Here is a 555,395-nt window from a genome sequence, read left to right on the forward strand (position 1 = left end):
TAAACTTCCACCTTAATAAGCTAGAAAAAAGTAACCAAACTCAAAGAAATCAGAAAGAAGGAAATCATAAAGATCAGAGAGGAAATCAATGAAATAGGAAACAGAAAAGCAATAAGAAAAATCAATTAATTAAAAGTTGATTCTTTGAAAAGATCAAAATATTGGCAAAACTTTATCTAGGCTGATGAAGAAAAAACTGAGAAGACACAAATTACCAAAAATAATGAAAGAGGAGACATCACCATTGACCTTATAGAAACAAAAAGAGTTGTAAGAGAACACTAGGAAGAACTTTATGCTAACCAACTAGACAACTTAGATGAAATGGACAAATTCCTAGAAATATAAAAGTTGCCAATACTGATTCAACAAGAATATAAATTCTGAATAGACCTATACCAAGTAAAGAAGTTGAATTTGTAATTTTAAGTCTTCCCACATGAAAAGAATCCCAGGTCCAGTTGTTTTCACTGGAGGATTCTATAAATCATTTAAATAATACTTAATACCATCCTTAATGAACTCATAAAACAGAGATGGAAGGAATATTTCCCAACTCATACTATGAGACCAGTAATAACCTGATACTAAAACCAAAGACATCAAAAGAAAATTGCAGACCAATGTTCCTCATGAGGTTAGATGCAAAAATTCTCAGCAAAATATTAGCAAACTGAATCTAGCAATATACAAAAAAAAAATGCTATATTATTACCATGTGGAACTTATCCCAGGAATGCAAGGTTGGTTTAACATCTGAATTATCAGTTAACATAATACACCATATAATAAAGCACAGAGCCAGAAAAAGCATCATCTCAACATCTCAAAAGACCAGAAAAAGCATTGCACAAAATCCAATACCCATTCATGATTTAAAAAAAAACAGCAAGATGTTTGAGACTTATGATGAAAACTTTAAAAGTTGTAAATGTTGATGGAACATTTGAAATACAAATATTGCATTCAAGAAAAATAAACTTTGACCCAAGGATTAATAGCAAAATAAATATTTGTGAATATTTCAAGTATAGTCAGACTATAAAACTAGTGTTCTGATATGTGGATAAGCTCTGAGATTAATGTGGTAAGAGTGTGGTTTAATTTGCTTAGAATGTATCCACATAACTCCATTATAACCAGTTGAAAAAATGAAAACGAATACACATATATTTCTACATTATAAACAAATTTGTTTTTAGTTGAATAGTTTTAAATGAACTAAAGAAATTCACCATTTATTTGATCATAATTTAAACATCATTTTTGTTTTAAAAGTACATTTTTTAAAAAGCAATCAGCTGTTCATGGGATTTAAGAGTCTCTAACATGTATTTACTTCTTTACATAAGGTTTGTAGCCAGCCCTCTAAGGTTGATAAGTAATATTTAAAATTGTAGAGTCTTGCTTTGTCGCCCAGGCTGGAGTGCAGTGGCGTGATCTCAGCTCACTGCAACCTCCGCCTCCCTGGGTTAAAGTGATTCTCATGCCTTAGCCTCCCAAGTGGCTGGGACTACAGGCATGTGCCACCATGCCCGGCTAATTTTTGTATTTTTAGTAGAGACAGGGTTTCGCTATGTTGGCCAGGCTGGTCATGGACTTCTGGCCTCAAGTGATCCACCTGCCTCGGCCTCCCAAACTGCTGGGATTATAGGTGTGAGTCATCGCACCCGGACTAGAATTTTTTTTCTATAATTCCTCCGAGCTTTTTTTTTTTTTTTAATAAGGAAGAAACAGTATCCTTGAAATGGTATTGTTTGGGATCTAAGTAGTTATTTAAGTTTAAACAATGTACAAATTAAAATGATGTCAAAATACAAGAACAAGGGGCTGTTTAAGTCATCATACATAGGCAATCTTGTTTATTCCAAATTGATAAAATTCAGGTGGGGGGTGACCCCTCTGACTAAATTTGCAAGGGACTGATACATCAGAATGTCAATGGTTTCATTTACCAAGCAGAACATCTTCCTGCAAGTGGGTTATATATCTCTATTCCCCTAGAATATTCTGTTTCCCAGCATTAAGACACTGGGAAAGTGAGTTGCTAATCAAAAGGTTATTTGGCTCTGAATCACGATCACAGAAAGAAAGTTTGATGATCTTAGAGATTTTTCCTGAGGGTAAGGGAAAAGCCCAAAGAACTAACTCTTCTCCAGGACAGAGTAGGTCTTTCTGGTGATAAAAGGCCACGTCCACCAGATACAGTAGCTGTTAACATTGAAAAGTGCTGCATCAACCTTAGCAAATGTGTATACTGTCAATTGCCCCTACTTTAGATTCCAAGCATTCATTAAATAAGAGAATTCACTTAGAGGGAACTCCACTGTGATTTCACATCATTCAGTTTCAGTGTGATTGCTTTGCAGCCTTTTTTAGGAGCATTTCTCTCTGAGGATGACCTTGCTTGGACTTGACTGTCTCAGGTTTCCTTCAGAACATACTGTCGCACTAACTCTTGGGACACTAACTCTGCAAGCCATTACAAGTTGATTGTAACCAGTTTCACTCTCTAATTTTTTGAAATATCAATATATGGAGGTGACACATTCAGAAAACCAGTTCTCCATTAAGCTTTTAAGTTCCCTTCATAAATCTTATTATTCTATTTTAGGAATAGCTCTCAGGGGACTTTGATTAATATTTTATCCCATTTACAAAACCAGTTAAACAACTTTAAATGTTAAACAGTGTTCATATAATATAGTTTTATTTATTTTTTTATTCACGCTGTGGATGTTTTGTGATCATTTCGCTACTTTTACTTTTTCTACTTTTATAAAAATCACAGCTACAGAAATGTAAAATAGTACAATGTTCACACATACACCCTTCACCTAGATTTGCCCATTATCAACATTTTGCCACATTTGCTTTATTTCTCTATAAAATTTTTTTTCTGAGCCATTTGAAAATAAGATGTAGATACCATGACATTTCATCCTTCAGTGTTTCAGCATGTATTTATGGGAAACAAAGACATTTTCCTAGATAACCACAAAGTAATTATCTCATCTAAGAAAGTTAACATTGATACAATAACAGTGTGTAATAAGAAATCCATATTAAATTTTACTTAATTTACCTAATTATTCCCAAAATGTCTTTTAGAGGTTTTTTTTTTAAAATCTGGGATCTAATCACAGATTATGAATTGCATTTGGTAGTCATGTCTCAACAATCAGTCTTCTGCTTGTGCTTGCTTTCATGACTTTTTTTTTTTTTCAAATGAGACAGGGTCTCGCTCAGTTGCCTACACTGAAGTGCAAGTGGCACAACCCCAGGCTCAAGCAATCATCCCAGCTCAGCCTCCTGAGTAGCTGGGACCACGTGCATGTGCCACCCCACCCAGCTAATTATTTTATTTTTTGTAGAGTCAGGGTCTTGCTGCTCAGGCTGGTCTCAAACTCCTGGGATCAAGCCATCCTCCCCGCTTGGCCTCCCAAAGTACTGGGATTACAGGTGTGAGTCATTATGCCTGGCCATGACTTTTTTTTTTCTTTTTTTTTTTTTTTTTGAGACAGTTTCGCTCTTGTTGCCCAGGCTGGAGTACAATGGAGCAATCTTGGCTCACTGCAACCTCCACCTCCCGCGTTCAAGTGATTCCCCTGCTTCGGCCTCCTGAAGCTGGAGATCACAGGCACCCACCATCATGCCTGGCTAATTTTGTGTATTTTTAGTAGAGACAGGGTTTCACCATGTTGGCCAGGCTAGTCTCGAACTCCTGACCTCAGGTGATCCGCCCAACTCGGCCTCCCAAAATGCTGGGATTACAGGTGTGAGCCACCCTGCCTGACCGACATTAATATTTTTGAAGATTCAGACCAGTTGTCTAATAAAATGTTCCACAGTCCAGATTTGTCTTACTTCCCCATGATTAGATTCAGCATAAACATTTTGGCAAGAATATTACATACAAGCAGTGTGCACTTCCAGTGGCATCCAGGACATGGGGAAGAACATATTAAATTGTCCCATTATTGTGACTACATGGTTGGGGTCGTATTCATCAGATTTATCCGTGTAAAAGTACCTCTTCTCCTTTTTAAATGAGGTGGTACTTTGAGAATACATGTTTCATTTCTTAACTTCCCACTCAATGGTGAAAATACCTTAATCAATTATTACATTTGGTGGTAGCAAAGTGGTACTTTTCTCACTCTCTCTTTCTGCATTTTTTTAGGGGCACTCTTCTATAAAGATGCTGTTGTTTTTTTTCTCTGCACCCTCCCCAACCTCTTTTTCTTTGAAATCCCTATGGAGTTCGATTCTCTTTCTATTCAATGGTACCATCTTATCTTTTTGATACTCAAATTTTGCCAGATTTGGCCAATGAGAGCCCCTCCAAATTGCCTCGTGTGTCCTTTGTCATGTACGAATCATTCCGAACCAATTGCAAAAGTACAGGATTTCCTAATTGTTTTACTGATCGAGATTTATCCTATCCATGGCTCCAGCAAAGGTATCCTTCAAGCCACACAGGGTCTTTGGGAGAAGGCTAGATACCTGAACAAAATCAGGCTTCTCTTTTATGAAAGTTAAAGGGTAAGAGCCGGTGGGTTTAGGCTGGGTTGATAGTCAACAGCTCAGCAAATTTGATGTGATCATGCATTTTAAAAAACATGAATCAGCAAATTCCAATCCCAAGAACACTGCTGGAGCATTGGTTATTTTCCTATCTAGCAAGCCAGTCTTCAGAAACTTCCATCTCTCCATGGGTCTCTAGAAGTCAATGTTGTTTTTTGAGGGGGACAGCCCTTGCCTTTTTGAACAGTTAAGCAGAAGATCTATTTGCAGAGGTCTCACAGAACCCCAGGGGCTTAGTTAAGGTCGTCTACCCTGGCAAGTACCTAACATCAGCCAGTTCATTTCTAAGAGATGAGGTTTCATTATGTTGTCCAGACTGAAGTGCGGTGGCGCTCCACAGACGCAATCACAGAACACTGCAGCCTCGAACTCCTGGGCTCAAGCAATCCTCCTGCCGCAGCCTCCTGCGTAGCTGGAACTACAGGTACACACCACCATGCCCAGCTAGTTCTTTAATTTTTAACACAAGTAGCCTAAGGATTTTCCAAACCAAACCAGTTTAGAATCAAGTTTATTTCTGGACAGTCTCCAAAGACTGGTGGGTTTTATGGTTTTTCCAAAAATTACAAATGTATGAGTGTGAGAACATGACAGCCTGGTCAGTCTAAATCCCTAAGAATCTTTCTGACAAATGGAACCACAACTCCAGGGAGACTGTGAATTCAATCCAAGGCTAGTCTTCCAGAAAATACGCCATATACCACAGTGCTGGGCATGGATTCCCAGGTTACCAATGGAAATACTTGTCACAGTAACACCACCAAGAATTTCTATCTCAAGTCTGTCACCGTATTTTTGTAAACCTTAACAAAAACTTGTATTTTTAATTTTAATATGCAATTAATTTTTTCCTTAAGTTGTATATCAGCAGATAACTTACTGGTGTTTTAGATCAGCTTTGTAAGTGTAATCTTTAAAGACAGTTTAATATTTAACACCTGTTTTAAAATACATGCTGTATGTGAACTAACTAAACAAAAATTTATTTTTGAGGTACCTTATACCCACGGCAATTTAAATGATCAAACTACAGATTAAAGTACAATGATATCAGACATATGTTGGTGCCTCCCTGCATTCATATTTTTCTTTCCCCTCTCCAACAGCCCTGGGTCTCCTTGGAAGGGACCCATATGGTTCTGAAGTTGATTCACTGCCTTGGCCCCAGTGACTGATCAAGAATGGCCATAGAACCTCAGCCAATTCAACTGGAGTGAATCTCAGGGCTAGTCTGATAATGCTGAGACATGTTTTCTTTTCCCTGGTAGGTAGGAACAAGGTTCCAGGTGACCCAAGAGTTTCTGGCCTTTACTTTTTGTTACGGGAGCACTGTTCATTCATTCATTCATTCATTTATTCAACAAATATGGATGAACATCTACTGTGTGCCAGATGAGAAAACATAACATTGAATAAAACATGGTCAGTGACTTCAAGATATTTATATTCTAATGGAGGAAACAGGGAGGTGTAGTGGGAGAGGGGTCTCATAGGGAACAAATTCTTGATATGAATCAGACTGCCTGTTTCAGGATATCTGAAGTAGAAGTGGACGTATCTGGGCATCCTTTTTATAGTTGATATATTTTAGTGTATCAGGCTGCCCTGAACCACCCAGTTATCTGAGGTTTTGGTGAAATGTCTTGCAGCAACCCAGCTGCAAAAAGGAGGGTTGAAAAGCCTCCTCCGTCACTAGTGCCTTCATCCAAACCTTCACTTGGAATCAGTTTTCTGGTTACATATAAATACTTGGACAATAATACCAGCTATATTACGGTATGGCATGGTATATGAATAATGACACCTTTCACTATTAAAAAGGCAAATAAAACAATATACTGAATGTGCATTAAACATCATCTAGGTACATCAGTGTAGTATGGGAAGTTAAAAATATATATATCATCTGGGGACAAGAGACAATAATACTTTGTGTCCTGGTTTTTGTTACAAGATATATTTCTTTATAAAATATTTGGATACAAACCACACACTCACCACTATCACAATAATGTTATCTGGCCCACATGATTTGATTATGCAGGGAATACAAAAAAAAATCAGAAAATCTAGAGCAGGTGTTCTCAACAGGTAGGCTGGCTAAGAGGAATCCCTTTCTAGGGAGTCTTACTAGAATCATCAGGGTAGTTTTCCCAGCTTAAAAACTCACATGTCACAGTGGGACTTCCATCGGGGCCCCTCCCTCAAAAGCACTAGCGTTTTTTCACTCTTACTGAATGTGTTCTCTCACTTATGGTAACATGGAAAAAACATTGAGGCCTCCTTGTGAGCTGCAGTATGCAGAGACGGAGATAAACAACAAATTGTCCAGCTGATGGATAACCAAAATCATTAAATCATGGTATATGTCACTTATGTGTATAAGCTTTGATCACTATATTGTTTAATGTTGGCCAAAGCTATAAACACCCAAGTAATCATTATTGATTACAAATTTGAATTCTGGTATAAAATGTATGCATCAACTATTGTGGAGAGTTCATATCAAATGGCTTCTTATTGCCAAGGAAAATGCCCCTTTGACTGCGTCACATATAAAACTCAATTTGCCAGCCTGGGCAACATGGTGAGACTCTGTCTCTACAAAAAAATACAAACAATTAGCCAGGTGTGGTGTCACGTGCCTGTGGTCCCAGCTACTTGAGAGGCTGAGGCAGGAGGATCTGCTTGAGCCTGTGCTCCAGCCTGGGTGACAGAGCAAGACTGTGTCAATCGATCAATAAAACAAAAATCAACTCGGAGGTAAAGAATTTATTTGCTCACTAGATATCCAGATCTAGACAGCTGGCTCACTATGAACCTGTGAATATCTAGCAAGATTAATATTATTACTAGTTGCCTAAGTATTTCACCCTAAGCTTTAGAAAAGTGGGAACAGGAGATGAGATATGAGTAGAAGATCCCAGGGTAGTTGAGGGTGACAGCAAAAAAGGGCAATGACGTATAAGTCCTCATAATAAAGTTTTCTTGGCTGTAAATTACATCTAAAGACTGTAAAGAACTAGCAAATTACAAGAAAGAGTGACTTTTATATATTTTGCCAACCTCAAATGTGCTGAAAACAGTTCTCCCTCTCACCCTTTCATCCCCGAAACTGATTCAGGCTTCAGTTCACCCTTTTACTGAACTGTGAATGAGCCTCTTAGGACATAAACTTGTGAGGTGAACAGAGTTCAGCATATGCTCTCCCAACAGATGTTCCAGCACCACCGCAAAGAGTTACAATGTGATTCTTATCTTTCTGCATACTCCTACTACATAGCTGTAGTAGGACTTCTAAATTTAAAGTCTTAAGATTTTTTTTAACCCACCTTTTAATTAACCCTCAAAAGATCCAGCTGAGTTTTAAAAATTTGGACTATGTTGCTAAAAAAAAAAAAAAAAAAAAAAAAAAGTAACAGTGCGAGTGTAAACATCTTGGAAGCCTAAATCTGAAAAACGTAACAAAACTTTTTTTTTTTAAGTTTAAAGCCTGTCAAGTTGGTAGCTTATTAAATTCCTCCAGTCACATGAAATTCACAGCAGAACAAGGATTCAAAATGGGTTAGGCACCGAAATGTCATTTAGCAAATCAATGATTCCCAAAAGATAGAGGTTTAGGGGCGGGGAAGGGAGAGGCTTTTCCTAAACTATCCAGGAAATAATTTTCACAGAGCGTTACAGACTAGGAGCGTCCCCAGCAGCGCTCACCCTCGGCCGGCCGGGTCCCGCTGCGCACCTCCCGGCCGCGCGTCCCCACCTGCGCACGGTGCCTCCAGCCTGGGCGTGGGCGCGGCCCGGGATCGCGGCGCCGGGGCCGCAAACCGGGGCCGCAAACCAGCGCCGCCACCCGCGTCCGGACCCAGTCCCCTGTGAGCGACACCTGGCAAAGTTTCACAAGGTGGGAGACAGCCCACCGCCGGCTTTCAGGAAGTGCACTGGGCGGTGAGGACTCGAACGAGCTCGTCCCGGGGCTGGCGCACTCACTTCGGAGAAACCCCTGCTCCCGGGACGCGTTCACTCCGGCCGCGCAGGCAGCCCGGGCACCACTGGCGGAGGCGGGGCGGCAGCTGGCAAGCAGAGGAGAATCAGGAGTCCAAAGCCGGGCCAGGGCCCTCAGGAAAGGTGAGAGCGGCCGCGTCCCTCCGCTCACGTGGGCCTCGCACGCTCCTCACCGCTCCCGGGCTACCCTCACGCCGCCCCACGGCCCCAGCCCGCGTCCTCCTCCTGCCGAGCACCAGCCTTTAGGACCGCACGGAAGCCGCCGAGAGGGAGGCGGCCGGCCAGCAGTTGGGCGTGGCTTCCTGGAGAAAGGCGGCCCCCCAGGGGGCGGGGAGAGCGACGTCACCGTCGATTCGCGGTGCTGATTGGCGGAGGTGAGGTGCGCGGAGCCCGCAAGCTTCTCCGCCCGGCCCGGCTGCTCCACCTCCTCACCCAGCCGCTCCGTCCTCACCGGCTCGCGAGGGAACAGCTCAGGCACCGCCGCCCCGGCTCAGCGCGGACGGCGGAGAGAGGGAGGCGGAAGGAGGACACCCTCGCTCGCTTGCTCCCACCCGCACCCGGGCTCCCAGAACCGGCGAGGAGCCCAGGGGGAGGAGCCGTCGCGGGCACGCCCCGCCCCCAGCCCGGGAAGACGACGCCAGCGACCCCGCCGGCCGGCCACCGCCCCCCTCGCCGGCCGAGACCCGCCCCCGGCCCCGGCCCTCCCCCGGCGGCATGGAGGGGCCCCGCTCCTGACGGCCGCGCCGCCGCCTCGGCCCGTGCTCCACCTCGCGGCCCCTCCCGCCCGCCCCCGCTCGCATGTCTGCGCCGCCCTAGCCGAGGATGCTGAGGATGAAGCTGCCGCTGAAGCCAACGCACCCCGCGGAGCCGCCGCCCGAGGCGGAGGAGCCCGAGGCGGACGCGCGGCCGGGCGCGAAGGCGCCTTCGCGCCGCCGCCGCGACTGCCGCCCCCCGCCGCCGCCGCCGCCGCCCGCGGGCCCGTCGCGGGGCCCTCTGCCGCCGCCGCCGCCGCCCCGGGGACTCGGGCCGCCTGTTGCTGGTGGAGCGGCGGCGGGGGCGGGTATGCCGGGCGGCGGCGGGGGGCCCTCGGCGGCGCTGCGCGAGCAGGAGCGGGTATACGAGTGGTTCGGGCTGGTGCTGGGCTCGGCGCAGCGCCTGGAGTTCATGTGCGGGCTGCTGGACCTGTGCAACCCGCTGGAGCTGCGCTTCCTTGGCTCGTGCCTGGAGGACCTGGCGCGCAAGGACTACCACTACCTGCGCGACTCGGAGGCCAAGGCCAACGGCCTCTCGGACCCGGGGCCGCTGGCCGACTTCCGAGAGCCCGCGGTGCGCTCGCGCCTCATCGTCTACCTGGCGCTGCTGGGCTCGGAGAACCGGGAGGCCGCTGGCCGTCTGCACCGCCTGCTACCCCAGGTGGACTCGGTGCTCAAAAGCCTGCGCGCGGCCCGGGGCGAGGGCTCGCGGGGCGGCGCGGAGGACGAGCGCGGCGAGGACGGCGACGGCGAGCAGGACGCCGAGAAGGACGGCTCAGGCCCGGAAGGCGGCATTGTGGAGCCCCGGGTCGGCGGCGGGCTTGGCTCCAGGGCCCAGGAGGAACTGCTGCTGCTCTTCACCATGGCCTCGCTGCACCCGGCTTTCTCCTTCCACCAGCGGGTCACCCTGAGGGAACACTTGGAGAGGCTCCGCGCCGCGCTCCGCGGGGGCCCCGAGGACGCGGAGGTGGAGGTAGAGCCGTGCAAGTTTGCCGGCCCCAGGGCCCAGGTAAGGCGCACGGAGCCTCCCTGGACTCGCGGTGCGATCGCTGCCCCGGCGGCCTCCCCGGCCTCGCTCTCGGACGCCCCTTGCCCGAGCCCCAGCCCGGCGCAGGTGGCTCGGAATCCCCACCCGGCAGCTCCCAGCGCCAGAGGGCTGAGCTTCGTCTCGCTGGGCCGCTCCGTTCCACTCCCCCACCCCACCCCACACCCCGGCAGACACAGCCACCCGCCATCACAGAATGCTCTAGAAGTCCCTTCCGTGCCACGGTGTTGCCACGGAAGACGTGGAGCTCCCCGCCCGGGGCCCCTCTCGGAGGAAAAGTGTCGGGACGTTTTTGGCTCTGAGCATCTCAGCGCTCGGTGCGGGAGCCGCCGGGCGCTGGAGGAACCTGTGTGAGAGCCAGCCGCAGTGAGCCCCAGGCAGCGCCGTCCTTCCCCGCCTGCCTGGCCGGGGCTCCGCCTCCCGTCTCCGGGCTCTGCCGGGCCCTCGGCGGGGTGTCCTGAAGGTGCGCTCCCGGCGAGCTGCCCTTGTCTTTGGCACAGAGGGACTTTTTTTGCCCAGTGTGTGCCTGAGTTAAAAGGGGTCGTACGGGTCCTTGTGGCTTCTGCTCTGAGGGCTTGTGTTCCCAGCAGACATCTGACGTAGAGACCTGCGAATGGATCTGAGATGAGTAGTAACGCAGGTTGTCCGGGGAGAGAAACCTTTTCTAGCGCGGCCTGGGATGCTTTTTCCCTCCGGCACACGCGCTTTCTCACGGGCTTGATTCCTGCCTACAGATTGGGGTTCCGGGATATTTGTTGAGCGTTTACGATAGGCGTTAATGTTGCCCAAAAGAATCACTTAAACACCAAAATGTAGTAGACGAGAATCCAGATGAGACACTTGTCGCAAACATTAAAGATGAATTTTTTTTACAGCCATGAAAGCAATTTAATGATAATTAGGGTCCAGTGAGTCTTTGAGGAGGACTTTTCCATGGGAAGGTGGGGAGTAGGTTTCAGTAAGAGTGAGAACTGTAAAGTGAGATTATTTGTGGGGTCACAGGCTTTTGAAAGGTGTTGATTTGGATGCCATGTTTTTCAGCTTAGGTGATCTCTAGGAGATAATGGAAAAGGGGATTTTCTCCTCTCCTTGCTTGAACGTTAATTCAGTATATATATATCTGCTGTCATTCAGTACCCCAGAACTAAAATTGGGCATGGTATTTCACTAGTGGCTTTGTGGACTCAGTACCCGTGGAATCAATGGATTTGGGGCTGGAAGGAATTTAGAGATAATCTAGCCTGAACCCCTTTTTTAAAACGACGCTTCTGTGAGGTAACTAATTCATGTTTTGGGACGTATTTTATCAAACTCAGATGTAACGCTCTAGTGCCCAGCATTATCTCGGTGAGTTTGAAATTTTGTCATCTTCCAGCGCCTGTTTACCACTAGCATGCAGTGCGTGTGCTGATGGTAAAAGCCTCCTCCACTCTTCAGCCTACTCGTTAATTTCCCAAAAGTCCTATATGCCGCACAGCCATTAAATTTAGAGACAAAAACATGAATTCAGGAACAATGCTTATTTAAAATGTTATTGTAATAACATACAATATTGTAAAGATAGCCTTAAATTGCAGGTCTAAAGAAAATGTCCCACAGTGGAACCTCATATCATTCCATTCATACTATTCCAACAAAGGTACTTGATTTCTGATTTTAACTGCTGAAAGTCTTTTTTTCTTTCCCTTTTCTTTCTTTAAATTTTGTTTTTAATAAGCGTGTTGGAGGGCAAGTAGAGAAAGGGGAGGGATGCATGCAGACCAGAGTAATGAGATTTTTATGTTGACCGCAATGCGTGACCTTTTCTGCAACCAGTGAGTGCTGGGAGGGATGGACAAAGTGAGGTTGGGCATCCTGCCATTAACGTCAGCACATCACTGCTTCTCAGGACGTGTCAAGTGAAGTGGGGGAATAAATCATAGGGGCCGCGTACTACAGGTGACACTGGGCTATTTCTAGATGCGTGGTGTGTGGTGAACTTCTCCAGCAGTTGTTTAGGGTTACCGTAACACATCATTCACATCTCATTAAGTTGTTACGACCCCGCATTTTCTGCTGCGTAGAGTGACCTCCGAGTCCCAGCTGTGGCTTGTTCTGGCCTTGACCTTTTATCTGATGATGTTGCTCCCAGGCTGTCACTCCAGAGGCCGCTGATGTGGGTGGGCTGAGTTAAGCCCTCATTCGCTGCAGTCCGGCCCAGCTGTTCTCGGCCTCCCGCCGCCGCCGCCGCGCACCCGGGGAGGGCGGGCGCACCTCCCCATCGTCAGGGATGAGCCCAAAGCTCGCGCGCCCCTCGCGTGGAGGCGCCGCGACCCGCCTTAGGGGCTCGGAGGTCACGCAACGCCCGGAGCTAGCGCACGGCGATATAGGGTCCGTGGCGCGGGGCTCCTCCCCGCCCCCGCCCTGCAAGATGGCGGCCGCGCGCGCCTCCCACGTGACCGGCGCGCCGGCCCCGCCCCCGGCGCCCTTTTGGCCTCTTCCCGCGGAGGCCAGGCTTTGGGCTAGCGCCGGAGACTTCCAGGCGGACTCGAGAACCACGTGGATGCTGCGCTGGGCCGTACTGGGCCGTGGCGATAACCCTGGTAAAGGGAAATTCGTGTGGCAGCATTTCCCCCGCCCCCCCCCCCCCCGAAAGTAACCTTTTAGACACAAGTATGCAATTTTAATTGGGAGTCATTCTTTTTCTTAACTACTAAGTGAAGCTCTTTGGTGTGCCAAACGACGTATTTTCAGCCTTACTATTGGTTAACGTAAAGTTAGCATCTTTTTAATTCTCTTTTCTATTAAAGTAAGGGTATACTGGCCCAGAATAGTGCACCTGGCTCTCACAGGACTTCCTTGTATCCAGTACTGAATCAGCTTGTCTATTAAAAAATTTAAAAACTAATGACATTTACAGACAGAACATGTCTTTAATGCCAATTTTATATTACATGCTTTGAAGTTGACTGGGCCCAGCAACTGTTAGTGACATGCCATGGTTACAATGTTAATAGTTGAGGTATAACACGTACACAGGTTGCCGGTAGAATATATACTTTTTAGGCTACATTGGAAATACAGGAAAGCTCAACAAGGATGTTTTTACTTTTAAGAGTAACATTTCTAGAGTTTTTCTATTATTTGGATGACTTTATGGTAAATATTACATTGGATTACAACTTAAATGTCAGCAGTTTTTTTAGGAGGCTTGTACATAAATCTCACATTCCTCACACAACTGCGGTGGACTGCCAGTAACTTGTACAAAATTCAGCAAAGAGGCCAGGGAGCAGTAGTGAAGTCACTCACTACTGTGAGTGTCCTAGGAACTCTGTGTGATTGTTACAATCCTGTGTTAGGAAGTTACAGACTGCTTATATAGCATAGCTGAAAACGCTTGGTTTTTAAAATGGGTGTCTTCCTATTATTAGGAAGCCAAACTATAAATTGTGTGTTAGCAACAAAAAAATGCCTATGTATTTTAAAAGGTACTAGTTTTGTTGCTGTTTCATTGAAAAGACAGGAAGCAAGACATGCAAGCAATGTTTGCATACTTAAAGACATTCGTTAACTGTTCGGGAAAATGGGTATTCTCATTTTGGAGGTTTAGTCCCCAACTAGCGACACAAAGGTATAAGAAGCATAAAATATGTAGACGATCATAGTAGTGGTTATTGATTAATATGGTATGACGATTCTCTGGAGATTGTGTCACCAAGATCTTCAAAGCTTAATTGCTTGACTAACAGTACTAATGTTTGAATGAAAGATAAAAATGTAAACTTTCGATACTAAGGCACAAAATTATCCTATGTCTTTGTGTTATTTGAACTCACAAAACATATTTGAGTTCATCATTTGAATTCACAAAAATCAAGTAGCCATGAGTCCTTCACTTACTAAAAGTAGTGAATTAAAAAGAAAACCTTGCGGCCAGGTGCGGTGGCTCACGCCTGTAATCCCAGCACTTCGGGAGGCCGAGGTGGGCGGATCACGAGGTCAGGAGTTCGAGACCAGCCTGGCCAGTATGGTGAAACCCCATCTCTATTAAGAAAAATACAAAAAAAGTTAGCCGGGCATGGTGGCACATGCCTGTAGTCCCAGCTACTCTGGAGGCTGAGGCAGGAGAATCGCTTGAACCTGGGAGGCAGAGGTTGCAGTGAGCCGAGGTGGCGCCACTGCACTCTAGCCTGGGCGACAGAGTGAGACTGTCTCGGGAAAAAAAAAAAAAACCTTGTTACTTTTTCATAGCGTAGTTTAGTTAGCTAAATTGTACTTGATAGACCAAGTACTTTGATTAACTTCGCAATATAGGAAACATACTGGAAGAAAACTTTTAAAAGAGTTTTAACATCAACGATGCTACTTCAAGATAACTTGAATGTGGATGTGGCAGCCAGAATCCTAGTGAGAGAGTAACTGACTTAAAATGAGAAGGAAAAGGTTGATTGTCAGAATTTCAGTTATTATAGCAGGCACTAAAAAAGATGATTTTTTGGCCAGGCGCAGTGGCTCACGCCTGTAATTCCAGCACTTTGAAAGCCAAGGCAGGTGGATCACCTGAGGTCAGGAGTTAGAGACCAGCCTGACCAACGAGGTGAAACCCTATCTCTACTAAAAATATAAAAATTAGCTGGGCGTGGTGGCAGGCGCCTGTAGTGCCAGCTGCACAGGAGGCTGAGACAAGAGAATTGCTTGAACCAGAGAAGCGGAGGTTGTAGTCAGCCGAGATCACGCCACTGCACTCCAGCCTGGGTGACAGAGTGAGACAACGTCTCAAAAAAAAAAAAAAAAAAAAAAGATGCTTTTTAAAAATGACCAGTTCTAATGCTCACTGGTAATATTAATAAATACCTTTATTTAACTGACCCCTGCTGCTGGGTTATTTGATATTTTAAAGTGAATAGTGTTGTTGGGGCAGTGGGTGCTGACTGAGGCTTCCCTCCCGCCACTCTGGGAGTGTTAGGGTTCAGTGAAGGAGTCCTTAACTTGTAGCATAGTGTCTGGTTCATGGTCTTCAATAAATATTAGCTGTTGCAGGTGAAAGCTCAGCCTTGTGTGGATGGTGGTGGTAGAGAAGTGGGCACAGCATCTTACATACTGAGAATGGGGGCCAGAAACAGCTATGTCTTTCATGGGAAATTTTAGGTTGGTTTGGCTACAGCAAAGAATAAAAGCAGTTCAGTTATAAAAGCCATTTGGAAGAGACTTTTTAGAATATATCAAATAGTGATTATTTTAGTAGGAAATAACTATTAAAATCCTGAGTTCCTTCCCCAGTTACATTTTTCTATGCAGTCATTTTCCAGGTAAGGAGAACTCAGAAACTAAGTCTCATGTATACCATGGTGGGAGGCGGGAGCGGGTGCTGGATGTGGAGAGGAAGTACATTCTTTCTCTCAAGTTGACTAAAATATGTCTGTGTGATTTATTTATACATACCCATGGTTTCTACATCCGGGGATTCAACCAACTATGGATCAAAAATATTAGGGAAAAATATTGCACGTGTACTGAACACGTACAGACTTTTTTCTTGTAATCCAAAACAATACAGTATAACAGCTATTTACATAGCATCTATGTTGTGTTAGATATAAGTAATCTGGAGCTATTTAGAGTATACAGGAGAGTGTACATAGGTTATACACAAATACTAGGCCATTTTATATCCAGACTGGAGCACTCTTGGATTTTGGTATTGGGAGTTTCTAGTACCAATTCCTCATGGGTATTGGGGGATAATTTTATATGTACTATACATACATGTTGCCTTAATAATTTTTTTGTGTGGAGAAGGGGTCAGGAAGAGTGTCATAGAGGCTATGAGAAGACCTTGAAGAATGATAGCCATGTTTAGTAGATCCCTAGGCTTGGAGGGTTACGTTTCAACTCTGCCACTAGCTGTGATAGTTGTCAGCCAGGCCACTTAAATCCCTGAGTCTTACCTGTAAAATGGGGATAATTTACAGTCTTACCTGTAAAATGGGGATAATAACTTTTGAGGTGATGATTGTATTAATAAGATGTGAAATAATTCACATACTGTCTTGAGCATGCATTCTTTCTTGAGATTAGTGCTCAGTGCATATTTTCCACTAACACAACCTGCAGTGTTTTCAGGAATATGGTTTGTTTTTTTTTTAACCTAATAAAAATCCTTATAGTGGAGTATTTTGTATATTCTCTGTTACCATCCCTGTGAATACATTGATGTTCGGGAAGGACAGGCAATTGAAAAGGTGGTATTTGAGCCACATTTATTTGGAGCAGTTATTTTATTTTTGTTAGTACTTACTTGTAAAGATGCAGTGTTCTACAGATAAACCCAAAGGAAGGAATTCTGTGAGTCACAGAACATTAAAATAGATATTTTCCTCGTATTGGATTTGGGGATGGGAATGGAGAAAGTGCATGTTTTAGATTTAGATTATTATTAATTATCGTGCAGTTGTAATCTACTTAAATCCTGATCCTGTTTTCACATTTAGCTAGAAAACTATTCTATAACTTAAATCTGTTTTGCACTTTTGTTAAGTTACATGATTCTTTGTTAGTTCAGAGCACAGACTAGAATCCATGGATAATTAAGAACATTTTTTTACTTTTATAAAAGCTGTTGAATTGGCTTATTTTTAACTCACTTAATATTTTTCTCTTGAGAAATGTTAAGCTAATTTTTTTTTTTTTAAAGGGAAGCAAAAAGGCCTGTACTACTGTCAAGGCAGACTGAACTTATTTTATTGACTGTGTTTTTCGTTATGGAGGACTGTGTGTGACAGTACTTCTTTTACTTACAAAGAATTCTTTGTCACAAAAGCCTCATTCATCCACTGACATTTTGGGGTTCCTTTTTCTGTAAACAATCAATCTAAAAAGGAAGTGCCTAATCGGGTGTTTATGTTACAGGTGTAGCCTGGCTGGGCCGGGGGTAGTTGGCTTCCTTCTGTTTTTCCTATGCTCTCGGGAACATTTGACCTTTAGTTCCTTTCTAAATGCCTCAGTTCATTAGAAATGTTTTGTGCTCATTCAATAAGTCATTTATTTGAGGTCAGATTTATATTTTGAAAAGGTCATTTTGGCAAGTTATTTGGTCTTCCCAAAGTCCAGAGTGTCCAGTATAAAATAGGGATATCATTCCTATCTGTTTCCTATAATTGTTGTGAGGATGAATGTGTTAATGTAAGTGAAAATGCTTGGTAAACAAGAAGGAGATATATGTATTATTCATAGAGCGATTAGCACAATTTGGTTGCAGTGGATGAGTAGAAAAACAGATGTTAGGTGAGGTGCGGTGGCTCACGCCTGTAATCTCAACAGTTTGGGAGGCTGAGGCAGAGGGATCGCTTGAGCCCAGGAGTTTGAAGCCAACTCTGACAACTTAGTGAGATCCCCATCTCTACAAAAAGTAAAAAAAAAAAAAAAAAAAAAAATGTTAGCTGGGTGTGGAGGCAAGTACCTGTAGTCCCAACTACTCAGGAGGCTCCAGCTACTCAGAAGGCTGAGGTGGGAGGATCACTTGAGCCTGGGAGGTCAAGGCTGTAGTGAGCTGTGGTGGTACCACTGCACTCCAGCCTGAGCAACAGAGTGAGACGCTGTTTCAAAAAGGAGAGAAGAAAGAGGAAAAGAAAGACATTTGAAGAGATAGTAGGGTTGGGTTATAATGAGGGCCTTGAAGGTCATGTTAAAATAATAGGTTGTCAGTAGGTTCCAGTGGGAGCCAGTGAAGGGGTGTGTGTGTGCGCGCGCGCGCACGTGCGCCCTTATGGTGTATATCTCATTGAATGTCAACTGTCACTCTAATGTGAATCTATATAAAAAGAATACATGATTGATTTTTTGAAAATCTTCCAGACTCACTCAGTTCTCTGAATGGTACCATTATGTTTCTAGTCACTCCAAATTACTTGATGACCTTGATCGTCTTCTCCCATCACATCCTGAATACACACTTTCCTCATCCTTGCCTGACACCGTTCTCTGTTGGGACTTTACGCCAAGACTTTTATAGTAGCCTTCTGATTCCCCTGCTTTTTAGCCTTCCCACTTCTAATCGTTTAATACTACTACCAGATACACCTTTCTAAAGCAACATTTAATCATACTATCTTTTCTTTGAGTGACTGATGGACCCTGGCCTCTAATAGGCCTTTAGACTCAAAATCTCCTCCTCCACTCTTTTTTCATATATCCCCCCTTTCATTCTAGGCTGGGTTCATGCCATTGTCTCTTGTATGATGTTTTCTGGAATTGTCCCCGTGGCAGTCTTAAAGGATTATTTGCTGCCACTGAATTTTAGATGCACATATATCGTTGTAATTTTGGTACTTCTGTGATTCTTTGTCTTTTTAACATTTAAAATTGACCTCTCAGGCCAGGTGTGGTGGCTCATGCCTGTAATCCCAGCACTGTGGGAAGCTGAGGCGGGTGGATTGCTTGAGCCCAGGAGTTCAAGACCAGCCTGGGCAACATGGCAAAAACCAGTCTCTACAGAAAAATACAAAAATTAGCTGGGCGTAGTGGTGCATGTCTGTAGTCCCAGCTACTCAGGAGGCGGAGGCAGGAGGATCACTTGAGCCCAGGAGGATAGCTTGACCCAGCCTGGAGGATCATTTGAGCCCTGGAGGCAGAGGCTGCAGTGAGCTGAGATCATGCCACTGCACTCCAGCCTGGGTAACAGAGTGAGACCCTGTCTTAAAAATAAGTAAATAAATAAATTTGATCTTTCACACTAGAATTTTAAGTTCCCCAAAGGCTCGGGCATTGTGCCTCATTTTTTTGTCAGTGTTGTATATATCATCATTGCTCAGTCATAATTTCCTGTGTTTGGACTTGGAAAATATATAGCTTTGAAAAATACGAGGCTGGGTGTGGTGGCTTACGCCTGTAATCCCAGCACTTTGGGAGGCCGAGGCGGGTGGATCACTTGAGGTCAGGAGTTCGATACCAGACTGGCCAACATAGTGAAACCCTGTCTCTACTAAAAATACAAAAATTAGTCGGGCGTGTAGTGGGCGCCTGTAATCCCAGTTACTCCTGAGGCTGAGGCAGCAGAATCACTTGAACCCGGGAGGCAGAGGTTGCAGTGAGCCGAGATCATGCCACTGCACTCCAACCAGGGTGACAGAGTCAGACTTCGTCTCAAAAAAAGAAAAAAGAAAAAATACCAATATGATACACTGCTTTAAGATTAAGTATATCGAGGCTGGGCACAGTGGCTCAAGCCTGTAAACCCAGCACTTTGGGAGGCCAAGGCAGGTGGATCACCTGAGGCCAGGAGTTCGAGACCAGCCTGACCAACATAGTGAAACCCTGTCTCTGATTTAAAAAAAATACAAAAATTAGCTGGGCGTGGTGGTGCATGCCTATAATTCCAGTTACTCCAAAGGCTAAGGCAGGAGAATCGTTTGAACCTGGGAGGCAGAGATTGCAGTGACCCGATATGGTGACATTGCACTCCAGCCTGGGCAACAAGAGCAAAACTCTGCCTCAAAAAAAAAAAAAAAAAAAGACTAAGTATATCAGGCAGTGATTTTGTCTTATTTTGAATTGTACTTACCAGTATTTACTTTATAAAAAAATTTGCAGTTATATAGGATAGGTACAGTTATTTTGGAAATAAGAGGAATTGTTTCTTTATATAAAAAGCGTGGAACAAGTGTAGATTTGAATTGAATCTTCAATGGGTGGATGCTGACTGGCTGTGCTTATTTAATATACCTTCCAAATCAGACTATTAGCAGCCTAGGCAACATACCAAGACCCCATCTCTAAAAAAAATTAGCCTGGCATGGTGGTACATGCCTGTAGTCCTAGCTACTCAAGAGACGGAGGTGGGAAGATTGCTTGAGCAGAGAGGTCAAGGCTGAAGTGAGCCGTGATTGCGTTGCTGTGCAATCCAGCCTGGGAGACAGAGGGAGATCCTGTCTTAAAAAAAAAAAAAAAAATCTGATTATTTGTACTCCCTGTGTTAATTGAGCTTTTGTGTGTGGGTGCATAAATTGGTGCAGACCTAGCAGTGACATTTTGATAGGATGGAAAAGTCATATATTAACCTATTTTCTTATTGCTTGGATAGTTGATGGTAGGTAGCCTGTAGTGTTTGATCTCCAGTTTATGATCTACTTGAGGGGTGGTGTGAGTCAGATGTAGAATTGGGGTAGTGCCTTGTGTGATTGGAAAGATAATTAAACTTTGGTCACTGAAGTGAACGCTCTATAACATAAATGTTGGGGAATTTTTATGTTTCTTGTTAGAAATGTCTAAATTGGGATGTGTCCCGTAGTACAGTTGATTTTTGTCTTGGGTATCAAATGATTGAAATTCACTGGTGGTCCTAAATGGGAGACGGCATGGTCACATGTGAACCAAATGCTGTAATGTTTGGGAGTATTTGCTTGAAAAGAGGTCATCCCTCATACAGAGAGGTTGTGGCATTGAGTATTGAGTAGTTTTATTAGTTTGGGAAAATTGCCCATTCTATAATAACTAGTGGTGTGAAACACAAGTCCTAATGCAGTGTTGGCAACACTATATAGTAAATCAGTTACTGCCGTAGATCCTTCTTAGGTTCTATAAGCTTATGTTTCTACAAGGTTCCAAGAATGTTTTTGCACTGGGGGTGAAGCAGTGGCTCTGCTGCAGGTGCTAGAAGGCATGGAAGCTCCTTCCAGCTTCTGAGCCCAGGCTCACATCCTTCCTGACGACCCCTTGGCCTCCCTCCCTCATCTCTCGTGGGGCGAGACTGCGACAGCGAAGGCAGAGTCAGATGTGGGCTGGGGAGGAGATGTGCGCTTCTCTAGATCCTTGTGCACTCATGCATGCATTCTTTTCACCTCACCCCAGAACACCCTGATGTGGGGACTTAAAGATGTGGGGGCTGCTGGCCCAGGGATATAGCAATTTCTGGATCATCTTCCTAGTTCTAGGGTTAAAAGATGTTTTCCTTCTGTAGTGAGAGCATGTTGGCAAAGGAAGCACAGATGCCAGTGCTGAAGGAGGAGACCTATGAATCTGCCTATTTAAAGAACAGAATTACCCCCAAACTTAGTGGTGTAAAACAATGACCATTTTATTACCATCTCTCACAGTTTTGTGGGTGAGGGATTTAGACAAATAACTATAGTGAAGAGTTTGTCTCTGTTCTAGGGTGTCTGGGACACAGCTGGGGCCCAGATGGCATCCCTAGACCCCTCTCCTCTCTCCACGTGGTCCATCAAGTGCGGCTGCCAGGAGAAGTGCATGTCTCATGTGGTGTCTCAGGACTCCAAGCCCAAGTGTCCAGGAGGCCCAGGGCTGAGGCTTCCCAGGACCTAACTTTAGAAGAGCATCACCACCAGCACATTCTAAAGCCAGCCTAGATCCACTGGGTGGGGAATTGGTTCCACTTTTCAGCGGGAGGAATATTAAATAATTTTTAGCTACCTTTAATCCGCCACGGAAGCTTAATAGAATGTTGTTATATATTGCTGTTAATTTTCTAAGTCTCATTTGACAATTGGGAAAACTTCAGAAGAAGTTAGTGACTTTGGTTTTAAAAAATAAAAAACTCTTACTGCTGTGTTATTATATTTGGAATATCTTGGATTTTTAAATTTATAGTCTATATCGAGGGACTACAAGAACCATGTAGAATATTGTTAGACGAACTAAAACTCCATCTATGACCTTTGTTCTAATGGTATGTTTTCAGAGAAGAGTTTTTTAGGATGTCCAGCTACTTGGCTGTTTCACAAGGTCCCCACAGTTAAGAAATCTCAAGTATGTAATTGTGATGGGTCTACGTGTGATCTGTGGCAAAACCATCTAGACCACCTGAACCACATGCCGTGTAGGTTTGTGCTAACCAGTAGCTCTTGAGGCAAGCGATAGGACAGAAGAAGCTCTGCCTCAGGCGAGTTAAGAAAGGAGAATGCACTCCTACTAAAGTTCTTTGTATGCTTGTGCGTATTTTTGCAGGTTTAGAATCTTTAAACCCTGCTTTCTTGATACAAACAGAGAAAAATCCACTTTTCTCGTGGTCCTGACACTTTTCTCCAACTAGTCTTTGTAAAATACTGATTCTGGCATTTCATCTGTTCTGCATTTTCATGGGAATCTGAACTTAACAGATAAAGTGGGTGCCATTCCTCTTTATATGATTCCATTAAAGAAGGAGTTCTCAGATTTTATGCTACCCATCCCCCTAAGGAAAGTAAAGAGGGAGTGCAGGGCAGACAGCATCGCCGAGCAGCCACCCACCATTGGGGCTGCCGATTCTCATCTCCAGCTCATGCAGCGTTACATGAGTGAGTTTAGTAATAGCTTCTAAACATAGTCTACGTGATTTTATAGCATTGATACATGCTGAGACTTGGAGGAGAAAATAAACATTTAATTAGTAGATATATCATGGGTTGATGAACTTAGGACTTTGGATAGAAACTCAAACTTCATTTTTCTCCCTAGGTTATTAAACAGGAGGTTACTTGGTTAAATTGGGTTCATAAAGTTAACTTCAGACTTCAAAAATGTGATTTTGATTGTGAAGCAAACTACTTTCATACAGTTGCTTCAATTTAATGTTTGTGGAGGCAGTGTGATCATTTCCATTTTTAGTTTTTATTGTGATATAAAATATATAGCATAAAATTCTCATTTTCTCCTTTTTAGTGTACGGTTCAGTAGCATTAAGTACGTTCCCGTTGTCATGAGTCATCACCTCTGTCTCCAAACATTCTATCATCCCAAACAGAAATGCTATACCCATTTAAAAAATAACACCCTATTCCCTCCAGTACCTGGTAACTACTATTCTACTTTTTTTGTTTGCTTTAGAGACAGGGTCTTGCCCTGTTGCCCAGGCTGAAGTGCAGTGGCGCAGTCATGGGTCACTGCAGCCTTGAACTCCTGGGCCCAAGCAGTCCTCCCATCTAACGAGGACTACAGGCACATACCACCACTTCTGGCTAACAAAAAAAAAAAATTCTTTTGTAGCGATAGGATCGTGCAGTGTCGCCCAGTCTGTCTTGAAATACTTGCCTTATGTGATCCTCCCACCTTGGCCTCCCAAAGTGCTGGGATTGCAGGCGTGAGCTACCACACCTAGCCACTATTCTACTTTCTTTATCAACTTGACTATTCTAGGTATCTCATATAAGTGGAATCATGCTGTATTTGTTCTTTTGTGTCTGGCTTATTTCACCTAGCATACTCTCTTTGGGATTCATCTAAATCCTATTATGTATCAGAATTGCATTCCTTTTTAAGGCTGAATCATAGGTAATTGGATGTGTACACCATATTTTGTTTATCTGTTCATCCATTGATGGGTTTTGAGTTTACACCTTGTGGCTATTGTGAATAACTGCTATGAACACTGATGTACAGATTATGTTTGCATTTCTGCTTTCAGTTCTTTTGGGTGTATCTTAGAAGTGGAATTGCTGGGTCATAAAATAATTCTGTGTTTAATATTTTGAGGAACTGCCTGACTGTCTTCAACAGTAGCTATACTATTTTTGTTTCCACCATCAATGTGTAAGGGTTCCATTTTCTTCATGTCCTTGCCAACACTGTCTTTTTTAATAATAGTCATCCTAATGGGTATAAAGTGGTATCTTCTTATGCATCTCACTAATGAAAACATTTTTTTCATATTTTGCATTAGTTTACATTTGAAAGTATTGCTTTAAATTTGTGAACTATATATGAGCAATGTAGAGAAATATTTCGCTTTAAGCAATGGTTGACTGGCCAGGTACAATGACTCACACCTGTAATTCCAGCACTTTGGGATGCCGAGTTGAGAGGATCACTTGAAGCCGGGAATTTGAGGCTGCAGTGAGCTATGATCATGCCGGTGTACTTCAGTCTGGGCAACAGAGAGAGACCCTGTCTCAAAAAAAAAAAAAAAAAGAAAGAATTGGTTAACCTATTCACCCAAGCTTCTTCCAGTTAACACAACTATTTGAGAGGATTATATAGCACTTTATTTTCTTTGTTTTTTAAAGTATTTACAGCAATATTAAAATTTTTGAGAAGCAGAATCTCTCGTGGGTAAATGTGGTTTTACATTTTTTAATAAAATATATGGTCTGGGTTAGGATATGTATGGTTTTGTTATTAAAATAATTCATATCTGCATTTTTAAAAAACCAGTCGCATTGAAAATTGGTAAAGGCTATCAGGCCAAGTGTTTCAGAAGTTGGATGTTGACTGAAGAGGTCTGTACTCTCCTTATTAAATGGTTTTAGGTAGACAGTCTTTGTTTCCTTGGGTTTCTAAATAAAGGAAGACAGACTAGAAGGCAGAAGTTTAGCTCCCAAAAGTATATAATGTGCTCTGTTCTCATAAACAGAGCAATTCATACTTACTGTCGGGTCGGGATGTGTGATTAGACAGCAGAACAAAATATTTTTAAATTGAGATTTGTGGGGAGCTTAGGGTCTTCTATTTGCCTAATTTTTTACAGAAAAAAATATTAATGTATGTTTACTGCAGATTTGTAAAATCATAATTGATTCTTAAAACCAAGTTGATTTTGATATGAGTAGTGTTTTGAGATTCTGCACATAAAGGGAGGGGATAAGGTGCAAGCTGTAATAAAAAACTGTCATAAGGCTATTTATTTACTTACTTAATATGATGTTGTAACAGTTTGTATGTGACAGTGCTTGATTTCTGGCGAGCTGTTTGTAAGTTTGGCATCACCTTTATTACTCCAAGCATCGGATCTAGGAGTCAAAGTTACCCCGGTTCACTAGTGATTGGCTGAGCAAACTCAGTTAGGTTTAGAGCACCCAGTTGCTGTTAGATGACTGAACCTTAATGGTAAACTCCCTGCCTGTACATATTCTTGTTTAGAAATCCTTGGCATGTATTGATGATACCTTTCATAAGACTTTTTCCTAATAAAGCATCTTTTTAGACTGTTATTAAAACCAAACAATGAATAAAAATGGTGTAGTGATTCTTGTAAAAAGTACACATGCCGTTCCCTATGGAGGATTAGTGTAAAGGGCACCATTTGTTATGTGTTCCTTTGATTTGGATTCAGAATTGACATCATTGGCAACTCTGTATATTATTAAGCAATTTCCTGTGTCCCAAGAAAGCTAGGACAGTCAATAATTAATAGAGTGCTCATCTTCTGCTTGCGGCTCTCACACTGTGCCTTTGTGCCCATAGTGTGCAGTCACCTATTGGACCTCTAAAAATTGCCACTAAAATGGTTGTTAGTAAAATGAGAAGACCTAAATCTGTGATTATTACTCTTAGTCCATGGTTTAAGTTAACGTATCTCCCTCTTTCTCATCTAGAACAACTCTGCTCATGGTGATTACATGCAAAATAACGAGAGCAGCTTAATAGAGCAAGCTCCAATACCTCAGGACGGACTTACCGTGGCACCTCACAGAGCTCAGCGAGAAGGTATGCTCTCTTTTTTGTAAACTTAAAGCATTAATACATCAAAAGATTACAGGGTGCTCTTTACGCTGATTAACTCTAAACTTTTTACTCTCCTTTTTGAAGTGGAGAAGTCCTACTGGTCCTAGGCTTCACTCAAGAGCCAGTCCTCCTAGTTCTGCCATCTGCACGCTGGGTGTTTCCTGCGCCACAGCCCTGCTTGTCCTAGCACGCACACAGTCATTCTGCTCTGTAGTCCATTGTCTTGGCTGAATCTTAAACCTGGTTGCATGCTTCTGGGGGGCAGAGACCCCCAGAGTATTTAGTATAGTGCTTTATTTGCAGAATTGAGCTCAGTGTCTACTGAGAAAATGAATTTTATACAAGTTCTCTGGAAGAGTAAATAAGTTACTTACAAATCCATTCTTCCTGCAATAATGCAGTTTTTAAGAGGGCTGGAATGAATGGGTGGAAGGACATTGCCATCTGAACAGGAATGAATTCAAATTATTCTTTCCTCTTTGCATTTGGGGAGCCATTAACCTGTGCTGGGAGAGAAACTGAAATGGAAAATGTAGACTGCCATCTGGGCTTTAAAAGAGCCAAGGATATATGATAAGCTTCACACTCAGTTATAACAATTTTGAATTTATGTCATTATGTCTCCTTTTTTTTTTTTTTTACCAGTAATAATCCTTTTTGTGTAATACATTTTTCCTCACAGAGGAAAAATAGGTCTGAATTTTTAATGTTGAACATAAGTGTTTATATAATGACCACTTCTATTCAAGACGATCACGGTACTCCTATCTTCCCAACTAAAGTACTTTAATCAGACTACTTCAGCTAAACTCATTGAACATACGAATAACCTGAAGTGGAGTTGGTTTTACAATGAAGGTCCTTTTTTTTAATAAAAATATTTTAGAAGAACGTAGAGATTATATCAAAATGCTGACAATTAACTGTAAAGGTGGTACTGTAGATTATTTTTCTTGTATTCCTACTTCTTAAAAAGTGTAATACATGCTTTTTAGTTTTAATTTATGAGGGTTGGGGGTACTTTCACTATGGCCATTCCTCATCACATACTCCTGTCTTCTCTTACCTTGATTCTGGTAGCCAACACCAGACAGAACTTGAAATTATCACTGAAGCTGTGTTCCCATGTCCTGTAATGTCATAGTGGCTTTTTCTGCTAAGCAAAACTGGGTTCTGACCAAACAAAACCCAAGATCCCCTACCCTTGAGGGGACCAATGATTTGCAGAAGTAGAGCTGCTTTATTTCTGAATATAAGATTAGTTCAGAAGATTTTTGTTGAATGGCGTCATCCTTTAACTTAATATAACAGCTTTTGGAAACAGCATACCCTCCCATCACCACTTTGGCTCTTATCCTATTGCACAGTTCTAAGGAGTTACAGGCTTTTGCCTGGCTTTTTGAGATTTTCCGTTGTTTCCATCCTCAACATTTCTGGCCCGCAAAGGGGAAACTGGCCCACAAGCAGGCCACCAAACACTATATATTTGGGAAGTTGACACAAAATACTGGTAATGTTATATCCTTTGTTTATTATAAGTGTCTTTTCCCCTGTGTATTTCTGTATCTTATGCTTCATGCCTTCTCACTGCCCACCTTCCGTGGTCTTTTAACAGTCTTACTCCTCCTCTATGCTTTTGTCACTTTGTGTATTCCACTTTGTCTATTTTAACTTCTTCCTCTAAGGCAAAATGAATGAATGCCCCTTTTTTCCTCCATCTCCTGCTCTCCTGAATCCAACAGTGTACCCCCCACACCCATTCTGTTGAGTTACTTTCCTAACCTCTTCTCTGTAACCTTTAGCATATTCATTATCAGCCTGATATTACCTCCCTCATTATCCTGAAAGTGTGGTTTCTTCTGTTCATACCCTGAACAGCAGTGTCTTTAAGTCCTTAGAGTAGAGTACGCTTTGTAGATTGGCTCTTTTGAAATTGATTTATTTCCTAAGGTGGTACTTTTATTAAAGGTGTCGTAAAATGGATAGTTGGGGGATTTATACATTTGCTTACTTCATGAATAAACTGATTATCTAGTTCAATTCAGAGTGTTTTAAAGTTTAATATAATTTATGTTTACTATTTTATCTCTGTAATGTAAAAAAATTTTGCCACAATGAACGTTTATTATAATGTTCAGTTTATATTTATCATTATATGATATTGAGGGTTACATTTGAGACAAATAATTTTTAAATTCCTCAGCTTGGTATATTACTTTTGAGTAGTTTTTTAAAAAAATTAAATGTAAAACTAGATATTTTGTAGTTTATACCTACTATGTATTAATAATTGAAAGAACCATATTTAGTTGATATTAAAATGCCGTATTTGTGGTAATCTGAATAACAAGTTGGAAGATTATCATTTGGAAAAATATTTTAATTGCAGGTACCTTTTATTTTTATCCTTAAAATCTTTGGTGTTAATAGAGTGTTTGAATTTACTTAAACACTCAGCATGTCGTATGGGTATAGAAAAAAATTTTTTTCATGGGTGGATGGCACATTGCTATGCTTCTAGTTTTTTTGTCTTCTTTTTTTTTATTTCATGATTTAAGACCAGTCATAAAGATGAAAGTGAGTAGCTTAATTGTTAAGCACTTGTCAACTTTTAGGGTTACTTTAGGTAAGTGAAATGTGTCTATAGTCTTTGTAGCACAAGTCACCGTGTGTTTTTTTTCTTTCAGCTGTACACATTGAGAAGATAATGTTGAAAGGAGTCCAGAGAAAAAGAGCTGACAAATACTGGGAGTACACTTTCAAAGTAAGCCATTTTCCCCACAAAAGATACCTCACGTGCTGTGCTCAATGATCTTTGGGAAAACTTGTGGCAGGTTTGCTAATTTAAGGGAAAAGGTATATATGTTTGTTTTTAATTAAGAGAATGTACTGTTTTTTATCATATACTACTGCATGGTTTGCCAAGTTTTTTTGAAGTTACATCACATTAAAATAACCCTGGCTATTTTATTAAAAAGAAGTAAGAGCCTTAGATTTAGGGACGCAATTAAGATGTAAGATACATCTTTAAAAATGCCATTGTGTTTTAAGTCAAGATCACAGGCATTGTCTTTCCTGGCATTGTTCTCCCTGGTATTTTCCTCCTCCTCTTTGTTCTCTGTGACGCTTTTATTGCCACTGCATTGCCCTGTCTTCTTACCCATGATTGGTTTTGGTGCCCGTCCTTTCCACAGCTGGGATTAGCTGTAGAGCCCAGCTCTGATTCTGTGCTCCCAGGTGAAGACTTTGCATGTCTTCTTCTTGCCCGTCAGCTGTATCGGGAATTCCTTGTCCACATCTTCCTTACTTCTCCCTGCTTGAGCTACGCCTTTTCTCCTCAGGTTGGATGGCACGCACCCTGAAGCCAGGTGGAACCATGCCACGTTTTTGTGAATCCTCACTTCAGTTCCTCTCCAAAGGCATTGCTTGCCAAATTTTGGCTGTCCCTCTCTCATGGAGTTATTTCTGACCCTCCACTAGAATGTTTTCTCCTTCATCCATGATACTCTGCCCTCGTACCTTTCACAGATCTTTCCAGTAGATATTCTCATGGAGAGCAGGAATCTTCATTCTTCATCCTCAGCCATCCCACCACTTGCTCGTTGAATGAATTTCCAAACTCCAGCTTTGCTTTAAGGGAGAAAGATCCTCAGTTTGCAGAATTTCAGCCCTCATCTCCTGGTGTCTTACTGCGGCATGCGTCTCGCTCTTTACTCTCCACGCTCAGTCAGGCTGGCCTCTTTTGCTGCTGGAGCTCACAGCTTGCCTTCCTAAAGGCTTCACTGTCCTCTTGCCTGAAATGCTCTTCCCCCATTTCCCCAGACCGAGGACAGGCCACCTTCTGGCTCTAAAGCTCCCTCCTCCGAGATCCTTCTTGACACCCCAGTTCATGTGCATCTCTCCGTTCTTGTACCATGCCCTATGCGTTTTCTTCAAAGCACTGATCACTGATGGAAATTCTTATATATTCACTTGGCTTTGATCTATCTCCTGCACTAGCCTGTGAACTCAGTCAGCGGAGACTTAACTGTCTTGTCCATTTCTGCATCCCTGACACAAGAGTCAGAACAGTGCCCAACACAAGTAGCTGCTCCACAAACATTTGAATACTATCACTTAAGAAATGTAATGTGCCAGTAAAGTAAATAAATGTGCCAGTTAATAAAGATACCAATTTTAGACTTGTAGATAAAATTTTATGTATTTTTTAACTATCTGATTACTTATAAGTTGGTAAGGCCTAGACAGTAGCATAGTGCAAATATTTATTTAGCTCAAATAATTATAGGGTAGAAATTTTTAGGGGGCCACAGTTGAGTCCACATGAAAAGCATCGAGGAGGTAGTGGGTATGGGGTAGCACAAGAGATGTCAGTTCTGACTCTTGCAACCTACTTAGAGTCACACACCTCAGTAACCTAACTTGTTTGAACTTAAGTTTCTCCATCTCAAAATGGAAGTCATCATACCTGGCCCTAGCATCTTAATAGGATTTTAAAGATTGAGATAAAGATGAAATCTCTTCGAACCATAAATTCCATAAAAATATGAAATGGTACTACCAAAGAAGGCAGTAAACTCTAGTTATTTCCCTTAAGGGTGTATACCTAGTAAGTTTCAGGAGATAGAATTTTTATCTTTTGAGTGGCAAAGATTTGTACTGTCAAAAGTGTCATTTTAGAGTTCTATAAGTTCATAGAAAATAACATATATCCCCTTTCTGAAAAATTACTAAACATAATCACATTTTCAGATAGGTTTTAAAAAGTGCCATTTTGAAAAGAGTTATTAGAACGTTTTTGAGTAGCGTATGTCAATGTGCAGTTAATTTTACTAATTTTGAAATTATGACAATGCCAGATTAACTTTATATTTCTAACTGTTAATCTTAGTAAAATTTAAGTAAGGCCCTTTGTTTTTGCACATGGCTTTTTTCTAGCCGGTTCCTGCCTAGGGAATAACCATATAATATGTGTGTTTTTTTTAAATCAGGTAAATTGGTCTGATCTTTCAGTCACAACAGTAACAAAAACCCACCAAGAACTACAGGAATTTCTACTGAAGGTAAAATATAGATTTTGTTGTTAAAATGATTTTTATATAATATACAGAATCCAGAAACCTCAACGTCAAAAAAACACCAGGAAAATTAAAACATACAGATAAAGGTTGGCTCAGAACTCTAAATGAACATTAGCTGTGGAAAACGTCATGTTATTCTAAAAATGTTTTCTTACCTGACATTACCAACATAAGGAAATGACGAAGGGATTTCTACATTTAAAAAAAATGGAGACCGGGTGCGGTGGTGTGCACCTGTGATCCCAGCACTTTGGGAGGCCAAGGCGGGAGGATCATGTGAGGCAGGATTTCCAAGACCAGACTGGGCAACTTAGTGAGAACCTATCTCTATTTGAAAAAAAAAAAGGAACCCTGTTCCTAGTTTCCTGCAGAGATGTGCGTCATTGGTGGCTGCTTGCAAAGGGACTTCTTAGTAGAGAATGTGTCTGCAGAACCAGATGAGGCTTGCTTCTGCTTGGTGGGAGTTCTCAGACTTCACAACTATTCAGCTGTGCACTTCCCTGAAATAGTTCTCCATTTCTTCCTTCTTTGAGTTCCAGCTCCTCCCCACCTCACCCCCCATATGATAGAATCTCCAAACTACTGGGAATAAGAAGATAATAGAAACATCTTATTACAGACTTGCCAGAGGTGAAAGGTATCTTAGATCATTTTGTTCAAACCATCACCTGTTTCTTTTATACTAATCTGATTTTATCGAAAAGTGAATAGTTAGAAATACATATCAAAAGGAGAGAATAGGTATAAATGGTTGATAAATTATTCTTTCTCAGTAAGCAAATATTTTAAAATTTATTGTTAGTAGAGAGATAAAGCAGAAAGTCCAGAAACAAAACATTCCCAACTGACTTACTAAGTTTTGGTTACAAGTGTAGTTATTAAACATATAACATACGATATTATGAGGCTAGTGCTAGTTTTAGGTTGTCTGCTTGTCACCATAAGTGTGTTCTTTTCAGATCATTCTTAAATCTATGAGAGACTTTTATTCATCAACTTGTAGAGCTTTGAATAGCACATTAGATGCTGGTTCTTTGAGGAAGACTGTCAAAGTGTGAATTCCACTGGATTTCTTATTAGTCCCTGTGAATGAAGTAGCACCCAGGGATGACTTGAATAGTTCCATCTTCCTGTGGTTTATTATAAATTAGGCTCTGTCAGTTAAGGGCTGAGGACTTCTCCTCCCACTCATTAGTGACCTGCCTTGGGTAAGATTAGGGGATGAGTTTTACTCATTTCCAGATGCTAGAGGCCACTGCCTGTGACATGTCAGCTCTGGACACCTTGGGGAGAGAGATGGCATAGGTCTGTGAGCTTCTGTCTGCTGTGCTCAGTCATGGTAACAGTCGTGAGGGTGCCAGAGAAGAGTGGCCTAGACCGGGGCAGGCTCCATCTGCCAGGCAGTGCACCCCATTGGAGAAAATGAGTGCCTGAATGACGTTCTAATTACAGAGGAGGCTAAGCAGGGCTGCCTCACCCCACCGCCACACACTTTTACAAGCCCTTCTAATTATTTCTTTCTTTTCTCTCAATAGAAGAAATTTATCAAAATTTAGACAAGTGATCACGAACAGGCTTCATTTGGGTTAAGGAGTAGCCTGTTTTCATTTCCCTTCTGCTGTTCTTCCCACAACAGAATTGTGGGCGAGTTGCAGGAGTACAGAGCTGAGGCTGAAAAGCCTTGAAAAGGGGGGTTCAGACCAAGTGACTTGGTGCCAGTGTGCGTGTGGGGTCCTGCTTCCCTGTCCCTCATGCTGAGAGAGCATGCAGCTGACCCCCAGCTGAGGCCTAGTGCCTGGCGCATGGAGTCTGCCTTCTACTGGCTTTCCCTCTGGAAGCTTCAGCTGTTTGTGCCTTGACAGATTTCTTCAGTCGCCCATTTTTTCGAAAAGCTTAGCTGCTTTAAAACAAATACAACTCCAAATAAGTAATTCACTCTTCAGAATCATAGCAATTGATGAACACCCTGCTTAGCCAGTATTTGGATATAATGTTTTTCTCAAGTAGTATAAATGCCTCTCAGTTACATGAAATAATCTGCAACGTGTACTTCTGGAAACATACTGCCTATTGTATGATACTTTTCCAAGTTTACCTTATCCTTTTTTTCTTTTACCTTCTTTTTAACATCATCTACAAAAGTTCAGGAGCTGCCAGGTTCGGTGGCTCATGCCTGTAATCCCAGCGCTTTAGGAGGCTGAGGCAGGTGGATCATCTGAGGTCAGCAGTTCAAGACCAGCCTGACCAACATGGTGAAACCCCATGTCTACTAAAAATACAAAAAATTAGCCAGGCATGGTGGCGGGCGCCTGTAATCACAGCTACTCTGGAGGCTGAGGCAGAGAATCACTTGAACCCCAAAGGTGGAGGTTGCAGTGAGCCAAGATCATGCCATTGCACTCCAGCCTGAGCGACAAGAGCAAAACTCCATCTTAAAAAAAAAAAAAAAAAGTTCAGGAGCAAAATCTGTCCTTTGGACGATGTGTCCAAACGAACACCCTTTTTCTTCTGTAGACCCCATTGACCTGTACTTCTAGCTTGCTGTAGTGTGGAAATATGAGTTGGAGGTCAATATTTCAAGTCCTTTTTTCCCATACAAATAGCAGCCTGTGTCCTTTGCATTCTGGCCCCCTTCACCTGTTTTTGTGGGTTTGTTTGTTTTTTTTTTTTCTTTTCTTTTGAGACAGTCTTGCTCCATATCCCAGGCTGGAGTGTAAGTGTAGTGACACCATCTTGAGAGGTTCACAGCAACCTCTGCCTCCCCAGTTCAAGCTGTTCTCATGCCTCAGCCTTCCAAGTAGCTGGGATTACAGGCATGCACCACCACACCCGGCTAATTTTTGTATTTTCAGTAGAGATGGAGTTTTGCCATGTTGCCCAGGCTGATCTTGAACTCCTGAGATCAAACAATCCACCCACCTTGGCCAAATGTGCTGGGATTACAGACATGGTGTGGGCCACCATGTCTGGTCCCCTGTTTTTTTCTTCTTAGCAATTACAGCTGTCATTTCTCATGATCAGAATGTCTACTCTGTGCAGCCAGGGTTTTTGTTTCTTCCCTCACTGCAGTATCCAGGGTTCCTAAAACAGTGCCTGGGGCACAGTAGGAGTTTGAAAGTTTGCTGAATGATTTAATGAACAAGGGGTGCTACAAGCATTAGATTATCCGTTGGTCTCAGTGTATTTAGAGAGCAACTTTTGTAATAGCTAGGTACAAAAACCTTTCATTCCTCTGAACTAGTTCTGAGGCTGAGCTGGAGCTCTGGAGGTGGGAGGCTGGGTATGCTAGAACTAGGATTGAAAGGTGAGAAAATTCAAAACACGTGACTAGAATATAAAAGACATGATTTAAAACTGTATATATATATATATTTTTTTTAGCAAATGAGTCTTTCTTTAGGACTGCAAATATGCCCAGGAAATTAAAGATAAAAACCACTTGAAAATAAATCAGTTTGCTCATACTGATGACTGCTTACCTGCAGTCTGCCCAGCAACGTGAACAGTGTCACTGAACTGTCAATAGTTATACGCTGTTGCCTTCAGTGTTTAGTTCAACCATCAGTGATTTGGTAGTTGAAATAGACTTTTCACTGACACTGGTTTTCTTTGGCTGTGTACAGATATTCAGTATAAATTGTGTTTAAAATGGGTAGTAGGATATATGCCTGGTGTTATCAGTCTGTATTAAAATGCTAATATCAAAATATAAATATTGAAATGAGGGATTTCTTTGTTTGGAAAATGGAGGCTGGGTGCAGTGGCTCACGCCTGTAATCCCAGCACTTTGGGAAGCCACGGCCTGTGGATCATCTGAGGTCAGGAGTTCGAGACCAACCTAACCAACATGGAAACCCCATTCTCTACTGAAAATACAAAAAAAATTAGCCAGGGGTGGTGGTACACGTCTGTAATCCCAGGTACTCAGGAGGCCAAGGCAGGAGAATCCCTTGAACCCAGAAGGCAGAGGTTGCAGTGAGCCGAGATCATGCCACTGCACTCCAGCCTCGGTGACAGAGCAAAACTCTTAGAAAAGAAAATGGGTAGGCCAGGCGTGGTGGCTCACGCCTGTAATCCCAGCAATTTGGGGGGTCAGGGCGGGTGGATCACGAGGTCAGGAGATTGAGACCATCCTGACTAACACGGTGAAACCCTGTCTCTACTAAAAATACAAAAAATTAGCTGGGGGAGGGGGCGGGTGCGTGTAGTCCCAGCTACTCGGGAGGCTGAGGCAGGAGAATGGTGTGAACCCGGGAGGTGGAGCTTGCAGTGAGCCGAGATCGCGCCACTGCGCTCCAGCCTGGGCAACAGAGCGAGACTCCGTCTCAAAAAAAAAAAAAAGAAGGGTAGATTCAGACCTGGTGGTCAGAGGGCATGATTCCCACAGCGGGTGTGTAGAATGCCGACAGAGTCTTCTATCTGACCAGAAGGGACTTCATTCTGACAGAGCATCTTGATCTTGCAATCTACTGTACCCACAATGAGGAATGCTTTATGCTACCTTTGCTAAGTTTCTCATTTCTGAATTGACTCAAAATACTTACTTTTCAGAAGAAAATTTACTTCGGACTTCTCAAAGCTCAATATGTAAATCAACAATTTGTATAGATTTTTGTATTCCTGTGGCTTCTCAGATATTGTTAATGGTTCTACTCTGAATTTTAGTGAAAGTGCCAGTAATAGGACAGATTAGTTATCAAAAGTCAAATTTAAAACTGAATTTTTCAAAGACTTGGAAAGTTGGCTTATGAATAATCAATTTAGGAATTTTTTTAAAGTAAACTGGTTAAATTTTGTTTAAAACCTAAAAGTTTTATTGGCCAAGTGTTGATTTTTTTGTGGTTTCTAGCACATTGCTCTGAGGGCACCTCAATCACATGAGGCACCTCTGGCGTGTGGTTTTTATATAAATAAGTAATATTGAGGGTTTCTCACCCGTCTCTCATATTCAGTTCTTTATTTGCTTCATAGCACTGGTGATCTGACATTGCCTGAGAGTAAAACGTAAAACAGGAGGCACAAAAGTGCTAAGTGCAAAGGCAGAGATAACACTCCTTGGAATACTATTCCAGGGTAAAAATAGTACTAGCTATGCTGAGCAGAATCTTCACCTTAACTCGAGAACCTTAGCATGGGTGTCATTTCAGTGTGGTATGTGGAGCCAGAGTGTAAGGTCCATGCAGGCATCCTCCTGTCCCAGGAACATGCTGAATGCTGTGGGTCGCCCTGCACCTGGGGGAGCCCTGAGGTTCAGTCAGAAGATGGTGCATTTCCCAGTAGGAAAGGTCTGTGCTGCTTCATTATGGGGTCAGATGTTGTGAAGATTTGGAAAACAAACTGCTTTTGGGAAAATAATGAGCAGGAGGCATTAATCTTCATTTTATGCATATAACTTGTAACATCTTTACCAGTAAGTGAGAAACTTAACATTGGATATTGTGGTTTTTCTTTTCTAGCTTCCAAAGGAACTGTCTTCAGAGACTTTTGACAAGACCATCTTAAGAGCCCTGAATCAGGGTTCCTTGAAAAGGGAGGAACGGCGACATCCTGACCTAGAGCCCATCCTAAGGTAATGATTTACCTGACGCCTATCATAGCAGCATACACACAGGACAAAGGGCCGCTCCAAATGGGGTCTTCAGGTGGGGGAATCATAGAGATCCTTTCTCTGGCGTACTTCTTAAAATGGACATGTTATCCTTGTGCTATTTAGGTCTAGGCTCATAGTAAAAGATACCAAACTAGTTTCATCATTGTACTCTTCAGTTCTCTGATATCATAAAATTTAGTTGCTTCTGAAATATGCAGATATTGAATAAAGGCTCTTATATTCTTTATAAAATACTTATTGAAAGAGGCCTTTGTCCAAGAGCTCTACTTTGGAGAGATGTTTTATTTGTTTAAAGTTGTCAAGTGCCTGGGCTGGTGGGTGGGAGAGTGAAGGGCAGCCCTGCTTTCCAGCACCTGCTCTTCGTGGCTGTTACTCTCTTGGAGCCATGGTGCTGCCAGAGGTCAAGGTTTTGCCCTCGTAAGGTTGTTGGGCTTGTTGGGAAAGATGCGCTTAGATGAGATGATCTTGGATTAATTCCCGGAGCCTCCCATGTGCTCACAGAGGAAGAAATTGAAGACACAGGCAAGGCGCGTCATTGGCGGCACAAGGACCCTGTGGAGGCGGGATGAGTGTGGATGTAGGGAAATGTACTTGTTTCGTGATGGGAAGTTGAGGGAATTTTTGCCCAATTAATAGCTTATATTTTCCCTAAGAGTTTTTCTTAAGAATGGGTAGATTGAGGGTGTGGGATCACATGCTTGAGAGTAGAGGGGATGTAAAATCATTATGTGGAGAGCTGGAGAACAACCTGATGAAGGAAATCAAGTGAGCTGGGCAAGGTGTGGAGTCCATTTGAGATTGAAGATCAATAAATTATCGTGGTATTGGTCTGTCCTGTTGTGTGAATTATTTTTTAAATGTTTCCCGGCAGCTCAGGTCCAAGTGTCAGGAAAGCAGGTAGTTGTATTTGTCCTGGATGGGGCTTTCTTGGATGTGACAGAAAGACAATGAGGCAAGGGAATTTGGGGAAAAAATGTTCAGTTTTTAACAAATGATGGACAGTTAGGAGAACTAAGCTGGACTAGGAAGTGAAAATAGGTGAGTCTGATAGAGTAGAATGAACTGTGCTTGGAAGACAGGTGCCATGGGAGTAATCGGGTAATTAAGCAGCGAGAGTCTCATTAGGGTGAGAGCGGAGGCATCTGAGTGAGTGGATCTGGAGGTGACGGTGGAGGTCAGCGTTTGGTTTTGGCAGTCGTGGCACTCACCTCTCTGAGGGCTTCCCTGTAGGAGGGACATAAATTCAGGAATCATGGCCAAGGAAACATGCTGTTTTACTGGAAACTTGCAGTTATTAATAAATACATTACATAAAAGCAGTGCTGGAGCCTCTATGGCTTAGGGTCAGGGCTTAAGTAAGACAGCCTATCATCTGCCTTCTAAACTTGAGGTGGCCCAGTTTGGAAAGCCGATTTCCTGAGGTAGAGCAGAGGTGTGTGTCATTGACTGTTACGGCCCCCCTCCTGAGTAGGGAATTGGGACCAGTGAGTATTCTCAGGATGGGTGGGGCTGAAAAGAAGGGGATGAGTGTTTGCTCCCCAGTGGAGACAAGCAGAAATCTGGGAGGGGGAGAGTATTTTCATGTATGACAAGATCCGGGGTGTGACAGTTTGTGCACGGTTACCCAGCTGCCTTTCCCTAAAGACACGGCCTCAGGGCAGGAGCCCCCCAAGCTGTGGATGAGCTGCTCAGAGTTCTGAGCTGGGGAGGAAAGGGGCTTCTGGGCGGGCACCAGCTTGGTCTGGAAGGATCAGAAGATGAAGACTTGCTCCTCTCCCACCACCCCACAGATGCCAGTTGCCATGACAACAGGTGTCTTTGATATGAAAAGGACATTTTGGGGTCAATTGGCAAAACTTAAATGGGATCTGAGGAATAGAAGGTAAAAATTGGTCAGTGTTAATCTCCTGATATTGATTGTAGGAGAACATAGGAAATACTCACTGATGTCTTCCCAGGAGTTAGCCATTACACTAGGTATTTATGGTTTAGGAAAAAAGTATTTGTACTGTATTTGTAAGTTTGAGATTTTCAGAAGGAAAAAATTAACTATTTCTGGAAGGAGCCATTTTCAAAAAATGGCTCTCAGCTAGGACCCCAATTAAAAAGTAAGTGGCTGGGCATGGTGGGTCATGCCTGTAGTCACAGCCCTTTGCGAGGCCAAGACAGGAGGATCATTTGAGGCCAACAGCCTGGGCAACATAGTGAAACCCCATCTCTACAAAAAAAATTTTTTAATTAGCTGGGTGTGGTGGTGCACACCTGTAGTCCCAGCTACTCCAGAGGCTGAGGTGGGAAGATCGCTTCAGCCCAGGAGCTTGAGGCCGCAGTGAGCTATGATTGCACCTCTGAACTCCAGCCTGGGCAACAGAGTAAGACCCTGTCTCTTAAAAAAAAAAAAAAAAGTATGTGGGTGACTCCTTGTTAAAGCTTTTAGGATTCTCCTCAGCTTTGATCATACTTGGCCTCTTGTGCATGTCTGTGTCTGTGTGTATTTTAGGTGTTTTTACTGTAAAGATGTTATTAAAGCTAATTTTGAAGAATGCAGAGGTGTGTACTGAGAAAATTCCCCGGTTTCCCATTCTCCAAATCTGACAGCTAAAGTAGCCTAACTTTTCCAAAATTTTCTGTGCACATACATGCCCTTAGATTTATGTGTGTGTGTGTGTGTGTGTGTGTGTGTGTGTGTGTGTGTGTGTGTATTTCCTTTACTATCCAAATGGAAGTATTTTATACATATTAATACTTTTCTGCCACTTTTTTCTTTAAATATATTGGGACATGGTAACACATCAGTACATGTAAAAAGATGGCTACTTTATTTGCTACATAATATACCTTTTTAGCTGAACCATAATTAATCAACATATTTTACGTCCATTTTAGTTGTTTCTAAATGTTTTTAAACTACTACAATGTCCAGGTATATGATTATTTAATTTTTTACTTTTTATTTTTATTAATTTTTTTTTTGAGACAGGACCTCGCTCTGTTGCCCAGGCTTATCTCAAACTCCTAGGCTCAAGCAATCCTCTCCAGGTATATATTCTTAACACATATGGATACATTTATCTGTAAGATCAATTTATGGAAATAATGTAATTGGTCAAAAGTTACATGTATTTTTAATATGTAATATTTTCAAACTATTTCTAAAAAGGTAGCAGCACTTTATGTCTTCTGAGGCCTCATACTTGTATCTCCCACCTGAGCAGACTCAAAACATTCTCAATTGCTCTTCTTTGCCCATCTCGGAAAGACAGTCCGATTTCAGTTTGTGTTTGAGTAGGCTTTGCCGCCTCCCTGTGAATGGCCTTTTCAGTCCTTTCCACACTTTATTGGTGTCACTGATTGGAAGAGTTACTTGTTAGATAAAGAGCCCTGCTTGCGATTACTTCATGACCATAGAGGTGTTTTAAATTTTTATATACTCAGATTTATTGATCTTTTCTCTTCTGGTTTCAGGGTTTTGTGTCATGCCTAGAAAGACCTTTTCAAAGATATGTTTGAAAATGTATCTGAAATATGTTTCAAAAAATATGTTTTCTTCTGATACTTCCTTTTTAAAAAAATCTTGGATTCATTTGTAATTTATTTTGATGTAGGGAGTATGGCGGGAATTCGTATATTTTCCCAAATGGCTGGCCTGTGGCCTCAACACCATTAATAGGATGTCAGGACACTTCCTTCTCAGTTTGTGGGTTTTAAATTAGTAGGTCATCATTTGTGTCTCAGAAGTGTAGCAGTTATAAAGGAGGCGGAAGAAAGGAAACTGAGAAATAGGAAGTACTTATTAGTGATACAGATCTTGGTTGGTACAGGACACACTGCATTTAGTCTCAAATATGCTGTAGGTTAGGAAAATGAAAATACGGCCTGAAATGTGCATTTGGGGTTGGATGATTTCTGTCATGTCAGAATGTGACCTTGTTTTTCTCACTCATTTGATTTATCAAATAGTTTATGGCCACTTTGATTTTTTAATATCGGTATAATTGCCATCTGTGGTTATTCATTAATGAGCCTTGACTTTAGTTTGCATGCTGATTTCAGTCCCCGCCTTTATCTCATTTGTGGTTTAAATGTAATACTCAGTGTTCCTGTAGTGGATGTATACATAGTATTTGGAGTTATATCTGGGCTGTTGCCTGGGACTCAGGCCTTGAATTGAAGGTGTGCCTGTGCTTTTGACCAGTTGGTTTCTAACATGACTGGGTGTGGGTTCCACCACTGCCTTTGGATTTTAATGTCAGCCTTAGGTAATATGTTCAGACCTGGAAATCTAGATTTGCTCCTGAATTCAGATCTCAGTTCTTTCATCTCTTAATTTCACCCATGTCTTCCTGTTGAATGTTTACTTTCACATTAGAAGACCAAGAAGCAATTTTGCATGATATACAAGGCAACTTTGGCCCATAAAGGTCATCTGTTGGTATATTAATGATTTTATAATTAATCTGAATAATAGGTCAAAAACCTTGGGGGAGAAATTAATTGAAATTTAAAATGCGCATTAAAAGTGTTCAAAACTAATAGAATGGGATTTGTATGTTGAGCACCTAAGTAGTAGGTAGGGTGACTGTTTATCTGTGTGCACTATTTGATTCTTGTAACCATGAGAAATTGGAAGTTGAAAGGCTAACTGGCTTGTTTAGGGTGCTTCATCTTATAAGCGACTGAACTGGTATTCAAATCCAAAGTAAACTTCCTGGTAGATTCTGCTCTAATTCTTTGCCCAAGAGCCCTTTTACAGGTACCACTGTCGGGAAGACCTCCAGCTGGAGTCTTTTAATTACATTAATAAAATATGAGGAAAGCTGGGTTTCAAAGATAACTTTGACTCATGGCATGATACACATTCAACATGAGTCATCAGTTAGTCATGCCTTAGGTTGTAGAATATATGTATGATATATGATAACTACATAATTGACTGTTCCATATTTTTCAGGACTCTTAGCATCCCAAACTTCCCAACCTCCCACTTTGAGAGTGTGGGAATGCCCGTTAATACTACAGCCAAAGGCCAGGCTCAGTGGCTCACGCCTGTAATCCCAGCACTTTGAGAGGCCGAGGTGGGCAGATCACCAGAGGTCAGGAGTTCGAGACTAGCCTGACCGACATGGTGAAACCCCGTCTCTACTAAAAATACAAAATTAGCCAGGCGTGGTGGCACATGCCTGTAATCCCAGCTACTCGGGATGCTGAGACAGGAGAATAGCTTGAACCTGGGAGGCGGAGGTTGCAGTGAGCTGAGATCGCGCCATTGCACTCCATCCTGGGCAATAAGAGCAAAATTCAGTCTCAAAAAAAAAAAAAGTACAGCCAAATAAGGAGAAGAACACCTGTGGAGAAGAGTAAAGAAATTGCAGTTGTTTTTCTGAACAGAAGGGTGGCTATTGGACCACTTGGGCAAAGGCTGAAATAATACATTTTTGGGCCAGTATTGAAAACTTACCATTAGATTATACAAAATTAAAAATGAACCTATTTAGTCGATTCTTGCAAATGAATTTTGTTAAATGTTACTGACTTCTTCCCATAGGAAATACATTAGAAAATAATATTCTTTTCTATAGGAAAAATATTTTTCCATACCTGAATTAAACTGCCACTTCATTCTGCTTTATAATTGAAACTGAGCTTCTTGTGGATTAACATTACCTGAAATTAACAAATCTCTTTTCTTTTTATGTGCAGGCAGCTATTTTCAAGTTCATCACAAGCTTTTCTACAAAGTCAGAAAGTACACAGCTTCTTTCAGTCCATATCATCAGACTCCCTACACAGTATCAGTAAGCATCCTCTGTCCCTCTGTGGAAATCTTTTTTCTTTGTTGGATTTTATTGCTTTACTGTGTCATTTTGTGTAGGTTTGTCACTTTAGTTAAAGTTAAGGAATAGTGACATACATTTTTAATGTCATTTTTAATGAGTTTTTACACTGCAGTTTTAAAGAAGGTCATGAATAAAAGCTAATATAACAGAGCAGACTGATTCCAAGGTAAGGCCTGAGTCTCTCTAGTCTTTGGGGCATGGCCAGTCCTTCATTTCCTGGGCAGGAACTGTTCCCTCACAGGCTGGAGACCTTACAGTGCCACGTGCTGGTGTATGATCTAGTCTGTCTTCCTCCTGTCACCTGTTCCCAATTGACCTTTCCAGCCGATCAGACAGAAAATGTTAGCCCTGTTCTTCTCACTCTGCCTCTTTGTTTTCATCACGGAAAGGACAACCCATACTAGACAAAGGATGTCTTCCTTTATGTCCCTTCGTCACCATCCCTTTGTTTACAGTTAGGCCTTTCTTTCATGCACGGACTATTAAAGGTAAACCCTCACTCTTTTCTCAGATTCTAGTTTCCCACTCTGATCTATCCCTGGATTATCACAAGGATAAATGTGTTAAATTCCTGCTTGGTCTGAAATTCAGGCCTCACTGTGACCTTCCGGGAGCTTCCTTCTGCTCCCTGTGCTCTGTCTCCTAGCATGCCCAGCTGTTGCCTGCCCTGTGTCTTTGCTCATTTGTACCCTTACTTAAACATACATCCTTTTGTCATAGCCCATTAAAATCACACCTGTTTTAAGGCCCAGCTGAAACATCACCTCTTCCACGAAGCTTTGCCAGTTTTTCTTATGTTCCGTATGTTGAGTTTTGCCCTCTTATTTCACCTTTCACCACTGTCTGCCTTGTGTTTAATTTTCTACACATCTACCTCAGCCTGCCTTTTACAAATATTTTGTCAGTAACATTGGCGTGTCCTTTAGCAGAATTTCTGCTGAACTTCAGGCATAGCTATGGCAAGGAACATTTTTCTTTTTTAAAACTGTCCCTCTGCTCTCAAGAGAGTCATTTTTTCCTGTATTTAAAGGGGAAAGAAAAACACATATTTCCTCAATTTGAGGTGTGAGAAAAAGAGGTGCAAGAATAGTATGATTGTTACACGGGCTAACCTTTAAAGTTTCTCTAATTAAGTGTGTTAATGCTAACGTAATTATCAATCCGAATTAAAAATATGACTCTTTGTGATTAGTTGACCAAGACAAAATGTACAACTTCATGATTAAATTTATGTCTGAATGATAACAACAGCATTTATTAAAGAGAATCCTGATCATTCTGTAGCTATGTAGATTTAACCATCAGTGCTTTCCCCCTGCGCCAAATGTGTTTTTTATTGAACATGTATCAATAGCATCAGTTTAGTTTCAAAAAGGCATTGAATTGAGCACAAAGTTAAACTTTTAGTTCAGATGAACAGGCTGCTCAGGAAAACTCACCCAAGTGAGGAGTTCATATATAAGTAATAAACTCATCTTGAGGGTGTGGCAGTATTTAAATTACATGAGCAGTGCTAAAGAGGTTGGTGGATTTTGTTTTTAGGTTGTAAAATTAAAACACTGTATGAAAGTACAGAACTTGAGATTGTGGGAAATCTTGTCAGCCTAACGTTCTTACATATCTGAGTTGTTTCACTAGTGAATATACTGTTGTCAGGGTTCATTTGCATACACTGTTGGGTTTTTTTTTTTTAATTGATAGCTTTATCTTTTTATTCTCTGGTACAGAGAGCATCACTCCATATCCTGAAAACTAGCGCTGAAAAAAAATAATGCTAAAGTCCTGAATGAGTTAAGATGTTGAACTGTGGAGTCCTGCTGGCCTGTATTTTAATGGGGAAGTAATCCAAAATGTGTTGCATGGGCCAGTGCTGGTCCATAAATTGCTTGTTACTGTTCTGTAACACGAGAACAGAAATTGAGAGCAGACACTGAGAGATTAACAATTTGACAGTGCCACGTTATTTTATTGTATTTTACAAAAGTAACGATCCACAGCAAACTGAAGATTTAAAAAAATGAAAACTGAATCTTTACCACACCACAGATGTTTAAGAAGCACCTTTCTACTTTATTTCCTCATTTTGCACATGAGCACACTGGGGCTGACAGATATGAAATGACTTGTCCAGGTCAGTCGCTCTTCAGGGAACAGCTGGCCTCTTGAACACGGTTCCCACTCACAGTCTAGTGCTTTGGGCTGTGTCATCTTGCCTTCTCACTAGTAGCCATGTTTTCTTCACCACTCACCCTCCATTCATTTTCCTTAGGTAAAAAAACAATTATTATATTTGTTTTCTTTATTTTAATTTTCCTAAAAAGTTAATAGTATTGAATGCTTCCTGCAGATAACTTACAATCCTCTCTGAAGACTTCTAAGATATTAGAACACTTAAAAGAAGACAGCTCTGAAGCTTCAAGTCAAGAAGAAGGTAAAGGTAGATTCACTAGAGTAAATCATTCTGCCTGCTGATAGCACATGGATAGAACATTTAAGGAGTGAAGAAACTGACATATAGGAATTGGAATGTGACAGAGGTTGCATTACAAATAAGTGGAGAAGGAATAGACCATTCAATAAATGGTGTGTGGAGAAAGAATAAATTGTTCAATAAATGGTGTGTGGACAAAGAATAGACCGTTCAATAAATGGTGTTGGCACAATTGATTTTCCATATGAAAAAATAGGTATAATTAGATTCCCAGTTACATCATGCAGAAGACATTCAAGTGAATAACAACTTATATGTAAAATGTAAAACTTAAACTTTTCAATGTTAATTTGGGAGGAGAAGCCTTTCTTGAATAAAGTAGAGCATGACCACGGTAGAGATCTTAATAAATTAGAGCTTCTCTGTGACAAAAGGAACCATATAGCCAGGAGACCATCCATAGATTGAGAGATGGTGTTTGCAAGATATTTACAGATAAGACTATATCCAGACTATGGAAGGATCTTCCTAAAAAGTCAATGAGACAATCATCCCAACAGAAATATAGGTGAAAGACATAAATAGGTGATTCTGAGATGAGGAAACCTGAACAGCTATTACATAATGTGCAGCCTCACTGGTAGTCAGGAAAATGCAAATGGAAACAGGTGTCATCTCACACTCAGCAGATTGACAAAACATTTTGGAGTCTGACATCAAGGATATGAAGCAGTGGGAACTCTCAGGCACTGCTGATGGGGATATAAATTGACAGAACTATTTTGGACGAAATTTGGTGCTGTGTAGTGAAGTTGGAGATAATTATATGCTGCTGTCCAGCAATCCTGCATCTATGAGAATTGTTACACACCTGCAAAAGGGGACATGGGCCCGGGTCCTTGAGGCAGCATTGTTTGCAAGGGCAAATACCAGGAAATTGCCTGAACATTTCAAATGTTAGTAATGTTATAAATAAATAATGTCTTTGTACTAGGTAGCAATTAAAATAAAGGATATTTATAGTACAATTGGCTCTCCATCTCTGCATTGGTGGGTTTAACCAACTGTGAGCTGAAAGTATTTGGGGGAAAAAATTCTTTTTCTTGTCATTCTCTAAACAATACAGCATAACAACTATTTGCATAGCATTTACATTGTACTAGGTATTATAAGTAATCTAGAGATGATTTAAAATATACAGGAGGATGTGCATAGATTACATGCAAATACTGAAGGACAGTTGTATATTGAAACATGTAACAGCTAATGTGTTTATGAGCACACATATATGGATAGTTAAAACTTGCACTAGAATGTTTCAACAAGTAAGCTACTAGTTAGCCTCTAGAGGGATGAGGGGGAGTGGAATGGAGGGAAGACCTTCAGTCATTCCTGTGATATTCTGTTTCTTAAAAGAGGCAAATATGGAGCAGTCTGGAGGGTGGTGTACATGGATGTTTGTTATATTAATAGATACAGGTTTGAATGTTTGAAACTCTTCATTTTTTAATGGTTAAAAAGTTCTATCTGAAATTGGATGTTTTAGTTTTGTAGGGACATGCTCATATAGACTTTCATAGTTTTGAACAAGATTGATTTGCTGTTAGGTGGAAGACATTTGAGAGAACATAAAAGGTAATTCAGAGTTTACTGTGTTTTTGAAAAATTGCTTAAGATGTCTTCTATGTTGAGAAATGCTTAGAAGTGCTTCATACCATCTGTCACCAGTGGTTATGATCATACAAACTAGTAGCATCCTACTGTTGGTTTTTGCTGCAGCATTTAGTGTAATAAGTTACTTTTTCCTCTCTTCTAGATGTGTTGCAGCATGCCATAATCCACAAGAAGCATACTGGGAAAAGTCCCATTGTGAAGTAAGTATCCTCTTTCTAAAACAAAAAGTGCTTTGGTATGTTTTAAAATCAATGTAACATTTAATTAAATTTCTGATGTATTTGGCTATAATTCTGTCATTTTGCTATTTGCTTTTTATTTCTTCACTTTTTCTGTTTCCTTTTCTCACTTTTTTTGCCTCCTTTTGGGTTGTTTTTCTTCTGTGGTTTTTTTTTGTTTTGTTTTGTTTTGTTTTCCCCTATCATCTTTGATAGTTTTACAATGAAAGTTCTTCTAGTGGCTACCCTAGAGATAATATTACATATCTTTGACTTATTAAAGTTGGATATTTGTGCTTGTACTGGTCCCAAACAATTTGAGGACCTTAGATTACTGCAACATCATTTATTTCCCCCTAACTTGTAAGCCGTGGCTGTCATGCATTTTAATTCTCTGTATAATTTTAAATTCCATGAAACCTCTTTGTAGTGTTTGTGTACTCATTCCTTCCTGTGTCTCTGAGCATCCACCTATGATCATTTTCCTTCCAACTGAAGAACACTTGAGTATTTCCTATAGTCACATCGGCCAGTGATGAATGCACTCAAATTTTTATCTGGAAAAAATGTTTATTTTGCCTTCATTTTTACAAGATACTCTTGCCACATGTGGACTTCTAATTGGGCAGTTACTTTCCGTGAGCTTTTGAGAGCATAGTTTCCTTATCATCTGGTTCTCCCTTTATTTCCTTGCATCTTATTCTCTCCACTCACCTCCAGTTTCTCCTGCAGATCCCATAAAACCGTCTGTGATTTCTTACTCATACCACATTAGCGCTGTGCTCCTCAAGTATGAGCCGTGACTTTCCATGTTCCGCCTTAGGGCCTTTGCTGCTCACACAGGAGTCTGCCTCCATCCTTTTTGGGTCTGTCATTCTGGGAGGGCCCAGAAGCTCGGAGCTCCTGATGCTTCCAGCCTCCACTGTGGACTCTTCATTGCAGTCCTTCGCCATTTCATCCTCTCCACTCCCTTGCTCCTGCTTTTTGGGATCACTTCCCAAATAAACTCTGTTATGCTGGACTCTGATTTTGAGAGGAACTCACACTTAAGTCATCTGGCATCCAGAGTTTCAATCGGTCTTACTGCTGCTCTTTTGAAGATAATACGCATTTCCCTCTGATTACTTTTAAGGTTTTGTTGTTGTCTGGTTTTCAGCAGTTTTCCTAGCTTCCTTTGCATGAATTCTTGAATCTGTAGCTTGATGTCTTCTGATTTTAGAAAACTAGCTTTTTACTTCTTCAAATATTTCTTCTCCGCTTTTCTCTTGCTCCGTCTTCCAAGACTCCAAATCCTTGTATGTTAGATTTTTCACCATGTCCCGTGGTTTTTTTTGTTTTTGTTTTTGTTTTTTGAGATGGAGTCTCGCTCTGTCACCCAGGCTGGAGTGCAGTGGCGCAGTCTCAGCTCGCTGCAACCTCTGCCTCCTGGGTTCAAGCGATTCTCCTGCCTCAGCCTCCCAAGTAGCTGGAACTACAGGCACCCGCCACCATGCCTGGCTAATTTTTTTTTTGTATTTTTAGTAGAGACGGAGTTTCACTATGTTGGCCAGGATGGTCTCGAACTGCTGACCTCAGGTGATCCACCCACCTCAGCCTCCCAAAGTGCTGGGATTATAGGTGTGAGCCACCGTGCCCAGCCGTCCCATGTCTTTTAAGCCTTTTTTGTTTTTCACATTTTTTTCAGTCTCAGTGCTTTAATCTGTTTTCTTCCGACCAATTTTTTCTTCATTGATTTTCTTCATCTGTTTCCCCTTCACTAATTTTCTCCATCTATTTCCCATTTGTTGAGTTTGTAATATTAGTTTATTTTATAAGTTCTATAATTTACTTTTTTTTTCTTTTCCAAATTTCTCTTCCAAAATCCTCAGTATTGTATTTGTCAACCATGTTAAGCACTGTTACCTGAAAGTCTGTGTCCAATAAGTTTATCATCTGAATTCTGCTGGGGCCTATTTCTCTTGTCTGTTTCTTTTGGTTTTTGATCTCATTATCCTGTTCCTTCATGTGCCCAGTTACTTAAGTGCTCATGACAGCAGTGCTCTCAAGATGCAGGTTGTATAAGCCTCTCTGTCCCAGCTGTAAGCAGTGTATGATGATCACCATCGCATAGTGTCTAAAAGCAGAGTGTGCAGCTGTTACTACTCTTTTTAGAGACAAGTATTAATGATAAATAGATGTGTAGTGGTTTATTTCTCATAGTATACTTTTTTTTCTTAGACCTATCATTAGGCATTCCTTGAAGAAACTAATATATTGAAGAAAGGGTTACTGTAACTTCTTTGTTGAAATGAAATAGGTTATTATTGAGGGCAGATTTTCACACTTTCATAAACTTTTCTTTGGTAGCAATATTGGTACAAGTTGTTCTCCATTGGATGGGCTTACCATGCAATATTCTGAACAGAATGGAATTGTGGATTGGAGGAAGCAAAGCTGTACCACCATTCAACACCCAGAGCACTGTGTGACCTCGGCTGACCAGGTGTGTGGGGAGTTTGTTTTGGAGCTATATAGTTAAAGCATTGCTCCTCTATAAGAAAAAAATTAAGTTCTGTAAGCTTTCAGTCAGACAGTATATCTGGTAAGAAATGAAGGAATGTTTAAGTTTTAGACTTTATACTTATATATGATCTAAGCTCTTCTGAGACCTGAAAATGTGTATTTAGATTACTTTTATTGCTTGTGTAAGATTAGTACACTTTAATATGACACCTTCCCAGGCGCCATGGGTCACGCTTCTAATCCCAGCACTTTGGGAAGCTAAGGCAGGAGGATTGCTTGAGGCCACCCATTTGACCAGCCTCGGCAACATACTGAAACCCTGTCTGTATAAAAAATTTAAAAATTAGCTGAGTGTGGTGGTACACACCTGTAGTCTCAGCTACTCGGGAGGCTGAGGCAGGAGGATCACCTGAGCCCAGGAGTTCAAGGCTGCTGTGAGCCATGATCACACCACTGTACTTCTGCCTGGGCAACAGAGTGAAACCCTGTCTCTAAAAAATAAATTTAAAACAAAATAAAAATTTTAAAAATAATACCTTCACTGTTTAACAAAGGTGTACATCAGATTGTTATGCCAAAATTTTTTGGTCTTGAAAGAATTAGAATTCAGATTTCAATCACTGCCTTGCTATTTGTGATAGAAATTTTCCAACTGACCTTTCTTCATGAATATTTGGGTCAGTTTATTGACACTTCAGAATGCATTAGGGGATGTTTGCTTTCTTAAGATTTGGGTGTGATCAGAGAGCAGAATGCTGTTAAGTATGTTTCATGTCGTATGGCCTCGCAGATATGGGGGGAGGTCCCTGTGTATATGTTACAAGTATGGAATGAAACTTCTCTCTAGAAAATTGATTCATTAACCCGATGTTGTCCCTGGCCAACGCTCAGATCCAAATGTTAACTCTTCTTGGAATGTGTTTTTATGCATTAAAGCATATTCTGAGAAATTATAAATAGTTTTAGTCATAATTAGTGACCTATTTTCAAAGCCCGTCTGAGTTTACTTTCCCTCCCCTACTCCAGTGCCTGCACCCTCTCTTCTTAGAGTTGACGTAGTTAAGTGTTGACAGTTATATGGAATTGTACTTGAAGAGAATAGTAGTAAACCTACAGCAAGTGCCAGTCACTTGATTGTGTTTCATTTTATAGTCAGAAAAAAGAATGTAGGTCCATTTTCAAAGAAAAATAGAAAATAATACTGTATTAATCATGAGGAAAATATGTAAGTGTCACAGAATATGTAAATTTTAGTGGTTCAGGTGGGAAACTTCAAAAATAGGTTGGAAATCAACACTTGTTAGAATATACAACTGGGAATCTATCATTTTAATGTTTATTATGAGAGTAAAAACGTCAAAATGGTTTAGCTTTTGTCTGATTTGTCTTTTTATTCTTTCTACTAGCATTCTGCTGAAAAACGGAGTTTATCTTCAATAAATAAGAAGAAAGGAAAGCCACAAACAGAAAAGTAGGTTCAATTTAAGGAAAGACAGCATATAGCCTTTGATAATAGGCCTGTTTAGTTTATGATAGTATACAACATAGTATTTTTTTAGTTAGTTTTCTTTATATTTTTAATTCTGGGTTTTACTCTTTTGGTTCAAAATATTAATATATGCAGGTGATAAAAATAAAGCTACTGTCAAATATTGCATTCAGTTTGGAGGGGTAAAACTCTCAGAACTTTCCACGGAAGGGCGAATCTTAATTGTATTTAGATTATTCCTTACTAAAAAAATTTGAAGAGTCTTGAAGGAAATTTTATCAATACTGTACTGAATGTGTTTGGTAGATAACCTTATTAAAATGTTGGCAATATGTTCATTTGGTTTAGGGAGAAAATTAAGAAAACTGACAACAGATTGAATAGTAGAATAAATGGTATTAGACTCTCCACTCCTCAGCATGCCCATGGTGGTACTGTGAAAGGTAAGAAGGTTATTTTTCTTTCAAATACCCATCACATAAATATATTCAGCATGATACTTACTGTATTAATAGATACTGAGCTGTTGTGTCAAATCCTAATACTATAAGTTTACCTTGTGTTGATATGTACAGCAATTTCCAAATTAAACAGTTCTGAAATCAATGGAGTTAATTTAGGGAATACAAACCAGCCATGGGGGTGGAGATTGCCTTTGCCTCAGTGATTCTCACCTGCCTCTCCCTTCTGGCAGCAGGAGTCTCCCAGGTTGTTCTTCTCCAGCCAGTTCCAACTCAGGAGACAGGTCCCAAGGCCATGGGAGATCTCTCCTGTGGCTTTGCCGGCCGCTCATGAGAGTGTTTTTGTGTAAAGTATTTTTTAGAATACTGTTGACTTCTTCATGATTTAATAACCATCCTTTGCGAAGTTTTATGAGGCTTTAGGGGAATGTCAACCCTCAAATTTTTGTTATACTAGATGGCTTCCATTTACCCACCACTATTTTAAGGTCCCTTTATTTTTAGGTTCAAGGTTCATTTGACTTGAGAAAGTGCCCTTCTGCAGCTTCATTGATTTTGTTTATCTTCACTATTAATTGTAACGATTAAAAAAGAATAAGAGCACGCAGACCTCTAGGAGAATATTTTATCCCTGGGTGCCCCTGACACATTTATGTAGTGATCCCACAAATGTGATTGTTAATTTAAATGTTATTCTAATATTAGTACATTCAGTTGTGATGTAATATGAATAACCAGAATCTATTTCTTAAAAGTTTTGAGTATATTTTTCAACTAGATATTTGTATAGAAAGACTGAATAGTGATGAAGAAAAAAAATAGTTACCTTTTGAATCTGAAATAATCTGGGCCAGACACGGTGACTCACACCTGTAATCCCAGCACTTTGAGAGGCCAAGGTGAGTGGATCACCTGAGGTCAGGAGCTCGAGACCAGCCTGACCAACATGATGAAAACCTGTCTCTACTAAAAATACGAAAATTAGCCAGGCGTGGTGGCACATGCCTGTAATCTCAGCTACTCGGGAGGCTAAGGCAGGAGAGTCGCTTGAACCCGGGAGGCAGAGGTTGCAATGAGCCACGACTGCGCCATTGCACTCCAGCCTGGGCAACAAGAGTGAAACTCCATCTCAAATAAATAAATAAATAATAAATTAAAAAACTAAAATCATCTGGCCAACTCATTGAAGCATTGGAAGTGGGAGTAAAATAACATGGACAAAACCCATCTTGTCTGTAGAAGGATCTTGTAACACTTACTATCTCTGAGGTTCCCTCTGGTGGCGATGGCAGCTTAACGGAGGAGGAACAAGCTAAATGAGGAAGACAGAAGTCTGTCGGTGGACATTTGGAGATTGATGCTGCTGGCCCTCCCTGTCTCTGTTCCTTCTCTTTCTAGTTCATTTTCCATACTGCTGCCGTGTTTGTTTTCTAAAATACCATTTTCTGAATGAAATTCCTGCCCTCCACAAGCTCACTCTGTCTCTTGTCTCACAGTGTTTGGGAACTACTGCTCACTAAAGAAGTTTGCAACTGTTTTTTCGATGTTAGCCCATTTCCAGAGGAGAAGCACGTGGACGTTGGTCAGAGACAGTTAGGGTTTGAGTGTTGTGCTCCCCCAGTTTATTAAGCATGTGACCTCTCTGATGCCTTTGTTTGCTCATTTGTAAAACAGGAGTAATGCCTGCTTCAGCAGATTGTAAGAATTACATGTAAAAACATGAAGAGCATTTTCCTAGTTCCAAGTACCTAGGTGTTCACTGCAGCAATTTAGTTCCTTTTCCTTGTTCTAATAAATTAGAGGGAAACATACATTGTATAGGTTATTAAGAACTTTGTAACAGCATCACAAACTCCCATTCATTTTTTTCCTTAATTTTCAAGTGTTATGAAAATAACAACCTCAGCGTATTTTTCAATTTTATCTATTTTCTCCTCTATATCCGTCACCGATTTGTATGTATTTACATTTATAAAATGACTGAATGAAATATTTTTTGTACAGCTTGTCTTATTGATATCAAGTGCAGCGCAGATGTATGCCAATTCCAACTTTTAAAAAACCCCTCTGTGTATTAATTTTTCTTTGAAATATTAAGGCACCAAGGAAGAATTGTCTTTAAGCATTCAGTAAACTCAGTACGTGCCTAAGGATTTTTTTATGGAACAACAGCTCATATCATAAATTGGAGAGACATTGTCTTGAAGCTGAAAATACTGAGTCTTTCTGATTAGCAGGTTGTTTGGATCTTTAAATAATACATTTTAGCTTAAGATTTGTATTGTTTTACTTCTTAAAAATTTATTATTAAATTTAAGTTTTAACTTCTGTTTTGAGTGATAATCCATTTATGTAGCTCAGAATTTCAAAAGAAAACAAAGATCGCTCCCAGCCCTCCTCTGTGCTGGCTCCTGCCAGGACGCAGTCAGCGCCGTCAGCTGTCTGTGTTGTTGGAGTGTCTTTTCTGTTAAAACCCAAGCTTTCTGAAAGTCTGTCTTCTGAAGAGGTGCATATTACCTCATATAGAGCGTTAAGAATGCTCACCATGGCCAGGCGCGGTGGCTCACGCCTGTAATCCCAGCACTTTGGGAGGCTGGGGCCCGGTGGATCACTTGAGGTCAGGAATTTGAGACCAGCCTGGCCATCATGGTGAAACCCTGTTTCTACTAAAAATATAAAAATTAGCCAGATGTGGTGGTGCACACCTGTAATCCCAGCTACTCGGGAGACTGAGGCAGGAGCATCACTTGAACCCGGGAGGTGGAGGTTACAGTGAGCCGAGATTGCACCACTGTACTCCAGCCGGGGCGACAGAATGAGACTCTGTCTCAAAAAAAAAAAAAAAGAATGCTCATCATTGTAGTTTATTGCCCAGTGTTTCTTCCACCCCACTCTTCTGTTGCCAATTGTGGCACCAAAAAATTTAGAGGGAAATGAGATGCTTGATCTCTCAGTTTCTTGTAAAAGATTTAGAAGGTCTCTAGCTTCGTTTAATATCCCAGATGAAATATGTGGTTCTGTTGCCTATGATTTATTTAAATGAGTCTTAACTCTAACAGACTTCTATTGTTTATAATTACCAATTTCCAGTATTTTTAGTGTTAGAATAGTGGTTTATGTTTTACTTTTTGTTTTTATTATGTGCAAGACCCTTTATCATTTGAGACATGACAAATTCAGTTTGTGTGTCTTTTTAAAAGGGCAATTTGTGGAGTATCCTTTGGCATAATTGGTCTGTCTTCACTTTCCACATCCCCTGAATCTCTAGAGGATCACATAATTTCTGATTATAAAAGTTCTTAAGGTACCACACAATTCTGAAGTACCTTCTGAATTATCAAAAAAAAGTTACGTTAGTATAGATTTAGATTTATGTATTCAGTTCTTTGGAAGCTGCGGTTTTGTATATGGCAATTCGTGATTAGAATATTCACCAGCTTGCACAGTGTAAAGAAAATAGTTTTGTAAATTATGCCATTTGGAGAGGTAGCTGCTTTTTTTAAAACATATTCTGAAATTTGCTCTTTGAACTATAGTCTACTGTAGTTTCACTGTCTGCATCATTTTGATGAACGCTACCCCTGAGGTTCCTTTTCAGTCCATTTCTAGTTTGAGAATATCCTGTTGAATCTTTGATTCTCTTGATCTTGGGTTGTTCATTTTGTTATATGCTGGTTGAAATATTTATATGCAAGACTCATGCAAGTTCTATAGGTTTCATCATTAGTCCAATTTAATGACAACTTATTTGGCCACTATGGCCCGTTAGCTTGTCTTCAAGCAGCCATTGGTGGTGTTGACTTGCATCCCTTTAGTCGCCTTATGATGGGTCATTCAGGGCCTGTTGCTGTGTAGGTATCCTCCAGGTAACTTTTCTGTAAAATTGTTACTTGCCCATGAACTCCTCTGCCACTTTTCCTTCTAGCCTCATAAGATTTTGTGCAGTTTTCCCTTGACAGTTTGACATTTATTACTCAGAAGGAATTTAGCAACATCAACATTCCTAATGACTTTATTTTTCTTCAATATTCACCTAACATTTGAGTGGCTGGGCTAATCTAGGTCATGTTTAACAGTCTTAACACTGTTACAAATTTATCCCAGCCAAAACCACAAGTCAGTTGCCTGCATTGCTCATTATACAAATTGTGCCTTTTCTCTGACACATATTTTGCCCGTGCAATTAATACCCATTATCTTTTACTGGTTCTACCAGTTGGCACAGAAATGATTCACTAATCTATAGTTCTTAAGAAGCCTCTGGAATCCCTTATTTGGGGATTTATACACCAAACATATATTGAATGCTTGCTGTAAGGCAGAATTACGCTAGCTACTGGGTTTACAGAGATAAGAGAATATTTCCCTCAGTCAGGGCCACTACAGGAAAAAAAAAATCCAAAGTTTGTATCTCTTGTCCAATACTAGATACACCGATAGTCCCTCCTTATGTGCTCAAAACAGATACGGCTAGTTGGTCATGGCAGGTCCTGTCACCACCTCACACTACCTCAGTATAGGCTTGAACTTGGCAGAACTCAGGGGACTATTCAGTCTACTAGATGGGAAGCATTTTATTATTTTAAATACTCCAAGTAATTTTCATTGAATAGGCATTTTGGCAGCCCTTTTCTTCTTGAGTTCTTTTAAAGAATGAATTTTCCAGCAAGCTCTTAAGAGTTAAAATATCTAGACTTAGAAAGTAGCTCAAAGTGATATTATTGGACAGACCCTGCAACCAACCTTAACTCGTTTTTTCTTTGAAGTCAGTAAGATTGACTTATTCTGTGCATTGTTTTAAGGATATATTTATTAAGTATTTTCTATTAGAATTGTAATTTAATCAGTTTAGATCAAGGACAAGCTTTTTTAGATGGTTGTGGGGAAACTGAAGAAAATATAGCTAAAATTAATTTCTAATGATTCAACTTAGAAATTAATTTAAAATGACTTAACATGATTTTTTAAAATAGTGTTGTTATTTTTAGATGTGAATTTGGACATTGGCTCTGGACATGACACATGTGGAGAAACATCTTCAGAGAGTTACAGTTCTCCATCTAGTCCCCGACATGATGGAAGAGAAAGTTTTGAAAGTGAAGAAGAGAAAGACAGAGGTTTGCTCTTTGAAGTGGGAGTATTGTTGGCATGGCAGGGGTGGGGAAGTGGAGGGAAATGTGTGTTGTTTCTTCATGTCAAAGTCAAACAAGGAATTTTATGATCCTATAAATGCCATTAACTGATTTTAAATGTAAAGTCGTTATAAAGGATGTCGTATAGATCATTGCCTTAGAAATTCCTAACAATGTTGATTTGATAAACATATTTCACTGCATATGAAGTTAAGTAGGATGAAGACAGGATCATAATGAGGTAGAGTTAGTGTAGAAAGAAGGAAAATGTGTCTTGTTAGATGCATATGTATGTTTATGCTCTTTACGTCCTCTCGATTGATTGACCCTTTTATCATTTTGGGATATCCTTCTTTGTCTCTAGTAACAATTTTTGTCTTAAAGTCTATTTTGTCTGAGAATAGTATAGTCGATCCAGCATTCTAGGTACTGCTTGCACAGTATTTTGTTTTCTATCCTTTTACTTTAAACCTATTTGTGTCTTTAAATATAAATTTTGTCTCTTGTAGACAACATATAGTTAGATTATGGTTTTTTATTCATTCTGCCGATCTCTGCTATTTGTCCATTTACATTTAATGTAATTACTAATAAGGTAGGTTTTATGTCTGCCATTTTGTTGTTTTCTCTGTGTATTATGTCTTCAGTTCCTCGTTGCACAGAGGCTTAAAATCAGCCAGCAGTGAGAGCTTAGGGCCTTCTCAGGTCTGCCTTGGAAAGGTATGTAACTATAGGCATGAGCAAAACGTTTTAGGTTCCCAGGAATATATTAAAGCTTTTCAAAGCCTCCTGTAGCCATCTTATTCCCCAGTTTTTCATTTTAAGTTTTCTGGTCAGCCTCTTGTCAGCCCCAGCTAGTAATGCCACCTTGGGCGGCTACATTTTTAAACAGTTGCTTCTGACTAATTATGACAAATGTCCTGCGGGTAAGAGGCTGTAACACAGAGTGAGTGCTAGCTGCCAGACAGTCAAATGGTGACAGTTTGGTGGTGGGGCTTTTGGGGAACTCGAAACCCATACTCCTAATGGCTGCTGGGTTTTGTAGCTACTACTGCAAGAGAGATGGTGTTTGCACTGATTTCAGAAAGTGAGGTACAAGTCATTTACAGGGCTACTTTAGAGCTGTAGAAAGGGGGAGTGGAAGTAGGACAAGGGGAAAATGCCTTGAGATTTTCTTTTCTTACAGATCGAGCTGTTTTTCTTGAATAAACACTCGTCAGAGTGCTGTAAGCCTTTAGTTAATTTCCAGAATTTTGAGAAAGTTGGTTATTTGACAGTTTTTGCTAGGGTTTTCATTGCTTTTATGGAAGAGTGGATTATTAGAGGTCTTACTCTACCATTCTGGTATGGAGGTGAGATCTCTTTAAAAATGTGTATGTTGAATGAGGATGTCATTCTTTATGCATGATGACAACGTCTGATTGGTAACACCTTGGTTACAAGGTGTACCCATGCTGGTGGGCAGCATCAAGTTACTTCTCATGGTCCACCCACAGATTAAGATCCTTACCACATATTGTTTCAGCCAAGTGTGGTTTCTTCCTGGACAGTCTGCAGCTCTCTGTGACATTAGCTTCTTTCTGTGTTGTGGTATCACGCTATGTCTTAGGGAGCTATGGTATAGAGTGTTGCTACATGATATACAATTAAAGTCAGCTTTTACTTTGCAGTTACTTTGTAGTCATACCAAATGTAGCATAGTTACTCTACCACCAATTCTTCTAATCTGAGGCAACACTGTACTTCTAATCTGCAGTTTCCTTGTGAAAGAAAAAAAATGAAAACAACGTCTCACTGAGCTGTTTTGAAACTTAAATGAGAGGATTTTTTTCGTCTTCTTTTTTTAAATTTATGAGACAGGGTCTTGCTGTGTTGCCCAGGCTGGTCTTGAACTCCTGGGCTCAAGTGATCCTCCTGCCTTGGCCTCCCAAAGTGTTGAGATTATAAGCATGAGCCACTGCACCCAGCATTAAATGAGAGGATTTTTATGCCTTACCCAGAATAGACAAACTTTCAGTATGTTTCATTGTACATTTATGCTTGATTCTCTAGGATAAGCAGGTGACTCTGTGGCTCACACTGCAGATTTGGCCCTGTCCGAAGTGTTAGTGTACATCTGTACACTTGGGTAATGACAGCATCCCTCTTCTGCCATCAGATGGCACAAGTTGGAGGCCTGTGTGGAGGAACTTGGCTTTTTTCAAATAGGCTGTTATTAAATATGAAAGAATGGCTTAGGGCTGTCTTCACCCAAGGAAAATATCCATTATGGTAGAGAGTTTTGATCATTTTTAGAATTCTGAGTGGATGAAAAGTCTCCTTTGAAAAGGGCGTGGGTGGCTTTGCTGTTGCTCTCCTGGGTAGTGATGGTATTTCTGTTTGGGGCTTTACACTTACCGAAATCAGTGCACAAAAGGGTGAGACATGTCTCAGCATGTCTAGAGGAGTCTCAGGATGCTTAGAAAACCAACTGGGAGCATTAAAAATCATGAGGCCATTTGCTATTTCACATAGAAATTTAACGCACTTCTTCCAAAATGTTTCTGCTTCTTTCAGACTTAACATTTTTATCTTTGACTGTGCACTGGTGTGATGATACAGATAAAATGCCTTCAATAAGTTTGGATTTTGGGATAGTTTTTATTTTGCAAAGTTTAGCAAGAAATACCCCAATTATTAATCTATTAGGGGAAGTTTATGCTAGAACCATTCACTCTTTGAGTTTCTTCTAATATAAATTAAAATCATTGAATTAGTAATACTGTTGATGTTCTGTGTCAGTAAGTAGCTTTCATTTAATCTTTCTTCAGGAAGACGAATTCGTTTTTAGTGTTCTGTTTGAAAACTTTTTAATATCTGAAGCTGAATATAAACAGTTCATACCTTAATGAATACAAATATTTTAAGTACCTAGTACAATTCAGCTTATCCATACAAGCAGAAAGATTTTTAAATAGGCACTACATTTTAATGGAATGGTCTGTGTATACATCAACACAGTGTCTGGGTCTATGATGTTTAAACATTGTGAATCAGATTTTATCCTTGTCCCCTTTATACCAAAAGTCAGGACATCCCCTGAAGGCTAGGTCCACGCTATTTCTGTACACAAGCGTAAGACTGATGCAGGAGTAGTAGCCGATGCAGTGTTGTTTGTATTTGCTGTTTTGCTGTTTTGATTTTGGAGAAATTGCCACACTCTCCTATTCCTGTTTCTTGTGTTCTAGCGTGTTTGTTTTATGATTAATAATAGCTTTAAATTTTCTTCCCCCCATTGAAATATTTAGTATTAAGAATATTGATTCCATTCTAAAAAAAACAACAACAACAACAAAAGAAAACTCTTCTGTTCCCTGCCTCTAGATATTTGAGTTAAATATTGTCTTGACTGAGCTCTTTGAAATTGTATCATTTATCTGCGACAAATTGAAGAACTTGGGTTGGCAGTGCAGAATAGAAACCAAGTGGATTGCCTGAAGTTTATTAAGGTTAAGAGTGTCTGATGCTCTTCTCAGTACAAAGATGGTGTTACATAAATCTCTTTGTTTTATACTATGTTTCATTCAGACTCCAACTAGCCTTTTATGTTTTGTTTTCTGTTTATATCCCCGTATTTTAAAAATAAAGCGTTGATCTAATATCGACCCATAGAAAGCCGAAAGTTAAAGGGAGGTCAGCTTGGACAGTCAGGAAACATAGAGGGACACTTTCCAAACTTGAGTTACTTTGAGGTATACTCAATGTTTATTTCTAGCAAGAAAGATGGGAGTTATGCCCGTGTTAATATCTCTTTATGTTTGTTTTCTTTAGACACAGACAGCAATTCTGAGGATTCTGGGAATCCATCAACAACTAGGTTTACAGGTTACGGTTCTGTCAACCAGACTGTCACTGTCAAGCCACCTGTTCAAATTGCTTCACTAGGAAATGAGAATGGAAACCTTTTAGAAGATCCCTTAAACTCACCCAAGTATCAGCATATTTCTTTTATGCCAACGTTACACTGTGTCATGCACAATGGTGCCCAGAAGTCTGAAGTTGTCGTTCCTGCACCCAAACCCGCTGATGGCAAAACCATAGGGATGCTTGTTCCTAGTCCTGTTGCTATTTCTGCAATAAGGGAGTCTGCAAATTCAACCCCTGTTGGAATACTAGGGCCAACAGCTTGCACTGGAGAATCGGAAAAGCACCTTGAGTTACTGGCTTCCCCTTTACCTATTCCATCAACCTTCCTTCCACACAGTAGTACTCCCGCTTTGCATCTTACAGTTCAGAGGCTAAAGTTGCCACCACCACAGGGATCTTCTGAGAGCTGCACAGTTAACATCCCACAACAACCACCCGGAAGCCTGAGCATCGCATCACCAAACACTGCCTTTATTCCTATCCATAACCCAGGTAGTTTCCCAGGCTCTCCTGTTGCTACCACGGACCCCATCACAAAATCTGCATCCCAAGTGGTAGGACTCAATCAAATGGTGCCTCAAATTGAGGGAAACACAGGGACAGTCCCTCAGCCTACCAATGTGAAGGTAGTTCTTCCAGCAGCTGGCCTCTCAGCTGCTCAGCCACCAGCTTCCTACCCCTTACCAGGCTCTCCCCTTGCTGCCGGCGTGTTACCCAGCCAGAACTCCAGTGTGCTCAGCACAGCAGCAACTTCTCCCCAGCCAGCGAGCGCAGGTATCAGCCAGGCCCAGGCAACTGTTCCTCCTGCAGTTCCTACCCACACCCCAGGCCCTGCCCCGAGCCCAAGCCCTGCCTTGACACACAGTACCGCGCAGAGTGACAGCACCTCTTACATCAGTGCTGTGGGGAACACGAACGCTAATGGGACAGTAGTGCCACCGCAGCAGATGGGCTCAGGTCCTTGTGGTTCTTGTGGGCGAAGGTGCAGCTGTGGGACCAATGGAAACCTTCAGCTAAATAGTTACTATTATCCTAATCCAATGCCTGGACCAATGTACCGAGTCCCTTCATTCTTTACTCTGCCATCCATTTGCAATGGCAGCTACCTCAACCAAGCACATCAGAGCAATGGAAACCAACTTCCTTTTTTTCTGCCTCAGACTCCATATGCAAATGGACTGGTACATGACCCAGTCATGGGGAGCCAAGCCAACTATGGCATGCAGCAGATGGCAGGATTTGGGAGATTCTATCCTGTATATCCAGCACCTAACGTAGTTGCCAACACCAGTGGTTCGGGGCCCAAGAAGAATGGGAATGTCTCATGTTACAATTGTGGTGTAAGCGGACACTATGCACAGGACTGTAAGCAGTCGTCCATGGAGGCCAATCAACAAGGTAATCACAATAACTCCCAGAGGACTTGTTTTTGAGTTCACTCATTTCTCCTTCCTTTCCTTATTGATCATGGGATTCTGTTGTAGCAGAAAGATCTGTTTGTGTTTTCGTTTATGGATATTGTTTTCAGTGACAGATCATAAAATGCAACTGGAAAAACAGTGTAGACCCAGGTCACACAGAGCACAAGGAAGTTCAGAGGAATTCAGTTTCCAATTAAGGAATAAACTCTAAAGGCCCTTTTGAAGGAGTGTGATGGGAATTTGCATTCTGTAATGTTAAATCTCTTGCTTGCAGCACTTTTTTTTTTTAAGCTACAATCCTGTTTCATAGAGTAAGCAAAATTTTTAAATATTGAAAACCTAGGAAGTAATTTAGTTATCTGACATTAGGTTTTGAGTAACTATTTAGTATATCTGCATAACCAGCTGCCTCATGCCTGTTTCCCCATGCTACCCTTTTCCTTCCCAGCAAATGTTAAAAAAAAAAAGGTCCAAGATTCTATTGCATTAATACAGGAACAAAATAGTTCAGTACTATTTTGATTTGAGAGTAAAGGAATTTGAACAAAGTTTAATATTACTACCACCAGAAAGAAGAAAATGGTCTTACCTATGTTTGAGTAAGATACCAAATTTTATGTCAACTTCAGGCTGTTATTTTCACTTGCATTTGACCTTTGTCGTTTTGCCAAATCTTACCCAGAAACAAAAAAAGTCTTAAATTGGGAATATATTTACTTGGCATTCTTAAAGAAAGATCAAGTTTGATAGCTTTTAGATTGAATTCAAAGCACAAACTTTACATTGCTTTTTAAAGTGAGCGGATTGGCCATTTGGAGTGGCACTAGAGCTGACGAAGGTGCCTTGTGGAGAGCATGCCCGTGTGATAGCTTGTACGTAGTGGTTTGTGATGACGTTTGCTTGTAAGCGGTGACTTAGTTCTGTCTTTCCCATTTTAGGCACTTACAGACTGAGATACGCACCTCCCCTCCCCCCTTCTAATGATACGTTGGATTCTGCAGACTGAAACGAGTAAAGCTTGCCTACTTAATACACTCAAGTGTGGGGAGTCATGGGGTGTGGAGGGGAGGAAAGGAAAGGTATTTTGTTTCTTTGTCTATACATTTCCTAGATTTCTATGCAGTTGGGATTTTTCATTTCTCTTGTACCAATGTCCAAAACAAGAAAGAATGCAATGCTTTTGAGCCTCTGGTCTCCTGGTTCAACAACAGGCTTATATGTATGATACATGTAATTTAAACCTTCAGACAAACTTAAATGTTGGTGCGTGCTTTTTTTTTTTTTTTTACACTGAATACTTGCTGTGTGCAATGTTTACTGAATCTTTAAAACTGTGTATTTGACCTTTTTTTTACAACACTGGTGACAGTCATATGGTTTTGAAAAAAAAAAGAAATTTTGCTTCTTCCCAGCTTTTCTCACTTTCACCCTAAACGACACTTCCTCCCCAGCCAGCCTCACTCTGTCTCCGGCCCGCAGCAGGAGCAGCCAGCAGTGCATTCACCCCACTTTTGTAAACTGCTCTGCATATAAACCAAGGGCAGAATGTTTCACCCTGATCTTATGGGAGGAATCAAACTCCCAAAATAGTGTGTATATATGTAATAAACAGCGTCACGTAAATACATATATGCAGTGCTTGTTGTCCAAATAGAAATGAAAATAAGTGGAAGAGAGAGGAAGAAGTCAAACCATATGAAACTGAAAAAATATGACGTACGAAATGGACAAAAAGCTTTTTCTGAAACCAACTTTTTACTTCCATCATCCTTTTTTAGCCTGTTGCTTCAGAGAGACACAAAGTGAACACACTGGTGTGAATGTCGCTCTCTGTGTGCTTGTGTTTGTAATGAAAGTCTACAGCCAATTTTACTTGTCTACCACCGTGTTGTGCTCAAAGAGACACTACTTGAGTGAAGATTTCTTCTTTCCCTGTACCAGCTGTTACAGTGTTACGTTGTGTTTAAAATGTGTATGGTTTATTGCAATCTGAACAGAGCTATGGGTTTCTACCATAAGTCAGGTTGTTTGTTCCCTAACCTGTCTCTCATAGCAAAGTCACTTTTATAACAGTTTACCACTATGCTTGATTATAATGTGAAAGGCGGAATTCTGAGTGTGTTAAGATGGTATTAATCATGTCGGTGTCATGTCACTAAGTTTAATGCTGCTGTTTTTAAAAAAAAAAAAAAGTTTTTTTAAAAAGCCAATCTATGTACTAAATTGCTTCCAGGTAATTTTTGATTTCCTAAAGTGCACTGAGGTTATCTGGAAGATTGGGTGTATTTTTTGGTGACTGCTGCATTCATCAGCAATGAACAGTTTCCACTGTATAGTCCTAGGGGTCAGGGGGTGGGGGTTTCATTTTCCATTCCTCAGCACAGAGCAGAAATGATAGATTTTTATTGTTTGGAGTAACGTTGGTATGCAGCAGAGGAACGTAAACATTTGGTCTTGGTTCAGAAGCCTAACAGATTGCTAGACAAGAGAAAAAACTTGAAGAAAAAAGAAGCTTAATTTCATGCTTCATAAGTAGCATTTATATTTATAGCACCAATGTACATTTTGAAACTTTCTTTCAGGGGTGGGAGTTATGGGGAAGGGGTGGGTGTGAAGGGGTAGATGAAAGCTTTAATTTAGAAAGAAAGTTCAAGTAAAGGAAATTATTTTGATTAAATATATTTTATTTGATCTGGGTATTTTTGGACCACATTATTAAATTAATTGTTAAGCTGCAGTTGAGTTGTTCAAGTGAGAGTTTTGATAAGCCACTTATGGGCCGCGTTGTGAATCACTTGCCAGTTGTACTTTATGGAGCTTATTTTATGATTTAAAATACTGTACTGTACATAGGAGGTATGTTACCTTCTCCTTATTTGTATGTTTACCATATACTTTGATATTTGAAATGTTATGTACTGGAAAGGCCACTTATATTTCTAGAACAGATTGGATTTTATGCAACCTTTTTTCCTTGAATTAACAGCAATAAAAAAATGAAAAACAGCTTAAGAATTGTGCCTCATTGTAAATTTTGTAAAAGTGGAGATAGGACATCATACATGGCGATTTTTTTAAAGTTTTATTTAGGTATGTAATTATTTTGGGGTTAAGGATCAATCCATTTCCCTGCAGGGTGGGCAGTGAATCCCAAAGTTATTTACCATCTGGATGCTCCTCAGTTCTTCCCCCAAATAACCTTTTTGTTTTTGAGACGGGGTCTTGCTCTGTCGCCCAGGTTGGAGTGCAGTGGCGGGATCTCAGCTCCCTGCAACCTCTGCCTCCCTGGATTCAAGCGATTCTCCTGCCTCCGCCTCCTGAGTAGCTGGGATTACAGGTATGTACCATGACACCCAGCTAATTTTTGTATTTTTAGTAGAAACGGGGTTTCACCATGTTGGCCAGGCTGGTCTTGAACTCCTGACATCAAGTGATCTGCCTGCCTCTGCCTCCCAAAGTGGTGGGATTACAGGCATGAGCCTCCATGCCCGGCCTCCCAAGTAACTTTATATAGAGGTAATCTGCGTGACCACTAGAGAAAGGGGGACTGCACTCCGTGAGTTTTGAGTACTCGGCTGCGTGCCAAACACTATGGTAGCAATGAGGCAGAGTCCTTGTCAACCTTGAGCTCGTATTTCCAGTTTAGGCCTTTAGCCACTAAAAGTGTAAAGGACTCATTACTTTATCAACTTTGTTAGTGTGATTTTATTAGCCAGGCCCCTCTCTCAGTATAATGTGTACTATTTTTTATTTCATTGCTTATCTTGGCTGTAATCCAGGCTCAAAGTTTTTAAACGGTTGGTAATTTATAAGAGACGGTTGGGGGCCTGTGTGTGTTGCTCCACGCCGCCCTTGACGCAGTCCTGGTGGCCAGCACCGTCCTGGGCCTTGGCTCTTTGTCAGGAGCCATCTAATGACTGTGCCCTCTGGATCCGGTTGGGTGGGCAGTGAGTTTGAAATGATTATAAATTCCCTGATTGTTTACAGGGCACCAACTTTCGTTTTCAGCCAACAAATAATGCACCTATAGGTAACGTGTAAATCATGAACCCAGATTCACATTAACTAGCATGTCCCATATCCTTAGCTATCCCTCCCTCCCCTTCCCCCACTACACTAAGGTAACCACTGCTTTAGATTGTGTTAGTCTTTTCTTTTTTTTTTGTGAGACATGCTTTAGCTCTTGCTGCCCAGGCTGGAGTGCAATGGTGCAATCTCGACTCACTGGAACCTCCACCTCCCGGGTTCAAGTGATTCTCCTGCCTCAGCCTCTCAAGTAGCTGGGATTACAGGCGTCTACCACCACGCCCAGCCAATTTTTTTTTTTTGGTACTTTTAGTAGAGAAGGGGTTTCACTGTGTTGGCCAGGCTGGTCTCGAACTCCTGACCTCAGGTGATCCACCCGCCTTGGCCTCCCAAAGTGCTGAGATTACAGGCGTTAGCCACTGCGCCCGGCCTTCTGTTACTCTTTTACTTGTTTATTTCCCCACACACTGCTCCTAAATATACCGTTTCTTTTTGTTTTTCTTGAGCTTTATAAGGGTATCCTTTTGTGCCTAGCTTTCTGTGCCTGGCTCTGTTCATCTGATTTTATGGTCTTGATGTTGTGTTCTTATATTTATTCATTTTCCCTACCTTATGATAGTCTCATTGTGGGGAAGAATATAGATAATTTCTCCATTCTGTCAATGGACATCTGGGTGGTTTTAATTTTTTTTCTGTTACAAACAAGTCTGCTGGGAACATTGTTGTCCCTGGTTCGTGTGTACACGAGTCCTCTAGGGCGGCAAGCTGGGAGTGCAGCGGCTGGGTTGTAGGACATGCAAGTATTCAGTTTGCCAAGATTTGCAGTATTGTTTTCCAAGTGATTTACACTCACACCAGCAATGTAGTAGAGAATCCTGAATGGGTATCTAGACCCCCCTCCCGAGATGGTGTCACAGTGCTGTGGAAGGCCAGGTGGACCCCTCCCGAGACGGTGTCACAGTGCTGTGGAAGGCCAGGTGGACCCCTCCCGAGACGGTGTCACAGCGCTGTGGAAGGCCAGGTGGACCCCTCCCGAGACGGTGTCACAGTGCTGTGGAAGGCCAGGTGGACCCCTCCCGAGACGGTGTCACAGCGCTGTGGAAGGCCAGGTGGACCCCTCCCGAGATGGTGTCACAGCGCTGTGGAAGGCCAGGTGGACCCCTCCCGAGACGGTGTCACAGTGCTGTGGAAGGCCAGGTGGACCCCTCCCGAGACGGTGTCACAGCGCTGTGGAAGGCCAGGTGGACCCCTCCCGAGATGGTGTCACAGCGCTGTGGAAGGCCAGGTGGACCCCTCCCGAGACGGTGTCACAGTGCTGTGGAAGGCGAGGTGGACCCCTCCCGAGATGGTGTCACAGTGCTGTGGAAGGCGAGGTGGACCCCTCCCGAGATGGTGTCACAGTGCTGTGGAAGGCGAGGTGGACCCCTCCCGAGACGGTGTCACAGCGCTGTGGAAGGCCAGGTGGACCCCTCCCGAGACGGTGTCACAGTGCTGTGGAAGGCCAGGTGGACCCCTCCCGAGACGGTGTCACAGCGCTGTGGAAGGCCAGGTGGACCCCTCCCGAGATGGTGTCACAGCGCTGTGGAAGGCCAGGTGGACCCCTCCCGAGACGGTGTCACAGCGCTGTGGAAGGCCAGGTGGACCCCTCCCGAGACGGTGTCACAGTGCTGTGGAAGGCCAGGTGGACCCCTCCCGAGACGGTGTCACAGCGCTGTGGAAGGCCAGGTGGACCCCTCCCGAGATGGTGTCACAGCGCTGTGGAAGGCCAGGTGGACCCCTCCCGAGACGGTGTCACAGTGCTGTGGAAGGCGAGGTGGACCCCTCCCGAGATGGTGTCACAGTGCTGTGGAAGGCGAGGTGGACCCCTCCTGAGATGGTGTCACAGTGCTGTGGAAGGCGAGGTGGACCCCTCCCGAGATGGTGTCACAGCGCTGTGGAAGGCCAGGTGGACCCCTCCCGAGATGGTGTCACAGCGCTGTGGAAGGCCAGGTGGACCCCTCCCGAGATGGTGTCACAGCGCTGTGGAAGGCCAGGTGGACCCCTCCCGAGATGGTGTCACAGTGCTGTGGAAGGCGAGGTGGACCCCTCCCGAGATGGTGTCACAGCGCTGTGGAAGGCCAGGTGGACCCCTCCCGAGATGGTGTCACAGCGCTGTGGAAGGCCAGGTGGACCCCTCCCGAGATGGTGTCACAGCGCTGTGGAAGGCGAGGTGGACCCCTCCCGAGATGGTGTCACAGTGCTGTGGAAGGCCAGGTGGACCCCTCCCGAGATGGTGTCACAGTGCTGTGGAAGGCCAGGTGGGGGAATGCATGTGCAGCCTAGGTCTTTGCATCTAGAAAGAGCCCCAGAGTGGAGAGTCACCTTGGGGAAGGGGACGCAGGCTGGGCAGGAACAAAAACAGCAGTGTGTGGTTGGGGACGTGGGGGAAGGAGATACAGCCATAGTAAAGGGAAAATTATAAAAGAGTTTCAAGATTTGTGGGTACAGTAGATAAAATGGGATCAGACTGGAGAATTTGGAGTTGGTTGAATGAAAAATGGGAAGTTTCCAAGTTTTGAATAGAGGGAAAACACATTGACAGTGGTATTTGAGGAAATCCTCAGGTGGTTAAGGAAAGAGAGCCTGGAGGTTGAAAGACGGGTTAGGCATGGCCAGGAGGGCCGAGACTAAGGTGTTGGCCGTGGGAAGGTCCATTTAGAAAGGGATGGAAGAGACAGGTAGAAGGAACCTTGATGCTCTGAACTTTATTTTCCCTAGATGTAAAATGAGAATTGCTCTTTTAAATTATGGTTCAGTGGCCGGGCACAGTGGCTCACTCCTGTAATCACAACACTTTGGGAGGCCAAGGCGGGTGGATTACTTGAGGTCAGAAGTTTGAGACCAGCGTGACCAACATGGTGAAACCCCGAATCTACCAAAAACACAAAAACTTAGCCGGGCATGGTGGTGTGTGCCTGTAATCCCAGCTACTCAGGAGGCTGAGGTAGGAGAACCGCTTGAACCTGGGAGGCGGAGGTTGCAGTGAGTTGCAGTCACACCACTGCACTACAGCCTGGGTGACAGTGAGACTTCATCTCAAATAAATAAATAATGGCTCTGAAGGTTAAATAATCTATGGGAAAGGTCCAACATAATGAAATAGCACTGAGAAGCCACTCAAATTCTAGTTGAATTCAATTTTGATGAACAGGGAGATTGTAATACTATTTTAAGAGACAGGGCCAGGCACAGTGGCTCACACCTGTAATCCCAACACTTTGGGAGGCCAAGGCCTTGGGCAGATCACTTGAGCCCAAGAATTCAAGACCAGCCTGGGCAACATGACGAAACCCCATCTCTACAAAAAATACAAAAATTAGCTGGTCCTGGTGGTCTATGCCTGTAGTCCCAGCTACTCAGGAGGCTGAGGCAGGAAGATCGCTTGAGCCCAGCAGGCAGAGGCTTCAGTGAGCCCAGATCATGCCACTGCACTCCAGCCTAGGTGACAGAGTGAGACCGTGTCTTTTTTTTTTAATAAAAGGGAAGATGTGGACGAGAACAGGTTTGGGTAGGAGTGATGGCAGTGATTCTTTGGATGGTGAGGAACCTAGCAAACATAGCTCTTCATTAGACTAAGATTAGTTAATTTTGCTCTATGCACTGATGAACGATATAGAAGCTATTCCTTACCCTCGCAGATTAAACCTAGTTGGAAAGCTTGCCAGTTAATGGTATGTATGGACTGTACAGACATGCCGAGTCATAACGGTCATGATTATTCAGTACCAAAGTAAAAGTTTATGGCAAGGCAAATCTACATTTAATTTTTTATGTAAGCACTAAGAATCAAATTTTTCTGAAAAGGTTCCAAAGAGATGAGAAAGCACGGTGTAAAATACCTGTTTTCTTAACAGCACCTAGTACTTAACAGCACCATCCATTTGAGCTTGGAAGACATCTTTTTCACTTCTCCATACTGATTGCAAAAGCATTCTAAGGTTAAGGCAGTGAAACCATATGGAGGCAAGCTGTGACAATAGTTCCACCCCATGACACTCCCATAATCTTAAAAGAATAAAAAAATACTGACCCCCCCCTCCACCCAACCCCACCCCACCAAGAGGGAGGGCTCATTGATTTCCAGAGCAGTGAGTTTCGAGGTGTGAGATATGAAGAAATGGGGTCCCTGCCTGGAAACGTAGTCACGACATCTCTACATCTTCTTCTCTTTAGGGGAGGAGACCAGCTGTTAAAGGATGAGGGGCTCTGGGGTCCCAGGGCTGAGAGGCAGGTGTCAGCTCGGGGTGGAGGGAATGTTTTAACTGGAGTGCCCTCGCCCCTTCAGATGACCCTGTGCAGAGAGAGGACAGGCCAGGGCGGACAACCTTGTCTTTCCCTGGATGCTCATTAACGTATTGGCTTGCTCAGGTTGGATTCCTAGGGTCAGAATAACATCATATTTGATGTTACCGCTGCTTACAGATACAGCTGTTGTGCTTGTCCATGCAAAATTTCCCTAATTCCTAAACGCTGTCCTCTGTTGAAAAATGTAAGCCCCCTGAATTGGAACATGGGTACACATCACCTGAGTTCTGTGTGTGTATGCAAATGTTTATCAATTGTGGAAGCTTTGGAATTGGGGGTGGTTTGGGGCTTCCTCTTGTCTGTTCTGTAATGGGGGCACATCACACGTGTGGGGACCGGAGACCCTTCACGCAGTCACCTCCGCCTGCAGAGAATGCGGGCCTTGGTCACCAGAAGCTCTCAATCCCATGATCCGGTTTTGCTCTCTGAAATTTGGCGGTGGGAGTTGTGGTGAGGTGGGGGGTTGGGTGGTTCTTCATTGTTTTTCTTTTTCCTCTTGCAGTTCCAATTTGAGCCGCTGTGAAAAAGGCCTCCACCAGCCTCTCACCAGAAGAGATTGCTCATTGGAACGCAATGCCACCTGGTGGGGGACGAGGACAGTGCGAGCAAGCAGATGTTATTTCCTACTGACCTAATTTAGAGAACATTAAACGTAAGAGAGGGAACATTTGGGGTTGGAAGCCTGTGCCCAAAACCTTAAAGAGTGCAGGCAGCTGGCCATAAAAGCAGCTTGAGCAAACCCCTCATTCAGCCGTTGAAATGTGTGTGTGAACACTTTAAAGGTTTCCTCTGTGCTTTTCCTGCGTGCATTTGGTCATCACAGCTGTGAAGTGGGGTGGGAATGTTTCCCCTCGTTTTCTAGGAGAGAAATTTTGGGTTCAGTGAGACGAAGTGCTGCAGACAGGCCCATGGTGATGCTCAGGCCTCTGCTTGAAGTTGGTGCTCACTTCCTGGCACCACTTCCTGCCCCCACCAGTGCTTCTGGCAGAGCCCAGGGCAGTGGCTTTATGGAACTGTGTAAGGTGATAGGAACCCACAGGTGGAATGGCCGTGTGGCCTCTGGACTGAGGAGGGCTGGACCAGGTTGTGGGCACGCCTGGAACACACGCCACATCCTATCCCATAGCGAGGCCTCTTCCTTGTGGCTCTCGAAGGATTTGAGGACGCGGGAGGGTGAAATGTTTCCAGAGAAATATCCAGGACTTTTAGAACTAGGCTTTCAAAAGCATTTACCTGTCAGATAAATTCAAGTGGCATCAATGCAGATTTTAAATGTGTACAGATATCTCCACTCGCACGCTGAGTTGTGCTTCACACAAGTTTTGCGCACGGAGTATTCCATTAAATCTACTGAAGCAGTGGGGCAAGGAGAAAGGAGAGGTGACTGCTGATGTTTTTAAAGCTCTGACAGTCACATATAGATTGTCCCAGGTACCCCTGCTGCCCCCAAGACACTCCAAAGGCAAAGATGGATGGTGACAAAGTAACCTTCATGCAGAAACAAGAACAGTCACCCCCAACAACAAGCCCTGCTGAAGGTGAAGAATGCCACCAGGCTGCCTGGCAGTTACTGAGTGCTTATTCCTGCTAGCCTATTGGAGTCACGTCATATTTGTTACATGGTAACTTAATTGTGCCTTCCACGCCTTCACAAAATCAGTTGTACAAGAGAAGGCACCCACCACAGTCCATGTGACCTTTCTCGGTCTGATTTACATAGTGGGGATGATGACACTCGCGTTGTAGAGTAGTTGCACGATTAAACCTGGCACACAGACATAAAGCACTCAATGTCTGACACATAGTGGACTCTCAAGAAGTTTGTCATGCAGGGGACACTTGAATGCCCAGTATGGGCCAGACAGCATCAGCTCATTTCAGTCCCACAGCCCTGTGAGGGAGGAACTCTGCCCTGTTTTACAGTTAGGGAAATTGAGGCACAAAGGCTAAGAAGTCGATATCCAAGGGCACAGAATGATTGGGTGACGGTGAGCCCAGGCAGTGTGACAACAAGGTTGCTGCCCCACGCCACCTCTGTCTTTCGTGGGTATGTCGGTGTGAGGTGTAGGCAGCCCTGCACTGGCATTCAGCAGGCGGGACTCCCGGGCAGGCTCTTCTGCGAACACTCATGGGCCACCAGCCCTTTCTGGAACTTGCCTTTTTTTTTTTTTTTTACCTGAAAGCTACGTGAATCGTTGGTAAATTGGTGTAAAAATGGAACTGAGTCATCTCAAAAGTTCCTTTCAGTTCTAAAATTCTGTGAATTGAAGCCTACTTTTTCACTTTAAATGATTTATTGGGTTTACAGTTCTTTACGCTTTCTGATTGAACTGATTTGAAGTTCTTATTTCGTGTGTTGGGGAACACACCCCCAACCCGTCACAGCGTGGCCGTGGGTGGGAGATGGACGTTAGGCTGGCCAGTCACTAGGGGGCAGCATCAGCACGGGTCTGGCTGTCCCTGGCCTTAGGGAGCAGTTTCTGCCCCTCCTGCCCCGTCAGAAAGTCTCGGACTCCTCTCTGCTTGCATGTGTAAAGTTTTCATTTTCAGGGGCCTTTTAGTCAAAAAAAATAAAGCTGTATGACTTAGTGCTGAAGGATATGAATTAGGCGTAGCTCTTGGGTTGGCAGCATAAACCAAGGGGCATCAACCCACCACCGACAAGCTAAGAATGGTTTTTACATCTTTAAATGGTTGAAAAAGGAAAAAGAATGTTTAGTGACACGTGAAAAATACATGAAATTCAAACTTCAGTGTCTACAAATAAAGTGCATTAGCACACGGTCGTCTTGCTTCTCTATGTGTTGTCTGTGGGTGCTTTGTCTTATCCCAGCAAAGTGGAATAACTGGGATGGAGACGCTATGGCCCTCGAAGCCTAAAATATTTACCGTCTGTCCCTTACAGGAAAAGCTTGCCATAATCAGCCTCATCTGAAGAAAGATGCACTTCGCATTATCTTGAAGGTCCTGATTTTCTGGGAGGAGGGACTCGTGCCCTCCTTTTCGGGCTCTGCTTTCTTGGCACAGTCAGTAGTTTCTGGCGCTTAAGAAGGCACAGACGCTAAGTGGGTGCAGTGAGCCCAGGCAGTGCGCGGCACTGAGCGGTTAGGAAGTTGCTGGTTCTTATGCACAGTCATTCAGCAAACCTTGGCTGGGAGCTCAGCCTAGCGAGGGGCATCCTAGCACCAAAGATCAGAAAGAATGGGGAGGGGAATGAGGGAAGGACTTTCAAAGGGCGTGTTTTAGTTGAGCCAAGAAGGAAGAAGTGAGCTTTTCCTTAGTGAAGAGGTGAGAGATGGCAAAGGAAACAGCATCGCCCAAGGTGCTTCTGGGAAGAGTAGCTAATGGAGAGTGCGCTGGGTGGGGGAATGAAAGACTCCAGGTCCTGCTGCAGGAGCTGGGAGGCGGGGTGGTCCAGAGACAGGCAGGGGCAGGCAGGGGCTGCAGGCACCTGCTTCACCGCGGGAGGGAGCCAGGAGAAGTGGGTCCCAGAGGAAAATCTTCCTGTACACGGGCTGCATTAGTGGTACCTGAGGGCATCTGGAAGACCGTGGTTCTCCTTGCAACAGTCACCTAATGGCCTTCAGTGAAAAGACAGACTCCTTGACTCTCTCTTTCCCCAAACACATTCCTACAGAGTGGAAGTTTCCAGAGAAAACAGCCATCAAAGAAGGTTGAGAGTGAGAATTAAGAGACACTGGAGAAGATCAAGAGAATGTGCCCTGAAGACAACAACAAAAATCAATAAAAGATTTCAAGAATGAAATGGCTGTTGTGGTCACGTGCAGTAGAGATAAGGAATTATTCCTCGGGGTCACTGAAGCTAAGAAGACGGGTGCTGGGGGATGGGGGCAGCAGGGGAGGGGATGAGGGCAGGGCTGGAGGAAGACGCCTAGGCAGATGGGAGCTGTGAAGGTGGAGTTGCCCGTTGTACTTGGGGCAGGCGGAGGGTGGCCTGATGGTGTCCTTTATCCCGGTGACATGGGGGAGGCAGGCACTGAGGAGAGGGACCAACGTCTGGAACTGCTGCTTGGATCAGGGAGCCGAGGGGCACTGAGTAAAACTCCCAGCATCCCTGAGGGTCCACTGAGATTGAAACCATGGATTTGAGGTGTGGCCAATCACACAACACAGCTTAGAAATCATTTCTTTCTAATGATGTAGGAAGCCGAGGCAAGAGAAGGGTTAGGTTGATTTGGGATGGAGATGTGCGGGTTCCATACAAAGATTTTGTGTTGAGTTCACTGCCCTTGCTAATTCAATTACCCCTTTTGGGCTTTCACTTCTCCTATCACTCTCCCTGCAAACCCATTCCTATCTCTGCTACAAGTTGAATGCCTTGTTAGGGGTGCTGCCTCCAGCTCCCAGGGTTGCAAGTCTGCGCCCTGCATGCCTGTTCCCTGCAGCCACACTGGGCCCATCCCAAGGGTCCTGCTGCCTCCAGGCTTCTTGGGCCTTCACTTTTTCCAAGCTCTTGTTTTGGTGCCAGCTTCTATGTCACTGTTCCCAGACTAAGTGGGGAAGGGACTTGCCCCAGGAGTCCCAAATCTTGTCCGCAAGTCACTAATCTCTGGTAACTTACATCAATCAAACCAGAGACTGAAAAGAGTTCCCTGGGCGGGTCAGGAAAGTGGTTTTTCTACCTAGACAGTGTGTGTGCATCAGGCAGCAAGCTGAAGTTACACATCAGCAGCAAAGGCTTACCAGAAAACTCCGTTTGGACTTAATTTAGATTGTGCAAATACGAAAAGGTGAGTGGCTGAAATGTGCCTTTTACTAATGGTAGGGGTGAAGGGAGGGAGGACAGTTTGCTAAACATAGAAACATGATTTCTGGGGAAATGTTTAAACCGTTAGGACAAGGCTTATGCCTATAATCACTGGGCGGCTGAGCTGGGGGGATGGCTTGAGGCCAGGAGTTCAAGACCAGCCCAGGCGACATCACAAGACCCCCTTCTCTACCAAAAAATAAAAGCCAGGTGTGGTGCATGCCTGTGGTCCCAACTATTCAGGAGGCTGAGGCGGGAGGATTGCTTGAGCCCAGGAGTTCGAGGCTTCTGTGAGCTATGATCACACCACAGCATTCCACAGCCACAGCGAGACCCTGTCTTAAAAAGCAAACTGCTAAGACAAGTGACCTCCAAGCATTTCACAAGGATCTATTAAATAACAGATAAGTAATATTACAATTCCACTCTAGTTAACCTCTGTCTAGTTGCTAAATTTCTGAACAGAAGTATAGAGGTTATTGGCGTAGACTCAGTTTGAATCCGAAGACGACTATTTACATGCTGGGGCCACAGAGCAATGTCCTTCCCCTCTGAGCCTCAGTTCTTTTACCTGTAAATAAAAATCACAGTAGTGTCCACCCCACAGGTGTGTGCAAGGGTTAGATCATCTAAACGTGGTGTCTGGCATACAGGGAGCGCTAACACAGTCTTCTGTTTTCTCTTAAAATGTTTACTTATTCGAAACCTGCCTTCCTATTTTAGGGCTTATCAAAGTTAGAAATGCCTCCCTTCTTGGGTTAGACTGTGCCTTGTTCTTTCCTGTTAGCTGTTTTTATTTTACATACTCGTAATCGTCCTATACAATCATTCTGTATCTTATTTTTTATTAATACGAGGGATGAGCCAACATTGATACTTTGTTGCTAACCAAAGTCTATAGTTATATTAGGATTCACTCTTGTTCCGTTCTGTGGGTTTTGACAAAGGTGTGAGGACATGCATCTGCCGTTACAGGGTTGTGCAGGATAGTTTCACTGCCCCAATGTCCTCTGTGCTCCTCCTGTTCATCCTCCCTCCCCTGAATCCCTGGCAACCATTTTTTTTTTTTTTTTTTTGAGACGGAATCTCACTGTCACTCAGACTGGAGTGCAGTGGTGTGATCTCAGCTCACTGCAACCTCTGCCACCCAGGTTCAAGTGATTCTCCTGCCTCAGCCTCCCGAGTAGCTGGGATTACAGGCGCCCGCCACCATGCCTGGCTAATTTTTGTATTTTTAGTAGAGACAGAGTTTCACCATCTCTTGGTCAGGCTGGTCTTTAACTCCTGACCTCAGATGATCCACCCGCCTCGGCCTCCCAAAGTGCTGGGATTACAGACGTGAGCCACCGCATCCGGCCCACTTATCTTTTTATTGTCTGCCTAGTTTTGCCTTTTCCAGAATGTCATGTAGTTGGGATCCTGCAGTCTGGAGCGTTTTCAGGTTGTCTGCTACTGCTCGGCAGGACGCATTTCAGGTCCTCCATGCCTTTTTGGGGTTGGATCGCTCGTTTCTGGTCTTGCTGAGTAATAGAATGTTATATGGATTCCCACACCTTATCCATTCACCTATTGAAGGACATCCTGGTTGCTTTGACATTCTAGCAATTATGACTAAAGCTGCTGTAAACATACACGTGGACATAAGTTTTCAGCTCATTTGGGTAAACACCAAGGAATGTGATTGCTGGATCATGTGGTGAGAGTGTTTAGTTTTGTTAAGAAACGACCAAACTTGTCTTTCCAAAGTGTCTACCATTTTTGCATTCCCACCAGCAATGAATGAGAGTTCCTGTTGCTCCACATCCTCACTAGCATTTGGAGGTGTCAGTATTTTGCATTTTAACCTTTCTGATAGGTGTTGTCTTACAACAATTAACATTGTTGTCTTAATTGGCAATTCTAATGACCTATGATGTGGAACGTCTTTTCATCTTTTCATATGCTTATTTGCCATCTTCGGTGAGCTGTCCAGATCTTATTGGGTCATTTTCTTATTGTTGAGTGTTAAGAATTCTTTGTATACTTTGGATGCTAGTCCTTTATTAGATGAGTGATTTGGAAATATAGTATTTTCTCCCAGTTTGTGGATTGTCTTTTCATTGTCTTAATGCTTTGTTCTTTTTATTGCAGTGAAACTAAAATTTAAGGACGCTAAGGGACAGAGAACAGTCAGAGGTTTCTCTCTGTCTTTATTCTTGTTAGATGCATTGCTGGGCAGTCTCCAGTGCTGCCTCCTTGTACATTCAGCAACGGGCCGAAGGTGGGAAGTCCTCAACCCAGAGCTGGCACAGCTCCATCAGCAGAAGGCGTGGACACTGGGGGCTTTCAAGTCCTTCCCCTATAGGGACAACCAGCCACTATTCAGGGGCTGGGCCCTTGCTGACCCTTTTTATTACCTGCCCTACCCAGAGTACAGAAATTGTGACCTAAAGGATGTCCCCTCATCACATTGCCTGACCTTATTTGGGACACACGGGACTGAGCTCCTCCCTAGTGTATTTATAGAGATGTGCACATTGGAGAAGCAAGTTCCCAGGTTTCTAAACTTAGAGGCTTCAAGCAGGGTTTGCAGGTGTTGCCTCCCCCTCCCCTGTCTCCCCGTGCAAATGTGCCTTCTTTCTAGAAAGCACACACAGACCTTGGTAAGGCCTCGGTGGAACAGTAGACAGCAGTCCCAATCCTGTCTGCTTCCTGCAGGGTGGGAAGTCACGACACGGCCGTGGAAGGGAAGTTCAGCCCACGGAGGGCTTTTCCTGTGGGTCTCCAGAACGCTTCTCCCACCCTCCCCGCCTCCTGATAACGCAATGCTCTGATACTTCAGAATAGCCGAGTATCTTCTGGGGAGTTTGATGTTAAAATATGCCTGTTTCTGGCTATGTTGAAAAACGATGGCCAAGGAGGAAGTGACCTGTTCTGGAGTTTCTCTGTCCCCAGTGAAAATAAATCATTGTGCCCAGCTGGTTCGCAATCTCAGTTTCCTTTTAAATCAGACTCTCCACCTAATTGAAAGTGGAGGTGTGTTTATTCTGGCAAAGAATGGTAGCACTTCTTGATTGAAAACGTTTGGAAAGGCCCTTAAAGTCCAGTGCGAAGTGGTGGAGCACAGCTGTCACAGTGTTTCTCCCAGTGCAGTCCAAGGACCACCAACCAGGAAGCCTGTGAAATGCAGCCTCCAGGGCACAGCCTAGCCCCACTGCACAGAATGCCTGGGGCGGGCCATTCAGATGCACATTACATTAAAAAACCATTAGGTTAAAAGCACAAACTTCCGCTGGGCGAGATGGCTCATGCCTGTAATCCCAATGCTTTGGGAGGGCAAGACGGAGGATCACCTGAGGTCAGGAGTTCGAGACCAGCCTGGCCAACATGGTGAAAGCCCATCTCCACTAAAAATACAAAAATTAGCTGGGCATGATGGCACGTGCCTGCAATCCTAGCTACTTGGGAGGCTGAGGCAGGAGAATTGCTTGAACCTGGGAGGCAGAGGTTGCAGTGAGCCAAGATCGTGCCACTGCACTCCAGTCTGGGAGACAGAGTGAGAGTCCATTTCAAAAAAAAAAAAGCACAAACTTCAGAGGCCTAAAAACCTGGATTTACTTCCTGACTCTTCTGCTTTGGGGCCAATAATTACATGACTTAATTCTTATCTGCAAAGTGGTAATAATAGGGTTGTGGAGAAAACCAAGGATCAATCCATGTCTTGCTGCATATAGAAAACTTAATTCAAAATGGCTCATAGATCTAAATGTAAAAGCAAAAACTATAAACGTTATAGAAGAAAACGGGAAAAAACCTCTGTGACCTTGAGTTAGGCGAAGATTTCTTAGGTGAAAGTAAAATCCGTAAGAGTACATATTAATAGATTGGACTTCCTCAGAATTAAAACTCCGCTCTTTGAACAACATTGTTCAGAAGATGAAAAGACAAGCCATAGACTGGGAGAAAATGTTTGCATATCATACATTTGATAAAGGATTTGTATCTAGAACCTCAAAACTCCATAATAAGAAAACACAATTTTTAAAATGGGCAAAAGATCTAAGTGCTTCACCAAGGAAGAAGCCCATGAAAAGATGCTCAACATTGTTGGTCTTCAGGGAAATGCAAATTAAAACCACAGTGAAATACCTCTGCACACCTATTATAGAGTGGTTGAAATAAAAAGACCACACTAGGTGTTGACCAACATGTGGAGCAACTGGAACTCTCATAAACTTCAGACTGGAGTGTAAAATGGTACAACCACTTTGGAAAAGTTTGGCAGTTCTTAAGTTAAACATACGCCTACTATAATCCAGCCACTCTACTTTTAGGAATTTACCCAAACGAAACAACAGCATATGTCTATGCAAAGATTTGTGTAAGAATGTCCATAACAGCTTTATTTGTATTAGGCTACAAGTAGAAACAACTCAAATCTCCATCAGCAGGTGAAAGAATGGTCTCACCAAACAATGGAATATTACTCAGCAATAAAGGGAATGAATTGCTGAGACACAACATGGTGAATCTCAAAATAACTGTGCCAAGTGAAAGAAGCCAGACAAAATATGAGCACCAGACTGCATTATTCCATTTGGATAAAATTCTGGGAAATGGAAATGACAGGAAGCAGATCAGTGGTTGCCTGGGTGTAGAGGTAGGGGCATGAATGGGGAAACCACAAGGGGACACAAGAAAACTTTTGGATGTGATAGGTATAGTCACTATCTTGATTGTGGTAATGGTTTCACAGGTACATATGTCAAAACATATATATATATATATATATATATATATATATATATATATATATATATATATATATGTCTCCCCGCTCCCCCCGGAGATAGAGTCTTACTCTGTTGCACAGGCTGGAGTGCAGTGGCATGATCTCAACTCAGTGCAACCTCTGCCTTCCAGGTTCAAGTGATTCTCCTGCCTCAGCCTCCTGAGTACCTGGCATTACAGACATGCACCTCCACACCCTGCCAATTTTATATTTTTAGTAGAGATGAGGTTTCACCATGTTGGCCAGGCTGGTCTCGAACTCCTGACCTCAGGTGATCCACCCACCTTGGCCTCCCAAAGTGCTGGGATTACCGGCTTAAGCCACTGCACCTGGCCTCTTTATTTTTTAGAGAGAAGGGTTTTGCTCTGTCACCCTGGCTGGAGTGCAGCGGCACAATCAGAGCTTGCTTCAGCCTTGAAGTCCTGGGCTCAAGTGATCCTCCTGCCTTGGCCTCCCAAGTAGCTAGGACTACAGGTGTGTACCACCACACCCAGCTAAATTTTTCGTATCTTTTTTGTAGAGACAGGGTTCTACTATGTTGCCTTGGCTGGTCTTGAACTCCTGGGCTCCAGTAATGCTCCTGCCTTGGCCTCTGAAAGTGCTGGGATTACAAGTGTGAGCCACTGTGCCCAGCCAAAATTTTTAAATATTGAAATAAAATTTAAGATTTAGCTCCTTAGTTGCACTAGCCATATTTTAAGCACTCAGTGGCCACTTGTGGCTAATGGCTACTGCATTTGACACCAGCAAGAGAGAACATTTTCCTCATAGCAGAAAGTTCTGTTGAATAGTGCTAGTCCTAACGCAGGACCTCCTGTTCCAGGCTAGCAAGGAATTCTCATAAAAAGAATTTTCTTTTGGGCAAAATGTCCCTGCTGCTTTTGTCTGCAAAGCAAAATGGATGATGGGGAGGGACATGTGACAAGCCACCAGGACAGGCCATTACCAGGGGCAGGTGCACAGGTGCATGCCTGTTCCTTCAGCTGTACCATTGGGAACATGGATATTTTGCTTTCTAGTCCTGCTCCTCAAATGTAGTTCACCCCTAGGTAATCCATTTCATGTGAGGAATCTGGGGTCTTTGCCCACTTTATGTCCTGTACCTTTTTTTTTTTTTTTTTTCCTGAGACGGAGTCTCATTCTGTCGCTCAGGCTGGAATGCAGTGGCACGATCTCCGCTCACTGCAACCTCCACCTCCTGGGTCCAAGCGATTCTCCTGCCTCGGCCTCCCGAGTACCTGGGATTACAGGCACCTGCCACCATGCACGGCTAATTTTTGCATTTTTAGTAGAGATAGGGTTTCACCATGTTGGCCAGGCTGGTCTTGAACTCCTGACCTCAGGTGATCTGCCCGCCTTGGCCTCCCAAAGTGCTAGGATAACAGGCATGAGCCCCCGTGCCTGGCCTGTCGTTGTTGTTTTTGAGACAGGGTCTCACTTTGTTGACCTGGCTGGAGTGCAGTGGCACCATCACTGCAGCTTTCAACTCCTTGGCTCAGGCAATTCTTTCTACAGGCACATGCTACCAAGCCTGATTTTGTTGTTGTTGTTGTTGTTGTTGTTTTTTAGACGGAGTCTGGCTCTGTCACCCAGGCTGGAGTGCAGTAGCGCGATCTCGGCTCACTGCAAGCTCCGCCTCCCGGGTTCACGCCATTCTCCTGCCTCAGCCTCCCAAATAGCTGGGACTACAGGCGCCCGCCACTACGCCCGGCTAATTTTTTGTATTTTTAGTAGAGGCGGGATTTCACTGTGTTAGCCAGGATGGTCTTGATCTCCTGACCTCGTGATCCGCCCACCTCGGCCTCCCAAAGTGTTGGGATTACAGGCGTGAGCCACCGCGCCCGGCCTTTTTTTTTTTTTTTTTTTTTTTTTTTAAGAGATAGAGGTATGTATGTATGTATGCAGTATGCATTTATTTATTTAGGAACGAGGTCTCAATCTGTCACCCAGGCTCTGGAGTGCAGTGGCATGATCACAGTTCACTACAGCCTGGACCTCACAGGCTCAAGCAAGTCCTTCTACCTCAGCCTCCCAAGTAGCTGGGACTACAGGTACACACCATCAAGCCTGGCTAATGTTATTTTATTTTTTCATGTAGAGATGTAGTCTTGCTATGTTGCCCAGGCTGGTCTCTGACTCCTGGGCTCAAGTGATCCTCCCACCTCGGCCTCCCAAAACATTGGGATTATAGGCCACAGCCACTGCCCATGGCCCCTGCACCCTTTAGTGTCCAGGGGAAGCTGCAGACCTCCTACGCAGAATGATGTTTTTAAGTGCACCAAGTCATATACATAGAATTACAAAGAAAACCAATGGCATTAAAATACAGTTTTGTCTCCAGAACCTGGCTATACAGAACCAGTCATGTAACTGCGATGATTGGGAATGAGGCCACTCCTTAAACCTATTTTGACAATTTGGCAATTCTTAACCCGGATTCCAGAATACAATCGAACGAGGAGTTTGGCTTCCCTAGAAATCTGTCATTTTTTGGATGAATGAAGGAATGGAAACGACACAGGGACTACGAAGAAAAGCCCAGCCACCTGGCCCTTTCCAATTCTGGCCGCGGACAGCCAGTGCTGTGGCCAGTTTCGCCCGCCCACGCCCTCCTCCCCAAATATATATTTTGAAAATTATTTGTTCAACAAATATGTGTTGGGGTCGTGCCCTCCGTGCTGCCCTGGGACGCGACCGTCACACGGAACCTCCCCTGGGCCTGGGGGCCGCGCTGTGTTGTTTGCGCCGGGACTGCGGAGGACGGCGGCGCGGGCCGGGGCTCTGGGCGGGTTCGCGTTCAGATCCTCGAAGTGGCTCCCTCCGGGACCTCGCTGGCTTTCCTGTTCCCGACCCCTCGGCCAAGCCGTGCGACCGGGTGGGCTCTGCTTCCCCGGGACCCCACTCTGACCCCATCCCCTAAGCCGCTCCCGCGAGCACCTCAGCTCCGCTCCCGCGCGGGTCAGCAATTCGAAGTCCGCCCCAGACCCCTGGGCCTTCGGGCGCCCCCGGAAGCCGCAGGGACTGTCGGACTGAGCGGCCCCCTTGCTTGGGTGGGAGCTGGGGTGCAGAGAGGGGCTGTTCTCGCACCCTTCCGCTGCATCGGTCCCCGGGCCAGTGCGGAGACTCCTCTTTGCGTTTCCAAATCACTTTTACGAACAAAAGAGGCGCCCAGAGGATATCACCCCGGGCGCACCGCCCTCCAGGGGTGTTTGAAACGTGAGCTGTTGTCAGGCCCAGGGCCAAGGATGCTAAATGTCCGGGAAAATGCGCGCGGCAGCCGGCCACACTCAGGACGATGGTCCGTCCCCGAGAGCCAGCAGGGCTGCGGAGAGGAAGATCCAGCCGCCGAGCGCAGCGCGCACGGAGCGGGACGCCTGCGGCGATGCCTGCCCGGGTGGCCGCTGTCCTCTGCCCGGGCGCCGCTGGAGCCGCGCGTCCCCATCGCCGCGCCGGCTAGTCCCACAGGTGCCCGGAGAGGGAGGCACGGAGGCATACCCAACCTTGAGTGCGTCCAGCATACGTGGGTGTGGACGAAGGTGAGAAAGGGTTCTTTCCAAAGGTTCAAGACAGAGCTTCCAGTACCTTCTAAATCCCCAGAAAGTAGTGGTCTAGAAGTTGCTTCTCCGCTTCCCAACGCCACAGGTGAAGGAGCCAGGAATCTCCCTTCCCTGTGGATCGCCTTCTCCTCCCTTTCTGCATGCCCCTGGGATCCTAATCCCATTTGCCTCAGGATTGGAGTCTCAGGTATTGATTTCATCCTGAACTAAGAGGGGAGAGATCTGGACTCTTGTCTGCAAAACAGGCAGGGTCTTGTGTCTAATAAGCACTCAATGAACATCGATGGAATGAATGAGGGGGGGGAACTTCTCCACTCAGGGTTCCCTTTTGTTCCTCTTCTGATCAAGAAATGATGTATCCTCCCAGGGCACATTGATCAGCGGAAATTATGGAGGCTGCACGGCCTCTGGATCTTTCCCCCCTCAAGACAGGAAAAGGACCTTCAAAGCCATTCACTTCCTTACAACAAGCCCCGAGGAAAGGTGGGACGCGCCATTCTGAAAAAGAAAGTAAATGACTTCATTCACTTGTTTTTAAAATGGGACAGATAGGCCGGAGGCGGTGGCTCACACCTGTAGTCCCAGCACTTTGGGAGGTCGAGGCGGGTGAATCACTTGAGGTCAGGAGTTTGAGACCAGCCTGGCCAACATGGTGAAACCCCATCTCTACTAAAAATACAAAAATTAGCTGGGCGTGGTGGCGGGAGCCTGTAATCTCAGGTACTTGGGAGGCTGAGGCAGGAGAATCGCTTGAACCCGGGCGGGGGAGCTTGCAGAGAGCAGAGATCTCGCTACTGCACTCCAGCCTGGGCGAGAGAGTGAGACTCCGTCTCAATAAAAAATAATAAAATAAAATGGGACATATAAAGCATGAGGGCATGTTTATCAGTGAAATTTTTTAACAGAGTTAAAAATTAAAATCCCTGGTCCCCATCCCTGAGTCCCAATTCTCTCCCCAGGGATCTCCATTGTTGGTCTGCTGTGCACCAGCCTCATCTCACTACCCCTTCCCTGCACTCCACCTGTCTTCCTGCGGCCCCACCTGCAGGCCTTGGTGTTTATTATTTCTTCCATCTGGAATGCTTCCCGCTTCCTTTTCCTTTTGAGGAGGCGGGTATTTTATTTTTATTAAGGTATAACATGTATATATATAGTAAAGTGCACATGCCTAAAGCATGCAACTCAATGACTTTTCACATAATTTTTGTTGGTTTGTTTGAGATGGCGTCTCACTCTGTCTCCCAGGCTGGAGTGCAGTGGTGCAATCTCGGTTCACTGCAACCTCCGCCTCCCGGGTTCAAGGGATTCTCCCACCTCAGCCTCCGGAGTAGCTGGGACTGCAGGCGCCTGCCACCATGTCTGGCTAATTTTTGTATTTATAGTAGAGATGGGGTTTCACCATGTTGGCCAGACTGATCTTCAACTCCTGACCTCAAGTGATCCGCCCACTTCGGCCTCTCAAAGTGCTGGGATTACAGGTGTGAGCCACCCCCAATGCTGCCCTAATATTGTACTTATACAGTCTATTCACCCAGATCAAGATATAGGACATGTTCAGCACACCTGAAAGCTCCCTCGTGCCTCCCCCAGTCGGTGCCCTCCCCGGAGGTAACCACTCTTCTGACCTCTATTGCCTGTATTCACTTTGTGCACCTGAATGATCTAATGGTCTTTTGCATCTCTGGTGTTTTTAGTGGGAGTTTATTCGCATCCCGCAGGTTTCAGCTCTTCTCCTTTCCCATTCCTTTCAATGGCATGACGGCGTTTCTTTCCTTCAAACCACTTCTCAGTTTGCAATTTCTGTGTTAGTTTGTTTACCTGTCTGCTGTTTGCTTTCCAGCTAGAAGGTAAGTGTCCTCTCCCATTCACTGCTGTCTCCTGAGCCCCTAGCGCAGTGTCGGCGCACGTAGATATTCAACAAATACTTACTCAATGGATGAGTATGGGAATGAAAGGAAGAAATACTCCAGGCATGAATTTTTGCCGTCCTGAATCTAAAACCAATTTACTTGGGCAAACACTGGCCTATGACTGAGATCTCTGCATTTGTTTTACAAAGACAGTGTTCACCAAATCCAAGTTAGAAGACTTAGAGAAAAATACTGAAGTTATTCCAGTCTGCCTGGAAGCCAAAAGTGGCATCATTCTCACCTTCTGTGATAGGACTACCTTCTCAACCAAGACTAAATTTTCGCTTTAAACTGTTGAATCAGTGTTTTATAAAAGCACTCCACTTTGGCTACATAAAAAGACCCTCAACAGTGGTGTTTCCCCCCCACCTCTCTTTTTACAGTCAGGGTCTCCTTCCATCAGTCCATTGCTGGAGGGCAGTGGTGTGATCATAGCTTAATAGTGGTTATCTCCATTGGGGTGATGGAGGATGATTTTGCTTACTTCCCTTATACTTTGTCATTTTTTATATGGACACATTTTACTTCTTCAAATTTTTAAATAATGTTTAATTGTGGCAAAACACATATAACTTAAAATTTAGCACCTTAACCATTTTTAAGTGTACAGTTCAATAGTGTCAAATACATTCACATTGTTATACAACCAATCACCAGGATGCTTTTCATCTTGCAACTCTGAAACTCTGTACCCATTAAACAACTCCCCATCTCCCTCTCCACTTCCCCCAGCCCATGGCAACCACCATTCTGTTTTTTTTCTCTGTAAATTTGACTACTCTAGGTACCTCACATATGTAGAATTATACAGGATTTGTCCGTTTGTAACTGGCTTATTTCACTTATTGAATTCAAGATTCATCTATGTGGTAGCCTGTGTCAGAATTCTCTTCTCTTTTAAGGCTGAATTATATTCCATGGTATGAATATCCCACCTTTTGTTTATTTATTCATCTACCCAGAAATGGAATGACTGGGTCATGTAGTACTTCTATTTTTAATTTTTTGAGAAACTGCCGTACTTTTTTCCATAGCAACTACAACAACTACATTCCCACCAACAGTGCACAAGGGTTCCAGTTTCTTTACATCCTCACCAACACTTGTTATTTTCTGACTGTTTTTTAATAATAGCCATCCTAATGGGTGTGAAGTGATATCTCATTGTGGTTTTGATTTGCATTTTCCTAGTAACTAATGCTGTTGAGCATTTTTTTCATGTGTTTGTTGGCTGTTTGAATTATCTTTGGAGAAATGTCTGTTCACGTTCTTTGCCCATTTTTTAACCAGCTTGTGTTTTTTGTTGTTCAGTTCTAGTACCTATTATTTTTAAGAAAAGAATTTTCTTTCAGGAAGAAATGGAGGGGAAAGCATACAGGAAGCCGAGCAAGAGAGGTTTGGTGGTTAGAAGTGTGGGCTCTGAAATTCGAAGATTGTTACCATAGTTATTGAGCACCTGCTGTATGAGCTAGGCTAGGCTAACTACTCTAACAACCCTGAAAGCTCAGCGACCCAACACAATAAAAGTGTGGCTTCCAATGCAAGTACAGCATGTTCTGAGGCAGAGGTAGGGGGAGGGCAGGGGTTATCAAGGGATGATAGGGCTCTGTGTCATTTCATCATTCAAGGACCTAGGCTACATCCATCTCGTGACACTGACATCCTTGACATGTGGCCTTCAAGGTCCCCATGGGAGGAGATAAAAGGAAGGATTATACAACGGTGATTTTTTATGGACCAGTCTTTGCTTGTATTACATCAGCCTAAACTGGGAATACAGCCCCACTCAACTACAAAGAAGACTGGAACACATCTGCCACAGGACACCCTTCTGGTCACCAAACCACTTCATTCTTCTTCCCAGCTGCAGACACACCCATCCCCTTCTCTGAGGAGACAACCCGAAGTCCCATCAGTCATTGTATCCAGGATCTCTGTCACGCATGTTCTTCCTTAGGACTAGAGACTGATCCTATTGTTCTGGTGACCAATGAACTAAAGGGGTACATATGCGCCCCCATCCCAACACCCCACATACAGTGGTGAAGTAGAAATGATGCAATTTCCATTGAGAAGAGGAAGGGCAATAGCCCTAATTCGTAGAAGTGACCGACTCCTTTCTGTGACGCAGGCGTTGTGAGGGTCCCCTGCCCTAGCAAGGGGGCAGGTCCAACCAAGATGTTTTCCTGGGCCTTTGCTGTTCAAAGTTCTTTTCCATCTTTTATCTCTGGCAGCTTGGAATTTAGAAGCAATGAACTTTTCCAACTCTGCCACCTCCACACTTCTGGGCTCTCTCCCACCCACTTGCCTCACTTCTGGCCAACTGGCCTGTCCTTCCTAGCCTTCTGTCCTTCTTGTAACACCTGGCCTAGCACCGCCAGTGACAGCAATACACCCTGTTCCCTGCCAGTCGCCAGTCTCCTCCCCAGAGTCTCCCCACAGCTCAGGGGGCATGTGGTCTGCCCTTCAGGTCTCCACCGGCAATGGTTTTACCAAGTTTTGCTGCCCCATAGAACAGCTCACCACTCTGCCGATGGCACAGAGACTCACAGGTTTCCCAGATGCCAGGAAGCAACACTGACCAAAAGACACACAGCTGTCCCCCTTCCTATGAATCTGGCGGAGGACAGACGGCCACAAAGCATGGAGGGAAAACGGGTCAGGTGCAATCGTGTCATGTGGTATGGAGGAACATGGGGCGGCCTGGGGTAAGGAGCAGGGCGAGGAGAGGGCAGCTGGGAGGAAAGTGACCAGGGAGGGCCTCGGGAAGAAGGTGGCATCTGAGCAAAGGTCCAGCCTGGGGACACGTGAGAGAACACATTCCAGGCAGAGAGAACGGCACGCACAGTCATTGAGGTGGGAGTGGGCCTGACGTGTTTCTAGAACAGCAAAGGGGTCCGCATAGCAGAGACAGGCATGGTGAGAGAGAATCCTCGTCAGAAGGTAACAGGGCACCGGGTCATAGAGGGTCTCTGAGGACTTTGGCTTTGACTCTGAGTGACATGAGGACATTGGAGAGCTGTGAGCAGGAGAGAGACATGCTCTGACTTAGACGTTTGAAGAGTTCCCCATGGCCACCATGCTGAGAACAGAGCAGCCACACAAAGGCAGCTTCTGAAAGGCTGCTGCAATTACCCAGGAAAGAAATCGCAGTGGCTTAGAGCAGGGTGGGGCTTGCAGAGATGATGATAAGTCGTGAATGTCAGATGTAGTTTGAAAGTAAAGCCACTAGAATTGGCTGATGGGTTGGACGTGGCCTGGGAGAGGAAGGAGAGGCGTTGAGGCACACTCGGTGTTTTTTTGGCTTCAACAGCTGTAAGAATAGAGCCTCTGCTTAAGTTCTCAGGGAACACTCTGGCTGGGAAAGGCATGTTAAGTTTGAGGTGCCTGCTAGGAACCCTAGCAGAGACATAGACTAGGTCATTGGATATAAGAGTGTGGCTCTCGGCCGGGCGCAGTGGCTCACACGTGTAATCCCAGCATTTTGGGAGGCCAAGGCAGACAGATCACCTGAGGTCAGGAGTTTGAGACCAGCCTGGCCAACACGGTGAAACCCCATCTCTATTAAAAATACAAAAATTAGCCAGGCATGGTGGCATGTGCCTGTAATCCCAACTACTCAGGAGGCTGAGGCACAAGAATCACTTGAACCCAGGAAGCGGAGGTTGCAGTGAGCTGAGATTGTGCCACTGCACCCCAGCCTGAAAAACAGAGCAAGACTGTCAAAAAGCAAAAACAAAAACAAAACAAAACAAAAAACAAACAAACAAAAAAATATGGTTCTCAAGGGAGTGGCCGAGGCTGGAGAGATGCCAGAGGAACATCAGCATATAGGCAACATGCATTAGGAGGCTGGCCCATGCAGACAGAGAGGAGATGAGGGCCAGAGACAGAGCCCTGGGCCACTCCGGGGGCCAGGGAGAGGTGAAGGCACCAGCCAGTAGATGTACAGGAAGGGTCTGGGAGGTGGGTGGAAAATCTAGAAGAGTGTGATGTCTGGGAAGACGCATGAAGAACACGTCTCAAGGAGGAGGTGGGCTCAGCTAATTCAAGTGGTGCCGATCGGTCGATGAGGGGAGTCATTGACAAGAGTAGCTTCCACCAAGTAGTGGAGGGAAAGTCTGATTGAGGTGGGTTGGGTCAACGAAGAAAATGGAGTGAGTGTGAATGTGAACAGAATAGTCTTGCTCTAAAGGACAGCAGAGAAATAGGCTGGGATCTGGTGCCCAGGGGAGCAGGAACAATTCACTCAAAGCAGCTTGAAAGAAGACAGAGGATGACGTGGCCATAGATGCTGCAAGGTGGGAGGTGAAATTCGTAAAGTGAAATTAAAGCCAGGTCAGCAACTGAGCGTGAAGATGAAGAGGCAATGCAGGGGCTGAGCTGAGAGGGAAATGTGTGCAGGGGTGGCCAAGATGGGGGATGGACCGGATTGCTGGGCAATGGGAAGGGCCCCTGGATGCCTGTGGTCATCTGATGTGAGACCACCCCACCAGGGCTGTGTGCCTTTCTTCAGCCGAGCACAGCTGTGTGGGTGCAGGCCTGGAGCAGGCAGTGAGCTGGATTTAACCAAACTTGGGGTTCTGCAGGAAGGCATGATGGAGAAAAAAAACGAGGGATCTAAGGGTGTTAAGAAAGGAATTCTTGAGGCTGGGAGAGTTGGCTCATGCCTGTAATCCCAGCTACACCTGAGGCCAGAGGATAGCTTGTGACCAGGAATTTGAGGCCAGCCTGGGCAACATAGTGAGACCCCCATTTATTAAAAAAAAAATTGCCAGGCATGGTGGGGTGTGCTGGTTAGTCTAGCTACTTAGGAGGCTGAGCCAGGAGGATCATTTGAGCCCAGGAGTTTGAGGCAGCAGTGAGCCACGATTGTGCCACTGCATTCCAGCCTGGGCCACAGAGCAAGACCCTATATCTTTAAAAAAAAAAAAAAAAAAAAAGGAATTTTCTGTAGTGCTAAACCAGGAAGTTTATTTTAAGCAGATAAGTGAGATTTGGAGGGGGTAAAGGATGCTGCTGAGAAGGTGGATCAATGGGCCGAAAGGTCGCCCTGCACTCAAGGATTGCTGAGGGCAGAGGGAGTGAGAGAGTGGGCTGGAAAGGTAAGAGGTGCCGTCCGACAGCAGGTTTGCGCTACTAGGGTTCCCCATGACAGTGAGGAGCAGAGTCGGGTGGATTAGAAGATTGCGGGAGGCGGGGAGAGCAAGGAGAGGCATAGCTCGGGGATTGCAAATGTCATGTTTGTGGGTGTTGGAATCACCACGTCTGAGGGTAGGAGGGGTGTGTGGGGCAGGGGAGAGATGGGCTGAGGGAGGAGGAGGGGAGTCCTGGGAGCAGCAAGGAAGGAACATGCCCGCTCTGGCGGAGGAGAGAGGACAGGCATTTGCTGAGAGGGCTCAGGAGCTGCAGTGTCCTCGGGATGAAGCCAGATTTTGGATGAGAACATTCACAGAAGAGGTTTTGAATGTAGGAAATTTCAGCAATTGGGGGTGTGGGTAGGAAAGTGGGCCACAGTCAGGCTGGGTGCAGTGGCTCACGCCTGTAATCCTAGCACTTCAGGAGACTGAGGCGGGTGAATTGCCTGAGCTCAGGAGTTCGAGACCAGCCTGGGCAACACGGTGAAACCCCATCTCTACTAAAATACAAAAAAATTAGCTGGGCATGGTGGCATGCACCTGCAGTCCCAGCTACTTGGGAGGCTGAGGCAGGAGAATTGCTTGAACCTGGGAGGCAGGGGTTGCAGTGAGCCGAGATCGCGCCACTGCACACTCCAGCCTGGGCGACAGAGCAAAAATCTGTCTTAAAAAAAAAAAAGAAGAAGAAGAAGAAGAAAAGAAGAAGAGGAAGAGGAGGAGGAGGAGGAGAAGGAGAAGGAGAAGGGAGGAGAAGGGAAGGAGAAGGAGAAGAAGAAGGAGGAGGAGGAGGAGGAGAAGCGCAGCAGAAGCCACAAAAGACTCTGTGCTCCTTGGGAAGGAGTTTGATCTTCAACATCCAGTGAACACATTTGTCCTTCTTCAAAGAGGGTCAGAAACTCAGGGTCACAAAACTGCTCAGTGACAGGGACGCGATTCTTTTTTTGAATCTGCCCTTTAATTTGCAATGAGATGCAATTCTGATGGCAACTCCCAGCTGCTAGCACAGCAGTCAGGAAGTACAGGGGCCACATGCATGCCTAACTCTGACCCACAGACCCCTGGGAGCCCCATCCGCTTGCTGTTTCTATCAAGGAGACTTGTATGTCAGTAGTTTTAACCCTTTGGAAGTCACAGATATCTTCAAGATAAATGCACGTGTCCACAAGGTGTTGCCTGGCATTTCTAGGGGTCTTGAACTCTAAGAAACCCATCCAAAGCCCCCAGGTTAAACCCCCTGCCCAAGGGCCCCCACATCTCACTGGCATCCCTGTTTTCTTTTCTTTTCTTTTTTTTTTTTTTTTTTTTGAGATGGAGTTTTGCTATTGTCTCCCAGGCTGGAGTGCAATGGAGCGATCTCAGCTCACTGCAACCTCCATCTCCCAGGTTCAAGCTATTCTCCTGCCTCAGCCTCCCGAGTAGCTGGGATTACAGGTGCCCACCACCACATCCAGCTAATTTTTGTATTTTTAGTAGAGACAGGTTTTCACCATGTTGGCTAGGCTGGTCTCGAACTCCTGACCTCAAATGATCTATCCACCTTGGCCTCTCAAAGTGCTAGGATTACAAGTGTGAGCCACCGTGCCCGGCCACATCCCCCTTTTCTCCCGGAGCTAAGGTGAGCTGGAAGTGGGGGCTGGGATGGAAGCGGTACAGAGGCCCTGGTGTGACCTGCACTCACAGCTCCCAGTTATGAAGAACCAAGTGACCACGCCACCACTGCGGCATCTCACTGCTTGGTCAGCAATCTCCCTCGCCGGTTGCCTGGACACCAGGACAAAGGAGAAACTATTAGGATTGAAGTGTGTGGGGCCAGACTCATCAGCAGGGAGCCAGTGGCCTGGCGTTCCTGCGCTACTCAGTCCCTATTTAGGGCTCATAAAGGTGCACCCCGCTGCCCCACACAGCGCTAAGTAGGTCACCAGCCTGCTAGCGAGCCCTTTGGAATCAAGTGTATCATCAATCCAACGGTTTAGCCCTGTCTGGGATGCTCCCAGGGGCTCCTCTTTTGTACTCACCTAACACAAGTCTAAAAAGCCAGGCCTGGCCTGTGGTGGATCTAGAATTTCTAGGGCCCCCGCTCTCCCCACCCCCACAACCTCATGAGAAAGTCCTAATCTCCAAATAAACAACCATTCCCAACTCTAAACACTGACTTATGCCTGTGAACAGAGCATAGGGGCAACTTGTCCAAGTGGACAGAGTTCTAGGAGTCATTATTGGATCCTCAGGAGTGAGTCACTCCTACAAAGCACCAGGGTTTAGCTGGTGGGGGGTGGGGGTGGGGAACAGACAGCATTCTAGGAGGCTCTAGAGGGTTCTGGCAAGGTCTTGCTGCAAATACCCCTTGGGGAATTGGCAGAACCTTGAAATAGCTCGCTGGCCAAAAGCGCCCTCCTCTAGGTCCCCCAGGAGTACCTGGCTTTTTCTCTTTTCATTTAATGCTGGGAAGACTCAGCGATTGTTTCAAGCCCCATTCTCTCCTTGAAAAGGAAACCATCCATTTGCTCTCCCTCTTCCCCTCCTTCCCGCTTTTCAGCTTAGAAAATATGGAAAGTCTCCAGCAGTAGCCACAATAAAAGAAGCCCTTAATCTTATTAATGATAACAGGAATAAGGAACATCAAAGTAAAGCAGTGAGTGCACTCATTAGGGTGTTGAAAGGTATTGGGGCTGGAGATCCTGAGAAAGCTATACTCTTTTGTGTTGGATAACAACACAGAAGGCCCAATTTCTGGACAGTTGTTATATCACCAGATTCCCATTACCCATAGAATATTAGCATTTCCTGAGCCAATAGGGCCCATTCTACTTGCTCTAGTTAGGCTCTTTCCATAGCAAGAGGCTTAAGTTACTGGGGAAAAAAAAAAAAAAAAAGAAGGAGGAGGAGGAGAAGGGGGAGGAGGAGGAGGCGGTGGTGGTGGCCAGGTGTAGTGACATGCACCTGTAGTGCCAGCACTTTGGGAGGTCAAGGCAAGAGGATCGCTTGAGACCAGATGGCTGGAGGGGGTGCCGTCAGGGTGGGAAGGGCTCTGTGGACAGGCCGGGGCGTTCCTTCATGAGTCTGTGCTTCCCCCTGGACATCCTCCCATGCATGCCCCTCTCTCCTCTGCCTACTGCTGGGTACCAATGCGGCCCATGGTGCTGTCTCTAGACCTCTCCGATTACCCTTCATCGGAAACTGCCTTGTTCTCGTGGTATTTCTTAGCTCATTTCCCAGGAGGGAGCCCTGCACTAGCCCTGCATTCGCTCTCTAGGGCTGCTGTAATAAAAGTTCCACCAACTGGGCGGCTTAAAAGCCGCCCGGTAGTTCTGGAGGCCGCAGTGCGAGATCAAGGTGCTGGTGGGGCTGGCTCCTCCTGAGGGCGGGGCCAGGGCTTCTGTTCCAGCCTCCCCCCAGCTTCCGGTGCTTTGCGGGCGATCTTTGGCACTCCCCGGCTTGTAATGCATGACCCTGACCTCTGGCTTCCTCTTCACGCGACATTCTCCCTGTGTCTGTCTCTGTATCCAAATGTTCCCCCTTTTAGAAGGACACCCATTGTGTTTGGATTGGGGCCACCCTACTCCAGTATAACCTCATCTTAGTTACATCTGCAATGATCCTATTTCCAAATAAGGTCAAATTGGAGGTACAGGAGGTTAGGACATATAAATTTGAAGGACACGATTCAACCCGTGACAGGTCTCCTTAGCTTTTGGAACTGGGCCACACTGTAGGCATGTACCTGGCTGTATTCGTTACCATAGGCAGACTGGCTTAAAACAATACAGATGTATTGCCTCACAGTTCTGCAGGCTGGAAGTCCAAAATCAAGGTGGCAGCAGGGCCATGCTCCCTCTGAAACCTGTAAAGGAATTTTCCCTATGTCCAGATAAGGTCAGATTTACAGATTTAGGGAGTCGGGACTTCAACATATTCAACCCGTAACAGTGACCATCTTGTGACTGGCTTCCCCTTGGATTGGGTCATTTCTGTTCTAGTCAGCTGGGGGAGGGTGTCTCTTGTGTGATACACCATGGCTGAAAGTGGGACAGCTCGCTTCACTTAGCAAAGGCATGGACCTAAGAGGCCCCGTGAACTCACCTTCCAGGATATGGTTTCAAATATGCGCCCACCTAATACCCTCCAGCTATCTAAACACAAGGCCTGAAGTGTTTCCACTTCCTCCAAAGCCACATCCAGGTACTGCCCCAGAAACAATAGGGTAGGGCCCCTTCGGAAACCACTTGCTCATCACAGAGTCTATTTCTCCCCTGGTTATGTTGAGATCCTTTCTAGATAGTTCTCTGCATTCTACAATCCATGTAATAAATGATTAATGTAACCACTGCCAATATCAATTCTATAGACGGTGGAACAAAAATGGAATTTCTGCATGGGCAGAAAGAGAGCCACTTCCTCCACTTGAGTCCTGGACCAACACATTTCAGCAGTGGCAGGGGCAGCATTATTCTTGGTAACTTGTCCCCAGTCTGTCCTGAGCCCTACAGACATTCTCCTAGCCTCACAATGTGGGACCATCATCATTACACTGACCACCTATGGGTGGTAGGAGAATTTGGGGATCCCCATGTGACCTGACTTCTTTGCACTAAAGTGAGTTCTGTGGTTGCTGTATCTGACTTCCAGAGTTTCTTTCTGCTGGGAGGGTTGAGCCACATGTCTGCTGGTGCCCTTATCAAAGGTAAAGCCACCTGGCTCTCCAGATGTGTTACAAGATCTCAGGATTAGGCTGGGCGTGGTGACTCACGCCTGTAATCCCAGCACTTTGGGAGGCTGAGCCAGGTGGATCACCTGAGGTCAGAAGTTCGAGACCAGCCAGACCAATATGGTGATTGGTCCATCTCTACTAAAAATACAAAAATTAGCCGGGTGTGGTGGCGCTCACCTTTAGTCCCAGCTACTTGGGAGGCTGAGGCAGGAGAATAGCTTGAACTCAGGAGGCGTAGGTTGCGGTGAGCCAAGATCACGCCATTGCACTCCAGCCTGGGCAACAAGAGTGAAACTCTGTCTCAAAAAACAAACAAACAAAAAAAACCAAAAAAAAAACCTCAGGATTAATGCGGAACCAAAACTCCCTGCAATCTTAGTTTAAGAGTGACATGTCCCTTTTTATTAGGCTGGGATTTTTTTTTTTTTTTTTTTTGAGATGGAGTTTCATTCATGTTGCCCAGGCTGGAGTGCAGTGGCATGATCTCAGCTCACTGCAACCTCTGCCTCCCAGGTTCAAGAGATTCTCCTGCCTCGGCCTCCTGAATAGCTGGGATTACAAGCGCCCGGCACCATACCCGGCTAATTTTTCTATTTTTAGTACAGATGGGTTTTCACCATGTTGGCCAGGCTTGTTTCAAACTCCTGACCTCTGGTGATCCACCCACCTCAGTCTCCTGAAGTGCTGGGATTACAGGTGTGAGCCACTGCGCCAAGCCTAGGCTGAGATTTTTATGATGATACACTTCCTGCAGAACCCCTGGGGGCTGCCCATCAATTCCCACTCTGGGGTCTCTTGTCTTAGAGATGAGTGATTTTGCCTCTCTGTGCATCTGGGTCACCACAGCTTTGGAGATGCCAGCTCTCAATAGCTACAGTTGGGCCCAAAAGACCAAAGCCCCAAGGCCTTAATTGCCAGGGGGTGGCAAGGCCCTCCCCCGCCCCTTAAAGCTGGGCAGCTGAGTACTTTCCCCATGTTGATCTGATTTTGACCTTGTTGCTTGATTGTAGGCTGGATGGCTTCATTGTAGAAGTTGTGGGTGGGGCAGGTGCTGTGAACACACACTGCAGACTATCATTATGTTATATGAAATTCAATGACATTTAAAAATAAACACAGTCACTTCAACAAGCTGCCAATGTGTTGGCATTTTCATACACAGTACCACTCGCCCCCATGGAGGGCTCCTTGAGGGACACATGCTGTTTTCCCAACCATGATGTCATTTGATCCTCAGCACAATCCTGGGGTCTGGTTTTAGGATTCCACCTCATAACTGGCGAAACAGACACAGAACATTTCAACTTTCTGTTCAGGATTACAGGGCAAGACTAAGAACCTTCATTCCCTAACTTCCAGTCCTATTCCGGGCCTTTAGTTTGATGTTAACAGCTGTTTGTCATTTTAGCAGGGAGATGGGTACATTCGTGGTATTTCTCAAGGAAGGGAGGACGACATTAAGGAATGCAGAAGAAGGTCACCCTACTTATTCCTCCAGTTTCCCTGGGTTGCCCTGTCTTTGCTGCCTCATTTTCTTTGTTAGAAATTCACTTTGCTGTCTTCCATGCTCATTACGCATCGTTATGTTGGGGTTGGGGGTGGGGGGGGCAGAACGAATAATTAACTCCCAGGCTTTGCCTTCTCTTTGTCTCAGGCACTTTGCATCCTCCCCTGTCTTTCTCCTCCAGAGATCAAACTCTTATCCCTCTTCCTATTTTCCTTTGATGCAAGCTTTATGACTGGGAGGATGTGCTTGTCAGTTGCTATTCTAAGGACCTGGAGGTCATTTCAGTCCCTGCTTCTGTAAAAAGGATGAATTTGGAGGAAGCAACCCACCAGCCTCCCCTTCCTCCACTTCACTTGTTTATGTGTTTGCATAATCTGTTTTCAGCAGTAATTGTCCTATATGTGAAAATATGAAGCCTTATTTTGACAGCTGGCAGTGTCTTTGATATTGGAAGATGTCATTTGGAAAAGAGGGAACGACAGCAGATCGGAGGCAGCTGTTCACCGCCGTGGTAGCCCGTGAGCGCAGCTGTGGGGTGGTGATGGTGGGATTTGGGATTGGGCGGGCTGGTGTTTGTTTCTGTTTTGTGTTTTGTCAAATCCCTGGGGCTGGATATCATTAGGCTACAAGCTGCACATTCTATTTAGTTAGAACCAGGAGCTGACGGCATCAGAGAAGAGGAGGAGGGAGAAAGAGCAAAGGGGCATGGAGCGGAAAAAGAAAGAACAGGAGAGGACCTTGAAAGGTGGAATAAGGCCGTGAATGCGGGGGAGAGAAGTCACAGGCAGAGAAAGACAGAAAATGAGGAGGTGGAAACCGGCTGTTTGGGGGATGGGCTAATTGCCCAAGTAAGGCTCTGCCCTGAGACCTGGGGATTATCTAGCCTTTTTCACCGGTCAGTGTCACAGGGGCCGCCGCTGCCTTAGTGCAGGGAGCCCAGTCCCTCCACCGCCGTCCCTGCAGCCTGCAGACAGGGCCCACCTGCCGCCTACTCCCCGGCTCCAGCAGCTGGGAAAGGCTCCCATCAGCAGGTGAAGGGGAGCGGGAAAGCCACTCGCCAGCGCCTGCTCTGAGGCTGCTGTCCTTGCACGTTCACACGTGGGAGAAGCGACTTTCTTTCTCTTTCTTCAGTTCCAAGGAGCCCATTAGTGGCCTGTGACGGGCTCAGGTATTGTTCCCCTCAAGACCCACTGGGCCTGCCGCTGCCAGGGCTCACATTCCTGCCCCGGCGACAGGATCGGGTCAGGCTGTGTCCTGAACCCCACGCCCCACCGGCGCCTGCACACACGCGCCCCTCTCCACCTCCCCTTCTCAGTCTCCTGCCCTGGGCGCTCCTTGAGACCACCACCAGGACGTCCAACTCTAAAGCCACAGAGACCCGGGCTTCCTGGGAAAAGCTGACCAGCGCATTCCTGCAGGCGCAGGATTAAGACGGGAAACCCAGAAAGGAGTCTCTCCTCATTGCAAACAGAGATAAGCCTTCGGGGAGAGTTGCACACAGGAGTGCGAGTGGCCACCCCTCCAGGGGCTGTGACAGGGGAATCTGTGGGTCAGCGGCCTCTCTGCCACCACCAGCCACACGACTTGGGGAGGACAGCTGGGGCCTCCCTGTTCCCCTGTCCGCAGCAGTCAGGGCCTGCCTGTTCATACCCAGGTTATCACGTGAAACCAGGGAAGTCAGGGACCAGCCTCTGACTGCGGGACAGAACCACAACACAGGGTGTTGCTGGGGAGGCCCGACCTGGCTCGGGTTGGCTGCTTTCTCCTTTACAGGCTAAAGATCTGCTGCCCGCTGGCTCCTGCGGCCCTCCGTGGAGTGGGGGAGGCCGCCCTCCCTCCTGCGTCACCATCCTGGCTGCCTCCGTTCCTGCAGCTGACTCTGCAGGGGTGGGGAGTTTTGCTAGCAAGGCAAGTGGGATGTATTTCCATCCATGTCACACAGAGCTGACAGAAGCTAGGCGATTCCAGGGGGAAATGTCCTTACTTCCTTCCGAATGGCCTGGCTGCAGCTTAAGTGCACAGAGGAGTGGTTCCTAGACCCACTCTCAATCCTGGGTCTGGGTCTGGCTGGGTCTGGCTGCTTCTGCAGGCTTCTTGCTGTCAGGTCTCTCTGGTGTCAGAAATCTCCTGCCCTGCTGCCACCTTATGGAGTTAGGATGCCAGACAGACTGGCAGGGAAGCAGCCCCATGGGGGGTTGAACCCTGCCTCTCTACTCTGTTCTCTGCATGGTATCAGGGTGGCCCCGAGGGAGTGCAGAAGTGCCAGCCTTCCGCGGAGGGGAAGCCCTTTTTTGCCTGATCTTCTACATAAGCTTCTCCTAAGTGCTAGAGTCAGGCATAACCCCAAGGAAAGTTTCAAGGAGACGAGTGGTTCCAGCATGCAATGCTGCAGAGAGCTCAAGGAAAGCATTTAGTGGATGTCATAACTAGGAGGTCGTCAAGACGGGGAAGCTGCAGAGAACACCTGGGCACTGCTCCTTTGGGGATCTTAGCTGAGAGGCCTTCCTGTTGGCAAGAGAGGGGGTAGGAAGGACCTACTCTCCTGCCTACTCCAGTGGGCAGGCTTTCACATGAGAAGGAAAGAGGAAATGTAATTATTTCTGAGACTGAAGAGATCAGGTGGCATGGTATTAATGATTAGGGAACAAGACTGTCATACACATCACGACAGTTCGTCAGTTCCAACTTCCCTCATGTGAATGACAGCTGACATTCACACTTGCAGGACCAGGAGCCAATAATAACTACAAAGTGGCAAGTGGCTCTGTCCCTTCTGCCGCCACTAAAGAAAGCATCTCAAAATGCAAGCGTGTGGTAGTGACTTCATTGTAGAGACACTTGAATCACCTCTAGTTTATTAATATATTATAATAAACCAAAGAATGGTCCTTTCACTCTTAGTCACAAAGTACTTGCACCATGCCTCTCAATAACATAAACCAACAAAAAACTCAGTGAGATTCAAGACTCATAGTTCAACTAACACCCCTGCCATACTCACTCTTCCTTCTTAAAAAAATATCAATGCCAACAACTTACAGAAAAATCTCATCAATACTAAACAGCTGTTCCTTTCCTAAAAAGTCTCTTTGGATATAAATTGGTATCTCCATCAGCTTACAAGGTTGTAATCAGTATGTACATATAATTTCATGTTCTACTTTTCTTCACTAAATATTTCATCTACACATTCTCATTTACTGGTGTACTCTCACGATGTCTAGGGGCTAAAAAGATTTTATTAATTAATGTTTTCCCATTGTGGAGTATTGGTTGTTTCCCATTGTTCATTTTACAGTGCTGCAATTGATTTTTTTATAGAAAAGAAAATCAATGTTTTGTGTTTTCATTTTGAGGTACGTTTTCCCAAGTGAAACTATTGGATCAAAGGGTCTAAAGTGTTTGATGCCCTCTCACATAGTGTCAGATTCCTTTTCTATAAGAATACGCAAGCCGGGCATGGTGGCTCATGCCTATAATCCCAGCACTTTGGGAGGCCGAGACAGGTGGATCACCTAAGATCAGGAGTTCAAGACCAGCCTGGCCAACATGATGAAACTCTGTCTGTACTAAAAATACAAAATTAGCCAGGCGTGGTGGCACATGCCTGTAATCCCAGCTACGCAGGAGGCTGAGGCATGAGAATTGCTTGAACCCAAGGGTTGGAAGTTTCAGTGAACCAAGAGCGCACCACTGCACTCCAGCCTGGGTGACAGAGTGAGACTCTGTCTCAAAAAAAAAAAAAATAAATAAAGAATACATCTATTGTTAGTACCACTAGCAATATATGAATATCCAGTCCCCTTCATGTCAAATGGATTTTTTTTTCTTTTTTTTCTTTTTTTTTTTTTTTGAGATGGAGTCTTGCTCTGTCACCCAGGCTGGAGTGCAGTGGTGCAATCTCGGCTCACTGCAAGCTCTGCCTCCCGGGTTCACGCCATTCTCCTGCCTCAGCCTCCCAAGTAGCTGGGACTACAGGTGTCCACCACCACGCCCGGCTAATTTTTTGTATTTTTAATAGAGATGGGGTTTCACCATGTTAGCCAGGATGGTCTCAATCTCCTGACCTCGTGATCCACCCGCCGGATTTTTTTCTTTCTTTTGTTTTTCTTCTCCTTTTTTTTTTTTGGTTTCATAGATATGCAATATTTCTCAAAAGAATTGTTTTAAATCTGTATTTCTGAAGTTGAATTTAGGGGAGAGCCTGTGCCCCTGATGCCACCCTAAAGTGTCAGAGCCTCTTCACCCCGACAGTCTCCTTGCACACACATGTGTATGAACCGAAAGAGGGAAGTTTCTTCAAGACCCAGGCCCAGACAGCCAGCTCACACACGCATGTGACTGGTTTAAAGGGAAGTGCATAGCTGCTCTGGAGCATGGCACGGCAACCATTAGTTTAGTACCTGGCAAAGGGTAGACGATCCAGAAGTAGGCGCTGAGCTAGCTGCTTCGTGGAGCCTGAAGGAGAGTGTGATGCTGTGAGCGCTTCCTCCCCGAAGCTGCATAGCAACTACACATGCCTCCTGAACAGCTTTTCTTACCCCATCTTCTGTTCTAAGTATGGCAACTACATGTCCTAAATCTGCTAACATTTCAAACAGGTGGTCCAGTTGTCCCCAGAAAGTGCACTCATTCTTTTGAGACCACATGTCCCAAATTTGGACTGGGGACATGTGGTCACTACTATTTTGATGTATTGGTCTCCCACACTCCACTAGAACGCAAGCTTATTAAGAGTAAGGACTGTCTTATTCATCATTCCAAACCTGTATCATCCCTTTTCTACAACCTACACCATCCTTTAATTATAAAGTTGGTTCTACTTGCTCTCTTGTCACTTAGAGAGTTGCTATTCTTTGAAAATACAGATCCTAAAATAGCTCCATCTCTTTTCTCTCTTCCAAACTGTGTGTGTGTGTGAAAATGGGTTCCAAAAATATAATTTTCTTTAATGTGTTATAAGTAGCAATAGAGAAGCAAAAGGCAATAATATGCCCAGTAAGCATTGCCTACCAAACTAATTCTGAATACTTTATTATCCTGCTGACAACTGAAGAACGGTATTTGAAAGTCAAAAATTTCACTGCTTTCACACAGTATACAAATTGAAGCTCACGTGGCCAATGAAAGATATTAGCCAGAGGCGTCAGTTATATAAAGAGTTTCAGCACAGTGCTATAAATGCGTAGCTCTCAATAAATATTATAAAGATGAAAATACTAAACACGCTTTTTTTTTTTTTTGAGACGGAGTCTCGCTCTGTCGCACAGGCTGGAGTGCAGTGGCGCAATCTCAGCTCACTGCAAGCTGCACCTCCCGGGTTCACACCATTCTCCTGCCTCAGCCTCCCGAGTAGCTGGCACTACAGGTGCCCGCCACCACGCCCAGCTAATTTTTTGTATTTTTAGTAGAGACGGGGTTTCACCGTGTTAGCCAGGATGGTCTCGATCTCTTGACCTCATGATCCGCCCGCCTCAGCCTCCCAAAGTGCTGGGATTACAGGTGTGAGCCACCATGCCCAGCCTAAACACGCTTTTATAAATGACATACTAGTATAGCATATCCATACAGCAAATCCTCTAGAGTATCAGAATAATTCTGGCAAATGCTTTGATTCTAAACTCTCCACATTCCACTGACTTCAACAGAGATCCCAGCACCTAACATTGTCTTCCAGACTCCTCCTACTGCTATGACAGGAGCCTGAAAGACTGATGGGAGTCAGACTTGTTGAACTGGCACAGTCTTCAATATGCGAGGAGACCACAGCATCCTCGACCTAGAGCTCAAATCCAAGCTTTGGCGACTGGACCAAAACATCTAGATGGTTAGGTGAGGGTGAAGGGGATGGCTAATCATTTCTAGAATGGTAAGTTTCACTTGGTAGGAATTGTCTTTCATTCACCAGCAGGGTTTTTAATTCTCCCCCAAAGAATTTAAATGACAAATTCAAGATAAATGAGGAAAGTGTCCTTTGGAAAATAAACATCTACCATCAGTCCCATTTGTGGGTTCCCAGGGCAGCTGGTACGAATCAAGGGGAATATGAAACATCTTCCGCATCTCTTGACTCACATCTGGCCCCAACCCACCGCCTTCTGAGTCCAGAAGACTTTACATCTCACAGTTTCCTCTGCCGCCCCGCAGGCCTGCTTGGACAGCTGTGGCTTGCCGGCACGAAGGCCACGAAGCTGCAGATCAACCAGTGAGTATGTGTTCTGTCCTCTTTCCAACTTCCTGCACAACCTGAGCTCCAGACGTGATGCACAGCAGAGTGACGCAGGCCGGGGTCTCTCCGTGCTAATTCTGAGCGCAGCTCCCAGAGGCCAAAGACAGGCGAGGCAGGAGCGCCGCCGCTATTGGAGGATGGAGGCAGGGAATGTGGACTGAAGTCCAGAGTGACCCCCGGAAGTCTCTATATGGCAAAACCCCAGCTGGCCATCAGGAGCAGGAAAAGCAAGGCAGCAGGACCAGGAAAGGGGTCAGGAATGACTCTGAAAGGCTGGGCTTTGGGACGGCAGGAAGGGCTCCACGCTGAGAGCACCGGCTTGGATGGCCATCAGAGTAAGCAGCAAGGGCTAGGTAGAGCTCAGTTCTGGACACTAGGCGAGGGGGGAGAGATGTTCTGGGACACCCCAGTCTTCACTGAGGGATTCTGAGCTCCAATTATGGTTTAGTCATTCAATGCATAGACCAGGCTCTTCTTTTAGCTGGCCAGAGTCCCAGGGGCTAGGAGCCTGGCACTGTACGAGACACGCATGCGCCCCTTCCTGCGGAATATACTTTGAGGAGGGAGTTTTCAGGAGCAAGAGTTGGGAGTGATAGAAAAACTTACCATTTAACTACAGCCCAGAACCCATACCTGAACTAGTAACTTAATTCTCATTTTTAAAATTTTCATTATTTTTTAGAGACAGGGTCTCGTTCTGTCGCCCAGGCTGGAGTGCAGCGCCCAGGCTTGAGGCACTCGCTGCAGCCTCAAACTCCTGGGCTCCTGAAGGTCCTCCCGCCTCAGCCTCCTGAGTAGCTGGCATTATAAGCATGCACTATCCTCTTGCCTCAGCCTCTCCAAGTGCTGGAATTACAGGCGTGGGCCAATGTGCCTAGCTGTGACTTAATTCTAAACTTTGCCAGATTATTAATCAATTTCTTATCTTCCTCATATTTGGCTCAAGTAAGAGATGGGGCAGTATCTAAGGAACCTCAGTGGACTCAGCCAGGAAATCTGCAAAGAAGCCTCAGGTATTTGTACACACGTGTTCATAACAGCATTATTCATCGTAGTCAAAAGGTAGAAACAAGCCAATGCCATGGATGGATGAACGGATAAAGAAAATGTGGTCCATACATACAGTAGAGTGTGAGTCAGCCTTTACAAAGAAGGGGATTCTAAAATATAGAAATACAATTAAAATTTTTACAAAGAAAGGGAAATCTCCATCCGATAACAACATGGATGAACCTTAAAGATATTATACTAAGTGAAATAAAAGGACAAATACTGTATGATTCCACTTCTATGAGGCATCCAAAATAGTTAATTTATAATATATAGAGACAGAAAGCAGAATGTGGGTTGCCAGGGGCTGGGTGGAGAGGGAAAGGGGACTTGTTTAACGGGCACAGAGTTGCAGGTTTGCAAGATGATAAGAGTTCTGGAGACAGGTTGCACAACCACATGAATACAATGGTTAGCATGCAGAACTGAATGGGGAGTTACTGTTGAATGGATACACAGTTTCAGTTTGGGAAGATAATGCATAGTGGAGATAGTTGCACAAGGAAATGAATGTACTTAGTGCCACGTAACTGTACACTTAACATGGTTAAAATGGTAGCTTTTATGTTACGTAGATTTTACCAGAGTTAGGAAAAAGAAAACATTTAAAAAAAAGGTATGGTTCCTTCAAACTCAGAACCTTTCTGTAGGGGAGCCGTCTTCCCCAGCTAGCATAGCAGCTCCTCAAAGTTTAGGAAATGGCAAAGGATAAATGAACATGTTCTCTAGTGAAAAATACAAAACCAAACTAGGAAGAAGCAGATGCAGGGGAAATAATGAGGAGTTGGCACCTCTTTGAGCTTCGCCTGTGCCAGTGGCTCCCAAAGGTCAACGTGCCTCAGAATACTGAGAGGGATTGTGAAAACATGGATTGCATTTCTTTTTTTTCTTTTTTTTTTTACATAAAATCTTTCAGAAAAGATGCATTTGCATTTCTAACAAGTTCCCAAGTGATGCTGATGTTGTAATTCGGGTACCACACTTTGAGAACCGCTGGCCTATCCAAATCTCTTTAAACTATAAAACCCATAGTCAAGGGGTTCTCAAATTTCTGTAGGAGGATTTACCTGCAATGTTGTTGTAATTCCAGATTCCTAAGCCCTATAAAAATATGTTATTTTTAAAGCTTCCCCCCCGATTCTGATACAGCAGGTGCTCATTCCATAGGCTGATAAATGCTGCCTTAAGCATGCATTAATTAGCCCAGTGATTTTCAAAGTGTGGTCTGTGGACCACCAGCCACAGCATCACCTGGGTACTAATTAGAAAACCAAACCTCAGTCCCCACCCTGACCTACTGAATCAGATACTCTGGGGGTGGAGCCCGACAATCTGTGTTTCAACAAGCCCTTTGGGTGGTTCTGATTCACACTCAAGTTTGAGAATCACTGAGTTAGATCTTTGACAACTCTTTTCTCATTGATATACTGATGGTAAGCAAGAGCTTTTGGACAATGGATGGGAAGTTTCACCATGTATGTGACCAGGGCTGGCTCTGTTGCCCAGGCTGGAGTGCCATGGCACAATCATGGCTCACTGCAGCTCTGATTTCCCAGGCTCAAGTGATCCTCCCGCCTCAGCCTCCTGAGTAGCTGGGACTGCAGGCATGCACCACCATGCCTGGCTAATTTTTGTATTTTTTGTAGAGATAGGGTTTCGCCATGTTGCCCAGGCTGGTCTCCAATTCCTGGGCTCAAGTAATCCTTCTGCCTCAGTCTCCTAAAGTGCTGGGATTACAGGTGTGAGCCGCCACACTTGGCCTATTCCTTTTTTTTTTTTTTTTTCATATTGGCCTAGAAATGTAATTTGTATATTCTTGGGGTTGGAAAGGTTAATGAAGAGAATTAGAAATACTCTGATACTGGAGGCCACATCTAACATAATTGATAGAAACTTCAAGGAAGGGGCTGCACAGTGGCTCACGCCTGCAATCCCAGCACTTTGGGAAGCCGAGGCGGGGAGATCACTTGAGATCAGGAGTTCGAGGCCAGCCTGGCCAACGTGGTGAAACCTCGTCTCTACTAAAATACAAAAATTAGCCGGGCAGGGTGGTGCGTGCCTCTAGTCCCAGCTACTTGGGGGGCTGAGGCAGGAGAATCGCTTGAACTCGGGAGGCAGAGGTTGCAGTGAGCCAAGATCACATCACCGCACTCCAGCCTGGGTGACAGAGCGAGACTTTGTCTCAAAAAAGAAAAAGAAAAAGAAACTTCAAGGACGCAAATTTTGGCTTAGGAAGAGGAGCCACTTTCTCCCATTGGAAGGGCTGTGGCCATGAGCAAGCTGTTCTTGGGGATGTAGCGAGTGGGCTGTTGTGGGAGGTGGTCCGTTTGCAGGTCATAAGGAAATCTAAGAACAAACTAGACTGGGTCAAGGGTTCCCGATGACTGTCTAAACAACATCAATATCAGGATCACCCGGTATTGTTAAAATCCATTCTGGAGTGGCACCCACAAAGATTCGGCTGGGGCATACCTGGGGAGGGCGACTCTCTCATTGCATCAATTCTCAGGTGATTCCGAAGCACCTGATCTGAGAATTACTAAACCAGATATATTTGATGTCCTTTCTAAATTCTTGGGCTGTACAAAAGAGGATGGAAAGGTTAGTTGTTTTTGTTTTTGTTTTGAGTTGGAGTTTTGCTCTTGTCGCCCAGGCTGGAGTGCAATGGCACAATCTTGGCACACTGCAACCTCCACCTGCCAGGTTCAAGCGATTCTCCTGTCTCAGCCTCCTGAGTAGCTGGGATTACAGGTACCCACCACCATGCCCAGCTTTTTTTTTTTTTTTTTTTTTTTGTATTTTTAGTAGAGACGGGGTTTCACCGTGTTGGCCAGGCTGGTCTCAAATTCCTGACCTCAGGTGATCCACCCACCTCGGCCTCCCAAAGTGCTGGGATTACAGGTGTGAGCCACCATGCCCGGCTGAAAGTTTAGTTTCTAAGGGTTGGAAAGTGAGAAAAGATTAAAGAATTTTCTTCTGCACATAAGAGGTCTACATTAAAAACTAACATGGATGATGGTGTCTTCAACTCCACTAACAGTGCCTGTAAGAAATGAATTTAAACTACAGCAGAAAGGATTGCATTAAAGGAAAAAAATATTCTTGGCAATGAGGATTATTAAACACTGGGATGAGCTAAAATAGTTGATTGTGGAAGATTCTTCTCGGAGAATTTTTAAAGGATGGCTTCTCATCTGTCTGGAATGATGCTGGGGGAACATTTTAAATTCCCTCCTAACCATGATTCTGATGTTCACATCTACATAACAGCACATTAAACTAATAAGGACTCTGTGTCCCTCAAGCTTATAAAAGAGTCTTAAGTGGAAGCTTCCCCCACTATTAGATTGCTAGTAAAACAGAATTAGCAAGTGGTGAATAGATACAATATTAATATACTAATAACTTGGTTTCAATAGGAGGAAAGCCCAATGTCTCGTTTGCCAGTCACTTAATCTTCTGTGAATGATTTAAGAGGCTTCAGCTTTTTTCCACAGATTTGTGGAACCAAAGTCTCCAATAAAGAAAAATAAGAAATCAACTTCCAGGCTGGTTGCGGTGGCTCACGCCTATAATCCCTGCACTTTGGAAGGCCGAGGCGGGCGGTTCACCTGAGGTCAGGAGTTTGAGTACAGCCTGACCAACATGGAGAAACCCTGTCTAATTTTTATATTTTTAGTAGAGGCAGAGTTTCACCATATTGGCCAGACTGGTTTGTAAAAATACAAAATTAGCTGGGCGAGGTGGCACATGCCTGTAATCTCAGTTACTTGGGAGGCTGAGGCAGGAGAATCGCTTGAACTCGGGAGGTGGAGGTTGCAGTGAGCCGAGATGGCGCCATTGCACTCCAGCCTGGGCAACAAGAACGAAACTCTGTCTCAAAAAAAAAAAAAAAAAAATAGAAATCAACTTCTACCTGATCATATCTTTCTGTGGTTCTGATTTTAAGTTACAGTTGGAATTAGACATCAAGGCAAAGGTTGCTGAAAAGGGAAGATCTTAAAGTAGAAAAAGAGCCAGGAAGGAAGCCTCTGAACAAACACAGATAGGAATAGCAGCTTGAGAGAACAGGCCCCCACCCTGGATATAAAGTGGGGAGCTGACACCGCGCCAGGACAGAGGCGTCAGAGCCAGCAGTGAACCCAGCTGGGGACGAGGCCAGAAGGGACACAGCCATCACGGGGTTGAAATCTCTTAAGCATTCCTGATTCAGGAAAGATTGTCTTAGTCAGATGCTTGCAATTTTTCAGTAGGCGGCACACCCAAAACTGATGTAGACGGGCCGGGCGAGGTGGCTCACGCCGGTAATCCCAGCACCCTGGGAGGCCGAGGCAGGAGGATTGCTTGAGCCCAGGAGTTTGAGACCAGCCTGGGCAGCATGACAAAGCCCCGTCTCTACAAAAAATACAAAAGTTAGTCAGGCCTGGTGGCATGTGCCTGTAGACCCAGCTACTCAGATGGGAGAAGCACCAGAGCCCGAGGAAGTCAAGGCTGCGGTGAGCTATGATCACACCACCGCACTACAGCCTGGGCAACAGATTGAGACCGTGTCTCAAAAAAACAAAAAACAAAAAACAAAAAACAAAACGGATGTAGAGTTTATGAAACCCTTTCACTCTGTTTAGAAAATCCAGGAGGCTCCTTCTGTGAAGAAGCATGTTTGTAATGTGCAGCATCATGGTTTAAAATGTTTGCCTTGGGCCTGATGTGATGGCTCACACCTGTAATCCCAGCACTTTAGGAGGCTGAGTGGGGAGAATCAGTTGAAGCCAAGAGTTTGAGGCCAGCCTGGGCAACACAGAGAGACCATCTCTCTACAAATTAAAAAAATTACCTGAGCATGGTGGCACAGGCCTGTAGTCCTAACTACTCAGGAGGCTGAGGCGAGGATTGCTTGAGCCCAGGATTTAGAGGCTACAGTGAACTGTGATCATGCCACTGCACTCCAGGCTGTGCAACAGAGCAAAATCCTGTCTCCAAAAATTTTAATTTAAAAAAGGTTTGGAGGCCGGGCACGGTGGCTCACGCCTGTAATCCCAGCACTTAGGGAGGCTGAGGCAGGCAGATCACTGGAGGCCATGAGTTTGAGACCAGCCTGTCTCTACTAATAACACAAAAATCAGCCAGGTGTGGTAGTGCACATCTGTAAGTCCAGCTACTTGGGAGGCTGAAGCATGAGAATTGCTTGAACCTGGGAGGTGGAGGTTGCAGGGAGCCGAGATCTTGCCACTGCACTCCAGCCTGGGTGACAGAGCGAGACTTTTTTCAAAAAAGTAAAAAATAAAACTAAAAAAAGGTTGGCCCTGAAGTCAAGTGACTTGGATTAAAACCTTCCTCTACCACTTGACTGCAGGCGTGATTCTCAACATCTCTGAGCCTCAGTTTCCTTATTTGAAATAGGAGGACTAATTAGAACTGTGTTATTGAGGTGATTTTATGAGATAATGACTATGTACAGGGGCAGGCAATGGTCAGTGCTCGACAAATGTTAGCTTTCCACCATTTTTCTACAGAACTGCGTGGCTAAACTCTCAGGTTCCCTAAAGCAGTGCCTCCCAAATGCTAGGGTAAGACCTGGCACCAGCCTGTGACAAAGTTTTCAGCATTCCTTGGCAAAGGGGAGAAGTGAGGAGAATGTTCTGCGTGCAGGGTGGTATTCAGTGGCCAAGGACAGAGTTCTTTCTTGGGAAGCAATGCTCTTTCCTCTGAGGACGTACAATGTCCCTTGCTTTTGGAAGTAATGATCATAGTAGAAGACATTTTAAGTTTCATGTTCTTTGCAGCTTTACGTTAGTCTTTAATTTTTTCTTCCTGGACCATGAAATCCAAGTGTCCAGGAACCATTCGAAAGGATATGAGAAAATACAAAGAGGGGTGGGCTGGGCAATGGCTCAGTGATTCTGCTTGGTGGTCCAAGGGCGTGAGCGTGGCAGGTGTATCTTCTACTTCTTTTACCACCACAGACTTCTCTTCGTGCTCTCATGTTCTTCCTTCTCATGTTTTTTTTTTTCCTTCACCAATTTCTCCCTCTCATTGGGTATGTTTCTAACTGTATTCTCCCTCTTGCTTTTGCTCCAGGCTGTTAGGCTATTTTCTCTTGTTTGTGGCAATTCCCCCCCTATTCATGCCCTGTTTCTCCTCCCCTTCACACACTTTAGATTTGTTTCTGGTTTTGCACCTGATTCTTTTTTTTTAAGCCATAAGTGCTGCATCCCCAGGTGTGCCCATGTACCCAGGTAACAGTGGTGGGGGACAGGTACAGGCTGTGTGCAGTAGAGCAGACACTGTGTTCATCCCCTCCAGACAGGGGTTTGTGCTGAAACAGGACAGCAGACGTGGCCCTTTCCTAGGCTGTTTTCTGTTACTTGTTTTTAGTAAAACAAAATACTGGAGATTGGGTAACTTATAAAGAAATGAAATTTATTCTCACATTTCTGGAGGCTGGGAAGTCCAAAAGCATGGTGCTGGCATCTGGCAAGGGCCTTCTTGCTGCATCATCACATGGCAGAAGAACAAGTGAGCACCCAAGACAGAGACATCAAATTAGGCCAAACTATCCTTTGTTTTGTGAGATGGAGTCCCATTCTGTTGCCCAGGCTAGAGTGCAGTGGCACAATCTTGGCTCACTGCAACCTCCGCTTCCCAGGTTTGAGCAATTCTCCTGTCTCAGCCTCCCAAGTAGCTGGGATTACAGGTACCCGCCACCACATCCAGCTAATTTTTGTATTTTTAGTAGAGGCAGGGTTTCACCATATTGGCCAGGCTGGTCTTGAACTCCTGACCTCAAGTGATCCTCCTGCCTTGGCCTTGAAAAGTGCTGGGACTACAGGCGTGAGCCATGGTACCCAGCCAAACTCATCCTTTTAATCAGGAACCAACTCAGGTGATAACTAACCATTCCCTCAATAACGGCATTAATCTACTCATGAGGGCAGAGCTCTCATGATCTAATCACCTCTCTAGAGGCTCCACCCTTAATGCTGTTACAATGGCACTTATATCTCAACATGAGTTTTGGAGGGACGTTCAAACCACAGCAGCTTTTCAGATGGTTCTGTCTCCATATTCATGACACGTCGTGTAACATTGCATTTTAGCAATGAAGATCATTCCTCCGGTGGTTGCATTTTTTTCCCCAGAGACAGCCAGCTAGGCCAACTTATCACAGTTTACCTGGGACTTTCCTGGTTTTAGCACTAAAAGTCCCACCTGGGCAACCTCTGGCAAGCTGCGACAGTTGATCACCCTAGAGCCAGTGGTGGTGAACCCCCTACTGGACTGTTGGTCAAAGATTAGGCACAGGTAGGTCTAAGTTCAGATAATGAAACCGATCAGGAGAGATTTCTGGGATCATTTATCCCATACAGGGGCTGGGATCATTTAACCCAGAGCAGAGAAAGCTGAGGTGGGGATGGGAGGGGGCTATTTTGGTAACAACCTTCACGTGTGTTTGCTGAGTGTACTTGAATGTGTGTCCAGCTGCGGTCCATCTCCACCCGAAATCAGAGCCAGAGGAAATGGATGGGAGTGGAGTCTGAATTTACTCACAAAGTTGAATTTCCTGCCAGTAAGTATTCTTAGACACTAGAATGAGTTTCTAAGACAGATTAGGCATTGTCCTTGGCGGTCCTCAGCACAGTAAATTCCTGAGGGCTTTAAGAGTTTAGGTGTGGCCCGAGAGCTGAGGGGATGGGCAAAACATATTTCCAAGATTCCTTCCAACCCTAGGACTCTGTTTCCATCTACCCACCAATTATGGCTCTAATTATTTTTCTTGTCCTCTTTTGCCCCTAGTTAAACCTTATGATGAGCAAGAAAAAAGTGGTTTGATTATAGTCTCCTTAAGGAACCAATGAAGCTTCCCCACAGCGTGATGGAGAGGAAAGGTTAGCATGTTTGTTTGTTTTTCCCTAAGGAATGCTTACATTTAGAAAAGATTATTTATTGCTCAACTTGATAACAGCAATATTAAAAGTTTAAAACAAAGAGAAAAATTCCCTGTAATCCTACTACTCCAACAGACTAGCCCACCCCACTTTTCTTCCCACTCATCATTCTGAGATTTCCTGAGGTTTTTTTTTTCTTTTTTTTTTCTTGACAGAGTCTTGTTCTGTCGCCCAGGCTGGAGTGCAATGATGCGATCTCGGCTCACTGCAACCTCCGCCTCCCAGCTTCAAGCGATTCTCCTGCCTTAGCCTCCCAGGTAGCTGGGATTACAGGCACATGCCACCACACCTGGCTAATTTTTGTATTTTTAGTAGAGATGGGGTTTCGCCATGTTGGCCAGGCTGGCCTCAAACTCCTGACATCAAATGATTCACCTGGCTCGGCCTCTCAAAGTGCTGTGATTACAGGCGTGAGCCACTGCGCCCAGCTTCTCCCCAGGTCTTCTTAGCATTTAACTTGGCATCCAACTTTACTCATTTAGGATTCTCACATTACAGCAATTGGACCTTATGGAGTAATTAAAGTAAAAAGCAAAGCAAACCAAACTAAAAGGAAATCCTAGTTAATTGAGTTATTTCTAATTTTTGAAATCAGCTTGTTTTCCTTCATGGAATTGTCTCACATTCTGGGAAATCAAGCTGAGCCGTCTGGTGAACAGTTGTTTCCAATCGATAGGCTTTGAGGTTGGCGATGGGTTCTTATTGTTTTAGGGATTTTTCCCTTTCATATAAACAGTTTCCTTTGTTGGAAATTGAGCCCCTGCTACACTAAACCTGAGCATCTCTTTCCACTGTGCTATCCTTTTTTTTTTTTTTTTTTTTTTGAGACTGAGTTTCGCTCTTGTTGCCCAGGCTGGAGTGCAGTAATGTGATCTCGGCTCACTGCAACCTCTGCCTCCTGGGTTCAAGCAATTCTGCTGCCTCAGCCTCCCACGTAGCTGGGATTACAGGCATGTGCCACCAAGCCTGGCTAATTTTTGTTTTTTCAGTAGAGACAGGGTTTCACCATGTTGGTCAGGCTGGTCTCGAACTCCCGACCTCAGGTGATCTGTCCGCTTCGGCCTCCCAAAGTGCTGGGATTACAGGCGTGAGCCACCATGCCCAGCCTCCACTGCGCTATTCTTAAGTTGTGACTCATCACTGATCGTGGCCCACCAACTCTGAGGTCAGATGCTGACAGTGTAAACTCTGGCTGATCTGATCAGCTCCCCACAGAAGTTCCTTGACTTCTGTCTACCCCGGTGCTGACACAGTTCCCACCCCAGCCCACCACACTTGCACCCATAGTCTCATCCGGGTTACTCTGTGTGTTCACAAACTCAAATGGCAACGAAAAGCTTAGCCAGTGGTAACCAAAGTAACAGGACTGGGGCCAGGAAAAATCCTTAACTCAGAGAACAACATCTTGATTCTTGCGTGAGTGGTTTTTCAGGTAAGAATATAAAATAGTTTTAGTTTCACCTTTGGATATAAAGTAGATGAAATAAATTATGCTCAAAAGAGGTATAATGTATGAGGCCCTGTATAGATACTGATTTTATCTTTAAGCAAGCGGTTGTTAAAAAGCAGCAAGGCCATAGAGCAGGATGCAATGTAGAAACCAGTAAAGGGTTTAATATGATGCCTTTTATTACATGATTTAAACAATAAGCCTGGGGTTTTTCCCCACATGGATTCTTCCTTTAAGAAGGAGAACAATGCCTTTTGTCTTGTTTTGGTTTCCGCTGGGTGTCCATTTAGAGTTACAGGTTAATAGTGATATTAGTGACACCAGCAGAATGTTGCCAAAACTGGGGGATGTCACTGTATTTTGTATCCTTTTTAAATAGAGGAGGCTCTTCCTTTTTGTTTATATTTTTTCTACTTGGTTTTCCAAATCACAGCTCTATCCATAAACCTCATGCAGTCATCATAAGCAGTAAGTACACTGATGAGACAAATGTTCTGATTTGGTTTCATTACAGTCTTTTAATGACCCATCCCCAATCTTACTCTCTTCCCATGAGTACCCAGGTTTTATTTCACTTCTTTTTTTTTTTTTTTTTTGAGACAGGGTCTTGCTCTGTCACCCAGGCTGGAGTGCAGTGGCGTGATCACAGCTCACTGCAACCTCAACCTCCTGGGCTCAAGTGATCCTCCTCCTTCCCCTCCTGAGTAGCTGGGACCACAGGCACATACCACCACATCCAGCTAATTTTTTAATTTTTTTTTAGAGATGGAGTCTCACCATATCATCCAGGCTGGTCTTGAACTCCTGGCCCAAGTAATCCTCCTGCCTTCAAGCAATCCTCCTGCCTCAGCCTCCGAAAGTGCTGGGATTACAGGTGTGAACCACTGCATCCAGCCAGTACCTATGTTTTAATGTGTGTTCTTCCAACTCACCTTCCATACCTTCATATACATAACATCATCTATATAATATAGACTTTAATTTACCAGTGCGCATTGTGCTATACATCTCATTCTACTGATTTTCTTCATCCAACATGTGTTTTTTTTTTTTTTTTTTTTGAGACGGAATCTCACTCTGTCGCCAGGCTAGAGTGCTGTGGCACGATCTCGGCTCACTGCAACCTCCAACTCCCTGGTTTAAGGGATTCTCCTGCCTCCACCTCCTGAGTAGCTGGCATTACAGGCATGCACCACCATGCCCGGCTAATTTTTGTATTTTTAGTAGAGATGGGGTTTCACTATGTTGGCCAGGATGGTCTCGATCTCCTGACCTCGTGATCCGCCAGCCTTGGCCTCCCAAAGTGCTGGGATTACAGGTGTGAGCCACCGCGCCCGGCCCATTCAACGTGTTTTTGAGATCTAGCCATGTTGATAGAAGTAAATCTTATTTACTGATCTGGCTGCCTTATGGTTTTCCCATCCTATGCATATACCACATTTTCCTTACACACCCTCCCACTAAGGGATGGCTTACACTGGCAGACGATGCTACTGCAAACTGACATAAATCTCTTTGTGCATCTGTCAGAAGGATTCTCTGGGATATCACCCAGGAACTGTACTGCTGGATCACATGAGAGTATACATATGTGCATGTTTTCACAAAATGCTTCCCAACTGACCTTCACAAATGACAACAGAAGGTGACTCCTGCCCATCTGTAGTGTAATGAGGAGTTTCATTTCCCCATGTCCTTGTCAGCACTTGATATCATACAACTTTTTATTTCTTGCCATTCTAATAGTTGTAGTATCTCATTTTTAACATACTCTATTTTTTTGATTACTAATGAGTTTGAGAGTCTCTTCACATATTTATTAACTACTCTGGTTTTACTTCTGGTGCACTTCTCATTCAGGTTTTGCCTACTTAAAACTTTTTTCTTGCAATTGCAAGTGTCCCTTAGATTTTTTACATTTTAATCTTCAGTCCTGGTTCTGCAAAATATTTTCTTCCAGCCCATCTCCTGTCTGTTACCTTTCATCTAGGGTGTTTACTTTTGATGTTGTTAAATCCATTAATTTTTCCTTTGAGATTTACACTTTTTGTGCCCTGCTTGAATCAGTTAGCTTTTGCTATGTAACAAACCACACCAAAGCATAGTGGCTTAAGCCAACAAGGATTCATTGCTGTGGGATTAATTGCTTCTGAACGGGGCCTGATGGGCGGGGGCTGGATGATCTGGGGGGCCTCACTCACATCATGGCCCCAGCTGGGATGGCTGGGCCTCTTACTCCACACGGCCTTTCACCCTCCAACAGGGCAGCCCAGGGTTCCGCACACGGCGGCTCCGGGATTCCAGCGCAGGAGAGGGCAAGCCTGGTGGACCTGAGCTTTCCAGGCCTCTCCTTCTTCACATTTGTTAATGCCCAGTGGACCAAAACAAGCCACATGGCCACACCCAAACTCAAGGAGTCAAATAAAAGCCCCCACCTCCTGCTGGGAGAAGCTGCCAGTGCAGTTGTTACTTTTCTCAATCTACTGTGCCACTCTAAGCTTATAAAGATGTTTCTTCTAGCCGGGTGCAGTGGCTCATGCCCGTAATCCCAACACTTTGGGAGGCTGAGGTGGGAGAATCGCTTGACATCAGGAGTTCAAGACCACTCTGGGCATCGTAATGAGGCCCTGTCTCTAAAAAAAGCAATTAACTGGGCATGATGGCTCATGCCTGTAGTCCCAGCTACTGGGGAGGCTGTGGCAGAAGGATTACTGGAGCCCAGGAGGTCAAGGCTGCAGTGAGCTATGATCACACCACTGCATTCCACCCTGGGCAACACAGCAAGACTCTGCCTTTAAAAAAAAAAAAAAAAAAAAAAGATAGTTCTAGATTTCTTATTAGTAGTTTTATAGTCTTAAAACTATTTGGCATTTCTTTTTTCTTTATATTGTGATTTTTAATTCATTGAAATCATTTAAATCTTTATAAACAGTAAATATTAATATATGTGTTATGTATCAATATAATTATACATTATCATATATTGTTAAAATAAATTTCAGCCAGGCACAGTGGGTCATGCCTGTAATCCCAGCACTTTGGGAGGCCAAGGCGGGTGGATCACCTGAGGTCAGGAGTTTGAGAGCAGCCTGGCCAACATGGTGAAACCTGGCTCAACTAAAAATATAAAAATTAGCCGGATGTGGTGGCAGGCACCTGTAATCTCAGCTACTTAGGAGGCTGAGGAAAGAGAATCGCTTAAACCTGGGAGATGGAGGTTGCAGTGAGCCGAGGTCATGCCACTGCACTCCAGCTTGGGTGACAGAGCAAGACTCTGTCTCTAAATAAATAAAATAAATTTAAATTTTGAATTTTATTTAAATCTATTTGTTTTTCTGCAGAGTGATTCTGTTTCTTCTTTTTGGTGATGGGGTGGTGGTTTTTTTTTTTTTTTTTTTTGAAACACAGTTTCACTCTGTCACCCAGGAGTGCAGTGGCACGATCTTGGCTCACTGCAACCTCCACCTCCCAGGTTCAAGCCATTCTCCTGCCTCAGCCTCCCGAGTAGCTGGGATTACAGGCACCCGCCACCATGCCCAGCTAATTTTTGTGTTTTTGGTAGACATGGGGTTTTGCCATGTTGACCAAGCTGGTCTCAAACTCCTGACCTCAAGTGATCTACCTGCCTCGGCCTCCCAAAGTGCTGGGATTACAGGCATGAGCCACCGCGTCTGGCCACATGATTCTGTTTCTAAACTTCCTGTTCTGCCCATCAGGGCATAACCTTGCCATATGTTTATGCTTTGTAATGCGGGTTACTGTCTAATAGAGCTAGTCCTTTGCTTTTGTTTCTCAGAATTCCCTTGACTATTTGTGGACTTTTCTTTATACATTTTAGAATTAATTTTTCCAATTTACGGATTATCATGAGATTTTGATTAAAATGGCATTGACTTAGACATTAATTTAGGGAGCATTAACATCTACTTGGTGCTAAGTTTGCCCATCCATTAGACATGATATGTATATATCTGTTTACTTAGTTGTTCTTTTATACCCTTTATTAGAATTTTTCTCCCGTAACTTTGTGTGGTTTTATTGTTGTCAGGTTAATTCATAGATACTTTCTAGTTCTGGGGATTTGACAGTATCAAGTAGTGTTGTTCCTCCACCCTTGCATCTCACCAGACTTCAAACGGTGTAGGTGTGGCCTAATGGAATTCTTACAATATCGTAATAAAACTCTGAATCTGAGTAAAAAGCATGTTATCCAGGGTTTATATTAATATTTGAGATGACATCATTTATCATGCCTTCTAAAATGCACCAAATGATTCACTTCAAAATGAAATCAGCCTGCTGAAGTATTCACCCAAGAGATTTTAATAGATTTTTCTTTCCCAGTAACGCAGGAGGTCAGTTCTCAGTAAAACACACAAAGGCATAAGGTCATGAGCTATTCTCTCTGAAATCTCCTTCATTTCAGCCGTTCCCAAGTGTTAGAATTAATTGCTCAACTGTAAGAACTGCGACCCAGAGAAGTTTCAAGAACCAGCCAGATGGGAGAGAGTTTTACAACACACATGGGCTTACACCCTAGCAACAAAAAGACCAAAGGAGGAAAAAACTCACATTTCCATTGTTAGCACTGTGCCTATAATTTTCCTTTGTTTTAGGGGACAAAAACTGAGACAGATGATGGGTTAAACTTAATATACCTGAATTTTCATAGTGTTGGGTGCTAGGGGTTGTCAATATTTGCTCAGAAAAAGATGGTAACTGCTTGTCATTTTTGCAGAGAAGAAAGAATATAATGAACCTTTTGAGAAACACGTTTCGACAGTTTGAGAAGGCTTTGTCTTTTGGACACAGCAGCATGTTTAGCAGAATGATTACCTGGTCTAGAGAGCAAATACTATATGCATTATTTTCTTGTTGTTGTTTAAGACTTTTTTTCACGCCTGGCGTGGTGGCTCACACCTGTAAGCCCAGCACTTTGGGAAGCCGAGGCAGACAGATTGCTTGAACTCAGGAGTTCAAGATCAGCTTGGGCAACATGGGGTCTTGCTATGTTGCCCAGGCTGGTCTTGAAAAAATAAAAAATTAGCTGGACATGTTGGTGTGAGCCTGTAGTCCCAGCTCCTCAGGAGGCTGAGGTGGCAGGATTGCTTGAGCCTAGGAGGTTGAGGCTACAGTGAGCTGTGATTGTGCCAGTCCACTTCAGCCTGGGTGACAGAGCAAGACCCTGTCTCAAAAAAGAAAAATAAAAAAAGGACTTTTCCTTATTTTTACATTTTTTTGTTTTCACTGCATTTTTACTGCATTTTTAATCCCCCTTTTTTGCATTCATTTTAAATATCTGGATCCACTGCAAGTACTTCCGTCGATGAGAAGGCATGACATAGTAGATTCTCAGTTGCTCAGTTCAAAGCACCAACATGCCACTTAGTCAAAGAACCTTAGGCAAGCCACACTCTGACACAGAAGGGGTTCAGATCAGCAGTCCCCAACCCTTTTGGCACCAGGGACTGGTTTTGTGGAAGATAATTTTTCCACGGACGTGTTGGTTGGGGTTGATGGATTCCAGATGAAACTGATCCACCTCAGATCATCAGGCATTAGGTCCTCATAAGGAGCATGCAATCTAGATCCTTCGTATGCACAGTTCACAATAGGGTTCACGCTCCTATGAGAATCTAATGCCACTGCTGATCTGACAGGAGGCGGAGCTCAGGTGGTCGTGCTCACTCACCTACCACTCACTCCTGTGTGGCCCCATTTCTTACAAGCCGCAGACCAGTACTGGACTATGGCCTGCGGGTTGGGGACCCCTGGTTTAGATGAACCCAAATGTCCTCTCAATCACTAAGATTCTCCATAGCTTCTTGAACTCTTGAGCTTTGGAGATCATTCTCGAAGTTTCTATAAATAAAAGTGGAAATCAGCCCCCTCCTTAAAACCAGTGAGAGGCTTAGAGAGCACAGTAATCATGATGTTTCTGTAATCCTCCCAGAACCGAATCAGAAATGGCCAGGACACTGAGGCATTCACATGATAGCGAGGAGCAAAGTGCAGGCTTAATGTGTCCTTCCAAAGTCCACATTTCTTCTGCTAGCAATTTCTTAAATTGCCACAGAAATTGAAATGGATAAGAATTTTGGTTTGTCAACAAGATAAAAAACTCACAGATAAAGTGAGTTATCTGCTTTTTGTTCAGACCAAAAGGTGACTTTACCAGAAATTATGCTGGACATCTAGGGAATTAATCTGGATGAGTGAGCTCAGCCTGACATAAAGATGCTTCAATGCCCTTCTTAGCAATGATGCTGAAATAGCAACAGCTTTAGCTTGCTGAGGCAATAACAGCTGCCAGGGCAAAAAAGAGAAATGAGAAAATCAAAGCCATTCTGAGGTATGAGGCAGCAATTAAGAGAATCTCCCCTTGAAGGGCTTACTTAAGTAAGCAATCATTCAACCAATATCCATTTATTACCTACTAATCAAGACATCAGATCTGTATTCTCTGCCTTCCAGGAGCTTATGATTTAGGTAACAGCTACCACCTCTTCTCCAGACTAAAGAACCCCAGTGCCTGCGCCTCTTTCTGACATTGCACCTCACCCCGTAAAGCCACGAATTGCCCCAAGCCCATGTGTCTTTGCATTATTTGATGTTTGGTTTTTCTGTTTTATTATTATTATTTTTGTGGCAAAGTCTCACTCTGTCACCCAGGCTCCAGTGCAGTAGCGTAATCATGGCTCACTGCAGCCTCAACCTCCCAGGCTCAAGTGATCCTCCCACCGTAGCCTCCCGAGTACCTGTGACTACAGGTATACATCACCACGCCTGGCTAATTGTTGTGTTTTGTAGAGATGTGGTCTTGCCATGCTGCCCAGGCTGGCCTCGAACTCCTGAGCACAAGTGATCTATTCTCCTTGGCCTCCCAAAGTGTGGGAATTATAGGCATGAGCCACCGTGCCTGGCTATGTTTGATTTTTCGATCCCTTTGGATTCTCAGGTCCCCATCTTGGGAATCCACCCCTTTGTTGGCTTTAGCTGCCTGTGTCCTGGCGTATTTCTGGCGAATCATTTTTTATTCTTGGAATCCACTTCAATTGCTGTTGTGTTCGCCTTTCCAACTTCATCACACATTTAGCCCCTAGTCCTGCTGAATTCTGCAGCCCGAGGCCTTCTACGCTGCTGTGGCGCTCCGAGGCTTCCCTGCTGACATCCTAGTGGCCCCAGCAGAGCCCCATCTATTGGTTGAAGCTCCTCTTCAGCCTGTCCTCTCCTGGACGTGACTCTTCCTTGTACTCACAAATGTACCTTGACACAATAAATGTACCTGTTTTGAGTCCCTGCATCTCTCTGTCAGGTGATGCACCACTGGACATGCCCACTGTAGTGTCCAGAAGGTAGCTTGCTATTGTTTGAGCAGAGAAGACCAGAGAAAGAGCAATCTCTCCTTTGTTCTTGGAACCTGCTTCCTCAGGGCTCCAACTGAAGACTCAAACCGAGACCTTTCTTGAGTTAAAACTATAGAGATAATGTTATTAGAGATAAAAGGTTCCAGATGAAAGAGAAATTGGCTTCCTCCAGAAGTGAAGAGTTTTCTCTGGAAGATGAGGCAATGGTGACAAAGGAAATACTCATTCTTTGATGCCTAGTCAGCAAGAGGACGCATTTCCCAAAAGTCCACATCTGTGTGGGGGTTGGGTGCACGAAGCATAGCACTGAGTGATTATCAGGGGAGACACAGTAGTTCAAATTGCAGTTCAACTTCTTTAGCCCATCATCCACTTCCTCCTTAGCCCTGTTAGTGACACCATTAAATGACCAGTCACCAGATTTGGAAAACCTCCCTTCAGCCTAATAAAAATCCACTGAGTGTATCTGTAAACTATGTCACCCCTTTGACCCCCTCATTATCACTCATGTAGACCAATGCAGTAGCTTCTTAACCCTGAAATTCTTATCCCACCCTTGCCTTCCCCGGCTCCACTCTAACACAATGGCTTCCCTTTACCTTAAGAAAGGAAGTTCACACTTCTTAGTACAAGAGTCCGAGTTCCCCACTAATTGGCCATCCCCCTCCTTCATCAGCGTGTGCCCTGTGAAATATAGTGAGGAATGGCCAGATGTTATCCTTGATCTGATCTGATGTTGTAACTCTCATGTTAATTTATGTGCCTGGCACAACGAATGACTCATTGCTTAAACATGCCCTATATTTCTACCTGGGTCCTGAGCTCATGTTATTCCTGTGCCTGAACGGCCCTCCTGTCACCTCCTATCTCCTCTCAAGCTGACCTCAAACATTCAGCAAGTCAGAACAATTCTTCTTCTTGTGTTATAACAATGGCATTTAACATCTTTTGTCTTGTGTTGCATAGGGTTGCTTATGTGTCTGTCTCTTCTACTTGCTTATAAGCCTTTTGCATCCAGAGAAACGTAATACTCCTCCTTATGGTTGCCACAGTCATTGGTCATCATAGATACTCAAGGAATGTTTCTTGGAATGAATCTGCCCAAATATGAAACCTGAAAGCCTGGTTCCAAAGCTTGATATTTACACACACACCTACTTATACTATAGGCACAGCTATGTACATGAACATTTAGGCACACATGAACACCCACACCCGCATGCCTACACCTGTGCCCTTGCACACACTCATGTACACTTACACACTCACAAGCTCATATGCAAACTCATAACGCACACCACACTTGCACCATAGGCAAACCTATACACACATTCACACACACATACACATGCAAACTCAGATATATATGTATACATATATGTAGATTTGTTCATCCTCACATACATGCACACATATATGCCTGCTCATGCACACACACTTTATCATCTCTATGAAAGGTTATCTCTGCCAAGATGCTTGGGTGTGCAATGGTGAGGGACTCAAGACCACAGTCCCTAAGGGAGGTAAGGCATCAGGGTAGGTAGGATTTGGAAGTAACTTATTTCCCACAATGAATAGTTGTTTCAGGAGGAAGTGGCTCTGTTTATGTGACATCTGGCTCTCTCTCTACCTCTGCTCAGAGAAGATGGAGTGATTTAGCTGATAGGAACTTTAGAGAGAATAAACTGGTGTGGTTGGCTCAGCCTCTCTCTGGTTTCCTCCTTGACAGCTACCCTGCCATCAGAGGGCAGGAGTCAGGGGTGGGCTGGAGCGGGGCAGGTCCAGGGTGGGAGGCTGCCATAGTCCAGGCTGCTGTGAGGGGGGTTCAGTATTGGGAGGTTTATTTGCTCACAGATATAAGCTATCTTTTCAATGTCAGCATAAGAAAGTGGTATTATAGCCTCCACTTGTCATCTCTCTCACTTTGTTTCTTTCTTTCTTTTCTTTTTTTTTTTTTTTTTTTTGAGACGGAGTATCGCTCTGTCCCCCAGGCTGGAGTGCAGTGACACGATCTCAGCTCACTGCAACCTCTGCCTCCCAGGTTCAAGCAATTCTCTGCCTCAGCCTCCCTAGTAGCTGGGATTACAGGTGCCCGCCACCACATCTGGCTAATTTTCGTATTTTTATTAGAGATGGCGTTTCACCATCTTGGCCAGGCTGGTCTTGAACTCTTAACCTCATGATCCACCCACCTCGGCCTCCCAAAGTGCTGGAATTACAGGCATGAGCCACCACCCCCAGCCTCTTTCTTTTCTTTTTTGAGACAGGGTCTCACTCTATCACCCAGCCTGAATGCAGTGGCACGATCACAGCTCACTGAGGCCTTAACCTCCCAAGCTCAAGCAATCCTCCTGCCTCAGCCTCTTGAGTAGCTGGGACTACAGGCATGCACCACCACGCTTGGCTAACTTTTTATTTTTTGTTGAGATGGGCGTCTCGCTATATTACCCAGGCTGGTCTCAAACTCCTGGCTTCAAGCAACCCTCCCACCTCAGCCTCCCAAAGTGCTGGGATTACAGGCATGAGCCATTGTGCCCACACTTGCTTTTTTTCTCTTTTTTTTGAGACAGAGTCTCACCCTGTCACCCAGGCTGGAGTGCAATGGCAGAATCTCAGCTCACTGCCACCTCTGCCTCCTGGGTTCAAGCGATTTTCCTGCCTCAGCCTCCCCAGTAGCTGGGATTACAGGTGCACACCACCACGCCAGGCTAATTTTTTGTATCTTTAGTAGAGACGGGGTTCACCATCTTGGCCAGGCTGGGTCTCGAACTCCTGACCTTGTGATCCACCTGCCTCAGCCTCCCAAAGTGCTGGGATTACAGGCATGAGCCACCGCACCTGGCCACTTTGTTTCTTAATTGGTTCATAAATCAGGCAGTGAAGGGAATGTTGTCTGTTGGAATCCCTCAAAGACCCTAACAGAAGTGGAAAACCAAGGGCAGAACTTGAGTAAATTGCCACATCTGTACTCTGATCAGGCAGCTTCAAATTCACATAAAGGAAAGAGGCTAAGGAAACTCCCTCTCCGTGTCTGTGGGTAAGTGTATTTACTGCTTGTGATGTATAAGACAACGCTGTAGGTATTTGGCGGCCCCAAAGACATATATGCTTCTTGGCATTCCCAGGACTTGGAATCCCATTGAAGCAAAGGCCATATCCATATTTACCTTCGTGTGTTTACCACTGGTTGTGCTGGCAAGGTTCTTGCTCTGCTGGCTTCATCTGCCTAGGGAGTTGGTTTCAAACCCTGGGATATTCATTTTCCTCCCCTGGACATGACATCATCATGTTTGCAACACCTCAACAGGCATCTCATCCAACAAGAACTGTGTTTTCTTCATTGTAATGAAATACTTAGGAAGACATGAAACCAGCCCTGTGTTTCAGCAGAACACACAAATCTAGGGTGAAATGGTTCCTTTCTTTGTCCCACTGTTAAACTCCATGCTGTATTCAGTTCCATCTTTTTTAGCTGTGATTAGGGATGAGACAAACTTAGGGCCCATGAGGAAAGGTTAAAGCAAAGGAGATTATTGTAGGGAGAAAGCTGAAGAGCAGGTTCACTGTCGTGGAATCCAGTAGCAAGGGGTAGATATTTGGCAGTTAGTGACCAGCTAGTGTTCATCTCCACTAAGGAAAGGAGAGGAAGTAGCCTTAGGCTGTGGCAGAGGGGTTGAGTCTTGGAAAGGGAGACACAGGGACTCAGTGGAACTGCCTTTTCTTGAGAACTTGACAATTAGGGTCACTTTTAGTCTGCCTGGGACAGTTGGCGTTACTCTTCAAATAAGTTTCAGAAAGAAATAACAAACCCATGGCACCAAAAACATTTGACCAAACCCATTCTCATCAAAAGAGGGCTTTTTGTTTCTGTTTTGCCCTGGGGAATCCGGTCATTACTGCCCTCTTTCCAGGAACCACTCAAATATGAGTAATACTGTGAATCCTGTTCATATGAACGTTACAGTTATTTCTATCTCCAGTCAAGAGCAGTGCCCATCTTAGAAGCTGGCTAAGGTTTCAGAGCAGCTTTGGAAGCAATATTTATTTGTAGCACATGTATGTATCTATAAAATCCTACCTAAGTAAAACAAGTGTTTCTAGAATCATGTGCCATTTGGGGAATGGAAAACTCAAAATGTAAATTGTTATGCAGGTCCTGTGATGGATTCCCCAACAGACATGTCAGTTCGTGGACAACATCCCCCATAAGTCACCGTGGGTCCTGGGGCATCCTCCTTTCCCCACCAGGGGGCAGAAGCCCTGCTTCTCACACCAGCTCAGAGTTTCTAAAACTGTGACTCGTGCCACTACTGGTGTTTGAGGCAATTTTAGTGACATACATTTCATCTTTTTTTCCCTTCTTTTCTTATACGTTAAACGAAAATAACCAAAGAGTAGATATTCCAAAGAGAAGTGAGAAGAGGCTGAGAATAACATGAGCAGAGAAATATGACATGCATTTGCTGTTTGTAAACAAGAGGGAGAAGACTATTGAAAAAGTATGGTGAGAGGACCAAGTTAAGACAGAAGGTAAATCAGTTTGTTTGTTTGTTTGTTTGTTTATTTAGAGACAGAGTCTCACTCTGTCACCCAGGCTGGAGTGCAGTGGCACGATCTCAGCTCACTTCAACCTCCGCCTCCTGGGTTCAAGCGATTCTCCTGCCTCAGCCTCCCAAGTAGTTGGGACTACAGGTGCACACCACCAAGCCTGACTAATTTTTGTATTTTTAGTAAAGACAGGGTTTCACCATGTTGGCCAGGCTGATCTCGGACTCCTGACTTTAGGTGATCCACCCACCTCAGACTCCCAAAGTGCTGAGATTACAGGCATGAGCTACCACACCCGGCCCTATAAATAAGTTTAGACAGAAAATGTGGAATCTGTCAGAGGGGACCTTGGAAGCAGTAATAAATGTAATAAACAGCATGTTAGTAATAGAACATGGGCTTTGGAGAAAATGAGATAGAATGCTGAGGTTGAGTTGCTTAACTCTCTGGCCATGGATGCAATGATGACTGGTTTTTTTTTGTTGTTTTTTGTTTGTTTGTTTGTTTGTTTGTTTTTTAACTAATGGAAAATGGGGTACTGGTGATCTACAGATTGTGATGGTGTCACAATTAATTAAATTATCACTGGTGGTAGTTATGTTTCTGGCAATAACTGATAGGTTACTCTGTATCAAACTTGTTTCTGAAAACAACTAGAAAGCTGAGATAAATATAAAAACATTTTTTAGGACATTGGAGAGCTACCAAGGTACTGAGAATTTGCAATACCAAGATTAGAGTATTTTCTCCAACTGCAGTTAAAACTAAAAATAGGTAACAAAAAGTTAAGGAGAAAAATCTCCATATGTTGGGAAATTAATCAATATGCTTATAATACCCATAAGTCAAAGGAGAAATTACAATGGAAATTAGAAAATATTTTGAATTAAGCCACAATTAAATTTCTGCATTTCACAATTTGTGGGATTTATTTAAAGCCAAGCTTAGAAGAAAACTTATAGCTTTAAAATGCACATATTCGAAAAGAAAAAAAGTGAAAACCAATGGTCTAAGAATCTATGTTTATAGCACATACATGTTTATAGCAACAGAGTTTGCAATTGCAAAAATATAGAACCAGCCCAAATGCCCATCAATCAACAAGTGGATAAAGAATATGTGGTATATATATATATATATATATATATATATATATATATATATATATATATATATACACACACACACACACACACACCATGGAATACTACTCAGCCATAAAAAGGAACAAAATAATGGCGTTTTCAGCAACCTGGTTGGAATTGGAGACTATTATTCTAAGTGAAATAACTCAGGAATGGAAAACCAAACATCATATGTTCTCACTCATATGTGGGAACTAAGCTGTGAGGACGCAAAGACATAAGAGTAATACATTGGATTTTGGGGCCTCAGGGGAAAGGGTGGGGGGTGGTGAGGGATGAAAGACTACACATGGGGCACAGCGTTCACTGCTTGAATGATGAGTGCACCAAAATCTCAGAAATCACCACTAAAGAACTTATTCATGTAACCAAAGACCACCTGTTCCCCAAAAACCTATTGAAATAAAAAATTAAAAATTTAAAAAAGAATCTATCGAAATAATTTAGAAAATAATAAAAAAATCCAATCTAATTCTAAAAAGAAAAAAAAAAGCAGAAATTAGTAAAAAAGAAAATAAATCTACAATCAACCAACAATACCAAAAGTTGGCACCTTGAAGATCAATAAAAGACAAGACCAATTAACATAGAGAAGACACAAACAATACACGAAATTCAAAAGAAGGACATCACAATCAAACCTACATTTAAAAAAAAAAAGATATCATGGGAAACTTTATGCCCATAATTTGAAAATTGTAATGAACAAATTAAAAACCAAGACATGCAAAAACTAACAAAAGAACTAAAAAATTATAATAAAGCAATTAAAGCAATGAATTTAAAATGGTATGACAAAAAAACACAAAACGAGATGGCTTCACTGGTAAATTCTACCAACTTTTTTTTTTTTTTTTTTGAGACAGAGTCTCACTCTGTTACTCAGGCTGGAGTGCAGTGGTGCGATCCTGGCTCACTGCAACCCCTGCCTCCCAGATTCAAGCGATTCTCCTACCTCAGCCTCTGGAGTATCTGGGATTACAGGTGCCTGCCACCACCCCTGGCTATTTAAATTCTACCAACATTTAAAGAAACTCTTTTAAAGAATAAATAAAGAGGGAATACTTCTCAACATGTTTTATGAAGCCAGGAAAATCTTGATATCAAGGTGTTCAGTTTTATTGATCTTTTCAAAGAACCAACTTTTGGTCTTATTGATTTTCTCAATTATATTCTGTTTCCAATTTCATTGATTTTTGTTCTTTATAATTGTTTTATCATTTTGCGTGCTTTAGGATTTATTTACTCTTCTTTTCTAGTTTCTAAGATGGAAGCCTACATTAGCAACTTGAGACCTTTCTTTTCTAATGTAAGTATTTCACGGCATAAATTTCCCTCCAAGCACTGCTTTGGCTTCACTCCATAAATTTCGATAAATTGTGTTTTCATTTTCATTCAGTTAAAAATATTTTAAAAATTTTTTCTTGAGATTTCCTTGTAGACACTGGACTGCATTAAAATTAGAAACATTTTTGCATCAAAGGATACCATTAAAGGAGTAAAATGACAGACCACAAAGTAGGAGAAGGTATTTATAGCACAAATACATGACAAAGGGCTTAGACCCAGAATACATAAAGAACTCCTACAAATCAATAAGGAAAAGACCACCCATTAGGAAAATAGGCAAAAGACAAAAAAAAAAAAAAAAAAAAAAAAAAACCAGATACTTCACAATAGAGGGCATCCAAATGGTCAATAAATATATGAAAAGCTATTCAACTTCAGTAGTCATCAAAGATGTGCAAGTTTAAACCACAATGAGACACTTCTATATAATCGCAGTGGTTAAGTGTTGGAGATGATGCAGATCAACTGGAACTCATATGCTGTTGGTAGGAATGTAACTTCGCACCACTTTGGAAAACTGTTTTTGCAAGGATCTACCAGCGGAACATATGCATACCCTAACTCAGCAGTTCCATTCTTAGGTGTACATCCAAAGGAAATGCAGAATGTGTACATCCTAGGACATATAGATGAATGTCAAGAGCAAGTTTATTCATAAGGCTCTGTAGCGGGCTGAAGAATGGCCTCCCAAAGATAACCACAGCCTAATCCTTGGAAATTGTAAACATGTTACCTTACATGGCAAAAGGGACTTCGCAGATGTGATAAAGTTAAGGTGGGAAGATTATTCTGGATAATTCAGGTGGGCCCAATGTAATCACAAGGATGCTGTTAAGAGGGACACAAGATGGTCAATGTTAGAAGAAATAAGGATGGAAGCAGAGTTGAGAGAGGAGAAAAAAATGTTGTTGTAGAAAAAGCCAAGTCCTGGTCACAGGACCAGGAGAGATTAGGCTCGCGGACATATAAAAGGGTAAGGAGTGGAATTTATTGGGTGAAAAGGAAAAAAACTCAGCAAAGTGAGAAGGGTTCCTGTTAACAGACCCCCATCTCACAGAATGAATCCCAGGTTACCACACAGGAACAGGAGAGGCTAGGCTCCTCCCCGCTGCAAATGGCACAAACTTCCCAAGGCTGCACCTCATCCTCCCAGTGCGCAGGCCAGTGGGAGGTTCTCTGGGTACCTTCCCCCTTATTTTCCTCCTGCATCTATCAATACTATGTTCTTGGCTTTGAAGATGGAAAAAGGGACCATGAACCAAGGAATATATGTGGCCTCTAGAAGCTTCAAAAGGCAAGGAATTGGATTCCCTTCTAAAGCCTCCAAAAGTAAAATAGTCCTGCAGACCCATTTTGGACTTCTGACCTCTAGAACTATAAGATAACAAATGTGTGTTATTTTAAGCCACTAAATGTATGCTCCTTTGTTACAACAACACTAGGAAACCAATAGATGCTCCAAACTGGAAATAGCCCAAATATCATGTGAGTAGAAGGAATAAATAAATAGTGGTCTATTTCTATAATGGAAAACCATACAGCAATTGAAATGAACAACTATAGCTTCATGCAACAATATGATGAATTCTCATAAAATGAGCTTGAGCAAAAAAGCCACATGCAAAAGAGTACACACCGTATGATCCCATTTATATGAAATGTAAAGCAAGTGACCTGCCCCCATGGCCTATTTGGGCATCTGGCAGGCAGGAGATTCAGTTGTGGAGGTGAATTCAGTCCTCTGGAGGCCCCAGTGGTGACGGCTCCTTGACCTTTAGGAACCTGGCAGTGCTAAGCCATCTGAATAAGATCATCTGAACAAGCACTGTTTGGAAATTCTTGTTTATATTAGGTTCTTGGCTTCTTTGAACACGTCTGTATTCAGAGGCAGTCCTCCATAAAACTCCGTAAAACTCAGCAATAGGATAATAGAAGGAAAGGTATTCCCTTTGATTACCTTTCAGAGCTGAATAATGGCCCGGGAAAGCTCACTGTTCAGCTTTCTTTCTAAACTGCCCAGCAGGAACCAGGCCCAAGGGTGGGGTTAGCACTTCCTCACATAATACAGGCCCTTTCAAGAAAGAATTTAAGGGAGTTTGGGCTGTTTTACAAGACTTAAGTCCTGAGAACAATTTCATAGAAGGTTGTAACTGACGGCTGTGCAAATGAAAGGTTTTGGAACGGGTCCTCCCTTAGGGAAAGCAGGGACACTGCTCCCGACTAGGGATCAGGCACCAGGTACAGGCAAAACCACTGCTTGCCTGGATGGGTACATTCCACTGAGTCCCCACATCTGAAAGAAACAAGGTGATTAAGAATCTCTGTGTTCAGTCCCAAACTATTTTACAGAAAAGTAAGTTTGGGGCTGGCATGGTGGCTCACACCTGTAATCCCGCCATTTTGGGAGGCTGAGGCAGGTAAATCTCCTAGCTCAGGAGTTCGAGACCAGCCTGGGCAACATGGAGAAACCCAGTCTGTACCAAAAATATAACAAATTAGCTGGCCATGATGGTGGGTACCTGTAGTCCCAACTACTCAGGAGGCTGAGATGGAAGGATTGCTTGGGCCTCGGACGCAAAGGTTGAAGTGAGCCGAGATTGCACCACGGCACTGCAACCTGGGTGAAAAAGTGAGACCCCATCTCAAAAAAAACAAAATTGGAGAATGAAAGTCACTGGGTGATGTAGACTTTCTCACATCTTCCACATGTAAGAAGTGGCCAAGTCTAGTAAAATGCATGCTCACCTGATACAGGGTGTGGGTTCCCAACAATCAGCCTCACCCATTTAACGCAGATGCTCCCTGACTTAGCCATAGGGCTATATCCAGATAAACTCAGCCTTAGTCAAAAATATCGTAAGTTGAAAATGCATTTACTATCCCAACAAACCCATTGTAAAGTCAAAAAATCCTAACTCAAGCCATGGTAATGATAGAGACAGGAGGCAGAGAAATTCTAGGCAGAAAAGGGTGGGGTCCCTGGTGAGAGCCCCACCTTCAAACCTGGAACCATGGCCCAAAGTGAGAACTTTACATCCCCAATTTCCTGCTCCAATGTTGCCTCTTCCAAAACCACCCCTGGCCCGCCCCCCATCCTGTACCCATAAAAACCCCAGGCTCCACTGGCAGAGGGCAGAGAAGCAGGGAAGGAGAGAAGAGAAGAAGCTGATGAATGTTGGAGAGAAGCAGTTTGACTTCAGAGGGATGGCTTGACGGTGGAATTTCAAAGAGTCTAGCCACAAACACAAATGGCCAGACTTCAGGGGAAGATTACCTTCCCACTCCATCCTCTTTCCAGCTCCCCTTCCTGCTAAGAACCACTTCCACTGGCAATAAAATCCCCCATGTTTACTATCCTTCAATTCATTCGTATGACCTGATTTTTCCTGGACACCAGACAACAGCTTGGGGTACAGAAAGCTGTCACAGTGACCCTCTGCCCTCGTGAAAAGGCAGAGGGTCCACTGAGCTGTTAAACACTTAAGCCGTCTGTGGACAGCCAAGCTCAAAGCGCTGCCTGTAATACATGCCCTCTGGGGCTTCAAGGGTCATGGGTACCACCCCCTGCAAGATGCTGCCGTGGGGCCTGCATGGAGTTTTGCACCTGCCAGCGCCTGAAAGCATTAACTCCAGCTCCTGCACCCACTCACCTGTGTGCTCCTCTTCCCACGAGGGGTTGAAAGCTGCAGGCTGAGTAAATGAGGCATCCTTGTCACAAGGCCCATGAAAGGGTCAGGGAAAATTTCCATTTTCAGTTAAGTTGGGACCATCTGGACTGCTTTTTGGCAGCTGGGCTGCCAACATACTCTTCTCAGACAGTTCTCTCTGCTGCCTCTCTTCTCTCTTTCCCAGGCCTGATTTATTCTGGATGGTTCAAGTTCCATCTGAGTACAATGTTCTCTAGAGTGGTCTATGGGGAGGCGGAGGCAAAGAGGATCACTTGAGGCCAGGAGTTCAAGACCAGCCTGCGCAACAGTAGTGCCACTCCTTCTCTACAAAAAATAAACATAAATTAGCAGGATGTGGTAGTGAGCATCTGCAGTCCCAGCTACTCGGGAGGCTGAAGCAGGAGCATTACTTGAACCCACACTTCAAGGCTGCAGTGAGCTATGATTGCACCACTGTACTCCAACCTGGGTGACAAGATACAGAGACCCTGTCTCTAAAAAAAAAAAAAAATACATATATATATATATATATATATATATATATATATATAGAGAGAGAGAGAGAGAGAGAGAGAGAGAGAGAGGACCAGGAGCAGTGGTGCACAACTGTAATCCCAGCACTGTGGGAGGCTGAGGTGGGTGGATCACCTGAGGTCAGGAGTTCGAGACCAGCCTAACATGGTGAAACCCCGTCTCTACTAAATACAAAAAATTAGCTGGGCATGGTAGTGCATGCCTATAATCCCAGCTACTCAAGAGGCTGAGGGAGGAGAGGCACTTGAACCTGGGAGGCGAAGGTTGCAGTGAGCTGAGATCATGCCATTGCACTCCAGCATGGGCAATAAGAGCGAAACTCTGTATCAAAAAATAAAAATAGAGTGTCTAGATATTTCTCCTGGAGATTAATTCACTTTCTTCCCTATTTATATAGTCATCTCATAGAATGTCATGTTGTTCCATGTTGTTGCAGAAAGACTACAGATTTACCTGCTTTTCCAGATTTGTTGGTAGTGTTTTCTACAATGCTGATCCTAACCCAAATTGTGATGGGAGACAGAGTTTTCTCTGGAGTCCCCTCTCTACTCTTTATTGTAGTCTCCATCCCATATTTTGGATCTTAAGCTGTTTCCCAAACAAAATCCTTTTCAAGACAAAATTTGAAACCAACTCATCCCAAGCGTAAGTGGTTGTCAACAACTATCAGCTCAACTTGTTAACTCTACCATTTTGAAAGAGGCAGAGTCTGAAAGCAAAGGCCTCATGCACTTAAATTAGAGAATAGGGATATTATTCACTTTTAAGGAATAGTAAACAAGGAAGAGAGAGAGTTTGTTGCTCAAAGAAGCTTTCCTGGTGCCCCAGAAATCACATTAAATAACCAAATGGCAGTTTGTAATGTTCCCTGCATTCCCTATTTTAATATCTCAGAATTGGCAAATGGGGATTTAAAACAATAATGACCGTTGATTCATTAGCTGATTCAATTCGTTTCCAGACATTATAAGACCTCCCTCAACCCTCAATAAAACAACAAGCAATTTAAACCCCATATTACCCAAACATCATATCTTTCCTTATGAGAAAAAAATACGCTTATAAATGGAAAGGATAGTTTTTTTTTCTTACTCAATCCTTTAAAGTGTCTACCATAGCAAGATGAACAGTGTAAGCATTCAATGACTTTATTGGGTAAATATCAGAGTTTTACCTATTAATGCATTCCCAGAGATAGCCTTGATGTCAGTCTTAACAGTGTATTATTTGTTTAGTTATTTATTTTTTAGATGGAGTCTTGCGCTCTTGCCCAGGCTGGAGTGCAATGGCACAATCTCAGCCCACTGCAACCTACACCTCCTTGGGTTCATGCAGTTCTCCTGCCTTGGCCTCCCAAGTAGCTGGGATTACAGACTTGCACCACCACAGCCGGCTAATTTTTGTGTTTTCAGTAGAGACGGGGTTTTGTCACGTTGGCCAAGCTGGTCTCAAACTCCTGACCTCAAGTGATCCATCTGCCTTGGCCTCCCAAAGTGCTGAGATTACAGGCATGAGCCACCATGCCCAGCCAACAGTGTATAATTAGTAATGTATATCAGCTGAAATTTCATACAGTCTTATCTATATATTTGCCTTAAGATAAAGTTTACAAAGAAAATATTCACCATTTTCAACTAAAATTTTGAATATTTTCTTAGGAAACAAAAAAATGCCTATTTATCTAGACCTAAAATTCAATATATTTGATACCAACATATATATGTATATTTATTTATTTGTATTTATGACCAGCCTTCCAAAATCATGTTCAACTTTATTCTTAAATTGACTTCTGTCAGCAATTTTTTCCAATTTCTTATTTTTAGCAATATTATTTCTTTTTCTTGTTTTGCAAATATTAGTGATGATAATACTAATAAGTATTTGCACCCTTGAAACCTCGTGCTTTTCTTAGTTTTTAAAAGTCTTCACGTATAGTATTATTGATTTCACCCTCACATATATCCATGAAATAGCAAGAGGGAAAAAGAGCTGAATGTTTATCACAAAACAGACAGCAAAATGCACCAGCTGCTCTTCCGGGAGACCTAGTCAGGAAGCGAGGGGTGGAAAACAGGTGAGAAATATTCTGACAGGGAGGAGCAATGAGGGGTGCCACTAGGTTGCTCTTGTCCCCTACCAGAGAGATTTTTAAAATCCATATTGTTCTTCATCAGTCAAATACCCATTTGCTTTTTGAGCCAAAATGTGATTTTAAAGAAAGTACTTAAGAGATGGAACAGGGCCAGGCAGATCCCAGCACTTTGGGAGGCTGAGACGGGCAGATCACTTGAGGCCAAGAGTTTGTTTGAGACCAGCTTGGCCAACATGGCGAAAACCCATCTCTACAAATGTACAAAAATTAGCTGGGTGTGGTAGTGCACGCCTGTAATCACAGCTACTCGGGAGGCTGAGGCACGAGATTCGCTTGAACCCGGAAGAGAGAGGAGGCAGTAAGTGAGATCTTGCCACTACACTCCAGCCTGGCAAGAAAGCAAGATCATGTCTCAAAAGAAAAAAAAAAAAAGAGAGAGAGAGAGAGAGAGAGAGAGATGGAACAATCACAGCCCAAAGATGAACATTCTGTCAAATACCGAGCCTCCCTGGTTTCTTGCTGAAGCTTGGGAAATCCCCTGGCTTTGCATTTCTGTGGACTCTCAACATCCATTCCCTCCCTTCCTTCCAACGCCTCCTTTTTCAGCGTTTTAGAATTGGGCCAATTACAATGGAGATATGGATATATCTCCAGAAAAGTCAATCTGCAAGGAAAAATTAACCATACAGTATTTTGAAAGCTGCCTAGCAGCAGAAAACACATCGCCACGGGCTTGCATAAACTGTGCCTAAATTTTGGAAATCATAAGTGGATGTGAATGTAACACTCCTGAGTTACACATTGGGTGTGGCCCTCAGAAAATCCTATCAGAGTACACTGGCATTTAATAGACCATTTCCTCTGTTGTTATGGGGCATCCTGACAATGTATTGTACAAATTTGCCACATAAACTGGTAATAGCCCTTAGGAAAGCAGTTTAGCTGTGGTGTCGAGAATGATTTAAATGTTTATCCCCTTTCACATAATAATCTCACTCAAGCCTGGCACGGTGGCTCACGCCTGTAATCTCAGCACTTTGGGAGGCCGAGGCAGGAGGATCACTTGAGCCCAGGAGTTCAAGACCAGCCTGGGCAACATAACAAGACCTTGTCTCTACAAAAAAAAAATTAGCCGAGCATGATGACACATGCCTGTAGTCTCAGCTACTCAGGAGGCTGAAGTGGAAGGATTGTTTGAGTCCAGGAGGCTGAGGCTGCAGTGAGCTGTGATTATGCCAGTGTGCTCTAACCTGGGAGACAGAGTGAGACCTTGTCTCTAAAAAACAATAATAATAATAATAACAATAAAATAACAATCTCGCTCACTCCTGGAAATTGATCCTAATAAATCTTTTTTGTCAAGCTATGTATTTAAAGATGTTTATTACAGTGGAATCTGTAAGGAGGGATGGGTGTGAAAAAGGGATACATAACTTATTCAATATTACTTGAATAGCTATGTGAATTATAGCATATATATCCTGTAAAATGTTATGCTGCAATTGAAAAGTTTAATTATGTAACAATGTAGAAGAATGTCAATAATATCATATTAAGTAGAAACAGCAGAATATAAAATTGTACATGCCCTCTGATTAAGAAACTGTAAAAAATACTAATGTCTGAAGAACAGAGCCTGGAAGGGACTAAAGAAAATCAGAACAAATATATTCAGATGCTGCAACAGAGTTGTCTGGGGGGTTCTTTCAAAAGTTCCTTTTAGCTGGGCACGATGGCTCACATCTGTAATCCCAGCACTTTTGGAGGCTGAGGCCGGCAGATCACCTGATGTCAGGAGTTCAAGACCAGGCTGGCCAACATGGTGAAACCCCATCTCTACGAAAAATACAAAAATTAGCCAGGCGTGATGGTGCGTGCCTGTAGTCCCAGCTACTTGGGAGGCTGAGGCAGGAGAATCGCTTGAACCCTGGAGGCAGAGTTTGCAGTGAGCTGAGATCACGCTACGGCACTGCAGCCTGGGCAACAGGGTGCGACTCCATCACAGGGAAAAAAAAAAAAGGTACTTTTATGTTATTTTAATAGAGGTTTTGTAATTGGTAGAAACAAAAACAAGTGCAGCAGTGGAATTAATATGAGGAGTGAAAATAAGAAGACAACCGAGTGGCAGTTACAGAAATTTTTGGTTTAGTCGATTTTGTGACACAACTGACTATAATGCCATTTAAATGCCATTTGTCATAGAGGATTCTCCAAAGCTAGAGCAGGTGAAGGACACAGTGTTTTTGTTTGGTTGGTTTTGGGGGTTTTTTTCTGTTTGTTTTTTGAGACAGGATCCTGCTCTGTTGTCCAGGCTGGAGCGTAGTAGAGCAATCACCACTCACTGCAGCCTCAGCCTCCTGGGACCAAGCAATCTGCCTACCTCAGCCTCCTGAGTAGTTCTGCAGCTTCAGCCTCCTGGGACCAAGCAGTCTGCCTACCTCAGCCTCCTGAGTAGTTGGGACCACAGGCGTGTGCCACCACACCAGCTAATTTTTTATATTTTACTATTTTTTTTAGAGATGGGGGTCTCACTATGTTGCCCAGGCTAAGGAAATAGTTAGTTGTTTAGTGGATGGGGACGAGGGGAGAACTTACCAGCATTCAAAGCGCTTTCTTTTTTTAAAGAGACAGGGCCTCATTGTGTTGCCCAGGGTGAAGTGCAATGGCTATTCACAGGCGTCATCCCACTACTGATCAGAATGGGAGTTTTCACCTGCTCTGTTTCTGCCCCTGCTGATTTCACTCTTCTTTAGACAACCTGGTGGTCCTCCACCCCCAGAAGGTCACCATATTGATGCCAAACTTAGTGTGGACACTCAATTGGCAGAGCACACTATAGCCATAACTTCTAGACTCAAGTGATCCTCCTACCTCAGCCTCCCAAACAGGTGGAGCTATAGGCACACCACATGACAGCCACTGAAGTGCTGTAATAAACATATGCCATCATATTATTTTCTCTCAAGACATAGTATTTCTAGTGACCTTTATGCTACCTTAGAGTTGAACATAGTACTATTGTACCTTTTTTTATTTGAGATGGAGTCTTGCTCTGTTGCCCAGGCTGGAGTACAATGGTGGGATCTTAGCTCACTGCAACCTCCACCTTCCAGGTTCAAGCAATTCTACTGCCTCAGCCTCCCGAGTAGCTGGGACTACAGGCATGCACCACCACTCCCGGCTTATTGTTTGTATTTTTAGTAGAGATGGTGTTTCACCATGTTGGCTAGGCTGGTCTCGAACTCCTGACCTCAGGTGATCCATCTGCCTCAGCCTCCCAAAGTGCTAGGATTACAGGAATGAGCCACCGCGCCCCGCCTATTGTACCTTTTAGAATCCTTTCACTACCAGCAAATTCTAGAAGTATGTCTGGAGGAACTACCACATGATAAATACCATGTCAAATCCAGGGCACACAATTTTGCCAAGAAGCAGACCCACTGTGTACCCCAGTAATGCAGAGGATGCACTACTATGATGCAATTTACATGAAAGGGGACCACCATGCCCAGTGGAGAACAGGGCAAGGCGAGAGTGTGAATGAGGGCATCTGGGGAACCGAAACCTTGAAGCTGGGACAGGACTTCAAGAAAGATGCAAGGAGTGTCCCAGAGAAAACGCAGGCAAGATCCAGGCTCTAGGGGGGAATTCAAGGCACATCCCAGCCGTGGCTGGTTCACAGGGAAGAGACACTCATCTCGCTGCTTTGTTTGACACACACAGTGAGTATTCAATAACTGATACCAAGTGAATGAATGAATGAATGAGGAAATGCACTCAGGATGACTGGCAAAGAGAGGAAACAGAGAATAGGGGGAGGAGTTGCAAGGACCTGAACCAGGGCAGTGGGAGTAGAAATAAAAGAGCAGAAAAGAGGGTCAAAATTGTGCAGTAGGAGAATCGACAGGAGCAGAGGGGTGTGAGGATGGTTTTAAGGTTGAAAACCTGGGAAACAGAAAATAGAATGGTGGCTAAAATTGTCTGAGAAGCAGCCGTTGGTGGTTATTTCATCACTGATGCATAGCTAACCTCTCGATTCAGTCTCTTAACTCATAAAATAAAGTGAAAGAAATGTAAACACACAAGAATTTATTACAAGATGCCAATTTGGCTTCATGGGACCAAGGGAAAATGAGAAGATAGAAATAAAATCTCTAAATGGCTAGAATTGCTCAGGAACAGGGGAGAGGAATTATATTCTAAGGAAATAAAGGGGTCCCAGGAGACCTTAAACATTCATAAATTGTATAGAAACACAACCATATTGCCACCTGGTAGAGCTGTTTCTTTGTCTTCTCTCTGTCTGTTGTCATGGGCTACCAATCCTGAAGGGAAAACTAGCTCCGAAACAACTGATTAAATAAATTTAATTAACTTGGAAAATATAAATGCAGCTTCGTGGGACTTCTTTCTGTTTCGGCCAGCTTTTAAGACACTATCACATGACTCTCGGCTTTCGGCCCTGACTGAGACACTGATTGTTGCATGAGTTTCCTTTAAACGTGTGTATGCGGTCCTAAAATACACATTGTTGTGTGTCTAGTGAGGTCTTACTCAGGCAAGGGGACGTTCTTTTTTTTTTAAGATGGTGTCTCACTCTGTCACCCAGGCAGGAGTGCAGTGGTGCAATCTCGGCTCAGTACAACCTCTGCCTCCCGGGTTCAAGCGATTCTCGTGCCTCAGCCTCCTGAGTAGCTGGGATTACAGGTGCCCGCCACCACGCCCAGCTAATTTTTGTATGTACATATGTATGTATGTTTGTATGTATGTATGTATGTATGTATGTATGTATGTATGTATGTATTTTTCCGAGACAGAGTCTTGCTCTGCCACCCAGGCTGGAGTGCAGTGGCGTGATCTCAGCTCACTGCAGCCTCCACCTCCTAGTATGGTATGAGGCCACCACTTCTCCTGTTGGCCTTCTCAGTTTCTCCCCAACCTCCCCTTTTCCCTAGTTTATAAGACAGGAGAAAAGGGAGAAAGCAAAAAAGTTGGAAAGAAACAGAAGTAAGATACATAGTTAGACGACCTTGGCACCACCACCTGGCCCTGGTGGCTAAAATAATAATAATATTATTAACCCCTGACCAAAACTACTGGTGTTATCTGTAAATTCTAGACATTGTATGAGAAAGCACTGTAAAACTTTTTGTTCTGTTAGCTGATGTATGTAGCCCCTAGTCACGTTTCTCACGCTTACTTGATCTACTATGACTTTTTCACGTAGACCCCTTAGAGTTGTAAGCCCTTAAAAGAGCTAGGAATTTCTTTTTCGGAGAGCTCGGCTCTTAAGACACGAGTCTGCCGACGCTCCCAGCAGAATAAAAAACCTCTTCCTTCTTTAATCTTGTGTCTGAGGAGTTTTGTCTGCGACTTGTCCTGCTACACTAGGTTCAAGTGACTCTCCTGCCTCAGCCTCCCAAGTAGCTGGGACTACAGGCATGTGCCACCACACCTGGCTAATTAACAAAAAAATGTGAGATTTGGCTGGGGATACAGATCCAAACCATGTCGATGGCCATCCTAATAGGCGTGAGGTGATATTTCATGGTTTTGATTTGTGTTTCCCTGACGATTAGTGATGTTGGGCATCTTTTTCTATAACTGTTGACTATTTGTATGTCTCCTTTGGAGAAGTATCTATTCAAGTCCTTTGCCTGTTTTTGAATTGGGTTATTTAATTTTTTGTTATTGAGTTGTAGGAGTTCCTTATATATTTTTGGATATTAACCCTTTTAGATATATGGTTTGCAAATATTTTCTCACATTCTGTAGGTTGCCTTTTCACTCTGTCAGTGGTTCTCTTTGCTGTGCAGAAGCTTTTTTGTTTGATGTAGTCCCACTTGTCTATTTTTACTTTTGTTTCCTGTGCTTTTGGTGTCACATCCAAGAAATCATTGCCAAGACCATTTGGTTTCTTAACAGTATTAAGAGCGCGTTATTTTTCCCGTAGTGCATTGCTCCTCCAAAAATCGTATTTCTATTATCCCTGCAAAAGAGAAATCCTTTTAATTTGGAATCAGTTTTTAATTTTAACCAGTTTTTAAAAGCCGAGTTTACAATAGAATTAGCAATGATGTCAGATATTTCACCTTTGGCAGAATGAACCTCCATATATTGATTCCAGGAATTAATTGTATGAAAAAAAAGGCCATTATTGGGCTAAACTGCTTTTCTTTTTGAAACATCTGATGACATTATCAAACTACTTTCATTAACCATTTGCTAAGTTCTACTGCTGCTAATGGAGCCAATACAAACAGCTATCAGCAGGCACAATGGCTCATGCCTGTAATCCCAGCAATTTGGGAGGCCTAAGTGGAAGGATCACTTGAAGCCAGGAATTTGAGACCAGCCTGGGCAACATAGCAAGACCCCCTCCCCGACCCCATTCCCTACAAACATTTTTTTTTTTAATTAGCCTGGCATGGTGGCCCATGCCTGTAGCCCTAGCTACTCGGGAGGCTGAGGTAGGAGAACTGCTTGAGCACAGGAGTTCAAGGTTACAATGAGCTATGATGTCACCACTGCACTCCAGCCTGGGCAACAGAGTGAGACCCTGTCTCTAAAAATAAAATAAAATACAAAACGACTATTGCTTGATTTTTTTGTATCTGTAAGAAAACTTGGAATAAAAAAGCAAAATTAACTTAGGCGAACAGTTATTTGATATAAACAAAAAGTCGGCCGGGCTTGGTGGTTCACACCTATAATCCCAACACTTTGGGAGGCTCAGGTGGGAGGATCGCTTGAGTTCAGGAGTTCGAGTCTGCAGCAAGCCATTTTCATGCCACTGCACTTCAGCCTGGGCAACACAGTGAGACCCTGTCTCCAAAAAAGGTCAAACTTCATGGAATGAAAAGTAAATGACAGTTGCAAAAGTCAAATTGTTGTCTTTGGGAATAACTACTTAAAATAACTTCCTAAAGTAAGTCCTAACTTCTGAAAGAGATGCTGATGTTTCGTCAGCAGGTCTGTGCCTTCTGGGTTTTGCATGGCTAGTGATAGGATGACAGCTCCCAGGGTGGATGGTAAATGTCAAGAAACATTTTGACAAAACTACACATTAATCAACAACTTTCATGATGTACACAAATTTACTACCTAATGGAGAATTCTAGGATGAAAATTTTCCTCAGGTTCTGAAGTTACAGCAGGTCCTCGAAGAACATGGTTTTGTTCAACGTCATCTCATTATAACATTTATTTATTTACTTTCTTTTTTTGAGATGGAGTCTCACTGTGTTGCCCAGGTTGGAGTGCAGTGGCACGATTTCGGCTCACTGCAACCTCCGCCTCCCGGCTTCAAGCAATTCTCCTGCCTCAGCCTCCCGAGTAGCTGGGATTACAGGCGCCCGCCACCACACCCAGCTAATTTTTGTATTTTTGGTAGAGACGGGGTTTCATCATGTTGGCCAGGCTGGTCTCAAACCCGTGACCTCAAGTGATCCACCTGCCTCGGCCTCCCAAAGTGCTGGGATTATAGGCATGAGCCACCATGCCCAGCCACATTATAACATTTATAAGGAAAAAAAATAGATTCCTGGTTGGGGCCACTGTCTGTGTGGAGTTTTGCATTCTCCCCATGTCTGTGTGGGTTTTCTCCAGATACTCCGATTTCCTCCCACATGGCAAGAATGTACCCATTAGATTAAGTGATGTGTCTAAATGGCCCCAGAATGAGTGAGTGAGTGTGTGTGTGTGTGTGTGTGTGTGTGTGACTCCAGAGTCTCACTCTGTCACCCAGGCTGGAGTGCAGTGGCGCAATCTCAGCTCACTACAACCTCCACCTCCCAGGTTCAAGCAATTCTTGTGCCTCAGCCTCCTGAGTAGCTGGTATTACAGGTGCCTGCCACCACGCCCAGCTAATTTTTGTATGTATGTATGTATTTATTTATTTTTCCGAGACAGAGTCTTGCTCTGTCACCCAGGCTGGAGTGCAGTGGCGTGATCTCAGCCGACTGCAGCCTCCGCCTCCTAGGTTCAAGTGACTCTCCTGCACACACACACACACACACACACACAGGAATGGGATGGCGTCCAGTCCAGAGCTGGTTCCTGCCTTGTGCCCTAAGCAGCCAGGAAAAGCTCCGGCCACCCTTGATCCTGAACTGGAGTCAGTGACTTAGATGATAAATAAATGAATGTGTCTGAGTCTACTTTGTGTTTTTATAAAGGAATCCCTGAGGCTGGGTAATTTTAGAGAAAAGAGGTTTGTTTAGCTCACAGTTCTGCGCGCTGCATAAGACTCATGGTGCTGGCCTCTGCGCGGCTTCTGGTGAGGGCTTCTGTGCTATGTCAAAACACGGCAGAGGGGGACAAAGGGGAAGCAGGCATACGTGAAGAGGGATTCATACCTGGGGGTGTGCTGACTTTATATCAACCCTCTCTCATTAGAACCAATCCATCCCGCTGAGAACCAATTCAGTCTCATGAGAGTGAGAACTCACTCACCACCCTGAGACCAGCCCACGCCATTCATGAGGGTTCCATCCCATGACCCACACACCTCCCCCCAGACCCCTCCTCCACCACCACCACCCTGGGGATCAAGTTTTAACATGAGATTTGGTGGGGACAAACAAATCATTTCCAAACCATAACAGGATGGATACAAATCATTGTCAAATAAAACTTGTAAAGTCTGTGATAATCATACAAATGCACAGCAATAAACAAATACACAGCCAGGTGTGGTGGCTCGCACCTGTAATCCCAGCACTTTGCGAGGCCAAGTTTAAGACCAGACTCGCCAACATGATGAAACCTCATCTGTACTAAAAATACAAAAAAATTAGCCGGGCATGGTGGCAGATGCTGGCAATCCCAGCTACTTGGGAGGCTGAGGCAGAAGAATCGCTTGAACTGGGGAGGCAGAGGTTGGGGTGAGCGGAGATTGCACCACGGCACTCCAGCCTGGGCGACAGAGTGAGACTCCATCTCAAAAAAATAAAAATAAAAATAAAAAAATTTGCTGGGCGTGGTGACGGGTGCCTGTAGTCCCAGTTACTTGGGAGGCTGAGGCAGGATAATTGCTTGAACCCAGGAGGTGGAGGTTGCAGTGAGCCGCTACTGTGCCACTGCACTCCAGCCTGGGCGACAAAGTGAGATTCTGTCTCCAAATAAACAAACAAACAAACAAATAAATGACGTGGTACAAAAGTGCTCAGAGAGCCCGTGGAATTTGTTCTTGTTTGTTTCTGAGCTACATGGTGGCAGGAGGTGCTCCTGACAATTTCCACTTTGCAAATAGTTATTCCCTGATTTAACCCACCACCACAACAACCATCGTCCCTCACTGATTCACCTGAAAGTGGGAAATAATTATCTTGCTTGTTTTTATTCATCCTTCTTAAATGTATATATAGATTATATTTATTTCAATGTTTAATATTAGAAGTGTTTGGGGTCTTTATTTAGAAGTCTGGTGAGGCCGGGCGCGGTGGCTCATGCCTGTAATCCCAGCACGTTGGGAGGCCGAGGCGGGTGGATCACGAGGTCAGGAGATCGAGACTGTCCTGGCTAACATGGTGAAACCCCGTTTCTACTAAAAATAAAAAAATTAGCCGGGCGTGGTGGCAGGCGCCTGTAGTCCTAGCTACTCGGGAGGCTGAGGCAGGAGAATGGCGTGAACCCGGGAGGCGGAGCTTGCAGTGAGCTGAGATTGAGCCACTGCACTCCAGCCTGAGCGACAGAGAGAGACTCCATCTCAAAAAAAAAAAAAAAAAAAAAAAGTCTGGTGATATCTGGGGGGCCAGAAATATGCCATAGGAACTTAATTCTTGTTTACATCAATTAGCTTATGGCAAAATTAGTTAGGTTATATGTTGTTCTGCTTAAAGTCGCAGTTTCAGAGAACCTATGGAAGACGTTAAGTGATTACTATACTGCTGAGATAGTGTCGGTGTTGCTATTGAAAGGAATGAGTACTGATTCTGGATCCTTGTATGTGGCCTGCTTGTTCTCTCTGAAAGCTTTTAGATTAAAAAAAAAAAACTATGTGTGTTTGTTTGTTTGTTTGGAGACAGTCACCCAGGTTTGGAGTGCAGTCGTGCAATCATGGCTCACTGCAGCTTTGACCTCCCAGGCTCAAGTGATCCTCCCACCTTAGCCTCCTGAGTAGCTGGGACTACAGGCATGCACCACCACACGCAGCTAATTGGGGTATTTTTTTTTGTAGGGACAGGGTGTCACTATGTTGTCCAGGTTAGTCTCTAACTCCTGGGCTCAAGCCATCCTCCTGCCTCAGCCTCCGAAAGTGCTAGTATTACAGAAGTGAGCTACTGCACTTGGCCTGGTGTTCTTAAATTTTACAGGGTTATGACTTATTGTGGATCTTTTTTCATTCTTCGTTCTAGGTGCTAATGGGCCCTTTAAATCTGGGGCCATCTTCTAGTTCTTGGGAAACTGTTTATTTCTGTAGTTGAGATCTCTAATTGTCTACTGAATACACCTTTCCTTCTTTCTTAGTAACAGCATATCTCTATGCAGGATGGCAATGTGCTTCACAGCCATCTTGTTGGTAGATGAAGTCATGTGACACAGTTCTGTCCAATGAGCTGTAAGTTGAAGTTACAGTTGACACAAATTTTCCCATCTTTTTCCTGCTTGAAACATACTTGCAATGCCTGAGATGGGAAGAGAATGGGCAGAAAACATTTTGTGTGAGGATGAGAGCAAAACTAATGATGTCTAAGCTCAAAGATAGAAATAATCTGGTTCTCTGGTAACAACATAGAGACCCTATATCTGCTAACCACCCATTATGTGATAAAAATAAAACCAATTATTTTTAGTAGAGACAGGGTTTCACCGTGTTAACCAGGATGGTCTCGATCTCCTGACCTTGTGATCCGCCTGCCTCGGCCTCCCAAAGTGCTGGGATTACAGGTGTGAGCCACCGCACCCGGCCAAATATAATTTACCTACCATACAATTCACCCATTTAAAGTATAAAAATTGGCCAGGCACAGTGGCTCACGCCTGTAATCCCAGCACGTTGGGAGGCTGAGGTGGGAGGGTCACTTGAGGCCAGGAGTTCAAGACCAGCCTGGCCAACATGGTGAAACCCCATCTTTACTAAAAATACCCTCAAAAAATTAGCTGGGTGTGGTGGTATGCGCCTGTAATCCCAGCTATTTGGGAGCTGAGGCACAAGAATCGCTTGAACCCAGGAGGCAGAGGTTGTAATGAGCTGAGATCGTGCCCCTGCACTCCAGCCTGGGTGGCAGCATGAGACTGTGAAAAAAAAAAAAAAGTATACAATTCAGTGGTCTGTAGTATACTCACAGAGTTGTACAACTGTTCCCACCCTCAGTTTTAGAACATTTTCATCACCCTAAAGAAAACCCATACCCTTTATTTATCACCCTCCAATCTCCCGATTTCCCCCAGCCCAAAACAACACTAATCTTTCCATCTCTACAGACTCGCCTTATTCTGAACATTTCATGTAAATGTAATTAAATTAGACAACATATGTTCCTTTGTGGCTGGCTTCTTTCATTGAGCACCATGTTTTCAAGGCTCATTTGTGTTTTAGCACAAATCAGTACTTCATTCTTTTTATACCTCAGTAATATTCCATTGTGTGGATAATAGTACATCTTATTCTTAATTTTTAAGAATTCTTTCATATGCTTTGAATTTTTTTCCTTTTCATAGAATGATGTAATTGTGCCATGGATACATTCTCTTCTCTTCTCTTTTGAAGATATTAATCATTGTTTTTCTGAAGTCATCTTCTTCCTGCACCATCTGTTTTTTCTGGGCTCTTTTTCTGCTTTTGTTTTGATCTCTGGCCTTCTTCATAGTAGAGGCCTTCCTCAAATTTCTGGTGATCCTTGGCCATTCACCAAATTACTTATCAGAATTTCAGTGTATGTGCACGAGGCTTGTCAACTGGTAGCCTCACTGTGAGATGACAGGCGGAGTACCTGCTTTTTCTCTTAAGCTAACCAGTTCCCCCAGGCGATACAGGGAGCACCCTTGACCTTGCAGTTTATGGAATGATAGTTCCCTAGAGTTCTGCAATGCTGTCACCCTGCACAGAAAAAGCAGTGAGCTAGTGTGGCATCTTGGGGGTGGAATGGGGACAATGGCCCGTCATATGTGACTTCTGAGAGCCTTACTCATTTCAGAAATGCCTTGTTTTCTTGCCCTCTGTGATGCCTCATGTCTCCTGGATCAGGACATCTCTGGTTTGCCCTCTTCAGAGAGCAAATCTTCTGTCACCTGCTGGGTGGTAGAGGAGTGACAGCCTCTGGCTGTGTGGAGTGAGGAGGAAGAGCTGAGGTCCAGCTCCTTCTTACACAGACATTGAATGAATTCTGTCATTTTCAGCGCCATCCTAATCCCCTGAATTCAGAGATGTCTAGTGCTTCCAGTTTCTGAGATTTTGGAGGATTCATAGTGGATTCAATTTATTTATTTATTTATTATTTGTATTTATTTATTATTTGTTGTTTTTTTTTTTGAGACGGAGTCTTGCTCTGTCGCCCAGGCTGGAGTGCTGTGTCACCGTCTCGGCTCATTGCAACCTCCAACTCCCGGGTTCAAGTGATTCTCCTGCCTCAGCCTCCCAAGTAGCTGGGATTACAGGTGCATGCCACCACACTAGGCTAATTTTTTTTGTATGTTTAGTAGAGATGAGATTTCACCATGTTGGCCAGGCTGGTTTCGAACTCCTGACCTCAAGTGATCCACCCGCCTCGGCCTCCCCAAGTGCTAGGATTACAGGCATGAGCCACCACCCCAGGCCGGATTCAATTTATCTTTTATTGGCTTCTTCAGGTATAGACACTCAGCAGAATGGAGAAAGCTGACGTTAAATTCGAAGTCTTTTGTCCAAACAACTTATGTCTTCCAAAATATTGTTGACACTTTTTGCATCTCCATTGCCATTCGCTTCTTCCTATTTTATTCCTTTATGGCTGAGTGGCTTTGAACAGGGAGTAGAGCAGATGGCATGTATTCAACCTACAGAGTTAACTGTGAGTCGACAGCTCCCAGGGAGAAGGCAAGCACAGGTGAGCCCTTAGTAGCATGTATCAGGAGAATCCTCAGGCTGGAGGCCACCGCGGCTGTGAACTTAAAAAAATAGATTAGCAAATTATGAAGAAAATCATTCATCTACTTCACAGTTGTATCTAGTGATGCCTCAGCCAAAAGAAACAAATATTTAAAATAATTACCAAGTTTCCTCTTGAGTCACCAATAAAGCAGCTGCATGTAATTACAACAATACAAGACATCCCCATCCACTTAGACCTGTCAGATTCCCAGGCTACTGTTTTTCCAGGCCACTGTCTTTCTGTTAGGCTATGCTGCTGCTGCTCATTGCCAACATTACATAGCGCTTCATATGTCCAAGCACTTTACATTTTTTAATACTTTAATCCTCACAACCATCGTTTTCTAGAGTTACTGTTATTACAGGAGGATAATATAGTTGGCCCTCTCTGTGGGTTCTGCATCTGTGGACTCAACCAACCTCAGATTGGAAATATTCAGGAAAAATCTGCATCTGTACTGAACATGTACAGATTTTATTCCTTGTCATTATTCCCTAAACAATACAGTATAGCAAATATTTACATAGTACATCCATTGTTTTAGGTATCATAAGTAATCTAGAGATGATTTAAAGTATAGGAGAAGATGTAAGTTATATGCAAATTCTACAGCGTTTTATCAGGAACTTGAACATCCATGGATTTTGGTATCTGCAGGGGGTTCTGGAAATAATCCCCCATGGATACTGAGGGGCAACTGTTGTATGGCACAAAGCACTTAGGTAACCTGCTCAAGTTCACACAGCTAGAATAGTTCAAATAGAATGAATGGTTAATAGTGTAAATAGAATAGAATGGTTCAAAGCCAGGATTTGAACCAAGGATGACCTTCTCTAGTCTTTGCTCTTATAAATGCACTATAGCACTTTGGGAGGCTGAAGTCGGCAGATCACCTGAGGTCAGGAGTTCAAGACCAGCCTGGACAACATGGTGAAACCCCGTCTACTCAAAATACAAAAATTAGCCAGGCCTGGTGGCGCGCACCTGTAATCCCAGCTACTCAAGAGGTTGAGGCAGGAGAATTGCTTAAGCTCAGGAGGCAGAGGTTGCAGTGAGCCAAGATTGTGCCACTGCACTTCAGCCTGGGCAAAAGAGCAAGACTTCGTCTCAAATAAATAAATAAAAAACAAATGCAATATAGATAATAATAATTGAATTTATTTATCACCCTACAATTTCAAGAGCATTTTCACCTGATCTCATTGATTTTACAGTCCCATTTTACAGTTGAGAACGCTGAAAGCCCATTTGACTTATCCGAGATCTGCAGTTTACCTTACTGTTTTACCTAGCGATAACACTGATGCGCTTTGTTTTTAAGGTTTATAGTACTTTGCAGCCCTAAGCTCAGCCCTTTCACTGGTTCATTTTGATGATTATGAAAATTCATTTCCATAGGATGCCAAGAAGAGGAGGCATTATAAAAGCAATAGACATATTCAAGAGCAGATTGTGAATTGTTGGTTAAAACTCAGAAGGTATTTTCCCATAAAAATAATGTGAGTCATGGTCAGTAGGTGTGTAGGCTAGCCCACAAATGCTAGGATGTTCCTTAGTGTTACCACAGTAACTGCAGCTCTCCAGGGCCTGGGGTGGAGAGGAATTTAGGTACAAGGGAGGACCCAGTGGTGGCGGCAGCCCCTCCCACTGGAGGGCGAAAGCCTGGAGGTGGAGGGAGCCTGGAAGGGGGCTGAGGAAAGGTCAAGGATCAGTTGAGTGTTTGTAAAGTGCGGACCTGCCTGGCATGGTTTTGTTTTCCTTTTTTTTTTTTTTTTTTTTTGAGATGGACTTTCACTCTGTCGCCCGGCTGGAGTGCAGTGGCACGATCTCGGCTCACTGCAACCTCTGCCTCCCAGGTTCAAGCAATTCTCCTGCCTCAGCCTCCCGAGTAGCTGGGACTACAGGCACACACCACCACGCCCAGCCAATTTTTGTATTTTTAGTAGAGGAGATGGGCTTTCACCATATTGTCCAGAATGATCTCGATCTCTTGACCTCATTATCTGCCTGCCTCAGCCTCCCAAAGTGCTGGGATTACAGGTGTGAGCCACCACTCCCAGCACATTTGCCATTTAATCAAAGAGATTTCCTGGAATAACAGACACTCTACATCTAAGGAACGTGATGGGAAACTTAGATTCTACACTTAACAACGTGGAGAGAGTTGAAGAGCAGGCCCAAGGCCAGCTGAGAGTCATTTACAGAGGGAACATCATGTCTAAATAAAGCCGATTTCCCCAAGGAATATGGAGACCTTTCCCTCCAATCATTAGGTCCCTAGCTTGACTGTTTTGTTTTTGTTTTGTTTGTTTGTTTTTAGAGAAGGAGTCTCACTCTGTGGCCCAGGCTGGAGTGCAGTAGTGTGATCTTAGCTCACTGCAACCTCCGCCTCCCAGGTTCAAGTGATTCTCCTGCCTTAGCCTCCAGAGTAGCTAGGATTACAGGCATGTGCCACCACACCCAGCTAATTTTTATTTTTTTGTATTTTTAGTAGAGATGGGGTTTCATCATGTTGGCCAGCCGGGTCTTAAACTCCTGACCTCAAGTGATCTGCCTGCCTCAGCCTCCCAACGTCCTGGGATTACAGGCATGAGCCACTGGGCCTGGTCCCCTGGCTTTACTGTTAACCTACAGACTTTGTGCAGTTAGAGGGTTTCTCTATCCCAGGGTGACATTAGAATCTCATATTTGGAGTAAATGGAATCAGTCATTTGTAATAAAGACTTCCGAGTTTTACCTGCTTCCAAAATTGGGATCTTGCCAGCTAGATCCAGGATGGAAGCTGGGTGTGATCATGTTTTCATTGATTAATTATAATAATTAATCCCATTTTAATCACTCATTTAATCATTCATCTATCTCCTCCAATCATTCTAAAAATTAGGAGGTGACTGGAAGTGTTTTTATTTGTTGGGTTTTTTATTTGGAGTCCATGATTTTCCTGAATGTTCTACAATTGTAAAAGAGTAAACATTTCTAGGCAGAAAGCTGGTTTTTCTTGTTGCCAGTACTCAGGATTTGTTTTGTTTACTGTTGTATTTTTTCCTGAGAGAAATTAAACAGGTCTTACAACCCAACCTGCCTTCTGGCCACAAAGCCTCCCTCCTGTATATTCGCAGAGCGGATCTGATAAGGGAACTGCCATCTTAAATTCTAGAAGCTTCTTGATGACTTGACCAGAAGCCAAGCCAGGGCCTGCAGTTAAGCACAGCCTTCAGGGCCTTGAAGCTGCCATGTGGGGAGACTGGAGTACCTTTTACAGTTTTCAAATAAGCAAAACCCACTCGAGAGATTTTTTTTATTTTGAGCTTAAAATAAACAGAAAAACAGTTGCAATTTGAATCATCAGCGCCTTGCTCAGCAGCCAGTTTAACTGAAGTCTCCATGGAGCTGCCCCAAGGGCAGAAGCCTCTCCCTTAAGATAACACTACTCGGTGATGAGTCATTTTGGGGTCCAGGACATTCATCAGTCCTTGAAATGACACCATAAGTAATAGCTGTATGGCTGCCCAGAGTGAGATAACTTCTTAGGACCAAATGCCTTGCTCAAGCATTTTGCAGAGACTGGGAGGTGGGATGCAGGGTGTTATTAAGGACAGGGAAGCTTGTTGTCTACTGCCTGGAGGGTAAACTGAGCCTGAGCCCTTGGACTGCCAGGAGATGGCCAGCCGCACAGTGCATCAGGCTGACAGCCAGGTCCTTTCTGCAAGGCTATTCCCGGGCCTTCTTTCCTGTGTTCATTAGCGCAGATGAGCATACGTTTGGAGAAATGTGTCATTAGGTGATTTTGTTGTGTAAACAACACAGCGAGCACGTACACAAGGCTAGATGGCATAGCCTACTGCACACTTAGGCTGGATGGTCTAGTCTATTGCTCCTAGGCAACAAGCCTCTATAGCATGTCATTGAGTACTGTAGGCAACTGTAATGCAATGCTAAGTATTTGTGTGTCTGAATGCAGAAAAAGTATAGTAAAAATAGAGTATTATAATTTTCTGGGACCACTGTTGTATATTCAGTTCATCATTGATTGAAATGTTATATGGCACATAATGTTTAGATTTCTTTATCTAAACATTTATTTTTTGTTATTTTTTAAATTAATTAATTTATTTTTTCTTGAGATGAAGTTACACTGTATTGCCCAGGCTGGAGTGCAGTGGCACGATCTCGGCTCACTGCAACCTCTGCCTCCCAGGTTCAAGCGATTATCCTGCTTTAGCCTCCTGAGTAGCTGGGATTACAGGCACACGCCACCACGTCCAGCTAATTTTTGCATTTTTGTAGAGATGGGGTTTTACCATGTTGGCCAGGCTGGTCTTGAACTCCTGAGCTCAGGTGATCCACCTGCCTTGGCCTCCCAAAGTGCTGGGATTACAGGCATGAGCCAACGCGCCCGGCCCTAAACATTTTTATACAATAGTATACCCACCTCTCCAAATGTTTTTATCAGGATTTTGAGTTGGAAAATCTTTTTTTCCTCACTCTCCTAAACCATCACCATTATTTTCCATCAAGATGCCTAACATTGATTCAGTTAGGCCTCTGCAACTCAGGAAATTACTGAAATTACAAAAGGACTGTAACACACACCAGAATTAACCTGCCCTCAAGAAATTATTCTTAAAATGTGCATAGCTTTGACAGTCCAAACTGTACAATAAGCTGAATATGGTATGGAAATATTAAAGTATGCAGAGTTGGCCGGGCGTGGTGGCTCATGTCTGTAATCCCAGCACTTTGGGAGGCCAAGATGGGCGGATCACCTGAGGTCAGGAGTTCGAGGCCAGCCTGGCCAATATGGTGAAACCCCCATCTCTACTAAAAATACAAAAATTAGCTGGGTAGGGTGGCGGGCACCTGTAATCCCAGCTACTTGGGAGGCTCAGACAGGAGAATTGCTTGAACCTGGGAGGCAGAGGTTGCAGTGAGCCAAGATTGTGCCGCTACACTCCAGCCTGGATGACAGAGCAAAAACTACTTCTCAAAATAAATAAATAAATAAATAAATGCAGGATGATCTCATCTCCAGATTCTTAATTACAACTACAAAAACCTGATTTTCAAATAAGATCACATTTGAGTTAGCACTTGAACATCGGTTTTGTGGGGCCACCATTCAACCTATGACAGTGAACAAGCCAGCGTCTTGCTTTTCCTTGTCCTGAGCAGTGGACAATCTCGGCACCCTTCCGCAGTGCTCATCTGCCTTCGTGTATCTAGACCAGAGACTTCCAATCGTTTTGGTCTGTTCTCTCACAGGAGTCACTCTATGGCACTTTGTTGAGCCTTGGAACTACTTCACTTATCATTTGTCTCCCCCCAGATTAGAAGAATGTCTTTTCTGGAGAAGAAAGCTCGGCATGACAAAGCACACGGTGGCTCACAGCTCTGTTGAAAATAGAGTTGGAAAGACGTTTAGTAAATTCGTGCTTTCAGAAGATTCTAATAAAGCAAGGCAAACCAAGTTAATGCTGGGGCAATAGCGTCTTCTATTGCCTTCAGCCTTCCCTGAAGAATTAGATTTCTTCAGGGAATTGGAGTTGTAAACCAAAGAGAGCCTCCTATCTGCTAAGGTGTTAGTTAAGAATTATTCAACCTTGGCACTTTCCAGTTTGAGCAAATAAACCCAGATTCTTCCCTGATGTTTAATAGAAGGGCCTTAAGAGTATTAGAGTCAGGCAGATGTGGGCTGGAATCTAGGCTCTGCCACTGTATAACCTGAAATAAGTTACTTAATCTCACCTAGTCTCATTTTCTGTATCTGTAAATTTGAGCTGATAATAGAATTATTACTTCATAGGATCACTGACATAGTTAAATGAGATAATGCAGATAATATACTAAGCAGAGTATGTGGCATATAGTCAAGTTCTTTGTGTTCCTATCTTCTACCATACCCACTCAGTGACTTTATTTATTTATTTATTTATTTATTGACACAGAGTCTCGCTTTGTTGCCCAGGTTGGAGTGCAATGGCGCGATCTCGGCTCACTGCAACCTCCACCTCCTGGGCTCAAGTAATCCTCCTGCTTCAGCCTCCTGGGTAGCTAGGATTACAGGCGCCTGCCACCATGCTCAGCTAATTTTTTGTATTTTTAGTAGAGATGGGGTTTCACCAGGTTGGCCAGACTGGTCTCGAGCTCCTGACCTCAAGTGATCCACCTGTCTCGGCCTCCCAAAGTGTTGGGATTACAGGCATGAGCCACCACACCCAACTGTGATTTCTTAAAGCATGAATTTACTAAGCATCTTTCCAACTTATTTTCAAGAGCACTTTATAACATAATATTTTTGTTGTTATTAATATTACTATCAGTACTATGATTATTATAGCAGCAGTGAGACTTTATGGTAACACAAGTACACCAACCAATTTTTTTTTGAGACAAATGTCACTCGTCGCCCAGGCCAGAGTGCAGTGGCACAATCACGGCTCACTGCAGCCTCAACCAATCAAGCGATCCCTCCACCTCAGCCTCCCTAGTAGCTGGGACTACAGGCATGTGCCACTATCCCCAGCTAATTTTTTCTTGATTTTTTTGTAAAGACAAAGTCTCACTATATTGCCCAGGCTGGTCTTAAACTCACTGGCTCAAGCAATCCTTCCATCTCAGCCTCTCAAAGTGCTGGGATTACAGGCACAAGCCACCACTCTCAGTCTAATAAAACTAATTTTTGTCTACACCTTTTGTCAGAGGTTGGAAGTGGCTTGTTTGCATTATTTTTGGTCTCCACTGCAATTATACCACCATCATCTTCTAAAAATCTCTGTCCCTTTGTGACTTATGCCATTAAGCTATTTATCCTCCTCATCTCTGCCTTGCACTGACAACTTGGCCACTCCTCAATAGTCATTGAAGACTGTGGCAGCTGATTCCACCCAAGTCCTGTCCTAATTTTTGGTACCTTCAAGGTTTATATGGTTGCCCAATCCAATGTGCTAGCTTCACAGGTCTGTGTGTGTGTGTGTGTGTGTGTGTGTGTGTGTGTGTGTGTGTGTGTGTGTGTAGAGACAGGATCTCACTATGTTACCCAGGCTTGTTTTGAACTCCTGGTCTCAAGCTACCCTCCTGCCTCAGAGCCTCCCAAGTCTTAATCTTCTCAGGCCCAAGGACTTCCCGTCAGCCACCTATTCCTATGGGCACGTCCTGGCCCTGTCCTCACTAGGAAATACCCCTGTCTAAAACCAATCATAAACATCAACATCCAGCTTTTGGCCATAACCTTCTCTTTTTCCAGACTTTTCCCACCTTCCTTCCTTCCATGCCTGGCTGTCAACCTCACAAACCCCACAGTTGAATCTATTGATCCCCTCCTGGCCTCCTGTCAAGTTTTTTGTACTTTTGTCTTCTACCAAACCCACTCAGTGAAAATGCAAACACAGGTCAATCATTCTGATAAGTTTCTCCTCTCCTACTCTCAGGAGACTGAGTGCTGCCAGAGAAAAATCACACCAGCAGGCAGGTTCACATGCATCTTGGTAGGCACGCAATCACACCTTGTTGATGAATGTGCGAAGGCATCAATTGGACCCTCAGCTTTTGTCATCACCCGTGTTACTTGACCTTGCTTGACTGGCTTCTTCTCTGATTCTTTTCCACCACTTCTAACCCAATCTAGGTTCAACCATTTGGCCTCAAGAGTGGCGGTATCAAGGAACAAAGTTTGATACAACCAGATCTGGAGTCAGACTGCAGAAGTTTAAATGCTGACTTTGACCCTGACTAATTATATTACCTTAAACCAGTCACTTAATTCCTCAAAGTCAATCCCTTATCTATTAATTGGGAAAAACAAGTGCATCTGCCTTACTAGGTTGTTATGATAGTTAAGGGAGATTATACATCTGTACCTGACACATTGTAATAGTTCAATAAATGTGGCTCTTCTTTTTACTCTATTGAGAAAATTGAGGCCATTGTCAAAAATCGTTTCCTTCAATTTCTCACCCTTTCCTACTACACAGTGTTCTAAAATCTGTCTTCTCCCTTTTTGGTTTAAGGTCAACTTTTCTACCTATGTTCTGACCTATTCTTTCAGCACCTGCAGGATTTTTTAAAAATTGAAGTTGAATTAATATAACATAAAATGAACTATTTTTAAGTCAACAATTCAAGCTGGGTGCAGTGGCTCATGCTTGTAGTCCCAGGACTTTGGGAGGCTGAGGTGGGCATATCACTTGAGACCAGTTGCTCAAGACCAGCCTGGCCAACATGGCGAAACCTTGTCTCTACTAAAAATACAAAAATTAGCCGGGTATGGTGGTACATACCTGTAGTCCCAGCTACTCAGGAGGCTGAGGCATGAGAATAGCTTGAACCCGGAGACAGAGTTTGCAGTGAGCTGAGATCACACCACTGTAGCCTGGATAATAGAGTGAGACTCTGTCTCAAAAAAAATAAAAATAAATGAAGTCAACAATTCAGTGGTATTTAACGCACTAACAATGTTGTACAACAGCCACCTCTATCTGGTTTCAATAGTTTCATCACCCACAAATAAAATCCCATACCTATCTATCTATTTATTTAGTTATTTTTGAGATGGAGTCTCCCTCTGTCACCCAGGCTGGATCATATGGTAATTCTATGGTTAACTTATTGAGAAACCACCAAAATATTTTCCACAGTGGCTGAACCATTTATATTCAGGCAATGTACAAGGGTTTCAATTTTTCCACATCCTCACCAACAGTGGTAGTAATACACCCACTTTCACCTTTAATTTTAGTTACTTGCATCTTCTACTTTTTTAGTCAGTCTAGCAAAAGGTTTGTCAGTTTTGTTGATCTTTTTGAAGAACCAGCTTCTAGTTTCATTGATTCCGTTATTTTCCTATTGTCTATTTCAATAATCTCTGCTATAATTATTCCTTCTGTTGGCTTTGGATTTGGTTTGCTTTCTTCTTCTAGTTCCTTAAAGGTTATAGATTTGAGATTTTTCTTTTCTTTTTTTAATGTAGGCATCTATACTTACACATATCCCTCTGGACACTGCTTTTTCTGTATAAGAATTGGGGATTTTTCCCATTTATTGTAAAGTATTCTTATTTCTCTTGCTATTTATCCTTTGACCCCTTTGTTGTTTAAGAGTATGTTGTTTCTTTTTCATGTACTTGCACTTTTTTTTTCCAGTTTTCCTCCTGTAGTTGATTTCTAACAATGTTCTGTTGTGATCTGAGAAGGTACTTTCTATTATTTCAATCTTTAAAAATTTATTGAGACTGTTTTTTGTGGCCTAACATATGGTCTGTCCTAGAGAAGAATGTATATTCTGCTGTTTTTGATAGGATGGTCTATATATGTCTGTTAGGCCTAATTGTTTATAGTGTTATGCAAGTCCTCTGTTTCCTTATGGATCTTCTGTCTAGATGTTCTATTTATTATTGAAGGTTGGGACATTGAAGTCTTCAACTATTACTGTAGAACTGCCTATTTCTTCCTTGAGTTCTGTCAAGGTATGTAGTACATATTTTGGAGCTCTGTTATTAGGTGGGTATATATTTATAGTTGTTATAGCTTCTTGATGAATTGACCCTTTTATCAATATATAATGACCTTTTTGTGTCTTTTAATCATTTTTGACTTAAAGCCTCTTTTGCTTCATATTAGTATAGATACCCCAGCTCATCTTCAGTTACCATTTGCATAGAATCTCTTTTTACATCCTTTCACTTCCAACCTTATAGAGCTAAAGTGAGTCACTTATAAACAGCATATAGTTGAAACATTTTTAAATTAATAGAATTTATTTTTTTAGAGAAGTTTTAGGTTTATAGAAAAGTTGAGTGGAAAGTACAGAGAGTTTCCATATACCTACTGCTGCCCCTACACACCATTTCTCCTATTGTTACCATCTTACGTTAATGTAGTACACTAGGCTTCCCTCTTTGTGTTGTACATTTTATGAGTTTTAACAATTGTATAATGACATGTATCCACTATTAAAGTATTGCACTGAATAGTTTCACTGGCAGTCTGCCAGTCTGTGTATTTTAACTAGTGAGTTTAATCCATTTATATTTAAAGTTATATTATTTAATATATTTATATTAATATACATAATTATATGTTAAATATATGTTGTACATTAAATTACTGAGTCATTATATTCTACCATTTAGCCATTTATTTTCTAAATGTCTTATCTTTTTTGTTCCTCGTTTTCTTCAGTACTACCTTCTTCTGTGTTTGATTTTTTTCTAGTGGACTATTTTTACTTTATCCATGTTTCCTTTTATGTAATTTTAAAAGTTATTTAAAAATGGTTACCATGGAGATTTCATTTAGCATCCTAAATTTATAACACCATTGCTTGTTTGAAATGATCCAAACTTAGCTTCTATAGCATATAAAATTTATCCTATACAGCTTTGTACCCACCTTATATTGTTATTGTCACAAATTCCATCTTTATACACTATGTGCCTACTGCATAGATTTGTAATTATTGTTTGATGCATTGTATTTTGAATCATAAGAATCAAAAATAGGAAGTATAAACTAGAAATACAATAATACTGGCTTTTATATTTACCTATGTAGCTATCTTTACCAGAGTTCTTTATTTCTTCAGATGACTTCAACTTCAACTCACTGTCTAGTGTCCTTTCATTGCTGCCCAAAGGACTCCCTTTAGCATTTCCTACAGGGTAAGTCTAGGGGCAACAAACTCCCTTAGCTTTTGCTTACCTGGGAATGTTTTAATATCTTCCTTTTTTTTTTTTCTTGAGATGGAGTTTTACTCTGTTGCCTAGGCTGGAGTACAGTGGCACAATCTTGGCTCACTGCGACCTCTGCCTCCTGGGTTCAAGTGATTCTCCTGCCTCAGCCTCCCAAGTAGCTGGGACTACAGGCACATATCACAATGCCTGGCTGATTTTTGCATTTTTTTTAAATAGAGACGGGGTTTCACCATGTTGGCCAGGCTGGTCTTGAACTCCTGACTTCAAGTGATCCACCTGCCTAGGCCTCCCAAAGTGCTGGGATCACTTAGAGTCATGAGCCACCATGCCCAGCCCATATCTTCCTAATTTTTGAAGAACAATTTTGCTTGATATAGAATTCTTACTAGACAGTTTTTTTTTTTTTATTTCAGCACTTGGGTATGTCATTATACTGCTTTCTGGCTGTCATTGTCTCTGATGATTATTACATTAACAGTCTTATTGGGGTATATATTGAATAATCAATGCATTATGAGTCACTTATCTCTTGCCATTTTCAAGATTATCTCTTTGCCTTTGGATGTTGACAGTGTGATTATAAATATGATTGATTATCATAGTGTGGATCTCTTCATGATTATCCTACTTGGAGTTCATTGAACTTCTTGGATGTGTACTTATGTCTTTCATCAAATTGGGACTTTGGGGCCATTCAAATGTCTTTCTAACTCTTTTTCATGTTTGTGTGCTTGATGGTATCTCACAAGTCTCTTAAGCTCTGTTCGTTTTTCATTCTTTTATCTTTATGCTCATCGAACTGGATAATTTCAATTATTTTATCTTCAGGTGCACTGATTCTTTCTTCTGCCTGTTCAAATATACCACTGAATCCCTCTAGTAAATTTTTTTTTAGCTATTGAACTTCCAGCTCCAGTTGTTTAAAATTTGGTTTCTTTTACAATTTACATTTCTTTATTGATAACCTTTACTTGTTCATCTATTGGTTTCCTTTAGGTCTTTGAGCAAATGTAAGGTGGTTGATATTTAAAGTTATATTATTTAATATGTTATATTTATATATTTAAACTCTTTCTCTAGTCATTCCAATGTCTGGCTTCCTCTAGCATGGGTTTTGTCTATTTTTTTTTTCTGTGGATGGGCCATACTTTCCTGTTTCTTTGTATGCCTGTATTTTTTGTTGTTGAAAACTGGACGTTTTGAATATTATACTGTGGTAACTCTAGATAGCATACTTTCTGTTCTCCCCAGGGTTTGCTGTTGTTGATTGTTGAGGACTGCAGTAATCTGTTTGTTTAGTGACTTTTCCAAACTATTTTTGTACAGACCATGTTCTTTGTTTGCGTAGTCACTGAAGTCTGTGTTCTATTATTTCAGTGGTCAGCCAGTGACCTGACAGAGGTTTCCTTGAATGCCTGGAGCCAAAAAGAAAAATAAAAGCAACTCCATTGGTCTTTGCATATTGGCTGGGGTGCTCCCTCAACTGTGCCTTAGCCTTTACCTCCTGCTTGTGTGGAGCCCAAAGAACAGCCAGAGGTGCAAGTGTATGATTTATTCTGAGCCTATATCTGGCTTTGAGCTTGTGTGTTGCACTAGATTCCACAGTATGCAAGGCAGCCCTTCAGAGCATTTATTCCTCCTCCCCACTCCTCCCCCAAGACTATTCCTCCTCACTGTCTCCTTCTTAGGCTTTTGAGTCTGTCTTCTGCTTGCCTGCTCCTGCATCCTTTCCTCCAGGCAGCTATGGATAGTGCATGTCTTTACTTGCTTTCACCATTTCTGTGGCACCACTCCTTCTCCTGCTAGATTTTGCTCTGGCCCTTTATTTCTCTGATTTTCTTCATCATTTCCCTCTCATGAGTATCTTGCTTTAGATGACAAATTATTCTAGCCTCACTCATTTAAAAAGAAAATAATCTCTGCCCAGCTTCTCTCTTCTCCGAAGAGTTGTCTACATTCTCTCTCTCCCCTTCAACTTCCTTTTGCCCCACAAACCCCTGCATTCTTTTTTCTATTAAAAATATGCTCCTTAAAGACAACCAATGACTTCCTAATTGCTCTGTGCCGTGAGTGTTTTTCAGCCAACTTCTTGTATCTTTTGGAGACATTGTTCATTGCTAACTTATCCTTCCTTCCTGAAACATTTGTTCCTTTTGACTTCTGTGACATTTACTGGTTTACATTTCCTGACATTTATGAATCTTTTGATTCTTCCTGACATTTATCATTCTCTCTTTTATGGGCTTATCTTCTTCCACTCACTCCTTAACTCCTTAAACTCCAAGGTCCCCCAAGGCTTAATCCCCCACCCCAGTCTTTGTTACATTTTATCTGGGTGATGTTTTCCACACTCACTCATTGTTTCAACATTATCTCTACATTGACAACTCCCAAATCTGTTACTCTAAAACTTTTATTTTCCTCCTTAAGAAGATAACTCATATATCCTATTTCCTACTAGATGGATAGATAAACATCTCACATGTACCAAAACAGAACCTAAACTATCTCTTCCTCCAGTATTCTCAATCTCCAGTGGAAACACCACCTATCACTAGGTTAGAAATTGGGTTTCATTCTAAACTCCTTCCTGTCCTTCATTATCAACACCCAAGGAATCACTCAGTTCTGCCTGTTTAGCCTCTTGGGTATTTCTCAAGTTAGTCCAGTTTTCTCTATCCTCATTACCAATGTCCCAGTCCAAGTCTATGTCATTCTCTCTTGGACCACTGTGTCAGCATCCTCATCCTCAGCAGTCTGTCTTGCTCAGTGCTATCATCTCCTAATTTCTTCTTCCTTTTTTTTTTTTTTTTAACAGAGTCTTGCTCTGTCGCCCCGGCTGGAGTGCAGTGGCATGATCTTGGCTCACTGCAACCTCCGCCTCTTGGGTTCAAGCGATTCTCATGCCTCAGCCTCCCGAGTAGCTGAGATTACAGGTATACACCACCATGCCCAGCTACTTTGTGGATTTTTTTTTTTAGTAGAGACGGGGTTGCTCCATGTTGCCCAGGCTGGTCTTGAACTCCTGAGCTCAGGCAATCCGCCCGCCTCGGCCTCCCAGAGTGCTAGGATTACAGGCATGAGCCACCATGCCCGGCTCCCTAATTTCTTCCTCAGCTGCTGAAGAGGAAATCCTTCCATGCAAATATAATCATATCCTTCCTGCTTTTAGTTCTTCAGTGGCTGCCCATCTCCTTCAGCTCCTTCATCAATCAGGTCCCTACAAACCTCACTATTGACACCTCCTGCTTCTGACTATGGACTGCAGCCATTCATCTGCATTTGCCAGGCCTTTTCTCACCTCTGTGCCTTCCCTCCCTCTCCCACTCCATAACACCTACTTACATCATCCATGAAGGCTTCCCTGGCTTCATCTTCAAGGTCACTACTCTGAGCTCTGGGAATACACTGGGCCTATTCTAGTGGTTGCATTCGTACACTGTTCTGTGGTGATCTCTTTCCATGTCTTTCCCCTTTACTGGGTTGGAAGCTGCTTGTATAACCATCAGCTATTGCACTCCTGCCACATTGTTGTTTTTTTTTTTTAATTTAAGTTCTAGGGTACGTGGGCACAACGTGCAGTTTTGACACATAGGTACACATGTGCCATGTTGGTTTGCTGCAACCATCAACTCATCATTTACATTAGGTATTTCTCCTAATGCTATCCCTCCCTCAGTCCCTCACCCCGCAACAGGCCCCAGTGTGTGATGTTCCCCGCCCTGTGTCCAAGTGATCTCATTGTTCAGTTCCCACCTATGAGTGAGAACATGCGGTGTTTGGTTTTCTATCCTTGTGATAGTTTGCTCAGAATGATGGTCTCCAGCTTCATCCATGTCCCTGCAAAGGATATAAACTCATCCTTTTTTATGGCTGCATAGTATTCCATGGTATATATGTGCCACATTTTCTTAATCCAGTCTATCATTGATGGACATTTGGGTTGGTTCCAAGTCTTCGCTATTGTGAATAGTGCCGCAATAAACATACGTGTGCATGTGTCTTTATAGTAGCATGATTTATAATCCTTTGGGTATATATCCAGTAATGGGATTGCTGGGTCAAATGGTAATTCTAGTTCTAGATCCTTGAGGAATCACCACACTGCCTTCCACAATGGTTGAACCAATTTACACTCCCACCAACAATGTAAAACAGTTCCTATTTCTCCACATTCTCTCCAGCATCTGTTGTTTCCTGACTTTTTAATGATTGCCATTCTAACTGGCATGAGATGGTATCTCATTGTGGTTTTGATTTGCATTTCTCTGATGACCAGTGATGGTGAGCATTTTTTCACGTGTCTGTTGGCTGCATAGATGTCTTCTTTTGAGAAGTGTCTGTTCATATCCTTTGCCCATTTTTTAATGGGGTTGTTTGTTTTTTTCTTGTAAATTTGTTTGAGTTCTTTGTAGATTCTGGATATTAGCCCTTTGTCAGATGGGTAGATTCCAAATCTTTCTCCTATTCTGTAGGTTGCCTGTTCACTCTGACGGTAGTTTCTTTTGCTGTGCAGAAGCTCTTTAGTTTAATTAGATCCCATTTGTCTATTTTGGCTTTTGTTGCCATTGCTTTTGGTGTTTTAGACATGAAGTCCTTGCCCATGCCTATGTCCCGAATGGTATTGCCTGGGTTTTCTTCTAGGGTTTTTATGGTTTTAGGTTTAACATTTACATCTTTAATCCATCTTGACTTAATTTTTGTATAAAGTGTAAGGAAGGGATCCAGTTTCAGCTTTCTACATATGGCTAGCCAGTTTTCCCAGCCACCATTTATTAAATAGGGAATCCTTTCCCCATTTATTGTTTTTGTCAGGTTTGTCAAAGATCAGATGGTTGTAGATCTGTGGCATTATTTCTGAGGCCTCTGTTCTGTTCCATTGGTCTATATATCTGTTTTGGTACCAGTACCATGCTGTTTTGGTTACTGTAGCCTTGTAGTACCGTTTGAAGTCAGGTAGCATAATGCCTCCAGCTTTGTTCTTTTTACTTAGGCTTGTCTTGGCAATGCAGGCTCTTTTTTTGGTTCCATATGAACTTTAAAGTAGTTTTTTCCAATTCTGTGAAGAAAGTCATTGGTAGCTTGATGGGGATGGCATTGAATCTATGAATTACCTTGGGTAGTATGGCCATTTTCATGATATTGATTCTTCCTATCCATAAGCATGGAATATTCTTCCATTTGTTTGTGTCCTCTTTTATTTCATTGAGCAGTGATTTGTAGTTCTCCTTGAAGAGGTCCTTCACATCCCTTTAAGTTGGATTCCTAGGTGTTTTATTCTTTTGTAGCAATTGTGAATGGGAATTCACTCATGATTTGGCTCTCTGTTTGTCTGTTAATGGCGTATAGGAATGCTTGTGATTTTTGCACATTGATTTCATATCCTGAGACTTTGCTGAAGTTGCTTATCAGCTTAAGGAGATTTTGGGCTGAGACGATGGGGTTTTCTAAATATACAATCATGTCATCAGCAAATAGGGACAATTTGACTTCCTCTTTTCCTAATTGAATACCCTTTATTTCTTTCTCTTGCCTGATTGCCTTGGCCAGAACTTCCAAGACTATGTTGAACAGGAGTGGTGAGAGAGGGCATCCCTGTCTTGTGCCAGTTTTCAAAGGGAATACATCCAGTTTTTGCCCATTCAGTATAATATTGGCTGTGGATTTGTCATAAATAGCTCTTATTATTTTGAGATACGTTCCATCAATACCTAGTTTATGGAGAGTTTTTAGCATGAAGGGCTGTTGAATTTTGTTGAAGGCCTTTTCTGCATCTCCTGCCACATTTTTTATCCTCAGCCAAAGTTAATAGAATGAATGCATGAATAAATGAACAAATGATGTACAGATTTTTTTTTTCCCTTCTTGTGGGAAAGAGTTGGCAAAAGAGAAATTAGGAGGAGTAACTGGAAACAATCATGAGAAATCTTTCAAATAGAAAACATTACACTGCTGGTTAATCTGGTTTTTTAAAGTCATCATATTTAAAGCAATTTTTAGAGTAGCATTTGAACTTTATGGAATTCTGAATTGGGAGAGATTATAAGAGCTCATCTGTCTCAACCTCTAGTTTCTGAAGAACAATAATTAAAATGAAAAAAAAATGCTCATTTTAAAAGATGCCCTTTAAAAGTAGTTTCATGTATCCTGAACCATCCCCAGACAATGAGCCTTACAAAATCTCGACCTGCTGAACTAAAACTGTTCAACCGAATACTAAAATAAGCTCAAAGGAAAAGAATGGAGAGATTTGGTGTGGAGAAGAGGTGGTGTTGCCTAGTAACCTATGGACAGCGCCTGCAATAGGTTTGCTCTTGCCTGACATCCCAGATAGCCATGAGAAGGAACCTTAGTTTTCAAGTTACTGATACCTCCTTCTCTCTCTGTCTGTTTAAAGAGCACTACCCTTACACACACTGGTGAAAGTCATTAAGTACTAGTCTTTCTGTTTCTAGCCAGTGATTATCGATCTATAGAGTATGTAAGAATCACCTGGAGGCTTGTTAAACCATAGATTACTTTGTCCAGCCCCAGAGTTTCCAATTCACATGTCTGGGTCGGGGTCTAAGAATTTGCATTGCCCACAAGTGCTTCCCAGGTGATGCTGGTGATTCTGGTCTGGGGACCACATTTTGAGAACCACTGTTCCATGCTGTCCCTGAGAATGGCCATGATGACTTACATGATGGTCTTCAGGATGCAATTAAATGGGATTTAAGGTTATGCTTTTATGCTTCTCAAATACTCAAATAAATGTAACGTTGCAAGATGTAAACCATCACCTTGTTTGGGCTGCTTTCTAAAATATTTTGCTTTTAGGTTAGTAGTTTTGCTTCTCTAGCCTTGGATCCTTTGAAGATAGGTCACTGGATTATTGTGCATTATAGTTAATGAAATAATCGCAAATGTGCAATGCTAAGTAATAGGGCAAGTTTTCAAGCTTCAGACAGGGCCTCTTTATGCATTGGGACCAGTTGTCTAGGAACTGTTGTACTTTTTAACAAGCACATTTAAAAAAAAATGACAGTGAATGTTCTAAAGTTATATATATATATATATATATATATATATATATTTTTTTTTTTTTTTTTTTTTCAGTTGGAGTCTCACTCTGTTGCCCAGGCTTGGAATACAGTGGTGCGATCTCAGCTCACTGCAACCTCCACCTCCTGGGTTCAAGCGATTCTCCTGCCTCAGCCTCCGGAGTACCTGGGATTACAGGTATGCGCCACAACTCCCGGCTAATTTTTGTGTTTTTAGTAGAGACAGGGTTTCGCCATGTTGGCCAGGCTGGTCCTGAACCCCTGACCTCAGGTGATCTGCCTGCCTCGACCTCCCAAAGTGCTAGGATTACAGGCGTGAGCCACCGAGTCCGGCCTAAAGTGATATAATTTTTAAAATGAGAAGTCTGTTTTTATGTTTTTGTTTTCTTTCTTATTTGTTTAATCTTTTTGTTTGTTTTTACATTTTTTTAAAGGAAAAAGAAGACAATAAAAAGATGAGTGTTCAAAATGCTGATAGAGAGCAGTGTGACTCCCAAGTGTCACAGCGGCTCAGATGCCACATAGACCCCGGATATGGTTGTTTACAGGCACCGTTTGTTCATGCTTCAAACGAGCTTCAAAGCAGGACTCTGTTCTTCCCTTTGTTCCCCAAAGAGAAGATGCCAACCTGAGGCAGGAGCGAACAATGTGAAATGTACAGACTGTGAGAAGGTTTCCGCTGCGTATCACTCAGCATTTCACCCCCCAGATTCCCCATTAGTTATCTGTTACGAGTTTCTCTGCTGTGGGGCCCTGCTCTCTCTTCATTCACTCTCCCTGGCTGCAGCCAAGTGGAAGCCATTGCCACCTTTTCCTTTGCAATGCTAAGCAGTTTAGCTCAGTCCGAGCTCTCTCAAGTCCAGCCACCAGCTGGCCCAGGCTCAAAAAAGACTCAGGAAAGCACATTATCAAAGCAGGTCACCTGCAGAGGGATTTTACCAGTAAGGGTCCTGGCAGGAACAGATGGAGCACTCCAATGGGTAATTTGAAGAGAATTTAATTGAGGGACCATTTAAAGGTATAGGCCAGGTTTAGGGAAAACAATTCAAGGGCTAGGAACAGCAGACTGACTTACCCCTCTGTACTAGGCAGAATTCTAAGAAGACTTCCAATGTGTTACACCCTCGTATAATCTGCCCTTAAATATGGGTGGAACATAACCGGGTGTGGTGGCTCATGCCTGTAATTCCAACACTTTGGAAGGCCAAGGTGGGTGGATCACCTGGGGTCAGGGGTTTGAGACCAGCCTGACCAACATGGTGAAACCCTGTCTCTACTAAAAATACAAAAATTAGCCAGACATGGTGGCAGGTGCCTGTAGTCCCAGCTACTCAGGAGTCTGAGGCAGGAGAATCACTTGAACCTGGGAAGCAGAGGTTGCAGTGAGCCGAGATTGCACCACTGCACTGCAGCCTGGGCAACAGAGCGAGACTCTGTCTCAAAAAAAAATAAAAATTTTTAAAAAAGGGTGGAACTTGTGATTTGTGTCTATCCAATAGAATATGACAGAGGTTATGGGATATCAGTCCTGTGATTAAGTTCCATTGTGGAGGACTCTGTCTTAGCTGACTAGAGTGAGAGATTCTCCTGTTGGCCTTGGAGAAATGAGCCACCATGTTGTAAGGAAGTCATCTGGCAAGGAACCACGGGTAACTTCTTTTTTTTTTTTTTTTTTGATACAGAGTCTCGCTCTTTCGCCCAGGCTGGAGTGCAGGGGCGCCATCTCGGCTCACTGTAAGCTCCGCCTCCTGGGTTCATGCCATTCTCCTGCCTCAGCCTCCCGAGTAGCTGGGACTACAGGTGCCCGCCACCACACCTGGCCAATTTTTTGTATGTTTAGTATGTTTAGTAGAGACGGGGTTTCACCATGTTAGCCAGGATGGTCTTGATCTCCTGAGCCTCCCAGGTTCAAGCGATTCTCCTGCCTCAACCTCCCGAGTACCTGGGACTACAGGCACCTGCCACCACACCTGGCTAATTTTTTGTATTTTTAGGAGAGACAGGGTTTCACCATGTTAGCCAGGATGGTCTCAATCTCCTGACCTTGTGATCCACCCGCCTCGGCCTCCCAAAGTGCTGGGATTACAGGCGTGAGCCACTGCGCCCGGCCTATTTTTATTTTTTTACTGATTTTTAAATGTTTTGTAGAAATAAAGTCTTGCTTTATTGCCCAGGCTGGTCTCAAACTCCTAGGCTCAAGCATTCCTCCTTCCTTGGCCTTCCAAAGTGCTGAGATTACAGGTGTGAGCCACCACACTGACCAGGGTTGGTTTTGTTTTCCTGGTTGGTTGGTTGGTTTGTTTTGTTTTTTGAGACAGGGTCTTACTCTATTGCTCAGGCTGGAGTGCAGTGGCACAGTCATAGCTCACCGCAGCCTTGACCTCCAGGATTAAGCAATCCTCCTACCTCGGCCTCCTGAGTAGCTGGGACCACAGGTGAGTACCCCCAGTGCCTGGCTAATTTTTAAAATTTTTTGTAGAGACAGTCTCCCTATGTTGCCCAGGCTGGTTTTTAATTCCTGGGCTCGAGGAATCCTCCCGTGTCAGCATCCCAAAATGCTGGGATTACAGGCGTGAGTCACCATGCCAGCCCCATTTTACATTTATAGGATATAAAATGTGTCTTCAACCCATGTGAAATAGACCAAAGTTCATTTTTACGTACAGATATGGAACCATATCCAAGATAAAGAGATAAGTGAGAAGAAAATAAGGATTGGGACAGTATGTATTTGCTGGTACGTGCATAGAAATGTTTCTGGAAGGTAACACAAAAACCTGTTAACAGTGGTTTTCCCTGGAGAGTGGGAATAAGATGGGGACTTTCCTGTAAATTATTTTGTATCTTTTGAATTTGGTCCCATGTGTATGTACTACATCTTTGAAAACATGAGTGATTAAACATTTTTAAAGGTGTCTGTACTCTACAAACCAAAATATACACTCAGCATTGGAGATGGCCTTCCAGAAAATAAAAATAATGAATTTTCCCCCAATAGACAAGATTGTCACTTAATAAACTATCCGTCCATATCTGATATTTATCCTCATGTGCTAAGAATAATTCATTCACCTCCACCAACAAGCTAGTTTCCATGAGGGGTACAGAGTTTTTAATTATGTAGCCATGTACAAAATCAGAAATTTTCTGTCTTTCTGGTTTGTCTACCTGCTTTACACAGGAAAATTGGGGAACATTCTTCCATGCAAACTGTTGCAGGGAAAAGGACCACACAAACATTAAACCATTAAAACAATAACTGTGATTGGGAGGTGAGTGGGGAGACCATATTCATATATTCATACTATTTTTTAAGTACTTGGTGGGCCATAGTTAAAGAGGAAACTATCTTACACTATTTGCTTTTCTTTTTAACAATATAGGTGATTATATAGGATGTTTCTGTTACTTTTTTTCTTTTTTTGAGAAAGTGAGAAAAGGCTGTTGCCCAGGCTGGAGTACAGTGGCATGATCTGGGCTCACTGCAACCTCCACCTCCTGGGCTCAAGCCATCCTCCCACGTCAGCCTCCCAAGTAGTGCACACCACTATGCCCAGCTAATTTTTTGTATTTTTAGTAGAGATGGGGTTTTGCCATGTTGTCCAGGCTGGTCTCAAACTCCTGAGCTCAAGTAACCCTTCCACTTCAGCCTCCCAAAGTGCCACCATACCAAGACTCCGTTACTGTTTATTGATCTCTCTGTTCCCTTTGGCATTGTTCTAGTGGTGTCATGCAAATTGAGGATAAGGTAATTTTTTTTCTAACTCAATAAAATGGCATCATAGAAGAGATTCCTATAATCAAGCAGTTGTTTTCTTTAGAAACATAACAGTTCTTTTTTAGAATACTTTAGAGACCCAGAATATATCAGTTATTAATTCTTTCCTCTCCTTTCTATCCGGCTGTGTGGCCCTGGTTACTATAGGCACTTGTGTAAAATGAGCTCTTTGCAGTTAAGCACTTCTGTTGAAATTATACTCTGTAATTGCTCAGCCCTCACAAAGAGAAAACTCACAAGCATCGCATTGAGGAAACTGTCATGCCAGGTCCAGATCCTCATCTCATGTGCTCAGTCAGCCAAGCAGACAGTCTCAAGGCTTTCGAGACTTTGCACGCAGCTGCTGTATGTATTAATGGAGATTTTTTGGTTGGCTTGAGAGTGGGGTAGGGGAAGGTGATTATTATTTCCTCAAAAATATATGTCTTCAATTTAGTGATTGCAAAGTGACATTGTTATTCAAATCAGTTGTAGGCAAAGGAAAGGAAGTAGAGAAAAGCATTCATTAATGATAAGGTTTCCTGCTGTTCTCAAGCAAGGCTCTCTCCAGAGCAGGCTGCGTAAAAATTGATCCAGCCTTACTGTGCCCTGGTGCATTTACTAGGGCATTATTAATTTGCTAAACGATGAGCCATCACACAATTTTTATATGTAGCCCCCTAAAAGCAGGGATGCTATAACTTCCAATTCTAACTATGCTTTCAACTTCATATCAGGGAACATGAAAAAAATGGGAGATAGTTGATGAGGACATCTAATTAAGGTATGTCCTCAAAACTCCTTTTGAAGCAGCTTTCAACCTCTTTGAATTCATGCTAAAATTAAATGTTCCTCTGAATAAACGGATGTATCTGAATACATAAATGTGCATGTGTGCGAATTGAATCATCTACTTTTCCATAAAATAAAACATATTGGTGGCTCACATTACCTGCTGAAATAACCTGGCAACATTGTTTTAAAGTAAATTCCTCCCCAGGCTTTTTTTCTAATACTTTCTGCTCTGATTATATTTTATTACTGGTTTCTAGCCTTTATGCCAACAATGTAGAACTCTCAGCAGCATCCAACATAGAGAAACGGGGAGGCGGGAGGGGGACAGTTTCATCAAAGGAAACATTAGATCCACATCTATGATTTTCTTGTTCTCTGACTTCCAATCTTACTTTTAATTTATTTTATTTTTATTTTTTTGAGATGGAGTCTCATTCTGTCACTCAGGCTGTAGTACGTGGTGCAATCTTTGCTCACTGCAACCTCCACCTCCCAGGCGCAAGCATTTCTCCTGCCGCAGCCTCCCAAGTAGCTAGGATTACAGGCGCCAGCCACCATGCCTGGCTAATTTTTTGTATTTTTATTATAGAAGGGGTTTCACCATGTTGGCCAGGCTGGTCTCGAACTCCTGACCTCAAGTGATCTGCCTGCCTCGGCCTCCTAATTTGCTGGGATTACAGGCGTGAGCCACTGTGCCCAGCCCATTTTTTACTCTAATATAACTCTTTTTCTTCAGCTGAGTTCAGAGTAATACCACCAAGGAAGAAAATGAGAGTTCAATCTGAATCATATTTATAACAGAAAATTATAATGTTTAATATAATAATGTATAATAATAAATTATAAATGGTTTTAGATAATAATAGTGAAGAATTTCGTGCTTGGAATATATCAGTATATCAGTTGAGAAAATTCTTCTAAGCCCCAAGGTAATATAATTCAAAGCTGCCATAGCTCTTATAAACCAAAAATAAAATTCTAAGTCCCCCAACCGGCTGAATGAACTGCGTTTCATGGAATCCACCAAAGGGATTCCAAGAAACCTGAAAAACTAGTTAAGGCCGTAATGGGAAGGCAGGGGTCAGACATGCCTCATTATACCCTCTCCCTTCTGGAGTTCAGACTCAACCGACCAACATTGACATTAGCATACACATCCCAGACTGACAGAACAGACTCTCTGTAGCAGTAAGATACTGATAACATCATATGACAGGTAACAGGCCCTAAAGGAAATCAAAGTATTTTACCCTAACATATATTTATTTGACATATTTTTTAATGGCCCTTCAAAGCCATCTCTTGTGGGGAAAATTTACATTCTGCAGACAGCCTCCTTCTCTTTCCAGGTCTTTTCCTGTTCCACAAGAGATTTCACTAAGAGCCTGATAACTTTTTTTTTTTTTTTTTTTTTTTTTTAGATGGAGTTTCGCTCTTGTCACCCAGGCTGGAGTGCAGTGGCACTACCTAGGCTCACTGCAACCTCTGCCTCCCGGGTTCAAGTGATTCTCCTGACTCAGCCTCTTGAGTAGCTGGAATTACAGGCGTGTGCCACCATGCCCAGCTAATTTTTGTATTTTTAGTAGAGACAGGGTTTCACCATGTTGGCCAGGCTGGTCTTAAACTCCTGACCTGATGTGATCTACCAGCCTTGGCCTCCCAAAGCGCTGGGTTTACAGGTATGAGCCACTGCACCCAGCCCCTGATAGCTTTTTTTTTTTTTTTTTGAGACGGAGTCTCGCTCTGTCACCCAGGCCGGACTGCGGACTGCAGTGGCGCAATCTCGGCTCACTGCAAGCTCCGCTTCCCGGGTTCACGCCATTCTCCTGCCTCAGCCTCCTGAGTAGCTGGGACTACAGGCGCCCGCCACCGCGCCCGGCTAATTTTTTGTATTTTTAGTAGAGACGGGGTTTCACCTTGTTAGCCAGGATGGTCTCGATCTCCTGACCTCATGATCCACCCGCCTCGGCCTCCCAAAGTGCTGGGATTACAGGCGTGAGCCACCGCGCCCGGCCCCCTGATAGCTTTTAAGCTCTGATAAGAGACATTGACCAGCTACTCTCTCTGAAACCTATGTAATAGATTCTTGGCTTCCACAACTCCCGTTATCTTAGCCCCAAGCATTTCTTTCTGCTGACTTCAACTCTTTAGGCAAAGCTTAACTCTTTCAATCAATTGCCAATCAGGAAATCTTTGAATCCACCTATGTCTTGGAAGCCACCTCTCCCTGCCCTTCAATATGTCCCCTTTCCAGGGCAAACCAATTTAGAACTTACACGTACAGATTACGTCTCTGCCTGTAACTTCTGTTTCCTCAAAAAGTATAAAATGAAGCAGTGCAACCCAATCACCCTGGGCACATGTTCTCAGGACTGCCCGATGCTGTGTCACAAGTCATGGTCTTCACATTTGCTCAGAATAAACCTCTCCAAATATTTTAGAGTTTGGCTTTTTCATCTATACTCTTTACAGTTTACAAAGCATGTTCACATGTTCGCTCATTTGATTCACTCAATAACCATTTAAATACAGCATTCCCATTTCACAGACGAGGGCAACATGGCTCAAGAAGTTTCCATGAATTGCCCAGAATCACCCAGCTAGTAACTGGCAAGGTCATGGCCGAATGCGCTTCTGAAGCAAAATGTGTTTTAGCTCCTTACCCGGCTTCCTTCTCCCTCTATCTGAAAAAGGCATTCACACTCAGATGTGAGTTCCTGATTGTGATATAGTGTACAATCCCTGCCAGGGTATTTTGGTTTTAAAAGAAGATTAAGTCAATAACCTAAATGAATTCTCTCTAACAGTGGACTTTGAGGCACTAGATTAAATAGTGATTGAAAAATAATGATAGTAACAGTTACTATTTTTTGACTATTTGCCCATAGGCGAAGTGTTGGTTATTGACTCCTTATAGTCTCTCCTAGGTAGGGGTTATAATGGCCACTTTTCAAACGCAGGAGCTGAGGGGCTTAAGGAGTTAAGCCCCTTTCTCAAGGTCCCACTGCTGGTGCAGGAGAAGGAGCGAGAACTCCCCCAAGTGTGTCTGATTCTAAATCCTCAGCTCTTTTTTTTTTTTTTTTTTTTTTTTTAAGACGGAGTCTCACTCTGTCGCCCAGGCTGGAGTGCAGTGGTGCGACCTCAGCTCACTGCAAGCTCCGCCTCCCAGGTTCATGCCATTCTCCTGCCTCAGCCTCCCGAGTAGCTGGGATTACAGGCACCCGCCACCACGCCCAGCTAATTTTTTGTATTTTTAGTAGAGATGGGGTTTCACCCTGTTGGCCAGGCTGGTGTCGATCTCCTGACCTCGTGATCCGCCTGCCTCGGCCTCCCAGAGTTCTGGGATTACAGGCGTGAGCCACCGCATCTGGCCAATCCTCAGCTCTTTCAACTGAAATAGCCAGGTCCAAGGCTGCCTCCCCAGTTTTGGGGAGATGTGTTTGTTGGTTTGCTTTTCCTTTGTAATCAGCAATGATACATGATGCAGAAGATCATTAGATCTGGAATCAGGAGCCTTGGTAAGAATCCCAGATTCCTGCTCATTCAGTTTTCCTGCAGAAGGTGGAGTTGCTCTTCCTCTGTCCAAGCTCCCAACTTCTTCAATAAACAAGAACTCCTCTCACCACTCCTCTATAACTGGGTGGGGAGGTGGGGGGACTCATTTAAAAATATTTTTAAAAAATATTCTAGCAAACCACCCTACCATTATTCAATATTTTATATTTCTTTTGGCAAGCATGCGGAATTTTGCTCTTTGGTATCCCTCCCCCTCTTCTTTTCGTAGATCCCCATGTAAGGATATTATTAAGGAGTTTCTATGTCAGGAAGGAAGAAAATGTTCCATCCCATGATCTTTATTCATGGCTTTACATTACTTTTTCAAAGTTATTTTATTTTCAAGAGTTTCAGAGAACACTGAATTCTATTTTTGGAAATTTGTTGGCACTCAGCTCTTAAATGGATGCAGAGGCATTAGCATTTATCATCTTTTCCTTTGCTGCTAATCACTAACATCCTATTTGCAACTTTAGGTCTCCAGGTCAGAGGTATCAGTGGGCACATAATTGACCCTTCCCTTGGCCCTAGGTTATGGGAGAGCTCAACCAGGGGACAGAAAGAGAGCAAAAAACACATTCTAGGTGACAATGCATATTGGTTTCCTATTTTTGTGATAATAAATTATCACAAATTTTCTGGCTTTAATACAAATCTTTTATCCTATGTTGGGAGGTCAGAATTCCCAATGTCAAGATGTGGGCAGGGCTGCATTCATTTCTGGAGGCTGTAGGGGACAATCGCGTTCCTTCCCTTTCTTGGCTCCTGGAGGACTGCCTGAATGCCTGTTCCCTTCCATCCCCAAAGCTAGCAATGGCTTAAGGATCTAGTCACTAGAAGCACAACAATGAACAAGAACAACAAAGCCCTGTCTTAAAGACTGTATGTCTGGCCAGGTGTGGTGGCTTACGCCTGTAATCCTAGCATTTTGGGAGGCCAAGACAAGTGGATGATTTGAGGTCAGACGTTCAAGACCAGCCCAGCTAACATGGTGAAGCCCCGTCTCTACTAAAAATACAAAAATTAGCTGGTCATGGTGGCACGCGCCTGTAATCCCAGCTACTGGAGAGGCTGAGGCAGAAGAATTGCTTAAGCTTGCAGTGAGCCAAGATCATGCCACTGCACTCCAGCCTGGGTGAGCAAGACTCTGTCTCAGAAAAAAAAAAAAAAAAAAAAAAAGACTGTATGTCCCTGTGGGGAAAGACAGAGATGAACTAACTGATAAAAAAAATATATATAGGACCAGCCGCAGTGGCTTACGCCTGTAATCCCAGCACTTTAAGTGGCTGAAGTGGGTGGATCACCTGAGGTCAGGAGTTCGAGACCAGCCCGACCAACATGGTGAAATCCTGTCTCTAGTAAATGCAAAAAATTAGCCAGGGGTTGTGGCATGGGCCTGTAATCCCAGCTACTTGGGGGGCTGAGGCAAGAGAATCACTTGAACCTGGGAGGCGGAGGCTGCAGTGAGCCGAGATTGCACCATTGCACTCCAGCCTGGGCAACAAGAGCGAAAACTCTGTCTCAAAAAAACTACAAAAAAACTCATATGTATACATATATATATGTCAGGTAGTGACAAATGCTATATTCATTTCTTGGGGTTACTGTGAAAAAGTACTGCAAACTTGGGTGGCTTAAAACAACAGAAATTTATTCTTTCATGGTTCTGGAGGCCAGCAATCTGAGATGAATGTGTCAGCCACGCCATACGTCCTCTGAAGGTTCCCTAAAAGAATCCTTCCTTGCCTCTTCCTGGCTTCTGGGGACTGCCTGCAGCCCTTGGCATTCCCTGACTTACAACTGCATCACTCCAGTCTCTGCGTCCTGGTCACATGGCCTTCTTCCTGTGTGTGTCCCTTTGTGTCCTCTCTTCTTCTTGTAAAGATGCCAGTCATATTGGATTTAGGGCCTACCTTCATCCAATATAACTTCATCTTAACTAATTACATCTCTGAAGACCCTATTTCCAAACAAGTTCACGTTCTGAGGTTCTGGGTGGACATGAATTCTTGGGGGACATTATTCAACTCAGCATATATGCTGTGCAGAAAAATAAAGCAGCGTTGGGGAAAGAGCATGGGGGTGGTGCCATTTAAATAAGGAGGTGTCATTTGCAAGGAGGCCTAAATGAAGGCAGTGAGGGACCCAGTCACAAATCTAGGGGCAGAATACCCAGGCAGGGGCACAGCACCACAGCAGAGTCACAGCCTGTTTGGTGGCTGGGGCAGGAGAGCCGGAAGGGTGAAGACGTTGGAGGGGAGGTGCCCAGAAGAAGAGTCCCTGTTGCCTTGTAGACCAAGGTGGGGATTTTAGAGTTAGCCACCTTCCAGGAAATTTGTGAGGGTGAAGTGAGTTAAGCACTTCAGAATACCGAGCTTAAACTAGGCACATGGGAAGTATGAGTTCTCTTCCTCCTTGCTCATCATCCCAGCTCTAAGACAGCATGTTAAAACATTTTTCTCTGGCTTAGGTTTGTCTAAGTTCAACTGAGAATTTCTTCTCTTCCTAACTGGTCACCCCATACAGGATCTGACATTTTCCATTGCTTCAGGGACTGCATTTCAAGGCTTGCAGGAGATCAGCTCCATCAGGGGACCTTCACTAAGGAGAACACCTGCTCAACCACCTGCAGTGCAAGTGCGGTCGGAGAGGAATCCCTTTTCCTCCGCTCCATCCTCACCCCTGCTCGTCTCTGAAGACTCTCAGCAGACACTGGAGAGGAACACGGCTACATACTAGAAGAGTCTCTCCTGTCTTCTATTTCCAGAGTGGCCCTATTATGGAACTAAGCCAATGGACTTTGAAGGTTCATCTATCATTTACAACTGATCTCATTGTACTTTTTGCTTAAAAAGTATTTTAATGAATGAAAGAAGTGTAAGATGATAGTATGTATGAATACATTCCCATAGATGAAAGCTCATTCTACCCTGGGACTGTTTATCAAGCATCACAAATCTTTGCAAATTTCTAATTTTGCAAATTAGAAATTTCCCTCGTTGTCTTTAAAATATGCATTTTAGAATGACATTTCAGCTATTCACTGCTTTACAGAAGTTCCTATGATTTGTTTGGGAAAGTAGGCAGGTAGCATGTTGTTGTGAGAATAGGTGTGTAGCATGGTGTTGTGGGAACAGGCTTGTATGTAGTATGGTCCTGTGGGAGTAGGCATGTAGCAGTGGTGTCATAGGAACAGGCATGCAGCATAGTGTTGTGGGAACAGGTGTGTAGCAGTGATGTTGTGGGAATAGGCGTGTAGCATGTTGTGGGAACAGGCATGTAGCATGGTGTCATGGGAACAGGCAGGTAGCAGTGGTGTTGTGGCATGCTCATGTGCTGTGCTCCTGCAACTCTGACCAGGGGGCCTCAGGAAATCCTGAAGACTATCCATTTAGTTAACACTTTAGGGAAAAACTGATTAATATGCTGGCACTAAAAATGTTTGCCACCCAGGCTCTTTGGGGCGTTACTAATGGACTTGTGTAAACTTTTTGAATTCCAAAGTAATACAGTTCTTCTATTTTGCCTCTGATGTGTCTGAGATGGAAATGTCTGGATGGCAGCGGAAACTTAAACAGGCAAATGGGAAAATTCAGTCGTAAAGTGTTGTGGTGGGCTTTTAAAAAATACAAAACTAGACTTTTCTGTTCATCTTACATCTGCTTGGAGAGTGTGGAAGTGTGGAGTGCAATCTATGCTAGAAAGAGAAAATGAGAAAATAGCTTGTGGAAAGATTAGGGAACATTTGCTACCAATTATGGCTTTCAGTCCTGAAGCCAAGCCTTGAATTCGACTCAGCAAAGTGAAATAATGAATCTTTCACCGAGCGTGCTTTCATCTTCAGTTGAGATTTAATATAACATTTGGTATTTTGAATGTAGCTTTTGACACTCCAGGAAGGGAAAGCAGCTCCGAGTTGTTTGTTTTCCTGAGCTTCCGTCTTGTTTGGGGTGTCAGTAACACCAGAGCCTATGACAGGCAGCTGATCGCTGGGAAAGTGCAGCCAAAAGGAAGATCCCAGCCAAGCCATGAACTTTAGTTCAAATGCTCATCTCTGGCAGACAATGCCATCCCTTGTGTGGATGAAAAATAGGGACAGAGCTTTGTATGGGAATGGTAATGACAATATGCCCTAAGATTCACTTTCTTATTAATGCAGGGTTTGTGCTACCACACCATGAAAGACAACTGTGTATTTACTGAAAACAGGGTCATATTCATTGTGTGGTGTCCTGGAAAAATACAAGATCTTTCCAAAACTCAAAATCTTCTCTAAAATTTAATGCCCGTTAAAGGGTATGAGCTTAATCCTCAGATTAGAAAGCCCTGTTTAGAAATTTTTCACTGTTTATTCTAATGATCTGGGCCTTTTAGACCTCCTGAGCCCTTGACCTTAATCATCACTCCCTACCCCCTTAATGAAACTCCCATTTTCCTTGGGTTTCTTGGCTATTCTCTCAATGGAAGTTCCTTCTCTCTTGACACTGTAAATGGCACTTATAAAATGTTTGCCTTCAAGCTCTCTTCTCTTGTTTCTCAACACCATTTTTCTTATAGAGTGAATTCTCTTCCAGTTTAAATAATTACAAAGTCTCTATTCCAAACCTTGTTTTGCCTCCTGAGCTCTGCTTTCTTATTTCTCTATTTCTTTCTTTCTTTTTTGAAATGGGGTCTTGCTCTGTCACCCAGGCTGGAGTGCAATGGCACGAACTTGGCTCACTACAACCTCTGCCTCCCGGGTTCAAGGATTCTCTCGCTTGAGCCTCCTGAGTAGCTGGGACTACAAGCACGCACCACCACGCCTGGCTAATTTTTGTATTTTTAGTAGAGACAAGGTTTCACCATTTTGACCAGGCTGGTGTTGAACTCCTGACCTCAAGTGATCTGCCCGCCTTGGCCTCCCAACGTGCTGGGATTACAGGTGTGAGTCACAGCACCCGGCCTAATTTTCTTTTCTTTTCTTTCCTTTTCTTTTTCTTTTTTCTTTTCTTTCTTTCTTTTCTTTATTTATTTATTTTTTTTTTGAGACAGAGTCTCACTCTGTTGCCCACGCTGGAGTGCAATGGCATGATCTTGGCTCACTGCAACCTCCGCCTCCTGTGTTCAAGAGATTCTCCCACCTCAGCCTCCTGAGTAGCTGGGATTACAGGCACCTGCCATCATGCCCGGCTAATTTTTTGTATTTTTGTAGAGACGGGGTTTCACCATGTTGACCAGGCTGGTCTTGAACTCCTGACCTCCTTGACCGAAGTGATATACTTGGCCTCCCAAAGTGCTAGGATTACAGGCGTGAGCCACCGCACCTGGCTTCTTTTCCATTTTTATCCTACTTTCTCAACTTTTCTCCCAAGCTTTCTATTGAAATTTTCATTTCTTTTATCCTGTTTTAATTTCAAAAAGCTCTTTCTTATTCTGTGTTTTTACATACATATATCTCGTCTTGTTTCATGCAGGTAATAATATTTCTCATTTCTGAAGACACGGATGAGTAGTTTTTAAAAGTCTATTTCTGTCCAATTGCCTTTTTCAGCTCATTTCTGTTTTCTTGATAAAGGTTTTCTTCAGATGGATTTTCAACTGCCTGCTGGTGGTTGGGTGTGAAGCTGGGTCTGCACAGCTTTTCAGCTATGGGCTTTGCTGCAGGGTCACCCGACTGGGCTGTTGTTGGGTGCTTTGGGGGAAGGCTTGTTGGATACCCCTGAAAAGGATCTTTCATGAAGAGTATAAGTTTGGCTGCCAGAGTCCCAGGGCGGGCCATTGCAAGTCCATGCCAGGTCTTTGTGAAAATTAGGAAGAGGCACCTTCTCTCCAGGAGGCAGCCCTGCAGGAGCAGCATTGGTGATCAGATGGCACCTTCTGGAGAATGAGGGAAAGGGGCACATTCCTCCAAGAGGCAGCCCTGCAGGAGCAGCATTGGTGATCAGATGGCACCTTCTGGAGAATGAGGGAAAGGGGCACCTTCCTCCAGGCACAGGGCCAGAGGCCGGAGAGAGGAGCTCAATCTCAACCCCACCCAGCCCTTCAGCCAGGTGCCCTGTGCAGGACAAACCTGTTCAACTGCACATGGTGGCTTTGGGGCTGGGGGCTGAGTGAAGGAAGAGGGAGGAGTATGTAAAACATTACTTTAATCCCCCTGTTTCCAGCACAGTAACCCCAACTGAAATTGTTTAGTGCCTCTCCCATCCCAGGAACTCTCAATTTTATCTACTTTTTCAAGAGAATAAACTCTGAAAGGCAACTATTTCCCAGAAGGTGCAAGGCATCTGATGTCTAGTGACACAATTGCTTCCCAAGTCCATTTGCAGCCTCCTCTTTTTGTACCCATCTTTACTTACAGTTCCAGAAGGGCCTGGTGTCACCAGTTCCCACATCTTCAGGAGGTTCTGCATTGCAAAGTAGGTTGCTTGTCAGCTCTCCCTGCTGCTGGCTTAGAATTCAGGTTTCTTAGGCCGGGCAAGGTGGCTCACACCTGTAATCCCAGTACTTTGGGAGGCCAAGGTGGGCCTGAGAATGGCCAACAGCGAGTGGATCACTTGAGGTCAGGGGTTCAAGACCACCCTGGCCAACATGGTGAAACCCCATCTGTACTAAAAATACAAAAATTAGCCAGGCACGGTGGCGGGTGCCTGTAATCCTAGCTACTTGGGAGGCTGAGGCAGTAGAATCACATGAACCCAGGAGGTGGAGGTTGCAGTGAGCCAAGATCGTGTCACTACCCTCCAGCTTGGGCGATAGAGCAAGACGCCATCTCAAAAAAAAAAAAAAAAAAAAAAAAGACGAATAACATTGCATTGTGAGTGTGTGTTCATTTTCTTTATCCATTCATCCACTGATGAACATTTAGGTTGTTTCCATATCTTTGCAAATTTTCTATATTTTTAGAACATCCACTGTCATTTTAGTAGGATTTCTTGAGAGATCAGAGTTAAATAAGTATTTTTCAGCCAGCTTTCTTTAAACAAAAATTGGTGTTACTTTTTAAAAGGCTCATTTTAGCAGTTTTTAATAAAAGTTGTACATAAGATGACTTTATGACTTTTTTTCTCAGTAGTCTCATCCTTGTATTTGTCCTTTTCCATTTCTCCTTGGTCTTTTCATAGTCTTTGTCCAGGTTTAGTTGGTGATAACCACTTTCTAAGGTGAATATACACACGTGGACCATTGTACTGTGAGACACTGTGCTGTGAAATCACACTGAACATGTTAAATCATGCATTCAGTGCAGATGACACATTTTTCCTGCAAATCTGAATGACCTGGCCAGTTTGCCTGCTTTTGCACTGACCTTGAATGACTTGGACTTTTGACTTTGCAAACTGGAAAGAGAAGACATAATATTCCTACTAATAGGTGAAAGTGCATAGAAAGGTCTTTTATGGTTTTTTGCTAGGTGAGAAGATACAAAGGGATTGTACTTTATTTTGGCCTTAAGCAGGAACATTTCTGATTTTTTATTGGTGTATGGGATCGCTCAGCATGAAAAACGCTGGAGTCAAATGATTCTTATTTATTTATTTATTTATTTGAGACAGTCTCACTCTGTCACCCAGGCTGGAGTGCAATGGTGTGATCTCAGCTCACTACAACCTCTACCTCCCAGGTTCAAGCAATTCTTGTGCCTCAGCCTCCCAAGTAGCTGGGATTACAGATGTGAGCCACCATGCCCAGCTAATTTTTGTATTTTTAGTAGAGACAGGGTTTTGCCACGTTGGCCAGGCTGGTCTCGAACTCTTGGCCTCAAGTGATCTGCCCGCCTCAGCCTCCCACAGTGTTCGGATCACAGGTATGAGCCACCACGCCCAGCTGGAATTCTTGACTTTTATAGATGAAAGAGTGAAATCCAGAGAGGTCAACATCACACAGTAATTCAGCCCCATGTTCGGCAGAAACCTCTTCCCCTTGACATGGTCAACGTCCTCTTGCCTTCCAGAATACAGCTCAGGTGCCATCTCTTTTAGGAAGGCTTCCTTTACCACCACCAGCCTGCTCTCTTCCAGGCTGACTTGGGGTTAATTACCAGATGCTCCTCAAACAGGTTGTGCTTACCTTTATCATTGATGAGAGCTTTTTTTTTTTTTTTTTTCAGATAGTATCTCCCTCTGTCACCCAGGCTGGAGTGCAGTGGTGCTATCTTGGCTCACTGAAACCTGCGCTTCCTGGGCTGAAGCCATCCTCCCACCTCAGCTTCCCAAGTAGCTGAAAGTACAGGCATGCATCACCACAACCAGCTAATTTTTATATTTTTTGTAGAAATGGGATTTTGCCATGTTGCCCAGGTTGTTCTCAAACTCATGAGCTCAAGGGATCTACCTGCCTCGGCCTCCCAAAGTGCTGGGATTTCAAGTGTGAGCCACCATACCCAGCCCATCTTTTTTGCTAAACAATGTGGATAAAGTCTTATTCTTTGGTTCCCTTCAAATTTAACAGTCCTTCCACTAAAACATCCTTCTTTCAGACAGTTATATTACTCTATAATTGGCAAAAGTGCAGCTTTCCTCAGGTACATTCTAGTCCTAAGGATACACTATAATTACTTTGATTGATCTTGGGTAGCTTTCAGGTCTCCATAGAAATATATTTACATTTTAGTATGGGTTATTTCTGTAAGTGTCTACTTTCAACCATTCTTCATTTTCAGAGGCCTTGTCCTCAAATTCCATGAGTGGGAGCCCCTAATCATAACTGCCCATATCCTGATTATGTTCGTCATTTATCCACTTCCCAGAGCCGTTGGGAGGATCAGGTAAGAGGATGTACATGAAAACACTCTGTCAGCAGGAAGGCTGACACATTAAGGTGTCACTTTTTTCAAAACATCCTATTCTTTGTTTATAGTCCACCCTGAAAAAAAAACATTCAATGGATTAGGAAATGACCATTAATCTGGAAAAAAATTCCACAATGTAATTGATCATTAGTCAGGGGTGGTGGCATACACATTTGGTCCTAGCTACTCAGGAGGCTGAGGTGGGAGGATCGTTTGAGTCTGGGAGATTGAAGCTGCAGTGAGCCGTGACTGTGCCATTGCATTCCAGCTTGGGCAACAGAGTAAGACCCTGTCTCAAAAAAAAAAAAAAGAAAAAGAAAAAGATTTTTCATTTGGAAGTGCCAGTTTATCCCCTGCAAATATTAATAAATAAACAAATCGTCTGTGCTCAGTCTTATATAGAAATTGTATTCATTTGCAACTATAATTAACTTAAAATGGAACTGAAGTAGGCTGCAGATACCATAAAATACTATATATTAACTGTTATTTATTCCAAAAATTCTATATGATTCTCTCTCCCTGAGTCTTCTAATCTTGGATTATGGGTCTCCAATTTTTTCTCTCTTTTTTTAAAACACATTGACTAAAATTATTTTTTCTCCCTGTGTTTTGGTATCACTATTAATTGTAAATATTATCAATCTGCCAGGTGCAGTGGTTCATGCCTATAATGCTAGCACTTTGGGAGGCTGAGGTGGGAAGACTGCTTGAGCCCAGGAGTTTGAGACCAGCCTGGCCAACATGGTGAAACCCTGTCTCTACAAAAAAATACGAAAATTAGCTGGGTGTGGTAATGCGCACCTGTAGTCCCAGCTACTCAGGAGGCTGAGGCGGGAGGATCGCTTGAGCCCAGGAAGTCAAGGCTGCAGTGAGCCATGATTGTGCCACTGTACTCCAGTGGGGATGTCACAGCAAGGTCCTGTCTCAAAAAAATTAAAATAAATAAATAAATGTTATCAATCAACATTGACTAATAGTATTTAGTACTTAACATTTAAGTAGGGAAAATAAAAACATGAGCTTTCTTACACTATTATTCTTCATGCCCTTTGCCTGATTTAAGTCTAACATGCATTGATTTCAGTGAAGTCTTTATTCTTGCAAGCACCAGAGGCAGAGTAGGTCATAATTTTAGAAAATTGATGTTAATATTAAAGTGTCCACCTTCAGAATACAGAAAAGGTATAATTAGAAAATCATCGTTCATTCTTTGTAATATTCTGGAGTCAAGAAACCTCTTCTATTTTCTATCATCTATTGTCTATAGGTTTAAGTTTTTTCTGTCTTTTAATTTTAAAAGCTGCATATATCCCATTCCAGTCCAGTGGAGTAGTCAGCCCTTTCCTCCCTTCCTTTTCCTGGGCCCTGCCTTGCTGCCTCCATCCTTCCCTCCCTTCCCAGATTATGTGATATTAAAGGACAGAACTAAATTCCAGTTTGAGAAGCTGATTCTTATTGGAGACTTAACACACAGTTATTTTATTATTTGTTTTTTTTGAGATGGAGTCTCGCTCTGTCACCCAGGCTGGAGTGCAGTGGCACCATCTCAGCTCACTGCAACTTCCGCCTCCCAGGTTCAAGCGATTCTCCTGCCTCAACCTCCCTAGTAGCTGGGACTACAGGTGCGTGCCACCACGCCCGGTTAATTTTTTGTATTTTTAGTAGAGATGGGGTTTCACCGTGTTAGCTAGGATGGTGTATATCTCCTGACCTCGTGATCTGCCCGCCTCGGCCTCCCAAAGTGCTGGGATTACAGGTGTGAGCCACTGCGCCCAGCCAACACACATTTAATTTATTTTTATAGAGCCAGAAAATCAATACTGAATTAAAAAGCAGGCATTTCTCCTTCCAAGGCTCTAAGATCCAAGAGGGGTGGGTCTGTGGAGGATGTGGTCATCATTGTAATTCTCATACTTAGCAAATTCCCTGGTACAAAGTAGTTGTTCAATAAAACTTTCTTGATTTAGTTCATCTGCATAAATGGCCCACCACAATTTGGATAATGGCATTGTATTATCTGAAGACAATAAATACAACTCATTTGAAGTCCAGGTCTCTAGGTTCACATGGAGCTCAAACAGAGAAGACAGCTCCTGGTTCACATGCGTTTGGTCAGAACATTTATCTTACAGAAAAAATGTAGGAATTAAGACCCCTAGATGAAGTTGCAAGATGATTGCCATTTTATTTTCTCTTCCAGATTTTGCTGCCTGTTTTGGCATTATCTCCATAGATTCACCACGGCTTCGTCCTTCCCTGGGCCTGCCTACTCTACTCAACATTCCACCTCTTCCTATGTCACATGTAAGAGCTCAGAGTTTTATGTAATAAATGTGTGAAACAAATCCAATATTCCTGTGTCTTAAACAAAAAGGCAAAACCTTTTACTAAAGGGATAGGTACAAAGTAAAGTATTCATATGACACAGACCTTTAAACTTTCCTGGCTCAATAGCACAATCCAAATAAATCAATAGAATATTTGCCAGCAGTCCAGAGGCCCCCTCCAGCCACTGCCCTCTGTCAAAGGTCTCCTGTATGCTGACTTGCATCAGATTAGTTTTGCCTATTCTTTTAAAAAATTGTGTTACTATATATATATATAGCTTAAAAATTACCAACTTAACCATGTTATTTATTTATTTGTTTGTTTTTGTTTTTATTTTATTTTTTGAGAAAGAGTCTCACTCTGTCTCCCATGCTGGAGTGCAGTGGCATGATCTCAGCTCACTACAAGCTCAACCACCCTAGCTCAAGCTATCCTTCCGCCTCAGTCTCCCGAGTAGCTGAGACTACAGGCGCATGCCACCACGCCTGGCTAATTTTTGTATTTTTTTGTAGAGATGCGGTTTCGCCATGTTGCCGAAGCTGGTCTTGAACTGCTGGGCTCAAAAGATTCAGTAACTTCAGCCTCCCAGAGTCTTTGAACTACAGGCGTAAGCCACCGCACCTGGACTTAACCATTTTAAAGTGTGCAGTTTAGCAAAGGTAAGAACATTCACAATGTTGTCCACCAATTGCTAGAGCTTATCTTGAAAAACTCAAACTCTATATCCATCCAACTACTCATTTCACCCAACTCCCAGCCCCTGACAAACACCACTCTATTTTTGTCTATAAATCTAACTACTCTTAGGTACCATGTATAAGTGGAATCATATAGTATTTACCTCTTTGTGACTGGCTTATTACATAGTTTTGCCTATTCTTAATCTTGATTCATATACACAGAATCATATAATATGGGTTCTTCTGTGTCTTTTTCTGCTCCACATAATAGCATTAAGATTCATCCATGTTGCTGCGTGTCTCATTAATTCTATTGCACAATTAAGTATACACTACAATTTATCTTTCCATTCCCCTGTTCATGGGCATTTGGGTTGTTTTTTATTTTGGGCTATTTATGAATGAAGCTGCTGTGCATCTTCATATATTTGTTTTGTTTTTTTTTTTTTTTTTTGGTGGATATACTTACTCATTTCCTTGGGGTATCACATCTGGGAGGGGAATTTCTGGTTCATCAGGCAGACAGATGTTTATCTGTAGTAAACACTGTCAAACCGTTTTCCAGAGTGGAATGCATGAGAGTTCTAGTTGCTCTACAACCTTACCATCATTTGGTATTGTCACTTTAGTAATTTTAGTCTTTTAAAGATGTGTAAGGGTATCTTAGGGTGTTTTAATTTGTATTTTCCTTGTAAGTAATGATGATGAGCACCATTTCACATGCTGCTTGGCTTTCTGAGATCTTCTTTTGTGGATAGTATGTTTGTTTGTTTTGCCTGTTAATTGAAGGGATTGATTTTTTCTTATTGATTTGTAGGAGCTCTTTACATATCCTGAATAGAAATTGTTGTCTCCCAGTGGTCTGTGGCTTGCATTTTCATTCTCTTGGTGTTGTCTTTTGATAAAAAGATGTTATTAACGGTAAAAAAAAAAAAAAGACTAATTTACCATTTTTTCTTTTTTTAAGAGCTTTCTTGTGTCTTAAGACCTTTGCCTACCCCAAGGTCACTTTCAGAAGTTTTGTTATTTTATCTTTCAAGTTTCGATCTAAGATCCATCTCAAATTATTTTTTTGTATGGTGTCCCATAGCATTTTAACTGTCCCCTAAGAGTGATGAGCTCTCTCTCTCACCCTTGATGATCTTGGTCCTTCCATCTCTTTATCAAAATGTGGCCATTTTAAGTCAAGTGAGGCTAGTGGAGAAGCTGTGGAGATATTTTAGGGGAATGGAAGCCTTTCTTATCAAGTCACATTTCTTAAGTGTCTACTTTTGCAGCTTTGAATCTATGTCCAATTCTTTTCTAGGGTAATTCTAATTTACAAGCATGTTGCCAATGTGGAAACATTATAATTTGTTTAAAAGTTGGGCAAAAATCAGAAACTAAATGTTCCCTAGCAAAGCAAAAATTGCCCCAGACAAAGTTAAACAGGGAAGGAAGACTTTATTGAAGGCTATTGAAATAGAGGAGAGAGACCAGAGCTAAGTCTAAACTCAACTCCACTGAAGCAGGGGGCAGTAGGGTTTTTTAAGGGTTGGAGTGAGCAAGTTGAGGAGTACTGGGCCGAGTGCAGTGGCTCACACCCAGAATCCCAGAACTTTGGGAGGCTGAGGCGAGAGGATCACTTGAGTCAGGAGGTTGAGACCAGTCTGGGCAGCATGGAGAGATCCTGTCTCTACACAAAAAAATGTTTTGTTTTGTTTTTTTTTTAAATTAAAACTTTAGCCAGACATGGTGGTGCACACCTGTAGTCCCAGTTACTCAGGAGGCTGAAGTGCAAGGATCGTTTGAGCCTGGGATGTTGAGGCTGCAGTGAGCTATAATGGTGCCACTGTACTCCAGCCTGTCAACTGAGTGAGGCCTTTCTCAAAAAATATAAAGAAAAGAAAAAGAAAAGAACTGGAACATAAACTCCTCCTATCTTTTTGATACGAGGTAGCTTTTCAAGTGGGAGCACAACACTCACTGACGTTAGGCTCCCATCCTCCCACACTGAGGACATAGGGCACTATCTGCTTTGATGATTACATTTCAAAGAGGTGGCTCCTGGGTCCTTGAGAAAGACATTCCTGGGTGGTAAAGCTGGCAAGAGGAGATTATATATATATATATATATATATATATATATATATATATATACACACATACACACACACACACACACACACACACACACATATATTTACATACATCTCAAAGAGGTAGAGAAAGACCAGTGCAGCTGAGAAACAAATGCCACCCCTCAAAGGAGACGATGACACATCATGCATGGAAGAAGTAGACTACGCTCTGGCTGAGGAATGACTTCTACATGTGTTCAATGTTCTACAATTCCTCTGATAGTATATTTTCAAGGATTTTTTTCTTTATTTTTGTTAACACTTAAAAAGTCTGTATGGCGGCTGGGCATGGTGGCTCACTTCTGTAATCCCAGCACTTTGGGAGGCTGAGGCAAATGGATCACCTGAGGTCAGGAGTTTGAGACCAGCCTGGCCAACATGGTGAAACCCCATCTCTACTAAAAATACAAAATTGGCTGGCTATGGTGGTGCATGCCTGTAATCCCAGCTACTTGGGAGGCTGAGGCAGGAGAATCTCTTGAACCTGGGAGGCGGAGGTTGCAGTGAGCTGAGATTGTGCCATTGCACTCCAGCCTGGGCAACAAGAGTGAAACTCTGTCTCAAAAAAAATAAATAAAAAAAATAAAAATCGGTATGGCATGACAATACTTTAAGGGGAAGATAAGATTTCTTTCTACTTCTAAATGATACTGTGATACCTTAGGCACTAAGGCAGAGCTAGTAATGCTTTCGTAGTTTCACATTGGCTTATTTTAACAGATCAAGGCAACGTGTGTTGTAAGTATGTAAACTGATACTAACCTTGTGGTCTAAAGTATTTAGCTATCAAGCCAGATTCCCTAGTAGACCAAGTCTTATTATCAAAGTGTTCTGAGGTGTACCTTGATGTTTAGGAGAAAAGTATTTGTTAACATCTTCTAGGATCTACTTTTTGAACTTTTCATTCCCTGTAGTTGCCAATTCTGCATGTGCTAGTCCTCTAGAAATAGGTTAAACTGAAGCAACTCGATGGAAGGAACTCTCCACAGGGCTTGTTTTCCAAAGAAAAGTATTGCTTGGAGGAGCAAAATTATTAGCCTACTCTAAGCATCATAAAGTGTTCAAAAAATTGGCCGGTTGCGGTGGCTCACGCCTGTAATCCCAGCACTTTGGGAAGCCCATGCAGGTGGATCACCTGAGGTCAGGAGTTTGAGACTAGCCTGGCCAACATGGTGAAACCCTGTCTCCACTAAAAATACAAAAATTAGCCGGGCGTGATGGTGCATGCCTGTAATCCTAGCTGCCCAGGAGGCTGAAGCAGGAGAATCGCTTGAACCCGGGAGGCGGAGGTTACAGTGAGCCGAGATTGTGCCACTGCACTCCAGCCTGGGAGACAGAGCAAGACTCTGTCTCAAAAAAAAAAATAAGATAAAATAACAAAAACTCAGAGCCAGGCTTGCGGATGGAAATGTAGTGCCCGAGTCACATTCTGCTTAAAGTTGTAATGAATACAGATGAGTTAAAAGAGAGAAAAAAAAAAGAGGTAGAGAAAGAATTTAAAATGACAAGTTTTTTAAAGTAAATGCTCTGCAGGCAGGTGTTGTGGCTCTGGTCTGTAACTTCAGTTACTCAGGAAGTGGAGGTGGGAGGATCCCTTCAGCCCAGGAGTTCAAGACCAGCTTGAGCAACATAGCAAGATCTCATCTCAATTTAAAATAAAATAAAAATTTTTAAAAATGAAGTAAATGCTCTATGAAAAGGAAACCCAAGGGCCTAGAGGCAGTAGGAACTGGTTTTCAGTAGTAAAGTTGAGGGGCATGTGGAGTCCATCTTGGCTTTCCTCTGACAGCCAGTGAAGATGGAACCCGTATCCGCACACTGAAGCTGCTCCCTGGGCTTGCTGCATGCCTGCCTGCAGGTTGGTTGAGCTTTGCAGGAAAGCCGCGTTGGCAAGTGTGCCAGGACCCTGAACTGCTTTGGGGACCGACAGAATGCAAGTCTGAGGCCGTAGAGACTTAGGGAGGGGAAGTGCAGCTGCTGTTTGCTGCCAGATGCTGGGTGTGGGTTTGACACTTGCTTCCCCTTGGTGCAGAGAGACTCAGGCCCTCGTTGGTTCAGAGCTAGATGCCATTGAGCAGATACGCTTGCCTGGAGTAAGGCTGGGGGCCTTAGTGGGTGGCGTTGTGGGGGTCTGTGTGTTTCTCCCAAGTCCTACCAAAGACCTCACCTAGGATTGCCACAAGAGCCACATTCAGGGGAATCTCGGGCCCAAATGAGGCTGGGGCCTCTGTCATTTTTCCTGATTCAGCTCCATTCTGTCTCCTGCACCCACGCTCCTCAGACACTGGCACTTCTGTCCCTCCTCCGTTTGGGGCCTAGGGAAGTTTCACCTCCTGGCTAGGAGTGGTAGTACTCTGAGGGGTTTGCCAAATGGCTCATTTAGAATCTGCTTGTGTGGGGAAGGAAAGCAGCAAGTTGCAAAGGAATGAATGAGAGGGCACAAGAGAGGGGAGCTTGGCCTGTGCCACGCTGTGGGGCCAGACTCTTGGCTGGACAGGAGGGGATGAAGATAACGCACACAGCTTGGATCATGTTTCCTCCCATATGACAGTGGAACCACTTCTGGAAGTTTCACCCTTTTTACTATTTATTTTAAACCTGAATAAGTAAATAAAGCCCCTGCCCCCTACCTCAAATCAAAACCCAAAACCTTCCTTGGGGTTTCCAGGAGCAAATGAAATTAAAATGTCTCATCTGATGGTCATCAGGAAGAGTGCTGATGGGTGAGTCTTCTGGCTTCCAAAGGGTGGGGCTAGGGGGTGTGTTGGAGCTTCCTCTTTGCTGCCCTGTGGTAGCTTAAAGCCCCTTTTCCTGGACCTGGTTGTTTTGAGTCAGTTCAGTGGCTTGGCCCTGCCGCCTGGGTCCAGAATTCTTCCCCTACCCCATACTCATTTTTTAACTTATTTTTAATTTTTATTTTTTTAGAGATAGGGTCTCACTGTGTCACCCATGCTGGAGTGTAGTGGTGGAACCATAGCTCACTGTAGCCTTGAACTCCTAGGCTCAACAATCCTCCTTCCTTAGCCTCCCAAGTATCTGGGACCACAGGCATGCACCACCATGCCCAACTAATTTTTGTTGATTTTATAAAAATGTGTTTTAGAGACAGGGTCTCGCTATGTTATCCAGGCTGGTCTTCTGACCCTGAGAGATCCTCCTGCTTCAGCCTCCTGAGTAGCTAGGACTACAGGCATGCATCACTACTCCAGGCTAATTTCTCAATTTTTTTTTTTGTAGCGATGGAGTCACACTATGTTATCCAGGCTGGTCGTGAACTCCTGGGCTCAAGCCGTCCTTCTGCCTCTGCCTCCCAAAGTGTTGGGATTACACATGTGAGCCACCACACCCAGCCACTCATTTTTGACATAACAGTACAAAAGGGTTGATGAACTGTTTTGTAAAAAGAAACAACAATAACAAATGAAAACCAAAAACACCCTCTCTCACTGAGGGAGAGTTGGGTCCATTTTACCCAAGCATTAGGGGGTAAGCCCCACCAATTTGGAGCCACAGTCTTGGTGTCAGAAAGCTTAGGTTTCCATCCTTGTTTTACTCCTTTCTAGCTGTGTGAGCTTAGAGAAGTTACTGATCCTTACTGAGCTCTTCTTTTTTTTTTTTTTGAGATGGAGTCTCACTCTGTCACCCAGGCAGGAGTGCAATGGTATGGTCTCGGCTCACTGCAACCTCTGCCTCCCGGGTTCAAGTGATTCTCCCGCCTCAGCCTCCCGGGTATCTGGGACTACAGGCATGTGCCACCACACCCAGCTAATTTTTTGTATTTTTAGTAGAGACGGGGTTTCACTATGTTGGCCAGGCTAGTCTTGAACTCCTGACCTCGTGATCTGCCCGCCTCGGGCTCTCAAAGTGCTGGGATTACAGGCATAAACCACTGCGCCCGGCCTGAGCTCTTCTTTAAAATGGGAATCGTATGTAACTCTCAAAGGGGTCAAAGGAATTAAATTAGAATATACTCCTGACAGCCCTGGCAGTGCCCTGGCATTGGGTTGCCAGATGAAATTCAGGAAACCTAGTTAAGTTCAAATTTCAAATAAATATGAAGTAATTCTTTCATATGTGCAATTATTGCAAAAACTGTGTGTCCTATAGTTTTATTTGCTAAATCTGGCTACTGCACCCTGGCATATTACAGGAGTTGGTAAATGTTTCCACGTTTTGACTTCCTCATAAGCCCATCTACAAAGGGCTTCAGATGGCCAGGCATGGTGGCTCACGCCTGTAATCCCAAAACTTTGGGGGGCCGAGGTGGGCGGATCATGAGGTCAGAAGATCGAGACCATCCTGGCTAACACGGTGAAACCCCGTCTCTACTAAAAAAATACAAAAAATTAGCCAGGCGTGGTGGTGGGCGCCTGTAGTCCCAGCTACTTGGGAAGCTGAGGCAGGAGAATGGCAGGAAGCTGAGGCAGGAGAATGGCGTGAACCTGGGAGGCGGAGCTTGCAGTGAGCTGAGATTGTGCCACTGCACTCCAGCCTGAGCGACAGAGCAAAACTCTGTCTCAAAAAAAAAAAAGAAGAAAGGGCTTCAGACACTGCCTGATTTCAATGTTGCTACGTTGTGGTTTGAAGGATGGGGAGATAAGGAAGGTGAAGGTATAAAAATTGGCTAAGATCTCAACCTTATGTCCACAAGTAGAAGAGCATAAAAATAGTATAAAAATACTGAAGGCCAGTACAGTGTCCTGCGTGATCACGAATTCACCCTTTATGGTGTGTATAAATAAGTTTCAGGGTCTCCCAATAATTCACCATTATCTAGAAATTTAAAATTCTGTTTATAATGATATGGAAAAGTGCTTATGGCATCATTTTAAGCAAGAAAAGCAGGGAAAAAATGTAGCTACATTGTGATCTCTACCACATTAAACTGCATAGGAGAAAAAAAATCTGGGAGGAAATATGTGAAAATAACTGTGTCATTGGGATTTATGTTCATCCCTGCATCTTTATACCTGGCAATATTATCCAAAGTTTCTATAATGAACTTACTACTCTTAAAATTAATCTGAAAGTTCTCTCTTAAGTTATGTTTATCATTGTTTTACATGATAAATATAACTCTTAAGTTATATTTATCATTGTTTTACATTATGAATACAATTCTAAATGAATTAAACAACTTACGGGAAATATAACTTCAAACTCTTAAGAATGGACGTAATATAGAAATTCAGGGTGTAACAAAACCATATGATCTTTAAAAATACCTTTGTTATGAAATATAACACAAACAGGAAAGTGGATGAAACAAGAATGTACAGCTGAACACGTTTTCATAAAGCAGAGACCCAGGTAACCAGCAAGGTCAAGAACAAGAACACTGTCAGCCCTGCTGAAGCCCAGTGTTCTCTTGCCCAGTCACAATCCCCTCAATTTCCCTAGTCAGTTTGTTATTTACTTCCTTTTCCTTTCGTTTCAGTTTGACCACCTAAATTGTGTTCCTAAAAAACATGTTCTTGAACTTGATATAAATGGAATCATCTGGTAAGTATTCTATTGTGTCTGGCTTCTTTCACCCAACATGCTTTTAAAAAGGTTCACTCATGGCCAGGCATGGTGGCTCACGCCTGTAATCCCAGCACTTTGGGAGGCTGAGGCAGGTGGACTATGAGGTCAGGAGATTGAGACCATCCTGGCTAACATGGTGAAACCCCATCTCTACTAAAAATACAAAAAATTAGCCGGGCATGGTGGCGCATGCCTGTAATCCCAGCTACTTGGGAGGCTGAGGCAGGAAAATCGCTTGAACCCAGGAGCGGAGCTTGCAGTGAGCTGAGATCATGCCACTGCACTTCAGCCTGGGTGACAGAACGAGACTCCGTTTTTTAAAAAAAAAAAAAAAGAAAGAAAAAAAAGATTCACTTATATTGCTTACCACTTTAATTTAAACTTCTTCATTTTTGTTGCCATATTAGCATTTCAAGGTAGAACTATGCTCCTGTTTCTTGATTCATCCTACTGTTGATGTGCAATTGGGTGACTCCCAAGTTTTGGCATGGCAAACTGCTGCTGCTATCAATATCCTTGTCTGCGTCTCCTGGGCCCATGTACTCACGTGAGCTGATGTTTTAGCTTCTGTCAGCTAACCTAACTTTGTGGTAATGAGATTTATATCTATACACATCCACGACTGTAAAAGAAAAAACTGATACAGACACTGGAGTTTGGGGATCTGAAGTTGTGGATCTTGTTGTCATGAATTAGTTCCTATTAGTGACAAATTCATATTTCAGAGGACTAAAAACCCAGCAGTTTTCATACATATCAGAATAAACCTGCTGTTAGTCTAAATGCTTTAACAATTCTTTTAAATGGAAAGAAAAAGTCTGAAAAGTCTTTTTATTTTAGGCCAGATGCAGTGAATCCACCTGTAATCCCAGCACTTTGGGAGGTGGAGGCAGGTGGATCACTTGAGGTCAGGAGTTCAAGACCAACCTGACCAACATGCTGAAACCCTGTCTCTACTAAAAATACAAAAAATTAGCCGGCGTGGTGGCGGGCGCCTGTAGTGCCAGCTATTCAGCAGGCTGAGGCAGGAGACTCGCTTGAACTCAGGAGGCAGAGCTTGCAGTGAGGCGAGATGGTGCCACTGCACCCCAGCCTGGGCGACAGCGAAACTGTCTCAAAAAATAAATAAATAGTCTTTTTATTTCAAAATGATAGCATCTAAATGTGAAGGTTTCTGCTTTGTGACTAATAAAAACATTTGTCAATATTCCAAATTAGACAGTTTTGCTTTGAGTCAGAATTAGAAATTTCTTTGCACCAGAAGAGATTTTAGAGACACTATGTAGTTCAATCCCTTATTATATAAATAGTAAGAAAAAGCTCTTTAAGGTCAAATGTCTTCTCCAGGCCATACTTAGCTAGGGAGTTTAGAACCAGGACTTCTGACTTCTAACCTCGAATGTTATAAAACTTCCTAAAAATATTACATGGCACTACCTTTCAAACTATGGCATGTGTAGGAGACTAAGAATGTTATTATGCCATTGCCACTGTCACTGTATCTGATTTATTAATTAATGCACCCACCTGAGCATGAGCCTGGCTGCTTGATTTTTCTGCCATCTCAATTTTACAACAGAGATATGGGTAAGATCGCAGATATTATGAGGTGAAGAGGCAGTGGTCATATTTTGCAAAATTTTGGTACACATGGCAACAGATGGCTGTAAATTGCTAAATTCTTGAAAGTCACAGCTTGAAAGTTACCGTGACCATCTAGTGCTGACTATGGAATAGTAGTAAGGTGCTGGGGACAGGGACTTCTGTGAAGCTCTGGCTCTGATTCTCAAATGCCAGCTTGAGATCTGAAACTGACCTGGGATGGCATTTTTCTTGATCTTGGTAATAGAAGAGAAAAAAAGGACATATTAAGAAGTTTTTCATAAAGTTAACTTTGTTCAATTTGAAGGACCACTTTTTCTATGCTGAGATCTGTCCTTCCTACTTTTTGTATGTATTAAAATATCCTTTTAAAAATAGTATATATATATATATTTGACATGGAGCTTCCCTCTTTTGCCCAGGCTGGAGTGCAGTGGCGCAGTCGTGGCTTACTACAACTTCCGCCTCCTCGGTCCAAGTGATTCTCCTGTCTCAGCCTCCCAAGTAGCTGGGATTACAGGCGCCCACTACCATGCAGGCTAATTTTTGTATTTTCAGTAGAGACGGGGTTTCACCATGTTGGTCAGGCTGGTCTCGAACTCCTGATTTCAGGTGATCCACCCACCTTGGCCTCCCAAAGTGCTAGGATTTCAGGCGTGAGCCACCACGCTTGGCCAAAATAGTATTTTTTTGAGACAGAGTCTCGCTCTGTCGCCCAGGCTGGAGTGCAGTGGCGCAATCTCAGCTCACTGCAACCTCCACCTCCCAGGTTCAAGCAATTCTCCTGCCTCAGCCTACCAAGTAGCTGGGATTACTGGCACAGGCCACCATGCTTAGTTAATTTTTGTATTTTTAGTAGAGACGGGGTTTCATCATGTTGTCCAGGCTGGTCTCGAGCTCCTGGCCTCAAGCGATCCACCTGCCTTGACCTCTCAAAGTGCTGGGAGTACAGGTGTGAGCCACCATGCCTGGACTCTCCCCTCACTTTTAGTGTCCAACTCCTTCATTAAGAAGCCTTACATTTTAGCCCCCTCATCCTGCACTAGTTGAGAAGGTGATTTGCCAGCCATGCTCCCACTTCTTCATTCCCTGGCCACAGACTAAACCTTGCTGTGGGTGATGCTCACTTTCAGTTGTGTATTGGCTCTGCAGCAATGAAGGAGGAAAGACCCCATCTTTTGGGGCCCTCAAGTTTACCGGTAACAAAAGGATAAATTTTTGTTGTTTTGAGCCACCCACTTCATGGTGGTTTATTACAGCAGCCCCAGGAAACTAATAAGCTTAGGAGTCTAGACCACTAGATGTGGCAGGGAGTAGAGGGAAAAAGGGCAAGATTTCTAGGGACTGATGGAGTCTCCTAAAACCTCTCTACAATGGGGCGGAAAAAAGAAAAGAATATCCATGCTGCTTCTTCACGGTATAATTAATGAATGTAAGTATGGAGGAATCATTATCTGGAGAATACTTTTCTCTTTTTAGTCACGGAAGAATCAGAATAAATGTTTTGGGATGGCGTAGGAAAATAGATTTTTGTTAGATAGGAATCTTTTTTATCTTTTGTTTTTTTTGAGATGGAGTCTTGCTCAGTAGCCCAGGCTGGAGTGCCATGGCCCAATCTCAGCTCACTGCAACCTCTGCCTCCCAGGTTCATGCGATTCTCCCGCCTCAGCCTCCCGAGTAACTGGGATTACAGGCACGAGCCATCACGCCTGGCTAATTTTTGTATTTTTGTAGAGACAGGGTTTCGCCATGTTGGCCAGGCTGGTCTGGAACTCCTGACCTCAGGTGATCCACCCGCCTTGGCCTCCCAAAGTGCTCTTATTACAGGCATGAGCCACTGTGCCTGTCCTAGATAAGAATCTTGATGCAAACAGGTATTAGGTGCTTGTGTGAGGTTAGAATCCAAAATATGTTTCTAAAAAGCTAGGTATAAATTAATTTTTAAAATTAATATATTTTAAATGTATTCATATTATAAGAGTACTTAAAACAATTGTATGATGATTTCATTCATAAGGGAAAGAATAAATGAGACTTTGAGAAGAAATATTTATACTCTAATATGTAATTTGTATATATAGATTTTCATGTTTCCTGTTTGCCCCAAACAAAAATTATCTGTACAACGGAAGAGAATAGGTTGATTTTAATTGAAGATTTTTTATTAAATGCCAATGCCTATAAATAGGCTTCATTAGATCAGGTATTTTTGTCTATACTGTTTACTTAGGATGAATGATACCTACACTTAAACGTTCAATAAGTAGTCGGGTGCAGTGGCTTACGCCTGTAATCCCAGCACTTTGGGAGACCGAGATGGGTGGATCACCTGAGGTCAGGAGTTTGAGACCAGCCTGGCCAACATGGTGAAACCCCATCTCTACTAAAAAAAAAAATACAAAAATTAGCTGGGTGTGGTGGCAGGCGCCAGTAATCCCAGCTGCTCAGGAGGCTGAGGCAGGAGAATCACTTGAGCGCCGGAGGCGGAGCTTGCAGTGAGCGGAGATTGCGCCACTGTACTCCAGCCTGGGTGACAAGAGCGAGATTCCATCTCAAAAAAAAAAAAAGTTCAATAAGTACTTGTTGAATGAATGTCCCAGGTAATTTACATTATTAGGGTATTGGGGTGGGTTTACGCCGCCTGTATTTCTGTTCTAAAACTTAATTGTTGCCACGTATGGAACATCTGTTTACTTTGGTGAGGCAGGATGTGAGAAATAAGAACAAGACAAAGAATTATGGGATTAAAAAGGGTGCACTAAAATCTGAAAAGCTATCAAGCCGTATCTATAAAACAGATTACCTAAAATGATAGTAGCAATCCAAGCTCTTGATTGAATTCAGATTGTAAATTTTATGAGGGAGGGGTAAGACTTCAGAGAGACCATAAGGTCTCATCCTGCCAGTGAACAGGGAACATATTAATTCAGTTTGGCCACCTGGGGCCCATTTAGTGCACTAGAGCAGTAATTTGCTAAATGGGTCCCTCATAGTAAAAAAGAATGAGTAAACAGTGAACAATTTAGGCATGGTAAACCACTAGTAGCTCAAGGGATATAAAAATGTGAAACTATAATTAGATCCCTTGTTCATAATGTAGGAACTAAATGTATTACATTGTATATTGCATCTTTCTGAGTTTATTTCTGGACACAGCTGAGCCCTTAACAACTCAGACTGAAATCATCCCAGCTATCAATTTATGCCTCTATTAAAATTCCAACTGCTTATATTAGAAAATAAACCTCCAAAGATGACTTCTTTTATCTTAGTTCTAAGGATTCAAACAGAATTAACCTAGATGCAGATCATAGCAAGTCAGTTATAAATCACACAGCATAAAGTAAACTGTGGCAATAAATTGAAAATTGTGTTCTCCTTTTCTAAACTTAGATGTGAAAATATTTTAACAAGTTGGCATCAGGATTCACAACTTTTGCATCTGATGTTTCTTTTCAGGATTATCTTTTAGCATTTCAAAATGGGATTCTTTGGAAAGTGTGGTTAGTCAGAAATGTGGTATTAGAACGTACATTTGGAACACTTTAAAGGGGGGCATTCATGATGTATGTGGTTTTAGGATACTGGTGTATTCCCCACTCCACTTTCAAGTAGGAGAAGCTGCCATTTCATGGGTGTCTGGAACACATTTGTCTTTTATTGAAATCTTTTTCTTATTTGGAGAAATTGTATAGAGTGCATTGGCACAGATGGTCTGGGTGATGTTTCCCGATACTAGCAAGCTCTAAGTACAAGTTTCATTGCCCTTTATCAATTTGTTCTTTCAACTACAAGGATCCAGTTGATCTGGCGGTAAGGGATTGTTTATTCTTCAGGAGCTCTCATTTTCTTTCTGTTTCTTCTCTTACCCCAAGCTTAGTAACATCACTGGGGGCTTGGGTCAGAACAAGGGAAGGATTACACAGTGGACCCCGGCCCTTTTGCTCTCCCCTTAGCTCTGATTTACATTATTCTGCATACAATGGAATATGTCATCTTCAGATGATGGACTCTATGCATGAAATCCAGGAAAATTGTATTTTAGGTCCCCACCCCTCCAAACACTGTTTTTATGAGGTAGGAATGTATTTCCTTCTTCGTTATGCTGAGGTACTGTAACAATATTCATCCTGTTCATTTCCTGCCTCCTCCCGACACCACTTAGTATTAGGTATCCCAGTACCAAGCCCCTATCTGCCAGGAGTGTATGATGGCTCTCCAGTCCCCATTTCCCCATTATTTGGATACTAAATCCTCTGAGCAATGTCTTTATTTTTTTTTTGAGACAGAATTTCTCTCTTGTTGCTCAGGCTGGAGGAGTGCAATGGCGCAATCGCGGCTCACTGAGTCCTCCGCCTCCTGAGTGGCTGAAATTACAGGCACCCGCCACCACGCCCGGCTAATTTTTTGTATTTTCAGTGGAGGCGGGGTTTCGCCATGTTGGCCAGGCTGGTCTCCAACTCCTGGCCTGAGGTGATCCGCCCGCCTTGGCCTCCCAAAATGCTGGGATTACAGGCGTAAGCCACTGCGCCCAACCTGAGCAATGTTTTTGGTACAAATTTTTTTCCCCTTGAAAAAGGTGTTTTAGTTATAAATACCTTCAAAGAGTAAACAAAATTGCTAGAGAATAAAAAAGGCAGAGTTGCGGTGATTGTGTAATGTTAAATAATAGGAACCATGGGTGGATTCAATGCGGTATTGTAATTTCTTAGAGAAGGAGCAATGGCGATAGAATTTATGATTAGAAGAAACATTCTGGGTTAGGTGTGGTGGCTCACGCCTGTAATCCCAGCCCTTTGGGAGGCCGAGGCAGGTGGATCACTTCAGGTCAGAAGTTTGAGACCAGCCGGGGCAATATGGTGAAACCCCATCTTTACAAAAAAATTTAAAAAGTAGCTGGGCGTGGTGGTATGCGCCAGTAGTCCCAGCTACTCAGGAGGCTGAGGCAGGAGAATCGCTTGAACCCCGGAGGCAGAGGTTGCATTGAGCTGAGATGGCACCATTGCACTCCAGCCTGGGCAACAAGAGTGAAACTCCATCTCAAAAAATAAATAAATAAATAAATAAACAAACATGCCGGCCGTGGTGGCTCTCGTTTGTAATCCCAGCACTTTGGGAGGCCGAGGCATATGGATCACCTGAAGTCAGGAGTTTGAGACCAGCCTGGCCAACATGGCAAAACCCTGTCTCTACTAAAAATACAAAAATTAGCCGGACGTGGTGGTGTGTGCCTGTAATCCCAGCTACTTGGGCGGTTGAGGCAGGAGAATCGCTTGAACCTGGGAGGTGGAGGTTGCATTGAGCCGAGATGGCGCCACTGCACTCCAGCCTGGGTGACAGAGGGAAACTCCGTCTAAAAAAAAAAAGAAAAAATAAAAATAAAATAAATAAATAAATATAAAGGGGTTTGTAGGAAATCAACTAAGGAATATAAAGAGGTATACAAATTCCATGTTTTAGTACTGAAATTTAACATGTGCCTTGTTTTTTAAATTTTATTAAAGGATGCCTAAATTAAAGGACTATTCTTTCAATTTCTAGAACAAATAGTTTGTGTCGGGGCTACTGAAGGCACAACACAGATCAGTGTAGTTGAAATTTATCTCAATATAATTACCTCTTTGGTTCTTCCCTTTCTTTCAGAGACTGATCCTTCAACAAATGCACATTTTCACTGACTCCAAAAAATTTCATTCAAACTTTGGTCTGTATTGCCTGACTTCTTAGACTAGGTTAGTTCCTCTTGTTTTATGTCTATTTCTGTGGCACCTTGTATTTTCCCCTTCTGTACTTCTGCTGCATTTTTTGAATGTTATTCTTTCTAACCTGTAAACTCTATGAAGGCAGGGACAGTGTGTGATTTATTCAACTGCTATAACACGGTGACTGGTACATAATAAATGTTTGTAATTATCTGTTAAATTAATTGACTTGAAAATGTTATCACTCTTGGGAGAACTTGCAATCTCCCTAATTTTTCATATGTTGCTGTTGATTGAATTTAAATAAAATACATATTATTAATAGATTCATGAGGCTAAGGGGTGAAACTTTAAATGAAAATACAGAAAATCATCAGGAATGTAAAAAATCATTGAGAAATATTTATTTTTATCTCCACAGCTTCTTCATTCTTGTTCAATGAAACTGTGATAACCTAAGCGGTAAGTTCCAGTTGGTCTCTCTCTCCAACCCCCTTCACTCTTCATCTGCAAGTTTAGTCACTTTATTGAGGTTAAAACAGGTCATAGATAGTATGTGGTTTAAAACTGTTTAAAAGTTTCACATGTGAAAATCCGGATTTAGGGCCTGGCGCGGTGGCTCACGACTGTAATCTCGGCACTTTGGGAGGCTGAGGCGGGCAGATCGCTTGAGACCTGCCGGGGCAGCATGAAGGGACTTCCCACCCCCACTAAAACAATACAAAAAATGAGCCGGGCTTGGTGGCAAGCCCTGTAGTCCCAGCTACTCGGAGGATGAGGTGGGAAAATCACCTGGGCCCGAGAGGCGGAGGTTGCAGTGAGCCCAGATCGCGCTACCGCACTCCAGCCTGGACGACAGACCCACTCTGTGGCCAAAAAAAAAAAAAAAAAAAAGAAAAAAAGAAAAAAGAAAGAAAAAAAGAAAAGAAAAATCCCGAATTACAAAGCAATTGGGGGAATGGTAATTCAATTAAAAAGGTGTACAACATTCTTTTAAATAGTAAACTGCCCAATGATTACAACATTGATTCAACTGACGAAAAATACAACTTTTCAGACCACGACTAAACATTGTGGCAGTAGAAACTATTTTTTTTTTCCCTGAATGATGAAAGAAAAAAACCAGAGAAGACGTTAAGACAGAACACGTGGAAAAAGCCCATCTCATACTCCATTCTAATGTTTCTTCTACTTACCAGTGCTTTCTGTGTCATTAAACTACTTCAGACTTCAAGAGCAATGGGAAACAATGAAACCTCAGTCCTTTGCTATTTTCCTTTTCAGGTACAGGAGAGGGAGAGGACAGACTTAGGGTTGTGCCTTCGAACAAGCACATTCAACGACAGCCTCAGTTAGAATTCCCAGACGCTGCCTGTCTTCCTGGGTCTTGAAAAAGTGGGGAAAAAGTGAGGTTGGCCCACTCAGACTGCCAGTGATGCTGTGGTGTGACGGGTGTGTATCTCTATCTCATACAATGGGCGCAGGTGAGGACCAGGACCTGCGACCTTCGTACGTTTACAGTCCCTGAAAGCCCTCACCTTTAATTAGTAGGGAAAATAAAAGTCATCTGGCAAGCTGGAGTGCGGGTAAAATACAAGTTAATGAACATGAGCATTCGTGTTCATTAAGAACTCTGGCACAGAGTTCAACGGCAGAGGGCACAATACTCACTGGCCACGGCCAGCTGCTGGCGGCCAGGAGAAGCAGAACCAAAGGACCGCTGGGACTTGTAGTCCACCATGTTTCCCTCGGGATTGCCGATCCCCTTACGAGAACCACAACTCCCAAGGTTTACCGCGCGCGTCGGTCTTCACTGCCCTCTCCGAGGCCGGCTCAGGAACCTCCCGGGAAACTGCCCCCCACCCCGCCCTCGTACGCACGCGTCACGTTTGTTTACCCTGAAGCTCCGCCTCCGGCCATCCCCTGGCTCTCCCCACTCCTCCCTGGAATGCCGTCATGCCGGCGATGAATATTTATGAGGCACACGCGGCCCTCCCGCCCTGCCAGCCTCCCGCCTTCCCGCTCCCGGCGCATGATTAATATTCAATGAGCCCAGATCCGCGGCTGGTTCGCCGGGTTGAGGCGGGGGTAGCGGGCGGGGCCGGCGCTGGGGAGCCCGCGACCCGGGCGGGGAGGGCGTGTGTCGGGGGGGCGGTGGCGGCGAGGCGGGCGCGCGGGATGGAACACTGAGACACCGACGGAATGCTCCGAATCGCCACATAATCCCCTGGAACGGCCGCGCACAACGCCATTGGCTTCTCCCTTCTCCGCGCGCCGCCGCCGTCTCCCACCTCCGCCTCATCGCCTCCCTCTCCGCCCGCTGCCTCCGGAGCTGGGGGGGAAACGCGAAGCCCCACTGCAATGGAGCCCGCCGCCGCGGCCACGGTACAGCGACTCCCCGAGCTCGGCAGGGAGGACCGAGCTTCGGCTCCGGCGGCCGCCGCTGCGGCAGCAGCAGCAGCAGCGGCGGCCGCGGCGGCTCTGGCGGCGGCGGCCGGGGGCGGCCGGAGTCCGGAGCCCGCGCTGACCCCGGCGGCCCCGAGCGGCGGGAACGGCAGCGGCAGCGGGGCGCGGGAAGAGGCCCCAGGCGAGGCGCCGCCGGGGCCGCTGCCGGGCAGAGCGGGGGGTGCCGGGCGCAGGAGGCGGCGCGGGGCGCCCCAGCCCATTGCCGGCGGGGCTGCCCCCGTACCCGGGGCCGGCGGCGGCGCCAACTCCCTCCTGCTGAGGAGAGGGCGGCTGAAGAGGAATCTGTCCGCGGCCGCCGCGGCCGCCTCCTCGTCGTCGTCGTCCTCGGCCGCTGCTGCCTCGCACTCCCCCGGCGCTGCCGGCCTCCCCGCCTCCTGCTCGGCCTCGGCGTCGCTGTGCACCCGGAGCCTGGACAGGAAGACGCTGCTTCTGAAGCACCGGCAGACGCTGCAGCTGCAGCCGTCGGACCGGGACTGGGTGAGGCACCAGCTCCAGCGCGGCTGCGTGCACGTCTTCGACCGCCACATGGCCTCGACCTACCTGCGCCCGGTGCTCTGCACACTGGACACCACGGCCGGCGAGGTGGCCGCCCGCCTGCTGCAGCTGGGCCACAAAGGCGGCGGCGTGGTGAAGGTGCTGGGCCAGGGGCCCGGAGCCGCCGCCGCCCGGGAGCCCGCTGAACCGCCCCCCGAGGCCGGCCCCCGGCTGGCGCCCCCGGAGCCGCGGGACTCGGAGGTACCGCCCGCGAGGAGCGCGCCGGGTGCCTTCGGGGGGCCTCCGCGCGCGCCCCCCGCCGACCTACCCCTGCCCGTCGGCGGCCCGGGCGGGTGGTCGCGCCGCGCCAGCCCAGCGCCCTCGGACTCCAGCCCCGGCGAGCCGTTCGTTGGGGGCCCTGTCTCTTCGCCCCGCGCCCCACGGCCTGTGGTCTCCGACACCGAGAGCTTCAGTCTGAGTCCCAGCGCCGAGAGCGTGTCTGACCGGTTGGACCCCTACAGCAGCGGCGGCGGCTCCTCGTCGTCGTCGGAAGAGCTCGAGGCCGACGCAGCCTCGGCCCCGACGGGGGTCCCGGGCCAGCCCCGCCGTCCCGGCCACCCCGCGCAGCCCCTCCCGCTTCCCCAGACGGCTTCCTCGCCTCAGCCGCAGCAGAAAGCCCCGAGGGCCATTGACAGCCCGGGCGGGGCCGTCCGCGAGGGGTCGTGCGAGGAGAAGGCAGCGGCAGCCGTGGCCCCGGGAGGCCTCCAGTCTACCCCCGGGAGGAGCGGGGTGACCGCGGAGAAGGCGCCTCCGCCGCCCCCGCCGCCCACCCTGTACGTGCAGCTCCACGGAGAGACCACCCGGCGCTTGGAGGCGGAGGAGAAGCCATTGCAGATCCAAAATGACTACCTCTTCCAACTGGGATTTGGGGAGCTGTGGAGGGTGCAGGAGGAAGGCATGGACTCGGAGATTGGCTGCCTCATCCGCTTCTATGCAGGTAAGGAAGTCACCTGCCTTGACGGGTGGTTGCAAAAGCTGCCGAGGACCGAGGAGTGATTCAAATTGCTTGTCAGTTTGCCCAACCCAAGAGTAAGTGCGGGTCCTGATGAGTCTTTGTCTTAAACTTTACAGCTTTTTCATACAGTCTGTGTAGTACTAGATTGAGCAATCTTTAAATCTGCACGTTTTATCAATCTTGAGGGCTCAGAGGTTGGAAAGCAATGTGAAAGAGGTGGCTGAATCACCAGGAAGTACAGGAAGCAGATCCCTCTGAAAGCGGCAAGAGCACCTTTAACCATAAAGGTGCTTCCTCAGGGGCATGTTGGGTTTCAGGCAGTTTGGGATTTCAGGTAAACTGTCACGTGAGCATAAGACGGACAGAAGAAATGACAATAAAAATGCTCTATCACACTTTTGCCTGCATTTGACTGTCCAGTTGAGCGTTCTAGCTGTATGTGCCACCGGGAGCTCCTGACTTGTCAACTGGTGCCTTTGTTTATTCAGCTCTGCCACACTCATAAATTACCCACGGAGCCCTCATTAGAAATCTGACAAAAGGGTGCCTTTTTAACTGATACTTTTCCCCAGCGCTTTTTTTGCTCGATTTCTGTTTCGTCTGCAAGTTTGTCTTGCATAAAAAAAAAGATTTTGCCTGTTTCTCTCATTTTCTTCCAGCCTTTATGGTCAGAACTGACCACCGCAATACGCCTTGCAGGAAGGTTCACAAGAAGGATTTAAGTGGTTGCTATTTCTTCAGATGTGTCCTGAAATCTTCCCCCGTCTTGTTTCAGTACATTAGCAAATTCTTGACTAGGGGTGACCCATGTAATGTTTCTCTTTTGGCTGAAGATTTGGCTAGTACTAAATTCAGGAGCTATAGATGCTGGATATTGTACTTGAGTTTTCTAAGTAGTTTTACATCCCTTTCCTCCTCTGGTTTGAATAATTATGTTCTCAGTGATAAGGAATTTTATTTAAAATAAAGTTCTCATAGCAAAATTAAATCAAGAGTGTTAACTCTTCGCTAACTTTACGTTTTTAGGTTGTAGGTGATGGTGGAAAATAATCATACTTGTAACTCCATTAATTTGTAGCCATTCTTTACAATTTAATGTCTTTTGGTCCAGCTTGTGTGTCCCAGTGGCAATTTAATTAGTTTGCATGAAGAAATCTTTACATCTTTACTCCCACATTGAAATATGCAAGACTGACAGGATTCCTGGTGAGAGAGATGCCCTTTAAATTTCTTGGAAGTTTTTCTGAAATTTAAGTGGATTTCTGATGAATCTTTTACTTGTAAAGAAAACCAAATCGTAATACAGTAGCATTTGCAGTATCTGAAGACAATTTGTCAACTCGATGACATGGCTTTTAAAGTTTATGGTCCAGGAAATAGATGATTTTTTATGTAAGATCAACAACTGTATTCTTTTCTCCTTTAATTCATGTAATTTGTAAAATATTGTTATTTTACAAAAGCATTAAAAATAGGTGCCCTTTAACTACATGGAAGGAACTGTATATAAAAACAAGGGATGTATTAGAGTTTGAACAAATTTTATATGGAAAGAGTTTGCTTATGATTGGATATATCCATTGTGATAAGTGTCCACGGAAAGGTTTTGGGTGTCACAGTTAACAAAGTTTGAATCTGTGTTTCCCTTTGATTCTCTTCAAGAGTGTCTAAAATATTCTAATGGGTAATAAGCACTTTCTTTTTTCTCAAAACCTCATCTCAATATTAAAAAAGTCTTTCCTGGTTAAATCTTAAAATGTTTGGCATGATCTTTTAATCTTTTTGTTTTGTTCTTTATGAAAAGCAGTAATTGTTACCTCATTCTGCACTTACTGCCTTGTTTCTATATGTACAGCATAAATGCATGTATGCCTCTGAGTATGTGCTTACATATACTCAGATGTGTGGGGGTGCCACACAAAGTATCCACCCTATTCTTGAACATGAAGCCAGTGTACAGGTGTCCTAGAAGAAAAATGCCTGATTGTTGCGAAGTTGTCTAATTGCTTATTTTGGCTTTAAAGCAAAGTTGAGCTTATTTTAAGCCTAAGTTAATATACCAGACATCTCTGCTGTTATTCATTTGCAGTAGAACAAAATTTAGTGTATGGTGAATCCACTTGAATTTTTGCAAAGAAGTTCAGTTATTGATGAACAAAAGCGTAGTCTCATTTATGGAAACGTTGTCAGGACTCCACATATAGTGAAGGTTTGCACCAGGCTGGAAGTGATTCCTAGAAATGATCTCTGTGTTCCAACAGAATATAGGACACCTCAACAGGACAGAGTTACATTTTGGTAGTAGTTTTTTTCTGTAGGAAGAGGATAATTAATGTTTGTTTTAGATGACATCTTTTACAGGGTTTTTGAAAATTCTGTACCCCATTGGTAATTTTATACATAACTTATTTTTAAATTTATTGCTGCATGTTGTTTTGTTTACGTATAGTTGGGGTTAAGGATAGCTAGGAAGTTGCTTTCAAATTCTTTTGAATATTTTTCTGCATTTAAATTGAGCTTATCTACTGTCTTGAGGGTCTGCTCTCTTGAAGATCACCTTTCTGTTCAATTTTAGTATTTATAACCTGACTAGGGTTGTTTTTTAGAGGCTTTGAAAGCCATTTGTGGTTGCTTTGAATATTTAAATATTTATCTGGGTAAAGTAAAATGAAAGTCTTTAATGAGCGAGAAGGCCCTGGATAAAGGTACTATCTAATTACAGAGTTGTTAATGAAAACTTGGTTTGAAAATTGTTATAGCATCTACCAGGCCACCATTCTCTTAGCTGACTTAAGATATGGGAAAATTTAATTAGCTTTATCTGAAGTTACTTAAGTATTTAATATCCTTTTAAAATCGGACATCTTAAATTTTGCCTGAAAGAGAGTAATTATAGGTTAAAAAATTCAAGAACTTAAGGTTGCTCGACATAAGTTATGGACTCCTAAACATGAATGAGCTTTTGTTTTAGACTCTCTGGGGAGCCTTTGTCATTGATGTAGGGCAGCATTAAACTATATCTTTTTATATTTTTTGACTCTTTTCTCCCAGCACTTAGATCTGAGTAGTCTAGCAATTTCTGTTCGAATTTTAGTAATGACAAAGGGTGTTGACAGAATAAAGTGCACATTCACTGTACCTAGTGAATCTCGGACAAGGTATTTTTGTGTGTGACTCCTTGGGATTTCGCGGGAACAATCTTTTTATCCCTGTCATATTTTATTTATTTTCTCTTCTGGGAATGATCAAACCTTAATGTGGTTTCCTACATGCAAACCAAGAGGGGAGAGGTGGTTCAGCATTAAGCTATAATATTGACAAGCAGGTTCTTATTACTATAATTACAGCAGTATTGAGTAACGCGGTTCGAACGTGTGACACCAGTGTGTGCTTGAACAGTCCCTTTAATTTTCAGTACAGAGGCTTTAAATTTTTTTTTTAGTATTTTACATTTTTATATTTATATTTTATATTTGTTTGTTTTTGTTGTAAAGTACATGCCACCCTTCACTACTATGGCGTGATAACATCTACAATACATTGGTTTTTATTATCTTCAAACATCTTGAAGGGTTTTTACATAAATTATTTCATTCGCCCTTTCAAAAACAGTGTTAAGGAGGAGTCAGTGGCAATCCTCTTTTCAGATGGAGAAACTGATGCACAGAGAGATCTGACTCGTCGTATTTCCGTCCTCGGGAGGGCGGAGAATAGAGAGCTTGGGTATTTTATTTTGCAATTCGTATCACTTTCCATGAATCGATGCTAAATTAAATTTACACTTGAATTTTTCCCTTGGTTAAAAGCATTCCAAAAATATGCTGTTTTTGTTGGTAATGAGGTGGTATTATCCTCTAGTTCAAAGTGGTATTTCTTGTGAAATGTGGATGGTTCTGTTTATCATGGTGCCTTTAAAAATGTAAAGAACCAAGACGGACAAATAAGGAGACAGTATGGAAAGAGTACTGAAGTGTTCTAAATATCCTGGTTGCAAATAGTCATGCTTGGATTTAAGTTGATATGAATTAAAGTTTACGTAATAGTTCTTTATTCTCTTATTCAAGCATACCTATTTGTTAAACTGTAAATCTTCATTGGGAAGTAGAGAATTAACACTTTGCCTGAAAAGTGGGTAACTTTTGAGGGGTGTGGGTGTGTGTGTGTGTGTGTGTGTGTGTGTATGTGTGACAGTTCAGTTGCTTTAAAACATGGCTTTTAAAGTAACTGAAAATATTTCTCATTAAATATCTTATTTGCTTAAACTTATTATTAAAAAATCGAGTTGTCTTTTAATGATGCTTTCTTGATGTTATTGTGCTCTTGTATAATTTTTATAATTCATGTTATATAGTGCTAGAGATAGTAAGTTCTTCTCCTTGAATTTCATAGTTATTCCTAAATTCGTGTGTCTTTTGTACTCATTGAAGTAATTGTAGGGGCAGGAGATGAGTGTAAATGAATTTGTGTAAAGTTTTAGGTTGAAAGTTTTATCTTTTGGTTGCTATAAGATTATCAAATCACCCACCTTAAATGATTGATATATACAAAGATAAGTTATTTTTTAAGTGTAAAATGTTTTTGTTGTTTCTCATTCTCTTCTTAGAATCCTGAAATTAGCTTTTCATTTACTGGTAACATAACATTCACTGACATTGTATGTGATCTAAGCCTAGTATAGTCCTTGGCATTTTAGTTTAACATTTGTTGAATTTAATTTGTGGAATTTTGTTAAGCAGCTGGTGGTGTGTGCCCTGATTTTTCAGCTTCCATCCTGTTTGGGTCCCCAGGGATGTGTTAAACACACATACACACAGCGGCATTTCTCCCATGGCAGGAGATTTTAGATGTGCTACATACTATTAATATCTTCTATTTCACGTGAGTGAACTCTGGATTTTGAGAGAATAGCTCTCTCTGAAAGTTTTCTTAGAGTTAACAGGTTTCTCCCAACTTTTCAAAGGCATCTCGTACTTAATTTTGCAGTGAATTTAATGAGACATCTGTCAAATGAGGCATCTTAGATTTAATGATTTTGTTATGTGCCAGGGTTTAACATAATTCAGTCTATCTGGACTGGAGAAGGGTTTGATTGTACTGTGAAAGTCCAGAGATCCTGAAGCCGCTCAATAGAAAAACGATTCCTTTAAAGACGCCTGACATTTTGAAAAAGAGAAAGAGATGTTATCAAAATGTCTAAAACAGCCTGGGAAAATGAAGTCTTTTTTTTTCTTTAAAGTTCCACCTTCTAAACCCATTCCATCCCTTTAATCACATGCATCTGGTGGAACACTGGTAATGAGGGGTTTTGAATCTGGCCTGACGTCACTGTGATTCTACGGCAAACCCTTTTTTATACTTACCTTTGGCTTTCTAAAGATAATATAATTAAACAAAATCCACCATATGAATTCATTAGATATATTAGATATTTATAACCTAAGGCTGTATGACTGACTGGATTTGTATGAAACTTCAACTCCAGAAACTTATGATAAATTGAAACTCAAGTACTTAGGAAGAATAGACTTTAATGATACTTTGATTAAAAGATGTTAGTATATTTAGGTAACTGTGAAATAGCAACTCTTTGAAGATGTGTGATATTATGCTTTTTATCAAGCATAATAACAGTTACTGGATTAATGAAGTGTTGTTATTCTTTGACTTTAGAGTTGGAATGGTTTTGTTGTGTTACCATGACTTGGCCTCATATACTTTTTGGTATGTTAGGTGAAACAAGGCATAACCATTTTGTAATGCCACATGCATACTGAAGTAATTTTTTTCCCTGTTGTATTTTTTACATTTGAGATTTTTATACATCGTAAAGTGTGTTTAACAATAAAGTGTCTTGTGGAGGTGTAAGCCTAGTGGCCTCTGAGTTTGTGACCTAGAAGTTAATAATGAAAACTCCATAAAATACTTTGTTTGGAGGTTGCACATATTGTATGATTTTGGAGATATCAATACTTTAGAAAAACACAAGCAAAAAACATCCAGAATTTTGGCATATTTTTTTCTAACTGGAGCTTGGCTAAAAGTAAATTAGCCTTGCTTCTAGTTTGTGAAAGCATTCAGTTGAAGACTGATGAAATTTGAAATATTTGGTTTTGGACCATTTCAATAATGAGTGAAATCTAATTAGAAAGTGAAGTTAGAGAGAATTTGAATTGGTTGTAATTTTTTTAAAGGGTTTTTCTCACATTCTGTTTAAGCAGGAAGAGATTTGTATTTGTTGCTCTCTATTTCTTCTGAATCAGACATCTGAGGAAGAGCAGGTGGAGAATGAATCTTTTCATATACCTGCCTCAGTTAATAATGTGTTAGAGTGTTTGGGCTTTCTTTTCAAATACCAGGCATGTTTTTAAATACAGCAAGAGCTTGGCTGGTGTGTTGGGGGTGGGGGTTGGGTCAAAGTCACTCTCCTCTTCAAAAACAGAACTTTGGGAAACAATTTTTTCCTTTTATCTCACACTGTGAGAGAAAATGTACTGCTTTTTAGAGAAAGTAGTCTGAGAGTTGGGAAACTTGGCATGACTTTGGGCATTCATTTTAACCTACCCTGGGCTTTGATTTCCTCATTTGTAAGACGATGGGGTTGGAGTAGAGCGAGTCCAAGATCTCTTCCAACTCGTAACATTCTGAGGCTTCATTAGAGAGCCTGTTTTTTTTGAAGGGCTTTGAAAGTTGTAGTTGTTTTAAGTTCTGTAAGACATGGCTATGGGCTTAAAACTGTCAAATCCCCTGCCTTTTCTTATGGACTTGGACCTAATGTACACAAGTCAGCTGGAGGTTGCCAACCAAACAAAGCAGACCTCCTCTTTGGTGTAGATTAGGACAAGAATCGATGTTTGATTACCCCGTTCCCTGTCATTCCTACTCCTGAAGTAAAATTCAGCATGCCAGAGATGAGTATAAAGTACATCCTCTTTTAAGTTAAAGTGAAATTCTTAAATTAACTTAGCAAGATGCCTTCATAGTCTAGTTCATCAAGTTTACTCTAATAACTGTATTAGAGGGATACAAATGTGTAAAATTTGCTGGCTAGTTAGCTTTATTTATGGTGAGCTGTGTGCTTGCCTACCGGTGCTTAGAGTCAGTAGGAGAAAAAACATTTTAAGAAAATGGATTTTTTGCACTGTTACTTTGGACAGGTAATAGAATTTAGGATGTTGTAGAGATAATTTAGTCCAACATCTGTATTTTTATAGATGAGAAAAGTAAACCTGTGAGGTAAAGAATCTGGTCCAGAATCATTGGTTAAGTCAGTTACAGAGTTAGGACCACCACCTAGGATTTTGATGATCTGTCCAGTGTTCTTTTTTTCCCACACTGTGAATGTGTAATACTTACTGTCTTTGGTGGTTCTTTATATTAATACTATTAAAAATGAAAGTTAAAGAAATTGTGTGCTTTACACAGTTAGTCGTTTCTCTATTCAAGGTTTTTTCCTAGTTCTTTTCATTCTAATCAGTGCTTTTGAGGGGTTGCATATCACTTTGACAGATTGTAAGAAAGGAACTTCTGATGGAACAGGTGGGTATTTTAATTGCAGAGAGAGAAATTAGATTTCATCAGTGATGTTACCTTTGTGGGATGCATGATAGAACTATTGACAGTTGGCAGAGAAGAGGTACAGTGTTAGAAAATCAATGTTCTTAGTTCATTCAGTACTTTGAAGGTGAAATTGTTAAAAGAATAAAAGTGTTAGAAAAAAATCATTGAATTAAAAAAATAATTTGGGAGAAAAATTTAAGCATGAATTTTGAAAAAAATTTCCCTTTAAATATGTGTGTGTTGGCTGTGTGCGGTGGCTCACACCTGTAATCCCAGCACTTTGGGAGGCTGAGTCGGGCAGATCACCTGAGGTCAGGAGTTCGAGACCAGCCTGGCTAACATGGTGAAACCCTGTCTCTACTAAAAATACAAAAAATTAGCTGGGCCTAGTGGCGCACGCCTGTAATTCCAGCTACTCCAGAGGCTGGGGCAGGAGAATCGCTTGAACCCGGGAGGCAGAGGTTGCAGTGAGCCAACATTGCACCACTGCATTCCCGTCTGGGTGGCAGAGCAAAACTCAGTCTCAAAAAAAAAAAAAAATAATAAATAAAAAAATAAATATGTATGTATTAAAAAGATTCAACATTATCTTCTTTGAATTATTTTTAAAAAGATGTGTCAAAATTAATTGCAACTTAGCTTATTTTTCAGGTACATGTACGCAGTTCTACCTTTCTGTGACATAATTGAAACAACTTGTTCAGTATCTTTGGGCTTTTGTTGTGTGCTGATTTGGAAGTCTTTATCAGAAATATGCCATTGCTTTGAATACTTTCTCTCTCTCTTTCTGTCTCTTAAAAAAAGAGAGAGAGAGAGAGAAAGAAATATCCTGCTCTCATTAGCAAAAAGATAGTTTGTGAACTGTGGAAACAAATATTTCCAGCTAATTTTAGGGTATGACAGATTTCCTTTTATGCTAGATTTCATTTTAATTTAATTATTTATCTTAAGCAAAAGCTTTAGCTTCCTTTCTATGAGAGTTAGCCTACTAAGTCAATTAATTCCCCAAAGATTACTGTTCAATTTTAAATGAGTAAAGGAACTTTTAAAAAAATGCGTAAGTACACAAGGGTAAAAATATATTGCATCTGTCATATTGAGTATCCCAGATGCGGAAGCAGAGGAAAAATTTCTCTTGATGGTCTCTTAGAGAGGTGGTATGGCTGGGGTGCAGCTGACATTCAGTTTTAAGTAACAAGGAACTCTCGTGTATAAACACTGCTATAGTTGGCAAACTTATTCTTCCTTATGCACACACACACTATATATATGTATGTGTATATACACACACACACACACACACGCATGTTCTCCATTGAGTGTGGAGGTAGGATATGATGAGAGGTAGTAGTTGTATTTATGGATGGGAGGGGGTGAGTAGGGTAACTGATCCTGGGGAAAAAAATCTCAATTTAAAAAAATTTGCAGTTAATTTTGTTGAACATTAATTGGTAACTCATTGTGACTTGTTCATATCCCTTGCCTGCTTTTTTTTTTTGGGGGGGTTGGATGTTTGCTTTTTTCTTACTAATTTCTTTGGGAGTTACATAGAGAAGCTAGTTTTGTTTACTAAGTCACTTATATTTTCTTTATCTGTTCACTTTTATATCAGTCTTTTCCTCTAGGTTTTCAGGGTCTGTGTCATGCTTAGGAATATCTCTTCTACTCCAGGATTTTAAAAATTTTCTAGTACTTGTAGTATTTTATCATTTTCTTTTCTTTTCTTTCCTTTTCTGTTCTGTTCTGTTCTTTTTTTTTTTTTTTTTTTTTATGGAGTCTTGCTCTGTCACCCAGGCTGGAGTGCAGTGGTGTGATCTCGGCTCACTACAACCTCTGCCTCCCGGGTTCATGCGATTCTCCTGCCTCAGCCTCCTGAGTAGCTGGGATTACAGGCGCCTGCCACCACGCTCAGCTAACTTTTGTATTTTTAGTAGAGATGGGGTTTTGCCATGTTGGCCATGCTGGTCTTGAACTCCTGAGCTCAGGTGATCCATCTGCCTTGGCCTCCCAAAGTTCTGGGATTACAGGCGTGACCCACCATGCCCGGCCAGTATTTTATAGTTTTCTATGCATAAAAATTTGATGTATCATCATTTAAGATAGGAAGGAGAGGCCGGGTGCGGTGGCTCACACCTGTAATCCCAGCACTTTGGGAGGCCGAGGTAGGTGGATCACCTGAGGCCAGGAATTCAAGACCAACCTGACCAACATGGTGAAACCCCATCTCTACTAAAAATACAAAAATTAGCTGGGCATGGTGGCAGGCACCTGTAATCCCAGCTACTCGGGAGGCTGAGTCAGAAGAATCACTTGAACCTGGGAGGTGAAGGTTGCAGTGAGCCGAGATCAAGCCATTGCACTCCAGCCTGGGTGACAGAGTGATACTCTGTCTCAAAAAAAAAAAAAAAAAGGGAAGGAGGAAAAATAACAAATTGTTCGCACATTTTAATTGAATAACTGTGTTCTTTCTTCACTGATTTAAAATGCCCCTTTTGGCAGGTATGTGGCACATGCCTGTATTTCCCACACTTTGGGAGGCCAAGGCAGGAGAATCATTTGTGCTGAGGAGTTCGAGACCAGCCTTGGCAACATAGTGAGACCCATTCTCTACAAAATAATAATAATAAAAAAAATTAGATGGGCATGGTAGCATGCTTGTAGTCCTAGCTACTTGGGAAGCTGAGGTGGGAAGATATTCTTGAGTCCAGGAGTTCGAGGCTGCTGTGAGCCATGGTCATGCCACTGCACTCCAGCTTGGGTGACAGAGCGAGACCCTGTCTCAAAAAAAAAAAAAAAAAAGCACTTTTCTCCAGAGTTTATGCCATTTTTGCTTGTCTGTTTTAACTGGCAGGCTGGGGATTAAAATCTACAATATGGAGTAATGTAAGTTTAGGGTAGGTATTAGGGTTTGTTGAGGGACAGTAGGGAGAAAGGGAAGGCTCTTTAGCCTTACCACTGCATTTCTTTTTGATGCCCCAATTTCCCACGCCATCGTCACTTTTAGGATGGCAGCTTATGTGCTTCTGGATATGGACTTATCAGGATACTCCTTTCCTGTGGATTCTGTATCATCTCTAAGTGGCTTGGATGGGAAGGGGAGGGGGGCTGGAATATAAAATATTGCTTCTATGTGTATTTTTCACCCTTTACGTATTAGAGATAATTTTTTAGGCCAGGTGCGGTGGCTCACGCGTGTAATCCTAGCACTTTGGGAGGCTGAGGCAGGCGGGCGGGCAGATCACCTGATGTCAGGAGCTTGAGACCAGCCTGGCCAACATGGTGAAACCTCGTCTCTACTAAAAATACAAAAATTAGCTGGACGTGGTGGTGCATCCCTGTAATCCCAGCTACTCGGGAGGCTGAGGCAGAAGAATCACTTGAGTCCAGGAGGCAGAAATTGTAGTGAGCCGAGATGGTGCCACTGCACTCCAGCCTGGGCAATGGAGTGAGACTGACTCAAAAAAAAAAAAAATATTTTTTTTAAAGAAGTGACATAAAGCATTGATTTCTGTTTTCTGAATTTGAGCTCTTTGACTAATTTATTTTGCATTAGGCAGCAGTCTCAGCTGTTTATACTGTTCAGATTCACTGAACTTTTTTCACCTTCTGGAGAAATTCTGGGGGCTACCCCTTAAAGGTCATTGTGAAGCACATATGGCTTATCTTTATCTTTTTTTTTTTTTTTTTGAGACAGTGTCTCACTCTGCCACCCAGGCAGGAGTGCAGTGGCGCGATCTTGGTTCACTGCAACCTCTGCCTCCCAGGTTCAAGTGATTCTCCTGTCTTGCCTCAGCCTCCCATGTAGCTGGGATTACAGGTACACACCACTACACCTGGGTACTTTTTGTATTTTCAGTAGAGACGGTGTTTCACCATGTTAGCCAGGCTGGTCTCAAACTCCTGACTTCGTGATCTGCCCGCCTCGGCCTCCCAAAGTGCTGGGATTACAGGCATGAGCCACTGCGCCTGGCCTGGTTTATCTTTTAATTTTAAAAAAGGAAGGCTAACATGCCTATTGAAATTAGTAGACTCTGCCAGTGGTGCCTTGAGTTTTTTTTTTGGCTAGCCTGAGAAGGGGGTTCCATGTGTTGTCTTGAACTGATGACAGTTCTTGATTACAGGAATAATAATTTGAAATAGCTCTAACTTGAGATAGAACTCTGTGATCCTGCGACCAGTGTTCTAATCGTACCCATGGTACGTTAGTGCTGTTGAGTCAGTTAATTCCCAGAAAAAATGAAGTGTTTTTTTTAGTGGGAATGGGGGAGGGAAAAGGAACACATTCCAAATATAGAAAAGTCAAATTAGAACATCTGCCATCTTTGGCAAACGGGCTTTCATGGTCTATTGACCAATTCTTAGTTATTATATAAATGACTGCAAGACACAAATGGTACTGCTGTTGGGTTTGGTGGCTTTATAAGATTCTGTGTGTTGGACAACTAGGTTTCTCTTCTGTAGGCTTTTAGTTGTGTTGCAGAAGTTCCAAATCACCTTTGCTGTAGTTGACTATAGGCTTTTTAATACATGAACACTTAAGGAGAAAATCTCCGGACCCATTGCTGTAAAATACTAAATGAAGCTGGGCGTGGTGGCTCATGCCTGTAATCCCAGCACTTTGGGAGGCTGAAGCGGGCAGATCACTTGAGGTCAGGAGTTCGAGACCCTGTCCCTACTAAAAATACAAAAAATTAGCCAAGCATGGTGGTGTGCGGCTGTAATCCCAGCTACTCGGGAGGCCGAGGCAGGAGAATCGCTTGAACCAGGGAGGTGGAGGTTGCCGTGAGCTGAGATCATGCCACTGCGCTCCAGCCTGGGTGACAGAGCAAGACTTCGTCTAAAAAAAAAAACCTAAATGAAATGAAACTGTGGTCACCACATTTAGGTATTTGTATGTAACAGTGCTTTCTTCCACAATGACAAACCAGATGTTATTTTTAAAAAATTTGAATAAGCAAGTGCAAAAGAATTGAACTGCTTCAGCACAATTGTATCCTGCTACCTAATGTTCAAGAAATTATATAGTATTTTGGTATTTAGTAAACATTTCTATCACCCTGTATGCTAATTACTGTTTAGTGCTTTATAAATATTAAGTGCTTTATAACTATTAATTTAATTCTCACAACAACCGTATGAGGTAGGTTATCACCCCAGTATTACAGATAGAGAAATGGAGTTACAGAGCAGTTTGGTAACTTGTCTAGATTTGGACAGTGAGCAAGAGAGAGGCAGAATTCAAGTTCAGGCATCACATGTCAGAGTTAACTTGTAAGTGTCCCCCTTGATTTGCTGAATATGGAAAACGTATCCCTAATGAGCTTCTGTGGTCAGTTTGGGCACATCAGCATTTGTGAAGCATAGACTTTAAACTAGTTACCACCTGGACTTGAGTTCTGGCTGTGCCACTGACACGGCTTTTCTGCATTCTTTCTTACCTGCTGCACGAGGTTGTTGAGAGGATCAAGTAAGATAATGAATGAAAGTGTCTATGACGACAGTACTAGTTCTTACACACCATCCCTCCACATTTTGGGATGTCTGTTGCTGCTCTTCCTTGGGGTGGAAAGAGCACTGGAGCCCTTCTCTGGTCTTTGTGCTTCTTTACATGATGTGAGACCTATAGTAAACCCCTTAACCTCCTTCAGCCTCATTTATTAGAGAGAGAGAGAAAAAAAAAGGTGATTTTAAAAAAATCTGTTTTCGGCCAGGTGCAGTGGCTCATGCCTGTAATCCCAGCACTTTGGGAGGCCGAGGCAGGTGGATCACCTGAGGTCAGGAGTTCGAGACCAGTCTGGCTAACATGGTGAAACCCTGTCACTACTAAAAATACAAAAAAATCAGCTACTCGGGAGGCTGAGGCAGGAGAATCCTATGAAAACGGGAGGCAGAGGTTGCAGTGAGCCGAGATCGTGCCATTGCACTCTAGCCTGGGCAATGAGCAAAACTTTGTCTCAAAAAAAAAAAAAAAAAACTGTTTTGAAGAACTTTGTGAGATTCAGATTTGATGATACGTGTGGAAGTGCTTTGTAAACTGTGAATGTTATACAAATGTCATGTGGTTTTATTATTTTTAGCAATGGGAAATTGCCACAGATGTTAATTAGAGTTAATTAGGGCTCATTAAGGAAGATGGGATCTACTGTTGTTGGGCACTGATGCTCAGTTACATGGAAGACTGTACAGGCATACCTTGTTTTATTGTGCTTGCTTTTGTTGTGCTTTGCAGATATTGCATTTCTTACAAATTGAAGGTTTGTGGCAACCCTGTGTTGAGTAAGTCTGTTGGCAACGTTTTTTCCAACAGCATGTGCTCACTTTGTGTCTCTGTGTCATATTTTGGTGAGTCTTGCAATATTTCAAAACTTTTCATTGTTTATAATTTTTTAAAAAAAATAGGGAACGTTTCATGAATTTGCATGTCATCCTTGCACAGGGACCATGCTAATTTTCTCTGTATCATTCCACTATTAGTATATATGCTGCCGAAGTGAGCACCCTTTTCATTGTTATATCTGTTAAGGTGATCTGTGATCGGTGATTTTTGATGTTACTATTGTAATTGTTTTGGGGCATCACAGACCACGCCCATGTAAGATGGCAAGCTTGATAAAGTTGTGTGTGTTTTGACTCCTTGACCGACTGGCTATTCCCCCATCTTTTTCCCTCTCCTGGGGCCTCCCTATTCCCTGAGACACAACAGTATTGAAATTGGGCCAGTTAGTAACCCTATAAAGGCCTAAGTGTTCAATTGAAAGGAAGAGTCACAAGTCTCTCACATTAAATCAAAAGCTGAATATGATTAAACTTTGTAAAGGAAGGCATGTTGAAATCTGACAAAGGCCAAAAGCTAGTTCTCCTGTGCCACAAACAGTTAACCAAGTTGCAAATGCAAAAGAGGTTATTGAAGGAAATTAAAAGTGCTACTCCAGTGAACACATGAATTGTAAGAAGGCAAAACAACCTTATTGCTGATATGGAGAACGTTTTAGTGGTCTACATAGAAGATCAAACCAGGTACAACATTCACTTAATCCAAACCCTAATCCAGAGCAAGGTCCTAACTCTCTTTAATTTTTTGAAGGCTGAGAAAGGTGAGGAAGTTTCAAAAGAGAAGTTTGAAGCTAGCAGAGGTTGGTTCATGAGATTGAAGGAAATAAGCTTGTGTCCATAATACAAAGGTGCAAGGTGAAGCTGCACAAGTTATGATGTGTAGAACCTGATGTAGAATCTGCAGCAAGTTATCTGGAAGATCTCGCTAAGATCATTGATGAAGGCAGCTACACCAAGTGACAGATTTTCAGTGTAGATGGATGAAGCAGCCTTCTATTGGCAGAAGAGGCCATCTAGGACTTTCATAGCTAGAGAGGAGAAGTCAGTACCTGGCTTCCTTCAAAGGATAGGCTGACTCTCTTGTTAGGAATTAATGCAGCTGGTGACTTTAAGTTGAAGCGGATGCTCATTTACCATTTTGGAAATCCTAGGGCCCCTGAGAATTCTGCTAAATCTGCTCTGTCTGTGCTCTATGAGTGGAATAACAAAGCTGGATTACAGCACACCTGTTTGTAGCATTATTTACTTAATATTTTAAGCCCATTTTTGAGACCTACTGCTCAGAAAAAGAAAAGATTCCTTTCAAAATATTACTGCCCACTGAAAATGTACCTGGTCATCCAAGAGCTCTGAGGGAGATGTACATAGAGGTTAATGTTGTTTTCATGCCTGCTAACACAACATCCATTCTGTACTCCATGGATCAAGGAGTAATTTTGAATTTCTGGTCTTATTATTTAAGAAATACATTTTGTAAGGCTATAGCTGCCATAGATAGTAATTCCCTTGATACATCTGGACAAAATAAATTGAGAACCTTTTGGCAAGGTTTCACCATTCCGGATGCCATTAAGAACATTTGTGATTCATGGGAGGAGAACCTCCATTAACATGGGTTTAGGAGAAGTTGATTTATGGATGATAATGAGGAGTTCAAGACTTCCATGGAGGAAGTAACTGCAGATGTGTTGGAAATAGCAAAAGAACTACAATTAGAAGTGGAGCCTGGAGATGAGACTGAATTGCTGCAATCTCATGATGAAACTTGAATGGATGAGGAATTTCCTCTTATGGACAAGCAAAGAAAGTGGTTTCTTGAGAAGGAATCTACTACTGGTGAAGAAGCTGTGAACATTGTTGAAATGACAACAAATAATTTAGAATATTACATAAACTTAGTTGATAAAGGAGCAGCAGGGTTTGAGAGAATTGACTCCAATTTTGAAAAAAGTTCTGTGAGTAAAGTGCTATCAAAGAGAAATCTTTTGTGAAAGGAATAGTTAGTTGAGCAGCAAACTTTATTGTCTTATTTCAAGAAATTGCCACAGCCACTCCAATCTGCAGCAGCAACCACCTGAATCAGTCAGCAGCCATCAACATTGAGGCTAGACCCTTCACCAGCAAAAAGATTATGACTTGCCAAAGGCTCAGATCATTGTTAGTACCTTTTAGTAGTATTTTTAAATTAAGGTGTGTGCATTGTGCTTTATATGTAATGCTGTTACAAACTTAATAGACTATACCGTGTAAACATAACTTTTTATATGCGCTAGGAAACCAAAAAATTCATGTGACTTTATTGTGATATTCGCCCTATAACAGTGGTCTGGAACTGAACCTGCAGTATTTCTGAGGTATGCCTATACACATTCATTCATTTAATCAGTAATTACTGTGATTATTTACTATATCGTGATCCTTTGAATTAAAGATGATTAATGTGAATTGTCTAGGATCCCTTGAATTACTTACCAATTTGAGGGCATGTTTGTGGAAACAAGCCAGCATTAACAATAAAAAGGTGAAAAGTGTTCTAATGGAGACATAGTATTCGCAGGTTACTGTAGTAGCAGGAATGGGGAGAGAGAGCCTCCAAACTCCACTGTGTTGCCCTCGAAGGACTAGGAGTAGACTGTTGCTTCAGTTCTGGGATCCTGAATTGTTTTAGGAGCAACTCTAAATTATTGGTTCCAGATACAGTCGACCGAGTTTAGGATTAATAGTTCCAGTTGAATCCTTAGCATTTACCAAATACTTCCAGGCATCTGGGCCTTTTTATCACTTGAATCGTTTTGGGCTCTATTTGTATTATAGTTTGTGAGGATCTAAATTCTGGGTTAAGCAAATATTCGTTTTGATTTTTTGAAACAAAAAAATGCAAATGTGCATGTGCTGGAGGTTGCACTAAAGCCTGACAGTAGCCTAGAGTACACTGAGGGACATTCTTGTATTTCTTTTTTTTAAGGCCTATGAGGTTTTATTTTTCTATGGATTTATGAGGTTGATGGGAAGTGCTGTTTATCTTCTGAAGGGAGGTACTTTTTTTTAGTTTGGTATCATACGTACACCACATTCATGTAAAAATTGGAAGATGATGATTTGGTCATGACCTGGGGTCATTTTTTAAAAACCTCTGTATCTCCTCTCTGGATCTTCATGGAAGAAGGAATTTTTAAAAAAACCTCTCGTCTATGCTAGGAAGAAACAAAATCTTTCAGCATTCATATAAGCATAAAACAACTTATTAGCTCTTTTATCCATGGCTGTAAAACCTGTACTACACACATGGCAAGTTGTCTTTACTAATGACCTATTATAAATTATTTTTATCTTGAGTAGATGGCAGTGGCTCTGTGAAATATTGTCTTGTAGTAATGTGGATGACAACACTGGAAAATGAGCTGCTTTTTGCTTTTTGTGTTTTATAATTATGAGAAACACCATGGTAACAAAAAAAATTATTTCAGCCTGTCTGACTAAAATAAGTCATGCTTCTAATCCAAATAAAATACTTCTAATTCAAACCAATCAACATTCAGGTTAATTACCTGCCAGTGGGTATTTTCCACCATCTATTATTAAATAACACCTATTTGCCCTCTGTGAAAATTTTTACAGAGACTTCAGTTAACTCATTAGAGCAATATCAACACTTGACAGGCTGATTTTTATGGGGGATGTTAACAGAAATGTTAGCACCAATGTAATCAGGAGGAGAATAGTTATTGGCCCTTGTGATTATGAAGCAGAAGCTCAATGATCCCTTGCTTTGTAACCAAGTCATGTGAGGGACTTGGTGTTTAATTCACAAAATGAATATGTGATGAGAAAAGTTCTACAAACATCTTGGAACTGCTTAAGAGGATGTCATTCTTTTTTTTTTTTTCTTTTTTTTGAGGCAGGATCTGGTACTGTTGCTTAGACGGGAGTGTAGTGGTGCGATTTCCACTCACTGCAGCCTCTGCCTCCTATGCTCAAGGCATCCTTCCACCTCAGCCTCCCTAGTGGCTGGGACTACAGGTGCATGCCACCTGTAATTTGGCATTTTAAATTTTTGTATTTTTGTAATCTGGCTAATTTTAATTTTTGTATTGTTTGTAGAGACGAGGTTTTGCCATGTTGCCCAGGCTGATCTCAAACTCCTTAGTTCAAGTAATCCGCCTGTCTTGGCCTCCCAAAGTGCTGGGATTATAGACATAAGCTACCCTGCCTGGCCGAGGATGTCATTCTTAAGATACCACACAGAAGTTCATTTCTGAGAGTAGGGATTGTCTTGTTTGTATAGTTGGAATGCTTATTTTATATCCTGAATTGGCTTGTAGCCATTAGAATTGGAAGGTGTCATTGCTTCCTACTTTTATAGATATGCATACTTCCCCTTCCCAGCCCCCCATCAAAACAACAACAACAACAACAACAACAACAACAACAACAACAAAACCAGTTGACCACCCTCTTGGTTTTAAGAAACTGACAGATTACCCCAGGTAGCATCAACCTCCAGATAATCCTGATGATGGGTAAAAGAAAGTAGTACAGTTCATTTATCTTTAGGGTACTATCACAGGCACAATTATACTTACCCCATGCACAGTATCTTCTTTATCTTTTAGAAACGTATGTAATATTGGAATAGACTAAACCAGGGTTGTCTGTAGACAGTTACTAAATCAGAACCTGACAAATGCCATAAGTGAAGTAATGTCTGTTAAATGGCACATGTATACATATGTAACTAACCTGCACATTGTGCACATGTACCCTAAAACTTAAAGTATAATAATAATAATACATAAAAAATTAAAAAAAAAAAGAGTATAGCTTTGCCAGGCTTCACTTGTATAAAATGGGTGAGAACCTCATGGATAGCCCAGAGATGGCCTGGAATCTTTGCACCGAAAGGGGGCAGAGAGCATCTAATAGTTTCTTACCTAGCATAGAAACCTCTGCTTGTCCATTCCTGATTGATGGTTAGCTGGCCTCTGCTTGTTGACTGCATTGTGTTGAGCCTTGGCCCCTTGAAATGTGGTCTGTGGACCAGCACCATCAGCCTCTCCTGGGAGCTTGTTAGAAATGCAGAATCTCAGGCCCCACCTCAGACTTACTGCATAATCGGCATTTTAACAAGATCCCCAGGAGTTTCATCTGCATGGTGGGAGTGGGAGAGAGTAGAAGTTGAAGGAGGTAAACCACTGTGTGGTTCAGGCGAGACACTGAGGGCCTGAGCTAGGGCAGTGGGAGGGAGTAAAGGAGATTGATGTGGATATTATCCTGGGACTCAGTAGCTAACTGGCTCTTTTGGCAACAGAAGCTCCAAGATGACAAGTTTACAGTTGGGTGATGGAAGAATTGTGGATCAGTTCATAAAAGTAGGAAGCAACAGATTGTGTAGCGGATATCACTGATTAATTCAGTGATCCTTGAGGACCAGGCACTACTTAGGAGTTGGCGACATAATGAATGAAAGTGTGTCCTCTGTTCTTGGTATTTACAATTTAACATTGAAGGACTGGTTTTGCTGAGGCATGAGTTTGAAATGGTAATACATGTTAAGCTGACTGCAGCCATCTGTTTAGTTGGTAAATGGGCCTGGCTCACCACCCAGCTTCCAAATTTCAGTGGAGGTTTGTCACTTTCTACTGGTTACCATATGTGTGGTAACTCTCAGGAAGTGATATAGACATTATTTATTTACTTGGTTTTCTTCTAGGAGCCATTTATTTTTTTCCGTATACAAAATAAATGCTAGCACTAGCTATGGCTATCAGACAGAAGTGAGGAGGTATAAAAAGAATATGTATTACATTTATGAAGCTCTTAGGATGTATGTCTTTTGAATGTTGAGTTTTTCCTATCTAATGGGAGGTGACGTTTACATAAATAATAATAATAAAACTTGAAATGCCTTATTGGAGGCATTTACACAGTGCCAGGGGAATCCAGAAAGGCTGACATACCAGCTCCCTGGAAGTAGAATCCTCTGGAAAGGATTCCTGGGAAAGATTCTCTGAGAAAATGAGAGACTAGCATTGCATGAAAAGGGCATGCCAGGTACTGCAGCATGAATGACAGGGCTCGATGTGGGTGGGGAATGGTGAGTAGTTTGGAGTGGTGAAATTTTAGGTGATGAGATGAAAAGTGGTAGGAGATGAGACTAAAAGAGAGGTTGAGGCCATGTGGTGAAAGGCCTCACATGCTAAGGACTTGACTCGATAAGCAAGTCAAGTGGAGAATGACATGATTAGATTTGTAGTCTTTGGCATTAACTGGGCAGCCAGCTGGAGGATAGATTGGCGAGGGACTAACTAGAAACTTGAAGACTGCCTTAGTAGGGCCTTTGATAAACATGTTTTGACTTTGTGTGTTAAAACAGCCTGTTAGGAGCTGACGAAGGAATGATATGCTGCCCTTGGCTCAGGGAGTTCAGCCTAGTGGCAGGGAAGGAAAGCATGCAGTGCTGCTTGGAATGTGCTGCTTGTGAGGTTTGTACAAGGTATTTGTCATTCCAAAAAGGGAGGTAATCACCTCTGCTGCAGTTGTGATAGGGTCGGTGGGAGATGCTTTTGAGGATTAGGAAGAGTAGACCAGGAGCTGGAGTGGATGGGATAGGACATTTTTGGCAGGGGACCTAGAAGTTAGATGAAGGTCTACACGAGGTCAGTGCAGATGAAGAACCATGAACATAGGATAATTGTTTACAATGTAGAATTGTTGGGTTTTAATGAATGATTATATGTGGAGGGGGGAAGGGCAGTTCAGGATTTTTTATTCACTCCTGAACTAATTTGAGTACAGCAGTTCCCACTTAATTTGAGAAGGGTATGTTCCAAGACCTCTAGTGGATGCCTGAAGCTGGGGGTAGTACCTATACCTATAGGTAGAACATTAGATATACAGTAGGCCATCTGTATCCATGGGTTCTGCATTAATGGATTCAACCAACCACAGACCGAAAATATTCAGGAAAAAAAAAACAGTAAAAAATAATAGCCTAGGTAACATAGTGAGACCCTTTCTCTACCATTTTTTTTTTCTTAAATTAGCCAGATGTGGTGGCACATGCCTGTAGTCCCAGCTGCCCAGGAGGCTGAAGTGGGAGGATGGCTTGAGCCTGGGAGGCCGAGCCTGCAGTGAGTTGTGATGGTGCCACTGCACTGCAGCCTGGGCGACAAAGTGAGACCTGTCTCAAAAACAACAAAACCCCAAAACAAAGCAACAATGCAACAATAAAAAATAATAAAAAAATGCAGTATAACAACTATTGGATATTTACATAGCGTTTACATTGTGTTAAGTATTATAAGTAATCTAGAGATAATTTAAAGTATGTGGGAGGATATGCATAAGTTATATACAAATATTTATATAAGGGACTTGAGTGTCCATTGATTTTGGTATCTTTTGGGGTGGGTGGTGGTCCTGGAACCAGTACCACTTGGATAGCAAGGGATGACTCTACTATGTTTTTTCCTATACATATATTCCTATGATAAAGTTTAATTTCTAAATTAGGTACAGTAAGAGATTAACAACAATAAATACTAATACAATGGAACAGTTAATAACAATACTGTAATAAAAGTTATGTGAATATGGTCTGTCAATCTTACTGTATTGTACTCATCTATTTTTGGACTGTGGTTGGCTGTGGGTAACTGAAACTGTGGAAAGTAAAATTGCAGATAAGTGCAGACTACTGTATGTCCTGCATGTTGGTAACTAGGGATATGGTGTGAACTAGACCAACAACATTTTATATGTCTGGATGACTTGGAGGTTTCTAGTTTAGGGGTGACCATAATCCCATTAACCAACAGGCAGAATATGCGAGCAGGAATTGGTTTTAGGGTAAGGGGAGAGATGATGAGTTAGAATTTGGATGTGTTAAGTTTGAGGTTCCTGAAGAATACTCAAGTATGTCTGAAGAGCTCCAGGATCATCTCTATTTAGGTAGTACTTTTGAAGCCTTTGGATTGAATGAAAATGCTAGACAGATAGTAGTTTTGAAGCCTTTGGATTGAATGAAATTGTTAGAGTGAGGAAAGGCCTTAGGAAGCAACTCCGAAGAATGCCTATATTTAAAAAGTAGTAGCGAGTTATATTGAGTGAAATAATTCAGACATGAAGGAGATACAACTCTATGATTATGTTTATATGAAGGTCAGTTAGCTGGCAAAGCTAATTTTTGGTGACGTATTGTAGTGGTTACCTTTCAGCGGGATATGGATGGGAAGGGACATGAGGAGCCGTCTGGTCTTGATATTGCTCTTTGTATTGATTTGGGTTTTAGTTTTCTGGGTGGGTACATATACAACAGTTCATTGATTGGTACCCTTATGGTTTGTGTGCTTTATTAGATGTAAGTTATATCTCAGTGGAAGAAGAGAAGAGGCCCTGAAGGCAGAAATTTGAACAGTATTTCTATCCTGAAGGGAGAGAGGGAGAAAGAGGCTAAGGATGATGGATGAACAGAGGGGAAAAATTTAAACAAAGGAAAGAAAGAAATAAGCAGGCATGGAGCATCCATGAAGGAGTTAACCCTAGGTGGGAAGAGGGTCGTCTGTTTCCATAAGGCTTTTAGGAAGGATGGATAAAGAGATTCTTGTAAGAGCTCTGGAAGTCTTTGGGTCTCAATTGGCCTCAGTTTTCTTAGTGAATTAGAAGGTAAAGAAGAGTCACATCTCAATATTTATTGTAATATGCTTTTTCTCGAGCTCATCAACCAAGTAATCATAGTGTATACCATCTGTTGTGAATTCATGAGTGATTTCAACTACTGCTGAATTTTTGGAGGATTGATCCTTCCTTGGGCCATCCTAAAGCACCTTACTGCACTGGAAGGGAAACGGGGACAAAGGAGAGGTGGAGGAGCTGATTGCCAAACTTGGTTTTACAGGTTCGGCAATGCTTGCATTGGGTAGGTTTGTTTTGATAGCAAGCACAGCTTGTAGTTCCCTGCTCCTAATCTGTAGGGGTGTGTATGTGTTTGGGCGGGAGGGAGGGTGGGTAGGTCGGGAGGCAGAAAGGCAGGATGTTCAGAAGCCTTCATGAAAGCTGCGGGTAGTAAATAACCAAGCTGGGATTGTGCTTTCTATTATATTCTGTTTCCTTTCTGTTTATAAACTCATTTATGGATATTTCTGAGATAGATTTGATTTTTTTCTTATGACTTCTTTTTTCTTATGACTTACAGGTAAGAGCTGATTCTGAAGAATGTATTTTCCATTCTTAGATTATCATAATAACTCATGGATTAAATCTGTTTATAAAGTGAACATAAAGACATGGTAAATTTTAAGTTCAGGTAGATATGTAGATATAAACCAGATGGTATAGAGGACAATTAATAAATAATAAACACTGTTAAGAAACCATGCTAAACCTATCATGGAAATCTTGTTAATTGTAGTAAGCATTGTATTTTCATTTTGTGCTTAGGACTGGGCTAGATGCCAAGATTTTAAATTATGGTTATTGAAACAAAAACGAGCATTATTTTAGTTTTTCTTAAGAACATAATTATGGCTGGGCATGGTGGCTCATGCCTGTAATCCCAGCACTTTGGGAGACTGAGGCAGGGGATCACCTGAGGTCAGGAGTTCAAGACCAGCCTGGCCAACATGGTGAGACCCCATACGTACTAAAAATACAAAAACTAGCCAGGCGTGGTGGTGCACACCTTTGTAATCCCAGCTACTGTGGAAGCTGAGGCAGGAGAATTGCTTGAACCTGGGAGGCGGAGGTTGCAGTGAGCCGAGATCATGCCACTGCACTCCAGCCTGGGCAACAGAGTCAGACTCTGTCTCAAAAAGAAGAAAAAAAAAAGAATATAATTGCTCAAATATTTACTGATGTCTTCAGATCATCTAGCTATTTTATATTCCCGTAGCAAAGTTGTGTTTTGTAGATTTTTAATAAAGGTAGTTTGAGAACTAGGATAGAAACTCTTGAGAAAGAACCATAATTGCTCACTCTTCATATGATGAATTGCTAAACAGCAGTAAGAGTGGAAAAAAATAATAGACCGTTCTTGATTTTATAGGCCCTGGTGGAATGGCTGTAGAGTTCGGTTGTTTTTTACTTGCTCAGGAACTTTGTATTTATTGGGCTAGCAGTTGTTGGCACAAAGGTTTGTTTGTGTTCAAAAGTCACTGATTAGTGGTAACAGAAACTTTTTTTCATATGGGACACTGTCTTTTTTTCCCTGAGTCTACTTAGTCAATTCAGATGTGGAGTGCTTGCTTCCCAAGGTATAAGGTGCTTTGAAGGCTGGGGGAAAAGATGAGTCACCAGATCCTCTGCCTTTTCAGAAGCTTAAGCCAATTGCACAAGGACGCAGATTATCATAAAACGTAAGACAGTACTATAGGGTTCTTCCTCTCAATTTCTTGCAAATACTTCTTGAACTTTGTGCCTCTTGTGTGCCACTCTTTAACAAGAAGGTCCTTGCCCTTGTGACTTCAAAGTAGGGAGTAAACTTACCAAATACTTTTATAAATAATTGTTTAATTGTAATTGTTATGTGTGCCACGAGGAAGAAATCTAGTATGCAGTGAATTCTTGTTTAAGCTGAGACCTGAGGACTGAATAGTAGCTTGGGTTACAGGGTACGTGAAAGAGCATTGCAAATAGGGAAACAGTGTGTTTGAAAGCCCTGAGGTAGGAAGCCCGGCAAGTTTAAGGACTTAGAGGGAGGACCAGTGTGAATATAGTGTACTGATTGAGAATATCAGGAAATTGTAAGGGGCCATATAATGGGTGTGTGGTCTGGGGCTAACTTCTGCCTGACCGAATGCTTTGGTCATTATAGTTTTTCTCCTCTTAAATTCAATGCAAAATAGGTAGATATATGAATTCTCTGTTAAGTCTAGCTACAAAGGCCTTTGAGGCCAGTGTTTTGGAATTGATTTTAAGATAATGGGAAACCATTCCATTGAGTTATCAAATGTTCTTTAGATTTGTCTTTTTCAAGGACAGGTGCCATGACTATCATTTCCTAACTTTTTATCTTATCAGTAGGAGGGAGAAAAGAGAAAAGGAAGATAAAAGTAACGCGGTCTTTTCTATAATCTGAACACACAAGAACAACCACTTTTTCTGTTCTTCCTATGTACATGACTTTCTTCATCTTTTAGCCACCTACACAGCTGTGTAGTTCCTTATACAGCTATATTGATTGACTCTATGTTATCTGAGGCCCCAAGATGCTCCCAGAATGCAAAGGGGTGTGGTCTGAGAATAAAGGCATAGTCTTTTTACTGGCTTCATGTAATTTTTTTTTTTTGAGATGGAGTCTTGCTCTGTCGCCCAGGCTGGGCGCCTGAGTGGCGCTATCTTGGCTCACTGCAACTTCCGCCTCCCGGGTTCAAGCGATTCTCCTGCCTCAGCCTCCTGAGTAGCTGGGACTGCAGGTGCCCACCGCCATGCCTGGCTAATTTTTGTATTTTCAGTAGAGACGGGGTTTCACCGTGTTGGTCAGGCTGGTCTTGAATTCCTGACCTTGTGATCCACCTGGCTCGGCCTCCCAAAGTGTTGGGATTACAGGTGTGAACCACTGCAGCTGGCCTTTTAAAATTTTTATCGGAAGCTCTATTTTACTCTGTTTCTGCCCCATCCCAGCACACTCATTTTCCTTTTCTTAGAAAAGAAAAATTAGTACCTCTTATTGAATGAGTATATAAAATTCCCTGCTGTATATTCCAGCTTCCCGTAACTCACCCCCAATGATAATAAACTGTGCTGAACATCAAGGATGTTTGATTGAGGACATTAAAAATCACCAATTCAGTGTGTTCTCTTAATACTTTAAAAACCAATTTCCATTTTAATGGAGTTGGAATACAGCATTCTAATTTGTATGTCCTGTTAGGGAGACATTAAATGAAATTATACTTGCTTAGGATTTTTTTTTTACACTTTTTATCCATAAACAAGAGAGGTCCCAGGGTTACTTACAAAGTCAATTATTTTTAAATTAAGGGGCAGGTTAATTAGTTTCTTTATAGTTATTATTGAAGTATTATTTTCTGTTCTTTTTCCCTCTCTTGGTTGTCTTAATCCTGTGCATCATTTCCCTATTTTTGAGTAGATTAAGTGATAGTGAATAGGAAAAACTTAAAAACAGCTTTTTTTTTTTTAGAATTTTTTTTTATTACGGAAAATTTAAACACAATTACAAAAGTAGGCAAAATAATGTAATGAACTCTCACGTAATCATTACCCAGCATCAGCAGTTGCCAACTCATGGCCAGTCTTACTTTATCTCGAATCACCTTCCTCTGCTTAGGTTATTTTGAAACTAATCCTAGATCTCATATCATTTCATCCATAAATACCTCTAAACTTAAGTATCGCCATACAGAAATACTCCTTTGGAAGTACTTCAGTCAAAACGATGACACTGTTATTTTCTTAAAAATTAACACTAATTCCTATTTTTCAGCAATTACCTAGTCAGTGATCAAATTTCCATTAATCTTACATTTTTGGTTTGAATTATGATCCAAATGTGGTCCAAACCTAGTAATTGCATTTTTTATGTCTTTTAAATTTCTTTTAATTTTAGGTTTCCCGCCTCTCCAGCTCTTCTTCCCTCTCCTCTTCCACCCTCCCCCTCTCCCTCTCTTTCCTTGCAATTTACTTGTTGAAAAAACCAGGTTATTTGTCCTGTAGAGTTTCTCACAGGGTGAGTTTTTGTGACTGCATCTCTGTGGTGGTTACATTGAAATTTTGGACATATATGTTGATAGGCTTTTTAATTTTTTTGAGTTTTGCTTAATGTTTACTACTTTGATGTGGAGAGGTAAGTTGGATCTTCTTTTGCTGGATTTAGAGCAGAGGTCCAAAACTGGTGCCGTGGGACACATGTGGCTCACAGGTGTGTTTTGTTTGGTAGGCACAATTGGAAATACTTTAAAGTTAATTGCCATGAGTTAGACATTGTAAAGTTCCCTTAAGAATCAAGATTTCTTCTTTTTTTAAATTCTGTTTTAAAAAATCAGAGTATCTGGGCACCCCAGCTTCTGTGGCAATGCCTCTGGTGAGTGGTGGGGCTCCTTCAGAGGGCGCATGCCCGCACCTGGTGCGAGCACACTCCTCATACAGGCTTCCTGCCTGGTCCCAGAGGCCTGCTGGGTTTGTGAACCCTGACTTAGAGGAACAGAGATTACCTTTATTTGTGTGGTGTCTCTGAAATTCAATGCATTTTTTGCCTCATGTTTTCTCCAAGCTGGTATTTGAGCTGTTTCACTGTCTAAGAATTGATGTTTATTCAGAGAGTGGTCAGAGTGCCAGCTGAAGTTCCTGCTGTGCTTCATACCTCTGTCTTAAGCCTGACTCCATGCATTGCATGAATTTGTTCTCATGTGCCTCTCCCTTGGACTGTGGATATTGGTTTTTTAGTGCCTAACAGAAGGCTTGGTGTATAGTAGGTGCTCAATTCTTATTGAATGAGTAAGGGAGAAAAGGAACCAGTAAATCAACCTGATAATGAAGGCATAGGAAGATAAACAGATCATGTAATGCACATCCATGTTTGAAACTTCAGTGATGTTAGCACCTCTACTTCCTCCACTGGCATGTGTTACTGGAAGTGATTGTAATCATGGTATGTTACTATTATAACACTGTACAATATTATAAATAATTTGTGTAGATATGCACATGTTTAGCTTAGACATTAGTCACATGTAAATCAGGGATAGGCTTCTTAATAATAGATTTTTAAACATTAGCTAGGCTTTCCTTTCTTGGCCTAAGAATTTGGAGTTTGAATTCCTCCATTTGGTTTATGTCCAAAGGAAGGAAGTACAGCATGGATAGAGCCCACAAACTTGAAGATAGTTTAGGAGGTATAGCTGGTGTAATTTTGTAATGTTTTAAAACCTGGCATTTGGATATCATTTAAAAACAATAATAATTTTAATACCATTGCATTTTAGGGTTTAGTAATCTTATTTGTTATACTAATGCATACTTTGAAATTAGAGTTGAGGTTTTAATTTTTTTGGTAGATGTTAAGCCTGCCTGAACCTTTACTTGCTGCTGACAACCTTTGATAAAAAGTGTGGGTGGGGTCAGGTTCTGTACCCTTTGACTCCAGGAGAATATTTAGTTTATCATGATTAAGAGAACAGGAAAAGTAAACACGTTACCAGTTGCATGTTCTAGTATAGGCTAAATTCTTATTCCCTAGTGGTTATTACATGAAAATGTAGTTTGAATGACTCCAAACAATCAATAAACTAACATTGCATTAAGAAATCTAGCTCATTTTATACTGTTAAAAATTGTCAACAAGTGGTACTATTAAAAGTGAGGTGTTTCAATTTTAAGCAGTCCTTCAGTGGCATTTGTGGGTGGTGAGAACTCTCATTGAGAGCATGTGGGTGCCTTCACATAGTGCAGTGGTGAGTGACGGGGATGTGCTATAGTGTTGCAAGAAATTAGAGGTTTTTTGGAGTAATTTTAATAGTACCACCGTTCTGTATTTACCAAATACTTTACATTTTTTAAACCATTTCAGTATTGAAATTATAATCACTAAACCAAATCTTTGAAAAATTCATGATTAAAATTAAAATTCTTAATGTTACTCTTGCCTCTTTTAGTGACTGAATTGAAAAAAGTTACTGGTAGTAAATGTTGGCCAGTGTTCTACATATGAATCTATGATAAGAATTTTTACAATCTGGAGGAAAACTATAAAGATTTGAAATCCAAATACTGTACTAGTATATAGTGAACTGTGTCAGAGACTGGGTCAGAGGTGTTAGATCTGAATTGCTGACCACTGGATTTCTTTCTGGGCTCCCAAGGGGAATACTCAAATGCATGCCTAATATATGTTATATAAGTGGAGGAAGATGGAAGAAAAACTAATTTTTTTTTTTTTGAGACGGAGTTTCACTCTTGTTGCCCAGGCTGGAGTGCAATGGCGTGATCTTGGCTCACCGCAACCTCCCCCTCCCGGGTTCAAGCGATTCTCCTGCCTCTCAGCCTCCTGAGTAGCTGAGACTATAGGCATGAGCCACCATACCCGGCTAATTTTGTATTTTTAGTAGAGACAGGGTTTCTCCATGTTGGTCAGGCTGGTCTCGAACTCTTGACCTCAGGTGATCCACCCTCCTTGGCCTCCCAAAGTGCTGGGATTACAGGCATGAGCCACCACGCCCGGCCAAAACTAATTTTTTATAGTGAATTTTCCTCAAATGTTAGCACTTTCTTGTGTTCCTGCTGCTGTTAGTCAGGACTTACTTCGGCAATTTGCTTTTCTTCTTCCTTTTCTGCGTGTTGCCTTTGAAAATTGTAAGATGAACACTATTTGAATGATGTTCTTAAATAGCAATTAATTTAGTTTGTTTTGCCCAAATGATTTTAGCTTTGCAGTATTTTTTCTTTTAAAAAATGTATTATAGGCCATTTCAAGCCTGAAGACAAGAGTAATATAAAGAACACCTGTGTAACTATCCACCAGCTTTGTTGAATCTAACATTTTGCTGTGCTTCAGATGTGATTTTTTTTTTTTTAAGTTGTAAACCTGTGTACAACTTTTGATCCACAACCTGGCGCGTGTGTTGTGAGATTTATTCCTATATATTGTATGTGGGTTTTTTTTTTCTATTATAAATGGTGTATTAAAACTAAAAAAAAGTTTGCTGGTGCATAGCAATGTGATTTATTTTTCGCTTGGTAGAACTTGCTTAAGCTTTCTGGACCTGGTAGCCTTTAAACTACAAATTCAAATGTATCTAATGGTTGTAGCTATATTCAGGTTTTCTAATTGTTCTAGACTCAGTTTTGGGAAGAGATACTTTTCTAGAAAATATTCCATGTCTGTTTTTCAGCATTATTTAAGTCTACTACATTTCAGATGTCTCCTTTTTAGTTCCTTCTCTTTACTGTTGGTCTAACCATGGCTTTGTAACTTTTATTCGTGTTTTGAAAGAATCAGCATTAGGTTTTCTTGAAATTTCTATCATTCCCCTCTCCCATACTTAATTTATGCTCTTATTTTTAATTCCATCAATTAGTTTTGTTAGGAGTTCTCTTTCATTTTATTCCTAAGGTCAGGTGCTTAGCTTACTAATTTTTAGGCTTTCTTCATTTCCTTTTTTTTTTTTTTTTTTTTTCTGTGGAAACAGAGTCTCGCTCTTTTGCCCAGGTTGGATTGCAGTGGAATGATCTTGGCTCACTGCAACCTCCACCTCCTGAGTTCAGGCGATTCTCAGCCTCCCAAAATGCTGGAATTACAGGTGTGAGCCACAGCGCCCAGCCGATTTTTGTCTTTCTTTCCCTTTCCTCCTCTTACCTTTCCTACCTTCCCTCCTCTCCCACCTTCCCTCCTCTCCCCTCCCCTTCCTTCGCTTCCTTCTTCAACAGGGTCTCCATGTGTCATTCAGGCTGGTGTGCACAGTCATGGGTCACTGCAGCCTTGAACTCCTGGGCTCAAGCGATTCTCCCACCTCAGCCTCCTGAGTAGGTGGACTGACAGGTGTTTGCCACTACACCTGGCTAATTTTTAAAAAATGTTTTGTAGAGACGGGGTCTCACTCTGTTGCCTAAGCTGGTTTTGAACTCCTGGGCTCAAGTGATCCTCTCGCCTTGGCCTTCCAGAGTGCTGGGATTACAGGTGTGAGCTACTGTACCTGGCTGATTTTTTTTCTTTTATTTCATGAATTGTTTTAAAGGTCATTTTGATGTTTTCAAATACATCAGAATTTGTAAATTCAGATTTTACTATTTCAGATTTTATCGTATAATTGTCAAAGTGCCTGGATGATATTGATTCTTTGGTATTGGTTGAGATTAACTTTGTGATCTGGTATAATTGTTCCATGTCTGCTTGAAAAGAAGGTACATTCTAATTGTTGGGTGTTGGTTAGGTCTAATGTGTTCCTTAGATCGTGATTGTTAAGTATTTCATTCATCTTCTATAGTTTTACTACTCAACTATTCACAGTACTATATACATGAAGTCCTTCTTCCATAATTGTGAATTCATGAAATTCCCCCTTTAATTCAATGTATTTTGAGGCTATGTTGATAAATAGCAGGCAAATTCAGGATAGGGTTTTTTTTGTTTTTTTTTTTTTTGAGATGAGGGTATCGCTCTGTCATCCAGGCTGGAGTGCAGTGGCACAATCACTGCTCACTGCAGCCTCAGCCTCCTGGGCTCAAGTGATCCTCCCACCTCAGCCTCCTGAGTAGCTGGGACTACAGGCATATGCCACCACACTCGGCTAATTTTTTTAGTTTTTCCGTAGAGATGGGTTTTTGCCCTGTTGCCCAGGCTGGTCTGGAACTCCTGGGCTCAAGCAGTCTGCCGGCCTTGGCCACCAAAGTGCTGGGATTACAGGGGTGAGCCACCACGCCCCGCCCAAATTCGGAATAGTTATATTCTTCTTGTTGGTGGAATCTTTTTCTCATTATATAGTGACATTTTATTTCTAATAGTGACTTCTGCTTTAGTGGCTATTTTGCTTGATATTAATATGATGATAGCTTTTTTGGGTTACTGTTTACTTGGTATATATTTTTTCCTTTATGGTCTTACTATATTGCCATAGTTGCCCTTCTTCTAAACAACATATAGCAGGTTTAAAATTTAATCTGAGAATCTATGGATTCAATCTATTTATATTTGGATTTGTTTACTTTTGACTTTGTGGCTCCCCCCAACACACACACCTTTTAAGGTTTTAATTTTCTCTTTTCTTGGTAGTGTGTTCTTTAGTTCTCATTTTACTGTCCATTCTTCTGGAAGTTTTATAATACATTATTTTAGTGGTTACCTTTAAATATTTAACTTCAAAATGTCACATAAAAAGCGTATAATCACCATTTCTTCAACATCCTTTCTTTAAAACAAAACCCCAAAAACAAAGACCTTAGAATACTTCAACTCTGATAACTCGTCTTCATTTGTAGGTGTTACACTTTTCTCTAGTGTTTTTGCTTTCTTACTTTTTTACTCCTGAAATTTTACATAATTATTATTATTTGGTCGGCACATGTTCAGATTTACCCAAAGGCTTGCTGGTATTCTAAATAAATGTATATATAAGGTTTTTTTTTTTTTTAAATTTAAGTTTTGCAGCCTCATATGACCAAACTCCAAACCTCCTGGGAGTGGGGGAAAAAAGACTCTTAAAAAAGATACCTACTTGCAAAAAGAATTTACTACAATATGGAAAAGTATGTGGGAGAAAGTATGTATTTCTAGAGACTTTGAGATAACATTTAACATTCTGGCTATTTAACTTCTTCCTTTTCTTCCTTTCAGTTTCTCTCTTTCCAGTTTCTGCCTTTCCCGTTGTATTATTCTGCTCAGGTTGTGATAGCAAAATACCACAAACTGGGTGGCTTAAACAACAGAAATTCGTTTTCTCCACAGTCTGGAGGCTAGAAGGCCAAGATGAAGGTGTTGGCAGGGTTGGTTTCTCCTGAGGCCTATTGGCATGCAGATGGCCACCTTCTCCCTTTGTCCTCACTTGGTGTTTCCAGCTGTGCCTGCACATCTCTGGTGTCTCTTGTGTGTCCAGATTTCTTCTTATAAGAATACCAGTCAGGGTTGGGCGCGGTGGCTCATGCCTGTAATCCCTCTTTGGGAAGCCGAAGCGGGTGGGTCACTTGAGGTCAGGAGTTCGAGACTAGCCTGGCCAACATGGTGAAACCTCGTCTTTACTAAAAATATAAAAATTAGCTGGGTATGGTGGCACATGCCTGTAGTTCTAGCTACTCAGGAGGCTGAGACGGGAGAATCTCTTAAACCCCGGAGGCGGAGATTGCAGTGAGCCAAGATGGCGCCACTGCACTCCAGCCTGGGCGACAGAGCGAGACTCCACCTCAAAACAAAAGCAAAAACAAAAAACAAAACAAAACAAAAAAAGAATACCAGTCAGATTGGGTTAAGGCCCACCCTAACAGCCTCATTTTAACCTTATCACCCCTCTAAAGACCCTGTCTCCAAATATAGTTACATTTTGAGGTACTGAGAGTTAGGGCTTCAGCATATAAATTATGAGGGAGGGGGACACAAATCAGCTTGAAACACCCATTTTTCATCTTTCTTTTGGCAAAGGGTGTTGTTATTACGTGCAGTTATGTGTTCACTGGAGATACATACAGAAGTAGTTCATGTCCTCATGAGGCTTTCACCTAGACAAGTCTAGTAATAATCTCTCTCTCTCTCTGTCTCTCCCTGCTCTCCCTCTCTCTCCATCCCTCTATACAGACACAATAGGGCACCTGCGGACTCCTATCAGACTTGTTGCTCTGTGATTACTAATATAGCCACTCTCTTTTACGTAGGAGAAAAAGAAAAAGCCTTTACAGTCTTCAAAACCCCGCACTTATATTTTTATAGTTTTTTTCAAAAGCTGTGCTCAGATTCAGCTTGTCTCAGATTGGACTGTTGACTTTTTGTCTTTTGCATTTATTGCCCTTCTTTTCTTTTTCCTGATTTCCAGCTACTTGTGAGACTTGTTGCTGTTGTGGAAGGAAACACTGTATTCTATAGTTTAACATAGGGAGGGTGAATTTCCTAGTTGTTTTTTTTTTTTTACAAGCTACTGGGTTCTCCACTTTCTTCTGTGATTCATTAATGTATTTTTTCTTGCTGCATTTCAAAAAACTCCCTGCTTTATTAAGGTTTAGGTGACAGGTCACCCCATTTTGGGTGAAACGCCTGGATGGAACAATTAAAGAGAAAATGAAAGGATTCAAGTACAATAGAGAGTGGGAAAAGAGAGAGAAATTTGTGGAGTTCATTTGTCTACATGTCTGTTCACGTTAAATACTGTTTCTCAGGTGTCCCTGATTCCTCAGGTGCCCAAAGTCCCAAAGTGAGAGATGCATTTTAAAAAACCAACACCAACAAAAAAGCAGTGTTAGCCACGTTTGATTTTTTCGGTACTGCAGCTGAGATGTCCGTGATCCATAGTGAATCTTGAATTGATTCTTAGAACTGCACATCTGAGATGTGTAAGAGGTTTTCCCCACTACTTATTCATAAGCCTAGTTGGCAGAATTGATCTGGAAACATTTCCTAGTATAATTATTATTTTCAAAAATAAATGTGAAGCATATAGAATGTTTGTGGGAGGAAGGGGGTAGTCTTTCCCTGTCCGAACTGTCTCTAAAACAAGTGATGTATATGGAAGTGTCCAAAGGAGTAAAACTTGAAGGTGGCTCGGAATTTGACCTCTAGGTAGGAGAGAATTTGTACTTCAACTTCCTCCTGCAATGTTTTTCTAAGAGTAAGAACAACATCATCTCAAGGGGGAAAATGGCAAGCATGCAGAGGAGAGTCATTTGGCCTTGTTAGTCCAGTCCAGCTCCTTGGAAAAGGCTTTCATTTGTATGCTGCCTAATTATACTGTAAAAGAAAAGACTGAATCCATTAACTAGCCAGGCCCTTTGTGTCGCTCCTGAATCCCTTTAATTTCGTGGCTGCATAGAAGCTTTATTCAGGGCATTCCTAGTCCTGCACTATCTTTCCTGTCTGGATGCCAGGCCCTATTCATGGTGTTCTCACTGCAGGAAGTTCTCACAGTCATTTGGGGTGGATGGAGGGGGAGGGGAAAGATGAGGGAAGGCAAAGGACTATGTGGGTCTTTCCCCTCCTCCATTTCCTGCTCTGCCCCTTAAAAACAAAACACCAAACAAAAAGCACACTCAGGAACATAGCTATAAAGGAGGGTCTTAAGTGACTCAGTGGATTGATAACTCCTGTTAACAGAAAATATGTCTTCTTCTGACATCTATTTACAAGTAGTACTAAAATACTCAGAAAAAGCTTTTCAGGTCATATGAGGGTAGGGGGCATTGGAATGGTAATGTGCTCCAAAGGAATTTATTCCTTACAGTGAATGTATTTTAAAGGATTTAAAAAGATTTTTATTTTTAAATTTTGTGTTTTCTTTTTTAGAGACAAGGTCTTGCTCTGTTGCCCAGGCTGGAGTGCAGTGGCATGAACATGCCTCCCTGCAGCCTTAAACACTTGGGCTCAGGCAGTCTTCTCGCTTTAGCCTCCTGAGTAGCTGGGACCACAGGCATGAGCACTGTGCCTGTCCAGGCCCCCCGCGCCCCCACCCAGTAAAGAATAGCTCTTAAGGTTGTGTTAGTAGTAAGTTGGGAGTTGACACAGAGAAGCAGGGTGTTCAAGCAAACATCTAAACATTTTAAAATCTAAACAGGAAGATAAAGAGGCTAAGGAATGCTTTTCTCTTCTGCATGGTCTTTAAAAGTAAGTATTATTTAGGTTTGGTTTAGAGTATGCGACCTTTTACAACAGACGCTGAATTGTTGTTATATCTCCAGTCTTTTCAAATAGATATGCAGATAAAGAGGGGAACTAGAATGATTTTGTTTTGTTTCGAGAGGCCAGTGTGGTAGAAAATAGATAAAGATGAGTGTAGATGGATTCTTGAGAATAGCATGGCACCAATTTTGAATTGCCAGGATGTTCTCTTGGTTAATAGTAGTTCTGTAACCCAAGGGAAGCTTGATCTTGTTGCGTTTTGTTTGCTTTGAATGAATACATTATCAGGGGATGGTCAAGGTTAGATTCCACTCTTGTTACATGTTCAATATCTTTTTCAAAACTTTTGGGATCATTTCAAGTGTCTGCTCTCTTACTGTCTCAGTAGATCCTTATTGAAGCTGACCATGCAGTTAAAAACAACAACAAAAAATCAAACAGCTTGTCAAATCCCTGAAAAATCTTCAGTAGACAATAAGTGTGAATAACTGGATGAAAACTAAATAAAAGTGGAGAGTGTAGTTGTGTGTTGTGCCATATTACTACTGTGACATACATTTAAAAATTATAAACAAAGAAAAATAGCTGTTTAAGGGTTATGACAAGAAGAATTCTGACATGTGGAACCCTTGACTAGATGCATAGGAAACCAGGTAATAGAATAAGGATGAAGAACTGAATATCAGTAGTTTGCATTGAGAGAAATAGTGCAGAGCTTTTTCTGTTTTGTTTTTTAGTGAGGTGGGCATGAGGATATGCTGCACATTTTATTATGGTTAAGGATGTTTTCTTAGGTAAAGTTCTCTTTTTTAATATGGGAAGCTGATGACAAAAAATGTTTTTAGTTCACAGTATTCTATATGATTTATCATTTTAATGTGCTCTTTTCTGATTTAATCAACTGAGTTTATATAAGTCACTTAAGAAGACTTTTACAATATGGTTTATATATAGAGTTTGATTAGAGGAAAATAACTGAAGGCTTGTTTTTATAATAGTAATATAATAACTATCATTTGTTGCACCCAGCAATGTCCCATAAGTTGCACAGGCACTTTGCATGCATTGCTGGCATCTGGTCCTGTTCCCTAGCAGATGTTTCTGTTCACTGCCTTCCTAAAAATTTAATCAGGTCACTGTAGATGTGTGTAGCTGCATTCAGGTGCTCTACTAAATAGTGGGACTTTAGAAATTCATTAGTTACTAAACATTGAGACAGGAGCATGCCCTGTCCATGCTGCCCACTCTAGGATGGGCTTCACCCTTCCTTTTCAGGATATAACATGTTACTATTGTTGATGTACCTTCCAACAAATTAGGCTAATAAAAGTATAATTTCCCTAAGATTATGACTTTTTAAAGTTTGCAGTTTATTTCTCTGCAAGTTCAATTAATGAAATTGACTGTTTTGTAAGATTTCTTACTATGGGCCAAAGAAAGAGAAACCATAGTAATTTTTGATCCTGTGAGATTGAGGCTATTGCTTTTCCTTGAAGTCAGCCCTTTTGGAGTTGGGTTGGTTATTTTCTTGAGCTGTCACCTATTCCTGATTGTCAATAAAGGCTGTGTGGTGAAAGCATTTTGTTACACCCATGTAACTAGCCCTTCAGCTTGTAGTTCCCACCCTGCTTGTCTTAAACACTTCAGCTGTTCTTCTGAACTGCTTTACCATCTTACCTTCTCCAAGGAAGTTGCCATTGTACTTTGTCTTAGATTCTGGCCTCTCAGTTGTGCCTGAATTACTTGCTCAGCTGTTCTGTTCTGCTGTGGAATTCTTTTCATCTTTGTGCAACAGGCATTCCCCATCACCTGTCTTGTCAGTCTGGCACACTGTGCTTGGAGACAAGACTAGGCAGTTGTTGGGTATGAATGTTGGGGTAGCAGTAGGGCATGTCTGTGTGTGCACAGGAATCTGTGCAGGGCACCTGTCTGCAAGTTGGCCACTCTTCTAGAGGTGTAGAGGCTGCAGTCTTCATACTTTTTTTCCCCTCCCAAACTGTTTCTCTGCCAGTTTCAGTGTAATAAAATGTGTTTGGCTTTCAGAGGCTTTCCGTTAAGAGGAACAAGAAGATTGCATTTTGCAGTTAACGCTGAGAGAGCAAGGTGTTTTTGCTTTGGGGAGCATCATGGAAAGGACTAGAAGGTGTTTGAGAAAGCTTCGTGTACTTTGGATCCACAGTATCAAAAGTAGGCCTCTCCAGACCCCTGAGGGAAATATCAGAAGGGAGGGCTGCTTAGCTATTGTATCAAAACGTAATGGAAGTCATTCCCCCTGTAATTTGCTATAAGGGTAACAATGATATATACAACATACCAGATTCCACATATAAATTAAGAGAGAAGAAATAGGATTGAGGATGTAATGTTCACGGCGTTACATTTCTGTAATGTTTAATAGAAAGTAGGAATTGCCATAGTCAGCTACACCTGGTGGTACATACCTGTAGTCCCAGCTACTTGGAAGGGTGAGGTGGGAGGATTGCTTGAGCCCAGGAGATCAAGGCCTGGGCAGCATAGCAATACCCTGTCTCTGAAAAAAAAGTGACTGTAGTCTTTCTAGGATTTCTAATATGTGTCTCCAGGACCACAGTAGGCTTCTTGACATTGACAGATTTTTGTCTTTGAGTTAGCCAGCTAGACAACAGCATTTTGAAGTAACTGACATAGTGAAATTAGCTGATGTTTTTTGTAGGAAGTAGAGGTTTAGACATTTTATGTTTCTTTCTTTGTTGTCCCCTGGATAGATAGATGATCATTATAATCCTTTCATTCTGTGCAGATACGTGAAAGTTGAAAAGCACTTCTGTAACTAGCCCGGACGTCCAAAACCTGATCCTGTCATGCTCTGTCAACCCATTGGCTCATTCTTTTCCTTTCTTTAGGTTCTTACCAATACCAGTTTTCTCAATAAGTAACTCCTTCCCCTCTAATGATTCCTATGGAGAAAGAGGGCAAAGTTTAGATAGTGCCGTGGTGTGAGTGTATGTGTGTCCCTGTGCAATTCATATGTTGAAATCCTAAACTCCAAGGTGATAGTTTTAGGAGGTGGGGACCTTTTTGGGGGTGATTAGGTCATGAGAGCAAAGCCTTCATGAATAGGATTAGTGCCCTTATAAAAGACGCCTGAGAGAGACTATTCTTCTTCCACCCTGTGAGGATGCAGTGAGAAGGTGCCAGCTATGAGCTAGGAATCTGACCCTCACCAGACATCAAATCTACTGGTGCCTTGATCTTGGACTTCCCAGCCTCCAGAACTGTGAGAAATACATTTCTGTTGTTTATAAACTGCTCAGTTTATGGTACTTTGTTATAGCAGCCCAAACAGACTAAGACAGATAGAAAATTGCTTTATTTTGTGCTGGTAAGATAGTTTGTATCTATTTTTTGTTTGCTTGAACTGGGCAGTTTCTATTGGGGGTTTCTTAGAAGGTATTATTCATTCTTCTGGGGGCAGTTCTCTTTTCTTACTTTCCCTTAGCAAATTATTCTTTTTGCCATTTCTTTATGTCTTGTTAAGGCAAAAAGAAACATGATTTGTGAGAATATTTTTGTTCCCCCCCCCCTTCAATTTGTGCCAAGTGAGAACACAGATTAATGATTTTTTTCTTTCTTTGACTCATTCATTTTTTTTTTTAATAAAATGTGTTAGAACATGCTACACTAGCTCATGATTCCCAAGTAACTTTAGTGGCTTGAAATAATAAAGGTTTATTTTCTGCTCATGTTGTGTTAATCATCATGGAGGGAGAGGGAAGCTTCGTGTATACATCATTATCCACTCAGGGAGCCAGGCTGATGGAGTAAACACTATCCGGAATGCTGCTGGCTACCAAAGGGAAAAGAAAGTTCTAGAGGGCTTCAGCTCACTTGGCAGAAGTGGCATGGCCTACCCAGCCACCAGGGAGCTAGGAAGGATAGTCCTGCCATGTGCCCAGAAGGAGAGGAGGCCCACACATTTAGCATGCCATCGTCTGCAAGTAATGGACAGCCTGAATCAAAGAAGCTTAAATAATCAGGGGATTATTATTTCACAACATTGAGAATCCAGAAGTGGTTGGGATCTAGACAATATGTGGTATGATGAGGAACTCATTGATGTCCTTAAGGACTTTAGTTTTTTCTCTCTGAGCTCTGCTATCCTTGACTTGGCGGTTTGCTCTCAGGCAGGCTTCGCTCTTGGCCATATGCTGCTGCGGCGGTTCTACATAACACTTTTGGAAACGACAGTCTAGAGAAGAGGGGGATAGGAAGAAACGGATACTTTTTCTTAAGAAAAATTCCCCAAAGCCCCCAGTTAGGTTTCCCACGTATCAGTGGGAGGAATTGTAATATACCCATTCTGAACCAGTTACCATGATTGGTTTAGAAATGAGAATCTCTTTGTTGGAGTTAGGGGCAGGGTTGACTTTCTCCTGAAGCACATGGCTATTTGCAGGACAGGTAGATACTTCAACAAAAGTGGGGTTTGATCAAGAAGAGAAGTGTAGAATGAGCCTCCAGCAATGTCTGCCATACTCACTGCGGTGCATGTACATACGATTGAGACTTTTGTCTCTAGAGGTGATGGGAGATGCTAATTTTTGATGAGTGTAATATGATACATAAAAGAGAGACTTGAGTGGACAAGGGGTATCCTTAACGTTAAAACTTGGTTTTCAAGCAAAATGTCATTATTTGTACAGACGTCAACATTGTATGCAAAATACTGCAGTAGGTAGGTGCCAGTTTATACTTTACAGGAAGACAAGGCCTCAATACATAATCTCTTATTAGTTTATAGAACGACTACTGAAACAAACAGAAACCTACATGAAGCAAACCAGTAATGGGCCGATGTATTTAGTGCCTCTGAAACAGTTCTTGTTTGAGTGAGATAAAACTCAAGTGTGAATTTAATTAGTTTTTATTTCATTTCTTGCTGACTGTTAGAGATTTGTTAGTAATGTTGTACTGATGTCCTTCTGTGTTTCAAATAAGGCTTGGAGTTTTCTTTGAGGTTTTGAAAAAGGTGTGTTTTAATTTTTCTCTTTGTAGTGCAGGCCATACTGGGATACTTCTACCCATTTGTATGGGGTGTCCCCATTTTAACTTCTGAAAAGTTTGCTGCTTTTCTGTTCTTTCAGGGCTAACCTTCACTCCTTTTCTGACGTCGCTGACTTCTGAAACTGGCAGTGTGCTGGTAGAGGTAGACTCTGTCTATTATAGCTTAAATATAAAGCTATAAACACATGTAGTTTTTCTTCTCTAAATTCTTTAGCAAGACACCTGTGGTCCTCAGCTGGCACAGAATACCTGGTTGCCTTGGTGCTTGCTTACCTTGGGCCACCCTTGTGCTGTTTTCCAGTTTTGCAGCTCTTTTTGCGGCTTGCTCTTTCACCTGCTTGCAGACCTGTGTGAACAACTCAACCTGTGAATATTTCCTGCAAAAACGTTTTCATCTTGCCCATTTGGCTCTGGGCCCTTAAGGTGTTTGTTTTCGTGAGCAAGGCCTTTTTCACTGGTGTGTTCGGATTTGAAAGAAATATGTTCAATTAGTTTTCAGCTGTGGAAAGTTCTAGTTTAGGGACACTTTTAAATAAAAGCTCGTCGGTTATAGTGTGGTAGAGGCAGCATGCATTTCGACCCCATGAGCGGAGCTTCTGCAAATGTAAAATGCCTTTTTCTCCAAGTGCTCTAAAAAATATACATTTAAAGTTTATTATTAGCAGAGAGTAGAAATCTTTTTCCCTATTCTAAGAAAAGTTGTTGCACTTTGGATGGTAAAATTGTAATTGTAACTTTTTTTTCTTACCCCTATAGGGTACCTTTACCAAAGTAAATCATTTTGGCTTCCAGTGATTAATAACATAGCTTTTAAAAAGACAAAATGAAACACCTAATTCAGGCCAGTAAACTGACATTTCCAAGATAAGGGAAAAGCACTAAGTAACTTGGAAGCTAAGTAACTTGGTGAAGATTTTTGTCATCTAGTAAATGGGTATCCTTTCGTGCTCAACCCATGCTGTTATGATAGTATTCTCTCCTTACTCCGTTTCTTTAGATAAAAGCAAAACCTTTATTTCTTTGTGCATCTTTGGGTAGTCACAGAAACCCCTAATTAGCAAGCAAATAAAAAAAATTTAGCTTCTTTTTGCTAAAGTAAAGAGCCTCTGACACCTTAACTAGGTACTGTTGAGTGGATTGGTCTGAGGCAGAGATGTGACATCTTGTTAAGTTTGTAACTTTCCCTAGTAAATCCATTTCAGAAAAAATTTCAGTTTATGACTGCACTTGCATTTTGCATGTGGAAAACCCGTGCCACCAGAGTGAAGGATTTCCTTAGGAGTTGAAACAAAACAAAACAAAACAAAACAAAAAAACGATCTTTCCACCTCTTTGAAAATTGCTTCCTTTTAAGGATAATGAACCAAATGCAAATTACCTTCTTTTCACATGGTGATTGCAATAAGGGGAGAATGGAGGCTCTTGTTGAATCCAAGTCTTTCTAAACTAAGGAAAAAGGAAAATTTTGTGTTTAATTCCTGTGTAATGTTTACAGAGCCGACTGTGATGTTCTGGAGTCAAAAACAAGATTTATATGGAAATGTTGATTTGTTGAATTTGTGAGTCTGCTTTGTGGGAAGTACATAGGATAGAGAGAACAGTCCTTAAGACAACTTGTAGCTACTTTAAAAAATTACATAAATATGACAGAGGGTGATTTAGTACTATGTGGTGGGATCCGTATCAAGGGTTTGCATGCCTATAATGGTATGGAGTGTATCAGATGGCCCTGTCATTCAGTGAGAAGACTGCTGCAGAAAAAACACAGGTAAAAATAATTGTCTTGCAACCTCAAAAAGTTTGGGAAAATGTTTAAAAAATGTAATCATTTCCATAGCTTAAAAAAATCTCCACTCACCTGTTAAATGAAAACTCTTTTCAGCCTTAGGTCAGTGTGTACTTTTGGAGATTCTGTTGTGTTTGCAGCTAAAATGTTTCTGAATTTATTCACAAAGATATTTCTTTGGAAATGCAACAGACAGAGGATGCATAGAGAGATGGGAAGAGTTAGCTATATTGAGTATGTTCTCATTTGTGTCTTTGGCTTAAGTAATATTTGTCAAAATCTCTTGAACATACTAAATATTTGTCTTAATTTCAAGATCTTGCTTGAAATGTAACCACACTGATATGCTTACTTTCCCTTGGCTATGCTTTGATGGCTAAAATTAAGGACTAATAACGAAATGACTAATTCTACCCACCCAAATTAATCTTGTTCAGAATTAGTGATATCTTCAAGTTTCTGTAACTGGTGGTTGACTGACTCAGTTAAGAGCGGGTTTTGCCTGAGCATTAAAATCATCTTACCATTTATGTATCATTTCATCATTAGCTATATTGTTCCTCCCCTCCCCCAACCCAATCTTCTCTTTTGCAGCCTTGCTCTTTCTTTGGGAAATAGAAAACTAAAACCCTGGGAATGAAATATATAGTTAGTGACTAATTTCATCTTGGCTTAAATGGATATGATTCATCTAGTTTTTATAATCTTCCGGCTGTTCTCAGACCTGTGTCTCTTTGCCCCTTGGGTTCCATACTTGTCTTTGTATTTCTGTTTCTATTAGAAATGATAGTAGTGCCCCCAGAATACTGGAGGTTGAAAACTGGCAGTTCTAAGGGATGGATACTAGTGGTCTACAGATTTATATTGTTTGATCAGTGGTGTGTTTAATTTTTAAAAATTAATTGTCAGTATGAAATAATAAGATTATTTCCAGTGTCTCTTGAAAAGAAGCACAAAATCTGGCAACACCAGGCCCACATTCCTGCATGAAGTGAAGCAGCAGCTGCCTCCGTAGATGATACATACACATGGTCTCCTGTTCCCAGTCCCGTTGAATTCCCTTCATTTTATATTACTTGCCTTGGCCCTGTAGGCATTTTCAGTTTGCAGTCCGAGATCTGTAAGTTTTCTCATCACAGATGGGTTCCTATTTTTGTGATATTCGATTAGGTTTTCTACCTTGATTGCTGCTGATGCTGTGATAGCCTGTGAACTGGGGAAAGCAATGTGTGGTTTTGGCAGCCAGGTAGAATTGGGTTTGAATCCTGGTTTCACCGTTTACCAGTTTTACGTCAGCTCTCAAAGCTTCCGATTCCTCCTGTGTGGAATGGATATAATCCCACCCCCTGGAGTGGTTGTGGTCTTGGTGCAAGGCTCTCTCTGTTGCCCTTCTTTAGTTTTCTTCCTCCACGTCCACATTGTAAACTAGAGGACATAATTTAATTTTGTAGGAATTCAGAGTTTGAGGAGAGGAAGGGTGAATATAAAATGGGATTTAAACAAGGTGGGTTTTTTGTTTGTTATTAGTGGCCTGCTTAGCAAAACTTGATGAAATTTACAGTGATACCTCTTGGAATGAGTGTCTCCCTGGCATTATTTTGTTTTGTTTTGTTTTATTTTATTTTGTTTTAGACAGGGCTGCCTAGGCGGGAGTGCAGTGGCACAGTCATGGCTCACTGCCATCTCGACTCTCTGAGCTCAGGTGATCCTCCTGCCTCAGCCTCCCAAGTAGCTGGGACTACAGGCACCTGCCACCACACTGTCCAGCTAGTTTTTTTGTATTTTTTGTAGCGATGGGATTTTGCCATGTTGCCCAGACTGGTCTTGAACTCCTGAGCTCAAGCAATCTGCCCGCCCTGGCCTCCCAAAGTGCTGGGATTACAGACATGAGCCACTGTGCCTGGACTTCCCTGGCATTTTTAATAACAATGCTGCATATGTGCAGACTCTCTGGAGATCGACAAATCTTGTTAAAACTTAAAAGCATTGCAGCATCTCTTTCAAATATTCTGGAAGGAATGGTGATAATTAAATGGTACTGTTCTCTAAGCAAGGTGTTAAAAGAATATGGTTTATTAAGAAATGATGGTAGGGCCGGGCGCAGTGGCTCACGCCTGTAATCCCAGCACTTTGGGAGGCCGAGGCGGGCAGATCACGAGGTCATGAGATCGAGACCATCCTGGCTAACACGGTGAAACCCCGTCTCTACTAAAAATACAAAAAAATTAGCCGGATGTGGTGGCGGGCGCTTGTAGTCCCAGCTACTTGGGAGGCTGAGGCATGAGAATGGCGTGAACCCAGGAGGCGGAGCTTGCAGTGAGCCGAGATCGCGCCACTGCGCTCCAGCCTGGGTGACAGAGCGAGACTCCGTCTCAAAAAAAAATAAATAAAAATAAAAAAATAAAAAATAAAAAAAAAAAGAAATGATGGTATTAGTAATGTAAAGAAAAAATAACAGGCCTTCTACAAATTTGAAGTAGAGGTACTGAATTTGATACATTTCTGTAAGCATTTTTCTTTTTTTAAAAAAATAATGACAGAGTCTCACTATGTTGGCCAGGTTGGTCTTGAACTCTTGGCCCTGAAGCAGTCCTCCTGCCTCAGCCTCTCAAAGTGTTGGGATTATAGGCATGAGCTGCCGCACTGGTCCTCTGTAAGCATTTTTTAAACAGATTTAGAAAATACTGGGAAAAATGTCCTACACTCTATCCTCATTATAATTAGATGATCTTAAACCTAATGAAGATCTAAAGCTTTTACTTAGTATGTGAAACCTAAGTAATATTTTTTATTCTTAATAACAATTAATATGGATTTTTAAATTAATAAATTATAAGTGCTATGAGTATTCCTCACCACCCAGCTAAATAGAATCCTGTTTTTGTTCTAGAAAATTGACTGTCTGCATTTGTAAAGCTATGGTTTTGATGTACTTTGTATCTAGTTCAGGTCGTCACTCATCTGTATTGAACAGATTGAGTCCTAAAGAGGGAATTGATTGTTTAGGATCCTGTAAATAATTATCGGCTGACACTGAACCCAAGTCTTTTCCATTCAGTTTATAATCTTTCTGTAATTATTAAAAAAAAAAAACCTTAAAAGAAACTAGTGTTTTTCTAGAAATTACTTCTGTTTTCTTGATTTTTATTTTTTTATCTTTTTTTTTTTTTTTTTTGAGAAGGTCTCACAGTTTCACCCAGGCTGGAGTGCAGTGGCGCAATCTCGGCTTGCTGCAGCCTCCACCTCCTGGGTTCAAGCGATTCTCCTGTCTCAGCCTCCTAAGTAGCTGGGACTACAGATGTGTGCCACCATGCCCAGCTAATTTTTGCATTTTTAGTAGAGACGAGGTTTCACCATGTTGGCCAGGCTGGTCTCGAACTCCTGACCTCAAATGATCCACCTGCCTTGGCCTCCCAAAGTACTGGGATTACAAGTGTGAGCCACCATGCCCTACCTGTTCTCTTGATTTTACGTGATTTTCATGTAGATTTATGCTTTGAATTTAAATTTTAAAAATTAGAACAATTCTTTAATTTTGCGACCTTGGTTTTTATGATTAATCTAAGTAGGATATAAATTGCTCAAAGGAAATACCTCTATTGCATGTATATAATTCATTTTAAAATATTGATTATTTTTTAATTTTACCATAATGGTTGCAATAGAGGTGTTTATGGAAAAGAGTTCTTAGTGTTTTTATCCTAGAAATATAAATTGTAAAATATCTAAAACAACAGTTGTTACTTTTTAACACTCCTTTAAATACACTTTGCAGCTAAATCCACAAAGTCTACCAGTCTAAGGATCCACCTAGCCAATTAAAATTTTTATCCAGAAATTTTCCCCGTATGACTCAGTTACTAATTTTTTTGTTCTCTAGCAATCACTTCTCCCTCCGGGCTATGCATGAGCTCCCAAGCTGTGTAGAGAAGTAGCCAACCTGTGCAGCTAAAGTGGTTGCAGTAACTTGTCTGTTCTACTGCTCTTTGAGTGTCCTTTTTTCTGCATAACTCTGCATGCTTCTGAAATAAGTATATAGTGTGAAACCTGAAACTGTGTTCTCTGACCTCCGGTGGAACTCGGGAGGAAGCAGGGCGCTACCAAAAAGCAGGGGAAGATCACCCAGTGCTTTTCCTATAGGTTGAGTAGGCCCTGGACATCTGCTGTCTTCAGCCCTGGACTCTACCTTTTGCCAGGTTTTCTAGTCTCCCGTGCAGCAAGTCATGCGAACACCTCATTCAGCCTTTTGCAGCCTGTACTGAACTGCTGTCGCTCATCGCACCCTTGTTTTGGGATGGAAGGAACTCCGAGACTGCTACACAGCTACTATTTCTGTCTGATTCCTCTCAGATCTTACTCTTTCTCAGTCCCTCTTTTTTAGTTTTCTCACTGTCAGAGTCAGTCAGTCCATGGTGCTGTGACACTATTGTTTGGTGACACTATGCTATTCTCTACTGTATTTCTTTCTCTGTCTACTTTCTGGACTCTTTGACATCATACCTCTGTCTTCGTGACTTTTCCCAGTAGCACCAGAGATTTTTTTTTCTATGGGGCAGACCTAGATTCTGTCTCTTCAGTTGGTAAACGCTTAAATGCTCAAATAGTTTCTGTCTTAAAAATCAAGCTGGGTGCGGTGGCTCACACCTGTAATCCCAGCACTTTGGGAGGCTGAGGCGGGTGTATCACCTGAGGTCAGCAGTTCAAGACTAGCCTGACCAACATGGAGAAACTCCATCTCTACTGAAAATACAAAAATTAGCCGGGCGTGGTGGTGCATGCCTATAATCCCAGCTACTTGGGAGGCTAAGGGAGAAGAATCGCTTGAACCCGGCAGGCGGAGGTTGCAGTGAGCCAAGATCAAGCCATTGCTCTCTAGCCTGAGCAACAAGAGTGAAACTCCATCTCAAAAAAAAAAAAAAAAAAAACAACAACAACCAAAAAAACACAAAACAAACAAACAAACAAAACCATTTTTACCTGCAGCTGCTGTTCTGTTTTCTTATACCTCTGTTCATTTATAGGCAGATTATTCTTTCTCACCTTTCATTTGTCCTCAGCCCCATCCACTTTGGGTTCTGCCTCTTCCTTATTATGGATTTAATTTTCTTGTTGGTTACCAAAATGGGGATGCTAGTCACACTTATGTCCTATGGTTCTTGGGGATGAAATGAAATTGGGGATGAACCAAAATGGGGATGCTAGTCACACTTAACGTTCATCTTGGGGATGAAGTGGGTTCTTACTTGTACAAGGGAGGCCAAGGCAGGTGGATCACCTGAGGTCAGGAGTTCGAGATCAGCCTGGCCAACATGGTGAAACCCCGTCTCTACTAAAAATACAAAAATTAGCTGGGCCTGGTGGCGCATGCCTGTAAGCCCAGCTACTCGAGAGGCTGAGCACCAAAATGGGGATGCTAGTCACACTTACGTCCTAGGGTTCTTGGGGATGAAATGGGTTCTTACTTGTACAACTCTTGAAGTGGTGTGCCTGGCATGTGACAAGCATGCAGCAGATGTGATGCTAGCTTTCATTATTATTGGCTATTTGCCATATCCACGGATGTCATCTTGTCCCTTGTCTCCTTTAATTATTGACAGAAGTTGACACAAGTGATCATCTCATCCTTTAAAAAGTGCTTTCTCTCTTCCCTTGGCTACTAGGACACTTTACTGTCGTCGTTCTTTTCCAGTGTCATTGGCCATTTTCAGCTCCTTCATTAGTTTCTCTCCCACTTGTCTTTTAAATGCATGTATTTCTCAAGGATCTCTTCATCTAAATGTCCTTCCCTCAAATTGCTGTCTTGTGCATTTTCCTTTTTAGTTAATACTATTATATCCTCCAAGTCACTCAGGATTGTTACCGTGAAATCATCCAGAATTCTGTCTCCTCCTTTGTCTCCCTTTTCAGACCACTCCAAAGCTGACCTTTTTTCAAATTTTGTTGATTGGACCTACCCCATCTTATGCATGGCCTTCTCATGTTCGATGCTACGATCCCATTTTGGATATCTGGTCATTCTCTTTTTCTGTCTTCTCATTACTGTCAGAGTTCTCTTTCTTAAAGTTCAGCCCTAATGTCACTCCCCATTGCATGAAGTGGTGGTCTCCAAAGAGGGGCGCTGGCATAATAGGAGGTATGCAAATAAGTACATTTGGATATGAAAAGAAAATATTCAAGCTGTATTTATGCTTAAGTTAAGCTTTACTAATATTTGGTGCATGCATTGGTACCTTTATTGGCTCTATAAGCCATTTGCTCATATATCTTGAAGTACCCAAGGGAAGACTGCAAGATGAATTAATGGTCTTCCACTGTTTGTTGCTTCTCAGCATATTGCAGTCTATTAAAGCTTCCATGTATCTGCTTAAGTAGATCTACAGGGTAAAGCATGTAGTTTTTAAGATGCATGTGTTCTCAAAAAGGGTAAGTGACATAAAATATTTGTACAGAAAAGGGGCCGGGCGCAGTGGCTCACGCCTGTAATCCCAGCACTATGGGAAGCCAAGGCGGGTGGATCACGAGGTCAGGAGATTGAGACCATCCTGGCTAACATGGTGAAACCCCGTCTGTACTAAAATTACAAAAAAAAATTAGCTGGGTGTGGTGGCAGGTGCCTGTAGTCCCAGCTACTCGGGAGGCTGAGGCAGGAGAATGGCGTGAACCTGGGAGGCGGAACTTGCAGTGAGCCGAGATTGCGCCACTGCACTCCAGCCTGGGCGACAGAGCGAGAAGGGGGAGCTTGCAGTGAGCCGAGATCGCGCCACTGCGCTCCAGCCTGGGCGACAGAGCTAGACTCCATCTCAAAAAAAAAAAAAAAAATATATATATATATATATATATATATAAAATATATATATATTTGTACAGAAAAGGAGAATTGGAGATAATAATGTAAGATGAATAGGATTTAGATAGGTGGAGAGGAAAACTGTTTCAGTCAGCAAGTTCAACGTGTGGGAACTGGGGAATGTCAGCCTGGCTTTGGGGGCAACTTGAGGTTCCTTGGTGCTGCATTTTGGGGAATAACTTTCTTTCTTCTGGTTTCGTGTTTGCATGCTTGTATGGGATGGGCATTCACTGGGATAATACTCCTGGCCTCTCTAGTAACTCCCTCACTTTAGTCTTCCCTAGGGGAGGAGAAGTGACTTATCTTCGAGTTTGGAAAAAGGAACTGGGCCTGTCTAGTTTCAGCTCATTCCTTTCCTACAGATCTTGCATTCTGCTGTGCTTGTTCACGCTGTGAGTTTTATAGGGGCAGTCCTCCTCAGGGAGGCCTCTGCCTGGTGAGCTGCACCTGTGACTAGGTAGAGAAACTGGCCTAATTCTGGGGTGAAATATTAGCCAAGACCACTCAACTAATAGAGCTAAGCTACCTTTTCCAACCTACGCTTTATTAGTAATAAAGCTATTATCTGTGTATATCACTCTATATAATATATCAGCTGTATATTATATATCAGATAAATATATATTTTTCTTTCTGGCTTTCCTGTCTTACTGGTTTTGAACTTGGGCTGGAAAAATAAGGGTGTTAAATATTGAATCTCTTTTACTTCAACACCAAAGACTTCATCTCTAAAATCGAGTTACCAATCACTAACTCTTAAGAGTTATGTGAGGGTAACAAATTTAAAATGAGAAGTTTTTGAAAGATAAACTGTCTACAGATGTATAGATTTATAAATGTTCTTGGGGGTGGAAAGTAGAAACAAGCTGGGACCTGTTATTTTATAATTAACTGCCATCCACAGATTAAATTCTAGCTCCTGCCAGCCACTCTCCTGCCAGATCCTTGGATTACAAGAAATGGTGGAGGGGGTGGCAGTGAGTGGATACAGCAAATGAAAAATATCTCGCTTTGAGCATTTAACTCGGTATCAGGCCCTAAATCATAGTATTATGATATCTCAGTATATGGAAAGGAGACAATATCAGATCAGGAAAATTAATTTTCCAACAGGAATGGGGAAGGTTAAAATACATAATTTCAAAGGAGACCACTAAAACCGAGATTCCTTCAGCTTTTCAAAAGTGCCACAATGTTATTTGGCCTTCTCTCAGTTAATGAACAGTGGGAAATGTGCTTACATTGGCTTAAGAGAGCCAAAACCGCAATTCCTGCAACCACTTGAGAAAGTCCTAGAATTTGGGAGAATAAACCCATTACTGTATAAAACTAGAGAGAAAATCATTTGCAGTTTTCTGTTGGATTTGATCCATTCTTCCGTACATGAAAAGTTACGGCCCATATATGGCAAAACCCAATTCAGTTTTTGAGCGCTTTAAATGAAATGATTGAACAGTTTGGAGCATGACTTGCCTGTGGCATAGGCGTGAAATCTTAGGTAATGACTCATAAGAATTACTGTTGCCACAGAGTTTTAGAATGCAAGAATTGATCTGTCTCTGAAAATATTTATATTTGATTGCATTTCTAAATAGGTAAGTGGGTAACAGCTGTTTGAATCTGGTGGCATGTGTGTTTGGAGGCATGGGGGAGAATATAGACTGTACTGCTTTTGTGTTAGAGAAATTGTGCTGTTTTATTTTTTCCTATCTGGTTAAATAGAGTACAATAGCAGAAAACCAATCAGTTCAGGGAGTGGCCCATTTCAGTGTGGCCCTCTTCATCCACAAAGTGGTTTGGAATGAAAAATGCTAAGATGCAGTATTTGGCTGGCACTTAGATAACTAAGAAAAGAGAATTGACTTAACTGTAGCAAAGAGAGTTGACGTGAGGCTCAAGTCATCTTAGGGCTCCTAGGAGAGGATGAGAATCCATTAGCACCTCTATATCTGGGGAGAGGGGTGTTGCCAAGAAGGCCTGTTTTGTAAGTTTGTTTTCATTGACACTGAATTTAATTTATATCTTAGAAACTATCCAGAGAAGTCTAAAGTTAAAAGTTTGAGAACTGCAATGTAGTAGTCAAAGAGGCCACAGCTTGGATGAAAAATTTCAGCTGCTATGATTAGAGAAAAACAAAAACAAATTAAAAATCAATATTGTCTCCCTTTTTTCAAGCCCCTGATCAGTCAGTAGTCACCTTGAGAACCAAAGGGATTGAATACAGTGGAGAGGATCCAAAAACGGAACCAGACATGACCTGTGAGGCAGGAAGTACAGCATGAACTTTTATTGAAAACAGCTCAACAGTGATATCATTGGCTGACGATGGAGGAGGCTATTTTATATCTCTCTGGAATATAAGTTTAAAAATTACATTACTCTGTAAACAACAGAAACAGTACAACAAAAGTTTCTTTAACAACCATACCTATCTGTAATACAGGCAAAAATGAGAAAATAAGTTGGAAAATTCTCTGTCCTAAATTGGAAGTCACTAAACCTTACCCAGATCAAATTTTATTATCTTTAAATATAATTCTGCTGAGCTTAGTTACGTGGTTATATTAGAAACATGCAAGTGGAAAAGAGGCTGCTCTAGGCATTCTCAGTGACAATAATCAAACCATTATGTAGGTGGGGAGGAGAAATTATATGATTACCTAACAATGAAAAAGGAGATGGGGGAAAAAAAGACTAGAGAGAGCAAATACCGGAAACTGGGTTTTATTAGGATAAAAGCAAACAATTTATGCCTTAGTAAGCTTTTAGCTATCAGAATTATAATTTTAGTTTATAGGTATCAAGAAAATGATTTATATGCTGTATTCTCTGGGGTGATGGTGGGGATGACAGTCTGTTAGTGATGGCTGCTATCCTCATTGATCATCAAGGTTGAATTAGAAATAAACTATTGAAAGTTTAATATATCATCTATAAATGATTGCTAATAATAAAGATAGACTAAGTCCTTAAAAGAATAACTCTGATATCTAGAAATTATTAAGAACTGCTCATTCGCTTAGCATTCTGTATCAAACTTTCAGAGATTATTTAACTGAAAGAAACAAAGTCAAGTGTGATTAGAAATTGTAGATCAGAAATATATTTGAATTTTAGTGGAACATTAGATGTAAATCTTGACTAAGCCTTTTAGTATTGTGGAATCAGAAGTCCAGAGGTAGGAATGTTCTTAAAGAGGATTTTATGTAATCCCTGGTTTCTGCCAGGCTGTTTTGAAGCGTTTTATTTTAGAAAAAGTATTGACCAAGTGAAAAAAGATGATTTCTGATTTTGAAATGAGTAGAATAACTAGATGTGATTGCTGTGGGGAGGGAGGATAAACAACTTTAAACAAACTCTTGTGTAATCATGCGAGGATTCAAAGGATGTATTCTTTGTTTCTAAAATGCATCTTTTTTTTAAACATTCACAGAAATGTCACCAAGATGCTCTGTCTTTCATATACCAGGAAAAATAGGCCATTACTGTTTGTTGTCTGGATCCAATGGCTCTTTTGTAATGTTTGTGCAGTTTTCACTTTACAAATAATGTACAGAACAATAAAAGGATAGGGAGAACAGCTTTATTAGAATACTTTAATAAGAATTTAAGCATAGTATACCCAAATTCTTCTTCCATGATGTATTCCAAATGAGTAATGTGCTAAAATGCAGCTAACTGTTCATCAACTGTTATACGTGAATCTAGAACATTTCCATCTTATTAATACTGATTCCATATTTCAAATACATCTCTAATAAGTTCTACCTTATCATTACTTTTTGTTCTTCTTGTACTTACATCATCAAATGCCATGCTTGAAGAACTTTGTGAAATCTTGGACAACTCATAGTTCTGTTGAAGGAGGCCATCATCTTTCCTCCATGTTTGCAACATATTTTTCTTCCTAGGTTTGTAAAAAGCCAATTAGCATCATCAATCTAGTGAATATTTTTTATTTCCAAATCATGTATTTCCTACTAGTCTTTTTATTTTTATTTTATTTTTATTTATTTATTTTTGAGATGGAGCTTCACTTTTGTCACCCAGGCTGGAGTGCACTGGCATGATCTTGGCTCATTGCAACCTCCGCCTCCTGGTTTCAAGCGATTCTCCTGCCTCAGCCTCCCAGGTAGCTGGGATTACAGGCATGCACCACCACACCTGGCTAATTTTGTATTTTTAGTAGATATGGGGTTTCACCTTGTTGGCCAGGCTTGTCTCAAGCTCCTGACCTCAGGTGATCCACCTGCCTTGGCCTCCCAAAGTGCTGGGATTCCAGGTGTGAGCCACCGTGCCCGGCCTACTCTGGTTAACATGTGTCAACTTGCAATCCAGTAACAACCATATGAAGTTTTGTTACAGGCCATTTTAGCAAAATGGTATGGTTCAAATTCTTATTGTAGAATATTGCACCATGTAGTCCTTTCTGTTGAATAACTTTTTGGATGAGAACACCATACATTCTTTTTGCATTTAGAAATATATTGGTGATGCATCGGTTCTTGAATTTGAGAAAATCCATGTAGGATGTCTTCATTAAAGATTCATAGTTTGGATTTCGCTTACACAGATTGAATATTCCATTTCCAAAATGTTTGGAACCGGAAGTGTTTTGGATTTTGGAATTTTTTTGGGGGGGGTGGGGAATATTTGCATATACATAATAAGATATCTTGGGGATAGGATCCAAGTCTGAACACAAAGTTCATTTATGTTTCCTATACACCTTATACACATAGTCTGAAGGTAATTTTATATAATATTTTAAAATAATTTTGTGCATGAAACAAAGATGGTATATACATTGAACCTTTAGAAAGCAAAGATGGTCTGGGCGCGGTGGCTCACGCCTGTAATCCCAACACTTTGGGAGGCCGAGGTGGGTGGATCACCTGAGGTCAGGAGTTTGAGACCAGCCAACATGGTGTAAACCTATCTATACTAAAAATACAAAAATGAACTGGGCATGGTGGCGCACACCTGTAATCCCAGCTACTTGGGAGGCTGAGGCAGGAAAATCGCTTGAACCCGGGAGGTGGAGGTTGCAGTGAGCCGAGATTGCGCCATTGCCCTCCAGCCTGGGCGACAGAGTGAGACTGTCTCAAAAAAAAAAAAAAAAAAAGAAAGCAAAGTTGTCACTATCTCAGCCATCCATGTGGATCATCTGAGGTGGTTTGGCATCACCATTGTTCCTGACTTTGAATGTATATGCTACCATTAAGCAATCATTTTCTTATACTTATTCACACATGAGTTCTTAACAGTGAGAAATATGACATACCATTAATACAGTGAAAAAATAATGTGTTCATGGTAACTAAGCCTGTAAGCAGAAAAGCATCAACAGAATTACCTGTACCATCTGTTAAACAACAGCCCCAATGAACAATGGCAGGTTTTTAGTCTCCACCTATAATGCTGTGTTTTTGTTTAAAAATTCACCCATCCGTACACTGATGATGTTGTGTTTTGATTAAAAGGTTAGTGCACACTGAGCTTTTTTAGGAGAGAAGAAACATCAGAAGCAGTTGAGGGACCAGGAAGTGGGTCCTCTAGTTATGAGGAGGCTTTCTGCTGGTTGGCTTCTAAAAATGTTTCCTCTAGAGTCATCTGCGTCGTTAACACTGGTTTTGATCTTAGACATCTCTCTTTGATTTTAAAAATTGATATGATTGATACCTTCTTCTGTTAAGAATGCACACTACTCTAGGCCTTCAGTAAGCCCATCAGCCATTTTCACCAGTCATCAATAAGCACTTCTTCTGCAGTGTTAACAATGTCCATTGCCTGCTTCTGGCATCTTATTGGCACTCAAAAAGTTTCAGATTTGGGAGCACTTCAGATTTCTGTATTAGGGACATTCAGCCTGTATGATCAGTTTCTTCTTCTTCTTTCTTCTGTCTTCTTCTCCTTTCATCAGAATCTGATGCTAGAGTGCTGTCATCTGTCTCTTTGCATTCATCTTCTGACGTAACTGTGCTGTGTCTCCATTTGTCACTTCTCTTTGCCATTGTGGGCAGAAAATGAAAAATTCTGAATTCTCAACTGTGTTCAGTGAAAGCTAAAAGCAGACTATAAAGTTAGTATGTTTAGTCTGAAACTCTTCTGGAAGGTTATGTAATGTTGTGGGTAATGCAATAAGAAAACTAAAGGATGATAATATAATAGTAATAATTTATTTCATCATTATATCGTATCATGGAAAATAGGATTCCATTTTTCTGTTCTGTTTTCTTTATTTTTTTTAAGCATAATTGGCAATAATTGATGTGTAATAGTGAAATAATTCTTAGGGTGATGAAATAAAGTGTTTTAAGATACAGGAAAAGCGAGATCACTAGGATCCCATAACATATCTTGGGTTGATGAAATGCTCCAGTAGACCCATCTGGCTTGAAAGATAGTGAATTTTATTGTTTTTAAAAAATAATTAAATTTAAATTGGGCATGCTGGCTCATGCCTGTAATCTCAGTACTTGGGGAGGCCGATGTGGGTGGATCGCATGAGGTCAGGAGTTCAAGGCCAGCCTGGCCAACATGGTGAGACCCCCATTTTTACTAAAAATAAAAAAATTAGCTGGGCGTAGTGGCACATGCCTGTAGTACCAGCTACTTGGGGGGCTGAGGGATGAGAATGGCTTGAACCTGGCAGGTGGAGGTTACAGTGAGCTGAGATTGTGCCACTGCACTCCAGCCTGGGCTACTAAGCAAGACTCTTTCTCAAAAAAAAAAAAAAAAAAAGATTTTCTCTTTCTTTTTGTTCTTTGGAAGGTGTCCAAGAAAAAAACAAGTAACAAAATACAATCCTTATATATAGTTAGAACTGCTCAAAAAAGAATTCCTCTCCCACCCCCCCAAAAAAAACTCTAAAATTGAGTACAATGGACCTTTATGGTATGCTGAGGCCCAGTCAAGGTTGTAAGCAGTATGTGATGTTCTTGGAAGCCAAAGGGAAGAGATGAATGTGGGAAGCAACAGGAATGAAAAAGGCTTGGATTTTGTCATGCTGGGAACCCTAGGCTGCTGGAGTTTTGAGAGTCTCCTTATTTAAACTTTAGTTTCTGTGGTACTGCTGAATTGGATCTACTCTAAGATCCCCACCCCACTTAATTTTTTTCTTTTTAACATGTTTCACAGGTTTTAGCTGCTGGAAAACATCAAGCAGTATAATGGGACATTTGTGTTAGCTACAAGTCTCCATAGGTAGAAGGTGGAACGTTGTCAAAGCCCTTCAAAACCTGTAATGTTGTTTGAACTTTGTACTTCATGATTTTTTTTGGAGCTTCCCTATGGCCTTGATATAGTTTACCTTACTTGTCTCCCTGAGATAAAGTAGTGCATTTCAGAGATGGGTGTTGTGAGAACTTTGGCTACATGGAAAGTTTCCTTGTTGTTCGTTTGTGTGTTTTCTTTATTCATACTTCTTTGCCTCCAAAACATGCCAGATTTTTAGGGAGGTTAATTTCCTAAATAAAATTATTTTTGGGGTGAGGGGGATGGGTTCTGTTTGTTTGTTGTTAACCAAAATGTAGTGTATCTCCACCCTAAATGTTGAGGAAGCTCAAATAACTGAAATTTGAAAAGCCATTGCTGATGTTGCTGTGAATTTGGTAGAAAATGACACAACCCTGTCTTAGTTCGTTTAGGCTGCCATTATAAAATATCATAGAATGTGTGGTTTTATAAACAACATAATTGATTTCTCACAATCCTGGAGGCTGGGAAGTCCAAGATCAAGTTGCCGGCAGATTCCTTGTTGATGGAGGCCTGTTTCCTGGCTTATAGTTGGCCATCTTCTCACTGTGTACTCACCTGGCAGGAAAGGCAAGGCAGCTCTCTGGGGCTGCTTTTATGAGGTCACTAATCTCATTCATGAGTGCTTTGCCCTCACAACATCATCACCACCCAAAGGTCTCACTTCTAACACCGTCACATTAGGGGTTAGTATTTTAATACATGTTTTTTTGTGGGTGGGGGCACAAACATTCAGTCTGTGTAGCAGCCTTCTTGTGATATATGTACTGATTCATTGGCTCCTTCATTGGTCTGTTGTCCAAAATCTGGTTAGCTTGGATAGATTTAAGGCCAGGTATAATATGTGGTCCCGGACAGTTTTTTTCTCTTCTTTCCTGATACTGTTCACTGCAGCTGAATTCAGCTATTTTTGCTCCTCTGTGATACTTCCAGATTGTTAGACACGTAGCATGGCATGGGGAAGTGCAAGGAGACTGAAGTCAGATCAGCTTCATTTTGAGCCTTTGTCAGCTGCCAATTGGGTTTTTGACCTTGGGAAGGTCACTTGACCTCTCTGAGCCTTTCGTTTTTCTTCTACAAATGGATTGCAAAGTTGTGATGTCTAAATGTGATGATAACTGTGAAAGGTTTTGACATAGAGGTCATTTAGTAAGTCTTCCTTTGCCCTTGACTGAGCTAATATCATAATGATTCCCATCCCTTCTTTTAAAAGAGGCATTATATACACACTTAAAATTGCAGTAAATTTGAAAGCTGTCTTAAGAATTTGTAGAACCCATTGAGATGATTATTTAAGGTAACAATTTCATCTGTGTTCTTGACTTTCGTTTAGAAACCTTATCCTTTCCTTTTGTGGTGTCAACCTGCCAACATTGTGGGCTCATTCTTTCTGGCTATAAAAGTGTTCAAATGTTTTCTGTGTACAAACAAAACTAATATTTCAGCTCAAATGAATAGCACATGAAATGGGAACAAACAAAAATACCTCTAAAAAAAAAAAGCAAAAAATAAAACCCTTCTTAGTTCTCATTCCTATTTATCAACCTCCTTTTCTCTTGCTTTTATAGCTAATGTCTTAAAAAAAATAACCCATAATCACCATGGTCACTTTAAAAGAATTTCCTTTTATTTCTAAAACTGATTTCAGTCCACCTTCCAACCCTACTACTCTATTGAAACTACATTCCTCAGGTCACAAAAGACCCAATAGCAGAATCTGTGGGACACTAATAAAGCATTCTTTTTTTTCTTGGAGACGGAATCTCATTCTGTCATCCAGGCTGGAGTGCAGTGGCGCCATCTCAGCTCACTGCAGCCTCTGCCTCCCGGGTTCAAGCAATTCTACTGCCTCAGCCTCCTGAGTAGCTGGGATTATAGGCGCCTACCACCACGCCCGGCTAATTTTTTGTATTTTTAGTAGAGACAGGGTTTTTAACATGTTGACCAGCTTGGTCTTGAACTCATGACCTCAGGTGATCCACCCGCCTCGGCCTCCTGAAGTGCTGGGATTCAGGCGTGAGCCACCGCGCCCAGCCCACTAATAAGACATTCCTTTTCTTTACTTGCTATCTTGTTCTCATCAAATCTGTCCCTAGCCATTCTTATTACTTTTGTGCAGACAACTCCCAAAGTTGCATTCAGCTCACATTTATCTTTTCAGGTCTAAACTCATATATTCATTGGCTTTCTTGGCATTACCACAATGTCCCAGTAGAACCACAGTTGAGTGTGACTAAAGGTAAATCCACTTCAGCACGTATTCTTCATGTATTTTTTATCTCGACTAATGACACTATCATTCACCTAGTTGTCCACTTTTAGCTATAATTTATTGAGGTATAATTTATATACAGTAAACTGTCATTTGAAGTATATAATTAGATCAGTTTTGACCTATATCCACCTGTGAAACCACCACCACAGTCAAGATATAAAAGATTTCCGTCATCCCCAGAAGTTTTCTCATGCCACTTTGCAATGTTTATCCTCTATCTACCCTTGACCTAGGGAACCAAGTTCATTATCTACCTTTAGTCACTAGAGATTCGTTTGCATTTCTATAATTTTGTATAAATTGCATAATTTATATAAATTTCATATAAATACAAAATGTTGTATTAGGGTTCTCCAGAAAAAGAGAACCAATAAGATAGCCTATCTATGTCTATACATAGGCATAGATATATATCTATAAAGAGATTTAAAAAAATATATATATAAAGAAGTTTATTTTAAGGAATTGGCTTGCTTATGGGAACTGGTAAGTCCAACAGTTTTAGGGCAAGCTGACAGGCTGGAAACTCATGTTAAGATTCTGTGCTACAGTCTTGAGTTTGAAGTTTGTAGGGCTGGCCAGCAAGCTGGAAACTCAGACAGGAATTGATGTTGTAATTTTGAGTCTAAAATCTGTAGGGCAGGCTGGAAATGTAGACAGGATTTCTATGTTAGTGTATTGAGTCAGAATTCCTCTTCCTCTGGGAAATCTGTTTTTTGTTCTTATTGCCGTCGACTGATTAGATTAGGCCCACCCACATTATAGAGGGAAGTCTACTTAAAGTCAACTGAGTGTAGTTAATCACATTTATAAAATATTTTCACAGCAACACCTACTGTATCTTAGCCAAGTTGACATACAAAATTGAGCCATCACTTACTCTTTTTGCATCTGCTCACTTGTACTCAGTAGAATGACTTTGAGATTCACCCATGTTGTATTCAGTAGTTCATTCCTTTTTATTGCTGAGTGTTTTTTTTTTTTTTTTCTGGGACGGAGTCTCACTCTGTGGCCCAGGCTGAAGTGCAGTGGTGTGATCTCAGCTCATTGCAACCTCTGCCTCCTGGGTTCAAGTGATTCTCCTGCCTCAGCCTCCCAAGTAGCTGGGATTACAGGTACCCGCCACCACACCCGGCTAATTTTTGTATTTTTAGTAGAGACGGGGTTTCACCATGTTGGCCGGGATGGTCTCAATATCCTGACCTTGTGATCCACCTGCCTCCGCCTCCCAAAGTGTTGGGATTACAGGCGTGAGCCACCATGCCCAGCCTGCTGACTGGTATTGTATTGTATGAATACATGACAGTTTGTTTAGTCATTCTCCTATTGATGGACACTTGGGCTATTTCTAGTTTTTGGCTAATATGAACAATGTGTTATGAACATTGGTGTTACAAGAGTTTCTGTGAACATGTTTTCATTTTTGGGGGGTAAATATTTAGCAACCCAATGGTAGATGTTCGTTTAATTTTAAAGGAAACTGCCAAACCATTTTCCAAAGTGTTTATACCATTTTGCATTTTCACTAGCAGTGTTTGAAAGTTCCAAATGCTCTACATTCTCTGCAGTATTTGGTGTTAATCTTTTAAATTTGAGCCATTCTAATGAGCTTGTAGTGGTATCTTATTGTAGCTTAAATTTGCATTTCTTTGATGGTGAATGATTTTGAGCATCTTTCCATGTGCCATTCAGATATCTTCATTTATGAGATGTGAGTTTAGATCTTTTGCCCATTTTTCTTATTGGGTTGTTATTGAGTTGTGAAAGTTCTTTTTATATGCTGGATATTAGTCCTTGTTAGGTATATGTATGTATTGAAAAATATTTTATCCTATTCTGTGGTTTCTTATATTCTTATTTATATTATATATTTTATTATATATTTCTTACATATTATCTAAAGGGTGTTGTTTTGAAAAGCAGAAGTTAAAATTTTTTTAAAGCCTAATTTGTGAGGTGTTTTTTGCCTACTGTAAAGTCACAAAGATTTTTCTTGAGTTTTCTTCTAGAAGCTCTGTAGTTTTAAGTCTGTGATCCATTTTTGACTTTACCTTTTCCGTCACTGTCTATATTTGGATATCACTTGTAATAGATTTCTGTTTTAGAAAGGACTCATCCCCTTCCCCCAACCAGTAAGGACTCTCTTTTAGAATATTTTTGTTAAAGTGCTCGTTGTTTTTGTCTCTCACATTAAAACACCCTTCTCATTGGTGTCCTGCATATCATGTCTGCCTTCTCCAATCTATTTCCATAATGCCATAATGTCATAGGTTATTACTTTAAAATTACTCCAATCATTCGTGTTACTACCCTGCTGAAAAATCCTCAATAACTGTCAATTTCCCAAGAGTTGCCTAAATCTAGGTGATGTCACTTGTTGGAATCTCCATGTCATACCATATGACAAGGAGAGAGTGAATCAGCCAGTTTTCTATGTAAAGAATTAATCAATCCCTAACTTGGAGGACTTAGCCATAACTTCTGTTATTATATTTACTGCATTCTATTGTCATTATTTTGTTAGATTGAACTCTTTTTAATGTATTACCTTTGATATTCTTCCCAGCACCTCCTAGACCATTGTGATACAGGAGACTTTTTTTGAGGGAATAGTTGAGGAACCTTGGCAGTTAAAAAGACAGCGCTGGAAATCATTGACTTGAAGGGCAGACTGGGCAGCCAGTAAATTTTGGGTGCTATGTTGTTTTTAAAAATCATTTTATACTTAGAGGGGCTAACTTAAAGAGAATAATCTGGAAGACTAAATATAGCCTTTAGTTTAATTAGGAAATAGCTTCTGTTGAACCGGCAGTGAAGATGTGATGAGGAGAATGGTAAGAGTAAATTCATTATTTATTCTTTTGGTAGGAATAAATTCATTATTCTGAACTCCCTCTGACTTATTGTATACCGTGCTTATTCCATCAGGGCCTTGCTGTTGTTTTGCTCAGAGACATAGCTATTTAAGTGTAAGATTACATATTTTTAGAAATAATACAAGCGTGTGTTCAAATTAAGTTTATTCTTTAGAGGGTTTTTTTAAATGAAAGTAGAGCTCCAAAAAACACCTTGTAAAACTTCTATTACTGCTATTCTAAGGTAGTATACAGGCTAAGTATCCAGGAGATAGAATAATTTAGTCTGTGGAGTAACTGTTAGTTTATTGATTAATGTTTATAGCTTGATGATGTGGTATAGATTTTGAGTCATTCTTTAGCATATTTGCTCATATTATGCTTTGGAAATATTTTAAATTAAGCCTTCTGACTTCTTTGGTCCCACAAGGTTAGCCGTAGGCTTGTATATTGTTAATTCAGGGAATGTTAGTGGCTGGAGTAATAAACTCAGAGGCTATTGAAAATTTGTAATGATTTTGTTGTATTCATATGTAATTAGACCCTGTCATGCTCCTATTTAAAACCTTCCAGGGGTTTCCCATTGCACTTAGAATGAAATCTGAATGCCCTCCTAGGCCTTCATGCTCAGCCTTATCTCCTACCCCTCCTCCCCTTGGTAGCCTTGCTTCCGCTACTCTGCCTGAGCATGAAAGTGCATGATCTCCTTAGGCCTTTGTATTTGTGGTCCCGTCTGTTGGTAATCTTCTTTTCCAGACCTTCAGATTTTTTTTTTTCTTCAGGTTTCATATTAAATGTCACCTCCTCAGAGCAATCTTCAGCAGTCTCCATTCCTCTCTAGTCACCTATTCCATTACACTATTTTAACTGTCTCCATGGTACTTGTCACCCTGCCTCTTGTTGGTCAGTAATCCTCAGGAGAGTGGTTGCCTTGCTGTATGGTTTACTTACTGCAGTATCCCAGTGCATGGAGACACACAGCAGGTGCTTGGTGAGTGTGCAGAGGGATGAATGTCATCTGTATCATCATCCTCACTGAAGTAACTGACAGTCAGAAACAACTTGTGACTAAATAGGTACTAATTGATATGATTGTCTGTTTAAATTACTCAGTAATTGATTCAGCTTTTCATTACGTAGTACAGAATTTAATTATGGTAGAAACAGATACTGTCTTTTGTGGCTGGAGCTATGCAGATTACAGGGTTCTGTCTCGTATTCAATTTGTCGGGTCATGATTTCTCATCATATCAATTCTTTAATGTAGCTAAATAATACTCTTCTTTTGGTTTTAAGTTTCGATTAATTCCAGAGGTGTTTTGGGACTTGCTGAAGTATCATCAGGCCATGTGTTCTGTTTTTTTTGAGTTAAAGCTTGGCTGAGGCAGGCTGGTAGATTGAGAGCTCTCTGGGCTGGAGGTCAGGAAGCCCAGCCTCTGGTTTTAGTTCTGCCAGTAGCCAACTGTCCACATGAATATTTTGGCCCTCAGTTCCCTAATTTATAAAATAATAGAGTTGAATGAAATGGTCTCAAATGTTAGTCTTTTTTTAACAGTGTATAATTATGTAATTCTGGGCAAGAACCAGTCATTTTGCGCTTGTGGGAATTTTTATAGGTTGTATGCGTATGTGGTATATATGATAGTTGTCCAGTTACCATTACGCTTTTCAAGAAGGAATAGTCGAGTTTGTTTTACTTAACTGAACATTAAAACATCTGAAGGATTCAGAAGTGGTCTAGTTTATTTCAGTTTTTGTTTGTTTTCATTTTTGTTAGTGGCTGCAATAAGAAATACTGTACATGATTTATTGGGCATATTGATTTAAAAATTGGCAGTATTATTTAAGTGGATAATAAAGTTTTGTCTTAAGGATACTTATTTGGCCTTCTCACAGTTTGAAGGTTCTCAACCTTTTTCTTCTTTGGAAGTCATTTGAGAATTTTATGATTGACTTGGCCTCATGTGTCCTACTTTAGCACATCAGTTTTACTTAAGGTTCATATCATTCTTCATTGACATTAGATATGCATCAGTTTTAAGAAATCTTATAGAATGCTGAATGTTCCATTCCGTGTTCTGTAGTTCAGTGCTCATCAGAATCACCTTAGGATTTGTTAAAACATGGATTGCTGCTCCCCACCCTGAGTTTCTGATTCAGTAGGTCTGGAGTGGGACCTGAGAACTTGGGTTTGTAAGAAGTCCTTAGGTTATATCACTGCTGATCCAAGAACCATGCTTGGAGAACCTCTGCTGTAGTTTGTCAAATTCTTTATTTGCATGTGCTGGCAGCATTTTGATTAAGGAGTCTTCCTTACTGTATACTGATGCATCTCAACAATACACCTTGTGGTCCTTGGATTCCCTCATGCTATATGATACCTCATATCCTCTCCAGCTTCTTGGTTAGTGTGATACATAACACAGTTTTCAATGCCAGTGGAACTCTTAACAACAGGATGCTGCCAGTAACTTTAACCTTCCAGGTTGTGTGTTTCAATGGGAAAAGCATGCATTTAGACATTTGGGTTTATTCTTGAGAACACTGGCTTTGGAATCCAAAAGGCCTTGGCTCAAAGGTTAGCTTTACCACTTATTTGACTATTTGAGTTTGGGAAAACTATGTAACTCTTCTAAATCTTAGTTTCCTTAATTTAAAAATTGTTGAAATTTTATATTTGCCTCATAAGATTTTTGGGAGAGCTTAAGTAAATTAGATAAGGTATATAAAGTGCTCCGTAGATACTCAATAATTGATGGTCTTAGAAAAGTTTGTACATCAGTCTAAATGATTATAACTTTGATGTGGCTTTGGACAAATTTTCTCTCCATTTCATGTCTTGCCTTAATGTGGGTTGCTCACCTAACCTGCCTACCAGGGCCTCGCCATGGACAGTAGACAGGTGTCTGCTTCATCTTACGTGTTTGGAAATGCTATGTCTTGTTCCTGTCTAACCTGGCTCTATCACTGGGCTCTCAGTTTTGGCTCCTGGCTCCACATCAGGCCTTTCCTGCCCTGGTGACCTGTTGCTGCCTGTTTCTCTGACGCTCACCTTCACTTGTGAGAGTCACTGGGTTCTGGAGTGGTTTTGTATTCCTCTTTCTGGCTCCATGTGAAAAACAGTGTGATTAGAGGTATATCTCTACCCTCCCACCTGGGATAAGATGATTTTTTTTTTCCACCAAATTAATTATGTTAAATATGTGTGATTTTAATTTATAGTCAAACTGTCTTCTGCATTTTAAGCTCCAGTTTTAATGCTGCATGTTCATTAGAAACATAGCCTCATGAAGATAACTTTGATTTATTGTATTTTCTTAAAAAGGGCCTATATTCACCAGATTTTCATTAGCTTGGAATACATATGAGAAATTTTTAGCTGTGAGTCTTGCTGATTGGAATGAAGATTCCCCTAAGAAACTGTTTTAGTGACTAATAAAAGTTTTGTAAGAAAGTGCCAGTTGCCTCCATCACAAATAACACTTGGTAGCAGTGTTGGAGGTTCAGTGACTTGTCATTGTTTCACATTCTTTTTTGTTATGGTCATGAATTCTCTGTTGTCCTAAGTCCTATTGTAATATGTTTTCAGCCATACTTTTGATTTCATGCTTTTCAGATGCCAAAGGGGTTTGTCTTTGTTACATATTTACGCAAACACTTCGCTGCCTATTTCCTCTTCACTTTACTGATGCTCCTCTTGCTCAACTGGAGGATGTCTGCCAAGAGGCATGAGTCTGCCTGTGCAGGTGTCTCCTAATCCTGATTTTTGCTTGTATTTGTGAACATGTGGCAAGCCTCTTCTGCTGAACCAAGTAAGGGTTGTGGAGAGAGAACAGAGGCACCAGACATAGACTAAGGTGTAAGGAGCAAGATGTAATAGTTTAACTCAATTGGATTTTTTAATTGGGTGGAATAATTCAGGGTTGCCACACAATATTATCACCTAAAAAGATGTGACTTACTGTGAAGGATTCAATACTAAATAATGGGGCTCTCTCTGCCATATATATTCTTGCTTAAAAGTATCTTAGTACAGTGCAGACATATTATATACAAATTTAATTTACATGAATTCAGCTATATGCACTCCATCTTTTATATTAACTATAAGTGTTATATATGTGACAGAATTCACAAATGAAGGAATTTACAGCAATAATTTCAATAATATGTGATTTTATCCTATTCACTGACTTTAATATCTATCCCTAGGTAAGATAGGGATAAATCTCCTATCCTATAAATTCTTACCTGTAAATTATTTGAGGGAAGGAGAAATAACAAGGGGTAGTGACTCTTGGCGGTGTTAAAGATGGCATAGCAAAAGGCAGTGCAGTGGTAATTTTTGACAGATTAAGATCAGATGTTTTCGGGGCAAAGCGCTATTTGTTTTTTGACTTCCAGTGGTCTGTTTTTTGACATCTGTTTGTGCTGTAGTAAAATTAATTTATTTACTTTTATAATGTTTTAAACACTTAGCCATAGTTTGGGTTGCTTCCAGCTCTCATAAGTAAATCACTTTGATGAGAGTTTATGAGAATCTTTAAATAATTTAGGGACCAATAAAATACTGTTCTTGCCAGAAGATAGAAATGATACCCATCAATGGTACTCATGCTAAAACTTAGTGAGTTAAAAGTATTTGTTTTCAGAGTTTTAAAAAAAAAAAAAAAAGATGAGTCACGTATAGTTACTAGGTCTTGATTCTGCTCCCCACAAGCCTTTCTTTTTTTTTTCTTTTTTTTTTTTTTTTGAGACAGAGTCTTGTTCTGTTGCCCAGGCTGGAGCACAGTGGCGTGATCTTGGCTCACTGCAAGCTCTGCCTCCTGGGTTCACGCCATTCACCTGCCTCAGCCTCCTGAGTAGCTGGGACTACAGGTGCCCGCCACCATGTCTAGCTAACTTTTTTGTATTTTCAGTAGAGACGGGGTTTCACCATGTTAGCCAGGATGGTGCCGATCTCCTGACCTCGTGATCTGCCCGCCTTGGCCTCCCAAAGTGCTGGGATTACAGGCGTGAGCCACCACACCCAGCCCACAAGCCTTTCAATAAATGCTATATTGTAATGGTTATTGTAACAAGAAGCTATTGTGCAGCACTCATGAAATGAGTATCTTTTCTGATCCATGAATAGCACTATTAAGGGGACACCTGAAGCCTTGAAGAAAAGCTTTTCTTTTGCCCTTTTTTCTTGATGCATTTTTTTTTTTTCTCTTAGAATAGCTACCAGTTTATGTTTGGAATACAGCCTAATAACTTGTGCCTTAACCTAATTAAATCATGTTTCTTATGGGGTGAAATGATTGACTGTAGGCACAACAGTCCACATAATGGAAGTAAAAAAGCAATACGGAATTTATAGTTGACTTTTAGAGAACTTATACTTCTCACAATTTTGGTCTGGTCTCTCATTCAAGAAAGGGCCTGAGAATGAGAAGAAAGATGGCCACAGCAAGAAAGGGCCTAGTGTCTGCCACCTGGCTAGGCAGAGCTGAAGCTGCTGGCTACAGCTCAGAGCACTTGTAACTCCAGACCCAGGCTCATGGCCTCCAAGGTTGTGCATTTTTAAGATTCAAGACGATGGGGAGTATTTTGAAGTTATTCTCATTCTCTGATTGTACTTTCCTCCTCCTAGACTTCACATGGGGCAGACAGTGGGGTATGTCTAAAGCAGTGGTTCTCATGAGCATTTGGCAACATCTGGAGACTTTTTCATTGTCACAAATAGAGGGATTACTTTGACATTTGTCATTGGACAGTGAAACATCCTACAATACACAGGATAGCCTCTCAGGAAAGAATTATCTGGCCCCAAATGTCAATAGTGAGAGTAAAAGAGGAATGTAAAGTTTCTACTATAATAGTTTCATCCCAAAGGCTAATAGAAAGAAAGCAGGGACAGAATTCTTATTTTAGGCTTGAGGAGGGTAATAGAAGTTGGTGTACTATAACTCATGGTAGGTTTTGTAGCCATACCCATAAGCTGTCATCTTCAGAAGGAAGAGAAGTTTAAGGGCTAAGTTTGTTCCAGTGAAGGCCAACTTGCAGTTAAGTGAGTGGTGCAAAATCAGAAACTGCTAAAGCCACACATTTGTCTGTGTGCTGAAGAAATGGGAGAATTATCACTAATAAAACCTCATGTTGTTTGCAGATATATAACCTGCTTCAGTACGTGTTAACGTTTTGGACTATTTGGTCATTTCATTTAGTCCTAATTGAACTTTTTGAGAGTGAATTGGAACAGAGCACAAGCTAGTTTCACTGACACTTAAATCAACAGAAGATTATGGGGATCCTTTTTTGAATTCAGTAATTGTGGTTTCCTTTTTGACGTAGTTGCCGTAATTGAGAAATTGAAGCATGGTCTGTTCAGGGCAAAATGAGTCATAAAATCAGAAGATATATAGATATTTGTGGAAAAAAAGATTAATATAGCATAAATGCTAGAGGAGGGGAGAATAATTTGAAAAACTCCTTATTTATAACGAAGGCAATTAAATCATAGCTCCAAAATTAGGTTGTTATAAAACATAGAAAACCAGATAATTGGTATGTTTTTCTGTTTGACTCTCAATTTTAAAGGACTGTAATTGATGTATTGTTTATATTGTTCACTAAATACAGTGTTTGGCTGATAGGGAGGGAATAGAGAATGCATGTGATCACTCAGAGATATTCAGTGCTTCTCCCCCAAAACAATTATAGTGCCGTGGCTGCCAACAGTGATGTCACAGTCAGTAGATAAAGAGCCATTTAAGACTCTCTGTATCATCCTCAGAAGGACAGGGAGAATTTATGTAACATCTGAAGCAGTGTTAAGATTCCTGCTGTGTTCATCATTCAGGAAAGGAGAGAGTACTGTTTATAGAGGGAGAAGCGGTTGCTCTGTTTGTTAGAGCAAAAACAAATTCAAAGCAGTACCTTGGGACTGAAATAGAGAAATAAGGCTGGTTTCTCTACCTTTGTGCTGTGGCTATTAGAGATGGTGTTGGGCAAGATTGATCTACCTAGATTGTAAATTTTAGTACTGTTTATAGATTAGTAACATCCTTCTGGGGAGAAGAAAATGGCATTAATATAGACTTAAATTGTTTGTGGAAAAAAAGTTTCCTTACAGGCAAGAAAAGCGTAACATGAAAGTAGTTTTCCTAATGCCAAAGGCTTTCTCCGCTGCCCACTGTGCTGTTTTGCCAAAATTTTGGCATTGTTCTTTTCTCGGGTCATTACCGTTCATGCTGGATTTGGGGCCTAAGTAAAAAAGGAATATGCTGTCGGTTTAATTTTGGAGGTGAGGAAACCATGCCATCGTTTGGTATGGCAGGAGTGGGCCATGCAGGGGGAAGAGTGGTAAGCTGAACTGAATTGTATTTGAATATTTTCAGTCCATAGCCAAGTGCCTGACCTGCAACAAGTGCTTAATCAATAACTGTAATAATCATAGGTAGATACACATAGGGAGATGACTACTTCCTAAATATATCTCTTATCACCCTCTTTGACTTTCTATCCCTGCCTTAACTCAAGATTGTCATTAATTTCTTGTAGTCAGTTTAACCAGTGATAGCCTCTAGTGTGGTCCCTCAGTTTCTAGTCCCTTCTGCACACTGATGCCAGAGCATCTTCCTAAAAGAGAGACATTACATTTCTTAATATAGGCGTCTGTGGCTAATGCTCACAGGTAAAAGTCAGTTTTTAAAGTGTTCCTTGCAGTGTAAGGAGTAATAGGCATTTTAAAAGATAAACATCTTTATTCTATGTCTACAAGCCCTCTCCAGCAGACGGATGAGTCTGATGCTTCCCATATCTTGAACTTTATGAATGGAACCATCAAGTTGGTTATCATTTATTATTATCACCATCTTGTTGTAGTATCACCATTTTGTTGTTGTTATTGTTGTTTTGTTTTGTGATCCTTAACTATCATTATTACTTTTGGTTGAGAGTTAAGTCCATGGAATCAGACTGTCTTGGCTGTTTTATTTCCTAGCTCTGTGACCTTGGGTAAGTTACTAATCTCGCTGCCTTATTTTCAAAGTTACTGTTCCCATTGTCTTTGCTTTTTGCAACAAACTTTTCATTTAAACATCTGATTTTCTTGATCAATATTAAGGAGAAAAAGTCATCTGCAATTTAAGAATGCTGTTTACAAAGCAAATGAATAAAAAATCATTGACTTTTTTTGTATCTACACTTAAAGGCTGTCCTAAGCTCTTGCTTTTAATAGTAGCTACACTTAGTAGAATGATTTTGGTAAAAGGTTCACAGTCTGCTCTGTGAACTGCCTCTTCTAAAAGCTACCAGTTGTGCCAAAGAAGTAATGACATTTGTCTTCATTTTTTGCAATGGTTTGTGCTGTTTATTTAGTATAAAATTTCTGATGTAACATAATTAGAATGAGTATTTGGTCAGTTAATTGAAAAAGCTGGCTAAAGGAGAATATAAAATGTTTAAGGTAATTTGCAAATACTTTCCCCATCTTAGACTTTATCTAGAGGCAGGGAGGTGTAGAATACCTCTAAAGCGTGCATGCATTCATTCATTTATTTATTTATTTAGAGACGGAGTCTCACTTTGTCGCCCAGGCCAGAGTGCAGGGAAAAAATTCAATTTTCTCTGGAATTTTAGATTCCAGAGAAAAGATGTTTTACTCAGGATGCCTTTTTTTTCTCTCTTTTCTTTTTAGCTTAACAGATTGCTCTCAATTTTTGAAATATAGCTAACCCCAATTATCTGTATATGGTACACTCAGCCCACTGCAACCTCCACCTCCTGTAAATGATTCTCCTGCCTCAGCCTCACGAGTAGCTGGGACTACAGGCACGTGCCGCTACTGCCTGGCTAATTTTTGTATTTTTAATAGAGACGGGTTTTCGCCATGTTAGCCAGGCTGGTCTCGAACTTCTGACCTCAGATGATCCGCCCACCTCGGCCTCCCAAAGTGCTGGGATTAGAGGCTTGAGCCACCGTGCCCGACCTAAAGCATCGTTTTGAAGGGAGGAACTGAGGGGAGCAAAGAATAATTCCTAGTTTAATATTCCGAGGATGACAGAAGCAGGAATTGAATTTTTATTTTAGTTCTTGCCTTGGAACCAGGGTATAGATTTTTATCAGCCTTTTCCCATTTACAGTTTCTTTCTGAACCTATTTTGGTATTTTTATTAATTGATTCACTTGATTGAGTTTCTCCAAAGCATTTAGTTTAATTTTCACAGAAATTACTTTGCCTTCATATTTCACTGGTCTACGTAAATGTTATTAATAATGTAATTACAAGTACAATTAGCATTACCGTGCAGCGGGGGTGGGGGATAGGAATATGCTGTGCATACTAGTGGGGGATCCCATGGTGTTATGGATTTCACCGATGTGTTTTACTGAAGGAATGGAGATGTGTGGGTAATCCAGTGGGTTGGTTAAGTGGAACTTGGTTAAAAGTACATTTGCCCTGTTTAGAGTCTTTATCCAGACTGCTGCCTTTGGGAGAACATTGCTAGTTTTATTAGACCTCAATGGCACTGTATTCATTCAGTATCCTGTCATAAACATTTCATGTCTGTTTTATGTTATTTGATTTTTTCAATAATACATCAATGAAGACGTTATGCCAATAGCATTTTCTATCTGTTTGAAGCTGTGGTCTCCTGAGGCGCAGCAGAGAGGCCCTTTTAAGTTTGTTTTCTTTAAATTCCTTCCTTTGAATTGGTTGTTAACAGAGAACCCCTAGGCTTTATCTCCGGGAGGTGGATCCGCTTTCACTGCCCAGGTGTCCTGGGCACACTTGTATTTTTCTGAATGAGCCAAGGTGGTAAAGCAGGGACTAGAATGGTGGGAATAGGGAAGGATGACTGTTGTCAGAGACAGAGACTAAGCAGGACTTGCAGTGCATGTGTAATCTCACTGTAATTACCAGGGACAAGTTAGAAATCAGTCCCTCCCTTCTCAGTTTATATTGGAATAGTGTCTTCTGGCAAAAGGTGAAAGGTTTTTCCTTTTGTGTGCTGTTTATAACAGAGCACCATTTTATGTAATTCATGTGCTTTCAAAAATAGATGGGTAGTAAGAGGGTTTTTTTGTTTTTTTTTGTTTTTGTCAAAGAGCTGTTCTTGTTCAGTCTACCAAGGTGTGTCACCATAAATTGTAATTAAAACTTGTACATCTTATGTTTTTCAAAACATCAATCTTGAGTTGTAAAATTACCATACCAAACCCTTTTTATACTGTACAACTTGTCTTTTTGGTACTGGTTGGATAAACCAAGAACAGAGTATTTTGAATTCCAGATAAAAGATGGTTTACTCACAATGCCTTTTTCCCCCTTTTTCCTATATATTTCTTATATCTTAGGTTCTTTCATCTCTTTGTATTCTTATGTCTGTTTTTCTGTTGTGCAAAGGGAACCAGTTCTACCAGGCCCTTTCATCTTGTTGTTAGCAAATAAGAGGTGTGTTTAAAAAAAAATAATAAAACAGAAAACCCAGCTTAACGTGCAATGGAAGTGGCTTGCCTCCATTCCCATCGCTGAGTTCTTAATGTTGTGGCAGGGAAGCCCATAAAGCTAAATTAAACAAAGCCACATCAAGGCTTTGTGTCAAGGCAATAAACCAGGCAGGGAGAACCACACTGATGTCAGATGAGCACACAGGGGGTGGGGAAGCAAGATGAGCTGAAAATATTTCAGGAGTCTGAACTATGCCGGGTGATTTCTTTCCTTAAGCATTAGTGAATATATGTAAGATTTTGTTGTTTTCCACAGAAACAAACAATGGCAGAGAGCATTTTCATATAAGTAGGTGACATTTTTGTCTTAAAAGAATCGTTGCTTGAAAAAAATCTCAGATGGCTATATGTGTGTTTATGTGTGTATGTGTTGTGTGTAGCTGTATTGATCAAATGACAGATTTAGTTGTTAAAAACAATGCCTTTGTTTTTGAAGAGTCACATGGACAAATAACGTTTCAGATTTTGTAAAACATCTGAATTGTTCCCAGAATTTTCTGGGCTTTTTTAAAAATATTGTTTGCAGAGGTGAAATACCTTGTTCTCTGCCTCAATGGTGTAGGTGCAGTAGGGGGTGGGGACTGACTCCCTCCATTCTTCATCAGTGTCTTCTCACACAGCACAAACCTTCTGCACCCTGATGCCTAGTCTCCAGGTACCATACTTTTTATCTTCAAGTTCCTGCTCTGTCTGGCTTTTGTTTCTTTATGCTGCAAATCCCTGATGCTGTTTGGAATGCACCTTTTTAGTTCTATAGGGCTGGGAAGTTCTGAGTGATGAAGGCAAGTAGTTCAAGGCCGCACCCGAGACCAATTTAATATATACATATATATGCATATTCATCTACATGAGTATAAGGAAAGTAAACATATAAACCTTTGATGCTTTTCACAGTAACACATTTTCTTTGGCTTTTTCTTTAATGAGCTTGATAGGTCATTTATCGCAGTTGAAGTCCTGTGTGTCTAAGTATACTTATTTTCCAGCTAATTTTTAAAGATAAATTGTGTGTGAGGCTAGTGATTTCATGGGCTATTATGATGGAACAACAGCTAGGAATAACAGGAAATAAATACAGATTGCATAAAAGAGAGTCAATGCTTTCCATGAATTTTTTACAAATTTGGAAAGGTAAGACTATAAATAAGAAGGCTAAATAAATAGGCACACCTCACCTATTTAGTGTTTGGTTGTCAGTCAGCGATCACTTGCAAGCACAACCTTGGGCCAGGAGGCTAGCGAAAAAAGACCTCTAAGCAGCCCAAACAGACACTACAGAATTTCAATAAAACACGTGGGAGGAGGTATCAAAAGTAGCATTCATAAAGTAGGAGCCAGCAGTCTGGGACCTCAGTAGTATCCATGGATGTTTTATGAATATCATTTATTATACTCTAATATAACCCCATAATGATGATGACCTAAGGCCATCAAGAAAAGGTACTTGCTATTTATTTGATTTTTGACCAGGCAGGACAAGTTATGACATATTCAAAAGTATTGAAGTAAAACATATTGCCAAAAGAATAAATTCTTGGGCATCTATAAAGCTCAGTAATCTAGAATACCACATGACTCCCAAGTTTAGGAAAGCCAATATATTAATATTATTGTTAGCAGCTATCAGGATTTAAAATGTTTTATAAAAAGTCACAGCATTTAAGTGGAACAAATGAAGGTACCCACCATGATTCCTGGTGGTGGCATGCATGCTGGTGGTGGTATGTGGTAGGAAGAAACTGTGGATAGAAAGATTAGTTATGTGGCTCTTGCCGTTAGTTGAGTGGGAGTTAAGGTCATGAATCTGAGTCTGGGGACTGAGAGGAAGGGATGGATACAAGAGATGCTATGATGATTCTTGAGGATGAAGTGGTTAACTGGATATACATGGCAAAGAGGGAGGGAGTATTTAAAAGTGACCCCAGGTTTTGCAGCTCATGAGTCTGGGAGAATGTTGTTTACTACTGCAGAAATGGGACAGGCAGCTGATTTTGCAGGGAGGAAGACTGGCTTTGTTTTCGGTGTGCTGAGTTGAGGAGCTGGCGACAGACCTGGCCGGAGCTTGGACTTAAAGGCCTGGAGCACTAAGAGGCTCTTTCCGACAGTTCCCAAGACAAGCAAAGACAGGCATGCTTTCATTATTGTCCTAGCAAGCGCTTAATAATTAGTGGTTGATTTGTAGTTTTTAAAAAATTTTGTGGGATGATTGGATTTTCTTGAAAACAAGCTGTTCAGATACGTAGTTTCTACTTACAAACAAAAAGTCAGTAATGAGACTTGCTCATCTGCTTGGAGGGTGGGAGCAGAAGCAGAGGCAGGCATGCTAGCCTGACAGCACTGTGTAGCCACATGTTTCCTCCTGAAATGTTATGTAAAATTTCCATTCTACTCCATAATGCTTATTTCAATATAATTTTAAAAATATAAAAGTATTAAGAATTGCCATCAACCCCAAATGAAAGTTTCCTCCTATGTTTCTCTTGTGGTTTTGCTTGGCTTTTCTTGCTTCTGCAGAGGGATGCTTTGCTTCTGACTTTATTCAAGCTACAAAGGGAGATCCAATTTCCTGCCAGCAATATGACAGCTCTTTTGCTGCATCATTGAATGTTCTTGCTGTTTTTTATGATCTTTAAACAAGTACTCTAAATTTATTAGCTGAGCATCATGAAATGCGTTAGGAAAGCAAGATAGTACAGCTTCATGTCATTGACATTTTTTTGAGGCTGGATTTACAACAGTAGGGAACTTATGATATGACTTTAGACTTTTGTCTTCATAGGAAATAGTGTTCTTTATTAAAATGACTAATTAATCATTGCAGATACTGACTGTCATTGGAAGGTTAAGAGTCTACACAGTTAACAGGTGGACTTGAAGGAAAGCAACCTTAGGTAAATTGGATTCGTACCCATTTTTTTCTTTCATAACTATAATTATTACCCTGCTAATTAATGAGTACACTTTTTTTTTTTTCCTGGAGACATTTTCTCTCTTTCTGAATAAAGAAATAATGAAAACAACTATTTTTCTAGTTTAGATTCCTATAACCAAGCAGATTTTGTTATTATAAATGTAAGCATATGTTTTTCTAATCAGAGTGACTAAATCAAACTCCTCTTTTTATGCTGCAAACTATCATTTTCAGTGACTGCTATGGAAATAGGAAAGTCAAGTCCATGTAGCATATGATACTGACCGAGCTTTACTTATGGACTTGGAGAGTGTCCCATCTTTCAAACAGCTGGAACTTAAAGGCAGCTTAGAAAAGAAATATTTTCTCAGTCATGACCTATTGAATTGTTAGTGCCAGAGTAAAACTGTAATTTGCTGTCTCATTTGTGTTCTATGGGCACTGGTGTGAAACAGTAGATTTTATTCTGATGTCCTTTTAGTATGAATGATTTTTTTATAATTTTTTTGATGGCTTCACTTTCTTCTGGTGGGAAAAACTCTGATTTTGTTACTCTTTTCTGACTAAATTCCACTTTTGCTCTCTTCTAACCTACTCCTTGCCTTCTAATCAGTGTATTCTGATGACTTCTTTGTTTCTCTAAATGTTACAAAGGAACACCCATTGATAAACTTTAAAAATGTTTCTAAGCCAGATGTGGTGGCTCACGCCTGTAATCCCAGCACTTTAGGAGTCTGAGACGTGAGGATTGCTTGAGCCCAGGAGTTTGTGACCAGTCTGGGCAACATAGGGAGACCCCATCTTTACAAAAAATTTATTAGCCAGGTATGGTGGTGTGCACCTAGGTTGCAGCTACTTGGGAGGCCAAGGTGGGAAGATTGCTTGAGCACAGGAGGTCAAGGCTGCAGTGAACCATGGTTGTTGTGCCACTGCACTCCAGCCTTGGTGAGAGAGCGAGCCTCTGTCTCAAAAAAAAAAAAAAAAAAAAAAAAGGTCACGCACAGTGGCGCATGGCTGTAATCCCAGCACTTTGGGAGGCTGAGGTGGGTGGATCACCTGAGGTTGGGAGTTCGAGACCAGCCTGGCCAACATGGTGTAACCCTGTCTCTACTAAAAATACAAAAATTAGCTGGGCATGGTGGTGCATGCCTGTAGTCCCAGCAACTTGGGAGGCTGAGGTGGGAGAATCACTTGAACCCAGGAGGCAGAGGTTGCAGTGAGCTGAGATCATACCACTGCACTCCAGCCTGGGCAACAGAGCGAGACTCCGTCTCAGAAAAGAAAACAAAAAACAAAACCTGTATAAAGCTTATCGAGTGAATGTAGATTGCAGGGGGGTGCTTGTCATGATCAACAAGTCACCTAGATATTTGCATAGAAAATCCATTCTGGAAAATTGAATAATGGTTCTGGTTCTTTCCAAGTCTAATGAATCAATCTTCAAAGCTAGGTTTTACCACCTGCTGCTGTTTCGCCTTCATATCATCTTGCCTGCCTGTTTGAACCATTTCATTCTAACTGCCAGATTTACCTGTTGATGGAACTTGATCTACTTATAGTTTAGCGCTGGCCATTCCTGACACTGGTCCTTGTCCAGACAGTCAGCCTGCTCCTTAGCTCTTCCATAGTAACAACCATAACCTGGATTTATTGAACATAGAACTTAATATACATTATAACATTAATTTAGTTAACAGTTATTGAGTGCTTGCTATGTATTAGGCACTATACCAAATACTACACATAAATGATTTAAGTGCTAGTTTTATCTGTTTCTACGGAGGAATAAACTGATGATTGAATTTGTAACTTGCCCAAATTCACACACTAGGGAGAGGTGGAGCCAGGACTCAAACACAGGCCTGTCTGACTCTAGAGTCTATTCTCTTAACTCCTGTGCCATGATGGTAATTCCCTGCTCTACCTCCTGTGGTTTGGACTAGTTGAATGTTTCTCAAACTGGGGTCTGTCAGCCTGCCAGTTGGGTCTTAATTTCCTTTATGTTCAATCCTATATCAAACTGAAATTATACAAGTTTGGTTTCCCAATATTGATGAATCTCCTTTGTTGTTGCTATCCACATATATAGTGACCTTTGCCATAACTAACTTGCTTTCCTGAAAGACAAGTTTTGTTAAAGAAATTAAACCAGCATTTTTTAATATTGGGAGGTTATGTGGCTCTCATGGAAGATTATGATAAACCTTCTTTTAAAACTTAAGGTGAAATGTCATATATATTTTGTATACATATGCATACATATATACCTGCACACTTATATATCTATCCCCCCCGAAAAAAGTGATAGATTTGAAGTGCTTGTTTTGTTTTGTTGTTTTTTTTCTTTCCAGAAGCAGCTCTAAGTCCCTCTCTAGAACATTTTATAAATTAGTATATTAGTCTGCGATTTTGGATATGGGAATGACTTTTCATTCCACAAGTGTATTTTTTGTTGAGAGTTTAATTATTACTTTTTTTTTTTTTTAAGGCAGATTCTCACTCTGTCAACCATGCTGAGTGCAGTAGCACAGTCATAGCTCACTGCAACCTTGAATTCCCTGACTCTAGTGATCCTCTTAACCTCAACCTTCTAAGTAGATGGGACTACAGCTGCACATCACCATGCCCAGCTAAGTTTTGATTTTTTTTCTTTTTTTAGAGATAGGATCTTGCTGTGTTGTCAAGGTTGATTTTCAACTCCTGGACTCAAGGGATCCTCCTGCCTTGGCTTCCCAAAGTGATGGGATTACAGGCATGAGCTATGGTGACTTGCTTAATTATTACTGTTTTAATCTACAATTAACAATTTAAAGAACTAGCTTTTTTTTACACAAATGACTCAGTTTGTATTTGTAGATTTATTGTTGACCAGCAAAAGATGAAGCACACACAGGAACTGGCCCTTGTTATGTAAATGCTCCAAGTGGACTCTGTAGTGTGGTGTTTTCAGTGCTGGGGAAGATTTGTTTCTAATGAGCATCAATACTTTTACTAACCTAACCACATTAAGGATTAAGTAGATGGAGTAGGGAACAAACTCTTAAGGGCAATAGAATAAGGAAAAAAGTGGGCTGACACTGTGTATCCCCCAGCCTCTTTATTATCCATCAGTTTCAGCTTATTTTGAAATCTGCTTTGATACTGCTTGAAAACAAGGGTTGGCAAATGTTTTCTGTAAAGGACTAGGTAATAAATATAATATTTTAGGCTGTGCAGTTCTCGTAGGTCTTTGTTGCATATTCTTAATTGGTTTTTTACAACCCTCTAAATTTTTTACTTTAAAAATGTAAAAACTGGCCGGGCGCGATGGCTCACACTTGTAATCCCAGCACTTTGGGAGGCTGAGGTGGGCGGATTCCCTGAGCTCAGGAGTTCACAACGAGCCTTGGCAACACGGTGAAACCTCATCTCTACTAAAATACAAAAAATTAGCTGGGAGTGGTGGCGTGCGCCTGTAGTCCCAGCTACTCGGGAGGCTGAGGCAGGAGAATTGCTTGAACCCGGGAGGTGGAGGTTGCAGTGAGCCGAGCCGAGCCAAGCTGAGATCACACCACTGCACTCCAGCCTGGGCGACAGAGTGAGACTCCATCTCAAAAAAAAAAAAAAAAAAAAACAACAACAAAAATTGTAAAAACCATTCTTAACTCACTGGTCACTCAGAAACAAACCATAAGCTGGACTTGGTCACTGGATGGTAGTTGACCTCTTCTCTACAGGAATCTTTACAGGAATCTTTTCAGTTGAGCCCATGAACACCTGAATTAGAAATGAAAACTTATCTTCTATCCCATGCTGCAGAAAGCATAGACATCCCTTAGCGCCTCCAATATCCTGTTGCCCCTCACTACTCTCAGACTTTTAATATGACCCCTAGCCCTTCCCACTCAATTTCACCTTCTAATCTAAAATCTTATTGATCAATTGCCTGGATTATTGCATAGTTACGTGCTGTGCAAGTTTCTTGCTAGTTTGCTGCTTCGAGTCTCTTGTCTAAACTGTCCTGTACACAGCTATTAAAGTAATGTTCTGGAGATACAGTTTTACTATGTCATCCTTCTACTCAGGGTATGTTAATGGCTTCCTAATTTCTTGCCATGTGACATTGACACTTGTCATTCTTTGAAAGGTTATGGAGCTTCCCATACTCTGACCACTTTACTTGTTAGTTTCCTGTGTGAGTCCACGGTTTACAAAGCAGGTATAGCTTGTGATTAATTCCTTGACAAATCTGAAATTTGTTAGTGATAATGGATTTTGTTGAAGTACCTTGTTAAAAGTAAATTCCAAGTTTGTAAAACTCAGAATTTTCAGAGCTGTAATAATAATAGTAAATATGAAGTATCATTGTGCTTTACAGTTATATTGGCCTATTTAATCCTCACAACAGGAAGGTGTTATTGTTTTTACCATTTTACAGGGAGGAAACTAAGACAGAGAGGTCAGTAGAGAGAGTAAGAGGCAGAGGTCAAACCTAAGCTGTCTGGCTTTGGAATCCATGTTTTGGAACTACTGTGCTGCATTGCTTCCATGATGAATTAGTAGTTAAAAGAAAGACTTTGAACCTAGTAGAGGAGAGGAAGGAATTGTTCAAACATAACTTTAACCTTCATTCCTTTCCCTGCCAAGGTCCCAGGTCTTTTTGTATTTTGTTATTTTTGCCAGATAGTTTATGAACTTGGCCGAACTTTACAGATGGAAGTATTTGAATATTTGAAATAGGGAAGAGTTGAAGGTTATTAGAATAGAAAAAGTTCAGTTCTTTTCTTGGTGCATAGTCAGGTAGGTGCCTTTAGATAGAATGTGCCAGGGACCCTGTCCATAAACAAAGACAAGAGAAAGCATTTGAGCATGATTATTCTTTCTGGAAAATTTGTTAAAAACATGAACAAAGTGCTGTTTTGGTCAGCCATCTGCTGGAAGAGAGAATAAACTTGTTATGAATTTACAGTTGTTTCAGAAAACTGTTGATTAGTGTTTTGTTTATAGATTGCATATTGTCATCTGGATTGCTAATTTTTTGGGAAGAGAAATTCTATTTTCTATTTCTTTGGCAATTCAAGCCCAGATTGCCATTTCTTAGAATTCTGTAGATAGGCAGAAGATATATAAATATTGCCCAAGTGAGATACAGATATCTGATTTTATTGAACAATAATCAACATTGATCTTATTTCATATAAATCTTATTTCATATAAATCCTCAAGGTATTTAAAGGTAAAGCTGATAAATCAAGTGCATACCTTCCGACCTGTTTGGGTAGGAATAGATTATTCTTCTGTAACCAAAACTTTTTTTATTCCTTTTCCGAAAGATGTTCACATCTTAAACATTTTTTACCATAATATATCGTAAATATTGCCCAGCTGTTAATTCCACAACTTTTGTTTGAGGCCACTGTGTGTCAGGTATTGAATGACTTCTCTGCCCCAGGCACTGTTGTAGGTGCCCAAGATATATCCATGTGTCCCCATGGACAATGCTCTGTGTCCCCATAAAGCTTATATCCTAGTGGGCAGAAGAAATAACCAATAAGCATAACACATCAGTTTTATAACACACTATATGGTAGGTGCTGTGGAAAAAAGAGAAGTAGGGCAGGGTAAGGAGGTGCTAGGGAATCGGGGTTGCACTATTACAGATGGACGGTCAGGGCAGGCCTTGCTTTGACTTGAGCAGAGACTTGAAGGAAATGAGGAAATAAGCCAAGTGCTAATTATCTGGAAACCTTGTCATCTCTTATTTTCTTACCGTTCTTCAACTTGTTATGTGCAGACCTTGATTAATTTAAGTCCCTAATTATAACACATTTGTATACCTTTAAGTGTCTCAGTGTTCCCTACATTAAATGATATAATTTTTCATCTCTTGGTACAGTGAAATTATGAGGAATCTCAGGATAAGCATTGCCGGGGAGAGAGGTTGATTATGGCTCAGTAGAATGTAATTCCTAAAACCTGAGGACACTATAAGACTGACCATGATTTAATGTTCTGTTTTATCCTGACTAATGGAAGGCATATAGGGCCATGTATGTTTAAATATTTCCTGTTACATAGTAACTCTCAGTACATGTCTTGGAAAGGAAAGAATTAAAATCTTAAATAAAATAGTTGATTCCTTTTTCCAAGCTACAGATTTTGTAAACTTGACTTCATTCCCTCCTTATAATAGTGCTTCTCAAACTTGAGCATGCATCAGAATCACCTAGAAGGCTCATAAAAGCCCAGGTGGCTGGTCCCCAACCCCAGAGTTTCTTATTAAATAGTTCGGAGTAAGGCCCACAAATTTGCTTTTCTAACAGGTTCTCAGGTGATCCTGATGCTGCTGGACCCAAAACTAACACCTCACCACGTGCCTCAGAAATTGGTATTATGTTTTATAAATTATTCAGAAAGAAATTAAATTGCTTTGCTTGGGATCCAGGTGTGCATGATTCCACTCATCCTTTTTGTCCTATCTTGCATCTTTCTTAAATTTTTCTTTGAAAATGACCAAAATACACAATCCTTTACTTCTTGGTACTCCCTAGTCTACACTGATATATCTTATGAAGCAAAATTTAAACTCTGAGATAGTTTACGGGAGTTGACTCACAGAAGTGCCCTACTTTTGTTAAAGTAGAACATATTAAATTACTAAGAAAAGAAAGACCCTTTTAAAAGTCTTCAGAAACATTTTAGAGTTATGTTGTTGAAGTATTTGCATTATGAGCGTTTATAGGCCTGCTTTGACAACTCTAGCAAAACTCCTATGCAAAAATGAACCTTTCCCTCTTGTTTTTTATTGCTCATTTGCTTCCTAGAGTTTGCCTCACCTTCTCTTCTTTGAACTCTGTGGCTGAGCTGTCTGGGTGGTCACTGTGTCTGATTGATTCACAGATCAAGGCAACCCCTGTAAGAGCCAGAAAGGTCCCCAGTGAAATCCAGTGGTAATAAAACAGATGTTCCTGGATCTTCTTGTGTGTCCACTAGATACCTGTGAAAAGAATGGGCATGTTTAAAAACAAAACAAAACAAAACAAAACAAAAAACAAAACTCAGAAAATTGGCAAATTTTAGTTTTAGCAATTAGACTTAAGCTCCCTTCCAAAGCTACAATGTTTTAGTACAATTATTAAGTAGCAAAATTGACTTATTTGAATTTCCCATCCTTCCTCTGGCTTTGAAATATTCTCTACTGAATGGAGTTCACAGACAATGAGTGAGATTTTAAGGAAAGAAAGGGAAGCTGCAGTGATCTTGGATAATCACTCATAAAGAGGAAGAAAAGAACCAGAGGAGTGGTAAATAGGCTATTGTATAAAATGGACAATGAAAGGATACTAAAAATAACATTTTGTTTCATGTACTTTATGTCATTTGGTTTATATCAGTGAGCTTTCACTTACTAATGGGGGCCACTGTTGGTAGCAAGACTCTGAGGATGTACAGTCTGTTGGCTGGGACATCTCTTGAGGTGGTTACAAAGGCCACTGAGAGGCTGTGATATTCCCTGTTCAGAAGCATTATCCATTCTTTTTAACCTGTCATCACAAGACAGACATACTATTTAGAAAATTTTGAAGCTAGAAAGGACCGCAGAGTTCATCTCATAGAATCTATGCCTTACATTAGGAAACTGAGCTCAAAGGATGTGTTTAAGGTGCACAGCTAAAGAATGAGAGCATCTGGAATAGAAAGAATGATAGTTGCACAGTGTGCAGGTTCCCCGGATCTTCCTGCTGTATTTTCCCCCTTTCAGGCATCTCTCTCCATTCATCTATCATAAACCATTTATTTATGATACCCTTGTAGAATACAGTGTGTGTTCTACAGCAGAAGTGCAGTTCTTTGACCTTCCCTCACCTGTATTCATATTGAAAATATAGCTGAGGGTTTTTGTTTATTTGCTTGGGCCTTACTGCTTATAAACAGAACATATCTCTTAAATGTTCATTAAAACATTTTTCCTCTTTTTAACAAGTATAATAGTCAAGATCTCAACAGGAAATAGCACACTTAAATCAGGAGAATTTTAGAAGGATGTGGACAGGGTATTGGGGAACTGCAAGGTTTAGTGTAGAAAATGCCTGAAATTATCAACTGCTGGAGATGTTATTAACCCACACCCCAAAGGGATGAGTGGAAGAAGAGATTTATAGAACCTAGCAGGAGATGCTAGACCCTTTAGCTAGAGCTGACTGCACCTTGAGAGAACTTCAGACCAGGGCACGGCCAGCTGGAGGCCACCTAATAGGGAGGGTGTCCGGAGAATAGATACCCTTGACCACACTCTCTTCTCTCCCCACCCCCCACTGGCTGAATCCAGTGGGAGGCAGAGTGCATAGAAGGCCCTTTACACACTTGTCACTTCTGGGGACAGAGAACAGGTGGGGAAGGTTTTGAACAACAGGGATATCCGAATGTTCTTCGTTTGCGTTATAAATTAACGCTTTAGAGTTTGTGTTGCATAAAATGTAATTTATTTGGGTCAACTGTATAGTTTTTGTGGTTTGATTATTTTTAGTAAGTTCAGTCTTCAGTTATGTTTTAAAGCTGGCTCTATAGTTAATATTAGGTATATAGTGGTGATCTCAACTTTTTTTCTGCTTCTAGATTAGTCATGGATAATGCATACAAACTCACCTATAACATCTTTCATTATATGCAGTTAAAATTCTCAAGGGGAAAGTGAGTGAGGGTGGCTGAAGAATGGGCTGTTTGTCTCGGGGGAGCATATGAAAAGAAGAGTCTCTGTTGTAAAAACCCTCTCAGTTTGATATTTACTTTGGTTCATGTTACTTGTTTTGTTGTTTAGCGAGTTTCTGCTTATGATCCTAATAATAACCTATTTAGAGTAGGGCTTTATTTTCTAGAGTGCCTTGAAGCTATTCGATGCTGAGCTGGCTTCTCCGGCTACCTGCATTCTTTGCATGACTTAATAGTGAGCTTTTGTAAACATGAACTCAATCTTTAGGGGTAAGAATCTCTTGTCACTGTTGGTGGAGGAGACATAGAGAGAAGTTCAGCTGAAATCCACTTTTACTTAACCAGAAATTCCCTTTGTTGGTATTTGTGCAAATTAAGTTGAGAGTTGAATTACAGCTAATTCCTTCCTTCCTTGCTTCCTTCCCTCCCTCCCTCCCTCCCTCCCTCCCTCCCTCCCTCCCTCCCTCCCTCCCTCCCTCCTTCCCTTTCTTGCCCTATCTCCCAGGCTGGAGTGCAGTGGCATGATCTTGGCTCACTGCAGCCTCCTTCTCCTGGGCCCCAGTGATTCTCCTGCCTCAGCCTCCCAAGTAGCAGGGATTAGAGGTGCCCACACCCTGCTAGTTTTTGTATTTTTAGTAGAGACGGGGTTTCACCATGTTGGCCAGGCTGGTCTCAAACTCCTGGCCTCAAGTAATCCGCTTGCCTTGGCCTCCCAAAGTGCTGGGATTACAGATGTGAGCCACCACTCCTGGCTGCTAATTTCTAATTAATTGTTCTGAGTAATTAATTTTTAATTGTGAATTTGCTGAGGTGACATGTTTTGCCTGGTAGGTTTGATGCTAAAGAGATGCATCAAGCAGAAATTGTTAGTTAGTATATGGAGCCTCCCTCTGTCCGTCCGTCGCCCAGGCTGGAGTGCAATGGCGTGATCTTGGCTTACTGCAACCTCTGCCTCCCGGATTCAAGTGATTCTCCTGCCTCAGCCTCTTGAGTAGCTGAGACTACAGGCATGCACCACCATGCCCGGCTAATTTTTGTATTTTTACTAGAGATGGGTTTCCCCATGTTGGCCAGACTGGTCTCAAACTCCTGACGTCAAGTGGTCCGCCTGCCTCTGCCTCCCAAAGTGCTGGGATTATAGGCGTGAACCACTGTGCCTGGCCTCTGTTTGTTTTTATGTCCATGGTTTCTCATATTTCTTTCCAAGTCATAGGCATTTACCTTCTGTCTCTTCAGCATTTTAACACATTTTCTTACCTATGTCTTGTTTTTCTCATATTTCATATTTAACTTTTATGTCATTCACATTTGCATACACAGAGCATCACTCCTAGTCTCTAGGAACACATTGGCTTTGTGTTGTTTTGACTTATGTCTAGTACCATTAATATTTTTACTTTTTCTATTTTTTTTAACCGTTTTTTCCTTGTTGCCTTTCTTTTCTCTCACTCCCCTGACTACTTTCTTGGCCAGAATGTGTGTATGTGAGCACCCAGAGGCAAAGAAGGGCTAGAAGAATGAGCAGAGGGGGTTATGAGGATACGAGCTACCCCTTTTTCCAGTTGTTGATGGAAGAGAGGCCAAAGAAAAGAAGAAAGGTTGGCTCACCAGTGGGTCAGAGGAAGGACTGAGTGGCCCAAAGAAAGGGAGGAGCATGGAGTCTGCAGGAACTGCAGAGCTGAGCCTGAACAGCAAGAAAACAGTGGAGCAACCCAGGAAGGAAGTGATAAGGTTCCCAAGTCTTTTTGGAGGGGTACATGTGGGGAAGAGGGCAGATTCGATTCCAGGGAAGGAAAAGAGCAAAGTGGAGCCTGAGCATGTGGGGATTAACACACCCTCCCAAGCAGAATAATTTTGATGATTGAAACTGTTCTAAGCATCACAGTTACAGTATTTATGGCTCCAGAACATCATAGTGCTAACTAAAGTAGGGATAGCAGGACATGGACTTCAAAATGCAGCTGGATCAAAGTAACTTTATTTCTGATTTCCTAATTTGGGCTAAGTATCATAGGTACTTAACAAGCACTTAATAAATATTGATTGAATTGAAAGTAATATGTTTCTTCTGTAAAACACATATGTACATGTTTTCATCCATTTTTCTACTGTGTGAAAACACCGAGAATGTATAAATGGATGAGTTACTGCCCTCTGTTGGAGCGTGGAACTTACTTGGGCAAATGACAACTTGTGAAGTTGTCTTGAGGAGTATTAACAAGGTAGAAACGTACTAATTATGCCTTTTGTAGGGGAGAAGTCCAGTCCTGTAGATTCCAAATAAAAAATTAGATTGGAGTTCAGAGAAGTTGTTTCAGGCAGGGCAAGTTGGTAAGGAACGGCATGTTGGAACCAGGGAGAAGCTCAGTGAGGGTTGAATAAAGGTAAGTGGCAGAAGATAAATTTTGAGAGTAGGGTGGAGAATGGAGAAAGCATACTGCCTAATGCTTTAATCATTTTATGTTTTAATTTTATGCCTTAAAAGTCTTAAATATAAAATCAGATTTAGAAATAATCTCAAATGTTTTGTTCTGGAAGACTATGCTCTCTGGATATGTTAAGGGTTCATATTGGTGTTAACAGTTTGTATGCTAGAAATTTTAATTTAAACATTTGTCTGTTTATCATTAGTTTTTCTAAATCACATAGTTTTTAAGAAAAATCAGATCTTTTATTAGAATATAACATACATTCAGAAAGGTATGCAAGTCTTCATCACCAAGTGGTTACTACTGAGCTCAAAATACTGTCAGCATCCCAAGTCCCCCGCTTTTCCCCCTCCTAGTTATTACCTACCCACTCCAAAATAACTGCTGTCCTAATTTCTAACACTCTAGCTTAGTTCTGCTCATTTTGAGCTTTATATAAATAGTAGCTTATCATATGTACTCTTTTGTGTTTAACTTAAGATTGTGAGATTCAGCCATCATTTTGCATGTAGGAGGTCATTGCTATGTAGTTTTACATTGTATAATTATACCACAGTTAATACTACTACTGTTTTTGGACAGCTGTGTTTCCAGGTTTTCTTTTTCCTACCTAATTACAAATAATGCCGCCATGAACATTCTTGTGCATCTTCTAGTGCAATTTACATGTATTTTTTTGCTTTGGTAAATCTGTAGGAATGGAGTGGATAAGTTATAGGGTATTTATGTTTTAACTTTAGTAGATTCTGCAAACAATTGTAAAGAGATTATACCAGTTTATATTTCCACAGCAATATATGAGAGTTCTTATTGCTTCACATCCTTGTCAACGTTTGCTATTGTTGGTCTTAAGCTCAACCGTTGTGGTTGGTGTATAGTTTGGGCTCATTGTGATTTTAATTCGCATTTCCCTGAAACTAAGATTTTTATTGGTTCTATAGATATTGGGGGTGGGTGGGTGTGTGTATTAGTCCGTTTTCACACTGCTATAAAGAACTGCCTGAGACTGGGAAATATATAAAGGGAAAGATGTGTAATTGACTCACAGTTCCAAATGGCTGGAAGGACCTCAGGAAACTTAACAGTTAATGGCGGAAGTTGAAGGAGAGGCAAGTACCTTCTTCACCAGGGGGCAGGAAAGAGAGAGAAGTGAACAGGGAAGAGCCCCTTATGAAACCATCAGATCTCATGAGAACTCACTCACCATCATGAGAACAGCATGGGAGAAACTGCCCCCATGATCCAATCACTTCCCATCAGGTCCCTCCCCTGACACGTAAGGGTTACGATTTATGATGAGATTTGGGTGGGGAAACAGAGTCAAACCATATCGGGGGTGTATGTGTAGGGGGAAGGTGTCTAGTTTTTTTATTCATTTTTTATTGGGTTGCCCTTTTTCAAAAACTAATTTGGGCCTGGCACAGTGGGTCACACCTGTAATCCCAGCACCTTGGGCTGGGAGGCCAAGGTGGGAGGATCACTTGAACCTAGGAGTTAAAGGTTGCAGTGAGCTATGATCATGCCACTGCACTTCAGCCTAGGCAACAGAGTGAGAAAAAGAAAATAAAAGAAAAAGTAATTGTTAGAGGCTTTTTAAATGTATTCTGGATATGAACGCTTTGCTAGTTATATATGTTACAGTTATCTTTTTTTTCTAGTCTGTGGCTTGCCTGCCCCCATCCCCCCATCCCCCTCTTTTTTTTAAGAACACGGTCTCGCTCTGTGGCCCAGGCTGGTATAATATACAGTGTGTGTGTGTATATATGTAAACACACATATACATACACACAGTATAATATACACTGTATATATTATACATATACAGTATAATATACACTATATATTATACATATACAGTATAATATACACTGCATATATTATACATATACAGTATAATATACACTGCATAGGTTATACATATACAGTATAATATACACTGCATAGGTTATACATATACAGTATAATATACACTGCATAGGTTATACATATACAGTATAATATACACTGCATAGGTTATACATATACAGTATAATATACACTGCATAGGTTATACATATACAGTATAATATGCACTGCATAGGTTATACATATACAGTATAATATGCACTGCATAGGTTATACATATACAGTATAATATACACTGCATAGGTTATACATATACAGTATAATATACACTGCATAGGTTATACATATACAGTATAATATACACTGCATAGGTTATACATATACAGTGTAATATACACTGCATAGGTTATACATATACAGTATAATATACACTGCATAGGTTATACATATACAGTGTAATATACACTGCATAGGTTATACATATACAGTATAATATACACTGCATAGGTTATACATATACAGTATAATATACACTGTATATATTATACAGTGGTATAATCATAGAGGTCACTGCAACCTTGAACTCCTGGGCTCAAGAGATCTTCCCACCTCAGCTTCCTGAGTAACTAGGACTACAAGCATGCGCCCCACACCTGGCTAACTTTTTAATTTTTTTTGTAGAGACTGAGAGTCTTGCCATGTTGCTCAGGCTGGTCCCACACTCCTGGGCCTAAGTGATCCTCCTATCTCAGACTCTCAAAGTGTTGGGATTATAGGTATAAGCCACCATGCCCGACCTTTTTCCACTGTCTTAATGGTGTCTTTCGATGGCATACACTTTTAGTTTTAATGTATTCTGTGTCTGTCTTTTAATAATGATTGGTTTTTGTGGGTGTCTACTTAAGAAACCTTGCCTATGTTAAGGTCATGAAGATATTCTCCTGTGTTAATATCTAGGTATGGTGTGTGGCAGAGGTCAAGATTCTTTTTCACCCCCATGCATATAGATTGCCAGTGTTGCTTTTTTTTTTAATGTTTGAAATAATAGAATATAAAATATTTCAAAATATTTTTATCTAATTCATTCTCTTCTGCATATAATTTTAAATGACTTTAAAAGTTCTCTTTTAATAGAAGTAATGGTTGTTCTGTTTCTTTTGTAGTATTCTAAATGCAAACAAAGTGCCCTCCCGGACTTCTGTTCATCTATTTGTAGGGAAAGTGAAACAAAACAAAAACTCAAACTGAAGAATTTTATATCATATCCTTACCCTGAGAAGTGCTATCTTTATTTGGAACACAGGAAAATCCTCTATCTGTGATGTATGTATAAACACTTAGAAGAAGGGAGAATTGGTAATAAGATTTAAGTAACTCTGTCATAAAAAACAGCAATTTCTATTACTTGACTCCTTTCTGCCATTTTGTTCTTGATTTATTTCTTATGGTAATTCCAAAAAGGATTTACTGATACATTTGGAAGGAAAGGAAACATTCTCTGTTATTTATTTCTAGTGATTTATGCTTGTTCTTTTCTCCTGCTTTCCTGATTTTTCTTCAAAGGCATAAGGCATAAAAATGATCATAGCAGTGGAACTGATGAACAAGTATTCTTTGAGGATGGCTTGTTATTTGGTTAGTTGATTCTTTTTTTGCTGTTCTTGTTGGTCCTAATATTTTTGAGAAAACTCGTTTCTTTTGAGAGATAGATAAAACTGTACTCCCAAGGCAAACCATTTATAGGAAAATAAAAAAGACAGTAAGAATTTTGTGGTATATTGTGTGTACACTCCTTTCTGTAATTGGGCTATCTAAATGTTGTTTGCAATGTTGAAATTAGATCTTCAAGGATTAGCTTGACATCTTTTTTGAAAGACATAATTTTCTATTTATCTACATGGAACTTTGTCTCAGATAGTATGAGATTATATTCTTCAACTCTAAAGCTTTTAAATATAGTTTTGTTTTCCTTTTAAATTTGTTTGGGATTAGATGAGCTCAGGATTGTCTATAGGAGATAAAGAGAGTCAGAACTATTTGAGGAAATTCCAAGAAATGAGGACTTTGAGGTGAATGCATCAGGAATTAGTTTAAATCAGTATGTTATTCAAAATTTGTCAGCTTTTAGTTTAAAAATTTTTTATAAATAAAGTTGCCCTTATTGTCTTTCATAGCGAAATCTGGTTTAGTGTAAGATGAAGGTATTAATTGGATTTTTTTCAAGTCTTTTGGCATTATTATTTCAAGTCTTTTGGGATTATTTCAATCTTTGGGATTATTGCAATATGTGACCACAAGATAATTTTCTTCTTTGTTATACAAAAAAGAAACTCTCACATCTTCTTTGTTACATAGTTATTGAGAGAGTGATGGTGAATTCAGAGTTCTCAATAATAATCGGTCTTAGTTTTTCCAGCAAGTTATATTTTCTATTAATTGTAATTACTCTAAAATTCAAGGACATAAAATTAAGGTACTACTCTAAAATTTTAAGTAAATTTAAATTAATTAAAATACAATCGTATGTATTGAGTATTTGCTCTAAGGCTTATGATTTCTTGGGGAGAAGCATAAAGAAGAAGGTATAATTCTTGTATTCACATAGCTTATAAACCTAAAATAGGACTAAGATGTTTTTACATTCATGTGTTGTTTAACAACAGGGACACATTCTGAGAAATGTGCCATTAGGCAATTTTGTTCTTGTGTGAACGTCATGGAGTGTATTACACAAACCTAGATGATACAGCTTACTCCACACCTCTCTATGCTGTATGGTATATAGCCTTTTGCTCCTAGGCTATAAACCTGTGCAGCGTGTTACTGTACTGAATATTGTAGGCAGTTGTAACACAATGGGAAGTATTAGTGTATCTAAACTTCTAAATATAGAAAAAAATAATAGTAAAAATACAGTATAAAGGATAAAAAATGGTACACCTCTCTAGGGTACTTACTGTGAGTGGAGTTTGCAGGCCGGGAATTGCTTTGGGTGGGTCAGTGAGTGAGTGGTGAGAGAATATGAAGGCCTAGGACATTACTGTACACTACTGTAGACTGTATAAACACTGGACACTTAGGCTACACTAAATTTATTTTTAAAATAATTGAATTAGGCAATAGGAATTTTTCACCTCCATTATAATCTTACGGGACCATCATCCTATGTGTGTGTGGTCTGTCTTGACCAAAAAGTTATGCGGTGCATGACTGTGTTTTTTAAAGATAGGGCAGAGGTGGAGCTTGGATTGGGTCTGGGGTGTGTGAGAGAGAGAAGTTGAGGAAGAGGCTTTGGGTTTTGATCCAAGACACTCAATGAATGGAATCATCTTTTCTGAAGATGAGTTAATCTTAGATAAGTAGGAGGAGCCATTAAAGTAGATCTGTGGAGTAGTGGACAGATGACCATAGGAAACTGGATTCAAGTGAAGAAGACTGGGCTGGAGATAGAAATTGGGAAGTTGACAGTATGATGTAATCAATCTGTAATTCAAGTGAAGAAGACTGGGCTGGAGATAGAAATTGGGAAGTTGACAGTATGATGTAATCAATCTGTACTTTACATGATTACATATATTGATAAAATTTATCACGCTAATTATATGCACATGGATACTTTTTAATAGTTCTCTTATGCTAAGTACTTGTCTAAAATAGTCACTTTTGTTTAGAATTCATCTCTCTGTTTTTTTTTGTTTTTTTTTTTTGAGACGGAGTTTCACTCTTGTCGCCCAGGCTGGGGTGCAATGGCACCATGTTGGCTCACTGCACCTCCGCCTCCTGGGTTCAAGCGATTCTCCTGCCTCAGCCTCCTGAGTAGCTGAGATTACAGGCATGCGCCACCAAGCCCGGCTAATTTTTTTATATTTTTAGTAGAGACGGGATTTCTCCATGTTGGTCAGGCTGGTCTCAAACTCCTTACCTCAGGTGATTCACCCACCTCGGCCTCCCAAAGTGCTGGGATTACAGGCGTGAGCCACCGTGCCTGGCCTGGAATTTGTATCTCATGTGATTCCCTAGTACACTGTACTTTTTCTATTATAGTTTCTACAAAATTATACTGCAGTTGCCTGGTTATTATTTTACTAGACTTTAAGTTTTTTGAGGGCTGGAATCTGTGTTGTTGCCTGCCTACTGCCAGGTATAGAGATGCTCATGTAGATCATATAAAACTCAATTTAATATGAGTTGAAATTTAATAGAGTACCAGAATATTAAATCTTTCTAAATGTGAATTTTTAAAAATATATGTTTTATTTGAAGGCTAGAAGCCACCGCCGTTCCATTTTTAAACAAAACTGTCGTTTCAAACAAAAAAATAACTGAATGTTCTATTCTTTCCACTTTCTTTTCCCCTGAGGAGATTACCTGTGGGGAAGACAAGGCCTAAGTGGTATCACAATGGAAATTAAGTCAGAACCTTGTAATTATTATTTTAGGGCTCCAAATCATTAATTTGAGAAAACCTCAAAAGTAATTCTGCTGTGAATATCTCATCCCATCCAAAGTTGAGTATTTCTGCAGATATACACAATATAAGTATCAAAAAGGTAACAGGCCAGGTGCGGTGGCTTATGCCTGTAATCCCAGCACTTTGGGAGGCCGAGGTAGGTGGATCACAAGGTCAAGAGATGGAGACCATCCTGGCCAACATGGTGAAACCTCATCTCTACTAAAAATACGAAAAAAATTAGCTGGGCGTGGTGGTGGGAGCCTGTAGTCCCAGCAACTCCGGAGCCTGAGGAGGGAGAATCACTTGAACCTGGGAGGCGGAGCTTGCGGTGAGCTGAGATTGCGCCACTGCACTCCAGCCTGGCGACAGAGCAAGACTCCATCTCAAAAAAAAAAAAGTCATTGGCATTTCTCAGTATGTCTTACAACTCAATGAATGTTGGGGCACTATTTTTTTAAAAACATTCTGTTTTTACCCTAGATGCTGGTTAAATGAATGTTTGCCAAATAATTATGTTCTCTTCAGTGTTTTACAATGAATATGCGGATCTTTTGTACATGTATTAACATTTTAGTTCACTTTCCAGTTGGTTTATTTAATTGGTGGATACTAGTTCTATTTGGTGTTGTGAGTAGGTTGCAAAAGTTTATAAGATTGTTGAATATGTAAGATTGTGATAGTCTGCAGGGTCCATCTTCGTGGTTTTTAAGTCTTTTCTGAGTGCTAAGAGAGCTTCTCTAGTTAAATAAACAGCAAGACTTGTTTAACTTAGAGCTGAAGTGGTAACACTGGTACAGTCTACTCATACACTGATGATTGGACCTTAGTCAAGAAATTGCCCTACTACAGACAAAAATCACTGTGTCCTTTGTGTATCTATAGTAGTTTGAATTTCCAGATACAGTGCATAGAGGCATGATACTTTGGTCTTCTGGGGCATTTGACTTTAATATTTAAAAGTCAAAATGCCATATTTCCCTAGCAATCTATTTGGAGCTTTGCTGGTAAGAAGTGCTTGATCTCAGGTAAGATTTAGTGATTAAGTAATTTTTTTTTGTGGTAATCTTAATACAGTATTCCTCTTTTATCTTGGGAGAATTTGTTCCAAGACTCCCAGTGGATGCCTGAAACTGGGGATAGTACTGAACCCTCAATATACTGTACTTAGGGTTTTTTCCTATATAAACATACCTGTGATAAAGTTTAATTTATAAATTAGGCACAGTAAGAGATTAACAACAATAACTAAGAATAAAATAGAATAATTATAACAGTATACCATAATAAAAGTTATATGTACGTGGTTTCTTTCTCTCTGAAAATATCTTACTATACCATTCATATGTTCTGACTCAGGTTGGCTGTGGGTAACTGAAATCACAGAAAGCGAAATCATGGATAAGGGGGACTACTGTACTCTCACTGCATTATATTGAAAATACGTTAAAGCAATACTGAACAAAGGTAGTACTATAAATAGTTATTTAATTAAAAATAAAAACGTTGTAAAACCAAAGAAAATTAGACTTATTTAGATCGGAGGTCAGTAGTGTAGGAGTTTATTGTCCCCCAATTCTGTCCAGCTAAAACCTCAGAATGTGACCTTAGGGTCTTTACAGACATAATTAGTTAAGATGAGATCATACTGGATTATAATGGACCCTAAATCTAATTACTGGTCCTTATAAGAAACAAAGAGGACACATGGAGATATAGAGAAAAAGGTGATGTGAAGACAGAGGCAAGGATTGGAAAAACCTATTGGTGTTTTGCTGGGTTTGAGAATGTCCGGAAAAGTTGCTCATTCCTGTGGGAAAAATAATTCAGTAGTAGAAACATGCTTATTTTTGCTCATTTTGATTGATAGCTGGTTTAGAGCTGCTGGCTAGAAAGAAATGGTAACATTAAATAGGGATCTGGAGTCAGAAAATTCATGCTATTTGACCTAGCAGTTTATAGAATAAAAGATCAGAAACAATCTTGAACAATAAAGAAACTGGTAAACAAATGATAACTTATGGAATATTTTGCAGTCCTTTAGATATAAAATGACAACTTAGAAAGGTGTGTATGATACAAAGGTGTGTGAAGGGGTTAAAGCAGGATGTAAAGTTGTGTATATGTAATGATTACAACTATGTAAAAAGGTATGCAAATTTTTAAAATGGACGAAAATTCACCAATCCGTTTACTATGAAGATAGTAGGATTATGGTTATGTTGTTGTGTCTTTTTTTTTTTTTTAACTTCCTTTTCTTTTAAACTTTTGTTAATGGGGCTGTATTTATAGTAATTAGAAAACATTTAAGTGAGAACTCTATGGATTTTGTGTGTGGTTCTAAGAAGTTTTAAAACAAAGCTTCTAAAATTTCCAAAAGGTAAATCTTAGTAATAGGCTAATTATAGGAGGTTTTATAATTTTTTAAAGAGATTCCTAATAAGTTGAGAGAAGCCATCTATTTGGAATGGGTTTAAGGTATTTTTCTGATGTCATGTCTATACAAGATAGCTTCTTAAGGTCAGTTTTTGAACTTTTGAATCCAGACTCAACATATTTAATGTGATCAGCTTTGTAGGGAAAAGGGCAGTGAGTTGATTATTATCTAATGCAGTAGAGAGGAGTGGAACATAAAGTTTTTAGGAAATTGTTTTGCTCTTGGAATTTTTGTTTATAAAAGACTAATTTAAACAATAGCTGTGTATTACACAGTAGAAAGTAAACTCTATAACCCAACCTCCTAGTTAGAACCACTGGAAAAGAATTTTTAATTATATTGGGACTTATATGATTGTAGGGACGTGGCTCTTAATCATTGTCTGAAGTCATCTTGGCCGAAGTCTGTTTGCAGCAAAGAAAATGGAAATATAGTTCGTTTTTTCACCGTTTGAAGAGAGAGAAACAGTGGTGTAGATTATCCCAAAATCATTCATGCTTGGCTTTCGAATTTTTATTTTATTATGTACTTAGGAGTGTGTGTATGCTCAGAAGAAACACCACAGCACTCCTGATAAAAGCATGTCACAGTGAAAACTTGACTCAGTTGGAGCTGTGGAGCTGTCTAGCGTCATCATCCTGATTTCCACACACACAGCAGTGTGCATCACCTTTGACACAGTCATAGTTCTTATCTAAAGGAGGTAGCTACGTATGTTTGTTCCTTTAGAGGAGTTAAGAGTAAATAGGGGTATACTGGACCTTAGACATTCCAAGAGTTAACATTGAGTCATTCCTAAGGCCTCTAAATCCTCATGACAGAGTGTAATTGGTAATTTTTCTGAGGCTGAAATTTGAGTTAAGCCCACCCTGAGTGAGGCCTGCTGCCCAGCTTCATTGTTTCAGCGAAGTTCAGTTGTGTCTCCTTGCTCATGACATTGCACACTTTAACTTTTGTGCCTGTGACCTTTTTTTTTTTTCCTATGGAAAAGTACCACAAAAATAAATTCAGCTGGGAAGGCGGTGATTAAAATCCTGAAGTCTACAAAAGTGATGGTTTCTAGGTGGAATATAGAAGTTGTAGGTAACTTCAGAATGTTGAATGTGGTGGAAGCTAAACCTACGGAACTGAACAGGTCTACCATCTGTTACAATGGAAGTGACAGCAACAAGAAGTTAGTGAAAGTGTTTCAGTGATTATTCCAACCAATGAAAATATTGCTCATCAAATAAGAAAGAAAACTTGAGAATGCTGAAAGGACTCTTAAGGTATTGTGTGAAGTTATGCACAGGAAATGTGAGAAGTAACAGATGGTGAAGACATTGAACTGACAAGTGAAGGTTGATTTTGCAAATTTCAAATATGTTTTGCCAGATATGAAGTTAATAGTGGGAGGCTGCCCCAACTCACTATATATTGCTCCTGGAACTGAGCTGAAGAAGCTCATAAAAGGGAGGAAGGGCTATGGTTTGTATGAATTCAAAATTGTAATGAAACCCACATTTGAAGAAGATACCTTCTCATACATCCCAAACATACACATCCCAAAAAGAGATGTGAGCATCAGGCATTCGGGACTACTGAAGAATAATTGTGATCTGTCCATGGAATCGTGTAATGGAGGGAACTTTAAAGATGCCTGAGAACTGAATCTAGTTCCTTTTGAGGAAGAGAGATGGAGGAAGGAAGGAAGAAAGAGGGGAGTGGAAAGTTTGGGCAGCACCTGATCTCTCATCCATTATGCCCCACGTTTGCCTCACTCTTCTCTCTGACCTGATTTGCTTGCTTCTTTGGTCTAGGTATAATCAACCAAATCCTGATGATCCACCAGGTCAAGTTGGTTAGTTATGTTAGTAACATAATACTGTAACTTGGTGGGTCTCAAGTTGTGGTCCCCACACCTGCAACATCTGCAAAATCTCACGCTCCTGCCCAGAACTATTGAATGAGAAACTCTTGAGTGGCAGAGCCCCTCAATCTCTGTTTTAGCAAGACTTCTAGGTGGTTTTGGCACATGCTCAGGTTTGAAGCCTTTCGTTCTAACTTGTCTTCATTCAGCCTTTCCCTTTCAGCATTTTAATGTATTATTTCCTGCACCACTACACAAACATACAATCAGTGATCATGTTTATGATTTTGATGTTGTATTATTTTAAAAGTTCATGGCTCATTTTACTATAGTTTATGTGAGAATTTTCTTTGGTGGATTTTTTTTTTCCTTTTTAATTACTTTAGCCCTATGTTTGCAGAATCTTTAGAGATATAAAGGGGTACTATTTTTCAGGTACCAGTTAATCAGTATTATAAAGAAAACTGTAATCTGTAGGCATATTCAGGAATTTAGAGATTATCAAAAGGTTCAGGGCATGACATTTGTCCAGGATAAGTGTCTATGGTAATTTGGGAGATATAAATAAACCTAATCAAATTGAATAGCTGTCAGTAAGAAGCAAGATTTACTGGGCAGTTGACTTCATATATTTTGATCTGATGCATAAATTAACCCTCCCAAATCTATTTAGCAGCTGGTTGTCATTTCCATTAGCTAAAAAGCAGTTAGTCTTAAATCTGTTTCAAAGCTCCTGCCAGCACTCCTTGCTGAGCTTCTTTTAGCTTCTTAGCTCTGAGACAGAATTCCCAGATGCAGTTTAGTGCTCCCCTAGACCTCTTACGGAGTCATTTCAATCCTTCTCCTAGCTCTTGAAATGACCCTAGGCAAGTAATTTAATTCATTCTTTCTGTCACTGGTCATAGTGAAGAAGGATTTAAGGATTTATATGCAATAAGAAACATGCTTTAGAGTTTTATCAGTCTAAGCTCTGAAGATAAAGAGGGTGAGGTGAGAGTTGAGTGTTTTCACTCATTCGACCATTTTCAGCTCCAGGGACATGGTAAATTCTTCCAGTAGCTTTATATAGTGATCATACTTTTCTTAGATTTTGGTGCATTATTTATCATGAGTACTTTCACTCTCTTACATTTTGGAAATTCTTGTGATTGCTTAATGTGTTGTTCTTATTCTTGTTTTTGACCATTTCTAGTTGTAGTAGATTTATACAAAGTCCTATAAATTTTGTAGGCTCTTTTAGGGAAGTGTAGGTTATTAAAGTTTTACTGTGTTCAGTAAATAGAATTATGTGAAACCAACACAGTAAAGTTGTGAGGTTTTGCCCCAAAACTTAGTAGTTTAAAACACCAAACATTTATTTCTGAGTTAGGAATTCAGGAATGGCTTAGCTTAGTGGTTTAAACACCAGACATTTATCTCTGAGTCAGGAATGCAGGAGTTTCAGGAGTGGCTTAGCTGTGTAGTTCTGGATCAGGGTCCATCTTGAAGTTTGCAGTCTGGCCCTAGGGGCTGGAGTTCTCTGGATTTGACCGTGGCTGGAGGATGTTTCTTTTTTTTTTTTCCTCTTTTTTTTTTTTTTGACAGAGTCTTGCTCTGTTGCCCAGGCTGGAGTGCAGTGGCGCGATCTCTGCTCACTGCAAGCTCTGCCTCCCAGGTTCACGCCATTCTCCTGCCTCAGCCTCCGGAGTAGCTGGGACTACAGGCGCCCGCCACCACGCCCGGCTAATTTTTTGTATTTTTAGTAGAGCCGGGGTTTCACCGTGTTAGCCAGGATGGTCTCAATCTCCTGACCTAGTGATCGCCTGCCTCAGCCTCCCAAAAGTGCTGGGATTACAGGCTTGAGCCACCGCGCCCGGCCTTGAGGATGTTTCTAATATGGCCTGCTCACATGGCTGTTGTTAGGAGGCCTTAGTTCCTTGCTGGCTGTTGGCAGGAAGTTTCAGTTCCTCACCTTGTTGGCCTTTTCAAAGGATTGTATGAGTATCCTCACGACAGGGCAGCTGGCTTCCCCAGAGGGAGTGATCCTAGAGAGAGAGGAAGGAGGAAGCTATATGCTTTTATGACCTAGTTTCAGAATTCACAAGCTGCTGCTGTCACTTCTTCTACATTTTGTTTGTTAGAAGCCAGTCACTAAGTGCAGTACAGACACAAAGAAAGTGGAATTAGGTGCTCTCTTTTGAAGGAAAGAATTTAAAATAATTTGTGGGCATATATTTAAACTTGTTCTGTTCTTAAACTTTAAATTTGTGCTACCCTTTTCCTGATATTTGAATGAATACATATTGTATTTATTTACAGTGTCAGAATTATGACATACCTGTAGTCTAAAACAGACATTTTTCTGTTAATACTCTATGGTAACCATCTTTTCAGGTTGGCAGTTACATATCAATAGTATTGTTTCAAGTGATTTCTTATAATTGCATTATAGATGCATTCTACTTTAACCAGTTTCCTTTTGTTGAATGTTGAGGAGGGTTTTTAATGTTTCTTCACTATAAATAATATTACATTGGGTATTCTTTACATACATTTTTGTGAATTTAAGTTTTTTTCTTAGATTAAATGTCTGGAAGTTGAAAAGAGTACAAAAATTAAGGCTCTTGAAACCTATTTTCAAATTGCCCCTCAGAAAGGTTGTATTAATGTACACTCATATCAGCAATGTATAACAAGTTTGTTTCTGGCTGGGTGCAGTGGCTCACGCCTGTAATCCTAGCACTTTGGGAGGCCGAGGTGGGCGGATCATGAGGTCAGGAGTTCAAGACCAGCCCAAGTAACACTGTGAAACCCTGTCTCTACTAAAAATACAAAAAAATTTAGCTGGGCATGGTGGCACGTGCCTGTAATCCCAGCTACTCAGGAGGCTAAGGCAGGAGAATCACTTGAACCTGGGAGGCGGAGGTTGCAGTGAGCTGAGATCGTGCCATTGCACTCCAGCCTGGGTGATAGAACAATACTCCGTCTCAAAAAAATAAAAATAAATAATAAAAAAAAAGAAGTTTGTTTATTTTTCTAAAACTTTATGCAGTGGTGGGTATTATTAGTCTTTTGAAATCTTTGCCAATTAGAGAAGTGGTAAATGGTTGTAGTTTGTTTTAGTTTTTACTATTATCAGTGGCAATTTGGGGGATATATTTTTTGTCTACTTGTACTTATTATATGAACTTGCCTGTTTATATATCTTTATTTTTTTCCATTAGGTTACTGTTTTGTAAAATTATTATATTAAATAAGACATCATTTCTGCCATATTTTGCGAAAGTATTTTCCAGGCCTCTTTGAAAATTTATCATTTTTATTTAGCCAAATCTATGAGGTTGTCTTGGGAACTTTTAACTATTTAAGTATTTTAATAGTAGAGACAGGGTCTTGCTCTGTTGCCCAGGCTAGAGTGCAGTGGTGTGACTTTGACTCACTTCAGCCTCACCTTCCTGGGCTCAGATGATCCTGCAACCTCAGCCTCCAGAGTAGCTGGGACTACAGGTGCACGCCACCACACCCAGCTAATTTTTGTACTTTTTTGTAGAGATGGACGTCTCACTGTGTTTCCCAGGCTGGTCTGAAATTCCTGGATGCAAGCAATCCTCCTGCCTTGGCCTCCCAAAGTGCTGGAATTGTAGGTGTGAGCCACCATGCCTGGCTCTGTGGAACTCAACTAACACAGAAATGATACAAATGATAGACTTAGTTGCCAAGGACATTTAAGCAGCTATTTTAGTTATGTTCCATATATTCATGAAAATAAAAGAAAGCATTTGCATATTAAGGAGAGACATGGAAGATAAATACATACGTATGTGAATGCATATGTGTATATGTAGGTAAATACACACACATACATACACAAATTGAATTTATAGAGATGAAAAATACACTGGATGGGATTAACAATAGCTCAAACACTACAGAAGAAAGGATTAGTGAACTTGAAGATACAGTAATTGATTACCAACGATGAAACATACAGAATTAAAAAAAAAACCCATAATGAACTGTGGGATAACTTCAAGTGTTTGTAATTGGAGTCCCTGGAGAGGCCTTATGAGGTCAGAAAAAAAATTTAAAATAATGGCTGAAAAAATATCAAATTTGACCATAAATCTAAGTTCCACAAACCTTGAGCACATGAAACATGAAGTATGCTAAGAAGCATAATTAAATTGCTTAAAACCAGTGATAAAAAGAAAAAAATCTTTAAAAAAGCACTGACAGAATGCAGAACATGCTAGGACTTAAGAATGGCAACAGACTTTTTTTTTTTTTTTTTTTTTTGAGACGGAATCTTATTGTGTCACCAGGCTGGAGTGTAGTGGCGAGATCTCGGCTCACTGCAACCTCCGCCTCCCAGGTTCAAGCGATTCTCCTGCCTCAGCCTCCCGAGTAGCTGGGACTACAGGTGTGCACCACCACGCCCAGCTAATTTTTGTATGTTTAGCCGAGACAGGGTTTCACCATATTGGCTAGGATGGTCTTGATCTCTTGACCTCCTGCCTTGGCCTTCCAAAGTGCTGGGATTACAGGTGTGAGCCACCATGCCCGGGCCAAACTTCTTGACAGAAACATTGAACACTAGAAGTCAGTGGAAGAGATCATTCTGAAAGAAAAAAGCTTTGACCTAGAATTCTGTACACAGTGAAAATATTTTTGGGCCAGCCGCAGTGGCTCACGCCTGTAATCTCAGCACTTTGGGAAGCCAAGGCAGGTGGATCACCTGAAGTCAGGAGACCAAGACCAACCTGGTCAACATGGCGAAACCCCGTCTCTACTAAAAAATATAAAAATTACTCTGGTGGCGGATGCCTGTAGTCCCAGCTACTTGGGAGGCTGAGGCAGGGAGAATTGCTTGAACCAGGGAGGCAGAGGTTACAGTGAGCCAAGATTGCGTCACTGCACTCCAGCCTGGGTGACACAGCAAGACTCCATCTCAAAAAGAAAATATTTTTGAAAAAACAAAGGAAAAGGAAGACTTTCTCAAATTTACAAAAGCTGAAAGACTATCAACAGCAGACCTGTGTCGTAAGAAATGTCAAGCCATTGAGGTCAAAGGAAAAAGATAACAGGTGGAAATCTGGATCTACATAAAGGAATGAAGAACAATGGAAATAATAAATATAAAAGACTTATTTTAAAAATTCTCTTCCAAGGTAATGTGCTGTTTTAGTAAAGATAACAATAGTATATTGTGGGTGGGCAAGGGGGAGGTTATAACCACTGGACTGCCAGAAAATGGTTAACAACCTCCTCTTTGCCTTGATGGTACCGTTTGCCAATTTCCATGCTGTAAATACAGCCACAGTGGTGGTTTTCAAGCTACCAACATGATGTCACTAAATGCAGAGCTGGGAATAGATACACAGTAATATACCATTATATAGTATTTCCAACATTAATGTACAATAGATGTATGTGTTAGACAAAGTAAAATGTAGTAAAATAATTAGGATGTAATGAGTTTTGAGTATTTATTACTGAAAGTTCAACAACCAACTTGTGAACCAGTATAAACCAACTCATGCATACCACTGTCAGTAACATGTAAGGAAACAAACAAATGGCAACAGTAGCACAAAGACTGGGAGAAGGGAAATGGCAGTGTATTATTCTAAGGTTCTTAAATTGTACATGAAGTGATACAATATTATATTGGTAATGGAAATGGAAGTATATTGTTGTAGTGTACTACTTATGGTGTTCATGAAGTGGTATAATATTACTTGAAGGTAGATTGTGTGTTCAAAATGTATATAATGAACCATAAAGCAACCATTAAGAAGAAAGCAGGAGGGAATGAATTGTTAATATGCCAACCAAGGGGATAAAATGGAATCAGTTAATACAAAACAAGGCATAAAATGAGTAAAAACAAAGAACAGATGGGATAAGTAGGAAACAAAGAATAATATGGTCAATTTCAATTCAAACACATCTATATTTACATTATCAGCAGTCACATTAATGTAAAAGGAGTAAATGTTTCAGTTAAAAGACAGATTATCAGATTTAAAAAAAGAGGTAACTGCTGCCTACAAGAAACCTATTTTATTTTATTATTATTTATTTAGAGACAGAATTTTACTCTTGTTGCACAGGCTGGAGTGCAATGGTGCAATCTGGGCTCACTGCAACCTCTGCCTCCTGGGTTCAAGCGATTCTCCTGCCTCAGCCTCCCGAGTAGCTGGGATTACAGGCGCCTGCCACCACACCTAGCAAATTTCTGTATTTTTAGTAGAGAAGGGGTTTCACCATGTTGGCCGCCAGGCTTTTTTCGAACTCCTGACCTCAGGTGATCCACCCACCTTGGCCTCCCAAGTGCTGGGATTACAGGTGTGAACCTCTGTGCCTGGCCAAGAAACCCATTTTAAATATAAAGACCATATAGGTTCAAAGTAAAAAGATGAAAAAATATAAATGTTGGTAACACTGATTGTAAGAAAAATAGAGTGGCTATATTTGTATTGACAAAGTAGATTTTAGAGAAAACAGTATAATCAGTGATAAAGAAGGTCATTTTATAATGATAAAGCAATCCATACATCAAGAAGATATAACAATCCTAAATGTTTATGCACCTAAATAGAACTTCAGTATAAATAAATCAAAAGCTGGTAGAACTGCAAGCAGAAATAGACAGATCCACAATTATAGCAAAACATTTCAATGTCTTTCTCTCAATCTTTGAAAAAATGTGTAGACAAAATTATTAAAAATATAGAAGACTTGACTAGCACTCTTAGCCAACTGGACCTCAGTTTATAGAATAATGCACTCTGCAATAGCAAAATACACATTCTTTTCAAGTACATATGGAACATTGATATGGTTAGGCTTTGTGTCCCCACCCAAATTTCATCTTGAATTGTAATCCCCATAATACCCACATGTCAAAGGAGAGATCAGATGGAGGTAATTGAATCATGGGGGCAGTTTCCCCGATGCCATTCTCATGATGGTGAGTGAGTTCTCATGAGACCTGATGGTTTTATAAGGGGCTCATCCCCCTTCGCTCAGCACTTCTCCTTCCTGCCACCTTGTGAAGAAGGTGCTTTGCTTCCCCTTCTACCATGATTGTGAGTTTCCTTAGTCCTCCCCTGCTATGCTGAACTGTTAGTCAATTAAAGCCCTTTCCTTAATAAATTACCCAGTCTCAGGCAGTTTTTTATAGCAGTATGAAAACTAATACAAACATTAACCAAGATAGACTGTATTTTACACTATAAAACAAGTATAGTAAGTTTATTTTGTTTTTAATTCAGCACTGTAAGACAAGGCGAGAACAAAATATTTTAAAAATTAATTCCTACAAAGAACATTCTCTGACCACAATGGGATTAAACCAGAGACCAATAAAAGAAAGATAGCTGGAAAATCTTCAAATACGTGTCAATTAAATTACATACTTCCAAAATAGCTATGTGTGATAGAAGAAATAAAAAGGAAATTAGAAAGTACTATGAACGGATGAAAAGTTAAAACACAATATACCAGAATTTATGGGATGCAGTTAAGCAGTGTTTAGAAAGAAGAGAATCTCAAAATTAGTAAAAGATGGACCTAGTGCGTTGGCTCACGCCTGTAATCCCAACACTGGGAGGCTGAGGTGGGCAGAGCACTTGAGTGCAAGAGTCTGAGACCAGCCTGGGCAACATGGTGAAACTCTGTCTTTAAAAAAGAAAAAATATATGTTAGTAAAAGAAGCAATAAGCAATAACAATGAAAAAAATAAATGAAACAAAAATAACAGAAAATCAGTGAGCCTGAGGAACATGGCGAAACCCTGTCTCTACAAAAAGTACAAAAGTCAGCTGGGCATAATGGCATATGCCTGTAGTCCCAGCTACTTGGGAGGCTGGGCTGGGAGAATCACTTCAGCCTGGGAGGCAGAGGTTGCAGTGAGCCGAGATCGCATCAGTATACTGCAGCCTGGGTGACAGAGTGAGACCCTTTATCCAAAAAAAAAAAAAAAAAAAAAAGAAAAGAAAAAAGAAAAAGAAGATCAGTGAATATAAAACCTTTAAGAAGCTTAATAAAATTGGTAGTTCTCTAACCAAACTGATCAAGAAAAGATAGAAGACTCAAGTTACCAATATCAGGAATGAAAGAGGTGACATCATTACAGATTCTATAGATATTAAAAGGATAATAAGAATGTATGTTCTTTTTTTTTTTTTGAGACAGAGTCTTGCTCTGTCTCCTGGGCTGGAGTGCAGTGGTGCTGTTTCGGCTCACTGCAACTTCTGCCTCCCATGTTCAAGCAATTCTCCCACCTCCTACTCAAGCCTCTTGAGTAGCTGGGATTACAGGCGCATGCCACTATGCCCATCTCTACAAAAAAAAATTTTTTTTAATTAGCCGAGCATGCTGGTATGTAGCTGTAGTCCTAGCCACTCAGGAGGCTGAGGCAGAAAGATCACCTGAGCCCAGGAGTTTGATGTTACACAGAGCCATGATTGTGGTACTGCACAGTGTGGGCTATGGACCAGGACCCTGTTTCTTAAAGCAAAATATTATCAATTAAATTCATCATAATCATCTTAGTTGGTGGCAGAAACAGCATTTGAGGAACTCCAATATCCCTTTCTGATTTAGAAAAAAAAGATAACTTGGCAAGTTAGGAATAAAAGGAAACTTCCTCAGTTCAATATAGAGGATCTGTAGAAAATAGTGTTTTTTTTTTTTTTGTTTTTGTTTTTTTTTTTTTGAGACAGAGTCTCGCTCTGTGGTCCAGGCTGGAGTGCAGTGGCATGATCTTGGCTCACTGCAAGCTCTGCCTCCCGGGTTCATGCCATTCTCCTGCCTCAGCATCCTGAGTAGCTGGGACTGCAGACACCCGCCACCACGCCCAGCTATTTTTTTTTTGTAGTTTTAGTAGAGACGGGGTTTCACCGTGTTAGCCAGGATGGTCTCGATCTCCTAACCTCATGATCCGCCCGCCTCGGACTCCCACAGTACTGGGATTACAGGCGTGAGCCACTGCGCCTGGCCGCCAATAGTGTTTTAAATGGCACAAATTTGAATGCCTCCCCCTTAAGATCAGGAAAAAGGAAAGGATGTCTGCTTTCACCACTTCTGTTCAAGGTTGTAGCAGTGAGATAAGCAAAATAAATAAAAGGCATCCAGATTGTAACTGTGCTTTTTTACAGAGCAGGATTTATACCAACTGGTTTCACAAATAATTTTAAAGATTCACTACTCAAGATAGTATGAAGGTAGACAAATAGAGTAATGGAAGGACTAATCAATAAATTGACCTATATAACTATTGGCAACTCAGTTTTATTGCAGGTACCAAGGCAATTCAGTAGGAATTTCACCAGTGGTCTTAGAACAATTGATGTAGCCTTTTGCCAAAAATAAAAACAAACATAAAAGAAGACCCAGACCAAATCTCAGCCTTATTTCTTGATTTTGTTAATAGAAATTTTTGCTTGAAATTGATCATAGACTTAAATGTAAGAATTAGAACTATAAAATTTCTAGAAGAAAACATGGGAGAAAATTTTACTGGCCTTCAGTTTGTCAAAGATTTTTTAAGTACAACACAAAAACCACTAACTATAAAAGACGAATCAAATAATTAGGCTTTATTAAAATGGAAACTTTTGCTTTCTGAAAATACTCTCAAGAAAATAAAAAAGTAAGCCAGACTGGGAGAAAATATTTGCAAGTCATATATTTGACAGAAGTCTGGGCACAGCGACTCAGGCTTATAATCCTAACACGTGGGGGCCGAGGTGGAAGCATTGTTTGAGTGCAGGAATTCGAGACCAGCTTGGGCAACATAGCGACCCTGTCTCTACAAAAAATAGAAAAAAACTAGCCGGGCATGGTGGCGGGCACCTGTAGTCCCAGCTATTCAGGAGGCTTGAGGAGGGAGGATCATTTGACCCCAGAAGGTTGAGACTGTAGCAAGCTGTGATGGTGCCACTGCACTCCAGCCTGGGCAACAGCAAGACTGTCTCAAATATATATATCTATATATATCTACATATATTATATATCTACATAAATATATATATCTACATATATATGTAGATATATATAGATATCTGACAGAGGATTTATGTTAAGAATATGTAAAGGACTTAACCCAATTAAAATTGAACACAGGATTTGAATAGTTACTTTGGCAAAGAAGATATGCGGATCACAAACTTGCGAGAAGATGATTAGTCATTAGGGGAATGCAACTTAAAACCATAAGGAGATACCACTACATATGCACTAGAATGGCTAAAAGTGTTGACTGGGGGCCAGGCGCGGTGGCTTATTCCTGTAATTCCAGCACTTCGGGAGGCCGAGGTAGGTGGACCATCTGAGGTGGGCAGTTAGAGACCAGCCTGGCCAACATGGTGAAACCCCATCTCTACTAAAAATACAAAAATTAGCCAGGCGTGGTGGCGGTTGCCTGTAATCCCAACTACTTGGGAGGCTGAGGCAGGAGAATTGCTTGAACCTGGGAGGTGGAGGTTGCAGTGAGCCGAGATCATGGCATTGCACTCCAGCTGGGCAACAAGAGCGAAACTCCGTCTCAAAAAAAAAAAAAAAAATGTTGACAGGGATGTGGAGCATCGGGAACTCTCTGCACTGGTGCTGGGGATGTAAAATGGTACAAACCAGCCATTCCAATCCTAGGTATTTACCCGAGAGGAATCAAAACATTTGTCTATACCAAGACTTGTACACCAGTGTTCTCCATCAAAATAGAAAAAAAAAAAGACTGTAAAGAATTCAAGTGTCCATTAGCAGATCAATGGTTAAACTGTGGTATATTCATACAATGTAATACTACTCAGCAACAAAAAATAATGAACTCTTGCAACAACATGGATGAAAGTGACAGAAACCAGATCAGCAGTTGCCTGAGCGCGGGAGGAACTCTGGAGGGATATAGGGGGAGGGAGAAATCACAATGGGACATGAGGAAACGGCAGTGATCAATATACTTATTTTCTGGTGATGGTTTCATGTGTGTAGATACATCATATCTTATTTTATACTTTATGTAGTTTACTGTATGTCTTTTATACATTAATAAATCTGTAAAAAAAAGTGGAAGATTTTTAAAAGGTGGACGTTTCTATCATAGAAAGCATTTTGCAAAAACAATTCATGGCACTAGAAAAATACTTCACAAAACAGTGACTTTTTGGCTCTGAAAAAAATGACAAGGTCTTACTGTGAAAATAAATGTTTAAACCATTCAGGATGTAAAACAACCCCAACAAAGGCACACAAAGTATATTGCTTCAGTTTTCTTAAAGTTTTACTTATAATGGACCACCCCCACCCCCCATTTTTTTTAACAGTGGTCAAATGAGCCAATATATATACTTTTTTTTTTTTGAGACAGACTCTTGCTCTGTCACCTAGGCTGGAGTGCAGTGGCACAATCTCAGCTCAGTGCAACCTCTGCCTCCCGGGTTCAAGTGATTGTCCTCCCTCAGTCTCCCGGGTTCAAGTGATTGTCCTCCCTCAGTCTCCCGAGTAGCTAGGACTATGGGCGCCTGCCACCACGCCTGAATAATTTTTGTATTTTTAGTAGAGACGGGGTTTCGCCATCTTGGCCAGGCTGGTCTCGAGCTCCTGACCTCAAGTAATCCACCCACTTCAGCCTCCCAAAGTGCTAGGATTACAGGCATGAGCCACTGTGTCCAGCCCAATATGTACTTTCTCAAATAATGTTTTACTTTTTGGTTAAGATGTTAGTTTTGGCTTTCTGATGTAAAATTGTAAATACTTTAAAAACCAATGTATGTATATATATAAATATATCAACCAAATTATATATTATATAAATATATATTATATTTATTTTATATTTTATTACATATTATATTTATTATATATAATATATTTATATAATATATATATTTTAAAGACAAGGTCTTATTCCATCTCCCAGGCTCTGGAGTGCAGTGGCACAATCATAGTGCACTGCAGCCTTGACTTCCTGGGCTCAAGCAGACTTCTCACCTCAACTTCCTGATTAGCTGGGACTACAGGTGCCTGCCACCACTCCCAGCTAATTTTTTTATGGAGACGGGGTTTCACTATGTTGCTCAGGCTGGTCTTGAACTCCTGAGCTCAAGCAGTCTTCCCACCTTGGCCTTTTAAAGTGCTGAGATTACAGGCATAAGCCACTGCACCTGGCCCAGATACATTTTTAATTATAGCAATTACAGTAGACCTATCACTATAATACTCAGCTTTTTTTATTGGAAAAAATGTCTATCAAGATAAATATTATCTGTCTAAATAGTTTGCTAGGTAGGCTAGGCCCCCTGAGATAGGTAAACTATGTGAAAGAAGAGATGAAAAAGATAAAAGGCAAAGTGACGAGCCAATTAAAGTAGAAATAATTTTGTAAGAATAAATTCGGCTATAGGAGAAATTAATTTTAAACCACCACTTCTTCATGTTTGGAATGTGATTTAAAGAAATGGGAATAGGCTCTTGTTATTGAGTGATTTCACCATCCTTTATTCTCATGGTTATGGTCAAATAAATCTACTACAGTTATCTGACAAATCTGATGTCTGTGCATATTTATTTATTTGTTTTTTTTTTTCTGGAGGTCCATTGCTTTCATCATATTTTTAAGGTAGCTTTATATGACATGAAAAGATTGAACTAGCTTACTTACGGAGATGACAATTAAAATCCTGAATTCATGAATGTGAAGAATACATTTGTTAGAAAATAAGCTGACCTTGGGGAATGACTTATTTTATTATTTTAGATTTATGGTCACAAAATATAAGCATCTATTTGTGGTTGCGGAAGTGCAGGTCTCAGGCCTTGGCTACCAATGTTTCAAATCTAGGGCTGCGGTAGTAGACAGAAATCTAAGTGATACTAATATACGTGGTCCTTGGACTACATTTTTAGAGGTTTTGCTTTATATGGTTTTTGGACTACATTTTTATAGATTTTGCTTTAAGCAATTTGGCGCAGAGAACATTTTCTTGATACCTCTAGCATCTAGCATAGTGGCTTATAACGGACATTAGATGCTCTTTTTTGCCCCCTCTTTAAAAAAACAATTTTACTATGTGAAATAAGAACTGTCATTTTGGTGTGGGAGAGGAGCCTTGAGTATGTAATCAAGATCCAGAGGCCATCCGGGCGCGGTGGTTCATGCCTGTAATCCCAGCACTTTGGGAGGCCGAGGTGGGTGGATCACGAGGTCAGGAGTTTGAGACCAGCCTGGCCAATATGGGGAAACCTGTCTCTATTAAAAATACAAAAATTAGCCGGGCATGGTGGCACACGTCTGTAGTCCGAGGTACTTGGGAGGCTGAGGCAGAAGAATCAATTGAACCTGGGAGGCGGAGGTATCAGTGAGCCGAGATCATGCCACTGCACTCCAGCCTGGGTGACAGAGTGAGACCCTGTCTCAAAAAATAAATAAATAAAATAAAATAATCCAGAGGCTCTAGTTTGATTCTTTAGCATTGTGCTGTAATTTTCTACAAGTGGTCCCATGCCTGGTTTTTAAATAGACTAGTATAGATCACCTTACCTACTATGTGCCAAGTGCGTAAGTAAAAGAGAAAGTATATGAATATGTTTTCAAATCACTCTCTGTTGTTATGTTTCTGTCTCAGCTTGAAATGTTTGCTTTTACGTCTATTTTTCCTCCTGGATCATGTAAAAATGCCTTAAGCCTGTAGGGAATTAGAGTAACATTTCTAAAGTAAAAGTTACAACTGACCCAGCTTTAAACTGGCAGACATGAGTTACTTTGGTATTGTCAGTGTTTATTAGAGAATAGGGCAACTGGAATTCCTCTGAGTTGAGAATTTTGAGAATTGGCAGGAAGAGCAAAAATATTCCTTATGTTGTAGAACAAGGAAGTCTGTTAAAAAGGAGGGTGCACCTGGGTGATTGTCTAGGTATATATTACCTCATTCATCTCCATATTCCCCAGGGCCCACTTAGTACACAGCCATGTCCTAAGGATGTGTCTGATCTGGTACACCCAGGGAGAGGACAGACAATAGGGACATTGAAGTTCATTCAGAGCAAGACCAGAGGGATTTAATTCATACTGGGATCTTTAGGGTTTTCCAAGGACAGGCTGATCTGACTGTTGGGCTCCAGGACAATTCAGAACTCTTGGGAATTTTTCTGACTAGGGAATAAAGAGCCAGTATCTACTGATGTATCCATACTCTTCTGTTAAAGATCCCTTCTGGCCTTTGTCCAGTCTGTCTGGTGATTTGCTCTGGGGCTTTCTGTAGGATGTATATGGAGTTGGAGAATTGAAGGGCCAGCCCTTATGTACCCCTGTTCCCTTTTCTTCCAGTCTCTGGTTCTTCATAGAGCTGCATAAATGTGACAGGTTAACAAGTATTCTTGAAGCCACTCTCTGATGGACTGAATAAAATGCCTACTTCTTTGCATTTGTGTGTGTGTGTGTGTGTGTGTGTGTGTGTGTGTGTAGATCAGATCCCTTTTTAGCATTAGTTTATTATGTCAAGGAAATTGGAGTTTGGAAACCCAGTTGCCTATTGTCCATTGTTTTTAGTCCTTCACTTGCTTTTCATTTTTATTATTCTTTGTCTTTTCTTCTCTCTTACTTCTTCCCCACAGGAAGAGAGTCTGTCATATAGTAAGGAGCTCTTAGACTGGAAACCCCGGCATCTTCCTCTCTAGATATAAATGAACTTGTGCAGAATGGGACATGTGAATCACTGTGTCTGATCCATCATTGGCAGCCCTTGGCCTGTCACATCTCACATGTTTTAAATAATCTTCTGGGCTTCCTACTCATTTGTGGGAAAACTAACATGTGGTAGACAAACAATATGGTACCTTTCCAGTGAGAGCTCTAACAGTGTAGCTGTTTGCTGGGCACCTGGTTCAAGTAGCTGAATCACTGTTATACTTCATCCTGGCCCAGCCTCAGCAAAATTTTGTAGTGTGAAGTATTTATTTTATAAAACATTTTGATATGGGAGAAAGAAGAAGTGAAATTCGAACCTGTGGCTTATTTCCTAACATCTGTGCCCAAAGTATGTATTGGGAACGTTCAGATACTCTTTGGAGTTTCTTGTTATTTATTTTTAGAGCTGTTGTTCTTCCTGTTCCCTAATAGGTTTTAGACATGTATCAAAACCACTTGGTATTTATGTTGGTTTTTAATATTAATAAGAATATAATTTATCTTGAACCTATTTCTTTTGCTAGCCCTTGGCAACTAGTCCAACTTCTAAATAAATATGTTATTCCTGACTGGGGTCCTACTATAGTACATATATCTCTTATTAACTTATCTCTGGGCAGAGGCTTTGGTACTCTGAAATTATCTGTTCAGTATCTAGAAATGGGGAAATACTTTTCTGGTTGCTTATATGACTGTCACTATGTTCATGTCAATCACAGTAGTTCTCCCATTAAGTTGATAAGACTTGCCTAACTAATTCTGCCAAATTCGTTTCCATTTGGGAAGTGAAGACTCTTCAGACCTTTCTCAGTTCTCTTTCTGCCTTTCAGCCTCATTGCTTATTTCTCTGTCTCTGTGCTCCTTACCATGAGTCATAAGCATTGTAGGACCCATTCTTCATGGATTGCTGGGATAGTATTTCTAATAGGAAATAATAGTGTTTTTTTAAGAAAAATATTTCTTTTCTAATGTTTCCTTTACAGTAAATATACATTGAATATCTGTAGGAGGAAAAACTCTGCAGTTAATTTTATTAAACTGATTAGTTTTATTAAATGTAAGATGTTGGATGTTATTTTCCTATCTCAGGCTATAATACTTTCTTCTTAGTGTATTTAAATCTAACCATTCATAAACATCATGAAGTCGTTTCAAATGTAAAATTAACTTGTGAAAGATAGGCAAGAAAATAAAACTCCAACCCAGGCGTGGTGGCTCACGCCTGTAATCCCAGCACTTTGGGAGGCTGAGGCGGGCGGATCACCTGAGGTCGGGAATTTGAGACCAGCCTGACCAACATGGTGAAACCCCGTCTCTACTAAAAATACAAAAAATTTAGTCGTGTGGTGGCCGGCACCTGTAGTCCCAGCTACATGGGAGGCTGAGGCAGGAGAATTGCTTGAACCTGGGAGGCAGAGGTTGCAATTAGTCGAGATTGCGCCACTGCACTCCAGCCTGGGTGACAGAGCGAAACTCCATCTCAAAAAAAAAGAAAAGAAACCTCTAGTTAAAACAAAGAGTTAAAATGGTGTTTTCCTATGATTTTATGGAAAAGGCTCTTCACTTATTGTTACGTGTACATGTGGAGATGTAGTTCTTACCATAATTCCATTATGACAGTTGTCATCTCAATTATAAATTAGATTGAATTTATAATTTTCCCTTGAATTATTCCCTTGTTGTCCAATTCATATATCTGCTATGTAGATGAGTAGGAAAAGGGTCCATTTTAAAAGAATAACATGTTTGCTTCTGTTTATTTCAGGAAAACCTCACAGCACGGGTAGCTCTGAACGGATTCAGCTCTCAGGAATGTATAATGTCCGTAAAGGCAAGATGCAGTTGCCAGTGAACCGATGGACAAGACGCCAAGTCATCCTATGTGGGACCTGCCTGATAGTATCATCTGTGAAAGACAGCTTGACCGGAAAGATGCATGTTCTGCCACTAATTGGTGGAAAAGTAAGTTTGTTTGTTTGTTTGTTTATTGAGTCAGAGTCTCACTCTGTCACCCAGGCTCAAGTGTAGTGGCGTGGTCTCAACTCACTGCAACCTCTGCCTCCTGAGTTCAAGCGATTCTCCTGCCTCAGCCAGGATTACAGGCGTGCACCACCACACCTGGCTAATTTTTGTATTTTTAGTAGAGATGGGGTTTCACCATGTTGGCCAGGCTGGTCTTGAACTCCTGACCTCAAGTGATCTGCCCACCTCGGCCTCCCAAAGTGCTGGGATTACAGGTGTGAGCCACCATGCCAGGCCGAAAAGTAAGTTTAAAACAAACAAAATACTAACAGGTTTCCCACCATCAGTAAGGACCTTACTTTGAGCCATTTCTGTGATATGGGGTAGATGATTTTTTACTCATCTGAGGTCTTATTCAGTTCCTGTTGTGGGTGTTGTCGGTTGGTGGAGCTGTGGGGAAAAAACAGTGCCATTGGCTCATGTGAGGCCTTGATGATTATTGTTTCATTAGTTATGTGCATTTTACCTACTGGACAGAAAATAGGTAGAATTTTATTGTCATATGTCAGAGTTTAGATGATAAATTCGTTACTTATGAGTTGATATCTTAAGCATACATTTTCTAGTAGAGTATACTCATCCTTAATTTCGTGAATTTAGAAACATTGACACATGCGGAGGGTTTGAGTCTATAGTGCTTAAGTCTTTGACCACATTTTCCCCTATCTGTGTTTAGTGATCAGTGGGGTTAGCATTTTTAGTTTATTAAGTGCCTAGTTATAAATTTTGAATCTTAAATGTTTCTCATTTCGGAGAAAATGTGATGCAACGGATATATTTTTGACATTACTGATTTCTTTGCTTTGGGTATGTTAACTATTTTATTGCTATTATTTATAAAATAGAACCAGATTACTTGGGGAAATGTTACATTATTTTCTTTGTCAGAGTTATTTATAAAGTCCCAAGCATTGGTAAGGGTAGCATCACCATACTTATAGGTCAGTATTTCTTGATTTTTAAGTGATATGTTAATAAATGGAAATTAGGATTTGGATGAGAAAATGGGTCATTGGGGGCACATTGAGCAAATATTTTCTTTTTCTTTTTCTTTTTTTTTTTTTGAGATGGAGTCTTGCTCTGTTTCCCAGGCTGGAGTGTGGTGGTGCAATCCCAGCTCACTGCAACCTCTGCCTCCCGGGTTCAAGTGATTCTCCTGCCTCAGCCTCCCAAGTAGCTGGGACTACAGGCGCATGACACCATATCCAGCTAATTTTTTGTATTTTTAGTAGAGACAGGGTTTCACCATGTTAGCCAGGATGGTCTTGATCTCCTGACCTCGTGATTCACCCACTTTGGCCTCCCAGAGTGCTGAGATTACAGGCATGAGCCACTGTGCCTGGCCTAAGTAAACCATTTGTTAATTGGTTGTCTAAATGTCTGATCTGTTTCAAGGGTTGTAAGTGAAGGAAGTAAGACCACATGTGTATGGTAATAAATGGTTTTGTTGCTCACTGCTGTGTAGCAAGCACATTCTTGTAGTCTTTCCTTATGAATAAATAGCCTATGTTAGTTTTTTCCTCTCTATTCTAGTTTCAAGAAGGCTAATACTTGATCATTTTCAAAAATAGGTTTTGGTCAGGCTGTGCAAGATGCGTTTAGATTGATTTTAGTCGTTCATTTTGAAACCAATGCTGCTTAACTTTTGTCGGAGCATTGAAGAGTTAGTGACTGATATACTAAGATTTTGCCCTGTGGATGGATGGATTACTGAAAAAATACTCATCTGTATTACCACTATAGGTTATTAAAAATGCATATTTAATGTTTGATACTTTGTTAGGTCAACAGTCTCTCTCTTTGTGATGCTGGGTGTTTGCATAGGCAAATCTAATATAACTATTCAGTATCCTCTTTGGGGAAGGCACTGTGCTTGGCACCCCAGAAATACTAACATAGCTAAATAACCCTGCCTGCCTTTGAAGAGCTTATGATTTTGTATCAGAAGATGAAGTAGGCACAATGATATCTGTTGTAAGAAAGATGCAGGAAGGTACTGTGGGGGATTAATGGAAGGAGAGATTACATTTTTTCGGGTAAGAGGGAATTTTGTAATGAAAGGTAGCAATTATGATAGAATTTGAAGGATGAAAAGTCTTTTGACATGTGAAGGAGATGGTCAGAAAGATTATTATGCTTATAGAGGCAGAGGCAGGAAAGCACATGGAATGTTCAGATAAGGTCAGCAGATCCGGTTATAATTAGCATTTTCATTCAGTACTAGAGTCTTGTCCTGTTTCCCAGGTCTGTTACTGGATGGTCTTCTACCACTGAGTGAATTGAAAGTTAATAGCTTCCTCTTTTCACAAGCAAAACTTGTAAAACCTGTTTTATACTATGCCTTTAAAAAATAATTGACTACATTGAAAAATTGAGTCTTTAATATCTGTTGACTGAGTTAGGGAAAAATAATTGATTTCTTGCAATTTGAGCTTTCATTAATTTTTGTCTGTTGTTGTTTTTTTTTATCCTGTTCTATTGTTAAAGAAAAAACTGAGAGTATGAATGAAAGGAGTTTTATTTTTTCTTTTTAATTTAGATATAGAAGAGCTATAGATTTAGAAATAAGGTGTGAGATAGATTGGTCATAACCTAGTTAGAATTGCTGTGGTTTCATACCACGTGAGCATGGTCATTACTTTACATATATGGCTTTGCTGTTAAATAAAACTCTCAAAATTTAGTTATTGAAAGAGTATTTAATAGATACATTTATATTATGCAGTTTTAATGTTGTATTTAACTTGTCCTATAGAATTTAACATAGATTTTTAAATAATGTATTATTATTATTTTTTTAAAAAGACAGTCTTGCTTTGTCATCCAGGCTGGAGTGCAGTGGTGCGATCTTGGGTCACTGCACTCTCTGCCTCCCGGGTTCAAGCGATTCTCCTGCCTCAGCCTCCTGAGTAGCTGGGACTGCAGGTGCACACCACCATGCCCGGCCAATTTTTGTACTTTTAGTAGAGACAGGGTTTCACCGTGTTGGCCAGGCTGGTCTTGAACTCCTGATCTCAAGTGATCCGCCTGCTTCGGCCTCCCATAGTGCTGGGATTACAGGCGTGAGCCACCACGCCTGGCCAGATAATACTGTATTTTAATTAATATTTGTTAAATTATGAAGTATAATAAATTGAAGAATTGTCAGCCACTACTGAATTTAGGAACTGTGGGGATATCAATACCAGAGTTTCTTCTACCTGTGTTCTCTTTACATATATCTCATTGCCTCCCCTAGCCCTAGAAGGATTCACTGTCCTAGAATGTATATTCCTCATTTTTTCCTTTTTTGAAATAAGTTTTACCGTGTATCTATATTTTGCTTGTTTTTGATGTGTATAAAAGTGATAAATTGCTGTGGTCTTCTGTAATTGAATTTATTCACCTAATACAATGTTTCATAATAAGATTACATGTTACTTATGTGGTTTTCATTTCTCTATAATGTCTACTGTAAACATTCCACAATTTTCATAATTCCTTAAGTAATTTTCCTGCTGATGGACATTTGGGTTGCTTTCAGTTTGTTGTTGTTATAATAACAACAGTGCTGCTGCTATAGTCTCATGTTGATATGCCTCCTGGTATGCAAGTACCTTTTCTAAGACAGTAGTTTGCGAGTGGAGTTACTATGCTGAAGGGACATTTGGTTATATGTAGGAATGTTTTGATGGTCAGATGATTGAACAGTGAACATTATCAGTTAATATAAGCATAAGTAATGCCCTGGTAACACCCCTCTTTTCCCCCCAATCTTAGTGACTTGTCATAACAGTTATTTCTCACATTGTCTGTTGTGGGTCAGTGGGGTTGGGGGGTGGGCGTTTCTTTTGTCACACAGTTGTTCAGGGACCCAGCCTGATGAAGTCTTGGCTCTTTTATACTTCCCTTTGTTGTTTTGGCAAGGGAAGAGGTAATTGGAGCATCATTCATGGGCCTTGTATGTTTGGATGCAGAAGTGACACATGCCACTTCTCTCTGTGGCTCATTGGCCAGAACTAGTCACATCGCTCCACCTTAATTGCAAGGGGTCTGAGAAATGTGGAGTAGATAGAGTGATTGGTGAATAACATTATCTTTGCTGCAGGGGACACTCTTGGCATTTAAAGGCAGAGGCGAGAGTTTAAAATATTGTGCAAAGTATTAGAGAGTTCTGCATAGGGGACAATGAAGAACTATTCAATCCACAATTCCTATAATGATCTCCTTGAGAAATACTACTGTTGGGTATACACTTTGGAGCTCGGTTACTGGGCTCTGGGACATACACACATCTACTTTCGCAAGATGATACCAAGTTGTTTTTCAGGGTCGATGTACCATTTTGCATTCACATCAGTGTACAAGTGTTGTTTCTCCACATCTTCACCAACACTTTACTGACGTGTAATTGACAACAATAAACTGCACATTTCAGTTTTATAACTGTACACTCCAGTTAACACAATTTGATAGCTGTATACCCCCATTAAACCATCACGGCAACCAGGATAGTGACCATGTTCATTATTCCCAGAAGTTTCCTCGTGTCCCTTTGTTCTCCTTTCCTCCCACCCTTTTATTTTCCTTTCCTCCCACCCTCTCCCACTCCTCTCCATCCCTAAGAAACCTTTTGCTTGATATCTGTCAATTTGTTTACACAGCATTTTTTAAAAAATCGTATTTTCTGTTTGGTTTATAGAAACACAGTTGGTTTTTGAGTATTGATCTTGAGTATTGATTTATCGTCTTGCTAAATGTTCTGGTTTATTCTAATATGATGCCTGTAGGTTTTTTTGTTTACTGTATAGTTAATCATATAATATTCAAATGATGACAGGTTTCTTCCTTTTCTTTGTCTTACTGTTACGGGCAGGAAGATCTAGTACAGTGTTGAATAGAAACAGTAGATACTTATCAATGATCCTTTTTTTTTTCCTTTTTTTTTTTGAGACAGAGTCTGTCTCTTGTCACGCAGGCTGGAGTGCAGTGGTGCATTCTTGGTTCACTGCAACCTCTGTCTCCCGGGTTCAAGCCATTCTCCTGCCTCAGCCTCCCGAGTAGCTGGGACTACAGGCGCATGCCACCACACACAGCTAATTTTTGTATTTTTAGTAGAGACTGGGTTTCATCATGTTGACCAGGCTGGTCTTCTGACCTCAGGTGACCCCCCTGCCTCGGCCTCCTAAAGTGCTGGGATTACAGGTGTGAGCCACCGCACCTGGCTCCTTATCAATGATCTTGAGAATGATATCTCATCATTAACATTGAAGTTTGCTTTAGATGTTTGATAAATACCCTTGGTCAGTTTAAGTGAGTTTTTATTTTCTGAGTTTGCTGAGAATTTTTATTCTTCATTTCAGCCTGAATGAAGTTACTAACAGCTTTTTCTGCAACTGTGGGGTTAATAGTATGGGTGTCTTTAATCCGTTAATGTGATTAATGGTTTTATAGTTCTAATTACGTTAAACTGTCTTTCTTTATCTGAGGTAAATTCAACTGGTTCTTTTTTTTTTTTTTTTTTTTTTGAGGCGGAGTCTTGCTGTGTTGCCCAGGCTGGAGCACACTGGCACAATATCAGCTCACTGCATCCTCCACCTCCCGGGTTCAAGCGATTCTCCTGCCTCAGCCTCCTGAGTACCTGGGATTACAGGCATGCACCACCACGCCCGACTAATTTTTGTATTTTTAGTAGAAGTGGGGTTTCACCATGTTGGCCAGGCTGGTCTCAAACTCCTGACCTCAAATGATTCGCCTGCCTCAGCCTTCCAAAGTATTGGGATTATAGGGGTGAGCCACCGTGCCCGGCCTTGTTCTTGATACATATATATATTTTTAAATTACTGGGTTTTCTAAAATAAATAAATAAATTAATTAATTAAAAGGCTGGGAATGGTGGCTGATGTCTGTAATCCCAGCACTTGAGAGGCTGAGGCGGGTTGATCACGAGGTCAGGAGTTCAAGACCAGACTGGCCAAGATGGTGAAACCCTGTCTTTACTAAAAATACAAAAATTGGTGGCGCAGTGGCAGGCGCCTGTAATCCCAGTTACTTGGGAGGCTGAGGCAGGAGAATCGCTTGAACCTGGGAGGCAGAGGTTGCAGTGAGCTGAGATCGTGCCACTGCACTGCAGCCTGGGCAACAGAGCGAGACTCCATCTAAAAATAAATAAATAAATAAATAAATAAATAAATAAATAAATAAATAAATAAATAAAAATAAATTACTGGATTTTGATGCAACATTTTGTTCAAGATAAATCTTTGTGACCATGGTTACCTGTAAGTTTCCTTTCTGTTACTGTTCTCATGTGGGTCTTGGTTATACTATCCTCATAGAATGGGTTGGGGTGTTTTCCTTCATTTTTTTGTTTGCTGGATGAGTTTGCATGAGTTTGGATTGATCTATTTTTTGAAACTTTGGTAAAAGTTACCTGTAAAGCTATATGGGCCTGATTTTTTTTGAGACATTAAAAAAAAAAAAAACTTCTATATTTTAAATGGCTATATAGGGGCCAGGCGTGGCTCATGCCTATAATCCCAGCACTTTGGGAGGCCAAGGCTGTAATCCCATCTACTCAAGAGGTTGAGATAGGAGAATCGCTTGCAATCGGAAGGCGGAGTTTGCAGTGAGCTAAGATTGCACCACTGCACTCCAGCCTGGGCAAGGAGTGAAATTCCGTCTCAAAAACAAAGTTATAGGACTATTCAATTTTTGTTTTGTTTTGTTAACACTGGATTTTACTCCATTGTACAGGTTGGAGTGCAGTGGTATAGTTACTCCACACTATAGCCTTGACCTCCCCAGGCTTGGGCGATTTCCCCACTTTAGACTTCTGAGTAGCTATAGGACTACAAGGTGTGCGCTGCCACACCCAGCTAACTTTTGTTTTTCTGTTTTTTGTAGAGATAAGGTTTTGCCATGTTGCACAGGTTGATCTCCAACTCCTGGGCTCAAGCGATCTGTCCCTCTAGGTCTCCCGAAGTGCTGGGATTACAAGTGTGAGCCTGCACCTGGCTGATAGGACTATTTAGGCTTTTGGTTTTTCTTTATTTAGTAGTATTGGTAAAACATATTTTTTCTAAGAATTTGTCACAAAATTGTTCATAATATTCTCTTCTTAATCTCTGGCGAATCTGTAGCTGTGTCTCCCTTTTTATTGTTAATTGTTAATATTATTTATAAGTGTCTCTGCTCTCTTTTTCTTGCCAGAGGATGTATCCATTTTTCTTGCCAGAGTATTTATCAATTGTACTAGTTTTCTTGAAGAATCAGTATTTTGCTTTGTTAATGTTTTCTCTTACATATTTGGTTTTCATTTCACCAATTGCTAGTTTTTATCATAGCCTTCTTTCAATTTTGGATTTATTCAATTTGGAGGTTTGATTTTATTTTTTTCCTTCCAAGTTTTTTTTTTTTTTGGAGACAGAGTCTTGCTCTGTCACCCAGGCTGGATCTCAGCTCACTGCAACCTCTGCCTCCTGGGTTTAAGCGATCCTCCCACCTCAGCCTCCCCAGTAGCTGGGACTACAGGCACCCACCACCGCTCCTAGCTGTAAGGTTTTTTTTGTATTTTTAGTAGAGAGGGGTTTTACCATGTTGACCAGGCTGGTCTCGAACTCCTGACCTCAGGTGATCCACCTGCCTCGGCCTCCCAAAGTGGTGGGATTACAGGCGTGAGCCACCACGCCCAGGCTTCCTTCCAAGTTCTTAAGGTGCATGCCGAGCAAATTAATGTTCTACCTTCTTTTCCAATATGACTATCAAAAGATACACGAGTTCAATTGAAAAAAATATATATATATATAAATTTCCCTTTGTATATCTTCTTTTATTGCAACATACAGATTTTGATATGTAGTTTTTCTAGAATTATTTAGTTCTAAGCGTTTTAAGATTTTGGTTGTAATTTCTCCTTGCACCTGTGAGTTGTTTAGAAGTTTGTTATTAAGTTTCCAAACATAGAAGTTTGTATAATGTTACTTTTGGTGTGTATTTTTCCCCTTGTGAAGAACTTACAAGGAGTGGAAATTTGATTTGACTGTATTTCACTGCATCATTAGGACTTGAAAGTTCTCATGGTAGGGTTTTATTACAGGTTAATTTCAGTTTAACAGTAATGTTTTCAATACTTATTTAATATGCTTGAAGACTTCTTAAGTAAAAATTCCTAAGTAAAATCTTAAGTAAAAATTCTAAGAGGAAGTAAGAACCCCAGCACCCTATTGTGAGGTTAGAAGAATAAGAAAGGGAGTCTGGACTAATTTTAAACAGAAAGAGGAGAATTTCACTGTGGTGGGGAAATATAGTAAAGATAAAACTCCCCCTTTTTTGGTTTCTTTGTAATTCAAATTGGGTGATCATATGCAGGAACTTAGTTCTCATTAATGAGTAACATATATAGGGAAACATGCAAATCCATGCAGGCTCCTTGATCAGAGGCATAGTTAGTGAAATACATCAGTGGTTCTGCTGTCTGACTTGTTTCTGCTTCTCTCTGTTTGCTTTTATAGGTAGAAGAAGTGAAAAAGCACCAACACTGTTTAGCATTTAGCTCCTCTGGACCCCAAAGCCAGACTTACTACATTTGCTTTGATACTTTCACAGAATACTTAAGGTGGCTGCGACAAGTCTCCAAGGTAAGCAAGCACTTAATCCAGGAATCCACTCAGCTTCTAGCTGGCTACAAAGTTCCTTTCTGCTTTAGCTGGGTCTAAAATATGGTTAGTTACACACACTTTTTTTTTCCTCCCCAGATACTGCCAGTGATTAGCAATTTTTAGTTTTTTAAAAACTAATTTTGCCTGAAAAGTGGCTTTTTAAAAATTGTTTTTTACTTGCCCAGTTTATACTTAAAAATAAATTGGTCTGTAAACAGGCATTACTATCTTAATGTTGTAGATAAAAAACATGAGATTGGGAATATTTGAGGGACTGACCCAGGCTAAGACAACTATAAAACCACAAAATACCCAGAGAATTGTTACAAATTTCCCTTCTTTCTCTGACTGTTTTTTCATATAAATAGTCTAATATTATACCATCTCCCCTTCACCTTTATTCTGCCTTTTCAGTGATTTAATTTTTTATCTTATTTTGGCCATTTTATATTCCTCTGATTTAATAAGATCACCATGTCCCATGAAATAATATATAGTACTTTTGGCCAGGCACACTGGCTCACTCCTGTAATCCCAGCACTTTGGAAGGCTGAGACAGGCAGATCACTTGAGTTCAGGAGTTTGAGACCAGCCTGGCCAAAATGGTGAAACCCCATCTCTACTAAAAATACAAAAAAATTAGCCAGGCATGATGGTACGCACCTGTAGTCCCAGATACTTGGGAGGCTGAGGCACGAAAATTGCGAACTGGGAAGGTGGAGGTTGCAATGAGCCGAGATTGCACCATTACACTACAGCCTTGGTGACAGAGTGAGACTCTGACTTAAAAAAAAAATATATATATATGTATATATATAATATAATATATAATTATATATAATATATATTTTATAATATATATATATAATATCTAGTGCTTTTGTGTTTAATGTAAACCAGAATCACATTATAAATAAGACAAATAAATGCTGATATTTCAGGTAACCTGTGTAAGAATGTTTTTATATCTCATTTAGAGAATTAAGTGTAAAATAATGGGGTGGATTGCAGTCCTTAGTGCCTTGGTTTGGGTGTTGTTTTTGAAATGACAAAATCTCTCTAGGGTGCCAGGAGCATTACAATGGAATATGCTTTCATATTTTTGAATTGGTAATTTAACTTGTTATCCAAGTTCAGTGTGATTCAGATTGCTGTGTGATGTAATTATTTGTCAAGTGAATGAGTAAGGGAATAACTTTGGAAAACAGTTAAGAGAAAATTTGAGAACAGTATCTAGAAAATCATTTTGAAATACTGGCCACATTTGAATTACCAGGTAAAAACCATTGCCTGATGATGAGATATCATTTAGGAGAGTTGGTTTCTCTTCCTTTTAGAGAAGAAGCAATGGGTAGAGAGTTTCGGTTGATAGGGCTTAGAAAATTCTCTCAACCTAATAGACAAATGGAGGTTCTAAATGTGTAAGGCAGCACTCCTGCAGGGAAAAGTAGGGAAGAGGACCCTTGTCCTTCAGATTCACATGTAGAATTAATGTGATATTAGAAGTATACTTGTCTGGTTTTAAAATTATTCATATGTTTACAAATGTGAGGAGATGAGGAGATATTAAATACCATTGGGCTTTTATATTTATAATTTATCATTTTTATTGTGCTTTTGTATGTATTTATATCAAAGTGGTTTTATGGGTTGAAAGCAGTGAGTCAATTGCCTACGCTCTGCTTTGTTCAGAATAAAATGCCTAACTAGGATCAAAGTGCAGCACATTTCTTTCTGTATAGAGATGTTGATATTTTAAATCAACTTTTAAATTATTAACTTTTTCTTTATTTTGGAATACTTTTATAATTACAGAGAAGTTGCAAAGATAGTACAGAGAGTTCTCAAACATAGTTTCCCAACCCCCTCACTCAGTTTAGCAGATGTATTACCACAATATATCTCTCAAGTATAAGAAACCATCATTAGTACTTAACTCTGAACTAACCTGTGGAATTTATTTTTTTGTTTTTGTTTGAGACAGAGCCTTGCTGTGTCATCCAGGCTGGAGTGCAGTGGCACGATCTTGGGTCACTACAACCTCCACCTCCTGGGTTCAAGCAATTCTCCTACCTCAGTCTCCTGAGTAGCTGAGATTAAAGGCATGTGCACATGCCTGGCTAATTTTTGTATTTTTAGTAGAGATGGGGTTTCACTATGTTGGCCAGGCTGGTTTTGAACTCCTGACCTCAAGTGATCCACCTGCCTTGACCTTTCAAAGTGCTGGGACTATAGGCGTGAGCCACTGCGCCTGGCCTTTATTTGGATTTCACTAGTTTTTCCATTGCCTTTTTTCTGTTTCAAGATCTAATTCAAGATACCACATTGCATTTGATTGTCATGTCTCTTTTGTCTCCTCTAGTGTGTGACAGTTTTTCACTTTTCTGTTTTTCTTTCTCTCTTTTTTTTTTTTTTTTTTTGAGATGGAGTCTCGCTCTGTCGCCCAGGCTGGAGTGTAATGGGACGGTCTTGGCTCACTGCAACCTATGCCTCCTGGGTTCAAGCAATTCTCCCATCTCAGCCTACTGAGTAGCTTTGACTACAGGCACATGCCACCATACCCGGCTAATTTTTTGTGTTTTTAGTAGAGATGGGGTTTCACTATGTTGGCAAGGCTAGTGTCCAACTCCTGACCTCATGATCCACCTGCTTAGGCCTACCAAAGTGCTGGGATTACAGGTGTGAGCCACTGCACCTGGCTTACTTTTCTGTGTTTTTCATGACCTTGACAGTTTTGAGGAATACTGATGAGGTATTCCTCAAAAGTGCTGAAATGCCTTGCAGTTGTATGTAGACAGTAATTCACACACATTTACATATACAGCATACATTTTATACTTACAATAAGTGGAGCTTAGTATTTCTAAGAGGGCAGAGGGACTTTGATTTGATTATCTTAGATTACTGGTATTGACTACAACTAATTAGAATAAGACCTTCTTTCCTTTTAGAAAGGCTTTGATTAGAGAAGCTGTGTAGTGTTGGGGTCAAGAGTTTGAGTTTCAAAGTAAGGCAGGCATGGATTCCACCATTTCCTAGCCATGTGGCTATATCTAAGTTCCAAGTTTTAAACTTTTTCATCTAATAAGGGGAATAATAATAATAATAGTACTTACCTTTTAGGGCTTATTTGAGATATGCATATAATAGATTTATACTGGCACATAGTAAGTGAGTAGAACTAACTAACTCAATAAAATAATTTTATGATGGTCATCCTTGATGGGTCAAATAATATTTTAAAGTATTATCTATTTGTAATGTGTATTTTCAGCATATAAAGACACGGGTCTTAGTTTGTCTGAACAAGTTACCTTTTGCTGCTCTTAACAACCATGGCAGCCTTTTGGGGAAAGGATGGCAGACATTGGGGAAATGATTTCCTCCTGAGAAGTTGGGGTGGGGAACAGAGGGTGTTACATTTTAGTAAATGCAGACTTTTTTTTTTTTTGAGATGGAGTCTTGCTCTGTCGCTGAGCCTGGAGTGCAGTAGTGTGATTTTAGCTCACTGCAACCTCCATCTCCCGGGTTCAAGCAATTCCCACCTCAGCCTCCTGAGTAGCTGGGATTACAGGCGTGCGCCACCATGCCGGGCTAATTTTTTTGTATTTTTAGTAGAAACGGGATTTCACCATGTTGGCCAGGCTGGTCTTGAACTCCTGACCTCAGATGATCCGCCTGCCTCAGCCTCCCAAAGTGCTGGGATTACAGGCGTGAGCCACCGTGCCTGGCCTAGTAAATGCAGATTTTCAATACACTACTTTTCCCTTCTCCAATTTTAAAAACCAGATATATATTTCAAAAATGTTTAGCAGTTACAGTTGGTGAATTAAGGACAAATGAATTGTAAAGGACTGATTAAAAGAGGTTAGATATTATAAAAGAAATGGGTGAAGGAACTCCCTGTTTGGGTTTGAATCCTATGTAAAACATGGCCACACCCTTCTTTAAGCATTATGTGTCGAGGATAATCTTTTGATAATGTCTTTTCCTTTTTAACCTAGCATCTAGGGAGAGTAGACTAGAATCTCGCTCCATTTGGGAATATATGCCTACAGGGAATTTGACATGGATAAGGATGATTGTTACAAGCTCCTTCAGCTTCCAGTTTCCCCCTTCAATTGTCATCTGCTCTTCTTCCTATGTAGGTATTAGGAAGTTATATCATTTAGTAACACTCACTGTTACTATGGAAATGTTTAGTTTCTTTTCTTCATATTGAGAAACAAAACATTCTCAGAATGGATAGTCTTTACATCTTGATGTTTAGATAAGGATTCATTTTGATAAGGACCTAAAAGAAAAACAAACCAACAACAGGAACAAAAGTTTCTGATTATTAGTAACTGTCCCCACTCCAGAGTAGGAGGGCAAAAAAGAAACAAATTTCCATTATTTTTAAATTAAAATGAATTAAGGAAGTAATTTAAAAGGAAAGTTCTTTATTTTCAGTTTATTTTTCTGGATTTTCAGCTACAAGAGAAATGTTATTTTTTGTTCTAATTTGTTTCATTTGATTTTGGGAAAATTTATAGTTTATTAATCAGATGTGTTCTACCAAGATAGGCTTTTATATACTTATTATTTTTAAACTTTAGCACTTAATATTGCTTACCAAAATAATACCCAAGGCAGTCTCTTTAGAGTTTTTATTTTGGATGTGTATTAGTGGTAGACACTGTGGGAGAGCTCTTTTGGGAGGATTACTATATTGGTTGTAAATTCATTCCTAAAATATTAATGCACAGCATGCTGTAAAAATTGAGTAAACCTCCTATTATATACAGTGTAAAAAACGGCTCTGTTTGTTCAACATAGGTACATGCATCCAGCATGTTTTCAAAGTGGTTAGAGGGGCAGTGAAGTGAAAAGGCTACGGCTAAGCTGTGGGAATAACAAGAACGTGCAGAAGAGCTCCTATCAGATATATGAGTAACTTGATGGAAATGCTGACCTGGATATCCATCTTGATGGTCCACTTTTTAAAGTGCATTCATTGTGGATATGTTGATTGATCCTATGAATTCTTTTCAAAGTTAGGCTTTCATGTGAATCTGTAGCATGTCTTAGTTTTAATTTAAAAGTTTAGTGACTTCTGTAACACCATATTATTCTACTTTAAAGTCTGCTTCTTGGCCGGGCGTGGTGGCTCACACCTGTAATCCCAACACTGTGGGAGGCTGAGGCAGGCAGATCACCTGAGGTTAGGAGTTCAAGACCAGCCTGGCCAACATGGTCTCTACAAAAAATACAAAAATTAGCTGGGCATGATGGTGGGTGTCTGTAATCCCAGCTACTCAGGAGGCTGAGGCAGGAGAATCGCTTTTGAACCCAGGAGGCGAAGGTTGCACTGAGCTGAGATTGCGCCACTGCACTCCAGCCTGGGCGACAGAGCAAGATTTCATCTCAAAAATAAATAAATAAAATAAAAATAAAGTATTTTTCTTTATTCCATGGAAGATTAAAAGTGGATTCAGGTCAGTGACTTAGTGTTGTGTCCCTTTTTTTCTTACTCTTTATTACAGAAAATATCAAATATTCTGAAGTAGAGATAATTGTGTAGTAACCCCCACACACCTGTGACCTGGCTTCCACTGTTACCATCTCCTGGCCAGTGGGCTATCGGTATGCTCCCTTTCTCTCTGGATTATTACAAAGCAAACCCCAGACATTATTTCGCTCACAACTATTTTCACATGTGTGTATAACTCTAGAAGATGAGGACTCTTCTTACAATTACTCTTTTTACAACACCATTATCTATATGTGTGTGTTTTTTAAAGGGTGGACAGTTCAGATAAAGATTAGAGGGTTGATTCAGGTATCTTATTCCTGAAATAGTGATGTAGCATGTGGTACCCAAGAAAATATGCAACACTTGTGGAAAAGGGCATATTGTGAGCTACGCTTTTAACTTTTTATTAGACAGATGGAATGCTCTCCAATATTGATTAGCTAGATGAAAATGAGAACAGTTTACTACATGGCACATTTCTAAGTTCAGCATTTTGAATCTGAATAGTAACATGACTGAATTGAAAGTGATGGAGCCCTGCAGTTAGGGACACGATGTCTAATCTTAGGCATTTTATCTTCAACATTGTCCCAGTTCTCTTGTGTAGGGAAAAGGAAAAGGCACAGCATGACCTCTTCCAAGGACCTCAAACCTGGCCAGTTTAGTTGGTTATAACATGGTGACGATGAAAACAGCATGGTAAATTCAGGCCTCCTGGAGGGCCATGAACCTGTCTACATGTCTGTTTCTCTGTGTTGATCAGTGGCTGACAGTTGCAGGTGACTGTGACTGTCACAGTCGTTATCTCTCCTGCTGTGTAGCTCTCAGTATTAACCATAGTGTTTAATTCTAGGCCATTGACTTGAGGGAAAAAGTCATTGCAGTGAACTTCTGGTTGCCGTGATTTGAGTGCACCCTAAACATGCACAGTGTAGGCAAATCGGAGCCACATTTCATGCTAAACGATCCCATGAAATGATGAGCAAACATCACTCTTTTAAAAAAGAGTAAGACACATGGTGAATCACAATTGAACTTTTGGTTTCATTTGCTTAGAAACAGTGTCTTACTGTCTAGATTTTACTCAAGGAATACTTAACTAATCAATTGAGTCAAATCATTCTAGTATAACAAGATTGAGGTTTCCAACATATCGATTTGTGTTATTAGGTGTAATTACAAGGAACCCTTTAATATGACTTAGACGTCTTTTACCCATATTTTGCCTCTTAACTTGAAGTGTAGTTCAGGAAGTCTGCTGCCTTTTGTTAGCATGGTCTGCCACTTGTCCTTTAGGGATTGTGCTGTAGTTTGTAACTTTGAGGTTGTAATGATAAGAAGCTTTGCTATCAGTACTGTTCTACTGAGGAGTCAAGGGCTTTTCTGGAAACCCTCAATTCACATTTTACACCCATTTTTTTGGATGAAGAATCAAGGGCCCTTTGATCTAACAAGCCTACCATAGAATCTAAATGGAATGAAGGGGCTGGGTGCAGTGGCTTATGCCTGTAATCCCAGCACTTTGGGAGGCCAAGGCAGGTCAATCACCTGAGTTCAAGACCAGCCTGGCCAAGAAGGTGAAACCCCGTCTCCACTAAAAATACAAAAAAAAAATTAGCCAGGCATGGTGGCAGGTGCCTGTAATCCCAGCTACCCGGGAGGCTGAGGCAGGAGAATTGCTTGAACTCAGGAGGTAGAGGTTGCAGTGACCCAAGATGGTGCCACTGCACTCCAGCCTGGGCAATGAGAGCAAAACTCCATCTCAAAAAAAAAAAAAAAAAAAAAAAGATGATAATAAATGGAACTGTGGGTCTGAATGACATGAATCCTGAGAAGATTGCTCTTGTACCAATTCTGTAGTGACAAGAAAAGTTTGTGAGAAAAGTTTGGAAATTTAGTGTATGAGTTAGTATATGAGATATTTGGGTATAGGAAGACTTCAAGGAGGCAGTGGGCAAGCTGAGTCTTTTAAGGATAAATAGGTGTTCACCATGAAGACAAGAAAAGTAAATTCATTTCAGGAAGGATAGGTCAAGTATGTGCAGAGGCAGTTTGCAAAGATACCCTGTAAAGATCATATCACACATGTCTGAGAAGTGTGAAAAAAAAAAAAGCTAAAGTAAATGAATGCTGGCCAGTAAGTTTCCTGCTAGTTCCATTTCATTTTCTTGTAGAAATATGACTGTAAGTTACCCAGTATTATAATTAACTTTCCAATATAGTAATGGATTTGTTATATAAAAAATTACATTATGGAATCTTTGTTACAGTTAGAAAGCAACAGTCTATGAAGTTAGAGAACTTAGAACTTCTTCTTTGAATTTAGGGAGAAGGTAACATTTTGGATTGTATTAAGTTTTTGTTACACATAAAATTAAGTTAGTAGAAAATAATAGAATGATCTCTTTACAGATATAATTATGCTTCATCTATACCTGTCTTATTTCCTCACTGCTAATCCCTTCTATTCCTTTTTTCTTTTTCCTGTAGCGGCTCTTGTTTCTGAAATCCTAGTTAATATATTCCTGAAGAAGAGGTTTTCACTTCAATTCTAAAGTTATTTCAGTTTAGAACTATTTAATTTTATTTTCTCTAAAGTTTTATAATCCAGTTTTAAACAAATGGCAAAGATACCTAGTTTGCTTATCGTCTCATAACAAAAGAAGCGTGTTTTTGTGAAGCAGTGCTCATTTGTATAATTAGACTATTACCATTTTAAATGCATCCCATGTACTTCCATCTTCCTTCCTCCTGTCTTCTCATCTCTTCCCCCTTCTTTCTCCAGCTGTGTTGGAATTAGCCGTTGTTGTTCTCACTGTCCAGCAAGGAGAGATGGGGAGAGGGAGGGAGGAAAGAGAGGACTCTTCTGTCTTTTCTTTGTGCCAGGCACTAGGCTCCATGTGGATTGCCAGGACCTCAGCAAATGGAAACGTGTTCCTCATGTGTTCTTGGTGGAACTCTGGAAAATTTTTCCCAGGAAACCTTAAAGAAGTTTGGTTGGGATCTGTACTTCTGTTATTAGTACTTTAAAATACTTGCGGGTTTGATCTGTATAATGTTATCTTTAATAAAATAACTTCTAGGGCTCAAGGGAGGAACTTACAGCTGCATTTTAAAGTTGTAAAATGTTGTTTTAATATTGGTAAGGGCCCTTGTAAGGTAGTTGACAAGAAGCGAATATTAATATTAACTGCAGTTTTCTAAAATAATTGTGCTACCAGTTATTTGACATTTTCTTTGAAAGCATTCTTTAGTTTAACCTTGAATTCTAGTCTTCAACAACAAACGACTCTTAGTTCAGAGACTTAAGATTTGGAAAAGACCAGACTCTCACACCATCCCACCCATGTCCGTAGGCATTTCCAACATCTGTAGTGTCTGATGTGACAGTTTTTCCTTATAAGTGAGCTGAAGTCTGTTTCCTCTAGCTTTGACTCATTGACCCGAATTTTTCTATCTGGTAAAACGCAAGAAAATTCGACTCCCTTTCCTATTTAATAACCTCTCAATATTGTTGAGTTACCAGGATCTGTGCCCTTGCACTGCCCTGTCTGCTCCTTAGCAGTCTATTTTCAGCAGAAGTATCCCTGGCAATTCCAACAATTCCTTCTGTTGCTTGGTTCTCAGATACTTTATCTCATAGATTTTTTTGGGTGCTCTGATTTGTTGACATCCTTGCAGATCTCATCTGATCAGCACAGAGTATGTGACCGTTATTTTCCTTGCTTTAGACATTATGTCCAAAGTGAATTAGTTACCCATTTATTTGTGAGGTCAGCCCTAAAAGAAAATATTTTTGCTCTTTTGCTCCCTCAACTTGTTGACATATTTTCTAAACAATATAATTATTTACTGTATCAAATTGATGCTATAGTGACAACAATAATGCACATAGTAATAACTAACATTTTGGCAACTTTTACCATTTGGCAAGCACTGTTGAAGATACTTTGTAGTAGCCCTGTGAAGTAGGTGCTGATAACAATTCTATGAGGTTGGTTTTTTGTTGATTTTTTTTTTTTTTTTTTTTTTTTTGAGACAGGGTCTCACTGTGTCGCTCAAGCTGCTGTGCAGTGGCATGATTACAGTTCACTGCAGGCTTTGACCTTCCAGGCTCAAGTGATCCTCCCACCTCAGCCTCCCGAGTAACTGGGACCACAGGCATGCGCCACCACTCCCAGCTAATTTTTGTATTTTTTGTAGAGATGGGGTCTTGCCATGTTGCCGAGGCTGGCCTTGAGCTCCTGGGCTGAAGCAGTCCTCCCACCTTGGCCTCCCAAAGTACTGGGATGACAGGCACAAGCTACTGCGCCCAGCCTGTGGTTGGTTTTTAATATCAGAAGATAATATGTCTTAGATATTATTATCCCCATTTTGCAGATGAGGGAACTGATATATAAAGCGTTCAATTACTGCTTTATGCATTAAGTTCTACTACCTTACTCCTTTTACTTATTTGTACTTCCAGTGTTTTACAGTGGTTGGAAGAGACTGAAAACAAAGATTTAAATAATAACTAAGATTTACTGAAAATATCTCAATAAAGTACTTTATATACAGAGTTGGCAGCAGAATCCAGGCAGCCCAGTACTAAGACAAAAGGTAGTTTCTCAGGCAGTCTATTTATTGGAGTATGCTGCTAAAAGACACTTGAGCATAGTCACTCTACATTGCTCATTGATCTTCTTAAATGATGACCAAGAGTTATTTAAGAAATCTGAGATGCTTTCTGAGTCATTCAAAGCAGACTGAACTGTTTTCAATGGTGAGGGAACTACTGTTGTCTGATTCTTTGCAAACTGGTCAAATATTGATATATCAGGAATTTAGCGTATATGATTAACCAGATATCTGTATCTGGTCATGTTATATTTTAAAGTTAAATTCTTTTAATCTGAGAGTTTAGCCCAATTTAAATATATATCTACCAGGCGGCCAGACACGGTGGCTCATGCCTGTAATCCCACCACTTTGGGAAGCTGAGGCGGGTGGATCACCTGAGGTCAGGAGTTCGAGACCACCCTGGCCAACATGGTGAAACCCCATCTCTACTAAAAATACAAAAATTAGCCAGGCATTGTGGCACATGCCTGTAATTCCAGCTACTCAGGAGGCTGAGGCAGGAGAGTTGTTTGAACCCAGGAGGCGAAGCCAAGATCGCACCATTGCACTCCAGCCTGGATGATAGATTGAGATTCTGTCTCAAAAAAAAAAAAAAAAAAAATCTACCAGGCATGGTGAATGGTGGTTCATGCCTGTAATCCCAACACTTTGGGAGGCTGAGTGGGGAAGATCACTTGAGGCCAGGAGTTCAAGGCAAGCCTGGGCAACATAGCAAGGCCCTGTCTCTACAAAAAAAAAAAAAAAAAAAAAAAAAAAAAAAAAAAATATATATATCCTTTAAAGTTTAGTTCCCATTACGTACTTAGGATTTTTTGAGTCCCCAGTATTTTTAACCCAGAGTATTAAATTTTCTACGCCTACTCCGAAGGGTTAAATTCTTCTACCCACTGGTCTAATTTATTATTTTATAAAGTAGGAAGTAGTGGAGCAATTGAAAAAACAATCTATAAACTCTGTATTAAACATACTGAACCTTGTATATTAGACTTGGAAATTAAACATCAATTTTTTTTTTTTTTTTGTATTTAGAAACAAAACAGGCCGGGTGTGGTGGCTCACGCCTGTAATCCCAGCACTTTGGGAGGCCGAGGCAGGTGGATCACAAGGTCAGGAGTTTGAGACCAGCCTGGCCAACATGGTGAAACCCTGTCTCTACTAAAAATACAAAAATTAGCTGGGTGTGGTGGCAGGCACCTGTAATCCCAGCTACTCAGGAGGCTGAGGCAGGAGAATTGCTTGAACTCGGAAGGTGGAGGTTGCAGTGAGCTGAGATTGAGCTACTGCAATCCCGGATGGTGATGGAGCAAGACTCCATCTCGGGGGGGCGGGGGGGAAAACAAGTAGTTCATTTCTAGTAGTAGAACCACTTGAATAGTATTTGTATTATGTATTTTAATAGAAAGCTAGAGTGTAAGTTTTTTTGTGGTTCATTTCTCCTTTGTCAAGGCGATGACACCTTTGGGGGAATGCTGCCATGACGTTCAGAAACATTCTCAGGTAGTAACATTTTAAAGAGATTGTTTATACATATTTTGCCAATAAGGAACTGAGGAAGGAACTCTGAGTTCAGATTTGATCTCCACCCAAGTTGAACTCTATTTTTTTGTTGTTACTGAGAAACACAATGGGGTTTGTGTGTGTGGAAGGGAGATAACTGTTAGAGTGACACTGGTGGCTCATGATTTTGGAAAGCTGTTAGTGACATCTCCTCTGACCCTATACTGTTGCATCTGACTCCTAAAGAGTCCACATTTTCACTTTTGGCCGCATGATGAGCTCACTGGACAAATGCAGCAGAAGTGCCTGTGAATACGTGGCTCATTTTGTCAAGGGAGGGGACTGTGTCGGCACTGATGCTGTCGACGTGGAGCTCTGAGGATTGTTCTTGGCCCTGTGTGTGCTCTTATGGCACTGCTGCATCCTCTTTAGTGAATTACAGTTATTTAGATGTGTGTGTCCTCAAGAGGCTAAGCTTTTGGAGACAAAGACTGCATCTCTCCAGTACCTGGTATAGTTCCTGGTTCATAAAAGGCAAATAACAAATGTTTATTGAATGATTCATTCAGGTTAGCTTGATGGCCCCGCGCATGCTGCCTCCTCATCCCCATCCCCTCACCTCTGCTGGCAAAGAGAGCTGAGGATACCTTGGAGGATCTCTTGGTCTGGAGTTCTCTTGATTGGCTTTTTAAATATTGTTATAGCTTGGTCCTTGAACAGTGAGCCAGGGATTTTGTTTTGTTTTGTTTTCTTCCCCAGCCTGCAGTTGTTTCCATACTCTTATTTTTGGGTCTTTTAACTATATTTTAACAGGTACCTCATAGCCTATCATTTTAAAATCATAGATCCTACCTCTCCCACATGCTCTTGCCCTCAACAGAATACCATCTCTCATATTTATTTATTTATTTTTGAGATGGAGTCTTGCTCTGTCGCCTAGGCTGGAGTGCAGTGGTGCGATCTTGGCTCACTGCAACCTCCGCCTCCCGGATTCAAGAGATTCTCTTGCCTCAGTCTCCTGAGTAGCTGGGATTACAGGTGTGCGCCACCACACCCGGCTAATATTTGTATTTCTAGTGGAGACAGGGTTTCATTATGTTGGTCAGACTGGTCTCAAACTCCTGACCTCATGATCTGCCTGCCTCGGCCTCCCAAAGTGCTAGGATTACAGGCGTGAGCCACTGTGCCCAGCCCATCTCTCATTTTTAACCTATTGATGATAGCCTGTCTGGATTTTCCTGTTGTATTCATTGATTTGCTATGTCATTACCTCGAATCATTTTAAATGTTGTATAATTTGCGTAATCTTTTTTCTTTTCTTTTTTTTTTGAGACAAGATCTCCCTCTGTCACCCATGCTGGAGGGCAGTGGCACAATCATAGTTCACTGCAGCCTCAAGCTTCTGGGCTCAAGGATTCCTCCCACCTCAGCCTCCCATGTAGCTAGGACTATAGGCACGTGCCACCACACCTGGCCAATTTTTTAATTTAATTTTGTAGAGATGGGGTCTTGCTGTGTTGTCTGGGCTGGCCTCAATCTCCTGGACTCAAGTGGTCCTCCCGCCTCAGCCTCCCAAAGTGTAGAAATTACAGGCATGAGTCACTGTGCCTGGCCCTTATTTTATTGCTTATATATCTTTTTCCATCTCATTTAACCATTTAAGAAAAAGAAATGGTGAGATTCTGAAATTCCAGGTAGAATTTCATAAGTATAAAACTGGTAGCTTTGATATGCTTTTATTGGAACATTATGAAGATATATGATGTAATTAATTTTTATTTATTTATTTATTTTTTGAGATGGAGTCTCACTGTGTCACCCTGGCTGGAGTGCAGTGGCCCAATCTCGGCTCACTGCGAGCTCCGCCTCCTGGGTTCATGCCATTCTCCTGCCTCAGCCTCCCGAGTAGCTGGGACTACAGGCGCCTGCCGCCACGCCCGGCTAATTTTTTGTATTTTTAGTAGAGACGGGGTTTCACTGTGTTAGCCAGGATGGTCTCGATCTCCTGACATCATGATCCGCCCGCCTCGGCCTTCCAAAGTGCTGGGATTACAGGCGTGAGCCACCATGCCCGGCAGGTTGACAGCAGTGTTTCACTTCACACAAGCAGAATTATTTGTGGTATTTCAGCTGCTTTGACCAAGCCTTTTAGAGTCATTCTGGTTAATTTTGAGCATGCCATGCACATAAGAAGGATAAATACAACTTTACTAAAGTATAGAGGGGGCAAAATCATCACATTAATGTTACTGTGAACTTTCCCTTGCCTGTGAAAGACGATTATCCACTAACTGAACCAAGAAGAGTAATGGGAATGATGCAGAGTACTGTCCTCTTGCAAGGGAAGATGAGAATTTTGAAAGCGTGGCAGGGATAGGGTAAGGATAGGACAGATAGATTGGTTTACAAATGCAACCCAGCTACACTCAGAGGAGGGACGTTTTTGTCATAAGGGTCCTAATAATAGGCAAAGAAATGACTTAGGAAAGTGTCAAGCTGAGTTATATGTTAGAAATGTGTGGCCACCCATTGAGTCATCTGAAAATTTTGTTGTTCACATTAGCATTTTTTATAGTGCAGTGTTCTTTAGAGGAAATATTTTGAGGACCAAATGAACCCTCCTTCCCTTATGTATATTTACAAGTCATTTGGGAAAAAAAGAGACCACCTGAGCAGGTAGTTGGAAATTATGTTCATTTTGATGTATCTCTCAGGGTGTGTCCATCGTGGTAGAAAAGTCCCATTTAATTTACTAACTCAATTAGCCTTAATTTTTTTTCTTTTTTCTTTTTTTTTTTTGTTCTTGTTTCGTTTTGTTTTTGAGATGGAGTCTTGCTGTTGTTGCCCAGGCTGGAGTGCAGTGGCGCAATCTTGGCTCCCTGCAACCTCTGCCTCTCGGGTTCAAGCGATTCTCCTACCTCAGCCTCCTGAGTAGCTGGGATTACAGGTGCCCGCCACCCCACCCAGCTAATTTTTGTATTTTCAGTAGAGATGGAGTTTCCCCATGTTGGCCAGGCTGGTCTCGAACTCCTGACCTCAGGTGATCTGCCCCCCTCGGCCCCACAAAGTGCTGGGATTACAGGCGTGAGCCTCTGCCCCCAGCCTGTTATTGTTAATACAGACTAAAACTGACTTTCTATGGCACAGTTACCTTCAACTGATCACAACTTGAATCTCTTCGTCTATAGTTCATTGATGGTCTGGCTAATTGCAGTTTATCCTTATAACTGCTCAACGACGAGAGCATTGGCTTACATCGTAGTCTTTTTTGTTTTATAGACTTTTATTGCTTGGAGTGGTAGACATTGCTGTGGAGATACTTGGTCTACAGAGCCTCTCCTGATTTTTTAAAATGAATAAAATGGTATTACTGCAGCAACTTGTTAAGGTGATCAGGGCAGGTCTATTAGTCTATAAGACAGGACTTAGTCTATTTTAGAGATACGGAAACTTGAAGGACAGGTAAGCGAAGTGACTTATTCAAAGTCACGTTGCTAGTAAGTAGAACTGTTCCTACCTACCCCACATACTGTTAAGCTGGTGCCCTTTCTCCTGTATGTCAAGTTGTGTGGACCTCACCTTTGTGCCTTCAACTATCTTGTCTGTGGTTATAAGTACAGTAGCTTTTGCCAAAAGGAATTTATATTCTGAGATCCTTTAGAAGCTTTCTGTAACAGAGATTTGAGGCACTTTCTATATATGCCTGTTTCACTTCCCAAATATCTATAACCTCTTATACTTTTCCTGTAACCTTTAAAATTTTGATTAGGTGCTCACTGGATGGCATCACTGTTGCCCAGCTGGATAAGTTGTGTGGGATTGGAGTGGGCAGAGCCTATGATGTCAAGGAATAATGCCCCATGGGGATTCACCCCTCCTCGGAAATCTGTATTTGGTCAGCAGATGGTCTCTACTGCTTCTCCCGAGGAGGACTCACTGTCTCTGACCACCTTGTCTTCATTTCTAAGGCTTAAACATATCCTGAGGAGTACATCTAATTTTCTTTGCTGTAGTTATGTTATTTTATGATGGAGATTAGAGGAGCCTCCCTTCTGATGAGATCCAGGTCTTGACCTGATGGCATAGAGTTAATAGTACTGGCTCTTGTTCAAACTCTGATCCTGCTACTTTTTTTTTTTTTTTTTTTTGAGATGAAGTTTCGCTCTTGTCACCCAGGGTGGAGTGTGATGGCTCAATCTTGGTTCACTGCAATCTCCGCCTCCCAGGTTCAAGTGATTCTCCTGCCTCAGCCTCCTGAGTAACTGGAATTACAGGCACCCACCACCACGCCTGGTTAATTTTTGTATTTTTAGTAGAGAAGGGGTTTCACCATGTTGGCCAGGCTGGTCTCAAACTCCTGACCTCAAATGATCCACCCACCTCGGCCTCCCATAGTGTTGGGATTACAGGCATGAGCCCCTACACCCAGCCTGATCCTGCTGCTTTTTAAACTAAATGGCCTTGGGCGCACACTCTGTGACTCAGTTTAATCTTTATCTTTGAAACAGGGGTAAGTTCTTACTGCACAGGGTATTGGGAAGATTAAGCTAAATATTGTATCTTAAGCTCTTGGAAGAGTGCCTATCACAAAGAAGGCACTACTTAAATGTTAACTATTATTATTGTTACTTGGAAAAGGAAAACGCTAGAATAATAAAGCCTACTTGCTCTGAGGTGTGCACATGTGGTTTTTTGATTAATTTTTTTTATGTATGTAGGTCTTTCTTATTTCAGGCAGGATCTCAGTTTTAATAGCTGCTGTGTAGGTGGGTCACAGTTTCTTTGGATAGCCCAGCTGGTAGTTTTCTCATTTGGGAATCAAGCCATACCTTCTAAGTAGAGTGCTTTCCTGGTTCTTAACTCTTTGTGATAGAGCCCTGATGTGCCCAGGTTGCTCTGAGTAGAAGCACTTAAATCTCCCATTCTGTTGCAGCTTATGGGACTGGGCAGTGGTGTAGCTAGTGGTAGCTTTTGTGGTCACCTATGCAGCTCACTGCCTAGTGGCCATATTAACATGTTGAATTTATGTTCTCACGATAGACATTCCTAGTTCTACATAGCTCACACAGGACTGCCCTTGCTTGTAGCCTCGTTAATGTGGTTTCCTCCTCCTTGTTTCCAGCAGAAACAGCTTACGGTCTAGAAGGAGGAAAGGAAGCCAATACAACTTGATGTTAAATCATTTTCTCTTAGTTGTCCAAAGGGAGTATTTAGTGGGATGCTTCATTTGAAATGGAATTTGTCTTCTTCAAAGTGGTTGCCAAATGAAAGGATGCACTAGATGCAGAGGCCGCCTGGTGAGAAAGGAGGAGGTATAAGGTCGTCTTCTGGCCATTCTTCCAGCAAGATGTTTTGAGGGTCCTCCCAAGTACTCAACGTGGGGTTATATCAGTGAACAAAATAGAAAAATCCTTTCCTTTATGGAGCTTACAATCTAGAGACAAAGATAGAGAAAAAATAAGAAAATTCCATGGTACAGTAGGCCCTTCTTACTGCGAGTTTCCCATTTTCAGATTCAACTAACCGGGGATCAAAACCTGCCAACACGGAGGGCTGAGTGTACTATGGCATTTTATGTCAGGGACTTGAGCATCCGTGGATTTTGATACCTGCTGGGGTCCAGGAGCTAATCCCCAGTGGATATGGAGCGCCGACCATATGTTGGTGATCACCTCACACTTCTCAGAACCTTTCCACACATCCCATTTCACTCACCTTAAAAGCCAGAGTCCTTACAAGGCCTGAGGGTCCCACAGGATCTGCTGCTTACCCCATATCCCCTGCCCCCTTACCTTCTGACCTCATTGCCAGTCACTGTCTCCTTATTATCAGTGTTCTCAAGTCCCTCGGACATGCCAAGTGTGCTCCTTTTACAAATTTGAGACAGGGTCTGGCTGTATTGCCCAGGCTGGAGTGCAGTGGTGTGATCAAAGCTCACTGCAACCTCGACCTTCTGGGCTCAAGTGGTCCGTCCACCTCAGCCTCCCGAGTAGCTGGAACTATAGGCACGCACCACCACGCCCAGCTAATTAAAAAATTTTTTTATTAGTAGAGTTGGTGGTCTCACTATGTTGCCCAGGCTGATCTCGAACTTCTGGGCTCAAACAGTCCTCCCACCCCAGCCTCCCAAAGTGCTGGGATTACAGGCATGAGCCACCATGCCTAGCTAAGGCATGCTTCTCTAAGGGTCCTAACTCTGGGTACTTCCTCTGCCTGGCAGCATCTTCTTCCAGATAAATCCTATCTGCCAACTTCTCCGGTTTTTCCTTTCTAAATGTGGTCTTTTCAGTGGGCACCACTCTCACCAACCTATTTAAATTACAATCCACCACCTTCCCAGCAGTCTTGACCCCCTTTCTCAAGCTGTTTTTTTTTTCTCTGTAGTGCTTACCAATTTTTTTAACATATAATTTATTTATTTGTAAAGAAAGCTTAATAGGGGAGGGATCTTCATTTTGTTTTCTGAAGTATATTAAGGGCTCACCTAGAACGGTAATTGGCACCTCTAGTAGATATTCAGTAAACATGTTGAATGAATGAAAATGAAAAAAAGTACAATGGAAAAAATAAAGAAGGGTTGCATTAGTTTCCTGTGGCTGCTGTAACATATTAGCAAACCCTTGGTGGCTTAAAACAATAGAAATTTATGATCTCACGGTATATATTGCACATATAACTATTCATCCATCTAATATATGGAGGTGTGTGTGTATTGTATTAAAAATTGTTTTCATAAATGGAATGTGTCATGCTGCAGTTTGCATTTGTATCAAGTCAGATTGATACATATGGATCTAGTTCCTTCATTTTAACTGCAGCTCTAAGCAGCTGGTTCTCTTTCTTTCCTGGTTTCAGAATATGTAAATCCCAGAGAAGTCCTCTGATTAACCTAGCTTGGGTCCCATGCTAGCACCTGTTGGATCAGTCTGTGGCTTCAGCAGATAGGACACTCAGATTGCTCAGACCTGGAGTGCATGCTTACCCACGAATCCAGAGCATCTGGGTACTTTGTTTGCAGTTCCCCTTAGGATCATGAGTTTGAAGGAGAAAGGATTTGGGGCAAAAAACACAGATTTCTACTGAGGCTTCAAGTTTGGGCTTGGATATTACATCCTCTGGGAATCCTTTTCTGACCCCTGGGATTCTGTTCTGTGTCCTTGCACTTCCTATTCTTGTAACAGTTATCATGTAGTATCTTAATTACCCTCTCCTCTTGATGTGTACTCATTCAGGGCAGAGACTGTGTCTGTCTTGTTTTCCTTTTGTGTCTCAGGAAATAAAAGGCCTGCCACACACCATTAAGTAGATTCTCAACACATATTTTTGAATGAATGATTCCACTAGCTAGCAGAGGTTTCAAACTCACTTTCTATAAACAGGTTCCCATCCACTTCCTATGAATGCCGTAGGAATCCTGTGTAGCGTGGTGCTTTTGCACCTACTTTCAGGCCCATTAACATTCTATCTCTTTTTACATCTTTCTTTATATGAGTGGTTTGGCCCTGTTTGGAAGTTTCTTTTTCTTATTTAATGGTGAAAATTCACAGAAAGATAAAATTGGTAAAATGCAAACTCAGACTTTCTCAGTAAAGTCTTTAGAGATAAGTCCTGCCCAGCCTTTCTCACCCCAGTATACCTTTAGCTTTCATGTGTGCACAGTAGTTTCTCCTAAGCTCAAATATTCCATCAGCAGAACCTTTTTTTTTTTTTTTTTTGAGACACAGCCTCTCTCTGTTGCCCAGGCTGGACTGCAATGGCACGATCTCAGCTCACTGCAACCTCTGCCTCGTGGGTTCAAGCAATTCTGCTGCCTCAGCCTCCCGAGTAGCCGGGATTACAGGCACCCACCACTACGCCCAGCTAATTTTTGTATTTTTAGTAGAGTCGGGGTTTCACCATATTGGCCAGGCTGGTCTGGAACTTCTGACCTCAAATGATCCACCTGCCTTGGCCTCCCAAAGTGCTGGGATTACAGATGTGAGCCACCATACCTGATCTAGCAGAACATATCTTAGGCAGATTTACTTCTGGATACTTTTAGCATCAGGAGAGTATGAATTTTAGTGGATATAAAATGTGAATGAAGCTGGGTATGGTGGCTCATGCCTGTAATCCAGCGCTTTGGGAGGCTGACGTGAGAGGATCAACCTAGCCTAGTAGTTTGAGACCATCCTGGGCAACATGGCAAGACCTTGCCCCTACTTTATTATCTAAAAATATTTTTTTTAATAAAAAATAAAATGTGAATGATTTGATTTGGAAATGGTAGTGTTAGTAGTAGTACTAGTAATAGTAATAGCAGTTAACATTTATTGAGTGCTTTTTCTGTGCCAGGCATGTAGAAGTAGGTACCATCTTTATACGTGTTATACAGATGAGAAAACTGGATCTTAGATCAGTGATCTATTCAAGTTATCTCAGCTCCTGAGTGGTGGTGCTGGGCTATGAATCTGGACACTGAACTCAGAACCATACACCTAAGGACTACGTTCTACTGCCTTGTGTAATTAGGAACAGAAACCTGGGGTTTGGTAAAAGAAAAAGAGATCAGACTGATCACAGAGAAGCAGTGAAGTTTCTGCCCTAAAGCTTTGGTAAAGATAAATAGGGAGAATTAACCAAAGTTTTAGAACTGTACTCCCATTGCCTCTGTGAGGAGAGAAAACCAAGATGTGTGGAGGTGGGGCTGAAGCCATGTGCTTTAGCATAAATTGGCACTGTGTTACCTACAATATTGGGAAGAGCATTTGAGAAATACAGGGTGGTCAGTGCGTTTTCTGCTTCCCACATAAAAGTTGGTCTTTAGCCCTGAGATCCTGGCTGTGGGAGGAGTCATTTAACCAGGAAGGCATTGAACATCTGGATAAATATTTAGACATAAAATAAGTTTTACATAAAATACTTACATGAAGCAAAGCACAATGAATTTGTAAGCATTTCACTGAAACTGGGAGAGGCAGCCTGAAAAGTTTGTAGCAGACAGGCAATGGAATCTGATTCTACTGTACCATTAATTGAAGATGTGTACAAGGTCAGTGTAAAGGTCTTGTTCTTTTTCTTTATTTGTGCTATTTTAAATCAGTATATACAATGGCTTTTATATGTTCAGTTTAGATCTTAGTATCTGTCTCTTGACCGTGTATTTACTCGATAGCTCTGAATTCTCTTTCTGTCGGAGAGAATTATTCCTTATGTTTTCAGGAATAAAACTCCTGCATTGGAGGAGATTACTGATATCACTAAACCTGATGGAATAATCTATGTTCTTTCCAGCCTGTCTCCTATGCTAGGTTACTGTACATACCCTCCAGGCAGGGACATTTTCCTGCTTTTATAAAGTACTTGGCTCAAATACTAAGTACAGACATGCATCACTTAATGACAGGGATGTATCTTGAGAAATGTGTTGTTAGGCAGTTTCTTCATGGTGCAAACATCAGTGTGTACTTACACAAACCTAGATGGTGTTAGCCAACTACACACCTAGGCTATTGCTCCTAGGTTACAAACCTGTGTAGCATGTTACTGTACCGAATACTGTGGGCAGTTGTAACAAAATGGTAAATATTTGTGTATCTAAACATAGAAGGCAGTGTGTTGTGCTATGACATTATGATAGCTGCCATATCACTAGGTGATAGGACTTTTTCAGCTTCTTTATAATCTTGTGGGACTGCTGTGTGTGGTACGTTATTGACTGAAAGGTTGGTATGCGGCACATGACTGAATACTCTGTTGGTTTATATTTGGACTAACAGTGCTACTTTCATAGAATATCTGTTCCAAATTGGGATTATCTTATTTCTATCCATAGAAAGTAGTTATAGGATAAGTGGATGGTATTAAAATTAAGTTTTATCCCCCTTTAGGTTGCATCCCAGCGCATTAGCTCAGTGGACCTCTCGTGTTGTAGCCTGGAACATCTGCCTGCCAACCTCTTCTACAGCCAAGACCTCACTCATCTCAATTTAAAACAAAACTTCCTAAGGCAGAACCCTAGCCTTCCAGCTGCCAGGGGGCTTAATGAACTGCAAAGGTAAGCCTGCAGAAATGGGTAGATCATTAGGAAGGGGTGGGGGCAGAATGAACTTCTGCTTGTTATCTCTTGAATATTCTCATGAAAAAAGCTAGTGTGTAAACTTTCTCCTTCAGATAACAGGGTAATAGGACTTTGTTTATTAGTGAAGACATTACCAATTCTCAATCTGAAATTTTTTTTAAGGTTCTTGCTTTTGAAACTAATGATTTATGATATTTATTAACTGGATAGAGTTGTGTAAGAACAATTCTCCTTAAACAACTTTTATTCCTATCTAAAAATGCATGTGCAAAAAATTAATAACATTTGGTGTGTTACTTCTGAACTTCAGGTGTTTGTTCAGATTAAATTGTTTCTTTTGAAATTTATGAAAGGTCATTTTTTCCCATAAAAAGATATTTCCTTAGAAATTTAAGAACCAGCGTTTAAATCAACTTACATCATGTCATCTGGGTGATTAGTGTGTGGGTTTCAGGAGTCACATGTTAAATAAATAGAACCTGCTCCTTTATTTTTTATTTTTTTGAGACAGAGTCTTGCTCTGTCTCAGGCTGGAGTGCAGTGGCATGATCTCGGCTCACTGCAACCTCCTCCTCCTGGGCCCAAGTGATTCACCTGCCTCAGCCTCCCGAGTAGCTGGGATTACAGGCGCCCACGCCCTCTTAATTTTTGTATTTTTAGTAGAGATGGGGTTTTACCATGTTGGCCAGGCTGGTCTTGAACTCCTAACCTCAAGTGATCTGCCCTTCTTGGCCTCCCAAAGTGCTGTGATTATAGGCGTGAGACACCACGCCTGGCCTAGAATCTGCTCATTTAAACTAGAAGAGAGGGACTTGACTTGCATGTCTCCAAAACAGATTTAAGAATTTACCACATTCACTTCCTTTCCTCTTTGGAGCAGTGATCAGTCTTCATTCTGTGGTAAATTAAACCTTTGATACTTATATATTTGTTGCAAATATGTAAGACTATGTAACTGCAAAGAATATAACTTTTAAATAAATAATTGCTAGTTCATTTGTTTTTACATGACTGATATGATCAGGAATTAAAATGTGATAACCATTGTGATTCTGTTTATGGTTTTTAACATCCAGAAAAAATAATCCAATAGTTGCTTATAAAGTTTGTGGATGTAATTGGAAAATGGAAGAGTATTTTAATTGTCTTTTCAGGTAATTGTGAATATCCTTCCTTGATACTATACCAAAACTTGACAAGTGGTCATTTCTTAAATGTTAGTTCTAAAATGGAATCTAAAACCCTATTCGTGAGCTTTTTGAATTCTTTAACGGTAAGATCCATTGATCTGACTTGCAGTTTGATTTGACTCTTTACCCATGCATCACTTTATTGCATTAAGTGTTGGTCATTTGGAGAGTACTACTCCGTTGTGTAACACAGATACTCCAAATGTTAATGTATTTTATTATGGAATTTTAAGAATTCACATTTGTTAATATCACCACTGATCTTTTTTTTTTTCTTTTTTTGAGATGGAGTCTCACTCTGTCGCCCAGGCTAGAGTGTGGTGGCACAATCTCGGCTCACTGCAACCACTGCCTCCCGCGTTCTAGTGATTCTCCCGCCTCAGCCTCTGAAGTAGCTGGGATTACAGGCGCTCCCCCAACACCTGGCTAATTTTTTTGTATTTTTAGTAGAGATGGGGTTTCACCATGTTGGCCAGTCTGGTCTCGAACTCCTGACCTGAAGTGATCCGCCCACCTTGACCTCCCAAAGTGCTGGGATTACAGGTGTGAACCACTGCGCCCAGCCAATATCACCACTGATCTTATCAGTAAAGTCTTTTAAGTATTGGGATGTTGTTAAGCTTACTGTGGAAACGAGTTTTCCAAAATTTTAATTTTTCATTAGAAATTTGAAGGCCATTATTGGCAGCACATGCCATCAGTTGTTTTCTGGTAAGCAGACTTCTCACTTCATTTTTGAGAAAATGTCTGCCAAATACCCAAGTATGAATAATAATAGTTTGTCAGTTGCTCTTTCAAGTAAAAATGGGGTTCTCTATAAATAGCGACTGGTTTGGCCCACAGCTCACATAATCAGATAAGTGTTTTCCTTGAGATGACTATCATACTTCAGTGTGCACCAGAAGTGTTTTTTGTGTACTTCCTATTTTATCACCCAGAAAATTAAAAAGACATATACTCAGGGGTTGAGATGTAATAAGAAATAACTTTCGTGTGTCATCAAGGACATTCTTAAGTAAAACTGGCATTACAATTTTTTTAAAGAATATTTTTACTGTTAATATTGCCCGGAAGAAAAGAATAGAGAAGAATATAATGACAACTGGGACAGTTTGGTGCTGCAGTGAATTAATTACGTAGGCAATCGAGACTCTAATAAGGATATTTTGCTCCAGCAATTCCTGATTGTCCCCTGTAGCTGACGTGTACTATGAAAGTTATCACTGTGGTATTCTTTTTTTTTTTTTTTTAATTGAAAGCAAGTTTATTAAGAAAGTAAAGGAATAAAGAATGGCTTACTCCATAGGCAAAGCAGCCCTAAGGGCTGCTGGTTGGCTACTTTTATGGTTCTCTCTCTCTCTCTCTCTTTTCTCTCTCTCTTCTTTTCTTTCTTCTTTTCTTTCTTTCTTTTTTTAGACACTGTTTTGCTGTCACCCAGGCTGGAGTGCAGTGGTGGCTCACAGCAACCTTCGCCTCCCGTGCTCAAGTGATCCTCCTGCCTCAGCCTCCCAAATAGCTGGGATTACAGGCATGCACCACCACCACGCACAGCTAGAATTTATATTTTTAGTAGAGATGGGGTTTCACCATGTTGCCAGGCTGGTCTTGAACTCTTGGACTCAAGTGATCCACCCACCTCGGCCTCCCAAAGTGCTGGGATTACAGGCATGAGCCACCAGGCCCAGCCTATGGTTATTTCTTGATTATATGCTAAATATAATCAGTGGGGTAGATTATTTATGAGTGTTCTGGGAAAGGGGTAGCCAAGTCCCAGAACTAAGGGTCCCTCCCCTTTTTAGACCATATAGAGTAACTTTCTGATATTGCCATGGGATTTGTAAACTCATGGTGCTGGTGGGAGTGTCTCTTAGCATGCTAATGCATTATAATCAGCATACAATGAGCCGTGAGACAGCCAGAGGTCAACTTTTCATCACCATTTTGGTTTTGGTGGCTTTTGGCCAGCTTCTTTACCGCATCCTGTTTTATCAGCAAGATCTTTGTGACCTGTATCTTGTGCTGACCTCCTATTTCATCCTGTGAGTAAGAATGCCTAACCTCCTGGGAATGCAGCCCAGTAGGGGTAAACCTTATTTTACCCAGCCCCTATTCAAGATGGAGTCACTCAGGTTCGAATGCCTCTGACATATTTCCCCCTTCCCTTTTATTTTTTTAATTTTTAAAAATTTATTTGTTTATTTATTTTAATTAATTTATTTTTTTGAGACAGAGTCTCGCTCCTGTTGCCCAGACTGGAGTGCAGTGGCACAGTCTCGGCTCACTGCAACCTCCACCTCCCGGGTTCAAGCAATTCTCCTGCCTCAGCCTCCCGAGTAGCTGGGACTATAGGCGCCCGCCACCACTCCCAGCTAATTTTTGTATTTTTAGTAGAGGTGGGGTTTCACCATGTTGGCCAGGCTGGTCTCGAACTCCTGACCTCAGGTAATCCACCCACCTCGGCCTCCCAAAGTACTGGGATTACAGACGTGAGCTACTGCACCTGGCTGCCCCTCCCTTTTATAAGGAGATCTTTAATCCTAAGGGTTGTAGAGGAATGAAGATCCATCTTCTGTAACTTCTTCAGGCTGAATAGGGACAATGATATTCCTACCTAACTATGAGGGCCTCTTGTATTCAAGGTAGAGAGGAGGTCAGTCACAAAGCGTAGGTCTGGCGAGGGCCATTGATAACAGTGAGTTCCAACAAGAGGTGCTATCTGGAAGAATAGTAAGTGTTCAATTTAAGAAAACATTCAGTAAGCTTATCTGCATTCCTACACAAAGAGTACAACAGCAATATATTCTACAACAGTAAAACAAAATAAGTAAAATTATCCCAAGTAAACTAAATAAGAAGGCTTTCTATTAACTAGGCAGTTGTTGTGGAACCAAGCTGATATGGGGTCCCTGGCTGATTCCAGTACCTGCCCAGAATTAGAATACTGATCAGGATTTTTACATTACCCATCCCTTTTATTTCTTCTGAGCAGCAGCAGAGATCACTGGTTGGTTCACAGGAATAAGTAGGATTAGTCTAAATTGCAGGAAAAAACCTCAAAAACAACTGATACTAGAATCTAATAACAGGTATACCACAGTTCTTTAAACATAATTTTTCTGTCTTCAGTCTCGCATTTTCACCAAAGACAAATGGTAGGACTGATTTGTTTGCAAAATACTTAAGCTTAGGTTTTATATGCTCTATGTATTGTTACTAATTTTGGACTGGCTGGATGCAATGGCTCAGTCCTATAATCCCAACACTTTGGGAAACTGAGGCAGGAAGCTGGCTTGAGACCAGGAGTTTGAAACCAGCCTGTCAATGTCATGAGACCCCATCTCTATAAAGAAAAATTTAAAAATTAGCTGGGTATAGTAGCACATGCTTGTAGTCTCAGCTACTGGGGAGGCTGAGGCATGAGGATTGCTTGATCCCAGTAGTTTGAGGCTGCGGTGAGCCATGATTACACTATTGCACTCCAGCCTAGGCAACAGAGGGAAAACCTGTCTCAAAAATAAAATAAAAAGTTGTACTGGCACTACAACAGTAAAGTTAATATGCTTTTTTTTTTCTTTTTGGCTGAAAGGTTATAATCATTATTATCATTTTGTTTGTTTGTTTCTGGAGCTACCCATCATGAACTATCATCAATCAGTGTGTTCTGAGGTTTGAAATTATTGGGAAGTATTTTTGCATATTTCACAGAAGTGTAGACTTTTGCACTTCTATCATAGAACATCAAAGGCTTTCTATCATACTGCCAAATCCTGATGTCTTAGAACAGAATGGTGCATTAGAATTCATCCAGACTATCAACCCAAATGCCCATCAATGATAGGCTGGATAAAGAAATGTGGTACTTAATATACCATGGAATACTATGCAGCCATAAAAAGTGAGATTATGTCCTTTTCAGGGACATGGATGGAGCTGGAGGCTGTTATCCTTAGCAAATTAAGGCAGGAACAGAAAACCAAATACTGCATGTTCTTACTTATAAGTGGGTGTCAAGTGATGAGAATACATGGACACATAGAGGGGAACAACACACAGTGGGGCCTATTGGAGGCTGGAGGGCAGGAAGAAGGAGAGGATTAGGAAAAATAACTAACAGATACTAGGCGTAGTACCTGGGTGATGAAATATATGTGCAACAAACCCTCATGACACACGTTTACCTGTGTAACAAACCTGCTCATGTAGCTTTGAACTTAAAATAAAAGTTAAAAAAAATTCATCCAACCTAATGCTCTCTTTTAAAGTTGGGGTCTATGGGGATGTTAACTGCCAAATTCAGTTTAATGGTTACCTTTTAGGGAGACGGGGGATGGGGATTAGTGAATGGTTTGAACAAGGTTTCAACTATATCTGTAACGTTTATTTCTTTAAAAAGAAAAATGAGAGGCCAAAACGTTTTTGTTTTTGTGTTTTTTGTTTTTTTTTTTTTGGAGACAGAGCCTCACTCTGTTGCCCAGCGGGAGTGCAATGGTGCGATCTTGACTTACTGCAACCTCCGCCCCCCAGGTTCAAGCGATTCTCCTGCCTCAGCCTCCTGAGTAGCTGGGATTACAGGCACCCGCCACCATGCCTGGCTAATTTTTGTAGTTTTAGTAGAGACGGGGTTTTGCCATGTTGGCCAGGCTGGTCTCAAACTCCTGACCTCAGGTAGTCCACCCATCTTGGCCTCCCAAAGTGCTGGGATTACAGGCATGAGCCACCACGCCTGGCCCAAAAGGTTAGTATTTTAAAACGCTGTATAGTTAATGCCGATGAATGTTACAGTTTTCTGCATTTTTTAAATTTGAGTATTTCATAATAATCCAAACATTTTAAACCTAAATAAAAAGAAAATTAAAATGCTCCCAAAGAGCCAGTATTTGTGGAATAAATATCCAGGTGGAGGGATATTTTGGGCATGACCCACTTCAGGAGGATTCAGATTCTGTCTTGCCTTTTAGTTCTTACAGAGTCACCGACTTGATCCCCCATGTCTGTTGATTCTGTGTGATATCTTTTGAGCTCATCCTCTTTTCTCCTCTGCTCCCATCCCTCTACTGCACACACCCTCTCTCCCCAGCTGTTATAGTAAAAGTACTTCTCAACCCTCACCTGGTCTGTTGCGCTACCTTTGAGAGCTGATTGTCTTGTTGTCATTTTCCCTCTGCAGGTTAGCCCTATTTTTGTTGCCCACTGTTTTTTACATTTCTTGGTTTTGTTTTATTTTGTATTTTTAAAAATTTAAGCCTTTTTCCTTCATCAAAGTAACACCCTATATAGATTTTTAAAGATCTTAATAAGCAGTGAAGTTTACAATAAGAAGTAGGTGCCTGAAGCTCCAGCCCATCCCTACATCCAAGTCCTGCTCCCTAGACAACCCTTTTGAATCTTTTGGCTCTTTCTGCCGTTTTCCTTTCTCTTTCTAAATATTATGTGTATACTGCTATGTTTTGATTTTTTCATTATTGGACATTATATGTTGACTCATTACTATGGAAGATAAGGATTTCATTCATTTACATTGTCTCACGCCCCATCTACCCCACACCACATGTACTAACTTCTCTTTCCCCTATCCTCTCAATATATAGGTGTTAATTTTTGGTTAAGTCAGTACTCACTGTTTACGTTATTATGAACCTGGAACTTATTCACAGCTAAGGGATTTAATTGCAGTGATTATATTTCCTTTCTTGTGCTGGCTTGATAGCAGCCTCACTTTATCACTTGTATACTTTTCTTTTTCCCCTGGTATTTGTAAGCTTTCTGACGGAATTCTTATATTCCTCTCAGCACCTTTTTCTTGGAGACTTTTTTCTTCCTGGAGCCAGGGTATGTGCTTGTTCTTCTGGCCTGCTACACAGCAAAGACAGTGTGTGGACCTTTTCCTCAGGGGGTGTCAGTTTACTAGAGAAACCCTTTGGTATTCTGCCACGGCGATGCATGCCAAGATTTAGGGTAATGAGTGGAAAAGAGAGGAAGAATCTCAAGGTTTAGTATGTGGATTTTTTTTTTTTTAGATGGAGTCTGGCTCTGTTGTCCAGGCTGGAGCGCAGTGGGGCGATCTCGGCTCACTGCAAGCTCCGCCTCCCAGATTCACGCCATTCTCCTGCCTCAGCCTCCTGAGTAGCTGGGATTACAGGCGCCCACCACCACGCCCGGCTAATTTTTCTATTTTTAGTGGAGACAAGGTTTCACTGTTTTAGCCAGGATGGTCTCGATCTTCTGACCTTGTGATCCTCCCGCGTCAGCCTCCCAAAGTGCTGGGATTACAAGCGTGAGCCACTGTGCCCGGCCATATGTGGATTTTTATTTAACTTCCCTGTTTTCAGAACAGTGTTTTCTGTTATGCTTGATAACTTTTTTCTTTTCAATTTATGAGAGATATTTTGACACTTAAGTAATTACAAAGAATTAAACAATACTACAGATTATACCGTCATCCTTTGACAATCATGTCTTATTCATTTTAACTTCCATAAGCCAGTTTCTATAGCATTGCATGTGTACCAAATCAATAAGGGATAACTTCAGACTATTTTAGATGAAAATTGTATCTTGCCTGTAACTTTGGGAGGCTAAGGTGGGTGGATGATTTGAGGTCATGTTGGCCAGCCTGGCCAACATGGTGAAACCCGTCTCTACTAAAAATACAAAAAAATAGCTAGGCGTCATGGCGCACACCTATAATCCCAGCTCCTCAGGAGGCTAAGGCAAGAGAATCGCTTGAACCTGGGAGGCAGAGGTTGCAGTGAGCTGAAATGGCGCCACTGCACTCCAGCCTGAGTGACTGAGCGAGACTCTGTCTCAAAAAAAAAAAAAAAAAAAGTTGTATCTTAAAATTGTATATGTAAACATTAACATTAAATGTACAAATTTAGTTAATACTTTGTTTTCAGTGACATTTATTTTCTCTAATTTCCCAAACCTATCATTGATCAGAAAAATAATTGCAAAGAACACATGTCTGATAAGACAGTATTACTGAGCCATGTGGTATGAAAGGAGATAAAGGAGTCTTTGATGCTACCCAGATGGACTTCTGGAATTATCTTTTTAGAGATCATATGTTCAATAATCAGCATCTCAGAAAATGAGTATATTACACTGAGACTGAAATATTTTGAATATAAAAGTAAACCAAGTCACTGGACATGAGCCATCTTTCAGCTGTTGTTTAAAATCTCAAGATGAAGAAGAATCATTGAGAATACTCAAGCTGTATGTATAACTAAATAAGAAATTAACTCAGTGGTTTTCATTCTCTTATTGCTCTATAGTTTGACAAACTATTCTCTCTTTTCCAAATTACCTCCCTGATGCTTTGACAGACTATTCTCTTTCTTCCAAATTACCTCCCTGGGTCAAATGAAGGGCCGAAGAAAGCAGTTTCCCTGTTTGTCATGCTGTGATGTAGTATGCCTGATGTCTTTGAATCAGGGACTCTGGTTCGTTTTCTTCCAGGGAATAAACTGTCCTCTGCTGGAATTGGGGAGAGGATCTGGGGTCTTACTCCTCCTTCTGTAACCTTTTGAAAATTTGTAGAAGTATAAAAAAACATAGAAAAGGCAGATATGAGTGTATAACTTGATGGATTTCCACAAAGTGAACACATCCATGTAACCAGTACACATATGAGGAAGAGAATATTGCCAGCACTCCAGAAGCTGTCCTTGTACCCTTCTCTTTATTACCCTAAACATCATCACTATCCTGACTTAGAACATCATGAAGTAGTTTCACTTGTCTTTGTACTTGATCTAAATGGAGCACACAATATGTGTTTGAGTCCAGCTTCTTTCACTGACTTTTCTTTTAAAAAAGCAAAACAAAGCATACCAAGTGACATATTATCAGCTTGTACTTTGTACTGTGTAATATAAGGCAGTGATTTTGATTTGTTTAAGGTAGAGAATTTTAAAATTTTACACTGCAATAAAAGATTTCTGTTTTGTTCTTTCTGTTGCTTTAAGCATGGGGAAGATAGGCCTAGGGGACTTCCTATGTGGTATCGGAGTAACTGGTGAAGCTGCTGTTTTGCTGCTCTTTGTAAAAAACTAGGCTTTATACCAGTTTCTCTTTCTTTTTATTTTAAGACGGGCTCTTGCTCTGTCGCCCAGGCTGGAGTGCAGTGGCACGATCTCGCCTCGGCTTACTGCAACCTCTGCCTCCCAGGTTCAAGCGATTCTTCTGCCTCAGCCTCCCGAATGGATGGGACTACAGGTGCGCGCCAACACGCCTGGCTAATTTTTGTATTTTTAGTAGAGACGGAGGGGGGTCTCACCATATTGGCCAGGCTGGTCTCGAACTCCTGACCTTGTGATCTGCCAGCCTCGGTCTCCCACAATGCTGGAATTACAGGTGTGAGCCACTGTGCCCGGCCACCAGTTTCTCTTTCATTACACACTACTATGAGGTGTTTGTCTCCCACTTCCATTGTCCAAGAAAAATTTTTATTGCTAAGATTCCAGAGTAATAAGTTGATAAGTACACACATGCATATATACCCCCCTCTTATATACATATATTTAATACCAGGAATTAAATGTATAATGTGTATTTAAGAAAGTCATGTTAGTACTGCAGAAAGCATTAACGTGGTTTTTAAATGTCCAGTCACTTAGTGTGGTGGCTTCGAAATATGCCATATATTTAGTTGCTTATTTTTATTTGTGTGTTTAGGAATTTGTGGTAATCTCTAATGTATGTTTCACAGGGAACATTTTAGATGCCAAAGGGTAATTTATTTTTACGTTTTTACCTAAGTTTCAAGGAATTAAGTTTTAGGTTACAATGTTAGGACAAATAACCAGGGAGAAACTTAAAGTACAATATAATTATAACAGGTAGGAGTTCAGAGACATTTTATCTTAAGCACATATCCCCTTAATTTTTCTTTCTACTACAAATTTTTACCTTTAACAAATGAGCTATTTTCACAGAACATTTAAATTGGTATTTGCACCAACATTCTAAATCTGGAAAGATGGCATGCTGATGTACACACACAGGTCAGCAGTTTCAGAGGGAAAACATTGTTCTTGGAACTAGTGCTGTTTGTTTTTCCTTTATTGGCATTGGAACTCTTCAAGTTAGTTTTCAAAATATAGAGGAGAGGCAAACATCAGGGTAATTTTTGGTGGTGTTGATGGTTTCTTTCCTTATTATATGTGTCACTAATAACTATAATACATTGTTTATCTCTTTTATTAATAGTGCTTCATTTATGTTAACTATATCTCTAGATGACTCAGATAGTCTTAATACTAAGATTATTGTTATTTGCAATAGAGAATGATTTTTCATAAAATATGGTAAGTTTCTTTGTAGAGTCAGTGAAGAAGACAACTTTTTGCTGATTTAAATTTAAGGAATATATTTTTTCCCCCATGTCTTAATTTTATGTTTTTAATATGATAGCAAAGCTGTATGAACTTATTCACACTAAATTATAATGGTGTTTGAACATTTTACTGCCCTGGTAAATTCAAATTTAGCTCTGTTTATTTTTGTTTTTGTTTTTGTTTTTTTTGAGATGGAATTTCACTCTTGTCACCCAGGCTGGAGTGCAGTGGTGCAATCTCGGCTCACTGCAACCTCTGCCTCCTGGGTTCAAGCAATTCTCCTGCCTCAGCCTCCCAAGTAACTGGGATTACAGGCGTGCACCACCACACCCGGGCTAATTTTTGTATTATTGTAGAGACGGAGTTTCACCATGTCGGCCAGTCTGGTCACCAACTCCTGACCTCAGGTGATCTGACTGCCTCGGCCTCCGAAAGTGCTGGGATTACAGGCGTGAGTCACCACGCCTGGCCAAATTTAGCTCTGAAAATTTTTTTTTTTTTTTTTTTTTTTACAGTCTTGGTCTGTCCCCCAGGCTGGAGTACAGTGGCGTGATCTCAGCTCACTGCAGCCTCCATCTCCCAGACTTAGGCGATTCTCCTGCCTCAGCCTCCTGAGTAGCTGGGATTACAGGCACGCGCCACCACGCCCAGCAAATTTTTGTATTTTTAGTAGAGATGGGGTTTCACCATGTTGGCCAGGCTGGTCTTGAATTCCTCACCTCAAGTGATCCGCCTGCCTCGGCCTCCCAAAGGGCTGGGGTTATAGGCATGAGCCACTGCACCTGGCCTAGCTCTTATAAATGTGCCATTTATTTATCATTTATTAAGGATGTATAGGGAGGATCATTGAAGGACCTAGAGTTTGTAAATATAGAGGAGGCAAAACTTTACCCGTACCCTCTAAAAGCCTCCACCTGGTTCTGAGAACTAAATGGACATAAGGCATTAGCAGGAGAAAAGTATACAGATTTTTACATGTGCATAGGAACCCCCATGGGAAAATGAAGACCTAAAGAAGTGACAAAATCTAAGTGCTTATGTACTAGGTTGAACCCAGAAGAAATTGTGGAAAAGTAAGTCAAATATATGGGGAGACCAAAGGAAGATGAGTTATTTTAACAAATGATGTTTGTACAGAATTGTCTTAGCCTCCATTCCGTCTCTTGTGGTCAGAATGTTGCTTTCCTCCTGCTACATAGAGGGCATCTTTCACAAGGGAGTTTTGTTTCTTGATTTCAAGAAGGGGAGGTCAGAGGCCAGATGCAGTGGCTCAGGCTTATAATCCCAGCACTTTGGGAGGCCGAGGTGGGTGAATCATTTGAGGCCAGGAGTTTGAAACCAGCCTGGCCAACATGGTGAAACCTTGTCTCAACTAAAACTACAAAAATTAGCCAGTGTGGTGGTGGGTGCCTGTAATCCGAGCTACTCCAGAGGCTGAGGCAGGAGAATCGCTTGAACCCGGGAGGTGGAGGTTGCAGTGAGCAGAGATCGCGCCACTGGACTCTAGCCTGGGGGACAGAGCGAGACTCAGTCTCAAAAAAAAAATTAGGTGGGGCGTGGTGGCTCACGCCTGTAATCCCAGCACTTTGGGAGGCTGAGGTGAGTGGATTATTTGAGGTCAGGAGTTCAAGACCAGCCTGGCCAACATGGTAAAATCCCGCCACTACTAAAAATACAAAAATTAGCCAGGTGTAGTGGCGGGTACCTGTAGTCCCAGCTACTCGGGAGGCTGAAGCAGGAGAATCACTTGAATCTGGGAGGCGGAGGTTGCAGTGAGCCGAGACTGAGCCACTGCATTCCAGCCTGGGCGACAGAGCAAAACTCTGCCTCAAAAAAAAAAAAAAAAAAAAAGAAAAGGGGAGGTCAGAGCACTCCTTTTTACACCTGCTGTTTTTCAAGTGCGTTTGGCCCAGTATAATCCTTATGCCAAAGTGGTATATTTTGGGGTAGCGTATTCTGCAGTCCTTCATAAGGGATGATAGAGAGTTCTTTTATGGTGATATCCTGCCATGTTTAGAAAAAGAAATAGGAGAATGAAGTCAAAAGTAAAGTTTGATAGTAATAATTTGTATGTGTGTGTTTCCAGTAACTTTGTCCATGGTACTTGGAAAGTTTGTCACTTAAGTTCAACTAAAATGTCTTTATCTTAGACTATTTTAATTACTAGTTACTTATACCAACCAGTTTAAGAAAGAAGCCTGTGTTCTAGTAAGTACTTGCCAAATTGGTGACAATTAAAATACACTTAAATTGTTTAATTCTATGTGTGGAAATTAGACAAATTATAAAATAACTACTTCATAAATAGAAATTTATTATAATGTTTCAATTGTTTGTTTATGGTTGGTGGTTATCGCTTCCATTAATAAAGGAAGTGGATCCAGATGGATCTTTCTGGCTTTTGCTGTTTGTAAGTAAATTGGTATAGAGAAACAAAACTAGCACAGCTAGAAGGTCCTAGCTGGTTCTAGAAATGGAATTACTTTTATAGGGCTAGCACTATAATTTCAGTAGAAGTTGGTATTTTAAATGACTTGATAAATCATGTACAGTAACTCCTCATTTAATTTCATATGTAATGAAACCAGTTTTACCATAGGTTAATTGATATAAACAAGAGTTAAGTTCTTAGGGCATGTTTCTGGTTACAACACCACGAAACTACTAAATAAAGATCAAAACGCTTTTAATATTAAGCATTGAAATAAATATGAGCTATGCATATACTTAAGAAAGATAAATAAAGGGCCGGATGCGGTGGCTCACGCTTGTAATCCCAGCACTTTGGGGGGCCAAGGCAGGTGGATCACGAGATCAGCAGTTCAAGACCAGCCTGACCAACACAGTGAAACCCCGTCTCTACTAAAAATACAAAAATTAGCTGGGCCGTGGTGGTGCATGCCTGTAATCCCAGCTACTCGTGAGGCTGAGACAGGAGAATCGCTTCAACCCGAGAGGTGGAGTTTGTGGTGAGCCGAGATCACGCCATTGCACTCCAGCCTGAGCAATCAGAACGAAACTCTGTCTCAAAAAAAAAAAAAAAAGATTAATAAAAACAAGTAAGATATAGGCCGGTTGAGGTGACTCACGCCTGTAATCCCAGCACTTTGGGAGGCCAAGGCAGGTAGATTACCTGAGGTCAGGAGTTTGCGACCAGCCTGACCAACATGTTGAAACCCTATCTCTACTAAAAATACACAAACTTAGCCGGGCATGGTGGTGCGCACCTGTAATCCCAGGTATTTGGGAGGCTGAGGCATGAGAATCGCCTGACCCTGGGAGACAGAGGTTGCAGTGAGCTGAGATTGCGCCACTGCACTCCAGCCTGGGTGACAGAGCAAGACTCCATCTCAAAAAACAAACAAAAAAGGGCAATTATTTACCAAGTTTTTCCAGTTCAGGTTGCTGGTGGCTGGAGCTTCTCCCGGCAGCTAAGAGTGCCAGACAGGAACCAGCCCTGGGTAGGACAGCATCCCATCACAGGGCGCGCACGCACGCGCGCACACACACACACACACACACACACACACACACACTCTCGCTCTCTGTCTCTCTCTGTCTCTCTCACTTGCCATGTGGACACACTGGTGAACGTAATGTGCACAGCTTTAGGATGTGGGAGGAAGTGAGTACCCCAAGAAAACCACACAGACGGAGGAGAATGGGCAAACTTCACACAGACAGCGATCCTCACCAGGAATTGATTTTTTTCCTCATTAACATTATAGCTAAATGACATTGAATGAAATGACATTGTTCGAGGACCTGCTATGTATCTGTAGAATTATTATGATTATGATTATGATTATTATATTTGAGACGGAGTCTCGCTCTGCCACTCAGGCTGGAGTACAGTGGCGCGATCTTGGCTCACTGCAACTTCCGCCTCCCGGGTTCAAGCGATTCTCATGCCTCAGCCTCCCGAGTAGCTGGGACTATAGGTGCGTGCCACCACTCCTGGCTAATTTTTTGTATTTTTAGTAGAGATGGAGTTTCACTGTGTTAGCCAGGATGGTCTCAGTCTCCTGACCTCATTATCTGCCCACCTCGGCCTCCTGAAGTGCTGGGATTACAGGCATGAGGCACCACGTCCGGCCTATAGAATTCTTAATGTGATTTTTATCATATATGATATGGAAATAGGACAAAAAAAAGTATACCACCAGCGTTTTTGTTTTTCTTAACATTCTCCTTTGGATATTGAATTTTGCCATTGTGTGTTACTATTGTCCCCTGACAGTTTTATAAAATTCTGTGTAATAGTTAAGCCTGTTTTTGTAAAGATACTGTGACTCATGGGAATAGCAGTATGGCCTTAACTTTTATCACCTTTGTTTTCTATATTTATCTTGTGTGCTCTGCTTGGCTTTGCATTCTGAGAGGGCAGGAATCAAGTCCCCCTCAGAGGTCATTACTGTTGCTAGGTGAGCATTAAATAGATACTCCATAAATGAACGCACTCTTGAGTGAATGGTGGGGGAAGTGCCTTTATTCATTCAATTTTATGTATTCTTCGCAAAAGGTATTTGTAGCAACTTCTTTGCAAAAGGTATTTGTAGCAACTTTTTTTTTTTTAATTTTGTTTTTTGAGATCAGAGTCTCACTCTATCCTCCCCCCGAGGTTGGAGTGCAGTGACACGATTTCAGCTCACTGCAACCTGTGCCTCCTGCGTTCAAGTGATTCTCCTGCCTCAGCCTCCTGAGTAGCTGGGATTACAGGTGCCCGCCACCACATCCGGCTAATTTTTGTATTTTTAGTAAAGACGGGGTTTCACCATGTTGGCCAGGCTGGTCTCGAACTCCTGACCTGAGATGATCTGCCTGCCTCAGCCTCCCAAAGTGCTGGGATTACAGGTGTGAGCCACTGTGCCCGGCCTGTAGCAACTTTTAGAAGGAAGTGAGACTGGTAATTTATCATTGTATTTCTCTTTGGTTGAAAGTATGATAAAAGACAATATGCACAGTGAGATGATTCAGAAAACCTTACGTAGAAAAATGTAAGAGAGGATTTGAAGTTGGAAAAGGAGATACTAGTTTTAAAATGGACCGTATGAAACTGGACTTCTAAAAAAAAATCTATGGTTTATTTTACCATTCTCTAAACTCACTTCACATTCTCTTGCCACTCATCTTGCAAGAATGTGCCCCAACTTTTACCTTTGACCACCTGCCGAACCCAGGCTCAACCTAGCGACTCCTACCCCACCCTTCAAAGTGTATTTGTAATGGCATTTTTTCCTTGAAGCTTTTAGTTACTTCTCAATTCCATGTGACCTTTTGCTCTTCTGAATTGTTCACTTTTTAAATATTTTTTGTACTTATCAATCCTTTTATAGTAAGCATCTAAAAATTTCTAAAATTGCCATCTACTGTAAAGTCCTTAATAAATACTCACTGAACTGAATTGTTGGTTTTCCCACCACCAAGGATAATCAAAATAATGTGATCATAAAACTTTAGGAAGAGAACATTTAGAAATGCTTTGAGCAGCGGAACCATTTCTTGTATTTAGTATTCAAGGTGACTATTTTAAGGGGACATCAGTCACTTAGAATGATTATTGATCAACCACATTGCATTATGTGGCACCTACATATCAGTTTCAAGGAACTCAGGCTTGTGTGATTGTGTCTTAGAGGCTGTGGTATAAATTGAGTAAGTTTTCACCTGAAATAAGTAAAGATGACTTGGGTCAAGAGGGGAGTGAATTCAACACTTGGAGGAAAGACTTGATTTGAGCTCTGATTAGATGTGAAATTTGGTTTAGCTGAAAATGGAGAGATGGAGGGGCAGGTCCTCTCATGCGAGAAAGAGGGAAAGAGTGAATGGAGTTGGGCGTGCAAGGATGTGGGCATAATAGAATGAAAGTATGAAGAAATGAGCGATGAGAAACTCCTAATTATGCATGGCATTTATCAAGTACCTCTCTTCTTAGAAAGCTCAAATTTCTACATTTTTGGTTCCCTTGGAGTAGAAAACAAATGACCTTATTTCCTATTCTGCTCTTCTGCTCTTTTGGGGATGTTGGCATTCCAGATGTAAAGTGATTAATGTTAATTACTTATCATTACCAAAAGCCCACATTTCCAGGTTTTATTGAAAGATTTTAGTTTTTGTTTTTATACATAATTCATGAAGACTTCTTTTAATGGAAATAGTGATAATTCATTAGCATAGTGAAATAAAGAGTGGCATGCTAAAACATTTTTGCAGTTCATTTGATCGATTTAAACAGCAGCGCTTAGAACAATTTCAGCTTCTTTGAAGACACTGCTGTATAAAAAACGTTAGAGGCAAGCCAGCTGCAGACTGCTGAAGAAAGAGTAAAGCCTATGTAAAAGAAAAACAGCACAAATGCTGCTCAGGGTTAGAGATAACCTTGGGAAGGAATTTCCACTACCAGGGTTCCATGAGGCTTGCCAAATGTTAAAGGAATTTCATGGAATGTATGGAATGTCTTTTTGTCAGTTAACTGTTCCCAGAACTGGAAGTTCCTTTCTTATACAGCTTTGCTTTTCAGATGGAATTGTGATCCTCTTGGGAAGCTTTCCATTTCACAAGATTCCCATTTTCCTTCCCAGAGAATTTGAGCAAAGCAGAGCCGGCAGGTGGTGCTTGGGGCTCCGTGATTATATAGCCTTTGGTTCTCTTCTTGCCTAATGCTGCCGACCTAATTTATGGCAATGATGGCCCATTTTCTTATTCCCTCATATAGTACATTTTGAAGACGGAGCTCAGAAACAAAATATCAGCCAGGCTATATTAAATTAGTTTGCCCTGTTGACTTTTTGGGATAGTTTAAGATGTTCTTTAACATTTATTCCCACTTAAATAGAAGGGAGAGAGGCTGGTATCTTCAAAAGCCTTGGCTTGATTCCAATTCAGTTATTGTATTCTGTCCACTTCCATTCTTTGAGCTCTGTGGAGCTCTTTGCCGTATTCTCTGAGCTTTAACTTAACTGCAAGAGTTTAATGCCAACACTGTATTTGTAGATATTTGCTATTCTGAGTGGTAATCAACTTTACTCTGCACAGCTCCTAGTGCATAGTAATAAGTATAGAGTAAAAGGACCAAACTGATGCTTATTTTGTTGATGGTGAAGTGTCATCATAACTTGGGACTTGGGAACATAATTAACATCTTTGCTGATGACTTCTGAAATAATTCTTTGGTTGCCGGTATGAGAATGCTGATGGAGACCAATACTCCTCTCCTCCCTCTCTCTGCTACTTCATGTCAAATAAACACATCTAATTCTGGAGCTCATTCAGACAACACACGCATGTCAGTTTTGAAAACTAAGGACCCATGAAAATGTCTGTTTTTATTTAGTGGCTGTAATTTTGATGTCACTCACCATGCTCTAAACTAATGGAGCTTTGAATGGGAGGAGTCACATTCCTCTTGTCATTTCTCTGGAGTGGTGAGGATGATGACACCAGAACTGGCAGGATATTTGACAGTGACCTCTGTAAAAGCAGGGCACACCCATTCCTCCCTGGTGATGTCTTTTGGACGTATAATTAATAAGAAAACCTTGGGGAAAGGCTGACTTTCTAAATAGCTGTTTTTTTCCCCTAATTTTAAACTTTGTCAGAATGCATATTTATACTCCTCATATTGTGTGTGTGTGTGTGTGTGTCTGGAAGTGCAACAAAGGGGAGATATTATCTGATACATGTGATAAATATGTGCATGTTCAGATGTACTATTTCATTCAATTCAAAGTTTTTCATAGGCAAATACCAGTGTCTTCTTGACATGCTCTGTGATTAGACTTTAAGCATTCTTTACAACCACAGGGCTTCTTTCTCCTTAATAATTTGGTCTACTTAATGTTTCCCAATTACCTTGTAGTTTTTGCTTTCCAAATCAGTGTTTCACAAAATGATTCATGAAATGCCTACATCAGAATCACCTGTAGTGTTTATTGGTGCTATGGTTTGAATGTGTCCTCCAAAGTTGATGTGTTGGAAACATAATCCCCCATGCAACAGTATTAAGAGGTGGGACTTTAAAGAGGTGATTAGGCCATGAGGGCTCTACCTTCATGAATGTATTAATGCCCATTATCAAAGGGCCTGAGGCTGTGAGTTTGCTCTCTTGCTCTTACTGCTCTTCTGCCATGGGATGACACAGCAAGAAGGCCCTCAACAGATGCCAGCATCTTGAAATTGGACTTCCCAACCTTCAGAACTGTGAGAAATCAATTTTTTCTTTATAAATTACCCAATGGTATTCTGGATATGTGTGTGTGTGTGTGTGTGTGTGTGTGTCAGAGTCTTACTCTGTCACCCAGGCTGGAGTGCAGTGGTGTGATCTCGGCTCACTGCAACCTCCGCCTCCTGGGTTCAAGCGATTCTCCCACCTCCGCCTCCTGAGTAGCTTGGATTACAGGCGTGTGCCACCACGCTGGGCTAATTGTTTGTATTTTTAGTAGACAGGGTTCACCGTGTTAGTCAGGATGGTCTCGATCTCCTGACCTCGTGATCTGCCCACCTTGGCCTCCCAAAGTACTGGGATTACAGGCGTGAGCCACTGTGCCCAGCTGGTATTCTGTTATAGCAACACAAAATAGACTAAGATAACTAGAAACACAGATGCCTGTTTTTCATCCCAGACCTGAATCAGAACTTACAGTGATGGGGCCCAAGAATCTGCATTATAACATTGCATGCTGAAGTTTGAGAAATAGCCATACCATACGATTCTTTTTAAATGGTCTGTCTTCCAGTCCCCCTCTGTCTATTGAACTCCTACTCATGTTCCTTAGGTAAAAGTTTTCACTTTTGTAAACACTCATGGTACTTCCTCCCCCCACCCCCCAATGCCGCCAGTAAGTTTTCAGTTTTCACCTTCTGCTTTATTTTATAAGAGCTTTGTTCTCAAATTGTTTCAAGTTCCTGGAGGGTGAAAACCATGTCTAAATCACATTTGTATACTTCCAGCACCTTTGTGCATAGTAAGAACTCAAGAAATGTTTAGTGAATAATGGTTCAACCCTAGCATCAGACTTTTATTATACCTAGGAAACTTTTGGGTGTTAGGGTTTTTTTTTTTTCCCCATTTAGCTGTGAGATATGCTTAGCCTATTTGTTATATGGTGTTTAGGCTACTGTCTAAGGACATTTTTATGACCTAATTATTCTCACTGACTTTTGCTTATGCGCACTTTCTCATTTGTTTGGTAATCCAATATCCTTGATATAGATGCTATTTGGTTTTCCTTTTTATATATCTTTATGTGACTTGAGTGGGATTTTATCCAAGTATACTTGTGAATCTTCTCTCCTTTGGTTTGAGAAGAGGAGCAGAAATAGTGATCCATTTTCTGCCTTTTTAAGGAATTTTTTTGTTTTGTTTTGTTATTGTAATATTTTTATTTGTCCTAGTGTGGCGGTTAATATTAAACATCTCTTGAATATCATTGGCAATTAATGGGCTAACTATGGGCAGATATGTTGGTGAGAAAATGAAAAAAAAATGTAGTCATGGATAAATTGAGTAAAGAAACCATCTCAAAACAGATATGTTTAAGTGTAATGTGATAACATATTTCTTGGTTTTTGATTCTTATATTGCTAATTTATTAAAGAATCAAAATGACAAATTTATGCAGCTTATGACTCATTGTTTTCCTGAATTTAGTTAGTTCAGGCTTACTATAGATCTAGCGGCTGCTGTTTTCACGTAATTACCATCTTATGATCTAGAGTGGTTCTCTATGTAATTTACTTACTGGACTCATGGAGCCTTCCACTGCGTACCTCCCTCTCCACCATAGGCAGGAGCTGTGCCTTATTTGTTATTGTATCCATAGGATTAACCCAGCCTAAGGTTTGGCACATAGTAACCAGTAAGTACCTCTTGTTTGAATTACTTTAATTATTATTTTTTTGTTTGTTTGTTTGAATTATTTTAAAAGAGGAATTAAGATGAGTTTTCTCTTTAGGGCTGGTTGTAGTAGTCCCATGTACTGTGGACACTGATGCGTGGGAATTGCTTGAGCCAAGAAGGTCAAGGCTGCAGTGAGCTATGATCACACCACTGCACTCTAGCCTGGGTGACAGTGATACCTCATCACTTTAAAAAATAAATAATAAAGGGTTTTTTTTAATTAAAGAATTTTTCTCTTTAGGGAATACTTTAATTTGCCTTTACAGCAAAATGTCCATGGAAATTATTGTCAACACTGAGAATTCTTTATTTCTTTGATTATTACTTTTGAAAAATTATGAGTTTTAGCTTTGGTAAATTTATTCTGATTTTCAACATCTGTAGCAGTTCTTAAAAAAATTATAAAATTCTTTCATGACTGTAAATTTTAATTTTTACCTAAGTAAAATATGCATGTGCTTATTTTTGTTTTCTAGTTATATGAAAAGGTGATATGTTTATTTTACTTGTACCAGGAGGCATTTATGGTGACTAGGATTCAGATAGGATGATTTGTTTATTTTGGCTCAAGTGTTGACAAGCTGGTTGCATGCCACATTAGCATCCGTGCACTGCTAAGCCTCCCAGATGATGGCAGGTGCTCACTGGGAACAAGGCTGGTGGACTCCTTGGCCCTTGGAACAGAAGGGCATACGTAAGTTCATGTGGATTCATTTTAGAAGTCATATAGGGACGACAGGAAAAGCACTGTACCAAGAAACTGAGAAGATGTGAGAGTTCAGTTACAGGCCAATGGAGTTTGGGGGTGTGGACAACAGTGTGAAAGCCAAAAGGAGTTGAGTCATGCCTTCTGAAGGGTGGGTGTTCCCAGCAATTCTGAAGCAGGCACAATGAGCCAAATGTTTCTCATGCCATTGCCACCACAGATGAGTCCGAAAGGAACATGGGGCAAAAGGTGTTCCTTCCTTTCCTCATCCAGGAAAGACAGCCTCTCTCATGCATTTTAGAAATTATTTGGCTTCCTTATGTAACTATTATGGCACATGCAGGTTGCCCTATATCATAGTTGGATTGGGACAAGAATATTAACACATGACTGTAGGACAAACTTACCAAGCCAAAGAAGCACCACACGAAAGGAATTGGAATTTGAGGAGTTCATGGAAAAGGAAGTTGCTTACTGGGGGTCTGTGTCTCTCATTCATTCACTTAACTATTTTTTTTTTTTTTTTGAGATGGTGTCTTGCTCTGTCACCCAGGCTGGAGTGCAGTGGCGTGATCTCAGCTCACTGCAAGCTCTGCCTCCCAGGTTCACGCCATTCTCCTGCCTCAGCCTCCCGAGTAGCTGGGACTACAGGCGCCCGCCACCGCGCCTGGATAATTTTTTTTTGTATTTTTAGTAGAGACGGGGTTTCACCATGGTCTCAATCTCCTGACCTCGTGATCTGCCTGCCTCGGCCTCCCAAAGTGCTGGGATTACAGGCATGAGCCACCGCGCCCGGCCATTCACTTAACTATAGTTTCTAAAGAGCAAGTATATTCAATACACATTTTTAAAAGTACTTTGATACACTTCCCAAGATTATTTCTTCTAAAGATAAAAAAGAAAAGTTACTCTGTCAAACTTTAATGGTCTCAAAACCACAAGGTGTGCTCTTAAGAACAACAACATGTGCTTGGTTTTATAAATTCTTTTAGAAAAAAGTAAAGAGAAACATGAAGTAAGTGTAACTCATTTTACCCAAGCTTTTCTATTTTATTGGAAAAGCATTAAGCTTTCTCTTTTTGTTCTCCCTTCCCCTAGTATATAAAATTTATTTAAATTGAATGGATAAGGTTGATTTTATCTATTTATGTATTTATTTATTTTTGAGAGAGCAAGACCACATCTTAAAAAAAAAAAAAAAAGAAAAAAAGAAAGGATGACTTATTTAATAAATGTTGGTAACATAGCTAGGTACCAGAAAGAAAATAGTTGGCCCTCCATCTAACATTTCTTGTAAAACATGTCAGGTGGAATTAGGATCCAAATGTAAAAAATAAAATATATATACATGTTAGAAGGAAACATTAAGAGAACATCTGTACCACTTTGGGTGGAGTGAGAGGACCTTCTCAAGCAAAATTAAAAACAGGGATCCCATAAAGGAAGAGATTGCCAAATATGAGCAAATAAAAATTAAAAATTAGTGTGTGGCAAAAGTCACCATGAACAGAGTGGGAAACACCAGACAGCAGGCTGGGAGGGCGTGTTTGTAGCATTTGACAGTACACGGCAGGTGGTATTCAGGGAATGCCTGCAAACTAAGTGGCAGGTGAATAGTCCATTAGAAAAGTGGGCAAAGGATATGAATGTGTATCTCAAAGAAGATTTGCAATTACCATTTTCTTCTTTGCAAAAAGCAGCTCAACTTTACTGCAAAATAAAAATTGAAATGACCTATGTAATTTTTGCCCATTAGATTGGCAACAGTTGAAAAGATGCTAACATTAAATGCTAGCATGGGGAAAGGGACCCTCTCTTACATGACTGAATGGGAGTATGAATTTCTGTAACTTTTTTTTGTAGTTTTGTAGTACATATTTAAACTGTACATACTCTTGGGGCCATCAGTTATACTTTTAGAAGTATAGATTCACAGTCCCTTATTAAAACTCTTGAGGACAATTGTGTTTTCAGATTAAATGGAGATAACATGGTGCATATACTGTACATTATGTAACACCTCCAGCAGGGTTTAAGAGAGCACCCCATAAGTAGACACATTCATATTTCTAGAGAGATCAAATGAATATTCACATCAGTTCAGATCAGCTTTTGCCATCACATGAGTCAATTAAAAATCTTTGAATTTTCAGAGTCTCTTGGATTTCAGAATTAAGGATAAGGCCTATTAGGCACCAATAAGTACTGTAAAGTAAAATCATTAATACACAACCAGATACATCAGTGGATGTTTCTTGCAGAATTGTAACAGCAGAAAAACTGAGAGTACTCCTAATGTCAATCAGCGGAGGAATGGAATACATTATGGTTCATTTGTACTCTGTGTATTATGCAGCTGTCAAAAAGATTGAGTTAGGTTTTTATGTACTGACTCAATAAGATGATTTGTTTGTATTGGGTGAGTAAACAATTTGCAGAAAAAATATATGTGGTATAATCTGATTCAAAAAAATGTGGAGGGGGCTATCTCCTATTTATGCAGCTGTAAGGAGGAAAAGCTTTGGAAGGATATAAACCAAACTATTGACACTGCTTATCTCAGGAGGGTAGGATTTGAAATGAAGTGGGAGAGACTGTTAACTTTTTATGTGCTTCTATAGTTGGACTCACTTTGTTAAAATGAGCATTATTGTTTTGGTAATCAAATAAAATCTTTCTCTTAAAAGAAAATACAGTGAGTCTTACAGAGCACTGACAGCCTGGCAACTCCCCACTAAGGCAGAGCCACTCAAAGCCATTAGGGATCCTGCTTTTCATAATTGATGCAAAGTAGGGGGCAGGCCCAGAGCGACGCTTACAAGTCCAGCCGTTGAGCAGCTCCTTCATTACTTAATACTGAAGCCTAATAATTTCCAAAGTGGGCTAGCATGTGCCCCACAGAGGAAAAAACAAGTTAAACACGGGCTGTTACTGTGAAACGGAAATTTATTTACCTAGGGAGTCTTTTTAATTGACCCATTTGTGGTGAATAATACTGATTTCTCTCTATTAGAATCATTGACTAAAACAGTATGGTTTTCTCTTCCTGGGTGTTACTTGTGACACCCATTTTGAGCACATTTAGAATAGGTTTAAAAGTACAACTACTTCCATCATACTGTTATTTTAGTCAAGTTTTCAAGTGTATATGTCCCTAGTTCCTGGAAGAAAAATTACTCAAGACTTAGATATATCTAAAGCTAATTAATATTATGTCTCCAAATAGTCATCATGCTGTTTATTTGGTTTTATTTCCTAAATATGTACAAGCATATATAGCCATTCCCTGTAACTCACATGCAAAAATAGCTTTGTACCTACATTTTTGAGTATAGATTGAATAAGTGTTAAGAAAATGAAAAAGATTAAGCACATCTTATGACAAAACAAGCCCAGAAGGAGGAAGTATGTGAGGATTGGTAACATTTGTGTATATTTGTTTCTTTCTTTCAACTTTGACACTGTAAAACATTGGCTTTTTTGTTTTCTTTCCTGCCCTTGGATAAAAATGGCTCCACTTCATTTTCTAATGAGCATTGACTCCCAACTAGTTTTTTAGAGGCCAGACTCAAATAAGCTTGTTGAACCGTGGTTTACTTGTTTTAAAAACCTTTATATTGGCCGGGCGTGGTGGCTTATGCCTGTAATCCCAGCACTTTGGGAGGCTGAGGTGGGTGGATCACAAGGTCAGAAGTTCGAGACCAGCCTGGCCAATATGGTGAAACCCTGTCTCTACTAAAAATACAAAAATTAGCTGGGTGTGGGGGCATGCACCAGTAGTCCCAGCTACTCGGGAGGCTGAGGCAGAAGAATCGCTTGAACCTGGGAGGCGGAGGTTGCTGTGAGCTGAGATAGCACCACTGGACTCCAGCATGGGTGACAGAGTGAGACTCCGTCTCAAAAACAAAACAAAACAAAACAAAAAAACTTTATATTTACCTAATAAAGGTAGGGAAGTTGGATGCATGAATTTAGTGCATTTAAACTTTTCTGATTAAGAAACTAAACACTCTTTCCTTTTATAAATAATTTGCTTAAGTAGCTTGGAATATTACACCTCAAAATTTAGTAACTGGGGAAAAATTCCATTTAAAGCCAAGTGTAGACAGTGATACATTTACATGGTCTACTGTTGTCTAGATTACAGGGGAAACTAAGAAAATACAGGGATGGAACTGATTGCTCTATTCTCTCAATAGCAGTTTGAAGTTGTGTGCTGTTCTGTCTCTGCCATTTATTAGTCATGGCTGTGAAGCTGGAGAAAGGAAGGAAAAGGTAGGAACACTAGTAGATCACACCCCTAGATAGTTTAGCACATTTTGTGTATAAACGTACGGTGTCATTATTACCGTACTTTCATTTTATAATGTAAATATAGTAGGAGGTGCAAATTAAAGCAGTGTTAGTAATTTAATAGTGATAGTATCAGCTTGATTCTACCATCTCTTCCCTGTCCCCACTTTGACCTTCTGCCACTTGAGGGCCCCACCCTTGGCAAACAGTCATGCACATTGTTTGTTTGTTTGTTTAATTTATTTATTTTAGAGACAGGTTCTTGCTCTGTGGCCCAGGCTGGAGCACAGTGGCACGATCACAGCTCATTATTGCCTCAAGCTCCTGGGCTCAAGTGATCCAACCGAGTAGCTAGGACTACAGGTGCACACCACCACACCCAACTAATTTAAATTTTTTTTAGTAGAGATGGGATCTTGCTATGTTGCCCACTCTGGTCTTGAGCTCCTGGCCTCAAGTGGTCCTCCTGCCTCAGCTTCCCAAAGTGCTGGGGTTACAGGTGTGAGTCATGGCACCAGCCTTTGCACTTTGTTATAGGGCACTTAGGATACCTAGTTTGAAGGAGACTTCAGGTTTGTTTGCAAACATACTACAAGTACAGTTTTCTGTCTCTGTAGATTATCAAGTATATTTAGTTGATTGTGCTTTTCTGTGACACTTGGTATCAGTAACTAAAAGCGTGCCTTTGGAGTAAGTCAGACCTGAGTGATGCTCATTGCTGTTTGCTAAATATAATACTGTGACTGAAATAACTTCATTTTAATAATTAAGATTACTCTTGATTATGTGCTGCATAAATGTTAACTTCCTTTCTGTAGTGTGAACTCTGTATTGTAGGACAAATGAACATGAGTTATATTTCTTTCTTTAAAACATACTGCTTGTCCTGGAAAATGAAGTCAGTCTTTTCAGGTTGTTGAGTAGTTTGGGAGCACTGAGCTGTGCTTGAATTGGTTTGAAGGTAAATATAGTGTTCAGAATATTCACTGTCCTCCATTACTCATACTGCTACTCTTGGTAGGGGAAAATGAGAATGAAAAGATAGTGCTTTCCTGAGGCCATTCTTTGACCTGTGGCTTAGAATTATGAGTGATAGATATTTATTTATATTAAACTCTTTAATAAGGTTTAATAAAAGAGGAGGAGGAGAGATGAAAAGTAGTAATGACGTCGAAAGGCAGTAGATTCATAATTGCATGCAGTAGTCATACAGTTTCTCTGGGCCTGTTTTTTTTATCTATGAGCTTGGAAAATTAAAGAAAATGACTTCAAAGTCCCCTTCTAGTCTCATTTTTCAGTAGCACATGAGAAAAAAGAAAGATATATCCACTGCTTTAGTGCTTTAGTCTGTTTGGGCTGCTATATCAATTTACCTTAGAGTGGATAATTTATAAACAACAGAAATTTATTTCAGTTCTAGAGGCTGTGAAGTCCAGGATCAAGGCACCAGCAGGTTTGGTGTCTGGTGAGGACTCATTCTGTGCTTCAAGGATGCAGCTTTCCTCCTTTCGTCCTCACGTGGCTGAAGGGGCAAGGCAGCTCCCTTCAATTTATTTTACAGGGACACTAATCCCAATTGTAAGGACAAACCCTCATGACCTAATTACCTCCTAAAGACCGTACCTCTTATCACATTGGGGATTAAGTTTCAACATGGGAATTTTGTTTTTTGTTTTTATTTTTATTTTATTTTTTCTTTTTTTAGGTAGAGTCTCACTGTATTGCCTAGGCTGGCGTGCTGTGGTATAGTCACAGCTCACTGCAGCCTAAACCTTCTGGGTTCAAGCTGTCCTCCCACCTCAGCCTCCCAAGTAGCTGGGACCACAGGCACATACCACCCTGCCTGGCTAATTTTATTTTACTTTTTGTAGAGATGGGATCTCCCTGTGTTGCCCAGGCTAGTCTTGGACTCCTGGGCTCAAACAGTCCTCCCTCCTTTGTTTGCCTCCCCAAATGCTGGGATTACAGGCATGATGTTTTTTAAAAGCCACAGGTTTCTTGTCATTTTAAAGCATCAAGTAGAATTGTCCCTGGCTATGATTATAAACCGACCACTGTAGTTAGTACAATCATCATTAAAATATTTTTTAGTAATCTTAAAATCTGTGATGCTGTGATTCTCTTCCACTTATCTATGTTGAACAGCTATGAAGAAATATCTGTAGCCTCATTGAATGCAACGGTAGCACTGAAATATTAGTTTAAAATAGAATTATTTAAAATATTTCACAAAATGTGTGTGTGTGTGTGTGTGTGTGTGTGTGTGTGTGTGTGTGTGTGTATGTTTTTTTTTTCTTTTTAAAACCAGTCAATTTTATCTTGGAATCTGGGTCTGTGTGCATTTCATCATTTATCTGGCTTACCTGGCCAAGCGTGGTCACTCACACCTGTAATCCCAGTACTTTGGGAGGCTGAGGCAGGTAGACTGCTTGAGCTCAGGCCCTTGAGGCCAGCCTGGGCAACATGGAGAAATCCTGTCTTTACCAAAAATACAAAACTTAGCTGGACGTGGTGATGCACACCTGTGGTCCCAGCTACTTGCGAGGCTGAGGTGGGATTGCTGGAGCCTGGGAAGTCAAGACTGCAGTGAGCCGTTATCACACCACTGCACTCCAACCTGGCAGACACAGTGGACCCTGTCTCAAAATAATGAATGAATGAATTAATAAAAATATCTGGCTTACCTATTATGGCAAAGCTGAAAGTCTTATATTTTATTACAGAGACAGAGATTTCTAGACTTTTCCTCCATACCAGGGTGCTGTCACCTGGCTGTCTCCTTTGCATTCTTTTTAAATGAAGGTAAAGTGAAGAAAGGTCATCCATTCACCCTTTTGATCTCTTATCTCTCATAACTTAAACATTGCTTCCAAGTATGTGTTTCACTCATTCCAAATACTCGAGGGAAGTGAATTCTCTGTGGACCTCCCCTCTATCTTTCTCTGAAACAGTATTTGGATCTGCAAATGTCCTATAATCTGACTGCTTTCCACATCTAGAAAGGAAAAGTGGAACTCTGAGAAGGCTAAGGGTTAGTTACCACAACAGATGTGTTTTAATGTTGGTTGATACGTTCAGATCAAGAACTTAAGTTCTCAGAAACAATCCATGCTTTATTTGATAAGTATCTGCTGAATACCATGTCCTTCTCTGGGAAGAGTTTGGGGGATTGGCTGCACAGGGAGGAATGCAAAGGGGGTGGGGAATGTAGTGAGAAGGAGCAAGACTTTGAGGATACTTTTAAGTCAGAATCAGCTCTTAAAATTTATAGGTCTAGGGTACGAGTATAAATGGAGAGCCACATACCATATATCTGAATATTTAAGTTATAACCAAGCTAAGAAACTGTTAAGTAAAATATGTTATCTCCCTCTACCTTGTCAAATATAAAATTAATGTCCTGGAAACACAGATTCCAATTTAGAATCCTCAGACTCCCTGGGATTCTGCACTGAATATGATAACATGGGCAGAGCTGGGCCAGGGACCCCACCTCTTCTCTTCCTTCCTCCAGCTCCATTCCTCACCGTACCAGGGGTGTGGACACTGCAGCCCATATGTCCAAGCTCTGCCCATGCTAGGGCACATGGGTGCACACACTGGTGGGAGGATGAACCCAGGGAAGAACCCACACAAGCTCTGGAGGCAAGGTTGGTGTGCAGGGTAAGGAATTCCAGTCTCCTGCTTACTCTTAGTATGGAGAAGGCACTTCTCCAATGGGAATATAATATGAGCCACATGTAATTTCAATAATATATTCTTATTTAAGCCAATATATCAGTTGTTATCAGTTCTAAAAAGTTAATGAGATAGTTTATATTCTTTTTTGTACTCAGTCTTTGAAATCTACTCTATATTTTGTATTTCAAGAACATTTCCATTAGGACTAGTCCCATTTCAGGTGCCCAATGCTACCTGGCACTTGTGGTATTATACTGGACCTTGCAGCTCTTGGGAAAGGGTGCCCCCGACTCCTTGTTCTGTAGGGGGCACTTGGCACCTAGGACTGAGGGCAGTTCTCTTTACGTAAAGCTAGTAGAGTAGTGTTTTCTCATTTAGCTGATGCAGAGAATGGTTGTATCTCTTTCTCTTTATAATTAGAGGTAGGGGTCATTATCACTTTCACAATGTTCGTATATACATAAAATGAATGGGAGATACTTGTTAAGAGGTTTTTTTTCTCTCTTCCATTTTATTTATTTATAAATAATTTATTTATTTATTTTGTTTTGAGATGGAGTCTTGCTTTGTCACCCAGGCTGGAGTGCAGTGGCATGATCTCGGCTCACTGTAACCTCTGTCTCCCTGGTTCAAGTGATTCTCCTGCCTCAGCCTGCCGAGTAGCTGGACTACAGGCACCCGCCACCACGCTCGGCTAATTTTTATATTTTTAGTAGAGATGGGGTCTCACCATTTTGGCCAGGCTGGTCTCGAAGTCTTGACCTCAGGTGATCCACCCGCCTCAGCCTCCCAAAGTGCTGGGATTACAGGCGTGAGCCACTCCGCCAAGCCTTCTTTTCCATTTAAAACTTGTTAACTGCATTTTCCTCATTCAGCGTATTGCTGCTTTCCTTTATCCTCAGGAGTGATATCATCCTAGTAAATTTGTTTGCACAAATGAATTAAACACCACCGCCCCGCCACATTATTGACCTATACTTTTCCAAAAGCCAATGCTTTCATTTCTCATCTTGAGTAATTACTAGCTCTGCAGCCTTTCTGTTCCCCACTTTGAAAAGTTCACGTGCTCTATTATGTTGGATAATGTCTAGTGGATTTTTTTTCTTCCTAGAGGAACTTTTTTTTAAGTTAATTTAATTGGATGCAAATTTTAAAACTGGCCCATTCTCTCAAATGGGGAAAAATATCTAGAAAGTGGAATGCTGTTTTTGTTTGTACTAGAGCAGCAGTTTCATCTGTGATGCCTAGGATAAACATTTTATATCAGATAGAGTTGCCAGATTTAGGTTAGGGGATAGGGGAGGAAGCACCAGTTAAATTTGAATTTCATATAAACATTGAATAACTTTTTTCAGTGTAAGTGTGCCCCATGATGCAATGTTTGGGACATACTATTAAAAATATTTATTGTTTATCTGAAATTTAAATTTAACTGGATGTACTGTGTTTCATATGGCAATCTTATTTCAGGACTTCTTTGCTCTCAAATATTGAGGACCTTAAGCAACATTTATTTATGTCAATTATATATATCGATATTTGCTGAATTATAAATTTAACTAAGAAATATAGGCTGGGTGCAGTGGCTTACGCCTGTAATCCCAACAGTTTGGGAGGCCAAGGCGGGCGGATCACCTGAGGTCAGGAGTTCGAGACCAGCCTGGCCAACATAGTGAAACCCTGTCTCTACTAAAAATACAAAAATCAGCCAAATGTGGTTCTCGGCACCTGTAATCCCAGCTACCTGGGAGGCTGAGGCAGGAGAATTGCAACCCAGGAGGTGGAGGTTGCAGTGAGCCGAGATCACGCCACTGCACTCCAGCCTAGATGACAGAGCTAGACTCCGTCTCAAAAAAAGAAAAGAAATATTTTAGGGTAGGCACGATGACTCATGCCTTTAGTTCTAACACTTTGGGAGGCCAAGACAGGCAGATTGCTTGAGCCCAGGAGTTCAGGACCAGCCTGGGCAAAATGGCAAAACTTCGTCTCTACAAAAAAAAAAAAAAAAATTAGCTGGGTTTGGTGGTGCGTGCCTGTAGTCCCAGCTACTCAGGAGGCTGAGGTGGGAGGATCATCTGAGCCCAGGAGGTTGAGGCTGCAGTGACCCATGATCCCACCACTGCATTCCAGCCTTGTCGATAGAGACCCTTTCTCAAAAAAAAAAAAAAAAAAAAAAAAAGAAAGAAATATTTTAATGTATATTAATTCATTTAGACAGTAATAAAGCATATTAACATAAATGATGTTTTTAGTAACTTTTTAAATGAAAAAACAGTTTTTCAAAACAAAAATAGTAAGAAAAGTGTCATTGTTTTCTTTTCATTTTCTTTCTTTTCTTTCTTTCTTTCTTTTTTTTTTTTTTTTTTTTTTTTTTACGGAGTTTTGCTCCTGTCACCCAGGCTGGAATGCAATGGCACGATCTCGGCTCACTGTGACCTCCGCCTCCCAGGTTCAAGCGATTCTCCTGCCTCAGCCTCCTGAGTAGCTGGGACTACAGGTGCACACCACCACGCCCAGCTAATTTTTGTATTTTTAGTAGAGACAGGGTTTCACCATGTTGGCCAGGCTGGTCTCGAACTCCTGACTTCAGGTGATCCACCGGCCTCAGCCTCCCGAAGTGCTGGGATTACAGGCGTGAGTCACCACACCCGGCCAGAGTGTCGTTGTCTTCTATTTTGGTGAATCTTTTAATATCTGGCTGGATTCTCATATCTCTTTCTGTATTCCATCAGGTATGCTATTACAAAAGCAGGTACTGTCTGGAAGTCTCCACTGAAATATGAGAGTGACAGTTAGGTGTGCGGAAGAAAGTGGCACAAAGCAAGTAACATCTTAGTATTGTTATAAAAATAGTTTGAACAGCCAGGTGCGGTGGCTCACGCCTGTAATCCCAGCACTTTGAGAGGCTGAGGCGGGCGGATCACGAGGCCAGGAGATCGAGACCATCCTGGCCAACATGGTGAAACCCCGTCTCTAATAAAAATACAAAAAATTAGCCAGGCATGGTGGCGGGTGCCTGTAGTCCCAACTACTTGGGAGGCTGAGGCAGGAGAACAGCGTGAACCCAGGAGGCGGAGCTTGCAGTGAGCCGAGATCGCACCACTGCACTCCAGCCTGGGCGACAGAGCAAGACTCCATCTCAAAAAAAAAAAAAAAAAAGTTTGACCATGTGGATCTTCTGAAAGGGTCTCGGGTACCTCCTCTGGGGTCCCCCAAGCATGCTTTTAGAATCACTGGACTAGGAATAAGAGGCTCTGTAATTCTAGCTTGTGTTTTGCAGTGATTATAAATAATCAGAATAGTGGATAGGCTTTTTTTTTTTTTTGAGGCAGAGTCTCGCTCTATCGCCCAGGCTGGAGTGCAGAGGCGTGATCTCGGTTCACCACAACCTCTGTCTCCCGGGTTCAAGCAATTCTTGTGCCTCAGCCTCCAGCATAGCTGGGACTACAGGTGCCCACCAACATGGCTGGCTAATTTTTTTTGTATTTTTAGTAGAGACAAAGTTTCATCATGTTGGCCAGGCTGGTCTTGAACTCCTGACCTCAGGTGATCTGCCCACCTCGGCCTCCCAAAGTGCTGGGATTACAGGTATGAGCCACTGCACCTGGCTGAGGATAAGCATTCTTTAAGAAGGCCTAACGGCCCTAATATAAAACAGTTTAAAAACGATTATCCAGATTTAGGAATAATTCTTCCCTAAGTGATTTTTTTTAAATTTAAAATACAATTAAGTCTATTATACTCAGCCATCCAAGTAAACAGGTATTATTTAAAAATCAAGGTAACACTCAACCTGTCAAATAGGTACATGGTCAGCTTTCCATTTAGAATCAACTTTTATTTAACTATTTAGAATACAGCTTAACATATACTGATTGGGTTGAATTGTGTTTATTTTTAGAGTGTGTGTGTCTCTTCTAGGCAGAGTGCATACTGTCTAGGATTAGACGTGGGCGGTTTTTAAAGGAGTTAGCATAACGCAGTCACTAATATGATTCTTATCTTACTTAGAGATGGTGTAGAGGTCGTTGATAGGCCAAATGTAAGAGTGCACAGAGAAGTAAAAAATTAAAGATAGCTTCTTTAATTGCTTAAGTTGCTTGGGCAACTGTGAAAATGAAAGGGCTATTAACAAAAATAGAGGAAAAAGAAGTGCCAGTTTGGAATAAAGATGGTAAGTTCAGTTTGGGGCTGGAAATGTGGGGTAGCTCAGGAGAGGAGCCAGCATGTGATAGGACTGAGATAATTGCTCACATAGGAGTCAAAACATTTCCAAGGAAAACAGTGTAGAGAGAGCATGAAACTGCTAAAAAACCTATCTATGAAGATTACTTCAATTTGGGTTGGGGAAGAAAAGATGAAGAAAAGGAAGGTAATACATGAGAAGAGGGCTTAAGAGAGCTAAGAAGAAGGGTGTGTGGTCAGCAGCATCAATCAAGTACTGTATTGAGATCGACGAATGATAATTGGTTCTTTTTTGAGATAGAGTGTCACTCTGTCGCCCAGGCTACATTCCAGGAGTGCAATCTCAGCTCACTGCAACCTCCACCTCCCAGGTTCAAGTGATTCTTGTGCCTCAGCCTCCTGAGTAGCTGGGATTACAGGGGTGCACCACCAGGCCCGGCTAATTTTTTGTGTTTTTGGTAGAGATGGGGTTTCACCATGTTGGCCAGGCTGGTCCCAAACTTCTGGCCTCAAGTGATCCACTCATCTCGGCTTCTCAAAGTGCTAGGATTACAGGCCTGAGCCACCAGGCCCAGCTGATAATTGGTTCTTAAATTTGGAACTGCGAAGTCCTGGTTACCTTAGAGAGAGTATTGTTTTGATAAGTTTTTATTATTTCAGTTTTGGGTTTGAGAAACATGAAACAGGAGTTTTTGACTTGTCTGAAACAGCACCGACTCCAGAAGGGCTAACGCCAGCTCTGCCTGGTCCCTTTCCTCCTTCACTGGGGCCATTTACACTGTGTTAATTAAGCTAATTGAGATACTGCTAGAAAGCTTTCTCCAGCAGAATTCACTTCCTGAAATATTCAACCTTATTTTAGAGGGAAAAGTTTGTTTTTAGATAGAATGTTTACATTTTAGGTAAAACACTGGCCTTAGAGTCAGCAGATGTGCATTCCAGTGCTGCTGCTCCTTAACCTCTCTGGGGCCCCCATTTCCTCTTTAGTTGAATTTGGGAGTTGGGCTAGATTATCTCTTAGGCTATGCTAAAATTATGATGTTAATGACATTTGTCTCTTTTTTCCCTTTTGTTTTGCTTTATTGTAATAGGTTCACCAAGTTGAAGAGTCTTAACCTTTCCAATAATCATTTAGGGGACTTCCCACTGGCAGTCTGCAGTATTCCAACCCTGGCAGAGCTGAACGTGTCCTGCAATGCCCTGCGATCAGTCCCGGCAGCCGTTGGAGTGATGCACAAGTGTGTACTTCAAACCCCACTGGCGGGTATATCCAGAAGCCCCAGGGAAGCTGCATTGGGGGTGTGGCACATGAGATTAGTTAACTTGTTATGTTGCTCATGTAAGTCTTGGCCCCAAATCAAGAGATCAGGGACTATGTAGTCCGTATGGAGTTCATATGTTGGATTTGTACTCCTTACAGTCTTGTAAAAAAATTAAATATTCTTGTTTAGAACTGAAGATCCCTACAGATGAGTATGTCTAAACATGGAATGTGGGTTATGTTCTCATTTTTCTGAGTTATATTGAATTTTAAGACTTAGAAATTAATTTTAAGAAATAACAAGGAAAGCCCAAAGGATATCTGAATCAATTCATATCACAGTTAGCTCACATTGCTCCCATTTAAGCCTATTCAAATTGGGAAAACTAGTCATGATTTTCATTTTCAATAAAAGATTAAGATGCTTATCTCTGATTATTTCTCTTTGGTCCATTATTGCCTCAGGCCCTGCCCTTAGGCATTTTGCGAAGAATAATACATTTTCTGGTAATACGGTCTACACTTATGGAACTTGTATGTTGATAATAAAGATGTAAAATTTATATGTTCTCTTTGTAATTCTTATGTTTTCTCTAATAGCTTACAGACATTTTTGTTGGATGGAAACTTTCTCCAATCCCTTCCTGCTGAGTTGGAGAACATGAAGCAGCTTAGTTATCTGGGTCTTTCTTTCAATGAATTTACTGACATTCCCGAAGTATTGGAGAAATTGACTGCTGTGGATAAACTTTGTATGTCTGGAAACTGTGTGGAGACCCTTAGGCTACAGGCTTTAAGAAAAATGCCTCACATTAAACATGTGGATCTAAGGTAACCATTTTTGAGAAATAGATCTCATTTGAGTGGCTGGCTTATATTGCAGGGGTGGGGAGTAGGTTATTAACCAAGGCAAACAAGCTGGGTAATTGAATGTGGGCCCGTTTTTCTATTTCTGCCTAGAGGGAAGAATTATGATTAATAGTAGGGTTTGCTATTACTGGAAACTCTCACTGATGTATGTCTTGAAGGTCTTTGTTTTGCAGATTGGAACCCAGTTGAGTGAGAGAGCTGTTTTTTGTTGTTGTTGTTGGTTTTTGTTTTTTTTGTTGTTCTTGTTTTTTTTTTTTTTGAGTCAAAGTCTCGCTCTGTCGCCCAGGCTGGAGTGCGGTGGCCTGATCTCGGCTTACTGCAAGCTCCGCCTGCCAGGTTCATGCCATTCTCCTGTCTCAGCCTCCCTAGTAGCTGGGACTACAGGCACCCACCACCATGCCTGGCTAATTTTTTTGTATTTTTAGTAGAGACGAAGTTTCACTGTGTTAGTAGCCAGGATGGTCTCGATCTCCTGACCTCGTGATCCACCCGCCTCGGCCTCCCAAAGTGCTGGGATTACAGGCATGAGCCACCATGCCCGTCCTGTTTTTTGTTGTTGTTTTTAAAGAGATGGGGCCTTGCTCTCTTGCCCGGCCTGGAGTGTAATGATGTGCTCAGAGCTCACTGCAGCCTCAAACTCCTGGGCTCAGGTGATCTTCCTGCCTCAGCCTCCCAAGTACTCAGGCATGTTCAGTTTCATCAGTGTAAAGGAGCATCACCTTTTGCTCCCCTTTCTTCTCCTTTCATATGGTTCAGCCTAGGAAACCTATACATTCCAGTCCCATAAAGAATTGCTTGGCTTCACCTTTCCTCAGAATAAAGGAATCAGACCTGTCCCTCCTAGGGAAGTATTAGCAATTTGCAGATATAAAATTCTTAATTTGGAGGTAAAAGTGGTTATAATTTATCTGATTTTTGAGAATTTCTTGGAATGTGACAAGATAAGGAACTCTAAACACTTTGTTAACTTGCTTTCTAAATTGTTAACATTATTTGCCTCTTGAGTTCCTTGTATTTAGAAAACCCTCATATTCCAGAATTTGAGCCCTATTTTATTCATCCACCAGTGGTAGAACTTCATTAGAGCCAAGGACAATGGCTTGCACTGACCTCAGGTAGTAAGAATGAGATGATTTCTGAGTTACCTGGTACATGTAGGGAGACATCATTTTTCTTGATCTGAATTAGCTTACACATAAGATCAATCTGAAATGTCTGGAAGTAATAAATCTTAGTAAGAGCTTTATAAATTCTTCAGATTCATAGTTCTAACTTGAGTTTTTAGATGACATCACCTACAGGATATTTAAATACCAGAATAGACATTAGACACTCTGTAAATGTTGCATGACCATGAGTAACTGCTTCCTTCCTGGCTCCTGAGCTGAGGAGGGGAAAATCAGATAGGTTTGTTCTAATTCTGCCTTAATACTTTATTTGTTGTTTATTGTTTTTGTTTTTGCTTCTGTTTTCAGAGATAGAGTATCTGTCTGTCGCCCAGGCTGGAGTGCAGTGGCATGATCTCAGCTCACTGCAACCTCCACCTCCTGGGTTCAAGAGATTCTCCTCCCTCAACCTCCCGAGTAGCTGGGATTACAAGTGCCCGCCACCACACCTGGCTAGTTTTTGTATTTTTACTGAAGACAGGGGTTCACCATATTGGCCAGACTGGTCTTGAACTCCTGACCTCAAGTGATCCACCTGCCTCGACCTCTCAAAGTGCTGGAATTACAGACATGAGCCACCACACCCAGCCTAATTCTGCCTTAATACTTAAAATCAAAGCTAGTGGAGTAATTTAAGGAGAGTCTTGCTTAGTTTCTCTAAGTAAAGGGCCACTTTTATTCAATTTTTTTTCCCTTTAAATGGAAATGGTACATCAGATTGATTATTTTTTTCTTTGCATTGATGTTGTTTGAGTTTGATATTATTTCTTCTGTGGCATCATTAATAATTCCTCCTCCCTTCTCCTCTTTCTCCTCTTTGTACAAAGTGTGGCTGTTACTTCTTGGTCAGTTCTCTTTCTATCCATGTTTTCTGCCTTGGGGGTTGCATATACTCTCAGGCTTCATTTTCACCTTTCATCTTGATGTTAATCATTCCCCAGTCTTTCCCTATTCCTTCTTTGACTTCTTGAGACCAGTTCCACTTAAGCTGCCAGCTGGATAACTTCTTGGTTTTCCCTATTCACACATTTAACCAAATACATGTAAAACAGAGTTCAGTGTCTTTCTTACTCAACCAATTCTTTCTCATGGATTTCTTTTTTTGCTGATAGCAACACCACCTCATTGGTTTTCCAGACACACAACTCTTGGCTGATTCTGTCAGCTCTTCTTTTACATGAGTTTCTGTCTTTTATCCCTTCCTTTTTCTTCTCACTGTGACTGTTGTCTTCTACCTGAGCCATTTGCTTCCATTGTGCAGCCTCCCAAGCAAGCACAATTTTGCTCAGAGCCTGCGGTTCTCTAGTTCAAGGTACTCAAGCCCTCATATTTGGTTTCAGCCCACTGGTATGTGAGTCATTTGAGGATGAGGCTCTATCTCTGAGCTGCTCATGTGTGGGCCTCCAACCTGTGGTGGCAAGTTAACTATTTGCTACTTTTCCACAATGAGATGTGTACAGAAGTTAAGACTAATATTTTAGTAACATATAATGATTTGACATTGCCACAATATCCAACTGCATTACGAGTTGATTCTTGCTGTACAGGGAATCAACTAGTTTTTTTTATTTTGTTTTATTTATTATTATTATTATTATTTTTTGAGACGGAATTTCTTGTTGCCCAGACTGGAGTGCAGTGGTGTGATCTCGGCTCACTGCAACCTCCGCTTCCCAGATTTAAGCAATTTTCCTGCCTCAGCCTCCCAAGTAACTGGGATTACAGGCGCCCATCACCATGACCGGCTAATTTTTTGTATTTTTAGTAGAGACAGGGTTTCACCATGTTGGCCAGGTTGGTCTCAAACTCCTGACCTCAAGTGATCCAACTGCTTCGGCCTCCCAAAGTGCTGGGATTACAGCCATGAGCCACTGCGCCTGGCCTCAACTAATTTAGATGTTGTCAAACTTGCACAGTGAGTTGCATGTGATGTGAGCTGTGTATGGGTTGTGTACTATACATCAGTCTGTCATGAATTACAACTTTAGAAAATAGGTCTCCTTCACCATAGATAATTTAAGCACTGTTTTTATTTATCCTTCAACCCCAGTGTGAGTCCTTAGTAGGTCCAGTCCTTGGTTAATTGCCTCACCCACCTTTGTAGCACAGACCCTTGCATCCCCTGCCCTCCTGTAGAAGCTATTCAGGCAGGCACCAAACTTGCCCTGTGCTCTTCTGTTTGATGCAGAGGCTGTTCCATTGCTTCCTCGCACCTGCTTTTCTTCTCCCATGTACACCTGTTCCATTCTGCCTACTCTTGGGAATCAGATGATTTGCTTCCTTTTCCATAGCCTCTTTTTTAAAAAACCATTCTCTACATTTTATACATCATTCGTGGCACTTACCACATACCTGTAGTTCCTGTATTTTATAAAACATATTTGACTCTCCTTACTAAATTGTGAAATCTGTTGAAAAACACCTTGTTTTATTCATCTCTTACTGCAACAAAGCCATAGGTCATCATCGTTGTCACCATCACCATAGCCCTTCTACAGGCTGGAGTGCAGCGGTACAAGCGCAGGTCATTAGAGCCTTGATCTCCTGGACTTAAGTGATCCCCCTCCCTCAGCCTCCTGTGTAGCTGGGATGAAAAGTACACACTACCACACTTGGCTAATTTTTAAATTTTTTAGAGAGATGGGACCGCAGTTTGTTGCCTAGGCTGGCTCAAACTCTTGGGCTCAAGTTGTTCTCCTGCCTTAGCCTCCCCAAGTGCTGAGAATTACAGGCATGAGTAACCACGCCTGGCCAGAAGGGAATTTTCATCATATTTTGCCTTTTAAAAAGTTTGTCTGGGCCAGGTGCAGTGGCTCCTGCCTGTAATCTCAGCACTTTGGGAGGCCGAGGCAGGTGGATCACCTGAGGTCAGGAGTTCAAGACCAGCCTGGCCAACATGGCAAAACCCCGCCTCTACTAAAAATGCAAAAATTAGCTGGCTGTGGTGGCATGTTCCTGTAGTCCCAACTACTCGGTAGGCTAAGGCAGGAGACTTGTTTGAACCCAGGAGGCGGAGGTTGCAGTGGGCCAAGATCGCACCACTGCACTCCAACCTGGGTGACAGAGCAAGACTTTGCCTTAAAATAATAAATAAATAAATAAATAAATAAATAAATAAATAAATAAATAAATAAAAAGTTTGTCCTAGTTACATCATGGTGACTGTGGTCAACAATATGTTGTAGTTGTTTGTATTCTTGTTTTTTCTTTTTCTTTCTTTTTTTTTTTTTTTTTTTTTTTTTTTTGAGACAGGGTCTCACTTTGTTACCCAAGCTGGAATGCAATCACAGCTTGTTACCCAAGCTGTGGTGCAATCACAGTTCACTGCAGCCTCAAACTCCTGGGTTCGAGTGATCTTCCTGCCCCAGCCTCTCAAATAGCTGGGAGTATAGGCACGTGCCACCATGGCTGGCTAATTTTTTATTTTTTGTAGAGATGGGGTCTTGCTCTGTTGCCCAGTCTGGTCTCAAACGAACCTTCTACTTCAGCCTCCCAAAGTGGTAGGATTACAGAGTTTGAGCTACCACACCCTGCCATAATATATTGTATTCTTGAACAATGCTAAGAGAGTGGATGTATTTTCACCACAAAAGTGAAATATCTCACAAATAACTATGTGAGATAGTGCATGTGAACTAGCTAGAATTAGTCACTTCACAGTTTACGTATATTTCAAAAGTCATGCTGTACACAATAAATATGTACAGTTTTATCTGTCAATTAAACAAATAATAAAACGGTTCATCCTAAGTAGCTGAATTACTGTGTGAACCTGAAAACTTGGTATTTCAGTCATGGTGAGAGTTAACAACTTAAGCCAAATGTTAGCTTTCTTTTTTGTTACATTAACTTTGCTTTTGTTATAGATTTTTTTGTCTCCTTATTAATTCAATGCTTATTATTTTAGTACTAATACAATTTCATTGTATTGAATGAAATTGTGTGTGGCTCTTTCAAGTGAAGATGATAAAGCCATTATGAAGGTTATTTGAAGTGTAGATTGGGAAGAAGATGGGACATTTGTTCCATTCCTGCAGTCTGTTGTACCCAAGATGAGATGTGTTTTTTCTTTTTTATTCTGTTTACACATTCTAGTAATCTAGTGAGCATTTGGAAATAAGCAGATTGCTGGGTCAAGGCCAGTTTTTAAATCTTACAACCTGGAATAAAAAAAGAGAAAGAGCCAAAAAAACATCCTCTTAGGGCCATTGGAAAAGGCCATATGCTGTGCTTGCGTGTTGACAAATCCCAGCTCTTTGCTGGAACTCATCCTTGTGTTTCAGTGGCTTTAGGATATTATTCTTAATTCATTTTCCATAGGTTTATTTTATTTTTTTAAAGGACAGAAATTCACTATAGAGAAACTCTAGCTTTTTCCTGTACTCTAGACTTATATTAATACTCCTTTTTTCTTTTTTTTTTTTTGAGATGGAGTCTCGCTCTGTCGCCCAGGCTAGAGTGCAATGGCGTGATCTTGGCTCACCACAACCTCCACCTCCTGGGTTTAAGCAGTTCTCCTGCCTCAGCTTCCCGAGTAGCTGGGATTACAGGCGTGTGCCACCATGCCCAGCTAATTTTTTGTATTTTTTTTTTAGTAGAGATGGGGTTTCACCATGCTGGCCAGGCTGGTCTCGAACTCCTGACCTCGTGAAACACCCACCTCAGCCTCCCAAAGTGCTGGGATTACAGGTGTGAGCCATCGCACCCATCCTATATTAATACTTTTCTAAACAAGTGCATCATCTCAGCACTTTGCTGGCTTTGTAATGGAAAATAGATGGTTTTTGTTGTTTGTTTTTAAAGGAGTTAGACATAGCCTAACAAACTGGAAATTGACATTTCCATCTATTTTTCTCCCTTTTGAAGCTAAATATGTCTTTGTTATTTTGGTTCCTAGTCCCCATTACTACTTATTTTCTGATAGTTCATCCACAGCAACTTCAGTCAGTTAGCTCACTAGTTCTTATGGCTAGAGATTCCGCCAGTTTTCCCCTGTGCCTTGCTTCATCACAGAGGTGTTGGTTCCCATTTTTGTCCGGCATTCTAAGATTTCTCAATGGATTCTAGATGCCGGATTTCAGTATTTTCTGCACTTCACTCTATCAAGCAGTATTTTATAGACAGAGATAGTTTTGGTGGTTCATCCTGGTCCTGAGCAGTTGGGAGTCATGTACTTGCATTCCCATCTCTGGTGCTCCCATTCAGTGTGCAACTCTTATTCGTTGTGTGACTCCCGTCCATTACTGTTTTTCCACCTCAACCTTTAATTCCATGCTACTCATCCGCCTGTTCATGCATCCTCTCTCCTTCATTAAATATTCGTTGTAGTTGTGATGTGCCTAACAGTTGTTCTGAGTTTTGTTTCTTATGTTCTTTTCGGTATGGTGTAGATAGTTTCACAGTTCCTTGGATGTCAGTTCCTAGTTCTTTGGAAGTCAGTGCTTAAGTGGAATTTTTTTCCCTCTTGAAGTGAATTAAGGTAAAGTCAATGTGCTTATTCCTCTCCCAGCTGTAGTGGTGTCACTTGTGTTTCAGAATATATTGTGAAGGTTAAAACCTCCTGGAATTATAGCTAAAAATAGATACTCTGGCTAGTTAAGAAAGGCCGGATGCTGAGATTCCAAAAATCATGGAGAACTATAATACAGAGAGAACTGAGTTCTTTCTCGCTATTTCTCATATTAGGGTGTGCCCATTTACTTATAGCATTGCAGTTAATTATAGTCTCTATGTCCTTTGCCCTCAAGGTTGAACGTAATTAGGAAGCTGATAGCAGATGAAGTGGACTTTCTACAGCATGTTACTCAGCTTGACCTACGAGACAATAAGCTTGGTGATCTAGATGCTATGATTTTCAACAACATTGAAGTTTTACACTGTGAAAGGAATCAACTGGTCACATTAGACATCTGTGGCTATTTCCTAAAAGCGCTCTATGCCTCTTCTAATGGTATGTATCATAGGCTACATCAAAGTTGCTCTTTTGGTTCCAGGAATTTACCCAGCATCATTATTTCTGCTTCTGATTATTCTTTGCTCAAGTAGTTAGTAAAATAGCTCAAATTTTGCTAAAATAAAAGTCACAAAAGAAAAATGCTGACTTATTGTTTAAAGGACTCAAAAAGGAAAATTTTATTGTCCCTAATTTTTTTCTCGTATTGTGATTTGGATAAGTTACTCCCACTTTTGATTTGATTTTTCTGCTTAAAGGAAGAGAGAAAAGTGAACTATTTCTTGGGCTACATTACCAAGATCTAGAGATCTTTACTACCTTATTACTAAATCTGGAACCTTTATTTAATACTGGAGAATGAAAGGAAGTTTTATTTTGACTCCATTCGGGATCTCCAGTTTCATGTTTGACTAACAAAGAACTCACCTTAATATAAACCAGAATGTTAGCTGGGCGTGGTGGTGTATGCCTGTAGTCCCAGCTACTTGGGAATGGGAAGCTGAGGCAGGAGGATTGCTGGAGCCCAGGAGGTGGAGGCTGCGGTCGTCTGAGATCACACTACTGCACTCCAGCCTGGTTGACAGAGCGAGACCCTGTCTCAAAAAAAAAAAAAAGACAAGAAAAGATAATTTAAAAAAGATAAACTAGAATGATATATGCACAAGAAGGACACCATGAAGCTAGAGTCTTAATCATTTAATAATATTTCTTCCTAAGAATCTGAAAATCAGGGCAGTTCCAAAAAAGAAAAGGTAGTATGGGCATATGTTTGCTAAGATGAAGGTTTCCATTCCCTACAGTCAGTAAACTGAATGAAAACAAGTGTTCACTACTGCAAGTTGAACATATGTTTATCACGCACTTGTTTTATGCATAGTGCAGCTCATGAGCTCTGAAAGATGAAGGATTTTTCAAATGTGATTACTGTTATCTCAGAAAAACAAGCCAAGCCTCAAATAGGTATATTTTCTAGTGTAATCAGTTTGGCTGAGCACTGAAGGGTTATAGGATTTAGATAACCAGTGGGAATGAAGTAGGAAGAAAGAATCTGAATGTGGCTTGTTCGGCAGTTGGGAGAAAACAGGGAATTCTGAACCCATAGAAGTAATTAGGGGATGCATGCTTTTGTCAGATGGTCAAGCATTGCCCTTAGCTTAGTAAGCGATAGAGAACCAGTAGAGACTCTAAAGTGGAGGAGACTTGATGGAAGTGATGCTTTAAGGCAGTTAATGTGAAAATAGTGTGTACAGAATGCATTTATAGAAGAAGGTTGAGGGTAATCCACTACTCCACTAATCCAAGTTATTGTGATGGGCTTCATGTGGGTTAATGGGAACTTGTAGTCAAGATTACATATGTTGATTTGAGACTTACCTGCTCAGAGGTGATACCTGAAACCAGGGAAGTAAGGTAACTGGAAGAGAGGAGAGTGCTAGTACCAAAGGTCAACTTACAAGCCCCTCACACTTAGCTGCAGCCAGACTGGGCAACCAGATAGGAGCTGCACCTGTGAATTACTTGGTAATTGTTTAGAGAAGCAGAAGGACATTTACAAACTACTCTTGTCCAAGAAACACAGTGACAGGGGACAGTGGTGTCATATTTCATAAAGTGTTCAGGAAGTGTTTCAGATTTAAGTAAAATAAGTCATTTGTGACCCACTGGAGTGCTGTTTCAGTAAGGTGATGAGGGCAAAAGACAAGAAGCATTACTTGGTTTTATGGAAGGACCCTTGGGTTTTAAAAGGATGGTACTCGTGGTTAATCTTTCAGATGTGATACAGCCTGCATAACAATAAGAGCAACAGTAAATGGATAGCAAAGAGGTAGGAAATTAGAATGCATGATGTATTTCAATCTCTGAAGAAGATCTTGTGATTAAAAGTTCTTTTTTACTTTTCCTGCACTTTCAAAGTTAAACAAATGATGTATTGTACTTCCTAAACTAAACAAACAATAGAGAATAAAGCACAGTAATGACGTTCCACATACAAAAAGAGTCTCTATGTCATTTGTATAGTAATGTCTTTGTGGGGTTTTTTTTTTTCTTCCTAGAACTTGTTCAACTTGATGTTTACCCAGTTCCAAATTATCTGTCCTACATGGATGTTTCAAGGTAAGAAGTCAAGTCTTAGAGCCCTCTAGAGTCTACTAGAAAATTATTTAGTAATTCTGTCTGAGCTTATGCACAAGTACTTTTTAATATTTTGAAGGTAAATGCTAAAAAATTAATGATTTTTACTTTATTCTCTAAAATTATATATATCTATTGATTAAAATACATTTGTAGTTCAAACCAGAGCATCAAAGTGCCTGTGCACACCAATTTGAACACACATTTGGACTTGAAAGGTGAGTAAGTTGAGGGCCATATGGCTTAAAGCTCTAATAACTCTTTTCATTATATGAATCATATTTTTTTGTCTTTCCCTGAAGTAATGTTAATTTTATTTTTTATTTTCAAAATTTTTTTTCAAACTCTGCCAAGTCTTAGGATGATTTAATTTTTTAAGTGCTTTATTTCTTTGGATTTCTTACACCCCTTGTTTAGACATATATCTCTTCGCTAAAAATTCTTAGGAAATAATGACAAAGCCTATCAAAATAGAAATTCTCTACAACCTGCTTGGTTTTCTTAGCTCCTTTTTGAATATGCTAACTATTTTACCTTTTATGGTAATTTGCTTCTGCAGTGTATTATATTTATTGCGGTTCCCACAAATATTATAGTAGACTTTTTCTTGAAGGCACAAAGGCTTGACAGTGTCTACAGTATGTATTTATACCACGTAAACTTAAAAATTTTTAACAATGAATTTTAAAATTGCAACTCATTTGGAAGGTAACTCCAAAGGAGATACACAAAAATGTTCTAAACATAGGGAGTTTGTGGCCCACTCAAGGTGACAACTGTTAACTCATTTCAGGGCTTAAATTCTGGTGTGTTTATTAACAGTCACCATGCTTTTTAATCACAACTATTGTATGATTTGTCTTCTACAGAATTTTGCCTTTTATCTTGAGATTACACAGGCTTAGCTATTTTAATAATCTATTCAATCATAATTATGCAAGATGTGTCAGTACTTAGCTATTGGGAAAATATTACAGTTAAATTTTTATTGGGGGAGGAGCCAAGATGGCCGAATAGGAACAGCTCCGGTCTACAGCTCCCAGCGTGAGCGACGCAGAAGACGGGTGATTTCTGCATTTCCATCTGAGGTACCGGGTTCATCTCACTAGGGAGTGCCAGACAGTGGGCGCAGGCCAGTGTGTGTGTGCACCATGCGCGAGCCGAAGCAGGGCGAGGCATTGCCTCACCTGGGAAGCGCAAGGGGTCAGGGAGTTCCCTTTCCGAGTCAAAGAAAGGGGTGACGGACGCACCTGGAAAATCGGGTCACTCCCACCCGAATATTGCGCTTTTCAGACCGGCTTAAGAAACGGCGCACCACGAGACTATATCCCACACCTGGCTCAGAGGGTCCTACGCCCACGGAATCTCGCTGATTGCTAGCACAGCAGTCTGAGATCAAACTGCAAGGCGGCAACGAGGCTGGGGGAGGGGCGCCCGCCATTGCCCAGGCTTGCTTAGGTAAACAAAGCAGCCGGGAAGCTCGAACTGGGTGGAGCCCACCACAGCTCAAGGAGGCCTGCCTGCCTCTGTAGGCTCCACCTCTGGGGGCAGGGCACAGACAAACAAAAAGACAGCAGTAACCTCTGCAGACTTAAGTGTCCCTGTCTGACAGCTTTGAAGAGAGCAGTGGTTCTCCCAGCACGCAGCTGGAGATCTGAGAACGGGCAGACTGCCTCCTCAAGTGGGTCCCTGACACCTGACCCCCGAGCAGCCTAACTGGGAGGCACCCCCCAGCAGGGGCACACTGACACCTCACACGGCAGGGTATTCCAACAGACCTGCAGCTGAGGGTCCTGTCTGTTAGAAGGAAAACTAACAACCAGAAAGGACATCTACACCGAAAACCCATCTGTACATCACCATCATCAAAGACCAAAAGTAGATAAAACCACAAAGATGGGGAAAAAACAGAACAGAAAAACTGGAAACTCTAAAACGCAGAGCGCCTCTCCTCCTCCAAAGGAACGCAGTTCCTCACCAGCAACAGAACAAAGCTGGATGGAGAATGATTTTGACGAGCTGAGAGAAGAAGGCTTCAGACGATCAAATTACTCTGAGCTACGGGAGGACATTCAAACCAAAGGCAAAGAAGTTGAAAACTTTGAAAAAAATTTAGAAGAATGTATAACTAGAATAACCAATACAGAGAAGTGCTTAAAGGAGCTGATGGAGCTGAAAACCAAGGCTCGAGAACTACGTGAAGAATGCAGAAGCCTCAGGAGCCGATGCGATCAACTGGAAGAAAGGGTATCAGCAATGGAAGATGAAATGAAGCGAGAAGGGAAGTTTAGAGAAAAAAGAATAAAAAGAAATGAGCAAAGCCTCCAAGAAATATGGGACTATGTGAAAAGACCAAATCTACGTCTGATTGGTGTACCTGAAAGTGATGTGGAGAATGGAACCAAGTTGGAAAACACTCTGCAGGATATTATCCAGGAGAACTTCCCCAATCTAGCAAGGCAGGCCAACGTTCAGATTCAGGAAATACAGAGAACGCCACAAAGATACTCCTCGAGAAGAGCAACTCCAAGACACATAATTGTCAGATTCACCAAAGTTGAAATGAAGGAAAAAATGTTAAGGGCAGCCAGAGAGAAAGGTCGGGTTACCCTCAAAGGAAAGCCCATCAGACTAACAGCGGATCTCTCGGCAGAAACCCTACAAGCCAGAAGAGAGTGGGGGCCAATATTCAACATTCTTAAAGAAAAGAATTTTCAAACCAGAATTTCATATCCAGCCAAACTAAGCTTCATAAGTGAAGGAGAAATAAAATACTTTATAGACAAGCAAATGCTGAGAGATTTTGTCACCACCAGGCCTGCCCTAAAAGAGCTCCTGAAGGAAGCGCTAAACATGGAAAGGAACAACCGGTACCAGCCGCTGCAAAATCATGCCAAAATGTAAAGACCATCGAGACTAGGAAGAAACTGCATCAACTAATGAGCAAAATCACCAGCTAACATCATAATGACAGGATCAAATTCACACATAACAATATTAACTTTAAATGTAAATGGACTAAATTCTGCAATTAAAAGACACAGACTGGCAAGTTGGATAAAGAGTCAAGACCCATCAGTGTGCTGTATTCAGGAAACCCATCTCACGTGCAGAGACACACATAGGCTCAAAATAAAAGGATGGAGGAAGATCTACCAAGCCAATGGAAAACAAAAAAAGGCAGGGGTTGCAATCCTAGTCTCTGATAAAACAGACTTTAAACCAACAAAGATCAAAAGAGACAAAGAAGGCCATTACATAATGGTAAAGGGATCAATCCAACAAGAGGAGCTAACTATCCTAAATATTTATGCACCCAATACAGGAGCACCCAGATTCATAAAGCAAGTCCTGAGTGACCTACAAAGAGACTTAGACTCCCACACATTAATAATGGGAGACTTTAACACCCCACTGTCAACATTAGACAGATCAATGAGACAGAAAGTCAACAAGGATACCCAGGAATTGAACTCAGCTCTGCACCAAGCAGACCTAATAGACATCTACAGAACTCTCCACCCCAAATCAACAGAATATACATTTTTTTCAGCACCACACCACACCTATTCCAAAATTGACCACATAGTTGGAAGTAAAGCTCTCCTCAGCAAATGTAAAAGAACAGAAATTATAACAAACTATCTCTCAGACCACAGTGCAATCAAACTAGAACTCAGGATTAAGAATCTCACTCAAAGCCGCTCAACTACATGGAAACTGAACAACCTGCTCCTGAATGACTACTGGGTACGTAACGAAATGAAGGCAGAAATAAAGATGTTCTTTGAAACCAACGAGAACAAAGACACCACATACCAGAATCTCTGGGACGCATTCAAAGCAGTGTGTAGAGGGAAATTTATAGCACTAAATGCCTACAAGAGAAAGCAGGAAAGATCCAAAATTGACACCCTAACATCACAATTAAAAGAACTAGAAAAGCAAGAGCAAACACATTCAAAAGCTAGCAGAAGGCAAGAAATAACTAAAATCAGAGCAGAACTGAAGGAAATAGAGACACAAAAAACCCTTCAAAAAATCAATGAATCCAGGAGCTGGTTTTTTGAAAGGATCAACAAAATTGATAGACCGCTAGCAAGACTAATAAAGAAAAAAAGAGAGAAGAATCAAATAGACACAATAAAAAATGATAAAGGGGATATCACCACCGATCCCACAGAAATACAAACTACCATCAGAGAATACTACAAACACCTCTACGCAAATAAACTAGAAAAGCTAGAAGAAATGGATACATTCCTCGACACATACACTCTCCCAAGACTAAACCAGGAAGAAGTTGAATCTCTGAATAGACCAATAACAGGCTCTGAAATTGTGGCAATAATCAATAGTTTACCAACCAAAAAGAGTCCAGGACCAGATGGATTCACAGCCGAATTCTACCAGAGGTACAAGGAGGAACTGGTACCATTCCTTCTGAAACTATTCCAATCAATAGAAAAAGAGGGAATCCTCCCTAACTCATTTTATGAGGCCAGCATCATTCTGATACCAAAGCCGGGCAGAGACACAACCAAAAAAGAGAATTTTAGACCAATATCCTTGATGAACATTGACGCAAAAATCCTCAATAAAATACTGGCAAACCGAATCCAGCAGCACATCAAAAAGCTTATCCACCATGATCAAGTGGGCTTCATCCCTGGGATGCAAGGCTGGTTCAATATATGCAAATCAATAAATGTAATCCAGCATATAAACAGAGCCAAAGACAAAAACCACATGATTATCTCAATAGATGCAGAAAATGCCTTTGACAAAATTCAACAACACTTCATGCTAAAAACTCTCAATAAATTAGGTATTGATGGGACGTATTTCAAAATAATAAGAGCTATCTATGACAAACCCACAGCCAATATCATTCTGAATGGGCAAAAACTGGAAACATTCCCTTTGAAAACTGGCACAAGACAGGGATGCCCTCTCTCACCGCTCCTATTCAACATAGTGTTGGAAGTTCTGGCCAGGGCAATCAGGCAGGAGAAGGAAATAAAGGGTATTCAATTAGGAAAAGAGGAAGTCAAATTGTCCCTGTTTGCAGACGACATGATTGTTTATCTAGAAAACCCCATCGTCTCAGCCCAAAATCTCCTTAAGCTGATAAGCAACTTCAGCAAAGTCTCAGGATACAAAATCAATGTACAAAAATCACAAGCATTCTTATACACCAACAACAGACAAACAGAGAGCCAAATCATGAGTGAACTCCCATTCACAATTGCTTCAAAGAGAATAAAATACGTAGGAATCCAACTTACAAGGGATGTGAAGGACCTCTTCAAGGAGAACTACAAACCACTGCTCAAGGAAATAAAAGAGGACACAAACAAATGGAAGAACATTCCATGCTCATGGGTAGGAAGAATCAATATCATGAAAATGGCCATACTGCCCAAGGTAATTTACAGATTCAATGCCATCCCCATCAAGCTACCAATGACTTTCTTCACAGAATTGGAAAAAACTACTTTAAAGTTCATATGGAACCAAAAAAGAGCCCACATCGCCAAGTCAATCCTAAGCCAAAAGAACAAAGCTGGAGGCATCACACTACCTGACTTCAAACTATACTACAAGGCTACAGTAACCAAAACAGCATGGTACTGGTACCAAAACAGAGATATAGATCAATGGAACAGAACAGAGCCCTCAGAAATAATGCCACATATCTACAACTATCTGATCTTTGACAAACCTGAGAAAAACAAGCAATGGGGAAAGGATTCCCTATTTAATAAATGGTGCTGGGAAAACTGGCTAGCCATATGTAGAAAGCTGAAACTGGATCCCTTCCTTACACCTTTTACAAAAATCAATTCAAGATGGATTAAAGATTTAAACGTTAGACCTAAAACCATAAAAACCCTAGAAGAAAACCTAGGCATTACCATTCAGGACATAGGCGTGGGCAAGGACTTCATGTCCAAAACACCAAAAGCAATGGCAACAAAAGCCAAAATTGACAAATGGGATCTAACGAAACTAAAGAGCTTCTGCACAGCAAAAGAAACTACCATCAGAGTGAACAGGCAACCTACAACATGGGAGAAAATTTTCGCAACCTACTCATCTGACAAAGGGCTAATATCCAGAATCTACAATGAACTCAAACAAATTTACAAGAAAAAAACAAACAACCCCATCAAAAAGTGGGCGAAGGACATGAACAGACACTTCTCAAAAGAAGACATTTATGCAGCCAAAAAACACATGAAGAAATGCTCATCATCACTGGCCATCAGAGAAATGCAAATCAAAACCACTATGAGATATCATCTCACACCAGTTAGAATGGCAATCATTAAAAAGTCAGGAAACAACAGGTGCTGGAGAGGATGTGGAGAAATAGGAACACTTTTACACTGTTGGTGGGACTGTAAACTAGTTCAACCATTGTGGAAGTCAGTGTGGTGATTCCTCAGGGATCTAGAACTAGAAATACCATTTGACCCAGCCATCCCATTACTGGGTATATACCCAAAGGACTATAAATCATGCTGCTATAAAGACACATGCACACGTATGTTTATTGCGGCACTATTCACAATAGCAAAGACTTGGAACCAACCCAAATGTCCAACAATGATAGACTGGATTAAGAAAATGTGGCACATATACACCATGGAATACTATGCAGCCATAAAAAATGATGAGTTCATGTCCTTTGTAGGGACATGGATGAAATTGGAAACCATCATTCTCAGTAAACTATCGCAAGAACAAAAAACCAAACACCGCATATTCTCACTCATAGGTGGGAATTGAACAATGAGATCACTTGGACACAGGAAGGGGAATATCACACTCTGGGGACTGTGGTGGGGTCGGGGGAGGGGGGAGGGATAGCATTGGGAGATATACCTAATGCTAGATGACACGTTAGTGGGTGCAGCGCACTAGCATGGGACATGTATACATATGTAACTAACCTGCACAATGTGCACATGTACCCTAAAACTTAGAGTATAATAAAAAAAAAAAATTAAAAAAAAAATAATAAAAAACCTGATCCATCAAAAAAAAAATTTTTTTTTATTATAAATATATAATTATAAAATCATAAAACTCTTTGAGTAGTGCTTCATGCATTTCCTACTACCTATCAGATAATTTTATTTAATTAACTTAAATCAGACATTACCTAATTAGTTTTCTTTCCCCACCCACTCCTCCCACCCCCCAGCAACCCCAAATGTTATTTTCACATTTTGAATAAGAGCAGTATAGGAAGAGTATAGGAATGGGATTTGCGTACATGGATGCATATAAATATCTTGAACAGTTCTTTTCTTTTTTTGTTTTTTTGAGATGGAGTCTCGCTCTGTTGCCTAGGCTGGAGTGCAGTGGCGCAATCTTGGCTCACTGCAACCTCTACTTCCTGGGTTCAAATGATTCTCCTGCTCCAGCCTCCTGAGCAGCTGGGATTACAGGCACACACCACCATGCCTGGCTAATTTTCTTGTATTTCTGTAGAGATGGGGTTTCACCGTGTTGGCCAGGCTGGTCTGGAACTCCTGACCTCAAGTGATCCACCCGCCTTGGCCTCCCAAAGGGCTGGGATTATAGGCATGAACCACCATGCCCGGCCCAGATGTATTTTCAAGAATTAGTCATAGAGTTAAACTACTTTTTAAAAACAGTGTAATCAGCAAATGGTAGCCATTGAAACCCCTAAGTGAGACTGAATTGGAAACTCTTGTGTCATGCTTGTCTCTGAATTCTGCCTCTTAAATGATAATTCATCTTCCTGTGGCCACTCTCATGCCCAGAATCTTCACTATAACACACTACCTCATCCACCTCCCGTGCTGTCACCTATCACAGTGTTTACTAGGTCAGGTTCCTCCATGCAAAGTTCTAAGTTATTTTATCACTTACAGAAGTTTTAATTTTTGTATGTTGGGGTTGTTTTTACTAAAGAATACTTTCAATCCCCTATCCTGTTGAGATGTTTTAGATATTAACAATTAAAAAAAAAAATGAGCATGTCAATGTTTAGGGCTTCAAATCCAGAACTGTATGTGCTTATACAGACACTAAGCAGAAAATAATTCCTTCTATTTCTGTATTTTAATTGAGGAGTAGATATAATTGCAAAATTAAAGAACATAAATAGTGCATAATTCCACCACCCTAACATCAAAATTATTTTTCCTTTTGCTGTAATATCTTATAATTCTTATCCCAAGCATCATGTTTTCACAGAATTACTCATCTGTGTATAAAGAATTGTCATAATGTACGTACTGTTTGAAATTCTTTGTGCCTGATCATTTTATGTATTTTAAAAAGAAAGTAAAAAGCTAACCAGTGTGACTAGGGACACATTCAAATAGAGTAGTTTATCTAAGTAATGATCAATTCATTTAATAGTTAAAGACACCATTAGTTTAGTTCTCTCTCTCTCTTTTTTTTTTTTTTTTTTTTTGAGACAGAGTTTCGCTCTTGTTGCCCAGTCTGGAGTGCAATGGTGTGATCTTGGCTCACGGCAACCTCCGCCTCCCGGGTTCAAACGATTCTCGTGCCTCAGCCTCCTGAGTAGCTGGGATTATAGCCATGTGCCACCACACCCGGCTAATTTTTGTATTTTTTTAGTAGAGACAGGGTTTCACCATGTTAGTCAGGCTTGTGTCAAACTCCTGACCTCCGGTGATCTGCAGCCTGGGCCTCCCAAAGTGCCGGGATTACAAGCATGAGCTACCATGCCTGGCCTAGTTCTCTTTTTTATAGTAACTGTAATTACCATCTAGTGCCCAAGTAAATGTTTTTAAATAATTAATTCTGAGTCTTAACTGTCAGTGAACTTTTCACTGCCACCATTTTAAAACTGTTTCTCTCCCTTCCCATTTGTCCATGGCTGTGTTTTCATGATGACAGCTGGAGTTGGGAAATATTTTAATATTAAGTGTAAAAATACAAATTTGAAAATAAAACTATGATATGCCATTGACTTCGTGTGTTTTTATGTTCAATATAACACATATTCTCCCTGAACTTGGCATAGGTCTATAGACCCTTTAGGAAAGTAAATTTGGAGCTAGACTGTTTTTTTAGACTTTAGAGATGATACAGACTATGTAACTATGTCCTTCCTTCTTTTTAAAAGTTTAATTTAACCTAAAGATAGGGTCTCATGCTGTCACCCAGGTTGGAGTGCAGTGATGAGATCATAGCTCACTTGTAAACCTCGAACTCCTCTACTCCAGCAGTCCTCCCACTGTACCCTTTTGAGTAGCTGGGACTATAGGTGCATGCCACCATGAGCAACTAATTTTTTATGTTTTGTAGAAATGGAGTCTCGCTTTGTTGCCCAGGCTGATCTCGAACTCTTGGGCACAAGTGATCCTCCCATAGGCGTGAGCCACTGTGCTCTGCCTCTTCCTTACTTTTTCTTTATTTCTTCTCCCTATCACAATTCATCTTGCTTCTAGAGAAAAGCGAATCCACACATTCTTTCGATTTATGCCCTTGGTACTTTGGTATTTTATTTGAGGTTTTATTTATTCTTTGTAATCAATTTGAGTTTAGAACCACATTTGAGGACAAATTCAACCAATTACTTTTATGTTCTTGCATTTAGGAACCGCTTAGAAAATGTGCCTGAGTGGGTATGTGAAAGCCGAAAGCTAGAAGTTTTGGATATTGGCCATAATCAAATATGTGAACTTCCTGCCCGGTGAGTATTACAGATCAAATGAGAGGATCTCACAATAAATGAGCAATTTTAAAAATTGCTGATTCAGTGTTTAACTTGGTATCATAAGCCTAAAAGAGTTTGCTTTAAAAACTAATATGGTGTCTTTTACCCCATGTGGTGTCTTCAAGTTACACACTTGCTTCATGCAGTGCAGTGAGGAGTAGAGTGAGGCTTTGACTGTCAGCCAGACTTTTCAAAACCATGCAGGCAGTGGTGCTTGGTGGAAATTTTTAAGTAAGCCAAAAACAATCTTTGAAGCAAACAATATGATTGGCCCACTTCTGGAATCTTAAGTCTTTCAGAATCTTCCACCTCTGTTCATTGACTTAACATGTCTACTTTAACCATAAATACCTTTTGTTCTCCCTAGACTTTAACTTTGACGGGGGAAAAAGATGGTTAGGTCATGAAACCTAGAAAGAGCAAACTAGATTCTCTTTTTCTTGTTGTGAAATTTGGGAGTAGAAGGTTCAAGAACTTCTCTTTCCTTCTCTCTCTTAAATATGTTCTTATTTTTATTTTATAATTTTCACTTCAATGGCAGGATTTGCAAAACAGCCACGCGATGACTTCTATTGTCTGTAAATACAGACAGATATTTTCAAGTTGACTAATCATGGTCCAAAATATTAGTGGACTTTTAGTGACTAGCCATGCAGTTAGTAACCAAGAGTCTATCCAGTGCTGTCCTGTAGAACTTTCTGTGATGATTGAAGTGCTCTGCATCTGTGCTGGCCAGTATGGTATCCACTGGCCGTCTGTGGCTATTGAGCACTTGCAATGTGGCTAATGTGACTGAGGAACTGAATTTTGTGTATCCATTAATTCCAATTAACAAATTCATATAGTTACTTGTGGCTGCCTCAACCCAGGTCTTATTATTTCCACCATTCTCAGCCAGTCACTGAACAGAGGAAGTCAGTTATTTTTAGCTATGTGTAGTCAGAAACATCAGTGAAAATATTATAGAAGTATGTCACCATTTTGGAGTAAACTTTTACTTTAGTGCACAATCTTTAAAGGTATGTGATCACCATTCCTGTTTCCTTACCCAGAAGATATACTTGCTTGGTAAGCCTAGTAAACATGTTAGAGTTGAGCTGTCCAGTATGGTAGCCCCCAGCCAGCCATTAGCCAAGTGACTGTTGAGCACCTGAAATGTGACTAGTCCTAATTGAGAAGTGCTATAAGTGTAAAATGTACATGGAATATAAAATATTAATAATAGTGTACATTAATTACATGTTAATATTTGGGGTATATTCTGGGTTAAATGAAATAATACTCTGAGAATTCATTTACTTGTTCTTTTATTCTTTCTTTTAATGTGGCTACTAGATAATTTAAAATTACATGTGGCTTATATTTGATAACACTGTGTTAGAATGTAGCTCTTATTAAAGAAATCTGAGTTATATTTTCATCCCTGAAAAGCTCTGTTAATTTCATTATGTTCTGCAGCAATACATTTTACCTGTAAATACGATCCATTTGAAAGTGCTTTCTGCCCTAGAATATTATGTTGACTGAGCATTCAAGTGACCCATTGCAGCCATCACCATTAACAAGAGGGTGGGTGTGTGTGTGTGTGTGTGTGTGTGTCCATGCATGACCCTTTTAGTAGAGGAACAGGAAAAATGAAAACAGTAGGGAAAAAAATAATTCGTTGAAAAAAATTTTTTACCTTATCTTTTCTTCTATTTTCTTTCCTTCTATTCTTTTTTTTTTTTTTTTTTTTTTTTGAGACAGAGTCTCAGTCTGTTGCCCAGGCTGCAATGCAGTGGTGCGATCTTGGCTCACTGCAACCTCTGCCTCCCGGGTTCCAGCAATTCTCGTGCCTCAGCCTCCCGAGTAGCTGGGACTACAGGTACGCACCACCATGCCCAGCTAATTTTTGTATTTTTAGTAGAGACGGGGTTTCACTATGTTGACCAGGCTGTTCTTGAACTCCTGACCTCAGGTGATCCGCCTGCCTCAGCCTCCCAAAGTGCTGGGATTATAGCCATGAGCCACCACACCTAGCCTTTTCTATTTTCTCTGTTCTCTTTCCCACCTCCACCCCTCAATCCCACAGATAGCACATTGGCATCCAAGTTCTCTGTTTTGCTGAAGGCTACAAAGATATATTTTATATATTTTTTATATTTGTATATATTATACATTAACATATTATATATTTATATATTATATATTTATATATATAAACAAACAAATTCAAGATAACTGACATTTTATCCAATTTTCCTCCCAAATTTGTTGATCTTTAATTTGTTCTGTATCAGAACAGGCTTTTTGAGAATCTAAACAAATGCTTATTCAATGCAAATCCCAAATGCTCTATTGTTAAAGAATTTAAACAGTATTCTTTGTGTGTGTGTGTGTGTGTGTGTGTGTGTGTGTGTGTGTTTAACATGTGGGACAAAAAGAGTATGCATTGTTTTTCTGTTTATAGTGTTGTTCAATTGCAAACTCTGTGTGAGCCCTGTTGTTGATGTAATAGGCAAGGCTGGGCACCGTGGCTCTTGCCTGTAGTCTCAGCACGCTGGGAGGCCAAGGCAGGAAGATTGCTTGAGCCCAGGAGTTCAAGACCAGCCTGGGCAACACTGCAAGAACCTATCTCTGCAAAAAATAAAATTAGCTAGATATGGTGGCGTGTGCCTGTAGTCCCAGCTACTTGGAAGGCTTGAGGCAGGAGGATTGCTTGAGCCTAGGAGGTTGAGGTTACAGTGACCTATGATTGCATCACTGCACTCCAGCCTGGGCAACGGAGCTGAGACCCTGCCTCTTAAAAAGAAAAAGAAAAAAAAAAATTCAGGCAAGGCAATGATTCATTAAAATTGATTTAATACTCATACTTTGTCTATCCAAGTAAGGTATATAAAGAGTTTGACAGGGCCAGGCACAGTGGCTCATGCCTGTAATCCCAGCACATGGGGAGGCCGAGGCAGGCGGATCAACTGAGGTCAGGAGTTCAAGACCAGCCTGACCAACATGGTGAAACCCCGTCTCTACTAAAAAATATGAAAATTAGCTAGGCATGGTGGTGCACGCCTGTAGTCCCAGCTACTCTGGAGGCTGAGGCAGGAGAATCACTTGAACCCAGGAGGCGGAGGTTGCAGTGAGCCAAGATTGCGCCATTGCACTCCAGCCTGGGCGACAGAGTGAGACTCTGTCTCAAAAAAAAAAAAAAAAAAAAGAGTTTGACAAAAGAGAAATTATTAGAGGCGGAAATGTATTGAAAAGGAAAGAAAGTATTTTAATGTTTAGACAGTACCCAAAAGAATTGAACTAAACCCAATAATTAGCATTCAGTATTCGTCCTATAGTTGATCTTTTTTATTTGGAAAAATAAAGATAAAAGATTTTATCACCTTTTAGTTATTTATGTGGTAAAGGATAAATATATATATATATATATGATGAACCACATGCTGAGCTAATAGGCTGGAGTGACCATTACAGAGACTGCCCTGTGGTAATGGTAACTGCATAGATAATCTGGCCTGGATAATCTGTCTTGTCACACTGATAGCTAAACCTGCCAACTCAGGGATCTTTAATTGGGGCCTGTGGTGTCACAGGGTTGAGACAGGTTGCTAGCATCTTTGTGAGCAAAGAAACTCCATTTGCTATTTAAAGTGAATAAAGTTATTCCCTAATGTTATGGAGATTTTTAACTCTTGTGGATTGAAGGATACAAAATTTGGATTAGACAGGAAGAGTAAGTTCAAGAGACCTATTGCGCAGCATTGTAACTACAGTTAATAACAATGTCTTGTATTCTTGAAAATAGCTAAGGGAGTAGATATAAATGTTCTCATCACAAAAAAAAAAAGATAAATATGTGAGGTAATGCATATGATAATTAGCTTGATTTAGCCATCCCACAATGTATACGTATATTAAAACATGTTTTACACCATAAATATATGCTAATTTGTGTTAATTAAAAATTAACTTTAAAAAATTGTGGGCATTTGTGAGTGAGATCAGAATGGTGGAAAACAGGAGGTGGATGAGGAAGCCTCATTCTTTGACAGCAGATTAATAAATTAATTTATTAATTAGGCAGATTGATAAATTAATTCTTGATCTAAAGTGATCAGGATGCAAATTGTAACCTCACTTTTCCCCACCCCCCAGATGTCTGTTTAAACCCAGGGCCTGTTTTCTCTGTAATGTTGGAGAAGTCTGAAGTGGTCATAATGTAGATTTACATTAGATTAACAAGTATTCATCATCTCTGACAGTTCTGGTGACCTTTACAAGAAACACAGCCAAGCTTCCAAACAGCTCTTTAAGTCTCTCAAGAAAACAGTGGATTAAGTACATGCTGCTCTTTCGGGAGACAGTCTCTACCTTGGTCTAGGATTAAGCTAGAAAAAACAGACATACAGCCAGGGAAGTGAGGCAAAGAAGAAATAATTAGGATTGTGAAATAAATGCAACTGAGGAAAAACATAACATTTTCTCAGTGGACATTTGTAAAAGTTTGATTGAAGAACCCTTTATTTAATGCAGATCCTGTAGGTAAAGACTGCTCAGTTGTGTTTACTCAGAATCTCTTATGGGTAAAGCACCCAGCATTCTGGGACAATACAAGATACAAGCCCTACTCTGGAGAAGCATGCAGCCTTTGAAAGCTTGCCTTGTGACCCTAACAAGATTAGACTGATCTCTTCAGTGCGTACATCTATAGAACTTGTTTTTTGCTATGTAGAGCTTCTTTGCTCAATATTTGTTTACATAGTTTTTTCCTTCCTCCTTTTTTTGAGTATATAGAAAGTATTGAAACAAATAGTTTCAAGTTTGAATTTATATTAAAATGAATTTGTAGTTGCTCCAAGTGAATTTGTGATTTTTGGAGAGGTAATTTTAAGTATTCTTTACTCTTTTTCATTTTTTGGTCTTTTGTCCCTTTTTATACAGCTTATTTTGTAATAGCAGTCTCCGGAAACTACTGGCAGGACACAACCAGTTGGCAAGGCTGCCTGAAAGGCTAGAAAGAACCTCGGTGGAGGTCTTGGATGTGCAACACAACCAGCTCCTTGAGCTCCCACCTAACCTTCTGATGAAGGCTGACAGGTAAAGCCATTTGTCTTGTTTATCATCTGAGTCTATAAATATTCCCTCATTTGTATCTTTGTCTTTCGTGACCTGAGACTGTATAAACTTTCTGAGTATGTATCTGTCCCAGATTTGTGAAGGAAATAGTTTTGCCAGCCACTTTACTGACCATTTTGTAGGCGATGGAGTCAGGAGCAACCTATAGATTCTTTATTAACTTTGCTGCTCTCTGGAGCAAAGTAGGTTACATTGTCCATAAACATGTGTCATGGGGATGTAGGTGTAAAACAAGGATGAGAAGTGTGCTGCTCTGTTACTACCTGGTCACATCCCATGCCAGGCTTAGCTTAATTATCTTATGATTCTCTGTTCCCGCTTTCACATGTTTGGGACTTTGGGAGATGGAGATGAATTGTCCCAGAGTTAGCTTAGTTGTTATTGTTTTTTGTTGTTGGTGGTGTTTTTTGTTTTTTGATCTTTTGAGACAGAGTCGCACTCTGTCGCCTACGCTGGAGTGCAGTGGTGTGATCTCGGCTCACTGGAACCTCTGCCTCCCAGGTTCAAGCGATTCTCCTGCCTCAGCCTCCCAAGTAGCTGGAACTACAGGCATGTGCCACCACGCCCAGCTAATTTTTTGTATTTTTAGTAGAGGTGGGGTTTTGCCATGTTGGCCAGGCTGGTTTCGAACTCCTGGGCTCAAGTGATCCACCCACCTTGGCCTCCCAAAATACTGGGATTATAGGTATGAGCCACCACGCCTAGGACTTATTGTTTTTTAAACAGTCCTTCTTATCTTTATCATAATTAATTCCACATTCAATTCAATTATTTTGTTTTGAACAAACAAAATTTTCCTAAATTACTTGTATCATACACTAAGCATTTGAAGTTGTTTTGAATGGGAGGGAGAGGTTAATTTCAACATTAAATGAAGCTCTGTTATTTTGTTGTGATAAGTTGCCACATACAGAATTTTCTTTAAAGAAAGCTTTAAGTAACAGTGGCTGTTAACTTACTTTGGAGCATCTTGTTTGCTTCAGAACCCATGTGCATCATTCTCAAGTGTTTCATAACCTGAGTTATTTTGACTTCTGCTCCCATGTTTATTTTTAGGGAGTGACCATTACTTTAGAGACAATATGAAGGATCTAACTTTTAGTGTATCTCATAATGAAGACAAAAACGTTAAATTTAATTTTGCTTCTAGAAGTGCAGAGAAGAGAAGGAAATGATGACAGATCTTTTTACCTTACAAAATAAATGTTAGCTATGTTTCAGCATGTGTCATATTATGTGGGTGAAATGGCCGTCTGCGATCTCTGTCTCTCCTAAGCCGAATTAGATTTCCCACTGCATGTTCCTAACTCCCTGAGCTTACTCCTGCTGTAATACTCATCACACACTGTATTGTAATTTCTTGTTCACTTGTCTCTCTCCATTATTAGATTACTAACACCATGTGGCCAGTGACTGTGTCTTAATTATAGTTTTATCATCAACATCTTACACTGTGTCTGGAATAAAGGAAAGTGCTCAAAAAATATTTGTGTAATAAATGATAGAGAATTTAAGGAATTTCAAATACTACCTTCATTCCTGGCTTTATATTTTTTTCTTCCTCATCTTTTCCATAAATCTTTAATAAGAGTAAAAAAATCTTACTACAAAAATATGACTTACATTCAGTAAAGTGTCCAACTTTTAAGCCTACTGCTCAATGAATTTTTACATATTTATGGAAATGGTTGCAAGGACCACCTTACCCAGAACAAGATATAGAACATTTCTAGCACTCTTCTTTTTCCTTTCGTTCTGTTTTCCTCACTTAAAAAGAAAATTATTTTCAGTGTACTCATGTAAGTTATAATGAATTCCAACTGGAATAATTATAAAGAAACAATAGAACTATGAGAAAATGGGATTGTCATATTGTAATTGGCCAGTACTGTGTCATCCTCCTGGTAAAAAGTGAAATGTTTCAAGATCATTGAAAGAATTCTTGTTTTTTGGTTTTGGGTTTTTTGTTTGTTTGTTTGTTTGTTTGTTTGTTTGTTTTGGAGACGGAGTCTAGCTTTGTGGCCCAGGCTTGGAGTGCAGTGGTGTGATCTCAGCTCATTGCAACCTCCACCTCCTGGGTTCAAGTGATTCTCTTCCCTCAGCCTCCCAAATAGCCGGGATTACAGGCGCATGCCACCACTTCCAGCTAATTTTTGTAATTTTAGTAGAGATGGGGTTTCCCCATGTTGACCAGGCTGGTCTTAAACTTCTGATCTCAAGTGATCCACCCGCCTTGGCCTCCCAAAGTGCTGGGGTTACAGGCATGAGCCACCGCACCAGGCTAGAATTCTTGTTTTTACGTTAATATCAAAGCACAGTGTGCAGAGACAGATCACTTTAGACATATGCTTTTTGGTTGTGAATACTATAAAATTTGATTTCTTCTCCTATGGAGAATTATAAGTTATATCATAATGAGAATCCACTTGTTCCCCTAGAGTTCTACGCTGAATCTGTAGAACCAAATAAAGGAATGGATTTAGGTTTTAGGAGCCTGAATGAAATAAAAACCATTTCTGAATCTGGCCAATTCTGGTAAGTTCACAACTATTAGAGGTTATCAGTGCTAGAATTTCCAATAGATAATAATCATTCTTTATTCATTCCTGAGAATTTGATTTTACAAGGACGTTTCTGTATTTCATTCTCTGGAGACTGTATTTTCATGTTTAGATGTGTTTGGACAAGGATTTAAGTAAGAACAGTTGTAGTTTTAGGGGATTGTGGTGACTCCCAGGATTGAGAACCACTGCCTTCATTGTTGGCTTTGTAATTCTGTGCAGGTCATTCTAAACCTGGGTTTTCTCATTTTGCTTATTTGTGCAATTCCCAAACGGTACCTGTATGTTGGAAAAGGAAGGATTGTGTGAACTGGAACGTGAATGTGAACTGAACAAAGATGTGAACTGAGCCAGTGGAAGGACACTGCTATCATAAGCTAGGCCAGCAGTGTTAGCTAAAGGCATTTAGGCAGAAATCCCCATACAAATAGACTGACCTGTCTACAGCCAGCTGCATTTTTGAAAACAGGGACCGTGGGGGACAATTTGCCAGCCTTTGGAGGCTGCGAGGGGAGGACAGGGCAGGATAAATGCATTTCTGGCACAGGAGAGTTCTGGAGTAAAGGGTTGGGGGAATGAGAAGGGGCAAATATCTTTGTTTTATTTTATGAGAGTAAAACAAATGACCAAAAAATGGGAGAAATAAGAAACTTTTTCAAGAAGACATACTCCTGCACCTTTGTTTTCCAAGCTGTAATTGCTACATCTCCAGCATAGCATAGCAACTGATATAGTAGAATCAGAGAGAAAAGTTAAGATTGTTAATTATCTTGGGCAGACAGGATTATGTGAAGGGGGTGGGATAAATTTGATTAGCTGTTTTTTTAAACCTATTTTTGTATTAGTTCACTTGTTAGAAGATAAGAAAAATCATATTTTCTAATGATTTCCACCAAATTATTGCCTTTAAAGGTTAATACTTAGCCTCTTTGCACAACCTCAATAATGGAAATTTTTACCTACCTATTTTTAAAAATTTTATTACTTTTTTTTATTGAGGCATAATTTAAACTCAGGAAAATTGACAAATATCGTGTATTTGGTTTGATGAGTTTGAGGGGGAAATGAATAAACTAGTACTGACAGTTGTTGAAGTAGGCCAACCCGGAAAACATGAAATTTAAAATATTAAAGACAGTTTTTAGGAAAGATTCTTTGTGACTGGCTTCTTGCAGGTGGTTTCAGTTGTGATTTGTTTTTGTTCACATGGTTCAATGTAGCAGACATCTCAATGAGTTTAAATCACTGTGCTGGATGCATAGGACATTGAGAAATGACTAAACATAGGAATTATCCTCAAGAAGCTTACAATCGAATGAAGAGTTTAAACTAACTGCACAATAAACTATAGTGAAAGGTAGGTTTAAGAAGGTAGAATAGACGGAAAATTACACGGTTGGTCTAGTATAATTTAGGCTCATGGTATAATGAGCAACATTTTGTTGTTGGATGATACAAAGCTGTGTGTTTGGCAAATAGCTGCAGGCATTGGTGAGACTTTGCTTCAGTTGCCCTTCCATTCAGTTTGCTACTTAATACAAATCTTAAAAATATGGAAATTCCTTTTTTATATTTTTTTGTGATAATAAATTATGGTTACAGTTCTGTGTTTCGTTATATAACTGAGGAAAGGGCTTTATATGTTTCAGTGGTTCGTGTTCTGAAGTAGAACTTGCACTACCAAGTGTCAAGAGAAATATCAGAGAAGCATGTGTTGTTGGACACAGAGCAGAAGACCATATTTTGACTCATGAGAGTTTTCCTTTGCTCTGAATTTTGCCTGCTAAAGCCAGTCTCATAGTTTTAATTACGTGATACTGTCTGTTAAGTATTACAGGGCCAGACACAGTGGCTGACACCTATAATCCCAGAACTTTGGGAGGCCAACACGGGAGGATTGCTTGAGCCTAGGAGTTTGAGACCAGCCTGGGCAACATGGCAAGACCCTGTCACTACAAATTGAAAAAAAAAAAAAAAAAAAAAAAGTCAGGTGTGGTGGCACACACCTCTGGACTTGGAAGGCTGAGGTGGGAGGATCCCTTGAGCCTAGGAGTTCGAGGCTGCCGTGAGCTCTGATCACGCCACCTACACTCCAGCCTGGGTTACAGAGTGTGACCGTGTCTCAAAAAATGAAAAAAAGGTATTACAACTTTAGAATAGTATATATTAATCTGCTATACCTGGTAGCAGGAAGCTATTTGGTAACCAAATAACAAACAGGGGAATCTATGTTACATTAGACAACTTTTAGTTATCTTCATCTTCCTCTAAATACTTGAGGAAGATATTCTAATCTAGATCATGGGCCTAGATTTCTCATTTACCTGTCTTTTTAATTAGAGTTGAGGATTTTCCTGATGGAAACCCCAAAAGAGTTTCAGATAATTAGTTGTCATCAACAGATGGGTGCAAGGAGGGTAGACATTCTCCATGGGTCACCGGAGTGGATGAGACATTGCCAGAGGGATTGCCATCCTTCTGTTTCTTCCTGAAATCTTGGCATTGGCTGACTCCCTGTCCATCTAGCATCTGCATGCACATTTGATGGCCAGACCGCTTTTCCTATTAAAGTCAGCCTAATTAACAAAGCCGAAAATGGACCCTTTAAAGGGGAGTTATAGGTCCCTGCTCTGGGAGGGCAGCCAGGTCTGTTTTTATTCCTGGGTGGACTAGTACAAGGTATTTTCAGGGGCAGAAGTTGGGGAAGTGTATGTTCAAATGAGCTTTGTGGTAATTGCTCATGTGTGCTTATTAAATATTCCCAGAGTATTAGTCACATTACAGGCCATAAGTTTCAGTGACTCAGAATATGTGTAAATATCAAAGGGACTAAAAGGGAACAGAAAATTTAGAAGAGCATGATCGATTGACCATGACAACTGGTGCCTTTTGGCAAAGACAGATATTTCTGGCATTTTAAAAATCTGAGTTGTAGGCAACTATTTTTTTCAGTGACGAGGGCTATCTTTTGACATTCTGATGTATCGTGAAGTTCTGATGTTTTGAGAGTGAAGTTCTGATGTTTTCAGAGTCACAGTGGACTAAGATAGTGTTTCTCAAAGTGTTTTCAGAATTTCCTAGAGTACTTACCAAACATGCAGATTCTTGGCTCTTATCTCAGGTCTTCTCCCTTCGATTTTAGAGGGATAGTCTGGGAACTGTATGTTTATCAAGGCTCCCCCAGTGACTCCAGTGCAGATGGTCTGCTGAACACACTGAAAGCTTAAGGTGACCCAGGTACTACTGCTGAAACAAATAGATTTTTATAAAAGAAGGATTTTAATGGAAAAACTGAATGTGTCTAGAGATATTTCTAGATAACATATACATCCCCTCTCTGCTTTTTAAAGTGTTGTGTTCCTCAAATATTTTAAGGTATAGTTCTTAACCAGGGTTATTACATCAAAATCAACTGACAATTTTTTCAAAACTAGAGAATCAGTCAATGATGTTTAGAATACTATGAAGGGGAAGAGAATTTTCATTCTTTTCTCTCCCCTATTTCTCCCAAAAAAATCTACCTCAGTCCTGGAGAACGGAGTTGAGTGGGGGCATTGGAAAGTGGCCGATTATGTAATCTTAGCAAGGTTGGAGTTCTGGTGGCAAACTCCATTTTTCTTAACCAGAACAAACCAGAAAGGTTTAGCCAGAAGCTTCCAAGTATTCCTGTGTTCAGCTGTGAACATTGCTCTGAGATTGAAAAGAGGCCCTTCGTAGATTATCAGAAGAGTTCTGCCTGTACTCTGAGAGACTGCTTTGGTCATCTTTGCCCCTGTTTCTCTGATGCTCCTAAAATGGATGAGATGGGCGAGTCCACCCTGCCAGTGAGGGGTGTGCGTATCCCCAGAAACCATGAAAATGCATTAGGACAGGGGTTTTTGCACCACGATGATTCTCAACTCTGCCAGCCATCAGAATTCTGCTATATAGATTTTGAGGCCCTACCCTGACCTACTTAACAAGAATATCTCCGAGTTGAAGTTGAGAATTCTGCACTAAGGAAAGCTCCCTAGAGAATTAGGAAGTGCAGCCAGATTGCACCCTACTGAGCTAGAGCATCTTCTGTGAGAAATGTTGTTCCTTTAGCAGCTCCAAAGTGTGATAGCCCCCATCTTAATTCAGTGAGAGGATAATTTATAAATAAAAAGAGAAATAAGCATCAATTCCCAGCAATTACACTTTGACTGTATCCATGCTATACCCTAAGGTTTTGTGTCAAGCGACGGCAGATTCAGAAAAACTGGGGAAGAGAGAAGAGGAAAGCTGGTAGTGGGGCTTTAGGTGGGTCTACCACTACCACCTAAGTTTAGGTATAAGTAAGTGCAACTTGAAGGGATAGCAAGCCAGAAATACAGTAATTGAAGGAAAATTGGCAATTGGATTGGTAAAGAGGAAGCGAAGCAAATGGGGAAAACTAAAGGTTCTACAAGACAAGTGAACCAGAACATCAGAGGACACACAGCCCTTCCCTACTCAGTCCAAACAAAGAGATCCCTTAATGTATCTTCACTTATCTGTGCTGATAGAAGATATAGCATCGAACTAAGAAACTTGTAAAAACAACCTGATACCCTGAAAATGACTGGGAAAAAGATGAACAGATCCATATTGGGTTATTGGCTCCCAAAATAAGAAAGCAAAAAACAACATATGTCCACTGTCGAATAGTTCGTACCCCAAAAAATCTATTGTGAAGCCTAAGAAAACTATAAGACAACATTCCCAGCAAAATTAAATATAGTCAAGTGAACATTTTATGATATAAAACAAAGAAATTAAGGAACTGAGAACAAAGTGGACAAACAGGAAGGGCTGGAAAGAAGTGATTGAACTCAGAAAATGGAAGAAAATGACAGTTATCTGAGAAATGAGGAGTAATTACAGGGTGCCCAAGGGAGAATACACCCGAAAAATTAATAAGGGACATTAAAGAAACAAAGGAAAATGAAGAGGATGAAAATAAGATAAAGAATTATTTGAAAAAGTTAGAGATAAAACAGTGGAAATGGAAGACAGATCCAAAAGGCATAACATTTGTATATGTGTCCTTGAAGAACAAAGACAAAAAAAAAATTGACAGAACTATTATTTAAAAATACCATTCAAGGAATTTTTTCAACAACAAACAAAATACCTTAAAGTACATGTGAAAAAGAGTATCGATTGGATACCTGGAATAAACCCAGAATGTTCCATTTTAAAACTTATTATATTAAAACTATTAGATTTTGAAGATATAAATAATTATGACCACCAGTAAAAAGATAAAATAGTTTTAAAAGGCAAATATTTAGATTGTCATTAGACTTCTCAAAAACATTATACAATGCAAGGTAATAACGGAGTAATGTTTTTTAAAAACTTAATGAAAGATTGACTCAGGGTTTTTATATCAAGCCAAGTCTCCTTTAAGATCTAAGTTATAGAAAACTGTTAAACATGTAAGCACCAAAAACATAAGCAACAACTAAAAAAATAGATAAATTGGATTTGATCAAAATTTAAAACTTGTGTGCTTCAAAGGATACCATCAAGAAAGTGAACGTGCAACCCACAGAAATATATCTGATAGGGAACTTGAAAGAACTCTTACAATTCACAATAAAGAAGACAAATAGCTGAATGAAAAATATGCTCACAGGATTTGAATAGACATGTCTCAAAAGAAAATATACAAATGGCCAAGAAACACATAAAAAGATGCTTAACATCATTAGCCATTGGGGAAATGTAAACAAAAACCACAATCAGATATGACTTATACCCACTAGGGTGGCTATAATCAAAAACACAGTAACAAATATTGGACAAAATGGAGAGAAACTGAAACCTCGTACACTGCTGGCAGGAATGTAAAGTGATGCAAGTACTTTGGAAAACAGATTGTCAGTTCCTCAAATAATTAAACACAATATTACCCAGCAGTTCTACTCTTAGGTATATACCCAAGAGAAATGAAAGCATATATGTTTACACCAAACTTGTATATGAATGTTGATAGCAACATTATTCATAACAACTGGAAAGTAGAACTCAAATGTCTACCACTTGATTAATGGATAAACAAACTGTTATAATAGATAGTGGAATATTATTCACCAGTAAAAGGTACTAGTATATGCAGCAACATGGATAAACCCTGAAAGCAGTATGCTAAGTGAAAGAAGCCAGACACAAAAGGATACATGCTGTATGATTCTTTTTATATGAAATATTTGGATTTGGCAAATCCATACAGATAGAAAGTAGATCCAGGGGATGTGAGGAAGGGAGAAATGATGAGTGACTACAGATGGGTATAGGGTTTCTTTATGGAATGATGAAACTGTTGTGGAATTATATGGTGGTGATGGTTGCACAAGTTTGTGAAAAAAACTAAAAAATCACTAAGTCACACAATTTAAAAGGGTATATTTTATATTATGTGAATTACGTCCCTATAAAGCTGTTTTTTTAAAGACCTCAAGGACTTAGAGATCTGTGCACCCATGATCCCTTCTCCAGGAATCTGCTAAAGCTGTTAAGTCTGATTCAAAGCCTGTAGTCACATGTAGCTTTTTAGGTATACACACACCATAAAATTCATCCTCTTAAGAAAGTATATAATCCAGTGGCTTTTAGTAGTAATTTAAATAAATTGTAATTTATAAATATGTAAGAGTTAATTCATTGTATTAGTCAACATTTTAGGTGCTCAGTAGCCACATGTAATAGTGGGTACCATGCTGGAGAGTGAAGACATGGAACATTTCTGTCCACACAGAAAGCTGTTTGGGCGTGATGTACCAGAGGATGAACTTATCCCACCAAGAAATAACTAGTATATTTTAGCAAAAGGAATGATAGTGAGCATTTTGGTATATATAAATGTAGATTTGAGACTGAAAGGTGGGAAAGAGGGTGGAAGACTAATATACAAAAAGTGGTGACAAACTGTTAGTAACGCAGCTTGACTGGGAGTGGTGGCTCATGCGTGTTGTCCTAGCACTTTGGGAGGCCAAAGCAGGAGGATAGCTTGAGGTTAGGAGTTTGAGACAAGCCTGGGCAACATAGCAAGACCCTGTCTCTACAAAGAATTTTTAAAATTAGCCAGGCATGGTTACATACACTTAGAGTCACAGCTGCTTGAGAGGCTGAGGCAGGAGCCTCTCAGGAATCCTTGAGTCCAGGAACTTGAGGGTGCAGTGAGCTATGATTGGACCACTGCACTCTAGCCTGAGTGACAGACCGTCTCTAAAAACAAAATAAAAAATAATGCGCTTAGAAATGGGAAGAGAGAAAAAGGAAAAAGTAAAGTAGAAGGAGCTTATCGATTGCCATCTAGGCAATAGGTGTAACTTACAGAATGCTGACAAAAACTGGCAAGCCAGATAAGAAATGATTAAATAAAAATCCAAGGGGATAAGGTCATTTAATAAGACATAAGTACAAAGATAACCATAGAACAAAAACACGAACTTCCTTAAATACCAGAAAAATTAATGTGTTAAAGAAGGCATAATATATATCCTATAGAGAGGGAAACATGGCAAATATGAATATGAAATAATTATGACAGAGTTGAGACTCAGATATATCAGTACATGTGCTTGAACCCAACCTTCTATTGCCTTCAAGAGACCCATCTCACATGTAATGACATCTATAGACTCAAAGTAAAGGGAAGGAGAGAGATCATGCAAATAGAAAACAAAAGAGTAGGAGTTGCTATTCTTGTATCAGATAAAACAGACTTTAAACCAACAACAGTAAAAAAAAATTGCATTATATAATAAAGGGTTCGATTCAACCAGAAGATTTAATTATCCTATGTACATACTCACCCAACATCAGAGCATCCAGATTTATAAAACGAATACCAGACCTAAGAAAAGAGATAGCGATACAGTAAAAGTAGGGGATTTCAGTATCTCATTAAACAGACTATCAAGGCAGAATACTAATTCTGGACTTAAATTTGACATTTGACCAAATAGACCTAATAGATGTCTAGAATACTCTATCCAACAACCACAGAATATACATTCTTCTTATCTATGCACAGAACATTCTCAAAGATTGACTACCTGCTCAGTCATAAAGCAAGCCTCAACAAATTCAAAAAATTGAAATCCTGTCAAGCATCTTCTCAGACCACAGTGGAATAAAACTAGAAATTAATACCAAGAGAAACTCTCAAAACCACACAAATAGGGCCGGGTGCGGTGGCTCATGCCTGTAATCACAGCACTTTGGGAGGCCGAGGCAGGAGGCTCACGAGGTCAGGAGATCAAGACCATCCTGGCTAACACAGTGAAAGTCCCATCTCTACTAAAAAAGAAAATACAAAAAAATTAGCCGGGAATGGTGGCACGTGCCTGTAGTCCTAGCTACTTGGGAGGCTGAGGCAGGAGAATTGCTTGAACCCGGGAGGCAGAGGTTGCAGTGAGCCAAGATCACACCACTGCACTCCAGCCTGGGTGACAGAGAGAGACTCCATCTAAAAAAAAAAAACAACAACAACAACAATGAATACATGGAAACTAAACAGTTTGGTCCTCTGATTGACTTTGGAATAAACACAAAATTGAGGGAATTCTTTAAAACAAATGAAAATAGAGACACAATATACCAAAGCCTCTGGGATACAGCAAAGGGAATGTTTATACCACTAAGTGCCTACATCAAGAAAACAGAAAAATCTCAAGTTAACAACTAATTGTTGGACCTAAAGGAACTAGAAAAAACAGAACACACTAAACCCAGAGCTAGCAGAAGAGAAGAAATAACTAAAATCAGAGGAGAACTAAATGAAATTGAGACCAAAAAAAAAAAAGAGTCAGTGAAACAAAAAGTTGGTTCTTTGAAAGGATAAACAAGATTGATAGACTACTCGCTAGATTAACAAAAAAAAAAAAGGGCCGGGCACGGTGGCTCATGCCTGTAATCCCAGCACTTTGGGAGGCTGAGGCAGGTGGATCATAAGGTCAAGAGTTTGAGACCAGCCTGGCCAATATGGTGAAACCCCATCTCTACTAAAAATACAAAACAATTAGCTGGGCATGGTGGCACATGTCTATAATCCCAGCTACTAGGGAGGCTGAGGCAGGAGAACTGCTTGAATCCGGGAGGCGGAGGTTACAGTGAGCCGAGATGGCGCCACTGCACTCCAGCCTGGGCGACAGAAAAAAAAAAAAAAAAAAAAAGATCCAAATAAGCACAAATTGAAAATGACAGAGATGAGATTACAGCTGATAGCACAGAAACAGAAAAGATCCTCAGAGAGTACTGCAAATATCTCTACACACACAAAGTAGAAAATCTAGAGGAAATGGATAAATCCCTGGAAACACACAGCTTCCCAAGGTTGAACCAGGAAGAAATCAAAATCCTGAACAGGCCAATAATGAGTTACAAAATTGAGTCAATAATAAAAATCTACCAATGGAAAAGAAAGCCCCGGAGCAGGTGAATTCACATCCGAATTCTACCAGACATGACAAAGAAGGGCTGGTACCAATCTTGTTGAAACTATTCCAAAAAGTTGAGGGGGCAGGATTCCTCCCTAACTCATTCTATGAAACCAGTATCATCCTGATACCAAAATCTGACAAGGATACAAAAAGGAAAATAACAAGCCAATATCTCTGATGAACATAGACACAAAAATCTTCATCAAATAAGTAGCCAGCTGAATTCAGCAGCATATCAAAAAGATAATTCATCATGCTCAAGAAAGCTTTATTCCTGGGATGCAAGGATGGTTCAATAAACACAAATCAATATATGTGATTCACCACATAAACAGAATTAAAAACAAAATCTGTATCATCTCAATAGATGTGAAAAAAGTCTTTGATTAAAATCCAGTATCCCAACATGATAAAAACTCTCAACAAACTAGGCATCAACGGAATGTACCTCAAAATAATAAGAGCCATCTATGACAAACCCACAGCCAACATCATACTGAATGGGCAAAAGTTGAAAGTGTTCCCCCTAACACTGGAACAAGACAAGTATGCCTACTCTCACCACTCCTATTGAACATAGTACTAAAAGTCCTAGCCAGAGCAGTCAGGCAAGAGAAAGAATAAAGGTCATCCAAATAGGAAAAGAGGAAATCAAATTATCCGTTCGTTGATGATACGATTCTATACCTAGAAAACCCTAAAAGTTCCTCCAAAAGACTCTCAGACTTGATAAACAACTTCAGTAAAGTTTCAGGATTCAGAATCAGCACCCGAAATCAGTAGCATTCCTATACACCAGTAACTTTCAAGCTGAGAACCAAATCAAGAATACAATCCCATTTACAATAGCAAAAAAATGAAATAAAATACCTAGGAATACATTTATCCGAGGAGGTGAAAGATCTCTAGAAGGAGAACTATAAGACACTGATGAAAGAAATCAGAGATGACACAAACAAGTGGAAAAACATTCCATGCTCGTGGATTGGAAGAATCAGTATCATTTAAATGGTTATACTGCCCAAACAGTCTACAGATTCAATGTAATTCCTATCAAACTACCAATGTCATTTTTCATGAAATTAGAAAAAAATTATAAAATTCATGTGGAAACACAAAAGAGCCAAATAGCCAAAACAATCCTAAGCAAAAAGAACAAAGTCTTAGGCATCACATTACCTGACTTCAAGGTAATATACTGCAAACACTGTAGGTAATGAAAACAGCATCGAACTGTTACAAAAACAGATGCATAGATCAAAGGAACAAAATAGAGACCTGGGAATAAAGCCATACACCTACAACCAACAGATCTTTTGACAAAGTCAACAAAAATAAACAATGAGGAAAGGACACTCTATTCAGTAAATAGTGCTGGGAAAACTGGTTAGCCATATGCAGAAGAATGAAACTGGACCCCTACCTCCCACCATATACAAAAACTAAAGATGGATTAAAAACTTAAATATAATACCTCAAAGGATACAAATCATAGAAGAAAAACTCTTCTGGACATTGGCCTGGGCAAAGAATTTATGACTAAGACCTCGAAGGCAAATGCAACAAAAACAAATATTGACAAATGGGACTTAATTAAACTAAAGAGCTTCTGCACAGCAAAAGAAACAACAGAATGAACAGACAATCTACAGAATGGTAGAAAATATTTGCAAACTATGCAACTGGCAAAGGACAAATATCTATAAGAAACTTAAATAAGAAAGAAACAACCCCATTAAAAAGTGAGCAAAGGACATGAATAGACACTTCTCAAAAGAAAAAATTCAGGCTGCCAGCAAACATGAAAAAATGCTCAACATCACAATCATCAGAGAAATGCAAGTTACAGCCATAATGAGATACCATCTCAACACCAGTCAGAATGACTATTAAGTCAAAATATAACACATGTTGTCAAGGATATGGAGAAAAGAGAACATACATTGTTGGTAGGAATGTGAATTAGTTCAACCCCTGTGGAAAACAGTATGAAGATTTCTCAAAGAGCTAAAAATAGAAATATCATTCCACCCAGCAATCACACTACTGAATATGTACCCAAAGGAAAAGAAATCATTTATCAAAAAGACACCTTCCCTGCACTCATATGTTTATTGCAACACTATTCACAATAGCAAAGTCATGGAATCAACCTATGTACCCGTCGGTGGTGAATTGGATAAAGAAAATATGGTACATATATACCATGGAATACTACACAGCCATAAAAAAGAACAAAATTATGTCCTTTGCAGCAACATGGATGCAGCTGGAGACTGTTATCCTCAGTGAATTAATACAGAAACAGAAAAATACTGCACATTATTTCTTAATACATGGGGGCTAAACAGTGTATACACATGGCCATAAAGCCGGAAACAAGAGACACTGAGGACTCTGAAAGAGATAAGGGATATACGGTTTGAAAAACTACCTATTGGGTACTATTTGGTGGTACCCAAATATTTGGGTGATGCCTAAATGCCAGCATTACACAATTTACCCGTTTAACAAACCTGCACATATACCTTCTGAATCTAAAATAAAATATACATGTACTTGAACTTAACTTACCCCCAAAATGGAAACAACCCAAATGTTCCTCAGCTCATGTGTGGATAAACAAGGTGTAGCCATATGTGAATTATGAATTATATCTCAATAAAGCTGTTAATAAAAAAATAAGGAAAATAGTACCTCAGGTATGGAGGGATACTTCTTTAACATTATATACACACACACTTAGTCCTAAAGCCAATTTCTTAATGGGGAAACCCCATTGGTATTTCTACTAAGATCAGTAACAGGACAAGAAAGCCCGTTATTTTCACTCTTATTCAATATTATATTAGATATATTAGCCAGGTAATTAGACAAGAAAAGATCAATTAGAGGCATGAGCGTTGGGTAAAGAAGAGAGAAACTATCTCTATTGCAGTTAACATGATAGTATACTTGGAAAACCCTAGAGAATCACTGATAAATGAATTCAGACAACAAAGTATTTCAACAAAGTAGCAGGGATATAAAGTTAATATGCAGAAATCAAAAGCCTTTGTATACACAAACATAGCCATTGGAAGACATATTATATTGGTAGTGAAAATCCCATTTAAAATAGCATCAAAGGAGGTTACTTAAGAATAAATAAGAAATGTGCAAAAACTGTATGAATAAAACGTTAAAACACTTCTGAAATTTGCAAATTTGAACAAATGAAACAATATTCCTTGTTCTTAGATAGGACGACTTAATATTATTAAGATATCAGTTTTTTGTAGATTACTTTGCAAATTTAACACAATCATCATGTAAATACCAAAATGCTTTTATGATCAAGTTAGACAAATTGATGCTACTGTTCATATGGTTAAAAGAATCATATAAGAATAGCCGGGAAAACACTGAAAAAGTAAAACTATTAATACAAGGGAGAGACAAACCTTACCAGACAGCTAAACATGTATGTTTTAGTTCTTTCTGCTGAGAAGAAGGCCTAGAAATAGTGACACGCCAGTACCAGGAAGTATATCTAACATCAAGACCTTGGTTTTTGGCCGGGTGCCATGGCTCCTGCCTGTAATCCCAGCACTTTGGGAGGCCGAGGTGGGCGGATCACCTGAGGTCAGGAGTTCGAGACCAGCCTGGCCAGTGTGGCAAAACCCCGTCTCTACTAAAAATACAAAAATTAGCCGGGCTGGTGATGCATGCCTGTAATCTCAGCTACTTGGGAGGCTGAGACAGGAGAATCACTTGAACCCAGGAGGTGGAGGTTGCAGTGAGCCGAGATCAAGCCATTGCACTCCAGCTTGGGCAACAGAGCAAGACTCCATCTCACAAAAAAATAAAATTAAATAAAAAGACTTTGCTTTTTAAGTATCATTCTTCAACAAAAGGAATCAGGTGTCCTTGGAAACAGGATTGAGTGTAGGGCTAGAGCAGGCTGAATACAAGATGAGCCCAAAAGTAAAGAAATGCTCACAAAATGACGGGAGCATGTCAAAGGATGCGTGAGTCAACTTGAAGGAGCTCCCAGTGGCCACATTTGGGACAACGTGAGCAAAAAGTACACAATGATAGTAATAAATTCTATCCAGCAGAATAAAATAAACATCAATATGACCATACTGAAATAAAGCAAGTAATTAGGTAAATAAATTGGGAGAGCTCTTGTAGGATAATTCCATTTAACAAACTGTAAGTAGAGGGAATCATGAAAATAGAAAAATCACTTGGCAAACAACACAGAAATGATTGTTACAAGCACAAATGCTAAATTAATGGGCAAAAGTATGAGAAACAGAAGAGTTTCATAGTCTCAAATGATCTCTCCACACGTTATTTAATTACAAAAGAAAAAATTATTACTTTGCAGTGGAGATGCTTGGCAGACACCACCTTAACCAAGTAATCAAAGTTAATATCTCCAATAATAAGACATTGGCCTCACATATATCCTGATGTGATGCCCTGAGAAGGGCACAACCTCTGCGATATTTTTGCCAAAAACGCATGACCTTACTCTAATGATGATGAAACATAAAACCTAAATTGAGAGACATTTTACAGAATGTTTGTCGAGTACACTTCAAAAACATCAAGGTCATCTAAGATAATAAGACTGATTGGAGAAGAAAGGAGGACTGATAATGAAATACAACGTGAAGTGTCAGCCTTGTGAAGATAGATGGAACTGTCAAAAGTACTTTGTTATAAAAACAAGCAATAATAAGAAACTTGGAATGTTTACACTTCTGGAATGCTTCGGAGACAGAAATCAGAGGGTTGCCTAAAAGTAAGAGTTTTGCTGGGGTTAGACAGTTGTGACTATGTAGAGTTTTAATGGTATATAAGTCCCAGTACAGATTTCCAGAAAAATCATTTTTACAATACCTGGTATGTCTACAAATAGATAAATCTGTTATGGTACCAAATCCTGTGCCCTGTTTCTAAGAGAATTTGGCTGTAAAATTTAAGGGTGTGCTGGAAATTACTAAAAAGCAAACAAAACAAAAAATATATAGATGAGTCAAATGGACAGAATATGCCAAGGAGAGCAGAGCAATTGCTCAAGAAGCAGGAAATGGATTTGTCTCACTGTTGTTGCGGGTGACTTTCCAAACACTTTAGGGCAGGAGCCATATCTGTGTGTCTTTTCTCTGAGACTTTTGAACTCTATGCTGAGAGAAGTTCTTGAGTACTGTGCTATTTACTAACTTGTTTTAAGAATTGAGTTTGAAATGCTGTGCACACGTGGTCTTCACATTACATGCAGGTGCCCTGCTTGACCCTCCAGCTCTTTTAGAAAAAAAGGACCTATGAAAATGTCCCCACAAAAAGGTTTTTATAATTATTTTTCAACATTTGAATTTTGGAGACACATGGTAGAAAACTGTGGACTTGAGACTGATGAAATCCGAGTTTTATTTCTGTCTCTGCCACTAGTTACTATTGAGCCATTGCCAAATAATGTTACTTTCTCAGCTTTGAGTTTTGTCTTTCGTGAAATATGAGAGGTTATATCTCTGGGGTGATGGAAAAATCAAATGAGATAGAAAATAGTGGCCAGGTGCAGTGGCTCACACCTGTAGTCCCAGCACTTTGGGAGGCCTAGGCAGGTGGGTCACTTGAAGTCAGGAGTTCGAGACCAGCCTGGCCAACATGGTGAAACCCTGTCTCTGCTAAAAATACAAAAATTACCTGGGCATGGTGGTGCATGCCTGTAATCCCAGCTACTCAGGAGGCTAAGGTGGGAGAATTGCTTGAACCTGGGAGGCGGAGGTTGCTGTGAGCCAAATGCCACTGCATTCCAGCCTGGGCAACAGAGCAAGACTCTGTCAAAAAAGAAAATAAAAAAGAAGAAGGAAGAAAGGTCTGTGGTGTCTGTGGAATCTACAAAGTACCTTACAAATGAAAAGAAAACAGTCATATGTTACTGCTTTTTCTCTAATTAGAAGAGGATTGCATAGTGAAAAATGTTATATGGATGAAGCATGAAACAGCTGTTGGCACATTAAACCATCTTTTTTATAGTATACTTATTACAAAATTCTGTAAGGAAGAAGCTTGAGGATAGTTATCACATCATACAGAGTTGAGACCTGACTCAGCCCTTTAAGAATTCAGCTTTTTTGCAAGGTTGAAAGCAGAGAGTGGGGTTCTGGAGCCTATTTATTTACTAAAATTGTTAACCATCCTGGAGAAACTTTGCAAAACTAAAGTATTTGTTCGTTCTGGTGGAAGGATGAAATGTAGACTATTAAACCAATTTAAATTGTCTCCTGCTGAAACATTGTGAGGTTTTAGGAAGAATGGCTTAAGTGAATGGGTATTGAATTTAATTTTCCTGATACTATGATAATAAAAAATATTTTTAGTCCAATTGTTTGCTCTTTGACTATTAACCAGCAAGGTGATTAAGTCAGACTTTATGCAGTTCAGATGATGTCCTTTGGAACCACTTCATGTGGTTTCAACTAACTAGTTTCATTTCTTGGAGGTGGATGATGCTGGCAGTTTCCCCCTTAATTTTGCATAAAAGGTATATAGTTCCTTAATTACAGACAACTTTCAAAAAGATGAGAGGATAAATCTTTGAGGAAATCACTTTCTTCCCTTTATTCAGATGCCATGAGGGGTTTTTTAAGTTGCTTGGCAGCTTTCTAGATGAGCATTCACTTGTCTGTTTTTAAAACATTCCCTCTTTTTCTGGCCTAAAAAATATGCAAACATGAATTCACTTTGTTTTATCGCATGTGTTTGTGTGTGTATAACTACATATTTCCTAGAGAATTCTATTTTTGTCTTTTTTCTTTCTTTCTTTCTTTCTTTTTTTTTTTTTGAGCCGGAGTTTCGCTCTTGTTGCCCAGGTTAGAGCACAATGGTGCAGTCTTGGCTCATTGCAACCTCTGCCTCCCGGGTTCAAGTGATTCTGCTGCCTCACCCTCTCGAGTAGCTGGGATTACAGGTGCCTGCCACCACACCCAGCTAATATTTGTATTTTTAGTAGAGGAGGGGGGTTTCACCATGTTGGCCAGGCTGGTCTCGAACTCCTGACCTCAGGTGATCCACCCGCCTCAGCCACCCAAAGTGCTGGGATTACAGGTGTGAGCCACTGCGCCCAGCTGAGAATTCTATTTTAATGAAATTATTTTATATAGTTTCCCAGCCAACACTAGTCCATGATATTTTAGGGCAATAAAATTTATTTCTTACATTGTAATTTATTCTAATGCTACACTAAAGAAATTCTTAACAGGAAATAAGGTGGTCTAAATGGGATCTAAAGAAACAGACTCATAAAAATACTCTAAACAGCGATGGTAAACAACTATGTTGCTGAAACTTGTTTCCTTCCTACTTCAAAACCATTTCAGAAACTGCAGGAGTGACCTTTATTTCCTTCTCTGTAGCACACACGACTATAATTTCCCGTGACTATTTATGGTCTGGATAGCCGTTCTCTAACTTCCTTTTTTTTTTTTTTAATGTCAACGGAATACGTGTTTCTTTAATGGAAAATGTTCTATTTTGGGGAAGCTGCTTTTCCTCAGATAAGTAATGGAGTTGGTGCTTGTGTGTTGAAGGGGTTGTACAAGATTGAAGAGTTTTAAATTAGTGGACTGAGAGCTTGAAGTGACAGTCCTGGTGAGGACTCCTAGTAGCCTTTTTTTTTCTCTCCAAGATTAAAAATAACTGCCTGGTATTCTGTATTCTTTTTAAGGATGATTTTATTCTTTTTTTTTTTAACAGATGGCAGAATAGTCCTGAATTGAATGGTGAAAGTTTCAAACCAAAGTGATTGAAATGAGGGAATAGTGTGGTTCATCAACAGGGTTGATCTGGGGGCCAGGGGGAGGCATGGGAGATTTCACCCTTCTAACTCTTGTAGGCAAGTGCTATGTACTGAGCACTGTCTCTTTCCCACCTGCTGCAGCTGCACAGTTGGACATTCGTCATGAATCAGGAGGGTCATCTCTGACTCTTGAGGGTGACACAGTCCGTCCCTTTGGAGTGATTTGGAACCTGATCACAGCAAGGATTTGTTGCCATTCCCCAGCTTTGCAATGTGCATTTAACTACATTTCACAATCACCGTGGAGGATTTTTTTTTTTTTGGGCAATTTTACTTATCTTAGTTATAAAACCATTCTTTATATTTTATCCACGTTTCTTTTTCTTTCTTTTCTTTTTTTTTTTTTTTTTTTTTTTTTTTTGAGATGGAATCTCGCTCTGTCGCCCAGGCTGGAGTACAGTGGTGCGATCTCCGCTCACTGCAAGCTCTGCCTCCTGGGTTCACGCCATTCTCCTGCCTCAGCCTCCCGAGTAGCTGGGACTGCAGGCGCCCGCCACCACACCCGGCTAATTTTTTGTATGTTTAGTAGAAACAGGGTTTCACCATGTTAGCCAGGATGGTCTCGATCTCCTGACCTTGTGATCCGCCTGCCTCGGCCTCCCAAAGTGCTGGGATTACAGGCGTGAGCCACCACGCCTGGCCTTTATCCTCTTTTCACTCTAGCATCTGAAAAGTGTGGCAGCAATATATTATCTTGTTTGTTTGTTTTAATGTAAAATTTATTTAAGTACAATATAAATACAGAAAAGAGGCCAGATCATAAGTGTAGCCCTTGATGCTTCGTCTCAAAGTGAGCACACTTGTGTAACCAGCACCTGGACTAAGAAACAGAACATTACAATATTTGAAACGTTACACGCCGTCTCCTGGATACTGCCTCCTTTCCCTCCCCACCTAAGAGTTACTGCCATCCTGACTTCTGTTACTACAGAGTAATTTTGCCTGACTTTGAACTTTATATAGTTATGGGATCATGCAGTGGGTCTCCTCTTGTATCTGGCTTCTTCTGGTCATTATGTGTTTGTGAGATTCATCCTGTTGATACATGTTGTTTTAGTTCTTTATTCTCATTGCTACATCATATTATGTTGTTTTAATAGAGAGCAAATTATCTCCTGCACTTGTGAAAGCCAGTAAAATGTGCTTTGGACTTTATACTGAAGAGGACTCAAGTCACTATGTGATTTAGTTGCATTGTGATCTAATACCTGTTTTATTACTATAAGAACCATTTATTTATTATTTATTTATTCACCTAATTTTTATAGAGGCAGGATCTTGCTTTGTTGCCCAGGCTGGTCTCAAACTCCTGGCATCCTCCTGCTTTAGCAAAAACTTTTGATTACAAAATAGGAAACTGTTTTTCTCTTCCTTAAGTCAGAATATTAACTTTACCATATCACTTTCTCTTCCACTCCCCGCCAACTATAAAAATAATTGCTTCCCCTTACCTTTGTGCTTCCATAAAAATTGGTTGTATCTCTGTGTTTAATACATATAGATAGCTATTGTGGTCATGATAGTTAGTGAATCACAGATACAAATACTTGCTAATTGAACTCCTTGAAGCCAGGGCTTGTCTTTTCAATTCATGTTTCTGATCCCAGCTTCTAATATGCCTGGTATCAAAGCTTTTAGGTTTCTTGAGGGTTTTTGTGACTTTTCAATGGCATTTTGTTGCGTTTTGTCATTGTAGCCTGAGATTCCTGAACGCCTCTGCGAACAAACTGGAAAGCCTTCCTCCAGCCACGCTTTCCGAAGAGACAAACAGTATCTTACAAGAGTTGTATTTGACAAATAACAGCCTCACAGACAAATGTGTGCCCTTGTTAACGGGACACCCCCATTTGAAGATCCTTCACATGGCCTATAACCGACTTCAGAGTTTTCCAGCAAGGTAAAGGACAGTTGTAAAGCTGCGTTCTGAATTGCATTTCTCAAAGTGTATTCATAGAAAGGTGAAGGCTGAAATATTTATTTCCCAGGTGATGTCAAGTTTGTTTGCTTGTTCCTGCTCCCTTCACAGTTTCCTTTATGTAAGCTATGATGACATTTCCCTAAAGAGAAGTAGATTGGTTTTCTTCATATGTGTCCAAAGACCTAATCACAAGAATGTTCTTAAGATTTTGAAATAAAATGTGTTGTTTAGCAGGTATGTTTTTTCTTTTACTTCTTTTTAACCAGTCAGATTAATTTTTTAAAAAACCATTATCCTAGAGCCAGGTGTGGCAGTGCGTGCCTGTAGTCCCAGCTACTCGGGAGGCTGACATGGGAGGGTCACTTGAGCTGAAGAATTCGAGACCAGCCTGGGCAACATAGTGAGACCCTATCTATTAAAAAATAAAGTAAATAATAAAGTTTCCAAAAACATTAACCTAATAGGGTATGTGGGAATTAGAATGTAAACCAGGAACCTGAAAATCCTTCATTATCTACCAAACTTTATATTCATATTCATGATGTACAGAGCAGTGGTAGACTCTACTACCATAGAAACTGTAACATTGCAAATTCTGGCTCTCAAAATAGTCCATTTTTAATTTGTTTTTACTTTAATTTCTAATTTTCGGTGAGCGGTGACATTATATCTAGCTTTGAGTGAATCTGCGTGCTGAGCCTGCCGTGAGGATTTACCGTGTTTCCATTTCATTGGCTTTTATCCATCTAACAAGTTAGGGCTTGAACACACACCCACGCATCAAAGAAACAAACACTAACCCTTCTGGTTTCTGCTTGGTAACTGCAACTCAGCATTGGGGCCAAATCAAAACACTATCATAGCTTCCCTCTGCTGCCTTCAGGGCTACCAGTCTGTTCGAGCCCTTGCTGAAGAAGGAAGGCCCGTGTATATGTTGACTTAAAGTATTGCTCTGTTTTTGGTGTAATGAAATATTTACTTTCCTCCTCATTTGATATTAATAATTAAACTATTTTATGCTTACTTCCATCTACTTTTACTTCACTATGGAATGGGGAAATGATATTTTTGGAAAAAACCATGATAATCACATAACAGCAACCTATCTGAAAGAGCTCATTGTCTTCTTTCAGATGATGAATGTCTAAACCCTGCAGAGGAAAGGATCATCAGCTCTAATTCTGAGGATATACCCCCAGTGACCCGTGCCAGGTGTAATCACCCACCCTAAGTGCAGAGAAACTTTTAACACACCTTGTAAAAAAATCCATCTAGGAATGAATTCTGTCTCCCTGTGGTTGTGATGTGGCTCAGTAGCTCCCCTGCAAACCAGAGCACCTTAAGAGCTGGGTCTGTGACCTTGCTGTATCCCTCAGCCTCATATCTCACACAAGGCCCACACTTAAATGGTTGCTGAATTAAAGAACGGGACCACCATCTAGTCATTTTGTCTTCACATCTTTTGCCACCTTCTTTTTATGTGGCGAGTTGGAAATTTCTTTAACTTTTTCTTTTGGGGGCCTGTTTTCTGTGCTTTTAATCATTTTTCATGCACCATTACCCATTAGTTTCAAGGCACACAAGGGCTGGCATCTGCTTCTGGTGAGTCTTCAGGAAGCTTACAATCATGGCAGAAGGTGAAGGGGAGCCATTGTGTCACATGGTGAGAGAGGGGGCAAAAGAGATGCCAGGGTCTTGCGTGAATGCACAGCGTGTGAATTCTCTGATTACCATGGGAAGGGCATCAAGCCATTCATGTGGTATCTGCCCCCATGACCAAAACACCTCCCACCGGGCCCCACCTCTGACACTGGGAATCACGTTTCAACATGAGATTTGGAGGGGACAAATAATCCAAACCGTATCACTATATTTTTTTCAAAATATGATGATAACATATTTAAATAATATTCTCAGAAATTCGGGCTATCATAGATGGATTACTTCATAGTCTGTGTACATATTGTTTGTAGTCTATTCTGATACCACACTGGATGTATATGATATTAAAAGGTCTGACTTCATAAGATAAAAACTTAGTTTTTACTGTATCTTAGGCATATATTTATTTTCAAGATAAACAAGATAATCTTTATATTTGAAAGATGACAAAAATAATACAGTGGTTTTTTTTTGTTAAATTCTTTAAAAGTGTATTGTGACAAATGAAACTATAACAGGTAGAAACAATACCAAAAAATGTAAACTATTATTCAGCTTATGAGTCTGGATCACACTAATGGGGAATCCTGTGCTTCTTGGAGTCTAACATCAGCAGGAGTGGAAAAAGGGTCAAAAAAGTGCCAGATACTATTACAGTGATTGCAGAGGTAGAGGCATTGTTTTTTCTTTCAAATTTATAAAGAATGCAAGAAACCCTGATTCTGGAATTTTTCTTTAGTTGGTTATTGTAATTATTGATGAAGATTATAGATGAGGAGGATTGAACAATAAAAGACATTCTTAAACAGAAGTATTAAATTAATTACATTAGAACATATTATTAAGATAAGGTTGGAGAGATTCCTTCTTGGTAGATGTTTAGCAACAATTGAGATAAATGTCTTTTGGCCCTGGTGTGAATTTGGGCTCTGCCAGAAGTCCAAGAGGTGATCCAAATGGGCTTTTAACACACCCCTTGCTCCTTACCACCACTTTGTATTCATCAGTGATGTCAGAGGAGTTGGGGGAGTGAGGGTTGAAGAAAAAGCTTATCTTAATATGAACTATAGACCTGTTCTCTACCTCCCCCTTGAGTTTTCAGTGCCACTACAAAGAAATCATACTCTCTGAGCTCTTTTAAGGCAGTTTTATTGTATTAGTGCTGGCTTTTGACCCATTTAAATAGTGTTTTCATTAGTGTTCAGACCAAGCTATACAGTAACATGATTATTGCCAGGGTAACTTAATTTCCACATAGACTTTTAGGAGGAAAAGGGCATCCATTTTCCTTCTTGTTGACAATTTGAAGAGTTGAATAGTTTTTGTTCTGTAGTGAGAAAGGAGGTGTTAAAATATTTCAGTACTCCAAAATGATAGTGAAAAAATGGTCTTGTTTGTAAAAATGACTGTTACAAATGAATCCTTAAAGTCATAGCAATTTAATTCATCCTTTGATTCTCGTCCTATATTATTTTCTTTTAAATTGCTTTATTTTCTCTTTTTTTAGTAAAATGGCGAAACTGGAGGAACTTGAAGAAATTGATCTCAGTGGGAATAAGCTGAAAGCCATCCCAACAACGATCATGAATTGCAGGCGCATGCACACCGTGATTGCTCACTCCAACTGCATCGAGGTCTTTCCCGAAGTTATGCAGCTCCCAGAGATCAAGGTATGTGGTTTCATTTCATAAACTCTAAGCTTCAGGTCGGCAAAGAAAGTTGACTTCCTAACTCATCAACTCAGGACGTTTGCATCTTTGTTGGATTTATTCAGAATGAAGGCCCCCATTAGCCCTTACTTCCTCCTTCCTAACCAATGGGCTACACCGTTGAGTCGGCAGAGTTAAAAAACAAAGCAAAACACTGGAGCAGGTTTTGGGAAAATTGGATTTCTAGGCTGAGTCCCTCACTTACTGTATGACATGAGGCTACCCACATAGCCACCCTATACTTCTTTATCTGTTAATAGTTGTTCCACTTATTTCCAGGGTGGTTATGAGGCTCAAAGGCTGACGCTGGTGTAATCGCAGTTTGAAAAGGTTAACAGTACCACTACACATCGCTCCCTACCAACTCACCCAGTTAAATAGCACACCCCACCATATTAGCCCACTAATGGTAATTCCCTATATAGACAGAGCATCATTGCTGTCACCAAACATTGATTTCAACGGAATGAAATTGGCAGAGCAGATATTATTGTCATTTGATAAGTAAGGACACTGAGGTGCTGAAAAGTGAAGCAATCTGTGTAAATTAAGACAGCAAATTGGTAGCAGAGGTAGTCTGCAAATCCTGACTGCTGACTTGAGGTAGATTCATGGGATGAAACCAGTTCACTAGAATGAAAGCCATGTAACAACCATGTGTTCCTATTTTGTTTCTTTTCTGGCAGGGAAATGGTACAGAAGTAAAAAGTTCTTTATATACAATGTAGTTTTTCATTTGTATCTTAGCATTTCTAGTAATCGATTTTATGCTTAATGAAAAATAATTTGGTGGTTACAGACTTGGAGCATATTCTAATCTCCTAACAGGGAACAAGAGCAGTCCAACTTAGCCATTCTTCACTTTCCAGGCACTTGCTGATATAAACCTTGTGTTTTAGATTAAGAAAGCAAATAGACATTTGAAGACATTTTAAATGGCTTGCATAACTTTTTTTTGTTTTGTTTTTGAGATGGAGTTTCACTCTTGTTGCCCAGGCTGGAGTGCAATGGTGCAATCTTGGCTCACTGCAACCTCTCTCTGTCTTCCGGGTTCAAGCGATTCGCTCGCCGCAGCCTCCCGACTAGCTGGGATTACAGGCGCCTGCCACCATGCCCAGCTAACTTTTGTATTTTTTTGTAGAGACAGGGTTTCACCATGTTGGCCAGGCTGGTCTTGAACTCCTGACCTCAAGGTGATCCACCCACCTCGGCCTCCCAAAGTGCTGGGATTACAAGCATGAGCCACCATGCCCGGCCGGCTTGCATAACTTTTTATCACAACAGTTTTTACACATTTATATGGTTGAGATGTGTACAAGCCATTTTGTTTGTGTGTGTGTGTGTGCGCACGCATGTGCACGTATGCTTTAAGCCACAAAATGTTTTACTTTGGGCTTTAAGAACACTGTCTCATACATCACAGTGGCATTTTAAGATGTTTGTTATAAATTTCCAGAATTTGGCTGGGCGCGGTGGCTCACGCCGGTAATCCCAGCACTTTGGGAGGCCAAGGCAGGCGGATCATGAGGTCAGGAGATCGAGACCATCCTGGCTAACACGGTGAAACCCTGTCTCTACTAAAAATAGAAAAAATTAGCCGGGCATGGTGGCTCGTGCCTGTAGTCCCAGCTACTCGGGAGGCTGAGGCAGGAGAATGTCATGAACCTGGGAGGCAGAGCTTGCAGTGAGCCGAGATCGTGCCACTGCGCTCCAGCCTGGGCAACAGAGCGAGACTCCGTCTCAAAAAACAAACAACAACAACAACAACAAAAATTTCCAGAATTTTTACTTTCTGTATAGTAACTTTCACATTGAGGAAGAGCCGTGCTCTGAAGGGAGACAGACCTCCAGTTGGATCCCAGCTGAAAATTCACTGCTCTGTTTCCTCGTATGTTAAAGAAAGAAAAGAATTGGTACTTCCTTTATAGTATTGTTATGGAGATGAAATGAAATAATACATGTAAAGCATTTGAAATAGGAGTGTCACATAGGAAGAACTCCCTAAATGTTAGCCATTATTAATCAACACATGCCCTCAATGTGGTTCATATGTGATGTTGATTATATAGAGCAACTATTTTGGCTGAAGCTCAACAAAATCCAAGAAATTTATTACTTAAGCAAATGTTTATTTGCCGTTCAGCACAGGAAAGATGTTGTCAGCTAGACCTTCCAGGGTTTCCTCAGCTGCCCATTACTTGACACAGTGGCTGTGCTGTGCCATCTTTTACTGGGGGTTGTTAAACTGGTCTCTATGTGTGGTGCAGGTGAAATTCTAGCACAAGAGAAAGTGAGAGTCTCAAGATTAAACCTCCTATTTGCTGGTCTTAGTGTCTGTATCTGTCTTTTAATGTTATAAACTCTTAAATGTAGATTTAGATTCTTGTTTTGGGGTTCTTTGTTTGTTTAAGTATTTGGTTTAAAATACAAATAGAGGCCTGGCTTGGTGGCTCACGCCTGTAATCCCAGCACTTTGGGAGGCTGAGGCAGGTGGATCATGAGGTCAGGAGTTCGAGACCAGCCTGGCCAACATGGTGAAACTCTGTCTCTACTAAAAATACAAAAATAAGCCAGGCATGGTGGTTGGCACCTGTAATCCCAGCTATCCAGGAAGCTGAGGCAGGAGAATCACTTGAACCCGAAGGCAGAGGTTGCAGTGAGCCGAGATTGCGCCACTGCACTCCAGCCTGGGCAACAAGAGCAAAATTCCATCTCAAAAAAATAAATAAATAAAATACAAATAGAAATTCAGGCCAGGCACGGCAGCTCCTTGGGAGACTGAGGCAGGTGGATCACCTGAGGTCAGGCTTTTGATACCAGCCTCACCAATATGGTGAAACACTGTCTCTACTAAAAATACAAAAATTAGCCAGGTGTGGTGGCACATTCCTGTAGTCCCAGCTACTTGGGAGGCTGAGGCAGGAGAATCACTTGAACCCGAGAGGGGGAAGCTACAGTGAGCCGAGATCACACCAATACACTCCAGCCTGGGTGACAGAGTGAGACTTCATCTCAAAAAAAAAAGAAATGTAAATGTTTTTAGATTATAACTAGATTTTGCAAAACACAAATTTTGCTGTATGAAAACTAATCCTCTCCTAGACTCTTGCTTGGATTCCTGGATTACAGAATCAGTACCTTTGTTGCTATTGAATTCCTTCCCCTGTTGTCTTCTCTCTGTACCTGCTTTACAACTCCTTTTCAATTTTACTTCCCATATTTTTAAATGGTTTCCATTTTTTTGCTCTTTGGTTGATTTTCCCCCCAGCTATTACACCTTAGCATTTTTCTTATGTTAACAATATCCATTCTTTCAGGCTGAGCTCCTCCATTACCAGTAGATAGAAGTTTTGTTGTTGGGATTTTTTTTTTTTTTATACTTTAAGTTTTAGGGTACGTGTGCACTGAGCAATATCAAGTATCCTTTATGTACAAACATGTAAATGTTTCATCCCTGGACAGATAGTATTCTTGAAAAAGATAGTAGTTATATTGTTTCAGAACTCTGAATTGATATTTTTGTGTCATATGAGAATATTTTAAGTTGCAATATAAGTATGTATATTTGAATATCTAAAAGAAAATCTTGTAAAAATTGTGCGTATCTTAAATGATAAATATACCTATGAAAGTCTTCATTGTAAAGTGTGCCTATTTTTATGTATTTTATGTAAACTAAGCATATTTTTAATGTAAAAGAAGTAATTTCATTTCTACGGTGATATATTCCAACCTGTATTAAAATTTTATTATTGAGTTAATAACTCTAGATTACATTAACACTGTTTCTTGAAAATAAAGTGCAGTAGGTGTTACTTGTAAAGCATATAAAGGTATTAAGATCATTGCAATTTTAAAAACTTAGCAGATAACATTTCAGAAAAGATAAGATCATGGTGTATTTAACTAGCTAGTTTCACCAAGCATTGCTATCTTTTCAGACATTAAAAGAAAGTGATTATTCATAGCTTTGTTACCAAAGTTTTAAAAACAGTTATTGTTTAAAAGAGCAAACAAATCTCCGTACTGAGATGTATGCTAAAATATGTTTTTAAAACACCTGAATAATTAATTATTCATGTACACCTTAAACAGACTATTTGCACCATCTAATCTTGGATAAAATTGAGCTCTGGCATTTTTTTCATTTTGATAATATCTAATGAGATCTGTAAAGTGATCATCAGGTGTTAATTTCTGTATTTGGATAGGGAGGTTATGTAAGTTATTAGTAGGAAAAATAAAATGAGTTTTTCAGAATTTTCCAGTGAGCCTGAGTGGATCATTAGTGTTATTATCCTCACCTTTGTTTAGCCCTTTCGCATTGATCTTTCAAACCCCTACCACCAGTCCAGTTTTGCTTGGAGCAGATTGTGTTCTCTTTTGGTTCTGAAACAGACAGGCCTCCCTCTGGATACAGATTAGCTCTTGATCATCTAGTAAGGAAAACAAGATCTGAGTCACACAGACGCCAGACTTGGTTTGGCTGGACCTGGACCTAAGGCCATGCTAAGGCTGCTCATGGCTGAGGAACCTCAGAAGCAGAGGTTGGATATGGCACTTGTTTCTCCTTCCACTGAACTGCATAGCAGTCACATTGGTAATATAGTAATTTTGCAACAAAAACCAAGCTATTAGTTAATAGTGACCTATTCTAAACCCTTCCCCCGCTTTTTTTGACATAGGTTCTCTGTCACCCAGGCTGGAGCCAGGTGTTCTAACCCGTTTTTGAAGTGTATTTTAAGCAGGTGAAATAAGTGTTGATACCTGCGGTGAATGAAGTTTGTAATTTGGGATTTAAACATCATGTCAGCAACTTCTTTGTCAAATTTCCATGTTCCTGTGGCTTACTGATTCTAAGAACAGCATCTTTTTAGATGTTTTAATTATCTTTAGAAGATTATTTTCATGTTTGTTCCATGCAGTAATAAACTACTTGGCTAAGTTGAGTGAACTTGTATCTAAAATCTGTGTTACCTTAACTGGGAAATGGAGTATGAAGTAGTTTTAATATGCTATACTCTTGAGGACAATGGCTATAGGAAGTTTAAAAAATAAACTGAATATAGATCAGCTCTCAATCAGCTAGAGAGAAAACCACAATCCCATAGTCACCATGTAGCCAGACTTCGCTTGGCTGGATTCCAGCAAGCCCTGTTTGTTGTTGTTCTTGTCTCTAAAGTAAAATGAAATAGAGAATATCAGCTCAATCACAAAGACACAAAGAACATGGGGAAATGGCTGGGTAGAATGGATGGAAGAAAGTGGGTTGATTCTTGGGGAAGTAGGAAATGGATATGAAGACAGGTCAGGAACCAAGTTTAGGCTTTAGTTGGGTGGCGTAGTTGACATAATAGACGTAAAAACGTCAGCTTGGCATAATGCATATCCAAAACCTGAAACCAGGAGCAGTCATTATTATGGTGCTGGAATCAAGTTAAGTAATAGTTACTGAGGAAATTTTCCAACCGTTGCGGAATCTAATGTCAATTCCTGTTTGGGACAAGGCTCGATACAAGGACTAAGGAAAGAGGAAGCAAGCAGTGTCTACTGGAAAGTGGCCATTGAAGCCACTCTGCACCCAGCCTCACCAGGAACAGACTAGCAGGAAGTTAAGACTGCATATTCTCTCTGTCTTTCAAAATTGGTGTAATGAGTTAACCCAGACTAGTTTTTTTTTTTTTTGAGTTGGAGTCTCTCTCGCTCTGTTGCCCAGGCTGGAGTGCAGTGGCACGATCTTTGTTCACCGCAAGTTCCGCCTCCCAGGTTCACGCCATTCTCCCACCTCAGCCTCCCAAGTAGCTGGGACTACAGGTGCCCGCCACCACGCCCGGCTATTTTTTTGTATTTTTAGTAGAGACAGGGTTTCACTGTGTTAGCCAGGATGGTCTCAACCTCCTGACCTCGTGATCCGCCCGCCTCGTCCTCCCAAAGTGCTGGGATTACAGGCGTGAGCCACCGCGCCTGGCCAACCCAGACTAGTTTTGTGTGTGTTTGTTTTTAACTCTGGTTTCAGCAGATCTTTCTAAATTCAAAGCCATGCCCATTCTAACAAAATATTGCATACATTTTATGGAATAGCTTATGTATCTATAAAGATGAACAATTAGTCCTTCATGAACTCATGCATTTTAGAAGGCATCTCTTTAGAGAGGCTTCTGGAGAAAGGAGCACCATGACTCAGTCCTCAGAAGAAGTGATCTGTGAGGTGGTTACTGTGGTGCTCTTCAGATCCTGAGGGCAAAGGGAAGTGCACTCACGCACCCAGAAATCTGGGAGATGCCTGGAATCACTTGTAAATTTCTTTTCAAGTCTCTTTTTCAGTCTAAAAATCATGCTCATTTTATGTTCTACTTTTTATCATTTCTCTTTTTTTTAATGTAAAAATAATGGCTCTTTCCCTTCTCAATCTGAGTAAAACTAAAGCCCCCAGATGCATGTGCCAGGCATCCTGTAACTTTGTAGTATACCATTGAGTACCCCCAAGGGCACACATAATTAATTTTTTTTTTTTTTTTTTTTTTGAGACGGAGTCTTGCTGTCGCCCAGGCTCGAGTGCAATGGCGCGATCTTGGCTCACTGCAAGCTCTGCCTCCCGGGTTCACGCCATTCTCCTGCCTCAGCCTCCCGAGTAGCTGGGACTACAGGTGCCCACCACCTCACCCAGCTAATTTTTTGTATTTTTTTTTAGTAGAGACGGGGTTTTGCCATGTTAGCCAGGATGGTCTCGATCTCCTGACCTCATGATCCACCCGCCTCGGCCTCCCAAAGTGCTGGGATTACAGGCGTGAGCCACCGCGCCCGGCCATAATCAATTTTAAGAAGTGCTGGTGGGCTAGGCACGGTGGCTCATGCCTGTAATTCCAACACTTTGGGTGGCTGAGGTTGGAGGATTGCTTAAGGCCAGGAGTTCAAGACCAGCCTGCGCAACATGGCAAGACCTTGTCTCTTTGGGGATAAAAAAAGAAGGGATGATGTAAAGAAATTGTTCAGTTTATACAGGATACATTTTCTTAAAGTCAAAATTTGCAGATAACTTAGTTTTAGTGTTTGAGGAAATTCTGTATTTGAACAAACAGAATGCTAAGGATTGTTACCCTGCTTGTCATTTTTATCACCTCAAATTCTTGCCAATTTTAAGGTTTCCCAAGGTTTCTTCTAGGCTTCCCAAATCTAAAATGCAGTTGAGAAAATCATGGAGACACTGTATGTAAATTTAAAAGGAATGCTTTATACAAGATTAAAGGTCTTTCTTTGCAGCTCCCTATAAGGTGAGGAAGTTTAAACATTAATGCACATTTCTCAGTAATTATATACAAATATGATTTTTTTAAAAAAGAGGGTCTTGCTCTGTTGCGCATGCCGGAGTGCAGTGGTGCAATCATAACTCACTGCAGCCTCAACTTCCTTGGCTCACAGGAAGCTCCCACCTCGGCTTCCTGAGTAGCTGAGACTCCAGGTGCTCAGGAGCCTGGCTAATTTCTTAAAATTTATGCGGAGATGGTCTTGCTATATTACCCAGGTGGATCTCGAACTCCTGGCCTCAAGCAATCCTTCCACAACGGTCTCCCAAAGTGCTGGAATTACAGACGTGAGCCACTGCACACAGCCATAAATACAATTTTATGTAGAATAATAGTACTACACTGTGACTCTCAGGTCTGTGTTTAGGGTAAAAGTTGAGTTCAGACTGACTCATTCAGTTAATAAACCTACTTAGTTGTATCAACATCCCACGTTAGTGATCACTTAGCCTTTTATAACACCAGGAATGTATAGTAGTTTAAGAGAATTTGACTAAAAGTTGTATATTGAGAAATAGTACATATGTGTGCATATTTATTTTACTATTAAGCTAAAATGTTCTAGTTCCTATAGCATCATAAGAAAGGGAGGCAGTGTAGACTACTTCTGTATGAGACACGATCTATAGGATCCACAGTTCATTATCTGATCCCTCTGCCTGCCCAGCCTTATCTTCTGCTCTGGGGCCCAATAGTCTCCAGCCTCAGCAACTGCTCATAGTGAGTTTCCTGATATGCCACACAAACGTTATTCTTGTCTCCTTCCTGCTGTACCTGCTATTAGCTCTCTCTAGATGTCCACCTGTTCTCACATGCCTGATTAACTTTGATTCTGCACAAAAATCTTCTCTGGAAAGGCCTCTCTGGGGTCTTGTTATCTGTCCCTGGGCTGCTATGACCTGTGCATACTTCTGCCATATCGTTGATCATACCAGCTAAAGGTGTATTGTTTATTTCCCCCCACTATCTTGGGAGTTCCTCAAGGGCAGGGACTGTGTCTGCCATCTCCATATGTCCCTGATGATGGCTTATTGCCTGCCGATTTGTAGGTCCTTAATACATTTTCTTTTGAAAGAATACTTGCATTTATTTACTTCTTATGAAGTCAGTAGGGAAATATGTTATACACTAGCAGCTTTTACCTTGCAAGGGCAAGGAAATCCAGACTGTGATTGGGATCCTCATTTTTGGAACTGACTGTGCCACTGGGGAGCACGGTGGAGGTGGTGGACTGGGGATAGTCTGCAGGAAGGAAGGAAGTAGGGTGTTACAGAATCTAGCAGCCGGTAGGTTAAGTTGCCATTTCAGGGCAGTACAGGCAGCTATTTGGCAGATGATATATAATACTTTGCTATGAACATTGATATGCCTGTTTCTTTGGTAATGTTCTGAGGAAAACATAATAAAGACAGGCTCCATGCAGCTTTTGTGATAGTTACACTTAAACTATACATCAAGTTGAATTTCTTTTTCTTTAAGATATAATGACTTTTTTATGCTCTTATCTAAATGTGTTTGTAATGATTTTCCTCTAAATCAAGAGTTCCTTCTCAGCTATGAGTTATCTCACTTTTTCTGAGGGTTGCATAATTTTTTGGGCATTCTTACCAGAATTTTGATTATAACAAAGTAATTTTTGTTAGCTATATTCTAGAATGGGCCTGAAAGAGGGAAAGATAATTTTCTTTTAGTCGTGTTTTAGCCAGATTTAACATTCTATTGAATATATTTTTAAGAAAGTTGTAGTACACTAACCATAGAGGTACATATATTAACAATATAAAGGGTCTTTTTTTATTCCAGTTTCACTCAAATATTTTCTATTTGCTTAGTGGTAACCATTATGATTCAGCCAACAAGTGTTTGTGGAGTACCTCAGCAGTCAGCCTTTGTTGAGGACTATTGAAAGAACATGACAGAGTGCTTCTAAGCGTGTTGCTCACTGTGTTAACACTGGGAGAGCAGCACCAGATACCAACATCCTGTAATTTTTTTTTCAACTTTCTATAATTTCTGTGAACGAACCTCCTTCCTGTGTGCAGAAGTATAAAAGGGTGTTTTTGCTTATCTGCCATTAAAGAAAATGGTTGCATTCTTATGTAGAAATAAACTATGATATTTAAAATGTATTAAAATTGCATTAAAATGCTATCTATTCTATGCTGAATTTAACCTAAGCACTGGTATCTCAGTTCCCATCCTAGCAGATTTAATTACTGAAACACCTTACAAGAGTCCTTCATAAACTCACTGAGAAAATGATTGTCATGTGCCAGGCAATCATTTGTTCATCCTTTTAATGAAACCATTTGTTGAACATCTACACTTTCCAGTGCACTGCGCTTAGGATATCCGGGGAGAAACAGCAGCAATCCCTGCTCTCTAGGAGGCCATAGTCTCATGGAAGAAATAAGTAAGCAGATAATTATAACAAGGGACACCAAATTGAAACAGGTTGTAGTAGAGTTGGCATTGAGTTGAGTCTTAAAAGGAATCAGGCATATTGCACCAGATAAAAAGCAAGAAAAGCATGAAGAAAAGAGTTCCAAGCACAGAGAGAAGCATGTGTTAAGGCACAGACAGATGAAAGCATGTCACATGCATGAGCTGCAGGCACTCTGGCATGGGTGGAACATGGAGTGTGAGGAAGCCAGTGTGCAAAGTTGGGGATGCCTTGTTGGACATTCTGAGGAGTTTGGTGTCGGGTTGAAGGACACCTGGGAGCAGGCTGACGGACTGAAGCTGGAGTGTGAGCAGGTGGAGTAAACCACACTGAGAAACCATCCTGACAGCATACAAGGAGTACATTGAGGGAAGCAAGACCAAAAGCAAATTTCTGGTGCAGCCAGAGCCCTCCGGGGGAAATGGGATGCAGGTCAGTCCAGGGTAGTGGAGCTCGACGGAAGGGAACCTGCTGCAGTGAATCAGAGACTCTGTCACAGGAGCCTTGGGGAGCAAACAGTCCTGGGCAGAGGGGAGGCACAGGAACATCATCTCTAAGAAGGTCTGCATTACAGCCTGCAGCATTATCTTCATAAGTAATTAGTTACCCTACTGAACTCATTTCATAATTTGATAATTTAGAGAATGAGCTAGTTTATATCTGTAGAAAAAATTTTTACCAATTTCATAAAATTCAATATTTCTGCAGAATGCCTTTAATCTTTGACCAAAGGCATTTTCTGACCCCTGAATTTTGTTGTCAACTACTTGCATCCTAAATTACTCACACTTATTAGCTCTTTATTTCCTGTCCCATCAGTGTCCAGTAGATTGTGTATATCCCCATTTGTTGTCCTGCTATGCTGATGTGTACTGACTCTGTTGGTAGCATGTCCCATTATTACCCAGTATTATCGGGTATCAGTTTTTCATTAAACTCTGGTTGACTGTTGATGTAACCATTATTTATAATTGAAAAAAACAAAACAAAGCAAAAAAGAGATGACTGTTTTCTCCAATATTTAGGTTAAGTAAATTAATGTACATCTACTAGAATTAGTATGGGGCTATTAAAGGTGGTGGTATATTAGGGCATTCAGGCTGCTATAACAACATGCCTTAGACTGGATAATTTATTAACAACAGAAATTTCTTGCTCGCAGTTCTAGAGGCTGGGAAGTCCAAGATGAAGGTACCAGCAGATTTGGTCTGATGAGGCCCCATTTCTCATAGATAGTTCCTTCCATGTATGCTTGTCAGGTGCAAAGAGTGAACAAGCTGACTGGGCCTGTTTTATAAGGCCACTAATCCCATGCATGAGGGCAAAGCCCTTATGACCTCATCTGTTCCCAAAGGCCCCACTTCTTAATACTATCACGTTGGGGATTAAGTTTCAGCATATGATGAAAATTTGTTGGGGGACAAACATTCAGACCATAGCAGATGGGAATGAAGATGGGGAAAATGGTTGCAGTAGAGTGATAGAAGAGTAAATGAAATGTAATGAAATTGCACCTATGTTTGAGATTTTTAAGGCTTTTAAAAAATATATATGAATAAGACTATAAGGAAAAAAAAACAGAATGCTAACCCTGGGTGTGTTAGGGTGGTAGATTTAAGGGTATATTTTTCTGAGCTTTTCTTTTTGCTCAGCTTTTTGTGGATAATGTGGTTATAATGCTCTCATAATAAAATATGATTATTTAGAATGGCAATATAATTTTTTTCATTGCTACTATTTGGAAGCAACTGTATGAAACATTTTGTGTGAGAGCATTGTGTTGTTTGAAGCCTATTGAAAATATATTTACCCAAAAATACAGGTTTTCATTTTACCCAATCTCTACCCTTCCCCAATCCCTACTAGATTTAAATTCTTTGAGAATTTTTCCAAATAAAAGGAAGATTTTGTCCACTTTTAAGATCCTGAAGTTCTTGAGTATAATCTCCCTCCTCCCTTTTTTTAAAGGACTGAAGAGAGAACAAAACAATTCCCCTCTGATCGTTTCTGTAAGCACTTTTGAAACTTACAATAAGGTACTAATTCAGCCAGATAATTGAATGCTCTCCACCCCATACTATATACTATATATATTCTGCATTGTTGTATCTAGAGCGCTGACCACTCCGTTTCTCTTGTGTATGCTGAGCCTTCTCCACCTAGGTTCCCTGCTCCCTGAACACAAGGGCAGCCCCTCTTTTTACAGTACACCTTATTTAAGCTTTACATCAGTTTTGTGAGAAAGGAGCTATAATTTCTACTTACAGGTAAAACCTGATTTTTTTGTAACCAACATGACCCTTTTGTGATTTTTCTTTCAAGTTAAATTAGGGAGGACCTGTTGGAGAGTCCAGATGTTGATGCCTTGAGGGTAGGATCCATACTTGACTCAGCCCCTTTTTTTTTTTGACACAGATTAGGCAGGCTTACCTGCTCATCTTGCTTTTGCCAATTTCTTATTCAGTTTCTTTTGAAATATCTTCTCATTTTGAGTGTGTGTTACCTGCCTTTTCCTCATTTTACATGTTCTTTTCTTTGTTTTTTGTTTGTTTGTTTGTTTTCTGTTTTGTTTTGTTTTTTTTGAGACAGGGTCTTGCTCTGTCGCCCAGGCCAGAATGCAGTGGTGTGGTCTCTGCAACCTGCACCTCCCGGATTCTTATTTTTTTTTTTTTGGTGAGATGGAGATTTACTCTTGTTGCACAGGCTGGAGTGCAATGGTGCGATCTCGGCTCACTGCATCCTCCACCTCCCAGAATCAAGCGATTCTCCTGCCTCACCCTCTCTAGTAGCTGGGATTACAGGCATGTGCCTGGCTAATTTTGTATTTTTAGTAGAGATGGGGGTTTCACTGTGTTGCCCAGGCTGATCTCGAACTCCTGACCTCAGGTGATACGCCTGCCTCTGCCTCCCAAAGTGCTGGGTTTACAGATGTGAGCCACTGTGCCCGGTGCACCTACCGTATTCAAGTGATTCTCATGTGTCAGCCACCTTGAATAGCTGGGATTACAGGCTTGCGCCACCACCTGGCCAATTTTTGTATTTTTAGTAGAGATGGGGTTTCACCATGTTGGCCAGGCTGGTCTCAAACCCCTGACCTCAAGTGATCCACCCTACTCGGCCTCCCAAAGTGCTGGGATTATAAGCGTGAGCCTCTGTACTCAGCCTTCTTTGTTTTTTGTTTTGTTTTAAGAAATTCCTTTAAAGTTCATTTTAATGTTTGAGCTATAGTTCTCATGGCACGGAGATTTTGTGAGCAATAAGAAAATCTATTAGGATTTTTTAGTTAATGCTTAATTTTAAACGTGGAGATAAAATTAAGTGAAAAATATAGGAAGAATAAAGAACATGGATTTTCTGTTATTCAAAGAAAATTAAAAAATTTTTTTTGCATTTAGCAAAATCTATTTTAAATGTTTATGGCAAAGTAACAGATAAGCCTCCTTTTCCACATTTGTCTAGTGTATTATAATGAATGGTCAGACTGATTTGCATGCAAAGAGTAGGAGTATAGAATTCCCTGAAGAGCTTCTCTAGACCATCTCTTTCTTGTTTGCACTTGTTCTTTTTTCAGTGTGTGGACCTGAGCTGTAATGAGCTAAGTGAAGTCACATTACCAGAAAACCTGCCTCCCAAACTGCAGGAGCTAGACCTGACTGGAAACCCGCGCCTTGTCCTTGATCACAAAACCCTGGAACTACTGAAGTAAGTATTCTGTAAAGCACTGTATCCCCATCATTGTCCACTGGCAATGGGATTCATATCTTAGTGAAAATGGGAAACAAAATATGAAGCATCATTGACTTGTTAGCTGTGTTAACACACACAACAGGATATACAAGATGCAGGGAAGCAATGAACAACCAAGATGTAACTTAAATCTCAGTAGTCACTGATAACGTGGTTGTGACAGTTAATGCAAATATTAAGGAAGGATTTTAAAAGAGATGGATGATGTAGGGAAAATTAACAGTGTAGCGCTGAAATCCAGGTTATTTAAATAAAACCAAGAATGCGGAGTAGTTAGATCCTACCAATAGTTAGATCTTCACGGTTTGGGAAAGAGGTCATTGATGCTGTTTCATTCTTGATATTGATAAAAGAATTAGTGGTTGGAGTTTTCTATGTAAAACCTTAAAGGTCTGCAGTAGGAAAGATGTCTTAATGAGAATGTTCATCATGGAACTCTAAATGTCTATTAAGAATTAAATAATGTTCCACAATTGAATATTACAAAGCCATTTAAAATTATTTAGAGCTATATTGCTAACTCAAAAGATCTTTACAGTATATTAAGTGAAAATATTAATAAAATTCACAATGAAGTTTTATAGTATAATTCAATTTTTGCATTATAAATTTGTGTGCATTGGGTATATGTACATGTGTATGCATACACACATCTAGAAAATGCCTGAAAGGATATATAAAAAGAGTTAAAGTGGTGTTATTCTCTGGATAATAGTATTATGGGTAGTGTTTATTTTCTTCTTTAAACTTTTCTGAATTTTCAGAATTTTTTGGGGTATATCAGTAGCAGTTTTAAACATTGTCATACATTAGTCATTATGCATGCCATATATGTTTATTCAATGTTGGAATATTTGTTGCCGAAAGTCATCTTCCATTATCTTAAGAGAATCAGAAAAGAACGGTAGAATTTTGGTGACTGGTCCGTTAATACTATCCTAGGCTGTAGTGCAAACCAAAGTTTGAAAAGCACTTAAAGTGATTCCTGGATAGAATTGGCCTAATTAGTGCCTAATTTGTTGGCATTTTAGTACTTGATGAGAAAATTAATTTTGATACATAGTTGAAAAACACTGCCTGAGTGTCCTGAGGAAGGCGTAGAGACCGAGGTTCTCTCCATTGTTGATCACATGTATGAAACCTCGGCCTAAACCCCTCCATCTGTCCACACCTATAAGATGAGAAAAAAAATGGCCTACGTGATCTTTAAGGTACTTTTTAAGATCAAGAAAACATGGATTATCAAAATACATCATCTTTAAACAGATAGCTTTTGAGTATTTTTTATACGTAGGATACAAAAATTTTTGAGCATTTTTTTACAAATAAAATTTAAAAATAATTGCACCAAAATTTGTTAATAAATGGAAGTAGCCACTTAGAGAAAAATTAAAGTTGCATTCTTATATCACACCAAAATCCAGCTGAAATAGTTGAATCTGTAAAATTAAATGATTTTTAAAAGTAATAAATCATATGAATATCTTCACAAGTTAGAAAAAGACTTTTTAGGCCAAGAAATGAAGGGAGTAAGTCACAAGAAAAGAAATCAGTACATGTAGATTGGTTTCAATATTTATGTCGTATATGTTTACACGTAAATATACTTTTTATACATAAAAGTGTTAAATGTCTATTTCCTATTTCAGAAACTCTCAAGAGTAGATATAAATGGCAAATGACAAACTAGGAAGAGAAATACAAAAAATAAAAGCATTAATATGCTTACTAGAAAATGTTCTTATATGATAAGAAAAGTACTCAAAATAAACCAAGGACATTAACATTTAACAGATGCAGTACAAATAGTTACATGAAAAGATGTTCAAACTTATAAGTATATCAAGCAAATACAAAATAAAATATTTGAATAACATTTCCCCCCTCAAATTGGTGCTGCTGAAGGAGTATAATTTGGTATTACACTCTTCTTAAAAGCAGTTGTCGTACGTATCAAGCTTTTTAAAATATTCACTTACTCAGACCAAAGTTTCCTATAGCAAAAAATCATAATACTCTTAAAATGTTACCTTCTGTTTAACATCTGGAAGGTTGTGGATTCTTAATGACTTGGAAGATTTTCCGTATATTATTTGCACTTTTAGAGGGTTGGTTTGTTTTATGTGAGCCGATTAAGTGCATATGAGGACTCTTCTGTGAGATTGAGCTGTGGTTCACAGAACTCTGACTCATTTAAAGATATACAAGATGGCCGGGTGTGGTGGCTCACGCCTGTAATCCCAGCACTTTGGGAGGCCGAGGTGGGTAGATCACCTGAGGTCAGGAGTTTGCAACCAGCCTGACCAACATGATGAAAACCCGTCTCTACTAAATACAAAAAAATTGGCGGGCGAGGTGACGCATGCCTGCAATCCCAGCTACTCAGGAGGCTGAGGCAGGAGAGTCACTTGAACCTGGGGGCGGAGGTTGCAGTGAGCCGTGTTACGCTATTGTACTCCAGCCTGGGCAGCAAGAGCGAAACTCCGTCTCAAAAAATAAAAAATAAAGATATACAAGAGTCAGCATTCATTTCACTTCAGATAGCTGCTCAGCCACACTGTGTTCAGCTAGGTAGAGAAGAGAAATTGCTGCTTCACTAGAAAGAATTATTTGTGTGCTGGGGAGAGGGGGCAGTTAAGAGTTATTTTTTTTTTCCTTTAATAATCAGGCTAGGAAATGGAATTATTTCTCTGAAGACTTTGTGTTCTGTAAAAATTATAAATGCCTTTAAAAATGAGCCTTCACTTTTCCCTAGACTTCAGGATGGTATCTAAGAGCCTTAGGATATGTCTTAAGAAACCTATTGTATTGCTGACTGTTTTAGATGGATAAAATGGAGTACCAGGTCATATGGAGAGCAAATAATGGAGGACTGTCCTTTTTTTTGTTAATGCCTCTTTTATTTATAGAATTGAAAACTTTGAAAAAAAGATTTAGCTCCAGCCTTATTGTAAAACAAGGTATTAACTTGATTTGGGGATTTTCTATTGACACTATGATTTATGTTTTTCAAGACAAGATGGAAAGTAAATGTTTGCTAGTAATTGAGAGTAGAAACTTTTCTTTAACCATATATTTTTAAATTTCAGAAAAATTGCCATCAGTTATTTCTAGTTACAAAGGGAATACAAGTTAGATATTGATTTACTTCTTAGAGCTTTAACTGGTTCTTAGGAAGGATATACAGTATTTGTTAGATTTGGGAGTAATGAGTACCAACAGATAATTTTAATTCTTGTGGTCATGACCAGAACTATGTAGGTGTTGCTTCAGTTGTCAGCAGATAATACATATACTTTTTCCCTTGTTTAAATAATAATGAGGGGGAAACTTAGTGGCAATTTACAAGTAAGAGGACTTATTTCACCTTGTGGTAGCCAGCCTTTTAACAGACTACTTTACATCTGTTAATGACTCCCTGTTTAGGGGCACAGAATGCTTTCTAGAGGCTGATTTTATTTTATTTTATTTTATGTTCTTTTATGTTATGTTATGTTATGTGTTATGTTATTTATTTTTTGAGACAGAGTTTCGCTCTTGTTGCCCAGGCTGGAGTGCAGTGGCACAATCTTGGCTCACCGCAACCTCCACCTCCCGAGTTCAAGTGATCCTCCTGTCTCAGCCTCCCGAGTAGCTGGAGTTACAGGCATGCACCACCATGCCCAGCTAATTTTTTGTATTTTTAGTAGAGACAGGGTTTCTCCATGTTGGTCAGGCTGATCTCGAACTCCCGACCTCAGGTGATCCGCCCGCCTTGGCCTCCCAAAGTGCTGGGATTACAGGCGTGAGCCACCGCGCCTGGCAAGGCTGATTTTTAAGAAATGCTATTTGAGAATTTGTCCCTTTAGTATTTCTGTTTTGGGTCCTGTTGGATCAATTATGGCATATGAGGGCTGAGGAGAGGTAAGAAATCTCCCAGTTTAAATACATACAGTTAACTTGTAATTTATTAAATACCCTTCATTTGCTTTGTAATTTTACATATATGTTTTATTTTATGATATTAGTCTTAGCATACTTGGCTATACCCGTGAGGAGAGTATTGGAAGCTCCAGGGAACTGCAAGTCCATGATAATATTTGGAGGGGTTATATGGACAGAAATTGGATTTGGAGATGAATATTGCAGAATTCTCTCACATCATCTAAATGCAGTATAATTGTGGCTTAGGTGTTTTGTTGTTGTTCTTTCTGAGTATTCATGGTGTAAGAATACACCCATCCTATTACTTAAGTTTTGTTTTCTCATGCCAAGGCTGAGAGCTGTCCTTGTCATTCCCAGGAGAGAGCAGTCATCTAAAGTGGAATGTGTGAAAGTCTCTAATAGCTGCTTTACGATGCTCATTAAAACTAATTTTCGTGCTCTGTATATATGCCCCTCAGTTTTCATTACAACGAGTAGCTGGTTCTTGTTGCTGATAAGTATTTCAGACACATTAAACGCAGTAAGAAATGGTAAGTACAGAGTGTTTAACAGGTGTATTTTTTATTTCTTGGATAAAGGTAGCAATTTGCACACATTTGGTTTTAATGATTCCTGTTCCCTCCCTGTTTCTCTTGTTAGTAATATCCGCTGTTTCAAGATTGATCAGCCTTCTACAGGAGACGCTTCCGGAGCCCCAGCTGTATGGAGTCATGGTTACACTGAAGCTTCGGGGGTAAAAAACAAGTAAGTCAGATGAAACTTTAGAGGAAGAAGTGCCTCCTGCCTGTCTCACTCCTTTAGTTGGGTAGAAAGAAACTCAGTGCTGTAGCACACACTTTTCTCATGTAAAATTTCTTTGAGTATTGCAAGTTTCCCCAGAGTGAGGCTCCCTCACGACTTATGTTTGAACATTAAGGGAAGGCCCTGTTTGGAATCACATAGTCTCCCTTAGTAGGAGACGTTGCTAGGATACAAGGTAACTGACACATTATATCTATGTAAGACTCCAGTGTTTAGAAAAGGCCTAAGTATTGAAATGCATCCCTGCTCCTTTGAAAAGCTCCTTTATCTTCCTCTGACGCTTGTTTACCAAGCAAAACAGAGATAGTATTAAAGGAGAAGTAGCTTAATTGTGCATATTTAAGATCACTCATGTTATTGACTATGGAGCTGTTTTTACAATCTAAATTAGCTTGGCAGCAGTTTGATGTCCATTGTCTGTAATGTCATCTGCTTGTCTTGCCACCAGGACTTGCCCATCTTAATATCTTTTTCTTCTCCATTTTCCCCACCCTTCCCTCTCTTAGATACAGATATTGATTTTTCCTGAAAAATGTAACCAGGCTTTTCAGGCTTGCTTGTATTATATGAAGAGGTGCTAATAATTAGTACCTAGACAGGTAAAGAATCCTGTAAATTAGAACGGCCATAATTTAATTAGCTGAAGTATAAGAACACAGAAGTATTGTAAGGAAGAACAGAAAGTGGAGGTAGATCTAATAATAGCTAACATTAGTATTCAACCCTGGGCACACATTAGAATCAGTAAGGTAAGGAAAGTTTTTAAAAAGTCTCCCAACCTAGACTCATTAAATCAGAATGTTTTAAAATCTCCCCCAGGTGATTCTAGTATGGGTCTAGGCTTGAGAACCACCGACTAGCTGAATACTCTTCATAGAAAATAAAAGGTTTGGAATTGTTGCTGCCATTCTGCCTGCTTTTCTTTGGAACAGAAAACAGCATCAACTCAAATTCTGGATCTGACACATTGATCTTTTCCCCTTTCCCTAAGGTGTCATTTGGCCTTGTGCTCTCTAGAGAAGAGTTAACAACTCTGTTCTCTTTGCTCAGAAAAGGCAGAATAACCCGAGGAGGTGTGCCTCAGTTCTGCCTGGGCTCCAGCTACTCCCTCATTTCCATGGACTTTGCACAGTATGTCATTGTGTTGGGACAGAGGAGAATTCATATATTCTTTAGAGCACTCAGAGTTTCTTTCTGGAGATCATTACTTTTTAGATCAAAGGATCTTTTATGTCTTCCTTACAAACACCAGTAAATGAAACTGCTCATTTCTGAACACTAATGTGAAATCTAAGATTAGTTTTTAAATATCTCTGTATATTAATATCTAATATCTACTCGTGTCTTAATGGAGCAAGTAACCAATTAGATCTGGGTGGGCTTTTGGGCATAATTCCCCCTTCCACAATTGTGTCACATAGTACCATTTGTGTACAGCAAAGTGCACTGCAACCCTTTGAATTCTTGCAAAGTGAACACACCTTCAGACCACCACCTGTATCCAGAAATAAAAAATGAACAGAGTCATTGAAAGAGAAAAATAAATAAATAAATACAAGAAATAGAAAATGGACAGCATCCCAGTAGTCCCAGGCTATGCTTGGCCCTCCCTTTATATTTTCCCTTGCTTTTCTTACCCTTTGGTTTTGCCAATAAAAGTTTCTCGAGAGGTTTTTGTTTGTTTTTTGGTGTTTTTTGTTTTGTTTTTGTTTGCATTGTCAATAGTTATTTAAACACAGAGTTTGCTGCTTGCCACCTTAAAAGAAGGGGAAAACTGGTTGTCCTCTCTCCGAATCTCAATAGACATCTATTCTCTTCTCTCCCTCCCTCCTTTTCTCTGAGGTGTAGTATTGCCTTCCTGTCAGGTCATTTCAGATCCTTTGGGGAAACCCAAGAGGGAGCTACAGTTGGATAATCAGCCTCTTTTTTTTTTTTTTTTTTTTTTTTGAGATGGAGTTTCACTCTTGTCGCCCAGGCCGGAGTGCAATGGCGCAATCTCGGCTCACTGCAATTTCTGCCTCCCGGGTTCAAGTGATTATCCTGCCTCAGCCTCCCAAGTAGCTGGGATTACAGCGCCCACCACCATGCCCGACTAATTTTTGTATTTTTAGTAGAAACAGGGTTTCACCATGTTGGCTAGGCCAGTCTTGAACTCCTGACCTCAGGTGATCCACCTGCCTCAGCCTCCCAAAGTGCTGGGATTACAGATGTGAGCCACTACTCCCAACCTAGCCTCTTCTTTAGGTTAAAAACCAAACAGGAAACTTCACCAGAAAAGAAATGCTAAGAATGATCACCACTATACTTTAAAAAAAAAAAAAAGAAAGAAAAAAAAACTACGTTACTGTATTTTTTTTTCTCTTTCATACTACCTCATTCCAATTAGCAAGGGGAGCCTACAGAAGGAAGACGGAATAAAATGACTTTAAAATTTAACTTTGCCACTAATTGCCATATAATTTTGGATAACTTGTTTTTCATAATAAATAGAGGCAAGAATTTCAAAGGATTGAGATAGAAGCCAGGTTGCCTGGCTTTGCACCTGGGTTCTATACTTTCTTGCTGTGTGACCATGGGCAGTTTCTCAGTCTCTCTTTAGCTAAAATAGGAAATAAGAAAAAACTACCTATCCTCATGGGGTTGTTACAGGATCACGTGAGTTAATATGTATGACATACTTAGAACAATGTATGCCATATGATAAACCCTATTTAAGTGTTAACTACTAATATTATTAATGATAATGGTCATTACTATTATTATTTATCCCTGAGCTCCTTAAAGGGAGGGATTATATTTTTAAGTTTATATATCTGGTATGTAGCCATGATACATAGCAGGTGCTTAATAATTTTTTCTTTTTATTAATTTATATATGTAAGAGGTATAATCTATATTCAGTAAAATTCACCCTTTTTAATGTACAGTTCTACAAATTTTTTTTTTTTTTTTTTTTTTTGAGACGGAGTCTTGTGCCGTTGCCCAGGCTGGAGTACAGTGGTGCAGTCTGGGCTCGCTGCAAGCTCCACCTCCCGGGTTCACGCCATTCTCCTGCCTCAGCCTCCTGAGTAGCTGGGACCACAGGCGCCCGCCACCACGCCCGGCTAATTTTTGTATTTTTAGTAGAGACGGGGTTTCACTGTGTTAGCCAGGATGGTCTCGATCTCCTGACCTCATGATCCGCCCGCCTCGGCCTCCCAAAGTGCTGGGATTACAGGCGTGAGCTGCCGTGCCCGGCAGTTCTGCAAGTTTTGGTAAAAGAATATCATCATGTGTAACCACCACTGCAGGTTATAGACCAGTTCCTTCACCTACCAAAATTTACCCATGCCCATTTTTGTCAGTTCTTCTCCCCAACCCCTGTCCTTGGCAACTCCTGATCTGTTTTTTAATCTCATTAATTTTGCCTTTTCCAGGATGTCCTATAAACAGAATTATATAGTATATGGCCTTCTCAGTCTGACTTCTTTCCCATCACATAATGCGTTTGAGATTCATTTGTACTATTGCATGTGTCAGTAGTTCGTTTCTTTTCATTGCTTTTTATTGCTGAGTAGCATTCCATAGCATGGACATATTATGGTTTGTTTTTGTTTTACCCGTTCACCATTTGAAGGATGTTTAGATTGTTTCAAGTTTTTAGCAATTGCGAATGAAAGTGCTACAGGTTGCAAACAGTTACATACAGGTTTTTTATGAATGCTTGTTTTCATTTCTCTTGGAGAAATGCCTAGGGATAAGGATTGCTGGGTCATATGGTAAGTGTATATTTACTTTTGTAAGAAACTGCCAAACTGTTTCCAAAGTGCCTGTATCATTTCGCGCTCCCAACAGCAATGTCTAAGAGTTCCAGTAGCTACACATCCTTACCAGCAGGTGTTATTGTCAGGTTGTTGTTGTTTTGGCCATTCTAATAATAATATCTCATTGTGGTTTTAATTTGCATTTCCCTACTCTTTCCATATGTTTATTTATCATCCATATACCTTCTTTGGTGAAAACTTGTTCATTCACAATCAAATGTGATGTTAGCTCTCGGTATTTTTGTAGACACCCTTTATCAAGTTAATTCTCTTCTATATCTAGTTTGCTAAGATTTTATAATGAAATCTTAGTTTTTATAATAAACAGATAACACATTTTGTCATAGACTTTTTCTGTATCAATTGAGATGACTGTATGGTTTTTTTTCTTCTTCAGGCTGTTGATGTGTTTAATTACATTGATTGATTTTAAAATGTTAAATACACTTTGCATTCCAAGTATAAATGCATTTGGTCACGATGTAGTATATTTTTCTTTTTTTTTTTTTTAGACAGCGTTTCACTCTTATTGCCCAGGCTGGAGTGCAATGGCACGATCTCGGTTCACCGCAACCTCCGCCTCCCGGGTTCAAGCAGTTCTCCACCTCAGCCTCCCGAGTAGCTAGGATTTCAGGCATGCGCCACCATATCTGGCTTATTTTATATTTTTAGTAGAGACAGGGTTTCTCCATGTTGGTCAAGCTGGTCTCTAACTCCTGACCTCAAGTGATCTGCCCTCCTCTGCCTCCCAAAGAGCTAGGATTACAGGCGTGAGCTACCACACCCAGCCTAAAGTATTATATTTCTTACATGCTGCTGGATTAGATTTGCTGTTAATTTGTTGAGGATGTCTATATTCCATGGTGGATATTAGTCTGTAGCTCTCTTGTGATGTCTTTGGGTTTGGTATCAGGGTAATGCTGGCCTCATAGAATGAGTTGGGAAGTGTTTCCTCATCTTGAGTTTTCTGGAGGAGTTTGTATAAAATTGGTAATATAGCCTTCTTAAATATTTAAAAGAATTCACCAGTGAAGCCATCTGTTCTGGGTTTTTTTTAACCTACAATTTCTTTAAATAGGATTATCTCTTTCTTCTTGAACAAACTTTGGTAATTTGTGTCTTTCAAGGAATTAGTCTGCTTTATCTAGTTTTCAAATGTATTAACATAAGCCTGTTCATAATATCCCATTATTAGGCTTTTTTTTTTTTTTTTTTTTTTTTTTGAGATGGAGTCTCACTCTGTCACCCAGGCTGGAGTGCAGTGGCACAATCTCGGTTCACTGCAACCTTTCCCTTCTGGGTTCACGCAATTCTTCTGCCTCAGCCTTCTGAGTAGTTGGGACTGCAGGTGTGCGCCACCACGCCCAGCTAATTTTTTGTATTTTTAGTAGAGACGGAGTTTCACCATGTTGGCCAGGCTGATCTCGAACTCCTCAAATGGTCCACCCGCCTCAGCCTCCCAAAGTGCTGGGATTACAGGCATGAGCCACCATGCCCAGCCCATTATTATGCTTTTAAAATCTGTAGAATCTGTAGAGATGTTCCTCCACTCTCTCATTCCTAATGTTGGTAATTTGTGTTTTCTTTTTCCTGATCAGTTTGATTTGGTTTATCGATTTTATTGATATTCTCAAAGAACTAGATTTTTTGTTTTACTGATATTTCTCTATAATTTTTCTGTTTCACATTTCTTATGTTTTAATTTTTGTTTTATGGGTTTTTTGGGTTTTTTTGTTTGTTTTGTTTGTTTGTTTTTAAGAGACAGGGTCTTGTTCTGTTGCCCAGGCTGATCTTAAACTCCTGGCCTCAAGCAATCCTCCTGCCTTGGCCTCTCAAAGTACTGAGATTACAGGTGTGAGATATCACACTCAACTGCTTTTCTTATTTTTATGATTCCCTTTCTTCTTGCTTTGGGTTTGTTATGTACTTCTTTTTCTAGTTTCTTTAAATGGAAGCTTAGATTATTGATTTGAGACCTCTAATTCTGTAATATAAGCATTTAGAGTTGTAAATTTTTTTCTAAGTAATTTCACTAATATCGTTGGAGAACACGCTTTGTATGACTTGAATCCTTTAAACTTATTTAGACTTGATTTTTGGTCCAGAATCTTACCTATCTTGGTAAAAGTTCTGTGTGCATTTAAAAAAAAAAATTGCTGTTGGGTATGGTGCCAGTTAACTCAAGTTGGTTGATATTGTTGCTCAAGCCTCCTACCAGTTTTCTGTCTTCTTCTTCTGTTGATGATTGAGAGGCTATGAATATGGATTTGTCTGTTTCTCCTTGTAGTTCTGTCAGTTTTTGCTTCATACATCTTGAAGCTCTGTTAAGTATGTAAACATTTAGAATGATGTAGCCTCTTGATGAACTGACCCCTTTATCATTATGACTCTCTATTCCTATAATATTCTTTGTTCTGAAATATACTTTGTCTGATATTAACATAGCCATTTTAACTTTCTTTTGATTAATGTTAGCATGGTATACCTTTTAAAAAATCCTTTTACTTTTAACCTATTTGTCTCATATTTAAAATGGATTTCTTATAGGCGGCATATAATTAGGTCTTTTTTATTCAGTCTGAATTTTTTGTCTTTTCGGTAGTGTTAAGGCCTTTATATTTAATGAAATTATTGATATGGTTAGGTTTAAACCTTCCACCTTACTATTGTTTTCTATTTGTGCCATCTGTTCTTTATTTCCTTTTTCCTTTTTCTTCATTCTTTTGGATTATTTGTTATGATTTGATTTTATCTTTATTTATTCTTATTCTACCGTGTGTCTCTGTGTGTACATGTGTGGCTTGTTTAGAGTTTATAGTGTGATATTTAACTCATTACTGTTTACCTTCAAGTAATAGTAATGTCATTTCACATATAAGAACCTTGCAAATATGTACTTCTCCTTCTCCTGTCCTGGCCTTTATGCTGTTGTTGTCATATGTTCTGCTTCCATCTATGTTATAACCTCCAAAATACATTATTGTTATTTTTACTTTAGTTATTTTCTAAAGCAGTGTTTCTCAACTTCAATACCATTGACATTTTGAGCCAGATAATTCTTTGTTGTTGCCTCCCAATACCCATTAGAATATTATTGAATATTCTATTAAGAATCACTGTTCTAAGGTGATTTTTAAAATAAGAAAATGAGGCTGGGCATGGTGGCTCATGCCTGTAATCCCAGCACTTTGAGAGGCCGAGGCGGGCGGATCGCTCGAGATCAGGAGTATGAGACCAACCTGGCCAAGATGGTGAAATGCTGTCTCTACAGAAAATACAAAAATTAGCTGGGCGTGGTGGCGGGTGCCTGTAATCCCAGCTACTCAGGAGGCTGAGGGAGGAGAACCACTTGAACCCGGGAGGCAGAGATTGCAGTGAACCAAGATCACACCACTGCACTCCAGCCTGTGTGACAGAGTGAGACTCCATCTCAAAAAAAAATGAAACAAAAAATGAGGAAATGTTTCTGTTCACTCACCTGGCTGTCATTATCGTTGTGCTTCATTCTTTTGTACAGTTCCGGATTTCCATCTAGTGTCATTTTCTTGTGCCTCAAGGATTTCCTTTTCCATTTCTTTAGTGCCATCCTGCTGGTGGTAAATGCTTTTATTTGTGCATCTGGAAATGTCTTTATTTCCCCTTAACTTTTCAGAGCTGTTTGTACTGGCTTAGAAATCTAGGTTGTTTTCTAGTTGTTTTCCGTTGGTACGTTCAAGACGTTGCTCCACTGTCTCCTACCAGGTTTCCAGGGAGAAGCCTGCTGTTGGGCACGTCCTGGTTTCCCCTGCTCTACCTCCCGCCTTTGTTCCTGGTTTCTAGCAATTTGATTTTGATGTGTCTCAGTTAAGTCTTCTTCATGTTTGTCTTGCTTGCAGTATCTGTAGTTTTATAATTTTCTTCATATTGGAAATGTTTTCAGCCATCAACTCCTCAAAAGTGTTATCTGTCTCTTCTTTCGAAGACTCCAACTCCCTATAGTATAGTAGGCTGTTTGAAGTTATCCCACCACTCACTAAGGTCCTGGCCTTATTTTTTTTTTTTCCCAGTCTTTTTTTTTTCCTCTCTGTTTCATTTTGGACAGTTTCTGGGACACAGTTGCTTGGAAACAGTTTGATTCTTTTGAGTTTGGAGTGGAGACAGTCTCCAAACTTTCCACATTTGCCGGGAACCACTATCCTCCTCCAGTGCACTGACTGTGGACTCTGGCCACCTTGTCCTCCTTCAGCCCCCAGCTCCATCTCCTCAATGCACGGAGACCACAGCCTCCACCTGGGTCTTCCTCCCTGTGCTGCAGCCTGGACACTTCCCCAGGAGGAAGCTGGGCGGGAAGCAGGCTCTCTCCAGGATTACTGACCTGTGCTCTTATTGTCCAGTTGGGGTTTGTTTGTTTGTTTTTCCTGCCTTTTAAAAAGGTCATTTGAAGGCTGGACATAGTGGCTCACACCTGTAATCCCAGCACTTTGGGAGGCTGAGGCTGGCAGATTGCTTAAGCTCAGGAGTTCGAGACCAGCCTGGCCAACATGGTGAAATCCCATCTCTACTAAAAATACAAAATTAGCTGGGCATGGTGGCATACTCCTGTAGTCCTAGCTACTCAGGAGGCTGAGGTGGGAGAATCGCTTGAGCCCTAGAAGTGGAGACTGCAGTGAGCCGAGATCACACTACTGCACTGCAGCCTAGGTGATAGAGGGAGACCCTGTCTCAAAAAAAAATAAAAATAAAAATAATTTTTTAAAAGTCATTTGAGGCTTTTTCTGTATTTGTACATGCTTTTCATATAGGTTTCGTCTATTTTTCCCAGTGTTTTAGTTTTCTATTTTGGCTGGATGTGGAGATTGTGGTTAATAACTGCTTATTGAATGTATGTGTAGATATGGATTCATAATCTTCTCTTATTTCCCATGCCTCTTTTTCCCCTTCTGTCACTGACATTTAAAAATAAACTCATCAGAAGAGAAGCATGTAGGAAGGCATGTGTGAAGCATAATTTGTGCTCATCCTTCTCTGCTTATCAAAATTGGCTGTTGGAAATTAGCTGGAGTCAGTTTACCTGCCCTTAATCTGTCTGGAGTCATGAAGAAAGAGACAAAACTGAGTTAGGAAAATCTTGAAATAAGCACTGGGCTGGGCCTGGAGCAGGAGGATGAGTGGACTCAGCACAGAAGTGTGGTTGCCTTGCAGGTTGTGTGTCGCAGCCCTGTCGGTGAATAACTTCTGTGACAACCGCGAAGCCCTGTATGGTGTGTTTGACGGAGACCGGAATGTGGAGGTGCCCTACCTTCTCCAGTGCACTATGAGTGACATTTTGGCTGAAGAGCTGCAAAAAACAAAAAACGAAGAAGAATACATGGTCAATACATTCATTGTCATGCAAAGGTAAAACTCAGAGTTCCTGCTTACCTGCTGTGTGTTTTCTTGCTCTTTGAGTGTTTATCCTCTGTTTAGAAAAGCAGGTGCCCAATGGTCTCCAAGCCATGTTTTTTGACTATGAGTACCAAGATGCATTCAGGCAAGTTTGGTGTTGCCCAGGCATCAGGAATGGTGCTCCGGTTTGAGACATACTGATGTTCAGACAACTTTGTAGAAGGCTCAGACAATGACAAGGAATTAGTTTCTCTGAGAACTGGACCTCACTGGCCTGTGTTGATTGCAGATTTTCATCAGATTGTTTGCAATGCCATTTCTCCTCCCAAATCATGTGAGCTGTAGGGGCTTTTTAGACTTTCTGTTGTGGGGACCTCTCTTTGAAATGGACCGTTTCTATCCTAGTTTCTTGGCCCTTATGAAATACTATCACTGGTTTGAGATAGTGCAAACCTTTGTGAAATCAAGATGGTCAGATTTTAGCCCAAGAGTTAAATCATTCTTTATATTTTGTTTTCTCCTTTATTAAATGTTCAAGACAGTGTTACTGGCAGAATCCTAGGCCATAGCCTGGAGTTGCCACCAGCAGCAGAGCTTTAGGTTGCTGTAGAAATTGTGGAATATTGTTTGTAACTCTTAGAGGAATGAGGATTCCTTCATTCAGAGAATTGTTTATTCTTACCACCTTCATGGCTTTCTAGGTAATAATGGAATTGCCTGTCTATAAGTATTGTGCTGCAGACTCACTCATGTGGGACCCAGGAGTGATGAATGTACTGGTATTTGAGGTCATGAGAGCAGTCATGGTGTTTTATCCTTATCTGCTCTTTCTCTCCCTTGATATTCTGCCAGAGCAAGTAGCTTTGTTAGAGGGGTAGAAGTGGTGTCTGGGGAGGAGTGTTCAGAGCAGCCTTTACAGTGATACCTGCATCACAAATGGTTCCTCTCAGAGAGCTTGGTGGAGGCAAGCCTGGGGTGGTTCTTGCTGCTACACTCACCCCTGACTTTCAGATTCTCAGTGAGCATATACAATTAGCAACTGAACAATAATGGCTAATATCCAGCAAGCCCTTAATATGTACCAGTCATTGTTCTAAATTACCTTATGTGTCATAAATTGTTACCAGTTAGCTGGGTAATGTTACTGAAAGTGATGTACAGTGAGGTGAAGCACAGTGCCTACGGGCTAATAGGTAGTGCAGCCAGGACCTGACCTCAGGTTGTGAGACTCCCTTCAAAGGATGTTGTAACTAGCAGGCACATCAGCTTTCCTGTTTTTACCACCCTTTTGTTCTAGAAAAACAGCAAGCATGTATCATATGCACACACATACACATGTGCATACAGACCACAGCACAAACACATCCCTTCACAACCCCCAAAAGGTCTGCTTTTTATGCACCCTCAAGCACTGGGTAAGAATTAAAAACTGAGAACCCCAGTCTCGGATTACTTGCTATACTTTTTACAAATCACTGTGCCTGTGAAAGGGAGAAAGTAGAGATGCCTTGGAAGGGTCTAGAGCCAAATATCTGAAAGTTGGAGTTTAGGAACCTAAACTATAGGCCCTTCTCCAGGGTCTTTTGTATGTCTCTTATTTTCCCTATCTGTTAAGAGGGTACGGGTTGTGTGGTGAGCTTTTGGTCCTTAGGGGAACTGGTCTTTGTGCGGGATTTCCTAATGCATGCAAGTAGGCAGCCCTGGTTTCCATTGCTCTTCTTGCCAGTTGCTTACCTTACACACGTGATAGGAGCAGACAGTACCTGAGGGTCTGCCCTTGTAAAACGGGAGGCTGTTTTTCTTAACTTTCTTGCTCCTGTACCACTCAGGAACAGCAGGGGCCTGGGCAGTGTTACCATTTGTGGGGCTTGCCATAGTTGTTCATGAGGCCATGGGAGCAATAATGGTCTTTTGTCCGTCTCTGCCATTTCTCTCCCTTGATAATCTGCCAGAACAAGTAGCTTTGTAAGAGGGGTTTTTGATTTTTGATTTTCAGAATTTGCAGGTGCTTTCTGTATTTGGTAGGTCTGTGGATTCTCATGATTAAAAAGATAAATCACAAGCACTTGGTATTTGATTACTAGAATGTCCTTTCTATGAGTTTTCTAGAATAGATGGTGCTGGTCCAGAAAGTCTTTACTATATAGGGCAGGAACATGAACACTCCAATACTTCAAGGCTGCTACCAGCAAACACCCTTATAAGGGGGAGAGGGTTGTCAGGTTTTTCTAAAGTGTGCCTGTCAGTGGGGTAGGGTGTTTATACCTGCTCTTACATACATGGTTTTTTCAATGTTCCTTTCCTGGGGACAGAGGGGATTTAGAGAAGCAGATGGAGAAAGAAGTCATTTTCCTGCTGTCTTTGGAGTGTGCTGATAGGGCAGTGTGGTTGATGAGGGTAGCAGGCTGTACACAGCAGCCCAGGGGCACCCGCCTTCCAGAGCAGCACCTGTGGCTTTTAATGGTACAGTGATACTGTCTTCCAGTTGTGAGCCTCTCTGTGTGGATGTGTGTGATGTCAGATTCAGGGGCTCTTTTCATCAAAGAGGCAGAGCAGTGTGTGCTTTGATGAAGGAGGCGGAGTGGAATCCCCAGCTGTCTCCTTCCTGGCCCTGTCCAGTGGTGCGGTCTTGCTGTTGAATTTGCAGAACTGGCACTGATGGGCTGTGTTTGAGTGTCACCCCCTCTCTTCGGATTCCAGGAAACTTGGAACTGCTGGGCAGAAGCTTGGTGGTGCCGCTGTCCTTTGTCATATCAAGCATGACCCTGTGGATCCAGGAGGATCCTTCACCTTGACCTCTGCTAATGTGGGCAAGTGCCAAACAGTTCTCTGTCGAAATGGAAAGCCGCTGCCTCTGTCCAGATCTTACATCATGAGCTGTGAAGAAGAGCTGAAGAGGATTAAACAGCACAAGGCCATTATCACTGAGGTGAGAAAACAGGGGTGTTGCCCAGGATGGTGGAGAGGAGAGGAGAGGAGACCAGGTCATAGCAGAAACTAGCTAGGGAGCATTTGCCTTCAAAGAACACTTTTGAAGTTGGTTTGACATTAGAATTCCAAATCCATAGTATCACAAAGCAGATGTCTTACATTATGATGTATATGCTTGTTGGTTGCCTCTCTGCATCAGGCACTGTGCTGCGTGCTTCATGGGCATGATCCCATTCCATGTTTGCAGCCACTCTGCAGAGGGCTGCTTTGGTGGTTGAGGGCTCTACCCCTGACATCACACTGCTAGTTTTCATATCTTAGCTCTGCCACTTGTAGGTTGTGACCTTTAAACCTCTCTAAGCCTCAGTTTTCTCATCTGTAAAGTGGGAATAATCATGCATCTGTCCTATCTTACAAGGTTGGTATGACTTGTAAACTATGAACGTCTATGTAAGTGTACTAGTTGTTATTTTGGTTCATACCTCATGTCCCATTTGAGTACACAGTAAGCAGTTTTCAACTGGGGGCAGTTTGCTTCCCCACAAGACATTTGGCAACATATGGAGACATTTTTGGTCATCACAGCTGGGGCGGAGAGTGCAATTGACATGCAGTGGATTGAGGCCACTGAGCATCCTACAGCGCTGCTAGGACAATGCTGCTCAACACCCCACAATGCACAGGGCAGTCTCCACAACACAGACTGTGGTGTGTGTGTTTGGAGGGCGTGTCTCAAGGAAGAGAAGTAAAATACAATACAAAACAAAACCTCGTTGTTGAGTATTAAGCAATGCAAACAAAAGCAGGGAAGAGGCGAGGCACAGAAAACAAGAGAAGTCTGACGTGCAAACCATGATTCATGTAGGTCACAGAAATCATTTACCTTCAATTGTGTTTGGCATAATGTTGAACTAAAGTTGAAATCAGTGCATTCTGTACACATTAGACTGTCTTCTGCTCCCTAGCACAGTGTCTACCATCCATGTGCATCCTCTCTGCTCCAAGAATAGACAGAGAACAAATTCACACAGACTCATTTGCACAGAATCCCATGTATAGCTTGAGTCTTTCTGTTTCTTTCTTAAGGCCCTCATCAAAGCCTGTGTGGAGTCAGTCTTTTTTCTCTACTGGACTATAAGCTTTCACCAGAGTCCACCCCAAACTGTACATGGTTCTATGGGTTTTATCAACAATGTAAGACTGGAAACCTCTTGAAGGTAGATGTTTCTTTGCAGGTCACTGCTGTCTGCCCACGTCATTTTTTCAGGCACAGGGCAGATGACTGACACTTTGATGAATTAGCGAATGGAGCAGAACTCCTGGAGCCCATGGTGGAAGCTTCATTGCTCATGAATCACAAAACCATTGGTTTTGATAGAGAGAAATCTAAAGGGATGGACAGAACAGCAAGAACAGTTTCTGCCAAATTCCATGCTTTGGGGACAGATTATGTCAGTAGAATCAAGGCAGTTTAAGGTTGTGCTTGAAGCCCATCTTACTAATTTTACTAATAGGAATGCTTACCTGCTTATAAGTGTGGTGTGGCAAAGTTGTGTGAGAAGCTGGGAAAGACATCCCTAGGACAAGTAAACACCTTGCCAAATCCCAAATAAAGGGAAGTGGTAGGACTGGAAAGGAAATGGATATTCTGTGGAAGAAACACTTTGTCATCCCAGACAGGGATTTGTCATAATGAAGCCTTTCCTGGAAAGAAGTGTTAAAACTAGGGCATGTAGAGGTATGTCATGGACCTGAGAATCTCAAAATTTGAAGAATAAAGAACCAAGCAGGTACACGTGGCAAAAAAAAAAAAAAAAAAAAAAAAACCCAGGTCTTTTTATTGGCAAGTGGTCTGGCACTTTGGTAATTGATTTAAATAGCATGCACACAGCTGAACTAAAGCCAGCAGATCTTGCCTTCTCCATTGGTCAACAGGAAATCAAGTTCAAGGAAGTTGTAAGAATTGGCATTTCTTCTTTAGCATCTGTTCTCCTGACATGAGCATTCTTACCCACCTAGTCAAACCAAGGTTTTCTCCACCGCTTAAGTACTTTCAAGTCCTCTCTGGACCTTTAGACACTACTGCCTCTTGTGATCATGGAGAGCAATGGAAGATTTAGGAGCATTGTCTTGATATATGCCTGCGTCATGTGTCTTTGCTCAGGACTGGCTTCTATCAGAAAGTCTCTTGCTACCTCAGAGTCTTCCTACACCCAGCCCGTCTGAGGGCCGATCCTTGATCACCATGTTCACCAAGGGAGGGAAGATGTAAACCCATGTTTACAGGAGGAGCTAGCCAGCTATGCTTGCTGTGTAAGGCTAGATGATGGCTTGCTTTAGATAAACAGCAGGACTTGTGACCTAGTGTGAATGGGGTCCCAGTAACACACATAACCGAAATCTTTTCCTTTTGTCCCTACTGCTCCTTACCTGCCCAGGCCTACTACCTGGGGTTTCTGATGACAGGTGCACATTAACTACTCACTACAGAGTGAGCCCTTCTTTCCTCTGTGGGCCACACAGCACTTCTCTGTGGTCCTACAGTCGAGACAGTCGAGGGACCCGCAGGGAACCTGCACAGTTGCCGCAGGTGCTCTGTATTAACTGTCTGTCTGCAAACCCTTGTTCTTCCAGGATGGCAAGGTGAACGGAGTGACTGAGTCCACGCGCATCCTGGGCTACACCTTCCTCCATCCCAGTGTGGTGCCTCGCCCCCACGTGCAGTCCGTGCTCCTGACTCCCCAGGATGAGTTCTTCATCCTAGGCAGTAAGGGGTTGTGGGACAGCCTGTCCGTCGAGGAGGCCGTGGAAGCCGTGCGCAACGTGCCCGATGCCCTGGCTGCTGCCAAGAAGCTGTGTACCCTGGCCCAGAGCTACGGCTGCCACGACAGCATCAGCGCTGTGGTGGTGCAGCTCAGTGTCACTGAGGACAGCTTCTGCTGCTGCGAGCTCAGCGCCGGTGGGGCTGTGCCACCACCCAGTCCTGGCATCTTTCCTCCCTCAGTGAACATGGTGATCAAGGATCGGCCCTCAGATGGGCTGGGCGTGCCGTCCTCCAGCAGCGGCATGGCTTCCGAGATTAGCAGTGAGCTCTCCACTTCTGAGATGAGCAGCGAGGTGGGGTCAACAGCCTCCGATGAGCCCCCGCCCGGAGCCCTAAGCGAGAACAGCCCTGCCTACCCCAGTGAGCAGCGCTGCATGCTCCACCCCATCTGTCTGTCCAACTCCTTCCAGCGCCAGCTATCCAGCGCCACGTTCTCTAGCGCCTTCTCCGACAACGGCCTTGACAGTGACGATGAGGAGCCCATCGAGGGCGTCTTCACCAACGGCAGCCGGGTGGAGGTGGAGGTGGACATCCACTGCAGCCGGGCCAAGGAGAAGGAGAAACAGCAGCACCTGCTTCAGGTGCCAGCAGAGGCCAGTGATGAGGGCATTGTCATCAGCGCCAACGAGGATGAGCCAGGTCTGCCCAGGAAGGCAGACTTCTCTGCCGTTGGGACCATTGGGCGCCGGAGGGCCAATGGCTCTGTTGCGCCCCAGGAAAGGAGCCACAATGTGATAGAGGTGGCTACAGACGCACCTCTTCGAAAGCCTGGAGGCTATTTTGCTGCCCCGGCTCAGCCGGATCCTGATGATCAGTTTATCATACCCCCGGAGCTGGAAGAGGAGGTCAAAGAAATCATGAAGCATCACCAGGAGCAACAGCAGCAGCAGCAGCCGCCACCACCCCCTCAGCTCCAGCCGCAGCTGCCGCGGCACTACCAGCTGGACCAGCTGCCAGATTATTACGACACGCCACTATGACCCAGCCGAGCTGTTTAACAAATAAACTAACCACAAAAGACTGAGTTGCAAGAGTCTCCCAGGCTCACATTAAACCAGGGGTTTTACTCCACATCCTTCCCCCAGACACTGTTCCCAACCTGTCATCGCAGCTAATCTGTAGGTTCTCTTTCTTTGGGTTATTTTTTTAAGTAATCACCACTTTCTTCTAGTGATGCTTTACCAATATGATTTACATTTGTTAACTTCTCCCCCTAACATATCAGATATGTAAAGACAAAGAACAAAAGGTTTAATATATTACAGAGAAACAGTTAATGATAATGTAATATTTTTTAAAATGGCTTTTTGTTGTTTGTTTGGAAGGCAGGGCAGGCTGCCGTTGCTAAATGATTTAATAATATTGTAATTCTGTATTTCTTTGGGGGGAAAAGGCTTTTGTTTTGTTTTGTTTTGTTTTGTTTTGTTTTTGTCTTGAAAATAATAGACATTTGTAGAATATGGAGACTAACTCCTAGGAGTTGCTTTACTCTGTCAGGTGACTTAAGTCACTGGGATTCACTAATTTTCTCTGAGAGAACAGCTGATTGAGAATTTCCATTGTAAATAGCTCAGTGTTGTATAGTGAGGCTTACGATGTTTTGTAGTCTTGGCGTAAGGACACAGCCCAAGTAACTGACGTTTCCCCTCCCCCTCCCCTCTGAGGAGCCTGCCTGCCTCACAACTCACCCTCACTTCACTGAATGAGGAGGCTGAGCAGCTGCAGTGTTTCTGTCCGGAGGAAATGGATCTTAGGCCACTGGACAAGAACCTGCACCCAAGGGCCCTGAACCCATTTTCCTCCCCTGTCCCAGCCTTCCCACTTTGACAGACACTTTTAACTGTGTTCCTTACTGCTGCCACAATCAGCATGGTTGTATAGTGCCCCATTAGGCCATTTACATACCCAGAGTTATACTCAAGCAGAATGCACAAATGGACATGTCATAATTTTTGTTACAATAAATATGAAATTTACAAGTATTTACAAGTATCTGCTTTTGTCTCAGCAGCCAGATGTTTCTTGGAGACAGTCACACTAGCTTGCGTTTAGAAAGAATGGATGGAATATTGGGGTTATCAGATATTTCTGATTTTTTTTTTAAGAGAAAAACATCCAGTAAGTTAACCTACATTGAATGAAATGTGAAATTAACCAAATGGTAAGCAGTATAATTAGCTGATCTTACAGCTTTTCTTTTCTTTTCTTTTCTTTTTTTTTTTTTTTTGAAATGGAGTCTCGCTCTGTCTCCCAGGCTGGAGTGCAGTGGTGTGTTCTCTGCCCACTGCAACCTCCGCCTCCCGGGTTCAAGTGATTCTCCTGCCTCAGCCTCTGAATAGCTGGCATTACAGGCACCCGCCACCATGCCCAGCCAATTTTTGTATTTTTAGTAAAGATGGGGTTTCACCATGTTGGCCAGGCTGGTCTCATACTCCTAACCTCAAGTGATCTGCCCACCTCAGCCTCCCAAAGTGCTAGGATTACAGGTGTGAGCCACTGTGCCAGGCCTGATCTTACAGCTTTTCTATTTCTTCTTATGACTTAGGGTAAGATGTTTGGGTACTTCTTAGGGAAGATGTGAGAAGGGGGATAGACAGAGGTTGCATAGATAGGGGAGATCCCTGGACAACTTTACTCTCACGAAGCGAAGTTTTCAGTTTTCCTGGGGGGCCTGTAGCTCACATAAGCAGGTTAACCTGCCTCTTACTTGGACAGGGTCAATCAAGCTGGTTGGCTTGCCTTCCACCACCAGCAGGAATCGTGTAGGTGCAGCGGTGTGTACTTAAGAAAGCCAGTATTCCCAGCTACTAGTCAACTGCATTTACAGACAGGGACCTCCGCCTTCACCTCGCCCCCACCCTACACGTGTGAACCTTGTGTGGAAGATACTGTTGGTCTTCATCTCACATGGACCACCTTCCTATGTAGACCTGGCTTCCTTCTTTAGGTCTGCCCTTGGGTGGGACCTGGCTAATTCAGTGACAGGGCAGTTCTTATTTCTTAACTAGTAGACTTGGTGGTGGGCTCTGTGTCCCCCTCTAGGAGGCCGCTGGGTGGACTTTGTTTTCGTAATGGCCGTACTTCATTTCCACATCAGGCTACTTGCACACAGTGCTCTTTGGAAACCACTAAAGCCATGGAAGAGAATTGCCTCATCTCGGCCCAGTGAGAGACCCAGGGACCAAGGAAGCTGACTCCCCAGTACAGGCGGAGCGCTCTGGCTGAGACTGGAAGCTAAACCACCTTGGGACCCCTGCCCCGGTTCCACTTCCCAGCCCCTTACCTTGTCCCTCGGGCTGCCCCACTGGGTTGAAGCAGATGTGGACAACTCCAAGCTCTCACACCGACGCCTTAGTTCCTGCAGGTCTGGGCTGCTTCTCTGACTTCCTCAGTTCTTAAACCCCCTCTGGGCAGGGTTCACCTGTCCCCGGGGGTGGAGCACACCCCGGCCTTGTATGTGGATCTCTTCCACCGCAGCTCACTTCCAGAGTGGTCAGAACTGGCTGAGCGTGGTCCACGGAGGCAGCAATCGCTTCCAGATTCTAAAATGGGCCCCACAGCAACTCTGTGCCAGGGGCAGCCACTGGGCCCCACAAGCTCTGATGCAGGGACACCTCATTTCCTAACTTCTGTGTCTGCTGCAGGAGAAAGGGGTATGAGACTTGGAATTGCTTTTTTCCTGAGTCCTCCAGTTTATTTGTGCTTGCTGCTGGGTTTATTGTCTCTTTTCGGTCCCATTGTGCACATACTACATGTAAGGCACCTTGGAGTGAGACTGCCCTTTGGAGGCTTGGGGTAAGTAGGGCATTTAGATGAAAAGGTAATTCAGTCAAGCACATGTTGAGTGACCAAAGTGGCATAGACTTAGCTGATAGGTCTCCATGCGGTTGCATAGGAGCTGCCTCAGTTATTTCTGAGGAGTTTCTTTGCATTTCTGTTTATCCAGATAGCATCTAATAGTATATGTAGAGCTGCTTATACAACTGAAAGTGCTTTCTGAATATTAAAGTGCTTAATATTTGAAGATCCCTGAAGCCACAGTGTCTGCAGGGTAAGTATTAGGGAGAAGGGCATTCCCGCCTGCTCTATTCCCTGCTTCCTGCTGGAAATCCAGATAATTGGGAAAGGGCTTTGAGGGGAGAGAAAGGAAGAAATGAAACGGGAAGCGGAGAGCTGTGGTGAGCCTTGCTAGGAGAAGAACCCCTGATCGAGGACCCTAGAAACTGTTTGGTGTTGGATCCAGCGCATGCTGCCCGCCCTGTGCTGCCCTCAAGCTTCCTGCCCTTCGCTCCTGCTCCCGAGCACTGGCTTTGATGAGAGGTAGCAGAGCCGATCTCTGGGACCCAGAAACCCCACCTGCCTGCCTTGGTTTCTCTTGATTGCTTTTGTCACAGCACCACCTGCTGGTAAGCTTAGACTTTGGGTGGAAATGGGCTTCACTCTTTATCCTTCCTTCACTTTCCCAGAAGAAACAAAGTGTTTAAGTTTCTTATCACTGTATTTTCGTAAACACATGATAGCAAACTCCTATACCACTGTCAAGTATAGCCGAGAAGCTGTGTTTCCGCTTTGTAAGACAGTAGAAGTGATGACAGCTGGTTCCTGTGATGAGCCTGATTTTCCATGGGAAATTGACATGCAGAAATATTAAGATGGATAACCAGAATCATATAGTTTTGCTGGGAGAGAAGTCTGTCTTCAATGTCCATCTAATTCCCAATTCCCCTTTCCATGGTTAAAAAAAGCAAAACACAAAGCATCTGTTAACATGTTCTGGACCTTATAGGATAACACCTGAGAGTCCCCTCACCACTGGCACTGCAGGGGAGAGAAGAAGAATTCCATTTGATCATGTGAACATTCATCAAAGGGTATTTTGAGTTCATCCCTGACATGTTATCACAAGATAGAATTTCAGGCCGGGCACGGGGGCTCATGCCTATAATCCCAGCACTTAGGGAGGCCAAGGCGGGTGGATCACTTGAGGTCAGGAGTTCGAGACCAGCCTGGCCAACATACTGAAATCTCGTCTCTACTAAAAATACAAAAATTAGCCAGGTGTAGTGGTGCATGCCTGTAATCCCAGCTACTCGGGAGGCTGAGGCAGGAGAATCGCTTGAACACAGGAGTCGGAGGTTACAATGAGCCGAGATTACGCCACTGCATTCCAGCCTGGAATGCAGAGACTGGAACAGCCTGGCGACAGAGACTCTGTCTCAAAAAAAATTTTTTTTTCTTTTATTATCATACTTTAAGTTCTAGGGTACATGTGCACAACGTGCAGGTTTGTTACATATATATACATGTGCCATGTTGGTGTGCTGCACCCATTAACTCGTCATTTACATTAGGTATATCTCCTAATGCTATCCCTCCCCGCTCCCCCACGCCACAACAGGCCCCGGTGTGTGATGTTCCCCACCCTATGTCCAAGTGTTCTTATTGTTCAATTCCCACCTATGAGTGAGAACATGCGGTGTTTGGTTTTCTGGCCTTGTGATAGTTTGCTGAGAATGATGATTTCTAGCTTCATCCATGTCCCTGCAAAGGACATGAACTCATCCTAAAAAAAGATAGAATTTCTATAAAGTGTGGGTTTCTGGTATCTGCCTTACCTACCTCTCCAGCAATCAAATTAGGTCATGTATTTGCAGTAATTTAAATACTAAAGCCTTATGTAAGTGTAAATATTGTCATTGTTACAAATGAAGGAACTAAGGGGCGTCTGAAAGAAAATAATGAGGAATGCAGCAAAAGCACCTTTTTAAGCCAGGTATGGTACTGTGGGCCTGAAGTTAGTCCCAGCAACTTGGGAGGCTGAGGCTAGAGGATCACTTGAGCCAACGAGTTCAAGGCCAGCCTGGGCAACACAGCAAGCCCCTGACTCTTAAAAAAAAAAAAAAAAGAAAGAAAAAAGTACCTTTTTGAAAATGGGAAACTCTTAAGTCACTTATTACAATTGTTATAGAAGGAAAAGCACTGGTAATGATGGAGAAAATGGGCTTCTCTCATTTGTTGCCATTTCATTTTTCTTTCATTGCATCCCCCTAACTCACACTGTGCAAACTAGTCTATGGAAACTCTTATCTCACTATTGTCATTTATCTGTCATGAACTGATTCTTATTGCTATGTATTTGAAAGACGGCTCTAAGGTGGTTTTTTTTTTCCCCTAAGCCTCACCCCACTCAGCACCAAAATTACAACAAAGTTCCAACTTAGTACGGCGAGTCTATTGCCCTGCTCACTAAGTGAATGTAGGAATTACATCTAGCAGACAAAGCTTTGGGCTGGTGATGGAAAGCACACCCCACCGCTCACACCCTCCTGCTTCACTGTGTGCATTCATTCAACGTGTTTAGGAAACACCAGTAAAGAGCTGGCTACTTTGCATGGCTCTGCCTCACCAGCACGGGGCCCTGAGAAAATGGCTTGGTGTGGAGGTGGCTGTGCTAACCTCATGAGGGTGTGAGCCAGCCTGACGATGGCCTACGGGCCCACATGAATGGCAGAAGCCAGTGTGGAGGCCCCATATATTGTCCTGTTCCTTCTGGAAGACTAAGGTTGAACACTGCCGAGGAAATTGGCAGATGGGTCCTCAAGGCAGCCGTCCATTTTCTGGGGTGTGTGGTAGAAAGCTGGAGGCTATGCTGTCCCCAGCCCTGATGTGAGTACCCATAAACAATCATGGCATTTCTCCAGCTTCGGTTCATGAGTCCCTTCATTTTATGCCCAATCAGAAACACAGTGTTCTTCTATCCTGTGCAGAGGGGGAAGCAACAGAACACTTGGAGAATTTTCTTCCATCTGCTCATGACTGGAATTGCTCTCATTGTCATTCCTCCGCTTTTCTAAGGACAGGGAAGGAAAACTGCCTTCACTGAAATCACAGGTACTTTCTAGTCATTCAGTTTCTTAGGTCTTATTCCATTCTGGTAAGCTGGCACTTTCCCCTAATTACCAATCTTACCTATTGAGAGAAAGTTGAAATGGCAACAAAGATGGTTTTCCCAAATGCTACACCTCCAGATGTTGACTTTTCTTGAACTCATAAATAAGTGATTTGCTCTTCTGAATTTTCAAGAAAACTGCTCCACAATTAACATTCAAAGTTTCTTAAACTAGTTTTCACTTAATAGAAATTGCCTTGTAAGCCACGAATAAATCAAGCACACAAAATAAATGTATTTTATTTGCCTTATGATCTGTAATACTGTAATGCTGTAATACACCTCCTCCTAGAGCATTTCAGATGGTTAAAAATAGCTTATTTAAATGTGTCACATCCATATACACCATGGAATACTATGCAGCCATAAAAAATGATGAGTTCATGTCCTTTGTAGGGACATGGATGAAATTGGAAATCATCATTCTCAGCAAACTATCGCAAGGACAAAAAACCAAACACCGCGTATTCTCACTCATCGGTGGGAATTGAACAATGAGAACACATGGACACAGGAAGGGGAACATCACACTCTGGGGACTGTTGTGGGGTGGGGGGAGGGGGGAGGGATAGCATTAGGAGATATACCTAATGCTAAATGACGAGTTGATGGGTGCAGCACACCAGCATGGCACATGTCTACATATGTAACTAACCTGCACATTGTGCACATGTACCCTAAAACTTAAAGTATAATAATAAAAGAAGAAAAAATAAATAAATGTGTCATATCACTGCACACCCTGCAAACAACAAGCCATACTTCTTCCTTATGAACAGCAATATGCTGAAACCACCATCTCTCACAAGTTAAGCCCATTAGGATTTTTTTCCCAAAAACTTCAGCAGACATGTGTTACAGTGTCACCTGTGTGTGTCGTTTGCATATAAGGACATAAAGTTTTGTGAGTCCTCCAGTTTTCAAATTTAAATTTTGTTATATTCCTTAGATTCTGGTGTGTTGGGTGTGTATTCTGTCACTATTCCTGGGACATTTCCTGAAGGACGATGGGGCGTGGGGGGAGAGAAAGGACAATGGATGGACATGGCCAAGAACAGCAGTTTGACCAGAGAGGGCTGTTTCCTTTCCATTCTGTTTTAGTCTCAGCTGTCTTAGCGTCACACAGCAGACACCATCTCAAGAGTTGACCTCAGACCCGTTTCTAGGCAGAATATCCACTGTGCTGTTTTGCTGAGTTGGTGTTGTGTTTGTTCCTGCTGGTGCTCCAAAGATAAAGGCTCCTTGGTGCCCCTTCCTAAACTGGTGAGCACCTCCATGCATAAGTGGAGCACTCACCCTGGGCAGAGTGCAGTGGGAGAGGCTCCCAGAGATGGACAATAAAACCACAGTTTAAAAGATGACAATGTGCTGGGGAGACTTAGAACCAACAAACACAGTGGAGTGACAGAGTGGGCTGGGGAGGGCCAAGCCCCACACATAACTGCTAATGGCCAACCCTGAGCTCCAAAGGGCCTCTAAACCCCAGCCCTGCAGTGTGACCCCTGAGAACCGGCTCAGTGGGAAGTTCTTACTGTCCAGCAGTGACCTCCAGGCTCTCCCATCTGCTGGCCTTATGAAGGATAATACTTCCCATCACCAGTGAACGAAGAGGGGCAAATGTCCACATCCCGCAAGCTGCTCCTCCCTGCCACCCAAACAGGCTCGTTCTTAGATGGAGTGCCCTTAGCCATTGCGCTGCAATGCCCAGGAGGCTCCGCAGAAGTTGAACCCCCTCCACATGCGCTGAGTGCAGACGACACAGGAGCAGATAAGAGCGGCCCTGTGCTGCACTGACACTCACTAAGACTCAAACTTGGAGCGCTGAGGGGGAGCAGGGCCAATGCTGCTGTGTGCTGTGCACCGTCAACACCATGGCAACCATTTCCCAGCTGCTTTTCTTGAATGAGCAGGTTTGATTTTGATCAACTTTCAGTCGTACGCGCATGGGGAAGGTGGATACTGCCGGCCATCCCTCGTTCCCATCCAGCACGCTTGCCTCACAGCTGCCTCTGCTGCAGGAACCCTTATCCTGCTCTGTGCACCCCCCTTTCTAGCACCCTGAGGACAGGCCACATGCCCATTAGCAATGAGGGTAGAAGGCCCTGGCATCTTGAGTGAAGATGGGAGGGAGGACACCTGGGGCTCAGCAAGCCCCGCCGTGAGTCTGAGTGGCCTCCGCTTTAGCCATGCTTTTGCTAGAAGCAGCCTGAGGGTCTCAAGGGGCTTATCCTTGACACGGGCCCAACCCTCTGCCCTCTTCTTCTGCCTAGGGCCATGGAGGTGGGTGCTGTCCACAGATTTCCAGCCTCAGTCCCCACTGAGTCCCAGGGCTGCTCAGCCACCCTTGCACTTGTCCCTTCCACACCTCACAGGCACCATTTACCCCCCTGTCCTCAAGCCTCCTTCAAGGAAACGGAGGCCCTGCCCTTCCCTGCTTTCACCTGTCTCCAAGAAAGTGTTCATCCTCTGACTACTTCCCCCTGCCTCTTTCTGACACTTCTGCAACCTGTAATTAGTGCAGGATTCATCTCGTTTACAAAAATAAAAATAAAACCTTCTCTCCTGTACCTGAGTCCGGCCTAGCTCTTCCCACTTCCTGCTCGTGTCCACCTGCTTCTCAGGCAGGCGCCGTCCCCGCCCACGTCCAGGCTGTCCAGGCTTTCCCGTGTGCTCCTCCTGCCACGGCTGCTGTGGTCTCCCCACAGACACTGATACCTTCAGGGACTTCAGGGACCCAGGGACCTGTTTCAGCCTTTGGCAGTGGCGTGGGCCTATCCCATCCCTCTTGTTTCGCCAGCTTTTGTTTGGCCTTTGGTCTGACTTGGAGCTGCTGCTTTGATGCCTCATTTTCCAGGCTCTCCCTGCCTGATCCTGAAGGGCTAAGGGGCCCCAGAGCCCTTCCCTTCACCTCCCTTTCACTTTAGGGGTGCTTCCTGGGCCACTGGGTCATTCCCACGGCTGCAGCCAGGCCCGTCCTCCTTCTGGACACCCCCCTCCCCTTGGGCACCACAAACCAGGGACGCAGAGCCCCTCGCCTCCAGCAAGGTTGGTGCAGGGAAGCGGCCCCCACACCACCCGCCAACCTCCAGGCTCACCCACTTCATCCCCACCTCCCCATCATCTGTCACCAAGTCCTGTCACTCTATGTCCCAAACACCCCCATGAGGGCCTCATCTCATCTCTCCCCCACATTTACTATGGGTTTTATTGGGACGCTCAGTTATCTCCCAGGTTTTTGGAACAGATTCCTGGTGCTTCTCCCAGTCACTTTCACTTTTATTTCTTTTCCCTCCGGTCTTGTCCTCCTCATGACTGCCCAAGAAATCTCTCTAAAACACTGATCGGATCATGTTTCTCTCCCACCTAAATCTCTGAGTTGCTTCTTCTCACATCCAATTAAAAATGCAAATCTTCAGTACAGCATAAAAGACTGCCCCAATTTGACCCTCGGGGATATGAGTTGGATCTGTGTCCCCGCCAAATCTCATGTGGAATTGTAATCCTGAGTGTTGGAGTTGGGGCCCGGTGAGAGGTGACTGGATTCTGGGGGTGCAGTTCTCATCAATTGTTTAGCACCGTCCCCTGGTGCTGTTCTCGTGAAAGTGAGTGAGTGGGTTGTCGTGAGAGCTGGTTGTTTAAAAGTGTGTAGCACTTTCCCCCTCTCTGTTTTCCTGCTCTGGCCATGTAAGACACACCTGCTTCCCCTTTGCCTTCCAACATAATTGTAAGTTTCCTGAGGCCTCCCCAGAAGCAGAAGCCACTATGCTTCCTGTATAGCCTGCAGAACCATGAGCCAAGTAAACCTCTTTTCTCTATAAAGTATCCAGGCTCGGGTATTTCTTGAGAACAGTGCGAGTACAGACTAATCCACCTGGCCACCTTCCCACCATCAGCACTCTCCCCACCCAGGGCACCCAACTTGTCCCAGTTCCCCCAGGACTTTGAGGATTTCAGCCCTGAAGTTCTGACACCCACTGAGTTGGCTGCTCACCCTGTCATCCCCGCCATGCCCTGCTCCTGCTGTCCCAAAGTGTGCATGGGTCCCACGGGAGCATCTCCTTCATGCTGTTGCTTGTTTGCAGTTTTTCCTCCAGTGCTGCTGCTCTGTCCTTTTTTATCGTTCACTTTTGTCTACGTCAAAGTATACATGTAAATCGTTTTTAAAGCCCAATAGTTGAGTGTGCCTGGAAAGAGAAGCATCAGTCCCCTGCTCCTCCCTCCCTCTCTTGTCCTCCCTGGCTCCCTGTCCTCCAGGGCAGCCTCTTTCAGCTGTTCTTGTGCAGTTCACCCCAACCAGAAAGGCTTTGATCACCAGCTCTTCATTTTTTTTTGTGCTTATTACCTTCCCTCTATGAGGATTTTGTGCTCTCACCCCCCTCATCCCATGCACACACACCCTTTTCTCCTGTCCTCCTGACGTTAAATCATATTTTGTTAGATCAATAATCAGTGTTTGTATCATTGTGAATATGTAAATATTATCTGCAGCTGAGCTAGGTAGTGCCTTTTGATTCTATCTCCTTTTCTGTACAGGTTTTTATTTGGAGTTAATACTTGCCTGTTTTTTGTTTCTTTGTTTTTGCTCTCTTGATTTTCTATGTAATTTTCACTTATCCCCGACCGCTCCATCAGAAGTATAAATATGTTCAAACACATTCAATAATCTATGAATTAAGTTATTCCTCTTTTTCTTTTCCTTTCTTTTTTTTTTAAGACAGAATCTCACACTGTCGCCCAGGCTGGAGTGCAGTGGCACACTCGGCTCACTGCAATCTTCCCCTCCTGGGTTCAAGAGATTCTCGTACTTCAGCCTCCTGAGTAGCTGGGATTATAGGCACGTGGCACCATGCCCGGCTAATTTTTGTATTTTTGGTAGAGATGGGGTTTCATCATGTTGGCCAGACTGGTCTCGAGCTCCTGACTCCAGGTGATCCGCCCATCTTGGCCTCCCAAAGTTCTGGGATTACAGGCGTGAACTACCACGCCTGGATGGATTATTCCTCTTTTTGTTAGTGACATCCCTCTGGCACCTCTATCTCCCTGTCCGGTCTAGCCTTTTCATCCCCAGGATTGCTACTAAGCTGTCATCCTTGTGCTTCCTTTTTCACTTCCTGGGAATTTTCTTTGCTCATCTCCTTTACTGGATCGCCTGTCCCTGCGTTTGTATTTTCTTCTTTCTTGGTGTACCCCTTCATTTTACCAGGAAAAAATCTCCAGTAACTTCCTTAGAAAATATGCATAGGAAGTCAGTTTCATGAGCCCCTACCTGTCTGAAGATATCTTTGTTTTTCCATAACACTTGATGGATGTGTGGTTGAGCATAGAATTCTGGCTGGAACTCTTTTCCTTCAAAAATTTCACAGCATTGCTTCCTGCTTCCACTGTTGAGTCTGAGACTGATACAATGATTGTGTTTCAGTAAAACTTTATCTGCACAACTACGTGTTGTGTTCCAACAAAACTTTATTATTTACATGTTCTCTACAGCTGCTTTTGTGTTATAGTGGCAGAATTGAGTAGCTGGGACAGAGGCTGTAAGGCCCACAATGTCTGAAATATTTACTATCTGGCCATTTACAGAAAAAGTTTATCAACCCCTGTCCTATTGAGATCTTTATAGTTCACACTGGACTACTGTGGCTAATCCTCAAGTTTTCTTATCTTTATGTCCCTTTTGTCTTTCTGAGAGATAACCTTATTTTATCCTCCAAATCTCTTAAAAAATCTCTTCTATCATATTTTAATTTCCAAGTGCTTTTTACAGTTCTCTGAATTTTCCTTTTTCCTAGCATCCTGTCTTTTCCTCTATGAGGATATAAACTGGAATAGGTGTTTTTGGTTTTGTTCCTTGAATTGTCTGTTTCTGTGTGTTTTGGTCCCTGTCTTGCCCTGGGGGCTGTCCTCAGGTGACCGGTGCTCCTGGGCTGCCAGTCCACACTGAATGAAGAGCGTCGCACCAGAACACTGCCAGCCCCTTGTGCCCTGGTGGGGCATGCCCACAGGAGGGTCTGTGCATGCAGGGGCGGCCTAGCTTCCTCGGGGCCCATCCCTATTGTTAGCATTTATCCACCTTTTCTTTTGAGCCAGCAGGAGCCCTCTAATGTCTCTCCTGGGGAGATGGGTAAGGGTGGGGTATTTATTTTGACTGTTCGCCTACTTTCAGCACGGAGAACCGATCCACTGAGCACTTCCTCTATTCCAGACACCATTCCAGCCCCTGAGGTTAGTGGGAAGGAGGTCAGAGAAGGCCAATGCCTTCAGGCAGCGCCTCCCGATGGAGAAGATGGACCAGGAATAAATACACTTTTTAAAATTAACACTATTATATTTCAGATTGCAAAAAAAGATATGAAGGAAATAGAAGAGGGTAAGTGATCGAGAGTGATATCTGACCTAAGACCTGGCCGAAAAGAAGTCAGATTAGGATCTGGAGGAAGGGAAGGAATTTCAAGCAGAGGCAACTGCAATGACCCGGAGCGGAAGCAAGAGCCGGGACGCTCTCGGGGAGTGGGCAAAAAAGAGCGTCCCTCTCTCCTCACCCCGGCATCTGACCAAGAGCAGAACAGGGCAGAGAAACATGCAGAAGAGGGCGAAAAGGTTGCGTGTGTGTCTTAAGGCTGGCCATGGAGCCTGTGCCCTGTGTCGCCGGTAAGTGAGCCAATGACTGAGAGCCTGGTTCAATCAGACTTGCCCCCGCAGCCAGAGAGCGCCCCCTGTAGGGAGCCCGGGCTCCCGAGGGAGGGAAGACGGGCTGCGCGTGCGCAGTTCATCCTCCCCTCAGGCGGGGAGGTCAGGGGCCATGCAGGGAGGTCCTCCTGGCTGCAAACTGGGCGCGCCCAGGCGCCCTGGGGAGGGTGGCGTGGCTGGAGCTCAGTGATTCAGGGGAAGAGTGTGTGAGATGGAGGCCAAGGCCAAGGGACATTAGTGAACACGATGCTCTGAATACAAGGAGAAATGGGAATTTCTAGCCTAGGAGCCGGGCTGCAGGTGAGCGGATGGAAAATTAAGAGGAAACATCAGGAGAACAGGGGATTCTGGCCAACGACACGACAGAATTCTTGCTGAAGGCAGGCCAGGTGATAAGATGTCAGGACTGGGCCGGCACGGGGTCTCACGCCTGTAATCCCAGTACTTTGTGAGGCTGAGGCAGGAGGATCACTTGAGGCCAGGCATTTGAGACCAGCCTGGGCAAAAAAGTGAGACCCCGTCTCTACTCTCCTGCGCCCCCCACAAAATAAAGCTGGGCGCAGTACTTGAGCCCAGGAGGTCGAGGCTGTAGTGAGCCATGATCACGCCACTGCACTCCCCAATGGGTTACAAGGCAAGATCCTATCTCCTAAAGTAAAAATAATGAGGGTTGTCGTGCAGAACCCCTGTTAACTCCAGTAGGGATGGTGCCATGTCCAATAGGCTGAGGAACAGACCTGGAGCCAGCTAAGGAGACGTAGGGTTTATTGGGGACTCACATACAGAGCTGTCCAGGAGCCCCAAGCTGGACAGGAAGATGGCTCTCATGTGTAAGAAGCATGCGGGTTATATGGCATTTTCACTTAGGAACCTCTACCTGGCAACCTCCACCTGGCAACCTCCACCTAGCAACCTTCATTTAACCCAAAACAAAGGGCCTCAATCCCCTGTACCGCCTGCCATTCCAAGGGATGGGCCAGGGGTCTGGACGTCCTTCAGATGAATCTCCGGGCGGCCACTCCTGGATTCCTTAGCTCAGAACTTCGAACACACATTCCTTAAGACCATGGAGTCATTCTCAGGGTGTGCTTGACTTATTGCTGTTAGGTGCATCTGCCCTACAGGGTGGGGAGGAGGAATTTGATCAAACATCAGGAGTGGTCAGAACAAGGGTGAAACATTTGCTGCTACACCTGCCTGCCTGCATTCTTGCTAAAACTGGACTAAATGGGCCAAGGTCAAGGATTTGTCAGAAAGAGGACTTGGCATCCTGACTCAAGTTTGGTCAAAGGAGACAGCCTTTGTCACTGTGACCCCAACAGTGGGAATTTGGACAACCCCCTTGGACTCATGCATCTTTGTTTGTGAAGGGAAGCTTTGGACGCAGGAACGTGGAGTCGTTTCCAGTCTTGTTATTCATGCTTCCAGGACACCACTGTTTCCCAGGGCACAGCCGCAGGGATGGGCACCCATAGGTTCATCCCCCAGAGCATGAATTTAGGGAGAGGAGAGTAGCCTTCCGCTGCACAGAACTGTCTGCTTCAGTGCTGAGGAAGCCAGCACTTTGGGTAGTTTGGGACCTTTTCATTCTAGATGGATGTGACTTGGCAAAATTTAGCTTAAAATGAAAAGAAAGAGGGCTTTAGTGGGGTGGGTGTGTGTGTGTGTGTGTGTGTGTGTGTGTGTGTGTGTATGTCTAGATCTTTTGCTAGTGACGGAACTGTGGCATCACTGTCCCAGTGAAATGAAGGGAAAAGGAGGCTCTCTAGGAGAGCGAGTGGGAGGGAGATTGGTCTGTATGTCAGGGAGGATCCAAGATGTCGCAATTCAGATTACAGAGCACGCTTGGAGAGATCTCCAGTTCATTACTGTGGAAGGCAAGATGTGTTAAACACGGCGCACTTTATGGGGAGAGGGGAGCTGCCTTTCGATAGAAGGAGGAAATGTGACCCAGAGGTAAGGCTTGAGTACAAACCATATTTGGGGAGGTTGCGATATCTTCCATTCCCTTCCTGGGAGCGGGTTTGAGCGGGAAGCGGGGGGATTTACAGCCATCCCTCCAGAAGGTAGTGAACAGGTTTTGGAAAACTATTTGGGACCCCATTTCTGTTATCACTCTTTTATATTTGGTCAAGATTGTTTGTTTAAATCCCTGGAAAGTTTTTCTTTTTTTTTTTTAATGGTAATGAAAGAAAAGTATTCATCTTCTTTAAGGATTTTTGTCCACCCTTGTTAAACATTTCTTTTTTCGTTCCAAGATTTTAAGTGGGCATCTCTCATCTTGTAAGATTCTTGGGAGAGTGACCTTGCCTTCCTAACATTTTTATCTCAGGGGCTCCCACTGTGCCTGGCACATTATAAGCTTCCAGCATAATTGTATGTATAAAAGAATGCACCAGCTTTGCAAACAACATGCCCCCGTTCTTTTTCATTGGCAGCCTTCTTATTTAGCACCATATATGACTAACCATCTTTACACAGGTGCTGGAAATGGAACAAAGCCTTATTTGCCCCAGAAGCTATGGACACATTTCAAAATATAACCAATAGTGCTTTTTCCCAACTATAAAATAATGCACACAGAAAAGTTGGAAAAGATAGAAACATTCAGGAAGAAAAAAAGATGGCTCCTGACCTCACAGTCTAGAGATAAACCTATTACCATTGTTTAATTTTTGTCCAGCTTTTTTGCTAAGCACCATTTTAAAATAATTGTGATTATGCTGTATTTTATATCCTTTTTGAAATTTCGTTGGGCATCTTCCCTTTTTCTTAAAAATTCTTAATAAATATTCCCAAATTCACCCAACAGAATTACTATGTATTCAAACGTATTAATAACACATTTATATGGTTTTCAGCTTTTTGCTATTGTAAATAACACTTTATTGAACATTGATAAGGTTTAACTGTGTCCCCACTGAAAATCTCATCTTGATTTGTAATCCCCATAAGCCCCACCTGTCATGGGAGGGACCAGGTGGAGGTAATTGAATCATGGGGCCGGTTTCCCCTGTGCTGTTCTCGTGATAGCGAGTGAGTTCTCACGAGATCTGATGGTTTTATAAGCGTCTGGCCTTTCCCCTGCTGGCGCTCATTCTCGCTTTTGCTGCCCTGGGAAGTGGTGTCTTCTGCCATGATTGTAAGTTTCTTGAGGCTTCCCCAGCCATGTGGAACTGTGAGTCAATTAAACCTGTTTTCTTTATAAATTACCCAGTCTAGGGTATTTCTTCATAGCAGCGTGAGAGCAGACTCACAAACATCTTTGCTATTATCTTTTTTCATTTTTTGAAACAGAGTCTCACTCTGTCACCCAGGCTAGAGTGCAGTGGCACAATCGCAGCTCACTGCAACTTCTGTCTCCGGGGTTCAAGCAATTCTCGTGCCTCAGCCTCCTGAGTAGATGGGATTACAGGTGTGCACCACTATGCCCAGCTAATTTTTGTATTTTTAGTAGAGACAGGGTTTTGCCATATTGGTCAGGCTGGTCTTGAACTCCTGGCCTCAAGTGATCTGCTCCCTCCCCCCGCCCTGGCCTCCCAAAGTGCTGGGATTACAGGCGTGAGCCACCGCACCTGGCCCCCTTTGCTGTTATCTTGATTAGACGTTATGAACAACTGGAGCAAGAGGTAGAGAGCTGTGGCTGTTCCTCTCTGCAGCATAGGAAGAATAGCTTTGGATTTCAGATGAGGGTGGGTGCAGCCCCGGTAACGCTGGTGAAGGGTGGGTGGGCCCAGGGCAGTGGAGCAAGAGTGAAGGAGAGTGCTGAGGTCAAAGCACCTACCACAAAGGGAAGCGTAATGTAGATTTTTTTTCCTTTTGGAAGAAAAAAGAAGTTGAGTGAAGAGAAAATTCTGATGTAGCATTGGATGATTTTTAAAGGGTTAAACAGCTCAGCTTTGAGAAGGAAAATCAAGATTTCATTCTTACCCTTTGCAAATGCTCCTTTAGTGGCTGGTGATGGATAGCAGATTTCTATGACCTGGCTTATGTGCTCTCAAATCTAGTAGCTGCAAGTTCATGGTAAGATGTAAAATGTTAAGATGAGTTCCAGATAGGTGGTACTTTGCCAATGTAGGACGCTGGTGTTCTCCATGAACTCAGCTTGGCATATTTTTTTCCTCAAGCATTTCACAGTCTATTAGAGTAAACGTCATTTTAAAAAATAATAGGAGCCAAGGGTTCTGGAGCAGACAGCTCTGAGTTCAAATCCTGGTGCTGCCCTCATTACTAGGTGACTGCTGTGGTCTGAATCCTTGTGTCCCCCCTAAAATTCGTATGTTGAAACCTAATCACCAATGTAATGGTATTTGGAGGTGGGGAACTTTGGGAGGTGATTAGTCATGACGGATCTGCCCTTATGAATGGGATTAGTGCCCTTATAAAAGAGGCCCAAGGGAACTGCCTTGCCTCTTCCACTGTGTGAGGACACAGGAAAGGTGCCATCTCTGAACCAGAAAAGTGGGACCTCACCAGACACCGAATCTGCTGACGCCCAGCCTCCAGAACGGTGAGCAATAAATTTCTGTTGTTTCTGGGCCATCCAGTATGTTAAGGTACTTTTGTAGTAGCAGCTCCGAGTCAGCGATCTTAGCAGTGTAACCTCCCAGTGCTTTGGTGACTTTATCTGTAAGCTGGGATTCACAGTACACAGCCATCAATGCAGTGAAACACTGTGCCTGATGTCATTAGCAGAGGCCTGGCCTGGGGAAGGGCTTAATTTCAAAGTGTCTCACATGCACAGAAAGGAGAAGAGCCACCCACCTCAGGAACAGAGATGGCTTCACGAAATAGGGGCACGTTCTCCAGTGGTTCTTATGGGATGTTTGGGAAGTGGCCCATGGAGAAGTGGGGTAACGACACCCCCGGCAGGGAACAGGTGTTTCAGGCATGTGAAGTGTGTCCTGACCCCTAACGGCTTCTACTGGATGATTCTGCATTTTTTGACATCTTCCTAGATCACGTGTAAGTGAGAATTGTCCTCCTGCCTCCTTAAAATAATTATTCTTCTAAGAATCAAAAATGATTAGATCTTAAGGAACTTTTTCTAGGCAAACAATAAGAGGAACATATCTTCCTCTATTCTTCTTTGATGTTGAATTTAGTATTGTTTAAGTAGTCTGGCATAAACTGGTAACTGTTGGTGGATTTCAGTGTCTCTTATGTACTTTAAATACCATCTGTCTGGTGCTAGCGCAGTGTCTACTGTCTTTCTGCCTGTGAATATGTAATAGGCATCACAAACACATCCCGTCCAAAACAGAACTCCCGGTTTGCTACTCCAAACTATTTCTCCCATAGTCTTTTTCATCACAAAAATGTCACCATTATCCACTCATTTGCTCTGCCCTAAACTCCAGGGATCATCCTCGATTCCTTTTTCCCTCCCTACTCTGACTTTGCACAGATGATTCATTGACAAGTCTGTTTCTTGCTTTCTTTCTTTCTTTCTTTTTTTTTTTTTTTAAGACAGAGTCTTGCTCTGTCTCCCAGGCTGAAGTGCAGTGGTGTGGTCTTGGCTCACTGCAACCTCTACCTCCCGGGTTCAAGCAATTCTCCTGCCTCAGCCTTGCAAGTAGCTGGGATTACAGGCACCTGCCACCATGCCCAGCTAATTTTTGTGTTTTTAGTAGAGACAGGGTTTCACCATGTTGGCTAGTCTTGTCTCGAACTCATGATCTCGTGATCCGCCTGCCCCGGCCTCCCAAAGTGCTGGGATTATAGACATGAGCCACTGCGCCCAGCCTCTGTGTGTGTGTCTGAGATGGAGTCTCGCTCTGTCACCCAGGCTGGAGTGCAGTGGCGCCATCTCGGCTCACTGCAACCTCTGCCTCCCGGATTCAAGCAGTTCTCCTGCCTCAGCCTCCCAAGTAGCTGGGATTACAGGCATGCACCACCATGCCCGGCTAATTTTGTATTTTTAGTAGAGACAGGGTTTCTCCATGTTGGTCAGGCTGGTCTCGAACTCGTGACCTCAGGTGATTCGCCCACCTCGGCCTCTCAAAGTGCTGGGATTACAGGCGTGAGCCACCACGCCCAGCCTCATTTTTAAAAAGACATATCCCAGCCATCCACTTCTGTCTGTCTCCACAGCTCCTGTAAGCTACCATCACCTCTCATTTGCACTTCTGTAGGAGGGTCCATTATGCACCCACAGCCATCTATTTCCCATCAGAGCCATCATTGTTAATGCACATCATGCCAGATTCCCGAGGGGAGGTCTCCAGTGGCCTTCCATCATTTTAGAATACAACCCAAACTCCTCATCAGGGCCCCCGTGGTCTTATGTGATCTGTCCACCTCCCAGCCATGGGCTTTTGCCCTCTTGCCCTCACTCCACCCTCTGGCCCCAAGATTCTCAGCCTCAGCACCAGGCACATTTCAGTCCAGATCATTCTTTGGTTGGGTGCTGTCCTGTGCATTGTGGGACAGTTAGTGCCATCTCTAGCCTCTACCTACTAGCTGCCACTAGCATCCTCCCACACTGCCGACAGCAACACTGTCTGCAGACATTGCCAGATATCCCCTGGGAGGCAAAGTCACCCCCAGTTACAGTGACTGGTCTAGTTACACCGGCTTCCTTCCTGCGGCGCGAGCCTGGCTGGTCTCCATTTAGACCCAGTGTAGTCGCTCTTCTTCAGTCTGCTGTGCTTCCTCCGAGAGTGTTGTGTCAGCTCCTTCTCTGTTCTGACCTCAGCTCAGATGTTGCCTCCCCACAGGGTAACTGAAGGGTCTTCTTTGACCACCCTGACTTGGAAGGCCCTCCCTTCCAAGTCACCCCACATTACATTACTGCATTTTAATTTCTTCCTGTCCTTCATCAATATCCGAAATGATCTCATTTATCTGCCTGTTCACAATCTCCCCATTAGGTTGGAAGCTTCATGAGAGTAGAAACTTACCTGTCTAAAGTGTCCCTAAAATGACCAACAGTGCCAGGCAGATAGCGGGTGCGTGGGAGACAACAGCTGTGGAGTGGAGACATCAATAACATATTTCTCCTTTACTGAGGTTCCTAGAAGGTTGGGGAGTGGTGGCATGGGGCTGCTTGGGATCATTCCAGGGTGTGATGACCTGAGAAAGTTGTGGGAGTAGGGGGGCTTGTTTTGTTTTTTGTTTTGTCAGCACCTTCTAGGCTCAGCCATCTTCTTCTGATGAGCTAAGTGCCAGGGGTCTCTGGTGAGTGACCCCACAGATCTTACCCAGAGGTGCCACACAGCCTTCTTGGCTCTGATAGAGGGGTCACTTCTGGAATAGCCTAAGCAGAAGTGCAGCAGGCCGAGAATAGCCTGGTCTTGGAGAGGTTTTTGACTAAAAGAGGTCATTGAGTGTTGTGTCTGGTCCAGGAAGCTAATCCAGGAACAGGAAGGTGCTGTACTGGGAGCCAAGGCATGGAGGCCAGAGCCTCCCTCCCTCCCGCAGAGCATGGCGCCCAGCCCGTCCTCCTGACTGCCCCGTGCTCTTTGCCTCCTCCCTCTCCAGGTCTCATGTGATGTGTTTCTGTGCGGCTGCTGGCCCAACCTCTTGACTCTCCTCTCTGCCAAATACCAAGGCCAGCTCTGTCTCCTTTTGACCTCCGAAGCTGTGGATACAGTGAATCACTTTTTCTCCTAATTGTCTCCTCTATTCTTGGCAGACTTCCTTAAAAGAAAAAAATCAATCGCAAGATTAATATTAACCACAAAGGACATGTTTTTCTACTTTTTTTTTTACATCTGATTTTTCAATCTCAATCGATTCAGTTTGTTGCAACTACAATAGATGATGGTTAAATATTAGAGGCAGGAGCTTGGTGGCAAAGGCATATTGATAGAATTTATATCAAATACTGAAGTTTGCAACATAAAAATGAATCACTTTATTATTTCCTATAGACATGCAGCTGCTCAAAACAGCATGCTCCCAGGTCACAAATGCGTGTATCGATTAGCATATAACACATGCCTATTGGCCTTGAGCTAAGCATCCAGGACTCTATGGCCCTTGTCCCCCAGGAGGAGGAAATTCAAGCAAAAGTCTTTGGTTCTCACTGCAACAACATCCATGTGTGCGCCCAGCCTGGGATACCTGGTGTCTTTGGACTCCTGAGAGTTCGTCATGTTTATAGCTCTGCAGTATGCTCCTGAGGACAGATGCTGTCACTCCAGGTGCTTCTCCACCTGGACAGACAGATCTCAGTGACAACGCTGAAGAAATAAATTTAAAAAGGAATTGGAGTCCCTGCGCAGTGGCTCACGCCTGTAACCCCAGCACTTTGGGAGGCGGAGGCGGTCGGATCACGAGGTCAAGAGATCGAGACCATCCTGGCCAAGATGGTGAAATCTTGTCTCTACTAAAAATACAAAAATTAGCTGGGTGTGGTGGCGGGCACCTGTAATCCCAGCAACTTGGGAGGCTGAGGCAGGAGAATTGCTTGAACCTGGGAGTCAGAGGTTGCAGTGAGCCGAGATCGTGCCACCACACTCCAGCCTGGGCGACAGAGCCAGACTCTGTCTAAAAAAACAAAAAGAGAGAGTTTTGAAATCTTGGTAGAATATACTGGTTCCATGGGAAGCTTTTTGTCTCAAAAAGGACGCTAAACCTTGTATGTCTTCTTTGGGGCTGACTCCAGCACAAAACCCACTTCCAATTCACAAATGTGAAGAGCCATTTTGTTCCAGGAAAGCCATGAAGTAAGGTGAATGCACATGTTTAGGCTGAAAGGCAGTCTTCTGTCTGGTTCTCTACAGCTCTCCTCTCCCCCATCCAGGTAAGCACTGCTGACATCTGACACGTACTGCCCTACTGCCTGGGCCCCCCACATCTCCCCATGCTCATGGACACTCATCATTGTTACCTGCATGCATATCTATTTTCATCATGCAATTCAAGGTGTAGGATAGATCCTTTGTTGCCTGAGCCACTTGAGTTGGGTTGGTTATGTGCGTATGAAAGCATCCTAACCCACAGAAGCTCACGCGGGAGGAAAGCTGTGAAAGGGACAGCCCTGGCTTACTGGCTTGTGCCTGAGTTTCCCAGAGCATCCGTAGCAATGCCCCACAAATCAGACTTCGAGCAACATTGATTCATTCTCTCTCAATGCTAGAGTCTGGAATCTACGCTCCAGGAGTCGGCAGGGCCATACTCCCTCTGAAGGCTGGAGGAGAACCCTTCCTGGCCTCTCCAGCTGCTGGCGGCTCCCGGCAGTCCTGGTGTTCCTTGGCTTGCAGATGCAATCCCTGTCTTTGTTGTCACATGGCCTTCCCCATGTGTTTGGGTCTCTGTGTCCAAAGTGTCCTCTTCTTACAAGGACACCAGTCACATTGGATTTGGGGCCCCCCCTAACCATGAATTCATGAGTATGACTTCATTTTACCTTAATGACATCTGTAAAATCCTGGTTCCTGAATAAGGTCACATTCACAGGATCTAGGTAGACATGAACTTTTTGGGTTTTGTTGTTGTTGTTGTTGTTTTGAAAGAGTCTCACTCTGTCGTCCAGGCTGGAGTGCAGTGGTACGATCTCAGCTCACTGCAACCTCTGCCTCCTGGGTTCAAATGATTCTCCTGCCTCAGCCTTCCGAGTAGCTGGGAAAACAGACACCCACCACCACGCCTGGCTAATTTTTGTGTTTTTAGTAGAGATAGGGTTTTGCTGTGTTGGCCAGGCTGGTCTTGAATTTCTGACCTCAGGTGATCTGTCTGCCTCGGCCTCCCAAAGTGCTGGGATTACAGGCATGAGCCACCACGCTGGGCCTTGACATGAACTTTTTGGGGACACTGTTCAACCCAGTGCATCCTTTCATAATGGTGTGGACTGGCAATGCCCTACCTTGTATCATTCACACACAGTGGTTGAGACTCCAGGAGAGGACGGAGTTGGACTATTGTGTCGGACATGAGTTCCCTGGCACTTACAGGGAAGAGCACCTAGCCTTCCTGAAGAGAGGCCGGGCCTGGTGGGGGAAAGTAGATCAGGAGGCCTGAGACGGGCTGTGGGAAACCCTGTCCTCTTATGGGACTCATGGGCTTGGGCTGAATTCTAAAGGGTGTGGACATTCACCATGGGAGGGGTGGTCCCTGACCCACAGGGAGGCAGGGGCACCCAGGAGGAGACATCTTTGGCTGTGAGAGGAGCTGCAGTTGTTTGGGGAGTGGCTGTCTGGGTCAGGCTTCCCTTCTAACACGCCCCTGCAGTTCCAGTCAAGTCCTTTGAGGTCAAGCTCAGTCTCCAGGTGGTGGGAGTTAGAGGCCTGTTCACTCAGGATCAAGGGCAAAGGGGAACCTAGTAGTGGGGTCAGAGGAAGGCTGTGCCCAAGTAAACGAGGGTCTCCTGAGAACCATGTGGCAGGAGGAGTGGAGGGGGTGGCTGGGCAGAGACTGGAAGGGAGCGGCATGGGGGCAAGCATTATTCTGTTCAGGCTGCCCTAACAGAACCACAGACTGAGGGCTCCATATGGTTTGGATCTGCGTCCCCACCCAAATCCCATTTGGAACTGTGATCCCCAGTATCCGAGGAGAGGCCTGGCGGGTGGTGGTTGGATCACAGGGTTGGTTTTCCCCCTTGGTGCTGTTTTTGTTGACAGTGAGTGAGTTCTTACGAGATCTGGTTGTTGAAAAGTGTGTGGCACCTCCCCTTTCACTCTCTTCCGCCTGCTCTGGCCACGTGAGAGAGATGTACCTGCTTCCCCTTCGCCTTCCACCGTGATTAAAAGGTTCCTGAGGCCTCCCTGTCATGCTTCCTGTGCAGCCTGTGGAACTGCAAGCCAATTAAGCCTCTTTTCTTTGTAAATTACCCAGTCTCAGGTAGTTCTTTATAGCCGTGTGAGGACAGACGAACACAGGGCTTAAACAACAGAAACAGGTGGCCTCATGGTTCTGGAGCTAGAAGTCCAAGAGCAAGGTATCGGCAGTGTTGGCGCCTTCTGATGCTTCGAGGAAGCATCTGTTCCACGCTCTCCCCCAGCTTGGGGGTTGCTGGCCATCTCTGGCATCCTGTGCCTTCATCTTCATGTGGCATTCCCCAGTGTGCTTATCTCTGTCCCAGTTTCCCCTTTGGTGATGGTTAACATTGAATATCAACTTGATTGGATCGAAGAATGCAAAGTATTTTTCCTGGGTGTGTCTGTGAGGGTGTTGCCAAAGGAGATTAACATTTGAGTCAGTGGACTGGGAGACAAAGACCCACCCCCAGTCTAGGTGGAGCCGTCTAATCAGCTGCCAGCAAGGCTAGAATAAAGCAGGCAGGAGAGGATGGAAGAGCAGGCCTGCTGAGTCTTCCGGCCTTCATTTTTCTCCCATGCTGGATGCTTCCTGCCCTCTAACCTCAGACTCCAAGTTCTTCAGCTTTTGGACTCTTGGACTTATACCAGTGGTTTACCAGGGGCTCTCGGGCCTTTGGCCACAGACTGAAGGCTTCTTGAGGTTTTGAGGACTGATCCACCACTGGCTTCCTGGCTCCTCAGCTTGCAGATGGCCTATTGTGGGACTTTACCTTGTGATCGTGTGAGTCAGTTCTCCTTGATAAACTCCCTTTCATACGTACATCTATCCTATTAGTTATGTCCCTCTGGAGAACCCTGTCTAATACACCTTTTAATAAGGAAACTAGTTGTATTGGACGAAAGGCCCACCCTGCCTCAGTGTGAACTCGTCTTAACCAATTACATCTGCAGCAACTCTGTTTCCAAATAAAATCACATTCTGAGGTCCTGGGGGTTAGGACTTCAACATAAGGATTGGTGGAAGACACAATTCAACCCATAACAGGTCCTGTCCAAGGAACTCCTGGGACAATGCCCTGAGTGTTCTCAGAAATAACTACAGGGAGCTCTGTGGGGTGCTCAGAGGCCCAGCCATTGTAGTGACCTCATGGTACGCTTGGATCGGTGATTCCCAAGTTGATCAGTTACATCTTAGGGACTCACCTGGGATTAGTCCACATCAGGAACTGACTTGGTCCTGGGACTTGGGCTGATTCATGAGTGTCAACAGTGGTGACACACCAGAGCCTTGGAGCCCAGGGATGAAGCGGACCTGCAGACAATTCTGGGGGTCAGCAAGGAAGCTGGACAGGAAGTGCCCCAACCAACAACTCTAATCCTCTTGGACAGGTCTGAAGTATTTGCAGGGAAGATGGTGGAAAAAAAAAAAGGAGAGTCTCGGAGTGCAGCACGGCTGGGGCTTGCTGAAAGTGCCACACTGATCCCCAGGGAGATGCTTGGGCCTGGCATAAAACTCCTTAATACCTGAACCTTTCCCTGGAGAAGGCCAGTGTGGCCAGAGCTCGTGTAGCCCGCAGCAGCTCCTGGCATGGCCCAGCCTCCAGACACTTGGGAGATTTGGAAGGAAGATAGTGGAGGAGGCTTCTCAGATTTTAGAAGGAACAGAGGTGCATGAAAAGTCAAGTATCCTGGGGGAGCACACATGGACACCGGGATGAGTAGGAGTGCTGGGCACCGATGGGCCAGAGGGAGTGAGGCAGGGCCCACCCTTGAGAGTCTTTGTGTTCTTCCAGCCAGCACTGCTGAAGATACTTGGGAGCTGGGCAGTCCAAGTTACCTGAGTGAGGGAAAGGTACGCATTTCTATGTTAAGGTGGAGACCCAGAGCCAGGAGGGAGAGGCCCGGGGAAGAGCCAAGGAGAGTAGCAGGGCTCAGCTGTGTCTTGACTGCAGGCAGTGTCTGCTGAGGCTCCAGGACCATAGCACGGGAGGGACAGAGGTGGGGCTGGGGCGATGCTGGATCTAGAGCTGGGGTGGGAGCTCTCTTTCCCCAGTGGAGGGGGGGCTGGATCACGGGCTGGCAGGGACCAATCAGGGCTGATAAGGCAGCATGAGGAAGTGACTGTGGCTGGAGTGGGCCCTCTGGGACCTGTAGGCTGCCCCAGAGTCCAAGGGCACTGAGGGACTGAGCATGGTCAGGGCTGCTGGCTTTCCCCAGCTGCACCTTAGAATCTGCTGGGGATCAGAATTCGGAAGAATGTTGATGCCAGGGCCTTACCCGAGACCCTGGTTCCATTGGCATGGGGTGGGGCCAACGTGAGTATTTCCTTAAGCCTCTAGTGAGTCTGTTGTCCTGCCAGGGTAGAAGATCACAGTGGGTAAAGGACCAGAGGAGAAATGGAGAGTCCTTTTTTCCAGCTCTTGCTGAAGAAAGGACCCAAGGACTCTGTTTAACACAAAGCTGAAACCAGGGCACTGGCGATTCCAAGAAGAGTAGGTTCCGACCAATGCTGTCACCTCTACAGCCTGTGGAGAGGGAGGACAGGGCCCTGCGCAGCTCGATGTCACAGTGTCACCGAGGAGCTGGCCTGAGCATAGGCCTCATTCCTGGCACAGGAGTTGCTTCCTCTCAGAATTTCTTTATCTGTGGACGAAGGCAGTGACAGGGCAGGACAGCAGCCCCTGAGGCACCCACTGCAGCCGCCAGCAGGAGTGGGGGTTGCCCAGGGCCGGGCCCAGCAGGTGCTTCTGGCAGAACACCAAGCAGGGGCCTTGAGGGACCCTGTGGGTGACTTAGGGGATGAGGCAGGGGTTGGGGGAGCTCCAGGTGCCCCCCACTGCCAGCACACCCTCCTCCCCACTCCCTCAGCAGACAGCGTCTTCCTCGTCAGCCTGGCTCTTCCACAGGCAGCAAATTCATTAACCTTTCAGCCTCAGCGGCATGGCCAAATACCAAATCACCCCACAGACTATCCAAAGGTTAATCACTTCCCATTTCAGTGTCTCGGAGGAGCATGGAGGTCCCTTGCCGTGGTCTCCTCTCCCCATGTACTATTCCCCTTCAGGCTTGATTTCCTATTCATTTAAATCCAGTTTCAGAGTGAGAACTATCTAAAATGACAGCGTTTTGAGTTTAGAGATTGACATGTTAGGAAAGCACCAGATTCTTAGTCACACTAATTTCTTCCATCAAGTTAAAAGTTAAAGGCATTTTATAATAGAGGTGCCAGTATTTGTAGAGTGCCCTGCAGTTTATGAAGCTCTTACCTGTTTATCATCTTACCAAATCATTAAGTTCTGAAGGCAGGTGTAAGTAGATCTGAACCTTGTACCATCTCTGCATGATGGGATACCCGAAGCTTTTCATCTCTAGCCCTCCTTAGAATGAGAGACTTTTGGTGCACTCAACAGCTGATGGCAAGTGTGATGAGAATGCACCTTTATATCATGGACAGTTTCCAGTAGACCCTGAAGAGGCATCTGTGGTTGACCTCGGCTGGGCTGATGCAGTGCGAATCCCATCCCATTTTCCTATCTGGCTTCCTCTGCCGTGGGTCTGGCTGGGATTGCCTTCTCTGCAAGGCCTATGTGTGGTGCCAGGTCCCGGTGAACCAGGCTATGTAGCAGAATCCTGCACACACGTACTGCACCAAGCTCTCCTGTGTATTGGCGTCCTGTCCTCCTATGGTAAGACCACCTCATGATTCAGCATGGCCAAGGGGCGTGAGCTCTGTGCTGGAGAGCATGGGAGGGGAGGCTTCTCAGGGGTGGAACGATCTGAGCAAAGACGACCCTAACAGCTTCGGTGATCCTCCTTTCTTGCCTTGCTTTTAGCACACATAAACACATGTCGCCTTACATAAATAGGATTGAACCATCCAAACTCCCCGCTCCCGGTGATCTATATTAACCTAGTGTTGTTTTCTACACTTTCCAATATATACATATTCCTATGGCCTATATGTTCATATAGATAGGTAATTAGCACATGCACATGGGGGATACCAAATATTGGTCAGCAGCTTCAGAGTATGTCAGTCTGATCAGTCCAAGATAAAATTCCTATCAACTTTTCACCGAGTGCTCTGACCCTCTGCTCATAATGCAGCCTAGGTCCATTATTCCGAGAGATGTTACAAAATGGCGATTTCTAGCTCTGTCATTCCTTCTGAAATAATTAGCTGGAATTCTTGGATAAAAGCAAACTGCCTTATGAACTGTTTGGTTGCCCTGAAATATGATTTGTTCAGGAAAGGCAGAATAAATGTTGGCTTCTTTTTCTGTATCAATTTTCAGAATAATGAACTGATGCCCTAGTGTTCTCCAACAGTGACCAATAATTTTTTTTAGTGCAATTGTTAATTCATGGATTTTGTGTATTTTATGTGTTTCAATACATTGCATTTATTGTTTTTTTAAATACTCAAATTGTTCCAGCTCACATCAGTGGGAGCCCTTTTAAGTTTTGGCTCCTGTGGCCAGTTTTAAATTATTTTGCTGTTCTTTCTTGTCCTGAGGGCATATTCCGCCAAGTATGTACAGTCAAAATACTGCCTCTAAAGGCCACCAAAGCCATTCTTTCTCTGTGAGACTCTGCCAGCTGATTAATATACATTAGGTTCATTATACATATCTTTCTATTTCTGCATGCTTGACAATTTCCATAATTTTAAAAATGTATGACTTCTTCAACAATTCCTCTCTTAGGGTTCCATCCTGTAGAAATGAAAGCGTCAGCATGTAAGGACATATGTGTAAGGATGTTTCTTGCAGCCTTGTGCAGAGTGACCTGGAACCAGGAAAAAGGGATGCTCGTTAGTAATTTTTTTAGTTACATGGCCCAAAGTTAAACCTATAAGAAGGTAATCTCAAGCAGTGTAGTTTCTGTTCTTGCTAACCATTTTTATTAGTTTTCTTTAATTCTTTTCTTTTCCTTTTTTTGAGGCAGGGTCTCCCCCTGTTGCCCAGGCTGGAGTGCGGTGGCAGAATCATGGCTCACTGCAGCCTGGAGGTCCTGGGCTCAAGGGAACCTCCCACCTCAGCCTCCCAAGTAGCTGGGACTACAGGTATGTGCCACCACACCCAGCTAATTTTTAAATTTTTGTAGAGACGGGGTCTCAATATGTTGCCCAGGCTGGTCTTGAACTCCTGGAGTCAAGCAATCCTCCCACCTCAGCCTCCCAAAGTTCTGGGATTACAGGTGTGAGTCACCGTGCCTGGGCATTTTGCTTTTTTTTTTTTTTTCCCAATATTTCCTTGGGATGGATTTCTAGAAGTGAATTTACCGAGTCAAAGGGTAAAGCATATGCAATTTTTGTAGATATTGCCAAATTCCCTTTCATAAAGGTCGTGCTGTTTTGCATTCTTTTTTTTTTTTTTTTTTTTTTTTTGAGATGGAGTCTTGCTCTGTCGCCCAGGCTGGAGTGCAGTGGCACGATCTCCACTCACTGCAAGCTCCGCCTCCCAGGTTCACGCCTTTCTCCTGCCTCAGCCTTCAGAGTAGCTGGGACTACAGGCGCCTGCCACCATGCCCGGCTAATTTTTTGTAATTTTAGTAGAGACGGGGTTTCACCTTGTTAGCCAGGATGGTCTCGATCTCCTGACCTCGTGATCCGCCTGCCTCGGCCTCCCAAAGTGCTGGGATTACAGGCGTGAGCCACCACGCCCGGCCTGCTGTTTCGCATTCTTAACAACAATATACGAAGGTGCCTGTTTCCTCCACCCTGATCACAGAACGCTTATCATAGCTGTGAATATTTGCCGATCTGATAGGTGAGAAATGGCACCGTAGTATGGCTTTAATTTGCCTTTCTCTTATGAGTGGAGTTTCATATTTTTTCATACCTTTAAGGGTCATTTGCATTCTTTTTTGGTGAATTATCTGTTGTGTCTTTTATCAGTTTTTTCATTCAAGTTGTTGGCCCTTCAATTTTCTGGTGCTTTATACATTCAGGAAATTAGTCTTTTGTCTGTAATACAAATTGCAAATATTTTTTTCCAGTCTTTTGACTTCGCTATGTTGTTCTTTTTAATTAATAGACTTCATTTTTAAGAACAGTTTTAGGTTTACAGAAAAAATTGCCCAGAAAGTACAGAGTTCCCAAATACCCTCTCTTCTCCCTACACACAGCTTCCCTTATTATCAGCATCTTACAAATTGTACACGTGTTACAGTTCAGGAGCCAATATTGACATAATTATCAACTGAAATCTGTAGTTTACATTAGGGTTCACTCCTTGTCTTGAACAATTCTATGCATTTTGACAAACGCAAAATGTCATGTATCCACTGTTATCATGTCGTGTGGAATCGTTTCATTGCCCTAAACCCGTCCTGGGCTCCAACTGTTCATCGCTCCCTTCCTCCCTTCCTTGCCCCAACTCTCTGGAAACCACTGATATTTTTACAGTCTCTATAGTTTTGCATTTTCCAGGATGTCATATAGATGACATTTGTCGGAAATATTTTCTGACTGGTTTCCTTCCCTTAGCAATATGCAATTAAGCTTCCTGCATGTCTTTTCGTAGCTTGATAGCTCATTAATTTTATTTCTGAATAATATTCCATTGTATGTAATGTATCACATTTACTTATCTATTCACCTACTGAGGGATATCTAGGCTGCTTCCACATTCTGGCCATTATGAAGAAAACTCCTATAAATATCCATGTGCAGGTTTTTGTGTGGCTATAAGTTTTAAACTCATTTGGATAAATACCAAGGAGCATGATTGCCAGATCGTATTGTAAGAATATGTTTAGCTTTGTAAGAAACTAACTGTCTTCCAAAGTGGCTGGACCCTTTTGCATCGTCACCAGCAGTGAATGAGGGCTCCTGTGTCTTCACATTCTCATCAGCATTTGATGCTGTCAGTGTTTTTGGTTTTAGCTATTCTAATAGATAGGTAGTAGTATCTTATTTTAATTTGCTATTGTCTAATTCTATATGATATTATGCATATTTTCATATGTTTATTTGCCATCTATATCTTCTTTGGTGAGATGCCCACTTATTTTGTTGTTTGTTTTCTTATTGTTGAGTTTTAAGAAGTTTTCTTTTTTTGGTATATGTTGGGTATAAGTCCTATATTTATTTATTTTACAAATATTTTCTCCCAGGCTGTGGCTTGTCTTCTCATTCTCTTGACAGTGTCTTTCACAGAAGTTTTAAATTTTAATAAAGTCCACCTTATCAAAATTTTCTCCTATAGCTTATGCTTTTGGTGTTGAAGCTGAAAGGTAATCACCAAGCCCAAGTTCACCTAGATTTTCTTCTATATTTTTCTCTTTATATTTTTGCATTTTGTATTTAGGTCTATGATGCATTTTGAATTAGTTTTAGTGAAAGGCGTAAAGTCAATGTCTAAATTCTTTTTTTTTTTTTTTTTTGGCATGTGAATATCCAGTTGTTCTAGTATTATTTGTTGAAAAGGCTATTTTTATCCCATTGAATTTCTCTTACTCCTTTGTCAAAGATTAGCTGACTAGATTTATATAGGTCTATTTCTAGACTCTATTCTTTTCCATTGATTGATTTGTCTCTTCTTTTACCAATACCACCTTGTAGTGATTACTGTAGCTTTGTTGTAGGTCTTGAAGCTGGGTAGTGCCCTCTGACTTTGTTTTTCTTCAGTATTCTATTGGCTATTTGAGGTCTTTTACCTTTCCATATAAACTTTTGAATCAGTTTGTTGATAGCCACAACATAATTTTCTGTAATTTTGATTGGAATTGCATTGGACCTATAAATAACGGTGCAAAGAACTGACATTTTAACAATTCTAAATCTTTGTATTTATGCACATGGAATATATCTCCATTCATTTAGCTATCCTTTGATTTATTTCATTAGAGTTTTGTAGTGTTTCTCTTATAGGTTTTGTGCATACTTTGTTAGATTTATACCTAAATATTTAATTTTGGGGGTGCTAATGTAAATGGTATTGTGTTTTTAATTTCAGATTTCACTTGTTAATTGCTGGTATATAGGAAAGCGATAGACTTTTGTATACTAACCTTGTATCCTGAAAACTTGCTGTAATGACTTATTAGTTCCTGGAGTTTTATTATCAGTTCTTTGGGATTTTCTATATAGATGAACATGTCATTTGCAAGCAAAGATGGTTTTATTTCCTCCTTTCCAATCTGCATATCTTGTATATCCTTTTCTTGTCTTATTGCATTATTTAGGACTTCCAATATGATGTTGGTTAGAGGTAGGGAAGGCAGACATCCTTGCTTTGTTGCTGATCTTAGTGGGAGAGCTTCTAGTTTCTCATCAAGTATGATTTTAACTGTAGGTTTTTGTAGATGTTCTTTATCAAATGGAGAAAGTTTCCCTCTATTTCTAGTTTCCTGTGAGTTTTTATCATGAATGGATGTTGGATTTGTCAAATGGCTTTTCTGCATCTATTGATGTGATTATATGATTTTCTTTTTTAGGCTGTTAGTGTGATATATTAATTGATTTTCAAATGTTGAACCAGCTTTGCATAACTAGAATAAATCCTACTTAATTGTGGTGTATAATTCTTTTTATACATTGTTGGATTTGATTTGTTAATATTTTGCTGAGAATTATTGCATCTACATTCATGAGAAACATTGGTCTGTAGTTTTCTCTTCTTGTAATATTTGTCTGGCTATAGTATGCTGGTAATGCTGGCCTCAGAATGAATTAGGAAGTGTTCCCTCCGCTTCTATTTTCTGGAAGAGATTGCAAGGAATTGGTGTAATTTCTTCCTTAAATGTTTGGTAGAATTCACCAGCAAATCCGTCTGGGCTTGGTGCTTTTCGTTTTGGAACATCCTTAATTACTGTACAATTTCTTTAATAGATATAGGCCTATTCAGATTATCTGTTTCTCTTTGTATGAGTTTTGGTAGATTGTGTCTTTCACGGAATTGGTCTATTTCATCCAAGTTATCAAATTTGGGGCATAGAGTTGTTTATATTCTTTTATTATTCTGTTAATGTCCATGCTTATGTTATTTTTTGCCATGTAAAAGTTTTTTTTAATATAGTCAAGTTTATAAATGTCTTTCTTTCACTAATTCTGGATTTTGAGACATGTGGCTGCTTCCTGGTAGTAGAGTAACTTACCCATGTTTTCCTCTGGGATTTGTGTGGCTTACTCTGGTATTTATCCTGTAGTATAGTGTGATAAGCAGATTCAATTGTATCTTTTCCCATATAGTTATTCAGTTGTTCAAACATCATTTATTAAAAATTGTTTTCTTTCTTTACTGATTTGAGACATTACCTTCATAGTATGGTATATTTCCTTGTGTAGTTTAGTCTATTTCTGGATTTTTGATTTTATTTAATTGGACTATTCATATGCCAATACAACATTGTTTTAATTATAAGGATTTTACATTATGTTTTAATATCTGGTAACCTCCCCTTTCCAACATACACATATTACTCTTTTTTTCCACGGGATTTTCCTAGGTATTCCTGCCTGATATTTCTTCCATATGATCTTTATAATTAACTTGGCTAGCTCCAGGAAAAAACAAAAACAAACCCCAATACCACATTGATTTTATACATAAATTAGGGAGAGTCAACATTTTTAAGATAGTGAGTCTATTCAAAAAAATACGTGTCTTTTCCTCAAATGTACTTTCATATCTTCAGGAGTATATAATAGTCTTCTCATATGGGTTTTACACATTTCACGTTATGTTTATGTCAAGCTATTTTACTTAAAATACTTTTGACATTATAAATTGATCATTGTTTAAATATATAAAAGCTATTGTTTTCCGGATGCTAAGTTTCTGTTATTTGTAATGAATTCCTTTATTGCTCGTAGTAGTTTTTCCATTAATTTTTTGTTTCCCAGATATATAGTCATGTCATCAACAAACAGAGATACTTTTACCTTTCAGTTTCCAGTTATTATTCCTCTAATTGCTTTCTCTTATTTGATTTATTGGTGGTTATCCCCAATGCAGTATTGAATATGGACATGTGGCCTACCTTGTCTTTCTTCTATTATTATTATTAGTGAGGCTACGTATAGTGTTTCTCCATTAAGTAAAATGTGGTCTTTGGGCTGAATTATATAGAATATATACCTTTTAAAAGTAAGCTTTGTATTGAACATTAACACACATAAGGAACAGTGCACAAATTATTCGTTTGCCAGTAAGAATTTTCATGAAGTTCACACACTTGTGTAGCCCGCACCATTACTATATGTCCAGAAGCCTCCTTCATGTCTCCTCTAGTCACCACCCATACAAGGGACCACTATCCTCCTCACTGCCAACACTACAGACTACTCTTGCCTGTTTTGGACTATATAAATAGGATCATCTTCTTTTCTTATTTGCCTTTCTTTTATTTGACATTTTTTTTTTTTTGTGAGATCCACCCGTATGTAATGTGTTAAGTAGTTTGTGTTTTTCATTGTTGTATAGTATTTCATTCTGTGGATATACAACCATATATTTATCCATTCTACTGTTAATGGACATTTGGGTAATTTCTGCTTTGGGATTTTTATGAATGCCATTGCTATTCACATTCATACTGAATTTCTGTTGGATTGTTACCCAGGAGTGGAATTTCTAGGCCATAAAGCATGCATACTCTCAGCTATAGGAGACATAGATAAACACTATCTGTACCGAGTTATGCTCTCACCAATACATTAGAGTTTTAGTTGCTCCAAAATCTCATCAACCTGTGGTACTCTGTGTTGTGTTTTGTTGCCATGTCTTTTTGTAGTTTAATTTTGATGTTGACCATCTTTGGATGTGTTTATTGGTCATTGGGGTATATTCTCACGTGCGGTCCCTGTTCAAGTCTTTTGACCACTTTTCTGTTGAGTTGTTTTGGTTTTTTTTGTTTTTTATTTTTGAGATGGCGTCTCGCTCTGTTGCCCAGGCTGGAGTGTGGTGGCACGATCTCGGCTCACTGCAACCTCCACCTCCCAGGTTCAAGCGATTCTCCTGCCTCAGCCTCCTGAGTAGCTGGGACTATAGGCATGCACCACCACACCCAGCTAATTTTTCTATTTTTAGTACAGATGGTGTTTCATTGTGTTGGCCAGGATGGTCTCGATCTCTTGAGAGCTGTCTTTTTCTTATTGATTTGCAGGGCATTTTATACATTGTTGAGTGTGTGTATTACACATATCTTCTCTCACTCCAAAGCTTGCCCTTTCATCTTAATGTGATCTTCTGATAAACAAAAATATTTTTATTTCAATTAAGTCTAGTTTACCAATCTGTTTCCTTAAGGTCAGTGCTTTGAGATATTGCCCTATGTTTTCTTCTAGGTGGCTTAGTATTTGATCTTTTCCATTTAGATCTACAACACAGAATTGATTTCTGTGTGTGGTGTGCATTAGGTGTTAAGACATATTTTGTCTGCATAAGGTTAACCAATTGACCCAACATCATTTTTTTAAATGGCCAGGTTTTCCTCATTCTACTGCATTGTCACTACTGTCATCAATTAGATGACCTTGTGTGTAAGCCTGTGTCTAGACTTTCTATGTTGTTCCATTGGTTTATTTGTTCTTATGCCTTTATTACACTGTCTTAATTGCTGTAGTTTTATAACAAGTCCTTTTTAAAAAAAATTGTGGTAGAATGCATATAACAAAATTAACCATTGTAACCATTTTTATGCATACAGTTCAATGTCAGTAAGTGTATTTGCATCATTGGGCAACCATCACCACCCTCCATCTCTAGAACTCTTTTTATCTTTCCAAACTGAAACTCTGTATCCGTTAAACAAACACTCTCCATTATCTCTCCCCTAAGCCTCTGGCAATCACCATCCTACTTTCTGTCTTGATAAGCTTGACTAGTCTAGGTACCTCATATAAGGAGAATCATATGACATTTGTCCTTTAGTGACTGGCATAGTTCAATTACCATAATGTCGTCAAGATTCATCCGTGTGGTAGCAGGTGTCAGAATTTTTTCCCTTCTAAGGCTGGATAATATTTCACTGCATGTGTACACCACATTTTGTCTACAGACACTGGGGTTGCTTCCACCTTTTGCTATTGCAAATAATGCTGGTGTGAACATGGGTGTACAAGTATCTGTTTAAGTCCTTGCTTTCAATGTTGTGGGGTATATACCCAGACATGGAATTATGTAATAAGCTTTGATATCTGATAATGTAACTCCTTTAGCGTTCTTCTTTAAGTAATTTTTAAAAAATTTCCCCATGAATTTTTAGAATCAGCTTGCCAATTTAAAAAAATCTGGCATTTTGATGGGAATTACTTTAAATCTATAAATATATTTTGGAATAATTGACATTTTTATACTTTTGAGGCTTTCATTCCATGAACGTTGCAAATTCCTCTGTTTACTTAGATCTTTAATTTCTTTCAATGATGTTTTGTATTTTCAGGGTAGGGGTCTTAGACATATTTTGTTAGATTTATTCCCAGGTATTTGTATTTGATGTTTTCTTGATGCAGTTGTAAAGGTGTCATTTAAAAAACTCATTTTCTAGTTAAGCTTGCTGGTGCAGAGAAACTCAATAGATCATATATTATGAATTCTTAGCAACTTGGTTCATGGGGCGGCTCTACCTGATCTTCGAGGACACAAGTTTAAATCTCATAATGACTGTAATCTCTGTTAATTTATCTGCTTACTGAATTTTGTGAAGTATGTTAAGTGGCCCAGATAAAGACAGGGTTTGCCTGGTCTGTGCTTCACCAAAAATCACTGGGGTTGGTGTTAGCGGTGGTCACACACTGTGAACAAACGCTGGGTTCATGTCTAGGATCCAATTCTAGTGGGTTATTCCAAACCAATGGTGTTTATGCAGAGAGCACAGGCAGGAGGTGGGACCCAGGAGCCAAGGCACATGGAAGAAAGGGGCTGTTCTTGGCCGGGACAGGAGGCTGGGGCTGGGAATGATGTGAAGGCTGGCTCAGGTCTAATTTGGGAGGTGCTGGTAGTAGAATGCGCCTGGGAAAGGTGTGGACGTTTCATGTTGGGTCAGCTGGGGCCATGGAGCAAGACCTCCCAGGGTGGTGGCCTCTATGAAGGGAAACGTCTACGATGGCCACCGATGAGGAATGAGAGGGAATTGCTTCTAAACTCCTGTGTTCTCTATGTCTAGGACGGTGCCTCTGACTGTACACATATATCCTTTTTCTTTTTCTCGCTCTCTTTTTTTTTTTTTCTTTTTTTGAGATGGAGTCTTGCTCTGTTGCCCAGGCTGGAGTACAGTGGCGTGATCTTGGCTCACTGCAACCTCCGCCTCCCGGGTTCCAGCGATTCTCCTGCCTCAGCCTCCCGAGTAGCTGGGATTACAGGCACATGCCACCACGCCCGGCTACTTTTTGTATTTTCAGTAGAGACGGGGTTTCACCTTGTTGGCCAGGCTGGTCTCAAACTCCTGACCTCAAGTGATCCCCCGACTTGGCCTCCCAAAGTGCTGGGATTACAGGTGTGAGCCACTGCGCCTGGCCCTGCACGCATATTTTCTGGAAAAAGTACAGAAGATTTATTTCATGTTAAGCAAGGGGAATTTTTAGGTTGCATAATTTTAAGAAAGTCTTTTTCACAAGCAATAATAAAAACAGTAAGAATAGGAGTAATGAAGAAAATTGAGAAGAAACGACGCGAAGGTTCTCACAGTTTGTCATGAAGCCACTAGGGGGCAGGGGAAGACAGCTATTTGGAGCCGCTGAAACCCATAGCAAACCCCATCCTTTTTTTTCCCACCAAAGGAAAGCTTGAGTTAAAAAAAAAAAAAAAGTATAGCCCAAACCAAAAATGGCTTTACTATTATCAAGAATTTCTAGTTTTGTGAGGTAGCATATATTTTTTATTTAGAGTGTTGAGCATCAAATGCAACTCTAGCTTTAACTTGAAATTCAGGCTGGGCACAGTGGCTCACACCTGTAATCCCAGCACTTTGGGAGGCCGACGCGGGCAGATCGCTTGAGGTCAGGAGTTCAAGACCAGCCTGGCCAACATGTTGAAACCCGGTCTCTACTGAAAATACAAAAAATAGCCGGATGTGGTGGGCGCCTGTAATCCCAGTTACTTGGGAGGCTGAGGCACGAGAATCGCTTGAACCCAGGAGGTGGAGGTTGCAGTGAACCAAGATTGTGCCATTGCCGACCAGCCTGGGTGACAGAGTGAGGATCCATCTCAAAAAAAACAAAAAAAGAAAGAAAGAAAGAAAGAAATTCAATGGGTCAGACAGAATTCAAACTTACTGTTTAGTACTGTGCTTCCTGCTTGACCATAGGAATATACAAATACATATATATTGTGGTCACTCTCCTCAAAGAGTGTTTGGTCAAGTTCGGAAAGTGAGGAACAGATAGTGGACATTTAAAGTGGACACAGCTGCTTTCTTGGTCACTGCCATTTGATTTTGAAGGATCCTAAACCCAAAGTATGCCCAAGGGAATCAGCTTCAGGTGCAGCTTTGTTCTGGTCTCAGAAAAGTTTGAAATTGTTGCTGCATGATGGATCTTTTCCATTGGAACTATTCCCGACTCACAGAGCACAAAGACAGACAGTAATGTTATAGTGAACCACTGCCAGGTGCAGTGGAGAAGCACAGTCAGTTACCTCTGCTGGCCCTTCACAGCTTGTGAGGGCTTTTTAGTTAATTATCTTATGCAGGGAATTAAGCATTTAATGTGACCCTCCTATGGATTGAATTACAGCACCTTTTGACCCTAAGAGTCTATGATATCCCGACAATCTTATGAGGTAAGGATGAAATATAACATCCCATTCAAAGAAGCTGAGGCTCTGAGGGCTGGCTTCTCCAAGTTCATTCATGCAACAAATGTTTATGAGCTCTGTGATAGACCTGAGGAATATTAAGGAGCTCTCAGAATAATAGAGGAAAGGGACATATAAGCTTCAGAACAGAGTGTGATGTGAGGTGCCATGGAGATGTGTGCAAGGTGCCATGCAAGTAGTGAGGAAAGGTTCCAAGACTCAGCTGATGGAAAGTGACCTGTGGCAGCACAGAAGTGGTGACTTTTTAATTGCCTTAACTATCTCCAAGACACCTGGCAAAAGCAAAATTGAAACCACTATGAAGGGACATGTCTAAGATCCAAGCTGCACAGAATTCCCACAGAAGACAAAACAGAATAAAACAAGACCATCTCTGAAAGAGAATTTTATAATAAAAAATTATGAAACACTAAAGTATATATTCCATCATGAGTGAAAGTAAGCATTCATCCCAAACATGGTAGCTTTCAGATAATAAAATGCTCAATTGAAAGAGTATAATATAATATGCTTAAAGTAAAAACCATAGAAGAGAGGCTAACTAAAGAGGACAACTATGACCAGGTGGATTTGAAAAACAAAAAACAAAATAGAACCTCTAGAAATGAAAAATAGGACCTCTAGAAATGAAAAATAGGACTGTTTAAACTAAACACTCAGTGGATGAGGTTAAGCAGCTGCTTAGACACAGCTAAAGAAAGAGTTTGTAAATTGGAAGATGGAGCCAAGGGGAGATAGGGAATATTAAAAGAAACTTAAGAGACATGGGGGTAGAATAACAAGAGCTATCATATCCCTAATAAGAATTTTAAGAGAGAATAGAAAAAAATAAGATGATGGCAATTCTCAAAGAGACAATGGCTGAAATTTTTAAAAGAATTGATAGGAGATATGATTCCACAGGTTCAAGCAGCAAAGAACCCTGAAATAAAAATAAAGGCACAGCTGGACACATGAAAATAAAACTGTAGAATAGCAGAGAGGGAAAAAGGGGATTAAATTTATCTGGATCAAGAAATGAGAGAGAGAGACAGAGAGAGAGGGAGAGAGCTTATCTACAAAAGAATGACATTGCTAGATTAACAACAGCCTCCTCAGTATCTACAAGAGAAGTCAGAAGACAAGGCACAAGCTAACAGAAAATAACTACCAGTGTAGACTTCAAAACCTAGTTAAACTATTTTTCAACTTTAAGGGCAAAATACAGTCCATCCTCTGTATTTGCAGGTTCCACATCCATAGATTCAATCAACCATGGATTGAGAATATTAAGAAAAAAAAGACACAACGATACAACAGAAAAAAATACTGATTAAGAACAACACATATAAAAAGGAGGATATGCATAGGTTATATTCAAATACAATGCCATTTTATATAATGCATTATAACATCTGTAGATTTTGGTATCTGCAGGGAGTTTTGGAATATTCTGCAGATACCAAGGGAGAACTGTAAAGAAATCTCTCTCTCTCTCTCTTTTTTTTTTTTTTTTTTTTTAGATGGAGTTTCACTCTGTCACCCAGGCTGGACTGCAGTGGTGCAATCTTGGCTCACTGCAGCCTCCACCTCCTGGGTTCAAGCGATTCTCCTGCCTCAGCCTCCTGAGTAGCTGGGATTACAGTCAGAGGCCACCATGCTCAGCTAATTTTTGTATTTTCAGTGGAGATGGGGTTTCACCATGTTGGCCAGAGGTCTTGAACTCCTGACCTCAGGTGATCTGCCCTCCTCAGCTTCCCAAATGTGTTAGGATTACAGGTGTGAGCCACCGTGCTTGGCCTGTAAATAAATCTTTAATCAAATAAAAATTGTGAGTTTACTCCTAGCAGGTCCTCCCTGAAAGAAACACTAAAAAGTGTACTTTACAGAACAAAAATAAGTTGAGTATAAAAGGAATGAGTAGAATGCAGGAAGGCTCCTATTTTCCCAGTCATTTTTCTCCCTCCACCTCCTATCTCACAGTTAAAAGGGACTGGTGAGGAGAATGTACACCGGATGGCGATGGCAGGAGAACACAATGGGTCCTTCTGTCGTCCAACTGTCCCGACACTCCCCTGATCTTTGTCTACAGGGCTCACTGTGTTCTGAACACCTCTGGCTGGGGTCCACCTCAGCCCTCCCTCCCAGGGCTGAAGGTGTACGTGGCATCCACAGGGTCCCTAAACTGCATCAGAGGAACTCTAAACTGTGTAGACTGCTCAGGCTCGAGAGATAGCCATAATTTCTGGTTTGGCAAGGGAATCTCCCAGATGTCTTCTGCTATCTCCCCAGCAATATCCCATTCATAGAGGATGCTTGACTTTGGGTTCCCTTTGAATCAGACTCTAAGACAAGATTCCAGATCATGTCGTTTATTTGAAAGATAAGACCCCAGGAGATGCTGGCAGGGGAGTGGGGAAGTGAGACAGGAAGAGAAGGCAGCCAGTAAAGCCTGTGTTATCCATTCAGCTACCACTGTGGGTGACTGAAGCTTAATTCCACTTGGGAAACTCTAGAAGCCAGTGTAGAACACACACATCGGAGTTTTTACCTGAAAAGCAAGGGAGCTGGGGTATATATATATACCAATTGTCAATCATCGTTGGGTGGCTGTTCCCAGGGGCATCAACTCCCTAGCACTTCAGGCAGTGGCACAGGTAGCAAAGGGAGCTCCAGGGCAAGAGAAAGTCCTCAGGCCATGTGCTGGCAGCTACCATGGGAGCCTGTCAGCACTGAAGAAGAAGGACAAGGGAAGGTATATTGGAATCTGGCAGCATCTACTATACCCCCTTAATTCAATACCTTTTGGGCAAATGCACTTTTTTACAGGTGAAGAGAGAAAGACCCCAATAAACTCAGGGCAATAATTGGTTGTCTTCCTCATAGATAATAAGTTCTTTAGAACTTCCTATTTCTTACTGATATTTTCCAAATGAACCCCTGTCCCCAGCTCCCAGTTCTCTGGCAAACATTGGGAGGGGGTGCAGGCAGCCTGGAGCTTTTCACAATCACTAAAGTGACAGAATCTAAAAACGCCCAAGTGCGTGATTTGGCCACTGGCTTTGCTAATGGCCTAGCAGGCAGTCCAGCAGGTGGACCTGTGCTCCGAAAACCACACAGGTGCAGCTGGCTCTGAAAACAGCAGGTGATGAATTCCAAAGAAGCAGGAAATCCAGGGTACTTCAACTTATCACTGACTTAAAATACAAAAACGAGGACACACGTTTATGTTACTGATATTTGCCCAGACTTGAGTACTATAAAAAGAACTGGAGAGAAATAGAATTAGAAACATACCTTTTGGCACTCCTAAAATAAATTGGAATAAAAAGCCTTTGAGAGTGACAGGAAGAGAACACTGGGGCAGATGGCATTGCACTCTGTAATTTAGCCTTGGCCATAACCACAGTTGGGGTGACCTGTCCTAGCTCATAGAATAACTTTAATGACCCTGTTCTTTCCCTTCTTTTGTTCATTTCTATGGCCTACAATTTTATTTTAAATGCATGGTATTTTATAAAGTCTGTAATAGCTTGGATATTTATTATTCAAAAGGAAGGTTGAGTTAGTTACCTCACCTGTAAAGTAAAGATGCTAACCCTTGCACCTCATTTCACCTTCCTCTTGCTCAAGAGGCAGGATCTCAGTTGAGAGCCCTGTATGTCTTGGCAGCTGTAAATGAAACTAGTTAAAAAAATTTATGAATTTTCCCATTTTTACTAGAAAAGAAGAGAATTATATCATCAATGCTTCTGTCCCTAAACCGAGACAAGCCACATTACTTGATGAGAGTCTTGTTATACTTCATTATCAATTTTTCAGCTTTCCATCATCCATTCCACCCATTAATCTATCATTTCATCCACCTACTCATTATTCCGTCACATCCAGCCAGCCAGTCAGTCAACCAACCGTCCTTTCTTCCATCCCAAACTTACTTCCATTTATCCATCCAACCAACCTAAGAATTCCCCTGTCTTCTTTCTGTCCTTTGTCTTCCCTTCTTTCTTTTCTCCCTCCATCCCTTCTTTTCCACCTTTTTTTCATTAGTGCATCACAATCTATCAATCTATCTGTCTGTCTATCCATCCATCCATCCATCCATCCATTTATCACAACCATCCAAAACTAATTAATATCACTGGTCTAAGTACTAAGCTAAATAAGCATTGAAATACAGAGTTAAAATGGTCTTACCGTCAAACAGTTTATCCTTTAATAACATTTTTTAAAATCTAGGAATGGTATCTATTTTTTCTTCTGTTTATTTAAATGGAAATAATTTTCTCTAGAAATATTTGTGAATCTCCTCACATTTAGTAGTAAGGACATTTGTGGGGAAAGTGAAAAGTGAATTCTTGAGAATTGTTCTGCGATTCAATGTGGGGGCCATCAAGCAAGTGGCTTCCAAGGGATGCTTCCCTGTTTAGCGTTTCCTTCTGTGGGTTTTTAAAAATCACCCAGTTTTGTGGGTGAAAATAATATTTCAGTGTTTGCTTTTTGTGAATGTGGCCCAGATTTTCTTTTGGGTTATTTCTTTTTCTTTTCTTCCTTTTTCTGGGAGCTCTTTATATATTAGGAAGATTAGGCCTTGTTTTTTATATGAATTACAAAAATTTTTTTTTCATTTGACATTTAAAAATTTAGCATATAGTAGTTTTTTCATTTTCATGCAAAAGGTTTAAAAATGTAGTGGAACATGTTAGTCTCTTTCTGTATGCTCCTGGATTTCGAAAAGGGGTGTTCTGGAGAGAGTATACCCTGGGCCTCTGCAAACCCATGGGCTCTGGGAGCCCAGAACTGTGCTGCGTGCCGTCCTGACCAAGCACCTGCTCCAGGTGACGGAGGGCGCTGCAGCTCCTTGGATTGGCTGCCTTCTCCTTTTCTTTTTGTTGAGCTTGGTTTCATGGGAACAGGAGCACTGTAAATATCTCACAAATCTATTTCAGAGGGAACGGAATTAGGAGTGGGCTTATGTCAGAAAAACAATACTACCAGGCCTCAGAATTCTGCGCCCTCCCTGCCCCTTCCCGCCTACCGCCCGGGAGGTCTCGCCTTGGGCTGCAGTGTGCGGACCGGCCAGAGGGGGCAGCACGGCCCAGTGGCAGGAGGTGTGCCCCGAGTGCGAGGGGGTCTTGAGCGCACTGCACGTGCTTTCGACTGCACTGAGCACAGCTCGGTAAATTACAAACTACGTCCTACCGAAGCAGATCCATTCGACCTCCCTCAGAAAGGAAGGATGCATGTGGATGATGCGTCTCACTCTTGTACTCAAGGGATCCCCACTCCTCAGCCTCCCAAAGTGCTGAGATTACAGGCGTGAGCCACCGCGCCCGGCCTCAGAATTTCATTCCTTTTGAAAATTCGGCAATATTCCACGAAATATATGTACCATGTTTTGTTTATCCATTCAGCTGCTGATGGACATCTGGGTTGTTTCCACCTTTGGGCCCTTGTAAATAGCTGCTATGAATGCTGCTGCGAACCCTGGTGTACATGTATCTGCTTGAGTCCCTCCCTCCAGCCATTGGAGTGCACACCTCGTAGTGGAATTGCTGGGTCTTATGGTAATTCTTATTTAACTTTCCGAGGAACTGCCAAACTTCTTTTATTTTTAAACAGGAGATTTATTTTTCCTCACTCAGGATCCTGGGCACACATCAGCTTGCTCATTATTTCCCTGGGCCAATGAGCAGGATTTTTCCAGCCTCTTCTCCCTGGTGCATCGCCTTTCTAGGGTCTGGTTCATGCAGGGGCTCAGCAATCTGTCCCACCTCACACAAACCCAAAGCCACACCCCATGAAGGAGAGGACATGTGGCATTTGCTCATGGATCTGTCTTCTCCTTATGTTGACTTTGCAACAGTCTTTGACCCAGCAGCCCGCCTCTTCCTTCTAGAACCACTTTCCACTTTTATTTCCTTCATCGTTTCTCCATCTCTAACAATATAAGTTGTGAGGACAGGGACATTTTCTCTCTTGTTTTCTATTGCAGCCTCCCAGCACAAAATGGTACCTGGCACACAGTAGGTGCTTAGAAATATTTGGTGAATAAGAGAAAGTGCTAAATCTTTTCTATACGTCGTCTCATTTAATGCTTATAACAACTCTATGAAGGGATAATTATCCTATTTTATACTCAAAAACAGGACCAGAGAGTTTAAGTAACTTCCCTAAGGTAACATAGCTAGTGAAATTCCTGTGCTATGTGTTATCCAAACTATAATAGAACAAGCCTGCACCATCTTCCCTGAAGAAAGCTGTTACTCCTCCAACTGCCCACTGGCTGTTCTGGAAAACCCCAGGAATGCTGCCCCTGCGATGGGTGGGTCCCTCCCTGAGTCCTGGGTCTGTACTCAAAGGTTCCCATCCTGTCCCAAAACTGTCCTCCTCTGTGCCCAGAGGAAGGGACCTGGTTCTCCCTTGACTACTCCATCCTCAGCAAGGACCTTCTCCTCTTTAACTTTTTTTTTCTTTTTCTTTTCTTTTTTTTTTTTTTTTTTTTTAGATGGAGTCTCACTCTGTCACCCAGGCTGGAGTACAGTGGCTCGATCCCAGCTCACTGCAACCTCCGCCTCCAAGGTTCAACTGATTCTCATGCCTCAGCCTCCCAGGTAGCTGGGACTACAGGCCCCCACCACCACACCCAGCTATTTTTTTTATTTTTAGTAGAGACTGGGTTTCACCATGTTGGCCAGGCTAGTCTCGAACTCCTGATCTCAGGTGATTCACCAGCCTAGGCCTCCCAAAGTGCTAGGATTACAGGCATGAGCCACCATGCCCAGCCAAGGACCCTCTCCTTTATGTCCCACAGCAATGCAGAGGTCAGGCAGTGACATTTAATAGGACTTTATTCATAGTTTGAGGCTAATGAAAGCACAAAACTGAAAAAAAAAATGACAAACATCCTTGGGCTCAGATCCATCCCAGGGCTCCTCGCTGGGCCACGCTGGCCTCCCAACCAGCCTGGCCCCCAGGGCCTTTACAAGCCAAGCAGCTCACCCGCCTCCCCAGCACACCCCAAGCATCTCTCTCGTGTTAGTCCGCTCGGCCTGTCATAACAAATTACTACAGACTGGCAGCTTAAGCAATGGAAATGTATTTCCTGGAGGCTGGTTCTGGAGGCTAGATGTCTGAGATCAAGGTGTTGGCAGGAATGGGTTCTTCTGAGGCCCCCCTCCTCAGCTTGTAGATGCCGCCTTCTGCCTGTCTTCGCGTGGTCGCCTCTCTGTGTGTATCTGTGTCCTATCTCTTCTGCTTATAAGGACATAGTCACATTAGATTAGGGCCCATTCTGACAACCTCATTTTAACTTAATTGACTCTTTAAAATCTCCACTTCCAAATGCAGTCACATCATGAGGTACTGCCAGCTAGAACTTTAATATATGAATTTGGGGGGGCAGGGGGCCTAGCCAGCCTGTCGCGACTCAGCAGAGAAGTACGTTTGCCCTTTCCCGGGAGTGTAGGGTACTCTGCCCCCATGTCACGGTAATCTTGTTGGCCTCTTCCAAAGACGACTGCCAGTGGCTCTATTTGTTTGTTTCTCCTTATCCAGTGGGGAAAATTCTCGAGTCACATGGCTCTGTGTAAAACAATGGGTGTCTGGTGGGGGATGACGGGCTAAAAGGGCCCACCAAACTGTAAAGTTGCAAAATTCTGTATTTCTAAAATATTTCCAGAGAATATCAATTAGGAGACGATATGGAAAGCGGGGAAGGGTCAAGAGACAGGTTGCTGAAAATAGAAGCCCATCCTCAGTCCGGAATTCTGCCTATCCTAGAGGCTAAGCCTCGCATTTCAGCCCTGTGGGTGGAGCTGTTGCCCATCCTGTGTGAATAGAGTACCTGGCTTCGTGGGTATCAATCCAGGACCACAAAGCACAGCTTTCTTTCTCTCCTGGAACCTTAAATTGAGGTCTGTTCTGTACTCGTCTGTGCGCCAGGTCTTGGCAGCCTTCTCCGGACCTTGGGGCTCTTTGAGTACTTACAGTCTTTGTTCAAATAAGCAGTCTCCTGACGGCTGGCCCAGATGTGGAGCCCACATCTGGAAGCTATCCCTAGTCTTGGCCCAGGCATTCAGGCTTAGGCGATGTGTGTTTCAGGTACAACCACACCCTGCCTGTTGGTCCAAACATAAGGGCCTGTGCAGGGCAGAGGTCTTGGAGGCTGGCGGCTGGCTTGGAGACAGTGTATTAGGTTAAATCCTAATGGGCAGTCATTTGGAAATATACAGGGACCCCCTGCCAATGACTTCATGCTGTGTTCCTGTCCTACCATCCTTCCCTGTTTTTTCTTGGCAGGGCTCGAAGTGCCAGGCCTGCCACAAGCACCCAGCAAGCAACTTCCCTTATCTCTCTGCAGCTTGCTGGTGGGGCATTTATCTTGGCCTATGGGTGGGGAGTGGTTATCCAAACCTCAGACTGAGTCTTCCAGTTGGGAGTTTATAGCTGAGACGTATGGTGCAGGCATGAGGGAGAAATATCCCTACATCACAAAGTGCTGAGTTTAGGAGGGTTCCTATACTTAAGGAAAACTGTGCTACAAAGCCCCAAATGCGGCACAGCTTGCTTCAGACCCACAGCACTTTTCCAAGAAAGGAAATACCCTGTTCATCATCCCCAAGAAGAGCAAGGACCAAGAGGGGTTTATGTGCAGGAAGGAGGGTGGCATTGCTGGGAGTTCGTCTGAGTAAATGCTTGTTTCAGGAGCTTGTGTCAAGCAGTTAGCGCCTGTTGATAGATTTCGGGTATGACAGGTCCAAGGAACCAGGATCCTCACTGAACCTGTCTGGCCTGACCTACGATAGATTTTTTTTTTCCTTGAATCAACTTAAAAGTTTCTCAAGTAGAAAATTTTAAAAATACAGATAAAGGGAAAAAAATCATTCCTCAAATCTCTACATCATAGATGCCAATGTTCACACTTTGGCTTATACACTACTATAATGGACTGAATGTTTATGCTCCCCCCAAATCCACATGTTGACATCCTAACCCCCAGGTGATGGTATATGGGAGGTGATCAGGTCGTGAGGTGGAGCTTGCACAATTGGCTTTTGTGCCCTTATAAAAGAGACCTCGGAGAGCTGTCTTGGCCCTTCTACCACCTGAGACACAGTGAGAAGAGCTGTCTGTGAACCAGGAAGAGGGCCCTCACCAGACACCAAATCTGCTGGCACCTTGATCTGGGACTTCTCAGCTTCTCAAACGATGAGAAATACATGTATGTTGTTTATAAGTCACCTAGTGTATGGTATTTTCTTACAGCAGCCAGGGATGGACTAAGACAACTGCCAGCCTTTCTCTTGTATGTATGAATAAACACTTTTCAAAATAATGACAGGGAATTATTCTGAAATATTATTTCCTAACCTGCTTTTCACTTCACAGATGGTAATAATTTTCTTTTCTGTTTTTTTGTTTGTTTGTTTGTTTTTGTTTTCTTTTTTTTTTTGAGATGGAGTCTAGCTCTGTCACCCAGGCTGGAATTCAGTGGCGTGATCTTGGCTCACTGCAACCTCCGCCTCCCGGGTTCAAGTGATTCTCCTGCCTCAGCCTCCCAAGTTACTGAGATTACAGACGTCCACCACCACATCCAGGTAATTATTGTATTTTTAATAGAGACTGGGTTTCACTATGTTGGCCAGGCTGGTCTAGAACTTCTGACCTCAGGTGACCCACCTGCATCGGCTTCCCAAAGTGCTGGGATTACAGGCGTGAACCACCACGCCCAGCCACGATAATAATTTTCCATGTGAAAAATGGTCTTTTCAGAATCACTGCTGCCTCTTTTTTTGGGGACCGAAAATCTGTGGAGACAGTTTTAGTTGTCATAATAATGAGAGGTGGGAGTGGGATGTGGTGGCAACGTGCAAATGACATTTAGAAGACAAAGGAGTGAAAAATTAGATGTCCTCCAAAACTCGAGTCCAGCCCCAGTTTTGAACATCCTAATGGACATTCATACAGGTAAAAAAAAAATTTATAATGATTTGAAACCCAAACCTAACTTCATTTTGCATATAAGCACGAAGCTTTTTGGTGTGGTTTTAGTATACACTAAATTTTCCAGCAATGCAACTAATAGTGTGTTTAGACCTTTTACTGTGAAATGTTGACTCAACCACCTGGAGAATCTCGTCAGCAATGGCAATGCCAGTGACAGCAGCTCAATCAACATCACAACATCACACCACCTGTATATAGGTGTGTGGTGGTCACTGTATCTGTGATGACTATACATAGAGGTGAATATACTTATTTAGCCTTCTATTTCTAAACATCATATAAATAAAGTGTCTACATTTAGTGGAACATTGTCTTATTCCTACTAAATCTCAACTTATTTAAAAGTAGATTCAAGCATCTGACTTCTTCATTGTATCTTCAAATGTAGTTGTGTCTAAAAATTGCAAATTGACACTGTGATCTCTTGGCAATGCACACTTCTTCTAAGCTCTGCCTTCTGCCTCTGGGGCTGGAAACCTCCAAGTTCCAGCTCCTAGATTCCTTCCCATCTTGCCTCACTTGAGGGTCTGCCAGTAGGAGACACTGGCTTCTGGTTCATCCTGGATCTTATGCTATGAAGGATGGCAGCCACAGCCTGGCTACCAGCGACTCTGAGTAACACCATTTCTGTTTTTGCTTCTCCAGTTCTCGGGGGTAGTCATTCCCTATAGTTACTAATCCTGGAAAACCCTACCTTCATCGATTTGCTCTTCCAGCCTTTCCAAAATCTTTGTAACCAATTCTCTACATTAACTCTCCTCTGAAATACCTACAGTAGTTGTTTTTGTGACTGGACATATATGGATAAAAAATGCATAGGTTTTATTCTATTTGAATTGTTTCTATTATGGTCAGGCCATTGTGTACATTCTTTTAAAAAATTATGCACCTGAGTAAATATATTATCTGTGAATTTAATTTCAGGGTAACAAAAGAGGGGTATTACAAAATATTTATTACTATTATAAAGGGGTGTTGAGCTTGACAGAGTTGAAAACCACTCATCTATGTCATCCTTTTTAGTGACTTCCTTTATCTTCTTACACCTTCCCCTGTTGTTTGACATTCAGGTTACTGCTCACATGTCATCCCCCCATTTATACCGTATTAGTTACTTGTTGCCTTCCTCCACCAAAAGATAAGCTTTATGAGGGCAGCCATTTAATCTGTTGCGTTCACCACTAGACTACTAGTATCTGAATATGTTAGCTACTCAGTAGATACCAAATCAGTACTTGCATATGTTAATTACTCAATAAATATTTTAAAAATAGATGGATGAATCTTTCAGATCTTGGCTTTGACATTATTTCTTCCTGTAAGTCTTTCCTGACATGCCTTGGTCAGATGAAATGTCCATCCTTGTGAATAAAATGATAGCAGAATTGTGGATGAGAACCAAATAACAAGCAAACAGTAACACATAGTATCCAATCAGACCATAGAGAGGTTATTAGAGTCCAAACAAATGATGAAGGAAATTGGTTACAATATGGGTAGGGGCACATCTACCCAACTCAGGTAATAAAGAGGTGAAAAGGGTTTGATTAAAAAGTGGATAAAATAGAAACACGATGCACTGGTTGAAGACTAAATCCCAGTTGAAAAGCGTGGCTTTGGGTTTCTGGTTGATGGAATTGGTTCAGTATATTCACCCATGCTTTGGTAGGGTCAGTCATGCCCACATCCCACTCAATCTCTGACCAATAAGCAATTTCACTGTAGTCCTGAAACTTCATCCCAGTCTTATCAGTGCTGTTCCAAGTGATAAGAATCTGTCCTCTCTACTTAAGTGGCTTTACAGTTCTAAGATTATATTAATATAAGCAGAGAAATGGTGAAGGAAAACAAACCTGTGGTATTAATATTTTGTGTTAAGTTTATTAATAAGTTTTATAATCAGGATAATCTACATAATAAATAAGGGGTAGAAACAATATACATTTGAAGCTCTGATATATCAATTTTGGGATTTCAATTTGAAATACATCATTGGTATTAGACCTGCAATTTTAATTCATAAAGTATAAGATAATTTGATTAAATTTTAAAACAGTATTTGAATGTTTAAGAAAAACTGACCTGAAATAAGTATGGTGTGTGTGCCTGTAATCGCATCTACTCAGCAGTCTGAGGCAGGAGGATCGCTCGAGCCCAGGAGTTTGAGGTCAGCCTGGGAAACATAGCAAGACCCTGTCTATAGAAAAAATAAAAAAAAGAAAAAGAAAATAAAAACTGGCTCACTATGTTTATAAGTTTGATTTGCAAGAGTTTCTTAAGAGTTTAGAAGATTTTGTTTTGTAAATCTGTCCAGTCAGGCATTAAAAATGTTTAAAAGAACATAATTATGTTTGTAAGTTGTATTTAATTGTTTTTTCTTTTCTTTTTTTTTTTTTTTTTGAGACAGAGTCTCGCCCTGTTGCCCAGGCTGGAGTGCAGTGGCACAATCTCAGCTCACTGCAAGCTCCGCACGCTGGGTTCACGCCATTTTCCTGCCTCAGCTTCCTGAGTAGCTGGGAATATAGGCGCCCGCCACTACGCCCGGCTAATTTTTTGTATATTTAGTAGAGACAGGGTTTCACCGTGTTAGCCAGGATTGTCTCGATCTCCTGATCTCGTGATCCACCCACCTCGACCTCCCAAAGTGCTGGGATTACAGGCGTGAGCCACCGCGCCCGGCCGGCGTATTTAATTGTTTAGAAGACTTTAACTATTAAGCTTAAGTTAATTTAAGATTAATCAAAGAACAAGTGAATATCATATTTCTTATTTTTGGACAAAAATTACTAGATTTATAAGTAGGATACAATTTGTAAATTAAACACAAGGGTGTAAGAATATTTACGTTTAAAATTTTACTATTAATAAATTGGTTATTAATTTTAATAATTATAATAAATAGGCCTGTTTACAAACTCTCTGCAATATAAAAATAATTCAGAAGATACTCCCCAAAGAGCATTAGAATTTTTTGTTTAATTTTCCATCTCCCCAGTTTGTCTCTAAATTCTTTAATTTTCCTGGAAAAATCAACTCTCTTTGTGTCAAACATATTTTTATGTTCTTTGTGTAATTGATCCTCTCCATTAATACACAATAATCCAGTTTTTACCACTAATATGGTTTGGCTGTGTCCCCACCCAAATCTCATCTTGAACTGTAGTTCCTCCAGTCCCATGTCATGGGAAGTACCCACTGGGAGATAATTGAATAATGGGGTGGTTACGCTCACGCTGTTCTTGTGATAGTGAGTTCTCATGAGATCTGATGTTTTTATAAGAGGCTTTTCCCCCTTTGCTTGGCGCTTCTCCTTCCTGCTACCATGTGAAGAAGGATATGTTTGTCTCCCCTTCCACTATGATTGTAAGTTTCCTGTGGCCTCCCCAGTCCTGCAGAACTGTGAGTCAATTAAACCTCTTCCTTTTATCAATTACCCAGTCTCAGGCAGTTCTTTACAGCATGTGAAAGTGGATTAATACACCTACTTATTGTATCCTTGGTCTTCTATGATCCTGAATTAACAATAACATTGCCCTAAGCCTGCAACAATAAGATGTATATAGGCAGTCTTCACAGCTTCCCTTAAATTCTGTTTTCCTTCAAGAATACCTGGTAACTTCTTCTAGCAATATGGCAGTCAGGTACACAATGACTGTCCTCACTGGAACAACTAAAATGGTTTTTAAAAAATTTTAAACCAAATTTTATAAATGATTATAAGTGAGGAATACACCAAGTCTAAAAATAAAATAAAATCAAGACCTCTGGGAGGTTAATAAGTTCCAAAGCTAGCTTTTCCTCTAAGGGTTTCCACCAGATCTTAAGATTTCACTTTGCAAGTACCTTGGGTGTAGGGGGCTGGAGATAAAGCCCAGATTCTGCCCAAGGAGGGAATATAATAGGAGGCCCCCATATATAGCTGGGACTTACACTGCATATGAGTGAGACATAAGCCCCACTGCACAGAAATTTATAGCAAAAAATTTGCTTTTCTCAGCCTTGCTGACAGGTGGAGAAGGAAAAAAATATATCCCTTGAGAATTTGCAACCATATGCCAGCCCTCATGCAAGATTTTATCTTAACTAACCACTTGTGTGATCTGGAAAACATCAAGCAGACTTTAAATTAAAATCCTTTGTTTGTAGCATCTCCAGATGATTCACAGAAGTAAGCGACCTTCCTAAAGAAAAAAAAACATAATTTAATTCAGTTCTGCAAGAATTCCCACAGGTAAAGTTGCAAAGAATATAAGTGGCTTAAAAAATTATGAAATTTATGAGGAATCAAGTTACTATGAATGAGAAGAGGCAGAAACAACAGATAGTAGAAATAGATCTTTTAAAAGTTCACATACTTATTTTCAGATAAAGAATACTCATTATCTACATCTAATATGTTCTTTTAAAATTAAAGATTTATAATCCCATGTAGATTTCAGGAAAAAAATTAAGTAGAAGCTTGGAAATTTGGACAGAAACATGTGGATTTAAAAACAAATCTAGTAGATCGTCAATAAATGAAAATTATAGCAATTACATACATATTACATTATAGCAATTATATATATATATACTTTTTTTTTTTTTTGAGACTGAGTCTCGCTCCGTCACCCAGGCTGGAGTGCAGTGACATGATCTCAACTCACTGCAACCTTCATCTCCTAGGTTCACACAATTATTATGCCTCAGCCTCCTGAGTAACTGGGATTACAGGTGTCCGTCACCACGCCTGGCTACTTTTTGTATTTTTGGTAGAGATGGGTTTTCACCATGTTGGCCAGTTTGGTCTTGAACTCCTGACTTCAAGTGATCCACCTGCCTAGGCCTCCCAAACTGCTGGGATTACAGGCGTGAGCCACGGCTCCTGGCCACAATTACATTTTTTAGAAAGATCAGCGGAGTAACTAATTAGGTAACAGCTAACATGGGTATTTGTTAATTGGAAGATGGGTGTGAAACAATTTAGAATGCAGTCTAGGGAAATAAAGATCAATGGATGAATGGATAAAGAAAATGTGGTGGCCAGGCATGGTGGCTCATGCCTGTAATCCAAGCACTTTGGGAGGCCAAGGCAGATGGATCACCTGAGGTCAGGAGTTCAAGACCAAGCTGGCCAACATGGTGAAAACCCATCTCTACCAAAAATACAAAAATTAGCCAGGCATGGTGACACATGCCTGTAATCCCAGCTACTTGGGAGGCTGAGGCAGAAGAACTGTTTGAACCTGGGAGGTAGAGGTTGCAGTGAGCCAAGATCATGCCATTGCACTCCAGCCTGGGCAACAGGAGCAAAACTCTGTCTCAAAAAAAAAAAAAAAAAAAAAGAAAAAGAAGAAAATGTGGTGTTAATATAAATACACAATGGAATACTATTTGGCCATAAAACAATAATGAAATCCTGTCATTTGTAGCAACATAGATGGAACTGGAGGCCATTATGTTAAGTAAAATAAGCCAGGTACAGAAAGACAAATATTGCATATTCTCACTCGTATGTGGGACCTAAAAAAGTTGATTTCATGGAGGTAGAGAGTAGAATGATAGTTATGAAAGGCTGGAAAGGATGTGCATGGGGGAGGAAGAGAGGTTGGTTAATGGGTTCAAATATACAGTGAAATAGAAGAAATAAATTCTAATGTTTGATAGGAGAGTAAGGTGACTATAGTTAACAATCATGTATTATATATTTCAAGATAGCTAGAAGAGAGAATTTAAAGGTGTTCCCAACACATAGAAATGATAAATACTCAAGGTGGTGAATACCCCAAATACCCCGACTTGATAATTACACATTCTATGCATGTAACAAAATATCACTTGTACTCCATAAATATGTACAAATATGTATCATTTTTAATTTTTTTAATTTTAATTTTAATTTTTTTTTTTTTTTTTTAGATAGAGTCTTGCTCTGTCACCCAGGCTGGAGTGCAGTGGTGCAATCTCAGCTTACTGCAATCTTCGCCTCCTGAATTCAAGAGATTCTCCTGCCTTAGTCTCCTGAGTAGCTGGGACTACAGGCGCCCACCACCATGCCCAGCTAATTTTTGTATTTTTAGTAGAGATGGGGTTTCACCGTGTTGGCCAGGCTGCCCTCAAACTCCTGACCTCTGGTGATCCACCTGCCTTGGCCTCCCAAAGTGCTGGGATTACAGGCATGAGCCACCGCACCCAGGCTAATTTTTTTTTTTTTAAATTAGGCAACATATAGAAGATTGAGTATATATTCTCTTCACAGTAATAATACACTGTAAATGCATAACAGAAATATAACTAGAAAAATTCCAAATGTTGGAAAATTAAGCAACATGTTTCTACAACCTGTGGTTTAAAGAAGAAATTACAGTGGAAATTACAAAAAATGATATAGAAAATATAAAGCAAAGGTTAAGAAAGATGGTGTACAACATGAGAATGTTTAATACGTGTCTAATCTGAGTCCTTAAGTAGAAAACAAGAATGAAGAATAGATAGCATTCAAAAAATAATTGCTGAAAATTTTCCAAAACTTTTTGAAATATACAAATCCTATATCCATCATAATAGAGCTAAAGAGTAGCAAAGGAAAGGACAAAATCTTTTTTTTTTATTATTATACTTTAAGTTCTAGGGTACATGTGCACAACGTGCAGGTTTGTTACATATGTATACATGTGCCATGTTGGTGTGCTGCACCCATTAACTCATCATTTACATTAGGTATATCTCCTAATGCTATCCCTCCCCCCTCCCCCGACCCCATGACAGGCCCCAGTGTGTGATGTTCCCCTTCCTGTGTCCAAGTGTTCTCATTGTTCAATTCCCACCTATGAGTGAGAACATGCGGTGTTTGGTTTTCTGTCCTTGCGATAGTTTGCTGAGAATGATGGTTTCCAGCTTCATCCATGTCCCTACAAAGGACACGAACTCATCCTTTTTTATGGCTGCATAGTATTCCATGGTGTATATGTGCCACATTTTCTTAATCCAGTCTATCATTGATGGACATTTGGGTTGGTTCCAAGTCTTCGCTATTGTGAATAGTGCCGCAATAAACATACGTGTGCATGTGTCTTTATAGCAACATGATTTATAATCCTTTGGGTATATACCCAGTAATGGGATGGCTGGGTCAAATGGTATTTCTAGTCCTAGATCCTTGAGAAATCACCACACCGTCTTCCACAATGGTTGAACTAGTTTACAGTCCCACCAACAGTGTAAAAGTGTTCCTATTTCTCCACATCCTCTCCAGCATCTGTTGTTTCCTGACTTTTTAATGATCGCCATTGTAACTGGTGTGAGATGGTATCTCATTGTGGTTTTGATTTGCGTTTCTCTGATGGCCAGTGATGATGAGCATTTTTTCATGTGTCTGTTGGCTGTATAAATGTCTTCTTTTGAGAAGTGTCTGTTCATATCCTTTGCCCACTTTTTGATGGGGTTGTTTGATTTTTTCTTGTAAATTTGTTTGAGTTCTTTGTAGATGCTGGATATTAGCCCTTTGTCAGATGGGTAGACTGCAAAAATTTGGAAAGGAGAAAACCTCAAAAGCAGCTAGAGAGACAAAAGAAAGATCACCCACAGCAAAGTGATCATTTGACTTACTACTGATTTCTTAGTCACAATAATGGAAGCCAGAAGACAGCAGAATACGTTGTCAATATGTGAAAGAATTAAAATATCTTATAAGAAGGAGACCAAAATAAAGACATTTTAATATAAATAGAAACATAAAGAGTTTATCATAAAACAACAACAACAAATCTCTGACTAATGGAAATTCTAAAGGATTTATTTCAAGCCAAAGGAAAGTGACTTCACTTGATTGATAGTAATATCTAATTTGTTTTTTTGTTGTTTGTTTTTTTGTTTGTTTTGTTTTTGAGATGGAGTCTCACTCTGTCGCCCAGGCTGAAGTGCAGTGGCGCGATCTGGGCTCACTGCAAGCTCTGCCTCCTGGGCTCACACCATTCTCCTGCCTCAGCCTCCCGAGTAGATGGGACTACAGGCGCCCACCACGCCCGGCTAATTTTTTTTGTATTTTTACTAGAGAAGGGGTTTCACCGTGTTAGCCAGATTGGTCTCCATCTCCTGACCTCGTGATCCGCCGGCCTCGGCCTCTCAAAGTGCTGGGATTACAGGTGTGAGCCACCGCGCCCGGCCTAATAATATCTAATTTGTAGGGAAAGGTAAGGATTAAATAACGGGCAAGAATAAAATATAAGTGGGGAGGAGCATGACTGTAGTTAAGGCTTTCTAAAGTCCTCAACAGGAGCATAAAGTTATTAATTAACTTTAAATGTTGTTAGCATGCTTGTTTGTCCTAGAGTAACCACTAAGAAAAAGACATATTGCATCATACTTTCCAAATAAGTGGAGGTGGGAGGAATGAAATAAAGAAAAAAAAGAAACATTTTAAAGAAGTAAAGAACGAAAAAACTACAAAATAGTAGAACAAATAGAAAGTACAAAATAAGATGTGGATAAAAATCCAGTAATTACTATAAATGTAAAAGAACTAAACTTTCTGGTAAAAAGGCAAAAATCGCATGGCTGGATTTTTTGTTTTAAGTGTAGGTGTATGCTGTTTAAGAGACATACGTCTTAAGCATAAGAGTACCGGAAGATTAAAAGTCAAGAATAAAAAAAAATCATACACCAAGGTAATGCTAACCCAAAGAGAAATTAAGTAGTGATATCAATATTAACATCAGACTAAGTAAACTTTAAGGCAAAAAGCGTTACTAGCACTAAAGGCCATGACATAATGAATGATGAAAGGTCCAATTTTCCAGAAATATGTAACAGTTCTCAATTTGAATGGAACTAACAGCAGACTCTCAAATGCACATAAATCAAAAATTGACAGCTCTACCAAAGAAGCTACCAAATTCACCATCTCTGTGGGAAACCTTAACATACGAATTTTGGTAAATATTCCATAGACTATACTCTTTAATCACAATTCAATAACTTAAAAACCTTGTGCATTTGGAAACTTACATAAAACACTTTAAATCTGTTAATGTATTAAAAACGAAATCACAATGGAAATTAGAAAATATTGGAGCTAAACTGTAACTGAAAGTTACCCATCAACATTTGTCAGGTGCAGCTAACATGATACTTAGAGAACAATTTATAGTTCTAGATGTTTGTATTAGGAAAGAAGAAAATCTAAAATGTAATAAGCCTAAGAGGCAACTGAAAAATTCCCATCCCCCCTCCGCCGAAAAAATATCAGAATAAGCCAAAAAGGGAAGAAATATAATAAAGGTAAAAGTAGACATTAATGAAATAGGAAATATATATAGTGAGGTTCAACAAAGCCAAAAGCTCTTTTCTAGGGGACAAAATTCCAAAATAAACATTTAGCAATATTAGTCAAGAAGAAAAGAAAACAAACACAAATAATAGTAGGAATTTAAATAGGGATTATAACTACAGATGCCGCGGAGGTTGAACAGATAGGGGAGATTATAGAACAACAGTAATTGTTGTATGTTGTCAGTGATCTTGAGTAAGTCTATTTTCTCCTTTATAAAATGTTTGAATTCGCTCTGATCTCAAATGTCTCCGAAAGCAGTGCTTCTCACAGTTCAATGGGGATTTCATTAAAATGCAGATTCTGACTCAGTGAATCTGGAGTGGGACCTGGGAATCTGCATTTCTAATGAGGGCCACCCCGCCCCCGCCCCGGTGATGTAGATATTGCTGGTCCATATTTGAGTAGCAAGGCCTTTAGACGCCATCATCCCTTACATCAGTATCACTGTCTTTTTAGACCAGTTCCATCCTGTATTTTGTGTTGCCTTTTTGCAACATTCACTCCCAACTTCCCAAATTCTTTCTCATGCCACCCAGATCTAGTAAAGCTAAGATTCATCAGAGTCAAAACCTTAAGTAACCTTTAAGAAGCAGAACAAAAAATAATGTAAAACAACCCCAGGACCCTCTAATTTTACTACAAGCTGTAACTAAAAGGACATCATTGCTAAAAAAAGGACACCTACCATTAAGCCCCCTTCTTTCTTTTGTTTTGTTTTGTTTTGTTCTGTTTAGATGAGCTGATTTACTCTACATTATGGGAAATGGGTGAATTGAAAACTGTCATATAGACACAATAGGTACCAATACTTGACTTACAATGATATACAATTGCATAATGCATTCATTGACGATAAACACTGTGGCAATTTTCTTTTTAAAGAAATTCCACTATATAAGTGGAATTTCTATTTGTCTCCACCCAGTGTTTCTGAGGCTTATCTTAATTATCCCAACATCATTAGCAGTTGAATAAAAAGTCAGTTCGATGTGCAGTGTGAGAGAAAAAAGTCTCCACAATAAAGCCTTCTAAAGCATGAACTTTAACTTCAGACTCCCTTTGTGTAAGTCAAGGAGAAATTGATTAAGTCATTTTGCTTGAGTGCACAAAATGAGAATTTTCTCTTACTCACAATCCCTAACAATAATAAGGGTTGTCATCTTTAATATTTAAGCCCAAGGCTAGAGGAGAAAAGGTATTTATGTACATATATGTACAGTCTGGCAAATATTAGCCATCTGTCCCCACGTACCTGGAACCAAGCAGAAAAATAAAGTAGGTTGCTCTGGCTATCCCAGAAAATGGGTAAGGAGAATTTTTAAATAAAACATGACATATAGTCACTGGCATGGCTGTCACCTGAGTGTCTCATTTCTTACTGCTGCTGCTGGTGCTGTTTGCCATGTCCCACTCCAGCCTGGGCTGGGGGTGAATGAGCAAGAGGAGACATTTGATGGAGGTCAGGACTGTCATTGGAACATTAAAGGCTAGAGGCCTGTGGAAGTACCCAGTTATTTATGCCATCTTCAGATGGGTTCTAATTAGCTGTGCCTCAGCACAAAATTCAACCGAAAACCAAGTAAGCCATTTACCAAGTCCAAAGTGCCAGCGTTCTTCTTGGCATGCACCATGAATCAAATGCACTGTGAAATCTGAGTGCGAGACCCGGGGCCAGGACCACAGAGCACTCAGCTATTGAGAGCATAGTTTTCTAGTTCTCTCCTTTTGGTCATGGAATCCCAGCAGAGACACAGTGATGGAGGGCTGGACAGTATCTATATCACCAATAACATTTGTATCCCAGGGTAGGTGGGAAACCGCCACCAAAACAGAGAAATAGACAAATAATTTCTTCAACCCTAGCACCTCTGTATAAGTTTTTCCAAGGAAATCTAATCTCATATTGAATACTGGGGACTTTTTTGATATATGGTTAAGAAACAGTCTTGCGAACACATTCCCTCATCAGGCTCTCCCGGCTCTCTGTGAGGTAGGATTGCTCCCACACTTTCACAGGTGAGCCCTGAGATCCAGACAGGTTCAGTAAGAGAGGCAAGGCCCCAGGAATTGGGTCAGCCTCTTCATTCAAACCCAGGTCTCTCAAATTTCACAGCTCCATGCATCTGCCCAACACAGCCATGCAGAGATGGCTCTGCTCTTACAAGCGCCAGGGGTCTCAGAGCACAAGTAAAAAAAATTGTACTTTCAACAAATTGCTCTACTCAGTCACGCCTAGGGAGTCAACCTGTTCTTCCCCAGAGGTGTGGATTTTGTGTGTGAAACAATCTAGTCACCGAAAGCTGTTGGACATAATCATCTGTGACTCTCTCCAGGGTTCATGAGAGGACGGAAGCTGTCTGTCTTGCTCACAGATACATCCCATGGCCAGAACAATTCCTAACACTTAGTTTGCACTCAACAAATATCTGTCACTGACGGCTCAAGAGCTACCTGCTCAAGGAATTCATTAATTCTTGGATGAATAAATGAGAGTTCAGGAAAGGACCAGAAAGTATGAGATCATCCCAAGGGTCTGGATTATGATGTAAGCCTCGTTCTTGGAAAGCCCATTCTGGGACAGATGGGATACCCTCATGTATATGGTAGGCCCAGGGGTACGAGATTGTTCTCTAGTGCATTCAATTAGAAAACAAAATTAGGAACATACATATGAAAGCCAATTGTTTGGTATTTTTATCTCTCTCTTTTTTTTTTTTTTTTTTTAACGGAGTCTCACTCTGCCATCCAGGCTGGAGGGCAGTGGGGTGATCTCGGCTCACTGCAACCTCCACCTACCGGGTTCAAGCGATTCTCGTGCCTCAGCCTCCCAAGTAGCTGGGACTACAGGCATGCCCCCTTCACACCTGGCTAGTTTTCACATTTTTAGTAGAGATGGGGTTTCACAATGTTGGCCAGGCTGGTCTCCAACTCCTGACCTCAAGTGATCTGCCTGCCTCAGCCTCCCAAAGTGCTGGGATTACAGGCATGAGCCACTGCGCCCGGCCTATTTTTACCTCTTTTGAGAAGTATTCCCTGAATAACCACACATCAGATTGATCGGTCCCTCACCTTCTCAGCCTATTAACTGATTCACAAAGCAATTCTTGAGCACTTTCAAGAGACCAGGCACTGTGGTTACAGAGGGGAATTAAAACCTCTGGACTCAGAGTGCCTCATGGTGAGCAGATAAGGAAACCAGGTAATGTGATAGATTTCTGGTCAGTGTGGTAGAGGAATGCATGCGAAACCTCCCCTTTCTAATGCCAAATATATATTTGATATATTTATACATGGAGATGATAGAGTATATATTTGAAGGATTAAAATATACAGTCACTAACTTAGCTTCCTGGGGATGTCAGGACAAAAGACCACAAACAGGGCAGCTTAAACAATACAGATGTATTGTCTCACAGTTCTCAAGGCTGGAAATCCAAGATCAGGGTGTCGGCAGGGTTGGTTCCTTCTGGGGACTGTGAGGAAGGCCCGTTCCGAGCTCTTCCCTGGCATCTGGTGGTTTGCTGGAATCTTCAGCACTCCTTGACTTGTGGAAGCACCGCCCTGGTGGTGCGCCCTGTGTCTCCTCACATTGTCTTCTCTCTGGGCATCTCTGTTTCCATAGTTCCCCTTTCGGCAAGGACACCAGTCAAATCCTAGGGTCCACACCCATGACCTCATCACCCCACTGACCTCATTTTAACTTGATTACCTCTGTAAAGACTCTCTTTCCAAATAGGTCACATTCTGAAGTACTGGGAGTTAGGACTTCAACATATCATTTTGGGGGACATTCAACATATCATTTCAGCCCATAACAGTCACAGTAAAAATAAAACAAAACAAAAACTAGATGTAAATCTCTGTGGACCAGGAGTGGAGACCCCTGTCGTGAGCAGGGGCTGAAGCTCTGGGTGAGCAGCCTGGAAGCCAGCAGTGGTGTGAGAAGAAGTCAACCCTATGGAGGAAGGGGGCTGGGCCACCTCCTTGGACAGTGAGAGTCAATGCCAGGTGCCCTGCCTGCTGGAAACTCCAGCCTGTGACCATTCTTTGCCTGTGAATAAAGCTAGAAAAGCTCCCCTCCCCCACTGCAAGGTTGCAGTAAGAAACAAGCAGTTTGCTGGGGTGGAAGGAGGCTCTAGACATGAACACGTGTCTGCTGGAGCCCTGATGTGCCCCAGAGAAGACTGCGCTGAGCTATTGTGGGCATGAATCCCAGGTCTGACCTGTCCTCCTAGGAGGCTGCACGGGAGCACTCAGAAACTTCCAGATACAGAAAGGTAAATGGAGAAGGGCAAGGAAATGTCCATGCAAGCAGAGTGTGCAAACTTACCATACAACAAAACTTACCATACAACAGGTGGGAAAATCCAACAGCAGAACAAAAGAACCAACAAAGCCAATAGCAGAGGGGAAATCATGCCTCCCAAAATAGAAACCAGAGAGCAACCAGGAAGGGACTTTCCCAAAGAGAAAGGAGGGGAAGTCATTCATAAATAGGAACAGGTGTTTACATCAGCAAATCACAAGCCCAAAGATGTTATGTGAAACGTATATGCATCACCTCTCCCTTCTGACACTTCTGATAAAATAATAGTAAGGAAGTAAAAAGGAATAAATCCCTAAGGACAAAGAATATAGAAGAAAACATCAGTAGAGAAGAGAGTTCAATGAAATTTTTCAGGACAAAAATTAGATGGACAATTGTCATTGACTTAGCAGAACTGAGAAAGACACAACCCAAAGTGCACTTAGAGAATGGAATCTACAGTAAGAAGGTCGTGGTGAACCCCAAGAGGTCAGAATGTGGGGGTACCAGGAATGTCAGACAGAGGGGCTGGGATACCCAGTTGAAAGCAGGGTCTTGCGTGGGGAGTCAGAGAATGTTTAACCCTCTTCTGCTGTCTCAGACAGGGTGCTAGCTGCCAGCCACTGCTTCCTGGCAGGAGGCTTGAGATCTATTTTCTGAAGGAACTGAATTGGAGGAGCTTAGCTTAAAGCCATTCACAAAATGGAGATGGGGATGAGGCTGAAAAGAGGGAGAGAATACTCAACGTCTGCCAATGGAATGGTCTTTTAGCCTGAGGGCAGGTCACAAGTAACCCACACCTTCTCTTCTCTCCACTTTCAGGAGATGGGAGGATTTCTCCTCCTTGGATTCCCTGGATAGCTCTAGGGAAAATATCATTTAGGGGACCCTCAAGGAACCATTAACAGATTCCACCTTGCACACAGAGCTTCCATTTAGTCTTTGATGATCTTCAATGCCAGACAACTGAGGTTTTCCAAACACACCAAGAGAACCCTCAACACGAGGAGGCCCCAAGTAAACAACTGCAAAATGGAACTCATGCAGGGAAGAGAGAACATTTAAAAAAATAAAGACCCAAATGCTATCCTTAGAAGCAGGAAACATTGCAGTTCTAAAACAAGGATAAAATGCTATAAAATGGTAACAATCAGAGATGAAGAATGCACCCTTGAAATTTAAAACAAATACAACACCAGATTTTAAAAAATTCACTGTAGGTGTTGGTACACAAAGCTGAGTAAATTAATATAAATGATAAAAAGATAGAAAATATGAAAGAAAAGAGACATGGGAGATTTCTGAAAGTCTGATTCATAGGGGTTTCAGAATGAAAGCACAGAGAAAATGGTCAGAAAAAATAATCACTGGGCACTTTCTAACACTGAGACTTAAATCTCTAGACTGAAAGAGCTGACTGAGTTATCAACACAGCAGAAGGAAAAGACCCACATCAAGGCACATTGCTGTGAACAATGAAGATAAATAAATGTCCCCAAAAGCTTTCCAAGCAGAGAAAAAAGCAGAGCATGGCATCAGACTCCTCAACACAGACTCTAGAAGATAAGGGAGCAATGCCTTCTAAATCTGGAGAAAACAGGAATGTAGAATTTGGCTCTGTGCTAAGCTCACTCACATGTGAGGCAAAATAGATTTTCAGGCACACTAGACTCAGATCTCTACCTTCCTTTCCTTCTGTTATCAGAAGTGGATGATCAAGGAGCAAACCTGGAAAGATGAAGCCCTGGGAGCAGGCAAGACTGGTGGTGAGCTGGGAGCATGGGGAGGAGGATGGAGGAGCAGTGGGCCAACCTGGAGCAGGAGGATGGGGGTTTAGGGAGAGGGGAATTCTGGAAAAAATGGGGGGCTCCCTAGATATCCGAGGGTGTCCACCACCAGGGTGAGAAAAGAGGCAGGCAGATGGTAGAGCTGACAGGGTGCTTGAAACAAAGTAAGTCATAAATAGTCATAAAAATATGACTTAATTTAAAATAGTGATCCATCATAACAGATGATAGATGCCATCTGAAATGGCTAGATCAAGAACTTTAGCATCGACGTGTATTACATAGTGCTGTGCAGGTAATTTCCAGAGCTGCAGCTGAAAGGGTTCAAAGTGGTTGCCTCGAGGTATGAGAACTGGAGTGTGGGGAGAGGGAAAGGAGGGGGAAAGAATCACTGTAATTTATTTCCAGCCCTTGGGCACTATTTGATTTTTAACTCCAAGCATGTATGACTTTGATGAAAAACTTTAAACTAAAGGAAAACAACCCCAATGTGATACATGCTACAGAAATGGGAGTAGAAAGATAGAAGTTCTGACTCCTGTGTGGTGAATGGAAGGGAACCTTCCTAGAAGAGGGTTGGTCAGAATTGTGTGACCCCATACTTCAACCCACTTGTGGTTTCATTCATTCATTCACTCTTCTACCATGCACCAGATACTGTCGTAAGTGCTGGGACTGTATCAGTGCATAAGGAGACCTGGATAGTATATCCGTTTCCCATGCCGTTTCCCCCACTGCTGGGAACAGCTCGTGCTTATGTGTCCTTCTCTTGAATCTCCACATAGCACTTTGAACGATGCTGTACTGACATAGCCAGGAAATGCTGATGAAATTAGTCAATGAATGAATGATGCAACCTGTAGAATCTGTGTGAATGGGCAAGTAGCCATGAGGATAAAGATAATTTTCTGGATTTGAAGTATAAGCAATTTCCCCTCTAATCAAATGACTATAAATTTAGGGAAAATTTAGAAATCCAATATCCCAGACAGAAAGATCCTGGATCTCTTCTTAGCTCAGGAACTATATATTCTTGGTTGTCACTTTATTTATCAGTATGGCAAAAGTCTCATCCATAATGGGACAAATGATAACATCTCATAGCATTGTTATAGGAATCATTTGAGACAGTGCTTTGTAAACTATAGAGCTCTATTAACATTTTAATTACTTTTTCCTTGGGATTATAAGTCAATTTTGCCTCTTTCTTTTAGAATAATGGGAGTTTAGAATCATGGCCTTCATGGAGTCCATCCTCTCATTTGGTAGAAGAGGAGACTGAGGCCCAGAGAAGGGCAGTGGGTTACCCAAGATCACACAGCCAGGCTGCGGCAGTGTTGAGACTGGGATCCACACTACTGAGTTTGGTGTACCTTCTTGTAAGACAGCTCAACCCAGTGTGTCTGCTTTGGGTTCAGAGATTTCAATTCAGAATTTTTTGTAAGTTCTATAATTTAAAAGTGAAATCGTGTAATTTAAAAGTGAGAAAAGAACTAGTCAAGTATGAAAGAATTCAAGGTTTTGCATATCAGAAAGTCCTAAGACTCAAATGAGCAAATTATAACAAGTTAGCTCCTGAGTCCAACAGAGTCTTCTGTCTTATTTCCAGTAAAGTGTTGATCCCTTCTTTCTTGAGTGCAGAGCAGACACCAACAATGTGACTGCTTTATGAGCAAACAGCAGTGCAGTAAAACGGCTGTTCTGGTTTCAGGATACTGTATATAGGTGTGTGTTGATGTTACTATGCTGCATTCTGGAAGGACCTGGGAAGAAATTAAGTTCTAGAAAATGAATTACATCCAATAAAGTCTTTGGAAATCTCATTCGAGGAACTCAATTCCCAAAATCATATGTGAATTTATATATTTTAGGAGGCAATGACAGAAAAACAGCTATTATTTATTGAGCTCTTTGCGATGCCAGGCATGGTGATTAAAAACCTGATCAGTATTATTTCCCCTAGTCCTTTCAACAACCATTTTTGAAATGAGAAAACTAAGGCTCAGAAATGTTAAGTGGCCTTCCCAAGTCAGAGAACAAATAAGTTGCAAGAGTGAGATTTAAACCAAGGTAATGTAGTTTTAAAGCCTGTGTGTTGAGTTCTTAGACTATCAGGCACGGAAGAAAGCTTGTTGCTGACTTAGCGACATGACTTAGAACTTGATAACGTCTCTGGAAGAAAACTAAGAGTGCCAGAATGTTACAGTCTCAAAATATACTAAGTGCTAAAAAATTATAGGAAAGACATGACTTTATTTTTAAAAGTGTGGGTTCTATTTAGCCCCTCATTTGGGATTAGATGGCATCGTATGTTTTTAAGAGAAAATCATCTGCGGACAAGGAAAACATGTATTATTCAAAAGCTTGGGGTAAGGTTGGAGAAAGGCTGGGGAGTCAATGCTGAGAACACCTTTCTCCATGGCAGACTCAGACAGGACTGGGAATAATGAACAACACATCCAATGATTTAAATTCCCACCGGCGCTTAGCAATAGTGGCCCCAGCCTCCAATGGCCCCCTTCAGATATGCTCTCCGGAGACACACAATGGAAGTGCACTTGCCAAACCACAGTGGCTTCGAGATGAGTCTACCAGAGCCTCACCCCACCCCAGCCTCTATAATATATGTCATATGATCTATGAGTTATAATATAATTTTATATATTATATAACACATGTATTATTTATAACTCATGTATAGTATATAATATTTTTACTTCACTATAATTAATATATATTTAATATAATTTTAATGTACCTATATTAAATATATTTAATGTACTATATATTATATATGAAATATATATATAATATATAATGTGTTATAATATTATATATAAATATATAGGAGGAGCTTAGGATTATATATAATATGGTAATAAACCCAGATAAATTATTTTTGGGATATTTAGAAACAAAGCCAATCATCAGAGGCCCATCCTGGGTGACTTAATAACTTGAGTCTTCTATTTAAATCACTTTAACAGCCTGTAATCACAGCACTTAGGGAGGCCGAGGCAGTAGGATCACCTGAGGTCAGGAGTTTGAGACCAGCCTGGCCAACATGGTGAAACCCCGTCCCTACTAAAAATACAAAAATTGGCCGGGCACGGTGGCTCATGCCTGTAATCCCAGCACTTTGGGAGGCCGAGGCGGGTGGATCACCTGAGGTCAGGAGTTCAAGACCAGCCTGACCAACCTGGAGAAACCCTGTTTCTACTAAAAATACAAAATTAGCCAGGTGTAGTGGCGCATGCCTGTAATTCCAGCTACTCGAGAGGCTGAGGCAGGAGAATCGCTTGAACCCAGAAGGTGGAGGTTGCGGTGAACCGAGATTGCGCCATTGCACTCCAGCCTGGGCAACAAGAGCAAAACTCCGTCTCAAAAACAAAACAAAAATTAACCCGGCGTGGTGGTGGATGCCTGCAATCCCAGCCACTTTGGGAGACTGAGGCAAGAGAATTGCTTGAACCTGGTATGTGGAGGCGGCAGTGAGCCGAGATCACACCATTGCATTCCAGCCTGGCAACAAGAGTGAGACTCCATCTCAGAAACAAACAAACAAATCACTTTAACAAACAAACTATAAAGTACTTACCATACATGCCAGGCACTCTGCCAGGCATCCTGGGCAATTCAAAGATGATTTGCCTCTGGCCTGCTTAGAGTGGCTTAGATGGAAAATTCCATTTCATGACCTCTCTTTCCTCCATGTCTTCTCAGACCTGTCTAAACTGGTAAGCGCTGCACCCATTCAGGTTGTGGGTAACAGCTGAGATTGCAGTGTGTGTCCCACACTGGCATCTACAGGGCTCCAAGAGTCTGAGGATGTGGTGGGGGCCATGAGTTCCGTACAATACATATTTTTTGATGCTAATTTTTAAAGATCTTAATAGAAGTGAATGCAGCATCATTTGGTGACCACTCCAAAACTAAATCCCTGCCCAGGAGTGAGGTACCTGCATTTGTATTTACAATCTTTTTGTCACCAAGGAACATATAATTGTCCTGGTCTACTGCCAGAAGAGTGGGGTCTGAAAAGGAGAGATCTTGGCAGACGAAACTGTGACACCACCTTGTGCCAACTGAACACAAAGATTTCAACTAGTTAGAGAAGAGGCAAGGAAATCACTGAGCCATTAGATGCCCCCCAAGAATACAGGGATGTCAAAATTAAACAAAACAACAAAACTGCTGCCACAGCAATGAGTGCTGTTTCATAGAGAGCAGCAATTTAGCTTCAACAAACAAGATCAACAGTCCTGTGAGGTAACATTTTAATTTTGTTGGCTTTGTGATTTGTTTTGTTTGTTTGTTTGTTTTTTGAGACGAAGTCTTGCTCTGTCGCCCAGGCTGCAGTGCAGTGGCATGATCTTGGCTCACTGCAACCTCTGCCTCCCAGGTTCAAGAGATTCTCCTGCCTTAGCCTCCTGAGTAGCTGGGATTACAGGCGCCCACCACCATGCCCTGCTAATTTTTGTATTTTTAGTACAGAGAGGGTTTCACCATGTTGGCCATGCTGGTGTTGAACTCCTGACCTCAGGTGATCGGCTCATCTCAGCCTCCCAAAGTGTTGGGATTACAGGCGTGAGCCACCATGCCCAGCCTGTGATTTGTTTTTGACTTGTAAATTTGTTTTTATAAATCAATGCATAAGAGCTATGAGTATAAAGGATTAAATATGGAGTTTTGTATTTGTAAGCAGCATTACTATAGAAAAAAATTTAAGGCAATAAAGGGGGTCCACAACATATTTTCCCCTGAAAAGGGGTCCAGGCCAGGCGTGGTGGCTCACACCTGGAGTTCCAGACTTTTGGAGGCTGAGGCGGGAGGGTTGCTTGAGCCCAGGAGTTCAAGAGCAGCCTGGGTAACATAGTAAGACTCCATCTCTAAAAAAATTTTAAAAATTAGCCAGGTGTGGTGGCATGCATCCGTAGTCCCAGCTACTCAGGAGGCTGAGGCAGGAGGATTGCTTGAGCTGAGGAGTTCAAAGCTACCATGAGCCATGATGGCACCACAGCACTCCAGCCTGGGCAACAGAGCGAGACCCTGTATCCAAAAATAAAAAATAAATTTAAAACTGTTCATATGTTGCTGAAGCTTAAAAACACTCAGGTGACAGCAAAGGGAACATTTAGCCACACCGGGCATTGGAGGCTGGTTGCCTGTTCACAGAAGCACAGGTGAAAGAGAATGAAAAACTGTTCTGTCTTATATCAAGAAACCCAAGTTACCTGAAGAATGGACTTCAGACCCTTCTCCTGTAGCTTATATAATAATTGAAACAAAACTAGATTTCTCTTGCACACATGTTTTGGCTGACATTTAATTTTTTCATCATATGTTAATATAGTCACAAAAGACATACTTTATGTTGTAAAAATTGGATTTAAAGAACTGTTGGAGTACTCTTTTACATATAAATAACGGAGTCTAAATACCATGAGCGTTGAAAACCATCAACATTGACTTAAAAAGGATGTGGACCTCTGTTGCTTAACTTTCAGAACTGTTTATAATTTCTTTCTCTTCTTGAACCCACATTTCCATTGTACTTCTCCCATGGAATTTTATCCCGTTGCAATATCTTTATGCTTCAAGGCATTAATCAATCACTCAGTCCTGATTCTTTGCCACAGAAATATGCCCATAAATTGGAATTTCAAGCTTTTTAAACTTTCAGTAGCCATAGGGTACTAGGCATTAATTTTTATCTGGACTGATTTATTGCTATAATTGTTATTAGTTTACAATTCATCAAAACAACATAAATATATTTCAAATGTTGACATATAATTATTATATATAAAAGTAAACTGCTGTTGAAAATGTCTCTCTAGATATGGATTTATCTATAGGTGAATATTACTTATTGCTGGAGTAAGACAAGGTTCAGCTTCAATTCTATTCCTAGTTTTCATTTTTACACATGTAAGCTCTAAAAAAATTTTGTTCTATAAATAAATGGCAGGCACTTTGTTACAACAGTGACATCCAACTCTTTGAACTCTTTCCAAGGGATATTCCAAAAATCACCTAATAATCCCTCATCAAAAATTAAAAAAAATCCATCATCGGCCGGGCGCCGTGGCTCACGCCTGTAATCCCAGTACTTTGGGAGGCTGACGCAGGCAGATCACGAGGTCAGGAGATCGAGACCATCATGGCTAACATGGTGAAACCCCATCTCTACTAAAAATACAAAAAATTAGCCAGGTGTGGTGGTGGGTGCCTGTAGTCCCAGCTACTCGGGAGGCTGGGGCAGGAGAATGGCGTGAACCCAAGAGGCGGAGCTTGCAGTGAGCTGAGATCGCGCCACTGCACTCCAAGCTGGGTAACAGGGCGAGACTCCGTCTCAAAAAAAAAAAAAAGAAAAAAATCCATCATCAAAAATTGTTTTTAGTATTCTATCAGGTGACAACTCAATTAGCTTCTCCTTTAATTATAATAAAAGCCAATACACTCTCCCTAAAAAAGGAAACCATCTGATTTACAAAAGATTCAAAAGATTTGTTATTCAATCATTGGAGTCATTTAATTTTCCAACTTTGGGAAAAATAACCAAAAATGATGATTAATTATATCTATTTATTCTTACATTTAGGCATTTTGTTTCACCCACTGTTACCAGAAAGTGTTAGGGAAATCTAAATACTGTTAATTTCAATATGCCTTTGCCAATAGACTATTTTTGATAAAATGCTTTTACCTTATCAAGGGCTTTACATCTATTTTATTTGAGACATTGGAGCTGCTAATTTAGTTCATTTAATTTATGGAAAATGTCTGTCATCCTATGAACAAATTGATAAAGTCAATCCTCATTGTCTAACCAATCAGTGAAATTACTGAGGCTTTCTGTTAGAAACAATCCGCCCTCATTCCTCAATTCAAGTGAATGTGTTAAGATGTGTCTCTGAGACAGTATCTCACTTCAAAGAGTGCTGTGGGATAAAGCTTACAGACTTGCCACCCACTGCATGTGAGTTTCTCTCCTTGCTTGCTTTCTCTCTGGTGGCAAGTTCTCTGTCAATACTTAGGAGATAGAAGAGGAGAAACAACAGTTTAAAACAGTCTGAGCATCTAAGTTGGATTAAAAAACTCCATCTCTGAAGCTATGTTTTCCTTTAACAGAAATATGTGTGACTGCAAGTTTATGATGTTTTGATTAAACACCAATATGTCAAATTGCCCTTGGCTTGATGCTCTAGTCTTTATGTTCTGGGGCACCCACAAGAGGTGCACTTTTCTTTTGTAAGGAGGGAGAAGAGCAGTTGTGAATGGGAGGTTGGCAAAGGAGACCTGGTCCGTTCTCAGCAGGTCAGTATCTGTCAAAATTCTCAAGGAAGTTGCAGATCTGGAAATCTGTTTGCATTAACCCAACTCTAGAGTGCCTACGCCTGTGGAGGCCCACAGACTTTTGAGGAGAGGTACAAAGAGTTGGATTAACAAAAATATACTCCCAGATCCCCAACTTCCCTGGGAGTCTTGCCTGATACTGATGTTCCTCTTGCCTGAAAGAGTTCCTACCACCACCCAGAAGGTTAGCAAAGCAACCCTCCTTTCTATTCTATAGGGTTTATGAATGAGGACCAGAGGCTTCCAGACCCTTCCCTTCACCCCTACCCCAGACCTGCACCCTCTCCAACCACATGCTCAATGTTGGGAAGAGTCAGGTGCATGGTGCCTTTAAATATGAAACTTAGAATGCAAGTTAGGACCAACATGATTAAAATATTCTTTTTTTCTTTTTGAGACAGGGTCTTGCTCTGTTGCCCAGGCTGGAGTGCAGTGGTGCAATCATAGCTCACTGCAGCCTCGACCTCCTGGGCTCAAGCTATCCTCCCCACCTCAGCTTCCTGAGTAGCTGGGACCACAGGCATGCGCCGCCACCCTGGCTAATTTTTTTTTTTTTTTTTTGTAGAGATGAGGTCTTGTCATATTGCCCCTGCTGGTCTTGAACTCCTAGGCTCAAGCAATCCTCCCACTTCAACGTCTTAAAGTGCTGGGATTACTGGTGTGAGCCACTGCACCCAGCCTAAAATATGGTTCTGATTCTAGTAGACAATGAGTTTTCTGGAATAGTAGTGCAAATTTTAATCCAACCTAAAAAAATTCAAAATAATTATTAGTCAATATTCTAATTCACATTGTGGAGGAAAAACTTTTTGCTAGATTCACACGTCAGTAGTTTTATAAGCAGGCGTGAAAACACAGTAGTCAAGAAAAGGAAACCTCAATCAAGTAACAGCAGGAAGCCTTCACTCACTCCACCTCCAGTAGCCTTTAAAAACAGAAACAAGGGGCCGAGCGTGGTGGCTCATGCCTGTAATCCCAGCACTTTGGGAGACTGAGGCAGGTGGATAACTTGAGGTCGGGAGTTCAAGACCAGCCTGGTCAACATGATGAAACCCCATCTCTACTAAAACACAAAAATTAGCTGGGCATGGTGGTATGCACCTGTAATCCCAGCTACTTGGGAGGCTGAAGCAGGTGAATTGTTTGAACCCAGGAAGCAGAGGTTGCAGTGAGCCAAGATTGTGCCAATGCACTCCAGCCTGGGCTGCAGAGCAAAACTCCATCTGCAAAAATAAAAATTAAAAAAAAAAAAGAAAACAGAAACAAGCAACATATGACACACAAAATACACCTCTCCTCGAGCAAAGGCTAGAGCATTTTTCCAAGATGGGTTTTTCTTGAAGTTTGTTTCAGAGGGAGTAGAAAGGCCAGGAATCACCGCAGATGCACTTGAGCCCCACTGGGAAGGGAGACGGCCTTATCTCGAGCACTGGCTTGGAGGATGGGGGCTGGGAATATGTAGGAGGGAAAAGAAAAGAATGAGCTTGTCAAGTTTTGGTTGTCTCAGTGCTTCTGAAATAGGTGGAAATTATAGCTCAAGTCCCTTCACCATGGGAACATCTGGAATATAAGTACTTCTGTGCACATTAAGAGGACTATTTATAGTTTTCTACGAATGTTAGGGAAGGCAATTATGTAAAATACTACTATATTATTAGGTATCTGAAAAATACCAGGCTTGCAATAACTGTTTGCAAAGATCTAAAAGCGATTCAGACTTTCACAGATCTGTCTTCTCCAAGTCGGTAAGTACTGGTTTATTTTCCTGATGCAGCAACACCACTCAATTTGAGCTCAAGTCTCTGCTGACACCAACAAAGTGATGTCATCAGGCGTGTTCATCCTGCTGGAGTCCTGTTGGTGCTGGTTATACCACTTGAACTGAGGAAATGTAAGCCCACTTCTGGGATTATCTGGAAAATCCTCCAGCACAGAACTGTGGCTGTTTCATGACCAAGTGGAAGAGGCTACAGATTCCCACAAAGAACTACAGGCATGAGGAGCTTGCTCTTTAGACACTGAGGTGTCTTGATTATGAAGACCTTCTGAGGGTGGCTGGCAACTTTCTGACTTTTAAATATCTGTACCTCCTCAACACTGGCAGCTTTTCAATTATATGAGGTTGTCATGTTAGGTTTCAAAGCATATTTCTGTGGTTGTTACAGCCCATGAGCCTGGGGCAGCGATGGTCAAGACTCTGGTCGACACTTGGGAAAAGCCATTGAGATTTGGCCCTTTGATCGCTTTACTGGTTTTGGACAAGTTTTGTTTTAGTGTCTTCCAAGAATTGATGGGAGGTGGGAGGAAAGGCAGGTGAATGCTTTGATGCCTAGGCTTCAGGTGTCTCCATAGCACTTAACACCGGACGGCTGTGTGTGTGCACTCAGCACTTGGAGACGTAGGGTTTTGGGGGCTGACAGGTGCTTTCCTGTCTCTATCTCATCTGGAAACTTTTCAGGGACATGATTAATAAGCCTAGGATTATTTCATGCTAGCTTATTGTAGGGAGATCTGTATAATATTGTAGTGAGGGTTTTTTTTTAAGTAACTAACAATGTAATTATAAATTACATTTTGCTCTAAGTTACAGTTATATGTATATATGTGTTTGTCTAGACAGATAGATAGATAGATAGATAGATAGATAGATAGATAGATAGATAGATAGATGATAGATAGATGGCTCTTTTGCTTTTGCGTGGCTCTGAAGGTTTTATTTTTCAGGCACTTTGGGAAGTGACCTAGTATGATGGAAAGAGCATGGAATGGAGATCCAGGAATCCTGGGTTTCAGTCTATGCTTTGAACTCATTCGCTAGGAGAATTTTCGTAAATTTCCTGGCTTCTCTAGGCCTTGACTGCATCTGTAAAATAAGTGACTTTGATGCTTGGGGATTCCTGGGATCACTCCTACGCCTAAGTTGTTTGTTGGTGAGATAAACCATACTGTTGGTTCATTCAAGCAACACCCCTGGCCAGGGAAGGGCTTCAACCCACAATATGGAGAAGGAAATTAGACAGCCAGGAAGCATGGGAATAGAGATAGACATAAGTACATACGTCATGGTTTTGTTGAAATAAATAGGAAAAAACTGGAAACACTGCCATGGTTAAATAAATGATCAACTGTCATAAGATGAAATAATATGTAATCATAAAAAGTATTATAAAGCATTTAATTATACAGAAAAAATCCTAATATGCATTAAGCTGTCAGAAAGCAGGCTATAAATAGTCTATCCAGCATATTCTCATTTTTGAAGAACAAAGGGGTTAGGATGGGACCGGGTGTCCAGGTAAAAGAATATTTTGGCAAATTTACAACTCAGAGTTGATTTACACATGGTTTTGCCATCATATACTGGAGCTTTTTCTCCTTTGAAATGTCTCCACTGTAATCAAGCAATTTTCTAAAGCAACACAAGACAATTAACAGTTCCTACCAACTCTCCACTCCACTGTTGCTTTAGGAAGCATTTCCCAGGCCTATTAAACAAGAACGTGAACGCTGCTCTCACGCAGAATAGGCGTGTGTTATACTGAGGGGTCCTCTTTTCTTGTCCCTTATTCTTTGAATCACATATTGAGAAACTGCTAGCAAAGAAGAAATTAAATTCCAGAGTAAACCAGTAGAGCCGTGAGAAGAGAAAAAGAGACATGAGAGAAAAGTTGTCTAAATCCTGTTCACTTAATAATGAAATAGAAAAGCGTAGGTGTGGAAGAAGGATTATGGAGCTGTTAGGGAGCTGGTCATCAGAGTGGCAATGAAACCACTGGCTACCAATGGAGAGGAGGAGGAGCACCATGCTTAGAAGGAAACCAGCAACTAGAAAATCCAAGAATGTAGCTTGGAGGCCGCTCATAATGCAGCCTCCTCAAGCATGTGATTTAATTTCATCTTGAACCACCCAAATCCTCTCTTGAATATTAAATTCCACTGAATGGTATTGTTTGCGGAACTCTCGTCTTCATCCACAAAAGAGGAACAAAATTACAAAGGCTGAAAGTAATTACATTTTCAATAACCTGAAGCTACTAATTCTTAAATGGGTCTTCTTAATTTCAGGGCACAGTTTTAGAAATATTTAACTATTATCTCTCCAAACTGCATTTCATTTTAGCAGTTGAGGATTGAGCAATTGATTGGTTATTATTTCTGCGAATCAAAAATATGAGAATATTTAAAATACAATACCCCCACGCTCTAAATCAAACACAAATGCAAGTTAAATGTCTGAGAGAAACTATGTTTCACTTTCCCAACATCATGGCAGACCTGAGTGCCATGTCCTGGCAGTTTAAGGAAAGGTCTGAAGGCCTTTCCTCAAACGCCAGTGAAGCCGGGATGGTTGAAGGGCGCCAGTCCTGCTGGATCCTAGGCTAAGACATGCATGTCCCCCACGTGGTGTCACCTCGTCATTCCTGAGAATCGATGATACCTTCCCTGTGTCAGACACACAAGAACTGACCTTCCACCTTCTCAACTGGAGCCTGAACTTTCTGCTTTTGGACGTATAAGCACAGCGTGACACAGTAGACAAGAAAGAGGGAGGCTTCCTTTTGTAGCCTAATGAATCAGTCTCCCAACGAGAAGACGATTCTCTAAGAAAAAGCCACCCCAAGGGTCCCACTTAATAGTAAATTATTGTTTTAGTGCATCGAATTGTACCCTAGAGGCCCAAAGGAATTACGATTTTACTTTTACAAAGTGATTTACATAGTGGAGTGTAATCTGTCTCCATAAATCTGAAGCCTCTACAAAACAAGCCACTCCTAAGGTAACACAAAGCAAGGCAATTTCAGTTATATAGTTATTTACCACCACTCAGCTCAGCTTCCCTCAGAGTCAAAGATAGAGAAAATAAACACAGGCCTTTTCTTCATTCTGCCACATGAAAGACCATTTTCTCATGTAATGCAAAAAAGGAAGGGGAGTTGCTGTAAGAGAAGAACTCCCTTCTCTCTCTCTTTCTCCCTCTTCTCTTTCTTTCTCTCTTCTCTGTCTCTCTTCTCCCCTCTTTCTTTCTCTCTCTCTCTTCTCTTTCTTCCTCTCTCTCTCCCCCTCCCTCCAGCCCTTCCTCCCTCTTTTCTTCTCTCTCTCCCTAGGCACAATCCTGAGATGCTTTCAGTTTGGTATGTTCTCAGACACTGCCAGGAAGATTTGCAACGAACATGAGTTCTTGTGCCCACAAATGATGGAACAAAGCATGTCTTACTTACAACATAACTGCTCATTTCACATTTATCTGCCTGTCCTTTGGTTTTGCAATTTGATGCATAATTGAAAGGTGAATTTCAGGTTCGATTAGGAGGAGAGTTCATTACCTTGAACACAGAATTGGTAGCTGAAAACAGATTTTAAATAAGGTCAATCTTCTGTGAATTCAAGTACTGTCTTGAGTTCACAAAACTCTTTTCAACTTGAATATTTATTGCGGGTATTTCCCCAAAGAACATTTGTGGAAGTTGCTGCTGCCAGAAGCTGAAAATATAGTTCACTTAAAAGCAGCTTTATTTATGCAACATTCACGCCTGTAATCCCAGCACTTTGGGAGGCCGAGGCGGGCAGATCACGAGGTTAGGAGATCGAGACCATCCTGGCTAACATGGTGAAAGCCCGTCTCTACTGAAAATACAAAAAAATTAGATGGGCATGGTGGCAGGTGCCTGTAGTCCCAGCTACTCGGAAGGCTGAGGCAGGGGAATGGCGTGAACCCAGGAGGCGGAGCTTGCAGTGAGCTGAGATCGCCCCACTGCGCTCCAGCCTGGGCAACAGAGGGAGACTCCGTCTCAAAAAAAAAAAAAAAAAAAAAAAAAAAAAAAAAAAAAAAAGACCCTGTCCCTATTTATGCAACTTGAGAATACTTTTGTAACTATTTTTATTGATTGAATGTTCAGTCCATTTTCTTATTAGTCATGTTCCACCCCCAAAATGAAGAGGGGGGATAAGACGCTGTGTGCGTAGAAGTATCAAGTTGGACAGAACTGTATTTAGAAAGAGATGCTGGAAGTCTGGAAAGGGCTGCCCATCTGTATAGTTGACCTCAATATATGGTCGTCTGTATAGTTGGTCAACTATATATGGTCAACTATACAGCTATAAAATATGGTTGACCACAATAAGGCACTGATTAAATTCAAAATCATAAGATACACGCACTCAGATTTATTCAGACAAATTGTTCCTCTTCCTGAAAGATGTTTTTTTAAGTCTGAAATTTCAATAAGAAAAGGATTCTAATCATTTCAAAGATCTTTTTTTAAAAAAACCTTCTTTCCCCTTCCCACCTCCCCCAATCCTTCTTAGTATATAGATGAAAACTCCAGCCACCCAGCCCCAACTTGACAGGTTCATTTTGTCTCCACCTGGGTTGTGCAATATGGTAACTTCTGTCCTTATGTAGTTATTAACCACTTGGAATGTGATTAGTCCCAATACAGAAGCTCTGTGCACACCAGATTTCTAAGACGTGTACAACAAAAGGAATGGAAAACATCACATTATATTTTAATATTGATTATGTGTTAAAATGATATTTTTTGATATATTGGATTAACAAAAATCTTAAAATTAATTTCTCCGTTTCTTTTCCTTTTTAAAACATGGCTACTAGAAATTTTTAAATTACACCTAGGGCTGGCGCTGTGTCTGTATTACACTGTGAGAAAATATACGGGCTCCTTAAAGGGAAACATCCTGAACATTGTCACCTACTCCTCCCCCTCTCCTTCCGCTGATGTCCCTCCCTCCCCAGCATGCTGCCCTCTTCCCATCCTCATCCTTCCCTTCCCATCCTGCCCTAAGATCATCAAAGGCATGGTTAAAATGGCTAAGTCCCGGGGGTGGGGAGCTGGGGTGAGGGCTCTTAGAACCTGGAGTCCAGGTCAGGGTTGGTGGCTCACACCTGTAATCCCAGCACTTTGGGAGGCCCAGGCTGGAGGATTGCTTGAGCCCAGGAGTTCAAGATCAGTGTGGCCGTCATGGAAAAACCCATCTCTACAAAAAAATTTCAAAATTAGCCAGACACGGTGACTCGGGCCTGTAATCCCAGCTACTTGGGAGGCTGAGGCATGAGAATCACTTGAGCCTGGGAGTTTGAGGTTGCAGTGAGCCGATATCGTGCCATTGCACTCCAGCCTGGGTGGCAGAGTGAGAGCCTGTCAAACAATCAAACAAAAAAACAAAAACAAACAAAGAAAAAACAACCAAGAGCACAATGGATCCACGCAAAAGGGGACCAAGGTTAGGAAATTAACTCAAGGTGCCCGCCCACCCCACAGCATCTTAACCTGCCACCTTCCTTCTTTCCAAGCAGCCTCCTGGCTCCCACGGCCCCCAGAGGTCCACCTTCAACCTCCCTCAGCCTGTACCCAGGAAAGCTCAGGAGGTTCCCCAACTCTGCCCCCTACCCTATTGCAAGATCTTGCGTCAGCCCCCAGGGACCCCAGAGTCTGGCCCCGTTCTCTGTGCTCCTTCTTGGAGCAGCTCCAGGACTCTGCAAGCTTCTTAGTGCTGAGTTGCCGCCCATGAGGATGGCATGCTCGGGATCAGCCCTGCTGGTTCCTGCCCACAGGGCCCAGTGCCCAAGGTCCCCACCTCGCGCCCTCCAGCTGCAATGGATGCCCGGGGAGGGGGTGGCAGAGGCGACTCATCCTGCGGGCGAAGTTGCGAGGGGGGCAGTCTTTTCCCAGGACAGTGGAGCCTGGACCACAGTAAGGGGCAGGGGGAGTCCTGCTGGTGGATGTGGGGGCACCAGGGTTACAAAGTGTCCGGCGTACAGTAGGCGCTTAATAAGCAGGTGTTTGGCACAGGTACATCAACGTGCCCAGGGAGTCAGCTAAAGCCCCGTAAACCAGCCCTAGTGGCTTCGCAGGATGCACCCAGGCTCTGCTCGAGGCCCGAGCACTCCACTTCAATTCTCCAGCCTCGCTCATGAAGGCAAATGGCTGGGGACAGCTGTATTGTAACAGGGCTCTCGAACTACCAGGACAAAACTCAGGTTTTCGGCAGCTCCAGCAGACAGGAAAGCTCTTGGGGACATAGATCTTGGGGGGACACACATTTCTGGGCCATTTCCAGGCCCAGAAATCACATCAAGAGGACAAGGGGTAAATGGTGGTGATCAAAGAGTCACAACCTACCTGTCTTAGCCCCTGCTTAGTGCCAGGGGCCTGGGCTGGGGATCCTGAGGTGAATAGAACTCAGTCCCAGCACACACCCTCTTCCCACTGGAGTTGCCCGTGTCTCAACGGGCATTACTTGCTGTCAGCCTGTGAATTCTTATGTGTGATTTATGTGGTTTCCAAAATACAAGCAGCAGCTCAGCTCTGGGTCTCCTGGCTGGACTTGAGCTGCAGTGGGTTGGAGGACACCGCTCCTGTGAGTGATGTGTGCCTGCACCAGTGACCATTCCCAGACCAGGACGGAGGCCACAGGGGCAACCACCTGGCCCACTGCCCTCAGCCATCTGTCTCAGTTTGGGATTCAGCTTGTAAATTCCTAGCTTGTGAAGACTGTTTTTTTCTGTGTGCAAGGTGGTGGTTGGTTTTAAAGGAAGCTTTTTAAACATCCCCTTCACAGTGATAGAGAAGGCTCATGGCTTAGAGCTGCATTAAAAATCACAAAAATTGCTGCTCATGAAAATGGTAATGACAGATACACTGGGCTTTCATCATGCTATTAGAAAATTAGGAAATAGAAATGTGTTCACTGTGTGGTTTGTTAATTTTATTTCTAACTTGTTCTTATTTTTATTTTTTAGAGATGAGGTCTCTGTCACTCAGGCTGGAGTGCAGGGGCATAATCATAGCTCAGTGCGGCCTCGAACCCCGGTCTCAAGCAATTCTCCTGCCTTTCCCTCCCTAGTAGCTAGGATTATAGGAGTGAGCTACCACACCTAGCTAATTTTATTTTTTTAAAAATAAGTTGGCTGCTAAGTGCCAAACACAGCGTCTCAACAGCCTAACTTTAGCACCCACTTTCTAATATGATGCTATGAGGATGCCCTGCTGTCTATCTGGCATTCTTGCTTAAAATGTTTAACCGGAATCTAATCATCAGGGAATAATCAGACAAATCTAGGACATAGGAGATGGTACAAGATAATTGGAGTGGACTTGAAAAAAAAATCTGAGTAATGTAAAACAGAAAAACGAGGCAAATCAAAAAGGCAAGGGGATCACTCTATGTTAAAAGACCCTAAAAGAGACATGGAAACCAAAGGTAATATATGACCTCAACTGTATAATAAAATTATTTTTAAGCTATAAAAGACATTTTGAAGAGTCTTGTGGAAATTGGAGCAGTGACCCTACATTAGATATTATATAATTAATGTTGATTTCCTTTGGTGTGGTCATGGTGTGGTTGAACGGGAGAACGTTGGTGGTGGTGGATGTTTGCTGAAGTGCTTCGGAGTGAAGGGTCATGATGTCTGAAACTCACTTTCAAATGGTTCAGCCAAAGTGTACATTGTATATAAAAGAAAAATAATATGCTGTCTAAGGGAGAGATAAAACTGGCTGCAGTTTTCTTATAGGACAGCATGTGTTCTAAGAAGCTCACCTGGGCTGGGTTCTCACATTTGTCCCTGGCGGAAGAGATGAAGATGGTTTTATTACTACCTGGGAATGAATGTAATGCTGCAACGCTAAAGAACAAGATGAGCAACTTTAGTGCCAGGAGTGGATTCGCTTTCCTTGGAAATGACAATTCTAATGTGGCTTTATGACAAATATCCTGCTAGCTCTTATTTTTAGTTCTGTCTGAAACAAACATCGATCGTGCTTCGGAGGACTGGAAGCAGACGGGTTGAGGCTGATCAAAGTGAAGACCAATATGGTGAATGCTTTGACAAGGACCTCTGGTTAGTGTGACCCATCTGCATTTGAAAAAAAAAAAATGAAGAGCTGTTTTACTATTTTCAGGATGGGGTTGGAGTGGGCGGGAACAAATTATATTTGGAGTGGCTCTCCATTTCTGTTATGTACCAGACACGTTTGGGATGCTGGAGCCCGGACATCTTCCTGTCCTCTTTCTGTGCAGGCCACTGTGGGGATCAACGTGGAGAAGAAGGTGCTGAATTCACTCCCTCGGGACTGGGAATGAGACCCAGTCAGGTGTTGAACTTGAAGTAATGCCCTTTTGTTGCATTGCTGGTGAACTATGTCAACCATAGATCAGTGCCACTACCAGATTTGAGAGAAAAGGACTGGATTTTAGAAAGCAATCTTGCAAATATTAAGATAAGCACTCTTTCGGTTTATACCACCGAACGCGTACACAGTATGGTAGCACAACTCCCCAAGTGGCCACATAAGCATTGGACCAAGGGCGGGGGGAGGAACATGAACATGATTTTGTGAATAACAACTTAGTTGAGTAATCAATAATTTCTAAAAATAAAAGTAATTTGATTGAAAGTTAACCTCTAATCACTGTATTTTTTGCAAATATTGACAAATTTTGTGCACTAAAGGATTTATTTTTTAAAAAACTTTTACTTCTTTAAGAATTTTTGTATGTTTTCCCAGAATTTCTCCAGTTGTTTTGTGTCTCCTTTTTTCTCTCTCTCTCCCTTATTTGTAATTTATTCTCATCCAATTATTCTGGCTTGGGTGGTTTGTTTCATCCAATTATTGGTTTCATCCAGTTATTCTGCTGATGATTTGTTAGGCCCAAATCGGAAGCAACCAAAATGTCTAACAATAGGACTTTAGTTGGCAATAACTCAAAAGTCTAACAATAAGGGATTGGTGAAATAAATTATAAAAAGTGTTTTGTGTTATGCAAAAGACTTTAAAAATATGAACTGGTAATTCATAATCTTTAACTTTGCCTAATTCTAAAATTTCATGAACACATTGGCAGATAACGCAAAGCAGATTCAAAGTAAAATAGAAAAATAATGTAAACCCTGAAAAATTCCAGATACTTTTTTCTGTTTTATTATATATGGCTTAAGATTATTTTATTTTTATAAAAGCAGCTGCATATTTATTACATTTAGAGGTACAGTCAAGCAATAATAAGATAATAATGACTTCAGCAGTTCTGGCCACCCAAAGACAACAACTCTCATCGTCTTGATGTTTCCAACCAGATGATTTTCTGTGCATTTGACCAGCTTTCACCTCTAAAACGTCATCAAAATGGCTTTTGTCAATGTCACCAATGACTTCCATGTGGTTAAATTCTCAGCCGTCATTCCACTTGACGTCACATCATGGCCAATGCTCTCAACACTTTGAGTTTCCAAAACAGCAGATGTCCTGGCTCTCCTCCCCCTTCCCAGGCTGGCCCTTCTCATTCTCCTTTGCAGCTCCCTCCTCATCTCCCGCACTTCTCCACGCTGGGACACTCTAGAGCTCAGTCCTGGGAAGTCCCAGTCTTCATTCATTCCCCTGATGCCCTCATGCCATGTTTTGTCTTCAAATACCTTTTTTTTTTTGAGATGGAATTTTGCTCTTATTGCCCAGGCTGGAGTGCAATGTTGTGATCTTGGCTCACTGCAACCTCCGCCTCCCGGGTTTAAGTGATTCTCCTGCCTCAGCCTCCGGAGTAGCTGGGATTACAGGCATGTGCCACCACACCAGGCTAATTTTGTATTTTTAGTAGAGACGGGATTTCTCCATGTTGGTCAGGATAGTCTCGAACTCCCGACTTCAGGTGATCCGCCCGCCTCGGCCTCCCAAAGTGCTGGAATTGCAGGCATAAGCCACCGCACCTGGCCCAAATACCATTTATTCTATTACACATACATTTATGGATTCAACAACTATCCATTGAGAATCTGTTAAGTGCTAGGCACTGTTCTAGTCACTGATGATTTTAAAACGGAACAAAAGGGGGGCAATTCCCTGTCTTCATGGAGCTTATCAAGAACATTTGCATGAGGAAGGGGCCTAGAAAATAAGCAAGAGCTATTCAAAATATTGCCTGATAAAGGGTCAAGTACTGGGTTAAATACTGTCCCCTCCCCCACTCCCCACTCAGTTCATGCCCACCCAGAACCATAGAATGTGACCTTGTTTGAAAACAGGATTTTTGCAGATGTGAATAGTCAAGATGAGGTCACACTGGATTTGAGAAGGCACTAAATTCAATGACTGGCATCTTGACAAGAAGGCCATGTGAGGACTCAGGGAGGCACAGAGGGAAGGCAGCCGTGGGAAGGAGGAGGTGGAGATGGGAGTGACGCAACTATGAGCCCAGAGTCACCCAGCAGTGCCGGGACCACCAGCAGTTAGGAGAGCGGCATGGGAGCTTTCTCCCCAAGTCTTCAGAAGGAACCAGTTCTGCCAGCACCTTGATTTTGGACCTCTGACCTCCAGCACTGTAAGTGAGTAAATTTCTGTGGCTTTAAGCTCCCTGGTCTGTGGTCATTTGTTACAACAACTCCAGGAATCTCATCCAGGTGAGAAGTGCTGTGAAGGTAGGGACAGAGGATTGGCCGGGTGCGGTGGCTCACGCCTGTAATCCCAGCACTTTGGAAGGCTGAGGCAGGCAGATCACTTGAGGCCAGGAGTTCGAGACCAGCCTGGCCAACATGGTGAAACCCCGTCTCTACTAAAAATACAAAAATTAGCTGGGCGTGGTGGTGCATGCCTATCATCTCAGCTACTCGGGAGGCTGAGACAGGATAATCGCTTGAGCCTCAGAGGCGGAGGTTGCAGTGAGCCAAGATCATGCCGCTGCACTCCAGCTGGGTGACAGAGTGAGACTCTGTCTAAAAAAAAAAAAAGTAGGGACAGAGGATGGAGTGTGTTTAGTAGGGGAGGAAGTTTGGAATTGTGGTGGGTAAGGTAGCCAGGGAAGCCCTCATTGTACAGGTCATGTTTGAATGAAAACATAAAGGCAACGTGAGAGATTCGTGCAGCCATCTGGGAGAAGAGTGTTCTAGGCATCTGTCTACAGCAGCAGTTCTCAAAGCGTGGGCTTGGACCAGCAGCGACAGCAGCACCCAGGAATTCCTTAGGAATGCAAACATCTTGGCCCCACCCCAGACCTACTGAATCAGAAACTCTGGAGAGGGGAATCGCGGGGATTCTGATACATCTCCAAGTTTCAGACCCACCATCTATATAACCTGGACTCCACCGAGCCTCCACCTCCACCTCCACCACTTTCTCTTGCCCATTCTGCTGCAGCACCAGGCTCTTCCCTCCGGGGCTTTGTCCTTGCTGTGGCCTCGCTCTGCACAGCTTCCCTCTTGCTGTCCCCACGTCTTGCATCCTTACCTCCACCAGATCTTTGTTTCAGCACCACGTTCTCACTGAGGCTTCTCCCAGACCACCCTCATTAAAACCACCACCCACACCCTGCAGGCCCCTTCCTATGTCCTGCTTTTCTCTTCTCTCTTTTCTTTTGTTTCTTTTTTCTTTTTCTTTTTTTTTTCTTTTTTTTTTTTTTTTTTTTTTTTTTTTTTTTTTTTTTTTTTTTTTTTTTGAGACGGGTTTCACTCTGTCGCCTAGGCTGGAGTACAGTGGCAATCATGGATCACTGCAGCCTTGACCTCCTGGGCTCCCACCTCAGCCTCCCAAGTAGCTGGGTCTATAGACGCACGCTTCCACACCTGGCTAGTTTTGTTTATTTTTTGTAGAGACAGGGTCTTACTCTGTTCCCCAGGCTGGTCTGGAACCCCCAGGCTCGAGCCATCTTCCCGCCTCTGCCTCCCAAAGTATTGAGATTACGGGTGTGAGCCACCGCCCCCGGCCTGTCCTGCGTTGTTTTTCTCAGTAGCACTTAGCTCTATTTAACAAATCCAAGTTTGTCAGAAATCTGGTTTCTGAGTCCTGGTGACCAACAACAGGTAGGGAACCCAGAGAGGGAGCGTGACACACGTGATTTGCAAATCAAAGTCACGCGGGTGGAGGAGTAGATTGGGCTCAGGAGAAGGAAAAAATGTTAGCACTGCAAGGGAAATGCGAGATCATCTCATCCTTGGGTGTCCAAACTTATTTAGATGTTTGCTTTTTAAAAAATTATATGACTAATTACAACTAATAAAGCAGATAAGAGCCGAGTTTTCTCTGCGTGGCAGACCCGGAAGGGCGTTGCAGGAGTCCCTAACCCAAGCATATTGTGGGAACTATTGACTTTGTTATCTCGTTTGTTAATGGTGAAATTGGGGCTTACAGTTGGATTTAATTTTACTTAAAAGAAATAAAAGGAGCTATCCATGTCAGATCAGATCATCCCTCAGGCATTATTTAACAAAAACATTCTGTAATTTAGTGGACTCTCAAGTCTCCTTCAGAGTCCTATGCCTGCAGATCCTGCCATCTGATTCCCCCGTGTTATCTAAGCTTCTCTTTAGGGATTCTCCAGCCCCCTCTTCTTCCCTGAGGGGCTCTCTCAGTGGTGTCATCGGTTTCTCCAAATTAGAAATGTTGACTTTTTTCCTGCTTTTTTCCCCCTGAATCCACATTCCCTTAGTCACTCTCTCCTGGTTTCAAATTCTTGTTTATTACACCTGAGCCTTCCAAGGGGAGAGACTGTTTTATAACTCCAGGCGTACTGGACTTACACAAGGTAAGTGATCCATGCATTAAATTGGCTTAAAAACAAAGCAATCGAGGCCGGGCATGGTGGCTTATGCCTGTAATTACAGCGCTTTGGGAGGCTGAGGCAGGTGGATCACTTTGACGCCAGGAGTTCGAGACCAGCCCAGCCAACATCGTGAAACCCCATCTCTACTAAAAATACAAAAATTAGCCGGGCATGGTGGTGTGCACCTGTAGTCCCAGCTACTCTAGAGGCTGAGGCAGGAGAATTGGTTGAACCTGAGAGGCAGAGGTTGCAGTGAGCTGAGGTCGTGCCACTGCACTCCAGCCTGGGCGACAAAGCGAGAACTAGTCTCAAAAAAAAAAAAAAAGAAGAGGGGAGCAAATGGATATGGGAGAAAATTGATCAATTCTAAGAAAGCAGGAGAGGAGAAGGTCCAGTGGCAGCTGGCTGCACTGAGATCTCGTGTTTGTGCTGAGATCTCGTGTTTGTGCTGAGATCTCGTGTTTGTCCTGAGATCTCGTGTTTGTCCTGAGATCTCGTGTTTGTGCTGAGATCTCGTGTTTGTCCTGAGATCTTGTGTTTGTCCTGAGATCTCGTGTTTGTGCTGAGATCTTGTGTTTGTGCTGAGATCTCGTGTTTGTGCTGAGATCTTGTGTTTCTGCTGAGATACTGTGTTTGTCCTGAGATCTCGTGTTTGTGCTGAGATCTTGTGTTTGTGCTCACCGTGACTTTTCCTTACCCATTCCAAGCAGGAAGGCAGCATGGCAGGTGAAAAAGTGAGCAATCTTAGGCAGTGCCCTTCCTGGCTCTGTGCTTCCTGACAGGCTGGTGCTGGGAACAAGGTATGGAAGTAGAAGTTCTGAGGAAAGGAAGAGAACTCTCCCTAGATTGGGAAGGGCTGAGGGTGTTGGGCTGCCCAAGTTGTGAAATATTAGTCAGGACTCTTCTTGCAGAACCCAACTTCAGGGAGCTGAAGGTTAAAGAGAATTTAATGACTTAGGCGACTGTGAACCTGGCTCAGACATGGCTGAATTCTGTTTCTCAGAAGGACCTGGTCCCTTTCTCCCCATCCTGTGCCTGTGCTGACCAACATGCTGGCTTCATTCTCCATCAGATTCTGTCCCTATAGAATATTCCCAGTATGGAGGCTACAGCCCACCGAATTGAAGTCCAACGACAAAACTTCTTGGAGAGGAATCCCAGGGCCTGACTTTCATTCATTGCTTCGAATTGGCCTAACTTAGGTCTGGAGCTTAAACAATCACTTTCCTTCAGGACGGAGGGGGTAGAATAACACCTTCTTCGATCTGGGGGAACATAATCTGGGATGGGGAAGGTGGCTTCCCAAAGAGAAAGTGAAGGTCTGTTACCAGAAGAAGGGAAGCTGTATTGGGCAGAGAAAAACATCAGATGTCCATTGCTGTACTCCATGGAAACTGATAACATCCGAGCAGTTAACAGCTTCTGAGGGGCATAGCTGCCGGGGAAGCCTAGGGAAACTCCCTGTCAGCCCCTGGAGACTCCCAGCCTGTGCAGGGATCCCTGTACTCCATGTGGCACAGAACCTAAAACAACTGGATTCCCATAAAAAATGAACCTCGACTTCTATCTCACTCCAACTGAAAGGAATATTTATTTATTTCTATCTAATTTTTAGATAGGGCCTCACTTCACTCTGTTGCCTAGGCTGGAGTGCAGTGGCACGATCACTGCTCACTGCAGCCTTGACCTCCCTGGCTCAAGCAATCCTCCCACCTCAGCCTCCTGAGTAGCTGGGACTACAGGCACGTGCCACCATGCCTGGCTAATATTTTTTTTTTTTTTTTTTTTTTTTTTTGTAGAGACGAGGTTTTGCCATTTTACCCAGGCTGGTCTCGAACTCCTGGGCTCAAGGGTTCTGGCTGCCTCGGCCTCCCAAAGTGCTGGGATTACAAGCATGAGCCACCGCACCCGGCCTTGAAGGGAATATTTAGGTTTGATCCTTAAGGACATCAGCTGTTAGCTTAATGGACTAGAAAGCAGAGGTGCCCTCTTCCTTCTGACCCTTCCCCACCCCAGCAATTTTTCAATCTCCTGGCAAAAGATTCTTCTGCAACCACAAGGAAGGAAAAATTTAAGGAAAATCTTAGACTGATTTTCCTATCAGCATGGAGGTATGAGAGCTTAAAGTTAGAGTGAATTTTAATTCAAGAAAATGAAACCAATGTGTCATTCATGTTGTTTGTGGGGCTTCCATATTGTTTATGTATGGTGCCTGAAAATATTGCTCCTTGTACTATGTACTAAGTACTATAATTTAATACATATAGGCTTTATTCTCTAAAAAATCAAGGGTTCTCTATCAGTCCCTTTAAAGACAAGACTGAAGTTGAGGAGTCTTGAGGACCCACTCTCCAGGTGAATGTGTTGCTTAAAAATAAAAGGTTAGTAACTCTAGAAATAGACCCATCCATATATAGCCCGTTGATGTCTTACCAAGATGCCAAGGCAGCCCAACAGGGAAAGGAAAGTCTTTTTAACAAATTTTGTTGAAAAAATTGGATATTCATATGGGAAAAAGTGATCTTCAACTTCCACATCATTCCATGCATAAAAATTAATTTGAGCTGAATTATAGATTTAAATGTAAGATCCAGAACCATAAGCTTCTGGAAAAAATATAGGCCTTTATCTTCATGATCCTGTGGTGGACAATGATTTCTTGAACAGAATCCCAAAACTGTTAACCATCAAGTAAAAAATAGATAACTTAGACTTTATTAAAATTAAGGTTTTCTGCTTATCAAAAGATACTGGTAAGAAAATCAACAGATAAGCCTGGACAGATTGGGAAAAACATTTGCGGCATATATATTTGACAGAAGACTTTACTCCAGAATACATAGGACTTTTACAAATCAACAATAAAGAGATGAACAGTCCCATTTTAAAATGGGCAAAAGCTGAGGCAGGAGGATTTGCTTGAGTCCAGGAGTTTGACACCAGCTTGGACAATATGTTGAGATCCTGTCTCTACAAAGTAAAAATTAAAAAATTAGCCAGGCATGGTGGCGTGTGCCTGTTGTCCCAGATACCTGGGAGGCAAAGGTGGGAGGATAGCTTCACCCCAGGAGTTTGAGGCTGCAGTGAGCTATGATTGCACCACAGCACTTCAGCCTGGGTGACAGAGTGAGACTCTGTCTCAAATAAAAAATAAAACAATTTTTAAAACTTTAAAAAATGAGCAAAAGACTTGAACAGATGCTTCTTAAAAGAAGATATATTAATGACAATAAGACATGAAAAGGTGCTCAGCATCTCTTACCATCAATCATCATGCAAGTCGAAACCACAGTGAGTCACCACGTCATACCTACTAGAAGAACTTAAAGCAAGGAGCACAACAGGACAAAACAACCCTCCCCCTACCAAACTGACAACACCAAATTTTGGGAAGAATCCAGAGCAACTGGAATTCTCATTTATTGCTGGTGGGAATGTGAAATGATACAACAGTTTTGGGGGACTACTGTAGTTGACAGTTTTATATAAAGTTAAACATATGTTTAATCTTATGATGCAGATATTCCATTCCTATGTGATATGGTTTGGCTGTGTCCCCACCCAAATCTCACCTTGGATTGTAATTCCCATAATCCCCACGTGTCGGGGGAGGGACCTGGTGGGAGGTAATTTAATCATGGAGGCTGTTACCCTAATGCTGTTCTCGTGATAGTGAATGAGTTCTCACGAGATCGATGGTTTTATAAGGGGCTTCCCCCCTTTTGCTTGGCACTTCTCCTTGCTGCCATCATGTGAAGAAGAACGTGTTTGCTTCCCCTTCTCCCATGATTGTAAGTTTCCTGAGACCTCTCTAGCCATGCTGAACTGTGAGTCAATTAAACCTCTTTCCTTTATAAATTACCCAGTCTCAGGTATGTCTTTATTAGCAGCATGAAAACAAACTAATACACTACATATTTACCCAAGATAACTGAAAACACATGTACACATAAGGATTTGTACATGACCACAACAACAGCTCTTTTCATAATAGACAAAATTGGAGATAACCCTAATGTTTATCAATAGGAGATTAGGTAAATTGTGACACATTCATACAATGGAATTCTGCTCAGTAATAATAAAAAAAACTACTGATTCATGCAACAATGTGGATGAACATTATGCTGAACTCAAAAGGCCAGAACCAAAAGAATGCAAATTATATGATTCCTTTTATATGAAATGCAAAAATAGGCAAAACTTCACCGTGGTGATGTAAATCAGAGAGATTGCTCTGCGGGGTGAGAGTGGGATCACCTGAGAGGGAGCAGAAGGAAATTTCCCAGAATGATGGAAATGTTCTATGTTTTGATTGAAGTGGTGGTTACATGGCATATAATTGTCAAAACTCATTAGACTAAACACTTAAGATCTGTGCATTTTACTGTTTTTATTCTACCTGTATAAAAATAAAACGTTGGCAAATGAGAATATTCAGCCTTGAGGATTATTAATATGGATTTGACTTCTATCAATGGTGTCCTGGGAGGCAGAGATGAATGCATAATTCACGAAGGCAAAATGCAGGAAGGACAAGAAGTCACATTTCCTTCT

The 555,395-nt window shown here is 41.6% G+C and overlaps 2 protein-coding genes, 1 long non-coding RNA gene and 2 pseudogenes across 7 annotated transcripts, besides 44 other annotated features; 2 read left to right on the plus strand and 3 right to left on the minus strand.

The window, feature by feature from the left end:
• Positions 4,729 to 4,898: an enhancer, noted in NCBI's record as "experimental_49008 CRE fragment used in MPRA reporter constructs". NCBI's record gives its function as "activates a minimal promoter by MPRAs in K562 erythroleukemia cells, with activity observed for the non-introgressed 18:60186060 variant allele {active_cell/tissue: K562}" and the evidence as "EXISTENCE:reporter gene assay evidence [ECO:0000049][PMID:34662402]".
• Positions 8,266 to 8,375: a silencer, noted in NCBI's record as "silent region_9508". NCBI's record gives its function as "represses an Ori minimal core promoter by ATAC-STARR-seq in GM12878 lymphoblastoid cells {active_cell/tissue: GM12878}" and the evidence as "EXISTENCE:reporter gene assay evidence [ECO:0000049][PMID:35858748]".
• Positions 8,606 to 8,875: a silencer, noted in NCBI's record as "silent region_9509". NCBI's record gives its function as "represses an Ori minimal core promoter by ATAC-STARR-seq in GM12878 lymphoblastoid cells {active_cell/tissue: GM12878}" and the evidence as "EXISTENCE:reporter gene assay evidence [ECO:0000049][PMID:35858748]".
• Positions 8,906 to 9,405: a silencer, noted in NCBI's record as "silent region_9510". NCBI's record gives its function as "represses an Ori minimal core promoter by ATAC-STARR-seq in GM12878 lymphoblastoid cells {active_cell/tissue: GM12878}" and the evidence as "EXISTENCE:reporter gene assay evidence [ECO:0000049][PMID:35858748]".
• ZCCHC2 (zinc finger CCHC-type containing 2) lies at positions 9,012 to 72,716 on the plus strand. 2 transcript variants are annotated; one of them, NR_126534.2, is made up of 15 exons: positions 9,012 to 10,350; positions 25,668 to 25,779; positions 28,485 to 28,561; positions 30,789 to 30,860; positions 36,335 to 36,447; positions 42,190 to 42,284; positions 44,674 to 44,757; positions 46,574 to 46,631; positions 48,996 to 49,131; positions 50,558 to 50,622; positions 50,989 to 51,083; positions 56,090 to 56,218; positions 60,044 to 61,537; positions 62,499 to 62,639; positions 70,433 to 72,716. NR_126534.2 is itself a non-coding variant. In NM_017742.6 (14 exons), the coding sequence occupies exons 1-14, from the start codon at positions 9,412 to 9,414 to the stop codon at positions 62,564 to 62,566; spliced, it is 3,537 nt and encodes a 1,178-aa protein (NP_060212.4). In that variant the 5' UTR covers positions 9,012 to 9,411; the 3' UTR covers positions 62,567 to 64,566. The 2 variants fall into 2 exon arrangements, 1 of the variants encoding a protein (NP_060212.4); NM_017742.6 differs by lacking the exon at positions 70,433 to 72,716 and having other exon boundaries at positions 62,499 to 64,566.
• Positions 9,721 to 10,294: an enhancer, noted in NCBI's record as "H3K27ac hESC enhancer chr18:60190967-60191540 (GRCh37/hg19 assembly coordinates)". NCBI's record gives its function as "activates a minimal SCP1, AML or CMV promoter by ChIP-STARR-seq in naive H9 embryonic stem cells {active_cell/tissue: H9 hESC(naive)}" and the evidence as "EXISTENCE:reporter gene assay evidence [ECO:0000049][PMID:30033119]".
• Positions 10,296 to 10,535: a silencer, noted in NCBI's record as "silent region_9511". NCBI's record gives its function as "represses an Ori minimal core promoter by ATAC-STARR-seq in GM12878 lymphoblastoid cells {active_cell/tissue: GM12878}" and the evidence as "EXISTENCE:reporter gene assay evidence [ECO:0000049][PMID:35858748]".
• Positions 10,776 to 10,905: a silencer, noted in NCBI's record as "silent region_9512". NCBI's record gives its function as "represses an Ori minimal core promoter by ATAC-STARR-seq in GM12878 lymphoblastoid cells {active_cell/tissue: GM12878}" and the evidence as "EXISTENCE:reporter gene assay evidence [ECO:0000049][PMID:35858748]".
• Positions 12,509 to 12,928: a silencer, noted in NCBI's record as "silent region_9513". NCBI's record gives its function as "represses an Ori minimal core promoter by ATAC-STARR-seq in GM12878 lymphoblastoid cells {active_cell/tissue: GM12878}" and the evidence as "EXISTENCE:reporter gene assay evidence [ECO:0000049][PMID:35858748]".
• Positions 44,489 to 44,588: a silencer, noted in NCBI's record as "silent region_9514". NCBI's record gives its function as "represses an Ori minimal core promoter by ATAC-STARR-seq in GM12878 lymphoblastoid cells {active_cell/tissue: GM12878}" and the evidence as "EXISTENCE:reporter gene assay evidence [ECO:0000049][PMID:35858748]".
• Positions 70,187 to 70,246: an enhancer, noted in NCBI's record as "active region_13432". NCBI's record gives its function as "activates an Ori minimal core promoter by ATAC-STARR-seq in GM12878 lymphoblastoid cells {active_cell/tissue: GM12878}" and the evidence as "EXISTENCE:reporter gene assay evidence [ECO:0000049][PMID:35858748]".
• Positions 72,112 to 72,291: an enhancer, noted in NCBI's record as "active region_13433". NCBI's record gives its function as "activates an Ori minimal core promoter by ATAC-STARR-seq in GM12878 lymphoblastoid cells {active_cell/tissue: GM12878}" and the evidence as "EXISTENCE:reporter gene assay evidence [ECO:0000049][PMID:35858748]".
• Positions 72,112 to 72,457: a biological region, named in NCBI's record as "Sharpr-MPRA regulatory region 3490".
• Positions 72,163 to 72,457: an enhancer, noted in NCBI's record as "tiled region #3490; K562 Activating DNase unmatched - State 12:CtcfO". NCBI's record gives its function as "activates a minimal TATA promoter and a strong SV40 promoter by Sharpr-MPRA in K562 cells {active_cell/tissue: K562}" and the evidence as "EXISTENCE:reporter gene assay evidence [ECO:0000049][PMID:27701403]".
• Positions 97,599 to 98,273: an enhancer, noted in NCBI's record as "H3K4me1 hESC enhancer chr18:60278845-60279519 (GRCh37/hg19 assembly coordinates)". NCBI's record gives its function as "activates a minimal SCP1, AML or CMV promoter by ChIP-STARR-seq in naive H9 embryonic stem cells {active_cell/tissue: H9 hESC(naive)}" and the evidence as "EXISTENCE:reporter gene assay evidence [ECO:0000049][PMID:30033119]".
• Positions 136,295 to 136,588, minus strand: RN7SL705P (RNA, 7SL, cytoplasmic 705, pseudogene; annotated as a pseudogene).
• Positions 149,944 to 150,103: an enhancer, noted in NCBI's record as "active region_13434". NCBI's record gives its function as "activates an Ori minimal core promoter by ATAC-STARR-seq in GM12878 lymphoblastoid cells {active_cell/tissue: GM12878}" and the evidence as "EXISTENCE:reporter gene assay evidence [ECO:0000049][PMID:35858748]".
• Positions 172,879 to 173,048: an enhancer, noted in NCBI's record as "experimental_49084 CRE fragment used in MPRA reporter constructs". NCBI's record gives its function as "activates a minimal promoter by MPRAs in K562 erythroleukemia cells, with activity observed for the introgressed 18:60354210 variant allele {active_cell/tissue: K562}" and the evidence as "EXISTENCE:reporter gene assay evidence [ECO:0000049][PMID:34662402]".
• Positions 188,499 to 188,548: a silencer, noted in NCBI's record as "silent region_9515". NCBI's record gives its function as "represses an Ori minimal core promoter by ATAC-STARR-seq in GM12878 lymphoblastoid cells {active_cell/tissue: GM12878}" and the evidence as "EXISTENCE:reporter gene assay evidence [ECO:0000049][PMID:35858748]".
• Positions 200,732 to 200,791: an enhancer, noted in NCBI's record as "active region_13435". NCBI's record gives its function as "activates an Ori minimal core promoter by ATAC-STARR-seq in GM12878 lymphoblastoid cells {active_cell/tissue: GM12878}" and the evidence as "EXISTENCE:reporter gene assay evidence [ECO:0000049][PMID:35858748]".
• Positions 200,882 to 200,991: an enhancer, noted in NCBI's record as "active region_13436". NCBI's record gives its function as "activates an Ori minimal core promoter by ATAC-STARR-seq in GM12878 lymphoblastoid cells {active_cell/tissue: GM12878}" and the evidence as "EXISTENCE:reporter gene assay evidence [ECO:0000049][PMID:35858748]".
• Positions 201,262 to 201,551: a silencer, noted in NCBI's record as "silent region_9516". NCBI's record gives its function as "represses an Ori minimal core promoter by ATAC-STARR-seq in GM12878 lymphoblastoid cells {active_cell/tissue: GM12878}" and the evidence as "EXISTENCE:reporter gene assay evidence [ECO:0000049][PMID:35858748]".
• Positions 201,528 to 466,420, plus strand: PHLPP1 (PH domain and leucine rich repeat protein phosphatase 1). The gene is made up of 17 exons (NM_194449.4): positions 201,528 to 203,246; positions 316,022 to 316,218; positions 324,771 to 324,896; positions 346,422 to 346,588; positions 380,998 to 381,144; positions 381,768 to 381,998; positions 388,951 to 389,153; positions 391,211 to 391,271; positions 400,900 to 400,995; positions 405,946 to 406,101; positions 427,705 to 427,905; positions 431,096 to 431,258; positions 444,616 to 444,746; positions 449,355 to 449,459; positions 458,501 to 458,695; positions 461,384 to 461,612; positions 464,249 to 466,420. The coding sequence occupies exons 1-17, from the start codon at positions 201,671 to 201,673 to the stop codon at positions 465,416 to 465,418; spliced, it is 5,154 nt and encodes a 1,717-aa protein (NP_919431.2). The 5' UTR covers positions 201,528 to 201,670; the 3' UTR covers positions 465,419 to 466,420.
• Positions 201,902 to 202,131: a silencer, noted in NCBI's record as "silent region_9517". NCBI's record gives its function as "represses an Ori minimal core promoter by ATAC-STARR-seq in GM12878 lymphoblastoid cells {active_cell/tissue: GM12878}" and the evidence as "EXISTENCE:reporter gene assay evidence [ECO:0000049][PMID:35858748]".
• Positions 201,902 to 202,911: a biological region, named in NCBI's record as "H3K27ac hESC enhancer GRCh37_chr18:60383195-60384157".
• Positions 201,949 to 202,911: an enhancer, noted in NCBI's record as "H3K27ac hESC enhancer chr18:60383195-60384157 (GRCh37/hg19 assembly coordinates)". NCBI's record gives its function as "activates a minimal SCP1, AML or CMV promoter by ChIP-STARR-seq in primed H9 embryonic stem cells {active_cell/tissue: H9 hESC(primed)}" and the evidence as "EXISTENCE:reporter gene assay evidence [ECO:0000049][PMID:30033119]".
• Positions 202,342 to 202,481: a silencer, noted in NCBI's record as "silent region_9518". NCBI's record gives its function as "represses an Ori minimal core promoter by ATAC-STARR-seq in GM12878 lymphoblastoid cells {active_cell/tissue: GM12878}" and the evidence as "EXISTENCE:reporter gene assay evidence [ECO:0000049][PMID:35858748]".
• Positions 202,792 to 202,891: a silencer, noted in NCBI's record as "silent region_9519". NCBI's record gives its function as "represses an Ori minimal core promoter by ATAC-STARR-seq in GM12878 lymphoblastoid cells {active_cell/tissue: GM12878}" and the evidence as "EXISTENCE:reporter gene assay evidence [ECO:0000049][PMID:35858748]".
• Positions 202,992 to 203,111: a silencer, noted in NCBI's record as "silent region_9520". NCBI's record gives its function as "represses an Ori minimal core promoter by ATAC-STARR-seq in GM12878 lymphoblastoid cells {active_cell/tissue: GM12878}" and the evidence as "EXISTENCE:reporter gene assay evidence [ECO:0000049][PMID:35858748]".
• On the minus strand, positions 217,213 to 217,319 carry RNU6-142P (RNA, U6 small nuclear 142, pseudogene; annotated as a pseudogene).
• Positions 227,203 to 227,497: an enhancer, noted in NCBI's record as "tiled region #7810; HepG2 Activating DNase unmatched - State 1:Tss". NCBI's record gives its function as "activates a minimal TATA promoter and a strong SV40 promoter by Sharpr-MPRA in HepG2 cells {active_cell/tissue: HepG2}" and the evidence as "EXISTENCE:reporter gene assay evidence [ECO:0000049][PMID:27701403]".
• Positions 236,948 to 237,844: an enhancer, noted in NCBI's record as "OCT4-NANOG-H3K27ac-H3K4me1 hESC enhancer chr18:60418194-60419090 (GRCh37/hg19 assembly coordinates)". NCBI's record gives its function as "activates a minimal SCP1, AML or CMV promoter by ChIP-STARR-seq in primed H9 embryonic stem cells {active_cell/tissue: H9 hESC(primed)}" and the evidence as "EXISTENCE:reporter gene assay evidence [ECO:0000049][PMID:30033119]".
• Positions 237,845 to 238,740: an enhancer, noted in NCBI's record as "OCT4-NANOG-H3K27ac-H3K4me1 hESC enhancer chr18:60419091-60419986 (GRCh37/hg19 assembly coordinates)". NCBI's record gives its function as "activates a minimal SCP1, AML or CMV promoter by ChIP-STARR-seq in primed H9 embryonic stem cells {active_cell/tissue: H9 hESC(primed)}" and the evidence as "EXISTENCE:reporter gene assay evidence [ECO:0000049][PMID:30033119]".
• Positions 243,304 to 259,842, minus strand: LOC105372160 (uncharacterized). Of its 4 annotated transcripts, XR_007066398.1 has the most exons (5): positions 259,803 to 259,842; positions 255,894 to 255,999; positions 253,961 to 254,005; positions 244,838 to 244,905; positions 244,002 to 244,089 (listed from the first exon to the last, which is right to left on the minus strand). It is a non-coding gene; the product is annotated as an uncharacterized LOC105372160 (long non-coding RNA). The 4 variants fall into 4 exon arrangements; XR_001753476.2 differs by having other exon boundaries at positions 243,304 to 244,905; XR_001753474.3 differs by lacking the exons at positions 244,002 to 244,089; positions 244,838 to 244,905 and adding an exon at positions 251,280 to 251,363.
• Positions 245,888 to 246,858: an enhancer, noted in NCBI's record as "OCT4-NANOG-H3K27ac-H3K4me1 hESC enhancer chr18:60427134-60428104 (GRCh37/hg19 assembly coordinates)". NCBI's record gives its function as "activates a minimal SCP1, AML or CMV promoter by ChIP-STARR-seq in primed H9 embryonic stem cells {active_cell/tissue: H9 hESC(primed)}" and the evidence as "EXISTENCE:reporter gene assay evidence [ECO:0000049][PMID:30033119]".
• Positions 246,859 to 247,828: an enhancer, noted in NCBI's record as "NANOG-H3K27ac-H3K4me1 hESC enhancer chr18:60428105-60429074 (GRCh37/hg19 assembly coordinates)". NCBI's record gives its function as "activates a minimal SCP1, AML or CMV promoter by ChIP-STARR-seq in naive H9 embryonic stem cells {active_cell/tissue: H9 hESC(naive)}" and the evidence as "EXISTENCE:reporter gene assay evidence [ECO:0000049][PMID:30033119]".
• Positions 249,628 to 249,737: an enhancer, noted in NCBI's record as "active region_13437". NCBI's record gives its function as "activates an Ori minimal core promoter by ATAC-STARR-seq in GM12878 lymphoblastoid cells {active_cell/tissue: GM12878}" and the evidence as "EXISTENCE:reporter gene assay evidence [ECO:0000049][PMID:35858748]".
• Positions 358,119 to 358,620: an enhancer, noted in NCBI's record as "H3K27ac hESC enhancer chr18:60539365-60539866 (GRCh37/hg19 assembly coordinates)". NCBI's record gives its function as "activates a minimal SCP1, AML or CMV promoter by ChIP-STARR-seq in primed H9 embryonic stem cells {active_cell/tissue: H9 hESC(primed)}" and the evidence as "EXISTENCE:reporter gene assay evidence [ECO:0000049][PMID:30033119]".
• Positions 363,609 to 364,109: an enhancer, noted in NCBI's record as "OCT4-NANOG-H3K27ac hESC enhancer chr18:60544855-60545355 (GRCh37/hg19 assembly coordinates)". NCBI's record gives its function as "activates a minimal SCP1, AML or CMV promoter by ChIP-STARR-seq in primed H9 embryonic stem cells {active_cell/tissue: H9 hESC(primed)}" and the evidence as "EXISTENCE:reporter gene assay evidence [ECO:0000049][PMID:30033119]".
• Positions 365,009 to 365,510: an enhancer, noted in NCBI's record as "H3K27ac hESC enhancer chr18:60546255-60546756 (GRCh37/hg19 assembly coordinates)". NCBI's record gives its function as "activates a minimal SCP1, AML or CMV promoter by ChIP-STARR-seq in naive H9 embryonic stem cells {active_cell/tissue: H9 hESC(naive)}" and the evidence as "EXISTENCE:reporter gene assay evidence [ECO:0000049][PMID:30033119]".
• Positions 365,511 to 366,010: an enhancer, noted in NCBI's record as "H3K27ac hESC enhancer chr18:60546757-60547256 (GRCh37/hg19 assembly coordinates)". NCBI's record gives its function as "activates a minimal SCP1, AML or CMV promoter by ChIP-STARR-seq in naive H9 embryonic stem cells {active_cell/tissue: H9 hESC(naive)}" and the evidence as "EXISTENCE:reporter gene assay evidence [ECO:0000049][PMID:30033119]".
• Positions 374,019 to 374,188: an enhancer, noted in NCBI's record as "experimental_49136 CRE fragment used in MPRA reporter constructs". NCBI's record gives its function as "activates a minimal promoter by MPRAs in K562 erythroleukemia cells, with activity observed for both the introgressed and non-introgressed 18:60555350 variant alleles {active_cell/tissue: K562}" and the evidence as "EXISTENCE:reporter gene assay evidence [ECO:0000049][PMID:34662402]".
• Positions 384,405 to 384,464: a silencer, noted in NCBI's record as "silent region_9521". NCBI's record gives its function as "represses an Ori minimal core promoter by ATAC-STARR-seq in GM12878 lymphoblastoid cells {active_cell/tissue: GM12878}" and the evidence as "EXISTENCE:reporter gene assay evidence [ECO:0000049][PMID:35858748]".
• Positions 384,517 to 385,018: an enhancer, noted in NCBI's record as "NANOG-H3K4me1 hESC enhancer chr18:60565763-60566264 (GRCh37/hg19 assembly coordinates)". NCBI's record gives its function as "activates a minimal SCP1, AML or CMV promoter by ChIP-STARR-seq in primed H9 embryonic stem cells {active_cell/tissue: H9 hESC(primed)}" and the evidence as "EXISTENCE:reporter gene assay evidence [ECO:0000049][PMID:30033119]".
• Positions 391,906 to 392,518: an enhancer, noted in NCBI's record as "OCT4-NANOG-H3K27ac-H3K4me1 hESC enhancer chr18:60573152-60573764 (GRCh37/hg19 assembly coordinates)". NCBI's record gives its function as "activates a minimal SCP1, AML or CMV promoter by ChIP-STARR-seq in naive H9 embryonic stem cells {active_cell/tissue: H9 hESC(naive)}" and the evidence as "EXISTENCE:reporter gene assay evidence [ECO:0000049][PMID:30033119]".
• Positions 392,519 to 393,130: an enhancer, noted in NCBI's record as "OCT4-NANOG-H3K27ac-H3K4me1 hESC enhancer chr18:60573765-60574376 (GRCh37/hg19 assembly coordinates)". NCBI's record gives its function as "activates a minimal SCP1, AML or CMV promoter by ChIP-STARR-seq in naive H9 embryonic stem cells {active_cell/tissue: H9 hESC(naive)}" and the evidence as "EXISTENCE:reporter gene assay evidence [ECO:0000049][PMID:30033119]".
• Positions 427,974 to 429,173: an enhancer, noted in NCBI's record as "BRD4-independent group 4 enhancer chr18:60609220-60610419 (GRCh37/hg19 assembly coordinates)". NCBI's record gives its function as "activates an origin of replication core promoter dependent on BRD2, P300/CBP, MED14 and CDK7 cofactors, and independent of BRD4, by STARR-seq in HCT116 cells {active_cell/tissue: HCT116}" and the evidence as "EXISTENCE:reporter gene assay evidence [ECO:0000049][PMID:35650434]".
• Positions 527,175 to 527,424: an enhancer, noted in NCBI's record as "active region_13438". NCBI's record gives its function as "activates an Ori minimal core promoter by ATAC-STARR-seq in GM12878 lymphoblastoid cells {active_cell/tissue: GM12878}" and the evidence as "EXISTENCE:reporter gene assay evidence [ECO:0000049][PMID:35858748]".
• Positions 551,203 to 551,497: an enhancer, noted in NCBI's record as "tiled region #4133; HepG2 Activating non-DNase unmatched - State 3:PromF, and K562 Activating DNase matched - State 4:PromP". NCBI's record gives its function as "activates a minimal TATA promoter and a strong SV40 promoter by Sharpr-MPRA in HepG2 and K562 cells {active_cell/tissue: HepG2 | K562}" and the evidence as "EXISTENCE:reporter gene assay evidence [ECO:0000049][PMID:27701403]".

This window comes from Homo sapiens, chromosome 18, assembly GCF_000001405.40.
Source record: "Homo sapiens chromosome 18, GRCh38.p14 Primary Assembly".
NCBI lineage: Eukaryota > Metazoa > Chordata > Mammalia > Primates > Hominidae > Homo > Homo sapiens.

What these genes read in the sequence shown, in the direction of transcription:
- ZCCHC2 (NM_017742.6), top strand. Translation starts at nt 9,412, where the DNA reads ATGCTGAGGATGAAGCTGCCGCTGAAGCCAACGCACCCCGCGGAGCCG. An exon ending in TTGCCGGCCCCAGGGCCCAG is followed by an intron (nt 10,351 to 25,667) that starts GTAAGGCGCACG and finishes TTTCTCATCTAG; the next exon opens with AACAACTCTGCTCATGGTGA. An exon ending in CCATGGTGGTACTGTGAAAG is followed by an intron (nt 51,084 to 56,089) that starts GTAAGAAGGTTA and finishes TGTTATTTTTAG; the next exon opens with ATGTGAATTTGGACATTGGC.
- PHLPP1 (NM_194449.4), top strand. Translation starts at nt 201,671, where the DNA reads ATGGAGCCCGCCGCCGCGGCCACGGTACAGCGACTCCCCGAGCTCGGC. An exon ending in ATATGTGAACTTCCTGCCCG is followed by an intron (nt 400,996 to 405,945) that starts GTGAGTATTACA and finishes CTTTTTATACAG; the next exon opens with CTTATTTTGTAATAGCAGTC. An exon ending in CTTCAGAGTTTTCCAGCAAG is followed by an intron (nt 427,906 to 431,095) that starts GTAAAGGACAGT and finishes CTCTTTTTTTAG; the next exon opens with TAAAATGGCGAAACTGGAGG.